We start from the raw sequence: 576,716 nt of genomic DNA, 5'->3' as shown, positions 1-576,716 counted from the left end.
TGCTAGGCTGGCAGGCGCTGGGACTGAACGATGGGAGCGCACCCCGCCGCAAGGTTTCGAACTGCCGACCATGTGATCGGCAAGTCCTAGACGCTGAGGTTTTACCCACAGGGCCACCCGCGTCCCAGCCTATACAATACACACATGATTAAGGCATTGCCACTTACCTTTTTGAAAGCCAGTGTGGCATAGCAGTTAGAGTGTTGGACTAGGACCTGGGAGACCAGGGTTCAAGCCCCCTCTCAGCTAAGAAGCTGACTTGTTGTCCTTGGACCAGTTACTATCTTTCAGCCTGACTCCCTCGCAGAGTTGTTTTGAGGAATAAAAATGGGGAACGGATGAACCACGTTATGCCACTTTCAGCTCCATGGAGGAAAGGTAGGACATGAATGTAAAAATAAAAATAGATTATTTAATTTCTTTACCGTTTAATATATTTTTAAAATATCTCTAAGCGGTGTACAAAAAACTGTATCAGCAACATAAAAGAAATACAGAAATACACCGTTACTTATAAAAATACAGAGTGACCAATACATAAAAAGCAATACCAATACATTTTCCTTCTGACACGCTGTCTGTCCCAGCCTCTGGGTTCTCACCCAGGGTCCAAGCGAACTCTCAGCTCACCCGCAAAAATCGGACAGGAAGAGTTTCTGGGAGCAGCAGACATCACCCTAGTTTCTCACTCACTCTAGGCTTGTTTGGCCCAAGATGGATGGTACCTCCTTGGGCTGCCCATAGTTGTTTGTGACCCATTCAGATGCACTCTCCACACCCAGTTCCAGGTGCAGCAGGTTTGTTAAGTTCCTGGGGGGGGGGGTCCAGAGGATGGGTAGAGGGTCCCTTTCCACTCACAGCTCTTTCCTTCCCCCTCTGTCCTCTCCTCCTCCACCTGCTTAATAAGACTGACAGTTGTCAGTCTTATTGTAATTCTGGTTGTAATGAAGAAGGTAGGCACAGGTAGGGCTTGGTGGGGCAGTTCTGCTACAGTGGTACCTTGGGTTACAGACACTTCAGCTTACAGACATTTCAGGTTACAGACTCTGCTAACCCAGAAATAGTACCTCAAGTTAAGAACTTTGCTTCAGGACAAGAACAGAAATTGTGCGGCCGCGGCGGGGCGGCAGTGGGAGGCCCCATTAGCTAAAGTGGTACCTCAGGTTAAGAACCGTTTCAGGTTAAGAACGGACCTCCGGAACGAATTAAGTACTTAACCCGAGGTACCACTGTATTTGCATGCCCTTCTACAAGTCAGGCATGAACTGGAAGAACAGTGTTGGTGAACCAGCCCAAATTTCCACGAAAGGCTGTGTTTTCATATTCAGACTCCATTTATTTGTTTATAAGCTGAAGTAATAATAAAAAAAGAAAATGATTAAATGAATCAAACGTTTAAATGAATCAAATGCAAAAACAAAACATGGAAATGACAGTGGATTCTGAGGCAGCTCAGCCTGACCCCTCCCTCCCACAGATTGCCCAGCTAGTGCTCCCCGCTGGGCTCTGAGATACTCCCAGTGGGCCAACTGTGGATCTGCACATTCTGCTGGCAAAAGGGGGAAGTTGGCTCCAACGGAATGACACCTGCGTCATTGACTCAGCCAAGAGAGCTGAGCAGAGGGATGCCTCCTCTCAGTCAACCCCCTGCCAGAGCAGAAGTTGGAATGTTCTGCCCATCTCTGCTAGGTTCTCTGGCTTCCAGATTAAACCTGTGTGGTGTAATCAGCCAGTGTGGTGTAGTGGTTAAGAGCAGTGGACTCGTAATCTGGTGGACCGGGTTCGTGTCTCCGCTCCTCCACATGCAGCTGCTGGGTGACCTTGGGCTAGTCACACTTCAAGTCTCTCAGTCCCACTCACCTCACAGAGTGTTTGTTGTGGGGGATGAAGGGAAAGGAGAATGTTGGCCGCTTTGAGACTCCTTTGAGTAGTGATAAAGCGGGATATCAAATCCAAACTCCTCTTCCTCCACCAACTGGGTTCCTGGGATAAGGAAGCAATGGCTGAGTTCTGGAAAACTTGCCGCTTGCCTTTTTGGTTTTGGTCCCATTAAAGCAATGGCACCACTGTGGGTTTTGGATTCCTCGCCCACCCCCTTTTATGACATAGCATAGCTTCCTTTGGAGGAAAGCAATGACCAACCTAGACAGCATCTTAAAAAGTAGAGACATCACCTTGCCAACAAAGGTTGTATAGTAAAAGCTATGGTTTTCCCAGTAGTGATGTATGGAAGTGAAAGCTGGACCATAAAGAAGGCTGATTGCCGAAGAATTGATGCTTTTGAATTATAGTGCTGGAGGAGACTCTTGAGAGTCTCATGGACTGCAAGAAGATCAAACCTATCCATTCTTAAGAAAATCAGCCCTGAGTGCTCACCGGAAGGACAGATCCTGAAGCTGAGGCTCCAATACTTTGGCCACCTCATGAGAAGAGAAGACTCCTTGGAAAAGACCCTGATGTTGGGAAAGATGGAGGGCACAAGGAGAAGGGGATGACAGAGGACGAGATGGTTAGACAGTGTTCTCGAAGCTACCAGCATGAGTTTGACCAAACTGCGGGAGGCAGTGGAAGACAGAAGTGCCTGGCGTGCTCTGGTCCATGGGGTCACGATGAGTCGGACACGACTAAACGACTAAACAACAACAACAACAACAACAACATAGCTTCCATTGCATCCTATAAAGCAATTGGTCTTTAACTTAGCATCCTTAGCTTCCCAAGTACTTCAATGCCCAATCTGATTGGTCTCAAGGGAAGGCGAGGTGTGCTGGAAGAAGTGGGATATAGCGTCGCTAAGCAACAACACGGCTTCCGCCAACATGTTTTATTCCCTTCCTTCTGTAGCCGCATCTTTTCCTTGCAACATCTGAACACATATAGAATATCAATTGGAACAATCAGCTTTTGGGGAACATTACAAATAAAGCGGGAGGTACTAGCAGCAATTACTTTCCGGTCTGGTTTTAGAGTCTTTTCATGCATACAGAGCTGCATTCTCAAGATCATTTAACACAGATTAGGTAAATTAGGTAATAATCTCAAGGTAAATTTTTCCATGTTATCTTATCTGTGATACCAAGGATTCCAATGGGGCTTGATTTTGTATGTAGCATACTCATGCGTAAGGAATGGGGGATAAACTTTATTTAGTTTGCTTTAAAAGGCGCAATTTACCTAATTTGCAATTTCTGAAGCAGTGAGCAAACCACAACACAGCCATTCTTTGAAAGAATGGCCATTGAACCACTTCCAGATTCTGTGGCCCAAGTAATAAGTACAAAAATGCATATACTGGGATAAATTGTGCATAATCAATTCTGTATCCAGGGCAGCTGTCTACCAACTCCACCTGGTACACAGGCTGAGACCCTACCTGCCCGCGGACTGTCTCGCCAGAGTGGTGCATGCTCTAGTTATCTCCCGCTTGGACTACTGCAATGCGCTCTACGTGGGGCTACCTTTGAAGGTGACTCGGAAACTGCAATTAATCCAGAATGCGGCAGCTCGACTGGTGACTGGGAGTGGCCGCCAAGACCATATAACACCAGTCCTGAAATATCTTCATTTGCTCCCAGTACATTTCCAAGCACAATTCAAAGTGCTGGTGTTGACCTTTAAAGCCCTAAACGGCCTCGATCCAGTATACCTGAAGGAGCGTCTCCACCCCCATCGTTCTGCTCGGACACTGAGGTCCTTCTGGCGGTTCCCTCATCGCGAGAAGCAAAGCTACAGGGAACCAGGCAGAGGGCCTTCTCGGTAGTGGCGCCCGCTCTGTGGAACACCCTCCCATCAGATGTCAAAGCGATAAACAACTACCGGACATTCGGAAGACATCTTAAGGCAGCCCTGTTCAGTGAAGTTTTTAATGTGTGATATTTTAGTGTATTTATGGTTTCTATGGAAGCTGCCCAGAGTGGCTGGGGAAACCCAGCCAGAGGGGCGGGGTACAAATAAATTATTATTATTATTATTATTATTATTATTATTATTATTATTATTAGAATGCATATGGAGTAGATATATAAAAACAGAAACAAGAAGTATCTTAGAGGAAATTGCTTTGCAAAAAAAATGTATATTCAGCAAATTTGCATATTAAATTGTGAAAATTGTGAGAAAATTGTTCTAAAAGGGTAGAAGGAAAATGGAGATAATACAACAAACAATCAAACTTTTGCATTTGAAACTCCCTGGTGACGGACCTAAGACATGAAAACTTCCTCACCACTGCTAAAACAGCTTTTTTATAGAGCCTCATCCAGGAATAAGGGATTGGGAGGTATTAGGGCCAATGGGGATGGCTGTAGTGTTCAAGAGTTTCAGCAGGAATCTTTTCTGTCCCTACCTGGAGATGCCCAGGGATTGAACCTGCGACCTTGTAATGCTTTCCATGGATGCAGTGGAAGGGTTTGCTGCCAAGACCGATCAGTGGGAAACTGAAATATACTCGGAGTCGAGTGTGGATTTCATGCTCTTTATTCAGCTCATAGTAATGAGGAGTGGAAGTTCCCCTAAAATATCTGCTTTATATACATTATTTACACAATGGGCCGCACGTAATTGGCTAATTCCGGGATTCTCCTGTAGGCCAATCAGGTTGCGGATTCACTTCCACCTGGAGCTGGATTGGGTGGCTCCTGCGGACCAATCAGACTGCTGCATTGTTCTAGAACCAATCAGACTGCTGCATTCTGGACCCTATTGTTCTAGGACCAATCAGATTGCTTCATTCTGAATCCTATTGTTCTAGGACCAATCAGACTGCTGCCTTTTTGATCCTATTCAACTCAGTACATAACAGAAATGTTAATGTGGATTTGTAAAAATGTTACAACTGCATGAACTTGCATGTGGGTGTGAGTGTCACTCAGTCACACACACTTGCATACACACAAACACACACCCCTTCCCTGTCACTCTCCCCTGAGCTCAGCTGCAGCTAACAGCCGGGAAAATATATATTACCGTAGTTTGTGGGAAATGTGCTAAGCTAAAGAGCTGTATCGTTCACATCTGGAAAGCACCTGCACAATTAACTTTCCCTCATAATTTTATGCTTCTTTCTGATTTAATTATTGCTAAATTAGGCTGTGGATTTATTTTTATTTCTTTGGTGTGGCAAAACAGAAGATGCAGGTTCACCCAGCTGCCTGCAGGAAACTTTAATGATCCCTTCTAGGAATATTCCAATTACAGGCTTGAACGTGCAAATGTTACTCGAGGGAAAGTGCTAAGTTTCCTTCAGCTGGTAAAACTACATGAAAGAAGAAAAAGCTAAAAAGGAGTATCGGGACGAAACCTCTGCAAGGAATGATGCAAAGGATATTGTTTTCTGGTTGTTTTCTGTATTATTATTATTCCAGTGAAGGAGGACAAAAACACAACAATGGCTTGGAGCAGCAGTTAAATAAAACTTAAGCTGATGAATTTGTACAGAGACTGTGACTTTAGGGGACACTGGTTCAATTTTGAAGCTGTGGTGTTACAGTGGTACCTCGGGTTAAGAACTTAATTCGTTCTGTTCTTAACCTAAAACTGTTCTTAACCTGAGGTACCACTTTAGCTAATAGGGCCTCCTGCTGCCGCTGCACGATTTCTGTTCTCATCCTGAGGTAAAGTTCTTAACCCGAGGTAACATTTCTGGGTTAGCGGAGTCTGTAACCTGAAGCGTCTGTAACCCGAGGTACCACTGTATTTGGATTGGGAGAATCTGTCTATATTGGTTTATTTCAGTTTCTCATTTTTCCAGTGTTCAATTCTCCACATTTCCATCTCATAGAATCATAGAACTGTATAGTCAGAAGGCGAACCAAAGGTAATCTTGTAGTGCAACCCTCTGTAGTGCAGTTATCTCTGCTAAAGCATCCATGGCCATCCAATCTCTGCTTAAAAACCTCCAAGGAAGAGGAGTGTGGTGGAGTCTCCTTCTTTGGAGGTCTTTAAGCAGAGGCTTGACAACCATATGTCAGGAGTGCTCTGATGGTGTTTCCTGCTTGGCAGGGGGTTGGACTCGATGGCCCTTGTGGTCTCTTCCAACTCTATGATTCTATGACCTCCTGAGGGAGACCGTTCCACTGTCGAACAGCTCCTACTGTCAGAAAGCTTTTCCTGATGTTTAGTCGGAATCTCCTTTCTTGCAAGCCATTGGTTCAGGTCCTACCCTCCAGAACAGAACCAAACAAGCTTGTTCTCTCTTCCATGTGACAGCCATCAGTTTGTGATTTTATTTTATTTTTAAAAGTCGTCCTGAGAATCCACCAGTATCTTAGTGAACTTTTCTCCTGATATCTTTGTATGCAACTGTCCCTAATGTACACAGGGTTGCAAAGCAATTCACTCTAATATCATGCATTTTGGGGTGTTATTCTCACTAATATATGCACTATATACAGACCCTGCACTAGTATATGTATTTAATGTACAATTTACGTGGCTGGAAAATTGCATAGCAACATGAGGAGGAGTGTGGATTTTGGAGAAAGATTATGTTTTGGTTTGGTTTGGAAAGAGCAGATTAGCCTTTAAATATCAGCTGAATCAAATTTCTCCCATATCCTGAGATTCTATACTTAGTGACAGTAATAAATAAATGCTTAATTATGTCCTTTTGGGTTCAATGTATTATAAGAAGAACTAAGACTGCAATCTAATAGTGAACGGAAAATATTTTTGAAAAAAATGTAAGTTATCTTTGATACGGAAGGGGGGGCATGTCTTCTTCACCTTCTTCTTCGTTACAATATATCAATTTATTTCCAATTGTCAATGTCAAAAGGGACTAAAATCTATAAAATTCATAGAAAATCAACGTGCCAGTTTGCTCAATTTCTCTAGGACTCCATCACACCTCCCCTGTCCAGCATAATCCCTCAAGCAAGGTGTTAAGACCCAAATCCTGTCAAATCGCTCTGATCAGCCTTTCCTCCAGGCAATGTCAGGTGCCAGACTATGCATATTTGAGACCATTGTTTTCTCATCCCCAGGAAGTGTTTATCTGTGCATATCTCCAGCTCTGCATATTCCCCCCTCCCTCCTCCATATGTTAATCTGTGTAACCCAACCTCCCTTTAATATATTCATGATGTAATCTGTGTAACCAAACCTCTCTTTAATGTATTCATGACGTGTTTTGCACTGTATTCTGGGACATGGAGGGAGTTTCAAAAGTTCATGTCACCCCCTTTCTCGCTGTTCAATCTCGCCTTGAACCTGTTGCGCAATAAACTTGGATCTTCTGCAGTTTGCTCCTGTCTACGGCTGAGCTCATTTTCCTCCGCAGGGACCCACGGACTTAGTCCGATGAGCTGGGTGGCAGAGCAACCTCGCACCCAGATTTTGCCGTAACATTTATACTTCCTTAAAAACCTTGTTAGTGACTCTTCTGAGAGGCTTATATTATACCAAAAGATTTAAATTTGAACAATTGATTTAAAAATATGATTTAATAACTACAGGTGCTTAGGTTTGTGATTTCCTGACCCAACTAAAGAAAAATGGCAACTTAAACTGATAGAATATGCGCAACTTGTGGACCTAACACATAAAATAAAAGAACAAGAAGAACATACGTTTAAAGAAGATTAGAAAATGGTTATTGAATATATGGAGGGAAATCGTGTTTATTTGAAAATGTGGGCAGCATTAAGATAAATTCAACAGTGTAAATAAGTTTTGATGGGTGTGATAATGCAATACCAAATGGTTTAGTTTATACAAAATATGCAGGGATTTATGTTATGCAAAATGAACCATGGAAAGAGAAGAAGGGAAGTCATTGATATTTTAAGGTTGTTTAAATGAATATTCTAAAAAGTAAAACAGAAAATTCAATAGAAAATTATGGGGAGGGGGAATTAAAATAGCGATTTCCAGAGCAGTAACTGTGTTAGTCTGCTGCAGCAAAAATAACAGAGTGCCTTGCACACCTTAAAGCCTGGGCCTTAGTGGTGGCAGCCTCTTTCTCGCCCGCTCTCCAGCAGCTGCTATAAGTTGCTCAAAGGAGGAGGCCGGCCGTGGCAGCTGTAATAAACGAAAATCTGCCCTTATTCCCTTATGGGGGACACAAGAGCCCTTATAGAGTCCTTTGTAGGTTCTCCATCGGTCGAAGAAAAGAACAGAGGCCAACCAGAGAATATTGAGAAGCAAAGCAGCTCATAAGCCTGATCTTTATTAAACTGTTACAACAGGTTGCTCCCCCACACGCAGGAGAAAGGAGGAGGACCCGGAGCCATGTGTGCAAGCCCTTACATAGACATTTTAAATTACCCACCCTAGAGTCCAAGACCACCCCCAGAAACATCATACATACATCATAAAAGGGTTGTAAACGAAGACCACCCCCCAGATACATCATACCTACATCACAGAAAGGACGGTCTACAGCAGAAATCTGAGTGCGTTGTTTATCTCCTGTCATTGTTTATCTCCTGTCTGGCAGGTTACCTGTTAATGCTTACTTGATTGGATACCCTGGGGAGCCTGGCCAGTCTTTTGTAGTGACAAATACTTAGTTCCTGAGCCAGGTCACAGGCTCACCCTATTCATACACAGACATACCTTTAAGACAGGATTTGTGAAGGAAAAGACAATGGGGAGGCTTTTCCATTTTCCTTTGACCTTGCAGAGAAAACATTTGGTCAGTTTGGGAGCCAAAATGGCTCCAGGGCTGTCCTCCTGTGCTGCCTCAGACATGGGGCCTATACATTTATGTATGTGTTTGCCTGGCAAATCCATGAACATTTATTATATAAATATAAGACCTTAATTTTTTTTTTCACAGCCATTGAGAGGCAATGGGGTGTTCCTTTGCAGCTACCACTGCTGCCGCCACTGCCACTGAGGACAAACACCAGCTCCCCCTCCCTCTAGGTTCAGTGTAGGCAGGAGAAATAGGGATATTCTGGGATCAAATCAGAAACCGGGGTGGCTTTTGTAATTCCGGGACTGTCCCTGGAAAACTGGAGCACTTGGAGGGTATGAGACTTTAGTTTAGAAGGTGTTTGCTCCCAGGCTACTCAAAGTCACCAGCTGCCAAGAGTAGGTACAAAATTAAATCTCGGTTGGCAAGTCAAAGTTCCTCGAGCCCAGCACTGTTTTCAGCTGGTTACAGGAAACACCAAAGTACAGCCTGTGCTTGCCTGCTGGTGTTTATCTTTGAACTGCCCACAACTGCCATTGTGTATCATTTTCTTCCTCAGTTCTCAGAACATAATTACTGAGGCTATTTTGAAAGAGAGATACTGAAGGCAAGGAGGGCTCTTTTGGGGATGGGCCGTCCTTTGCAGAGCAAAGCTTTCATTAGCATCTTCGCTGTGGCCTGCTTTTTGTTTAAATGTTTACTTTTGTCATTTCTTAGGCCTTCGTCAACAGGTCTTCTCTATGACCCAGATCTAAAGTGTGCACCTTGCACTCCCCACAGATCAATGGCGTGACTGACATTATCCAGAAAAAACTAGTTATTGGATCTCTGGTGTGGTGTTAAAGAGGTGCATCTTAGGCCATCGGCTTACACTTTTGGAATGATTTGTTTGAGAGAAACACTTATTTACTCTTTGAATGAGTGGGTGCTTTCCCTCCTCTCACAGAGCTGTTCCCTGCTGCTGTTTAATTAACTTTGTCATTTATTGGTTTTGTGAGTTTTTTCAGGCTGTGTTTTTAATACTCCTTTGTACTTGTGGTACTTTTAATAAATAATAATAATATTTTTTTATTGATACTCAAAAACCAGGCTCAGGGCTGCTAACAACAAATTTAAAACACTTAATTGTAAAAGCAGCATAAAATACAGTATAAAAACATGAGTAACAATAAAATTCAAAGTTCAGAAATCAATTTAGGGGAAATCCATCTAATAAGCATTAGATCGTCACCAGGGCTAGCTGGCTGAATTAGTCTTACTTGGGCCAGCGAGGAGGCCAGGGGAGAATTAACTGTGGGGTCTCAGAGGGGTAATCTTCATGAAAGGGGAGGGGGAGGAAAGAGAAGGGAAATAAAAGATCAGGCTGAATTCAAATTAAAGGCCAGGTGGAATAGCTCTGTCTTACAGGCCCGACGGAAGGAGGTTAAATCCTGAAGGGCCCTAGTCTCATGGGACAGAACATTCCACCAGGTCGGAGCCATCACCAAAAAGGCCCTGGCCCTGGTGGAGGATAGTCTGACTTCCTTAGGGCTCAGGACCTCTAAACTATGGTTATTCATGGACCTTAAGGTCCTCTGCAGGGCATACCAGGAGAGGCGGTCCCATAAATATTGAAGGACCACACAAGCAGATATGTGTGCCCGCCTTCAATACAAGGGCCATTCGGTGAAGGGTAGATTACAATTACATATGAACAAAAGAAGAGTGGAGGATTCCATCAGGCTGAGGTCTCTCTTCCTACCCAACTGTCTTCTCCAACAGCTCTGGATCTTTTGAATTGCCTAATCTAGAGCAACCCAGGGCTATCACCATCTGACTTGGCTGAAGCCCAGATCCCCACCCCCTCCTGCAAATCAACCAAATTCATGTTGGGAGTCAGACCTTGGCTGAATCCAGGGCACAGACTTAGACACCACTCATTGTGGAAGCACACAAGCCCTCAATCAAAATCTCCCTGCATGCAAGGGAGGACACATACACACAACCTCCCCTCCTCAGCTGATCTGTGGCCCTGGGTTATTAATCTGGAGCTGGAGATAGTTCTTTCCAAATCTGGGCTCAGACATGGCCACCCACAGCCTGTCCCCAGGCTGTCTGTCTTGAGTAAACAGGGATGGAGGTTTGTGATCCTGGTTTCCGCAGGCTTAAACCGCTCTCATGCCCAAACCATTTGCACTACAGTCGAGCGATTACGATCAACTGGCCAACGACAACAACTCTCTCTTCTGACCGCTGAGTTCACAAACTTTTGCTATGGACCCTCTCCCCGCCCGCCCCAACCCTATATATATTCGCAGGAGAAACCCAACCGCTTCCAAGCGCCGCCGTTTCCTTTCACAAGGCTAATTGCTGGCAACCTAATTGTATATATTATGTTGTCAATGGCGGGTGCTTGGATAAATAAAATAAACACTGTTTCCCTTGCCCCTGACTCATGCTGGAAAGGAGGGACTTTTAACGAATGTAAGCTGGACTAATTGTGCTAATCAAGAGTGACTCATTTGATAAGCCCTGTTAATCTTCCAAAACCAACTCCAAGGGCTGTGTGTAGGGGTGAGCAAAGAATGGTGTTGCATTAATGTTCTGTCTAGAGCTGCCCAGAGAAGAAACAGCCTCTTGACCCTCTGTACTGAAACCAAGCCCTGATGCTCATCTGGTTCCAATTCTGCTATTTGTGCACCTTGTTGTATTTATTATTGGATTCCTGGCTTCTTCTCCTTGCTTTGTATATACCAGGCATTTATGAGAAATCACTGATCCACTTGTTATCATTGGCACCTGGCGCCTTTTAAGATCAGGCGGCGCTGCAGGAATGCTGAGAAAGTGAATGCGATTTTGGAGATACACGCTGGCTAGGATTTGCATGTTGTGGTCCAGACCTAATTCCTCCCTCCCTCCCCGCAAGCCCTCCTGGAAAAAAACAAGTTCAATTTATTTATAAGATGCTGTATATTCCTTCTCAACTGAAAACTGATAGCAGAACTGGCTTGGGGAAGATCAACTGCCCTAAGGAATTCAATTACATTCACTTTTTTTTCACCATTCATCTCCACCTATTAAATGAACTGCTGGTAATAAAATCTTTGACCTCTAGGCCTGCAGGTTGCATTTAGCCAGTAGAGATAGGCTGGTGCGAATAACATTCCTCAATGCATATTGGGCCTTCACATCAGTGTTGGGACTATGGCTGAGGGATAAAACATGCGCTTTGCAAGCAGAAGGTCCCAGCTTCTAGGATTCTGGTCCCCTTCAACTCCACAATTCTATGGTTCCAGGTGCGTGGTCCAAACAGCAAAAGCTCTCAAGTCAAGCCAAGCAGAAGGCAGATTTGCCCACTTTGAACCTGACCCTTCACCTTAATTTTATTCCTGCTCTTCAGAGACACTGAAAAAGTCCTCTCCACTTCATTGTGGGGAGGAGTTGTGGTGGACTGGATGGCCACCCACTCACCTCCGGGGCAGGGGACAAAGTCCTGCGTTGCCCGGGAGATCCTGCCCACGTCAACGACCAGCCAGCCAATCCGCTGGCTGGTGGGGGTGTGGCCGGGACTATTTAAGCAGTGGTGCAAGCCGGAGGGCTTCCGCTTGGCTCGCTGCTTCTATCTCCCGCCCTCCCTCCCTATTTTGCAGGTTTTCTTCATTGGCCTTGCTATGGACCTTGGTTGGTTACCATTGAGGGGCCTGGTAGGAATTTTTCCACCTAGCAAAATTGGCATGGAGCCATTTGGTTTTTGCCTACCTCGTAGCAATCGCCACAACTGTGTAAGGTTTTGCAATTAGGCATTGTTTGACCTTATGATGGGGGAGGGGGTGTGTGGCCATCACCTGCCCCTCCAAGCTTAAGGGTATTCCATTAAAGGAATCGGGGGGGGGGTGGATCTTGTCCGAAGCCCAGGGCAGGGCTAGGGCCATGACATGACCCCATCGGGAACACCTGGGGGAGCTTGAGTTGGTCTGCATCGATGGGGCTCCCCCTTGTGGTGGTCTACCCTTACCAGATTCCCTTCGCAATGGGCAGGAGTCAGATATAGTCAGGTCCATTCAATGCCTAAGCCAATACTGCTCACATTCTGTAATCAATAAAGTTGTGGCCAAAATTTGCCCAATAACATTAACCTAATATTTGTGTCCTGTGTGTTTATTCTTCAACGAGGGGGTGGTTGCGGGGTCTTGACACACAAGAGACCCAAACCCTGAAATCAGTGAGATTTAGGAACCTTATTCCTGAAGATGAGCCTCAACAGCCTGAATTGTCTTCCTTAGACAGGGGGTTAACTTGATTTCATTAGAATCATAGAATTGAAGAGTTTGAAGGGATGCTGAGAATCATCTCGTCCAACCCCCTGCAGTGCAGGAATATGCATCTGTACTATGCAGGGATCAAACCTGCAACCCTGGTGTTATCAGCGCCATGCTCTAACCAACGGAGCTACCCATATTGTATCACACCAGGCTCATTCTGCTTGCGAACAAGAATTTGCATTGTGTTTCTTTCAGAATAGAAGTACACGTCCCCTGAGCCTCACAGACAACGATGACTCCGATAGCTTTTGCAAATGAAATTATTTGCATGCACAAAAAGTATGCCATGCCGAGATATCAAAATGCCAGGGGATAACAATACAGTATTTAAAAGAATGGGCTGTATTCAATATAGATGGTGGTCTTTCTTTTCCTTGCAAGGTATGTGTCAGACAACTGCAATTGTATGCCAAAATATTCTTCAGTAATTTAAAGATACTGCTCCACCTACTGGAGGAAACACTGTTCTCTTTTGCTCTTTGGTGGGCTCCTCTAGACAGCCAATTTACTGAGCATTCATCCAGATTTGCTTGCAGAACGTTTTGCTTGCAGAACGTTTAACTCGCTCTATGCGGGGCTGCCCTTGAAACTGTCCCAGAAACTCCAGCGGGTGCAGAATGCTGCAGCGAGGCTCCTCATGGGGTCCTTGCCATGGGAGCATATTCACCCAGTGCTCTACCAGCTGCACTGGCTCCCAGTGGAGTATAGGGTCAGGTTTAAGGTGCTGGTTTTGACCTTTAAAGCCCTCTGCGGCCTAGGACCCTCGTAAGACAGAGCTATTCCGCCTGGCCTTCAACTTGAATTAGCCTGATCGTCTATTCCCTTTTCCTCTTTCCTCCTCTATGAAGAAACCCTTTCTGGGCCCCCACATTTAAATTCTTCCCTGGTCTCCTTGCTGGCCCTAGTAGGACCAACTTGGCCAGTTAGCCCTGGTGATCATATGATGTCTACTGACTGGGTCCCCCCGCAAAAAAAATGACCCCTGAATTTCAGAATTTTATTGATATTGATGCTGCATTTTATGTTGTATTTTATGCTGTTTTTAAGTCGCATTTTAATCAATGCTTTATATTTGCTGTTAGCCGCCGTGAGCCCGGTTTTGTTTTTTTTATAATAATTTTTATTAAGGATTTTACATTACAAGAAATAAAAAAAAAACAGAAAAAAGAAAAAAATTCCAACAAAAATTGTTACAAACAATCAATCTTTTCATCTCCTTATTTTTCCTCTACTTGTTTCTCGGACCTCCTCATACCTCCCTTTTTTGTATTCCAAATCAAATTATTAATTCAACAATTTCTTTCCCTCTTTTTGCTACCCAGATCTTATTCTTAAATTATTACAATCTTAGATTTTTACTTATATAAACCCATTTTTTCATATTCCTTTAACCCATCATAGCTAGAAACCACTTAGTTCCAATCCAACATTATTCTAAAATTCCTTAATTTTACAATATCTCTGTAAATAGTCTTTAAATTTCTTCCAATCTTCCTCCACTGACTCTTCTCCCTGGTCTCGAATCCTGCCGGTCATTTCCGCCAATTCCATATAGTCCATCACCTTCAACCGGGAAGGGCGGGGTATAAATAAAAATTTATTATTATTATTATTTTGCAGAGGTTTGACGTGAGCATTTGCAACTGATGGCATTTGTAAGTTATACAGCAATGAGGATTCATCCAGAGGCAGCAAAATTTGCAACAGGAAGCGGAAGAATTCAGTGATGGAGAGGGGGCTTGGGCACCCACAAGAGCTGCACAAAACACCTCTGAGGGCTGCATGTGTCCCATGGATTGCAGTTGCACATGTGTGGGCTGGGGAGTAAGCTCAAACGAAGTCAGTGGGATTTACTTTGGAGCAAACATGCGCATTGAGTCACGGCATCTTATTTTAGTCTGCATTAATTTCGTATCTTGAGAATGTTGAGCATTTGCTGGGGTGAATGTGACAGAAGAGTGCAGAAAAAATAGTCTGCTAAGGCTAGTGGTAGAAAGATTACAGGAACTTTAGGGTTATTACCACTGGAAGACAAAGCTATTCTGAGTACAAAGCTGTATTATGACCAGCATCAGCTTACAAAGAAGTTGGTCGGCAGTTACTGATCATGAGCATTTTTCTCCTGCTCTTCAGCCAGAAAAAAACCCCCAGCACAGTGCACATGGATCAGTAACTGTCTCTTACCTGCCGTCCGGCAATCCTAAAAGACACAGCACAAAAGGAAAAGGGATTGGGAGGGAGAAGGAAAGGAGCAAACTATTTCTTTGTCCGTGTTAACGACCAACAAGAATGGAAAGATTTCAAGGAGAAGAAAAGTTACACCATGACACACGGCTGCACTATAAATTAGCAGAAAGGCATTGTTGATATATTAGGACAATAGCGATGGCCACCAACTAGGGTGGCTTCAAGAGAGGGTTGGTTAGACTAATTTATGGGGAATGCAGCTATTAGTGGCAGAATGCCTATGAATGCCAGTTTCTGGGAATTGCAAGGGCAGAGAGTGCTCTTGTCCTGTCTTCGGGCTTCCCATAGGCATCTGGCTGACTAATGTGAGAACACAGTGCTGGACTAATTTGCCCACTGGCCTGATCCCAGTAACACACTACAGTGGTACCTCGGGTTAAGTACTTAATTCGTTCCGGAGGTCTGTTCTTAACCTGAAACTGTTCTTAACCTGAAGCACCACTTTAGCTTCTGGGGCCTCCTGCTGCTACTGCGCCGCCAGAACATGATTTCTGTTCGCATCCGGAAGCAAAGTTCTTAACCTGAAGCACTATTTCTGGGTTAGTGGAGTCTGTAACCTGAAGCGTATGTAACCTGAAGCGTATGTAACCCGAGGTACCACTGTACTTATGTTCTTATGATATTGTCATTTTTGTTTTAGATCCTTTTCCTGCTGGTCCTTAGTATGAAATCCACTGCCTTTTCACAGCTGTAAAATTCAGCAAGCAAGCAAGCAAGCAAGCAAGCAAGCAAACAAACAAACAAACAAACAAACGGAACAGTAATGTGGTTGGGAGGAAACAATTTGGTTAAACAACAGTCATTCCACCCCCCCCCCCTTTTGATTCCATTACAATCCAGTTGTTGATTTTTGGTTTTCGTTTTAATCATTATCATTCACCTGCTGGCACTGACGTTTCGTTCAAGCATGTGAAAAGCTGAGGAGGCCGGTGAACAAAGCAGGCTTAAAAACCCCCAATAACAACACCCCCCCCCAACCACTGCCTTATCAGTCAGCAAAAAAGAACAGGACTCAGGAAACAATCAAAGCTTCCTTTAAAAACTATTGGTTTGGAAACATCAAGGTCAACAAAGGCGGCCATTGGCCATTTCTCAGCGAGTCCTATCAGCACAACGGCAACACTGTGTGTAGGCCTCTTGTTTTCGGAGCTTTTGAGTTACGATAAACTGTGTTACACGTGGGCTAAACAAACGTTGCCTGACTAGCAGGCCATACACTCTGGAGAACAAAGGGGGCATTGTCTGCCTTGCTCCAGGGGTGCGATGCTTAATCAGAGAGTTTGCATTGTGTTGGCTTGGGTTCAAGTACATATTGTAGCTGAATATCCAAAAAGGAGGGGGGCGGGGAGATTAAAAATAGTATCACTCATTTCTCAATATTATTTTTTTCTGATAGCGTGCACACAAAGGAAAATGGGCCGGATATTTCATCCACTAGCAGTGCCGTTTGCTTATTCTTCCCCAAGGGATGTAAAGGGCAACACAACTTCTTGGGAAGGGTCGCAGCTCAGTGGTAAAGTGTCCATCTTGCATGCAGAAGGTCTCAGGTTCAATCCCTGACGTATCCGGGTAGGGTTGGAAATGTAGCCAATCTGAAAGCCTAGTGAGCTTTTGCCAGTTAGAGTAAGAAATTCAGAACTAGATGGACCAATGGTTTGACTCAGTATATGGCAATTTCCTGTGTCCTCAGCCCTTGCCATTAGTCTCTGTCTGTAGTGTGAGAGTTGTTAGGTAAATGTAAAGGGACCCCTGTACGTTAAGTCCAGTCGTGGATGACTCTGGGGCTGCGGCGCTCATCTCGCTTTACTGGCCGAAGGAGCCAGCTTACGGGTCATGTGGCCAGCATGACTAAGCTGCTTCTGGCGAACCAGAGCAGCGCATGGAAACGCCGTTTACCTTCCTGCCGGAGCGGTACCTAATTGCCTACTTTCACTTTGTGCTTTTGAACTGCTAGGTTGGCAGGAGCAGGGACCAAGCAATGGGAGCTCACCCCATTGCGGGGATTCGAACCGCCGACCTTCTGATCGGCAAGCCCAAGGCTCTGTAGTTTAGACCACAGTGCCACCTGCGTCCCTGTGAGAGTTGTTAGGGGACCCCATTACCCTCACAGAACTACGATTCCCAGGGTTCCCTGAGAGAAGGGATTGGTTGTGAAACCACTCTGAGAGTTGAACCCTCCAACATTTCTCCGATGAAAATAGGGACGTCCTGTTCCATAATAATAATAAGTTTAGTATTTATACCCCTCCCATCTGACTGGGTTGTCCCAGCTACTCTGGGTGGCTTCCAATATATATAAAAAATGTAATAAAACATTAAACATTAAAAAAAAACCCCACTTCCCTATAGTATACCTTCAGATGTCTTGGGTGCGATGGTGGCCTTAGAGTTCTTCTGAATGTGAGTCAGTTAGGAAATGGCATCTCGGTGGATTGGGAGCCAGATGCAAAAATTGGCACCTTGGGAGAATGGATTCAGGGGCAGAGGAAGGGGTTTGTGGGCTGCCAAGAGTGTCACCACTGAGGGGGGTGACAAAATGCTGGGTGGTACTCACTGCGGGGCCTGCAGCGCACGCGAGCCACACTTCTCTCCTGGGAGAGACATGGTGGCTTGGGGGAGTGCAGGCTCCGCGCTGCCCAAACGATCCGCCCGCTGCAGACTCTGGAGGCCCCACGGTGCACCCCACCCCTATGGTAGATGCTGGGATGCGCCCCACCCCGATCTGGATGCTGGGATGGCTCTATCATCAAGGCACAGCCCCACTTTGAAACCACAAAAAGCAAAACCTCTTTGAAACTACTTTAAGAGGTCTGGAAAAATACAAGAATAGACAAGTGCTGCTAGATAGGTCAAAGGCCCATGTAGTTCGGCATCCTGTTCTCACAGTGGCCAGCCAGATTGTCAAGCCAATATAGCCAGAATAAAAATCTCCCCTGCCCAGATCCTGCCTGCAGCCATGTGCGATTTCCAAAAACACCTCATCAGGAGGGAAACTGTCAACCAAGCTGGCACCTGACTTTGCAAGCGCCTTCTACCAGATTCTTTGTCACTGCAGCTGTCAATGCAGCCTGTTTTACACTGCAGGGAACACATTTAATTTCATCTGCCTGACACCTCCCACGCTACTTCTTAAGACTGTTACAAACTGCACTTCTGGGCTCCAACATCACACCTGGTTTTCCTCCTCACACCTCCACCTGCCAGCCTGGTTTTTTAAATTAACAGGGTGCTGCTCTTATCTAACAATAGACCAGAGGTGGGGAATCTTTTACAGACCAAGGGCCACATCCTCTTCTGGTCAGCCTACAATTGGTCCCTTCCAATTGTATGACCCTATCCCATGCTATGTGAAAGTCATGGCTAAATTGTGTCCCATTGATTTCAGTGGGACCAAAGTTCAGCTGCTTAGTCCATATTCAATTCAATGTGCATAGCATCACTTAGTTCAGCTGGTCCTATGGGGGTGGGGGCTGGCTCCCATTCTTTAGATGAGAATCTGTGATACATCATTTACTCCGGTTGGGGGGGGGGGCTCCTGCGAATTCTCAGGGGAGCCCCAAACATCTGCCCCAAAAGTCTTGCACTAGGTGCTCCTTTGGTTTAACATACTGCTGGATGATGGGGATCCAGAATAGCTGGAAGGAGGCCCTTTACACAGTGCACAGTTGAGCTATGGAACTCACTGCCACAAGATGCAGTGGTGGATGCCAACTTGGATGGCTTTAGAAAGGGATGGGATAAATTCATGGCTACTCGTCATGATGTCCTATAGGACCAGAGGCAGTGTACCTGAATAACAGTTGCTGAGGATCATGCTATAACACTCAAATCCTGCTTGCAGACTTCCCATAGGCAACTGGTTAAACCCTCTATCCTGAGTAAGGTTACCAGATTTTTTCCAGGGACACATTTCAACTTCAGTTGGTTTTGTATGGGGACTGATTTGTAAATCTGGGGACTGTCCCCAGGAAACGGGGACGTCTGGTAACCTTAGCCTAGAGAGCTCTGGATTAGATGGGGCTTTTGGTCTAATCCAGCTGGGTCCTTCTTACATTCTTAACTGAAAGAAGAGCTTTGAAGAACTCAGAGGCTCACTTGCAACTTCTGTTTGCCCTCCAAAAGGCTATACGGTAGCTTTTGCAATGAATAATGAGCCGCCCATTAACCAAGGTGTGTGGGGCAATTCTCAGACCCAGATGGCTCTTGGGGGAGGGGAAGGGAGTACAAAAAGTGTTAAGATGCCAGCTTGTTTGCCTGAGATGTTCATTTACATTCCCTTCTAAAGCTGCATGCTCTGCCGAATTATTATTATGGTGGTGCAATACAGCCAGCTAGTGGCGAAGACTGTTAGCAGCCCATTGAACCAATATTTTAAACCGGCAATATAAATTCACTGGCGTGTACATAAAAACAGTGCTAAAGACTACGTGGATGTTCAGGTCTATTAAAGAGATTATTGGGAGAGGCGAGTTCCCGAACGGAACAGCCAGTCTTTTTATAATCACGGACTACCCATACATTATATTTGAATAGTAAGTCAGTCACTGGAGACTTGAGAGCCATCTGGTGGATGAGGAACAAAAATCTCATATAGATTTTTATATGAGCCAGTATGGTGTAGTGGTTAAGAGCGGTAGTCTCGTAATCTGGGGAACCGGGTTCGTGTCTCCGCTCCTCCACATGCAGCTGCTGGGTGACCTTGGGCCAGTCACACTTCTTTGAAGTCTCTCAGCCCCACTCACCCCACAGAGTGTTTGTTGTGGGGGAGGAAGGGAAAGGAGAATGTTAGCCGCTTTGAGACTCCTTAAAGGGAGTGAAAGGCGGGATATCAAATCCAAACTCTCTTACCTGGGAGGTGGGGGAACCTGTGGCCCTCCCGATGTTGTTGAACTACAATTCAGGATGTACCTTTGGGTAACGTAACTTTCGGGTTGCGAACACAGCAAACCTGGAAGTGTATACTTCCAGGTTTTGCTGTGCGTGCATGCGCAGAAGCGCTCTGCACACACGCGCAGAAGCACTTGATTGTGCCATGCGTGTGCACAGCACTTGATTGTGCCATGCGTGTGCACAGAAGCAGCGCCTCTAGATGCGGACTTTCAGGGTACATACGGACCCCCAGAATGAATTAAGTTCATGTCCGGAGGGTCCACTGTATCTGACTTTTAGAAGACATCTGAAGGCAACCCTGTTTAGGCAAGTTTTTAATGTTTGATGTTTTATCATGTTTTTAATATTCTGTTGAAAGCTGCCCAGAGTGACCGAGGAAACCCGGCCAGATGGGCGGTGTACAAGTAATACAGTGGTACCTCGGGTTACATACGCTTCACGTCACAGACTCCGCTAACCCAGAAATAGTACCTCGGGTTAAGAGCTTTGCTTCAGGATGAGAGCAGAAATTGTGCAGCAGCGGGAGGCCCCATTAGCTAAAGTGGTGCTTCAGGTTAAGAACAGTTTCAGGTTAAGAACGGAACTCTGGAACGAATTAAGTACGTAACCAGAGGTACCATTGTAAATTATTATTATTATTATTAGCCAACCTAGCACCATCTAGCTGCTTTGGAATACAACACCCATCAGCCTCAGAGAGCACTGGGGTGTCCACTACAGATGTGAGTTGTAGCCCAAAACATATTGAAGGCACCAGGTTGACAAGGTCCGGCAACTATTGTTTTATGTTGCTACATCTTAAAAAAACACATCTTCTCATTTTTAACATTGTTGCTGGAATTGTATTAATATTATTGCTTTCTTTTTGTTTGCAAATCATCTTTAAAGTTGAAACAGTGAGATCATCAGGGTTTGAAGGCACGCAATGCTGCAACCTTGCTGAAGTCACACCGGTCTGGTCAGTGCTGAAAAGGGAAGCCATCTGAGAGCCACATATATCTCACCTTGAGTTATTGAAGGCTGAATACAAGTAGAAAGGCTGACATCCACCTGGGTCATGCTTGACCCACGTAAATCAATGGACTTAAACAACTTGCCTATTGAATTCAATGGGTCTATTCTTGAGTGTTATGAACACTGATCATCACCCATAATGAATAATCATGAATGCAAACGGCCCTCTTGCAGATAGCCACTCACTTTTGAAAGTATGGTTACCAAAAATTATAAATAGGGCTTGCATAAAATTATTTCAACAATGCTCTTGCTATATGCATGGTGCTGTCTGGAAAGGCAGAATAAATCGCTTGCATAACCATTGTAGGGAACTGACTTTTGGCCAAACATAATAGCATAACTGAAAGACTAAGACTTTTCTTCTGAAATTAGTTTCTGACTGACCTGCCTTAACCAGATTATTTCAAACCACCTATTATTGGCTGAAGTCATTCTACACAGGAGATCTCTAAATATATATAGAGCGCAGTCTAGAAACTGCTTAAATAGATCATGTATGAGTACACTATGCATTTAGTCCTGTATGACTATGGTGAAAATTTGAAATAAGAATGGATTTAAGTTTTACTCTAGGTCTACTAGAACAATTATACAGTGGTTCCTTGGGTTACATACGCTTCAGGTTACACACTCCGCTAACCCAGAAATAGTACCTCAGGTTAAGAACTTTGCTTCAGGATGAGAACAGAAATCGTGCTTCGGAGGTGCAGCGGCAGCGGGAGGCCCCATTAGCTAAAGTGGTGCTTCAGGTTAAGAACAGTTTCAGGTTAAGAACGGATCTCCAGAATGAATTAAGTTCTTCCGAGGTACCACTGTATAATGGACTGGTCAGTCAGATTACAGGGATGTGGCCATTAAGCATAAATATGTGACTGTGTTATGTATTTCAATGAAACGTAGGCAAAACCTCATGTCCACAAGAGAACTGCAGATTATAATTTATCAGGAGGCTCTTTTAATGAAACTTTTGAAACAACAAATCCCAGGTGCCCACAGCAATCTATAAGTAAAGTCAGTGTACAATTTTTCTTTGGTAATAAATGATTTCATTCTCATAAATAGATGATTCATGTGTACACGCTGTGCACCAGGGAAGACAATGCTCCACATAAAAGCTTATTCTACTCCTCGGCTTCAGACCCTTCGTCATCATGGCTGATCTGGAAATAACGCAGTTCATAGGTCTCCTTGTCAGACGCAACCACGCGCAGCCAGTCACGGAGATTGTTCTTCTTGAGATACTTCTTTGTGAGATACTTAAGGTACCTTTAACACAAAAGGCCAAGTGATTTTAAGTGAATGATGTAATTTGATCACAAGCGTTTACAAAGACGTGATACAAGACAGCAGTCGATGACTGCAAAAAGCAACAATGATTATTTGTTGAGCATCTGACCCTTAAGACGTAGCCTAGCAGAACACCTAAGTTTGCAATTCTATAGACAAGGGAGAAATTTTAACGGTGCCCAATGGGGATTACTTCTGAATAGACACGTATAGGAAACTGAACTCAGAACCAGAAAGTTCCCAGGTGAAATTTGTTGCTTGTCATGAACTCACAGAATGGACTTAGGCAAGCCACTATTGTTATCTGCCCCCTTTACAACCAGGTCAAGCAGACCCACCTTACAAGATTGTTGAAAGGCTGAGAATTATATGAAAAAATCTGAAACTCTGAGGTGCTATATAAATACTATTACATGTGATGAAATGAATCTCCGTATTAATGCAATCTACCTTAAAAGATGAACTTATTTCACCAAAGGATGAGGGCCATAGCTCAGAGAATCTGCCCCCTATACAGAAGGTCTTAAGTTCAACCCTCAGCATCTCTAGATAGGGCTGGGAGAGCTTCCGTCTCTGAAACCCTGGAGTGCTGCTGCCATCAGCCTAGACCAGGCAAAGTCTGTTTGAGAGCCTAATTTGGCCCCTGTGGCAGCTTATTGCTTGGGGTTAAATCCCAAAAAGCTCAACAACTTTGGTTGGCCCTCAAGCATCAAATGTGGCCCTCTTTGAAAAAAGGTAAATGGCCTGACTTGGCATGGGACAGTTTAATATGATCCTATGAGTGACCAATTGAGTAGGCAAAAACTAGGCCACTCCAGGAATTGCCCAAATATTACACTGCTCTCCCACAAAAAACAACAACCTAAGAACACATATTTGGAAATCAAGTGCAATCCATTAGCTTCCTTTCAAATATATCATACTAGTTAAGAAATCAACTGTAGGAAGATAGGGCAAATTAAATAGCCCAACTTCACCTTCCAGTTCTCTTTCAAAAGCTGATATTCCAGAACAGAACTGCGAATAGTCTTTAGGTGTCAAGTTTGCGTTTGGCACAGACACACAAGCTAAAGATATGAGATAATAAACAGCCTCAAATGATACTACTTCAGGTTAGCTTAACTGGGGAATTTCAACTAAAGCCACATTCTAAATTTGTTTACAATTCTTGCTATGTGTCCCAAGGTTTGAGCTAAAATCAGAAAGAAAAGCCCACCACACAAAAGAAAGAACACCCACCTTTTTGAGAACTGCCTTTCAGATGTCACTGTGATTTTGTTCTTAAAGCGTTCAATATGAACTACATTTCCCAAGTTTCCAGTTTTTCCATTGACCTTAACTTTTTCCTTCAGGAACTGTTCCTAATTCAAGAAAAACAAAAAAAATGCAACACTAGGGAATGGTGCCCTAGATGTGGAACTAGGGAAGTGACCCTAGCCAGACAATCCATTATTACACTCACAAAATGCAAATAAATCATGCAAGAATCAAGAAAAATGAATAGAAATATTAATAGAAATATTCCTATTAATGTACCATATTTTTCGCCCTATAGGATGCACTTTTTCCTCTCCAAAAATGAAGGGGAAATGTGTGTGCATCCTATGGGGCAAATGCAGGCTTCAGGAAGCTATCTGCAAGACGCAGCTCTCCCACGGCTTGCGGAGACCTTGCTGTCACCCAGAAGCTTGGGGCGTGCTGAGCTCAGCACACCCCAAGCTTTGGGCTTCGCGCAGCTCTCCCACGGCTATCAGATAGCAGCCTGTTCTGGGGGCTCAGGCTTCCCCCGCCCCGCACCTGGGGGGGTGGAAATAATTTTTTTCTTTATTCCCCCCCCAAAAAACTAGGTGCGTCCTATGGGCCGAAAAATACGGTAATTCATAACATACAATATCTGTCTCTCTATATATATTTATTTTAAGATACCAAAACATTGGTACGATACATAGTCATTTGGTATGGAAACCATCTGGATTATGATAGTCACTAAGCCAGGCTAAATAATTATCCCATCCAGGTCTGTAACTCCAAACCTCCCTGCACAAGCAAAGGTAATTGCAGGCAGTAAGAATTAAAACAGGATGTGATTAATTGGCTGGGAATGATTTACAGTTGTAGGAGTCAAGTTCTTACCCATAGGCTGATTTGACTAAAGGGCAACTATTTATCATGAATTTTATTATAAACATGCATAGACTTAATTTCCTTTAAAAGAAACCTCAAGCATTTGATTTTTTTTCCTTCCTTAAGTTTCAATGTATGTTGCCATTAAAACATGACCAAAGAAGTGTGAACAGCAGAACTACTTACAAAATTTCCTGAATCAAATATTCCATCTTCTACAGGATGGGTGAGGTCAAGGCTATACTTGCAAGTTGATTTTTTCAGTTTCTTGTCCTTTTGCTAAAAGAAAACCAAACATGCCCCTGAAGTTAGTATTTATTTTATGATCCTTATCTTCGATCATTATAGTCCAGAGGAAATATATACCTCATATATCAGACATGCCTTAATATATTTCTCTACTTAACCAATATTCTTTATCCTGTAACTTTCACTTAACACAGAAAATATATTAGCAACCAAAATTTCATCACCTACCCTCACTACGGCAAGCACAAGAATTAACAGCTCTTTAATAGCTAACTTTGTTTTCCTCTCAAAGGGCTAGGGACAACTTTGTTACCCTATTTTAGATTAAAACAAACAAGAGCAGTTTCTGCCACAAGCACCAACTAGAATCCAAAGGGCCCATATCCAGGACCTGTGAGGTGGCAGAATCTGTCCCATCAGGGCAGTCAAGGGTCTTAGGAGCCAGTGTGATATAGTGGTTAGAATGCTAGACTAGGATATGGGAGATTAAGGTTAAACCCTCACTCAGCCATGAAGCTAACTAGGTGAGATTGGGCCAGTAACTACCTCTTCGCCTAACCTACCTTTGAGTGTTCTTGGGATTCAATGAGAGGAAGAACGATGTACAGCACCTTAATTTTTTGCTAATTAAACACTATGGTCTTTTAAAATGGGGGAGGGGGAGGCATATTGTTTTTGTTACTATGTATTTTTGTGTTTTTATATCATAAACCACCTTGTGATCCTCCGATGAAGGGTTTATAGAAATCTAATAAATAATAACTCCTGGGAGGGGGAGATTGGACTTAAGTGCTATGGAAGACCAGGATTAAGTGTCATTCCTTCATTTGTGGCTATCATAGCATTGGGCTCCCGCTCCCCTTTCTTCCGATGTATACCTTATGTTAAGATGTACAGTGGTACCTCAGACGCTTCAGGTTACAGACTCTGCTAACCCTGAAATAGTACCTCAGGTTAATAACTTTGCTTCTTCAGGATGAGAACAGAAATTGTGCAGTGGCGGCTCCCATTAGCTAAAGTGGTACTTCAGGTTAAGAACAGTTTCAGGTCAAGAACGGACCTCCAGAACAACTTAAGTTCTTAATCTGAGGTACCACTGTATACCTAAAGTTAAGTGGTGGTTATACACAAGATGCAGAACTGGGGACACTCATCATTTACTATTGCCAGTTGACATTTATTTATCCACGGGCTTTTCAAGATTTCCCATGTCCCTTTATGGACGTCCTATGCATTTTTGCTGGAGCAGCAAACTTGGGTGACCTTCCTTCAGATGTTGCTGGACTCCTAGGCAGCGGGGCCCAATGATCAAGAATGACCTCAAATTGCAATCTAGCAACATTTCCCTTTGCGTGACAGGATTAAGAAACCCATCCCCGAAAAGCACGACAACGTGAATGAGGTACCTGTCGGCTTTATTAGAAAATTGGCAATGAGTTGAGAGTTCTTCACAAGAGTCCTCCAGACCTTATTTCGCATTATGTACGTGATCTTGCAAAACGTGTGTGGCGCCCCTGAACTCAGAGTGCCAAACACGACAGGCAATCCTACTGAATTCAACGGGCTTACTCCCAAGTAAGGGGGGTTTAGGGTCACAGCTACACAGCAGCCTCCCAACAGCCCTGCAAGGCTTACTAGTGTGTCGGAAAGGAGCAGGCGAGGGAGAGAGGCGTGAGCAGGGAAGCCTTCCTGCCCTCCTTTAACCCACGGGTGTCTCCCGCCACATCCCGCCCGGCTCAGAAACTCACCGGCGCCATCTTGGCCAGGCAATGGAGAAAGGGAGGGCGGAAGCGTCGCGGCCGCGCTTTTATAGACATCCGCGCCGTGACGCAATGACGTGCAGCGTGGACCACGCTCGAGGGATAAAGGAAGAGTTGACGCTCGGATCAGGGAAGAGGGGTAATACTTCCGGGTGCCGCGCGCCCGCTCGTTTCCGGTAACGTGCGCACACCGGAAGCTGCCTGACAGAGTCCGGCCGGTGGGTCCTGGTGTCTCTGCGCTTCTTTATTTTGAGGGGTTTTCAAGTTTAATCAATAGAAATAAGAAACCCAAGGAGCGCGAGGAAGCACCGACTGGAAACAGCTTCCCAGGGCAATAGACAGGGGGCATACGCAGCCCCGGGTGGAGAGGCTTGGGACTGGAGTCCTTCTGAATGCCGAGCGAGGCTCTACCTCCGAGCGACATCTCTTCCCAAGGTTCCCTACAATCGCTGTAGGCTTTTTGGAACCCGTAGTCTGTTATGAGTGTGGAAATGCCACAAGGCTCCACCACAAACACACACTGCATTTTTATGCAGGCAAGCTATTCTTGGAAAAGCGCCTCCCAATTAGACAAGTACTATTTAGGGTTGCCATATTTCAAACAATTTTTAAATTTTCCAATTAACAAATCAAAACCAAATTAAATTAACACAATCATTATTATTTTAAAAAGGTTTCCTGCTTAGGATTCTCCTGGATATTTTGACTGATTTCCACCGGGAAACTATTCTGGATGTATGACGACCCCAAATACTAGCTGGCCAAAAATCTCTCTTCCCACCTTTGAAGTAACAGTGGACTACATTACAGGGGTTGAAGAAGCCCCTTCCAACCCCAAACCTCTCCCCTCTTTGCAATGTGGCAGATATTATCAGTTTTAGCTTTTGGGTGTCAGGTCCTCCCCAAACCTTGTTTTACAATGGAAGAAATATTGGGCACCTTCGTGCTGTTCAAGCAAATGTATTTGCTCAGGTCAGTTTTTATTGGGCAATCAACAGCAGCCATCCTTTTCAAATGAGATAGTGATGAATGACGTATGCTTAATAAGGAAACTACAGTAGGGTCACGTCCTTATAGAATTCATAATCTGTGGAAGTGCATATACAAGGCATTCATTAGACGTTGTAGGGAAAAAAGTCAAGAGTAGCACTTAGGTTCAAACTTTATTCTCATTGTGATCCAAATCATAATTCAAACTTTTCAATAAAACAGTCGTTAAAAGCCAAGAACTCTTAACACATGAATACGCTATTACAGAAATGCAGAAAAAATACAAACCTTTCAAGTTTTGCTTTTAAAGTCAAAAGTCACTCCTGTACAATAAACACTGCATCCATTTGCTAGCCAGTAGGTATATTGCATACTTGTCTGAGCTACCGTATGTGGCAAATACAAAAACCCCTTCTCCCCACACGTTGTTTACAATTATATGTTAATGTAACAGTCACTGATCATGAGCGTTCACTACAAGACCTAGATAAAACAATGTAAATAAAAGCCACAGAGATCATTGTCCGAGTTGTACTGTGGAAATGTGAGTATAATGTATGAGAGTCATATGCTTTACACAGGATAAAATGTTTAAGCACAGCTTGTTCTATGAAAGTTTCCAGACACAGCCAACATTTCCATACTTAAAGCTTACTGCAGTCAAACATGTCATCTAGTCACTAGAATAGCTTGGTCACAATGTTTGACTGTGTTAGACTAAGGTTCAACTCTACTTGCATCATAGGCATGCTATAAATTTATGGAATACAAAACCCTGTAAGACTTTCAAGCAGCTTTGTTAAAATAATCAACTTAAGCTCTTTCAATTCTTCACAAGAGCAGCCCTGAGAAGAGTATATTCAAGTCATGGCTCAACTAGCAGTGGTTTTGTTGAACAAAGACACAACAACACATCAAGAGGTAAAGTTGGGTTTTAAAAAAGAAGTTCCTAACATCTGAGGCAAGAGAACCTACAGCACACTGAACAAAACATCAATGGACCCAAACAAGAAAGCTTGCACCATTACAGAACAGCAGCAGGACTGAGTTGCTCATATCAACAGCCTTAATTTTGGCTTACAGCTTGTTAGAAGAGCTTCCACCTGCTCCAACAAAATACATTTTGTTCCAACTATGAAGTAAAAACCATTTAAAAGTGAATTTAGAGAAACATGATTACCCTGAAATAGCTTAAATAACCTGAAAGATACAGTATTAAGCTTTTATTAGCAAAGTTAGTTTATTGTAAACCTGGTGGGTTTGCAGAGACTGCTCTCTACTAATGAAATGGCTTTGCTATTGTCTTATTGTAAATACTGTAGTTTTTACTGGTGAAATGACATTGCAAAACCTGTATGCAAAAGAGTGCCATACAGATCCACGTAGCAGATTTCCCCCCCATCTAGTCTAGATATTCTGTGGTTCCAGATTGCTAAAAGTCAAGTTGAAATTAAGACAGTATGTTTTCTGAAGTATAAGAGGGCACTTCAGTAACACATTTCCAAAAGCCACCTGCCTCTACACATTTTAGCTGCATACGTCCTTAAGATGATGCAAGCAGTTAAGATGTTAGTAGGACTCTTCAGATACTATGACACCAGTTTACTTCTCAAAACTGTTCACATTCATGACTAATGATACTAGCTGAGTCCATGTTTCAAACTGGGACTTCTCATTCAAACCATGACTATTGGAGAATCAACTATCTAGAAACACTCACATGATTAGACTAAATATGCTAAAATCCTTCAGCTTTCCAGTAGCCCTAGATCTTGAAATATGTAGTTATTTACTACCACATCAAGACTGTGCTTTGTTCGAGTTTTTATTGCCAAATCAATCTGCGTTGTGCCCCTTCTCTGCATAGATACTTATAATATAGAGCCCACCACTAGACCCTGATGCAGTTCATTTACACCTGTTGTCTAACTAACTTCACTGATTAAAGGGCAACCATATTCCTAACTGAAGCTCAAAATCCTGTTTCCTATGCACACAAAAAGCTGCCAGTAATGAACTAAGCACGTTTTAAGAACCCAGTCACTAGTTCAAGTTAGTCAGTTGCTACCAATATTTAAGGCAAATTTAAGTTAAGTTGGTGTCCCGCAAAATGCTAATGAAGAAGCATGATCTTACAAAGTTGAAGGTCATGTAGACAAATTGTCTGTTAGCGATTAGGCATTTGCCTGTTCAGTGTAATCAAGTCTTGCACAAGTAGATTGTGAGTCAGAGTGACTCTTTAACACAGCACTGAAGTTCTTGTACTTGATAGAGCACTCTGTCATAGTTCTTTTTGGGACTGTACAACCCATGACCTAATTTCAGTTGCGTGAAACCAGGCTCATATTAAGCCTTTATACAAGCTAGTATGTGCACTTTTGATCCAGTAATAAAAAGTCAAAAAGTCTATTTGTGCTACAAAACTAAAGAGTTAAAATCAAAAACAAATATGCCTAATACTGAAACACTTGAGGCATTCCCTTCTTTTAAACTAGAAGAGTGGCTGAACTCCATGTTGAAATCAAAGGCCTCTAGTGAATCTCCTCTCCCTCCCTCCCACCCCCAAGCTTTTGTGCACTATTAACCAGAGTATGAAAGCATCCAATATTCTGGATGTTTGCATCACAGGCAAATGGTGACATGTTAAGAGTGAGCCAGCCAGCAAGACTACAGATATAAGTTTGTTGTACATGGCCATCAGCACTGGCATTTTGATCACATGAGTTCCCTTGTCTCCAGCTCAATGACTATTCACAGTTCAGTGCAAGCCACATTTCACCATATTTTAAGATAAAAGTGGTTATTCGCATTTGTTTAAAATGTTGTATTTAAACACTATTCTTACCTAAACCCAAACTTAGTACTACCTTGGTATTGGCACTGCTATACAGTCTCATTCGAGCAAAGCATACTAGTTAATACCTCATGATCTAAAATGACAATTTTGACTGCCTTGCCATTCCTGTAAGCACTTGAACTTCAGCAATTTTAATATTGCCAAATGGCTTGCAACATTAGCCAGCACTATTTTCAAACAAAGACACGAGGTTGCTAGTGAAGGTTATAGCTTTGGTGATAATTAGAACTAAAATAAGAAATCTGCAGTTGCTGAGATATGAGCAGCTGCTCAAATCCAGATGGTCCTATTTGCAAGGTTTTATGGCTACAGCACATTCTTCACTCATTGCACACATGACTGATACCTAAAGGAGAGAGAAAAAGCATTATTAGGATATGCAAAACAGCTATTACATTTACAACAAGTGTAGTGATGGCAATAGTTGAGTTCTAGCACCAGTATTCCCATTTTAGTCAACCTCCCAGGAAAACACTAATCACAAAGCACATAATTAAGCCAATCTAAAATAGTAGCAGCTTGAGTTCAGCTGAAAAATAGGAAGTATTTATAATAAAGACAAGCTGAGGAATATAACTTTAACTTATCCTGATCATCTAGTTTAGGAGGGCACTGATATCATTTCCATGTAATTATTTTGCCACCACGTATTTGACAAAATGAGACAGTGGTTCCCAATTAGAGGTCTGCATAACCCATCCAGCGGGTCCATGGCTCATCAACTGCTCAGGACATCTCATTTTTTTAGGGCTATGCTCTTGTGTAGGAGTGTGGTCCAGAAAACGCGCATCACAGTTGAGCTGGGACATTTTGGGGGGTATGGTGTCACCACTGACGTAACAAATGTTACATTTTCAAAAGTAGGGGGACCATGGCTTGGCTTTTGAAAAACAGGCGGTCTACAGTACTTAGCTACTTAGGAACCACTAGATTTACATGGTGACAGCAGTAACGAAATTAAAAGACGCCTGCTCCTTGGGAGAAAGGCGATGGCAAACCTAGACAGTATCTTAAAAAGCAGGGAAATCACCTTGCCAACAAAGGTTCGTATAGTTAAAGCCATGGTTTTCCCAGTAGTGATGTATGGAAGTGAGAGCTGGACCATAAAGAAGGCTGATCACCGAAGAATTGATGCTTTTGAATTATGGTGCTGGAGGAGACTCTTGAGAGTCCCATGGACTGCAAGAAGATCAAACGCATCCATTCTTAAGGAAACCAGCCCTGAGTGCTCACTGGAAGGACAGATCGTGAAGCTGAGGCTCCAATACTTTGGCCACCTCATGAGAAGAGAAGACTCCCTGGAAAAGATCCTGATGTTGGGAAAGATGGAGGGCACAAGGAGAAGGGGACGACAGAGGATGAGATGGTTGGACAGTGTTCTCGAAGCTACAAACATGAGTCTGACCAAACTGCGGGAGGCAGTGGAAGACAGGAGTGCCTGGCGTGCTCTGGCCCATGTGGTCACAAAGAGTCGGACACGACTAAACAAGATTTACATGTTGGTTTTTGTTACTAGTGTGATGCCAAAGCTTCCCATGGCTGATACGTTCTGCTTTGAAGGTATAATGTATTTCTATTTTAAATGTGTTGCAAGTTGCTTGGAGACCTTCAGTTGGTAAGCAATTAAAAAGTCTAATAAATAATATGAAGAAAAAACCAACTGCAATTACAAGAGATAAGCCATTTATTATTTCAGAATAGAAAACTAATTCTACTTTATCCCCCTTTCTTTTCTCCCCATTAAAATAAGGCCCAGGAAGTTATTTTAGATCAACCGTTAGCAGCAATAAAGTACTTTCAAGGTAACTTGGGTGTCTTAAGAAAAATAAAACCCCAGATTTTTTCAAACCACTGAGATTTTACCTGGAAATCTTCGCCTGCATTATATTTCCCCTCTATTTCTTTGCCTAGTTCACCTTCTGGCACCTTCAGATCCTCACGAACTTCACCACTTTCTGTCAGCAAAGAGAGATACCCATCCTGTATACAGATCAGCTGCAAGAAATTAACAATGCCAATTCAATTTTATTCATAATTGCATGAAGTTCAGTCAAAAGTATTGGCATTGAGCCATATGGGCGCTGCTTTCTGAACTTAGCATTTTGCTTCCGATTGCTATAGACCAGTGGTTTTCACAACTTTTTTCTCTGGGCCACACTTTCAGAATAAAAATGTATAAAACAATGCAGCTACATGAGAATATGAATCATTCACAAATTATATGTATTGACTGTCCTGGAATCTTTCTGCCACACTTGCCATTGTCTCCTGCTATATCAATGTGGCACACCACACCGTTTGAGAACCACTGCTACAGAAGAACAACCTTGCACATTTCTAATACACAGAACCCAGTTTCAACCGTTTTTTAGCTCAGGATCTATTCAGTGTGAATCACAGCTTTAGTCACTAAAGGGATAAAGTTAAAAATGCTCTATTCAGTAGCACTTTCTAGCAAAAGCAGCTTTGAAACTGAAAAATATAGTAAGATGATCTAAAACTGTCAAATAATTTTATATGTGGTTCCAAATATTGCTATTGGCAGATGTTCTGCAAATGTAATTTGCTTCTAATATTCCTGAATATTTTATAGCAAAACCTATTGAAGAAATTGCTACCATATTAACCCAGCATGAGATATTTCATAGTACTGCAAAGTATCTGAAGATAGTTCTACTAACGTACACTATGCTCTGTATTTAAACATATACATCAAAGCAAGGAACTGAACAACAAAATTGCACAAAATTTTTAGTCTGACAAACAATTCATCAACAAGGGGAATATTTAGGGCCACTTTTTTATTAAGTCTATGTGTATCCCATCTTTTATATTAGCATGTTCAAGTGGCCCCTATCCTACAAAATCAATTCATAATGATTTGATGGCATTTGTAATAATCACTCCCTCTAATGATGGCATTTTATGTTGTCCAGTGGCCGCACCAAGGGTTAAGTATTTGACTGGAAATGGGATGTCAGAGGTATGAGATTGCAAAACCCAGCTCATTTCAATGGGTCCTTTGGAAGGCTAAGTAATTTAAGGCGTGGAATTTTAATTAAGGAAGCATAGTTTTTTCATAGGACATCAGGCTATGCCCAGAAGGGACTTTCTATTTGTATAGATTAAAATATAGACTTACTTGATAGTCATTCCTCTTGATGTTAGGAACATCCATGTTGTGAGTGGAAGGACAAATATCTTCATATTTTTTGCCAGTGAACACATCAATGCCAACTAGGTGGACCTAGGAAAATGTTCATGCACATATATTTAGGCTACCAAGAACAGTATGTTCCAAGAACAATGTTTGGGGTAGGTGGGGGGAGATAGAAAGCAATGAACAGTAATTCATGTGCATCCACCCAGAGACTAAAGCTGGAACAGTTCTGTAAGGAAAAGCCACATATAATGATACTCAAATTACAGTCTATGATTGACTAGAACAAGACAGTCAAACACATGGCCTGAATCCTGCATTCGACCCTCAAAGCTGTTTTTGGCAGCCTTCAGCAACATTTGACCCAAAACCAGTTAAGGAGGCACTGAGCTCTGGGAAGAGTTGTCTCTACACAACTACACTACAACTCCCATCGTCCCTAGCTAGCAGGACCAGTGGTCAGGTATGATGGGAGTTGTTGTCCAACAACATCTGGGGACCCAAGGTTGAGAAAGGCTGGGCTAGCCTATACAGTACAGTATCTTACTTCAGGAGAGAAAAGTCATGAATGATTTACCCATCTCCACAAATAGCTTAGAATTCTGAGACATAGTTTTCTGTAACCAAAAGTTAGCATTTAAATTGATGTTTGGATGTAACTTCTATGCTAACTACCTAGATTCAAGTCATCTATGCATGCCCATCACCTCTAACACTCCTTCTACCAAGGAGATATCTTACTGAAGAACTATTAAGATCATATTTGCGTATGGCGACAGTTCTGAACTTAAGCATGTGCTTAGATACAAATTACACAAGCTCCAAGAGAGGCTTGAGTAACTCAAGCTACCTCAATTTTCTGACTTAAATTCACAAGGTTGTGCTGCAGATCTGTACTGATTCCCTTCTTACCCTCACCATCAGATTCCCTCCATTTGTGATGCAAAACTAGAGAGGAGCATATGAGCTTCCAGGATGTTTGTAATCCTCCAAACCATGATTTGGAGAATAAGAATGCAATGTCTGAATTGAACCAGTCGTACCACTTGGAATCAGATACATCATTCAGACAAAGGTATCTAGAAAGGTTGCAAATTTACTAACAAACAGTGTGCACTATATTGAGGGACTCACTTTTCATACTCTCCCCTAGCAGAGAATGCCACCCAAGTCAGAAACCTTATACTAGGACAGCCAGCTAGACTTGCACTACAAGGAGAGGACAGATAGTGACAAGTTAAGTAAGACTGGGCCACGCACCTGGCAAATCTGATGTTAATATTAGTAAACTAATATTCATTGAAGAGCAATGTTGGCATACCAGAACAGAAGTAAAACTCAAGAAAGCTCTACCAAGCAATTACCTTTGCATGACCATGCTTGCCAGTCTTCGAAGTTGACATTTCTACAATCTTGCAGGGACGTCCCTTCAGCACCACAAAGCCATTTTTGCGGAGTGCAGAACACTGCATAGGATAGGTGGCAGAAGCACCAGCATCTCCAGTGGTAAAATCAACTTCATCAGCCATAGTATGTAGTGTGTTCTGGCAAATACTATAAAATTTAGAAATAAATTCAGTTATTTCATGTATCAGTTAAATAATAAAAGTATTTGTATTTTTAAGAGTGTTATAAATAGATATGCAGATGAACACAAACCATACTTCAAATATAATGAACCATGTTACAGAAAGTACTATGCTCAGTCCAGCATTGAACATATCAACATTCTCCACCTTCACTGCAAGTACGACGGAGTTGTGAAATGGAATAGCTGTCCCCTGTGGTCACTGAGTACACATCCTAAAAATGCTAGCTCAAGACTGCAATATGGGATGGGAAGGGCAATATTTTACTCTCAGGGATCCCAACTGCCATGTTATGGCTCAGCCAGGACACGGGTAGAGGAGGAAGAGAAAAGTTGCAGGAGACAATGGTAACAAGGAATGCAAAATTACAATTACAAGATTTATAAGAAATGCAAATTTTACAAGATTTATAAACTGGGACAATAGATTTATAAATTTGGTTTCTGAAGCTGTGGAATAGCATTTTGGAGGGTTATTGAAGATTGAGCGTTACTGTCCCACACTCGACTCAAACATGAACACAGTATTTTGCTGGCAAATGCCAGCTCCTATTTGGTGAGAGCTACAGGCACTGTGGGTTAAACCAGAGAGCCTAGGGGTTGCCGATCAGAAGGTTGGCGGTTCGAATCCCCATGATGGGATGAGCTCCCGTTGCTAGGTCCCTGCTCCTGCCAACCTAGGAGTTTAAAAGCATGTCAAAGTGCAAGTAGATAAATAGGTACCGCTCCAGCGGGAAGGTAAACAGCGTTTCTGTGTGCTGCTCTGGTTTGCCAGAAGCAGCTTAGTCATGCTGGCCACATGACTCGGAAGCTGTATGCCGGCTCCCTTGGCCAATAAAGCGAGATGAGTGCCGCAACCCCTGAGTCGTCCACGACTGGACCTAATGGTCAGGAGTCCCTTTACCCTTACACACCACAGCAATCATAACTGTAGCATGTTTCCCACACACTCTGATTGTATGGTGGAGTATACAACTGAGCAATTACCAGCGAATGGGGCTTCTTACTACAGGATGGTTGCGGCAGCATGAAGAATCGCATCTCTCAGAAGTGCCTTTTTGGCAACAACTACAGCCATTTCATGATATTACAATCACAGCAGTTACCCTCAAGCCAGAAATGAAGTGCATGGGGAGAGGTGATGTGAAAGAGCAAAGGGATAACTAATATAGGGTGCTTACAGTAGGCATTTTGTGGTGGTTCATAATTCTGGCAACCGAAGCAAGTCTACTTATCATTTAGTGATCTCAGGAACCTGTTTCATCACTGTCTAAAAGCTGTAAGGGTGTAGGGAATGCAGCAAATAGGCGTTAGGCAGCTGAAGCAAAAGCAGATGGGGCTGCTGCATCACTAAAACTCTCACAAGAGAATGGAATTTGAACAGATACAGAGCTTATTTTACCCTGCATGCCGAACGGGATTACTCTCAGGAAGAGTTTGTGAGCATCCTAAAGGTATCTGGGTGCCCACTATTGCTCAACAGAGGGGGATGGTGTACTAGGTATGGGAAGATTTGACTAAACGACCTTTGGACAGACCCTACACATCAATTCTTAAGAGGAACAAGGAAGCTTAGTAGGGGTGCACTCTCTTACTCTCTCACTCACACACTGAGCACACAGGGCCACGTTTTGACCTACCCAGCCACCAAAAGGGGAAACCAATGTGGGAAAACAATGGCCAAAGGAGCTCCTCTACCTGTTAAACCCCCCAAAACACATTCCAAAATCCGCAATAGGGCAGTATCTTTATTAGGGCGTTTTCTCATCTTGGTTAGTCCTAATTGCGATGGCCCTAGAATTGGCCTCCACAGTCACTTACGAGCTCACGGTTAAAACCGTGTTTATGGAAGACAATCTTCCTCAGCTACGAGTGATCGCCAAAGACGACGACGACTATGAATTCTAGCCGTTTTCTTGGGGACCAACATGGCTGCCTTTCCTTCTTGGGTAATTCTAAACACTCGTGACCAAGAAGCAAAAGGCCATCATGGGTGGAGAAGATGCGACCCCCGCCCCCCAAGATATTCCTGGGACTGCGAACAGCTCCTAACCAGGTTGGTCGGGGTCTGTGTGTGAGAGATATGAGGTGGTGTAGGCCCAACGCTATCTACCTGGCTATCCTGCGCGGCAAAGGGGTTGGGATGGATGACCCTTGGGGACCCCATCCGACTCCACGGAGGGCACCGCAGCTTCCCCGCGGCATACACCGCTATTATGGGGGGGGGGGGGAAGAGTCAGCAGAACATGGTTTTCCTCACAGAGCGGGTAATGAGAGAAACAGAGCTGAGCAAACGATCCGCTGGCCTGGGAAATTCAAGCCCCCGCCCCCCGGTTCCTCCATCTCCTCAGCCCCGAGTCCCCCCCCATCTCTCCCGCCAAGGGAGGCGCCCCGCATGGCCGCCTCGTGGGAAGAGCAGGCGGCGCCGGGGAGAAGCCTGAGGGGAAGGCGCCGGCCGCCTCGGACCCGGCTCTGCACCAGACCAGTCCGGCCCGGTTCGCCGTTGGCCTGAGAGGATTCCAAGCGGCCCGCCAACGGCTGAGCGGAGGGACTAAGGGGGGGGGGGAGGGGGCGCCGCACGCACCCGCGTCAGGAGCCAGCACTTACCTCCCACGGTGCAGGGAAAGACTGGAAGAGCGTCGCAGCAACGCGCACGCGCAGAGCAGCCGTAAAGGGAGGCGTGTGGGTGGAGAAAAGGAGGGAGGGAGAGAGAGAGAGCGGGAAGGGGAGGGGGGAATCCCCCTAGGCGTGAAGGGAGCGCGCGCCCTACGTTCCAAATTTAAAGGAGGGAGGAAGAAAATCCCCTCAGCCCCGCCCACATCGGGTACAGGTTATCCTCCTTCGCCATTGGCCGCTTTATCGCCCCACCCACGCAAGGCGCGAGCCCGGACCTACGCGCCGGTCTCTACGCCACGTGACGGCTTTTGCCTCCAGGACGGCGCCGCCCCCGCCTCCCTCCCACATCTTGGACGTCTACACTTTTACGGCGTCTGTGATCGTCATCTGCCTGCGCCAACTCGCGGCGGAGCCAGGACTTTTCGTACACGTGTGGGCGCTTCGTAGCATGTGCTCGGCTTTGCCCGGAAGCGGTACGGAAAGCGGCTTGGATCAGAAAGCCTGGGCTCTTGCCTGGGCTCTTGTGTTGAAGCGTGCTGGTAGTTAGTGGGTTAGGAGAGCAGCAGCACCCCATCTTTTTTTCATACGAAAATGGTTAAGAAGCTTTGTGGAGTGTCAGTAGGTTGGCACAAACGTTTGAGGACATTAATCTAGCTCAGGGTTCTTAATAGTGTTAGAAAAACACCCCACTATGTTATGTAATTTTGTTACTATGTTATATATTTTTGTGTTTTTATCTTCTAAACTGCTCTGTGATCCTCGGATGAAATTTAATAAACATAGTTAGCCACGCACGCAGCAACTCTTGGGTCAGAGGTAGGGTGCCAAGTTGAATAAAATATTGCATAATCGATCACAAGGCACCATTTGAATAGCAGTGCCCATACATTTTGTGGGTGCCTGGCCAGAGGCCGCCTCTGCTTGAACGGATTCCACTAGGACAAGGACTTTGGCAGTTGATTCTGAGATTAACCAAACTCTTTGTTGTGAACCGTCGGCAGAAAGTGCGCTGGTGTTTCTTTTTCAATTAACTGTATAATCAGTTAATTGAGTTAATCAGTTATAAGAACTGGTGCCTAAGCTTGCTCCTTTCCCCCATACCCTATTTTTCTTGTGTGTCATTCCTTTCATAAAACCTTTAGGGCAGGTACTCTCTTACTATTTATTTTTGCAAGCCATGCTTGGAGTGTGAGTCGACTCTAAAGAGCAGGCTAAACATGCTTTAAACAGATAAAACTTAACATCTCTCTTATCTCAATACTCAAACGAAATATAGTGGTTACTTAATTTGCACAGGTGCTTAGCTTGCCTGTCTGCTTAAGTGTTTACCTCGCACAACAGGCTCCCTCAGAAGTCTGTCTTATACCCCATGTTGGCTCCCCCAATTACTCCTGCAATCAGATTACGAGGGTCTCCATTTAAAAAACCAAGGGGGTGTGAGTCAAGTGCTGGGCTGCACCAGACTCCACTGAGTTGAAACTTAAAAGGGGAATTTAGGTCAGTGAAGCCCACTGGGAATGTTGATTGTCTTCTCCTCAGGGGGGTGGCAGACAATGAGTGGTGATGAAGAAGATAATGTGCGCAGTGAGCCCCTTGGGTAATGCAAGAGTCTGACTCACTGTACATTTGATGTTTTTATGGCTCTTTTGTTGATTTTATTCTTGTTGATATATCCTTGCTTACAGTTTTATGACAGTACAGTTTATCAGTTCATGACAAATAAATAGTTGCTGAACTATACGTTTCCTTGACCATTGGCTATCCTGTCTGGGGCTGGTGGGAACTGTGGTGCAAAACATCTGGAGAGCCACAGGTTCCCCAGCCCTGACTTCCAAGCCACATTTTAAGTCTGAAATAAGCCTAGGTCCTAGGATATGTGTGCAGAGGACTCCAACTCCTTAAGGCACTCTTCCCCAACCTTGTGACCTCTAAGATGTCTTGGAGCTCAGCTTCATCATTTCAGAAGAAACACCAGGCTGGGGAAGGCTGCTATAGTTGCATCCTGCATTACAGATCCTGAAATGAGGTAGTCCATAGAATAGATTATTTCCAAGATCCTTCCTATGATTGTATATTAAAAGCAGGAATTCTCCAACCCCCCCCCCCCACTCAGAGAGAATCCTGGGAAGTGCAATTTGTCAAGAGTGCTGAGAACTATAGCTCTATTATAGGTAAACTACAGTTTCCAGGATTTTTTTTTTTTGCTTCAAATGTGCTTGTACGTATGTGGTGTATATGCAGTCTCAATCTGTTTAGGACTGCAGGCAAATTTGCACAGCTGTGCTGGGACCCTAACAACTCTAGGGGCACTGTATTTCTAAAAGTATTGAAGCTTTCCATTGAGGAATGTTACCTGAGAGCTTTTCCTGTTACATGCATGTCACATTTATGAGTCCTCTAAAAAGAACCTTTTCAAAAGGGAAATTCATTAGTGATTAGAGCAAAACAAAAATGGTTTCCCAGCTTCATAGTTTGCTCAGAACCTGCTGGAAACTGAAGTGAATTAAACCCCTCAAAGGAACTGGTTTACAGTTGCCAGAATTACAATCTTGGGGGGGGGGGGGGTGTATTTCACGATTTCCTTCAGCAGATGGTGCTGGTGATTTTGAAACAACAGAGGCCATTTAGAACTGAAAATGCAAAGTAATTGAGGCAATAACCTTTTATTTCAGCCAACTAATGTTCAGCAGTGCTGGACGTAAGCAAGTAGTTTGGGCAGATGCTTAATTAGATTACAAAACAAGCCATTCAAACTTCACGAAAGCCTCAAAGGGACAGTGAAATGAAAAATGTCTGTTCCACTTCGAAATATAGAAATTAATGGTTGAAACCTTGGTTTTTTTGCTACTAGTTCAGCAGTTCAACTCCCTGGAAAAAAGCAAAACAAAATCTAACCAAGGCTGCATAAAAATGACTTTTTATTCTAGAATCTGAATATTTTTAGAACTGAGTACCGGTACTTGCTTTTTCTATGTAGCCCCTTTCACTAGTGTTATCTGAGAGGGCCTATAAAAAAGGAGACAGTGGGTTATTTAGGGCTTTAAAGACTAAAGTGTGTACCTTAAATTAGACCCAGAAACGAATTGGCAACCAGTGCAGCTGTTTTAAAACGGGTTATATGAGATCTGGAGGGAACCCCAGCCAGTACTCTGGCTGCTGCCATTTCCAAGTCCTTTTCAAGGGCAGCCCCACAAAGAACACATTGCAGTAATCCAATCTGGAAGTTGAAATATGGAGCACAGCAGCCAAAGTTGTCTCAGAAAGAGACCATAGCTGGTGAACCAGCTAGAGCTGGAAAAAAGGCACTCTTAGCCTCTGAGACTGCCTGAGCCTTCCATGACAATGTTGAATCCAGGAACAATCCCATGTATTAATCTGGGGAAGGACCATAACTTAGTGGTACAGCATCTGCTTTGAATGTGGAAGGTCCCAGGTCCAATCAGCACCATCTCCAGGTAGAGATAGGAAAGACTCTCTGAAGCACTGGGAGATTGCTACCAGTCAGAGTAGACCATAGATGTCAACTTACAGATTTGAAAATAAGGGGCCAGCAGTCTCGAAAATAAGGGATCAGCAGCCAAAATAAGGGATTTTGCTTAGCTTATACAGAAATCCAGCACTGATGGCAGAGAGATATCTCTAAATTTGTCTGGCAGGGCAAAAAGCCCAGAATTAAGTTCAAGATATTAACTGATGCTAAAGAAAGAGGGGGCTTTGCCCTGCCAGACTTAAAGTTGTACTATGAATCAGCAGCTTTCTGCTGGTTGAAGGACTGGCTGCTTCTTGAAAACACGGATGTTTTAGATTTGGAAGGATTTAACAATGCTTTTGGATGGCATGCATACTTGTGGTATGACAAGGTTAAAATACATAAGGCTTTTAAGAACCATGTTGTCAGAAAAGCAGTGTTCAATGTATGGACAAAATATAAAGACTTACTGGAAAATAAGACCCCAAGGTGGTTATCACCAATGGAGGCTAAGGCCCCGAAGAGACTCAATATGGAGGTCAAATGGCCGAAATATTGGGAAATAATAGAAAAAGATGGAGATAACTGGAGGTTGCAGAGTATGGAGAAAATAAAAGATAAAGTGTGAGATTGGTTACATTATGCTCAGATTAAAGAAGTTTTTAAGTTGGACAAAAATGTAGGATTCCAGGTGGAAAAATCAAAGTTAGAAACAGAACTGTTAGAACCCAGCTCTAAGACACTTTCAAGAATGTATAACTTGCTGCTAAAATGGAATACACAGGATGAAACGGTCAAATCAGCTATGATAAAATGGGCACAGGACATAGGGTACAACATCATGTTTGCTGACTGGGAAAAGTTATGGACCACCGGTCTGAGATTCACGGCATGTAATGCCTTGAAAGAAAACATTGTGAAAATGATATACAGGTGGTACATGACCCCAGTCAAGCTTGCAAAGATATACCATTTGTCTGAAAATAAATGTTGGAAGTGTAAAGAAGCAGAAGGAACATTCTTTCACCTCTGGTGGACTTGCCCTAGAGTGAAGGCTTTCTGGGAAATGATATATAATGAGCTGAAAAAGGTATTTAAGTATACCTTCCCTAAGAAACCAGAGGCCTTTCTTTTAGGCATTGTCGGCCAGAGGGTGCAAAAGAAGGACCGAACCTTTTTTATGTATGCTACAACAGCAGCAAGGATACTCATCGCTAAATGCTGGAAAACTCAAGATTTGCCCACACTGGAAGAATGGCAGATGCAACTGATGGACTATATGGAACTGGCGGAAATGACTGGCAGAATCCGAGACCTGGGAGAAGAACTGGTGGAGGAGGACTGGAAGAAATTTAAGGACTATCTACAAAAACATTGTAAATTGTATGAATGTTAAGAAAGATGTAAGATTAGCAATAACATGGTTCCAACAAACTAGTTATAAGGAATATGAATCTAAATGCAATTGAAAGAAAAGACAAATTTTGGATTAATAGTATGTTAAAACTAAGTCTACAAAAGAGTGATCTAAATTTTCTAAAATTTGAGACTTAATATTGGAAAATTACATTATATGAATCGAAACAAGTTAATAAATTGCTGGCAAAATTTAAGAGTTTGGAATGCAGGAACAAGAGTTGTGATGAAGTCCAATGATGAGAATGAAATGTGGATATTGGAAAATACTATGTTACTATGTATGTCTTTTATTGTTTAAACAAAATTTTAATAAATATTATTATAAAAAAAAACCACCACTGATGGAGCCATGCTGCTTTGGCTGCCACTGACTGTGTTTTGCAGGGGGTTGGACTAGATCATCCTAAGGGTCTACAACTCCGACCAAAGAAGAGGGGCAGACAAAACTGATGAACGACGTCGAGATGGCAAAGCTTACAGGCAGAATTAGAAACCAGGAAGAGGACCTCTTTAATAAAGAATGGGGAAAGATTATAATTTAGACGAAAAGCTATTGTAAAGAGTTACATACATTGGTAGGATTGACAGAAAACTTGTAGTAAAAATTTGAACTATGAATGGACAAATGATTTATAAAAATAGAATTATGAAAGGGATGCAGAGGGGGAAATCACTACATTAAAATGCTGTACTGGTTGAAGGGTATGCTAAGCAGCACGTTGGGGCTGTCGTCCTGGCGCGAGGAGTTCCATCGGCCCTTCCCCGCCCGAGAGAGGGGGTGGAGGGAGAGAGACTCTCGCCCACGCTGCCCGCGAGCCTGGCATGAGGCGGTTGCGGCACAGCTGCTGAAGCGCCGCCCTTCTGCGTCCCTCCCCACCCCCTCCTCTTCCTCCTCCCTCAAGCTGCCGCCACCGCTGCTGCCTCTGGCTTCCCCTGGCAGCGCGGCGGAAGTCTTGCAAGAGAGGGGCAGCCTCCCCACCCGCTGCCACCCGTCTCCTCACAACGCGCCCCTGAGGGGGGAAAGGGCGAGACAGAGACACACACTTTCTCGAGGCGGAGGACTCTGAGCCGCTGCTTCCCTCCTGAGCCAGGCGAGCATGAAACCCGGGAAATTTAAGGGACATCATCTGTCCGGGACAGCAGCGGGAAACGGTGCTGGGATAAGGGAGTTTCCCACCAAATAAGGGACGGTTGACAGCTATGGTGTAGACAACACTGAACTAGATGGACAAATGGTCTGACTTGGCAGAAGACAGCTTCTTATTGTTAAAAGTTGGGCGGGGGGACCCCTCCTAAACCCAATAAATTAATGAATGTCAGGTTCTAGCTAATACTGGGGATAGGAAGGGGAAATGCAAGCTACAGAATGGTGCCAGACAAAGAATCCCTGGGCTGGCTTATGCGAACCAGCCTGGCTGGTTTGGTTGAATGCAGTCCATTATAAAACAATGGCCAGGCATTTACACATCAGAGAAAGTTCTCAGGTCTGTGCAAAATAGGGGTTGCTAATGTGTCAGGGAGGGGTGTAAGGTGACAGGAAAAGGTGTTTCTCAGGAGGCTGGGAAGAAGAAGGAGAACAAAGCCCAGTCCTCCATGAGCTGCTGGAGATCAGAACCATCTTGGCTCTTGCTGGAGGAGGCTGCGCTAAGATACGGGGAGCCGTGACTGACGGCTACATTGGACCCAAACTTATAGAAGCTATCAGAGGAGTAACAAGAGGCACCTATAATGTTCTGCACCACCTCCACTGCACACTTCCAGGCATAATTAAGTGTTAATGATCCATATTTCTTAAGGACACCAGCCTCCACTGCGCCACAATCTTCCAAACAGAAACACAATCCGGGAATCCCTGAATCTCCTCACACTGCTTGTGAAGATTGTTGTGGCATGTAACACGTGTAGACAACATTGAATGAGATGGGCAACTGGTCCGGCTAGGCAGAAGGCAGCTTCCTCTGTTCCTAATGTGTCACAGTGGGGCCATGAAGCCTGCTAATTATTTGTTAAAATCTCACTATCGGCTGCCATGGTGCTTGCAGCAATACAAGCACATCCATTTAATGTATCCTGTGATAAAGACCCTGCCAGTTTAATCACCACTGGGCAACACAGATCAGAGCAGTGTATAGAAACGGCTCTAAACAATGGAGTATTGGTGAGTATTGTTGTGGGGAGAGAGAAAAAATCCATCCAAATAGCATCTGTGGGCAAACCTATTCACAGCCCTTCACAGCTGCGGATGGCTTGTTTTGCTAGGCTAAATTCCCCATTGTGAGTCAGAAGGCCCTTTCTTCGCTTCCTGCAGTTTCTCTGCTGAGCATGATAAAGAAATCAATTTTACTTTAGCGTTTTAAATGGTCCATTGCTGCTGTCTAAACCAGGTTTTCTTTAATGAGCATCTATCTATCTTCTTAGGTCTCGGGCATGATGTGATTTAGATTCTCATTTGCACTTAAGTACTTCTTTTTTGCTATTTGTAACTTGGAGGCAGCCTTATTATACTCCTCCTTTAACTAACGGCCTTGCCTCCACATCCAGATATTATGAAACGCCATATTCATACCCAAACCAAGGGGTGCAAATCTGTGGCTCTCCAAATGTTGCTGAACTTGTTGAGTCGTGTCTGACTCTTCGTGGCCCCATGGACCAGAGCACGCCAGGCACTCCTGTCTTCCACTGCCTCCCGCCATAGCTGTCAACATTCCCCCTTTTTTAAGGGAAATCCCCTTAGGATTCCTCACAAGAAAAGGGAAAAGTTGACAGCTATGCCTCCCGCACACCCTATAAGCCCCAGTCAGCATGCTCCGTGCTCAGGAAGATGGGAGAAACATCCAGAGAGCCATGGAACAACTTGAAATGTCTTTACCAGAGTAACTGAGGGGGCAGATGCCAGCCAGAAGTGTCTTCCAGTTCCTCCAAAGCAACTTGGTTTACCTCTCCATTCAATGTGGGGGGCCAATTGAAACGGGTTCAGTTGTTCACCTACAGAAAATAATTACGTAGGCTTTACATCTGGTGGTTCCCTCCATATGTTGTTGGGACTACAGTTTTCAGCATCCTTGACCACAATGGCAGGATCTGAGGGAAACTGGGTTTTTGGAGGGTGTTGTGGTTGGGGGGGGGGGAGTGCTCTGGCTTTTTGAGAAGGGAAGAGAGCACTTAAGTGCCGTGACTATTTGCCTTCTCTGCTTTGTTGCCCATGAAGGAGCTTTTTGAAATGAGGGAGAAGAAGATGGAGCAAGCTTGTTTTCTCCTGCTCCAGAGGCTAAGACATGAACCAATGGATTCAAGTTACAAGAAAGGAGATTCTGACTAAAAACCAAGAAGAGCTTTCTGATAGTAAGAACTGTTCAACAGTAGAACGGTCTGTCTAGGATCCTTGGAGGATTTTAAGCAGAGGTTGAGTGGCCATCTTCTTTTTGAACGTAGGAGAAGTTGAAACTCCTTCAACCTATAGTAATTAGTAAGGTGCATGAGGTTACTCAGGAAACTAGGGAATGCCTCCCACAAAAATGAGGTCCCCAAATTACCACCTTAAGTGTTTCTGCTTCATTTTTGGTTCAGTTTCTCCCCCAGCTATTCTGTCACAAGACAGCTTCCAGGCTGAAAGGGATAATGAAAAAAAGGATGTAGTGGGGCAGAAAAACCTCTAATGGAAAATGATAATGGGATCACATGGCCAGCGTTCCCTGCATTAGGACACCGAGCTCATTTTGAAGAGGACAGAGCGCGTGTGAACTTGTCAACAATTCATCAGATGCAACGGGGGGGGGGACCCTCCTGAGAGCTGTAATTTGGGCACTTTAGGAAAACACCATCAAAGCCATGCTGACAAGAGGCTTTTTAGTAAACTTGTTAATTATAATGCATTATTAGCTAACCCCACTCCGGGAAAATTGTTTGAATGTTAAGCTAAAGTATTAGCCATTTAGCTAATATGTGCAGCTTGGTCTCTGGGACTGTCTTAGTAATTAGTATGTTAGTCAAAGTATACCATTGAGAGACCCAAAACGACGGCCAGATCATCTGTATCCCAGGAACAAATTTTAGCTGGGAACTTCATTGAGCGGACAGAGATAAAGTCCAGGCGTTTTAATTGCCAGATGGGAGTGGTGGAAAGCTGTAGTTAACATGTTGCTTTGCTGAATCTGTGCAAACCTAGGGACTGGAGATTTTTAAACACTAAACTTAACAAAATTATGTCCACAATAGCTTGGCCTAATGAACTCCATTCTCTTGATGCCAACGCTCTAACCACTACACCGTGCTGGCGCTCTTTGCAAGAGCCTTTGTCTCTGGAGCAAAATCCACCGTGTCTGGGAAGGGTTTGTATCTTATAACACGTTAGGGCTGCAATATTTGCTTGGTTATCCGTTAATAAATCAAGAGCCTTTAGACTGATTGAAAAGCTATGCCTGATTAACCTGGCATTGCATGTTAAAAAAATGTGTATACACTAACGGTTGGCTTCTTGTAAATCCTACATGTTTTCTCCAAGGAATTGAGAGCGAAATTCACAACAATTGGGGCTGGAGCCAGGTTTCATGGGGCCTTGGGGAAGATGCCTTCTGGTGGGACATCCTCCCCTCACAGCCAGCACTTCCCTGATGGTCCATGGAAGCTTACCAAGCAGTGGCTTAGGGTGGGTTGCCAGTGCCCAGGGCTGCGCCGAGGGGGTTGGTGAGAGAAAAACAGACGAAGTACACATGCACATTCAACTGCCTAAGGGCGTCTTGTGTCACCCAGGAGATGACAGCTGCAGAGATAAGAAAAGGCATTCTGTTGCCTAGAGAGGTCACTTCCTGGTTTGCATGGAGAAGACATTTTCAATGGAGCAGAAGCACACAGCTGTGCAGAGGCAGCACTGGGTGCTATGTCTGGGGCAACTGCCCCTCTGCCTCCTGTGCTATGCCACCATTACCAAGGATGAGTGTTGAGCAACAAGGGAGATGAGCTACATCATTGAAAGCAGTGCAGCTCAAGCTGCCCAGTGAACCCAGTCCAGTGAAGCAGAGGGTAGAGACTGGATCTGGCTGGTGTGAACCCAAACCCCATAACACACACACACACACAGCACTTTTGGCCAAGTCACATATTGACCTTACCCCACAACCTGGCAGCACCAATGAGTCTATGCTGCACCCTCAAAGTTGGGTGGCCATGTGTCCTACTTTGCAGAGGACAGGCCTCTATATGAAGGGCGGCCCAGTCTAACAATAACCCTAGGAAGGGAGAGCGGAAGTGTCTTCAGGTTAAGAACATGAAAACCCGGCTGGATCAGGCCAAAGACTTATCTAGTCCAGCACCCTATTTTCACAGTGGCTGGTCAGATAGCCATAGGACACTCCGAAGCAGGAGCTGAGCACAATTGTACTCCAGTATGGCAAGAGGTCTCCCCCACCCCTCCGCAATCCTAGTCTGGATCTGTATTGGATTTGGAATTGTTTATATATGAAATTGTTCCAGTTTAGTTTCTATTAAATTGTTCCCATGTGAGCCGATTGGATCCATCATGGCTCATTTGATTAAACAACCATCAAGCGACAGCTCTGGTTTATTTTATGCATTAAAAAGAATAAATATTAGCCTATTGATTGCTGGTGCTGCTGTTTTCAGTTTGATAATGTGGGCTTTCATGGTTGGGTCATTGTTGCTTTTCTCTTTATAAGCTGCTTTAAACAACTCCATTGAGGATGGAAAAAGAGGAGTACAAATTTTTAAATTGGTAAGATGAAAAACAACAACAGGTTAAATAGATAAACACTGTTAACCCTGAGGATGCTTTTTCTTATTTGGTCAGTGAATATCTGATTTGTTGTGGGAGGCTCTGATTTTTCTTGAGGGGAATTGCCTTTTCCGAGACATCAAACCACAATGTAATAAAAACAAACAAACAAACAAACAAACAAACCCAACAACCTTGTTATAAGGATAAAGTGAGGGGACACACATATGCCATCATGAACACCTTGGAAGAATGATGGTATATATATATAACAAATGAAATTATATCGTATATCCCCTCCTCAGAGCCTTTCATCGCTGCAAGTGATATGTGGAATATTTGTGTGCATGTCACACTTTGAGCAGTGAGCAGGACACTAGTTGGTTGAGGAGACACGTCTGAAAGTCCCAGGAAGCTCTGAAGTCTAGTAACTTGGGCTGCAGAGGCACCACACTGGTCCAGACACAGGCATCAGTTCTGGACCTACTTGCCAAAGTTGACAGCTTATCTGGGTAGACAATGTGTAGCTGAGGCTCAGTGAAACAAAAAATTCCCAGCCCTTTAAATACCTTCACTTAGATGTGGCAGAGCCTGTGAAAGTTGCTAGGTCAGGAGTGGCTCTAAGTTTGGCTCCAGGCCTTGCGGGAGCAAGTTTTCTACTTCAGAGGTCCTGCTGCTCCAATCCAACCTCACCTGCTCCTCACCTGCATCCTTGGTACCCCAAGAACTTCACCCTTCCTGTGTCGGACCCTCCCCACTGCTCGGTGTCGGGACAAGACGGTGAAATATAGTGATTTTAGCATGTTGGCTTTATGAGATGGCTTACATGGCATCTGGTCACAAACAGACTGCATGCTGCTGCTTCTTTTTGCAAATACGTAATAAAAACGTCAGTTATCTACAATGAAGAGCCAAAATATATGTAAAAACACGCATAAAAATACTTTAATGGTCAATAGCATTTAAACAGTTATTTTATTTACAAAGCACCTCAGTGTCTCTGGCTGCCTTGCCTCACTAACCTTTTAGCGTTCGGGAGTGTCAACAAGCATATTGATAGGGGTAATCCGGCTGACATTCTGTACTTGGATTTTCTAAAGGCTTTCAGCAAAATCCCTCACCAAAGATCCTGAGTAAGCGTAACAGTCCTGGGAGAAGAGTCTGCTTATGAATCAGTAGCTGCTTAAAGCATAGGGAGCAGAGTGTACAGGCAGCAACTGTTTTAGGTGCATCTGATATGTGCACGACTGTGCAAGCATGCATCGCGCTGAGCCCGGAAGTGACCCAAAAAGTCACAAAAAGGGGAGGAACGAGGCAGAACAGGGTGTTTGCAAGCTTTTAAAATGGTGTTTCAAATATACGCGGTTTCACTTAAATGTGTGGTGACTTGGAATGCAGCCCCCACATGAATTGGGAGTTGCCTGGCCCGACAAATGGTCAGTTCTCATTGTCCATTTGTTGGTCCAAGGCTTGCCATTGGGACCTGTTCTTTTTTAACTTGTTCATAAACGATCCAGAATTAGGAGTGATCAGGGAGCTTGCCAAGTTTGCTGATGATAGCAAATTGTTCGGGGTAGTGAATGAGGTGTTGCAAGGAGCTCTAAAAAGGGGTTCCCTCCAAACTGGGTAAGTTGGTGTTAATGAAAATGACAAATGTGATTCAGTGCAAGCAAGTGCAAAGTGATGCACACTAGGGGCAACCCCCCCCAATAACTTTGCATATATGGTAATGGAGACTGAATGGGTCATGTGACCTTGGTGTCATAAGTGTGTTGCTCAAGGAAGATGTTGACTCAGGCGAAGGACACACTACGGATCATTAGAAAAGGGATTGGAAATAGAACTGCCAGGATCACGATGCCTTTGTTCAAATCTGTGGTGCGATTGCACTTGGAATACTGTGTACACTTCTGTAGTGAAGGGTTAACCTTCTGTGCCTCGAGCCTGAGAGGAGGCGCGTACAAGGGAAGTACGCCAGGACGTGACGAAAGCAAGTCAGTTTGACTTCTCCTTGTGCTGGCAACCTAAGACAAAAGTCTTGTTGTAGACTTGTTGTAGAAGGGTTAACCCTTCACTACACCCAACAACTTCTGGTCATCTTGCCTCAAAAAACGATCTTGAAGAGGTTCTGAAAAGGGCAACTGGAATGATCAAGCAACTTCCTGCTGAGGAAAGGTTACAACATTCGGAGCTTTTTAGTTCAGAATAAAAATGGCAAGGGAGGACACGATGGAGATATACATGGCACGAAGAAAGTGGACAGAGGGATGTTTTTTGTCTTCCCCCATAATTCCCGAATCCAGAATCATCCAATGGAGTTAAGCATTGGAAGATCCAGGACAGACAAAAGGAAGCTTTTCAACTATAGGAGTTGCTCCCACATGGTGCAGTGATGGCAACAAAATTGAAGGGCTTTTAAAGGGGTTTAGACAAGGTAACGGCAAGCAAGCCTATCAGTGACTTCATCCCTGAGGACTATGTACTACATTCAGTGTTGGAGGCAGTATATTTTGGCTTACCCATTGCTGGGAATCTGAGGTGGGGAGAATTGCTGTTGCACTCAGGTCCTGCTTGCAGGCTTCCCACATCTGGTTGGCCATTTTGAGAACAAGCTGCGGGACCAAATGGGCCTGATGCAGCTGAGCTGTTCTGTTTTGTATTCTTCATCTATGGAGTTTGACAGTACATCCAAGGGAGCCAACGTTTCTAAAGGTAAAGGTAAAGGGACCCCTGACCATTAGGTCCAGTCGTGGCCGACTCTGGGGTTGTGGTGCTCAGCTCACTTTATTGGCCGAAGGAGCTTCTGGGTCATGTGGCCAGCATGACTAAGCCGCTTCTGGTGAACCAGAGCAGCGCACGGAAATGCCGTTTACTTTCCTGCTGGAGCGGTACCTATTTATCTACTTGCACTTTGACGTGCTTTCGAACTGCTAGGTTGGCAGGAGCAGGGACCGAGCAACAGGAGCTCACCCCATTGCGGGGATTCGAACCGCCGGCCTTCTGATCGGCAAATCCTAGGCTCTCTGGCTTAACCCACAGTGCCAGGCTGTGGTAATATTGCATTTCAAGGTGCTAGTTTCAGCACTTAAGTAAGTTTCGAGTTGCCAACCTTTACAGTATTGGTACACGGTTTAAACCAACGGTGCTAATGGAGCGGTGCTCTGAGAGTAGTATTGTGATTCAGATGAACAACATATTTCGCAAAACAAGTATTTTCAGTAATAGATGTGGAAAACAGCACCTCAAACAATTTTGCAACGTGTCAAAAATTTGATGACTTTCTAATTTTCATTTTCAAATGTAAAATTTCTTGACTTTCTGAAAATCTGAAATCTAGGTTCCAAAAACTGTTGCTGCCCACATCTTGCTCTAAAAAAAATGGCAATGATATCTGGAGCATGCAAATTATCACAGTGGTACCTCCATATCCCTCTTTGTATTTTGCCATACTGTATATATAAGCCCTTCCTTTTTGGTAGAATTAAAGGCTGCTCCGGATGACCTGCTTATTGAGCATCCATCCTGATTCGTTTGCAAAAAGCGTTTGCAGAGGTTAGATTATATCCCGTCTTTACTGAGCATCTGTTCTGATTTCTTTAAAGGATGGTTATACGATAATGAGCCTTCGTCCTGCATGTATCCCAGGTGCTTGCGAAGTGTTTGCACTTCTTCCCATTAGTCACCAGTTCACCTCCCAGTGCATTTCCCAGCCACTTTCCAAACCACAAATTGTCATACTGTCATTCCAGTAGAGCACTTTAATATACATGAATTGCACATGCCTAAAGTTCTGGTATGTGCAATGAAGTGGCAGCCTGCTCCTCTTCAGACCCTGATTTACAGGTTGTTCCCAGTTAACCTGTTTAATGAGCATTCAACCCAATTTGTCTGTGGAGAGATTAAATGAAGTTGGCTACTTAATGAGCATTCATCCTGATTCGTTTGAAGATTAGACTCTATTGCATCAAAGCAAGAGTTTCCCGTGCTTTCCCACTCGTTTTCCTGCCACTTTCCTTACTGCGAAATGTTCAATCTTTGGAGGAAGTGGTCTTATTGTATAACAGCTGCAAATCAACTTTTCATTGCGCCCCTTAAATTTGCTGAGATGTGATTGATTCAATTGCAAAAAATAAAAATAAAAACCAACATTCTGGAAACACCCTCCCAGAGGCTGCTCATAGCTGCTCTCAGGTACCCTTCTGCCTGCTTATATCTGTGCATGGAGGGAGATCAGACCTCTGCTTTTAAAATTACTTACTTTTTTAAAATAAAAAAACCAGACCTGCATATTTTAGATTTTTTAAATGTCACATCCAATGAAAAAGTATCTTTCATTTCCTCAGGGCCGAGGTAGCCTTGATACCCTAAACCAGGCACCCCTAAACCTGGCCCTCCAGATGTTTTGGGACTACAACTCCCATCATCCCTAGGTAACAGGACCAGTGGTCAGGGATGATGGGAATCGTAGTCTCAAAACATCTGGAGGGCCGAGTTTGGGGGTGCCTGCCCCAAACTGAAGTACAGAACCTTTGGTCCTCCAGATATTGCTGAACTACAACTCCTGCCAGTCCTAGCCAGCATGGGCGATGGTCAGGGATGTCTGTACACCAACATCACTGTCAGGAAACATGAGATTTTTCCCATGGAGCTCTGTTGCTTTGGAAATCCAAAAAACAGCAAACAGGAGCTATTAATGTTAAAGGAGGCCAGTCAGAATCCTGGGTAATATACTGCCAAGCACCAATACTCTTCTGCCTTGCAGAAGGTAAGAAATACTAATAAAGAAAGACTGGCAGAAGTACTTTTAAGTCAGTCCTTCTATTACTGATTTCTTCATCTGGTCATAGGGACCAAGCCAAGTTGCACTTTCTGCCAGTTAGTTTCCTGTTTCAGTTTAAAGTGATGACGGCAAACTTAAATTCCCTAGCAAATGAGGAAACTAATCGTGAGCTAAGTCAATAGTGGCTGTACTGCTGAACTGACCAAATGCCTTCCACCAGCAGAACGTTGGTGATCTTTGTAATGGCAAAATGTCCCATTTCTGAGAATGAATGGCCCCACAGAAGCACACCTGTTGCCTGTTCTGTGCTGCCTCACCGCCTCTCTGCAAGGGATGGGCAAATCTGTCCATTTCAGTTTCTCATGTTTCCAGTCCTCAATTCAGTTCTCCACATTTCCACACCAGTTTGCATTTAACAAAAGGAAAAGGTCCCAAAGATTCACCTGCATTTTCATGCAAATTTCTCCTGATAATGTTTGTATGCCATTTTGTCTAATCCCGCATTTTTGCAAACCATGCATTTCCATTGTAAATTTCACCAATATTTACATCTCTACACACATTTTACCCTAGTTAGATGCATTTTTGGTACACGTTACTCGGCTGAAGAACTGCACTGCAAAATTTGGTGACGAGTGAATTTTGAGTTTCAGCTTGCACTTTGTTTTGCAAAGTGTGAATTGGGGAAATTGGCTTTTACGTGAGAAATGAATTGAGTTCCTCCGCCATCTTTACTTTCTGGTTCTCCGGGGGAACCCAGCACCAGCCACATAACGAACTGACTGGGGCACAGATCCCTGCTCCTGGATCCCTGCCTAGCCACCTCCTCCGCCTCTTTTGCACAACAGCTTTTGAGACTTTGCAACTCTGCATTAAACGAACTCCTAAAGTAGCGGGAGAAACAGACACAGCTCTGCAAAAGACATCCAGCCAAGGCCACACAACAGACTCAACCTATCAAGATCACTTCCCATTTTTTTTTTTACGTTTTAAATAAATGCTTCCTCCAGAATGTATCCCGGCAGCATGTTCTTTCCGTTCTTCCTTCTTGCAGGGGTAGGACCTATGCCTCAGAGGTGCCTCCCAAACGCTCCATTTCAGTGGCTGTTCTGGGCCCTTGGCCCCCGCCTTTGCCTCGGCGACGGAACTCTTCTGCAATTTCCTCAAAGGACTTGCCTTTGGTTTCTGGCACTTTGTAATAAATAAACACAATGAAGAGGACGAGCAGGCCGGCAAAGATCAGAAACACATATGGTCCGCAGATGTTCTGTGATGGGCAAGAGAGAAAGAGAAGACCAGTTAGCATTCTCTCCCCCCACGTTGCCAGCAACGTTGATCAGCCAAGACAACCTGCCTTTCTTCAACTGCAGAATATGTATTTCTCTAAGACTTGTCCCCAAATGGACATCATACACGACATCAGATGCAGGGTAGGTAAGGATGCATCTGTAAACAAACAACTGAATGCATTAAAAGCACTCCCAGTTGTTCTTTTGCGAGGGCTTCTTGGGTTTGGCCCCTTTCAAATCAGGCGCCGAATGCAAGCCCCAGCAGATTGGTTTCATGTGGGAACTCCCAACTGGTGCAAAATCCCTGCCCAAAGTGGACTTTGCATTTGGCTGTGATCAGCACTGCTAAGTGCAAACTCTGCTGGAATCAGAAGCTCTCTGGAGTTGGTTGCAAACCCCACTCAGATCAGCTACAATTATTTGCTTCCACAGCTGATCATATTTATATTCTGTCTTTCCTCCCAGGTCGGCGCGCGTTATTCATTTCCTCCTTTTATACTCACTACAACTTTGTGAGGTAGGCTTTTCATAACTTCTTACACCATAGATGGAAGGTTATATATACCCTCGTCCTCTGTACAGGAAACACTTATCATCCTAGGACCCTGTACTTCCTTTGCAAGCGAGGATTGAACAACAGGGATGGAAACCCTCCAGTTTTGTCAGGCTTGAACTATGAACGGAGCTTGGGAGACAAACCCAAGTTAAGTGATCTCTTGAGTTCACCCACTTAGGATGGGCAAAATCAACTTGAGCCAGCGCCTCTCTCTGAGAACGATGAGGAGCAACGCCTGCATGCTGAACAAGCGAGCGCATGGCGAGCAAGCAAGCAGTGCAACTCTCTGGCTTGGGGCTTCTGTGGGGTCCTGGGAACCCAAAGACATTTAGACTGGGGGAGGGAGCCTCTTAGGGTGGTCTTTTTCAAGCTTAAACCCTACACAGGGGCCAAAGCAAGGAGAGGGCACTGGGGATGATTAGGAGGCCATATCTGGCTCATGGACTGCCAGTTGCCCACCACACAGTGTCCAGCTGGGCAAGAATTAGTTCACACTTTGTCTGATCTGTCCAGGCCTTCCTGAAGACCCAGGGAAGACAGTGGAACAGTGATGGGTCCCCAAGCCAGGTACTGGCCTGAGCCTTGTCATCCGCCAGCATTGGTCATGGCGCCCCTCTTTATTAGCCTATGACATTTTTGTCAACATATTGGCCATTCTCTGCGCGCCCTTGCAGCATCAGTGCAGAAGGGATCCATGGGATATCACTGCAAAGCCTGGAAATTTATTCCCAACCCCTCCCATTTGTCACTTTAGATTGGTAGCCTGTTCTGTTCCCTACTTTGAATTCTAAATGTATGGACCCCCCCCCCTTTTAAAAAAAGAAAAGAAAGAAAAATCTTGTTCGGCTGTCTCCATCACAACGCAGTTTCCTTACAGCGACATATGGGAAGAACATTCCGATGCAGAAGTTGGTGAACCAGTTGCTGAAGCCGGCCATTGCGACGGCAGCCGGGCGGGGGCCTTGGCTGAATAGCTCGGCCACAATAAACCAGGGAATTGGTCCTGGCCCGATCTCAAAGAAACTGACAAAGAGGAAGACGGAAATCAGGCTGATGTAGCTCATCCATTCGATTTTGGGCTAAAAAGCAAAGCAAAGCAAAGCAGAACCACGTTAATAGCATTAGAGGAAACATTCCCTGAATGTCTGTCTTAATGCATCTGTCTTCAGTCGCTGTCAGTAGACAAGTCCCCTGACATTTTTAAAAAATGTATTTTTATTAAAGATTTTCTTGATTTACAAAAGTATGTGCAATGTCTCTCTCTTGTATTCCCCCCCCCCATGTAACATTTTTTTACAAATCAGTTTCATTTGTTGAGACATTAGGAAGAAAAGGGGGAAAGGGGTGGAGGGGGGAAAGATGGGTGGGGGTGGGGGTGGGTGGCAATGTTTCTATTTTGCTTAATATATATGGGGTTTTGTGTCAGTTTTGCTTGTGCAGCTTCTCTGCTATTCACTTGTGTTCCTTTGGTGGTGAGAGAGGTTGGGGTTGTGGCTGTTCATTTGTGGTGGGCTGTGGTGGTCTTTGTTTTCATGTGTGAGTGGGGTTTGTGTGTGTTTTGGAACAGGTTAGCCCTATTGATTTGTATGGTTCTTGGTGGATTTTTGTCATTGTCTTGTTGGGCTGTGTATGTGATAAGGGGGAGCCATACCGGGGTGAAGGCATCTTCTTATATTTGTCCTTGTGTCAGTTTCAGTTTTTTGGTTAATTTTTCTAGTAAGGCATCCCCTGACATTAATGGAGGGACAGACAGCCAAAATACAGTAGGCATAGTCCTCAGGAGCATGGTGAAGCCCCACTGTGGGCCTCAGTCCCAACACCTACCTTTGGCTAATATATTCTTACTGTTTGCTTTTTCCCCGCCTAGAGAATGTCTAAAGCCCTCAAACACCAAGAAGTGCAAATGCAACGATGGCTCCACCAACTGGCAGAAAACAGTATTACCCCCTCAAACAACAATTGAAAGTGGACCACAGGTGTGATTTATTGTAGGCGTGAGGCCAATGTGTGGCCAATGGCCAGGGATTATGGCAGTTGTAGTTCATATCCGGAGGTCAAAGGCTCCCCCCACCTGTGCTATTGGATGTTCAAACTCAGCTGGCAGTGTCACCTCTGAGGATCCTCGCAAAGTAGAGCCTTACCTGCAGGACAAGCCCAATAGTCATGGTTGTTGCGCACACCATCATGCCAGCGAGGCCAGCTATGAAGAGCGAACGCCTCCCTGCTTTCTCCACCAGGAAAACCTGTTGGGTGTAGAACGGCAAAAGTTTGGTTAGCCCATCATCGTTTTGACTTTAAATTGGCAACCAGACTCAGCTCCTCGCAGGCCTGTGTCCGCACTGTCCCCAAACAAAACCTGAATGTGCAGGTGGACAACCAATCACCGGTGGGAAGAACCCTTTCCCTTATCCAATCACTTCGGTGGTGCTGGTGCATCTTAAGTGGGTTTGAGCAGTGCTTCATCTGAATGACCCGCTTGGTATATTTAACTCCTGTCTAGAGGCACCCTTAAGTCTGCCGTGATTGCTCTCATCCTAAAAATCTGGCCAGTTGCAGGATTGGGGAGCATGCATAGGAATATGGGAAGGTGATGTATACCGAAGTCTGACCATTGGTCCATATAGCTTGGGTGTGGGAAACCAACTAGCACAGCTTATGGCCAGAGATTATGGGAGTTGTGCTTCAAGAACATCTGGAGGGTCAAAGTTCCCCTAAACCTGATCTAGCACCCTGTTGTTTACAGTGACTGCCAACAGCTGCCCAGGGTAAAGGTGGCCGACTGTTGATTTTGGTTCCTCAAATTTATCCCAATATACACATTTTTGTATGCAAATATTATGCATGTTAACATTTTAAATAATATATGCATTTCTACAAACATTTTGCCCTGGTCTGTGCATTTTTGTACGTATTACTTGTCTGGAGAACACTACTACTAAACTAAGAACTCAGCTACATTAGTCAAGAAACAGCATTTTGAATGCATTATAAACATGCAACACCAGATGGCGCCAAAGAGCAAAGAAAATTCTAAGCAATTTTCCATAGTGGTTTGTTTTGTTATAATGATTTAATTTCTCACTTATTTATAGCATTGGTTATTTCCCCTGTGTGTAGATCCACCCTAAGAGAAATGCTGATTTCAAAGGATGGCTGTGTATTGTTTCAGAAAGTGTGAATTACATAGGTTCGTCCAAATGCAAACTGAAATGAATTCCTCCTGCATCTCTATTCTACAGATTCAGGGAGGGATCATTCCCAGCCCTACCTGAAGAAGCTGGAGATTGAACTTAGGACCTTCTGCAGTTGCTCTGCCAGTGAGCTGCATCCCTTTCGGACAACATGAAACGGTATATCTGTACGCATATCCCTTTTCTAGCCTTCCAACTGGCTTGGTGCCCCAGTACACTTTGTTCGGATTGCTCTTTCTGCTACTTTGGTGGACAAGGTCCAAGCAAGTGATTATTATGTCTAGCAGGCCTGTTGATATGGATCACCTGCTGTTGACTTTTTGATAAATGTCAGGTAATATTTAAAGTGTCATGGTCAAAAGAAGAAAAGAGCAAACACAAGCAGAGAGGGAAGCTGTACAGGGCATCTATCCCAGACGTCAAATGAAAGACAGGATTTAAAAAATGTTGCCATGGGCACCATAGGTTGATCGACCACTGCCCATCTAACTGAACAGAATAGTTTTGTTTTTATACTACCTGAGGACCTTTCCATCAGTTTGGTTAAGAAGTTGGGTTTTTTCCTTGCTTCTCCTCATACCTATGGGACCGCCTCTCCTGGTATGTCCCACAGAGGAATTTACGGTCTTCAGACAAAAACATCCTGAAGGTCCCAGGCCACAGAGAGGTTACGCTGGCCTCAGCTAGAGCCAGGGCTTTTTTGGCTGTGGCTCCAATCTGGTGGAACGCTCTGTCACAAGAGATTAGGGCCCTGTGGGACTTGACATCTTTCCGCAGGGCCTGCAAGACAGAGCTGTTCCACCAGGCCTTTGGTCAGGGCACAGCCTGACTCCCTCCTTTGGCAATCTTTAAAGAACTTTAGCCTAATGGTTGCCATCAATTTGAGTTGAATTAATTTTAATGGAATGATTTTAGAATGTTGTATTATTTTATTGTTGTTAGCCGCCCTGAGCCCGGCTTCGGCTGGGGAGGGCAGGATATAAATAAAATTTATTTATATATTATATTATTATATATTATTATATATTATTATTATTATTATTATTATTATTACCCCATCCTAACCAGGTTAACGCAGACGCAATGCCTACTGATTTCAGCAAAGGTTGTGTAAGTGCTCAAGATAGTAGTCATTGTCCTGCCTAACTAGCTTCAAACACTTTGCATGCAGAACATTCTAGGTTTGATTTCTGGCATCTCCAGGTAAGCCTGGAAAAAACTGCTGCCTGAAGGAATGGAGAGCTCCTGCCAGTCAGTGTAATATGGAGCCAGAGGGAAGGATGGTCTGACTAAGGCAGCTAAGGCCAGCTGGACAATGTCCCATCTTCATATACTGAGGAAGTGCTTCCTCCCAGACATTCCTTGCATGCTCTCAAATCTAGGCCTTCCTAGATATTTGCCAATGTTCTAGGTCTGAGCTGAGACACTCACCCTCCCAACACTATGCACTACATTTATTTATTCTTAAAAGCCAATAAGAGGTTCATTTTTGTTAGGCAAAAAGCAGCATACCACTGTTGCACTGACAAAATGGTGCCAGTTGTGCACTATAACCCCACCTAGTGACAGAATACGGTATTACCCCTCATGTAACTATTTGAAAAAGAACCACACAGGTAATTCAGTAATTACGGCTGGGCAAGACTTACGGCGACAACAGTGAAGACGGTGTTCACAAATCCCACACCTATGGTCGCATAAACAGGCTGGCTGACACGGGCGGTGTTAAAAATATCGGTGGAGTAGTAGAAAATCTAACAAAGCAGAAAGGAGTAAACGGTTTAGAGGCACCAATGGCTCTCCTCTCACTGTGCTAGACAAATCAACATGGAAAGCATTTCCCTAGCATTCCAGGGTGTCAGCGGCACAAATTAGTTTTCTGCTGTATCTACAATAATGCATATTGACAATCTATTGAGACCAAGAGCAAGATCTCTCACAAACTTGCACCAAAGCTACAGCGCTGTTTGATTATCTGCTTAAATATCTTGAGTTGCCAGGATCCATCACTAGGTGAACTCACAGCATTAATTCCCGAAAACTGCTGGGCGATATGGACCCCGATGGCCACCAGGAATGGCTGCCTGTAGAGAGGGGAGGTGATGAGCTGCCAAATGGAGACAGGCTTCTCTTTGGAGGCTTCTTCCTTCTCTTTCTCCATCTCCTCAAGCTCTTTGTCAGGGCAGTAGTTTTCTCCTCTCAGCCGTTGCAAGCCTAGGGAAGGAAAGGGATTGTGGGTTCCATCTTTGATGAGAAATGGCCCGTGGAAGCAAAATTACCAGTATGGTGCTGCAGGACAGAAGTGTTGTCCACAACAGACCAACACGGCCACCCTTCTGGGAAACTATCTGAGAAGACATGTGACGTTTCATGAGCCTATTTGTAACAAATATTCAATAGGTTCTAAAGGACTTGTGAGGACTATGCAGTTTTTGCAGCCATTTGTGGCTGTTGGGGCTGATACCCATTGGGAGTGGTAGGGTTGAAAGCAGAGAGTCTTATGTGTAGATGGAGCCAGAACCAATGACTGATGAAGAAGAAGAGTTTGGATTTGATACCTCGCTTTATCACTACCCGAAGGAGTCTCAAAGTGGCTAATATTCTCCTTTCCCTTCCTCCCCCACAACAAACACTCTGTGAGGTGAGTGAGGCTGAGAGACTTCAGAGAAGTGTGACTGGCCCAAGGTCACCCAGCAGCTGCATGTGGAGGAGCGGGGAAGCGAACCTGGTTCACCAGATTATGAGTCCACCATTCTTAATTCTGGTTCTGTCCCCATGCTCCTCCCTACTGAATTCTGCAGTGACAGCACTGAGACTCTAAGGGGAAGGAAGCTGGCAGCCCATGTCACCCTCTGGATGTAAGATAGAAGGCTGGCTGAGTGCAGACTGAGGGCGGCAGTGCCCCTAATGAACCAGCTTCTACTGCAACCCTGTCTTCAAGAGAAGACTTTCAATGCCTCAGCTGTCTCTTCCCCATTTAATCCATAGAAACATAGAAGTGTCAGCATGAGGATAGACTAGTCTGGAATAAATGATGCTTTGCACCTTCGTAATTACAGAAAGCAGGGAAGGATTTGTCAGTCTGCATTTCTTAGTGCAGAAAGTACTGATCTGATGTGTAGAGATCTTTCCTACTCTAAATAATTCAAGAGGGTTCTGGAAGCTTACTCTGTGTGAAAGAAACAAGCAGAAGGTTCATGATGTTTGGGTTATACCTTCAGAGAAGCTGAGTGCAGCTGGCTTAAACTGGTTCTGTTATCTCTTCAGTGAAAGTCATGCTGACTATAAAAGTAAGGCCAGAAGGAGCCTGGGTTTCACTGTCTCTTTCTATCTCTTTTCCTTCTGGTGTGATGGTCTGTACATAGTGTTAAGGTTTAGACTTATTATAAGTTATTGTAAGTTCAAGTTAAGTCTGCTGCAACTGGATCTCTTACAGACAGATTTATGACCATTATGCTCATTTGCCTTCAGTAGCAGTAGCTCTGCTGGATGAAATATTAATTGCCTCTGGTCTATGTTTTGGGAATCCTGCAACGTGTTTAAGTTTTTAATCTGCTAACTATACATTGGAGTTCTGCTCTGGCTCAATATTGAGTAGAATTCAATGACAGGGCTGTAGTGCAGTGATAACAGTACTTGCTTAAATACAGAAGGTGCTACTCCTAGTAACATCTCCATTAAAGGATTGAAGAACCTCAACCCAACACCCTATAGAAGTTCTGCCCATCAGTGTAGACCAGGAGTAGCCAACATGGCGTCCAACTCCCATCAGACCCAGCCAGCATAACCAGTGGTTAGAGTTGATGGAAGTTGGGAGTCATCTGAAGGCCATGCTGGAAACTTCTGGTTTCAATAAATGGTCGGACCCTGTAGCATATAATATTTGTTGTTCATAACTTGGTAGAAGTCTATGGCATTTCACGTGTTATTATTGCCTCCTGTTACTCTTCTGCTGCTCTTACCCAACCCCACCAGCCATGTTTTGCACATACCAATTAATTCCCAGAGTACTGTCTGTTTCCTCCCAGCTCCCAAATACAGCCCCCGACTTATTGTGAGGAGAGTGAAGCCTCAGAAAGTTAAGAACCATAATTCAGCTGTGGAACTTCTGCTTTGCATGTTGAAGGTCTCAGATTCGATACCCAACACAGGAGCCAACTCCTAGGGGTTGAAGTCCCTTTGCCCTCCAATAAAATATTTGAGGGGGCTACCCCTCCAAGTTGATGGGCATTGATAATAATAATAATAACAATAATAATAATAATAATAATAATAATAATAATAATAATAATAATAATAATAATAATAATTTATTTATGCCCTGCCCATCTGGCTGGGCTTCCCCAGCCACTCTGGGCAGCTTCCAACCAAATATTAAAATACAGTAATACATCAAACATTAAAAGCTTCCCTGAACAGGGCTGCCTTCAGATGTCTTTAATAATAATAATTCATTCATTCAAATGGTGTGTGCGCCCCACATCTTGTCATTGATTATGTGGGGCGAGGCTTATCTGCCCCCCCCCCATTTTATTCAAATTGGCAACCCTGATGCCCAACCTTGCCACGTAGGGCTAGAGGAAACTCCGTAGACAGCAGCTTGCTCTCCCTCCCTTTCTCAACAAAGCCAGGCCCCATCTTAGTGGGGAAATAAATTGCCATCGCCACCCCATCCCTGAAATGGTTCACAATGTGCCAGTGAGACGTGAGGACCAGTTGACTGATGTGGACTGGCAGAGAAAAGTATCCCCTGGAGATAACCTTACTTTTTTTGGCTTCCTCTTGTTTTGAAGCTTTAATGTACAAGTACCGAGGGCTCTCTGGGCAACCAAAGAGCAAGAAAATCTGGAGCACGGCAGCAATGCCAGAGAGAGCGAGGAGCAATGGCCAGGTGGAATCTTTTCCTAGCAAGACATCCAGGCCAAGAACCTAACGGGGGAAAAATGGACCAGTGTTTTTCGTTGCTGCTTTTTTGAAATAAGGAAAAGAGTTATTTAAGTGCAATACTTACTTATGAGGAATGTATCATTTACTTAGAATTGTTTTAGATATTCTTCAAATGGAAATCTTGGTGACATCACTGCTAGGCACATCACTAGTCCCTCCCACACTTCCCAGTGCTGATTTGAATGCCCGAGAGGGTGGGGCAGTCAGGCAGATATGTCCTTTTGATTTCTATTTGCCCCAGTGCATTCCTTTCTAAAGGGATAGACTTTGTTTTTCAGAGATGTCGTTATTACAATGGAAAACACTGTATGTCCCAAATGATGGAGACCCACAAATGAAATATCTATGTTCAGAACTTTGGACCAGCAAGCTCTAGAGCACCCCCTCATGGACAAAATCAAATCAACAACCTTCTTGCTATTACCGGTAAGTCTTAGGCACCTATTTTGTCCTGTGAGCAAAATGGCTCTCTTAGAAAACCTTGCTGCATTATGGGAATGGTTCAGCAATACAGATTTGCCCTTGGTGGAGCTTTGTAAATTAAGCGTCAGTTCTGCACACCGTAAAAAGGGCTCCTGTGCTGTCCTGCCGTGCAATCACGTGGAGAAAGATAATGTATGAACCATCTTATCACAGATCTAGCCGGCAGCAATTTCTGTGATCTCAGTAGCATTGCAAACAAGGAAGGGTTTCGTCCCCGAGTCTGGAAAAGCCAATATAACCCCCAGCCCTGAGACCTGGTGACATAGGCAGCTGTTTGTGCTTTCGGGTTTGCTTTAAAATCGTGCTAGCCAGGAATTCTCTTGCACGTAATGGTAAGAGCCAGATCAGATCTGAAACATCAGATAAAACAAAGAACTAAAAGATGGAGAAAAGTTTGCTTTTGTTCTTATTATGTATTTTGTGTTTTTAATTTTTTTTTTAATGTTGGGAACCGCCCTCAGAACTATTGTTGGGTCCTCTGAGACCCCACATTATGAATGAAATCTACAAATTCAACAATGTTTTGTGAACCGCCCTGAGATCTATGGATATAGGGCAGTATATAAATTTTAATCATCATCATCATCACCATCTCATTAAGGGGCTTATGGATGTCCCATGTAGCACTTGACTTGCACAAACATAAATGTGTTCCATGATCAATTTGTCCTCTGTTCGTTTGGTACACACCTGGCTGATGAGGATGCCGATAACGACAGCAAGCTGGTTCATTGATCCCAGAGCCCCTCGAAGAGCGACAGGGGCAATCTCTCCAACATACAGTGGAACAAGTCCGGAGGAGAGCCCTGGGCAAAACATGCAGATGAATCAACCATCTAATCCATCCTGCTTCTGGTGCGCTCCAGATCTTCCAGACCACAACTTCCATCAGGCCCAGACAGCAAGGCTCATGGTCAAGGGCTGACAGGAGCTGCTGCCCAAAATATCTAGAAGGCACCAGGTTGAGGAAGGCTAAATCATGCAAACTTAAACAAAAAATATTCTTTTATTGAAAGATAAAAAGTGACACACACACACACATCATTGTAAGTGCACAAAATAAAATAAGACATTAAAAATTGTGTGTGGGGGGAGAGAGAGAGAGAAAGAGAGAAAGAGAGAAAGAGAGAAAGAGAGAAAGAAAGAAAGAAAGAAAGAAAGAAAGAAAGAAAGAAAGAAAGAAAGAAAGAAAGAAAGAAAGAAAAGAAAACACCCAAGAACATCACAAGATTGCTATTGTAGTTAACCTAATAAAGTGTTTATAAAAACAAATTCCAAATATCGTTTAAGAATGTTTGGAACAAATATTCCGACTTACTAACCAGACGATTAAGTTTCCCTGCTGCCTTAAGATGGTCTTAACCTTTTTGAGTCCTCAGCTCCCTTGACCAACCACCTTCATTCTGTGGCACCCTTGTGGGGCGCAGGAGCCCAGTAATGTCACCCCTTGCCTGCAGAGCTCGCAGCCTCTCCCCCTTGTGGAGTGTGCCCTCAGCCTCCTCCCTCCTCCCCTCTCCTCGGGAGTCCTCTGGGCAGCCACAGCTGCTGCCCCTGATCTCTGAGCTGCCGCCTCTGCCCCACAAGAGAGGTCCGTCCTCACACGGCCCCATAGGGGCCTAGGAAGCACCCCCTGGCCAGCCCCAGAGGCACCATTCACTTGGTGACGGACAGAGGCCGGTGTTGCCCGTGGCAACCCTGACCATCATTCAAGACACCCCAGGGTCCCACAGCACACTGGTTAAAAACCACTGTCTTAAGGAATTGAATTAGTGCTTGGATAACATGAATTGGTGGAGCCAAGAGCAGATGGAGACCATATTCCCAAAAGATCAGGGCTTCTTTCCCTTCACCCTTCCCTCTGATTCTCCATTTCCTGCGACTTTGCATGCTGACTCCGTCTCCAAGCAAACCACCAGGGAAACTCAGATAGAAGTAACCCCCCGTTTGGAGCCCGCCTTGACTTACCACCATGCAGCCCAGTCAGTACTCTTCCAATGATGATGAAAATGTGGGAGGGGCCAAATTTCGCAATGGCCAAAAAGAGATTCCCAGAGATTGCAAAAATGTTTACCAGCAGCATCGCTCTAACTCTGCAGTGAGGAAGGGAAGCAAGGAGTCAACGTTGGTGCAAAAGAAAGAGCCAAGTTCAGACACATTTGCCCACTGGTGATTCGAGAGTATCCACACAATGCGAGGTCCTTCCATAGCAGATCGAAAGCTAGAGGTTAGCTTAAGGCCCTGACTGTGAGACAATATGGACACTGGACATTTTAACCCCTGAACGTAGGATGCTATTGAAACATGCCATTCTAATGTTGAGAACTCCCCTGTTTCTTCTGTAAAATGCACTGACATTAACCCCATAAAGGTAAAGGGACCCCTGACCATTAGGTCCAGTCGTGGCCGACTCTGGGGTTGCGGTGCTCATCTCGGTTTATTGGCTGAGGGAGCCAGAAGTGAATACAGCACATAAACTTCTAATAAGTGAATGGATAAATAGCTAATTGTTCTGTAAATAAATAAAATATACATAAGACATCACTACAAGGAACACATGTTACTTCACATTATGGAGGGAGAGAATGAAAACCTGAAACCAGGATTCCATTCCCCCTTCCCGTGTTGCTCATAGTGTGTTGTTTCACCCTAGGTAAGTCTGCGGAACACAATTCTGTGTTATTCTGCTCTTAATAGAAGCATTTTATTGACCCTGTGGGTTTTATTACCATAGGCCTGCACACAGTGCTATTTTTCTAGAAAAAGAGGTGCCAGAACTCACCACAAACACCTCCCTTAGAACGGTAATGGCGTCCACCTGAGGTGCCAGAACTGAGTTCCAGAAAGTTCCGGCTGAAAAAACCCGCTGCCTGCATGAGTACTTGGTTTTGATTTGTGTATCAATGAGGTTCCCTCACATGCCAGTGAGAACCCTCTCCACAGCCCATGTTGCGTAAGTTTTGTTTCCCCTTTTTCCTGGCCGCTTGTGAAACCAGAATTTCTCACCTTGGCATCTTTTCACCAATCCAGCCAACAGTGAAGGAGGAAATCATCCCACCCACAGCAAATACAGAAACAGAGGTGGACCAGAGCATCATGACGGTGGGGTTTTTAAGGATGTCATCTGTTCCGTTTCCAGAGGATGCAATATTCAGCACTTTACCGTAGTGGAGCATGATGATCTATAATGATGATACAAGCGCAATATTTACTAAAGATCCAAAACTTCTTATAGACTTTTTGCAGGAAAAAGAAAATGAGCTTACAATGTCTGGCTTCAAGAACTGAAGAAAATATTGGTGGAATGGAAATGTTGGGTGTTAGTTTGGAGTGGATGTTTTGAACAACATTCTACATATAGCTGACAGACAAAGACAGAAGTTCTCTCATTTTTTTGTCTTTCCTTTTTCCTACGTTCCTTTCTTTTCTTCTTCTTCCTTTTGGCTTGTGTTTTTATTTAGATTAGCTTTTTATATTGGATAAAAAGATATTGGACATTTGATACTAACCTTTCTACACCCCCCTAATTTTATCTAATTAATAGATAGATGACAAAAGTATATTAGTAATTCCGTTGGCCCTACACTGCCCTCAGATCGATCCTTTGGGATCCTAGGGGCTATTCAAGTGATGTTAAAGCTGGATTTGGCTGGCACCAAGTGTAGACTCACCAGGAAACTGCAGTCAGGCCTGCCTCTCTGATACACACAGGACCAATGATCAAATATGGCAAACCAAATCAAAACAAAAGAATAAGCACATTTACTCACCTGTTGTGGAGCATTGATGACTCCAATGCAGTACCCATATTGGAAAAAGCCAAGGACTGCAGAGAAGACGGCTAAAAACAGGGTCCCTGTGACATCCTAGGAAAGGGGTAACAAATGAAGGCACAGTGTCACTTTTTATCCTTAAGTTTCTGGATTGAGGACTAGATCTGGCATGCATTATATTCCAACCTTTCATTTTTAGGTAAAGGTAAAGGAACCCCTGACCATTAGGTCCAGTCATGGTCAACTCTGGGGTTGCGGCGCTCATCTCGCTTTACTGGCCGAGGGAGCTGGCGTACAGCTTCCGGGTCATGTGGCCAGCATGACTAAGCCGCTTCTGGCGAAGCAGAGCAGCGCACGAAAACGGCGTTTACCTTCCCGCCGGAGCAGTACCTATTTATCTACTTGCACTTTGACGTGCTTTCGAACTGCTAGGTTGGCAGGAGCTGGGACCGAGCAACGGGAGCTCACCCCGTCACAGGGATTCCAACCGCCGACCTTCTGATCGGCAAGTCCTAGGCTCTGTGGTTTAACCCACAGCGCCACCCGTGTCCCGTTTCATTTTTAGTCAAACCAAAAACCATAAAAGGCAGTACGAAGAAAGCAGAGCTGGTGGACCTATGGCGCTGCATTGGACTGCCATCAGCCTCTTGCCAGCACAGTCAGTGGTCAGGGATGATGGGGGTCATTGTCTAACAATGATTGGAGGACCACAGTTTTCCCAGCCCTGGAACAAAGCACCTCAAAACAGACAGGAGTCAACATCTCCAACAATAAGGCAAGCACGAGGGTTAAGCATTGCCATGATGCTATTGGCATTAATGATATGTGGTGGTTAGCAAATCCGAGTTTCCTGCTTGCTACAAACTGAGCATCACATTGACCTTTCACTGCTGTGAAACCTGAAGCAATTCCTTCCTGTTCCAAATGTGTGGTTTGGCTAAAGGGAAAATTCACATGGCCGCAATGATATGCCAAATTGTGAGTTAATAAAACCAGATGCAGCAGTTGGCGGCATGCTAACGTGACGGTTTGAGTCAGTATCCCGCTGAAAGAGCACCCCTATTTACTTTGCTCCTCTAGCCGTTTTCAGTGAACGCATAGGTAGGGTGGGGGGCAAAAAGAAGATTATGTTCTTAGGCTACCTCATAGTGGGGCAGATTTACTGACCATGGCAGGGCTGTGCCACTCCCCCCCACTATGTTTAACATGTCTACAAATGACCTGAATATCAGTATATCAACATACCAGAATTGTTAGCTGAAAGGTAAATACAGTGGTACCTCGGGTTACATACGCTTCAGGTTACATACGCCTCAGGTTACAGACTCCGCTAACCCAAAAATAGTACCTCAGGTTAAGAACTTTGCTTCAGGATGAGAACAGATATCGTGTTCCGGCGGCGCAGCAGCAGCAGCGGGAGGCCCCATTAGCTAAAGTGGTGCTTCAGGTTAAGAACAGTTTCAGGTTAAGAATGGACCTCTGGAACGAATTAAGTACTTAACCCGAGGTACCACTGTAAAGCCTTTTTAAAGTGGAGATTCTCCTATCCCAGTCTGCACTGGATTTGAAATTCTGTTTGTGTTATGTAATGGTTTTCATATATGTTTCTGTTGCTGATGCTTTCATAGCTAATTTGCTTCGATATGTTTCATGGCTTGTGATTTGTAAATGAAAGGGAATGAACAAACAAATGATCCCATTTATAAAGCACATTTTTAAAATGTTCAAAGCACCTCACATATATGATCTCAATAACCCGCACTTATTCCATAGCTGGACGCGACATATATAATGAGCCTGAGAAATGGCAGGCTCATTATATGACTTCATAGGAGAGCCAGTGTGATGTAGTCATTGGATTGTTGGGAGTAGGACCTGAGAGACCTGGCCATGAAACTCACTGGGTAACCAGTCACTGCCTCTCAGCCTAGCCTACCTCACAGGGCTGTTGTGGGCAGTAAATGAGGCAGGGGAGAACCATGTATGCCACTTTGAGGAGGACCGGCCCACCCAGGAGGCAAAGTGAGCCATCCTCCTCAGGCATCAGGAGCCAGAGGGGTGGCAGATCCTGATGTAGATCTTTAGTCCCCCCCCCCTTGTTCTTGATGTTAATCTTCACTCACCCCTTCTCCCCTGGCAGGGAGGGGGCGCCATTTTGTAGTTTGGCCTCAAGTGCCAAAATATATTGGGCCGGCCCTGACTTTGAGCTCCTCTTACTTCTGTCACGTGTCATAGCCAGGGTTTCACCTCCTTTCATCCAAATTGAGAAACTGTGGTTTAATTTTGGGCCTGGATGTGATCCCAAAAGGGTAGTGACAGCCCGTACCCTGGAAAGATTTCACAAAACAATGAACAAGCTCTCAGATCTCTAGAACTCTTGCAACCTAAGTAGACTGCTGGAAAACGACGTTTGCACTACTTTGTGACATTTGCTGCCCATGCATGGAACAAATGCCAAGGCAGAGCAAATCTGGGACTCCTGCTGATGTATTTGCACCACACTGGCCTCCCTGCTGTAACAACAACAACAGCAGTAGCTGCAACAACAACAACAATTTATTATTTATACCACGCCCATCTGGCTGGGTTTCCCCAGCCAGTCTGGGAGGCTTCTAACAAAATATTAAAAATACAATAAAACATCAGACATTAAAAACTTCCTGAAAGAGGGCTGCCTTCAGATGTCTTCTAAAAGTCAGATACAGTAGTTGTTTATTTCCTTGACATCTGATGGGAGGGTGTTCCACAGGGCAGGTGCCACTACCGAGAAGGCCCTCTGCCTGGTTCCCGGTAACCTCACTTCTCGCAGTGAGGGAACCGCCAGAAGGCCCTCGGCGCTGGATCCCTGTGTCGAACGATGGGGGTGGAGACGCTCCTTCAGGTATACTGGGCTGAGGCCATTTAGGGCTTTAAAGGTCAACACCAACACTTTGAATTATGCTCGGAAACGTACTGGGAGCAATGTAGGTCTTTCAAGACCTGTTATGTGGTCTCGACGGCCTCTCCCAGCCGCATTCTGGATTAGTTGTAGTTTCCGGGTCACCTTCAAAGGTAGCCCCACGTAGAGCGCATTGCAGTAGTCCAAGCGGGAGATAACCAGAGAATGCACTACTCTTGCGAGACAGTCCACAGGCAGGTAGGGTCTCAGCCTGTGTACCAGATGGAGTTGGTAGACAGCTGCCCTGGACACAGAATTGACCTGCGCCTCCATAGACAGCTGTGAGTCCAAAATGACTCCCAGGCTGCACACCTGGTCCTTCAGGGGCACAATTACCCCATTCAGGACCAGAGAGTCCTCCACACCTGCCCGCCCCCTGTCCTCCCAAAACAGTACTTCTCTCTTGTCAGGATTCAACCTCAATCTGTTAGCCGCCATCCATCCTCCGACCGCCTCCAGACACTCACACAGGACCTTCACCGCCGTCACTGCTACATTACCATCTCCCCCTTTTCTCCCTCCCAGTAAGTAGCAGCAAGCGAGTGTCGCTGAAACTCATAACTCTACTGGCCATTATGGACAGAGTTCAGGCACACAATCCAGCCTGAGAAGAGAGAAAGGTTGAATATATTTTACTTAGCACAGGGGGGACAAATCAATTTCCAGAAGGCATATATTACAAGAGATTAGCTTGAGAAGGCCCTAACTATACTAAAAATCGATAATTTTTTTTATACCTGTGAAACGGCCATCCTTTGACCGTTGGGAGGCCTCCCAACAGAAACATGGCAACTACGGACTGTTAAGGGCTGAGAATTCTCTGCCTGCTGCATCACAGAGCAATACTCTCCAAGGTTCCATGACACGAGGGAACAACTGTGCATCTTCCCTCTGCTCTGTTTACCAGGAACAGCCCCTAATCCATTTATTTTCAAGTGAGATTTGGGGTTTTATTTATTTTTTTGGTTCCCTCCTTGGGTCTCCAGAAGTGCCTTCCTCAAAAATGAAGGGAGAAGAACCCAGGTGTTTTTAAAGCCCCTTTCAAAACTGTAGCCTTCCCTAGACAAATTAACAACAACAACAACAGCAACAACAACAACAAATTTTATTTACATCCCGCCCTCCCCAGCCAAAGCCAGGCTCAGAGCGGCTAATATCATACAAGTAAGACAATGCATAAAAACAAGCGACCAGTAAATTAAGAGACATCCTACAATTAATTCAAACAAATTAAAATTAAAACTGGACAAGTGGCAATTTAATAACCAATATACTATTCCATTAAAAACAAAGGCTGAAACATACAATTCCAATCACAATAAAACAACCTGTTCATAAAACCCAACAAATCTCATGCACATTTACTCAGACATAACCCCGTTGTGCTCAGTGGAGCTTATTCTCAGAAACGTCTGTAGCCTTAGGGTAGGTATAGTAATCTTTGCTCACAAAGATGCAGGTTGGGCACATTTTATTGAGGTCCAGAAAGAAGCACATAGGGAGGTCCAGATTAAAAGCAACACCAGCTCCTGCAATATTGTTCCCATCCCCAACCAGCCTCTGCCCAGAAAGCGTCGCACCAACTCTGCAAAACATAAAGTTCCAATCACAAAAAAAACCCCAGGTCTTAAAATTCAATTCACCGCATGTAGTGCAAGACTACGCACATTTCCTAAAAGTAATCCCCACTGTGTTCAATGGGACTACTCCCAGACAAGTCTGAAGAGGGCAGTTCCCTTAGCCTGGGTATAGTGATTTTTGCTCACTTATGAAGATACAGGCTGTGCAGATATTACTGGGGTGCTGAAGCAAAGTACACAGGCAGGTCCAGATTAATGGCAACATCTGCCTCCAACCAGGGTGTGCTAAGAAACCTTTACAGGAACTTTGCAAATCAAAATCAAACACCTTTGCTCCCTGCCCCCCACAACACACAGGTGCAATGTCTTGAGGTGCGTTCCAAGACTGCCAGCCCAACTTGTTAGAGGTAACATCCTGCACTGATCCCCCTCCATGATGCATGTGTCCTTGTGGATGACCAAACCACAGCACCAGGGACTCAAGCTACATTAGTAAAGAAACAACAGTTTGAATGCACTATAAACATGTAACACCAGATGGCACCAGAGAGCAGGAAATTTTTATACACAATTTCGCATAGGGTCCTCCCCCCTTTTTTTATAACAATCGAATTGCTAACTTATTTATAGCGGTTTTCCCGTGTGTGTAGATCCACCCCCAAACTAGCCCAAGACATTTTGTTGTCAGAGATAGAGGTGCAACTTCTGGCCCCATCTCACACAAATCAACGTCCGTAATGGGACCCAGTACCAGATCAGTGGTCTTAGCCCTTGAGGCAGAAATTTCCACAGTCAGCCATAATGCAATAGTAATAAATGGAAAGATAAAAACAAAAACAAAAATGCTATCCTTTAATGACATCTAAACATGGGGTGAAATCTGATTCAGTTGCATTTAAGGGTTACAGTCGTACCCTTGGTTATCGAATTTAATCTGTTCCGGGAGTCCGTTTGACTCCCGGAACAGTTCAAAAACCAAGGCACGGCTTCCAATTGGCTGAAGGAGCGTCCTGCAGCCAATCAGAAGCTGGGGAAGCTGTGCCAGACTTTTGGCTTCTGAAAATCGTTCGAAAAGCAGAACAATCACTTCTGGTTTTTGATCATTTGGGAGCCGAAACGTTTGTGTTCAAAGGCGTTCAGCTTCCAAGGTTCCACTGTATTTTATCTGACACAAAATCTGAAACAAAATGCAAACTGAAACACAGTCCTCCTTCCAAAGAGTTCTCCTGATTTTGCAATGCAGCTCTCTAACCAAGTAATGTGTACAAAAATACATATACTAGTGTTACATGTGCATGTAAGTGCATATATGAATAAAAATAATATGCAAACAGGTATTATGCTAGGAGGAAATTGCATTGCAAAAATGCGTAAATTGCACTGAAATACTGATAAATTTCTGCGAGGACTGAAAAACCAAATCACAAATTGATGTGGAAATGTGGAGACGTTCCAATCCAGACAGGAAGGAGGAGTATTGGGTAGAAACTGAATCTGGACATCTTCGTCCAGTTTGAGAAAGGAAAACCTGGGTGTAAAAAGAAGAGCATGTGGGAAGCTGCACAAAAGGAGGGAAACGAGATTTTTGGCTCGCATCTGTGTCAATGAATATTTTGTTCTTTTTTGCCTCCCTTTTGCTGACATGCCCCACAGCTCATGGATGCCCCCCTGTTCTACTATGCATCAGTCCCCAACATACAGTGTCATGTAGGTAGACACATCAGCCCAGACACTCAAAATAAGAAAACCAGCCCTCTCTAAAACTCTGTGTATGGTGGGTGGGTGTCACAGGCCTGGTTTGAGGACAGTTTAGTTTTCGTAACTGGAATGACAAATGATGATTGGTTGGAGGTGGGGAGAGGAAGGCTTCAAAAACACTTAACAACAAAAGACACTCTCTATCTCCCTCACAACATTAGAACTCTTGGATATTCAAAGAAGCTGACTGTTGGAAGATTGGGGACAGATAAAATGCGTAGTCAAACTATGGAACTCGCTCCTTCCCAGTCCAAATACTCCACAAAGCGACTATTAGTTCCATGAGGAAAAAATATATTATCCCCTTTCCCCGTGATACTAATAGCAATTTAGAGGGGATTAAGATTCGACGCTGAGGAAAGCACAAAAGGCCCCACCTCCCATTGTTATTCACTGAGCCAGTCAAGTTCTCAGCACAGGACAGCCACAAAAATGTCTAGTGATCCAGCCATGGCTCCAACACAAAGCTGGGGAAGCTGCGTCTCTCCAGATGTTACAAGACTACAACTCCCATCAGCCTCAGCCAGCACAGCCAATGGCCACAGATGATGGGAGCTGTAGTTCAACGACATCTGGAGGCTCACAGGCTCCCCATCTTACATCATGGCGTCTCCTCCCACAATAGTGACAATTACTGTCCAGTTTCCCAGCTCCACAATATGATTATGTATCCAAGTTTGCATGGAGATTTTAAAGGAGGGGGGATATACACAATCTGTACTGTTTTTGGGGAATAGGGGGTGGTTGGGTGTGGAAGACTCCCTGGTCCTGAATGGGGTAACTGTGCCCCTGAAGGACCAGGTGCGCAGCCTGGAAGCCATTCTGGACTCACAGCTGTCCATGGAGGCACAGGTCAATTCTGTGTCCAGGGCAGCTGTCTACCAGCTCCATCTGGTATGCAGGCTGAGACCCTACCTGCCTGCAGACAGTCTCGCCAGAGTGGTGCATGCTCTGGTTATCTCTTGCTTGGACTACTGCAATGCGCTCTACGTGGGGCTACCTTTGAAGGTGACCCGGAAACTACAATTAGCTAGACTGGTGACTGGGAGCGGCCGCCGAGACCACATAACACCAATCTTAAAAGAACTACACTGGCTCCCAGTACATTCCTGAGCACAATTTGAAGGGTTGGTGCTGAGATTTAAAGCCCTAAACGGCCTGGGCCCATTATACCCGAAGGAGCATCTCCACCCCCATTGTTCAGCCCGGAGAAGTGAGGTTACAGGAAACTAGGCAGAGGGCCTTCTCGGTAGTGGCGCCCACCCTGTGGAACACCCTCCCATCAGATGTCAAGGAAATAAACAACTATCTGACTTTTAGAAGACACCTGAAGGCAGCCCTGTTTAGGAAAGTTTTTAATGTTTGATCACATTATTATTATTATTATTATTATTATTATTATTATTATTATTATTCTATTGCTAGCTAACCTGACCTCTCAACAGCTGAGCCACTGCTGCATACCAGAATGAAGACGGGGAGAGGCAAGATGGTGGGGACATTGGCATGGTGCAAACGCACCAGTGGACCCAGACAGGTGTGCCTGTTGGGGCATTTGGACTACCCTGGCCTTCCTGCCACATTGTCCCTCCTCATCTCCCTCCTGGTAAGCTGTAGTGACTCTGCTGTCAGGAGGCCAGGTGAGGGCTGCTGACCCACCGACCCCACCAGCCGCTACTGCAGAATCTCCTAACTCTACAGGCCATCACAAATAGGCAGACAATTCAGCCTGAGAGGATGGGAGAGAGAGGTTGAATATCTTTTAGTTAGCACAGCAAAAATCCATTTCCAGAAAGCACATATCACAAGAGATAAAAATGAGATTGAGAAGGTTCTAGCTATACTACAAATCAATTAAAGTTTTATACCTGTGAAACGGCCATCCTTCCACTGTTGGGAGGATTCCCAACGGAATCACCGCAACTACAGATTGGTAAGAGCTGAGAATTCTCTGCCTCTTTCATCACAAAATAATACTTCCCAAGGTTCCATAAGACGAAGGAACAGTTACTCATCTTCCAACTGTCCTGCATACCAGGAACGGCCCCATATTGCCCTCAAATAATAATAATAATAATAATAATAATAATAATAATAATAATAATAATAAACAACTTAAAAATTTAAAAATTGGGTTTTTTTCCCAGGGTGAAGAATTTTATTCTCCATTTTTTGGTTCCTGCTCTGGATTTCTAGAAGTACCCCCCCAAAAAAACCAAAAACACCCCTCAGGTATTTCTAAGCCCTTTTCAGGACTATAACTTCCTCAAGCCACCTCATTTTAATAACCAATATACAATTCCATTACAAACAAACACTAAACATACAGTTCCAACCAGAGTAAAACAGTGAGTTCATAAAATTCAGTAAACGGTATGCACATTTACTCGGAAGTAACCTACACGGTGTTCTATGGTGCTTACTCCAAGAAAAGTCTGCATAGGACTGTAGCCTTAGCATGGATGTAGCCTTTTCCCTCACTTACAAAGAAACAAGTGGGGCAGATATTACTGGGTTGCAAAACAAGTGCACAGGAAGGTCCAGATTAAGAGCAGCACCAGATCCTGCCGTACCATCTCCATCATCAACATCATCATCATTTCTTATTATTTATTAAATTTGTATACCGCTCTCCATCCGACGATCACAGGGCGGTTCATAGCATAAAGTTACAAAATGAGAACACAAAATACGTCCCCTGCTCCCAACAAATGTCTGCCCAGAAATCCTTTGTGTGTGTGTGTGTGTGTCTTGAGGTGCATTTCACGACAACAGAGCATGAAAACTGCTGTAGACAACCTCCCACACTGACTCTCAGGAGTTATGCATCCTTATGAATCGCCAAGTCAGAGCAGAAAGGAACAATACAATTTGGGTACAATTCAACTCGAGTTTACTCAGAGTAAACCCAATGAAATTAATGAAGATTCCCAACTTCATTTCATTCATTACAATGGCTGTACTCTGAATTAAACTTACATGGCAGGTCACCTCTTCTTCAAGATTGAGTTGAGACTTGTGACCTCGCCAGAAGCTTGGGAATCACTGCCCGTGATATCTTTATTGGCTCAAGTTTGTATGTGATGATTTGCGCTTTTTTTTAAAAAAAGTTTTATCTTGGAAATAATAAAAACAGAAAAATCATATCATGCGAACCAGCCCCCAGGGGCAAACTATATGTTACCTCCCACATCCACCCAGGAGACAGGTGGGTGGCGCCACCCCACCTATCAATCACCTGATGTCATGTCGGCACCAGCTGACTGACACCTGCCAAAGTTCACATTAGGTCACGGTAACTGTTGAAGTTTTGGCAATTTTCTTTGAAGGCACTGGGAACGTGCCTTCAAAGGGCTTCCCTGTAACAAACAATCAGCTGATTGATTTTTCTGTGCAGCTGGAAATGCTCGTAAAAGTAGAGTATTTCCTTTTCTGCAGAAAAAGCAGGTTGTACCTAAAGTGCAAGAGGAAGCCCTTTGAATACAAGCCATTGACCTCAGCTGATCCTCAGTCCTTGCAATGAGCCCTGTGCTGTGCTTTGAAGACCCAACAATCACCTGCCCCACTACTTAGGTCAGGCGTGCATAATGTCAGGTGTCAAGCAGGTGGGTTTAACTGAGCATATGGGCTGGAAGTCCTCCCTTCCCCCAAGCAGGAGAGCCATGACTGGATGCCCCCCACCCCAATAAAGAGTTGATCAAAGCAACGGCTCTGGGATAGAGGGTGTTATCGCTTCATCACTGTACCGTTTCCCTGGTAGAGCAGTAGAGACGTAGGTCTCCAGCTGGACTACAGTTCCCCCCATCCCTGACCACTGGTCCTGCTAGCTAGGGGTGATGGGATTTGTAGTCCAAAAACAGCTGGAGACCCACATTTGGGAAACACTGCTGTAGAGCCAGACCACAAAAGCTGCTTTTAGTCACACAAGGAAAGAAATATATTGGGTTGTAGTCAACTAAGTTTTATTCAGAGTAGAACCACTGAAAGGAATGAGCACTGACCAAGTTAGGTCTATTAATTTCAGTGGCTCTACCCTAAGTACAACTTGAATACCACCCATTATATCCCCCATTGTGGAACTAATATCAATTCAGAGGGGGTTAAGATTGAGAAAATCTGACAGCCAGTGTGGCATAGTGGTTAGCGTTCTGGGAGAGGACTTGGGAGACAGGAGTTCTAAACCCCCACTCAGCCAGGAAACTCACTGAGTAATTTTGGGCCAGTCACAGTCTCTCAGCCTAATCTACCTCACGGGGCTGTTGTGAGGATAAAACAGGGAGGAAGTTAGGACAACGTATGCCACCTTGAGCTCCTTTGCAGAAACATGGGATGTAAATGTAAATAAATGAATAAATAAGGCATTGAGGCAAGCATAAAAGACACCCAGTCAAGAAGGACGGAAGTCAATGGCTCTATGGAGCATAAAGTAGGATATATGTAATAAGACTTGATGTTTTTGTTGGTTGGTGTTGGTGTTCTTAAATCTCAATAAAAAGCATTTGAAAAAAATAAAAAATACAAATAAAGTACAAGTAACATATTTTAGCAATCGTCAAACTATGTTGTTAAAAAAATACCTGCATTAAAGCTATGATTTTATATTTTAAAAAAAGAAAGAAAAAAAGACACCCAGTCAAGTTCTGAGCGACTTGCATCTACTTTGAAGTAAAAACAAAAAATGTCTGGGGGAACCAGTTATAGCTGTAACACAGAGCTGAGGAACATGTCATAGTTCGAGACGTCATAGGACTACAACTCCTATCAGGCTCAGCCAGCACAGCACAGTGAGCAAGGCTGATGGGAGTTGTAGTCCAACAACATCTCGAGGGCCACAAGTTCTCCAGCTCTGCATCACATGTGGTTTCGGGTTGTTGGCTGAAATCTTTATCCTGGCCTTCGGCACCCAAGATGTGTTTTCAGGAAGAAGAAGAGTTTGGATTTGATATCCCGCTTTATCACTACCCGAAGGAGTCTCAAAGCGGCTAACATTCTCCTTTCCCTTCCTCCCCCACAACAAACACTCTGTGAGGTGAGTGGGGCTGAGAGACTTCAGAGAAGTGTGACTGGCCCAAGGTCACCCAGCAGCTGCATGTGGAGGAGCGGGGAAGCGAACCTGGTTCACCAGATTACGAGTCCATCTCTCTTAACCACTACACCACACTGGCTCTCTCAGGGTCTCTCAGGGTCCACCCTATTCTTGCGAACGTAATGTGTTTTAACTTCTGTAGTTTTAAAATTGTTGTGGCCCGCCCTAGGACCTGTTGGTGGAAGGTGGGTCATAGTAATAACAAGAATAATAAAAAATATTGACTCTCTTCCACTACACAATTCTAGGATCTAGGCTGAAGGCTGTTGATTGATAGGGAACATATTCAATCCAATCGAAGAAGCAAGTGGGCTGATACAGTTTACTATTTCTCTACAAAATGGAAGTGTTTAGAATGTTGTTGACTGGCTCAACCAAACAAACATCACATTTCATATTTGCTAAACAGAGGAAATGTGCAAAGCAGAATGAAAAAAAGTTGTCATGAAAAGAGGATGCTTGATATGCATCAAATTCACCAGAGCAGCCCTTTGTGTAAAATCTATTGACAGCATGTTTTATCCATGAGAGATTCAGAATAAGATACAATGCATTATTTCCTCTGTTTTGTAGCTTTCAATCTTAAGTGACAAAGCATAGAGATTCCTCGCTATTCTTGACATTTCCCCTTGCAGTTACAAAAACCACCTTTCCCCTCTTCTTCCTGTTTTCATTATTTGCCATTTCTTCCATAATAAAGGTGTCATTAGCTAATTCAGATACGGGAAACATGAATTCCCATCTGGAAGTATCATAGGGATAAAGGGAGCTGTCCTATACCGAGTCAGAACATTGGTCCATGTTGCTAAGTACCATCTACACTGACTGACAGAGGCTCTCTAGGGTGCCAGGCAAGGATCTCGTGGGCATACCTGGAGATGCTGAGATGCTCTACCACTGAGCTACCAGCCCTTGCGCGATCTTGAAATCAGTGTTACCTTCATTAGTCCGTCCTTCGGTTTCTTTCCCATCACCTCCGTCTTCTCCGACTGATCCACGTAACCCAGAAAAGCTCGGGGTAGTCACTTGCCAAAAGGAAGGCATGCAACAGAATGTCCCCCTCACCTCGACTTGAGCTTGTCACATAGAGAACTGTGTAAAGATAGCCATTCTTAGGACGTTTATAACCCCTCAGGGGGAGGAGGGGGAGGAGGAGGAGGAGGAGGAGGAGGGAAACTTGGAAAGAGGCGATGTGGGGAGGGCTGTGGGGAAAGCTTATTTGTGGCCAGGGAGGATAGAATTAATCAACTTGAATGTTAATGAAAAACCCAAGCACTCCTTAGTGTTTACCTTCTTTTCCCCGGCTGTTAAAATAGGAAAAGTGCAAAGGGCACGGGGACTGCACATCGATAAGCCCACCTAAGTGGGCTGGAATGCTCACTTGCGAGTGTGTCGCATGCTAGACCTTCATTCAGAGACAAGGAATTAGAGAGACAAGACAGGTTCTTTATTTCAAAGCACACAGATTCTGTTTTTCTGTTCACAAGGAACACCCAAAGTGGCTCATGACTGCCACAATTAACCAAGGTAAAGGTAAAGGGACCCCTGAGCATTAGGTCCCGTCGTGACCGACTCTGGGGTTGCGGCGCTCATCTCGCTTTATTGGCTGAGGGAGCCAGCGTACAGCTTCCGGGTCATGTGGCCAGCATGACTAAGCCGCTTCTGGCGAACCAGAGCAGCACACGGAAACGTCGTTTACCTTCCCGCTGGAGTGGTACCTATTTATCTACTTGCACTTTGATGTGCTTTCAAACTGCTAGGTTGGCAGGAGCTGGGACCGAGCAACGGACGCTCACCCCGTCGCAGGGATTCGAACCGCCGACCTTCTGATTGGCAAGTCCTAGGCTCTGTGGTTTAACCTACAGTGCCAACCACATCCCACAATTAACCAAAGGACACGTTAAATGTGGGGGTGCCAATGTGAATAAAATATGGGGTGGGGCAGGTAAGCCCCGCCGGCAAAATCGCGCATATGATGCAGTGCATGCACATCATTTGAATGGCTATGCCAATCAACTGGCCCCCTCAAATATTTTATTGGGGGGGTAAAACCCCTCGGTCCCTAGGAGTGGGGATCTATGGTTAAATGACAAGTCAACATAAGCTGGCAGGAACATAAGGGGTCTCCACAACAGAAAAGGTTCTGCAGGGAGGAGGACATGCCAGGGAAGATGGTTCTATATTAATAAAGTGATAATTTGTTATCCAGCCAGACTTTTGCAGTATGCAGGCATTCAGCTTATACAGAACTCCTAACCAGACTGAATGGAATACAACTGCATGTGTAGCTAAGAACTGGCTACCGCAGCATTTTGCCTAACAAGTCAAAAAAGCGGGTATCATCTTACACAAAGAGATATTGATCCAATCAAAATAACACTGTTTTTCAAAAACTGCTGGAGTGCAGAGTTAGTAAGGTATTATGGCCAGGGTAATTAAGTCTCTCAAAATGCATCCTGTATAGAATCATGGTATTGTAGAGCTAGAAGGGACCTGAGATTCATCTAGTCCAACCTCCTGTAAGGGGATCGAACCTGCGAACTTGGCGTTATCAGCACCACACTCTAGCCAACTGAGCTATCTAGAAACGCTACGAACCTCGGCTTGGGAAAACTGCTGCTATCTTACCTGGGGGTAGGTCCCACTGAACTCAGCAGAGCTTACATCTGAGTAGACATGCAGAGGCTTGCACTACCAGCGTCCAAAAATGTACCTGCTCCATGAGCCAAACCCATTTATTACGAAGTCCAGTCCATAGTGCACTCTAATAAATTTAATAGAAGATCAAATATTTATGGTTAACACCACCCGATGAAGATAATCTCTGCTTGATAACACTCTTCCCAAGTCAGGGAGCAATCCTACTCACAAGAAGCAGGCCTAAAGCAAGGCGGTGTAAATTAACATGTATAAACGTTACAGCAGACCCAAACCCCATTCCTCAGTGGGGTGGCTGCCATCTGCTCTGCCTAAGCCTGGCAGAGGAAAAACAAGCCTTTAAAACAGGGTTCTTTGGTCTTTGTGCCAGGTTTCCAGGTCACACGAATGAACTGAACGGGCTTAGGATTCAACCTGAGTCCCTCTTCTGTGGTCCTTCCCCTGCTGCCAGCCCAGAGCATCTCCTCTGGGGGACTCAAACTGGGCTTGGATCAGCCAGTTTTGGCTTGGCTATGGCTGAGCTCCAGCTGAGCTGGGAAGAGCATTCTACAAATGCTAAACCAGGTGAGGGTAGCCATTGGTTCTGAACCCTCAGTGGGGACTTCTCCTGCATGTGAAGACAGGCTCCAGTGGATTGAGTGGACTTGACCAACAGTAGGTCCAACGGTCAAGAAGGTATGATATCTGCATGTGCTGTAGAGAGAAGTGAGGGGCAGATGGGGCTCGTCCACCTGGGAAGCCCACCTGGGAGATGGAAAACTCTGGCTCTAAACCTCCACTGCCATGTGGGGCATCTTCAGGAGAAGAAAAAGCTAAGGAGTAAAACTTACACAGATCCAGAGTGGAGCCCCTATGACGGTTGGATGGAGCCTTGCTTCCAGGACACTTGTAGCCAAGCTGGTGCCAAATGTATTGTTCTGCTTTCCGTGGCTCAGTCACCTCAATCCTGGCTGGGATGGAGGAAATATGCTGGTGCATCTTCAGCCAAGGCAAGGTTGGGGAGTTACAGTGATGACGGGGTTGGCGCGGGGATGCGGGTGGCTCTGTGGGTTAAACCACAGAGCCTAGGACTTGCCGATCAGAAGGTCGGTGGTTTGAATCCCCGTGACGGGGTGAGCTCCCGTTGCTCGGTCCCTGCTCCTGCCAACCTAGCAGTTCGAAAGCACGTCAAAGTGCAAGTAGATAAATAGGTACTGCTCCAGCGGGAAGGTAAACAGCGTTTCCGTGCTCTGCTCTGGTTCGCCAGAAGCAGCTTAGTCATGCCAGTCACATGACCCAGAAGCTGTACACCGGCTCCCTCGGCTAATAAAGCGAGATGAGCGTCGCAAACCCAGAGTCGGTCACAAGTGGACCTAATGGTCAGAGGTCTCTTTACCTTTACCTTAGCCTGGTTGGACTGTGAGCCTTCCAGCTCAGCCATAGATCTATTGGATCCTAGCCCCACTCACCTTGCCGAATCTGGGTTTAGGATTGCGTCCTTAGTCATTTTCATTAATTCCAGTGGGTCTTCTCTGAGTAAAAGTTAGTAGAGGACCACAAGTTAGTAGAGGACCACAGTTATCATATTTTACAAATGTATTCGAGATGCCTAGAACTACGATGTCTAACTGCAGTGGCCGTATTAATACATATTAAATCTATATAACTGTATGACTGTGAACAGCATTCAGAATTCTTCTTAGTGCTTTCCCAGTGCATCTTCTTTTTAGAGGAATCCTAGGAAGGCACTATTTTCCTATCAGCTCACCCACTCTTGTTTTCTTGTCTGGGGACACGATTAATCTTTGCAGTACACAATTAGCTACAGGCACTGAGCTTGACGTGGCTCTTCCAGGTCATTAGCACTGATCTGGTCTGGTCTGGCTGGCAGCAGTTTCATTGGTCTCCACCGGCACGATCAAGAATTTTCCACTTTTTGTCTCAGTGACTGGTCATCATGATGAAACACGGCAAGCTTCAGAGAACGCTCCACCTTCCAACCACCTTTCTTAATGGGAGATTGAATCTGTGTTTGCCTCTGTCCTTCGAGGAAGTCTCACATGAGTCAAAGATGACGGAGAAGATACATGATGGATGCCCATACAATAAACATTTCTCTTTTTTTTGAATGGGACATCCACACTGTCCAACCAATGCTGCCTGTCAGGTACTTTCCACATGCCAAAGAATGTGCTTGGCTAAAGACTAATCTTTGCTCTGGTTGCAAGTAAAACTTTAACCTGCAGAGAAAAGTTCACTCCTCCAGTTATGCCAACTGATTTTCCTGGTGCAAAGAAGTTTTTGTCAAAGGGATTAGGATGTTCCATTGCAAAGCATGCATGATAATCCTGGGAGGGCTCTCTCAAGAACTCTCGACACTGGGATTTTTTGGGCTGTATATTCTGCAACACGTCACCAGTGCCATAATAGCACATTAGTGGTGGATTTATACTGAGCTGTCCACACGTTGTTCCACTTTACCCATTGTTCGCTGATGCCTCCCCAATGTTATTGCATTAATGCCGCCTGGAACAAAAGCCAGACCGATAAAATAAAATAAACCGGAACATTTGTGATACAAAAAGTTACAGGATTTCAAGCAGTAAGATGCATGGACTGGAAACAAAACAATATGTCCACCCTGAAATGTTTGCAGGCACAAATTGTATTGAAAGCGGAATCGTGTTTAAGAACCACCAGCATGGGCACAAATAATCGAGAAGAGGAATGTCTGGAGGTGCCCCCAGAACTACGTCCTACCAAGTTCAGCGACGCTTACTCCCAATTACAGATAGGTAGCCTGTATCTGAAGAAGTGTGCATGCACACGAAAGCTCATACCAAGAACTAACTTAGTTGGTCTTTAAGGTGCTACTGGAAGGAATTTTTTTTGCTTACTCCCAAGTAAGTTTACTTAAAACAGCAGCCTCAGGGCTAAACTAGATATTTTTTTGGAAATCATAAATAAAATAAGGTACCCATGAATGCAAACAAGTCAAACACAGCATGCATCAGAGGCTTGTGTAACAATAGGTGCTGTTTTTGTTATTTTACCCACAAGAACATATAGGAAGCTGTTGGATCTAGCCCAACATCCTGTTCTCATGTGGCAACCAGATGCCTACAGGAAACACACAAGCAGGACCCGAGTGCTAGAGCACCTTTCCTAAGGTCCAAGAACAGTATTATTATTATTATATATCTATTTATACACCAGTATATTATAAATTCTTCTGCAAGGACCAAACTATCCAAGAGAGCCCTGAAAGTGAATAGTGAGGATGTCTGTTGAACCTCTACTGCAAGAGTGTTCCAGAGCATACACAGGATCAGTGACACCAAATTCCCAACTTCTGGTTGAGGTCAGTTGGGCCTCTGTAAAATGGGGGACAACTTGCAGCACTCTTCTAGATAATCTCAGTGATTGGGCTGGGATATAATGGATCCAGCAGTCCTTAAGGCATCCTTGCCCCACATTGTAGAGTTAGGAGTGTCTACTGCCATGCATGTCTGTGGGCTGGAGATCTTTGGTGGGGACCCAACTTGAAGCTGAGCCAACCACTATAACATCTACTTAGCCTCATAGATTTAATTTTGAACGACAAATGACAGGAGGCCCAACCTGGTGCCTTCCCAGTGTTTTGAACTATGACTCCCATCAACCCCACCCAGCATGGGACTTGGGAGTCCAAAAGAGTGCTCCCCCGGATCACATGGTATGTAAGAAGATAGGCATTCCGACTCAGCCAGCTGAGGTGCTCCTCCTCAAGATGATCCTTGAAAGAAGCTGCGATCGCAACTCATTCAACTTCTGGTCTAAATCACTTTACTCCTAAAGAGATGTGGCCAACCTTCTGCAGATTGCTTCTTGTCTCCAGTTGACTAGTTTTAGTATTGGTTGGGCACATGCCAGGTCTTTGTGGTATTGACATTCAGTGTAAAGTCACATTCACATTCTGTACATTCTCAAATGCGTATCTTTGAGCCTCATCGGACAACCACCATTTGATTAGAGTGAACCATTATTGGAGTTTGCTCCACATTAACCCGATAGCAGAAGGTATAATGGGGTGACTGTTTGCAGCTTTGATTAATCATTCATCTACAAAGACTTGCCTACAGAGTAGTGATAGAATTCAGGCTTCTTCCATCGGGAAATATCCATTACATATTGCAGGCTTTAACTCAAGATAGAAACCTGACCATCGCTTACAGACTTGGGCATTTCATTATTCAGCAGAGATGCCCTTGTCCAGCTGTTGGGAAGATGGACATTTGCTTGGAATCTGTAGAACCTAAACAACACCCAGCTTTTCATCACCGGGGGTCTTTCATAGTTTGGCCTGGAAATGCCAGGAACTGAACTGAACCTGGAAGATTTCGCATGCCTGTTATGTGCTCACCCGCTGAGTTGAGGGAGAAGGTCCATGCTTTGATGGTGGTTCTCCATTCCAGCTTCTTTACTTCCCTTTTCAGAAATTAGTTGAAGCTGTTCACCTCTGTAAGAAGAGACCACATATTGCCTGTACTATGTACTGACAGGTATTCAACTAGTTAATAATATTAGTTTATTACTGTATTTGATGCTGCAGAGGAAAACTGAGATTGCACCCAGCGGCTACTAGATGTGGCCTGCACAGCCAAAGTTTACAACACAAAATCAAATTAATAGCTTTGATGGCCTTGAGGTGGACTTCATTATTAGCACAAATATTAACTTGGCAGGAAAGCTTGTGATTCAATCTGTACTTGCGATTGGAATTTGATCGCCGTAAATGAGCTCTCTCATCTGCTGATTATTAATTCTTGCTACAGTCGGGAAACTACAAGCAATAAACTCGGCTGGATCTGCATGGCCAGGCAGGAGCAATATTTTTTAACTGAGACATGCACTGGGCACAAAGCTCAGGAAGCGGCAATGTTAGAGGCTTCTTTCGACTATCGAGCTTTTAGCGCAGCCATCTTCCCTTGAATTTGCACTTTACACAAACTCCTCCTGCCATCATTGCTTACCTGGAACAGTCTATATTTCCTAGGAACTGACTGCAGGAAGAGTGCCTTATTTTTTGGAGGTAGGGTTCTTGAAGATGCATTTTTTTGAAAAAAATATTAGTGTATTTGCACGGATAAGAGACACACATGTTCTCTAGATGTTAAAACTCTGTCTGGGAAGGTGGCTGGATCCGGACTCTGGAGTGTAGATGAATGTCAATGCACACACAAAAACGCCACGTAATCACAGCTGAATGGGAATCAGAGGTGGATTTAGGAGAGCGTGACAGGTTTGCCTGTTCAGGGTGCTGAGCTGAGAGGGCACCTCAAGGAGCACTGCAATGATAATGTAGAATGGAAAGCAAGAATCCCCTGCCCAGAATTTTGGTGTTGCACAGAGCGCTGCTGAAATTTTAAAGCCCAAAGTACACCACGATGGGAATTTCATGGCCATGTACTCCAGCTTCCTATTCAGGATCCATAATGCATGATGTAACTATCACATTCCTGAGGCAGTCGGTGCCATTGTTGAACATCTCCGACTCTCGCGCCCCTTCTCTCAGGGTAAAGGTAAAGGGACCCCTGACCATTAGGTCCAGTCGTGATCGACTCTGGGGTTGCGGCGCTCATCTCACTTTATTGGCCGAGGGAGCCGGCAAAGCCCTAAATAACTCTGGACAAGGTTACCATCTTTCTCTTCATTGCCCAATAAGGGCACTACAATCAGCTAATGGAACCTGGTTAGTTTCCTTGTGGCCTGATGATTACTTTCTGTGGTCATGCAGAGTTGAGCTTTTTCACTGGTGACACCAGTGCTGTTGTTGCTTAGGCCATCCTGCAGAAACACAAGAGATGCCATCAGTATTGGCATTCTGTCAGCTCCTGCTTAGGCAAGCATTCCCCTGAACTGAATTCTGGTTTTATTGTTTTAACTTTGTTTCCACTGTTTTAACTGCATATTTCAATTAGATATGTTTTAATATTACTGTGTATTTTAATAATGGTTTGATTTTATAGTTCTAAGAAGCAATCTTGACATGTAAGTGGTATATTCATTGGATGATGATACTGCAAGCTGATCTCATCTAATTGTTACCCAAAATCTGAATCTGTGCAGTTCCCACCCACTGGTTCTACTGCCCTCCGGAGCATGAGAGACCATATCTGCTGCATCTTTGGGATGGCAGCCCTCCAGTTATTTCATGGCTGCTATCCCGTCTTCCTTCTCTGCTCTGGGCTAAACATACCCAGCTCTTTCCACCATTCCTCATAGGCAGGAATGACAAATGCATCATTTTGGTTACCCTCAGTTACTAATTTTCTTCAAGCTTACGTTCCGCTCTCCACATTTCTCCATCATTTTGGAAGGGTCAAGCAGGAGATGATACCAAGCACTTCTGCCAGAGGCTCTTGAATAGGAATGGGGGGGGATGCATCCCCTAAATCAGAGGGTTCACAAAGCCTCCAGAGCAGATGGGAGGAGGGGGAGGAAAGGCAATGATCCTGGTGATGTTTGCTTAGTGCTGTCTTGGCTACCCGCAGAAAGCTACAGCTGCATCTACTCAAAATAAATGTATTGATTAAAAGGCATCAATTATAATGGCTTATAATCACTTATATTGGGACGTGGGTGGCGCTGTGGGTTAAACCACAGAGCCTAGGGCTTGCTGATCAGAAGGTCGGCAGTTCGAATCCCCGTGACGAGGTGAGCTGCTGTTGCTCGGTCCCTGCTCCTGCCAACCTAGCAGTTCGAAAACACGTCAAAGTGCAAGTAGACTAATAGGTACCGCTCCGGTGGGAAGGTAAACGGTGTTTCCGTGTGCTGCTCTGGTTTGCCAAAAGCGGCTTAGTCATGCTGGCCACATGACCTGGAAGCTGTACGCCGGCTCCCTCGGCCAATAAAGCATGATGAGCGCCGCAACCCCAGAGTCGGCCACGACTGGACCTAACGGTCAGTGGTCCCTTCACCTTTATAATGGCACCAGAGATGGTCTCACAAGGGTTTCCTGCCCACAGCAGTTGTTCAATGTCCTTTCCAAGAAACACCCTCCAGGGTGTCCTTTCCAGGAGATGTTGGGGGCAGTTTTCAAACTGCAATTAACCAAACAAATATCCTTAACTATTCTCACCGGTCCCTGTTCATTATTCAGCTTGCATCGCTAATCCCCACTGTGCCAAAGGGATGGGCCACCCCGGAATCAGACAATGCTGAGTGCTGGCTGTTCGATGTAATGCTGTACTTTTCTTCCTCTCTTGCAAAAGATCTCTGTCAGATGGTTCTCTCCTGTCCTTCACGTACCTGCCTATTGACTTTCTCTCCCCTCTCCTCCACTACCCACCATTTCCCTTGAGGAATTATGGCTTGGCTGCTAGAAGATTAATTTGCTGGAAGATTTTTGGACTTTGGGTCCCTTTTAAGCTGCACAACAGCATCCCAGGGCACGTCCCCAGATAAGGACTTTGAAATATTATCTGCCTTGTGCAAGATGTTGTTGGGAAGATTTTAGGCGAATGTCCCCCTTGTGACTCAGCGATGGCTTTCGTGTGGCTCCATCGGTGTTGCGAAAATGGCATGAATCAATAGTCATGTGCATTCAGCTGCCTTCATTCGTGGGGTTTCCCCTCAGCGTGTTAAGGACAGGCCATATTGTCAGCTGTCATTGCCATGCTCTTATTTCAGCAGGGATGGATTGGTATGCACGCATTCCTCTTGAGATAGGATGCATCCAGAGCAGCAGCAGGGAACCTCCGGGCCAAATTAGGTCTGGCAAGCCTCCCCATTTGGCCCATGAGGCTGATTCAGCCATGCCCACCCACCTTGCACCTGGTGATCCACTTAGATAATTGTTTGCGAATCGACCACACAATTTTGGCCAAGGCAGGTAGCATTTAATGCACATTTAAGCCACATTTTGATAGGCCGTCTTAAACCCCACATGGAGTGTGGAGAGGGACGGGTTGCAAAGGCTCCACATGGGTAGCCAGATGCGGTCTTTGCAGTATCATTCAAGTTGTACCGCTTTCTCCCACCCTGAAATATGCTTGCATTTTGTTATACAGGCAACTTCCCATTTGCATGGGGCTTGCGTTCCTGAGGTACCATGTGCATGAGCTAGACGTGCATCAGCCCAACCCCTTCTGGTGCCGAAAATTGCACATGTGTTAGTGGTTGCACACATGCCGAATGTGTGCAAATGGAGAGTTTCCTGTACCGGGGTGGGGGGCGGCAGCAAGGGGCAGTAAACTCCATGAAAAGCTCTTAAGAGTAAAAATATATAACGGTCAGTGACCTCTGACTCTACTATACTTACGGAAATAGCAAACAGACTGTACCATAAGGCTTAAATGGAACACTAGGAGAATCAGTGGCTGATTCCCCATAAAAGCAAGTATTCTGTCCCTTTGTAGTATAGGTTGGCCATTGTTATTATCAGAACACGGGTTCAGGTCAACTGATAAAAGGGCCTTACAGGTAAATCCAAACTCCCTACCCCCTTTTCTTTTTACTGATTCTTAGGACTGAACTGCCCCCCAAACCTGAAGCTTTTGTCATTTGCAGTAAACATTCTCAGTCCTTGTTTACAAGGCTGGGATATTTCAGGACCAGTGTAATTAATTATTTCCCACTGTGTTTTTGAGTTCTTTGGATCATCGCCTTCTTATGGAGCAATGGTGGTGTTAGGCTGCTTCCTGTTTGCTCCTAAGAGCAGGAAAACACCAGTCAGTCAAAATATTTCTTCCCTGGGGTGTGCAGATCAGACACTGGGCCTTTTTCTGGACAGCTTTGCTGCACTTATTTACAATATTGGGCCAGGGAGCCTTCTTGGAACACAGTCTCAAATAAGAAAAGTCCTTCTTGGAAATTGTTTTCTTCTGCAAAATGAGTTCTCAGCTCCCACTCCAAGCAGCTCAGACCCAGGACCGAACAGAGGAAGTCAGGCCTATGGCAGCCTATATAAGAAGTGGCCAAATACAAAATATCCCATGACTACAGAAATTCCCTGCCCTCTTTTGTGTCTATCTCCCCCTAGATGTAAACTGAGGGCTTACTGTGCCGTGGTGATTGAGGGCTCACCCACAAGCTTGCTTGCCACTCTCCCCAAGGGAAACCTGATCTTTGGCACCGAATCGGAGTCAGCTGGGTTTTCCTTGGATTGTGTTTGTTCCAATTTGGTGCTAGAGAGTGGGTTTTTCAGGGTGAAAGTGGCAGTGGGCCTAGCAAGCCTGGGAGGAGCTGGCTCGGACCCTCTGAGAGGCTATAGTGATAACCAAGACAAAGGGTACTACTGATGGCAGCGTATTTTACCTCTGTTGCAGGAATTTATGTATAGGTTGCGAGGGGGGTTGCCCCTCCAGCAGATATCATGCACATGCAGCCCACTACCAAAACCAGCACAATCACTTTTGTGACTTTTGTGATTTGTCCCCACAAAACACTTCATCACAGTTTCTTCCTATCTATACAGAGGGCCTTTGCTGCACGATACCAAATGTAAGAATTCACTGATAAATGTATCTATGTACTGGCTCACTAGAAAACTTCAGAAATTCATATAGACATGTGAGCTCAGCTACTCAGCAGCCCCTCTGCCTGAGTGATAATCCCTGGCATCCTGATACCTGAGTGCCAGACAGGTAGCCATTCCAGAAATAACAAACCCAGATGAAGACAAAAGGGTGTGATTAACTTGGCTGGCAAACAGGGAAATGTAAATATTTTTTTGTTACACTTGATGGGCATTTGGTGGAGGGCAAGGAGAACCATGGGGCAGGGTCCAGGATGCTCAGATTACTGCCACCAGACCTCCCCTTTCATGATGTAACCATGATGTATGAGTGATGTAGTTGGGGGGGGTGTAACATGGGGAATAGCAGCTAATAAAAGTTTGGGTTCTCTTTTGTTTGGGGCTTCCATCTTGTTCCACTTTGTGGCAGGTGGGAGTCCTGTCGTGACAGTCTTCAATAAAGACCAAGCTGTTTTGCTCTGGTATTCCTGGCCGGTGTCCTTGTTTTTTTGTCCAAGGGAGCCCTCAGATTTCTCTGTTAACACCTCCCACATGCTTCTGAGTTCCAGTTGCTGGAACTCACAAGCAGGTCACAAGTGGGGTATATGACGGGGTGTGTGTGTGTGTGTGGAATCCAGTCCTTCCCCATCCTAGCCTGATCCTAACCGCTTACACCACTGGCTTCAGAAGCTAAATACCTTCGAATCTGATACTACCAATTTTTTTTTTTTTACATTTCAGATGCTAGAAGAGGGGAGAGGCGAAACAAATTCCCCAAATATAGGCACCATTTAACAAAGTGAAAAGGGGGAAAGAAAGATAAAGAGCCCCTTCCCACTACTAAACACGTTAATTGCATATAGCGCTCTGCTTTGCAACTGGGAAACCTAAATTAACTGTGCGAAGTGTGGTATTTTTAGGCCATGTCCCTGCTTGCTGTGAAGAAAACTGCTGCTATCAGGTGTTGCTTCATGCTGCAGAAGAGAAAATAGCATTGTCTTCTTCCACCGGAATATGTTCCACAACTGTAAGGGAAACCAAGTCCCCCCCATTCCCCGCCCAGAGTTTATATTTTGGGTATGTCGCTAAGACAGGGGCCCTGCTTTTCATGTCATCAGTGTGCAGTGGTGTCTTCTCTCCTATTGGATTTCGGATGCCTTCCATTATTGCGTCTTCTTCCCATGCCTTCCTGGGCGTGATGGTGGCATGAGAAGTAACCACAGTGCAGCTTCTGCCCGTGTGGCATTTGAAGGGGCCTACAGTTTGCTTTGAGGGATGCGGGTGGCCCTGTGGGTTAAACCAGAGCCTGGGACTTGCCAATCAGAAGGTCGACGGTTCAAATCCCCGTGATGGGGTGAGCTCCCGTTGCTCGGTCCTTGCTCCTGCCAACCTAGCAGTTTGAAAGCACATCAAAGTGCAAGTAGATAAATAGGTACTGCTCCGGCGGGAAGGTAAACGGCGTTTCTGTGCGCTGCTCTGCTTTGCCAGAAGTGGCTTAGTCATGCTGGCCACATGACCCGGAAGCTGTACGATGGCTCCCTTGGCCAATAAAGCGAGATGAGCACTGCAACCCCAGAGTTGGCCATGACTGGACCTAATGGTCAGGGGTCCCTTTACCTTTTTACAGTTTGCTCCAATGAACAGACAGGACCTGTTCGTCCTGCATAGTTTATGACGGATCCAATTCGCTTGCCTAACCCAGGGATAAAGCTTGTGAACTGTATCTGCGCCAACAAAGTTCTTCCCCACAATGTACAAACCACAGGCTAACGTCTGTGGATTAGTATTGCTTTTATTTTGAATTACATATGGGGAACCACCATAATATTTCAGTGGTTAGTGCTGGAGAGTTTCTCAGTAAAGCTTGTCTGTGCTCTCACTGATAAGCCCCTGATCAGCTTCTAAGTAAGCCAGGATGCTCAGAAACACAGCTTGAAAACCCTTTAATGGAAAGCATCTAAACACCCACCTAAGCTCCTCAGCCCCTCAGCGTCCCCTTATGTTAGATAAGACAAGAGATGATTTGGGGGCAATGAGATTACCGTCCAAGTTGTGCAGTCATTGCGTGCTTCCTATTTTTGTCGTACTCCCTCCGGTTTACCATATAGCTGCAGTTCTGTTATTCACATAATTGCAGATCATCTTGTCATTCCTAAAACCGTAATGGGAATAAGGACGTTATCATAACTCATGATAATCTAAAGAAAAGCAAACCATGTGTATGGGTGCACGTGGGTGTAAAATCTTGTCCTGTGAGCTACTTTTGTGGATCTTGCCAGAATCATAAAACATGGTGTAAATCAAACGTTCCTTAAGGCAGGGGCAATGGAAAGCTGGTCTCTGCCCTTCCTCAAATGGCAGTAGTTGCCCTCTCCCCTGCCAACAGCACCAGCAGCAATGGTTGACCCTTGGGAGAGGCATTTTGGCCTTTCCCTTAGCTGCTGAGAGCTGATGTTCCTGTGCAGCAGCAGCGGTGCTGAAAGCAACAATGCAATTCCTGTTGTTTCAACTGGAAAAGGGCTATAGTTTTGTGGCCCAGCAGCTCCTTTGCACGCAGAAAGTTCCAGCTTCAATCCCTGGCATCTTCAGGTAAGGTTGGGAGAGGCCGGTCTGAAATCTTGGAGCGCTGCTGCCAGTCAGGGTAGACAGCACTGCGCTAAATGGACCAATGGCCTGACTCTGTATAATGCATCTCCCTATGTAACTTGCATGGCGAGTTGATCCCCAGTTGCCGCTGCCTTTGAGCCACATGCTCTGCTTGGTAAAACGACTGCCAACGCCCCAAGCTACATTACGTATGGTATGATGGGTGTTGCAATAGCCCCCACTCCTGCTCCACGTTATTGGCTTGTGGGGAAAGAGAAACTCCCAATCTAGTGACACCTCTTCAGAGAAACCCAGCCCCATGTGATCACTGAGTATGGCCATGTGAAAGTTCCTACTTGTATATAGCAGTCCCCATCACGATTGCCCAGACTTCATAGAGGGCTCACCAGTGGGAATGTTGGAGACAGAGAGTTGCTTGAAGAGCCTGTTGGCACCTGTCGTCCCCCCCCCGCCGTACTGTTACAACAGGGATGAGGAGCCTGTGTTGCTGGACTACAATTCCTGTCATCGCTGCCCATTTGAGACTGAGGAGCATTCTAGTGCAACAACAACTGGAGGGACACAGGTTCCCCTGCATGGTGAAGAGATAAAAGGGAAGATGGTACTGAGGAGCTCCTAACAGGCAGTTCTAGTCTACTTTGTCATGCCAAGGAGAGAGAGACGATGTTAACCATGACTGCCCATTCTCTAAATTTAGCCTGTGAGATGATACAAGTGACTCATGTACTGGGCAAGTCTGAGTCTCCATTAGTGATGGTTTCTCTTGGGGCTCGTCTACCCTTCCACTGGTCTTATGCCTAGAAAGCATGGGTCCATGGTGTCCTGCTTGCCTTGTGCTTCCTTCTAGGCATGGGTCTGAGCGGATTCCCCCTTGCCCCACTCCTTTCCCAGGGAAAACCCACTCTTTAGGGACGAATCGGAGCAAATGTACCGGTAAATCCAGAGAAAACCCAAATTGCTGTTTGCTCCAACTGAGTGCTAAAGAGCAGTTTTCCTGGGGGGAAGCAGCAGGACGAGAGAAAGTGGATGAGCCACCAGTTTCTCGTTTTTCCAATCTTATGTTCAGTTCTCCAGATTTCCACATCATTGTGGATACCCCCACCCAAAAAAAAGTCCCCATGAAAATTTGTCAGCATTTGAGTGTGAATTATCTCCTAATACTGTACACTTCTTCTATATGCCAACACATTTTTGGCCAATTCAATGCATTCTGTATGCTATTTTCACTAACCTATACATTTTCGTATACTGTGGTACCTCGGGTTACAAACACTTCAGGTTACAGACTCCGCCAACCCAGAAGTATTATCTCGGGTTAAGAACTTTACCTCAGGATGAGAACAGAAATCATGTGGCGGCAGTGGAAGGGCCCATTAACTAAAGTGGTACCTCAGGTTAAGAACGGTTTCAGATTAAGAACGGACCTGTGGAACAAATTAAGTTTTGTAACCAGAGGTACCACTGTACATTACTTGATTGGAGAATTGCATTGAAAAATTTAAAGAGTGAACGGCTGCTTTTAGTTTTGTGTGTTGTTTCCGGAAGACAGAATTAGGGAGGTTTGGCTTTTAAGTGGAAACGGAATCGAGTTTCTCCCCATCCTTGCTCTCTGTATCACAAAGTTACGACTTTTGCAAGCGGAACACCGAAAAAGAACGTTTAAGCTTCTGTTCTCCTCAGAGAAATTCTACAAATTGTATAAAAACAGATGGTTGCGAACAACCTAAAGGTTCCCATCAAAAGCTATTTAAAATGGTGTATTTGAAACTCACCAATTAAGGAAAGAAAGAAATATATAACAGGCAGGCGGTTCAAGTTTTCAACATAATTTAATAAGAAGCTTCCGGTTCAAAAGGTAACCACAGCAAAGACATAAAAGAGCTGGTGGCAGCTGCCATTAGCCATGAAGCTTGTTCTTACTCATCCTACCAGTCCCCAGCAGTTACAGGTAGTGGCTTGACTGAGTTGGAAATGTTATTGCTCAATTTGATGTACTGAATAGATGTGGGTGTCCCCCCCCCCGCCAATGTGGTCCTCTCATTACAGCAGTAGGAAGAAACACAAGGAGCATATAGGGAACAGAAGAAGCCAGCTAAAGAGGCAGTAGTTTAAAACTGACCCAAGTCAAAGAGTTTTTGCCCAGGCGTTGTAGCTTCATTGGTTAGAACTCCTTTTGCATGGAAAGTTGTGAAAGGCCAATGGTGTTTTGGGGGAGAAAAAGAAGGGTTTCAAGCCTTAAGACATTCCCATAGGAGCGATCTATCCATGGCTCTTGGTGCGCAGAAAAAAGATATCCTCAAGTCTCCAAATGTCAAGGAACCTTGGACTGCTGTAAGTCAATATGCTACCAGGCCAAAGCCCTAAAGAATTTGGCAATAGCCTACTTCAAAGATTGCCTTTCTCCATACACCCCAGACCATTCTTTGAAATCTGCTGGAGAAGCCTTGCTATCTGTCCGCTGTGGCAGCCACAAGGAGCAGTAAGGCCTATATTGTGGAATGCAGTGCTTTTTTTCCAGGGGGTTCTGAAGGGTACATTGTTTTTTGTTGTAAAAAAGTGTGACACTGTAACAACTTCCTGGTCAGTTCTGGCACCTATTTTTCTAGGAAAAACCCACCGGTGGAATGCATTGCATTTGTGTATTAGACAGCAATCCCGTGTTTAGCTTTAGATGCCATCTTATTATTATAATTTATTATACAAGCTTACCCGGCCACGTGACCCAATTTTTATGTTCTTCTGATCTTTGCCTTTTTATGTTTTTAACTTTCCATTTTATGTGCACAGCTTTGAAAAGATTTCTTTCCCTTTGGTGCCACAGAAATTCATGCCTTAATAATTAAAATAAGTTAAGTTGATAATGAACAAGAAAAGGACAGATCACTCAGAGCACTTTCTCTGAAAGCATCTCATTTTGACCAGTAACTGCCATGTTGTTGTTGTTGTTACCAAGATAGATTGTTCTGGACTAGTACGATGTGAGAGGCTTCTGATACTTCAGTAGTAACTCTTGGTTTGAAATGTGCGTAAAAGCTTGGGCATATTGCCAAACTCTGCTCTATCAGTTTAACTAAGGTATAGAATTGCCTCCAGAAAAAAAACACACAAATCAAAACTTGAAGGATCCCCTTACCCCATATATGCCCACTAGACAGCTTTGATCTGCACATCTGGTACTTTGATAAGTGTCACATAATGTTTGATTTGCACTTACAAGGGATCAGTGTTTCTGATATGCTATGGAATTTCCTGTTCACTGATGTTATTAGGCAGGTGCCTGTTTCTGGCACTCCCTAAAAACATGTTTCTTAGGGCAAGCCTATCCAAATGTGATTTTGACATGTTTTATTTTTTTATGTAGTTATTTGATTACTTACATTTTGAACAACTTGCTTTTAGCATCCGATTTAATAGGTATTTTAAATGTATATCTCATATTGTTTCATGTATACCACTTAAAAGGTTTTGATGACTAAGCAGCATACAAATCTTGAAATATATCACGCTGTAGTGGCAGATGTCTCTTGGGTTCCCACCACCACCACCTTTGCAGGTTTAAGTGTCTAGTTTATGGACACACCTGGCTTTTGTCAATTTCGAGGTTCTTGTGCTAAAACGTATCTAGATCTCTGTATAGAGCACTGACGTGTGGAGGGAGATCAGGAGGCCACTGACAATTCATGTTCCCACCATTCCAGTGGCCAGCTATGGCCCTCTGACCTCCAACCATCTTGCAAAGGTCTGAAAGGGAGCCTGGTCTACTTCATGCAACTCCTGCCACAAGTGCAGGCGGTTCCACCTTCAGACCTTGGTCTAGAGGGGCACAGTCAACACATGGCGCTGCTCCCCTTCTGTGCGTTCATGACTGCAGGGAAAATAAGGAGTGGATTGTTCAAGGGATTGTGAGGCGCTCCAAAGTGAGTGAATGGGCAGTAAACTGGACAATCTGATTCAGTGTACACCAAATGTAAAGGTAAAGAGACCCCTGACCATTAGGTCCAGTTGCAGACGACTCTGGGGTTGTGGGGAGGGAGTAGGCGTACAGCTTCCAGGTCATGTGGCCAGCATGACTAAGCCGCTTCTGGCGAACCAGAGCAGTGCATGGAAACGCCATTTACCTTCCCTATTTATCTACTTGCACTTTGACGTGCTTTCGAACTACTAGGTAGGCAGGAGCTGGGACAGAGCAATGGGAGCTCACCCCATCACGGGGATTCGAACCGCCGACCTTCTGATCAGCAAGCCCTAAGCTCTGTGGTTTAACCCACAGCGCCACCCGTGTCCCACACCAAATGTAGATTGGGGCAAAATGAAGTCTAACTTCACACACACACTAATGGGGAAAATAACTGAAAATTAAACTGCCACTATCATAAGGCTGTGATATAAATTGATTGTGTCAGCACAGCTGTGTACAGTTCTGCATGCCTAACCTCTAAAAGGATGCTGCACCTCCAACAGAGTTCAGAAAAGGGCAAGCAAAATGATCAAGGATTACATGATAAAAGAGGCACAAAACATTGGAGAGAATATTCCAGTGGAAGTCTGGGAATACCTCTGGAAAACAATGGACTATGTGGAAATGGCAAAGGTGAGGGCAAGAGAAGAGATCAAGTGATGAATTTCACATGGAAGAATGAGACCCTTATTTGGACAATTTGGAAAATATCACGTTAAATGGAATCGCGGGCAGGACTGAAATATGAACTGTGGAAGAAAAATAATTCTAATTGTAATGAAGGAATTGTGGAATAGATAAAAGTATAATGCAGCATAAAAGGTTGAGAATAAAAACACCATGGAAGAAGGGCGGGGAGTCAACTTTTAAAAGTGTATTAAATTTGATGCTAAATTTGATGTCAGTTTGTTAAACAAAATGGTGAAATTCAATAAAAAAAATTAATTGGCAAAAAACACACATAGATTTTCATTGACAAAGACAGTAAGAGAAAATTGTTATGAACTGATGGGCAGATGGTACACGACCTGTCAGAATACAAAGGATTAATATGAATTACTCATTGGGATACTAGAAATGTGGAAAGAACTAGAATATTTTCTTTCATATGTGCTGGGAGTGGGAACTGGAGAAAAAAGACTGGTCAAAGATCAGAGCTCAAATAATTAAACTCTCAAATAATTAAACTGTCACCCGGTTGTGTTCTTGTTAACCTAGGTAAAGGAGTCAGTAAGATGGCAACATAAACAATTATGTGCCCAGTGCTGCAATTCTCTGCACTAGCCTTCTGGTGGGGTCTGCATAAATCCCAGTGTTGTGAACAGAGTCAACTAATATTCAGCCATCAATTCATTTGGTAAAAGCTTTATCAGGAGGGAAGGTGCTGAAAATAGGCCACTTGCGTTGCAAGAGCAGCAAGCGAGACCACGGGATGAACGCTTGTCTGTGCTGGAAGGGAAGGCTTTGAAAAAACAATGGGGTCAAAGTGTATTGTTTGAGGTTACTCATTTTCATTATGCATAGATTAGGCTTATTAAGTTAGCTAATGGAAATATTTACTAAGACTGTAAATTAGTAATTTGTTGCTTAGAGGTTAATGAAAGAGGGCTGCAAATTCCAGACGCAAAAATAAAAATCCAGTTGGTTGCATCCAACTAAGTTTTACGAAGAGCAGACCCACTGAAATTAATGGACTGAAGTTAGCCATGTCTATTAGATTTAATGGGTCTACTCTGTGTAGGAACAGCTTTGGAGACAACACTTAATTATTACCCCTTTTGTGAATGTAGTGGGGAGCAAGTGGCTGGAACCAGCTTAGCAGCCTCACCCCTGGGCTTGAAACAAAAACATTATCTTTCTACAAAGATGGATGCCAATGCCCCATTTCTCTTTGGGGAGAGCCAGCAAACACAAGGAGATTTCAAAGGGAAATTGGTGTAAGAAGCAAGACAAGGGTGCACTGTTCAAGCAGTCAGTCTTGGATAGCTGCATCACAGTAGGACTCCAACTGGGCTCAACTCCTACAGAGAAGCAAACTTAGCCTGATACACCAGTGTATCATTAAGTAGTGAGGTAGGGCATGGGGTAGGGGACCGGTGTGGGCTCCCTTCAGGTTGAACACACAAAGAAGGAAGATTGCGGCAAGCCAGCCGGGATCATGTCTCCATGTGGGGGCTGTACACACAGCCCCTGGGATTGGCACAGTTATAGCGACTCTTTCTGAGCCACTGCGGTTGGGCGAATTATGGCGGCTTCCGCAACATGGCTCTGGTTCATGCCAGCCGTACATTGGCATGATTCTAACCCTATGACAAATCTGCTGGAGGCCAATGCATATTGTGGCCATTGGCGGTATCAATTGGCCTGTACAACGGGAACTGTGGAAACACTGACGGAAAAAGTGGAAGAAGGCAGCGTGAGAGTCCTTTTCTGCTTTTTAAAAGAGGCCTGAACCGGCCAAACACTGCTAATTACTTAAGACACTGTTCTTGTTTAATACTTTGAAGCTGGCCAGTCAAACTCCCTGGGTGTCTGCTGGAGCTAATGAGGAAAAGCTAATTGAAACAAAAATAAAATGAGGTAGGTTAAAAACAGCAACACAGATCCAATTATGTTACATCCATAGACTAATGGGGAATCCATGCTTGGCGATAGTAGAAATGTTGCACATAACTTCCTTAAAACTGGAAATAATTCAAAGAAAGCATATAAGGACACAGGTTAACCCAAACTAAATACATACATCTGCACACACATTGGTGTTCACTATATAGGTGGGCAGCAAAGAGGGATGGGCAGAAAGATGAATCTAAGTGTCAGGTTCTAGGCCAACAAAACTGTCCTTCCAATCTGCTATCTCTCACTTTTGCAATGTTCCTATTCTTTGCACCACGGGATGAAGATCTCATGAAGTTTTTTCATATTCGGAAAACAGGACACCATCAGACAAGGAAGTGGGCGAATGTCCATCAACAATTGGGGCTTCCGTCTTCCAAAGGATTAAATGCTGTTGGCTCCTGGAGATTTTCATGTAGGGAAAAAACACACACCAGTATCTACAAGGATCATCCCCGCCCCTTCCCCGAAAAGCAAAGTACAACTGTACAGAGTAGGTTGGACCTAGGCTCAATGCATTCAAGTTGGATGCAGTTAGGTACACTTTCCAGCCAATCTTCAGAATCTTGCTCTATTTCAATTCGTTTCTCAACCTGCAATTTTATTGTGAGACTTTCCGTATTACAGCTTAGACAAAGGCAAGAAAATGCTAAGGCCAAAGTTGGGAATGATTGCCAAGGATGGCACTGCTTTTTCTCTCAGTGAGCACCATTATATGAAGATCCATACTGAAGTATAGACTGACAGGTTGACAAGAAAAATATACTTGTACCTTGACTGTACTATAATCTAAGGCTAGTCGGTTAGCCATTTAGAATAGATTTCCCAAAAGGAAGGGTTCCGTGGGGGGTCTAATTCATTCTCTCGTTTGAAATTTGTCGACCTGTTTGCAAAACTAACACAGAAATGTTGGAAAAGGCAAAAGATTTTACAAAAGTTAACCATCTCTATGGTTAAAGCCTCCCAACACAAAGATAAAATGATACATTTATTGTGCTGTCTCTCACCAGTTTTAATTGGTAACCTTACAACATACTATATATTTGATGCTAGCAGGCAGACAAAATTAAAAACAGAGACTCTGTTTGACACTTAGATCTGTCCCCATTTGTACAAATAGAGGGACAAGGAAAATGTTTAAAAAACAAACTGAAATTGTGTGACCCACAGCTCTATCACAGTTTCAACTGAAGACTTCCAAGAGATTTATTCTGCTAAACCTCTGGCTCATTTGTCCATCTCTGCCCAAGTACAGTGTTGCATTCTTGTGACCTTGAGGAAACCTCCATTCCTAAACCACAACAAGAAAGGTGTGTCGTATTCTTGGAGCGTGTCTGCGTGAGTGCGAGTGTGTTCACAGAAGGAAGCAACGTGTTCCACAATTATCTTCTTCACCTGCCTCTACAGTGTTAGTCCACACGTTCCAATGCTCTTCAAACTTAAAAAAATCTTGGTGTCAAAGTCAGCACCCGAGGGCCCTTTTGTTACCAGTTCATCATGGAATTTCTGTTGAGTGTCATGAAAAAAACTTGACTACTCCCTCCAGATCTCACCGAGGCGAAAAATACCTGTTTGGGAAGGAAACATCCTGATCCATTAAACTGTAAAATCATCATATGAACTTGTAAGTGGGATGTGTTTCGTTTCCTCATTCATTCACACATTTTGCTTATTTGTTATGTCACATCTTATCTTGGTTTTTTTTTGTCTCAGAGTAGGTGTTAAAAACATTATTAATGGCTTGACCCCATTGCACTTACAAGGGGCATCAAATGCTCTCCCACCAGTTGTTTCCAGATCATTCTCTGTGCAGCTCTGAGATCAGACCTACCTTATCGTTTCTTTCACATAGAAATTTTAGCCGCTGAGCACGTTTGTGCATGAATACTCCGTCCAAATGCCCAGTCTCCACCGATCGTATCTCAATCGCTTTCTCGCCCCAGCCCATTATTTGATTGGAGTGGATGTAGGCTGAAATAAAACAAATAAATGGCAACCCGTTCTTACTGAAAACATTTGGGCCAAGGCAGCTTTTACCATGTGCCACACCTGGCAGGAAGTTACCATGTCTAAAAGATTATGTCCTAAGGCTGGAGGCTCAAGCCACAGATGGTTTCATCACAGGAAACGCAGAGGACTACATTATCTAGGAAAATAGCCAACTGCAGCTGAGGATTCTCACTTCACACTGAATTTATTGACAGCTAAGGAGAAGAGGAAGAACTGACATACCCACTGAAGTGGGCATTTCTCCCCACTGGAGTACCACGTCTTTCGTTATGCGTCCATAGGTATTGACGTACACTCCTTCGTCCTCATAGCACACAAGCATCTCCATTCCATCCGTTTTGGGCAAGATGACAATGGCGTGAGGTGTGATATTGCCCTGAATCTGCATACAGAACAGAACCCCCCAAAATCAGCATTAAATCAAGTTTACAGGACAACAAAGAGAGACCAGCTCTCTTCAGCATTTGCCAACTTCTCTCAGAAAACTGTCAAACCAACGTTTGCTACCAACCCATAAACAGATTTAGCCCATACAACATGCGGGTTCCTGGACAACTCATGGCATAGCAGCCTTCTCCTCAGCAATGCGAGAAACTCACCAAATTACGCATTACGGTGTGCCCACCAAAAAGGAAATTTAACAAGGACCCTGTATCAATAGACATTATGCATACTGTATAATCAAGTTTGCAGAGCACCACCACGCTGCCTCAGACTCACATGAGATGGTATATAGATATCATATGAATTCCCCGAATCCACATCGATAACATGGAAACCAGTGTGCGATCCAAAGATGACTTTTAACCTCTGACCTTCTTCTACTGTGAGGTCAACAAGCAATGGTTTGTGCTGGAGATCTGCAAAAGACTTTTAAAACCCCCTCAGTCAATTTTGTGGTATGGGGGGAAAAAATGAAATAAATGCACAGCATGCTATGGTAAGAACAAGAGTATTTTATATTTGCTGTTTAAAAATGTGTCCTCGTTGCTTTTGCTGTCTAGGTTATCTTTCACACATTTAGGGCATTGATTTAGCTCTTCACCTGTTGGTATCTTACAAGAAGATGCAAAGTGTCAGTGGAATGTTTGGCCTTTTAATTTTTAAGCAGCAGGAAGCTACATTTCCCAAGTGAACCTGGGGGCTTTTGTCCTGGTACGCTCTGACGCAATGCACAAAGCACCAGGCGGGATTAGAAGTGAGAGACTTCCTTCTCCTTGTGGCTGTACCACTCCAATTGTTGGTGCTACCAGCCCAGCTTGCGAATGGAATTTGAAAGGGGTGGTGGTGATTGCAAGGACGGCGGGGAGAGGGATAATCCAGGAACTCTTCCCTGATTTTGAATTTAATTCAAGTTTCAAAGAATTCAAGATTTGTAAAGCTCAACACTTCTTTGAGATGGACATTAGAACCCCCTGACGTTTGTATCCAAACCCTGGATTAACCCTTTCTGCCAGCATGCCTATTTCAGTAGGATTATTTTTATATTTGCATTTAAGTAAAAAAAAAATAATTAGGAAGCATCAGGGCTGGAACCCAACACATAGTAAAACAGGGTTAAATCTGATTGAAATTGTGGTGAAGCTTGTGACCAGGAGCTTGCGACTGGGACTTGTAAACAGGGGCGACTGTGAATGACCAGCGGAGGAAACTGAAGAGAGAGGTTGTGTCTTTGGGATTAAGGCTGGTTGGTTGTCTGAGCTGTTTTGGTTTGTGGCTGTGTGCTCTCCTAGAGCACATGGTCTGAGGGGGAGGTACTACTGCTGAGAGGAAGGCAGGCTGAATGAGGAAGTGACTTGGGGGAGAAGTTAGCAGCCAGCGGCAATTCTAGTTAGCTGACTGCAGCCTCTGGAAACTCATGACCAAGACTTGCAAACGGGGGGCATTTGCGAGGACAATTTGAGAAGAAGGCCAGGAGTGCTATCTCACGGTGTACACAAAACCAAGAGACATGGACGATGAGGGAGCTTCTTCAGGGAACTGTAACTCAGTGCCATGTTTATCTTCCTGCCTGAGAATGAACAAAACTACACCAGCAGGAAGTGCAAGCAGGCTGCCTTGCAGGAAGAGAAAGTACAGCAATTTGAGAAGAAGAAGAAGAGTTTGGATTTGATACCCCACCTTTCATTCCCTTTAAGGAGTCTCAAAGCGGCTAACATTCTCCTTCCCCTTCCTCCCCCACAACAAACACTCTGTGAGGTGAGTGGGGCTGAGAGACTTCAGAGAAGTGTGACTGGCCCAAGGTCACCCAGCAGCTGCATGTGGAGGAGCGGGGAAGCGAACCCGGTTCCCCAGGTTACGAGACTACCGCTCTTAACCACTACACCACACTGGCTCTCGTGTGGTGAGGCACACCTATCCAAGCTATCAGGCAAGATGAGGAATTTCTCGCTAGAGCAGAATGGACTGTCCTGGAACAGAGTGATGTAGGGGTGGGGGGTGTCACTAGGGAGGAGGAGGAAGATCACCCATTGCAGGAGATGAACCCCTGGAGGAACGTGACACACTGAACAGGACGGTCAGGAGCCATGCTGTGTCACTGAAGCTGCAAAATCGATTCCGTGCCCTCACCTTGGACACTGATTCTGGGCCAGAGGAACAAGGACAGCAGTTGCAGACCTCAGAACACACAGAGGTGGCTGTGGGAGGTACAGCATTCAGAACAATATCTGCCACTCCCGGAGGAGGAAGAGATAGGTAGTGATGGCAGCTGACAGAGGTAGCTGTGTGTGGAGGTAACAGGATGTCCCAGGAGGTGTGCTGTCTCCCAAGTGCAAAAATTCACATTATGACACAGAAGTTGCCAAGTCTTATAAAACCCGCTGACCACAACCCCTTCCTTCTGATTCATGTGGGTGCAACAATACTGCCAGACACACTATGAGACTCTGTAGGAAGCTGAAGAGCCTTGGGGCACAGGTGGCTTTTTCATCACTCGCTTCTGTTGAAGGTTGTGGCCCGGGAAGAGAGAGGAAAATACTGGAAGTAAACCACTGGCTGCGCATCAGGAAAGGTTTGGCTTCTTGGACCATGGTGTCCGCTTCCTTAAGGAAAGACTTTTGGTAAGAGATGGGTTGTATCTCACAGCGGTTGGCAAAAATGTGTTTGCTATGTGTCTTACAAAGTTGATCTGGAGATTACACTAAATCATGAGGGCAGGGAGAAACCTGCTAAAGGGCAGGAAACTACAAGAAGGAAGCAACTGGAGGGAACGACTTGTGGTTTCATTTCTCTCTACGCAAATGCAGAGTATGGGAAACAAGCGAGATGAGCTGGAGATTTTAGTACAGGGTGGCAAATATGACCTGGTAGGCATTACTGAAATCTGGTGGGGTGAGACTCATGACTGGAATGTAGAAATTACATCTGGGTGCCACAATTTAAGAAGGATACTGACAAGCTGGAACCTGTGCAGAGGTGACCAAGATGATCAAGGGTCTGGAAACCAAGTCTTGATGAGGAACAGTTGAGGGAGTTGGGCATGTATAGCCTGGATAAGAGGAGACTGAGAGGACATACGATAGCCATCTTCAAATATCTAAAGGGCTGTCAGATGGAAGATGGAACAAGCTTGTTTTCTCCTGCTCCGGATAACGGGAACTGAACCAATGGCTTCAAGTTAGAAGAAAGGAGATTCCGACTAAATACCAGGAAGAACTTTCTGACAGAAAGCTGTCTTGACAGTGGAATGGACTCCCTCTGAGGTTTTTAAGCAGAGGTTGGATGGCCATCTGTCATGGATGCTTTAGTTGAGATTCCTCATAGACTTGTAGGCTCATTGGTAGGACAGGCCCACCTGGTTGTCAGGGTAGATTGATGTGATTTTATTTATGCACCACACAGTGGCTCTAGTCCAGCCTTCCCCAACCTGGAGCTTTCCAGATGTTTTCAACTGCAACTTTCATAAGCCCCAGCCCTCTATGCTGATGGGAGTTGTCGTCCCAAACATCTGGCGGGCACCAGGATGTTGTTGTTCTATAAACACATCTGAACTGGTTCATAACAATCTGTGGTCTTTGTGAATATGCTGGTATGTCTAACATGGGAATGAGAACCAGCTCTAATAATTTTGCAGAGGTTTGCCACACAGAGAGATATAGGTTAAGTTCCTTGTTATGCCACAGATGAATAGATAACAGAAGTGAATGACAGATTTTCTTATCTGTGATAAAAAACATGAACAAATGTATGAATAATGCTAATATTTTTGTAACAACACAAAACATACCTTAAATGCCATAAACTTGTGATATGGTTTAGGAGCCCAAGCATATATCTCTACAGCATTCTTTAAGGCAATCACCAAGAACTTGATTCTCTCATATTTCACTAAAATTGAAATAAAACTAAATTTTTAAAACATCCAATTCACTCAAGACAAAACCGAATGATTTAATCTCAAGGGAGAGCTGCTGAAACCATATTGTCAGTAGAAGTATTGTCTTTAAGAACAGGCCAAATGGCAAATTCCCCTGATAGTTTGTGACTGATTTGAGGTTCTTCATAGTTCTGGATGGTGCTTTCTAGCTACAGGGGCAGCCATCTTGTGTTTGCTTGCATGTATGTGACACAGCATGGCTGCCACACGACGACTGCAGCAAATTAAAGATGGTGGCACTCATGCTTCCAATTACGACAGTAGTTCGGAAGAGACTCACCACCACCAACGCAAGTGCAGGTATTTTGGAAAGAGCATGCGTGTCTGGGAGGAAACTAACCTCACAGGATTTGAGATGAATAATATGGCAATGTGACCCTTCCCTACTATCCTCGTAATAAATAAATAAATGAATAAATAAATAAATAAATATTTTAAGCTAGGACTGTGATACTTCAAAACTTTATTTAAATGCCAAGTTGAAAATATAGTATTTGTTAAGTAAAATTTATTAATCATCTCCATATAACAGAGGACATTTGATTCAAATTTTGATCTACCAGATTTTAGCCAGCTAAGCCAAAAGGAAAATGATTGCATGGTATGTTTTTCTTTCTTAAGCATTAAAGCTTTTGAAATCTTCCGTTTTCACAGCTATTCTCTAGTACTTTTCAACAAAGAATTAATCAAGAAGCATAACCTCAATAACTTAATTGTGTTGAGTGAAAATACATAAAATTAAAGACTTCAAGTACTATTTTGAAATGTAAGCATTTAGCACCGTGGCAATAAACACACCCTTATTTGCCATCCAATACCAGGAAAAATAATTTATTTCACTGCTGGATCACAGGGGATTTCATACCGTTACGGGAGCACACTGGCTACTACCCAGCTTTTGATATGATATAGCTGACATTTGTGCAAATTCTTATTCTGGTACTAAAGGCATGTGGGAGTCTTATATTAGTTATGTCCACTGGGAAACATTAGGCACAAAACTGCCTCATATATAAGGTGAATATAAGAATTCATACATGAACACTTGGTGACTGGCAGCTGAATATACAAACTGATTGGCTTGAAAAGCTTTGCCTTTCAGATGATGTGAAGCAATACAAAGCTCTAGCTGGTGGTTGACTTTCTTGGCTTATTCACACGTGCTAAGAGCCAGCTAGTGATAAATCTGTATGTGTGAGCCATCCAATAGAACTTCATTTAATTAGATGCTTTCCCTTCAATATACATTTTTTTTCACTATAGCTGGTTTAAGCCTGGAAAAACCTACTAGTTTCGAAACTAAAGTTCTTAGAAAACAACTGTTAATGGAGTTACTCTTGATTTAGGGCTCCCCCAAATCTAGTTGTGTTATACGTGAGGGAGATGGTTTCTGAACATCTAGAAGAAAACGAACCACTGGTTTATTAGCTTTTTAAATGATATTGCACTTTAGTCAGACATTAACTGTATACAGCCTAGGAATAGCGGGAAAGATGGATGATCCCTGCTTATCCCATTGTTGGCCCCACTTCACATCTGTGTATCGGACACCACACTGCAGCAAAAGTCCGTGAATGACCACCAGTCCAATGCTGAGAGATTGAGGTGAGCTATAATAACTATCTTCAAATATTTAATATTAATAAAGGGCTGTCACATGGAGGATGGAGCAAGTTTGTTTTCTCCTGCCCCAGAGGCCAGGACCCGAACCAAAGGATTCAAGTTACAAGAAAGAAGATTCCGACTAAACACCAGGAAGAACTTTCTGACCGTAAGAGCTGTTCAATATTGGAACAGACTCCCATGAGAGGTGGACTCTCCTTCCTTGGAGGGTTTTAAGCAGAGGTTGGATGGCCATCTGTCATGGATGATCTAGTTGAGATTCCTGCAATGAAGGGAACTGGACTAGATACTTACAGGGGTCCCTTCTAACTATAAAATCCTGTGATTCTAGATGTATGCCCAATCCATGCAATATTCATAAAAAATCAGATGGTGTGAACTTGTGGACCACATTAATATATGCTGGGGCCTGTTCCACTATCAAATAAGCCCAGGGATGGTTAGACAACACCATACCTCCCACTCTGAGCATAGTTAAAGTCGTGCTTAGGCATAAGTATTTCCTCCATGGTTGATTTAGTGCCATAGAAAAGAAAAGAGGCATAAAGCATTTTATGCAATATTCACTGTTGCAACGAAGGCTGCCTCTTTACACCTCAGTCTGCCTGTGGCAGGAATCAGCACAAGGATATTCAGAGTCCCCAAGCGCCGTTGACCAGCAGGCATGCCTAGCATTAAGAGAGCTTCCTGCTAGTGTGATACTGCACTTATGCATATGGTCTTGTGCTTACCAACTTTGTAATGTATGCAGCCTTCCAAATCTCCTACAGTGATCCAGCCTTGCTTCTTTTCTACTTCAGGATCATTGTGTAATATTCTGTTTCTCAACCATGAAAGATAATAAACTCGTAGCTTGTTCTTCTTTCCTGTTGAAACATGGAACCGATAAAGATACAATCCATCATTGGATCAACTCGGATGCTAATACAGCTACACAGGGCTTTTTATGCCGTTTATCCTATCCATACATTGTCTGATGCCAGCTTGTCTATTGCATTCTTTTCTGTTGAGGAAAGCTAATTTTGGAAATATTAATTGGAACTTTAATCTTGCACCTAAACCGAAGCCATATGAATGAAGCTAATTTCTCCATGCGTTCCTGTTGTCTTCCTATATGCTAAAATATCTTATAATTGAGCTCATCTGTATTATTGTTAACTATCTGTCTGGAGGTAAGGCCTTTCAGATGGAAGGGTGGGTTTTAAAAAGAGAAATCTGTGTTAGATGAAGCATGGAAACGTATGCAAGCATGCCAACCTCTGTTGGCTGAAAATTACAGACAACTGTAAAGAATAATATTGATGTAAAAATATGTTTAAGTAATTGCCGTAACTGAGCACTAAAAGTCAGTGCGCTTAGGGTATTTTTAAAAAAATGTTCAGGTGATGACAAGGAAGAAGGCCTTTTCTGTTGTGGCCCCATTTATGGAATACTCTTTTCACGGAGGTCCGCCGGGCACCTTCACTGACATCTTTTTGGCACCAGGTAAAAAAAAACCAAACATTTCCCCCAGGCTTTGGGTGAACCATGAATATGTTGTTTTGCTATTAGCATGCTGCTAAAGCTTTCTGCTGCTGTTACTGTGGGTGGCGGTGTTTGTATATTTTTGTGGCTTGCAAGCATTTTTGTGTGAATGTATCTATATCATGATGCATTTTTACATAACTTCGTTTTTAAACAAATAACTAACAAATTTAATAAATAAATAAATGAGGGTGATATTCAGCTAAATCATTGCATGAGCAGAACAAATTTCATTTGCACAGCAGGACCATCCTTCTCCTCCTCCCCCTGTGTGTGCCCTGCACTTAGAGCCTGGGCTGTCAGAAACCAATAGCAAAATGAAACACTGATGCAGGCTCACAGCTTTACCTGAGATTGTTACAAGGACATTGAGTCCTTCTAGCACGTCCATCTGTTGGAACCGCCTCCTGTTGATCAGGTTGTACACCTTCCCTTGCCCGCTGCGGTCCAACAGCATGAGCCCATTCTCTGTTCCCACCAGTAAGTTCACACCTGCACGATGAGCAAGCAGATGAAATTAAGGAGAATGGAGACATTTTTAGCGAACATTAAAAGGAATCAACCAAGGGCTCCCAATGAAGGTTGGAAACCTCTCACATGTTGAAGGGATGAAGGATCATGTGGGCTAGATCTGTCTTTTGCCAATGACAACCCCAGCAGCCATGCTCCCCCACCGTGTTTGTGCTCAGAGAGTTTTAGATGGTGATGGATGTGCACAGACCTCCTTCACAGAGTTGGGGCCTTGACTGGTTCACTGGTAGAGGAGATCTATTGGCATTTATGACACACTCTTAACATTCAGAAGGTGGGAGACATGGTCACCAAAGTGGAATAGGCCTTGCCTGCAAAGCCCTGTGAACCCCTCCCCACATGGGGCTATTTGAACCCCCTCGTTACCTCTGACTTCACTTACTCACAATGATTCACTGCTATCCAGGGAATCAGGCTTCCTTCTGCTCTTGCCAGCACCATAAAAACACTGGTCCAAGGGACGGATTCCCATAGATCATAACTATTTCTATATAGGACAGCAAAGTCACCAACAAATCACAGAGCACATCTGCATAGAAAGAGGTGACCTGTGACTTGATGGTGATTTTGGGGGATCTCTTGTGGAAACTGTGAGGATCCATAAGAATCTGGGCCTGGGTCATGCATCTACACTATGGCAGTGCTGGAAAACACCCAATCTGAGTTTTTTTAAATGATTCAGTCAATGGAGCAGATGGTAGATGTGATTTGATTTGGCGGGGGATGTCCCCATTCTCATTCTCTCTCTCTCTCTCCTCCTGCAGTACCCCAGATGTCTCCCCTTTCCCTCCTATGCTCTCAGGTGCCTATCTGAGCCTTCAAAAGAACAGGGAGATGGTAAGGAGCCGTACACTTTCAGCTTCCTTCATCAGCTCTCTGTACTTTTCAAGTGGGGATGGTGTTGAGGCTTCAAGAACCCCAGAAGAAGTCTTCAAGTGTGCCACTGAATCCACAGGTGTCATGATAGCAACCCCAGGAAAAAGGTGTCTAGAGCTGCTATTTAGCACCCTACCTTAAGTAGAGAATGTTTTGCTTCTACCCCCTCAGCTCCTGGTATTATGCCAGAGCCTCGCTTAAAAAGCACCAAAATAAATCTTAACATGCAGACGGCATTTCTGCTATTCAATGAGATAATTAACAGATTACCCCACAGAGCAGCACAAAGGATTTCAGAATTGAAGCGCTTCTTGTACTTTCGGATCTCTGGTGTGTCGCTATGAGGACGAATGTTGGTGGGATTCACATTTACTACAGAAATTTTCCTTGCTTCATTAAGTTTGGCCTGTTCTTGCCTCAGCAGCTCGCTGGTAAATAATGCTGGAAAGGAAAACATGCAGAAACAGCTTTACTGAATACATAATGGGGATTTTATCAGCTACTAAGGGCCAATACATGTGTTTCTTTAGCTCTGCGGGAGCTGCTTCCTGTGGCTTTCCCCCATATCTCTCTGATAACATACAGATGGAGGAATTGTTACTGATAAACTCGGTTCAACTGGAATTCTGCACAGGCCTCAAGACTGTGTTGATTTTGGCTTCTGTCTGCACAATGAATGCAGCACCACTGCAAGGAGTCAGAGGAAACTACAGTACTTTGAACTAAGTATCTGCCCAGCAGAGGAGAACTCAAGCTATGTCTCACTAGTTCCTGCCCAATAACCTGCACAGAGCTGCTGCACAGCCTGCTGCAAAAGGTTTGTGAAACCCTTTGAGGGCAAAGTTGCTCGGATCTGTGGTTAACCTGATGCCACAGTTAGTCTAGTCTTGCCGGAGGGCTTGAGGAGCACCATCAAGTTTCAACCTCATGAACAGGATATTCATGGCAGTGAGGCCAACTATGTGCCATCCTGATTTCTTCTTCCCACTTCTCTCAGGGTAAAGGTAAAGGTAAAGGGACCCCTGAGCATTAGGTCCAGTTGTGACTGACTCTGAGGTTGCGGCGCTCATCTTGCTTTATTGGCCGAGGGAGCCGGTGTACAGCTTCCGGGTCATGTGGGCAGCATGACTAAGCCACTTCTGGCGAACCAAAGGAGCGCACGGAAACACCGTTTACCTTCCCGCCGGAGCGGTACCTATTTATCTACTTGCACTTTGACGTGCTTTCGAAATGCTAGGTTGGCAGAAGCAGGGACCGAGCAACAGGAGCTCACCCCGTCATGGGGATTCGAACCACCGACCTTCTGATTGGCAAGTCCTAGGCTCTGTGGTTTAACCCACAGCGCCACCCACGTCCCTTCTCTCTCAGGATACCTCTATGTTATTTAATGTTTTCAAATTTTAGACTGAAAACTCAAGTGAGACGTGTGAATTCAAATGAGATTTGAGCTAATCTCGCAGAGGCTTGCACATATAGGGAGGAGGAGTTCAATGTAGGGTTAAGATTATGTTCTGCTATTGTAAGCATGACTACTTGACTGATGGAACCATCTCCCCTTTCCTCTCCGGCACACTGTTTTGGGGATGCCCTAATCCTTCAGAGTGGATTTGTGGGTGGCAGGGGGGTATACAGGGTCGGAGAGGGGTAGCCTTTGAGTTGGGGGGGGGATACTTGTATTGCCCCCTCTAGTCGAATGGGGTAGTTGAATCTGGCCCACAGAGTCTCCATGCATTAAGGTTACTTTGGCTTGCAGTAGCCACAATAAAATCCAGCGCATGCTGGCATGTGGCCCACAACTTTCCAGACATTCATTCTTGCTGGGAAAACACTGGGGATTTGAGCACGTTTCCTAAATGCTCTAGAAGGGATGCTTTGCTATGGTGCTATAGAAGCTGTAAGCTGTTATGAACACTTGCCGGGCCAGCATGTGCAGGATTTTTCAAATGCTCTTTCCTAGAGCTGACACTTGCCTAAGTATATGCTAACAGGACCAAGTGTCTCACACCCCAAGCATTTCCCATTGCCTTTCCCTACCTGTGGCAGACGATTCCTCATCATCGTCCTCATCTTCATCTGTAGGGGAGGTCTGATATACTCTGGTATCCACAAATGGAGTGAAAGATGCTTTCGTGCTACTTCCCATTCCATACTATCCAGTGAGAAATAAATATATTATTTAATCAGAAGAAGGTAATAATAAGGTTTAGTCTTCATACCAACACAGATAACACATTCAAAGTACAAGGGTTGTAGTCCAGTGGCAGAATGGGTGGTATTTGAATGTATGCAGGTATAAAAGACCAATTCTTTAGCTAGTACCCATGCCTTATCCCTAAAATGGCTCCACAGTAAGCAGAAATTGGCTTTAATGACTGGTGTAGATGCAAAGGTAATAATCAATTTAAATTAGCATAACTTTGTTGCTAAGTACAACAGAGCTGGGTTTGATTAGAAGGAAATCCAGAATAATGAACTACTAATATTTACATCTTTTTTCCCCCTTTGAGAATCTTCTGCTATGTTAGCATTCAAATGCAAAGGTTGTGATCTTTACTTCTTGACAGCTGTAAGCCCTATGGTGCAAAAGCAGGGATTTCCTCCACGACATGGCACTTGTTTTTCTGCTGTGGTATTTACCCAAGCAATGTTATAGTTATGACTTCTGTTGCTTTTGTTTTAACTATTTATTTGTGCTTTTACCTTGCATTTTTATCTTGTGAACTGCCAGGAGATCTTGTGATGAAGGTCGGTATATAAATCTAATAAATCATCATCATCATAGAAAGAAGCCAGAAAAATGGGGAGGGGGGAGCCCCACCTTCCATCATCACTATTCTATGCCTTTTCCTTTTATTTCAAAAGCCACCCAAGTCTGTGATCCGGGTTGAGTGCTGGAGCCAGGCAGCTGTCACCCTAGATAACTGCCTAGCCTCCCTGCTGTAAAGAGATAACCAGCCTCATGAAAGAGCCTCTTTCTCTTTCAATGTACACATAAGGTAGCAGTTTTTTGAGGGCACCACTTGAGCTTCCAGGAAAAGCGAGCACTATCTCTTAACTGGGGAAGAAAAGGATTGCATTAATGAGTTCACAAGTGACCGTTTAGCAGAATATTTAGACCTCCTGAGGTTTTATTAACGAGACAGATGTGCTGACTTCCAAACTCTGGTGATGCAATGCCTCAATTGCCATCTCACAATCTGTAAACAGGCCTGCATAAATTCCATGCAGATTTATTCTGCTTCTTTTAGCTACGGGGAAGGGCAACACAAGGAGTTATGTAGGTAAAGCTCACTGAGTTTGTCTTTGGGCTTCGTGGAGATTTAATAGGCATTGCCAACCCACTTTTTAGAATATATGTGCAACCATTTCTTCCCTTTTGTTAAGGGCCAGAAACCTGCTCTTTGAAAAATAAAACAAAAGTCGAGATGTTCATGAAAAAGAATCCTGCTCTCCTATGGTTCTGCTACAACCCTGTGTGGCTTTAACAAATTGAGGGGAATCACACTAATTCAGGATGCCTTCCAGATACTGATTTTCTCCAATTATTATTCTGCTTAATGCCGGCATGCCAGACACCTGTCGGCTGTGATGATCACCATATGGATAGATGTCAGTCCATGACCAGCACTGGAGGAGAAGAGCAGATTGTGCAAAGACAACAGAAATCTAGGAATCTGCCTCATACCGAATAAGACCTTTGGTCTCCATCTAGCTCAGTATTGTTTACACCAGGGGTTCCCAAACTTGGGTCTCCAGCTATTTTTGGACTACAATTCCCATCATTCATGGCCACTGGTCCTGCTAGCTAGAGGTAATGGCAGTTGTAGTCCAAAAACAGCTGGAGTCCCAAGTTTGAGAAACCCTGGTCTACAGTGGCTTGGGATCTCCTGGATTTCAGACCGGGGGCATTCCCAAGTTTACCTGCAGATGCCACAAATTGAACCTGAACCTTCTGCATGCCAAGCAGTTGCTCTACTGCTGAGCCATGGTGCCTCCCTGATAACAGGTGCCTTTTGTATGCAAGCTACTTCCTGTTTCGCTTCTGCAGCTAAAGGAAGCTTTTACCCAGAAATGCCCTTACTTCTTTGCCACCATTTTCAACAGCTGATGGATTAAAACAGAAATTCAACATCATGTATATAATCATAAACACAGAATGATAGCCAAGCAGCGGGGAGGAGATCCAAGATAAATCTTGAGAGCAAGCTGTTAATATTTCTGCAAAGCAAAGGTGGAGAAAGGGAGCAGGTCCTGAGCCCAGAGGACCCTGCTGCTACCTACTTCTGCCACCGAGTCCATCTCCTGACCATGGGTGGAGGCTCGGCCCAGACCCTCAGTCGGTGTGCCGGCAGGTGAGTGGCTCTGCTGCACCAAATCTGGAAGATTGACATGGCCGGCAAAGCCATTGCTGGCTGTGTGGCCAGAGCGCTTTTTGTCCCCAGAAGTCTGCAGAGATACAAGTTATAAAGAAGAGAAGAGAGTGCTTGAGAGAGAACGTAACATATTAACTCACGTAGCCAAGCAAGCACAGGCACAAGCCCTTGGCTTGGCTGTCCTCTTGACCCGTGGACTCAGCAAGCAGCTACGTATCTCCACTGAAGAAATTTAGAGAGAATGAAACATAGAGCACATTTGGAAGGAGAGGGCATCCTTGTTCATCAGCAGAAGAATGGTTATTAATAGTTAAGACTACAAGGCTAAACAGCACATCCGAGCCCCTTCTGTGCTATTTATACCGCAGGTGAATGCTATCAAAAGTGGACAGAATTCAGATATTACATCGCTTTTACATTTGAGCCAGATGCTTTGCAGCACCCGCCTGCAGGAGTGCACAACATCTTGGTCTTTCATGAAGTTCTCACTTAAATGTTGTTTGCATTATCACAGATTTAACAGTTTTTAAAGGTATTTTAAAGACCCACAAACTAAATGGTTCAGAGATGATGGGATGACCTGCAACCCCTACACAAGTTGCTGTGCATGTAGTTGCTTTATCTGTACAATCACAGCAGCTTGAAAAAGGGCCATGCCATATGGGGACTAACCACATGTTGCCACATGCAGAACTTTCCATGTGATCTTCACTTACAGCCCTAAACTACATGCTCCCACAGGCAACTGAAAGGGGGACTGCTGTATGCCTGAACTGGGCCACAGACCTTTTAAAGGAAAAGCTGGTCTAAGTCTTGCTTGTGAAGAACGGCTTCCGGTTTCTGTAAAACGGTGCTTTAAAGAATCACGGTAGAAGTACTGAATTTGGTATGTCAGGGGAGGCATGAGTGCAAGAGCCCATGGCCTGTTCCTCAGATCAGTAAGACAGGATTTTCAATATTGCAAACCAACCCAATGGCTGAATGTGCATTGTTAGCATGCTCTTGGCTGCAGGGACAGGGCCAATTAGAAGCTGGGTTTCCATCTACCACACTGAAAACATGTGTAATTATTGGAAAAGGATTACATCACTTAGCACTATCTTAATAACTGCTATGGTGTTACGTGACCTTTGGTGGTTTCCATTTTGTGCCTGTATCTAGGTTATGCCTTGGCAGGTTGCCTGCGTCTCCCCACTGACACCTACTCTGAAGCAGAAACACAGATGTTACCTTTTGGCATGGCCATCGGGGGAGAGGTATGTGGCATGTGCCCACTTTGCAAGCCCCACTTTGCAGTATTCTGACGTCATGAGAGCCAGGAGCCACTTTTCCACCTTGTGCCCTTTTCAAATGGGCTACAGTAAGTTTATGTGACTCAAGGCAGCAGCAAACAGCCTCGGCTTTTCCCCCTGCACGACTTAACAGATCTATTTGTCCTGACAGGCACGCAAAGCTCGCATTAGCATCAGCGAGAGCTATGTGTCTCCACGGAGAACAGAAAATCCTCTTCCATCTGCAACTTGGGAAATGCTTTATAATCTAGCAAAAAACAACCAACCTCACTTTGTTCCCTCTTCTGGTCTCTGCCTTTGCAGGCAGCTGACAAAACAGACTGACTTGTCTCCATTGCAAAAGTCACCGCAGATGCTTCTTTTGCTGAATTACAAACCTGGCAGAAATTGTCAGCAACCTGCTGTTTATGTCTAATGTGTCACCTATTAAGGGCAGGCCCAAGCAGGGTAATGTACCTGAAAGAGATTACCCCAGGCTCCACAAGCAGCATCTGCACAATTCTTGACACTCTCAACCTAATCAGGTGGCAAAGAATGATTTATATTCAAAAACTGCTAACACCTTGCATGGCACTCATCACAGCTTGTTTCTTAAGGTCTATCAGGTTTAAGGTCACTTACAGACTCTTTCACAAACAAGGAGTGCATTAATTAGGCATGAATCCACTTTTCCACACTCCAAACAATGGCTTAGGGTCAGGTCCAGTGCAGTGCTAAATCAGGGGTCCGTCAGCTCAAGGATTTCTGTTACTGAAATAGGACTTTTCTCTCCCTCTCCTCCTCTTGTGCACATCCTAAATCTGTTCCAGGGTGTCTGCTCTGGAGCAGGGGAGGGTGCAGGGTGCTCACAGGGGAGGAGATGGGGTGGAATCTTGCTGCGCTAGCAGTAATTGAGTTAACTGGAATGCCACCCTCATATCCTAAGCAGGCTTTTGCTGGCAAGAGTATCCCAAGCAGAGTTCTGCTAATAGAATCATAGAGTTGCAGTGTTGAAAGGGACCCCAAGGAACCTCTAGTCCAACCCCCTGCCATGCAGGATGGGATGCTCCAGTAACTGGATGAGGCAGAGGCAACTTCCCTTGTGTCCTTGGAAAATCTGCTCTGAAGGGTTGGGACATACCAAATATGTGCCTGGCTGAAAGGAAAGCACAGGGAGGGGAGCTGCAGGAAGGAGGAGGGCTCAATTCCCTTCCTCCATGCAGCCTATTTATTCCTTAAAACTGGACCTCCCCATCCCTTTTCCTACAGAACTACAGCAGATTCTCCTTTAAACACATGGATCTGCTGCTGTCACAAATACCTTGGCCCTTTGTCTATGACTGTGGCTAAAGAGACATTTACACTTCAGGGAGAAAAACCAGCCACAGTTGTTTGGGTATCCTTGACAGGGTTCTGTCCCACCCTATCAAGTTCATGGGATCTGCCATTAATCTCCCAGCCTTTTAGGTCCTTGTGCATTGTACTTTCCTTCCTCCCCTTCTTGACCTCTGCAGGTCATGTGGCCTGACTGCTGTAGTGCTTCAGCCTCTGGACATCTCCTTAGCCTATTTTATGGAATGTATTATGCATTGCCTGGTCAGCTGTAATTGGTTGGGGAGCAATATTAGCCATTATTACCTAAGCTCAGTGGGATCACACCATGATAGCAATTGAACCCACTGTGGAAGAATCACAGCTAGCTGGTTATGAAACTACCAACCCCTGCACCCAGAAAGCAACAATGGCTGGCTTCAACAACAATGGATCGTTTTCTCAGGCTGCAAAATGTGGCCATTTGGTTTTACGGACAACATCAGGGTGGGGAAGGTAGTCATTCAGTACTATGGACAGCACCTACTGAACCTCAAAGTGAGATGTCAGAAGCTCTTTCTTGTGTCTTTCTGAATCATCTTTCCTTCCCAAACACTTTATTTTTAGTGAATTTTCTTCTTCTTTTGTTTTCTTACAGCATGCCTCGTACAATCTAGCCTCCTGTCATTCATAGCAAGGTTGTTCTCCAGCAACAGGTTTACTTCACCCCACTCTGCAATGTGGCATTGCTATCAATGGCCAACACTGGTAAAGCACAGGAGACATGCTGTGCTACCTATTCAGGAGGAGGCTGAATAGGAAGATCTATTTGCTCCTGGCAGTTTTAGGATTTGGGTTGTGACTCTCAACAAAATATTTTGGGTTTGGCTCCCCACTGCCTTGCCCCATAACTACTAGATATTTCACTGGAATTCATCCATGCTGCATAGGTGCAAATGTTTCCCGAAATAAAACAAAAATCCCATTTGTTGGCCTCTGGATTGACTTTATAAGAGTCTTTCTTTTCCCCCCTGAATACAAGCCATGACATCACAATTAGGGTGTTCAGATAAAGAGCTACAATTAAACTAAAGCAATTGGAAATCTTCAGCAGATGGCTGAAGGGGGAATTATTATGGAAGTGAATGGGCTAGGTTTCAAACTCACTTCTACCGGTGTAAATCTTTGTGTAAATCCTTTGGTTTGGGAGTTTTTTCTTGCTTTAGGCCAGGATGGAAGAATATCAGAATCCAGACACAACCTGGCTGCGTCCTACGGTATTCATTGCTGTTTGCAGTTTGGAGAAACATCTTTTGTTTAGATGTTGTAATTATATTAATCAGCTGCTAACAGGCATTGTTTAATCAATCACTTTGTGCTTAGAACACACAGAGCAATGATTATTCATAGCATATAAAGACAAAATCTCTCAAAGATGTTTCACAGGAAATAGTTGCCACCCACTTACCTCCCTTATCATTAAAGTCCCTTCTCTGGAAATGCTGCTAAACGTATCTGTATGGGACGGTTCTAGAATGTGGCTTGACACCATTCCTAAGTTGTAGGCCTCGTTGTTTCCCGGCATTCCTGTTGGGCTGCAAAATATAAACAGTGGGTATTTGCAAAACTTAAATAAGAATATATATATATACCATTTTCGCTGCTGTGTGTTGGTCCAGATTACACGGACCAAATGCCAACAGTAAGATTTTTTTAATCTTAAGGCCATCATGAATCCAACATATATGAAAATCCAGAACAAGTTATAGGTTCCTTTACAGAGGCCAGGTTTTTACAGTAATTCATACTCTAAGGCAGCAATTAAAGATGATTACTGAAAATGGCAAGGCAACATCCAGTTTCCCCCATGTTCTCCTTATAAATGGAGAAGGAAACACAGACAAGACTACCCTGCGTGTGGCCCCTGCACCTTCATGGCATGCACTTGATATTGCTAAGTGGGTATGGGCAAATGCAGAACCTCACAATGTTACCCTCCAAATTTCCTTAACCAAACATTATGGGAAATGGAGGGAGGAAACTGGATGGTCGCTGGTTTTGAAGGCATCCCTCTGATTTGTATCACACCTGGTGCCAACCTAAAGGCTAGAGCACATGTGATGATTGTGATAACAGAGAGATGCTGCCAAAAACTACTGCCCTGTGTTGAAGCAATGCCTGCTTGGCTTGTACCATTTTCAAGGATTCACTGTGTCATTTACTCCACCATGCTGTGGATTTCCTCTTGCAGACCATCAGTAGCTAGAAATATGGGGCAGGGGTTGGGAGACTCAGAGGATGTGCAAGAGTCACAGGCAGATGGTACCTGACACAAGGAGGTAGTTTTCCTCATGGCAACTAAACTTGTCCAGGTTATAAGCTACTAAACCTGGGCATTTTTGTTTCTGATGGCCACCCAGGACAACAAGAGCAAGCCTCTCAGCAGTATCTGAAGATGTCAAATTGTAGAGATGAGACTGAGTCCTTTTAGGACCACAACTTCAGTGCACACAAGCCAGGGCACAACATGACATTGCAACATGGCATATTTTAAACCACATTAAGCTAAACAAGACACAAAATATCTGCCCAAACATTACCCATATACATATGGATGGCCAACAAAAATAAGCAGCAGCTGCTTATTTATGCCTGAAGGCAGAGACTGACCTAGATAATATAGAAATATAGATCAGAGAATGTTCTAATAAAAGTCCAGATATGCAGCTGTTAGCACCATTTGTCAGTCTTTAAAATACTGGGAAACTGTTAAATCTGTGATAATGCAAAGAACATTTAAATGAGAACTTCATGAAAGACTAAGGTGTTGTCTGCGAAGTGAAGCCATTGTATATTTATGAGAACTTCAGAAAATCCCAGAGAGTTTCCTAGCTCTGAGGGCTCTTTCACACATGGAGCTTCTGTCTTATCTGTACACTGCCATATGTGAAGAAGATAAACCGAGTCCCAGAGCTTTGTCTGCTTCCAAGTAATGAGTGTGGGATCCTCTAAGTGGTGGCTCCTATATGTGTGGGGAGCGGGTGTTGGACAAAACAATGTTGGCACCAGCTGAACCCTGGGGGAAACGACATTCCACAGCTGAAAAGCCACCACCAAGAAGGTTCCACCCTGAGCTAAAACACCAGGCTTCCCTGAGAGATCTTAAAGCCTGGGGAGGACAATGCTGAGAGGCACTCCTTCAGATAACTGAGTTCTGTTGTCCAGGTATTTGTATCTAAGCATCAAAACCTTAAATGTGGCTTCAGAGCATATAGGCAGCCAGTGCAAACTCTTCAGAAATAGTGTTATATGGCTCCAAATAGCCGAACCAGTCAACACTCTGGCCATTGCATTTTGTGTAAGCTGCAGCCTCCAAATCATCTTCAAGGCAGCCCCACACAGAGCTTATTGCGCTAATCTAACTCCAGAACCCAGAGTCTGTAGAGCCTAGGCCAGTGTTTCCCCAACCTTGGATCTCCGGCTGTTTTTGGACTACAACTCCCACCACCCCTAGCTAGCAAGACCAGTGGTGAGGGATGATGGGAAATGTAGTCCAAAAACAGCTGGAGACCCAAGGTTGGGATACACTGGCCTAGATTACTGTAGCCAGGCTGACACTATAGAGGAATGCCTGTAGCTCACGAACCAGCTAAAGCTGGAAAATAGGTACCCTGTGTTACTGATGCCACAGGTCACCAGCGACAAAGCTGGACCTAGTAGTCTCTTCAAGCTACACACTTGGTTCTTTGGGGGTGTGCAACACCATCCAGAACCAGCCTCCTCTCTGTTCCCAGACACAAGAACCACTACCCTACACCACCTTTTGCCTATGTTTTTCATGGGTCTCTGACTATCGATGTGAACTCAGACTGTATTATCCTTCAACTGGAGTGAGCTGCTGGCAAGCCAGGATGGCTGGGGACTGTATCCAGCTGCTACCCCAAGCACAAAAAGCTACAATCACAGTTAAGTACCACACATCATCTGCCAAAAATAGCATCCTCACGTCAAGGCTTCTTCTTCCCAGCAATGCCCAGGATCAAGTCTCCTAATGTTGTGAGGTCATTACATTATACATTTCCCCTACCCTTCATCCAGCTGATGTACAGCAGGAATAGACAATTGCACATGACAGTGCGATGACATGGGGTGAGTGATCCTACACATTATGGGGAGGGACCTGACCTGGGGGGGCAGCTGCTGTCAAAGATGCACAGTGTGTCGTTCCGCCCGCCCACAGCTCCAAATAAACAGTGTTAATTATAATGGTGTTATCTTCACAAAATGTGCCTTACATAAGCCTTGGAATGTCACTGACAGGCACGGTCCCATCTTGCGTTTCACTCTCGCCATCCTCCTCTTCCTCTTCGCTGCTTTCAGACTCCTCGCTGGAGGAGGAATAGTCCGTAACTTTCTTCAAAGGCCGGTTTGTTTCTTCAATACGCAGCTCCCTCAGTTCTTTCGCTAAGGCCGTCAGATCCTATATGGCAAGGGAAACGAGGGGAACTTGAGGTGAGTTTCGTCAACAATTTATTGGGCTGCAGAAAAGCTGCACACATCTGACTGAAAGCTTTAACTACACAGAGCATAAGCAACCAAAAAATACTCATTTTTTATAGTAGTAGTCTTACAAACATAGACCAACGTAAGACAACAAAGCATGTAGCTTTTGCGAAAACAAATGCTGGCTCTATGCTTGTTGAAAACTCAACAGCAAACTTGCTGGTTTTATTTGACCACATAGGCATGTGTACATATCTGTTTGTAGGCTTCTACGTACAGACACAGCACAGTTACATTTGTTGAAAACAAATGGAGTTCAGTCACGATCATAGTAAACTGGAAAACATGATCACCTTGGGAGGCCATTTATTGCCATGTACCTTAAGTCACGTGAACAGGAGCTTCACATTGTGTGTTTCCAGCTCATGATGCCCGACAGGGGAAGGGAAAACCACGATTGCCTTGATTCACACAGAATGGTGCACTAACTGATATCGTTTTGGGGGTGGGGTGGGGTGTACCTGTATGAAATTTTGCCATTGGTTTGACAAACTGTTTATTGCTGCTGCAGAATGGAGGACCCAAAGCAATGGATTCAAACTGCAATAAAGAGGACTTCAACTAATCTTTAGGAAGAACTTCTTGGGGATACAAGTTGTGATGGCCTTGGAAGGGGGTGGGCTTTCCTTCATTAGAGTGTAAGCTGGGCTACTGCAGTAGTGGATTTCCTTCATCTGTGGAAGATTGGAGTAGACAACCCTTTGAGATTCCTTTCAATTCTTGGGTTCTAATAAAGCGGGTGATATCAAAGAGAGGAGAAGAAGAAGAAGAAGAGTTTGGATTTGATATCCCGCTTTATCACTACCCAAAGGAGTCTCAAAGCGGCTAACAATCTCCTTTCCCTTCCTCCCCCACAACAAACACTCTGTGAGGTGAGTGGGGCTGAGAGACTTCAAAGAAGTGTGACTGGCCCAAGGTCACCCAGCAGCTGCATGTGGAGGAGCGGAGACGCAAACCCGGTTCTCCAGATTACGAGTCTACCGCTCTTAACCACTGCACCACACTGGCTCTCAGGAGGAACTGGTGACAACGGCAGTGAAGAGGTGACGTTCCACTGGGGAAAGAGAGCTCACTAAGTATATCTTTTTATAGATTGGCATCATATTTATGCCATATTTTTCAAACACATGGTTTCCTCCAAAGAATCCTGGGAACGCAGTTTCCCCTCATAGAGCTAATTCCCATCACCCTTAGACTACAGTTCCCAGGATACTTTGGGAGAAGGCAATTTCCACATGTAGCAACTGCAACAAGAGAAATGGCCTTCATACTATTTGTATGGTGAGGATGTGAGGCCTGATGTTCAATGAACCCTATCAAGTTAACAGTATTGTAATGCTGTACTGTATGCTTACATGTCATCTTCAACCAAACATGAGTGACATGAATGAGGCTGAATCAGTGTCACTGTAGACATTAGCATATTATTCAAAGTGTGCTTTTAAAGGTTTGTTGTGGATGTGACTGTAAGATTGTGAGAAAATTTTAGAGTTAACGGGGGGGGGGGGGGTAAAATACAAGGCCTCCACTCCTGCTGTTTGCCTATAGCAAAGTACTTTGAGTTATTGCTGACAGAGATGTAGAGACAGGTCAAACAAGATTGATGTATAACGTGATTTATGCACGGGACTTGAGTGAAACAATGCCACAAAAGACCTCCTCAGCTCCAGGAGATAGAGAGCATGGATGAACTCGCTAAGACCCGCACAAATTGACACATACCCTGCACAAACACACACACATAGTAGCCACAGTAAATGTGGAAATACCACATTTGGAAAGTTACGGGTGGCGGCAGGGGAACAACCAGGAAACTTAAAAAACAAACACAAAGAGCTTTCAGTTTACTATGACACTGACAAAACCTTCGACAGTATTATCTCAAGACAAAGGGCACTGCAAGCACCATATAGAAGGAGGAGACTTCTTGTAATCTTACATGCTTTTATAGCAATGCAGGGGGAAGCAGTAGGGGCAAAAAATAAAAAGCATGAGAGCTCCAATTAGAATGGGTTAGAAGAGTTTATTGCATTAGGCATGCACATTATGAACAAAGCAACTGCAGTCGTTAGTCTTACCATTTCTCCCTATATTAGTGACCGAGGGAGCCATCAGCGCATTTGGTCAGAGATACAAGGGTTAGGGAGAAAGAAACTCATTGAAAAAAAAGGCCATTTCCACATTTTTTTTGCTGTTTTTGGTCTTATGGCCATATTCTCTCTTTGTCATATGTCCCAATTTCCCCAATTTTACCTCTGATTAAGGGGAAATGAGCCCTGAAACATGCAGTACATGCCTTCCTTCCTTTTATCTTTTTTTATAAAAGCATTGCTTCCATCATAAGAAGTGAAACTGAGGCAAGACTAACTTACCTTTCCTCTGCTCTTTCCAGGCATGGCCTGCACTTTAAACCTCTGTGTCCAAGTGCCCCCCCCCATTTAGCTCCAGAGCTTTCCTTGTGAAAACCCGCTCTTTAAAGCTCAATCAGAGCAAACAGCAATGCACGGAAAACCTGAATTGATGTTTGCTCCGACTGAATATTAAAGAGTGGGTTTAAAACGTAGATGTGTGCCTGGAAAGAGTGGGGCAAAAGATTAGTGTGGATAAGCCCTAAAATATCCCGTTCCAATGCAGCCGCAACTGACTTTACTCAGGACTCAATGGCCACTTTGTAAAAGACAGGCATATAGTACTTGTGCCATAAAGGCACAGGGAGAGAGCAACATCTTTGTCTCTATTTGCAGAACGTCAAAGTTGATGGCATCTTTCAATTTAGTTCAGGGCGCACGTCACTCTACTTTCAGTAAAAGCTACGGAACATACTTTGATCAGTTGAACTTAACATACGGCCAGAAACTTAACATGTAGGAAACTTTTTGAGTTACTATAGGAAGGTTAAAATAACCTAAAGTTTAATACAGCAAAATCAGCCCCTGGCTTGTTACAGGGAACAATCCTTATAAATTTTACAGCATCTCCTTGAAAGCAAAGAATCTCAAAGAATGACAAGATGCATCCTTCATCTGAAACCCTAACCAATTAAAATCACTTTGTGCAGATGAATCAACGAAAGTTTCAATTGATGCGTTTACTTATTAAAGCCTGTAGCCCTAAGTCAATATTCCACAGGAAGAGGTGTACTTTGCAGACAATGGGAAGCCTGGGTAGACTGTCAAACTCGAAGCAACAGTGATATCGAAGGGAAAAGCAGGTCAATATATTTTTAATTCTGCACAGATTAAATCAAACACGTTATCATCATTACAGTCATCCTAAAGTGGTGCTTAATTAAGGTGTATCAGCAATATAATCTCATCACAGCTGATAAGCCAGTTTACCCATTTCTTTAAAGGCATGTTTATTTTGTTCTGCAGAACAAGACCATGGGCTTATCCAAACTTACCTTCTGCCCCACTTTTTCTGGCACAGGTCTGAGCTTTGAAACTACATGACCGAGCACGTCCCCCCCGCCCCCCTGGTTGCTTTCCTTGCAAAAACCCGCTCTTTAGCACTCAGTTGGAGCAAACAATTCAGGTTGTCCATGAATTGCTGTTTGCTCAGATTGAGCTTTAAAGAGTGAGTTTTCATGAGAAAAGCTTGGAGCAAAAAGAAAAAGGTGCTTAGACATGGAGTGTTAAAGCATGGAAAGAGTGGAGGAAAGGTAAAGGTGGATAAGCCCCATGATTTACTGTGTCAGTGCAGAGATGTGGCACATGTCTTACTTACAAAGGAATCCCCTACACTGTTAGCTTGGTGTGCCTAAACAATTAAATCTGAAGCACAGGAAGCATGTCTTGCAGAAGAGGAGGCACCATATTGCACAGAGTTTTTATACAATCATCTCCCCGGTGCCAGCCACCTTGACACTCAAGTATTCTATTAGAAGGAACAGGGATTTTCAAGGGCAAGGGGTACGGGAGAGAGAGAGAGAATCAACACGGCTGACACACGGCTTCCAAGGTTTGGGATCTGCACAATCAGGGAGAAAAACTTCTCTGGTGGATTGGAAACATGCTTAAGTCAGATGGTGTAATTTCAAGGGAGAATTTCCATGAGTCACTACTATTGTATCCAAAATAGGTGCATGAACTAGATTTAAGGTAAAGGTAAAGGACCCCTGGACAGTTAAGTCCAGTCGTATTTGACTATGGGGTGTGGCGCTCATCTCTGCTTTCAGGCCAAGGGAGCCGGTGTTTGTCGGCAGACAGCTTTTCTGGGTCATGTGGCGAGCATGACTAAACCACTTCTGGTGCAACAGGACACTGTGACGAGTGCCAGAGCACACAGAAACACAATTTACCTTCCCACTGCTGCGGTACCTATTTATTTACTCTTTAAGAAGTCCTTTAAATTGTTGTGGGTTGTGCATAGCATCTCAGAATAATGCATGCCAGGCTAACACCTAGTTGAAATCGGTTATCTCTTTCAGAATCTGTCTCTGTAGCATCCCCAAAATGCTGCTTCTGAGCTGCTCCAGGTATCTACCGCAACAGAAGCCAGAAACAATTCTGATGTTTGGGGGAAATGGGAGAAAACAACTGCCAAGCAATGGGGGGTTCTTCATGGAGGAGAGTTTGTGATGCTGAGAGGTGCCTGCTGAATCAGAAACTCTGAGACTGTTCTGGGTCTAAAGAATGAAGGTGTATCGTGGGACAATTTCCACATCTAGTGACTGCAACAAGAGAAATGGCCTTCATACTATTTGTATGATGAGGATATGAGGCCTGATGTTCAATGAACCCTATCAAGTTAACAGTATTGTAATGCTGTACTGTATGCTTACATGTCATCTTCAACCAAACATGAGTGACATGAATGAGGCTGAATCAGTGTCACTGTAGACATTAGCATATTATTCAAAGTGGCCTTTTTTTTGTATCCCTGAGCCGCAAGAATGCCAGTGAAATGTTTCCATCAGGCTCCCTCAGTTGTTGCTTTGCCATTCTAAACTATTAATATTTTTTAATTAAGAGAAATTATTTATTATATGTTGTGACAAATGGGGAATAAGATATTTACTACTAAAAAACTATTGGGAAAAGACTGAATGAACAAACTATCCCCGATCTAATCCAAACACTGCTGACTGACAGTTGTTCAAAGACTGTGATCACAGATAAGTGTCTAATAGATTTTGCTTCTACACTCCAAATGAAAAGCTTAGAGCACCCTCCCCCATTCCATTTTAAAGAGTAGAGAATGTGGGATTTTGAGAGCTTGTTTCCACTGCCAACGAACTCTGTGATTAAAACCTGGCCAAATCGAAGCAAATATTTTCATTACTGCCAGATCAATTTCTTTGGTTTTAATTGTTTTCAGTTTTTTGTTCCGAAGATGAAAAGAAGGCCTAATTAAGATTCAGGCAGCAAGAACACATTTATAATATATAGTTCAATAATTAGTGACTCATTCATTTCAGCTGGATCATTTCCAATTACCTAAAGCAGTGCATTGTACTGCTTTTAAAACATTTATCTCCTCAACACCCCTAACTCCAAAACTAAGACTGGAAAATGGGCTTAGGTGTTTTCAAGCTATTATGGTTCAGCTATAGAAAGAATGGCTTTGCTACAACTGCTCACAAATTATCAGAGAGAGAGAGAGAGAGAGAGACTCAAAGTGAAAAATGCCTAATTTCACCAGCTTCTAGACTTCCAGAGGTACATGAAAATAACTAGAATTATCTACAGTGTAAGGCAGGGCTTTCCAACCCAATGCCCCCAGGTGCAATGGTGTTTAGGAAGGCTTTTCACTGGTGCTCCTGGGCAGGCGCTCCAGATCCTGAGCTTTCTTTATCTATTTTGAGGAAAGTCTCTAGCCCTCCTAGAAAGAAAGTTATGGAGCTAAACAGGCAGGACTTTCTAAGCCATTTCTATGAAATGAGAGTGAGTGTGGTCTCTTGGTATATTTTCCCTGGTACTGAGGAATGCTCCTTCCTGGTATTAGACAGCAACAATATCAGTGTGTAAAATCCATATTGTGTGATTTTCAAAATTAGGACCACCAGAACATAGGTGACTTTCCAAGGACAGATGGCAGTAGAAGTTCCCCTCATTTCAGCATGCACTGCTAGGATGGACCTGAATATGAGTAGATATTTTTCAGCGGCACCTGTTCTTGGAGTGTGTGTGTGTGCGTGTGTGCACGCGCGCACGCACACCACATGACTTGAAATTTCCTTTTACAACTGCAATGCTTGGTACTAATGGATGAAACCAAAGTTGGGTAAATTGCCAGAGTTCATTATAGTTAATTACCATTAAGAATCTGGCCCAGAATAACACAATAATAAAACTAACTAATGGTTACAGTCATGAAAAATTATTTCAAATTTATATGAAAACTACTCACCCTGCATTGTTGGATCAAAATTTGTAGGAACACACATACAGTATTTGCAATCCCAAGGGGAACGCAAGGGAGGGGGAGGGGGAACCCAGAGCAGGAAAAGTCCATCTTTTCCACGGCTCCATCCTCATTTTCAAAAGGGGCTGCCACAGTGGTGTCACACACCTCACTATGTAACACTGAGTTACTTGGGCTGTGCCAGGGTCCAATATTTTAAGCTGTACCAACTTAAAATGTTGAGATTGAATCCTGAACATTTGGGGCACAGATCCCCTTTTCTTTGATTGCAAACATGAATAGTGGTTTGCCCAGATGCAGAGTTACTTTTCTGGTGAGAAAAAGGATTTCATGGAGCCAAACCCAAAGTAAAATAGAAGTTTTACACCTAGGCTACACCCCACCCTTCTTTTTCCTGAGCAGCTTTCTATTTCTATATAAAAATCTTTCATCTGGAATCATGATTGCAGTATCACCTTTTTGAATGTCAGCAACCAAGAAAATATGGTTTGATGTTAAGCTCTAACTAGTCACCCCTGCAAAGGCATGACCAACTAAGAAAAGATATCACTAACCTCATCTATTGCTTTCTTATAGCTCTGGGAGTAAGGGAAGATTAATCAGCATCAGAGGAAACAGATCAGGACAGGAAAATGCCAGAGGAAAGGCAAGCAGGTTAGAAATAAAATCAAAATTGTTAGCTCAGTGCTGTGAAGTGTGAAAGGGAAAAAACACACATCAACAAAACAGCAGATACACGTTCATAAGAGGCTAAATGGAAATTCCTCCCATGCCCTCTGCCAGTATAGAAATACAAATAGTCAAACACAAAACTAAACCAGGGGTAAGCACTCTGGATGGGTTTGCTGTGTGCTTTTGTGAAGTTTGCCATAAAAATTATTGTAACTAGACACTACCAAGCTAGGGCCTGCATTCTTAGGGCATGTGAGGCAGCTAGGTGGACTTTGTGACACTTCCCCTTGCCTGCCATTGGTCAGAAATTGGGATACTGATTTAACTATCTTGCCCAAAGTTTAGATCCTTGTACGTGAGCAGCTTCAACCCTCTGCTTCTCCGTTCCTTGAGAATACATCTTTTTATCTTGCCCTCTCTGAGGTGGGCAGCATAATTTTGCACAGGTGAGCCCAGTAATGACCTGTCTGGGTTTCTGGCTTTTCTTCTTTAAAACCAATGACCTTTTAACAGCATCATGCACCTTCCTTGGTCTTCTAAATACTAAATCAGTCTGGCTCTTGACAAACACAGGAACCATTAACACGTGCTTGCAGACTGCACCATGTCATGTCTTCTCTATCAGATTAACCTTGAGACTAAAACGTCCTTCAAAGGTATTAACTCCACTAAGAAGTATGACTTCATACAAATAGCCCCAGCCACTGATATGCACCATGTTTTCAGTTATTCCTATGCTGAAGGTTTTTACTGAACTGTAGAAAACTCAAACCACCCTTTCTCTAAATAGTCCTGTCTTCTACAGTCTCTTCTTACACTCAAAACTGAACTGGGGTCAGTGGGGAGATGAGCAGCGGCATTTGACTCTTTTTTGACTCGTTCTCAAAAGATTGTGGCCTGAAGGAAAAACTCCACTTCCACTGGCAAAAGTCTATCACAAAACACATTTAAAACTCACAGCAGGTCGGCTTGGTCGCGTCATGTCCTTGCTGTCTTCCTGTTTTATCTTAGCTGGCTCGTGAGGGAGGATGGGCGAAACTTCGGGCTTGGCATTTCCTGGACAAAGAGCAAAGAAGGCACAAATTGGTTTAAAGGTCTTCCTATCCCCATACCTCTCACCAATGAGAACACCTTTACTTCCAGGTAGCCGATTCCTTCTCTATTTGCTTCAGGATCCACTGAAAAGCTCTCTCAGGAGGAACTGAACTTGCACCATGCAAATCATGAGACTTTCAAAGCAGGTCTATGCCAGTGCTAGGGACAGAGATGTTCACAGTTGAAACGGAAATATGGTTTTGTGTTGTTTTACAATGTTTGTTTCGTTTCACAAGATGCCAGTCCGATGGGTAGAGTGTTGGACATGGCAGAGTGCAGAAGGAAGGAAGGAAGGAAGGAAGGAAGGAAGGAAGGAAGGAAGGAAGGAAGGAAGGAAGGACATGTCTTACCTCTGACTCTGTTACGTTCACTAGAACCAGCCTGGGATCCAGGTTGGGAGCCTGCTTGGGAACTGGGCTGTGAGCTGGGGGTGCTTGAGCTGGAAGAGCTGCCGCTGCTTGTCCTCTGTAAGGGGTTTTCTATTATAGGCTCTGTTCTCCGTAGGTCAGGGTTACTAGAGAGGAGAAGGATTGGGCGTCACTCTTCATGTGTCTTTTAGGAAGTGTTTCGTGAAGTGAAGCGAGTAGAAATTTGGTGCCTTGGCATCATTTTTGTTTAGGCAAGCCTATCCAGACATAGAGAAGCTACATGTGTTTTATTTCTTTTAGCTAGTGTGGATTTTAATGTTTTAAAAAATAAACTTAATGTCTTTTTCTAATATTGTTATGAACCACTTTTAGAGGGTTTTGGTTTTTTAACCATCAAGTGGTGTACGTACGCGCGCGCGCACACACACACACCCTTCTCTAACTCATACATGGATGTCTCTTTTGTCCTCATTCAGGAGTATTTTCATACATTGCTGCAAATAACTTTTTTGACCTGGTTTTGTACACAAAATCCTGGGCTCTCCTTATGCTAAACCTTGGAATCTCAGAGGCAGAGGATTGAGAGGGCCTGCACATGACACGGCGTGATGTCCTGACGTTGTGCAGGGGACCTTCTGAACATTGAGGGGGCCTGGAACCTTTAAAAAAAATGGGGGGGGCACAGTGCCTCGTCCCCCAGGAGCTGGCACCCAAACCTGACACCTTCCTAACTCAAGAGAAAACCTCCTGCTCAGTTCAGATGTAATGGGGAAATAGAGTTTCCTGCTATATGAATGAAACATGGCAAACCTCAATCTTCTAGGGTCTTTCTTTCTTCACACCCATAAAGAAGAGATTAGAAGCTTTCTCTTCCTATTTTAAATGATTGCAGTTCCCTGTTGGATCGAAACTTGGATCATGATTTGTTCACTAAATACAGTTTGAACACATCATGAAGCACAGGGAAGCTTTTGATCTCCTCTTTGCAGGTGTGAAGAGAAGGAAGGGAACAAGCCTGAGGCACGTTGCAGCTTGCTCACACAGTTAGGAAACTTCAGTTTTCTGTTTCATCTGAATCAGGCCTACAAATCTCTGCTGGTTAACCACTATGACTTCCAGCAAGGCATTCTGGGAATTACTGCTTTGTGAAATTGCTGAGAATATTGCTAAGAAAGCCTTGAAGATTCTTGTTGGGGGGATGCATATGTTAAATAAGCATAACAGCAACACAGACATGACCTTCCTGTGACATGTAAGAGAGGATTAGCAAACGGCACATCATAATAAAGCATACATCACTGATAACCATTTGATTTACTTATATTATGGCGCAAATAATTTCATATGTACACATCTCCCACAATTACGCACATCGCTTGGGAACAGGGAAGACAGGTGGCATAATCCAAAATGATTTTCATTTACAGTACTGAAAACACAACAAAAAATTAAGTAAACCAGCTAGCTGCAGGTTAATTCTTTCATTCCAAAACATTTCCTCTTTAGCAGCTGCAAATACGACAGTGGATGATACCTGCTGGACTCCTATTCCCTGGTGTTAGTGGTTTTATATCTTAGCTTATTTCAAGCTGCAGGCAGGCTGATATTCGACACTTCATTTGCCAGCTATACAATAACTCTTGTTCTGGCTCCCTCCTGAAGAGAAACAGTGCTTCTGCACACATTACATTTCACGCCTTGGCAGCTGCACCAAGAGGTAATCTTGAGATAGCTGCAAGCCTACAGGCACTTCCAGGTGGACTATTTTACAACTGTCACAGACACTGAATTGCAGGAGACTGTGCTGATACTCATTTTGATTTGCTGCTAGTCCAAACGTCCCTATCTGGGCTGGAACAGCCTAACTTCTTTTGTCTATGCTATTGTAACATCTAGGTTAGATCACGTTCGTTATACATGGGGCTGCCTCTGGTTTAGAAGGTTCAGCTGGTGCAGAATTCAGCGTTTAGGGTGCTCTCTGGGGCAACACAGTTTGTGCATATATTGCGAATTCTGGCCTGACTGCCCCGGCTGCCAATTAGTTTCTGGGCCCAATTCAAAGTGCTGCTTTTGACTTCTAAACCCTTAAATGGCTCAAGAACTCAATACTTCAGGGACTGCCTCTCCCCATATGAACTGCCCCTGACCCACGAACATCATCTTAGGCCCTTCTTCACGAAGGAAAAACCAGAATGAGCCTTTTCTGCGGTGGCTCCACTTTTATGAAATGCTCTTCCTTGGGAGGCTCTCCTGGCGCCTTCATTACATGTCTTTAGGCACCAGGCAAAAACATTCCTCTTCTCCCAGGCCTTGGGCTAATTAAACAATCAATGGCCTTTTAAACTTCGTGTGTGGGGGCAATTGTTTTTGTTTGATGTTATGGTCTGCATTGTTGTGTGTTTTTATATTGTAAACCATCCTGTGATGTTTGGATGAAGGACAATAATAGAATTGTAAATCAATCAATCAATCAATCAGTAGAGGAGACACAGGCTGAACCAGCAACTATAGCATTAATTAAGACTTTGTGTTAGCTGGTACCTTGTCCTTACATCCTTAAGCCACCCCCCCAGTTTCTACTTTATCATTACACTTGCTGGGGAAAGGTGCTTGCCTCTCAACAACGGTTTGAGATAACTCATTTATTTGAGGTAATAGCACAGAGATGAGAAGACAGTGGAAAGAAAAAGCACCTAAGGGGTAAATGTGGGGACAAGACTATTGTTCCCTTCATTCTCTCTTTGTGCATGGGGGTATGGATAGAAAAGGTGGTACTTATAAATACAAAATTTTAGATATGCAGATGCCTCCGTTATGCTATACAGCGGTACCTTGGGTTAAGTATTTAATTCGTTCCGGAGGTCCGTTCTTAACCTGAAACTGTTCTTAACCTGAAGCACCACTTTAGCTAATGGGGCCTGCCGCTGCACGATTTCTGTTCTCATCCTGAAGCAAAGTTCTTAACCTGAAGCACTATTTCTGGGTTAGTGGAGTCTGTAACCTAAAGTGTATGTAACCTGAAGCGTATGTAACCCGAGGTACCACTGTACATAATTCAGTAAACTTGGGAGGTGGGGAGATTCCTCTGATTCTATGCTTGTGTTCTGAAGTCGCCAGGGGGAGGTTTTCCTTCCTGGTTGGCATTACCTTGCCCTTATTGGCTGTGATCCTAGTCGAGGTCCTAGTGCATTCCCATTCCCTGGAGAGTTCTTCCGAGCTAATGCAGGTGAGATGGAAGTAGTTCGCTGAGGCACCTATAAGATGACAAAAACATAAAAGCTATTGAGGCTGTGCTCTTACAATCAGGCCCACAGTTCACACCAGCAAACTGGGAAAGACCAGAGCTTTGGTAAAGTCTGCAAGCATGAAGGGTTGTTGTTGTTGTTTTTTAAAAAAATATCACCGAAAAATAGAAAATATTTTTAAATAAAGCAATTACAAACCACACCCAGCATTTCCAAAAGCTTAAATATGGGAGATATTTCAATTGAGTTGAGGACAGTTCATTCCCTGCAGCAGTAAACGCTGACTTTCTTTCTTCCGTGCATTGTTACGTTAGCTATTTACACATTAGAAAGGAAGCCTTGATTAGGGGTATCTAGATTGGCCTTACCTGCTGCAGAAGTCAAGTGGAACAGTATTGGGCAGTGGAACAGCACTCCTTCGCAAAACCTGTTTGTTGCTGCTTTGCATGCACACACACACACACACACACACACACACACACAGCAGCTATGAACAGAGGTGTGCACATGGATGTATCTGTACTACAGGCATTTGGGGGGAGGGGTTTATTGGGTTATTGCTTTTGGTTTGATCTTATATGTTGTGGTCTTGTTGTGAACCACCCTGAGACTACCTCTGGGTATAAAGGTAAAGTGACTCCTGACCATTAGGTCCAGTCGTGACCGACCCTGGGGTTGCAGCGCTCATCTCGCTTTATTGGCCGAGGGAGCCGGCATACAGCTTCCAGGTCATGTGGCCAGCTTGACTAAGCTATTTCTGGCAAACCAGAGCAGCACACTGAAACGCCGTTTACCTTCCCACCGGAGCGGTACCTATTTATCTACTTCCACTTTGACATGCTTTCAAACTGCTAGGTTGGCAGGAGCAGGGACCGAACAACGGGAGCTCACCCCGTCATGGGGATTCAAACCGCCGACCTTCTGATCGGCAAGTCCTAGGCTCTGTGGTTTAACCCACAGCGCCACCCGCGTCCTTCCTCTGGGTATAGGGTGGTGTATAAGTTGAATAAATCACCATCACCCCCCTAAAAGAATAGGAAAAAATAGGAAGGAGTCAGACCATTTGTTTATCTAGCTTAGTACTGTCTGCAATGACTGGCACTATCTGGAGACGCCGGAGAACTATAATTCCCAGGGTTCTTTTTTTTGGGGAAGCCACATTGCAACTTGTGGCATGCCTCCATCTCCTTTGGCAAAGCACTTGTCTAGAGGGAAGGTGGGAGTATTCCATTACTTCAGGCAGCACAAAATTGTTTCTTTTTGTGTATGCCTGTTGGCCTTTATGTGGGAGCTTGCGGGTGAAGAACTGAACCCGACAAAAATTCAACACAGCATTCCTCAACGTGTAAGGAGCCATGGTGATGGGTGGGGCAGTATTATTGTCTGCCCTTCCACAATTTGAATGAAATGAATGAAAGCAGAGATTCTCAGAAATCCAGATCCTGCATGGCAGCCCATATACGTCGCTGACTTCTGGGAGTGAAAATAAAATTCAATTCAGGTATGCTCCTAGGTAAGTTAAATACCTGAGATTGGAGCATAGTCCAGATGATTTCCTAGCCTGTTATGGATCTGGGAAGTTTGCCAGATCCAACAGAAGCATAACTCGCCTTCTTGGGCTCGCAGGTGCTGCCCCCTACTGGTACATGTTCAACTATTGGCAACACCTTGAAAATTATTAAATTGTCCTAAGAAAAAAAACAGTCTGAGAGAAACTCTTGTTCTTTTCGCTTTTCTATTCATACAAACCACTCACAGTTTTACATGGAAGATATCGCAGTGCCCATTAAATGCTGCTCCACTGCATCTAGTTCATTTAGTTCAGAGATTTACTTGTGACCTTTTGCATGCAAAGCACTGAGCTTCCTCCTTTTCCAAGTCAACCAGAAAGTGGTGACTTTAGCACTGCCCTTGGCAAAAAAAATTTTTTTAGACCCTGGAGTTGACTGTATTAATTGCATACTGTTGCATGGCAATTTTTTAAAAAATACATTCAATTTCTCTCTCTTGAAGTATGTATTGCAGTTCAAACAAGAAATGCATCTGAACGGGACTCCATGAGGAATGACGACAGTATTGTTTTATGGTCAGCTCACCTCCGAGTTCACAGAAATTGCCTCGTCACGTGTACCACTGCTTCAAATACAATCAAACTACTTCATGCAAAGCACTTCTGTGTAGGAACAGCCATGTGTTCCAGATTCACATATACAACAACCGCTGCTAAAAAGCTATGACCGCTCTTCAAGTCCCAAATGCCTGGGTGAACAAAAATGCTTTCACTATGCCAGGTAAGGGAATTCCATGGCCAGGGTGACACTATGGAGAAAGTGCTGCTGTGGGTGACAGTCCCCACTGACAGCAGAGCCACCCGCAGGGCCTCCCCTGCCAAGCTTAAGGTCAGGTAAGTCGGCACAGGGATGGCAATTGCTTTAAGTCCCTGGCCCCCAAGCAGTTGATTGATTCAGTAATTTCATGAAATTATAAAATGCTTCACAGTCTGAGACCATCAACAGAATTCTGAGACCATCAGAATTCTGTGTGCAACAGAATAAAAATATGGTAAATAAAAATAATACAAATTCTAAAAACAATGAAAACCATTTGTACAGATGCACAATTAATATTGCGCAAATGACAAAGTCACACTTAAGCCTTCTTAAATATAATTCTGGCTGCTAGGTCATTCCAGAGGGCTGGAGCTGCAATACTAAAAGCCATTTTTAGTACAAGCTAAGAACACCTCTGGGGCATATGGTACTCTCAGCAGTGCCCCATCTGAGGAGGGCAGGGATATATGGGGCAAAGCAGTTCCTTAGGTAACCTGGCCCTACTTTGTTTACGCTAGTGCCAACAACTTGAATTGGGCCTGGTAGCTCACAGATAATTCAGTGCTATTTATCCATATAGACTAACTGAGATGCAACATTTACATTTTAATAATTTGGGAAGAATTTTGTAATCAACCCGCAGACAGAAATTCTAATCTACCAACTAAGGTATTATAGGCTGACATCATAAATCACCTTGCTGTCTACAAACTTTTCTTATCATCAGTGCAAATTGTTGCTTTGGTGCATTTACATCTTAGGGAAATTGCAGCCAATGTCACCACATCACATGAATTCGCTAGATCGTTTCTTTTTCGTAACCCCACAATCTGAGGCAAAGGGCTGAATCAGCACAGAAGAAGCTTTTAACAGCCATGTTGTAATACATCCAAAAAAATAATAATGAAAGATTAGAAACAAGGTAAGTGCATTACTATATTGGAAAAGAGGCTGCAATCCTATACCCACTTACCTGAGAGAAAGCCTCACTGAACTCAATGGGATTTCTAAGTATGGGATTGCACTGTTGATTAAAGAGCTACTGCCATCACATCATTAAGGTATAAAACTTCTGGAACCCTTACAGAACACTCCACCAGGTATTGATTACGTCTGGATACATGACGTCAACCTAGAAAGCCTAACGATTTGATCCAGTATGGCAAGTTTTATGCTTCTAACAGAAGCCAAGATAGAGAGGCGATGATTTATTCTGATTTCAGTAAAGGACTTGGGGACTTCCTTTGCCATATTATTTAACAGTGTTTTACATACATGCCAGAGAACAGTGGCCAACGCTTCTAATTTGTTGATGCAGTGCATATTCTTGCATTTGTCTTGTTGGTTGATGCTATAGCCTGGGGCTCTACATCCAAGACTCACAAAATTAGTCCATAATAGTGGGGGGGGGGGTCCTGGTGCAAGGGTATAAAATCTGCACCAGTGCCAAGACTTGGAATTATACCTCACTGATGTTTGCTTGTGCCCTGGAATGAAAGTGGCACTGTATAAAAGGGCCCAAGTCATATAATCCCTGAGGGCCTTTTCAACAATGCTAGGGGAGATGGCACCATCAAAGGTCTCCACTCTTTCTACAGTTGCGAAAAGCCTCTTGCATAACAACCTATTTTAGGCAGAGTATCACAGGATACTCTTTGTCTACCCAATGGCTAATATGTACTAGTAGATCGGCCTAGTCTCCAACTTCTTCTCTGTGAAATTTTAAAGTCTCTGTAGAATTGTAGAGTTGGAAGGGACCACGAAGGGCTGTCTAGTACAACCCCCCACAATGTAGGAATCTTTTGCTCAACGTGGGGCTCGAACCCATAGAGTCTCATGCTTTACTGACTGAGCTATCCCAGGTGCTGGTTAAGTAGACTTTATTGCAGGAGTACAGAACTTGCTTGGGGCAATTACTAGGGGGAGGGTGGAGGGACCCAAATTCTTTCCCTTTCGTGCTGGCTCACTTAGCTGCTATGGAGGCCACGGCAGGGATAATGTTAGGCCCACTCTGATCTATAAGTAAGGGCCAGTTTACATTTTACATGGCAGACGGATTTCTCTAAATGTGCAGTGGACCTGCCCCAGGGAGATATGGCCTACCAGGGAACGCAGTAAACTGTCGTATTCCAGGTCATGCTATTATCCACCCATTTGCTAGAGCACTGCCTGATCTGACTGACTGTGGGTTCCAAATGTTTCAGGCACAGGTCTTCGGCGCATCTGATATGTGACCCTTTTAACTGGAGATGCCAACGACCGAGCCTAGAAACTTCTGCACTCAAAGCATGTGTTCAGTCAGAAAGCTACACTCCTTTCCCACCAGGGCCCCTGTTGCATGCTCTCTAGAATTTAGGGGACATGCCTGTTCAGATCTGTACACATTGTGGGAGGCACCAGTGCTGATGAACCCCCAATAAAGTGTGAAAAATAAGGCTTAAGGCGCCATTGCAGAGGAACTGAGCTACTCTCTACGCCAAACCTTGCAAGTTAGCAGTGACCTCATTTTTACCTTTGGCGGAATGTCTTCCTCCTGTCGTAACCAAGAACTTCGGTCAAACTTTTCAACACGAGGGGGGAGAGGAGGGTTTTCGGAGGTGGGGTCCGAGTTCTGCCTTGGCATCTCAGTGCGGTGAGAGGTCACCGTCAGAGCCTCCTGAAACCCAGCCATTCCCTTTGTGGGCTGTTCATGCAGTGACTGAGAGGCAGGCAAGGAAGGTCCTTGGGATTTCACACTGACCAGATGTGGAATCTATGCACCAAGTTAAAACAAAACCATCAGTAGGAAAAAATAAATAAATGTATTTTTGTGTTTTTTAAAAAATGAATAGTTGCAAAGCAATTTTTCTTTTTCTTTTTAAAAAAAACTTTGTTCCACGTTTATTTTGGTTTGCTTTTTTTTTTTTTTAGAATTCCATTAAAAAATGTAATAAGATTCAAAGTTTACAATATTAAGCAGAATGAGGTCAGGAAATGCCAAATATGAGATTCTTCATGTAGCCTTAATTCTACCCCTCTCTACATATAATCGTTATGATATAATCGTTAACTATATGATCATGTGTTATTTGTGAAATGGTTTAAGAAAATACATGAGTTGTGATTTTTTTTTAAAAAAAAGGTTTTTGCAGGCATATCCAAAAACATAATGGAGACCTGATTTTCCCCAGGCTGTTATGTATTGGTGCAGCAGTGCAGTGATTGGTTTGGTGTGACATTTTAGCTTCATGTTTCAAAGAAAAATGCAAAGAAGAAGTGGCTGTTTTCAGGAGTTTCAGGCTCTGATGAGCTGCCAAAAATTGTTAGCTTTTATTGCATTGCCACTACTATGTGGTATATATCTATAAATTGTTATAAACCATGTATAGAGACTTATTTGCAAGGCTGGTGCTCCTCTTTTTTTAGTTGCACTGAGTTGCCAAAAGAAAGGAAGAAAGACAGGGAAGAGAAGGAGGACAGAAGGAAGGAAGGAAGGAAGGAAGGAAGGAAGGAAGGAAGGAAGGAAGGAAGGAAGGAAGGAGCAAGCTACGGATGTTTATTTTTATGCTGTGGTAGTGAATTGGCTTCCAAAGCATAAGTAAAGTAGCCTCTATGTTAAACCAAGTACAATCTGCTTCTCTGGAAGATTGAGGGCTCTGCATTTAGAAATACTTTAGGATGGATCCAGATTTAGTGATGCATACAGTAGACCAGTAGGTCAAACACCTTTTCACCCCAGGGAATACTTGAAAATTGTTGAGAGCCTTGAAGGACCACTTAATGATTTTTGTGCCTGCTGTTAGTAGTTGTAATGTATAGTGCTAATGCTGTATGATTTTGAATTACATTTCTACCACCATGCAATGGATCAACTGAACGAAGCTTGTGTATCACTTGCAGCCTACGAAACACAGTAAATTCTACTCATTTCAGTGGTCTCTTCTGAACATGATGGCGTCTACCCACTTTACTAATCCAACCCATGTTATATGCCTCCTCTAAGATGTGCATAAATATACTACATTTACAGAGGCATAGGGGTTTATTTAGGGCAAGAGGTCTAGAGTACTGGGGTGGGGGTCCCTCAACATTTCCCCATCAGTTTTAAAAAAGGAACTTGACTCCTGCAAAATTATTGTTAAGATCGATGGTTTTAAATGACATGCATGAATGAAAAGAAAGCTGGGGGTGGGGGAGAGAAGCAATTATGGTAAAATTTTGCTCGCTACCAGGTACTTTTTGTTCCAGCACAGTTGGAGGAAAAGGTCCCAAATGAGACAGATAGGTTGCCATACTGGAGCAGACCAAAGTTTCATATACAATCTTTCACTTTTCTCTCATGGAAGATGCCACCTGATAACTCCAAAATGAAGAAAAATGTTTTATCATGTGTATTGTACTTTTCTTTGGAGAACTGAGAGAAATTTACATGGTAGGTTTGGCAGGCAGGTGCCTATCCAGATTGATAACCTGCTTTGACAACAATGTTTGTTATCAACGGAACAAAGGAGGAAGAGGGATGATCTGGAATGGAACTGGTGAACAGGTTATGAATGGAACCATGAGAATGCAAATATTCAATTCTTTACTTCCAAGTTCAGATATTCAGCTACTGTTAATTTAGCATACTCTGAAAGCTGAGTTGCTACATTTGACAGGGACTCGTTGCAGATCTTGTCCCTCTGATGAGTGTTCCCTAAGACGCACATGCCTCATTCATTGGGAAAGGTACATTAGAAGCAACTTACGTATGCACCTAAATATATATAACATGCAAACACGTCCTTGATTGATAGTTCTATGAGGTTTGGAGAAAGCAACATAAACAATACAGGACTTGCTTACCCTAGAACTGCTCAGCATGGCTGTTTGTTTTTCATCAGGCAGTTTGCAGATAGGCAGTAGAGTCTCTATTAATAAAATCATCTTATCCGAATACATCATGCACCTCCCCATGGACCACATATACAGAACTACTGCCCCACATCAGTGTAAGACTATTAAAATAGCCCTCTTAAAATAGTGCAAGACAATTAAAATAGCCTTTCTGAGGTGCGTTTATTCGTTACTTGACCAATGGTCCCATCCAAGGCAAGATCTGGAGCAGGTTTGACACTCACATTCTCCTCATCCTACCCTATATTTCCTTAAGGTGGTAATAAATGTACTGCTTGTTTGAATGTATGTGGGATCACCCTAACCTTGGAAGATAGAGTCTGCTTCTCCCCCATCCCAACCCAAATGGTTAACGCAATGGCCTGGTTCGTAAGTCAAAGGAAGCCAAATTACGGCTCACTGGGATCACACAAGCATGCTGGTTTGTTCTTGGCTTGAGAACATGGTTAAGGAGGAGAGCACTTGACCATGACCCCACATTTGCATGACATACCAAGCCTACCACTGGCTTAGCTGCCATGCAGGTAGGGGGAAAACAGCTGTGATCTGCTCCCTGGGAGGCAGCACTTTTGCATGTTCAGGCTAAGTCATGTGTGTTGGCCCTCAAAATAATTTGGGCATTCTAAACTACATGCATGCATGCTAGTATTGCATCTCACCATGTGCAAGGAAGTATTTTCCAAAGTGAAATAGGATGTGTTGACTGGAACATGTCTCTGCATTTACAAGATTAGTTCAGCCTGCCCAAATAAACTGAACTAAGGCAGTGATACTGTCATCACAGCGTTGCCACAGGCAGCATATTGAATATGATTGCATGAAACACATATTTGGCAGATGAAACACATTTAGGCAGGACATTATCTTGAATGAGGACCATGTGTCGTATTTTATTTGCATATGACCAGAAGAGGAAAATGAGACTCCACTGAGTCACTGTACCTGTGGATCCACTGGTCTGAGCATGGGCGGCGTCCGAGCAGGCTGCACCCCACTAATACTAAAGGACTCTGATCGAGGAGGCAGGTTTGGATCTGATATCCTGTTGGCCACCTTGTGAGGCATTGCTGGAGAACTCTGCCGGTTGAGCCTGGAACGTTCCTCCACCTAAAGCAAGCGGGGAAAGGAGCTGTGATCTCAAGTTACCTGAATGCATGGCCTATAATATACCTGGAGCCTGTACAGCCATTTCCTTAGCTCAAATTTCCAATCAGCCATTCCAAAACATCAGCAATATCGCAACAATTAATGTTTGAAAACAGATTCTTTGCTACTGCGGAGGACTTTCATATCAGTAAAAAGTACCCGCTATAACATGCTTTGTTCAGATAATGCATTTCACTTAGCAGGCAGACAGTGAAGTGGTATTTGCAGATGTCTAGATCTACCTGCTGCATTCAAAGAACCCACTGAATTGAGAAAAGGGTAGTTTTCAAATGGGCAGCACTGGGTGGGAATCAGCAGGGAGAGCTAAGCAAAATTCAAAAACAAAAACTCAAGCCATTGAACGAAATAGAAATCAGCTGAAGGAGAGAAAAAGGAAGACATGTGAACTGAAAGAATGGTAACGTACAAGAACAGATTAGGCGAGAGGTTCTAAAACACAGAAGAAGAAATGGCTGGATGTGGGAAAGATGCCAATGGAAGGCAGGCCTAGAGACAGGGCCTCCTAGGGGGTGGGCCTGATGGACCAGGTAGGCTCCATCAGTCGGTCAGGTGGGGGAGTACAGAGCCTGGGCATGCAACAGATCTCTCGTGCTGTTGCCCCCCGTGACTAATGTTCAGTGTCATATTCATTCTTGCACATTTCATCTCACTCATGGTAAAAGAAGTCAACTGAGTATAAAACAAAAGCCAGGCATCGCGGTTGATCAGTGCAGAATTATTCCTTTAAAACAGACAACCGACACCTTGTATACCGTTACAATTTAAAATATGCTTCTTTATGACAAACAACATTGTACTCTTAACTCTGTACTGTGACACAAGACAGTAAAAAGAAACCAATCTCCCACTAAAAAGCTGAAAGAATAGACATCTAACAACTATGAGGAAAATGTGTAAAGATTGTGGGTGTGTGGATGCGATGGGAAGGGAAGGTGTGTGAAGAATACTGTGTACTTTATCTAACAATTTGTAAACATGGATTTTGGTGTATAAGTAATGAATGGCTTGCAGCTCATTACTTGGACACCACAATCAAGGCTTACAAATGATCAACAAACCATAAATTTTGCCTAATGAAATGTGAGGTTACTACTTCAAGTTTATCAAGCAATGGTATCATATCTCACATATGCAATCAAGCAAAGTATGTTTAATAGAAATAGCATAATTGCTCTCACTTCCAAGCTATTTCCCCGGGCATCAGTTGTCCTAGTAAACAACTGTTTTCATTTTTCTTTATGGAAAGTATTTTTAGATGTTTGAAAACTGGCACCCTATTCATTTCACCTCAATCTTATTTTTGCTTACCACAAAAACGTATCTCGTGTACATTTCTGCTTTTCCAAATATGAAAGTCCCCTTTTTTCCATTTCACAATGAACACAAAGAAAGGTAATAGCTATAGCATGTAGGTTCCCCAGAGCCTACAATGAATGGAATCAGTTTTCATCAAATTACTCCAAAATGAATGCAGTTTTGATCCAAATTGACTTTTGGGATATATATATATATGGAATGTTGTGATACCAATTTATATTCTACTCACATATTCTTTTTAAAAAATGGCTGTACAGGCTTCATACAGATTCCAACTCGCCTCCAGAAAGCAGCCCATCAAACCCTGCCCAAGCAGACTGCTGACATTTCTACAGCTCCAGGAGATTATAAATAATCAGAGGCAAGAAAATGCATTTTTATGCCATATTACAATAGCAGTGATCACGGATTGCGGCCATTTGCAAAATCTGAACCGTAGTGTTCAAAAAATCTCCTAGTGTGGCTCCGGCCATAGCAAAATGAGCAAGCCCCACAGAAACAGGAGCAGGTTGTTGAAAAGGAGGGCATGCAAAGGCGGAGAATGCCAGGCTCCTCCCAGGGAATGAGCTCTTTGGTTTTGGCGATTCCAAAGACTGTACAGAGGGGGTACAGCATAGGCAGCATAATGAAACCAACAGACAACTTACAGGTCACTGCTATGACCTCTGCTTTTGGTTTCGGAAAGGCAAGGGCAGCGGTAAGAGTGCATAGCCAGAAGGTAACGTTGGCAAATGAAAGCTTAGAGCCAAAATTTCCAAACTGCGTGCCAGGGTGTACTAGAAAACTGCTGGTGGGCCAGGAGAAACAGAATTAAAAGACTCAAGCTTTTATGAGCCTGAAGCATCTGCCTGCAAAAGGAGGCTGCCTAATGAATCTCTGTATGAATTGCTGCTCTGGCCTTGCCTCCTACCATCCAGCTCCAGCTGATCAGACAATTGCTTCAATAGAGGTATCTGGGAACTTCTGGTGAAAGGTTCCAATAACTGATCACGCAGGCCAAATAATGTCTGGTAGGGTAGGAGCACTGGAAGCTGCCTTATACCAAGTCAAACCATTGGTCCATCTGGCTCAGTATTGTATACAGTGATAGGCTGAGGCTTTTCAGGATTTCAGGGGTGAGTCTTTGCCTACCTGGAAATACCAGGGATTGAATCTGGAACCTTCTGCATGCAAAATGAGCTCTGGGCCTTTCCCCACATGTAAAGATGCAGCAGAATGATTTGACCTCAGAGGAGGCATGTCCGGAACAAAGACTCACAAAGAAGCACAATGGGGTAGGCTCTCCAGAGGACAGGGAGTTCTTACATTGTGAAAGTAAGACTTCAGTTTTATGTCAGAAAATAAGTGGGATTCTGTTTGGGAAATGCTGGCTTAGAGGCGATAGAACCCACTGACCACAACCTGCATTCCGAGAGCAGCCTTACCTCTTCTGATACCACAAATGACAAAAGAAATGCTTTAAGTGAGATTTCAAAAAGTGACACAATATGGCAGCAAGAGAAGGCAATGTGCTTGTCTGCAAAATCCAGTGATGAAGCTTGATTAAAAGATATTATGTTGACATAGACACATCAAGAAAGCGAATCATTTCAGACAAAATCTAATTCCAGATCTGAGTCAAATGCAAACAATCACATCAAGTGTTTAATTTCAAGAAGGCTCGTATCTTTATATGCAAATTTACACCATCACCAAGCGGATGCTTACCAAGCTTCTTCAGTTTTCTTATTACAGTTGTGCTACAAAGAGATTCTCAAAATAGCAAAAACAAACACTAGATATACTTTAGGTGGAATGACTGTTAGCTGGCTATATTTAAACACCCTGACTACAGTCAAGAGAGAGGATATTTTCTGAGCAGAGTCCTGTTGATTCTTTGGCTGCCCCCAAGATACTTGAGATGACTTCTCAAAAAAAGGGGGGGGGCACCTAAGCAGGGAAGATTCTCTTACAAAAAATCCTCTTACACAACACAAAAACTGGAGCAGCAGTCAAAAGAAGGGACTGACAAGCTGATCAGAAAGGGATTGCTTGCTTGTTTCAGAGTGTCCCAAATCAGAGTTGTGATGAAAAAAAGTCTGAAGGTAATTTGCCAAGTAATAAAAAGATCTCCCACTGTCTCCTCTGAAAGGACCTCTCCCCTCCACAGAAGGCTAAGCCACTACCGTGACGTGTGCACCCCCTTCGCCAAATGCAGCCAGCAGTCTTCAATACTGGCTGCTTCTCATTGACCCAGCAGGGAGAATTAAATTATCCAATTATAAAAAGCACTTTCACACATTTTATGTACAAACTACCATGCCAATATATTACATCAGGGCATAATTTTAGTGGTTTTACAAAGCAATAAATGCCCCGGGTAAATATTTTATTTGGCCCTCTGTTCTTTACGATGCTTCTTGCTTGCCATCCTCCGAATGACCGTGAAGTGGTCGATAGAGTTGGCCAAATATTTGGGAACTTCCGGTTTGTCCTCTGCTCCCAGAGTAAACGTAGAGTGCATTCTGGGACAGGCTCCAATAACTCCACGTGGGGGCCAAATCATCTTTGGCAGCAAACTACCACAGGACAACAGGATTAAAATAACCTTTGCTTTGGATGTCATAATTGAATGCTCATGACTACTTTGTTGTGAAATGAGCTTGATCTGGAAGAGCAGTCTACATAACTGAATCAGTTGCGGCTTTCAAGAAGATCAGCTTAATGTTAAGAAGCTAGGTATGGAGTAGTTCTTCCCCCCAAAAGGTTTAACAAGGGCATCTGGGGGTAGGAATTGTCACCTACAGCATTTGGCAATCCAAAAAAGATACAGTACTGCATTGTAAATCAGCTATGATGGGTTATCTAGGGTTAGTCTGTCAGCATCTTAAGGCTACTGAGCAGCAGCACATGGAAATGAGGCAAGTTGGGAGACAGAATAAGAAACGATATGTTTTCAGAACAAAGATGCATCTGCATAAATATTGGGATGACATCTAGCGGGTGACAGCATTATTTCAATAGGTCTCCAAGGAATTTCAGGAAACATGCCTACATTCAGGTCTAGACCAAAGATGACCAGACTAAAACCTGTCTCCTGAAGGAATGTGCAGGATGTTCAGCGGACTAAGGAGGCAATGTAAATAATCCAAAAAGTGGAGTATGAGATGCACTTGTATTACCCTTCAACTATTTTAACCGATAGTATTTCCACAACCTGGCAAGTGAACAGACACCTGAGTCTTCTGCTTAGTAGATCTGTTTCACAAGAAAGTTATTGATGTGTCTTCAAGTCTAAAGTTCAGATTCCATCAGTGGAATGCTTCCCTGATAGTTTTATATGGTCCTGAATGCACTTAGAAGTAACTGAAATCAATGGGAGTTATTTCCATGTAAATGGATTTAAGATCAGGTGGTATTAAGAGTAAACAGATAAAGGTAAAAAGATAAAGTACCCCTGGACGGTTAAGTCCAGTAAAAGGTGACTATGGGGTGTGACGCTCATCTTGCTTCAAGCCGAGGGAGCCAGAGTTTGTCCACATACAGCTTTCCGGGTCATGTGGCCAGTATGACTAAACCGCTTCTGGTGCAACGGAATAATGTGACAGAAGCCAAAGTGCATGGAAACGCCGTTTGCCGTATTAAAAGATTACCCCTGCCCAGCAGCTTATATGCTTTTCAAAGTTTTCCACGTTTATAAAAATAACTCTTAGGCAAACAGCTGAACAAACCACACTTTGCAGTAAGATGAGTTTAGCCTTTATTTATGCTCTAATCAGTCTCAGGTGCAGTGATAATACAGGAAGAGGCTCCTCAAGTCCACCAGTCTCACGAACTGGTGGAAACCATTTCACAACCACAATAAAAAGTTCAAAAGTGTAAAAGGCAATCACACTTTAAAAGTAATTTTAAAACATATTTGATTCTTCTTCTCAATCAGTATTTCATCACAATTTGAGCATGCAAGTAATATTAAGCAATCCTCACTCCTTAACCATTGTTTCCTGCAACATTATGTTCCCTGCATCACATGCCATCACTCCAAAAGGGGCGTTTTGGATGCTGGACCTTCTTCCGTGACACCTGATATCGCAGCCTGCCACAAACACCCAGATCATGAGGTAGCGATTAGCTTTGGATAGTGAGAGAGATGCACTGTGCCTCTCTCATTTTTCGAGACTTCAGCCATCTGCTATCTTGGCTGGGAAGATGGAGCTTTTCCCCCTTGGCGGAGGGAGTAGCAGGTAGTGTAGCTGAGAGAGGGAAACTGCCTCCTTGCAAGTGATCCTCTCAAATGCTTGAAAAGTCCCTCAAAGGTTTTTCAGCATTCAAAAGGAATGATCACTGATTTTCAAGTGAGCACCCATCGCTATTTTCAACTATTATAATTATACTTTTTTTTTTTTTAGACATTGTACTTAAACCAAGTGAGCAAAAGTAAGCAAGGAATCCTTTGGAGCCTGATCTAGGCCAGGATCAAAATAACTCTATTAGAAGTTCTGAATAGCCAGAAGTGGTTTTGTGCATAGCTGGATACATTGCATAGCAAACTACTTTTGAAACTCAAAACTCTTTTTAAAAAATATTGTGCATGTAACACTAAGCCATGGTTTACTGGATTGTTCACCTTAAGTGCAGTTTACAAACCAGAACAAACCAAACTCATAAGCCATGGTTTGTTGGCAGTTTTAAAACCTTGGTTTACATTAACTACAGCTGAGCATTAGAGAGAGAGAGAAGGGCTGTGTCGTGTGTGTGTGTTTCTCTATTGTTCCAAGAAAAGGGGGCAGGCAATTACTAGGTTAAAAAAGCAAATAGGAAAATATATGTGGAAAACTGGATTGAAACAATCACCTAAAATCATAGCATATAATCATATGGTAGTTATACTGAGGTATAATATCATACAGAAATTTTAAAATATATAATGATTATTATTAATTGAATTTATATACCGCCCTATACCCGGAGGTCTCAGGGCAGTTCACAAAAAAGATATGAGAATACAGACAGTAAGGGTGGTGGCAGGATGCCAAAGGTGAACTTATTTTTGGAAATAAGTTCTTGAGATGATTAGAAATACACCACTTACTCTATTACAGTTATAGAAAAGAAGAGGTTAGTATTCCCAATGATAAAGATGGAAGATCTCCTAGTGGCTTGTAATACATGCACATGATTAAGGCACTGCCACGTAATTTGTGGCCTTTAATCATTTTGGGAAGAAGCCATAGCATAGGTCAAATGTTTCAAAGGTAGAAACATCCAGGTTCAGTTCCTGGCATCTTGAAGCAAATCAGCAAGCAGGTAATAGGGAAGATCTGTACCAGAGATCCTGGGGGGCTGCTGCCAGCTAGAAAAGATAATACTGGGATAAATGGACATACTGTCTGATCAGGCAACTTCTGGTATGCCTTATTTCTACTAGACTCATTTATGGCCTGGATACCTAAAAGAACTATAAAGTCCCAAATAGAAGCTATTTTCTATGTATTTCCAACAGCTAAATTCTGAGTGGCAAGGAAACAAGCCTATCAAGAACACGTTTCAGTCAATTAAACTGGCCTCCGTGTTTTTTGTCAGTATATGTATTAAAAATATTTTTAAAAAGAATCAGCTACAGATATTCAAAGGGAGGTGCTTTTTACTCTAACAAAATGCTTTTAATGCTTTTAATTGATTTACCTAACCCATTAATTGACTTGGCTTTGCAGCTGTCGGTTTTGCAAAATAATTTCAAAGACATGTGAGGCTCAGGGAGTCACCAGAAGCAAAGCAACACCCAGTTCCCTGGCTCGATACAATTTGCTTCCGCCATGGCACTAGCCCCTGAGCAAGCCCCAGCTTATAGAATGGCAAGAGCTTATTGGCAATGGCGAGAGAAATCACTCCCCGGCTCATTTTAGTGACGCTGCCTAGCATATCTCAAGTCCGGGGTGCTCGAAGCCAGAGATATGTAGTTATGAACATGCACACCCAGAGTCTGCTTCGCATGAGATACCCGAGAAGGAAGTTTGGAAGACCAACAGGAGGAATTAGAAAATGAAGCCAGAGGCATCTGCAAAGTGATGCCAGAAGAAGAATTACCCTGGCAAGATTTAGAAGACTGAATCAGATCCGAGTTGGAAGAAAATGAAAGGGAATTTAAAGATGCTGAGCGAGAGCTAGAAGACAAAGATGTCAAGTTGGGTACATTCAGATGAGCAGTTTGTGGACAAAGATCCAGAGCAAGAAGCTCTTCCATGCTTCGCCCTATTCTTTTCCTCTGCATCTGCACATGATGGACCCCAGTGGGATGCTGGCGATGTTCTAAGAGGCTCTCCAAAGATGCATGATGCTGCTGCTTCTCATCAGCTTGTATCTTCATCCTTCTCAAGAGGCATGCTGGACTAGAAGCACTCAGATCTAGGTTATCACGTGTTGCCGAGATATTGCATAATGACGGAACACTCCTCGAAGAGGTAATGACACTTGGATGTAGATGATAATGAAGCTGCTTCCTCTCCTTGTCCACATTGTGTTCTTGGAAATTCATTTTGATTTTATAGGGAGGCAGTGGTGGCTTACCTCCTTCTGGAAGGTGGGGAGAAGACACACACTTGACCTCCAATCTCATTTGCCTCTCAGGACTGCACCCATGAGACCGAGACCCTTTGGGGGATTTCATGCCATTTTCCCCCAACTGCTCATGAAAACCAAGACTGGTTTTGTGGTCTATAAAGATGGGTCTATTCTTTAGCTCTTCTTGTGGACTTGGCATGGAGATCTTAATAACAGGCACCCAGAGTGTTTGCTTAGCAGAATCCGGAAAGTCCTTTCTGTGAGGGTCTAATGCTCGTTGGTTTTGTCTACCACGAGGTTTAACAATATTTAAAAAGGGCTTAGAGTTGGATTGTGGAGCAACACCTTTGTCAGTAACATAAGTCACCAGTTGTTGGGGCACGAAACTGTGGTTCTGCTTAGCTGGAATAACTGGTGGGTTATTAAAAGCTCGCTGATGTACCTGGGAAAGCAGGATTACAGAAATCAAACTATTAAAACACATGTTTTTGGTTAATTGCACGAGTATATAATTATTGGCAAATGTCCTTCACCATGATTAGCTTCTAACAAAAGAAGTACCAGGGCTCCTGCCTGCTTGGAAAGTTCAGCTCCAATCCAGGGTTGCATGGAAGCTAGTTGCTCTAACTCACAGGTGAGAGAAGGTCACTCAGAACAGCATTCTTCAGCAAGGCTGATTTTGCAGAGAATGCATAATAACTACCTGAATGGAACACATCAAGGGGCCGTCTTGTTCAGCATCCCATTTCTAACAGTGGGCAGTCAAATGCTTTGGGGAACTTCCCAAGGAGAACATGAAGGCACCAGCCCTCTCCCACTTCCCCCCTCCACCTAGCGACCAGCATTCAGTGGGACCTTCACTTTGAACATGGAAGTACCATTTAGCTATTATGGACCTGTCTTCCATAAATTGCTCTAAACCCATTTTAAAAGCTAGCTATGCCAATGGTCATCACCACTGTCTCATGCAGCAGTGAACCTGCCAAGTTAGTTAAATATTTTCTTTTGTCTGCCCAATCAATTCCATTGCATGATGCTGAACTCCAGAGTTAAGAGAGAGTGAAAACAATCTCTCTATCCAATCCCTCTAAGCATTCATAATTGTATAAAGCTCCATCACACCCTGCTTAGTCACCTTTCCCCCCTAAACTAAGAAGCCCCCAAAGTAGCTAACATAGTGCCCTCTGGATTTTGTTGGACTCCAACTCTCATTAGCCCCAGGCAGCGAGGCCAGTAGCCAGGGATGCTAGAACATGTAATCCATGTTGGCTACTGCTGAGATATTCTCACCCCCCATAAGCAAATTGCTCCAACATTTCAGTCATTGTGGTTGCCCTTTTTATACCTTTTACAGTTATCTGTCTGACTATTGTCAGCTGCTATGAGGGCCATGTGGGTGCAAAAATGCTGCAAGCATTTCACAAGTAATTCCATTAAAAATCATTTAAATTCAACAGTATGCTCTGCTTCCTGCTCAGGATTTTCAGGAACCCTCCTCCTTCTCCTCCCTTCCTCTAGGTATGAAATTGACTAGTATAGAAGCTGTTGTCACTTTGTCCAGTCAATTTCAGTGCTCCTTGACTGACAGAGGAGAAAGAGAAACCCCCCCCCCATTAGAAATGACAAAAAAGGCATTTGGATTTTGACTCTCTTTCCCTCAACACTCCTCCATTACATCTGTGGGGCAATCAAAATACAGCTGCTAGATCGGGGCTACTTCCACGAGGAAGTTGCTCCCATTGCACACAAAACTATGCAATGTAGGTGTTTCCATCCGTGAACAAAGCTCCCCACTCCTAGTCCCATTTAGCACATTCCCACAGCCACAAGGGCAAGAAATCTGCTTTTCAGATAAGAAGAAATGAAAATGATAGTGGCGATTTTCAGGAATCTAAATTCTACATCATAAAACAGAATTGTGTATAGGACACTCCTGCAAATGGAGAGTCTGCAACAGACAAGAAGCTTTTGAAGTGATAGCAATTACCATTGCTCTAGTGATACCCGAAATCCCCTTTTGAATGGGCAATACCTTCTTTCAGGGCAATCGTGTTGTGTGGGGGATGCTAGTTTCTTATTCAGCAGCTGGCACAGTTACAGCAGAGATAAGAGCAGGCTGTTCCTGACCTTGACCCATCAGCAGGCATCATCAGTAATAAGCCACAAATACAAATTGGGGCCGGTGTTCAAAGCTTTGTCCTCTTTTTTCAAGTCGTTCCCCCCCCCCCCCTCCGCCTCTCGCCTTAGCAAGTTAACAAATAAGCAGCCGTCAAGACAAATTACATGCAACAGGGTCACAGGAGAAGATGAACCAGCTCGTGAAGCACAACGTGCGGAGAAAGACTTTCATACAGAACTGTGGCCAATCAGGCAATAAATAAAAATGGATGGAACCCATAGCATGATGAAAGAGCTGCTGATATGCTAGGCCAGAAGGCAGCTTCCTAACACGGTCTAGGCCGGTGGTTTTCAAACTGTGTTCTGGGGGATCCTGAGTTCTTCAACATGACGATCAGTAACAGAGAGCAGCTTCCTAGAAAGACTGATCGCCCGCCATGGACTTGAATTATCCAGCAACATCCTGCCACAAGGACACAGAGTGCGTTCAACAGCACCCTCTCTCTGTTCATGTCAGGCAGTGTTTGAGACCCATCAGACATGGACAATACCCTCACATGAACTGAGCATGCACCTTAGAACGAAACTAAGATTTCTGCGATGTGCTGAGGTTTTTGTGGCAGATGTGGAAATGTTGCTCAGAGCGTGAATATATGTGGAAAGGGCTCCCTAACGTACAAAGTTTGAAAGCCACTGATCTAGGTTCAGTTCCTGTGCGTTACAGCAGAAAACCGCCCAGTAAGTACCTTTTGGGGTTGGTCTCAAAACACAATACCTACAGTACAGTACTGATAGTCCAGAGTGACCACCTGTGGGGGATCAGCCAGGATGACACTGTGGGCACCTATAGACAATGGTGTTGGACAGGCAAATTGGATGCCCAGTACACACCCACCCACACCCACACCCACTTCTTTTTTCTCCCTCCTCCCCGCTCAAGGCGAAGATCCATTTTATTTTTCAATGCCATCTATAGATTATGTGAGGATTACCTGGGGAATCTTTGGAATGCTGTGGGTAGAAAATGGGAGCAACTGTGCACTATCAATGGTACTTAAAACAAAATGAGAGGCTGATGGCAAACTCATCCCGAATTAACTTCATCAGAGAACTGACGCTGGTCACCATTAATACCGAAGACAGGCCATAGATTGGCCAAAAGGACCCTCCAGACTACTTCCTCTGAGAAATGGATTTGCACAACGGTGGCATTCAGAGAGATGTTCATGAGGGTTGCTGCACAGTTGCGCAGTTTCGCTCCTCACACAATTCATTATAGCGCAAGCCTGAGGCCTCATTCACCTGACATGAGAATCTCAAATCCACTTTCTACCATAAGGTGATGTCAGTGAGTCTTCTGTGGACTCCATTCATGAACGCTAGACTTATGTACTAAAGCCCCTTCAAGCTGTATGTAACAAGGCTTTTATCTAAGCACTCTTGAGTAACAATAGCAAAGTAGAGGGGAGCATGGTGGAACCATTCCTCAGAACGGATTCCTAGCAAATCTCCACAACTAGGACTTTACTTCATGGTGAATATGCAACAGTCTAACGTAGGCATTAAAAGGGTTGCATTTTTAACAGTATTTATTATATAGTATTTCTGCTACAGCTATACCAAACATTGTGCAGTTTTAATTTTCAAGTAAAAACCAGCAATTTCAATAGGGCAAATATTTACTTGAAACAATAGTGAAAACAGTCTCCTTTCCTTTCTCCTCACTGCTGATACTTCTTGCTCCCTGGTTTAGTCATATGGATGAATCAGGGATCATGCCATCATATAACACCATGTGGCCAATCAGATTTGGGTCTGTGATGACACCAGAGGACAAATGAGTGCAATGCAGGTGAAGTAGCCGTTTAAAAGGGGTAAAGGGGTGGGGGTTTTTTGGCAGCACTGAAAATATTTGCAAAACACTGTAAATGTCTTTGGCTCTGCTGATTTTTTGCTTCCTAGCCCAGGGAAAGGTGCAAAACAGAAAACGTGGCCATTCCTACCTCCTTTGCCCATGCTGGCTTCTCACTGGCATTTAGCCCTTCCTTGTAATGGTAAAGCGGCTTCTTCTCTGCTGGTCTCTGGTCCTGCCTCTGCTGTTGCTGCTGCTGTTGTTGCAGCGAGACCAGGTAATCTCGCTCCTGTTGCAACTGCCGCTGTAGCCTCTCTGCCTGCCGCTGCTCCTCCAATTGCTTGCGCTTATATTCCTACCAAGACATGTAAGCCAAACAAATATTTAGAAGCAGCATGGCAGCTTGAAAGGTACACAGTCAGTATGGTGTTGAGGGAAACAACAAAAGGCAAACACAGATACATATCAAGTGGAAACTGAAGCCCAAATAGCAAGGATGTAGTAACCCTAAGAGACCAAATGGACCCTGGGTCTTGCAGATGTTGAAGCAGGTTTCTCTTTTTACTTTTTACTTGTGTTATTGTCTGGGTGGTGTCCATTGTAAAGCATATTGCTGATTAAAAAGGAATCGTTTCTATTCTATTCTATTCTATTCTATTCTATTCTATTCTTTGTGATCTTTACCCTGCCCCCAATGTATTGAACTACTTACTCATCACTACTTCTGAAGCTATGTGCTAAACATTTATGTGGCCTTGAGACAGCAGGAACTCTGGTCCACACCATCTCTTTTCAGGCTCCATCAAATGTGACAACTTTGGGGGAAGTGGGGTATACTCACAAAACCATCACATTTTGTTGGGAAATTGTGACAGTCTGAAACAAGTGTGGAAGCGGTTTAAGCTTGTAGTCTAAGCATGCCTCCTAAATCATGCATATTTGGTATCTGGATGGTACCACCGAGTTATCTAAAAATTAGCTTGAACGCACTGCATGCCCAGAGAAAAGTCTGGAAAACCCGTTGCTGAGGCAGCATATTTCTTTCTAAATAGTTTATTTTAAACTTGCTGCTTTGTTCAGTTAGTTGTCCAATTTGTAATTTTATAGCCTGGAAGTTCTGTCCCTCCTGTGGTTATGAAACTGATGGAGGGAAACATTATTTATGCAATGAAGGGTTTGCCTATGCCATTCTTTCCCAACCTATTGCCTTGCAGATGTTGAACTCAAACTCCCATCAGTCCCTGCTAAATGGCCTATGGTTTGAGATGATGGGAGCTGTGGAGCAACACATCTGGAGAGCTCTAGGTTGGGTAAGTCTAACATACTCTGTCCAGTCGTATAAATTAATGGATCTATTGGGAAGAGGGAAACAAGGCATGACCTCTCCAACAGCACTGATAAATATAATACTGTTTTTTAAAAAGATAAATGAAAAGAATAACAATTCACATCCAAAATAAAGACAAGATATAAATTTAGCTTAAGTGGCAGGGTGGGGAGAGTAAAGGGAAGAGTATATATGCAGGAAATTCAGCAAATAAACCATGTCAAAACTGTAAACAGCATGAAAAGGCAGTGCAAAAATGTTTCTGTCAGGAATGTAAAGCTAAGCAGCCTGCAACTGAAATATGCCGTCGAATCCTATAAAACCAAGAAGAGATTACAGGGAGCAAGTACGTTTCAGTTAGATTGTATTCCAGCACACAGTGCCAGTAGCTTTCAATTAATAGCTTTGCAATAAACCCAGCAGAGGCCTGTTGCTTCCATGAAAATGAAGGATGTTCTAGAAGCGAACTGAGCAGAGGAAAAGACGTGCACAGCAATGGCTGCTCCAGTTATTGGCAGAAAAGCAACAAAAACATTCAGAGCGTGGCAGTGCTTGCATTCAAGGAAGACACCATTGCAGCACACTATCCTTAGCACAGCAGAGAGTTGGACAATTCTCTTGCCAGGTGACGGGAGTGAACCTGGGTAAGAGTTGGCAAAATAATTCTTGAACGAGACTCTCCACACTCACATTGGCCTAGACTTTTAGGATTGCCACCTAAAATTGTTGTTGTTTTAATCAAGGACTACTTTGATTCTGAGCCTTTTGGTTTTGTAACTTCAAGCCTGGTCACTGGTAGTCCACCTGCCCTTCAATACTGCTCTCACAGGCTGTAACTCAGGGAGAAGACACATGCTTTCCTATGAACAAGGGTTTCCTAGAAGCAGTAGCAGGAATACTGCATTTCAGACTATACGTGCTTAATCCTCATTTCAGACTATATATGTTTAATCCTTAATCTGGCCAGCTCTAGATAGCAGGTGACTATTACTACAAAAAATTAAACAGTCCTGTATGTTAGTGCAAATACCAAGGAAAAAAATTCATTTCCCTCTGTGCTGTGGGTGTAATCAATCTAAATTAACTCCCCTAGAGATGCTAGTAGCTGCAGATCCTTGCCTGTTTATTTTCTCTTCTGTAACTACCAGCAGCCAGGAGTGGATTTGGATTGGGGCTGTGGCACGGGGAGGGGAAGGGGTTAACCTCTATCAGTGTCATGCCTCTGATCCAAATTGTGCCTGCCCTAGCAGCTGCTTTTAAGAAGAAGTAAAACACATCATGAAGCTCTGAAGTAACATCTAGTTAGGGCTTAGGATATTTAACTCTTTTTAACAATGTGCCCTGACTAGATAGGGCCAAATAAAATGGCTTCCTGGGCTAGAGCCAACCCTCGGACTACCAGCCGGCCATTCCATTACTGCATGCTCCCCCAAACATTTGAATGTGTTGGGAATTTAATAAGTATTACAAATGCCAATGCTTGAACAAATTAAGGTACTCAGATTTATAATGTATAGGAGAAAGGCAAATCTCCAAAAGAGATGGCAACCCTATAAGTCTGAAGGCCCAGTTACACATTTGGCTAATAACATGCAGTCTCATTATACACAGAAAGGGCTGGGCAAAGGATGCGACAGGGATCCTGACTCCCCATTACCAGAAGTAGAGCTTGCTCCTGCAGTAATTGCTGCTGCAGGATCTCTAACTGCCTCTGTTCTTCCTCTAACTGTCGCCTGATGTATTCCTGGGTGCGCAGCAGGGAGCAGAAAAAAAAGGAGAGAAAAAGAAAGAACCGTAATTTCAAAGAGAAAGAAGTGGCCACATGTTGAAATTTGAAGAAAGAACCGCAGAAACATTAAGGAGAGGAACCAAAGGGAATGCAGTGTTATTGTGAAGTAAAGCATTTGGACGAACACCATGCAACTTTGAAAAAACCGCTGCTGAGATACCACAAAGTAGATGGCATAGTAACATTCAGGGCTGCCTGTATGTTATGCATAAAATAAGGAAGGCAATTTCCGTGCCACAGTTACCCAAATTCTGTAAAAAGAGGTAGAGATAAATCATCTGATAAACTGAACAGAAATGCAACCACCACTGGTGAAGAGCTCTTTAAACAAATCTGATCAGATGTTGTTCAACTAATTTGAGAACAAGCATTCTACTCAGACTTGCTATTTTTTAAAAGCAGGAGTGGCACATGGACCACCAGCTGATGCTGAACTAAAAACCCCATCATCTCTGATCATTGGCCAGGCTGGCTGTGACTGATGGGCGTGCAGTTCAGCAACATCTGGAGGGTCACAGGCTAGCTGATTCGGCTACCTCCAAGCTTGATTCAAGTACCCAATTCCTGCACCAAGAAAAGCTGAAATATGTCTATAAAGGTGCAACTTTTCATTTTGTGTGGTTTATCTGGGTACTGCTCATCATCATGGCGTTGCGGGTAGGAAAATGATGGCTATAAGATTTTTCCTTAAAGAGTCCATACAGCCTCTGGTCTTGAAATTGTGTTTATCAGGCACTTCAACCCCGTCTTCATGCCAGATGGGCTGAAAACGTGCTTCTCTTTTTGAAAACGAAGTTGAAAGCTGAGATTTAATATAATCATCAGTTTCAATATTAATAAATTCCTTCTTTATTATCTGTATTTTGTTTACTTAATATGTTTAAATAAATAAATAAATAAATATTATTGTCCTCCAAAGAGCATAAGGTGTTCTACAACACACAGTAAAACAAATATAAACAAAATCTTAACATCATAAAATTCAAATCATCTTACATTAACTCATTCTAAACGTTGCAACTCACCCTAAATTCTGACATTGGCCAAAAAATGCACCTTGCCCATTTACTAATAGACTGTACTCACAGATCATGATAAACCATGGTTTATCTTGATGAGCATGAGCTGGCGCAATTCCTGGGCTGGCACACACCAGCAGCAGTTGGTGTGGTGGGCAAGAGCCATGGTGCTGCCCTCCCAATATCACCATCATGGCAGCTTGCCAGGGCAGCACTTGGACAGGATAGAGTAGCAGTGAGGTCAGAGCTGTGTGAATGCACTGATGGAGTCCATCTTTCACTGCCATCAGTACACCTGTACACTCCTAACTTTGCTACCACCCTGCCCAACACCAGTTGCAGGTAAGCTGCAGTGATGTCTGTATCAGGAAAGAGGTTCCACACCTGGCACACCCCCCACTATCTATCACGACCGCAAAGAGTTTGGCACCTTTTGCTTCCATTTTGGAGTAAACACAGCTTGCCATTTCATCCAAATTAACTGTGGTACATCTTAACTATGTTTTGTTTGAAACAAGCCAGCTGCAAACCATGGGTTGTGAAGGTGGCTCGTTTCAAACAAACCATAGTTAAGATTAACAAGTTTAGCTCAGGGTGTAACACTAAACAGTAGTTAATCAGACATGAAAGCAAAATCTGCTGTTCTCCTCTCTGTGGTTATGGTGGAAGAGGAGAGTGTGTGAGCCTGAGGCTCACAGCAGCACAATCCAGTAATGATAAACTGAAGAGTCCATTATAGATACCTGAGTCAATTCTAAACATATTCCCCACTGAAAGCTAGAAAGCATCCAGAGACAAATCACCAACTTTTTTTTTTTTTGCAGAGAGGAAGTGGTTGTGAGAAGAAGATATCCAGCCTTATTGCATTAGTTAGTGAGCTGGCGAGTCACATAATGGACAGGAATCAACACAGAACAAGTGACTGAGAGTTTGGCAGTGAAAGCAACAGAGCACACAAGTGTAATGAATGAAACACGGTTTCTTAAATTTCCAAGGGGGGAGTCACTAAGCCACTTTAATGCTTATTTTGAATCAGCGGTGACTCTGAAATGCCAGCTGGAAGTGAAAGTGAAGACGTTGGAAACAAATGTCTGAGCAAGCCATCACATGTACCGATCCCAGCAGACTGTGCAGCTGCTGGTAATGTTTTTTTTACAAAGCACCTGCAAGGGTTCACTCAGGTGAGATTGGCACTGGAGGTGAAGCACTCAAATGGCAAACCCATCATTTACGCCTTTATTTGAACCACATCAAAGAACAATATTAGAAGCATGTGCTCGATGACAACGCACATGCCAGGGAACTGCAAGTAACAGCAGCTTGATATTGGGCGAACGCACATGGACAAAACTGGGTTCCAACCTTGGAAATCAGCAGGTTCATCCATAAAAAGCAGATTCATCCTGGAGGAGATGCGGGTTACCTGTTCATGCTCGGCACGCCTCCTCTCCTCTTCTCGGCGCATTTGCTCCTCATAATGCCGTCGCTGCTCCCTCTCTTGCTGTTTCCTTAATTCCTTTTCCCTCCTTTGCTGCTGTAGAAATGTGGGAGAGGGGCGGAGGCAGGGGAGGAACAAAACAAAAAGAAAAAAGGAGGAAAAAAAGGGCAAAAGCTTAAGTTGTTTGCCAGTACAAATAGAAGATCTCAGGGGAACAAGCAGCACAACAGATCAAGATGTGGTCTCACAAGGTAATTTGGCCCATGGCTGTACAATGTCAGAGGCACCAACTTGCCACGATTTCCCCAGCAAACCCACCTATTCTGCCTAATGCGGTGAAAAGATACATCATGCCACCCTGTTGCAGAGAACAAGAGGGACTAAACCACACCAGCTGCTGAACAGATGTAAAGGTAATGAAACAGTCCTGTATGCCATTAAGCCTAGACACAGAGCAAATTCAGTAAGTGTGGAACAATTTGGGTGCAGGTGTCACCTCTGGGCCACCCACTGTCAGAAGACCCTTATGACACAACTTGGTTTTTAGTAATTATTATTATGTATTTATTTATACCCCACCTTTTCCCCCATATGGGACTCAAGGCAGGTTACAGATTTAAAACAAGAATGGTTAAAGAAACATGGAGGGAGAAAACCAGGAATTAAAAAGCAACTAAACATTAACAGCATTAAAACTACAGTCAAACCTTGGTTCCTGAACGGCTTAGTTGCCAAACAAATCGGCTCCCGAACACTGCAAACCTGGAAGTAAATGTTCCGGTTTCCAAACGTTTTTCGGAAGCTGAACGACCAACGCAGCTTCTGCTTGAGTGTAGGAAGCTCCTGCAGCCAATCAGAAGCCGTGCCTTGGTTTTCGAACGGTTTCAGGAATCGGACTCCCGAAACGGATTACGTCCGAGAACCACGGCACCACTGTATATGCATATATAACATCTGTTTCAAACATACAAGTTTGTTAAGTGTGACTGAAACAGATTTGCTCTGTGTTGGGTGTCACCCAGTACTACTTGGACCAAAGTTAACAATATCTTTGCTGAATTATACTGAAAGTCGTGTTTAATTCCACATCTTGTTTCCCAAACTGGCCAACGAGATGCTTTTTGGGAACTCACAGGCAGGACACAAAGGCAACCTCGCCTTTCCTGCTATGGCTCACCAGCATCCGGTATCTGAACCAGCATGCTGACTCTGAACCTGGAGATTCCATCACAGCTAATAGACATAGATAGATTTAAAATAGCATGAAAGGGTCATTAGAGCAAATATAACCCTGTTTTCTGTGGTTGTAAGTTTTTTTAATGGTTTTAAACTGCATTTTAAATTGTTGGACCCTGGGACCCATAGGTGGAGGGCATGTAAAAAATAAAATAAACAACAACAACACCCTCTGAAAATAATAATACTGTACACAGAACAAATAATCCAGTTTTTTGGTTTTTTAAAAATTTCTTTCATCATTTTTTCAATATAAACATCAACTGCAAAAGACACATACAACAAAAACCATAATAACAATAGTAACACAATTTGACAATTCAGATTTGAATACATTGATATACCTATGACTACACCTTTTTAAACAATATTTTCCCACCTCTCTCTCCTCCCCCTACTTCCCACCACTATCCGCCTTATCGCTTAAATATTCATTCCAGATTTCTTCATATTTATCCATTCTTATTTTGCGTCGACATGCAATTCGTTCATATGTAGCTAATGTGTCCATATTATCAATCCATGTGCTCAATGGAATCTTTTTGCGGCTCTTCCAACTCATCAAAACAAGTTCTTTGCTTCTAATATAGCATGGTACATCCAATTTTTTTGACCCCAAGAAATTTCCCACATTTCCGGAATATAATTTAGAATTAACTTCAGTTCCCCTAAATAACAATTTCTTTTTATTACTCTTGCTATAAATAGCAAGGAACATTTCTTGACCATTTCTACCGAATTCCAATGAGCATACATATACAGGTAAAACTATCCGACTTTGAGAAGACATTGGAAGGCAGCCCTGTTTAGGGAAGTTTTTAAGGACTGATGATGTTTTTATTATATTTTTAGATATGTTGTAACCCACCCAGAGTGGCTGGGGAAACCCAGCCAGATGGGCAGGGTATAAATAATAAAAATGTTGTTGTTGTTGTTAAATTAAAACAGGTCGCATAGCTCAGCTCTTTGAGGAAAAGTGACTGGGAATAGCACATCATTTTGCACCGTCACATGGCCTGAGAGACAGCTAATATATTGGAGTGATAAAAGGCTGAAGAATTGTGTTTACATCAAACACAGGGAATCAGGACTCGCTTGGTAGAGAGATGCCTGGGTTCAGCACAAAAGGAGACTTTTGCACAAGAAACTCATTGCAGCCAACTTCCACACTAGACATTTACTGCGGAACAACCATACTTGGACAACTCATTTTTTAGCAGGACATATGCATAACATTGGTAATTATTATTCTCCTAATGCGGATGGAGGGTCTAGGGCTACTGAATTCGTGACGGAAGAGGACAGGTTCAAACTAGGGAGTTCATGACCCCAGTCAAGCTTGCAAAAATTTATCATTTGCCCGATAATAAATGTTGGAGATGCAAAGAAAATGAAGGTACATTCTTTCACCTTTGGTGGACGTGCCCAAGGATTAAGGCTTTCTGGGTAATGATCTACAATGAAATGAAAAAGGCATTTAAATATACCTTCCTGAAGAAACCAGAGGCCTTTCTCCTGGGCATGGTCGGCCAATTGGTGCCAAAGAAGGATAGAACTTTCTTCATGTATGCAACAACAGCAGCAAGAATACTTATTGCAAAGTACTGGAAGACACAAGACCTACCCACTCTGGAAGAATGGCAGATGAAGGTGATGGACTATATGGGATTGGCAGAAATGACTGGCAGAATCCGAGACCAGGGAGAGGAGTCGGCGGAAGAAGATTGGAAGAAATTTAAAGACTATTTACAGAAATATTGTAAAATTAATGAATGTTAGAATGATGTTGGATAGAATTTAAGTGGTTTCCAGCTGTAATGCCTAAGAGAATATGAAAAAAAGGTTTAGAAATAGGTAAAAATTTAATGGTAAGGATTTGCTGAACTAACAATCTGAACTGGAATACAAAAAAGGGAGGTATGAGGAGGTCCGGGAAATAAGTTAAAGGAAAATAAGTAATGGAAATTCTGTGTGTTTTTAATTATTTTTATTTTTGTATTTTTCTTATTTTTTCTTTTTCATTGTATTATTATCGAAAATCTTAATAAATATTCTATAAAAAAACAAACTAGGGAGTTCAGTCTCTTAGCTATACCACGTCAGCTCTTTAAAGCTTTTTTTAAAGTAAGCCATACTAATTCCAATACCGAATTACATTGTTAAATGCATAGACGGCTGTATTCTAACATATGCATACGAGGGACCAAAGGCAGACATATGGTATCTCCAATTCCCCTTTCAGCACGAGGAAGGGGCACTGACGCCCAGCTGGGCAGAGCCAATTCCCCATGCAGCTGTCTGGATTGGGTCCCAAATATTTCCCCCGGGCAGCCAAATGGGCTGCACATAAAATGATCAGGAGTGGTGAAGATTTATAACAGGGGAGAGTGACCCACTTCTTACAGTGTTGCTACAATGCGATTTCAAGACCCTGCACAGAATTCGGAGCTTTCACCAAACCATGTTAATTTTCTCAGGGAAAGAAAAGGCTGCTGGTCCAGTCATTTGAAAGTCAAGCTGCTATTTTGTACGCTAGCAACCTCTTTGCGGGGAAATCAATACAGTCTCATAATTACATGCCACTTGGGTCCACGGTGCAAAGCATACTCAGTATTGATTGCAGCCACGGATGAGATGTGTCTACAATTGGGCCTGTGTGTCTTGAAAGAGAAATGAAGATGTGTAAAATCCTTCATTAGTATGGCATTAAGCAGTCTGGCAAACATCAGAAACACAGAGCTGGCTGGCTGGCTTTCACTGCATGCCATTTTAGCTAAAAATGTATTACGCCAACCATATTTTGATCGTGTTTTCACCGCTCCACTGTTGAGTATTTCACCGGTTTTCTATTGCGATGCTCACCCTTCACTTTGAAAAATTTACTGCCCTTCTAGCAAAATCTGCTTCTAGTGCAATGCCTGCACCTTTATTACATGGTTTTGCTGGGGTTCGAACAAAGCTACACTTCTGTTGTGAAGATAGCGCTGCAACATCCTGACCTTCAGTGTCAGGCACTTCATGAGCCCATAGTTCATGTTATTTTTTAAGAAAACTAAACGTTGCAAAGAGGAGCAAGCTATCTGTTCCATCCTTTCTTACTGTCCTGCTATTTCGTTAACCTTTCAGTTTATTGATTTACTATTTGCTCAGCAGCTATATACTTCATCCACTGTGCAAAGCCAGGCTCTTGCCTTATATTTTGAGTGCTGAAGTTTAAACAAGGTTACCCCAGTTCGATCTATGAAGGAAGAGCATTTTAAGGGAATTACCCCACTGAAATAATTTCTCATCCTGCAGAAAAGCCCTAAAATGTAGGGCATCTCTTTGCAGGGACAGTGCCCAGGAGAACCTCAATTCTTGCCCAGACTCTGCCCACACTATCCTGATTAAAAGCAAGCGAAACTGGTAAGAATAGCAAGAAGCCCATCTAGTCCAGTGTCCTGGTCTCACAGTGGGACAGCCAGATGCTTATGAGAAGCCAACAAGCAGTAGCATGAGTGCAACAGCATTCTAGCCTCCTACAATCTCCATGCTGCCTCAGACAATGGAGGTAGAACTGGAAGAGTGCCAGACTTCCACAACACTGTGGTACAGGTATCTCAGCTAGGTAGTATTCACAATCTCTGCTCATTCTCATTTAGCTCTTTGCCACCGCCTAATAGGCTATAGTTCAGTGGCAGAGCACAAGGTTTATGAACAGAAGGTCTCAAGTCCTGGCATTCCCAGTTAAAAAGGGTCTGGTAGCAGATGATCTTAGAGACCCAGGGAAGAAGAAGAAGAAGAAGAAGAAGAAGAAGAAGAAGAAGAAGAAGAAGAAGAAGAAGAAGAAGAAGAAGAGTAGTTTGGATTTGATATCCCGCCTTTCACTCCCCTTAAGGAATCTCAAAGCGGCTAACATTCTCCTTTCCCTTCCTCCCCCACAACAAACACTCTGTGAGGTGAGTAGGGCTGAGAGACTTCAAAGAAGTGTGACTGTCCCAAGGTCACCCAGCAGCTGCATGTGGAGGAGCGGAGACGCGAACCCGGTTCCCCAGATTACGAGACTACCGCTCCTAACCACTACACCACACTGAGTAGGGAACTTCTGGCTACAATTACAGGGACAAGGTGGGGTGGGGAAGGTGGGTCTCTGGAGAGCTGCTGCCAGTCAGAACAGGCAATTCTGGGCTACACAGACAAATAATCTGACCTGGCCTTTCTATCTTTGGGCCCTGCTTACCTTTTGTGCAGTTTACCTAATAATGATGAGAAAGAGAAAAGAAGCTGCAGGAGTATTTAGGTACATATCCCTAGAGATCAAATGTTGTTCTGACTCTGAAGGGAGCCATATTGCAAAAGTGTTCAATTTTATTATTATTATTATTATTATTATTATTATTATTATTATTATTATTATTCTTCACATGAACCAAAACAATTATACCCCATGTGCAATTAATCTAGACTTGTCATTTTATCTGCATATATATATATATATATATAACTTTCAATCCCACCATCACCACAGCCTCTGTATAAACAAGCTATGTTTTGCAGACACTATGACACACTGTCCACCAGACGGCAGTAGTTGTGGAAACACAGAAGCAAAGACACAGATGCCAGGGCTTTACAGGGCTATCTCTGCCAATGAGTCTCTGGGATCATCCACACTTGCGTTTGTCCAGCGATTTCTAGGCATGGGTCTGAGAGGTTTTTCTTTTGTCCTGCTGCTTTCGCTGGGGAAACCTGTGGTTTACTGCTGAATCAGAACAAATGTCCATCTGGTTTTCTGGTTATTAATGGTGCAAGTGCAGAGGGTAGTCAACTATTAAGGTGTGTGCTATTAAATGAGAATTGCTCATCTTTTTGCTCATCTTTTATTATGTTTTTAGATATGCTGTAAGCCACCTAGATTGGCTGGGGAAGCCCAGCCAGATGGGCAGGATATGAATAAAATTTTCTTCTTCTTCTTCTTCTTCTTCTTCTTCTTCTTCTTCTTCTTCTTCTTCTTCTTCTTCTTCTTCTTCTTCTTCTTCTTCTTGAATTGCAGTATTTCCCCGCTTTCGTTCTGCCTGTCCTCTTTCTGCATTGCTACCTTCAACCCTCTATTGTAATTGCTGCTGCTCTTAATTACTTGCAAAGGGAAATTTCTTCTGGATGCAACACTTCCTTATCGGTAACAATTCCACTGTCACATTGACAACGGTTGTATCCCCCTTCCCTAACTAAACACAATGCTGACACCTCAAGAAACACAATTTCCAGAGGTACTTATCTGAGTAGGAATTTGCCTTACACTGAGTTAGATCACTGGTCCTCTGGTGTTTTCTATAATTATTAGGTTTCCAGGGTTTCACAGGACAACATTTTTCCATCCCTACCTGGAGCTGGCAGTAATGAATCCTTCTTTCTCCCCCTCCCCCGTCCAAAAAAAAAATACAAAAACAACAACAAAGAGTTACATCGTGTAATTACTGTCAGAAGGTAAAAGGCTCTAAACACTTTTTTCCTTTTTACATATAGGTAAGGTAAAGGTAAAGGGACCCCTGACCATTAGGTCCAGTCGCGGACGACTCTGGGGTTGCAGCGCTCATCTCGCTTTATTGGCCGCTTCTGGCGAACCAGAGCAGCGCAAGGAAACGCTGTTTACCTTCCCATGGAGCGGTACCTATTTATCTACTTGCACTTTGACATGCTTTCAAATTGCTAGGTTGGCAGGCGCTGGGACCGAACAATGGGAGCTCACCCCATCACGGGCATTCGAACCGCCAACCTTCTGATCGGCAAGTCGTAGGCTCTGTGGTTTAACCCACAGCGCCACCCACGTCCCTTTACATATAGGTAGGTAAGCATATATTTAAGATCCATTAGCGTCCTGGAAATTTCCATTATACTTCATCAACTTAATCTCTTTTCTATAATCTGATGAAAAGCTTTGACAGTGTTAAATACATCTCTGATTTGTATATGAGATAAAATCTTGCCACGCTTTAAGAAAAATCAAATATATTGGCTTTATTTTTAACTAACTTAAGTTAGTATGTCAATTTTTCTGCCATGCCGATTTGCCACAGCTCATTGTTCCAAGAACTCAGTGTCTCAAGGACTCTGCAGTTTTTCTATTTTTATTACCCTGCAACCACCAACATAAATATTATTAGTTCCTGAGATGTCGCTTTCCCATTTTACCCCTCCCAAATTGTAAAAGAGCTTATAACGGTGTAACATAATAGTGTGGTGATATGTAATATTTGCTATTTTTACAAATATTTTATTCCAAAACTGCAATGCAGATGGTTGTAGCGCCTCTCCAGGGTTTCAGATAGGTGTCCCTCTTAGCCCTACCTGGAAATGCCATAAACTGAACCTGGGATCTCCTGCATAAAACACATGCTCTAGCACTGACCTATGACTCTTGCCCTAAAGAGCAAGTGTCTCTTTGGAACACAAGGGCTTCCTGTTTCACGGGAACTTCGCTTGAGTAAGCAGCCCTGCCTGAGCTTTGGCCTGTCTTCCATTTCTGGTCTTGCTCTTCATTTCAGATTTGTGGCTTATTTTACAGCTCTGTCCCCTGGTTTGCCTTCTGATCCCTGACTCTAGGTTCCCAGCTCCTGAATCACTCTAGAATGCTGCCCATGGCCTAGCTTTGACACCAAGCGTCCGTGACATGTCTGGCTGTGCTCCCAGAGGCCGAGGGCACATATAAATTCAAAACAGTATCATGCCACTTTAAACAGTCATGGCTTATCCCAAAGAATCCTGGGAATGGCAGTTTATTAAGGGTGCTGAGAATTGTTTGCACACCTCCTATGCCCCTCACTGAGCTGCAATTCCCAGAGCTACATAAAACGGGGGATTACAATCCACTGTGGGAATTGTAGCACTACCTGCCAGTGTTTGCTGGTTTATTTATAAAGTGGTATCAGTGGGAAAGCACAGCAAAGCCAGTGATCAAGTTTCCAGCTCTCTACCATCTGTTCAGGTCATAGGGTGATCTGAAAAGCTTTAGAAACTCAAGAATATTCTGAAATCGCTGTAAAGCAGCTCTCTCTGTCCTTAGCTGTTCAGCAAACTGCAGATGCATTTCCAGAGGGTTCCACGCACAGTGTTTATCCTTTCCTGCTTAATAGGACATCTGCAGCATAAAATATAAATAAACTCTTTGGCCTTTTCAAAATGCTAAAGCCAATTTCGATATGCTCGTCTAGCGTGAAAGATCAGGACCAAACACTTCCCTCCCAAGCTAGTACGGCAGTCACGCGTCAGGTCACATCAGACTGACTGTTAACCAAAGTAATGGCTAATTTTCTTCTAGGACTTAAAAAAGAATTAGCTCTGTGGCTTCACTGGTTGCCTGGGTTCTGCAACTGGCAAGGGATGACCCCTGAAGATTACGGCTGATGTGTAAACTGGATTACAAGCAGAAAAGAATCGGCGTAAACATGAAATACTACTGCAACCAAAACTGGGGGTGGAAATTGGAAATTCGTGGCTAAATTCACGTTCCGTGGATGACTATCATATGTAACTGACCAAAACACAGCTCAAGGCTGATCCACTTGCTAGTTTCATACACACAACCCTACCTCCCCTTGTTGATTTGTGGTTACAGTTGTATTGCATGTCTATGGCCATTTCTATGAGAGGGAACAGACATATAAACACACGCACACTGTAAACATACACATGCATGCAAATACATACAAATGCATGCACTTCTCTTTCACCTTCATCAGTGATAGCCATTTCCATTGAGATGGGATTATTTTATCTTCCCGAGATAACTGAGAAGTGCTTGTCCTCTCCCACCACAATTCCCGAGTTAAAACTTGTGACACAGAAGACAGATCTGCACCAAACATTTCAAACACATCCACTGCACATTTAAAGCAGATGGCTCCCCCCCCTCAAAAAATCGTGGGAACTGTAGCTCTCTGAGGGTGAAACTACCATTCTTCCTGAACTTTCTAGCATCTCCTGTCTCAATTTTTCTCCTTTGTGTCTCTGTGAAAACAATGTCCTGATTTCCCTTGGTTTTCCTGGGCCTACCGGGTTATGTTCACAGAACACAGCTCTATTATACATTGGAAGCAAGGCCACCAATTCATTATCAGGTTTGTTTACCCAACTTCACAGGTGATGTTTCAGGACAAGGTCTCTCTACCCCTCCAAAACCATTTCACTTTCTTCTTCCAAGCCACAAAGTGAGCTTCTTTCTACCACGTTCGCAATGACAGGACTTAAATATTGATGAGGGATGCCATTTGAAGCCACAAGCCTCCAGGGCACTGCTAAAAAGGAATTCTAATGAGCAGCAGTTCAGTGGTAAGCTAGACTCCCTTGGGAACTGTAAAATTAACCGAGCCATGCAAGTTAGAACTACTAAGGGAGACTTAGTAGCCCTCAGTAGCCGCGGTTTGGAAAAATTAATCCAGTGGCTCCCAACACATGCTGTCCTCCAACCATCTCCATCAAAATTCTCTCACTGAGGATAATGGGTCTTTCTCCACCATCAGCTGCTTGGAGATCATGCTTGTGTTGGTGTTGCACCATCATTATGGAACTCCTTGCCCCAGATGCCACTCCACATTCCTCTTGCCTTTAGGAAACTGGTTGGGGAAAAACAACTTTATCCTAGATATTTTTTAAGGGGATGGACTCAGCACTGTTCAATTATTTACTAAAATACTCTATCCCACCTTTCCATTTCTATAGGTCCCTCAAGGCTGCTAACAATCATGCCATCAATTATAATAAAATAAAACACAGATTAAATATGAGTTATTACCATGAACTACACAACAGTCAGGAAAAAAATTATAGTGCAATTCAACAGGAGCAACAGCAAAACCAAACAAGACCACATCATAAGATCTCATCAATAACCAGTTTCCACCTAGGTCAAAAGCGCAATGTAAAAATATCATCTTCTTCTGCCATTGAAGGAGAGGGAGTCAATGTGATTCTCTGTGGCAAAGAACTTACATTGTGCCCCCACCATTACAACTCAGGAGCTGGTGAGGAACCAAGCATGATCTCCACTGGTGAGCCAAGTTTGCTTGTGGGTTGTTCTGATCACAGTTTTGACAATGATTTAATTTTTTTGTTTGACAGCGTAACACAACAACTTTTAAACTCTTTGAAGAACTTGTCCACCATTTTATACTAGTAATCCTGTGTTCATTTGGGAATCACACCTGAGCAAGGATATGCTGCAATCTGCTGTAACAATGCTTTGAAGGTAGATTTATACACTGCTTTTCCAAGAAGCAACATCACAGCCAGCCTATTTTAGCATACCAGGCTCAGGTTGCTATGCCATCTTGGACTACTAATACATCTTTTCAAATCTTCCCATTTCTAGATGACCCACTTCTATCTAGACCACAAGTATAGTGCAAACTCCCCAGGACTCACTCTGGAGAAAATGGAAAAACTGGGTTGTGTAAATTCACTAAAGCGACTCCATCTGAGTTTAACCCTGCTCATAGGTTAATTATCCCCCTGCAAAGAGAACCCCTCCAATTAAGATTGAGCATTTTGTTTCCCAATAGGAATTGCTTTTTAAACTTTAATTAAGGCTTTGGCTTTAGCAAGAGCTAAATCCTTTAAAAAATTAATAATCTAGAATTGTATATCTCTTTGACACCAAGGGATTGATCCTGTCATTAAGAAATACTCATTATGCAAGTTCCAGAAGGTGCATTCTAATCAGGCTGCTGTGAAATTTGCATCTGAACACATATTTACATATGAATACATGTGCGACCCAATTCCATTTTGGGCTCTGAACAGTTCCCTGTCCCCAAGAGAAATGTATTTGATGTCAAGCAGTGTGCCTCACCAATATTATTCAGGCAACTTCCAGGGATCCCAGTTATTTCACTCCTGGGCCAACAGCACAAGCTTTACGGTTCTAGTTACATAAAAGCACACCACAGTGTGTTCTTCACCTCTCTTAAGAGAGAACAGCTGTGTAATAATCTGAGCAGGGATAGCCAACTTAAGTGTCCCCCAGCCAGCATGGCCAATGGCCAGAGATGAAGGGAGCTGTAGCCCAACAACACCTGAAGGGCCTATCCCTGGGTTAGAGGGCTGAGCTTACAGCAGCGCGACTCAGATTCAAACTTCCCACCAGACACAAAGTTTTCTGGGTGACCATAGCACAATCTCTGGACACAGCCCATGTACAAGGTTGATGGGAGGATAAAGAGAGGACACCCACACCATGTGTGCATCCTGCTCTTGGAAGGAAGAGCAGAATAAAAATGTACAGTGGTACCTCAGGTTAAGTACTTAATTCATTCCGGAGGTCCATTCTTAACCTGAAACTATTCTTAACCTGAAGAACCACTTTAGCTAATGGGACCTCCTGCTGCCGCTGCGCTGCCAAAACCCGATTTCTGTTCTTATCCTGAAGCAAAGTTCTTAACCCGAAGCACTATTTCTGGGTTAGCGGAGTGTGTAACCTGAAGCGTATTTAACCTGAAGTGTATGTAACCCGAGGTACCACTGTAATAAGTAAATAAAGCCAGTAATGAATGCATAGTCTTGGATGGTTAATATGGGGAGAGGTGGTCCTTGAGGTAAAGGAATCGTGTGCTGAAATCCTCTGCCCTTTACAGCTGGCACATAGAGCAGAATACCACCACAAAAAAGATCCAGAAGCTGTTTACAGCATCCTTCAAAAGTGAGTTGCAATGTGGAGGGCCCTGTTCAAAACAAAATCTCATGGAATCTGCTTTGGCCATTCTTGTGTCTGGGCTTAAACTAGACACAGTATAAATGAAGATCGGAGTAGATATAACTAAAGCTCAATATATTTAAGTTACATAGAGAAAGCTCTGTAAAACAGCAGAAAGGCAAGATCGGGGAGACAACATGATAGTAAGGAGGGCTTTATCAATCTGTCTACCAAGAAAACCAGCAGACAATGGCAACAAGCAGCAGCAGCAGCAAGAAGGAACTGCAATCTGGTGAACTGGGAATCTTCTTATGGGATCAGATGGTGGGGCCTGCACAATATGGCGCCCTCAGGAAAATGCTACCTCTCACCAAGGCTACCCTGGGCATAGCTCTGCTGAGATCTTCATGGGCGTATGTAATGGCCTGACAGCAGACTCTAGCAAAGCCTGCATATCCTATCCATCATTGCTCAGGCTGCCAGCTTTAATTAGTCTGTTAGATTAATTGTGTGGAAGAAGCAATTTCAGTCTGAGAGTTAAAGGCACATTTGACTGTTTGGAGAATATTCTGGTTTCAATGCGTTACTGTAATAGGAAATGGAAAGGAATGCATTACTGATTTGCCTTATCTTGCAACAGTGAGAGGCTGCTTTTGTTTATTAAACTGTAAGCTTGCTAAAAATAAAAAAGATACCTGATGAGGTCTCTTTTTGGTAATATGCAAATATCTTCAAATTAAGTAGATTAATTGACTAAGAGGCAGATGATTACGCAACCAATTGCTTAATAATTCAATGTATAAATCTGATCAGTATTCTTGAAGGGTTAAGGAAGGGTCATAGCTGAGTAGCAGAGCCTATACAGTGGTACCTTGGTTTGCAACCGTTTTGGATTACAACAGTTTTGGACATCAAACCCGGAAGTGCATGTCCCTTTTTTTGGATTACAACCCATTTTTTTGGGGGGGGGGGAAGGCCCCATTGGCGAAAGTGCGCCTTGGGTTACAACCTGTTTTGGTTTACAACCAGACTTCCGGAACGGATTATGGTTGTAAACCAAGGTACCACTGTAATCCGCATGTACAGAAGCACTGTTTCCCCACATCTCCATGTAGAGAGAGACTCCTATATGAAACTCTGGAGGTGTTGCCAGCCAATATACATGACACTGAGGATGCTCCTTCCTGTATGCTTTCCAAATGGCACTGAAGTCACTTTTGCACTACTTGAGTGCAAAGAAGCATATATTGCTTCCCTGCTCCCATCATGGAGAGATGATCTTAGACACCAAAGGCTGATATTCTCAGCAGGGCCAGATCAAGAAGATGATGAAGAAGAAGAAGAAGAAGAAGAAGAAGAAGAAGAAGAAGAAGAAGAGGAGGAGGAGGAGGAGTTTGGATTTGATATCCCGCTTTATCCCTACCCTAAGGAGTCTCAAAGTGGCTAACATTCTCCTTTCCCTTCCTCCCCCACAACAAACACTCTGTGAGGTGAGTGGGGCTGAGAGACTTGTGAGAAGTGTGACTGGCCCAAGGTCACCCAGCAGCTGCATGTGGAGGAGCGGAGACACGAACCCGGTTCCCCAGATTACGAGTCTACCGCTCTTAACCACTACACCACACTGGCACCACATTTTGGCAACTGAGGCAAACCACAAAATGGTGCTCCCTGCCTGCCCACCCCTGTCAGGGAAGAAAGGCCGAGTGAAGCTATCCACATTAGGAACAAGCGGAGAATAAAGATCTACATCAGGAGCAGCTCCTCCTGTTTGCAAAGAGGCCACCGTAGAAGCGGCATTGGGGGTGGGGGCTGCCAAGGAGGTGGCAGATTCGCCTTCCTTTTTTTTTTTATAAATATTTTATTAGGTTTTTAATAAACAAATTTCCACTTTCAAATACATACTTACATGAATCCAATGGACTTCCCCCATCTCCCGAGCACTGCATTCCCTGTGTAACCAAAACCTCAGCAATTTGTTGACTTGTTTTGTACATAACAATATATCTTCCATTTTATCGTGTTATCTGATGTAAACATTTCGATACAATTGCATTAATTTTTAATTTCCACACAATAAAAATATTTCGTTACCTCACTTCTGTCTTATAGTGTCTTATTTATCAATTCAGAAATTTGCCGATACTGAAGCTATACCTTCCTAGAAAGGAGCATTTTTTAACATTCATACAACTTATAATGCTTTTTCAAATAGTCCTTAAAATTTTTCCAAACTTCCTCCGTTTCTTCTTCTCCCGAGTCTCGAATTCTGCCAGTCATTTCAGCCAACTCCATATAGTCCATCAGCTGCGTCTGCCATTCTTCCAATGTGGGTAGATTTTGTGTCTTCCAGTGCTTTGCCAACAGAATCCTCGCTGCTGTAGTAGCGTACATAAAGAAAATTCTATCTTTCTTGACCATCCTCTGGTCTACCATGCCCAGAAGGAAGGCCTCCGGTTTCTTAGGTAAGGTGAATCTCAGCACCTTTTTTAGTTCATTATGTATCATTTCCCAGAAGGCCTTCACTTTCGGGCAGGTCCACCAGAGGTGTAAAAATGTCCCTTCCTCTTCCTTACATTTCCAGCATTTATTGTCAGACAGGTGATATATCTTTGCAAGCTTGACTGGGGTCATGTACCACCGGTATATCATTTTCATAATGTTTTCCTTCAAGGCAGTACATGCCGTGAATTTCATTCCGGTGTTCCATAACCTTTCCCAGTCTTCAAACATAATGTTATGCCCCAAATCCTGTGCCCACTTTATCATAGAGGATTTGACAATCTCATCCTGTGTGTTCCATTTAAGCAGCAAGTTATACATTCTCGAAATTAGCTTGGATTTTGGCTCAAGCAGCTCTGTTTCTAGTTTCGATTTTTCCTCCTGAAAACCCACTTTTTTGTCTGCTTTAAAAGCTTCCTGAATTTGAGCATAATGCAACCAATCTCGCACCTTGTTTTTTAACTTTTCCATACTCTGTAACCTCCATTTATCTCCAATTTTTTCAATTATTTCCCAATATTTAGGCCAGTGGGCCTCCATATTGAGTCTTTTACGTGCTTTGGCCTCCATCGGTGAGAGCCACCTCGGAGTTTTACTCTCCAATAAGTCTTTATATTTTGACCAGACCATGAAAATTGCCCTTCTGACAATATGGTTTTTGAACAATTTATGAACTTTAACCTTGTCATACCACAAATATGCATGCCACCCAAAAGCATTATCAAATCCCTCCAGGTCAAGGACATCGGTGTTCTCCAATAAGATCCAATCCTTCAACCAGCAGAGGGCTGCAGCTTCGTAATATAACCTCAAGTCCGGCAGGGCAAACCCCCCTCTTTCTTTCGCATCTGTTAGTATTTTAAACTTTATTCGGGGCTTTTTGCCCTGCCAGACAAATTTGGATAAATCCCTCTGCCATTTTCCAAAACATTCTACCTTATCCACGACCTGGAGGGACTGAAACAAAAATAGCATTTTCGGCAATACATTCATCTTTATGGCAGCTATTCTGCCCAACAAGGAAAGTTTTAATCTTGACCATGTTTCCAGATCTCTTTTTATCTCTGACCAACATTTCTCATAGTTGTCCTTAAATAAATTCAAATTTTTGGAGGTCAAATAGACCCCTAGGTACTTTACTTTTTTAACCACATTTAGTTCTGTTTCTTTTCTGAACTCCTCTATTTCAGTAGTTGTCAAGTTTTTTGCTAAAACTTTAGTTTTTTGTTTATTCAGCTTGAATCCCGCCACCCGACCAAAATCAGAAATTAATTCTAACGCTCTTTTAGTACTAGAGGCTGGCTCCTGTAATGTTAATACCAAGTCGTCTGCGAAAGCTTTCAGTTTATATTGTTTCTCTCCGACCACAATTCCCTGTGTCAACTGGTCGTTTCTGATCATGTTCAGTAGCACCTCCAGAACTGAAATAAACAGCAGAGGAGATAGAGGGCACCCCTGTCGTGTCCCTTTTTCAATTTTAAACTCCTCTGTCACCACGTTGTTTACTATCAATTTGGCCTTTTGTTCTGAATAAATTGCTTCTATTCCATTTTCAAACCCCCGCCCTACTCCCATCCTTTCCAAATTTTTCTTCATAAACAGCCAAGAAATGTTGTCAAAGGCCTTCTCCGCATCAATAAAAATCAACACCGCTCTTGTGTTAGAATTAATCTGTAAAAACTCCAAAATGTCAATGATGTTTCTTGTGTTGTCAAATAAATGCCTACCAGGGAGAAAGCCTGCTTGGTCCTTATGAATAACTTCATTTAAGACTTTCTTAAACCTACTTGCCAAAATGTCTGCAAAAATTTTATAATCCACATTTAGGAGTGAGATAGGACGGTAGTTTTTAAGTTGAGTTTTTTCAGATTCTAGTTTTGGGATCAACGTGATGAAGGCTTCTTTCCACGTTTCCGGTGCCTTCCTCCCCTCCATAATCTGATTGCAAACTTCCAACAATGGTTGTGTCAATGAGTCCTTCAGTACCTTATAATATTTGGAAGTAAGCCCATCAGGTCCCGGAGATTTGCCCAGTTGGAGGTTCTGAATGGCGCATTCAATTTCTTGGGTTGTAATATTACAGTTCAGGGTTGCTCTCATTTCCTGGGGTATTTTTTGTAATCCATTAGTTATGACAAATTGGTCCACCTCTGAGCTTTTTTGTGGCCTTTGAGAATAGAGTTCTTTAAAATATTTCTGGAAGGACCTTCTGATTTCTTCGGGTTTCTGAACCATTCTCCCTTCAATCTCTAAATTTGTAACTGTGTTAAGTTTTTGTCTCTTTTTCAACTGCCAGGCTAACAATTTTCCACATTTGTTTGCAGATTCAAAGGATCTTTGTTTCATTTGTTTAATTTTCCATTCCACCTCTTGATTTATCAGTTTCGAATATTGTGCCTGGAAAAACTTCACTTCTCTCAATACTTCCTTCGATTTGGGCCTGGATCTCAGTTTTCTCTCTCCTTCTCTTATTTTCTCCAAGATCTTCTCCTTCTTTTCATTCCAGAGTCTTTTTTTAATCGTGTTCTGTTGTATTAGAAACCCTCTTATCACTGCTTTGCTTGCGTCCCAGATTATTCTTTTTTCCACATTTGTCTTTAAGTTTATTTCAAAATAGTCCTTTAAAACTTTTTGGGCCTTCTTAACAATCTCCTGATCTCTTAACAAGGCGTCATTCATTCTCCATCTGAACGATCCGGTTGTATTTAGTCTCAATTCCATTCTCAAGGCGTTGTGGTCGGAGCAGGTTTTTGGGCAGATTTCCACTTTTCTGGTCTTAGGTGCCAGCCCTCTAGTTATCCATATTTGGTCGATTCGCGTCCATGTCATATGGGCCTCAGAAAAGAAAGTTCCTTCTTTCCCTAGAGGGTTCTTGATCCTCCATATGTCGATCAAATCCAAATTGTCAGTCATTTCAAAAAAGGTTTTTGGAAGTCTGCCATCTTTCGTTATATTAGCACTTTGTGACTTATCCATATTCACTGAGGCGACACCGTTCATATCTCCCAACATGATAATGTTGTTATAGTCCAAATAGTCCAGCATAATCTCATGCAGCTTCTTAAAAAATTCCGATTTTCCATCATTTGGGGCGTAGATTCCTAGAATTAAAAACTTTTCTCCTTGTGTCTGGATTTCAATTGCCAAAATTCTGCCCTGTTCGTCTTTAAATACAAATTTTGGGGACAAGTTCTCCTTTGCATAGATCACCACTCCTCTTTTCTTAACTTTATCCGATGAAATAAATTCTTGGCCTAACCTTTTATTAATTAGCACTTTTCTATGGAGTCTTGTCACATGTGTTTCTTGCAGGCAAATAATGTCCAATTGTTCTTTTTTCAAAATATGAAATACTTTTCTGCGTTTTTCTGGAGAATTCCCGCCATTTATATTCCAGCTAAGAAGCTGTAGAGACATCCCGGTCTACTTCTTGGATATCACAGTTGGGTATCTAATTTGTCTTCCTTTTCCGGAAGCTGTGGTGCCGGGCCGCCTCCAGATGGTGTGGATCCTGGTGGTAATCCCGGTGGTGGAGGCCAAGAATCTGCGGCTCTCTTTTGGAGGTCCTCCTCGTTGTCGTGTAGGAACTTCTGGTGGTCTTCTGGCGTTTTGATTCTTACCTTCTTTCCTTTATAGGTAAATGACAGACCTTGAGGAAATTCCCACCTGTATGGGATTGCGTTGTATCTTAACAATTTGGCCAAGTCTGTATATGTGGCTCTAAGGTCCAACAAATATTTAGGAATATCTCTATAAATTTCTGCCCTTTTACCTTCGACTTCCAGGGATTTTTTAAAGTGTTGGCCTAATATCTTGTCTCTTTCCTCTCTTGTTCTCAAACAAACCAAACAGTCTCTGGACTTATCTTTTTTAACCGATCTTCCCAGTCTGAAGGCCGTCACAATCTTGAAGTCTTTATCTTCCTCAACCCCCCAAAATTTAGAAAACAGCTCCGTCAAGAATTTCTCTAGGTTGCCCTGTTCCAACTCTGGGACAGCCCTCAGCCTAAGATTACATTCCTTACTTTTCAGTTCCACCATTGACAGGTAGGCTTGCTGTTCTCCTACCTGTCTTCTCAGAGGTCTTACTTCCCCTTTGATCTCTTCCACCTTCTTGCACGCTTGCTCAGCTTTTTGATTGGCTTCCGCAGCTAATTTGTAGTTCTCCGCCGTAGCTCCTTGCAGTTTCTCAATAGCCTGGGTGTGCTGCGAAACCTGATCTGTTAACTTGCTGATAGTAGATGTAGCTCTATCAATTTTAGATGACTGATCGTCCACCTTCTTATTCAAAAGTGCCAATTGTTCCAAAATTTGTTTCAAGACTGGATCAGTTCCTCCAGCTGCCATTTCTTCTGTAGCAGGCGTTTCAACTTCCTCCTCCTGCGCCGTCAACACAGTAGGCACCGAGGATCTACGATGGTGAATCAAGGTTGTTTGGACCAGCTGCCCAGCTCTCTTGTCTTTTTTCTTTTCTTTAACTTCCTCGGCTAAAGCTTCCTTAGCTTTAGCTGCTCTTGTTTTCGCTGGGCCACTCATTCCCCAGCTGCTGTTCAAGGTCAAATAGTCTTTCAGTCCATGAGAAAGGCAAGTCCAGAGTATAAACAATTAAACCACAAAAAATCCCAATAAGATACAGTTCCCAGGCTACTATGTCTCCGCAAATCCACTAGGGGGGGTTTTCAAAGGAAAGAAAGTTTCTTTTCCACCATCAAAGCTCCTATTTCGACTGAAATCCCCAAGTTCAGAAAGGAGGATTTCAGAGAGTTCTGTTTCGAATTAGTGCCACAAGGTAACAGAGAGGTTTCAATAACAGTATTAAAGCGATAGTGTATCCATCAGTGCAACAGTTTATGTTAAAAGAAAAGTTTCTGCAGCCTGACAGTACTCATTTGCAACACTGGCAGTCCAATAACTCGGTTGTCCCCTTCAATTCCACGTCTCTTCACAATAGGAGGAAGATTCTCTAACACACTGGACTAAAACATTTATTTCTTCACCCTTTTTCGATTTCTAAAAACACACAGTCTATTAATGCCCCTTCTTATTTCTTTCAAAGTCTCTTTTTAACACTTCAGCCCGCATCGGGTTCTTTGCTTTGCTCCGATTAGCAGGACCGGAAGGCGGACTTCCTGTTACTCGCCTCCCGTTTTCAGCCAAAATAGACAAATTTAAATTGATCCTTAATCAGTTCTTTGGTACCCCTTACTCACGGGTAAATTGCAGCCAATCTCGATGTTTTTCAAGAAGAAAGGTCGGCGCTCATCAGCAACAGCAGCGCGGCTTCACTTCCGCGAAAAGAGCGATGAACTCACAGCGCCGCTCCCCCGTTCACGATCCGGAGCCTCTTACGAGGTCCCTTCCTCGCTTCTGGGGGGGCTTCTGGCACCCGCCGAGTCCCACGGCCACAGGCTCGCTCTGCCTGCGGTTTATCTGGATGGGTCTCCGCTTCGCCGTAGCGGAAAACCCTTTTTCGCGGAGCCCCTCTTCACTGGGTAAAGAGGACCGCCATTGCTGTTTTGCGCCGCCTCCGGAAGGAGCTTGTCGCAGCTGTCGCGGACACCACAGCAGTGGCCAATACATTCCTTGGAGGCTGGATCTGCTGCCCATGTGGATCCTGCTGCCTGATGCAGTCAACTCACCTTGCCTAAAGGGTTGGCCAGCCCTGACTCTCACAAACAATAAAACAGAGAAGGAACAGCTTCAATCACTCACTGCAGAAGTTCATGGAAACAACGGAGCTGCTTCCAGCTCCTCCCCTGCTAGCACTGGGACGTCTCCTGCCTTTCTGGAACCATGTTTGCTGTTTTAATGCACCTTTCATTATAGAACTAATGGAGTATGGGCTGCCTGTACATCAGTGATATGCAATTCCCCACTGAGATGTTAACTAATGTAGTAAATCATACCAATGGAGAGGAGTAAGTGTTTATAGCAACATAAGGCTGCAGCATTAGGAGACTGAATATGGCAATGAGCAAAAGAAAATACAATCTGACTTTTTAAAAACAAAAATTTGACAATCACTAAAAAAATCAGTGCACGGGTACTCAATTCCCTGCACAGAACTATATAGAACAGGGATAGTTGAACCCAAGAAATTTAAGTCAGTTTCCATAAATATTATTTCCACGTATACTTAGTACGATTTTCAAAACTATTTTGAGAGGACCAAGCTAAGAAACTGGGAACAAGCATTTCCAAACCTTTTGGCAAAAGACCTCAAAACTATTACATTTTTTTGGTACTGGTTTGCTGCTGTTTTCCAAAAAGACCTTCCTTTTTCGCACTAGGTTGAGTTCTGCAGTCACTATTTGTTTAAAAATAGCACTCCTTCCTAGTAACAATGAGGCAGAGACAGTAAATGTGGTTCCATGGGAGACAATGAGGCCAAACACATGTAATTCAGAAGGAGGGCAGTACTGAGTTAGGTGTGTTTGTCCTCAGTGACACCAACTCTGTTCAACTACATGGACACATCATGGGAGTTAAAATAAGACAGAGATGGCACCATCGCTAAGTAGGCCCTGCTTTTCCTTACTGTGCAAATGAAGCAGGACTTCAGATGTGGATATATATATATATATATATATATGCAGGTTTTGGTGTCCTCGGGTGTCTTCCCGTGTAAAAGTTGGGGTGTCTAGGCGACGTTTCGACGAGGTCTCACTCGTCATCTTCAGGCTGGTGCTTTCGGCTTCTTGTTACTGGAACAGAGCAGGATCTTAGTGTTTGAGTTCCTATAAATAGGATCGTCGAAACGTCGCCTAGACACCCCAACTTTTACACGGGAAGACACCCGAGGACACCAAAACCTGCATTCCTGTACCCGTGAAAATCTACGAAAGCATATATATATATATATATATATATATATATATATATATATATGAGATAGCATTTATTCATAGGAAAGAAATTGTCCACTAAATGGGCTAGCCAGTTTTAGCTCAACCTAATTTACTTTATACTGCATAGATGGTTAAACTGTGACCTGAGGATTATCAGTGGTCTCTTGAGTACTTCCAGAGAGTTGCCAAGATCAATGTAGAAATAACATTTGAGAAGGGGTGTGGGGGCTGGAAACCTTGAATGCTGACCTTTTCTTTGAGATAGTCACCATATGCTGAAAAAGCAACCCATTTTACAATTAATATATTAAAATGTAAGCATAAAGAGGTTTTTCCTTCAGAAATGGAGGGGGAAATCTGCAAAGGAATTCTCTGCTGTGTGCATCCTTCCTTCATGCACACATATTAGATTTGTTGGAACGTAGCCATAGACCAGTGCATAGTTTTCTATTTCAAAAGTCTTTCCACTAGGAAATAACTTCTCTTCCTTCAGGCTTCCCTTTTTTCAGTCCTCTACAATTCTCACTGCACTTGCTCAGTTCCAGCCCTTCCTATCTTGCATGCCACAAACGTGAAATCTGCAAGCACTCCTTCATCATCCACTCTGGAAGAGCTGCTCTTGTGAAAATTATTTACTACTTACAGAGCTTTCAGACAACTGCAACCAGACTGCCAAATTATTCATCTGACTATGACCCTTTCACTGTCATGCTCAGATTCAGCCTCTTTAGAAAACCACCAGCTTCCTGGAGGAGACATTTGCTGATGCTAAAAACACCAGCTGAAAGGGCAAGATATACTAACGGATGCTAAGCCAGCAACTTTGGGTCTGGATGGCTTTTTGCTTCTCTACAACAAATTCATGTGAGCTGGGGAATATATATGAGCAAGACGCATGATAATGTTGCTCAGAGACCTTAAGCCACAAAGATGAACCGGTGGCCCTTCAGATATTGCTGGACTACAACTCCTATCAGTCCCATCCATTGGTCACGCTGGCTGTGGCTGATGGGAGTTCAGAGGCTAACAAGTCCTGAGGGCCACGGACCACTTTTTCATGGATGATGCCTCAAGTGAAGCACTCTTATGCATTGCCGGCTTAGCATGGAACCAATCCACCCCATTCTTCTGCTGACTGCACTGCCTGCTGGAAGACGACATCAGGTTTTATCACCAGCTGTGAGCATCAGGATATTGGCTCCCTCCATGACTTTATTAAGGGGTAACTTACCACATTAGGAAGCAGCCCTGCACTCTTTGAAAGCAGAGTTTGAGACAGCTTTCTAAGGGTTTCTAGAAGCATGGAGCCAGACGATATAAAGCACGGGGGTGGGAGATAACTAGTTTTTTTTAAAAAAATGCTGTAATCAAGATTTTCCAGTCACACCAAACCCTTTATCAGTTTTAAGTCATCAGAGGTTTCCTATTATATGTAAAGAACGAGCACCTGAAAGCTGGTGACCAGAAGCATTAAATTTATTCCCTGACAAATTTTGTAAATATTTAGACACTCACAGATCCTTGGTGGAGTCACCTGACTGTGACGGTCAGCATCCAGTTCCACCTATTCAAAAAGGAGGGGAATGTTTCTGCTCTATCCAGCCTGGTAGTAAACTTGTATGGGAATTGAAGATGACTAGTTCATAAGGTATAGTCTTGAGAAGCACTTTGGTCAGCTAAAGCTTGGCAGCCAGCCCACCTAAGCCTCAAGAAAAGCAGAGGAGAAGGTGATAGGGAAGAAATGGCACCAAATGGTAAATCCAGATTTTGCCTTGAGGCTAGTCAGTTCCAGTTCTCCTGAGAGCCCACTCTTTGCAGCCCAGATGCTCGAATTATGGTGCTATGGCCACGCTCAAGGAATCCTCCTTGTAGGACAACCTGCAAATATCACAGAGCAACAGCCTGTTTTGAGGGACAAGGAGGAAGGCCAGGGGGTTCCATGAGCCTCGGGCAAAATAGAATTGCAGTCTTCCCTTCCTGACACAGGTAGCCCCTTTCTGGAATCAGAAGTGGCCACTGAGACCGAGCAAGCACAGGTGCCTAAAGGTGCAGCCTCAGTCAGCTGCTAGAAGCCAAACAGCTCACCTGAGAAACAAGGATTCCTTGCAAGTAGAGCAAATACGCAAGCAGCATGGATGGCTTGCAGCTGTACTGTGGGTGGGGCTTTGAAAACTCAGGTTTAAAAACCTTGCTTCTCAGGTTGCCCCTGTGTTTAGACTTCTTGAAGTCCTCTACCTGGACTTCAATCTTCTGTAATGATGTGATTCTGGAACTACTCCTGTTAAGTCTCAGCAGTTGACCTACGCCTAAATGCCACCTGAAGCTGGACATGGCTTGCCTGTCACCAGCCACCAACTGATGCATGGACAGTAGGCAACAGGTATTCGTGACCCTCAGCAAGAAAGCGTCTAGACAGTGCTCCCATTCACTAGTTGGGGAAAGAATAATACTTACACAACAATATGTTGTGGCATGATTGCATAAAAGCTGCCATATACCATAAAAGGGCTTTCTTGAGGAAAGCAATCTGAATTCTTTGTAAGGAATGAGCAATGGCTGTGCATTTATCGCAATATAAACAGCTTTAAGGTGCTATGGTTCTGGGCTAGGTAACTATTTGATTTGCTAAAATGAAGCATGAATCGTTTTTAGGGTGTCTGCAGCAATTTTCAATACCGAGAAGGCATAAGCCAGGGTGTCCATCCAGAAATGATTATTGTGATCTACGGAGCTGGTCTGAACTAGAAAGCCCTCATTTAAAGCACACCGGAAACTCACAAAGCCCTCTATCCGCTGTCTCCCTACTTGAAGCTTGGATTAATCTGGTGCTGTTTGACATTTAGAATTCGAAAGCGGTGCATTGCCTGAGAAGGAAGCTGTGAAAGCAGCCGCTTTGGGTGACTTTTCCAATCATCTGGAGCATAAGCATTAATTTCCCAGCATCATGCACAGACCACATTGTTTTGGATTTTTTTCTTTCAGTGCCGCAGGCAAAGACACTCACGCCAGCTGCTTCCAGCCTGGAGGTAAAGGAAGCAAAGGAAAGCCACAGAAACCCAGGACAGTGGTGGAATGTAGTTTGCAGACTGCCAGTTGCCAACCCTACTTTAAGCCATGGGTGGGGAGAATATGAGGATAAGATGTGTGGCGCTCTCAGGGGCATAAGGAGCCTCAGGCCCCATCAAGCAAGCTAGAGTGCCCACAGCTCCTTAAGTCTTCTATAATGACCAAGAAATTGTTAAGCAGAAGGCCATGAAGCTCACAAATGAAAACCTCTTGGGGGAAGACAGGCAGAGAAAGGCTATTATTATTTGCTTCAGCATAAAAGAGCATTTGACTACGTGACAGCCAGCCAGCGCTGTGTTATTGCAAGACGGCAGCTAATCCCATCTCCTCTTCCATCCACCGGTTGTTCCGGATCACCTGCTCTTTTTTTGGAGGCAGACACATCCAATTGCAATGGCAGGACCAGATTGCTTGTAGTAGATCAGAGCTGCATAAACCCTATCATCCCGAGGGCCACTTTTACATATATTTTTCCTCACTCCAGAAGGCCGTATCACTACATTTGCTATGGAAAAGCGTTTCTCCATTTTAACTCGCTGTTTTCTTCTTACCCCATTTGCTGTGCGGCCTGCAACACATTATCTCTTTTCTCTTTGCCCTATTGTGGGTCAATATTTGAACGTATTAATTTTTAAAAAATTATATCCTGCCTACTTGCTGAGGAACTCAAGGCAGCTAGCACAATACAAGTCACAATACAGCACAAAAAACCCCAACGTTTTAAACTATAAAAACAATCCTCAGATTAAACCCCATAACAAGGAGTGAAAGAAAAAAACTGTGACATCGCAGGTTGAAGTTCATTTTTTAAATGCTGTGTCAAACACTTCCTGCATCCAGAAGGCCAGTATAGCTGGCAAAGGAGGTCTTATAAAATTTATTGCCCACTGCAACCACCTTGATCTTAACCCTGAAGGCCTTGTAACCCTGTAAGCAAGTACATTTGGGGTTTCTGACTCCTTAGTGGCTAGGCAATATTACACTAAACAGTGGAGTTTCAAAACTGGCCAGGACATCACATTCTTTTTTTTAAAAAAGGCATTGTAAAACATTTGTTTTTACACAAGCATCTATCAATATTTCCCAATTACATCCTGTGGGAAAGTGGTTGTGTGTGTGATTTTTATTTTTTTAAAAAACACCACTGTATTGTATACAACTTTTAAATTGGTGGTTCTGGCTGATCACGGTTCATGTTTTAAAGAATGGTAAGAAACAATACCAAGTTTCAAGGATCTTTAAGCAGGCTTTTCTGAATTAGCAAATTGCTTGTGCTTCTCAAGGCAACCTTTTTAACTCTCTCATTGCACGGATGATGGTTTTGTTTTTATTGCAGGGATTGTTGCTTTCTGTTGTTGTTGTTTGTAAGCTGGTCTGAGTGCCTTGGATAAAAAACAGATTTAATTTTTTTTAAATGAACTGCATCCAAGTTCTCCCGAGTTTCAAAATGGAATATGGGGTCCTGCACCAAGGGGCTACCTACTGTGAACAGAAAGCTGAAGACCCATGAGTGAACGGAAAATGTTGTGTATTATTCTAGGTCATGGTCAACATCATGGCAATACAAAGTAGTATGTGAAACAGCCCTCATATATTTACCAGGCTGATCAATTCTGCTATCTTGAGATATGCTTTGCCTTCTCTTTTTAGCCCTGAATAATAGCAGCCACGGAAAAGAACTATTCACTTTTCCTCAAGTAGCACAAAATCAGCTGCTTGAAATTCTTTCACGTTTAAATTACTCGCCTCAGGCTTCATTGTTCATTGCCTAGAAACCCAGAGAGCAAAAGGCGACTTTGACCGAATAAAATGGGCGAAATGACTGGTTCCATGTAACAGGAAAGCCCATTTGTTTGAAGTCTTTGTCCAGTGACCTCTTGGCACAGATAGCTAATTGTCTCTTTTTTTTAATGGGATGGGATGACTTCAATATGAGTGGCTATGAGGACATCACAAAGGTAACCACAAATGGGCCACTCTTTGTCAGAATGTCCTTCACTCACGAGAACAAAGAGCTCACTTGATGCAGTTAAAGAGGCCTAATTTACAAGCAAGTGGGACAGACAGTATTCTCTGTGCAGGCTTTATTAGACTGGGAATGATATGGAAATAAAGAGTACTGTGGCTAGATAGTAATGGGATGGACAGAAACATGGTCCATGTTAAATACTTAGAATTCATGGATGGTGTTCAATTTATGTGTGGTATTTACTCAGAGTAGAGCCATTGAAATGAATGGACCTGACTTAGTCAGGTCCATTCATTTCAGTGTGTCTACACTGAGTAATACTTGGATGGATATTGGGGCCATTGCTGTTGTGTCTCTGCTTCAGTCTTCCTGCATTGCCTAAAGCACTGGGCTTGAGCAGCTGAATTTGTGGCTATGGCAGCCATATTAATTTTTCCCTGATGCCTGTGAATTGTTTATGAACCTAATAAATTACAGCCCAGATAGTTACAGTACGGCACCCGCAGCTTAAAAAATAAACTTCTAAAGCCATCATGAAGATAAATACAAGCCCTTGCCCTTTATTAAATTGCATCCAACTTGCGGCATGCCTGCTACTTCCTTACCATCTGCTGCATCACCTATGCATCTATATGGTCCTTCCTTTGCTATTCCAAGCTCAAAACTTGGGTTTGTTTGTGCGGATACATAAACTCTACCAGCATCCAACAGCTGAGAACACATATTTGCCCACTTCCCTGCAGTTACCCAAACTGGAAGCCTTTGAGGCCTTTTAGAAAGCCCTACATGCAAAGGCGCATTTAGTACCTCTTCCAACCTCCGCCTCTGTTCTTTCTGTTCCTCGATCCTCTTTTGCCGCTCTGCCAACAACTGCCGCTTGTGTTCCTCATTCTCACGTTGTTGTTGCTCCAACTGTTGCCGACGAAGGGCTTCTGAGCGCTCCTTGTTTGCGAGCTGAAGCCTCAGAAAATCCCGTCTTAATGTTGACTCTCCAGGAAGGTTGAGGATAGAGCTTCACAGGGAAAGACAAAGGCATGTCATTCCAGGGGCACATCTGCATTCAACAACACTGGTGGTTCTTGAACTGTTTGAATCAACTACTAACAGAGGTTCTTGAATGGCAGAATCCGCCTCCCACCATCTCTAGGAGTCAACCCCACAATATAAAATCAATCCACTGTCAATGACCATCTTGGCTTTATGTAAGCAGAAGGGAAATAACCCCTTCTTCTCTAAGGGGATGGCCGCAGCCTCTGCTCAGCAGTAAATCACTAAACCAACATTAAGGAAACAACCATCCTGATGTTTCATTTCCACCATTTTATTCCCCAAGGAAATTTTGTGTTTGAAATACGAAACACGGAGAGTCAAGCCCAGGACCGGTATGAGGAGCAGACCGCGATGTCGGCTTCACTCACTGGTATATTGCTGGTGAAACTGCCACAGCTCCTGAGTCCCTCTGCTAGCAGCATCCGCTGGACGGAGTAAAGAGTTCCTTCCTCCAGCAGCGCTGCTAGCAGAGGGACTCAGGAGCAGTGGCAGTTTCACCAACGATATATTGCTGAGTGAAACCGCCATCACACTCTACCCTCATATGATGCCGAGGGAGAAACAAGCTCCCGATACAGTTTGTTCCTCCCCCTGCATCTTTAAACTGCTCAACTGAGGAGTGTGCAGCTGCCCTCATCTCAGCTGAGCAGTTAAAGGAGCCCCACTGCCTCCCGTGAGCCAGGGGGGTGGGCCTCAGTGAAACTGCTCAGCTGAGGGGAGTGCGTTTGGCGCTCCCCACAGTGAGCAGTTAAAGGAGCCCCGATGCTCTGCCTAGTCACCTGTGAGCAGGAGGAACACTGGGGCTGTCTCAGCTGGGCAAGCAAGCTGTGTTGTCCAAGCCCACGAGCATCTGGGTGAAACTGCCTCAGTTCCTGAGGTGAGAGCTGGGGCAGTTTCACCAGGTTCCTCGTGGGCAGAGGCCAATGCGGCTTGTTTTTTCAACATTGCGGTATATCACCAAGCCGCGATGTTTAGCTGGCGATACATCACGCTGTTGGAAAGCTGGTATCGCCCAGCCCTACCAAGCACAGCATCATGTAGCGGAAGCAGGAGTGTGAGAAACAAGCAAATTTAAGTCTGCCAGGGCAGTAGTAATTGGCTCCTGTGGGGTGTTCAGTAGCTCACTTTGAAACACAAATTTCTAAAACACTGTCAATTAATTTGGAGAATATTCTGAGAACTCTGTACTTCCACAGCTGTGTCACACACTTTACAGAGACCACAGAGACTGGCATTCTCTTATTTATATCCATATAGCCACAACTGCAGTCCTGATTGTCAAGGCTCCCTATGCGCAGTCCTAAGCCCAGGTTCTTTAAGTGGTGGAATCAAGCGATAACACTTTTCCTGGAACGTACCGCTTTAGACAGCAATTTGCATAGTTGAGTGCTTCCATGCAAAAATCTTTCTCACAAGTAGAAAGCTAGAATATCAGACAGCAAAGGATTCAGACCAGTCTTTTACGGCATGAAGTTTGTATGAAACTTTTCCAGGGAGCAACACTGGAATTCACAAGCCTCCACAAGTAGACTTAAGTGGTACAGTCCAGAAAATGTTTTACTGCTTAACTTCTAAATGGGACCAGACAGATGTGCTCTAGTATCCTCTGTAACATCATTTTCAGGGAGGTTACATCGCACTGGCTGTTTATGGAGCATTCGTTCTGATTTGTTTGCGCAGTGGTTATGCATGCCACCATGTAAAGAATTGCTATCTAGTGCTTTTTCCAATCATTTTCCTTACAACAAAAGTCTGTTGTTGTTTTTTTGGAGGGGGGGAGCAGGTTTCTTGTGCAAGTGCACCGAATCTACTTTAACCGCACAACCTGAATTTGCTTGTATGCGACTGAATCCCACCCTCAAACTAGCAGCAATCTTGAAGCGCCTTCAGGTTCTTAGCATGCCCAGATATTTGTTGGTATAGCCGACCTACGTCAGGAATAGGAGGGGTGAGAGTCAAGAGGAAGGAATCGCTTTCAAGCAGCAATCCAATTTTAGGGAGAGCTGCCCACTCTGCCACAATTTCTGAGTGCAATGTATCTTCTCTGTCTCTTCCCACTCTAGCCCTACACAACTTTCTATTAAACTCCACTGGTCTTAAGCACACAGAGTCAGAAAAGAACAATTTATTCATTACCTGGGTTCTCCAGAGTCATTTTCTTCCTCTTCCTCTTCACTTCCACTATATTCATATTCAGTCTCATCTAGGAACATAATTGAATGTCAGCATCCTTTACAGAAATCATTCATTTTCCCCCCTGCTAGATGAAGGCCCCTGGGCTCTGGTGTGAGAACAGAAAACTTTTTCATTTTAACATGTGGCACTGAGGGGCGGGGAATCAATATGGTTTAAAGAATTGGCTTCACACCTCACAACCTACCCACAAGTTTGTATTTTACCAAAGATAAAAAAAAACCTTGCTAAGAAGATTGCATTCAAAGCATTCCACCTTCCATGACCAGGCTCTGTTCATTTGAGTATGCAGACCAAAGGAATATACTGAATTCAAGCTCTTGAGGTAAGTTAAGGGCTGAGATTCTTCTTACATTTTTCATGATGACATACTATAATCTGTTCAGAACCCCTGACTATGTATTGAAACGACCAGTTGCATAAAGTTAATGGGCAACCCCATCATTTGGGCCTGAATTACACACAAAATCCATCCTGCTAGGACTAGGAATCATGGGAAAACCCCCAACTGTATGTATTCTGAATATACCTATGATATCTTAATAGCCTATAAGGAATAGGACTGAAATAAGATGTAATGTGACTTGAAACTTCGTTCTGGATGCAAAGGGTTCTGGGTTCAATCGCCAATAAATAATAATACTTTACATTTATTATTATTTATTACATATCACATATATTATCTTACTGATATCTTCACAGCAATCCTGTTAAGGAAAGATGTCTGGTAGTGGGGGTGGTAAAGGGATTCGTGCAATATGCTGAATACTTGTAGCTAACTGAAGGAGTCAGTAGTATGGGGCTTGCTGGATTAACACAGTATAAAGCAGTTTCTTATGACCATAATGCAGTAGCACCTCGGCTTACGTAACCACTACACCATGCGCAGAAGCAGTCCCTCCGGTTGCGGAAACCTTGGGATCCGACCAGAGCTCTGAAACAGATACTGTCCACAGCCAAAGGTACCACTGTATAACACTGACATTTCCTTCTAGTCTACATAAAAGGTCTGTTAAGATGTTATCCTGCATTTCCTATGACACTGGAAAGGAAGCCAAATGCAGAATATAATAGCAAACAAAATCAACGGGGGAATGAGCTGCATTTATTAAATTACTTGTCATTCTAGGGTATAACCTCCATTTTCAAGACAAAACACATCCTAACACTATACTAGAATCTGCTTTTGATTGAGTTGATAAAATGACCTACAACAGGTATACAGGGGCTGGGGGCAGCCTGCTCCTCTGCACTGCCCCCGGCAGCTTTTGTTTTTAGAATACTACAGGAGGAGGGGGTGCTATGATTTGACAAAAGTTGGAGTAAGTGAGGGGTTGAGGCTTGTGAATTTCTTTAAGGATCCCTATCCTTTCCCCCATAACTTCAGCCCTAATATGCTTGCACCTAAAAAAATCAATAATGATGAAATGGCAAAGCCAAAGAAATACTGCCCCAGTTCACAGTTTAAAACAAGCCATGGTTTAATGTGAAAGAACAGCAAGTCAGAGAACAATGCTCAAATATTGCTAGGCCAATCCTCCCTGCTTCTGCTGTGCCACAGACAAAGCAAGTTAGTGTTTGGCTCGTTGTGTTGCGGATTCAGACTACATGACAAGCCAGATTGTTGCTTGCTTTGTCTGCAGTGCAGCAGGACCAGGGGAGAGCATGCTTCTTGTTCACATTAATCCGTAGTTTGTTTTAAACTGTGGTTTAATCTGACATGTGAACCAGGCCAGTGATGTGTTAATTCAAAATATTTTATAGAACTTCTTACTGGCATCATAGAAAATCAATAAATTCACATTTTGAAGTTAGTAGGTTGGAAATGCATTAACTGAGCAAGTTTCTTCTGCAAATAGCTCCTCATTTTATGAGCCTATTCAATCAGCATTCAATCAGTATCAAATCTATTCTTTGAGAAAGCCCAAGCCATTAATAAATATTATTGCATTAAACAGTACGGCGTGACAAGTCTGGCAGCTTGTTTTGTTTCTGTTTGCTTCTCTGAAATATTCAGAGTGCTCTTGCAATGAAATATAACATAACAAATTACCAGATAATTTCATGGCTTGTCCACATGAACTTAAAAAGATAGCCTATATTTTAGCATGTGTCTCCATTGCTGTTTAAATATACTGTTGTGTTTAAATCCCTGCTGCCTAAACATGAAGTAGAAAATACCCTGGCCTGGTTGAAACCCCAATAAAATCAATGCAGTTGTGTCCGCTTAAACCTGGACAGGTGGCAGCCCAAGTTGTATCTCCCTACTGCTCTTCAAATAACCACAGAGTATATTGAGCAAATATGTAGGTGCCTTTTTCATCTCTCATCGGTCCTAGGGGAGTATTAATCTTCTCTTATCTTCCATTACATTTGGGAATCCCTCCATTCTCTCTTCCATTAATGTATCTCTGAACTCTTCATTTTTGTTAATTCCAAGGAAGGGCTCATTCTCATCTGAAATACTGAGTTTCAGCGGTAACATCTGTTAAGGATGACCCTGAAGAAAACAAACTGAAGATGGTGCTGAGTGCCCAGAGTGCTGGGATACACCTCGTTTTCTCATGTTTCTTCATGGAAAATGTGAAAAATCTGTTATCAACAGAAATAGGCAACCACTTTTATGGACCAACACAATGATCTTCTCATTCCAAAAGCTTAGGTTCTGGAATAACCTTCTCTGCTTACCTTTCTCTCCACGTTTTTTCTTAGTCCTGTCAATATGGTCCTTGAGCTGGATGCGAACCTGCCTTTCATTAGGCTGGTCTCGAATGAATGGATGCTTCATCAACTGTTCAGTGGTTGGCCTCTGGCCATGATTCTTTACCAGGCAGCTTTCAATGAAGGACTGGAACTTTTTTGACCTACCCAAATTGGATAATTTGGGGGAAGGGAAGAAAACACGCAGGTAAAGGTATAGGTAACAATGTTTGTGTTGGCCGCAGACAGTGGTATAGCTACGTAAGCTTAGACCCTGGATTTAACAGTCTTATCAAGAGTCCCCTTTAGATGATTTACTTGAGGGCACATAAATGGTTCAGAGGACACATTAAGAACTGAAATCATGGTGAATTTAGATAATCTAATTGCACATAACTGCATACTAAGGATTCAGGGCAAATTTCTTGCCATCTACACTTTCCAGTTTTATTGTTTCCCACAGAAGCTAGTATTCACACAAGCATACTGCCTCTGGATTGGGGGTTGCATGGAAGGATTGTGACCAGAAACCATATCAACCGTCTCAAGCTCTGCAATTGGCAAGTGAGGCCTTGTCAGCAGCTCCCAGCTGCTGCACTCCCTGGTTGCCATTGACCTGTGATTGGGCCTTCTCAGTGGTGGGTCCTCACTTGTGGTAATGCCCTCCCTGGTGGGGTTCATCTGTCTCCTTCATTATTGGCTTTCAGGAGGTATTTTAAAACTTTCTAATTTACCCAGGTATTTGATGGTAGGAAGATACTGTTCCTGAAATAATTGTGCAGTTTTAAACTGTTTATAGAATTTTTCTGATGATATTGCTTTAGGTTTGTGTTTATTGCCCTGGGTTTCTTGGAGAGGGAAAGGGCATATAAACTGAATTATTATTAATAATACTAATACTGGTATTAACAATAATGAATATACTTTTTGGAATAGTTATTTCTTAGAATACTTTTAGGCTGTTGTTCTCATACTTTCCCCTGAAAACATGCAAACTCTACCCAACCAAATCCTACGAAATTCTGAGAATTCATTGCTCAGCATCTTATTCTTTTATCAAACATTCTGAGAATCAAGTTTACCCTGTTATAAAACATAAATGACTACTGGGGATTCACAATAAAGGAAGATTCTGATGGACTACGATGCAGCATGCAGTTTTGGTAAACAAGAATATTAGCTTAAATTAATGCTTCAAACTGGCAGATATGACCGAAACTGTACTGCAGGATGAAACAATAAGTGTTATCTTCTAAAGCTGTCAGATTTACAGTTCCTGCTTATCTAAATACGCTCATTAGGATAAGAAAGAAAGTACTTCTGAATTCAGTAACAGATTAAACAAGCAATGAGGAAGTGCCCACTCCTCCCTGAAAAGACCAGTTTTGCTGGCACACTCCTCAGGGGGAAAAGAACAGACAGATTTTAATCGACAGGTTGGTACACATGTGTGTTGGATGCCTGCACTAATGAGCATCTACCTGCATGTGTGAATGGGTCGCCAGAGATGTACACACCAAAGAGGAGAGCTTACTCCTCACATTACCTGAAGGCAGTTGACAAATTACCGTATTTTTCCATGTATACAATGATGCTTTTTGCTTTAAAAAAATAGGCAAAAATTGGGTGTCGTCTTATACACAGATATTGAATGCAGAGGGGGACGTGCAATTAATGGCAGCAACAAGCAGGAGATTGGCAGCAGTGATTGGGCGGGTGATTGGTGGCTGCAGCAAGGCCTGCTGGTGATTGGCTGTGACAGGCAACTGGCAGCTGCGGCAAGTGGGCAGGTAGGCTGTTGGTGGCAGCGAGTGGGCAGACAATTGGCGGCTATGGCAAGGTGTGCGATCGGCAGTGGCTGTGGCAAGCGATCGGCAGTGGTGGGCAGGCAGGTGAGCGATTGGCGGAAGTGACTTCCCCCACTCTCCCAAAAGCTAAACAACTTAATTTCTTAATTTTGGGTTAAAAAAAAATAGGGGTCATCTTATACATGGGGGCGTCTTATACATGGAAAATATGGTAAGCTGCCAATATTCATGTAGAGAAATGGAGATGCTCATGTATTTGAGAAACAAATGAAAGCTTAAATTCTCTAGTCGCCTGCATTGGCTGCCATATATGGGTACAATTGGGTGAAAGGACGGGGTACTAATGTAATGATGTCATATCTCAGGCGTTTAAAAAACAAGTGGTATATTAGGGCATTTCCTGTCCCCCCCCCCAACAATACAAAAATATTCCAACAGCCTCTTTCTGCAGCACTATATTACTAGGGAGACATTGGTGTGGGGTGAATGGGTAGAGAGAGACGCAATTCAATGGTACTCAAGGATGTTCACTTAATACATGGTTAGGGCCTTAAATGAGTCTTAAATGAACTGACCAGGGCAACTGTAATGTTTTCCACTGTAATGTGTTATGTGTTAAATCCTGCTTCAATCTATGGAGGTCAGGCAGGATTTATGAGCAGGTTCTGGCCTTTCTCCAAGGCCTATGCTTAAACTGAATTGCAAAAGTCTATAAATTTTGGGTGGTGATCACCTCCCAACTTTTCATCTACCACTACATTTTGGAAGTAGGAGGCTGACCTTAATCCATAACACTGTTTCCTCAATAGGAAGTAACCCTGTACTAAACTTAAGGATTGCCTGTCACTTTTTTTACTGCATTTCTCCAAGCAGTATTTAAAGATAATGTTAAAAAGGTTTAAAGGCGCCTCAATGACCACTTGTGTTTTTCAACTTCTGGACGTAGGGCAGTCAAACTCCTCTGTAGTCAGGCTACTTTTCTCACAATGTCTATATCATTAGTACCTAATGCTCCATTAAACTTTATGACAACTGAAAACCTACAATATTTCTCCCTTAATTTGTCTGTGCACACACCATATATTTAAAGTGCATTTAAAGGGCATGACTTCCTCCAAGGAATTTGGGAACTATAGGTTGCTATGGGTCCAGGGAACTGTAGCGGTAAACAACAGTTCCCAGGATTTTGGGGTGAAGTCATCTGCTTTAAATGTATGGTATATAAAGGTACCCCTGCCTGTACGGGCCAGTCGTGTCCGACTCTAGGGTTGTGCACCCATCTCACTTAAGAGGCCGGGGGCCAGCGCTGTCCGGAGACACTTCCGGGTCACGTGGCCAGCGTGACAAAGCTGCTCTGGCGAGCCAGCAACAGTGCAGCACACGGAAACACCGTTTACCTTCCCGCTATAAAGCGGTACCTATTTATCTACTTGCACTTAGGGGTGCTTTTGAACTGCTAGGTGGGCAGGAGCTGGGACCGAAAGACGGGAGCTCACCCCGCCGCGGGGATTTGAACCGCCGACCATAGGATCGGCAAGTCCTAGGCACTGAGGTTTTACCCACAGCGCCACCCGCGTATGGTATATAGACAGCCCTAAATTACCAGGATGGTAAATCTGTGATTTATAGGTGGCAAACAGATATTCACACACAAATGAGCAAGAAAATCCTTTGATCAAACGATCTGGACCTCGAAAGAAAGAAAGAAAGAAAGAAAGAAAGAAAGAAAGAAAGAAAGAAAGAAGATCTGACCAATGTTTAAGTCACAATATTTGTTTCTGTAATTATACATAGTGCTCTCACTTTCCTTTGTGCTAGATGTCTGAGTTTAAACAATATTGCTGTATTTCACAATGGGAGTTTTACCAGACCTATCAGATTATGATCATCCCCTTTTAGTCAGTAGATGGCTCTCTTTATCCTAAAAACTTTAGGTACCCCTGGGGCCAGAGGCATTCTTTACCCTGAGGGATTCTTTACAACTTTCTTGCCATGCCTCCCCCAATACCCCATGAGCTACATTTTTTTCGCCTTACTTGTAGGCCTCTTAATCCATGCAAATCATTCAGACAGAAGTTAATGGAGTTTGGAAACTTCAGCCTAAGTGAAACTGCTAACCCCTTTGGGTTTGTAAACATAACACTTTTCAGTTCCTGTTTTTAAAAATATATAACAAAAACATCCAGGAGATGAAATATATGTCTACTGCATGGCCAACATTTCATGATTTCTGCCTTGCTAACCCTTATCAAAATATTTATACAGGGGGATGTTTGGGTTTATCATGTCCTCCCTAAAAGAGGGCACGTGTTGCGGTGAGACCTGGAGATTGACCTCCTGTGTTGTGGGTAGGTTGGTTAGTCACAACACCCGATTGGTAGGTCCCTCGATGTTGGGTTCAATCTGGCGCAGTCTAAACGAATTGAGGGACCTATATATACCCAAGCACGTGACCCAGAGCTTCCTCTTTCAGCTCGTGCATTCAGTGGCGTAGCGTGGGTTGTCAGCACCCGGGGCAAGGCAAGTAATTTGCGCCCCCTAACCCGTGGATTTGCGCCCCCTAACCCTAACCCCCAGATGTTGCGCCCGGTGCGGCCGGCCCCCCCTGCACCCCCCACGCTACGCCACTGCTTGCATTCAGAACAAGCTAACAGCGTGTCCTCTGCACAGCCAAGAGACTTACCTTTGACAAATAGTCTTGGTGATTTCCTTCCATTATTCTTCCCCTTTTCATTAATGCTTTCTTTATTGTTCCCCTTTTGAGTTGTCCTCTCCCCCCACCCTTCCTTCTCCTTCCCTTCTTTCTAGCTCTCCAGCCCCTGAGAGCTGCTGCCCATTGATCTCTGCCCACTCGGCTGCCCTTGCAGTGGCTGGTGTCCCTTAATTTGGCTGCAGCTGCAGCTTTGCAGTTTTTTAGCTAACGTGACTTTGGGCAATTTGCGATTGTCGCTCTCTGGGCGCTGTCGTTCAGCGCTTTGAGTAGTTTTGTTGCATTGAGAGTTCCCTCTCTGTTTCAATACTGATTTCTGTGTGCTCCTTTTGAGTAAAGGCTGGTTGGGTATTGTCTAAGGGCAGTCAAGCGATCCAGCGTAAGTTGAGGGACTGCAGGGGTCGGAGCTGAACGCAGTGACTGAGACGGACCTCTAATCACCCTCTTAGAAGGGAGTGCAGGACTGGGATTCCTTTTAATAGGCATCTCGATCCCTTCCTTACCGGGTGGGGGTGGCATTAAATAAACGTTCACACAATACCAATGGGACCCAGGCTGACTAAGATGGCGCTCCCGCCAAAACAAAATGGCGCTCCCGCCAAAACTAGGAAGCAACGAAACTTTCCTTGCAAAACTTTTATTCCGCAAGTACAAATCTGCTGCACAAATGGGATGGCAGTGCTGGAGACAAACAGGAGGACTAAGACTTTGAAGCCCTAATTACTATCTGAACATTTAAAGAGCGTATCAGAAAGAAGAAGAGAGGGTATGTCTTAAACTCAAAGGGCACTGTGGGAGAAACAGGGAAAGGATTCGCTTGCACTCTGGGGGGAAACAACCATAATGATAAACAGTTCCAAATGATTCAAAAATGTAGATACCATCAGAAGAAGAGATGATCTATTGCTATTTGACTACAAACATGACAGACCAAAGCTGTCCAAGAGGCACAATTTTAGCTTGTATAATCTGTTTGCATAAAACAAACATTTTGTGCAAAATCTGCAGGGCCCAAGCATGCACAGCTCAGTCTGTTTTAATCACCAATTTTACAAGATACTTTTATAAGGTATTTATTTTTCAGTAAATACCAATTGGTTATGAACTGACTGCTTGTTAATGTTTAAGGGATGTAAAAATTGTATGGATATAGCTGTGCAGTAGCTGATGGTGAACCCCAGCTGCCACCAAGCTGGATTTTAAACATTCTTGTGTATTGCATGTGATTAATAGCTTCTGCTTTACTCATGCTTTCCTATCTATAATAGATATATTCCTGAGTGCACAGAGGGAAAAATTAACTACAGACAGCAATTTGCCAAACGTTCAGCTGCAAAATTATAATGCGACAGACAAATTATTGTTATAGACTCAAATAAAGGGAAGAAATTCAATCCTTCATAGGACAGTAGGTATATATATCTGTTACAAAACCAGGCTGATCCTAGCCCATTGTGTTAGTAAAAAAACCACTGGGTCACAAAGCTCACACACACACATATATATAACTGTAGTTTATTAATGGTGCTGGGAATTGTAGCTCTGTGAGGCATAAACTACAGCCCCAGGATTATTTGTGTGTGTGTGTGTGTGCGTGCGCGCGCGCATATGCTTTAAATGGACTGTGCTCATGCAGCCATCATCATAGAGTGGCTGTTAAGATTTTAAAGAAGAGGAAATGATGAAAGCTACCTTGGGCTTCTTGGAATAAGGGTGGAACGATGATGTTGATGACATGTGCATGCATGGAAGAATGGGGAATAGAGAGTCTGCATACTGCAAAGACCCTGGGAAGCACTGTGGATGTGTGCATGGATAAATGCTGCATCTCCCCACCCAAACAATTACAGACTCCCTGAGCAACGAGGTACTACAAAGAGTGAAACTAGGCTTTATTTCATGTGGGATAATGACCCAGTTTGGCATCCCCCATGTCTATTGGTGTACACATACATACAAACTGGGAGCATCAATAGTGCCCTTCTGGAGGTTTCACCCGGGGTAGAAACCCCTGGCTAGCCGCCTGCCCCCCCCCAGTAGCTACGACTCTGCCTTAATAGACCCTTAGTCACAGTTCCATCATTTGATTTCCTTCTGATTTCACCCACCCTGTCCACCATGTATCTGCAATTCGGGATGACAGCTGGTGCATCTGATGATCAGAACTTATGCCACAATAAATGTGTTAAGAGATGTATCAGATGAAGTCTTCTCATTCGCACAAGGACTTCCACTTGTGCAATGGCACTTCCCATCCATCTTCCCACCCTGTGAACCCCATTCCCAAATCTTTTATGGGCAATGTCCCAAGCCTCTGGAGCAGGTTTTGGGGTACAGGTGGTAATAGCAGGGGGAGGTGAAATTCCATTGCACAAGCAGAAATCCTTGCACTAACAGGATTACTTCACTGGATACAACCCTTGGTCTTTAAGATGCCATAAAACACTGTCGTTTTTACTACAAAAGAGACTAACAAGGCTTTCCCCCTGGAAATCAAGGAGTGCAGGGCTTGATTAAATCATGTATTGACAGCTGATAGTAAAAAAAAGGGAAAGAGCCCAGATTCAAGGGGGAAATGCTTGCAAAGCCTTACGAGATCCTTGAACGAAAGCCACCCCTAAGAGCATACAACCCACTGGCTGAGGCTTACTGATTCACAAGAAAACAACTACGGCGAGAAGAAAGGAATAAAAATTGTACCACAGCACACTGAGGAAATGCTAGCACTTAATGAAACGAAATCACTGTTTCGCCTTGATTATAGGCTGACTGCGAGTTATAAAACAATCCACTGCTTTTAAGCAAATGAAAGTCATTTGAAAGCAGGTGCAGAGATGCAAAGACAAGAACTGAGCGGAGCGTTTTTCACCTTGGCGTTCCCTCTGCTCCCACCCCCCCCCCCCCGTTTGCAGCAGCAGGTGAGACTCTAAATCCTCCGCTACTTATCAGTGGATTTCACTGGCTTAACTTCTTCATCTTCAGCCCCCAAGGGGTTTTGCGGCCAACATACCATTTTTTCTCCATATTTAACAAGAGATCTCCATCTACAGTGCTTTAGAGTCAGACACCCTCAGATGCTATAGGCAGGCTGGTCTAAACCCACTTAAGACCACTTCTCCTTGGACTCTGAAACCACAGAGTCCAGAAGGGAACTGCTGATCTCTCGGACTCTGAACAAACAGAGTTTAAACACTGCTTTCCTCTGTGAATGTAAGCCTTGCTAAAAACCAGAAGGCTGACAGATGGCAGGATCCTTAGCACGCTCTGCTTTCACTGATGTAGAAGGGGAGGCTCACCACCCAACACTTAATCACACGGTTCCCATTGTTCTTCCATCCCAGAGCTCTCTCTCTGAGCCAAAATAGACATGACACTGAGCATATGATTGGCCATGAGTACTTTGCTTTTGTCTACTAAAATAGCAGTTGGAGTGGGGTGGGATGCTCATCCAGACTGGGATCAAGGTGGGGAGGGGGGAGGAAAAGGAGGTCTCTTTGGTCTTACTAAAGTTTTTTGTTTAGTTCTTTCTGAGGAGTATTTGTATATTTTAATATATGCACAAGGATTCCAAATGTTTTTGAAGATAATGTGATGACCTTTTCCCTTTCTGCTGATGTTCTAATGCTATTAGTTTTGCCTTTATTATATTGTATAAATTGTTTCAATAGCATTACACTATCTAAATCTTCATTGCTGTTATCTGTAGTGTCCTTGAAGATGGAATCTGATGTGAAACTTGTTGGATTAATACAGTCTTTGTTGTTCTGTACCCTTAGGATTTCATCTTCCCCAGTCTTTTTTCTTCTGAAAAGTACTGGCCTAGCTCAGAGACAGGGAACCTTTGACCTTTCCAGATGCTGCTGCCCTCCAACACCCATCAGCACCAGCCAACAGACCAATGGGCAAGGATGATGGGATTTGTAGTATTTGTAGACTACAAATCCCATAATCCCTGACCTGTTGGCTGGTGCTGATGGGCTATAGATTTCCCACCCCTAACACATAGAATTCGGCCCATACCTTTGATGAGCAAATGATTACAATTTGTAAAACCTGTCACCCCCACCGAAGTTGTCCAATTTTTGCACACACAATTTACCATCCGTTTTTAATAAGGACCAAATCACACCTCATTTCTTGCAGAGGTGGGTTTTGTCTTGTTTTTGCAGTGGCTCCTTCCGGCATGCAAATCAAGCTCATATGTGGAGAGCGGTAGGTGGGCACACTCACCATTTCTTTGATTTCAACCTGGGGGCTGGGTTCCGAGGAATGAGGAATAAAGCTCTCATGGGATGCATGTCACAAAGGGCTGGGAAAAAAACCCAAAATAGAAGGCATCAGGTACAGTACAAAACATAATACAGTACATAGAACACTCTACCAAAGACATTCAGTGCTTTATTGAAATCCTTTTGGTGTTCTCTCTACAACCACATGAGGCACAGGAAGCTGAACCTGTTGAGTTTGTCAATGGGCTTTAACGCCTGCTCTGCTCTCCCAGTGAGAACACAGTGCTATGCGTGACTCCTGCTAAGAGCTACAGGCTTAACCTTACAGCACAGTTTCTCTTTCAGCCATGTTCCAGAATTAATTTTATTTTCTCCCACAGAACCCGTTGTACTTTGCTGAGAACTTGCAACCGGACAACCCCACCCCTCTGTTTTCTCTTTCCCCACCAGGCATTCCATTTCTTGGAACCAAGCTTAAGTGTGAAGGCATCTCGGGCTTTAATATTTCTTGTGATATTCTTGTGATATTATACCGGTATTTTCGCTCTATAAGACGCACCAGACCAAGACCACAAGTTTTTGGAGGTGGAAAACAAGAAAAAAAGTATTCTGAATCTCAGAAGCCAGAACAGCAAGAGGGATCGCTGCGCAGTGAAAGCAGCAATCCCTCTTGCTGTTCTGGCTTCTGGGAAAGCTGTGCAGCCTGCATTCGCTCCATAAGACGCACACACACTTCCACTTACTTTTTAGGAGGGAAAAAGTGAGTCTTATACAGTGGTGCCTCGCAAGACGAAATTAATTCGTTCCGCAAGTCTCTTCGTCTTGCGGTTTTTTCGTCTTGCGATGCACGGTTTCCCATAGGAATGCATTGAAAATCAATTAATGCGTTCCTAGGGAAACCGCCTTCAGACCAGGTCCGGGGACAGTCTGTCCCCGGACCTCTTCTGAAGGCTGGGGGGCGCGGGCTTCGCAGCAGCGCTACGAAGCCCGGCGGCTGGGGCAGGTGTTCCCGCCCCCCCTGCTTCGGAGCAGCGTTCCGAAGCGGGGTGGCTGGGGCAGGTGTTCCCGCCCCCCCGCCCGGCTTCGCAGCAGCGCTACGAAGCCCGGCGGCTGGGGCAGGTGTTCCCGCCCCCCCCACCCCGCTTCGGAGCAGCGTTCCGAAGCGGGGTGGCTGGGGCAGGTGTTCCCGCCCCCCGCCCGGCTTCGCAGCAGCGCTACGAAGCCCGGCGGCTGGGGCAGGTGTTCCCGCCCCCCCCACCCCGCTTCGGAGCAGCGTTCCGAAGCGGGGTGGCTGGGGCAGGTGTTCCCGCCCCCCGCCCGGCTTCGCAGCAGCGCTACGAAGCCCAGCGGCTGGGGCAGGTGTCCGGGATCTCTTTTGAAGCAAGCGGCTGCGGAGAGAAGCGATCTCCCCGCAGCCGCTTGCTTCAAAAGAGGTCCGGGATCTCTTTTGAAGCAAGCGGCTGCGAAGAGACGCGATCTCCCCGCAGCCGCTTGCTTCAAAAGAGGTCCGGGATCTCTTTTGAAGCAAGCGGCTGCGGAGAGACGCGATCTCCCCGCAGCCGCTTGCTTCAAAAGAGGTCCGGGATCTCTTTTGAAGCAAGCGGCTGCGGAGAGACGCGATCTCCCCGCAGCCGCTTGCTTCAAAAGAGGTCCGGGATCTCTTTTGAAGCAAGCGGCTGCGGAGAGAAGCGATCTCCCCGCAGCCGCTTGCTTCAAAAGAGGTCCGGGATCTCTTTTGAAGCAAGCGGCTGCGGAGAGACGCGATCTCCCCGCAGCCGCTTGCTTCAAAAGAGGTCCGGGGGCAGCGGGAAGAGCTGCCCCCGGACCTCTTTTGAAGCAAGGGGCGGTGGGGAGAAACGATCTCCCCGCCGCCCCTTGCTTCAAAAGAGAAGACCCGCTGTCCCCGGGGCAAGCTTCGTTTTGCGAAGCAAGCCCATAGGGAAATTCGTCTTGCGAGACAACTCGAAAACGAAAAAACCTTTCGTTTTGCGAGTTTTTCGTCTCGCGAGGCGTTCGTCTTGCGGGGTACCACTGTAGAGCAAAAAATATGGGGTGTGTGTGTGTGTGTGTGTGTATATGCCTGCCTTTCTCCCAAAGGAGCTCGGGATGGCAAACAGTTCTGTGATTAAATAAAATAAAACATTTAAAATAGGTTAGAAACATCTAAAAACAAAAAAGCATTTTAAACAAATTTAAATCCATATTAAATAAATAAATAAAGCAAATACTTTGAAAAATACTTAGAATCATAGAGTTGGAAGGGACCTTGAAGGGTCCTATGAATCCTATCCTATGAATTCCATATCTATCTCATTTCAATGCTCTACTTGGTGATCGCCTATATACAATTTATCACTGCAGGACTGGACATGCTGATAGCTCATAATGAACCTTAACAAGCAGCAATCCAAGTTATGATAAAGTGTGAAATTGGGTTGTACTCACGAGGAGCTCCTTCTGCCATCTCAATGGCTGTTATCCCCAAAGACCACAAATCGCTCTGAAAGAAACAATCACAAAAACACGCTTTAAGAAATGCACATTAGCTGAACCTGTAGCAAATTGGAAATTTTCTGATGGAGCTACTGCTAGGCCAGAACAAGTTCTTGGCTAACTTAATGCTCAAAGTTTGATCTGCATTGTCTAAATTAAGTACCTGATCTCCTAAGCTTAGAAGATTTAGGCCTTTCAGACACCAATTTTTATGTTCTTCCCACTGTTAAAGCTGCAGAGTTATGGGGAGGGCCCCACAGACTGGGAAGGGGGGGGTCACAATTGCTATGAAGCTATGTAATCCAATGTGATCCTCTTTCAATAACAAAGGAATAACTCTTTGAAATGTAAAAACCCAAACAGGCTGTCAGTTAATCTTCCTGCAAAGGCAAGAGGCAATTACGAGCAGGAAAGGGTTCAAAAGAGAGCAGCCAAAATTATTTACGGATTGGAGCACCTGCCCCGTGAGAAAGGCTAATGAATCTGGGGTTCTATTTTATTTCAAAAAAGTATATTCCGCTTTTTCAAAATAATAATCCCATAGCAGGGCATGTGAAACACACAAATACACACGTTCAGATGCATATTTTACTTCAGATATACAGAAAGGCAGAGAAAATTGATGTTGAGGAATCTGTAAGCAATTATTGAAGAACTGGCCACTAAACAGATGTTGCTCCAGTCCAGACATAATGTTCTTGGTCTAATAAAGCCTGCTTTTTATTATACTGAGAATGAGTGTTTGGGGCTATACCCCAACTCCTCTGCTCCTTCCTCCCCTCTCTCTTGCACCATAATTTAATATTTCCAGGGCTTCTTAAACCACACCGTCCCATTAATCCCAACCAGGAAACTATGCTTTAAATCTTGAACTATAAACCGGGATACGAATCCTCCTGGCTTCATAATAGTTTCACCGTCTGGATGTAAATGGAAAGTTTGGTTTAAGAAAGCCCAGAACTGTTGAATTATAAGCACACAAGAGAAGGAAAGAGGAAATGTGTGGGACGCATTCTAACAAATCATGGCAGAAAGGTTACCAATGTGGCACCTGCCAGAACTGCCTATGGTGCTCACAAAATATCTCAGTCTATGTCTCCTCAAAAATCCACAACGCACTAAAGACTGTTTGTGCTTCCTGCTCAGTTCCTGACTGGTTTGGCTTATCCTACATTGAACATGCCCCCTCAGATGTGCCCCTATTTCAATGGATGCCAGGAATAAACACCCAACCTTCTTTATGTTTTGAACAGAGGAGAGATGATGAGAGCTTCTCTCTGTGAGTAATGTGGTGAATGATATTAAGTGGCTTTTTCCCTACTGATTTTTTTGGGGGGGGTGGATGACTGCCTACACCTTTTTTGTGGTTCTGTGTCTTTTTCTGCTCTTCCGGACGTGGCAGCCATTTTGTGTTACACTGTGGCCCTCAGAGCAGCCATTTTGTAACGGACAAACCGCGTCACTCCCTCAAAATTCCGTATGTGTCCGCTGGCCCCCTGAAATATACTCGGAGTCAAGAGTGGATTTCATGCTCTTTATTCAGCTCATAGTGGTGAGGAGGAATGGAAGTTTCCCCATAATGTCTGCCTTATATACATTATTTACACAATGGGCCCCACATGATTGGCTAATTCTGGGATTCTCCTGTAGGCCAATCAGGTTGCGGATTCACTTCCATCTGGAGCTGGATTGGGTGGCTCCTGTGAACCAATCAGACTGCTGCATTCTGGATCCTATTGTTCTAGGATCAATCAGACTGCTGCATTTTGGATCTTATTCAACTCAGTACATAACACCCCCCAAAAAGTTGCAGATCCCTGGATTATTTCTTCTGAACTGGTTAGCATAATCTCTAAGAAAACGAGAATTAAAAACTAATGCTAAATGTATCAAGACTATAAGCAACTGAAAAAGTCTCCCTTTCGGTATAGTTCTTTTCTCTTTATCTGTCATAGGAACATAGGAAGCCCCTTTATGGTGGCAGACCATTGGGCCATTAGCTCTGTGTTGTTGACATTGATTGGCAGCAGCTCACCAGGATTTTGCAGGGGTCTTTCCCAGCCCTACCTAGAGATGCCAGGGATTGACAGCGAACGCTCTCTGTTGTAACTGGCTTTTCTAACTGCTCTTAACAGACTTTAACCGCATTGGAACGCTCCTGTCAATCGCAAGCACTTCACTGCCAATGCTAGGGCAGTACACATCCACCCCAAGTCATTTTTCGATGAGAAATTAAACGACTGACGTTTTTAAGATAACTGCAGTCAAGGATGGTGTGGTGCAAAAAATGAAATATCAAGAACTGGAATTTCTTAGTATTTAAAGAATTGCCATAAGCTACGCAGTTTGCTAGACTACAAAATGAGAGGGCAGAACTCTTATTTAGATAAATAAGCCTGAAGCATAGGCATTTAAAAGAATGGAAGATAGTCCAACATTTCTGGATAATCAGCTAAAGAAAAGTCTCAACTGAAAGTGTAAAAATATTTTTTTAAGTACTTCCAACTGTTGTCAGATATACCTAGTAGGCTATGTCCTACAGAATCTACTTTTTACTAGATTTTGACAAAATTCCACCAGGTGCCAATAACAAATCCTGAAATGGGATTTGTTGTTGTTTAGTCGTTTAGTCATGTCCGACTCTTCGTGACCCCATGGACCAGAGCACGCCAGGCACTCCTGTCTTCCACTGCCTCCCGCAGTTTGGTCAAACTCATGCTGGTAGCTTCGAGAACACTATCCAACCATCTCGTCCTCTGTCGTCCCCTTCTCCTTGTGCCCTCCATCTTTCCCAACATCAGGGTCTTTCCACCTCTTCTCATGAGGTGGCCAAAGTATTGGAGCCTCAGCTTCACGATCTGTCCTTCCAGTGAACACTCAGGGCTGATCTCCTTCAGAATGGATAGGTTTTATCTTCTTGCAGTCCATGGGACTCTCAAGAGTCTCCTCCAGCACCATAATTCAAAAGCATCAATTCTTCAGCGGTTAGCCTTTTTTTCTGGTCCAGCTCTCACTTCCATACATCACTACTGGGAAAACCATAGCTTTTACTATATGGACCTTTGTTGGCAAAGTGATGTCTGTACTTTTTAAGATGATGTCTAGGTTTTTGACTACAGGTTTGGTAGTCACCCTAAAAGCAGGGAAAGGCTGGAACTCAGTGGTAGAGCACCTGCTTTGCATGGAGAAGGTCCCCGGTTCAATCCATAGCATCTCCAGGTAAGACAGGGAATATCCTCTGTCTGAAACTGTGGAGAACTCTGCTGCCAGTCAGTGTTGACAATACCACGCTAGATGGCCCAACAGTCTGACACTTCCCTATGTTCCTAAATCACACAATGCGGATCAATAATCACGTCCCGCATTTGACAAAACAACACAAGAAACAATTAGGTTTCCACTTGGCTTTTAACAGTTAGGATTACATGGTAATTAAGGTTTAAATAAAACGAGGCAGAAGTTTTCTCTTAAAAAGGGGCTAACACATCTGCATTATCTTTTTTCCCTGCCAAGAAGAAATGAACTGCTATCTTCTTTTGCTTCTGAATAAATTTAGAAGCTTTCTGAAAAGATAAGTAAGTAATGGCAGACAGAAGAGAAAAACAAAACTATTACAAAGCGGCTTTTGTATATCTCTTCCATCACATGGAGTGTTTTTGCGTGGTATTAACTGTATTATTCAGCAGATTATGAAGCTAGCTCTGTTTGGCTAAAGAAACCAGAGGCATTTCTGTCCAGTATGTGTAGACTTTGGAATTTCCTCTTTGTAGCCAGTCATCAGAGGTTTTGTGTTTATTATCTTAAGCCAAAGTATGACAGGATCCAATCTGCATGCCTTTTTTGATGACAATTTACTTTGTTTGAAAAAGAAGGATGGCAGTTGCATTAATATGAAGCATTTGCATTAATCATATTGGACTATTATGCGCAATAAGTTATAGCTCAAGTGTACCCTATGACAACAAATTATGAAAACTACCTAAAATTAAACATCTAAGGACCAAACTGACCTCATCCTGTGTTAACAAATTCTAACATGCATCAAGTGCCATATTTCCACCAAGAAAGAAATGGTAGGTTTCTCAAATCCAGCCACAAACTTAATAGAGTTTTGGCTGGCATCAAGTGATGGAGTCACAAGAAGACCCACAATTGATACCCAATGAAGTAAGTCACCCCACAATTCCCATACTATGGCTTATTTTGCCAATATGAAAATCATAATTATGGGAATCATGCGCACCTTCCGATGACATGCCTATGGAGCCGGGTGGACACTGCCTCAACTATTATTCCCCAAACTGGCAAAGCTGAAACAGTCCTATAGTTGTTACACACTTCTGGATCCAAGGAAATGCTGTTTCAAGCAAGGGTCAGAACACTACGTCTTTCAACCAGGTAGGCATCAGCACTGCCTGCTTTGATGCACTGGTGCATTTACTGCAGCTTGTTAATCAAATTAGCTGGGCTAGATATGTTAATATAAGGCAAAAGGGACAGGAGTTTAATGTCAACCCTGCTCCAGCCAAGATGAGCTCTAAAATGAGCTTCTCCAAGCTGTGCTTGATCATATTCAGCCTGAGTTTCTCTCTATCTGCATGCAAGTCATTTTTCTTGCAGCTTATCTCATGGGAAACTTGTTCAACTGCTTGGCAAGGGGCCACCTAGAGGGAGGGATGGGTGAATCTATCAGTTTCAGGGTGTCTCCGTTTCTCATTTTTCCAATCCGCAGTTCAGTTCTGTACATTACCATGTCAGCTTGCAACTTTTTTTAGAAAATAAAAGTCCTCCTAAATATCCATTAGTATTCTTGTGCATGTCTTTCATTAACATACACATCTTTATGCAATTTTGCATAAAAGACTCATTTTTTGCAAAGTGATTTCCCTTAATGTAATGCCTTTTATTGTATGTTATTTTTCACTTATATATGCATTTTTATGCAGACCTTAACCAAGTACATGCATTTTTTGTGCATGTTAATTGGCTGGAAAACTACACTGCAAAATTCAGAGAAGTGTAAATGTAAAAGGACGGCTGTGCTGCAGTCAAAGTATTGTTTCAGGAAGTGCAAATTATGTGGGTTCGCCTTTAAATGTGAACTGAAACAAATTTCTACTGTCCTTACCTGGGAGCAACAGTGTCAAGAAATTGGGACAGGGCTCTTCATCCCACTGGTTAAGTGGCAAAGTGACCAGAAAACATGTAAACAGAGTCAACTCTACTGATTCTAGGATGGGATGTTAAAACTCTTAGTGATGCTTCCAGTGCCCTCCTTCTCAAACACTGGCAAAGCAGGCAAAAGTACACTGCTGTGCTTGAGAAAAGAGGAAATTATTAAACTCACGCTTCTTCTTTTGCTCTCTTCCTCTATTTCAGCAGTATTGTTGCTTTCCATGAGCCTAAAATTCACACTGTCCATTTGCTATCTATGTATAACCTTTCTCCCTTGCTTCTCCCTATCACTGAAGCTCTGCCTTTTGGTATCCATCTGGCTCCTTCTGTTGGTCTGTTTTAAATGTCTGATAAAAAACCTCAGCTCAGTCTGGTATTCTGAAACAGAACTCCTGGCTGGTGATTTTCCTCCATTCCTCTTCCCTTGTTTATCTAGCTACTTACATAGATCGTAAGCCTAAAGGCAAGGCCTGCATCTCCTGCCGCTCCCCTTCTTCTTCTTCTTTAAACACTGTGCTCACACCTTATTCTGGAAGTAATAATTATTTTTAAAAGGACCTGGGAAAAGGTGTCTAGCCTTGCACTGCTGGCTCGGGTCCAGAAGGATCTGGCACGAAGCCTGAAATCCAGAATTTTAATGACAATGACAAATCCCTAATGAATATCAAGTTCACTTTCCAGTGACTGACTGCCTTATGGACTGCTCATCTCTCCAGATTTTTTTTCAGAATAGTAAATTTAACAAGGAATCAATCTGGCGCTGGCAAAGCAGTCTGCCTTCACTGACAAGCTTTTGACAGGCTTCACTCACTCAGAAAACTGCCTCTGCTGTCTGTCTGTAAGTGAACAAGTTTATGAGAGGGCGATTTCAACCAGAGATTTTAGAAGCCAGCTGCTTAGGAAACGTGGGTGGCCTTTGGCCTTCTTCAAAACAGCAGAACCATGGAAATCAGCATTCAATGCACCTGCATATTTTCAATGCATTTTAGCTGCTGATTAAATTGCTCTGCATCCTAACATTACCTTTCCTCCAAACAGCTTGGGGGGGCATGCATAGTTTCCCCTCCTTTTTCATTCTCACAACAAGCCTGTAAAGTAGATGGTGACATTTCAGATCTGCTTTCCTCCCCCCACCCCCCACCAAAATAAAAGCAGCTAGGCTTCATTCATGAGCCAAGAGCCTAAGGGCTGTGCGTGCACGAACATTAGTTTTAGGGTTTCATGTCTGCCGTTTGAAACCTACTTTGAGAATCATTTGATCGAAAAGAGGATGTAAATCTTCAAATTAAATACATGCAATATTGTTTAAATGCATGGATAATGTCACACGTAGTTTGGCCCTGAAATGTTGCACTTCTCTGAACTGACCATTAATTTAACTTGCACACTGTGTTTTCATTAGGAACGTTTTCTCAGGATTGGCTGAGTGAGATTCAAACCAGGATTCCTTGGCTTGTGCAGTGATGCCTTTTGTGGTGAGCCATAGATGCAGGAGCAAGAATGGGCAGCATGGTCCTTTTGAGTCCAAGCATGCTGCATCCCACCCAGGTAGGTCATCTGTTAGACCTAGACTTTTTATAAATGCTTCTGGGTTAAGGCTGGGGCTTTGCTTGGATCAACAACCAGATTCTAGCCTTGCTTACACAGCTCTGTCATCTTGCTCCAGGTACCTGCCTGTCACCTAGGTCTGCTCTCTTGCCTATCTTCTCTGCTTTCCAATCTGTCAGCTTCCTTAACAGCTTTCCTGCCTTCATCCTGGTTTTAACTTCCCTTCAGATAGTCTTCCCTATAATAGCTTTTATGCTGGTCCACCTGTGGAACTTCCTCAGAGCATCATTCAACTCCAGTCTCAATCCTGCAGGACTGGCACTCCCTCTCCCCCTGTGCAAAACTACTAAGATCCAGCATTCGCAACCAAGGATATATTAGGCAACATCGTTTTTTAAGATACCTTGAAGTCGTAAGTGGCATCAGGGTTTTCGTCACAGGCTATAACCTCGGGGGCCATCCAGTATGGAGTTCCGATGAATGTATTTCTTCTGCCAACTGTTCTGTCAAGCTGAGCACTGACTCCGAAATCCACTGGGAATCAAAGCAACGACAACAGGAGAGCTTTAATGAGGCATAAACATGGCTTGATTTATGCGAGGCAATGAAAGGACATACAAGTCATGTTAAATGACAAGAGGACGGTGTCCCCCGCCATGAACTAGGCAAAGTTCATGGGGAGTGCCATTCATTTTGAAGATCAGAGCATTCCCTTCCTTTAGAAAGGACTGGAGCCCAAGGAAAGTTCAAACCACAGAATGTTCTCCCTTGTATTCGGTGGGTTTTGGACTCAAGTCATTGCGGGCCACTTGCCTGAGAGTTGATCTTCAAGCTGAGATTTCTGAGAAGAAGGTGCTACCTTTGTTGTGGGCTCATAAGGGCTCCACATCTATCTTCAGAAGAGCTCCTATCTAGAGCTAAGGCTTTTGAGTTCTTCTTGACCCAACACAATCAGGAAAAATGCCCAGTGCTGCTCTGAGTGTTCTAGTGTTCCTAGACCATCAGCCTACAGGCACTAATCACCTTTTAGCCAAATATCTAAACGGTGTCACTTTACTTTTAAGTGATTTTCATGGTGAGCTCTTTCAGCTGTACAGCACAAGTGAGTTGGACTAGACTGGCAAAAGGAATGCTGCTAGCCTCTCCCAATTATTTCCCACTCCTGCTTCTCCCTGGCCACATCCCCTCAAGGACCAGCTGAAACCGAGGTCTCGAGCTCGTTAAACAAGCGGATCTTTGTAGCCAGAGTTGTTTACATGCTGATCCCCTGCCCAAGTCCACATAGTTCCTCGGGGACTTGAAAAGAAGGACGGTTGATTTGCATGGAAATGATTTGCAGGGCTGGAGAGTAGGAAAGTGTTTCTAAGAGAGGCAGGGACAGCTGCGAGGGATTAATAGCCATCTTGAGTGGGGTTAAAAAAAAAGAAAAAGCTAAACCTTGACCACTGATATCCCTTGCCAGAATCTCTTCATTTTACAAATTCTTAGCAGAAGCTGCCAATTATTTTTTTCCAGGGTTTACTCTGTGACCGTTAAGAAACTTAAAATAAGGGAAGTCACAGTTTTTAGCTCTCATCGCCTGCTTATGGTTCCACATGGTTCTGCATTCCAAAACGCAATCATGGCATGCAGATTCCTGGACCTTCTTTTCAAATTCCTTACAGGCCAGTGCTTAGCTCTACTTCTTAGAGGAGCTCTTGAATTTGGTATTAACAACTGAGTCCTTCTAAGGTGACGACCAGCTAAGACTTTTCAGAAAAGCCTGATTCCACGCTTCCCTGCAATTTCCCACTGGTTGGGAGGGGTGGGAATTCTTACCTAGTTTAACTTCTGCGTTTTCTGTCAGCAAAACGTTTTGTCCTTTAATATCTCGATGGATTACTTTATGTTGGTGGAGATGGCTTAAACCCTAGAGGAGTCAAAAAAAGAGAAAGTCATCATTACATTTCAACTTTCTTTTAGCCATCCATCGACAGCTGGGGTCAAACGCAAGCCTACATTACAAGGGGGTGGGCAAATATCACATCAGGGGATGGAGTCGAAGTGGTCCCCCAAAATGCCATTTAGTTATTTGTTACTTTTCATGTCTACAGGTGCTTTGCCAATAAACCCTCTCTCTCTCTCTCTCTCTCTCTCTCTCTCTCTCTCTCTCTCTCTCTCTCTCTCTCTCCAGAGATTTTTAAGCTTCCTTGAATTGGCTGGGAGCAGCTTCAGTCAGCTATGAGTCAGACCACCCTATTTTCCCAGAGTGCATCAGCTGGAATAATGTTGCATCATGACATACCATTGGTTCCAGACAGTGCTTTTTTCCTAAAAAAATATTCAGGGGTACTCTCATTTTCCTACTCATATTGAAATACTGCCCCTCAATGAGGCCAAACTTAGATTCACGAAATGTTTAGGGGTATTTACCCCTGTGCCCATCCCCCCAAAAGTACTGGTTCCAGATACAGTGGTACCTCGGGTTAAGTACTTAATTCGTTCCGGAGGTCCGTTCTTAACCTGAATACGACTTTAGCTAATGGGGCTTCCTGCTGCCACCACGCAACCGGAGCACGATTTCTGTTCTTATCCTGAAGCAAAGTTCTTAACCTGAAGCACTATTTCTGGATTAGCGGAGTCTGTAACCTGAAGCGTATGTAACCTGAAGCGTATGTAACCCGAGGTACCACTGTACACTGCTTGCAGGGGAGGCAAAATGGGGTGGGAGATGGGTAACTGTTTCTAGCCACACACCAAATCATTTTCAACTTCCATTGTTTCTATGGGGGGAAATGCAATCAAATTTTAGCTATTTTTCAAGGAAGCCACTCATGATCCTAAGAACAAACACTTGGTTCTTCTTGCTAGTTTCAGTATCAATAAACTGCAATTCCAGATTCTATGATGTATCGATGAAATAAACGCTCAGGGAAGTGAGGAGAAACCTGCCACAGCTACACAAATTACTACGTAGCTTGAACGCGACCCTAATCTAATCATAGCTCATATTAAAAGCTTGTCTTGAGAGCTAGAAGTAAAATAGCTTGCCTTTGTACCTTTTTATTAGGTCATTAATTCTTCTCATTTTTCGTAGGCTCCATTTTTATTTCACACATCCACGTTGGAGGGTTTAAAAAATAATATCCACCTAAATTGCAATTCTAGTAAAGTATGGTTTGCTTTCATGGCTATATACATATCTACTTTAGATTTCACATTAGCATTCATATGTTCAAAATGAAAAACTATTTTCACTGTCTACTCGCAGCATTTATGAGTCGTTTTATTCGTATTTCACCAGGGCTGCATTTTTGAAAAATAGGGATGTAGAAATCTGGCTGTGCTGTTACCGAAGAGGTTTCCCTGTAATTTATTCTCTGGATTCTAGGGTTAAATTTGTGCTCTTTAACCGCATGTGAGCCTACGAGGACACCCTATAAAAAAAATCAGAACACTGGTCTGTCTAAGCCAGGGGTCAGCAAACTTTTCCAGCAGGGGGCCGGTCTACTGTCCCTCAGACCTTGTGGGGGGCCGGACTATATTTTGAAAGAAAATAAAAATGAATGAATTCCTATGCCCCACAAATAACCCAGAGATGCATCTTAAATAAAAGCACACATTCTACTCATGTAAAAACACGCTGATTCCTGGACTGCCCGAAGGCCGGATTTAGAAGGCAATTGGGCCGCATCCAGCCCCCGGGCCTTAGGTTGCCTAACCATGGACTAGAGAACCCTTGTGGTCCCTTCCAATTCTATGATTCTGTGATTCTCCAAGTCTACTTCTGCCTGTTCTGACTGACAGCAGCTTTGCAAGGTTTCAGTCCGAGACCTTTGCTATTCCCACTTGGGACCTCATATAGCCACACAAACATGCCCCTTGAACACGCAACAAATGGCAATTTGGGTTTTCTGCAAAATGTAGTTTGCTCCGATTCAGCAGTAAAGAGCGGGTTTTCATGGGGAAAGTTCTGGAGCAAAAAAAGAGAGAGTGTGTGTGCTTGGACACAGGGCTTTAAAACACTGACCGTGCCTGGAAAGTGAGTAGGAAAAGGTGGATAAGCCCTAAGCTTTTCAGTCTTGGCTCCTTATAAAGTACATATATGGTATGAGCTGATTCAAGGTATAGGTATGTTGCATGGGTTGTTCGTATTTTGCAAACCGTTTCTTTTTAATGTTTTGTTTTGAAGAGGCCCATAAAGGCTCTGCATTTTCTTCAGGGACAATTACAAATAAAGCAAGGTAAGAAGACCCAAAATTCTCCTTATTAGTATATAGGATTTAACTGCACTGCCTCTTAACTCTGAAGAATGCTAGTTGGGAATATTTACTGTATTCCTAGATTGCACGCCACTATTTTTACAAGCCTTCTGCTGATTTGGAGTGAGGAGGGGATGAAAACATTTTTCTACACAAATGTTCTCAAATTAACTTCTCTTAGGATCCAAGCCTTGTTGGGGGATTTCTCCCCCCCCCCAGCAGTCCCCACACCCCAGCTGACATTGTTCACAAGCTCTCTGCAACCTCCGAGAGAGGCTTTTTGGGGTACAGGTAGTGACAAGGAGAAGATGCGAGAAGAAAACTCTGTCAGCTTCCTTGAGCTTCCTTGGATCTTAGGATCCAAGTCACTGTGCTTAAATTGAGGCCAGTCCGGATACAGAACTGATAAATATACAAAGGAGAGGTAGAGTATACACTCTCGCAAACACAAAGTGCCCTGGGTGGGGAGATAAGGCACAAAGCTGTAAAAATAATGAATTTAATCAACGATATTGATTAAGTGAGCCAGTCTCTTAAAGAGAATTCAGGGTCCCTAAACTGCTGGAAGCTGGCAATAAATACAGCATTTACTGTTTTGTGGTGTCAAAGGGAGAAAGGTGCCAAGGGTAATTCTTTTGGAGGGAAACAGTTAATTGTTTGTTAATATTATTATATTAATTATATTATATTATATTATATTATATTATATTATATTATCATATCATATCATTATATTATATTATATTATATTATATTATATTATATTATATTATTTACATCATAACAACTACAACAATATTACCCACAAGGGAAAAACAACCACCTCCCTTTTTAAGCAGAGATTTGTCTTTTTGTTCACTTTGTTTATAGCAGTGGTCATTACATGTTGCACCGAAGAGATGCACCTTTCGGTTTGATATCCAGGAGGCAGCAGAGGCGAGCTTTACCATGCCACTCATTCCTTGGTAACCTCCTGTTTAGATTACTGCAATGCATACGTCTGTAAAGATGGCCAAGAGGCATTTAATTCTCCCATATATTTCTCCCCATTTCCTCAGATCCAAGAAAGATGCCGCACACCATCATTCAAATCAGATGAGATTTGCTAGGATGAGGGACAGGGCCTTCTTTGTGAAGGCCCAACCTGCACTGTGGAACTCTTTGCCAAGCGATGCTCCTCACATCATCTCCCTAAAAGTAGTTGGCCAGACATCATTTAAACTCTTTTGGCAAGAGGCGTTCACCACTGCTCTTCTATTTTGATTATTTTATTTAACTGTCTGTTTTAATGCTGAATCATGTAAATGACATGAATGTAACACCTGGTTTGAGCATCATGCCCTGTGCTGTTTTAGGTCAGAGTTTGTGCTGCCGCTGTTTACCTATTTGGGTTTTATATCCATTGTTGTAGCGGAGCATTATGCCATGCCTTAGTTGCCATGCATCGTTTTGGATACTTATGGGCCAAGCGGAGGTTCATAAATATTATAGATTTAAAGAATAATAAATAATAGGCAAAATTACTTGTGATTTTCCCTCAGGAAAACCCATCTCTATGGTCCATTCAAGATGGAGTCTCCTGAAGCACTATCACAAACAAACAGGAAGGAGAGATATCCGTCTCTCACCCAACCTCTCTCTCTGTGGCACTCCTGGTTTATGAACAGACTGTAATTTATATCCTCAGAGTCCTGCGCGGTCAGAAACCTGATCATGTCCTGCTGATTTCTGTTATCTAAATCCGTGTAAGACAAGAGTGACTGGTTTCTGTTATCTGAGAGCAGCTTTATTCCTTTTGCCTGGGGATCCGCATCCACAAGGTGGGAAACCCTTCACACTGACTGCATAATCTTCTGACGGCCTTCACAACTTGAAACCCACCAAAGCAAATGCAGCTTCCGGGTTTTGTTACAGGCTTTCTGACATGCCTGGTGGGTCACACTGTGCAAGCCTGGTCTAGCTGAGCCCCCTGCATAACCTGGGACCCCCATGGGTTGAAATAACACAGTGCATTCTATTAAATGTGGGCTCTTTGCCGACAGAATCCCAGGCCCTATGGTAAAAGTAACACATGCACTGGGTTTGGAACACATGCAAGCTAAGATTCAATGGCTTGGCCTCAACTACCCAATTATAATCATAATTTATTATTTATACCCTGCCCATCTGGCTGGGTTTCCCCAGCAACTCCAGGCGGCTCCCAACAGAATAATAACAATAATAAAGTGATAAAACATCAAAAATTTAAAACTTCACTAAACAGGGTGTCTTCTAAAAGTCAGATAGTTGTTTATTTCCTTGACATCTGATGGAAGGGCATTCCACATGGCGGGCACCACTACCGATAAGGCCCTCTGCCTGGTTCCCTGTAACCTCACTTCTCTCAAGGAGGGAACCGCCAGAAGGCCCTTGGAGCTAGACCTCAGTGGCCAGGCTGAACGATAGGAGTGGAGACGCTCCTTCAGGTATACTGGGCTGAGGCCATTTAGAGCTTTGAATGTCAGCACCAACATGTTGAATTGGGCTTGGAAACGTACTGGGAGCCAATGTAGGTCTTTCAGTACCAGTTACCAGTCTAGCTGCCGTGTTTTGGATTAGTTGTAGTTTCCAGGTCACCTTCAAAGGTATGGTGAGAATGTCAAGAAGCACCCTTTGAGTTTATATGCTCCTGTCTCTCCTTCATCCCCTTTTCGATGAGCATTCCACATTCCCTCTGAGTTCCGGAGATAGCTATGGCTTAGAATAACCTTGCATCACATTTTCACTTAACTGTAATTAGCAAACAAACCCACTTCTGATCATGGCTTTAAATTGTTCCTTGGTGCTAATTACCGTTTAGCGAATATGTTGGTGCAGATGCAAACCTAACTGTAGTCACAATCAGAACAGAAAAAGGAATGAGGGATGTTATTCTGAAACACAAAGGGGGAAGAAAGTCCACATGGGAGTTCCCAAACTTTCAGAGACAGAGTATAGTTATGTCATAAGTCATAAGATCAGGTAATTTCCCTGTGCATCACACTGAGGCTTTGCAAACTGTGGGAGCTGCTGATTCAAAACAGAACTCACTTTACACATTATTATGGTGACACACGTCCCCAGATGCCTGCATTATCAGCCAACTGAAAAGATGGAGTTAGCTCATCTTTCAACATCCAAAAGATGAGGCACTGGTGGAATGGTTCAACAGTCAGAACATGACTCACTGCTTGCGGACTATTTTAGGAAACTGACTTTCCAAGCTTGTAAATTTAAACCCTAGCCTGGGTAACTGTGGCTTCCTGAGACAGAAATGAGAAAAGTCAATACAATAGCTGATTAGCCGCAACGTCACTTGCCTTTCCTATCAAGTTGCTAAAGGACTGCAGCTGGGGGTGTTTACTGTAAATGAGAAAGTGCTTTGTCACCACCAGATACCAAGTGCTATTTGGGGAGTGTTTAGATCCCATTTTCATTTTCAGGGTGAACATTTCACTGCTTCCTCTCTTTCGTACTACTGACTTAACCCTCTAAGGAGCATCCACATTTGGATCACTCATGCACTCAAGTGAAGCATTTTAGTGTTTTGCTAGCTTGAGACTGCTAAGCATCTGTGACTGTGTTTTCATTATTGCTGATCTCACATGATGTTTGTCCTTGCAGAGTTGGGGCATTACCTGATTGATCCAACTGCAATGTGAAAACACTATGTAGATTAGGTGGATAAGGACTAAGTAACCTTTGGGTGGCAGCTGCTGTCTTCAAGGGTAAAGGAGTCACATATCCCAAGCTATAGAAGAAATTATTACAGTGAAGAGTTTCAACTTGCTATTTTAATAGCACAACCCTCCCCAAGCTGGTGTTTATCTGCTTAATGTGAATTGTGCCTTGGTTTGATTTGACTTTAAACAGGTTTGCTCCTTGGAGAAGGTTCCACTGCAAAACCTAGCCTGAGGACTGTTATTCTAAAGCAGCAATGCGGCAGCAAGCAAAGGCTATAGCAGCCAAGTCTGCTGCTTGTGGCTGGAAAGCCAAACAGGAAGCTTGTGACTGTTGCCATGGGAACAAAGGGGCAGTCCATTCTGTACTGAGCACCGGATGTTAGCTCAGTAGGTTTGTCATATGACCTGTACAGGATGTACATGGGTGGAGGTGGAGTTTCTCTCTGTTTGTTGAAGAGAGCAGACATCTTTACTGTATGACTGCTAAAAGACACAAATAAAGACATGTAGATACGTTTACTGTCTGTGTCTGATTCCCCTCCCTGGGGATATGCAGGGAGCAGGGAGGAGGAGAAGCAGTTGGTGTGTTTTCCTCACAGCCTGAGGAAAATCGCCGGAACGGACCTCGAGTATGTTTATTCCTGCCGGGAGTCGCCGGAGGGAGGTCTAAGGAATTCAGCCGGTGCCTGAACAGATAGGCACATACCTCAAGACGGGCTAGAATTTTAACAGTGGTAGCAGAGGATGGTTCCGATCCATCGACCTCTGCATCAAGGAGTGGCCTCCATGGAAGCCTGAGGTGAGAAGCTGATCCTCTGCAGCCAGAAGCTGACCAGAAGAATCTGAGAGCCAAGCTACGGAGCCCAGGTATGAGGTTTTCGGGCTTAGAAGTGTGAATGCAGATTGATTCATTCTCTGCTTCACGGGGAGCAGTTTGGGAAAAACAGCTCCGAGATACAATAGCTCTGCATTCCAAACATTCCTGTGGTTTCCTGTTCAAGGGAAGGAATGCTGTTGCTTAGCAACGAAGGCCAGTTTCACGAGAGGGCTGGACAAGTCAGGCTTTTGCCTCGGAGAGGCAAAAACAAGGTTTTGTTATGACTTAGGCCCAAGCAAACAAACTGTTGGAAAGGGACTTTCCAAAGCAGCTAGCGTTCAGAGCTGCCAGGTGCACAGAGTGTAAACAAGCCAGCTATTGGATTTTAGAGGCTTGTGTTTGAGAGTCAATGCAAGGACTCAAGATGGATGCCAAGAAGGGAGCTTTGCCTTCTCTGCCCCTTCTGACCAGTGACAATTATGCATCTTGGTCTATTAAGATGAAGGCCCTGCTGCAGAATCAGAGACTGTTTGGGGTGATTGAAAACCCCATTCCAGCAGCACCAACGCGTGCTTGGGAGTCACAGGATGTGAAGGCCAGAACTGCTATAATTCTGTGCGTGTCAGATTCGCAGCTGATCCACATACAAGATTTAGACCACGCGAAAGATGTTTGGGACACGCTGAGAAGGACACATCAGAGAGATGCAGGTTCTTCAGCGTTGCTGTATTTTGAGAAGCTGACCAACCTGAGGCTTGCGCCTGATGGAGATGTTCAAGCGCACCTGACGGAAATGAAATTTCTGCGTCAACAGATGGTGGAACGTAACTTCCGTCTGCAGGAGGAAGTGTTTTGCTTCATGGTGATCAACAGCCTGAATCGGACTTACAAAACGGTTGCCAGTCAGCTGGGGTCTCTCCCAGCAGCGGATCTCACGTCGGAGAGGGTCTTTGCCGTCGTGTTGAATGAACATGACAGACTTGCCGCCCTGGAAGTCAAGGACAGGGGGAGCAAAGAACGGAGTTCTAACGCCCCCACTGCTGTTGCTTCTGGAGGAAACGCCGAAGCTTTCAACGTTGTCCGATGCTACAATTGTGACCAAACTGGGCATCTTCAGCGGTACTGCAAGAAGCCACGTAAGAACAGAGGAGCCAAGGCGAGCTCCACAAAGTCTGAGGCGTCAGACAAAAGTCACACCAAGCCAAAGACAAAGACTCCAAAAGCTTTGATGTCGCTAAAAGCCACACCAGAGGTGGGAAACTTCTTTGTCCTAGACACGGGCGCGACGGTTCACATGACAGGACACAGAGGACTATTTTCTACGTTTGAGAAGCAAAGCTTCGCTGTGCAACTAGCCAACGGTCAAAAGCTGGAAGCGACCGGAATTGGGACTGTGTATCTTGAAAGTCTGAACTTGACTATAAGCAATGTTTATTTGGTTCCAGAGTTGAAGTTCAATCTGCTCAGTGTTTCACAGATTGCCAAGAAGGGACTAAAACTGTCCTATGATGATCAGAACTGTGAGATCTACAAAAATGGAGAGTTGTATCTTTCTGCCAAAGAGAAAGATGGACTGTATTTGTTGACTTTTGATCAAAGTGATTACATGAAATGTAATTCTAGTGATTCAAACATGATCTCTTTTACAGGTGTAGCCAAGAAGAACACCAAGCAGGTCACCTCGAGGGTCGACAAGGCATTTCAGCGGGTGTATGCTGATGTGATTGGTCCTCTAGCACCATCTAGAGGCAATGCAAAGTATTACCTAATATGTGTTGATTCTTTTACAGGTTTTGTCTGGATTTATCTTTTGGAGAGACCGAAAGAAGCCTTAGAAAGGTTTAAAGAGTTTTGTGACAAGGTTAAAAATATGCATGATGCTGACATAGATTGTCTTTGCACAGATGAGAAGCCAATTTTCTTTTTACAGGATTTCCAGAGGTTCCTGAAGAAGAAAGGGATAAAACACAAAATTGCTAGTTCCGAAGAAGCTTGGAACAAATGTGTCTGTAGTAGGGTGAACAAAGAATTGCAAAAGGGAATGGAAGCGCAATTGCTTAGTTCACATCTGCCACATGAGTACTGGGCTGAGTCACTAATGTCATATTGTTACACGTGGTTGAGAAAGTTTTCAAAAGAGTTCGGAAGTTCTCCTTTTGAGAAACTGTTCCACAGAAAACCTTCTGTTGCCCATTTCAAGGTTTTTGGGTCTCATGTGAGAACAGAAACTCCAGATGGGGTAAAGAATGCCAGAGGCATTTTTGTGGGTTATGAAAAGGGTCTCTACAGAGTAATTTTGTCTGAATCTGGTCAGGTGATTCTCACAAAATTTCTAGAGAGTGCTCCTGAACAGGAGAGAGTGATTGTTCACACATTTCCCACAGGTGATGATTCTGATGATGATGATGAGTTTGATCTTATTGAGTTCAGTAGTACTGATGATGACAGCGATAGCTCAGACAGCTCAGTTGTCACAGTCATTGAGAGGAAATCTCAGATAATGACTAGATCCTCAGAAGAGGAGGATGAACCACTGATTAAGCTTAGTACTGGTTCTCCAGAGAGTTCAAAGGCTGAACCAGAAAGCAAAGAAGAGCAGCACCTCTTACGTAGGTCTGAGAGAGCAACGAAGGGTGTACCACCCAAGAGGTATTCACAAGAGTTTGCTAATTTAGCTGTTGCTGTTGTAAACGACCAAGGTCAAATTGAAGCTGTGTCTGAGTCAGAGACAAAGGCACAACAGAGAGTTGCTAACCAAGGTAATGCAGAAGCACTCATTCCTTGGAAGTCACACAACCAGAGAGGTACATTGGTAAAACCAGTGGCGGGTAGTTCCAAGGGTGGAACTGAAACAACAGGGGAATGTTATAAGTATAACAACTGTTTGTTTTCTTCTCTGGATGACGCTTTGCTCGCTGCACGCATTGATACTTTAGGGGGAGTATGTTATTCTAAAGCAGCAATGCGGCAGCAAGCAAAGGCTATAGCAGCCAAGTCTGCTGCTTGTGGCTGGAAAGCCAAACAGGAAGCTTGTGACTGTTGCCATGGGAACAAAGGGGCAGTCCATTCTGTACTGAGCACCGGATGTTAGCTCAGTAGGTTTGTCATATGACCTGTACAGGATGTACATGGGTGGAGGTGGAGTTTCTCTCTGTTTGTTGAAGAGAGCAGACATCTTTACTGTATGACTGCTAAAAGACACAAATAAAGACATGTAGATACGTTTACTGTCTGTGTCTGATTCCCCTCCCTGGGGATATGCAGGGAGCAGGGAGGAGGAGAAGCAGTTGGTGTGTTTTCCTCACAGCCTGAGGAAAATCGCCGGAACGGACCTCGAGTATGTTTATTCCTGCCGGGAGTCGCCGGAGGGAGGTCTAAGGAATTCAGCCGGTGCCTGAACAGATAGGCACATACCTCAAGACGGGCTAGAATTTTAACAAGGACCACTTCAATCCATAGGCTATGTTCACACATAATGCTAATGGACTGTCAGGGAACTGCCATCGGAGCCAGAGGCGGAGGGAAGGCTCCAGAGGGATGCCAGAGAGGGTCCCAGTAGGGAGAGAGGCAGCCCATCTGCTGGGGAAGGAAATCAGCGTAGCACCAGTGGAGAAGGGGGGCAGAAGGGGGAATCGGCGAGGGGGCTCCAGGACTCCTCGCCGGAGACCAGTGGGGAGAGCACGGGTCCTCCGCTCCCCACACCCTCCCTGCGCAGAAGACTTCCGCGCAGCGAGAGTAGGAGGAGACTTGGCGTCAAAGAACTTCTTTGCTGGAAGAAATTCAAGAAACGCCCACTGATGGATTCTGCCAGCGATTGAGACAGCCACGGGTGAGTGGCTGTCCAGACAGAAAGGGTTCACCCAGGTAGCCCAGCCAGGTGTGGCGACGATTTACGCACGAGCAACCCCTAGAACCATTACATGGACCTAGGGATGTGTTGATGAAGGCAAATCACCCCAAACATCATCACACATGACCAAGTGCAACTGTGATTGACTGGGGATGTATAATGCAGTATTTTTATTTAACAGATTTCCCGCAGGAAGAGGAAATCTGAATTAAATGTAATTTTGATGACTCCATTGTCACGCAGATGGTATGAAAAACCCACATATATGAACAGCACAACTTCCACAATAGCCATTTGAAATGCCCTAAAAATGCATTTTCTCTCCCCCCATTTTTTCTAAAAAGAAATTGAATATAATTTAGACACACCTTTATTCCTATTAATATTAAAGAGGGAATTTTTTTCCTATGAAAGAAAGAACAGGCTTAAAAGTTGAGGAAGAAAGAAAGACAACTGACCCTCACTCATTCATTATACATCATATCTAAGTGACTATGAATCATTTATACCTACAGGCACCTACAAAGCTCTCTTATGACTATCCACAAAACCTCAGGAGCCATCTTCCAGATTATGCCTCTTTTGTAAGCATTAAAAACCAGAGCAGGGACTTGGCACAGGCAGAATGTTGGTTCCATGCAAACTATGGTTTGCAAATCAGGAACTAGCTTTGGGATTCTGCACTCTCCCTGTTCCTCATTCGCTTTTCCAGGGCAGGTTTCCACTCCTTCCCACTGCTTGCTGGAACCATGGTTTAGTGTTACATCCTCACAGAAACTAACCTCGCTTAACACTAGCCAAGACTGCTGTCTTAAACAAAATATGAAATTATCAGTACAGAGGTGACGCTAAACCACGGTTAAGTCTGTGAGTGAAAAGGGAAGAGCAGTAATTTGTGCTAGAGAGAGACAGCAGGCATTCCCAATCCTGGACCTAGGCAACATTTGCTGTCAATGACAGGCTGAAAGGCGGCTAAGCCCATTTTGGTCACGTACCCGTAAAATCTCCCTGCAGATGTAGGCAATCCACTCCTCCTTCAAAGTGTTCCCTTTTGTGTTCTTGATCAGATCAGTGACAGAGCCAGCACCACAAAACTCCATCACCAGCTGGCAAAGGAAACAAAAGTGCAATTATTATAATTAAACAGAAAGCATCCTCCAGGTTGCAATAACCCAGTGGAACACACTGCAGTTGGCAACAGGCAACACTGCTGAAAGAGAAAAGCAATCATTAAGTAATGGCAATCTTTCCACTTTCAAGTTTCCCTTGGCCTGGGAGGTTTGAAAATCTGGAAGAATACAAACAGGATGTCAGAACCGCCTTCTTGAGAAAAAGGGTATTTTTACTGGTTATATAATTTCTGCAACATTTTGGAGCACGCTGCACACTATACAATGCCAGTCTCATCCATCCCCCGCAACTTCAGGAGGTAGCAGATAATAAATATCCCCATTTAACAGACCAGGAACTGAAGCTGAAAGATAGGAACACTCAGGTCTCCTGTTGAGCTAATGATTCACAATAGATTTGAATACAGATCTCTGAGATCTAATAGTTTCTATAAAAGCTTTAGAAACCAGCAGGGGTGAATGTCATTCCTTCCTTCTGTGTACATGTGAGAGTGCGAATGAAGGTTGGGTTTTCTCTAAGGAAGAAAGAAGAATAATGTGTGGAGTATGAAGAATCACATCAAGATCTAGAAGTAAGTTCCTGTTTCAGATTCCTTCTTACCCAAAAACTAAATTTGGTCTCCACTAGGAAGCCTGGCGTGCTCTGGTCCATGGGGTCACGAAGAGTCGGACACGACTAAACGACTAAACAACAACAACAACAGAAGCACCTGTGGCTCCTTGCAAAACACCTCCTAAGAAGAAGGATAATTGGCCCCTTCTTTCCTGTATTTTCACCGATAGGCCAAGGCGATGTTTGTTTGAACTGACTTTTGGCTGCAATTTTGTCTGGCTTTGGATTCTGATTTTCCACAATGGGTTTTGACTTAAACGTTGTTGTAGGTCACTTTGAGACACCTTTCTTGAAAATCGGCACACTTCTTTTAAAAGACATAGCTGTATAAATCTATGTTTTCCCATCAGCCAGTCAGAAAACAGGAATCTCTGAAAGTTCGCTCCAGATGCACAAGACAATCCTTTATCGAACATTCTGACTGCAAAGACACACGTATGCAACTACTAGGCTATGCAAAATAAGGGGTCACAGTATATTCAAGTGGCAGGCTGTGTGCATACACCTAACGATGTAATCCAACACACAGTTACGTGGGAGCAAGTCCCACTGAACTCAGTGGGGCTTACTTCTGAATAGATACCATATTTTTTGCTCTATAAGACTCACTTTTTCCCTCCTAAAAAGCAAGGGGAAATGTGTGTGTATCTTATGGAGCGAATGCAGGCTGCGCAGCTATCGCTGAAGCCAGAAAGGCAAGAGGGATCGCTGCTTTCGCTGCGCAGTGATCCCTCTTGCTGTTCTGGCTTCTGAGATTCAGAATATTATTTTTCTTGTTTTCCTCCTCCAAAAACTAGGTGCATCTTATGGTCTGGTGCATCTTATAGAGCAAAAAATATGGTATGTATAGGATTGCACCGGAAATGAATGCCTTGTTTTACTTTTTAAGAAGTCCAACAGTTATCATACACACAACCCTTTAAAAACTGGGAAATGACCCGTAAAAAATCACACACTCTCCCAAGGCTACTCACACTCTCTCCCTGTACCCTTGAGCACTCTCCAGGGCCGGTTTTCGATGAAGAGAGGCCCTCGGCTACTCCACTTGTGAGGAACCCTCCCAATCCCCCACCCTCACGACTAGAAAAAAAATGGAAGAGTGCTATAAACAAAATTGAGTGAAGCCAAGGATGACAATGGGTATTAAAAATTTTGCAATTCACTATTTTCTCCTCTAAAGGACATAAGATGTTATTGTTAAATACCATGCTGATTTTTAAAAATGCATAAATGTTAAAATTAACACTGAAAAACTTTTGCAATGACTGAACTTTGTGAACCTTTTGTGGAATAAGCATGACTTTTTAGGAAAATGAAATTGTAATGTTCTTTTAAAAAAAACCTTGAGTTTACATATTATATTGCCTGGGAAGTGTAAACAATATGATCATGATTACCTGACAGCGTGGCACTTTTAGAATCTACTTTATGTTCTCATAAAACAGTCAGTTTTAAAATACGTATTAAGAAGTAAACTACAACCATCAAATAAAGTAAGACTACAAATGTTTTTTTCTAGCCTTCCTCATTACAAAAATAATCCAAAACGTCATCAAAATTTGTTTGTCCAAGTTTGTCACTTTCAAAAGGCAATTGGAGCAATTGGGCTAAACTGGACCCTGCGGGCCGATTCTAAGGGGGGCCCCGCACCAAGGCAATCTAGATGGATTTTATTTATATCTCTAAGATTTTGCAGAATTTCAAAAAAAAAAATCAAGCATTGCAGAAAAATTTCAAGTTGGGCCGCACTGGCTGGCCCTGAGTCTGACAGTTGCTGGGCCCGAGTTGCCCTGCCCTCGCATGATCTTGGGTTTGCAATTTGGGGAGAGGGAAGAAGAAGAAGAGAAGAAGAGAAGAGTTTGGATTTGATATCCCGCCTTTCACTCCCTTTAAGGAGTCTCAAAGCGGCTAACATACTCCTTTCCCTTCCTCCCCCACAACAAACACTCTGTGAGGTGAGTGGGGCTGAGAGACTTCAGAGAAGTGTGACTAGCCCAAGGTCACCCAGCAGCTGCATGTGGAGGAGCGGAGATGCGAACCTGGTTCCCCAGAGTATGAGACTACCGCTCTTAACCACTACACCACACTAGACTGCCCGCTGGGGGTGGGTGGGCTGGGGAGGCCCCCTAGATTTAGAGGCCCTAGGCTTCAGCTTACTTAGCCTATACAGAAATCTGGCCCTGGCACTCTCCCAAGGTGAGTGCAATGGCAGGTGAGATTGCCAGTGTTTCACTTGCGGATACACACACACACCCGCTGCAGCTAAGCACGGGAAGCTGAAATTGTGTAAGTTAAATGTGTGTAAGTTGCAAGTCAACAGTATATGTCTATGTCTATGTCTACATCCCTTCACAATTTCAGAAGTAGCCTTACCTTTACCTAAACGCAATGATGAATGAATCTGCCAGCCCTGGACAAATTGCTCAGGTGATTTAGTTAACAGACTGTCCTTTCAGAACATAATACAGGCTTAATGTGGTATCACACCTAACTTGAATAATATAATTTAATAGAATAAAGGCAATACAATCTGTAAGAGCAAGACAGAACTGTTTAATCTTGTAGAACTCCCTCCAGCGATATTTCTGACCGTTCTCAAATTCCCATTTTGCTTCCAACCAGCTCCAAACAGAAGAGCTACTTTTACACATTTCTTGTAGGTGCCGGTGCTGTGGTTGCTGCCAAAGCACAGCAGAAAGGTGTGCAAATTCTGCCCACAGGGTTTGGGAATACTGTTTGTTTACAAGAGCATGGAAGCGATGTTCCTTGGGAACGGGCTTGCAGCCAAAATGCTGAACTTTGAATAACTGGGATGCATAGGTCCACCTCATGCTAATTTGTATTTTTAAATGTAAAATTAAATGAATGTTAACTCACTCCAATTATAGATGTTTTAAGTGCTAGCATGAACATCACTTTTTTCTGTTTTAAATTAAAGTGCCTTTTCATGTATAGAGATGGTCTTACAGATTCTGATGCACAGCTGGGGCACAAATTATTCACTATTCATGTGGCTCCAGAATGTCATCAGTAACATATAGCTACAATACTTCCATTGATCAGCTGGAGAACACAGCAATTTCACTAGGACCACTGACACTGCATAGAACCCATATGTCCATCGGGGTAGAGCACATGTTTGACACACCCTGTATGCTAATAGGAAACTCATTCTGCAAGTGTAGACCCTTACATAGCCAAAATGGAGTGACCACTCACAAGGAGGAGGAGTCAACAGGCGCAAAGGAACTTAAAATTTGCAGAAGTACTGAGTCTTATTCAGAGTAGACCCACTGGAATTAATAAACTCAAATTAGTCATGTCATGTCTATTACCTTCAGTGGATCTAATCTGCGTAGGATTAGCAGGGAATACTACCCTGTTATTTTATTCACTGTATTTTATTACCGTGCATTAGCAATAATCTTTGTGTACAATTTTTAATTTTCTTTTTTAAAAAAACTTTTTGGGGAGGGGGAAACCTAAACATGGTGGGGAGGGAGGAAACCCAAAATCAGACAACTGAGGAATAACTAAGATCAGTAGCCATGGAATTCTGGCTGACTCTTGGGTGGGTGAAACAGGGAAAAGAAGTACAGACAGCGACCTTTCTGTACGCAACCAACTGACACACAACTGCCAATGCCCGGGTCCTTTTGGACCCGGAAAAGGGCAGAACAGGGCAGGCCTATGCATGCTCCACCTACATGTGGGGGGCCAAGAATGGAACTCCCATGCAAAATGGTCAATGCCTGTATCATGGCAGAGGATATGAACAGGAGAAGTCTACCACGCAGCATTCTGTTGCAGTTCTATTGATATGCTACAACGTGATGGAAAGCAATGTGATAACAAGCATGGAAAACGATGCCGTATTAGTCACAAATGGACTGCACTTACAAATCACAACCTGGTATGTCCAGCTCAAATGATCCCCCAAAGATTTTCTAAAGTATGGGCAAGTTCAGGCAAAGCGTGTTCTCCTTCATGGAGAGCACGTGTTGCAGTGGGGGCCGCCAGGACACTCCAAAGTTGGGGGCGGGCTAACTGATCGTTGGCCACTGATGCGATTGGGGCTTCCCTTGTTGTTGGGAAGAAGTTAATGTTGCCATTTGTTGATTGACAGCCAGAAATGCTAAAACTCCTTGCACGAGGCTAGGGCTTCCTCTTTTCGCCCGAGCAGCGGATTGCCCGTCCCTCCCTCCCTAGAATAGGGTTGTTCGCTTTGACCTTGCTATGCCTGTCATGGGGTCGTCTGCTTTGGAGCGGGGGCTTGGTAGGAATTTTGTCCATCTGGCTGATTGGTTTTTGCCTACTGAGTAGCAAACTTGTAAGGTTGCAGTTAGGCGTTGGTTTATGGTTTGGTTGGTTGAGGGGCATGGATTGGCTGTGCCTGCCCCTCTAATGCTGCTGCTGCAAGGGATTCCGTTAAAGGAATTGGGGGCTAACTATTGCTTGTCCACTCTGTCAAGGGGGCTCGGGCCATAGCAATGAGCTCCTGGTTGCATTTGGGGAGAGTTGAGGGCAGGTTCCCTGCTCCGTCGCTATCCCCAAGTGTATTCCCCTATTCTGACTTTCGCATCGTGCGGAATGTCAGTCTGTCCCCCATGGTGGGGGCAGATAGTCGCAACCAATGCCTAAGCAACCACTCACAAATTTGTATTTTAATAAAGTTGTGGCCAAAATTATGCCAAAAACCTTAAACAAAAATTCTGTGTGATGTGTGAGTTATTGGGGTGGCCCTGGGGACCTCGACACGCAAATGCTGAACCACATGCAGCAATAACTGCCCTCATTCAAAGCCCCTGAGAAATGGCTCATGAGGACTTCAAGGCAATAGAAAATTGCCCTGTGATTATGAACTTGCCTTATGTAAACCGCTGGTAATCTGTTTTATTGAGCCAACAAACCCCAGCAGCCTGCAACACCAGGTGATGAAAACTTTGAAAGAAAAAACAAACTCAATCTTTTGCGTGTGCCCGTGTGTAATAATATGCAAGCTTATCTGTCTGGAGCACCTCAGCATGGAAAGAATGTAAAATACAGACCATTTGTCGGTAAAGGCCATTTGTCTTCTTACTTCAGGCCAAGAGAGACAGGGAGCATGTCCCTTTATGTACACACGGTTCATAATTAAAAACTGATGAAAAATGAAGATCACATTCCATGACACATTGCAATCATGAAATATTAAAGAGACAGGACCAAACAATATTAGCGAGAACCAGTTCATCCATTAATTTGAAGGATTGTCTCAATGGTAGTGCCGGCTCACTTCTCTCAAGCCTCCATAACCGTCTGCCCTTGATTTCTCTCTCCTCAAGATTAATTTTTTAACAATATACACCTGAAGCAACCTGTTGGCTTGGTGTATTGGAAGCTTCTAAATGTGTAACGGAAGCATCCGAGAAATTAAAAGTAGTCAGCTAAACATACAAGGGTTTCTCATCACTCTGTTTTTTGGTGCTTCTCTAAAGATCCAGAAAATACAGAAGGGGATTATTATTTTCATTATTATATCTGTTTATGTCCCTGTTACCTCAAAACAGTTTACATAAAAAATAAATCTGAACATGGCAAATCACAGAACACACTGAAAATAACTGCAGTAAAACGTCAATAATGAAGCCACAAAAATTGGTACCATAATACAATGTGCACTCAAGGTTTAAAAAACATAGCCGTCAAAAGCTAGGGAAAAATACGACAAAAATATTCTGTTGAACCGTGAATTTTCTCAACTATTATTATTAAATATCCAGCCCTAGCAGGTTTTGTCACTGACACAGATGGTGGAATATTGATTCAAAGATGCTGCCATCTCAATAGGACACTACTGTAAGCACTTGTTGCTAAAAAAGAGGCATTTCCAATTAGCAGTGTCATGGATGTATTAAATGAAAGAGGTTTCAATAATAATGGCAAATGTGACAAAGTGTTCCTGACTACATTAAAACACAGATTTGCCCAAACCAAAATGGGTGCTTGACTTAAACAAAAACAGCACCTCTTTGCCTCTATGCAAAGAGACTGCAGACTATTCGCAAAGACACCATCACTTCAACGTTCTGCCTTTGGAACAGCTGTACTTTCTTGCACTCGTAGCTGAGAGGGAGAAGTACAAAAATGGAGGAAGGACTTTGCAAAGGTAAAGAAGGCTGTTCCCCCTACCCTCCAGAGCTGTGCTGCTGAGGAAAACAAAGCAACATGGGCTCAGCCCAATACTGTTTACCATCTGCAGACATCTACTAGTCCTTCCCTTCCCACCGGAAGATGCAAGGAAGCCATTTGTCCTGCTTTACTGAACAAAGTCCTGTATTTAAAGGTCTGTCCAGCTCAAGCCCACTTGGTCATTGTGGAGTGAGCAAGTTCCAGCAGATAGGCCCCACCTCCCTTGCCTTGGAGGTGCTCAGTGGCTGCGGTTGACTGGCAACTGGCAACCAGCAGCCTGGGATATTTTACTGGCTCTCGATTAGAAGGAACCATCGAAAGATGGGTGAAACAAGGACCCAGGGTTGTATGAGAGCTTGCTGATCAGTTAGCTTCAGATTTGGCCACTGGATGTTGAAAAATAATAATGCAAAGACTGGTGCCATTTTAGCCTCTGACAGATTGCATAATATACTCCCTTATGAACCACACAGTTTGGGGAAATCACTAGCCATGGTCATCTCAGTTCCATGGTGGAAGATGGGCAGGAATCCTGGCAAATCTACCCCACCCTACCAAGAATATATCTATATCACATGCTCTGCATATGCATTTCTTTCCTCTCAGCCCCCACCCAGCTCCTCATTAGGAATCTACCAACCATTCTAAATCTAAACTCTGAGGGTTGCCATGGAAGCAATCCATCCTTAGACAGGAAGGCCTGAGCCTCATCCCCTCTGGGAGCGGCTCTGTCACCAGCATTCTGCCCCCAGCTTTCAGTGGCCTGGAGCTCTCTGCCTGCCTGAACACTGCAACTCTGCAAACAGCAGACAAGCAGCGAAAAAGCCAACGCCATTGTACATGCATGGCAGTGCTTTTCGGTTAATCACTTCAATCCACCCTAGACAGCAAGGACAGATGACAAACATAAAGCAGAATGGCACCTATATTACCTTGCGGATGTATGCTTTTGTGTTAACATATTGAAATTAAAGAAGGGCTCCACAGCTTGCAATAACATTTCTAGAAGAGTCTCCGGAATACCAATGCGAATGGAAGGGATTTTTTAATTTTGTACCCCTTACTCTGTTTGGTAACCCTTATAGCATTAATTTCCCCCATTGTTCCTACAAAGGTATTACTTAAGACAAGGTCCCGGAATGTTAGGTGCCTGGTGCTATGATCTCATTAAATCTAACCAGGCAAGTCCAGGTAGGGCAAAGGAGAGTAATCATGTGGGATGAAGATCACTAAAAATGAGGACAGGGGACCAGGATGGAGCCCTCTCAACCACCCCTTCCAGTAAGACAAAAGCCAAAGGTGTAGAAGGAGAACAATCTGGTGAGCTATTGAGTCTGATTTAATAACAGAGGATGTGGTCGTTGGACACTGTACAGCTGATTGGGTGTTAAAGAGTGGAGGGATTTCTATTTGCAGGGCAGTCTACGAGTATTTGGGAGATAAATTATATTTCATGTCCACAGTGCGCTCTGTGCTCTCGAGATGCAATAGAGTGTAAGCATACCTGAGTGAATGGCTCTAATTAATGCACTAATAAATGTACAATGATACATCCATCTATATTTATTTCCCACCCCCCTTTTTTTTTAGATTCCAGGTTCTGAATAAGCAGCCCAAATTCTACAGTTTTCACCTCTTCCAGGTTCTGTGAAATAATATAAAAAGGATGGCGCTTCCCCTCTGCCAAAGTTAGTATCTCCCATGGCAGCTGGTGGGATTTATTCAAGCAAGGCAATATAGAGAGATGGAAGGTGAGGCAAAGCAAGGCAAGGCAGAGTTGAAGTGAGGCAAGGCAGGGGTAAAGAAGAATGGAGACAGGTCTGTGGTGGGGGATCAGAGAGTCCTGCTATTGTTCTGATCTCAATGCCTGAAAGTGTTCATAGGCCAGGAATGGTTAGTCAGGGATGGCCCTGAAGGCATTGCTGGACTCCAGCTCCCATCAGTCCCAGCCTGCATGGTCAGTGATGATGGGCACTGTACTCCAAATAACCTCTGGAGGACCATAGTTTAGCTACCCTGGTCTAGGCCCAGGCCCGTGCAGAGGTAGGGGGCAGCTGAGAACACTTGCCCGAGGGTTTGGAGGTCTAAGAGGCCAGGGAGCCCCATCACAGCCCTGCCAGATTGACACTGTCATGCCAAGAACACTCAGCTGACGAGGGACTACAGACAAGCTCTGCACGGGCCTTGGCTAGCCCTTAAATGGATCCTAGCAACCCTGTTCTCCTGATTCTTATGTTCACACAACAGGCCAGGGATCCGTGAGACAAATCCAACCCTTGTAGCAATTTCGCCTGTTCCCTGGTGATCTTACTAAATTTTAACCAAGGTGTATTTTGTTTTGTCCATGGAGTTTTGAATTTTGAATTATGGTACTGGAGGAGACTCTTGAGAGTCCCATGGACTGCAAAAAGATCAAACCGATCCATTCTTAAGGAAATCAGCCCTGAGTGCTCACTGGAAGGACAGATCCTGAAGCTGAGGCTCCAATACTTTGGCCACCTCATGAGAAGAGAAGACTCCCTGGAAAAGACCATGATGTTGGCAAAGATTGAAGGCACAAGGAGAAGGGGACAACAGAGGACAGTGTTCTCGAAGTTACCAGCATGAGTTTGACCAAACTGCGGGAGGCAGTGGAAGACAGGAGTGCCTGGCATGGTCTGGTCCATGGGGTCACGAAGAGTCGGACACGACTAAACGACTAAACAACAACAATTTGTTTATTTTTAATCCTCACAATTTCTCTCTTAAAAGAAAATGAAAGCAGTGTTTTCTAAGAACAATAAAGTGAGATGTTCCATGCGCTGATGTTACTTCCCTCTTTTGGATTTTGTACGTAACACCCTGGCTATGCCCGAGTGCACATAGGCTATGACCGTGAAGACCTCACTGTCAAAGAGTACCAACTCTATTATGGAACTTGTTGTGGGGGTTGGCTTGACAGAAAACTACACCCACTGGGCCTCTCTATCCCTGGAGCCTGACAAGGGGTTGTGTTGTCCTGCACTTTAATGCTTATTCAGAACACCTGTACTTGCCTTTCCACCGCTCAGGGCAGCTTATGGCAAGCAAAAAGCAATTACAGAACATTTTCATGAAAATTACAAATATTATAAAATGTGTGCAGCGAAAATAGAAAGATGCACTTCAAGGTGGCAATAAAATATGTCGGAAACCTGCTCTTTCGGAGAGATCCTAATCTGCACGGAAAGAACTCTGGCTTTTCACTATTATTATTTCATGTACCACTTCATCCGAGTGTTGATAAAGAGAATAACTCGGGCGTTATCGGCAAAGAGTTTTATTCCGACAAAGGCAAGAGGGGGAAATAAACAAGCATTTTTATCTCCAGAGCAGGAAGAGCAGAATTCTCACGAGTTCTAATTCAATCAGGCAACAAAAAACGTAGTGGTTTAGTGAATCACGTGGGTCAAAATACACAGCGCTGCTTTCAACTATGGGCCCCGGATGCCTTCTGACTCTCATTTGATTCACACACAAGCCCCATGTTTGCAAAACCTGCGTCAGGCTACCACGGTTAACCTTCAACCCAGGGTTCATACTGATGTCAACACAGGTGACTAATCGTGCTAGAGATTATGGAGTGCAAGGGGGCACAGGCAGCAAACCTGTTCCCTATAGCATTTAACACCCTACAGGTTTTATATAGAAGAAGAGTTTGGATTTGATATCCCGCTTTATCACTACCCGAAGGAGTCTCAAAGCGGCTAACGTTCTCCTTTCCCTTCCTCCCCCACAACAAACACTCTGTGAGGTGAGTGGGGCTGAGAGACTTCAGAGAAGTGTGACCAGCCCAAGGTCACCTAGCAGCTGCATGTGGAGGAGCGGATAGCAAACCCGGTCCCCCAGATTACGAGTCTACCGCTCTTAACCACTACACCACACTGGCTCTCAGGAGGAACTGGTGACAACGGCAGTGAAGAGGTGACCACACTGGCTTATATATATAACTGCGGTTGCTGACAGATCGTGAAGCTGAGGCTCCAATACTTTGTCCACCTCATGAGAAGAGAAGACTCCCTGGAAAAGACCCTGATGTTGGAAAAGATTGAGGGCACAAGAAGAAGGGGACGACAGAGGACGAGATGGTTGGACAGTGTTCGCGAAGCTACAAACATGAGTCTGACCAAACTGCGGGAGGCAGTGGAAGACAGGAGTGCCTGGCGTGCTCTGGTCCATGGGGTCATGAAGAGTCAGACACGACTAAACAACAACAACAACAACAGCGGTTGCTGAACCTCAAAGAATATTGTAGAGCTGGAGAAGAATTCAGAAAAGGGCAGCCAAATGGGACTAGAGCAACTCCCCTACAAGGAAAGGTTACAATATAGCTCAGTTGGTTAGAGGGTGGTGCTGGCAACAGCAAGGTTGCAGGTTCGATCCCCTGTAAGAGAGAGCTGCATATTCCTGCATCACAAGGGGTTGGACTACATGATCCTCAGGGTCCCTTCCAACTCTATGATTTGCGACCTTTAAGTTTAGGGAAAGGGTGAGTAAGGGAGGCGTGTAAGAACCAGTGTGTAAAATTGTCTATGATGTGGATAAAGAGAATTCCCCCCCCCCCCAAATAATATAATAATTTGGGGGCATCCAATGAAGCTGACTGGTGAAAGATTCAGGATAAAAAGAAGTAGCTATTCTCACGGTGGATAATCAAACTATAGTATTCGCTGCAAGAGGATGCGGTGATGACAACCGACAGGGAGGGCTTTAAATGGCTTTTCGGCAAATTCATGGAGGAGGTTAAATAGCCACAATGGCCGTGTACTAGCTCCAGAAACTGACGCAATATACCTCTGAATACCAATTGCTGGGGACCACAATTGAACACAGCACTGTTAAACACAAGTTCTGCTTGCAGGTTTCGTACAGACATCTGGTTGGCTACTGTGAGAATAGGATGTTGTAGCACAAGATAGGTCTTTGGTCTGATCCAGCACTTTCTTCTTCTGCAGCATTCTTAATGCACAATATTTTTTATGGAAACAGTGTCTGCTTCAAACCTGAGCTTAAGCTATGCTAGAAGAAACGGAAGTGTTGTTTCTTTATAGCAATATGCAGGTGAGAAACACAGCCCTTAAAAAGGAAGCACACAGATTCCTGAGGCAAGGAAACAACAAATCCTTCACGGTTTTCTGCAAAATGTCACAGGGATTTTGAATATCCCATATAGATAAGCCAAAGAAAATAAACGTTGTTTGTAAAAAGAAGAAGAGGAGGAAGGAAACATTGCATACCCAAAGCTGATCATCCATTCCTGGGGGGTTCTTCTTAATGAAAGCACCATAGTAAGTAGCAATATTTCGGTGATGCGAATATTTCTTTAGCATGTTAATTTCTTGCTTAATCTCTTCCTCTTCATCCTGGATAAAAAAGAAATATAATCAGTGTCACCAACAACAGGCTTATTTCCAGGCATTACTTCTCTTCCTCTTAATCATAATTGGTTCATTTTTGTCTTCATCCCTCCCCAACCCTTCTCCCTTTCTTAGAATGAAAAATCCTCATTCACAATCTCAGTGCATAAAGTTGAGTGCCAGTGAAATGCCACGAAAAGCTCAGCGCACTGGGTTGGTTGTATCCAAAAGGTCCCATCTGTGAATGGACAAGGTTTCGACCAATCAAAAAGACGCCTTCCACCAGCGGAAGCAACCTCTGGATACAAGACACTCAACATTCGGAACTCCAGTTGTTCTAGGCACTTTGGTGACAGGGAATTTCATTAATGCAAGCAGTTTCTGAGCTCTGGGAGCAGTACTGAGCCTAAGATTGCAGATTAAAAGCTGTCACTGCTGGAAGAAAAGGAGGACCTTTTTCTGCCTCCACACTTCCAGCCACTCTCTGAAGACTGAAGAAGGGACCCTCATAAGAATATTAGGAGGGCAGGCAGGGGAAGTATGGCTTTGTTTTTGTTTTTTTGCAGTCTTCAGATGAGGACTAGGTAAAAAGGGTAAAGGGACCCCTGACCATTAGGTCCAGTCATGGCCGACTCTGGGGCTGCGGCACTAATCTCGCTTTATTGGCCGAGGGAGCCGGCGTACAGCTTCCGGGTCATGTGGCCAGCATGACTAAGCCGCTTCTGGTGAACCAGAGCAGCGCACGGAAACACCGCTTACCTTCCCGCTGGAGCGGTACCTATTTATCTACTTCCACTTTGACGTGCTTTCAAACTGCTAGGTTGGCAGGAGCTGGGACCAAGCAACGGGAGCTCACCCCATCGCGGGGATTCGACCCGCGGACCTTCTGATTGGCAAGTCCTAGGCTCTGTGGTTTAACCTACAATGCCACCCGCATCCCTCAGATGAGGACTAGACCATGTGAAAAATGAACCTAAGATCTTAGCAGCAGTTCATTCACTTTCAGCTTTGTATTCTTGTTATTAAAATAGTATGCCCAGACACTCCATTGTGGCGCCCATAACCTAGGTTTAAAGTGCCATTTAGCTCCTAACTTTCATATCTCAGTTTCTAACACTGAATTCAGTTTATTAAAGCATGCTATGCCTAGGATTGCAGCCTGGATGTTTAAACTGAAAGCAATTAAAGTTCAATATGGATAGTGTGTTAGTTGCATGAAAGTATAATTTATTTTACAGTCGTACCTTGGTTCTTGAACGGAATTCGTTCTGGAAGTCCGCTTGACTTCCGAAAACGTTGGAAAACCAAGGTGCAGCTTCCGATTGGCCGCAGGAGATTCCTGCACTCAATCGGAAGCCGTATTGGATGTTCAGCTTCCAAAAAACGTTTGCAAATTCCAGCGTTTGCAGCATTCCGGAGTCAAAACATTCGAGAACCAGGCTGTTCAAAAGCCAAGGTACGACTGTATTTTATTCAGATATTAACAAACCTTCGTAGAAAATATAGCAAGGTGGCTCGCAACATAAAAACGTACTACTACAGTATGTTTTTTCTCAATTCTGTGAGAACATCAACATCATGTCAATAAATACCTGTTGGTTAAAAAAAGATCGAATTCCAAAGGCCTTAGTTTTTAGAAGACAGCTAGAAGAAAACTGGGATGATTCAGGCTCCAATTTCTATTGGCAAGAGGTTTCCCAGGTCAGGGTGTGCCGGACTAAAGGCTCAGTCCTTGCTGAAAGCAAACTGAACCCTAGGTGGGAGCATGAAAGGAGGCCCATCCAAAAATCTCAGTGATCAAGGTGGAACATAAGTAATGAGGCAGTCCTTAAAGTCCTTTGGGCCTAAGGAGTTTAGGGCTTTGTGAATTAACAGAAGAAGCTTGAACCTTGTCTGGTAGGAAATAGGCATTCAGGAAATTATCGCAGCAACCTGTTCCTTTGTTCAAAGGGTGCCTTTCTCCATGGACCCCCCTCAAACTGAAGCTAGCCCTGCTTCCCATTGAATGGCAGGCCCCTTTCAATCACTATACTTGTAGACTCTTGGACATTTCTTAAAGGGTATTCACAATATTATTGACTATGGTATCCTTCCAAGCTGGCTGGCTAGGATGTGACTTGAGGGAAGTGAGCACCATTTTGACATCCACTTGGAACCACTGGTTGATGTCATCTGAAAATTTGGAGTGAAGGGACATGTGGTTATACCTATCCCGACGAAAATCTGCTGTTTATTCTAAAAGCTGTGAGGCTTAAAGCTCCTATTCCAATGTATCGTTGAACCAGGAGCCAGATATGAGCACCTGTATACAGTGGTACCTTGACTTCTGAACAGCATAGTTCTTGACCGTTTTGGCTCCCAAATGCCGCAAACCCAGACTGTTCTAGTTTGCGCACTGTTTTTGGAAGCCAAACGTCCGACCGGGATTCTGATCGGCTGCAGGAGCTTCCTGCAGCCAATCAGAAGCCACGCTTTGGTTTGACTTCCGGAACGGATTCCGTTCCACTTCCAAGGTGCGACAGTAGTCAGCAAATTGAGACTTCTCTGTCTGAGCCAAAAGAAAAATGGCTGCCAGAAGACAAAGCAAGTGTGAGCCAGAAGAACCCACAACGTTCAGAGAAGGGAGTATGAGTGTGTAAGTGACAGAGGAGTGGATGGATGTGCTGCTGAAGCAGCAGCATGTGTGAGAGAAAGTGGGGGTGGGGAGAGAAGGGGACTGGCTTAAATCCTGTATTTAATTGTGTTCTTTTTAATACAAGCTCTCCCTGAAATCTCACGCTGCATTTTCAGGCACAAAATTTGAGAATGAGGCTTAAAAACATGGTGTGTGATTTTTCGTGAATTAAGACTCTTATTAAGTAAACCCCGAAGTGCTTATGTTTCCGAAAGCTTTAGCGATTCTACACTTTCTTCCCCTGTGGCCTTTTGGCAAGCACGTAGTTTATTTCCCTCCTATTAAAGGAATAACAAGCTTAATACCTTGAAAATCCCTGTTCCTTTTTTGTCATGCAAATTCCTCAGTGACCATATTTATGCATTTTCTGCAATGCATCTTTCAGCCACACAACAGCTCAATGCACCCAACTCTGGGTTCTTGCAAGGTGAAACAATCCGGGGCTCAGAATACCAAAGGCTTTCACGCACCGAGTTGTGGCATACATATTTCTATTGCTATTGGTAAAAAATATCTCATTCTGAGCAGTGTTTCTTGATCCAGTGAGTTCCAGCTCAACCCTGGGTGGAAGAATGCCATCTAGTAAGGCATTCCATTCCATCTACCAGAGGACTAGTACCAGGGGAAGGGTGAAGGAATAGAAGAGATTCGTTTATTTTCTCAAGCTATGCATTTGAACAGATTCTGCAGAATTATCCCTCGAAACATCTGGGGAAGGGGCAGAGCAAAGACAAAACAAGCCTGCCAGCTTAGGACAGCCACTCATACCTCTCAGCTAGACTAATGGGGCAGCAACAGCCAATCAAAGCAGGCATGGTTGATTGGTGCTGGGAAACGAGGGTAGCCAAGCCAGTGGCAGTGTCTGTGCCTCCTTCTTGATGTCCTGCTTGCTCATCAAACTGGGCGCGGAAGGACCATAGCTCATAAGTAGAGCATCCGCTTTGCATGCAGACAGTCCCAGGTTCAGTCCCCAGCATCTCCAGGTAGGCCTGGGATCCTCCCCTGCCTGAAGAACTGGAAAGGTGCTGCCAGGTTAGTGCTGCCAAAACTGAGCTGGATGGGCAAGGTGTCTGACACAGAATAAGGCCAAGCTAGATTCACAACGAGCTGCAGAACAGCAACTTGAGGGTCAACTATAGGTTCTTGCATGACGGTGAGCCTGCTGCTGACTAAGGATGCCAATCATTGCTTTTTAAACGAAAAAGGGTCCACTTCCCTTCCCATCCAAATCCACAGGTGTTCTCTTGCTATGCAAACCAATGGACGGCAAAACTGAGGTTTCAATATTTGACGGAGCTGCACATTGTTCAGTAGATTACACAATCATAAAGTCAAGAAAAGAATAATACATTACCCCGGTGACATCCATGACTTTAATAGCTGCAAGCTGTCCTGTTTTGACATGGCGACCCTAGGAAAGAAGAAATAAAGGAATCACTTAGCTGTCCCAGTTATGGAATGGTGGAAGGATTCTGCCACAAACTTCCACTCCACCAGCTCTGGTGTACTCAGTGCGTGCTTCTCCTGGGAATATGGCAATTAATAGCTCCATTCCCACTAGAAACTCACTAAAAATTCAGGAAGCAATAACATTCTCATTGCCCATCGGTGTGCATGCCAACACATTGTTGTTCATTCTCCTATGAGTCATTCTGCTATTTCACCATACAATCTGCTTCACGCCTCCACTGGATTCCCTCTGCAACTTGGGAATGTGATACAGATGCAGCACAGTCGGGCCAGGATCAGTGCAATATGCTCAAACGGTCTTGCCCCAGCGAGCAACCTGGCTGCCAAATTCTGAAGTTTTCGAACCGTCTTCAGAGAAAGTCCTATGCCAAAGCTGATGGAAGGGATTCTGTGCCACTGAGGCCACCTGAGCCTCACGCGACAGCCAAGGACCCAGAAGTACCTGCAAGCTGTGTACCTGCTCCTTCAGAGGCAGTGCAACCCCTGCAAGAACAGGCAACTTCCCATCCAAGGGGACGGCAACTAGGATCACACCCACCCACCATACACAACTGCTATGTTCAGAATGAAGGAAGTGTCCACTGGTGCTAATGAGAGTTGCCCTACCGGCCTGGGGGAACAGCTTCGGTGGAGAGGGCAATTTTAATTAGGAATACAGTGCAGGAGGTAAGGGTTAACACCCCCTCCAGCTGCCTTTTTCATTCATTCATTCATATATATATATACACACAGTGGTGCCCCGAATTCATTCATTCATATATATATATACACACAGTGGTGCCCCGCAAGACGAACGCCTCGCAAGACGGAAAACTCGCTAGATGAAAGGGTTTTCCGTTTTGGAGGCGCTTCGCAAAACGAATTTCCCTATGGGCTTGCTTCGCAAGACGGAAATGTCTTGCGAGTTCCCGCGGGTTTTTTTCCCCTTCCCCCCCTTTTCCTAAGCCGCTAAGCCACTTATCAGCTGATCCGCTGATAAGCCGCTTAACAGCTGATCGCTAAAAGCCGCTAAACCGCTAATAGCGCTAATCCGCTAAGCTGTCAATGGGCTTGCTTCGCAAGACGAAAAAACCGCTATACGAAGAGCCTCACGGAACAGATTAATTTTGTCTTGCGAGGCACCACTGTATGTACGTATGTGTGTGTGTGTGTGTGTGTATATATATATGAAATGCAGCGACACATTTCATGTATCATCTAGCTGAGCCTGAAGCCTTTAGGTTCCTTTTCATCTTCTATATAATGGCAAATACGCAGGAGGACACTTAAGGATTTAGAGACTATTGTTCTTTCATACTAGATTTTTTCTTCCTAGCCTGAAGCAGATTTACTTTGTGGCTGAACACACAAGCAACTAATAATACACCTCGGAGCCGGCACTTTGATGTTAAATAAGGTCCTGGATATGGAAAAATTAGTAGATTAGCCTCATTCCACATGGAACGAAGTGACATAACTGTCAACTTTTGACAGGATGAGCCCTTACAATTTGAGGGAAGCTGCAAATGAGAGTCACATTCCTATTCTGAGAAGGAAATGCCAAATCTTGTTACAATTCAAATTACTTGCCCCCAAACCTGGGAAACGGGGAAGAGGAATCCCAACCGATTTATCGGGTAATTACCACCGCCCGTTACCGCTGTAATTTTGTGATTCACATTTAAGGCAGACATATTGGATTTTTTCCAACATTGTTGTTACCTTCGCAGACTGCCCCTTGCGCAATGGAACTTCTCCCTCCTCACCTCTTCCCTGGACGCCCCCCTCAAATCTGCCCTAGAGGTTTGGGGGACCCCCAGAGCAGATTTCGGAGGGGGTGGGAGAGAAGAAGAGAAAATCCCATTGTGTAAGTGGAACATCTGCAGTGTTGCAGACAACCCATCGCATTTTGAAGCGCAAGGGTATTTTCTGATGTAATGAGATCTTCCTCATATTGAAGAGAAGTTAAGTATGCAAACAGTGCAGTGAAAAAGGAAACAGCTGGGCAAAACAGTGTTCTTATTTTAAGAGTGGTAGCTTTCTTTCTTTGCAGAGTATGGATATCGTATTTTAAATATATGCTTATATCCTTGTATATTTGCATTTCAGTTCTATCCCTTCCTCCTTTTCTTCGATCAGAAATAAACCCTGCTATTATTATAACAAGTATTTCCAAGTCACCTTTAAAGACTGCAACACTCCTAAGACGGCTTACACGAATAACAACTTTGCAATAAAACATTCGGCTTAAATTGGTTTCTTCTTCTCACCGCGTTTCTCAAACTTGGGTCACCAACTGTTGTTGGACTGCAATTCCCATCATCTCTAGCTAGCGGGACCAGCGGTCAGGGACGATGGGAGTTGTAGTCCAACAACAGCTTGAGACCTGGAGATAGAGAACTGGTAGCTTTATCATTTAAATTCGTTTATTGTGTTGTTTCGTGAAATTGTGAGGTGCCTCGCACCTTCAAAAGGGCAGTACAAGGCACCTCGCGATACTACAAGTAGTTTTGTAAATAAATAGTCCAATTGGCAAGGGAAGCCAAGTGTAAGTAGTTTCATGAGGAAAATGCTAGGTGATTGATTCGCTGAGAGGCCTACTGCCCAGCAGCAGCAACCCTCCTCACAACACGAGAGCGGCAGTGACTCTGCTAAGGCCACGGATTATTGGCTTTCTCCTTCCAGGAGACCCATGCGGTAAAATCCCAGGCTGGGCCTGGCGCTGAACTCTTCATCGCTGTATGGAAGGAAACTAGGTCACTGCAGAGGATCCCAGAGTCCTGAGGGAACGTTCAGTGTGCCAGGGCGCGCGCGCGCGCACACACACACACACACACACACACACACACAGGCAACAGAAGGGGAAGCGAGGACAATCAGAGCTTGGATGGTGCAGATCTAAAGCTTTTCAAGCAAGCACCTTTTGTAAAGGCTCAACAGAGCACACCCACCCACACGACACACACGGTACCGAGATTTTCTCTCTCTTCCAGGAAAGCAGTAGAAAATAACTGTTGGTGGCTGGCGTGCTCATGCATTTTGCATCGGCTCTTAAAAGCTTTTGCTGGATCACATTGCAGTCAGTTCTGCCCACCGCCTCCCAAATGCTGCTCAAAAATTGTGGTAAGTTTGCGACGCTCTGAGGTATTTTAAAGGATGCCCAATATAGAACACAGGTTCCTACACTCAAGGCTGTGTGCTGCGATTCCACAGGAATGCCGGGAAGGGAGAAACGAAGGACATGGTATGGGCCGGATTCAGTTTCTTGGAAATCTCGGCTTCCATTTGAAAAGTGTATGTTTCAAACCTTTATGTGTGAAAGTGCATGGTGGGGGCAATGCCTGCTGAAATTCTCAGAAGCCAGAAGTAGACAGGAACATGACAGGATATATATATTATATATATTATATATTAATATATATTTATACACACACACACACACACAGAGTAATACCTCGGGTTGAATGTGCTTCGGGATAAGCGCATTCAAGTTGCACTCCACAGCAACCCAGAAGAAACGGAGCGCATTACTTTCGGGTTTCGCCGCTTGCGCATGCGCAGATGGTCAAAGTGACATCACGTGCATGCACAGAAGCGGTGAAAAGCGATGTGCGCATGCACAGACGTGCTGTCACTGGTTATGTTTGCTTCTAGATGCGCACAGGGCTCCAGAACGGATCCTGTTCGCATCTAGAGGTACCACTGTGTGTGTGTGTGTGTGTGTGTGTGTGTGTGTAGATAGATAGATGATAGATAGATAGATATAGATGTTTGCTTTCGTAGATTTTCACGGGTACAGGAATGCAGGTTTTGGTGTCCTCGGGTGTCTTCCCGTGTAAAAGTTGGGGTGTCTAGGCGACGTTTCGACGAGGTCTCACTCGTCATCTTCAGGCTGGTGCTTTCGGCTTCTTGTTCCAGTAACAAGAAGACACCCGAGGACACCAAAACCTGCATAGATATAGATATATATATCTCCCCTTCATCAAGGATGAGCACGGTTCTTCCCCCACCCCCCACATTCTCATCCTATCCTCACAACAATCCTGTTATGTGACGCAGCAGCTAAAAAAGCCAATGCAATTCTGGGCTGCATCAATAGGAGTATAGCATCTAGATCAAGGGAAGTAATAGTGCCACTGTATTCTGCTCTGGTCAGACCTCACCTGGAGTACTGTGTCCAGTTCTGGGCACCACAGTTCAAGAAGGACACTGACAAACTGGAACGTGTCCAGAGGAGGGCAACCAAAATGGTCAAAGGACTGGAAACGATGCCTTATGAGGAACAGCTAAGGGAGCTGGGCCTGTTTAGCCTGGAGAAGAGGAGGTTAAGGGGTGATATGATATCCATGTTCAAATATATAAAAGGATGTCACATAGAGGAGGGAGAAAGGTTGTTTTCTGCTGCTCCAGAGAAGCGGACACGGACCAATGGATCCAAACTACAAGAAAGAAGATTCCACCTAAACATTAGGAAGAACTTCCTGACAGTAAGAGCTGTTCGACAGTGGAATTTGCTGCCAAGGAGTGTGGTGGAGTCTCCTTCTTTGGAGGTCTTTAAGCAGAGGCTTGACAACCATATGTCAGGAGTGCTCTGATGGTGTTTCCTGCTTGGCAGGGGGTTGGACTCTATGGCCCTTGTGGTCTCTTCCAACTCTATGATTCTATGATTCTATGTAGGTTAGGCTAAGAAAGAGTGACTAGTTTGTAGTTCCCTACAGGAACTTCACAGCTGAACAAGGATTTGAACCCAAGTCTCTGTAGTCCTAACACAACTTTCGGAGCCCTGTGCCACACTTGTCTCTCAGAGGTCTGTAGAGCTTTTTGCCACTATCAGTTAACTAGCAAAACCAGCATGAAATTATAGAACTTTTTTCAAACTGGGAAAACGTAATCAAATTTGCTCAATTGCAAAATGAGCACAGGTTGTAGAATTCAGCTTCTCCAACCCCACAAACACAGTGAATTTAAATTTATTTATTAATGCATTCCTGAAAGGCTGAACATCCATGACCTTCAAAAGAAAAACATGGAGCCATCCCAAAAGTTCATAAAAGAAGCAAGATGTGATGGCTTAAAAAAATAATAATAGTGTGTCTAATTCTCTATTATGAAGAGAACTGAATTTGCATTCAACAGCGACGTATACCTGTGAAAAACAAACCTAGCTTAACTTAAGCTTCAGCAAAGCAACATCAGAACCCTTCACACTGTTCTCTGGGTCCAAATAATGAATGGGATTTGGGCTGATGAGAGCCCAAAGAATCTTGAAGGAACCAGGCTGGCAATGGCTCAGTTGTAGATGACCTAAAAAGCCAGTTAGCATTCCAGCAGAGTGGCACTGTCTGCTTTAGGAAGGCGCCCTTCTCATGGAACTGCCTAATGCGCTGGCTTCTCCTCAAACGACTGTGTGAAGCATGCCAATGCGCTTCTCCTGGCAAGAAAATGTTTTGCCTCCTAATGAGAGCCAGCCTGAAACCAGGGTGAACTGAGGTCATCTGGATGAATTTTCATAGCCTGAGCTGAGTAGTGCACAATATTTAAAAAAAAACGAATGAGAAGCTGTTCCCAAATCAGATATTAAGAGTAGGATACAGGCAAGGCACATGGACTATACTGGAGTTGTGTCTTTCAGCCCTATTCATTAATTATTTTTTATCATTGATTAATTCCTGTATCGCCCTTCATCTGAGGATCACTGGGCAGTTTATAATCGAGAAACACAAAAATGCGTAACACAGTTACAAACAGAAACAATACTCCCCCCCACCCCCAGTTTAAAAGGAGAGAGATTGTTTAATTAGTCACAGATATGCAACGATGGCACCAGGCGAGCATCGCTGGGGAGAGCATTCCACAAGCCGGGAGCCACCACCGAAAAGGCCTCTTTCTTGAGTGGTTTTACCACTGCCTCCTTCAAGTAGGCAGGAGGCTCAAGGAGGCATTGATTACCTCCCTGGCTCAGCCATAATAGGACTAGACAGTGCTCGGGACACCTCTTGAGATTAATCATTTATACCACGTCATCCAATACTTGAATTATCCTTTATACATTTGAGGCTGATCTACTTAATTACAGTATTTTATATGTCTGGATCCTAACAGGGTTCAGAGGTCGAGGATTTGAGAATTACACTGGCATTTCTATCTAGCTCATCATACAAACACTGATGCCATTAATATACATCAGATTTTACAAAGTTTCACATGCAAAAGATTTGGGAGGAAAGGATGCTTCCCATTAGGATCCGAAAATTTCAGTTCAACCAAGAAGAAAACAGCAAGGGGACAGTTGGAGACAAAGGTTTCAAATCCCCCCCACACACACACACACATCCCGGTGAGACATAAAAGGCAGGCAAAAATTCTACAGGTAAAACTTTCTTTCCTGGTACAAAGGATGGAATTGGAACATTCTGCCTGTTGCATCTCTGTCTTCCGCACATCTGGGCAAAGCACAAGAACCCTGCCTGGAGAACAATGTGGAACTGTGATGGCCTGGGAATCCGATTCAGAGGCTGAACTGGAGGAATCCCAGCCTGCACAGGAGTCCCCGCCTCCAGGGCCGGCTGAACTGGGGCAGGGCCTTGATTCTGAAGCGCCTGCACCTGTGCCGGATCCTCAGGAGCAGGCACCAGGTGAATCCACTCTGGCTCCAGAAGTGGTTGAGGACTCAGTGCCTACAGGTGAGTCTCCCCCTGGGCCCAGTAACCCTTCAGCCTCTCCTGAACTGCAGAGGCTCAGGGCAGAGAGGTGGAGGGAACTGGTTTCTCCCAGGAGGAGTGCTCGCCTTAAGGCCAGGAGAGGCAGGTCTCCTGGGGGCCGGGACCGCCCCTGGCCTCAGAGAAGATAAAGGCCAGTCAGCCCGGTCCCAGGTTGCGGGAGCAATGTCGTTGTACAGCTGTTTCGGCCAGCACCCAGTCCGGTTCCCCCAGAGTTCCTGTCCTTGCCCGGCTCCTCGCTGTGGACCCCGCTTCGCCCGTGGAGGACTGTCTACCGACCCTCGACTCAGGTCCTGGACCTCGCCCCACGGTAACCTCCCCACTGGACCAGCACAGGAACAGGTGCAGGGGCAAGCCAAAATGGCACTCTTCAGATGTTGCTGGATTGCACCTTCGGTCATCCCCTGACCATTAGCCATGCTGGCTGGAGCTGATGTCAGTTGAAATTCAACAGCATCTAGAGGGAATAACTTTTACTACCCCTGCTCCTAGTAGTGATGTTTTCCCAGTAGTGATGTATGGAATATAGTGACGTATGGAAGTGAGAGCTGGACCATAAAGAAGGCTGATCGCCAAAGAATTGATGCTTTTGAATTATGGTGCTGGAGGAGACTCTTGAGAGTCCCATGGACTGCAAGAAGATCAAACCTATCCATTCTGAAGGAAATCAGCCCTGAGTGCTCACTGGAAGGACAGATTGTGAAGCTGAGGCTCCACTACTTTGGCCACCTCATGAGAAGAGAAGACTCCCTGGAAAAGACCCTGAAGTTGGGAAAGATTGAGGGCACAAGGAGAAGGGGATGACAGAGGACGAGATGGTTGGACAGTGTTCTCGAAGCTACCAGCATGAGTTTGACCAAACTGCGGGAGACAGTGGAAGACAGGAGGGCCTGGGGTGCTCTGGTCCATGGGGTCACGAAGAGTCGGACACGACTAAACAACAACACCCCTGCTCCACTGCACGTGGCCATTCTAGGTGACAGCCGTTGCTGAAGGCTACTCTAGAAGAAAAAAACTAGTTCAAGGAACTAATTCCTTCCCACAGCAAAACAAAACACTGAATTTGATGTGCGCCCAATCCTTACCTGGATGTGTTGCAAGACACTTCCAGTTGTGCTGGTTCACCACAAATATGGTTCAGCAAGAGGCTAAAGTGGTTTTAATTTAGTTGCATTCCATCAAACTTATGCTTAACTTACGATGCGCTTCTACGTTTGCAATCTTAGACATGCTGTGATTCTCCTAGAGCAGGCACCCCCAAACCCGCCCCTCCAGATGTTTTGGGACTACAATTCCCATCAACCCTGACCACTGGTTCTGTTAGCTAGGGATGATGGGAGTTGTGGTCCCAAAACATCTGGAGGGCCAAGTTTGGGGGTGCCTGTCTTAGAGGTTTCAAGAGAGGACAGGTGAAAAAATCCAGCTAAATCATGGGTGACGGACAGGTGCCACAAGCAGAACAGCAAGCATCAGTTTGTGGCAGTCTAGGGACATTTCTGCAGCATGCCTCTTCCCAGTAGGTGGTTCATCAGCAGGCGATGCAGAAAACCATTCCAAGACCCAGGAGTCTGTATATGTATTGTAGTATGTCCTAGGAGTTATGCCTCTCACTTACCTTGGACACAGCGGCTGACACATTTGACCAGAAAGGCTGGCCACTGCTCAAAGAGTCAGTGCATTTTCACAGCTGACCCTACCATTGGGCAGGATGAGGCGGTCCAGCTCAGGCAGCAGATTTGGGGTGTTGTGCAGCACTATGAATGGACAGTCATTTATTTAGTTAGTTACACTGGCTAGGTGCCTCATCCAACGAGGTCTTCCATTGTTTGGGTTTTCTGACATATTCATCACCCTGGGAAAAACCACTCGGATTTTCTGCCTCAGGCACCAGATGTCTTCAACCATCTCTGCTTTAGCCAAATACTATCTTCCAACTCAAATCTATTCATTATCTTAGCCCACTGAGCTCATCAAACATGCATCTTTGTCAATATATGTATTCTTCTTTATCAATATCAAGGTTTCTGCTTTACATTGTTGTGTGTGCGCATGATGTTGTTGGCATAGCTTTCCTCCCCCAATATGCTGTCAAAGCTTATTTGGGTACAAACCCAAACTCAACTCGAAGCTTATCCAAGTGGGAATGTCAAAGCTGTTGTTGTTTTTGATTGAGCACTCATCTGAGCATGAAGCGATCCCTCTAATTACCTTTAAAACATTACCTAGCTATCGCTAACTCAAGAATGTCATGAGTGTTATGTGGACGTTACTCAGATTCCCACAAAACGAGGGCAGTGACAGAGAAAGTTTAGAGTGGCAGATCTGTGTGTAATCTGCAGAGTTTTTCAAGACAAAGGAATTTTGAAGGTTATGTATACACCTTATAAATATTCATCAGCGCTGCATATAATCTCAGAGTGGCCCTCGGCGTTCCCGAGCTGTACATTTTAAATGTAGCTGTTTCAATCAGTAGAAATTCTTAGGGTAAAATTGACACTGTAGAGACAGCTGGAAAAGGTTCTAAGATTAAGTGACATTGAAATGGAACATAGTTTGCATCTGTTATGTTCAACTTGATTAAGCTAGGTGCAGTTTTTACATTCCTTTTTTTAAAATTAAACAGGTTGTAGTCAAGTATATGAATATGGTGTGCTGCTTTAAACCACCCTGGGCATCTTTCGTCTCTTCTGGAGAGTCAGTTCTGTGTGATTAGGTAACATAAAGGCCCAGTTTAGTCATGATGCTAAACAAGGAGGTTCCAACATTGCAAGAATGAGCCATAGTGAGCCTTAAGCTCACACATTCTCCCTTCTACCTCTTTCTTGTGTGAAAGAGCTGATTGTTTCAATTTTGCTGCCTTCCATTACCCCCAATCTCAGGACACTTGTTTAGTTTACCTATGGTTAGCTTTTTAAAAAAAAAACAGGATGTGAAACCACAGTTTGGTACTGGTGTGTTTTAACTAACCAAAGTTTAGGCTAAGCCAGTTTCCCAAATTCAGAAGCAATAGGAAACTGCAGTTTCTTCCAAATCAGAAGTGGAAGAGTCACATCACCTGCCATCCTGCATGAAGGAGATTTGAGAGAGAAGGAACCCAAGAGCCCAAGGCTTGCCACAGTTCATTCGCAGAATGCTAAGCTATGCATGTCTGAACAGAGCCAAACCGTCCCCCATTACCAACACTCCACAGAATTTTACCGGAAAAGAGTTTATGTGAGATTATTGACGTCCCTGTGAAAAAATGCTGAGACAACCACTAGCTTTTTCTATTGGAAACTGTCTCAGTCGTTTTGTTTTGAAATTTCTGCATTTGATTGGTAGTGACTTTTTATGCCAATAGGCGACTTTGATGCCTCACAGAGGTGTCTTGGAGTGATACTGATAGTTTTAAATAAACAAATAAATAGAATCATAAACAAATACAAGACAGTTTGCACGTCATAACCTAATTTGCACGAACACTCAGTTTTGACTTAGGTTTCTAAGCATTAGCTTACTTACTTACTTACTTATCAAACCTTTATTAGGCATTATGCGAATAAAACCATAAAAGAGAAAATAACATATAAAGGCCTTGAAATATATATAAAAGGGCAGCAGTTGGCTACATACATATATATATATATACATATAGAGTCAATGGTTTTCTTTGTTAACCTGCTCCTTGGAGGACTGCTACCAAAAACTCGGCTACCCCCGCCGTTATCCTTTGGTCAACGTCGGATAGGTAGAGTCCCACACATTCACCTTGCTGGGGTTCCAGACCACCCGAGAGAGGGGACAGCACGCGTTGACGGAGCGTACTGTACAATGGGCAATGAAAGAGAATATGCTCTACAGTGTCCGGGACATTCATAGAACATCTGCAGAATCTCTTGTTTCTAGGAATATTTTGATATCTTCCCCTGACAAATGCTGAGGGAAAAACATTCAAACGGGCCAGCATAAAAGCCCTACGTTGGGCTGGGATTATTAATTTAGTGACGTAATTTGCTCTGCTATCTAAGATATTTAAATCATAGAATATGGGGGAGCAAATTTTGTTTACAGCTGCCATAATATTTTGTCTCTCGACATCCTTTAGTCTAGTTAGGATATTATGGAAAATGTATTGCTCATTGGAATTGTACAGGGGCTCCAGCTCGATGCCTAAAGATTCAATCTTTTTTTCGAGGTGCTGATACCATCTTGATTTATAGGAGTCATTGAGCAAATCAGCGAGCAGACTTGATGGAGGGCAGCGAAAATGGCAGCGTAACCAGTACTTTATTGAGGTGGACCATGCCCAATATTCCATTGTGTGTATGCCTATTTCTGCACACATTGTTTCATATTTGATCATAGCTGGGAGTCCAAGAATACGTCTCAGAAAGCTGGAGTGAATCTTTTTTAAATCACTGTTGTATGCTTGGACCCATAGCGGGATTCCATAGAATATCTGGGATTGCACTTTTGTTTGAAATATCTGATTGGCCGCAGGAATAAATTGATTACCTTTCTGATAGACTAAGCATTAGCTTCCATACACATACACAGATAATATATTCAATTTCACACCTATATTTCAACTACACTGCCTCACTAAGCTGTAAGCCCATTCTACTACTACTACTACTACTATTAAAAGTTAAATTGTCAGGATTCTACAAGAAGCAAAAGACTCCATTTGCCATCAACACAGGGTGGTTCATGATGCAATTGTTGCCATGAAGATTTTCAAACTCCCTGCCTTCTGCTGATATTTTTCTAATTTTGGCTACAGAGCAAAATAGCACAGCTAAATAAGATAGTAGCTTGGAGGAACGGTATTTTTTTTTCCAAAGTAGCTGGCAGAAAATGGAGAAGAGCTTCCCTCATACCCAATCAGATGGAACTCCTGCTTCCATGGCTTCATTATGGGAAAGAAAAAGGGCTCATCTGAGTGAGCATCTGGCAACACTAACTTTGATTGATCAAATCTCAGTGCGTTATGGAAAAGAGCTCTCTCTCTCTCTCTCTCTCTCTCTCTCACACACACACACACACACACACACACACACACACCCCTGACAGCTTCCCCAGGCATTCTGTTCGACCTAGTCACATGAAATGACCAGAATGCACTTGCAAAATAGTCTACTCGCATAAATATTTGATATTCTGCCACTTTCGGGGAAGAGGGAGGGAGGGAAATACCTCAGCACTCCTATCCACCAGGGCAGAAATGACAAATCGTTATTAGCTTTTTCTAAACAACAACCACACAGACACGTTCAGCAGACCAAGTGAAACTAGCTTAGCAAACGGCGAGACACACACCCAAAGAATCCTGTCTTCTTATACTTTAAAGGTACAGGGGGGAAGAAGCAGCAAAAAAATAAATAAATAAACAATCCAGCAGAGTCATATTATCGTCATCCTTCCCATTCATGCTCCAAGATGCTGCTTATAAAAAGAAGGGCTTTTCATTGGGGGGGGGGTGTAGATACATAGGTGTCAGGTCTACCCAGGTCTCAACACCCCAATCAGTAACCATATTGGTCAATCCAAAATGGTAGACCTGTTCTCCAAGACCGTGTGTGTGTGTGTGTGTGTGTGTGTGTGTGTGTGTGTGTTTGTTTCTAGTATATATTTTGCTCTCCACTTTGGCGAAAAGTCTGTGGACTTTCATATGAACTGGCCTTGGTTCAGATGTAATGCTAAGTGAAATTTAGTGTTACACCCATGAGCCCCATCTGGTGTTGCATGTGTGATACTCAGGCCTGAATATTCTTCTCTCCCCTCTTCTAGCTAAACTGTTTTGGTGCCCTCCAGATGTTGCCAGATTGCAAGTCCCATGTTCCCTGACCATTGCCTATGTGGCTGAGGCAGATGGGAGTTTTAGTCCACACTTGGGTTTACTGTTACCAGGCAGGAACCTCTGTCTCCCTCTCTCCTCTCCTGAAGCACAAGTGAGTAAGGATGTGGAGACCATCTTTCCGATATTTGGGGCCTGGGTCATTTCAGATTTTGAATGTTAACAGACCCTTGAAGTGTCCCTATTTTCCAGAAGTCGTCACGGTTTCTGATTTGATCCTGGAATGTCCCACTTTTCCTTAGGATGTCCCTATTTTCATCAGAGAAATGTTGGAGGGTATGGAGTTATGCGAATCTCAGGCCAAGGAGATAAAGTAACTCTGCAACCTTGAGAAGACATCTGAAGGAAGCCCTGTATAGGGACGTTTTTAAATGATTAGTTTTTTATTATGTTTTTATATATGTTGGGAGCTGCCCAGAGTGGCTGGTTCATATGATAATCATAATCATAGTAGAATTTGTTGTTGTTGTTTAGTTGTTTAGTCGTGTCTGACTCTTCGTGACCCCATGGACCAGAGCACGCCAGGCACTCCTGTCTTCCACTGCCTCCCGCAGTTTGGTCAAACTCATGCTGGTAGCTTCGAGAACACTATCCAACCATCTCGTCCTCTGTCGTCCCCTTCTCCTTGTACCCTCCGTCTTTCCCAACATCAGGGTCTTTTCCAGGGAGTCTTCTCTTCTCATGAGGTGGCCAAAGTACTAGAGCCTCAGCTTCAGGATCTGTCCTTCCAGTGAGCACTCAGGGCTGATTTCCTTCAGAATGGATAGGTTTGATCTTCTTGCAGTCCATGGGACTCTCAAGAGTAGAATAGGATGTCCCTATTTTCATTGGAGAAATGTTGGAAGGTATGTGTTAATGTGAGTACCTTGAACTGGGCCTTGAAACAAACTGTCAACCATTACAGCTGTTTTTAAACGGGTTATGTGAGTGCTAAATGGAACCTTGGCCAGCAATCTGGCTCCTGTATTTGGGACTTGTGATCGATGCCTGGGGGCAGGGGAGCGAGAGTTGCTGATTCTCGATCATGAATATTAGCATACAAGTATTGATAAACAGTGTGCATTCAGAATGCAGCTCTTTCTCTGCGGAAAGTCGATAGGCAGACAGGAAAGCATGGCAACCAGGAGAGACTCAGGCCGGGAAATAATAGGTCACATCTGAAGTACGGTACCTTAATGGTTTGTACAAAATTATACAGTAAAAATTCATTTGTGCTCCCATTGCCATTAAATAAGCCACCACTGTTGGCAAACCAAATTTCTCACTCCACTATGCAATTATAAAAGTGGCAGTGAATGCATCTCTGCTGTCACATAGCATTAAATTGGAGCAATACGTTACAGCGGCCAAAACAAAAAACGTGTTCTTGGCTTTTAAAACGTAAATATCATTGCATTCAAGTACCAGCCCCCGGAGGAGCATAACTCAAGAAATCTCCATGCTTAAGACAGTGAAAATGCTAAGCAAAATAAAGGAGATATGTAGGCACCTTTCGAGATATTTCTGCATCATAACGTGCTTCCAATCGACATCCGGCTTCTATTTCCCCCACAAAATTGCTGTTTGCTGAAAACACAATGCTTGGGGGCCTAAAGCAGGCAAGAAGGAACTGTTTTCAGGTGTCAATCCAAACCGGGAGTCTTTTTCAGATAGGGGGACAGGCCCCAGTGGCTGCTCTTCCCTCAAAATAAAAGCAGCCAGGTTAATCACACTTGCTGTATTTATGCAAATCTAATGTGCCATCAAATCTAATGCACCATCAAATCTAATGCACACCTTAATTTTCGCAACGTAGTTTGGCAAAAAAAAAAAAAGGTGTGCATTACTTTTGAGTCAATACTAAATTTAAAAATGTGAGTAGCATTGTGTGCAGTTTGGTCCTAAACTGCTACACATCCCACATTCTGCGGAAGTGTAAAAAGTTATTACTTATGTGCTGGATGAAGTATTATTTCATTGACCTATCTTAAAACGGTAGCAAAACTATTTCATTGGGTGACCCCAAGTTCTACTGCAATTATTTTCATTGTTGATACTATTACCAGAAGATACCTAATGCCCAAGTCACGTTGCCCACTCTGACAGGCCATGGCTCTCCGGGTTTCAGACAGAAGTGTTTCCCAGCCTTACCTGGAGATGCCAAGGGGTGAAGCTGTGACCTTCTGCATGCCAAGCAGATACCCTACCAATGAACTATGGCCCGTCCCTGCTTTAGACGGGGGCCTCTCTTTCTTTCAAAATAACACAACCACACACCTCTCTCCTCGCAGGAAAATAAAACCCGAGGAGAGACAGAAGGAGCAGGAGGAGGATAGCTGCCCTGAGCCTTACTTGCCAGAAGATCTGAAATATATTTCCTCTCTCGTTCCTCTCCCTCCTCGAGAAGCAGTAAATTGGTTGACTGCTTTCTGACATCATTCTGACAGTGTCCCTTAGGGGCATTTAAACGGAGAAAGAGCGAAGGGGTCTTTATCAAATCAGACAAGTGCAGATTTTATTCATACTTGCACATTCAGCGCATTTTCAAAAAACCCCTACTTCTTCTTTAAGAAAAATCCCCAGAGTGAGTTTCTAAAGACACTCCAGGTGGGATGACAATTTAATTTTCAGGTGAATGTTGTTGCATTTTTTGGTTTTTTAACATTAACTTTCAGACCCAAACAAAGCCTGCTTCCGGGTGTCAAGAGACCACGTGATGCCAGGAAGCTGGAAGATAGTGAAGCAGGCCATTGGTCTAATTCAGTACTGTTTACATTGACTGGCAGGTGGGTGGTCAAAATCCCTCACACAGGGTTCTGAAGTGCACGGTGGCCAGCTGGGCATCAGGCACTTAGGAACGGCAGCCCAAGGGGTGTTGCCAGACCTGTGCTTGGTGCTTTTTAGCAGCAGTTTCAAAGGTTTCAGCTGTGAAAGGGTGGTGGGAGCACACCTCACTCATTGTTAGATACTCAGGTATATAAGCTTGGTGCCAAATGGCACTGTGAATCTAGGCTGCAGTCGCCACAATGGAATGTCTGTTCAGTAAGTCTGAAGCTTATAAACTGTGGGCGCCAACCATGTACAGTGGTACCTTGGTTTGCAAACAGTCTGGTTTGCAAACATTTTTTGGATTACAACCCATTTTCTTTGGATTACAATTTTTTTTAGGCCCCTCCGGAGCAGATTGTGGTACCACTGTAGTTGCAATTTCACCCGGCTAATTTCAAACACTGACTTCACTTCAGAAAAAGGAATGAATGGGAGCTCACTTTAAGCTCCTGATCGCTCGTTTGGAGCCACATCTGTACCTACTGCACACCTGTTGTCACGCTTGATGTCTGGCACGGGATGGGAGGGTGTGGTTTTGGGGATCCCTGGCGGGCCAAGTATATCCTGCAGGCCAGAGGCTCCCCACCACTGCCCTCCAGGATACGTAACAGCAGTCCTGCCAGGCAAGTTGAAAGCCTATCTAGTCCAGCATCCTGTTCTCACAGGTCTACCTGTTCCTATGCAAAGACTGCAGGCATGACATGAGCCGAATGGCACTCTCCCTTCTCATGTTCCTATGTGTCTGATATTCAGAGGAATACACTTCTGATGCTGCAGGTAACACAGACAAGTAGATCCTTGGTGTTATGTACTGAAGTTCTCACCCTGGGCCAGCAGGGGGATACTGTAGATAGTTATGCAAATGAAGGATCGAAAGTGACGTTCAGTGATTGGCTAGTTACAGAAACTGGTTACTGTTGCATTCTAGTGGAGCTCTATATAAGCAGGCTGACTCAGCTCCTCAGTTCTTTTTTTATATGAAAAAAGATGGAAAAACCATCTTCCACAGAAACTGCTGCTTGCCTTCTATCACTGTGCCATTGAGAGTGTGCTCACTTATGGCTTATGTGTGTGGTATGGAAGCTGTACTACCCAGGACAGGATGGCGTTGTGCAGAGTTGTTAAGGCAGCAGAGAGCATTGTTGGCTGCCCACTCTCCACCTTAGAGCAGATTTATGCCACAAGGTGCCATAGGAAGGCACTGGACATAGTAAAAGATCCATCGCATCCTGGTCACTGTCTCTTTGAGCTCCTGCCATCGGGACGGAGATACAGGACGATGATGACAAGAACGAGCCGTCTCAAGAACAGCTTCTTCTCCAGAGCGATCTCGGCCCTGAATGGGAAACCTGGACTTTGAAAGTCATCTAATCTTCCTTGCTGTATTATATTATATTGTTTTAATTAGTGTTTTTATAGTTGTTCTGATTTTGAGTGGAGTGCCCTATCTGGGTGGATGGAGCAGCCAAGTAATTTCGTTGTCCCTGAGAGGGGGCAATGACAATAAAGATATTATTATTATTATTATTATTATTATATAAATAATATTTATTAAGGTTTTGAAAGATTACAAAATTAAAGAAAAAGAAAAGAAAAAAGAACAAAAACACAGAGAAATAAAAAAATTAAGAAAAAAACACACAAATCAATCATTCCATAACTTATCTTTCATTTGCTTGTTTCCTTGACCTCCTCACACCTCCCTTTTTTGTGTTCTAGTTCAATTAGCTATTTCAGCAAATCCTTTCCATCTTTGTTTTTATCCTAATAATTTATCTTAATATAATGTAACTTTACATTCTCACCAATTAACCACCTATTTTTACTTAATCCTTTATAACATTTCTGCTAAAACCACGTAACTTCATTCCAACATCCTTCTAACATTCCTTAATTTTACAATGTTTCTGTAAATAAACTTTAAATTTCTTCCAATGAGCTCCTCAGTTCAGTTCTGTTCCAGCTTACAAATAAAGAGCTGCTTTGGAAGAATCGCTGTGTCGTCTGATATGTTCGCCCACAATTTAACACTTGTAGCCCTTTCCTTCATTAACTTGGCTAATCCCCCTTTAAAGCAGTCCATGTTGGCAGCCATCACGACATCTATAGCAGGCACAGGCAAACTCAGCCCTCCAGATGTTTTGGGACTACAACTCCCACCATCCCTGACCACTGGTCCTCTTACTGACATCTCTTAGATAGGGATGATGGGAGCTGTAGTCCCAAAACATCTGGAGGGCCAAGTTTGCCTATGCCTGATCTACAGGGTTTCTTGTCCTACCTGGTTCAGGGGTTTCAACTTGGAATCTTCTGCATTCGAAGCATGTGCTCTACCACTGATCTACAGTCTTATACTGATTCAGACCACTGGTCCACTGAGCCCAGTACAGTCTTATCCGACTGCCAAGGTCTGCCAAGGTCTCAAGCAAGATGTCTTTCCCAGTCCCGTTATCTAAGCTCCCTTAACTGGAGATGTCGGGGATTAAACCTAGGACCTTTTGCATGCAACGCACGTGCTCTGCTGTTGAGCTAGTGGCTCAACGATGGATGCGAGCCAACAAGAACTGCCGCATAAATATTAAGACTCAATATGCAGGGAGTGTTCAAAAGGACTTTTCTTTTCTGAAAGCTATTCAAAGCAGACAAACGATTTAAAAGCCCCTTTCAACTCTACAGGAGATTCACCCATTGCCACAGCTAATAATTTCTACATCTGTGTTTTGTTTTTTAATTTTCACAATGGTGGTGATTATATCCTGCCTTCCACAGAAGGCGGCTTACCTAAAATAAATATCAATGCAAAAACCAATAGAAAGAGCCTAAAAATCAGCTTCACACACGCAGAGAAAAAAAAATCAATAGTAGTTAAAAAGAGCAGTGGGTACATATTATGTTTCTTAATCAAATACAGTGGTACCTTGGTTCTCAAACTTAATCCGTTCTGGAAGTCCGTTCCAAAACCAAAGCGTTCCAAAACAAAGGCACGTTTTCCCATAGACAGTAATGAAAAATTGATTGATCCGTTCCAGACTTTAAAAAACAACCCTAAAACAGCAATTTAACATTAATTTTACTATATAACGAGACCATTGATCTATAAAATGAAAGCAATGATCAATGTACTGTACTATAAAATAAATAAGACAGTATTGTAGATGATAAAAATTAAAATGATTTCCCCCCTTATCTGCACTGATGACAGTCATTGTTTGGGGGGTGGCTTTTATCTATTTCTGCAATCACACAATCAATCAATCAGTCAGTCAGTCAATCAGTAGCTCAACTGGGTTTCAAAAACAAAAACGCAAAATGAATAGCAAAAACAAAAGCACCAAAATTAATCTGTTCCGGAAGTCCGTTTGACCTCCGAAATGTTCAAAAACCCAGTTGCAGCTTCTGATTGGTGCAGGCGCCCCAGAAACAATAGCCAACAACAGCATTGGACGTTCAGCTTCCGAAAAATGTTTGAAAACCGGGTTTTCGGTGTTTGAGAACCAAGGCGTTTGAGTACCAAGGTGTCTGAAAAGATTATGGTCCCCACCATTCAACACAAAAAGATACTAAACCAAAAAATAACATTTTATTTTTCAAAATGTCTCAAAACTTTCATGTCCACTGAAATAAAAATATTTTCCTTCTAGATTTTCTGATTGCGAACTTATTTCAAAAAGAAATTTATCTCTATTGCTTTTTCTGATGTCCTAAGCAAGCACTTGGTCTGCCTATAGCGTATTCCATCACTGCACCCCAACTTAAAAAGAATGCACACAGTTAATCTGTAAACGTTCAACATGGCCTTATAAGGCCTGTCCAGTTTGCTCCCGGGGCTGCTGTGTGTACCACAAACGTTCATTCTGAAATTTCAATCTGAATGCTTAGTCTTGTGCCTGGGAGCCAGAGTTCCTGATTTAAAAGCTACATATCTCAACAAGCAGCAGCCAAAAGAAGCCAAGCCAGTGTATTACCCATCACAATCAAAACTGTTATCTAATCATGTTAAATCAATGTTGTTGCTCTTCCCGTTTTGAAAGGGGTGGGGGGAAGGATATTCTTTCAGCCAATATTGCCTTCAAGGGTTTTACAACCTTCAGGCAAGCTTGCAATTGTACTGTACTCTGTTCCCAATGTCTAACGGTAAACAGTCAATAAACATTTTGCAATTGCCCAGATTCCATTCTTCTAGCAGAGAAGAGTATCTCTTCGCTAATGATATATGTCATTAGTACTGATAAGAACATACACAGCTATGTCGAGACAAACACTTTTCTAGAATGCATTTTAATGCCAGAATTTCCTTCTTGTGTGCTGCAGTCTTTGTTTTGCTGCAAATAATGTTGAGCTACCAGAGAAGAGAGGGTACCAATTTCCTCCTCCCCTCTCATTTTGTCTTGGAACATTTGTGTCACACGTGCACAGATTTCCATGGATGCAATGAAATGGAAATTCTGTACTCTCAAGGAGCCGCCAAGCTCTATTGGGTGGAGTTAATCTTCACAGAATGGTCCGCACACTTTTTTTGTATCGATAAATTAGAATAGGTTTTCGTTTCCAAGCATCTTCTCTCAAGAAGGAATCTTCTGTTTGTACAGATGGCAATTCAACAAAGCCGGTCTGGGATGTTGGCTAAAGCAAGGGAAGAACATCTTAGGTTACAGAAATCCCTTGGGCATTCAATGGACATGCAGGGAGTTCCCCACTGACTTCAGTTCTAGCAGGTGAGCAGGACACGGAAGAAGGATGTGCTCTGGGGGCTCCAGCAGGTTAATGGAAACCGTGAATCAAGCCGATATCACTTGGACAGATTAATTTTATTTTTATTACGCATTCTGTGTTTTTGTATTGTGTTTTTATGTTGTGAGACCTGTGGGTATAGGGAGATGTACAAATTTAATAAATAATAATAAATAACAACACACAACCCTGCTGATAACACCCTGAACACCTTTTGTGGAGTCCTCCATCCCAGGTATATGTCAGGAGTAGGTAACACTGTACAGCTCCTACAGGCCAAGCCCCAAGGAGGGTACATTGCCTACTCTCTCATCGACCCAAAATACTGGCTGCAACCTTCTAGGCTTAGTATACTCTCAGGGTTGGAGGCCAGCTGGCTGTGGCTATCCCCACTGCCCCTACAATATCTCTGGGGCCCTGACATAATGACCCAAGGTGATTGTCACGCTGGGGCTCCAGAGGCACTGTGATGGAAGTTTAGGAAAGCTCCAAACAGCATCAGCCCCGTATAATTCAAGGAGCATCTCCAACCCCATCGTTCAGCCTGGACACTGAGGTGGTTCGCTCACTGAGAGAAGCAAAGTTACAGGGAACCAGGCAGAGGGCCTTGTCGGTAGTGGCCTTGTCCACCCTGTGGAATGCCCTCCCTTCAGATGTCAAGGAAATAAAACAACTACAGTGGTAACTTGGGTTAAGTACTTAATTCGTTCCGGAGGTCTGTTCTTAACCTGAAACTGTTCTTAACCTGAAGCACCATTTTAGCTAATGGGGCCTCCTGCTGCCACCACGCCGCCGGAGCCCGATTTCTGTTCTCATCCTGAAGCAAAGTTCTTAACCCGAGGTACTATTTCTGTGTTAGCGGAGTCTGTAACCTGAAGCATTGTAACCTGAAGTGTATGTAACCCGAGGTACCACTGTACCTGACTTTTAGAAGACACCTGAAGGCAGCCTTGTTCAGGGAAGCTTTAAAGTGTGTGATATTGTATTAATATTGTATTGTGTTTTTACTATTTTTTGTTGGGAACTGCCCAAAGTGCCTGGGGCAACCCAGTCAGATGGGCAGCATATAAATAAATTATTATTATTATGGGCGGGCAACACCAACCATAAATCCTGGCACCAGCCCTTTTATTGAGGAAAGGCGAGTCTACTTGTGATGATCAAAAATGGCTTCCCAGATGCATTAGCCTATTTGCAGGCAGTGAAAGAGAGGTGGTTTTGGCCATGTTGACAGGTTAACAGTCAAAACAGCAGGAACTATGTTTTAGTAGACTTCTAAAAATTGGCTTTTATCTCTCTCAGGCATACCCTTTGTATCATGGACACCACAAGGGAAGAAAGCTCACAACTCCTGCTTCACAAAGCAAGTGGGAAATTGCTTGCCTTTCTTCATGGGTTGGTTTTTCCCTATTTCTGAATGGAACCTGTACAACTTTCAAAGCCCAAACAACTAGAAACAACGCCAAATTAGGTAACTGAAAGTCAATAAAAGCATCTCTTTAAAGAGCCTTACTGCTGTAGGTATTATTAAATTACATGCGTCAAAAAATAAAAAGGTTAATAATTACTACCAAGGTGTCCCCCCCCCCCAAGGTTTTACGCTGCAATTGCAAAATTATCTACAGGGCTAATTACGGTACCTGAATATTTGTATTAGAGAGCAAAAAATCGTCAGGTTTTGAACAAATGAGGAACATGAGGTTTTTTTAATTAGGAAAAAGGCAAAACAAACAAAATGCGCTGCAATTAAGCAGCACCTTAGTACAGCGGAGTTCATAAATAAGCACTAACCAAATAGCTGGACTGGAAATGAAAAGTGTGGTTGGGGAGGGAAGGCCGAAGAATCTCCTCACAATTATGAGGAGACAAATAGCTCGCTCTCCATTTCTACATAATGAATACAGCCTTTGAGGAACATTTACTTAGCATCTACTGTACTATGAGTACTTTATAGTGTTCTTTCTTTCTTTCTTTCTTTCTTTCTTTCTTTCTTTCTTTCTTTCTTTCTTTCTTTCTTTCTTTCCTAGAAGCCGCAGTATTAACCAATGTGTTTTAAATATACAAAACAAGAAGGTCTATTGAGGTTACACTTAATATGCGATCCCAAGTATGCACATTCTTGCTTAAGGACACAAAAAGTGAAGGATCTGAGCAGGGTCAAATCCAGCCCAGCAATCTTTGGAAAGAGGGCATTGGGTTCCTATATTGTTCACAACATGGAGGCCCCTTCCCAGAACTTATGATCAAAGACTTTCCTATACAGTACATGCTTTTGTGAAAGGAAGCTCCCCAGATGGATGGACAATATGAAAATATGTGGTAGAGGCAGGGTGAGTTTCATTTTTGAGGGGGCCCTTTGCCTTCTGATGGATGTTCCCAAAGGTCAGTGAGCCCTAGGGTGCTTACCTGACAGCAGGCAGCAGCGATGCACTGATATGTTGTTAAATTTTCCAGCAATGCTCTTGTGCAATGCTATGTCAGGCGTATTTTGAGAATATCCAAATCCTCCCACCCAGAGTGATTAGGGCAGGTGTAAGGCATAAACCACAGAACCTAGGGCTTGCCGATCAGAAGGTCGGCGGTTTGAATCCCCGCGATGGGGTAAGCTCCCATTGCTTGGTCCCAGCTCCTGCCCATCTAGCAGTTTGAAAACATGTAGTGCAAGTAGATAAATAGGTACTGCTCTGGCGGGAAGGTAAACAGTGTTTCCGTGCACTGCTCTGGTTCACCAGAAACAGCTTAGTCATGCTGGCCACGTAACTATCCAATCACTGAAAGTCACTTTCAATCCCTTATTTGCATATGTGGACCTGAGTGAAAACTATCTACAATATCCCCCTGCTGGCCCAGGGTGAGAACTTCAGTACATAACACCTGTTAAATCAACTAAGACTGCAATCTTAAGCACACCTACTAGAGTAGGGAGTAAGCTCCTATTTCGTTCAGTCGAACTTTCTCCTAAGTAAACATGTTAGGATTGTACTGTACATTGTTTCCTGAACTCTGCTAACAAATGCCATGTTTTTATGGTGGCCAACAAGCTGGTATTTCTTGGTCCTGCAGGAAATTTGAGCTATGTAAAGAAGCTCGTACCAATACCCACAAGACCAGAATTTGTCAAGCTGCCAATTTCTGTCTCCAAACCTGTAAGATTCCATGCAGGCTATCTACCCCAATCTGAAAGATGTGTTCAGGTTCCACTCTGGATCCATCCCCAGGACAAGGCTGGGGTGAACCATTTTTGAAATCAAAAGATGCACCTCTAATGTTTCCATGTAATGGGGAATCACCCTAAAGCAGAGCTCTGAAGACAAGAAAAAAGCAGCGAAACACAGAAATCCATTTAAGTGGATCAATTTCAGTTTGAAAACCCAATAATATAGTGGAGCACTGTGGACCCTCCGAGTACAAAATTGAATCATTTGCATTCATTTGTTGGGCTGACACTCCTGTATTTTGCTGCTTTGAAAATCCATATTTACACAGTTTGCTGTAAACACTGGTAATAAAGGACCAAGTAAATTGCTTACAGCTATTTAAAGAAAGAATTAAAGCTGCGGAAGATATATGACCTCTCCCTCTGCCATATTGCTCATCCTATGGAATCAATACAGCAAAGATGCTCAAGTACTCAGCTGCTTGGAAAGCCAGCATACTCCGGTGAGATCAGCTACTAAACACTAACCAAAGAGCTCCGGATTTTCTGAGTGGCTTTAGCTAAGCCTCTATTCCCTACCTGGGACTGGCTTTCACAATTTAGATGTTGTTTGCATTGAAGTACTGGAGCGACTGCAGGTGCCATCAATATTACAAGTCGTTGCTGGTTACTCTGGGTCACACGTCCGCAGAACAGAGATCTGCCCTTCAACTTTTTAGCATGATGTGCCTCTCCTGGGATTTTAAAAAAGAGTTGAGCCAAGAACTTGGAGGAAACAACTTACTTGCCTATGAGCACTCAAACTCAGATTCATTCCCTGATTGGTACTAGATTAGGGCAGCGGGTAAAAATCTTCATGGGCATTCTTTTCAAGTGGCAACAAAGCTGATGAGGGCATTGGAAAAATGGTAATACAGTGGTATCCCGGGTTAAGTACTTAATTCGTTCCGGAGGTCCGTTCTTAACCTGAAACTGTTCTTAACCTAAAGCACAACTTTAGCTAATGGGGCCTGCCGCTGCTGCCGCGCCGCAAGAGCACGATTTCTGTTCTGATCCTGAAGCAAAGTTCTTAACCTGAAGCACTATTTCTGGGTTAGCGGAGTCTGTAACCTGAAGCATATGTAACCTGAAGTGTATGTAACCTGAAGCGTATGTAACCTGAGGTACCACTGTAGCCCTCTTCCCCCAAACACACACCCAAGCACTCACAAAATTCCCCATGAAGGGGCCGGGCGCCCACAAATTTCAGTGCCAGGGCCATGCACACTGCATGGCACCCATGGCCCCAGGCATCCATGGCCGTGGGGCCAAGCTGGCACTCCTGCCCAGCAAAATGACTTCATGATTCACAACCCACATTTATTAATGGGTATGAGGATTAATTTGAGAAAGGCAGGCAGAAATGGTACCAGAAAGTTTCACAGCTGCTCCAAATGTACAAAACACTGGAAACGGGAAGAAAATGCAGGCAGATCTGCACTGCACATTAAAAGCACACCCAGTACACATTTAAAACACATTACGTTCCCTGAAATATAGTACTAGGAACTGTGGCCCTGTGAGATGAAGCTACAGTTCCCAGGATTCATGTATTTGAGATGTGCATTGGGCATGCTTTAATTTTATGGTGTGAATCTGCACAAAGTCTTTGTGCTAGAAAAATACATCAAAGGACTCTTTCGCCATGGTCATTCTGACTTATGTTAGAAGGTAAGTTTGTAAAAGGAGATGAAACACCAAATATAGTGAAAATTCTTTTTTATTGTTGTTGTAAATGAACCTTGATATTATTATTATTATTATTATTATTATTATTATTATTATTATTATTATTTATACCACTTTATAGTCAAGTTTATTTTGTGGTATGTGTATGAATTTAATTGCATAATGAAAACCAATATTACTTGAATGAGGAGTAATAATCATGTTCTGTTTCCTGGTCACAAGAAAAAAAAATAGTAGACAAACCCTTAACCATGTAGAAAACAAAAATCCCATAGTGTAAGAGGCTTTCCAAATAACCTATTTTAAAGTTGTAGTAGTCTATTATTACACCCATTTAATTATGAACTGAAAATGATCTTATAGAAGAATTGGATGTGCTAGCATTAAACTACAAGCCACAAATAATTTGATTAGCTCTGTTGAGCTCAGAATGCGTCATTAGCTCAGTGAGCTAAGGAAACGGTTGCAATGAGGCAAGTGTGAGCGTCAGTTTCAACCAATTCTCTCTTCCCATCTCAGTTTCACATTTGTGTACCAACACAAAATATGGCTGCTAGAAACCAGGCTCCCTCGTTACCATGGACTGTAAACCCACAGAGAAAACAAACAAAATAACAGATGCAAGGATGAGGACTTTGATTCCCAATCAAGGGAATATTTTCATGAAAAGAGCTTTTTTATAACGAACGCTACATGCTGCAGTTACATCAAGAAGATCCTTTTCAAACCATGGTTTCTGTCTTTGGCTTGCAAAGGAACCATGGTTTGCACCAGTGGACACGAAATGCAAAATCATGGTTAACGCAAGGAAGAATAAATTGTTGCGATTATTTATTACATTTATTCATCACTTTCAATACGTCGATGTCTCAAAGCAACTTTAAAACTCCTAAGAAAGAACTGGATTATCAGATTTTGAAAACTGAAATGAAATAATCACCCTTTAAAGGGCGGGGAGGGGAGGGATTCTGGCTCTCAATTGGCATCACAAGCAGTTAGTATTACTCCTGCCCTAACAGTAAGGATGGGGTATTAGGGCATAAAGTATTCATATGAAGTGTAAAAGCACTGAGGGAGGGAGATGGGCAGGGCAAGACGGCCTTAGGGACAGAAAGCCCAGCAATTCAAAGAAATCTATTTCCATTCTGACTCTCTTATTGTTCAGAGCAATGAGCTACGACTAAACAGCCAAAGGGTTATTGATAGCAGGTTGATAGAGCAGACATTCAAGGTTTCCGAAGACGGATTTTTATCGGTTGCGAGAAGCAAGCAGAAATTTAATTGAATGAAATGTCAGAGAAATGTAAGCTGTTGGCATTTCAAAGGAAAAAGAAAAACACAAATCAAGTTGTGTTTCTCTTTTCCAGCAGTGAAAGGGAGGACTGTGTACTTGGGCTGTGGTCCTGAAGCCTTAATTACTTGGGATCCATTTGCCCGCTTACCCAGGACACAGAGGTGACAAAGAAGCACCAGGGATTCAGTTCCTTCGGAGAAAAAGTTTATTGTGATCTGCGCAGAGACCACCAGCGGAATTATTTCCAAAGGCTGGGGGCGTCTAAAACACGTAAGCAAGCAGTTTTTATACCCTAGCAGCACCTCCCAACCACCCCACCACCAGTAACGTATCATATCATATTCCCCCCTTTGCCTTATGGCCTCATTGGGTGTTGCCAGAGCATTTTGGCAGTGCACTCCTTTCGCTTATCAGTCAAACCTGCATATCTTATTTGCTCCAGATGCATTTCTCCTCCTGCTCTCCGGGCGTTGCCTTCCAACTGTCAATGCACCCCCCCTGCCCACTCCCTTCATTTCCCTCCTCTTCTTCTGAACAACCTAATCCATAGGTTCGTTCGCAGGGATAGGCCTATACTCTCGCATGAGGGCAATCACACGGGGTCCCATCATTCGGGACATCATTTTTTGCATCATCTGTTGCAAAAGCAGGGAATACAGAAGCAGAGCAAAAGCAAAATTAGCAAAGGTCCCATAAGCATAGCAAAGAGCCCCCGGAGCCACCCTGTTGGGAGGAAATTGTCTAGTAGGACATATCCCATCCTTCCTTCCCAAGTTTGTACAGGAACATGGGCTACTTTTTCTGCCAATTGAAGCCACTTGTTATAGAGACTCTGAGCCCCCTGTCTTCTCATTTCATGTGTGGGGAAAATGCTATTACGATTTAAGGCCTGGAAGCATTTGGCCTTGGGAGTGGATTCTCCCACCATAAATAGGAGAAGGATCATCAAGGGGATGGAGGGGGATCGCTTCCTTCCAGAAAACCTATGGCGTTCGTGCCAACAGAAATATAACAGCATCCATATAATCAAGGCAGTACATGTCACCCCTATCCACCATGCCCGATGGTTCCAAGGTTCCTCCCACCATTCCTTAATCATGATAAGGGTCTGGGGAAGGATTTGGCCTGCCTGGGCGTTCAGGGCGATCAGGATAAAAGGGGTCGTGGAAACCTCCAAGGATCAAAACCTATAGTATGCAAATAGAACCCTTCTAGTCCTGCGGGGTGACTATATCCTTGGTGGGTGGAGGGCAAACACAAGCCCCACGGGGAAGGAGCCCAAGGTTGGTAGATTACCACACACCCACAAGAGTAGGTGGCACTTGGTGTCAAAATACCCACGGGCTCTTCCTCACACCAAATAATACACACTAGAGTTCTTTCGGAATTTAAAACATTATCAGGTGGTGTTACTCGAACTGCAGGTACGTTGGGAGCGCTGCCGGCGGGCGCTCCTCCTATCCACTTCTCCAGCCGTGCCTAGAGGTCCGGAGTGATACCAGCAGAGCGGTCGTCCGCTGGGCGCCTGTGTACGTACATACTGCCACAAGCAAATAATGATACAATCCACATCGAGGTAATTCAGTAAAGTCCACAACAAGGTCCTCCATGGGTGCCATCCCACTGTGCTGAACTCCTGGTGGAGCCAAGTGTCCAGTTCTAGGGTTGTTCCTTTGGCACAACATGCATTTCCTGGAAGCTTGGGCAGCCAGTTGGTAAAGGTTGGCCACATAAAAACACTTTTCCAGCTGCTTGGTCGTGGCATCAGGTCCCACATGGGTGGACTCATGGTACCGCTGAATTACTTGCCGGGATAATGATCCTGGGATCCATATCCGGTCATCAGGGGTGAGATACCATCCTTCTTTAGAGAGCCTTAGCTCCTCAGCGTCTGCGGTAGCCACCTCATGGGCAGAGTACCTTGGTTTCAAGGTGCTATCCAGAATTTCTTCTGGTACCAGGGCCCCAATGAAAGGTGTTGGGGATGAACCCCGGGCTGCTTCCTTTGCTACCCGGTCAGCCAGGCGGTTTCCCCTGGCCTCTTCACTAGGTCCAGTTTTGTGTCCATAACAGTGTATCTCTGCCACTGCTTCAGGTTCCCAGACAGCGTCCAGAAGGTCTAAGAGCGCCTGAGGGTGCGCCACTTGACCCCCTCTGGAGGTGAGCAGACCTCTTTCCTTCCACAGTGCCCCGTGGGCATGCAGGGTGAGGAAAGCGTACTTTGAGTCAGTATAAATATTGATCTTTTCCCCTTTTGCTAGACACAGGGCCCTGGTAAGTGCCGTTATTTCAGCCAGTTGGGCTGAGGTTCCCAGTGGGAGTGAACTGGCCTCAACCACATTGTTTTCAAGGGCTACCACTGCATATCCTGCCTTTCGCTGTCCAGCCTCAACAAAGCTGCTCCATCCACAATCCACAAACCATGAAGGCCAATGTGGGTTTGCCTCATCCTTAAGGTCAGGCCTGCTGGAATACACTTCATCCATGACCTCTACACAATCATGGGTCGGTCCCTCACCTTCTCCTACCGGTAATAAGGTAGCTGGGTTAAGGGCTGTGGTAACCTGAAACTTCAGGCGTGGATGTAATAACAGCATCTGGCACTTCCTCATTTTTGCTTGTGATAGGAAATAGGTGCCTTTCATGTCAAGTAAGGCTGGGACTGCGTGTGGAGTCACACAAGTGGTGTCTTGTCCGAACGTGAATTTATCTGCCTTTGTGAGTAGGGTGGCCACTGCCACAACCGCTCTCATACAGGGGGGGCAACCCTTGTTCTGTTGAGGTTAGCCTCTCTGACAAGTATGCAACGGGTTGCTGCCAATTTCCCAGTTTCTGGCATAAAACTCCCTTGGCTACCCCCTGGTCTTCATCTATGAACAGGGTAAAAGGCTTCTCGGGGTTTGGGATGCCAAGCGCTGGGGCTTGTTGTAATGCCACTTTGAGATCCTGAAAAGCCTGCTGCTGTTCCCTGCCCCATATAAAAGGATCCTTCTCTGTTCCCCTAGTTGACTCATGCAGGGGCCGAGCAATGCTGCTGTAGTTAGGTATCCATATCCTACAGAACCCTGCGGATCCCAGAAAACCACGGAGCTCCCTGCGGTTTTTTGGCTCTGGTATTTGGATAATAGCCTGTTTTCTTTCCTCCCTTAGAGTTCGCTGTTGGTGAGAGATGTCAAAACCAAGGTATTTTACAGTTGGTTGACATATCTGCGCCTTTTTCTTGGATACCCGGTATCCAGCCTCAGCCAGGTGGTTTAACAAGTCCTTGGTGGCTTTCATGCATGTTGTTTTGTCCAAACACGCCAATAAAAGGTCATCTGAGTACTGCAATAAGACCCTGGTTGGGGAGGTGGGGAAGTTAGCCAAATCTGAGGCCAATGCCACCCCAAAAAGGGTTGGGGAATTCTTGAACCCCTGTGGGAGCCTAGTCCAGGTGTATTGAACCTTAGTGCCAGTCCCTGGGTCAGTCCATTGAAATGCGAATAAAGGCTGACTTTCTTCTGCTAATCTGCAGCAGAAAAATGCATCTTTTAAATCCAGCACTGTGAAGCACTGAGCTGTTGGTGGAATAAGGCTCAATAATGTGTATGGGTTTGGCACATTTGGATGGAGCGTTTCCACGGCCTGATTCACCAGCCTCAAATCCTGGACTGGTCTGTATGCTCCTCCCTCCTTCTTTACAGGGAGTAAGGGGGTGTTCCACTGTGACTGGCATGGTTTCAGAATGCCATACTGAAGAAGCCGAGCTAGATGGGTCCATACTCCCTCTGCTGCCGCCCTCGGGATAGGATATTGGTTCACAGCTACTGGGTTGGCAAATGGCTTTGGCTTTACAATTATTGGAGGTATATTTTTGGCCATGCCGGGGGGGTTGTCCTCTGCCCACACTTCAGGGTTTACCTCATTGAGGAGTTCATCAGGGACAATTCCCTCCTCTTCTTCTACCATCATGAGGCGCCAATGTTCCCTCAATGGTACCTCTAAGGCCCACTCTCCGATGGGCCCAGTGGACATGGCAACTTCCCCAGATGGGTTGAAGAAAATTTGAGCTTGTAGTTTTGCCAATAAGTCTCGGCCCAACAATGGGATGGGGCATTCCGGAATGTACAAGAATTTATGTTGTACTACCTGGCCTCCTAATTTACAAGTTACAGGCTGTAGAAAGGGGGCTTTTTGTGATTTCCCAGTTGCCCCAATTACACTGATTGTTTTGGTGGTAGGCTTAGTCATGGGGATTGGGACGACAGAGTAAGCCGCTCCTGTGTCCACTAAAAAAGGCATCATTTGGTTCCCTGCTTGTATCTTGACCATGGGCTCACGGGAACCTATATCAGCTGGGCCCGGTCTGTCCTAATAAGTCTCTTCATCTTCCCTCAGGCTCATGGCTCCCGGCTGCCGCTGCAGTGGTGGCATCCATGGAGGCCCTTGGCCTCTTCCTCTACCCCTCCCTTGATTCCCAGGAGCCCAGGGTCTTGGACCTGGGCCTGGTGTAGCCTGGGCGGGTTCGGATATCCTAGCTCCTCGTCCCCTGGCTTCTTGTTGTGCTTGCGGGCACTCCCGTTTCCAGTGCCCTTCCTGCCGGCAGATCGCGCATTGGTTCCGTCCCAAGCGATTTCGCCCTCCTCCCCGGGTTGCTTCTCCTCCCAAAGGACCGCTAGTCCGTAGCGCCATTAACTTCCTAGCTTGGTATTTCTCTTTCTTTTTCTGAGCTTCCTCCTCTCTCTGGTTATAAGTAGTCTGTGCTATTTCTAACATCCACTCCAAAGAATGTCCCATGAACCCTTCATTCTTCTGGATTTTTCGGCGAATATCGGCAGCTGCCTGGGCTACAAAGGCGGCCTTCAAAATGGGGGCATTTGCTCCGTCATCTGGGTCCAGGGGAGTATACTGTCTATATGCCTCTTTCAGTCTTTCTAAATACGCTCCAGGTGGTTCTTCAGGCTTCTGAATTACTTCCCTAACTCTCATCAAATTAGTAGGCTTCCGGGAGGCCCGCCTCATCCCAGTCAATACATGTTGGCGGTACGTATTTAAAGAATTTTGGCCTCCCACTTCTTGGTAATCCCAGTTAGGGGTTTCTCGGGGGTAGGCGATATTTATGGCCACCTCACCCAGGTTTTGAGCCCGCAAATGCGCTCTTGCCTCAGTGTGGACTCTCCTAGTTTCTTCTGTAGTTAGTAGTGAGTCCAGGAGATATTCTAAATCATCATAAGTGGGATTATAAGTTTTAAAAATCCCTTCAAACAATTTTATAATTTTCGCTGGGTTCTCCTCAAAAGAGGGATTCTGATTGCGCCAATTACATACATCTGCACTTGAGAAAGGCACATGTTGGACCGTATATGTTCGTGGCGCTGGCGCCCCGTTCACCCCTGGGGGTCCCGGTGGGTCATAAACCCGGCGCAGGGGGGCTATCTTCTCTGCTCTCTCCTTTTGTTTCTTGGCTGCCTTATGCAGGGCAGCTCTATCCCAAGCCTGTTCCCAATGTCTCTGTTTCTTCTTCCATTGCTCCCTTTTACACTCTGCGGCACTCACTAAGTGCCCACTAACGTCTATTTCTTCCTTAAAGTCATTTACAAAATCTCTAACTCTTTTCCTTTGTTCTTCAGTCCACCTCTTTCCACCCTTTGTCAACTTTCCAATAGTCTGTCTAAACTCCTCATCCTCTCCCTTTTCCTCATCTGATTCATCATCTTTGGCCTCCCCTGGCACTGCCGTTGGTGGGGCATATGGGGGAGGAGGTCTCAATACACCTTCTTCTTCCAGGTCCTGTAAGACCTGGGGTTTTGGCTTCGTTCTGACCGCACACAGGCGGGCGCCCTGGTCTATTCTACTGCGGCAGGATTCCAGCCACGAGGGATTTTTTCCCACATTAGTTTTCCAGGTGGAAATATAAGGAATCTGGTCCGGGTGAACATTAACTATATTTTGCCACAGGGGGTCTATTAACTGCAGGTCGAGAGTGCCCTCTGATGGCCAGCCAGTACTTCACATAAAGTTCTAAGTCTCTCTTTCTGCAACTTAAAACCCCAATAGTCATGTTTTGTAGCTGTTCTCCAGTTATCCAGTAAACACTGCAAAGGGGTACATTTACTGCCTCCAGATCCCATGTCTAACAAAATACTCTGCTCCTATACGGGACTTCTCTTCAAACACACCGGTTTTGCTACAGACTGTGGCTTGGCGAGCTCGCGCTGCCAAGAAACTCACAATCCTACACACGCTTGGCCATGGGGACGCTAAGCCCCGGCCTCACATATACATTCATCCTTTCACACCACACACAACACAGGCTCCCCTCTGTCCTCCCCTCCTACCCTCCTGGCGGCACTTTTACTGCCACGGCCAGGTGAGGTTGATCAAGCCTCTAGTCCCTTTCCCTTAGAGCTCACCTTTCTCCCGTTGTGGGTCCCTTTCCTCGGCCGTCGTTTTTCTCCCTTGACCGGGTGTCTCCACTTTGGGACGGTGTGGCTAGCTCCCCCTACAAACTGGCAGGGTGCGCGCTTGGAGCTGCGAGCACCAGCCCAAGCTGTTCACCGCGGTCGAGCCTGGCCTCCGGTCCAATGGGTATGGGCAAATCCCGGACGAGCCCCCAAATCTGAAGCCTTAATTACTTGGGATCCATTTGCCCGCTTACCCAGGACACAGAGGTGACAAAGAAGCACCAGGGATTCAGTTCCTTCGGAGAAAAAGTTTATTGTGATCTGCGCAGAGACCACCAGCGGAATTATTTCCAAAGGCTGGGGGCGTCTAAAACACGTAAGCAAGCAGTTTTTATACCCTAGCAGCACCACCCCACCACCAGTAACGTATCATATCATATTCCCCCCTTTGCCTTATGGCCTCATTGGGTGTTGCCAGAGCATTTTGGCAGTGCACTCCTTTCGCTTATCAGTCAAACCTGCATATCTTATTTGCTCCAGATGCATTTCTCCTCCTGCTCTCCGGGCGTTGCCTTCCAACTGTCAATGCACCCCCCCTGCCCACTCCCTTCAGTCCTTTGCTTGATTACTACTCATTCCTAAGTCTCACCGAAGTCTAGAAATCTTGCATTTCCATCAAAAAACACCCTTGGGGTCTCTGGCCCTACCCCGTCTAGTGTGCCACAAATTAACCATCCCTACTGGGTTCTCTCCCCACCCCACCCAAGATCTCAAAATATTTTTCCAGTTTTTTAACTGTAACATCTGAGTTCACACACCACTTGTAATCACCACTTGTAAGAGACAGGAGTGAGAGCTACAGAACGTGAATGCAGCCCATAATTATTACAGATTGCTCATATTTCAGGATCTCTAGCTATAATATGCAGCAAACCTATTTCAGACAGCCTCCCCTCCCTTTTTTAAATGAAAGCAGAATTACATACTTTCTCTTCAATGGCAAAAGGGTGGGTTTGAGACCTAAGAGCTTCTACTGCTTTTGAGCGTCCCTTTAAAAAGTCTTGACAGTACACCAATAAAACTAAGTTGTTTTAGAGCAACAATGTGGAAGCCCTCATCAGGAGTTCTTACTTTACATTTATTTATTTAGTTTACTACTTGATTTATATGCCGCTTGATTGTAAAACAAACAAACAAACAAACAAACAAACAAACCTCAAAGCGGTTTATAAATGGTAAAACAGGAAAATCAGGAAAAAAATTACAACCCTTCCTTAAAACACACAAAAGTTGAAATACTAAAACCAGTGCTATTTTTCCAGAAAAAGATGTGCCAGAATTCACCATAAACACTCCCTTGTTCTCCTAGAATGGCAATGGCACCCACCTGAGAGGCGAGTTCCAGCTGGAAAAAAAAGCCCTGACTAAAACATTAAAATTGCCTCAACTTTCTAAGTATCTGGGTAGGTTTGTCTTATCAGGAATGTTTTTAGCAGGTGCCAAAAGGACTACAGCGAAGGTACCTGCTTGGTCTCAATAGGCAGGGAGTTCCGAAGTTGTCGGGTCTGCCATACTAAACGACTGAGTTCTTACAAATGCGTAACAGGTATTATGTGGCATCTGTGATGTAAGGCAGAGGTAAATCTCAGAGCTGTGGGCAGACTGTGGGGGGTCTGGCCCCTCCACCCAGAACGCCCTGCAACAAGCAGGTTCCTGATCACAAGGAGGATTGTAAACAGCTTACACTAAGTGTACTGACAACCCCCCACAAAACCCCGAACTTTTCACTCAGCGAAGGAAGGTTAGAGGTGGAAGTTGTAGGGCAGCACACACAGCCCCACACCACCCCCTTCCCCATGGATACTTTGCATGAATCCCTGGAGAGGCCTAGTGTTGTTTTATGGTTGTCACACCAAGGCTGAAAGAACATTTTGTATGTTAGGTGGTGGCGCCTTGAACATGCATGCGACACCTCTTGTTGCAATGTCTCCGGTCTTGGACTCCGGTCACTCGGAAGCTCTGAAAAGCTGAAGCAAGCATATATATATTTCAGAACATCCAAGCTTGTTTCAATCTCCCTGGCTGAATAGAAGTTGCCATTTCTCCTCCTCATTCTCCCTAGGGATGGAACATGGTAGCAACAGAGGCTGCACTCCCATACTCACTTATTAGGTCTATCATCTATATCTATCTATCATCTATCTATCTATCTATCTATCTATCTATCAATCATCATCTATCTATCTATCTATCTATCATCTATCATCTATCATCTATCTATCTATCTATCTATCTATCATCTATCTATCTATCGGGACACGGGTGGCGCTGTGGGTTAAACCACAGACCCTAAGGGCTTACCGATCAGAAGGTCAGTGGTTCAAATCCCCGCAACGGGGTGAGCTCCCATTGCTTGGTTCCTGCTCCTGCCAACCTAGCAGTTTGAAAGCACATCAAGTGCAAGTAGATAAATAGGTACAGCTCTGGCAGGAAGGTAAACAGCATTTCCGTGTGCTGCTCTGGTTCGCCAGAAGCGGCTTAGCCATGCTGGCCACATGACCCAGAAGCTGTACGGCCAATAAAGCTCCCTCGGCCAATAAAGCGAGATGAGCGCCGCAACCCCAGGTCACGCCTGGACCTAACGGTCAGGGGTCACTTTACCTTTATCTATCTATCATCTATCTATCTATCTATCTATCTATCTATCTATCTATCTATCTATCTATCATCTATCTATCATCTATCTATCTATCTATCTATCTATCTATCATCTATCATCTATCTCTTATAATAGACAGCAATATTGTTTTCACATGAGGCAGTTCATCACAGGACTCCACACCACAACAAAATGGTATTTTATTGAGTTGTTACATCGCTTGAAGATACTGGACGCTTTCAGCCTCATGATACTGTACACTCAAGCAGGAGGTTGTGCAAAAGGGGGAGAAAGGACATAAAATCCATTACATTTGTCACACAGGAAGATTAACTTCTCCGGGAAACGTGTGAAGCTCTCTTCCAAGAGCAATACGATGCTCCTTTTCACTACAATGTATGCGCTGGAACCATTAAATTAAACCCAAAACCCTCTGGGGGCAGCGCAATAGAGAGAGAAATGAGAGAGAAGAGTCAGCCTAGGGTAGCCGCTGGTTATTATAAACACTTTAAACATTTATTGTAACTTTTATCATTTTAGGTCTAAAAATACATTGGGGGTGGGGGTTGTTGGGTTTATCTCCCACCAATGATGTGGGACTTAAAACCCCCCACTAAAAACCCACTAAAAAAATCCACAACCTCTCTGCTACTCTCATCTTGGCCATAAGAAACATTTGGACCCACGACAATGGCAAACTCTCTTGCTGCTCTCTGGACTGTGGGCCCAACAAGGCCCAACATTTTCCCCAGGCCATACACCTGACGGCATACTATATAACATCAGGTATTGGAGGCAAAGGCACAGCTCCCTGCTGAAAGGGGACTTAGCAGGCCAGCTGATCAGTGGTGCCTGCAAAGCCTTGTACCTTTGCTCATGTGGCCATGTTGTGTTATGCCACATGCCTTCCATGGCAGCCATGTTGTGACTGGCGCCCCGGCACTCTTACAAAAGTCAAAATGGGCCCACTAGTCCTGAAAGGTTGGAGACCCCTGGTGTAGTGGGTCAGAGAGTCAGGCTAGAATGTGGGAGACCAAGGTTAAAATCCCTACTCACCTGTAAGGCTCACCGGTTAAACTTGGGCCGGTCACTATCTCACAGGGTTGTTCTCAGAATGAAATGAGAATGGAGAAAACTATGTATGCCACGTTGAACAAAGGGCAGATGGGGAAGGGTTCCCATCTAGAAGGAAAACTCTGATCCTAAACCTCCACTGCCTTGAAGGATATATTCAGGAGAAGAAAAGGCTAAGGAGTAAACCCTACACAAATCCAGAGTGAGGTCCCTAAGACAGTTGTATGGAGACTTGTACGCCTCCTTCAGGAAACTCCTGCAGCCAAGCTGATGCCAAACGTATTGCTCTGCTTTCCTTTGGACCACACCAGTGAGGTTGAGAGGAGGGTCATGTCATCTGGGCAGCCCAGGACCTCCATAAACACTGCCCTGGCTTTGGGGAGGTCACTTTAGTGCTGTTAATTCAACGGTTTGTCTTCACCCTCAGAAGCACACTCCATTGTCTCTCGAGACAGACGTATGCCAACAACAGCCTTGAAGACTCAACAAGATGAGAAACATCCACATAGAAATTGCCACATGTAGGTAAAGGTAAAGGGACCCCCGACCATTAGGTCCAGTCGTGACCAACTCTGGGGTTGCGGCGCTCATCTCGCTTTATTGGCCGAGGGAGCCGGCATACAGCTTCCGGGTCATGTGGCCAGCAGGACTAAGCTGCTTCTGGCGAACCAGAGCAGCGCATGGAAACGCCGTTTACCTTCCCACTGTAGCAGTACCTATTAATCTACTTGCACTTTGACATGCTATCGAACTGCTAGGTTGGCAGGAGCAGGGACTGAGCAATGGGAGCTCACCCCGCCGTGGGAATTCGAACCACCTACCTTCTGATCGGCAAGTCCTAGGCTCAGTGGTTTAACCTACAGCGCCACCCGCACCCCTTCCACATGTAGGTAGGGTTGCCATATTTCAAAAAGTGAAAATCTGGATTGTTGAGCATTTTTCTCTCTCTTTTTCCTGTCTTTTTTGGCGGGGGCGGGGGGGGCACAAAGTTGTTGACGCAAGTAAGTTTTTGAGCTATATTAAATTCACCAAAATCTACACTGCCAACACGGCACATGTCTGGATTCCCCTGGACATTTAAGCCACTACTACCGGACAGTATTTTGGATGGCCAATTCCTGGCTATGTCCAGGAAATTCCGGACGTATATTGTATTACTAAATTCAATAACATCAACCATTTCTCATATCGTTTTCAAGTCTCATTGACTCTGTATGTGGCTTCTGGGCATACTCACTCACGACTTTCAAGCGTAAAGTACGCCTGCAGTCATCAAGTATGAAGGGCAAATGAATGCATTTTATTCATCACATTCCACTTTAAAATACAAGCAACAATCAGGCAGAGATCAAACCGCCACCCCATCGCATACTGAAGGCACAGAAAAATATATTTGTTTTAAAAGGTATATATCACTCTTCAACCAAATGGTTCCCAGGGCAGTTTACATCAAAATAAACAATAAAATCAACATAAAACCACACGTCAAACAAACATAAACACAACAGCAGTTAAAAGCAGCTGATTCTAGAAAAAAATCAAGACTTGAATACATATATTACATATTGTGTGCTTTAGATATACAGGTAGGTGTATCTGGGAACACAGAAATGAAGTGAGACTTGTCCTTACACAACAGAAGAATTGGAGATAAGAATAATGTTATAAAATTTTATATATATCTGCATACAGAAGTAAAATAATTCACACACAAGGAGCCCCTTGTGACACACACCACCATTTAATATCTGTTGGAGGCAGTGCTATTTTTCTAAAAAAAGAGGTGCTGGATCTCACCATGAATTTCTACCTTGTTCTCTTAGAATGGCAGCAACCTGAGAGGTGCCCACCTTAGAGCTGAGCTCCAGTGAGCCTTGGCAGAATAAAAGCCCTGGTTGGAGGAACTCTTTCATGAGTATAAATCATCCCAGGGATGAGCTACGCAAACAGATGCATGGTCAAGCACCAACTATAACTGATTAAGATATGCCAGTTTGTTAGTCTGTCGTCTTGTCTGGAGTCAGTGAGCGAGTCCACCTCTTGAGTCAGAGTATGTGTTACGTTTTGAATTGCTGGGGCAAGAGAGATATTTTGTACTTGTATATATCTGTATCCGCAAAAGTCTCCAAGCTGTATGTACATGTCTATGCCTGGAACAATTTTATTGAAGCCTTATCTTCTGCAGAAGTAAACTATTTGGGACCTTATTCTGCCTCCATGTGGTGAATGGAACTGGGGATAACTTCCACTGCATGGGTATCTCATCTGATATACTTTTCCAGCTGACAAAATAAGCATATACAATATCGTGTTTTTATTATGGAAAGATCCTGTCATCACATCATGATTCTCTTGACCTTTCCAGCCATTAGCAAACATGCAGCACACTCATAGATGGAGGTATTTTTATTGCTGTGGGCTGCAGATTACAGAGTCAAAACACTGCAGACTTGACACATGCATACAACACACATATCCATGAAAATGCTGAGGCAGTAGAAGGGAAATCAATACGAAACTTGAAGGCTGCTTAAAACTCAGGAAGCAAAACCGTTTGTTTAACTTTCCAAAACTGAATGCAAAAAAGAAAGGAGAAAATAATCACCCTTCCAACATGACACTGTTTTCTTCCTTTTCTTTTTTTATACACTTGATGAATGAGAGGGCAAAAAATGGATCTGTCCCCTTTGCCTTGGAGTGCAAGAAGACAACTTGGAGCCCTGAGCAATCGTTTGCGTAGGCCCCAAATACAGCACGTGATATATTTGTTGTGAGCTGCCATGAGGAGCTCAACTTTGTGCGAAATGTTCAGATTGTACAAACAAGCTAAGGGAGAAATCCTATGCACAAGAAGCTGCCGCAATCTGGTTTAAGTTAAGCTGGCGTAACGTTACACCAGATCCAAACCCCGTTCAGTAGCAGGGCTGCTGCTGCTTTGCCCAAGCCTAGCAGAGAGAAAACAAGCCTTTAAAACAGGGGTTCCCCCTGTTTTTCAAAAGCCAAGCCATGGACTCCATACTTTTGAAAACCCTAGGTGGGTTATGTGGATGCGCTGGGGTGTGCAAACCACCAAATTGGGAACCGCTGCTGTAAAATACTGTTCTGCACCAAATTGCCACGTCATGTGACTGAGGTGAACAGGCTTAGGATCCAGCCTAATTCCCATCCCCCTCTGGTCCTGTCTCTCTCTCTCTCTCTCTCTCTCTCTCTCTCTCTCTCTCTCTCTCTCTCTCTCTCTCTCACACACACACACACACACACACACACGAACATCCCCTTTTAGGGACTGACACTAGCCTTGGCTTATGTGGCTGCGTCCTGGTTGTACCAGGATGAGCAAGTTTCACTGGCATATCGTCTGCTGAGCTGGGTTGGGGATTCAATGCCAGCTGAGCTCGGATGAGTCAGAGATCTGCTGTATCCTATGCTGCTCATCCCAGCAGGTCGATGACCTTCGACTACCTCCCTGCCTAACCCCACCACACAAGGTTGTCCCCAGAATGATCACAGGAGTGGGGAGAATGACATGAAACACTTCTGAGGTCCTTGGATGAAAAGACGGTGTAGATGCCATGATGCTCGGACAAAAGGTATGAGAGCCTGACATTTATCCATCACAGCCCTATGAGTGAGGCAATCAAGTGTGTGAATCCACCTACATGCTTATCGTTCTTATCAGCTTCCTGTTTCTGCAGAAGCTGAGGTCTGCATAAAGGAATACTGCAACTACCTCTCTCGTATCTTGGCCTCTTTGAGTGGCAGATGCCTTTGAAAAACAGTAAAAGACCTGAAAATTAAGAGCCATAAAAAAAGACCACAGTAGAGCCAAAAGTGTGCTTGAAAGAGTACTGCAGAGCTTCATGGCAGGAAGAAGAAGAAGAAGAAGAAGAAGAAGAAGAAGAAGAAGAAGAAGAAGAGGAGGAGGAGGAGGAGGAGGAGGAGGAGGAGGAGGAGGAGGAGGAGGAGTTGTTGTTGTTGTTGTTTGGATTTGATATCCTGCTTTATCACTACCCGAAGGAGTCTCAAAGCGGCTAACATTCTCCTTTCCCTTCCTCCCCCACAACAAACACTCTGTGAGGTGAGTGGGGCTGAGAGACTTCAGAGAAGTGTGACTGGCCCAAGGTCACCCAGCGGCTGCATGTGGAGGAGCGGAGATGCGAACCCAGATTAAGAGTCCACCGCTCTGAACCACTACACCACACTGGACCTTTGGTAGAAGAGTAAGAGATATTTTAACATACAAACAGCCTGCTTGATCAGGCCAGTGTCTCACCCAGTCTAGCCCCCTGTTCTCACAGTGGCCAACCAGATGCCTGGGGAAAACTTTTCAAATGTTTGAACTATAACATTGGGAGAAGAAGTGACTCATTATCAACACAGAATCTTCCCCAAGACTTCATCAAACAGCAAAGCCACTGCTGTTCATGCTGGCTTCTGGTGGTTGAAGACAAACTATCAGCTCTGGTTGTCGGTGGTGGTGCCTTAAATGCCAATCGTAATGGTGGAGAATTTTCCCTGAAGAAAGCAGGACAGTGTATAGGGAGTTCTATGGTGGCCACGGTTCACATGAGGCCCCAGGGCAACAACTGGCCATAACAGACCTTGTGGTGAACGGTTCGTGCACAAAGCAAGGTACGCACCCTGGAAAATGTCCAAGAGTCCTCTGCAAAGCTTGTCAATGTGGAAAGCCTTCCTTTGAGGTTTCAGATCCATGGCTGCAGAGGGCTAAGTAGATCAAAGGTCAGTCCATTTTGCAGTTCTCGAGGATCAGTTCCTTTCTGCTCAAGCATAACTTGCCTTTCTCAGTTGAGAAGTCAACTTATAGCTTACCTGGGGGTCACAAAGGGGCGGGGATTGGGAAATAAAGCCAGGTGAGGCTACCATAGAATTCCTGGTGTGAATAACCCTATTCCTCCAGGGACTGGCGTTGGGAAGGGTACTAAGGAAAATAAGGAGTTGCTGTTGTTCTAGCAAAGGAGCAGCAAAGAATGGATAAAGGATTCCAAGAATATTTGAAAGCTGGAGAGAAATCTGCTTACGCATAAAGGGAGGCTCACCACCTGCAGCGTGTTCTAAAAAGGACAGCCCCCTTCCATCTTCAGTAGGGAAGGGATAAAAGCAAATCTTCAGCTGGATATTCATTTTCCAACCTTCTGGCAAAACCGGGGATGGTGTACATTTTTTCTCCTCTGTTTTTAAAAAATGTAAACCCTTTTGCCAAAGCCTTGCAATTTCTATATATACAATCATAGTAAATCTCAACATAGAAGGGTTTTTTTTTTTAGGTGCACCGCTGTTCATTTAAAAGCAACCCTGAACTCAGGAAGATAAAAATTGGGTGTCAAGGAAATAGATTTCTATTTATTTATGGCTGAAAATACCCAAGACCTTCCCCCTGCTTGCTGCACTCCAGCCGCCTCTCTATTTAGCATGAGCACAAAGATGTTCAAGACTAACCTTTTCCGGGAACGATGCGCAGAGCCTCTGTAAGAACCATTCTTATCCTCAACAAGAGAGCTAGTCATTTCGCTTTCTTTCTTCCTGCACTAAGAGCTGGCATATTCTCCAAGTGAAGCTATGTACCAACAAAAAGCACTTCAGCTTTTTGGCATCGTTAACCTCAAAAGAATTGTAAAAGTAGTTATTACTTCAAGTATCCAGTTTCCGCGAGCACTGCTGGCTGCAAGAGCCTCCACTCAAAGGAAAGCAACACAGTACAACTAGGTGAATATCTAAAACCAGAGATAGAAAAAGAAATCCTCTTCTCCTTTTTGGGGCACAATAGATCAGTGTGTCTGGCTGTTAACCAGAAGGTTGGTGGTTCAAACCCACCCAGGGTCGGCTGTGGACAAGATTCCTGGATTGCCAGGGTTGGACTAAATGATCCTCAGGTGTCCCGTCCAACTCTACAGCTCTATGATTCTATACCTGGATGGCTTAAAAATGCAAGAAGGTATAGGTGGTACATGACCCCAGTCAAGCTTGCAAAAATCTATCACCTGCCTGATAATAAATGTTGGAAATGTAAAGAAAATGAAGGTACATTCTTTCACCTTTGGTGGACGTGCTTCCAAGGATTAAGGCTTTCTGGGAAATGATCTATAATGAATTGAAAAAGGTATTTAAGTATACCTTTCTAAAGAAACCAGAAGCCTTTCTCCTGGGCATGGTCGGCCAATTGGTGCCAAAGAAGGACAGAACATTCTTTATGTATGCAACAACAGCAGCAAGAATACTCATCGCAAAGCATTGGAAGACACAAGACCTACCCACCTTGGAAGAATGGCAGATGAAGGTGATAGACTATATGGGACTGGCAGAAATGACGGGCAGAATCCGAGACCAGGGAAGAGAGACGGTGGAAGAAGATTGGAAGAAATTTAAGGACTATCTTGGGAAATATTATAAAGTTAATGAATGTTAGAATGATTTTGGTTAGAAATTAAGTGGTTTTCAGCTGTAATGACTAAGATAAATTGGGGGGGGGAGGAAGAAAGGTTGAAAATTAAGTGAAAATCAACGGTGAGGATTTGCTGAATTAATAATTTGAATTGGAATACAAAAAGGGGAGGTATGAGGAGGTCTGGGAAGTAAGTTATAAGAAAATAAGTGAATGGAATTTTATGTGTTTTTAAATTGTTTTTAGTTTTGTATTTTTGTTATTTTTTGTTTGTTTTTTTATTATTGTTTTTGTATAACCTTTGAAATGTTAATAAATATCTTATTAAAAAAAAATGCAAGAAGGGCCTTTACACTCGCCAGAAGCTCGGCTCTGCCCTTGCCAGTCCTGGAAGGAGCCTTTTAAAAAGTCCCATATGCTCAGAGACTTTGCGCCTGTTCATTGGGAGAGATAGGAAGCCCAGAACACTTGTTCTTTAGATGTCCCTTTTATGAAGAGGCACGTAGTAAGACCATTGATCTCCTACTGGTGAGGCTCGCTGACCTCCAGGAAAAGCAAAAAATTGACCTTTTCCTGTTAGGCAAAGATCAGAAGACAACCCGGATGGTCGCCAGATTCTGTGTACAGATCTGTAGGCGCAGACCATCTCCCAACTCAAATTAGTTCTTCAAGAAAAGCCCCAAACTTGGTTCCATGGGTGACTCTGGGTCAACTCCCTGTGGAAGTTTATTGTTGTACATTGTATTTAAATTTATTGTTGTACAATGTTTTAATTGTTTGTTTTCCTTCTGTGACTGTACCCCCAAGTGTGTTTTATAAACTGGTCTCCGACCGTAATAAATTATCTATCTATCTATCTATCTATCTATCTATCTATCTATCTAGCTGGATGGCCAGTGGCTGTCCTCAACAGGATGGGCTCTGCTTTCTGAGGATGCTGGAAATATGTCTCAGCATCTATAGCCATTCCTGGCTCCAGACTGCCCAACCCTCAGTTTAATCCCTTGTACAGGTCACCAACTTTTGGGGGCCCTTGGCCACATTTGCAACCTGGAGAATTTGTGACAGGCACCACACACAAACACACAGGAATCAAGCCCACACTGCAACCTATTCTAGTGGCTACAAGAGAATGTTTCTTCTTCAACAGGTGAGGGAACTCTGTGGGTGCTACAGAAAGCTTCTGGGGGCAAATGTGGGCATACAGGTGCAGTGTTGCCAATCCCTGCTCATGGCTCTGTCTTCTGGCTTGACCCTCCATCCCTCGTCAGATTTTCACCTGGCACACTTCCTAACTCCCACTGAATCGCTTCCCGGAGCTCAAGTCCTGACAGTGGACTTCAAAATGGGCTAATTCTGGGACCAGAATAAACTAAAGAAGAATGGCAACTTAAACTGCACAGCTTGTGGATCTGAAATACAGAATAAGAGAAGAAGAGGAACATATGTTTAAAGAAGATTGGAAAATGTTTACTGAATATATGGGGGGGGGCATTGTGTACACCTGAATTTATCTTAATGCTGCCAACGTAAATACGTTTTGATGGATGTAATAATGGAATACTGAATGGTTTGGTTTATGTAAAATATGCAGGTATTTATGTTTTGCAAAACGAACCATAGAAACAGAAGAAGGGAAGTCACTGATATTTCAAGGCTGTTTAAATGAATATTCTAAAATGTAAAACAGAATATTTAATAAGAAATTATAGAAGAAAACAAAACAAAAGGGGCTAATTCTGCCTATAACAAATGATCAAGAAACAACATTTCTCTGCAAGTGTGCTGGGGGTGAAGGCCTGTCATATTAATTCGTCCTCTGCAGAACTCTCTTCTACAAGGGCAAAATCACAGCAATATTCCAATGTGTTCAAAATGCATTATCTGCCGGACACAGGGATACTTTTTTTTATTTTAAAAATCTGCTCCCTCGCCCCAATTCCTTTCCTCTCCCCCTGCTTCAGCAAGTGAATCAAATACTGTGGGCGAGGCAATGATGTCAGAAGCAGCACTCATCCCCTTTGAAATCAGATGTGGTCAGTCAGCATGAAGAGGCAAAGTGAGGTCAGATAAGAGCTGAATAGAAGAAGCACAGCTTCCTGCTTCTTGCCACAGAATGCCTTCATTATCACAAAACGAATCTCTGGTGACAGAATCGCTTCAACAGAATAGGTGAATTGGCACGACCTTACGATATGAGGCCTGACAACTTTCTCACGTCGACTTTTTTCCGAATGTAGGCAAAAAAATTCTATTTTAAGACTGGCCTCTTCTAATGCTTGCTCAGGTGTGCTTGATTTCACATTTTAAAAAGCCGTATAGCTTGTTAACATACCGTAATTCCCTATATTCTTAGTCCTGCCTATTGCAGACCAGCTCATACAAGTGAGGAAGCTTCTATTGAGGGCCACATTCCACCAGAGGTAATATACCAGGGGCCGTAGGCTAGCCAGTGGGCAACACTGAAGTAAAGAGCGGGTAGGACCAAAACCCAAAGTGATTGAAGTGACCCCCTTTCTCTCTCTTTCTGCCACCCCCTTTTCCTTCGTTCTTTCTGCCACGTTGAGTTTAAATTCAATGAAAATGGTGACTCTGAATGAGTTCCAAAAATGCCAATGGAGTCAACAGCACAGCTTGAACCCAAATAATGTTGATTATAGTGGTTAAATATTGTATTGTAATAAGATATTTATCATTTCCTGTAGGGAGGGAAGTGTTACCTCATTATTTGTTATATTTTCATCATATTAAGTTTTTTTTAAAAAATGCTAGGCACTCTGAAGTGTGTTAGACACACTGAGAGCCTTAGCAGTGTTGAACTTTCTCTGTTATCTTTGTTATATTTAGTGACTGAAACATGTATCTTTAGGGAAAAAAAATAAGAATTCAGTGTGTGCAATTTCCTCTTAGAAGTCTCATCCACCAGCCACTTTCCTCACCTGTTTAGCCCGTTCTCCCAGTTGTACAAGTGCCTCCATTAGCTTATAAATGTCACTGTCAATCAAACTTACAACAGAGGGCAACCAGTTTATAAAATTGCTGTTCTGGATTCCCACTGCTTCAGCTGTGTGTTCTTCAGTGGTTTATTTTACCTATCATAGCATTCATTCTTTAGCACAGGTTTGGGTGAAAACACAGTGATCATGAACAAGCCAGGTAAAAAAATTAAAGGTTCTGAATCTTGTGTCCATTTAAAAGCAATGACCAAGGGTAGCTTGAAAGCATGTTAACTTTTGATACAGTTTGCTTGCTTAAATCACCTTGTAGGACACTCTTACTCATCACAAGTGATCATGAAACTGGTTATTTACTACCTGCATGGCTAAGAACTGACATTACTCCAGTCTCCTACTTAAATATCAGGCACTGGTTCATTATTTTCAATAGAACTATTCCACAAGTGCCCAGATGCAGCTGTTTACAGATGCCAAAAGCCTAGCCAATACAATGCATATAAAATTACACAAAAGCCCAGCTGAGGATTTTTTTAAAATAAAAAAAATCCCCCACGGTCTTTTGTTTGGGTGTTCCTACAGAAAACCACACTCAACAGTGATTAAGCGAGAGAGAAATCCTATCAAAAAGTGATGCCTCTCACAATGATGAGTAATGCAGTAATGTATGAGACGAGAGCGGCTTGTGAACACCCAAGTCAGATTCTGTTTTGAAAAATGAGTCTGCAAAAATGAAATATATCTTTGCTGAGTTTGCAAGTCTCTCCCCCCCCCCACACATGTTTAATAAAAAGTTACCCCCTCCCTTCAAGCTGATGTCATCTGAAACCAGCTGAGACTTTCAAGTCAAGCTACAATATGAACTGCAGAAAATAATAATAATAAAAATAATCTCTTGGTACCGGTCCAAATATAGCCCTAAGTGGTGGTGAAGAAGAAGAAGAAGAAGAAGAAGAAGAAGAAGAAGAAGAAGAAGAAGAAGAAGAAGAAGAAGAATTTATTATTTATACCTTGCCCATCTGGCTGGTTTTCCCCAGCCAAATCTGGGCGAACACTAAAATACAATAGTCTATTAAACATTAAAATCTTCCCTAAAGAGGGCTGCCTTCAGATGTCTTCTAAAAGTCTGGTAGTTGTTTTTCTCTTTGACATCTGGTGGGAAGGCGTTCCACATGGCAGGTGCCACTACCGTGAAGGCCCTCTGCCTGGTTCCCTATAATCTCACTTCTCACAGTGAGGGAACCGCCAGAAGGCCCTTGTCACTGGACCTCAGTATCTGGGCAGAACGATGGGGATGAAGACACTCCTTCAGGTATACTGGACCGAGGCCGTTTAGGGCTTTAAAAGTCAGCACCAACACTCTGAATAGTGCTCGGAAACGTACTGGGAGCCAGTGTAGGTCTTTCAAGACCGGTGTTAGGTGGTCTCGGCAGCCGCTCCCAGTCACCAGTCTAGCGGCCGCATTCTGGATTAGTTGTAGTTTCCAGATCACCTTCAAAGGTAGCCCTACATAGAGTGCATTGCAGTAGTCCAAGCGAGAGATAACCATGACTCTGGCGAGACAGTCCACGGACAGGTAGGGTCTCAGCCTACGTACCAGATGGAGCTGGTTGACAGCTGCCCTGGACACAGAATTGACCTGCGCCTCCATGGACAGCTGTGAGTCCAAAATGACTCCCAGGCTGCGCACCTAGTCCTTCAGGGGCACAGTTACCCCATTCAGGACCAGGGAGTTCTCCACATTTGCCCGTCTCCTGTCCCCCCCAAACCAAAACAGTACTTCTGCCTTGTCAGGATTCAACCTCAATCTGTTAGCTGCCATCTGTCCTCCAACCGCTGAGAGTTGGGAGGATGGCAGGAGAGTCAATATCCTGTTAGCTAATTCCACATTTTCTGTATGCAATTTCTGATGGGACTTCAGTGGGGAACCTCTGAACACAGGGCCGTTTTGGGCAGGGGGCTTTACCTTTAGTTAAGATTCATCTTGGAAACCCAAGGAAGTGACATGGCACTTGGCTGACAGTTTCTGAAATAGCTCCTTATTTATAGAAGTGCAATGTGCCACTCCCGCAAAGTGTGTAACAATGGTTGCAGGACGGAGATAGCACCAGTGGGGAGGAGGAAAAGAAGATGAGAAGAGAAGGTGCAGAAGGTTAACGTGAGGGTGGTCTGCATGCAAGAGGGAGTGCAGAAATGGGGTGGGGAGAAGAAGGAATGGATACGAAGGTGAAATCAGAGGTGAAAAACCGGCGGCAGAATAGAAGAGAGGTGCAGAGGTGATTATTGATTGAGCAGAAAATTCAGAAAATAAAGAGGAAGGTGTTGGGCAGAGGGTTCACAAACAGAGTGAGCGACGGGGCAGAGAAAACGTAATGTAAATATGCATTTGTTTAAGAAAAGAAATATGCAAAGCACAAAAAAAAATCACAAATGTACAATACGGATGTACACAATTAAGCATACTATGTAATGGTCTTAAGTAATAAAAAATGATAATCAGTGGGCATTCTACCTACTTAATTTGCATTTACATGACATTATTTTGTTTTGTTTGTCATTAATATTGACTGCACAATCTCTGATTGGCAAGGCTTCTGCTTCAAGAGCTGCGGCACCTGACAGAAGCTGAGCAGCAGAACAAGCTGACAGCTACTATCAGTATCTCCAGGAAAGCTTCATTACTAAGGAGACGAATGACTGAATACAATTTCGAATATATACAGCCAGTAGATTCAATAATGACATTTGGGACCTATCTACCTATCTGCATATATATCTCGCAAAATAAAATTCCATGTTCAAAAATAGATAATAGATAGATACACACAGATACATAATTTTATTTTGCAGTCAAATTAAAAATGCAAAAAGGAAGAACACTGTTTAATAACATAGGTAAATGGTAAAGGTAAAGGACCCCTGGACGGTTAAGTCCAGTGAAAGGCAACTATGGGGTGCGGCGCTCATCTTGCTTTTAGGCTGAGGGAGCCGGCGTTTGTCCACAGATAACTTTCTGGGACATGTAGCCAACATGACTAAACCACTTCTGTTGCAACGGAAGGCCGTGACGGAAACCAGAGCGCATGGAAATGCCGTTTACCTTCCTGCCACAGTGGTACCTATTTATCTACTTGCACTGGTGTGCTCACCCCGATGTGCGGATTCAACTGCCGACCTTCCGATTGGCAAGCCCAATAGGCTCAGTAGATTAGACCACAGCACCACCCGCGTCCCCATGTTTAATAACAGAATACCACTTTTAAGAGAAAAGGGGGGTGGAGAGAAAACCAAGCAGAAACTCACAAACTATTGAGTGTGTCTGGAGGCATAACTTATGTAGCCAAATCATAGTCAGAAAACACACACACATCTGCATTTGATTGGGATGTGATCAGAAGCCTGGAAGAGCTTCCACATGTTAAAGAGTAAACCCTTCCAAAGACTTGATGCCATACAAGACAACAGAGGTGGTTCCTCATGAAAAATGTGTTCTTAAAATTAAGAGGGGGTGCCTTTCGATGTTTTTTATTCATTCTAGTCACACTTCCAAGTGTAGATAGAACAGGTTTTTAATAGATGGAGATCCTTGGCAGACTGCATGTAATGATAGACTCTGAGCTGAGCTGTACATGGTTTCAACAGAAGCTTAGGGAGTCCTTAATCTGAGAGGGACTGGACTTGCTAGACCTTGAATGACCCGGCACGACTCCTGAGGTCCTTGTGGTGCACTATGTCAGCACTCACTTAGGAAGACTCTAAAGCTGGGGATAGAGCCAGCTGCCTCTCAGCAAGATGAGAAATAGCCACTAGGATATTTCCACATCTAGGAGAAATCAGAAGTCGCTCCCAGCAGAAATGTCCTATGCAGCAATTGCTTTATTTACAGTCTTTCACGGGTAATTCAGAGATCAAGCAGTACCACACTCTTCGTCTCTTTAAGCACAAACCCACTCCTCTAATTTCCAAGAGTGATTGGGTTAGATAGCTTTGAGTTGAGTGTGGCATTGATCTATTTCAAGGACCAGCTATTGGAATGCCCTGGCATTCAGAAAGAAGTTAAGTGGAAACCTTAATATTGCACCGTTAAAACCTTTGATCGACAGGTTTCCCCCCCCCCCAAAAAAAAGGAAAAGGAAAAATTGATCCAGAGGCCCTTTCCCTTGTATTGGGATAGCATTTAGTTGTTCTTCTCTGCACATCATAAATTACCATATTTTTTGCTCTATAAGACTCACTTTTTCCCTCCTAAAAAGTAAGGGGAAATGTGTGTGCGTCTGAACCCGCCGCCACCGCCACCGAGTCATCATGGGGCCTCAACTTGTACATCCTTATTTTACTGTGTTAACAGCAAATTAAATTCAGCTGAAATATATAAGTGGCCATGCAGCACAGTTTATAAATAGATTTCAAGTCAGCTAATGTCACTGCCAGATTAAAAGGAAAGGACACTTTGGCAGTTCTATTACATTATTTTGTGTTGTGCTTACGAGAAGCAGTAATTAAAGTCTCCGTTCAGGCTTACGGGGGTAGAAAGAGTTTTGCACCTGCAAGTTGCTTACTGAAGCAAGAGATCTCGAGCTCCTTTCCAGGTCATGCTTTCAAATGCAAATATTTTTCAGCAGAAAAGACCTAGCTTGGCATTCGGTCATAAGCAACGTCGGATTCAACATTTGTCTCATGATATACCACCCTTTAAGCACCAACCCCTTACCTAATTTCAAGCTCTGGATTTATTAATCTGTGTTTCACCTCTTAAACTTGCAGACATATCAGAGGTCACAGCAAAGACCTACGTCCAAGACTGTGGAGCAAGGTGTGTGGCTACTGTCAGATGCTGACAGCTTCTAGGAGCCAAAGGTGAGAGCTGTGTGTCAGGTGAGGACCAAAGGTGGACAAACTACCCCAGAAGAGCATGATGTGTCCACCACCAGAGGTACTACCTCTCCCCTAACAGCCCATATACCCTGGCCGGCTAAGCCAGATTAGGGCAGCTGATGAGTCTCAAATCCTTGGTGAGTTAGGAACTTCCCCTACATGCAGAGACAGGCTCTGGCAGAATTAGCAGACGAGACCCATAGTGGGTCCAACAGTCAAGAAGGCAGTCTCTGCATATGCTGTAGAGCAGTGTTCCCCAACCTTGGGTCTCCAGCTGTTTTTGGACTACAACTCCCATCATCCCTTGCTAACAAGACCAGTGGTCAGGGATGATGGGAATTGCAGTCCGAAAACAGCTGGAGACCCAAGGTTGGGGAACACTGCTGTAGAGGACTTAAATGCAAGCAGCCTGGCTAGCGTTTCTCATGAGCTGAGAGTGCAACCTATAGCATTCCCCAGAAGGCTTTGCAATACACAGGTTATCAGTGGCAGACAAGGTGAAAGCCTGAGAACCATGTCTGGCAGAATGGGAGTCAGTAGCCAAACGATTTTCCTTAGCAACAGGCAACTCAGAACAGCAGCTGCAAGCCCAGATGTGTACGGTGCAGGCCAGGAAAATAATAATAATAATAATAATAATAATAATAATAATAATAATAATAATTTATTTTTATTTTTATTATTTATACCCCTGCCACTCTGAGCGGCTTCCAACAAAACATTAAAATATAATAGTCTATTAAACATTAAAAGCTTCCCTAAACAGGGCTGCCTTCAGATGTCTTCTAAAAGTCTGGTAGTTGTTCTTCTCTTTGACATCTGGTGGGAGGGCGTTCCACAGGGTGGGTGCCACTACCGAGAAGGCCCTCTGCCTGGTTCCCTGTAACTTGGCTTCTCACAGCAAGGGAACCACCAGAAGGCCCTCAGCGCAGAATCTCAGTGTCCCGGCTGACCGATGGGGGTGGAGACGCTCCTTCAGGTATACTGGGCTGAGGCTGTTTAGGGCTTTAAAGGTCAGCACCAACACTTTGAATTGTGCTTGGAAATATACTGTGAGCCAATTTAGGTCTTTCAAGACCGGTGTTATGTGGTCTCGGCTGCTCCCACTCACCAGGAAAGGTCCTTGTGTGCTTAGCAATCGCCTGACTCCTTCAATTCTGGAGAATTATACCCAGGAGAGAGGCCCCAGTGCCTGCTGTTCATTCCCATGCCTTTGGTCCCATGAGGGATCATAGCCACTGGGAACACCTAGTTCGATTCCTGAAGCACGAGACACCCCAGCCACGACCCCAGTGGCTCCAGCTCCTATACCACAGCATGCACCACCTAAAGGCTGATCCAGTCCAGATTATCTACTCCTTTCCCTGCCAGGGAATGGTGGGTGGGCAATAAGTGATCACCAGTCGTTTTCGAAACGTGAACTGCTCTAAGGAAGAGCATGCAGCCCTATCTAGAGAGCAAAGCCTTGGAGACCAGGAGAATGTCAGTTACTCTCAGCCACTTCCAGCAAAGCTAAAAATAGCCTTGGCTGCTCTGTTATGAAACTCAACGTTCCTGGTTTGAGAGGATGGTGCAAGGGCTGAACCCTTAGATAGCATGGCCAGCACCGCTGCATTTTAAAAATAGCCAGCCAAGCTTTTTAAAAATAGACTATGCAAAAAGAAAAAGAAGATGGTGAAGAATCGTAGGCCATGCCAAGGCTTCTGTAGTATACAGTGTGCAGAATCACCCCCCCCCCCAGCCAAATTCACTCTGTTCCTGCTCTCTAATCATCCTTCTGTACTCGTTTTCTGTTTCCTATCCCCTGGGGGAAATCGAGTGTAAAACGCAGTAATGTGGCTTGTAACAGATTATTACATACTGTAATTAGTTATAACACAAGTAGCAATATCAAAAGGTTCTCAATGCAAGAAACCTAACCTTTTGAATGCATAAAAACTCACATTTTCTTAGCCTAAGACAGAGATGAAGCCTGGGTGCAACCTTGATCCCATCTACAGTGAATGAAACAGGTCCGAAAACCAATTCATAGGGCATCTAGCAAAAAGATCTGGAAGACTGGGGACCATGTCATGGCCAGTAATGAAAGCAAGGGATAAAAAAAGGCTGCCAACCAATAACCCAAAGAGGGTTCCTCTGCTTTTATTATTTGTGTGGCATGGAGAAGATATCGGGTACAGTCTATTTCCTTATGTGGCTACAACAAATGCCCCATCTGCAGTATATATTCAGGGGAATTTTTAAGGGTTGATGTTTCACTGTGTTTTTAATATTTTGTTGGAAGCCGCCCAGAGTGGCTGGAGCAATTCAGCCAGATGGGTGGCATATAAAACAGCAGCAGCTGCAGTAACATACTACTTTGAATGGTCATGCCTTCACCCCAAAGAATCCTGGGAAAGATAGTTTGTCACGGGTGTTGAGGGTTATTAGGAGCTCTCTATTCCCCTCGCTGAGGGACATGGGTGGCGCTGTGGTCTAAACCACTGAGCCCAGGGCTTGCCGATCGGAAGGTTGGCAGTTCGAATCCCCGTTGCTTGGTCCCTGCTCCTGCCCACCTAGCAGTTCGAAAGCACGTCAAAGTGCAAGTAGATAAATAGGTACCACTCCGGCGGGAAGGTAAATGGCATTTCCGTGCGCTGCTCTGGTTTCGCCAGAAGCAGCTTAGTCATGCTGGCAACGTGACCAGAAGCTGAGTGTAGACAAACGCTGGCTCCCTCGGCCTATAGAGCAAGATGAGGGCCGTAACCCCAGAGTCGTCCGCGACTGGACCTAACGGTCAGGGGTACCTTTACCTTTTATTCCCCTCGCTAAGCTACAATTTCCAGTGCTCTCACATTCAATCCCTCTTCCCAGGGAACTTTGGGAACTCTAACTCTCTGAGGGGAAAACCCCAGCACTTTTAACAGACTACAGTCCCCAGAATTCTTTGGGGGAAGCCATGACATGGTACTGCTTTAAATGTACAGTGCATTATGGGGCTAAGCGGTACCTACCACCAAGTCACTGTCACAATGGAAGCATTAACGAGAAGTCTGAATGCACTATTTAGATGTCAATGCTAAGTGTTGATGGCAGATCTACCGAGGAGGCCATGTTGTGAGATGGAGGCAGATGCCACAGCTGGAGAATAGTTTGCAGCACCCAACCTGGGCACAAGCCAGTGGCATCACCAGGCCACAATGGATTCTGACAACTCTTCTCCAGGTGCAACGGCAGCGCCATGCAGCTAAGGTTGGGGAGAGAAACTCTGCTGGGTTTAAATTCTAATACAAGCCAACCTAATGTTCATGCTTCCCCAAAGAATGCATGAGCAAAAATATGTGTATGTTACACAAGGTTGCATACAAAAATGTGTGTCTTATGAGAAAGGCTCGTTAAAATGATGGTGAATTTTTGTGAGGGCTTTCTTTAAGGGGGGGAGAAAGTGCCAACTGGTGTGAAAACTGGAAAAATAAGAAAGTGAACAAAACAGTCCATTGCTACACACAGCTGCTGTGCGTCCTCTGCGCCTGCCATCACTGCATGCTGACAATCCAGTAATTATTAAAGGGCTTCTCTCCCCTCAGCTGCAGCAGCTGAGCGATATCACAAACCCACACCTACCACGACTATCCCATACTGCGTAGCTAGTGGATGCAAATGAGCACGAACTCTAGACATGGGCTTTAGTGACACACACACAGAACAACAGTAATAAATGTTAGCACTGGCTCCACAAAGCAATCCTTTTTCTTCCACCTTCTTCTTGGAGGTCAGGTGGCGGGAGGGACAACCCTAGTCTTCAGCCTTCAAACTCATTGCTAGGGAAAGCTACCCACCCCTACCCTCTGAACCTCTGGTCTAGAGTCCTGGTGCTCAATCAGCTAGTTGGAGGTCTCTAGTCCACCTACTTTCGAATTATTGCTCTTGGTTCTTTCCAAGCAGGTAAACCGAATGCAGGAACAGAACTCTGCCTTCTCCAGCTCAGTTGGTTAGAGTGTGGTGCTGGTAAGACCAAGGGTCGCAGGTTCGATCCCTGTATGGGACAACTGCATATTCCTGCATTGCAGGGGGTTGGACTAGGCAATCCTCAGGTTCCCTTCCAGCCCTGCAGTTCTATTATTTCTATGAACTTGATTTTTCAAGGCTCTCAAGAAAAGTCTATTGATGGCTAGCAGTCACAATGGCTTTGCGCAATCTCCAGCTTTCAGAGATAGTATGTTTTTGGGCACCAGTTGCTCAGGAGCAACAATGGGAGCGAGCTACCGCCTTCGTGTCCTATTTGTAGGTGACTTACAAGATCAAGAATCAGCAGTAGCTTCGAGAACATGCTTTGCATGCCCAAGGTCCCAGGTTCAATCCTCATGGCACATCTAGGTAGACCTGTCAGTTATCAACGATACTGAGCTGGACTTAGTTGGCTTAAAGCAGCTTTCTTACATTTTCTCTTTTGCTCTCTACTGTGGGAAACGGGAACACCCAAGAGGGCTCTTCTTATATTCTCAACTGTTGCATGTTTCCCTTCCTCCTCCTTTTAAAAGCAAGCTTTTTAAAATAGCCTTGAAAAATTTGTGGGGAATGTCTGATGAAATCCCATAATCCAAAAGGGGGCTGAGGTTGTACGGGACTCAAATTTGCCAAAAAAAAGTAGGGTTCCAGAGCTTCTCACTGCTCTTTGCCCATATCCTTCAGCAGAAGAAGCAGAACTAGGTCAACATGTGTTAATTTTTTTACTTAGAGTTTGCATGATTTATTCAGGCAGAGGAATTTGGTTTACAGAAGCACGGAGTATGGATTGTGGGCATGTACATGAACACACACCGAACTTGCACATCAAATGGAAAGGCCACCTGCCCAGAAACCCAGGAACCAGCAGAAAGACCAATAAAGTAAATTTTGGACCAGAATGAATATCCTTTCTAAAATGGGACAAGGAGGGACCTGAGACTAACAGTGAAAGACCCCAAGAAGAATCTCCCAGGCTCAGTTTCTCTAGTGAAATGAGCATGAGGACTGGGAAAGAACCCTGGCTAAGACTATAGTGAGTTGCTTCTCACCTGACCAGACAACACTGAGTTGGATAAACCAAGGGTCTGACTCAGTGTGTGCATCAGCTTCCTATACTAAGGGCAAGGTGCAAGATGAAAAGGCAATGTCTTTCACATGTAGGGTGGAGGATGGGGAGAGATATAACAAAAGTTCAGTGGTCAATACAAATTATGCCTGAGGCACAGATGGGAAACCTATGGCCCTCTATATGCTGCTGGAGAAGGAGGAGAGAGGGAGGGAAGGAGGCAAAGACAACAGAGCCGGTTCCAATCGAACTGTGCTCTCCTGCCAAATTTACATTGTATATCATTTACTTGCTTCAGTGTTTTAAGAACTGTAAACCACTTTGGACAGAAAGGCAGTACAGTGGTACCTCGAGTTACAAACGCCTCAGGTTACAAACGCTTCAGGTTACAAACTCCACTAACCTGGAAGTTACCTTGAGTTAAGAACTTTTCCTCAGTATGAGAATGGAAATCGTATGCCGCTGGTGCAGTGGCAGCAAGAGGCCCCATTAGCGAAAGCACGCCTCTAGTTAGGAACAGTTTCAGGTTAAGAATGGACTTCCAGAAAGAATTAAGTCCGTAACTAGCCTCTGGATACGAACGGGGTCCGTTTCGGAGCCCCGTTCACATCCTGAAGTAAACGTAACACGCGTCTGCGCGTACGCTGATCCTGTTTCGCCGCTTTCGCACATGCGCGTTATGTCATTTTGAACATCTGCACATGCGCAAGCGGCAAAACCCGGAAGTAACACGCTCTGTTTCTTCCGGGTCGCCGCGGTGCGCAACCTGAAAATACTTAACTTGAAGCTACTTTAACCTGAGGTATGTCTGGATATAAATGCAGTAAACAAACAATGGCGCTCTCCTCATCCCTGAGCAGGGGTCATGCTGACCAGAGTGGGTGAGAGTCCAACAACATCTGGAAACCTAGGCCTACAGCTTATGGGAAGCTAGGATGAAAAGCCTTCCAGGAGCTCCACCACTAGATAGCAATGGGTTGCAGCCAATTAACTTTTACTCAGAGTAGACCCCTTGAAAGTAATAGGCCCAAGCTCACCACGGCCATTAATTTCAATGGGTCTAACCAGAGTAAAAGTGAGCTGAATGCACTGTAATGCCCATACTCAATGTCACTCAATCCCATGTGCAAATACACAGCTTCCCACACCTGTAAGGTTTGCTCCATTCACTTTGATCCTAATAAACTATCCATGCAGTGCTTCTGCCAACCCATTTTTTTATCAGCTAAGGACAAAGATTCACACTGGGCTTTTGTCAAAGTGAAAAACACCCTAGGCATATCTTCCTTTGACCCTTTCTTAAGTGCCATGTTATATGCTTCAAGCTTGCTACACTTGGAACATTTCCCCATCTCCAAAAATAAGAAAGAAAAGCAAAGCTATGTGCCCATATAGCCAGGGGTTCTTTTCCTCAGCTTCAGAGGCATACCAATGGGAGGCCGATAACATAGCTGACACACTGGCTCCAATAATCGCTGACCTGTATATATCAAATGCTAATCACTGACCCAGTTCCACTTCACAGACCTGGATTACAGCTCCGGTTGATCTATGCAGTGTTTCTCATTTACATCCAGGCAGGGGAGCAATCAGAGAAAGGGGCTATTACTGTAAGGGATTATACAACTCTGCCGAAGAGTAGCATCCGTATAATTGGCTATAAGTGATGAAATTTCAGGAGCCAATAAGGTATTTCGAAGCCCTTAATTGCTATGGCAAATAAAAGATTACAGACACAGAGGGCATGGTTTCACCTGCACCCATGTAGGAAAGCAAGACAGTGCATTATTTTAAATAATGTTCCCTTTGGGTCTTCAATGGTATAAAGCACAATGGGCTGCACGCATTTATGCAAGCACACATGCACGACTTCAGTTAATGCAGTCCTCAATGCCTTCTGGCATTGCTTCAGTCTACCATCAGACCTGAGTTCTGCCATTTATATTAACTCCCTCCTTATTCTTCCTGACTTAAAAAATAAAAATAAGAATCCCATCTTTCTTGCTAGTTAAAGAACACCTGGAAGAGTGTTTTCGTTTGACGGAAAAACACCCCCCCCATGTTGACATGGGAGAAACATCTGCACTATACATTTAAAGCAGTATCACACCACTTTAAACAGGCACGGCTTCCTCCAAAGAAATTCGGAGAGGGTAGTTTGCTCAGGGTGCTGAGAGTTGCTAGGAGACTCTCCATTCCCCTTACGGAGCTAACAAAATCTCAAAAGTGGTTTAGCAATCAATCTATTTTCCTAGGAACTGGAGCTTTGTGAGAGGAGCTGGGCCACTCTCAGCACCATAACCATCTAAAGTGGTATGCTATTGCTTTAAATGTGTAGTGCAGTGTAGTTTTTTTCTCATGCTCTGGAGGGTAGGACCCCAAACCAATGGCTTCAGGTTACAAGGAAGGAGGTGCCAACTAAACACCAGGAAGAACTGACATTAAGTGGAACAGGCTCCCATGAGAAGTGGTGGACACTCCTTCCTTGGAGACTTTCAAGCAAAGGTTGGGTGGCCGTCTGTTATGGATGCTTTAGTTGAGATTCCTGCAGTGCACAGGGTTGGACATTGGGGCCCCTTCTGTTGGGATGCGTCCGGGGAGACGGGGGCAATTGGCAAGCCCCCAACTGGCTCCAGCCCACCGGCCGGCAGCCGGGCAAACTCTGGTTCTCGGAACAGTATCAAAACTGCGACTCAAGCCTCAGAGACCTTTAGAGACTGAGCACGCAAGCCAGCAGAGATAAGAATTCTTTGCAGCAGAAGGGCGGACAGAGGCATATGTAAGCATATTTTCAAGCATTTTATTCAGCATCAGGACAAAGGAAAAACATGTCTGCTTCCCTTCGTGTCCAAGCAAACAGCATAGGCAAAAGCTATATACAACAGAAGTTCCCAGCAGACTGTGCTGGAAGTAAACAGACATGTGACATACAACAACTCCCCATGCCTGTTCTAAAGATGGAACGGAACAATATCCTAACACCTTCCAGCTCTACAATTCTATGATATCCATGTGATTGGCCTCAGTCAGACTGCTAAAATATCCACACACTGCTGCCAATGCAGGGAAATAGTTTCTACGCTAATAAGGCAGGGTGGCTGTTTTCCATAGGTCTGCGGTGCTCGATTTGGGTGTGAGGGGTCTGGAATAAATAACCTGCTTATCCCAAAGTTAACTGGGACACTTAGGGCTAGTCAAATCTTTCTCAGCCTCCTCCACATATACAGGGTCAGACGCACAAACCACTTTGTGCACAAGATGAAGGGAGATGTAGTTTAGCAAAGTGGCGTAGCGTGGGGGGTGCAGGGGGGGTCGGCTGCACTGGGCGCAACATCTGGGGGTTAGGGTTAGGGGGCGCAAATCCACGGGTTAGGGGGTGCAAATTACTTGCCTTGCCCCGGGTGCTGACAACCCACGCTACGCCACTGGTTTAGCAACCTGTGCCCCACACCCATGCTACAGAGGTGTAACAGAATGGCATGTGACACTTTCGAAGGGTGATATCGCGAATTAAACATAAAGGACCTGATAGCCAACAAATACAATACAAACCAGATTTAAATGCTAACACCTGTGCACGTATTCAAAAGCCTCTGCATATCCCATGGTGTTATAAAGATTGTCTGATTGCCATTTATTGAGCCTCTTCACATGAGCGTACACACCGGCAAAAACCATAATACTCAAGCTTACTATCACCTACCTTTAGAACAGGATAATGAATCAACATATATTTCAATAATTTCAAGGCAGATTTAAAATATATATGTGCCTAATCACCGCTGATCAGCCCCCCAAAAAGCTAATCAACCCCCCCCCCAAGAATAATCTCAAATGTGCTTCAGATGCTGAACATGCGTATTCCTTTTCTTTCCACGGGTCCACCTGGCGAAGCTCTCTCAGATAATGGCTTTGATTTATTGCGTCCCATCTTGAATGCAGGCAATTTCATTCTGAGAATTATTTATCATTCTGCACATTCCATTCTCCCTGGGATGACACTCTCTAACACAGGATTGCATTTAACAGTCGTTGAGTGAAGAACTTTTAAAAAAATACCTCTTTCTTTCTGTGCGGAGTTCTACAGGCACACAGATTTATGTCTGAATACTGTTTGATTTATTAGGGGAGGCAAAATGGAAGAGTTTGCCTCTCTGATGCCCGGGGATATATTTAGCCTACTAATTTAAAATATGCTTAATACTACAAGCAGGTTTTGATCCTTAATAGGCTCAAACCAGACTGGATATGGTGCTTTACCTGACCTTTTTAAAAGCCCTTTGAGTCCCAGATTCAAAACACTTTATCCAAATAATAATAATAATGATTTATTATTTATACCCCGCCCATCTGGCTGAGTTTCCCCAGCCACTCTGGGTAGCTTCCAACAAAGATTAAAAATACATTAAAATGTCACACATTAAAAACTTCCCTGAACAGGGCTGCCTTCAGATGCCTTCTAAAAGTATGGTAGTTGTTTTTCTCTTTGAGATCTGGTGGGAGGGAGTTCCACAGGACGAGTGCGACTACTGAGAAGGCCCTCTGCCTGGTTCCCTGTAACCTCACTTCTCGCAGTGAGGGAACCGCCAGAAGGCCCTCGGAGCTGAACCTCAGTGTCTGGGCAGAACAATGGGGGTGGAGACGCTCCTTCAGGTATACTGGACCGAGGCCGTTTAGGACTTTAAAGGTCAGCACCAACACTTTGAATTGTGCTCAGAACGTACTGGGAGCCAATGTAGGCCTTTCAAGACCGGTGTTATGTGGTCTCGGCGGCCGCTCCCAGTCACCAGTCTAGCTGCCGCATTCTGGATTAGTTGTAGTTTCCAAATCACCTTCAAAGGTAGCCCCATGTAGAGCGCATTGCAGTAGTCCAAGCGGGAGATAACCAGAGCATGCACCACTCTGGCGAGACAGTCCGCAGGCAGGTAGGGTCTCAGCCTGCATATCAGGTGGAGCTGGTAGACAGCTGCCCTGGACACAGAATTAACCGGTGCCTCCATGGACAGCTGTGAGTCCAGAATGACTCCCAGGCTGCGCACCTGGTCCTTCAGGGGCACAGTTTCCCCCTTTTACATTTTATCCAGGCTTCTGAGATCTTCTGATGAATGAAGTGGACAAATTCTATCTTCCATCTGTTCCCTCCCAACCACCTCTCCAAAAGGAATGGGCTCGCTCAAATCTTGATTTATACCAGGGCAGACTATTTTGCTAATCTACTCTTGCTGGAAGTACATCTCCAGCCTCTCGGGCAGAGACATCACCTTGTACCTGGTCTTTTTAACTGGAGATGACAAGGACTGAATCTGGCAACTTCTATTTATAAAGCAGGCGCCCAGCACTGGGCAAAAATGGCTGAATCTAATGGTGCGCTGTAAAGTGAAGGGGATTCTGGCATCAGAGGAAAAAGAAGTGTGATATTCCTTAGAACTCTATGATAACAAATCCTAAGGATTCTGGGATATTGATGGTGTTAATTATCTGATACATGTTATTATTTCCATATGTGCCTATATTTGGCATGTTTTACAAACGTATACAATCCCTTAATGGAAAGACAAAATGACATTCTTACTGGTTCCATAAACTTCATTCTTCCTTTTACACATTCAGTTCTCTGCAGTTTTATTTTCTCTTTCTAATGGAGGGGTGGACACTTTAAAAGAGGAAAAAGTTCTGATTTAGTCTTCTCGGTCATTCCTCCAAGAGCAGCAACTGATTCAGGATTCCTTTTCCTCCTGAACTACTTGCAGTTTCATTTTTGCTTCTAAGAGTATGTATGAGAAGCTGGATACAATCCTGACACACACAGAGTGCTAGACAGTCTGTGCCTATCGAACAACCTCCTTCCATCATTTTGCTTTGTCCGTTTATACCGTTTTCCAGAATTACCTTTTAAAATTAAGTGCGTAATTGAAATGAATCTTACTACTGCAGCCACATAAAGACCACTTAAAGAAAAGGAACTGTTGTGCTATAAAACCCTTTAGAACAGCAGCAGTTTTTCATTTATTTTCTTTCTTATTCGTCAGCTAAATTTATACACCATCTTTCTGTCATGTAGACTCCGCCATTACTATTGAACTGAAGTCAAGCTTGCAATGTGTGTTTGTTTGTGTTTGTGTTTGTGTTTGTGTTTGTGTTTGTGTGTGTGTGTGTGTGTGTGTGTGTGAGAGAGAGAGAGAGAGAGAGAGAGAGAGAGAGAGAGAGAGAGAGATTTTTTCATAGGGGAAAAGTTGGAGCCAGAGGTGCCAGCCCGCAATGGTGATTTGGAGGGGGTGGGGGCATTGCACGTGTCATGGCGTGCTTGTGAGCAATCACGCCTCCTTCCCTAAGCCAGGAAGATCAACTCCCACCCGGAAACCTATGCCCCCACTGTGGAAGGACATGTGGATCCAGAATTGGCCTCCACAGTCACTTACAGACTCATTGTTAAAACCGTGTTTATGGAAGACAGTCTTACTTGGCTACGAGTGATAAGAAGAAGAAGAAGAAGAAGAAGAAGAAGAAGAAGAAGAAGAAGAAGAAGAAGAAGAAGAAGAAGAAGAAGTAGTAGTTGAAGTTGTCACCAGGGACAACATGTTGTTATTTAGTCGTGTCCGACTCTTCATGACCCCATGGACCAGAGCACACCAGGCACTCCTGTCTTCCACTGCCTCCCTCAGTTTGGTCAAACTCATGCTGGTAACTTCAAGAACACTATCCAACCATCTCGTCCTCTGTCGTCCTCTTCTCCTTGTGCCCTCCATCTTTCCCAACATCAGAGTCTTTCCCAGGGAGTCTTCTCTTCTCATGAGGTGGCCAAAGTATAGGAGCCTCAGCTTCAGGATCTGTCCTTCCTTCCAGTGAGCACTCAGGGCTGATTTCCTTCAGAATGGATCGGTTTGATCTTCTTGCAGTCCATGGGACTCTCAAGAGTCTCCTCCAGCACCATATGGAGTTTTCTTGGCAGGGATACTGGAGTGGCTTGCCGGTTCCTGCTCCAGGTGGATCACGTTTGGTCAAAACTCTCCACTATGACTTGTCCATCTTGGGTGGCCCTGCATGGCATAGCTCATAGCTTCTCTGAGTTATTCATGTCCCTTTGCCACAGTAAGGCAGTGATCCATGAAGGGGATATTTCAGTTAATGGTAATATAAGCCATCATATGGTAGGTATCTTTTGGCAGGGCAGGAGAAAGAGCTGCAGTACCCATAATGCTCATGGGCAGATGGCTGCCCAAGGCTTGGTCACAATACCTTTGTGTATGTGGCACAGCAAAGTACCACAAATGAGAACAGAAAGAGCAACAACAATGGAGATGCTCTTCATGAAGACGAAGACAAAGTCAGAGGGGAGAGTGGGGCAGCAGACATGGAAAATAAAAGTTGATTAGGGCTTCCATACCCCTGGAATTTCCCATACATATTCGTGATTCGACAGTGTTTTGGGAGATTTTGCAAGGAAAAAACTTTTGTGTCTGGATTTTCACTTTGAAAAATGGCAACCCTAAACCTGATTGTCAGTCAGTCAAAATCTGCAATTTCCTGATAATATGTACAACATTTTAACTTTTAACATCTATATTAGTTGCAGCTGCTACTAGGCCAAATACCCAACTTATACATGCATTCTGTGGAACACTATCACTGACTTGCAGTGGATCATGCACCTTTCAGAAGATAAAGCAAAAATGTACAACTGTTCTATGCAGTGTGTACTTGGTAATAAGAGTTAGCCATTCTTTGAAAACTCTGCATCATTCTTAAGCACATGGCTAGGAGCCAGAAACATTTAAACCATAGGAATCAATCAGTTTCCCCTTAGCTTTATCAGATTTTCCGTTTACAGCATGTTGTTTTATTCTCTTATTTTGATTTATATAGCTTCTCCACCGCCCTCACCAAGGATTAATAAAATAAATTTTATATTCCAAAAATAAAAAAGAGAAGGAAGAACTCTTGTCCTTGTTATGATTTCTCAACTGATCTTATTTCACCAATCATATTATGCAATGATCTTTCTAAGGCCAAATAACTTTGGCTAAGGCTCAAGCAAACAAATTCACAGAATTTTCAAAAACTGAACTGGATAATGGCCAGAAACTCAATGTTTTCCTCTTGCCTGTTTACTACGGACAGGTAAGTTAAGCACATAACCTCACACGCCACTGGATAAAAACTTCCACACATGATGCCGTTCCAAGATATGCATGTCTAGGTAGTTTGTTCCAGCTAATGGTCACATCTCAAAATCTTTCCTTTTGCTCTTTATGATTCACGCAATGCTCTTCCATTACTCCTGCCTTTATAGCAAAGTTCTCTTGGGGTACTATATATCTTATATTCAAAACCCTCTAATAGTAATTTGTTCCTATTCCAAACATATTATACATTGGTGGTTAATGGCTAAACTTCACTCCTTTGAAGCAACAGTCTTCAAGAGCACTCTCTCAAAGACAGCCGCTATCAGATATCCCTTGTTCTGGTCATTATATACCGCATTTTTCCATGTATAAGACTAGTTTTTTTCCTTAAAAATAATGTCAAAAATTTGGGGGCGTCTTATACACGGATAGTAAAATACACGATTTTTGCTTAAGCTGGAGTCCCCCAAAATAGGGGGGCGTCTTATAGACAGAAAAATACGATACTTCTTGTGCAGAAATGCACAAATTCATTAGAAATGTCTATTCTGGTCTTACTCTGAGGACACGTTTGCCAAACAATTGGCTCTCCAGTTAGTTTAAGTTACTGGCACGCTCAAATGACAAGAGATAATGGTTTGGCAATGGGACCTTCATGAATTATGGGTTGGCATAAATTCTCTGATCAGTCCTTATCTGGCAACTAAGAATGACAAGTCAGTTTAAGCTGACTATTAACTAAACCTCTAGGGCATCATCATCACCCCTTATAAACCTCACAGGTGAACATATCCAATGCTCTCACGCACCTGCATAATGCACAAGTCGACTGATAGTGTTGAGCAAGTGGTGTCTTTCATGGAGTTAGTTCATCATTCCTAATCTTTCTATTGAGGAAGTCTTGAGAACTTGTAAGGAACCACAGAGTTCCCCAGAACAGAAGATGAAACCTATAAATTAAGATATCATTCTGAGAGCACTTACAAATAGTCCAAATATCATCGACTACCAGCAAGCGCTTTCAGGATTTATATTTTGAGGATTCTGTGTTGTTCACAATCCTCATGTGCAACCCTAAGAGCGAATATTGCCCTTCGCAGAATATATTTGAGGCACACGGTTGCAGTTCAAGCAGTATTTATAATGAATGGTGGAAAAAACCCAAACTGAAAGAAAGTGAAAAAGAAAAATGGTATCCATTACAACTCCGATTACTCGAAATAGGAAACTCTAACTAGAGCAAATAAAAAAGAACTTCTTTTCCAACCCACCTTTTATTTAAACCAACCACTAAAAAAGACAAAACACTCTTTTGCTAACTATAAGCCAATCTGGATGAAAAACTAGTAGAGAGTCAATAAAATGTGAAGCAAGGCCTAACTCATTTTTACAACGTGACCTACTTTCCAAGAGGGCTTTCCCCCCTATTTTTTGTATGAGCAGCAGGTATTCCAATTCTGCAAATCCAGTTCATTAAAATCCCTTTTTGACTTCAAATTATATGAGCACACCTTCCCAGTTATAGGCACCCACTAAAAAGGCCCCCTGCTACGAATTACATACCAGGGTTCAAACAAATGACATTAATACAGGGGAACAGGGCAGTTTTCAACCCTGGGGCCACATTCCCTTCGAGGCAACCTTCCAGAGGCCACAACCCAGTGGTGAGTGGGCTCAAAACCAAAAGTGGGCGGAGCCATGCATGTGCATTTTCAAACATTCCTTTTCTACTTCATTTTCTGTTGGGTTATGGAACTGTAGGTTGTTGATACCTCCATGTCATGCTGAATTTCATTCACACAAGCGGGCATGATGTGATGTAACCATGCATATGTCACCACCCTTTATGCTCATGTGTGCTTCTGTTTTCTCCATTATTCACACATGGCACCAGCGGGAAAGTATGTCAGAATATCACCCCAAATTCTGTCGCACAGAAATGGGCACTACACTTCTGCTAGGTTTCCAGAAGCGGCTTTTAGAAAGGTTGCATAAAACACGGAAAATATCGGGTAAGGAAATATCTGGACACGGGGCAGTGTTCAAAATTAGTCAGGTGCCTGACGTCTCCACCATCTGGGGATCATTGAATCTGAACTATTTTCACACACTAATACCCCATCTTCTAGAATTCTATCCATTATATTTTATTTGCAGAATAGGAATGCATTTCTGGAAACAAATTGCTTTTTCTGTGCAGCCTGAGCAGGAGCAGTCACCCTTAAGAAAAAGAGGTCAGAATAGGCCAATGTGGACAGTCCCCGGATCAAGTGACTTTTCTTCTTTAAGTTCTAAGAGTTCTTAACTTAGCTCAAGGTCATCATCTGAACTAGCCAGACATTTAACTGAGAATCAATCACAGCCATCATTTGAAAAATAAGACTTTGGAGCTGTCTTGCCCCAAAATGGCAACTAGACATTCCGTTTTGGCGACTGCAACCTTGGTTTAAGGAGCAATATGGCGCTTAGCTTATAAATCTGAGTTTCTAACATTGGAAATGGGATAATGGCTTGCCTAAATGCAGTCTATGTCACAGGCTCCCTCAAATGTACAGCCCTGGATCCTACAAGTCTGAAATCTGTCTCGCAAGATGTCTTGGTGGATAAACAGGAGCTCCTCAGCCAATAATCTGTGTGGTCAGTGTCTCCATCATGGACAGAAACTTTGAAAACCACTCTGGTAGCCCACATGGTTAGCCTGCAGTGATGGTTCCCTCACCAGGACCAGGGCTGTCTTAACAATATGTGGCGCTGGGGTGCAAAGAACCAGGCGCCCAGGAGGGTGGAGCCGGCCGGCTGCCTCAGGGTCTCACTGTCTCTGTTACCCCCGAACTCATGGCGCATAGCCGCCCACAGCAGAAGAGCCCACCACAGCGCTCCAACGGAGGGGCAGGCTCTTCCCCGGACTCAAGTCTTGGGCCCAAGACTCTCGGCCTGGCGCCCCTGAGAACACGGCGTCCGGGTGCCCCGCACCCCTAGTGCCTATGAGTAGGATGGCCCTGACCAGGACCACAATCCTACGGACTCACTTACTGGGAGTAAGCCCCAGTGAACCTAACGGGCCTTGCTTCTGAGAAGAAATGGTCGGCTTGCCTTGCGAAACAGGTGCTGAATCCAGGCACGTACGACAGCTCCCCCTGCTTCTGCAAACTCGGACGCCTCACAATAACAGCTTAGAAAACAGCAACTTTCATATGCAGTGGGGGAAAGATGATTTTTAAATAATCCATTAGATAGAGTTCTTAGTCACACTGCATGGGTCCTAGATCAGCGAGTACGGCTGAACCTTAGGCAAACGTAATTGGAGAAACTAATTTCCAATTTTCATTTCAACAGCCTCTCTTTTCCCACACACTTACTCCCTTCAGTGACATGCAGCCGAGTGCCAGCTGTTTCCCCATTCAGCCATGCTCCATAACCTAGCGCTGTGTCACACGCCCGCCTGCCAGGCTGAGAGCTGGAGGGAGAGAGCCATGCAAAAAGCGATGAAATGTTTATGTTGCAGCCAGATACCGCCGTTCCCAAAGAAGGGATAAGCAACCTGTTTGGGCGAGAGGCCCGCGTCGGAAATATATTATTGGATAGGGAGCTGCGGCTGCCGCCACCAATTTGCCTGGGCTTAGCATATGCATTTCATCTTTATGGGTGCTGTAAATGCCAAGCTTTGGCTGGTGGGCACACTGTGCTTATTCTAAAATGGTTTCTTTCTGAAATGTAACCTCCATCTCCACCGCCACTGCAACGAGAAGTTAGCTCCAAAAACACTCATATGATTTAGAGCATGGGTAGGCAAACTAAGGGCCGGGGGCTGGATCCGGCCCAATCGCCTTCTCAATCCGGACCGCGGACGGTCCGGGAATCAGCGTGTTTTTACATGAGTAGAATGTGTGCTTTTATTTAAAATGCATCTCTGGGTTATTTGTGGGGCAAAGGAATCCGTTCATTTTTTTCTTTTCTTCAAAATATAGTCCAGCCCTCCACAAGGTCTGAGGGACAGTGGACCAGCCCCCTGCTGAAAAAGTTTGCTGACCCCTGATTTAGAGGGACAGAGATGCATGTTTACCTGATAAATTCCTTCCCTCTCCCAATTTTTCTGAAGCAAGTAAACATACTCTTCAAAAAGGTGGGGGGGGGGGAATAAGAAGGGAACAAAGAAGAAGGCAGGCCCTACGGTGGAAATGGAATAGAGTGCTTTAGTTTTTACATCCCACCTTTTTATCCAAGGAGCTTAAGGGGGTGTACATGGCTCTCCCCTCCTTATTTAATTCCAACAACAACTCTGTGAAGTAGTTCTGAAGAAGTGTGCATGCACACGAAAGCTCATACCAAGAACTAACTTAGTTGGTCTTTAAGGTGCTACTGGAAAGAATTTTTTTTGTTTTGACTATGGCAGACCAACATGGCTATCTATCTGTATCTGTGAAGTAGGTTTGACTGAGAGGTGGGGACTGGCCGAAGGTCACCGAGTTAAGCTTCCTGGCCAAGTGGGGATTTGAACCCTCCAAGTTCAAGAGGCAGCAGGGGCAGCATAAAATGTGGTTGGGGAGCATGTGGTCCCAGGGTCACTGGTTGCCCACCTGCAAAGCAGAAGGCCCCAGGTTCAATTTTTAAGCATCTCCTGTTGAAAGGACTGGATAGCAGCCAACCCACTAGTTGAGAGTGCACAAATAATCCAACCTAGCTTAAGACAGCTCCATGGGTGCCTACCTGGCGCTTGGGGCCCTATCCCAAGTGACTCATGGTCTGCCGAAGCAAACCAAACCAGGAAGTAACAAGTGTTCTCTTTGGGGACCAAATCTATTCGCTTATACATGTTTTCCAGTCATACAAATGTCTTAAGATTTAGACATGAACCCATAAAAGGTATGCATCATGATCAAGAATCTCCAATGCAAGGCTGCCACATCAAACATTTCTTATTCTAAAGAACAGGGAGATATTCCAAATAACACTCTCTCTCTCTCTCTCTCTCTCTCTCTCTCTCTCTCTCTCTCTCTCTCTCTCTCTCTTTCTCTCTATTTTACAAATCCAGTGTCCACGCACTGTGTCAGCACATCAATCAATCTCTCAGAAATACTGTATTATCAAAACAATTGCCTGGTCTACCAACGATTTAGCAGAAGAATTGAAAAATGTCCAGATAAATAAAAAAGCAGCAATACAAATATTACAAGAAACGCTTTAGCCCCCCCCGCCCCCTTTAAATATAAAATCCCCCTTGGATTGTTAGACAAAAGGCATAGTCCTCTTTTTGGTTGCATCTGCCAATTAAATCGTCTTGCAAAGGGCAGCTGTTCTTGCTCAAGGAAGACAAGTGTTTGATGTAAGATTCCACAGCAGGGCGCCATAAGGAAAGTGCAGAAGAGCTATTTTATTTTATTTTTAATAGGGAAACTTTGCCCTAGAGAACTTCAGCATTTTAAAAAAAAACCAAAACCCTTACGTGTGAAGGCTGCAACGAAATGTTGCTGTGTAGTCTCACTTTCTAACAGAAATGTTTCTATTGCGAAGCTGTGCTCTCATCCGAGATATTCCACTGCATTTGTACCTTTGCAAATGTTGGGTTTTCCCCAAGCATATGGAAACGTCTCTCTTGTTTCTCAGTTTAACTAATTAAATCTTATTTGTATAGAAACTAATTCATAAGGAAAATACAGTTGGCTCACAACTGTACCTAAAACAATACAATAAAAGCCATATAAAAAAAGGTTAAAACAAAAAATCAGGTAATTATTGTGGATTAGCTCTGGAGAAGATTTAGGCACCATCTCTCACACCACCTGAGTTCACTGTCAAAGTGATGTTTATGGAAAGCCCTGAGTCTCAAACTGCTCCAGACCTGGCTACTGCTTTTGAAGCCACCTAATGGTTTTTAAATGTGTACAAGCTGCTTGGAAAGATCCTACAATTCAATTTTGAAAAATTAAATTTCTTCCTGTATCTGCAACAGAAGATACGGACCTGACACCCCGGTGGCAATTCCCGTCAAACAAGCAGACAGGTTGCATCCCCAGAGTTCTGACATTTATCTCCCGGCATTGCTTTGAGCAGAGCCAGATCATGACAAGCATCCATTTCTATCCTCATGTTCCTCCTAATGAGGAAAGCGAGGCAACAGGATTGCCAAATGACCAGCAATAGATATATATAAGAACAGGCTGGGCGCAGGTAACAATCTCAACCCACCCATAAGGGAAGAGGGGTGGCTCCAGACCTCTCTATCTGGCCCTCTGGGCTCTTCTCAGACTCCCACAGCCCCCCGGCCCTACTCAGCGTTAGTGTAGGGCTTGAATGTGCGCTCATGTGTCTTGAATGTACCACTGACCTGTGACAATGTCCCTTCCTTCCTTGGATGAGCCTCAGTTACAGTCCAACAACATCTGGAAGGCAACATGTTCCCAGACCCCTGCTTATATAGCGTATTTTTCGCTCTATAAGACACACTTTTCCCCCTCCAAAAATTAAGGGGAAACGTGTGTGCGTCTTATGGAGCGAATGCACGCTCCACGGCTTCAGCAAAAGCAATGTGAAGCCTCCGAAACGCTCCAGAGGCTTCGCGTTGCTTTCGCTGAAGCCTGGAGACCAAGAGGGACTGATTTTCTTTTTCTTTTTCTCCCCTCTCTAAAACTAGGTGCGTCCTATGGTCGGGTGCGTCCTATAGAGCAAAAAATACGGTAGTTTTACACACTTTGTTGTGTGCTGAACACACTAAACAGAAAACGAAATTGCACTTTTTATAAAAGCATATCTCCACTGGAGAAAGAGCAGAGAAACAACAAAATTACAGCAGTGTTCTTCAGCCTTCGGTCCCCAGATGCTGTTGGGACTACAACGACCATCATCCTTGACCCTTTATTGGGGATGATGGGTATTGGAGTCCAACAACATATTGGGGACTGAAGGTTGAAGAACAGCTATCTAGATGTTGCAGAGTTTCGTATGGAAACAATAAGATTAGTTACGTGTTAATCTGAAAGAAAGGCTGAAAAGAACCTATGTTGAGCAGGTGATGGTTGAAAAATATGGATCGTATACATTCGACTTCTGCAATGTACAGTGGTACCTCGGGTTACATACGCTTCAGGTTACAGACTCCGCTAACCCAGAAATAGTACCGTGGGTTAAGAACTTTGCTTCAGGATGAGAACAGAAATCGGGCTCCGGCAGCGCGGCAGCAGCGGGAGGCCCCAGTAGCTAAAGTGGTGCTTCAGGTTAAGAACAGTTTCAGGTTAAGAACAGACCTCCGGAACAAATTAAGTTCTTAACTCAAGGTACCACTGTATTTGAATCTATTTAAACCACACCCTGTGACAGTGATGTTCACACAAACTCCAAGTCCTCCCTTCCAGTTATTTCAAACTCAGTTATGCTGAGCAAGTCTTCACAGCACAAAGAGTGAAGACCACTTGAAAAATACTTGAAATCCATGGAACACTTCCTCAGCAAAATGAAGGAAGGAGCCACCAGTCTGATTAACATTCTAATTCTATGCGCTATTTAGAAAGAGAAGAGCTGCTTATAAACATGATCACACATCCTCAATACTGAGCATTTCAAATGCATTTGTACACACACATTAACCAGCAGGGAGTTGTGTGTAGCTCTAATGATCCCAGAAGCCCAAAATCTCTATTAAAGTTATAATTCATTATATTTTAACGAGGCCATAAATTTCAATTCCCAGGAACGTCTTTTCAAAATCTGCTGTTTTGGGCACGGGCTGAGAAAGCAGAAAATACATGGTCAGGGTGAAAAAGAAGATGCAAAGAGCCATAGCTCAGTTGGACAGAAGACATGCTTTGCACAGAAAAGGTCCCGGGGTCCAATCCCCGATAGCTCCAGGTAGGGCAAGAGGAAGCAAGAACCCTGCCTGAAATGTGGGAGAGCCGCTACCAATCAGTGTCAACCGTACTGAGCTAGAAGGACCAATGGTCCTTATAAGGGAGCTTCCTGTGGTCTTAAGGGCAGGTGAAAAAAGCTGAACACATCCCTTGTGCACCTTTGATATGGAAGCACTGCATCTCATTGCCTTGGTTCCCAGAGGCACAGTCCACCTGCAGCGAGGTAACAGTGTGTAATTGATTGCTGGAATTTACGGCAGTGACAGCGATGGCCGCAGAGTTCCATGGCTTTAAAGGAGGAAGAGAGAAGCGCATGAAGGATAAAGATATCAACGGTTGCTAGCCATGACGGCTTATTGGGACCTCCAGATTCGGAAGCAATGTGCCTTAGAGTAGCGCTAGGAGAAGGTTGCTGCTTGCGGAATCTGGTTGCTTGCTATGGGGAAGGATGCTTGACTAGTTGGACCACAGGCTAATCCATCAGATCTCTTCCTAACATAGCATGTGCAGAACCCACATCCTCCTGCACAATTCTAATACATTTCCATGCATTTTCAGCGTTTAGACTTATGCTGCTGTATCTAATATACTGCATCAGGTATGTTGAACACATGTTGGGCTTGATTGTAATAATAATAATAATAATAATAATAATAATAATAATAATAATAATAATTTTATACCCCGCCCTTCCCAGTTCAAAAAAACAGGCTCAGGGCAGCTAACAACAAATTTAAAACACTTAATTGTAAAAGCAACATAAAATACAGTGGTGCCCCGCAAGATGAATGCCTCGCAAAACGAAAAACCCGCAAGACGGAAGGGTTTTTCGGTTTTTGCGTCGCTTCGCTAGACGAATTTCCCTATGGGCTTGCTTCGCAAGACGAAAACGTCTTGCAAGTTTGTTCGCTTTTTTCCTAAAGCCGCTTGAAGAGACGCAGTTGCGACGGACCTTGCTTCGCAAGACGAAAAACATCGCAAGACGAAAAGACTCGCGGAACGAATTATTTTCGTCTTGCGAGGCACCATTGTACAGAATAAAAACATGAATAACAATAAAATTCAAAGTTCAGAAATCAGTTTAAGGGAAATAAGCATTAGATAATCCCCAGGCCTAGTTGGCTGAATTGGTCCTACTTGGGCCAGCGAGGAGGCCAGAGAAGAATTATAGAATCATGGAGTTGGAAGAGACCACAAGGGCCATCGAGTCCAACCCCCTGCCAAGCAGGAAACACCATCAGAGCACTCCTGACATATGGTTGTCAAGCCTCTGCTTAAAGACCTCCAAAGAAGGAGACTCCACCACACTCCTTGGCAGCAAATTCCACTGTTGAACAGCTCTTACTGTCAGGAAGTTCTTCCTAATGTTTAGGTGGAATCTTCTTTCTTGTAGTTTTAGAATTAGCTGTGGGGTCTCAGAGTGGGTAATCTTCATAAAAGGGGAGGGGGAGGAAAGAGAAGAGAAGAGAAGGGAAATAAAAGATCAGGCTGAATTCAAATTAAAGGCCAGGCGGAATAGCTCTGTCTAACAGGCCTGACAGAAGGAGGTTAAATCCTATAGGGCCCTAGTTTCATGGGACAGAGCATTCCACCAGGTCGGACCTTAAGGTCCTCTGCAGGGCATACCATAAATACGAGGGCCCTAAGCCACAAAGTATTTGTGGTACTTGTGGTGAGGTGAGGTCTTGCGTTTAGTTTTCAGGTAGGGCTAGGGCTAGGGCTAGTTTAAACCAGTTGAGGCAAACTGGGCAAAGCACATTCCCGTCTTGTGGTTTATATTATTTCTCACTGTCATTAAAAACCCAAAACACACACACACACCCTACATGGAATCTCACTGAATGTCAGGTTGACCTGACATAAATGCCTCCCAAGTTGCTGGAACTCTTGCTGCAAGAGTGTCACTAGAACTGAACAGAATGAAATTAATCCATACAAAGAGCCTGAACTTTATGGGTGGAATTCAGAGAACCATATTCATAAATGGAATGCCCTTTCGCTCATGCAAGGGGAAGGAACTCCGATAGCTGTTCCACCAATACAGAGCTGGAGTCCCTAAGACACATGCCACCCCATGCTAGACACCCCTCTGAACCTCAGGAGCAGCTGGGGAGAAGGGCAGAAGGGAGCCCAGTGAGAAAATAGCACCTCTGAGTGCTCTGCTTCCACTTCTTTTTATAAGCTGCATCTCACACAGATGTTCTACAACACCTGATCCCACACATCTCTTGATCGTGACAATTTCCAATCGCTGGAAACCACAGGAGGGGAGAGCACTCTTGCACTCAGGTCCTATTTACAGGCATCTAGCTGGCTCCTGCAAGAGCAGGGTGCAGGATTATATGGGCAATCTGCTTGATCCAACAGGCTCTTCTTATGTTCTCGATTTATAGCTTATGTACTCTCCAATCTGTGAATTTCAACCAAGTGAAATTATGAGCGAATTCCAAGTGCCCTTGCTTGCTCTAAATCAAGACTTGGACCTGAGAGGTGTTTGCCCAGCCAAACTAAAATGTTAAATCTTTCCAGACACAAAAAGGAGGATTTCATAGATTGTGTTTACAAGGGGACACTAAATTAATGGCAAGCTTCTCTCGCAACCTCGAGAAGATTCCCTTTGGTTTCAAAAGGCAGCTAACTCACCCAGCCCTCTCGCATTTCCAAGGCTTTCTGGCAGCCTCCACACTTTCTCAGTCTCTCCAGTAACACGCAGCCAAGGACAGCCTCGTGTAATATCCTCTTTGCTATCACTAAGGCTTCCTCATGACCCCGTCTCTCAGGGTCTTACAGAAGGAAGTCCCAGTGTCTGCACTGTTCACACAGTTGGCTAGGGAGCACCATACCCTCAGACAGTGTCCATCACACTGATAGAGAGTAGAAAATAAATGAATGAAATGACACACAGTACTTCGAAGACACTGGATTGTGCAGGAAGGAAGCTGCCAAAGCCAAACTACATATTACACACAAAAAATATGTCTACTTCAGGCCGCAATGCTATTTTGCAATGAATGCTACTTCCCCCCCAGATTATATACAGTGGTACCTCGGGTTAAGTACTTAATTCATTCCAGAGGTCCGTTCTTAACCTGAAGCACCACTTTAGCTAATGGGGCCTCCTGCTGCTCCCGCACCGCCGGAGCACAATTTCTGTTCTCATCCTGAAGCAAAGTTCTTAACCTGAAGCACTGTTTCTGGGTTAGTGGAGTCTGTAACCTAAAGTGTATGTAACCTGAGGTACCACTGTAATGGCTTGGAGGTGAGCTTGAACCTGGGTTGAGATGAGAGAAGGAGGGATGATTCTAAGCAGGAAAACAGTCGTCGGGAAAAGGGCTCAGTAGTCCCTCTGCTATCACTTCTCCACTCAAGATGGCAGCCTTCCAAGGTTTGGATGGCTTTGAAAGAGGATTAGACAAATTCATGGAAGTGGCTAGTAGAACCTCTCCTCCTTCCAGAGGGGAGGAGTTGTGAGCGGGAGCCATTTCCCGCATCGGCAGGGGGCGTTCCGGCCCCTGCATCTGCTGTCCCAGCTGCCGTGCCGCGCCCCCTGGCAACCAACCAATCGGGCGTAAGCTAAGGGGGCGGGGTTTAGCCGTGGCAACATTGCCCTCTCATTGCACTGCTGGGTTTCGTTGTGGATCCTATCAGATGCCCTTGCTGGTGGCTAGGGCCATGGCATGACCCCCGGTGACATCAGGGGGAGCTTCCAGTTGTATTTGCATCTACTGGTGGTTAACCCTTGATAGACTCACCCCTCCCTGAGAGGGTGGAGTCACGCTCTGTTGTTTTATCCAATGCCTAAGCCAATATCTCTCACATCAATAAAGTTGTGGCCTTTTTTAGCCCATTAACCTAATATACTACATCCTTGTGTCTTTCTTATCCTCAAGCGGGTGGTGGCTCCTCGACTCACAACCATGATGGCTGTGCTCTGCCTCAATGGCTGGATGCTTCTGAATACCAGGAACTAGAAGAAGAAGAGAAGAGTTTGGATTTGATATCCCGCTTTATCACCACCCGAAGGAGTCTCAATGAGGCTGACAATCTCCTTTCCCTTCCTCCCCCACAACAAACACTCTGTGAGGTGAGTGGGGCTGAGAGACTTCAGAGAAGTGTGACTGGCCCAAGGTCACCCAGCAGCTTCATGTGGAGGAGCAGGGAAGTGAACCCGGTTCACCAGATAATGAGTCCACCGCTCTGAACCACTACACCACACTGGCCTCAGAAGGGGAAAGTGCTCTTGTGCATGAGTCCTGCTTGTGGATTTCTCACAGGCATCTGGTTGGCCACCATGAGAACAAGATGCTGGACTAGATGGGCCATCGGCCTGATCCAGCAGGCTCTTCTTACGTTCTATGTTCCATTTAGAGGAGACACGACTAAAAACACCTGAGAGGAGTTGGCAGAAGTCTCGGGCATCCCTTGTAAACTGTCCCTCGCCACAAGAAAGATCTCACTCATGGCTTACTGAACTTCTCTCTCACAACTTAATCCACACCATTTGCTATCATAGCAGACGACATCATTTCACGTTGAGTTTTTCCAGGTCACTGGCAACAGGAATGAACAGAAGATCAAGCACACACCTGATCCTACTGGCAAACTCCCCCACCTTTCCTCTGACTGAGGTGGAAGCTCAGCTACCTTATGGGTTTCCTGGACTCACCCAGCACATGCATTAAAGGAACAGGCTGTTCATTATAAAAGCTTGTGTTATAATTAGCAATTTACGTATCACTTCACACAACGGCGCCTCGAAGCGGTTTACCAGGGACAATACAGAATAAAAAATTACTAAAACGGGGGGGAAACAAAAAACATATTTTTAAAAGCGCTGCTCCACAAACATCGCCCAACAACAAAAAATATCCACCCCACCCATGCAAGGTTTTATAATAAAGCTGGAATTTTGGTGACTAGCTTGTAATTCGGCTTGGGAGATCAGGGGATCAAGGTTTGGGGATCAAGAAACTGCTCTGTCGTGAACATTTATTATTTGGGAACAGACATCGGTGGCTTTTGGTTTGGGACCCGATAACGGTTCTCAAAGTGCTTGTAATGCAGTTCCCTCTCTAGAGCTCTGCAGATCTCATCATAAACACACACAAACACAGACACTTTTATTAGAACAACACAGCATTACACCACATAGGAACGTCTTCCCAGTTGCCCAGGCACTTCAGCATTCTTCTCCCAACTGCGGCCCGATGTCGCTGGAAGGTATGAAGGCAATGCTCCCCCCCCCAACCCCGACACACACAAAACTGCTTATCCCCAGGCCCTGTCGCTGAACAAAGAGGTTCCATTTAGCATTCATACCATATTGCCATTCATAGACCTGTCATCCAGCAGCATTAGTCCCTGACAGAAAAAAACACAGTGGAGCACAGTGACTGATACAGCACCGTTCTTCCTTGAGAGATCTTTTCGTTTTAAAGAAGCACACCACCCGGCAGACATGTTTCCACTTCGTTTCCGGAATTTCGATTTGGGCAATGTTGCCAAATGAAACTGTGGTCTTCTCCTAGTTGCCCTTACCCCAATACAAAAGACAGGGGGAGGTGACCCAACATTCAAGGATGTACAATACATGTACAGTGGTACCTTGGGTTACAAACAGTACGGGTTACAAACGCTTCAGGTTATAGACTCCACTAACCCAGAAGTAGTAACTCGGGTGAAAAACTTTACTTCAGGATGAGAACAGAAATCGTGTGGTGGTAGCGGGAGGGTCCATTTGCTAAAGTGGTACCTCAGGTTAAGAACGGACCTCTGGAACGAATTAAGTTCTTAACCAGAGGTACCACTGTATATGGATTTGTCCCCTTCAGCTCTATATTAGGAGTTGGCATCTGCCCAATGGTAGTGCTGTGCTAGGTAAAGGGACCCCTGACCATTAGGTCCAGTCGTGGACAACTCTGGGGTTGCGGCACTCATCTCGCTTTATTGGCTGAGGGAGCCGGCGTACAGCTTCCGGGTCATGTGGCCAGCATGACTAAGCCGCTTCTGGCGAACCAGAGCAGCGCACGGAAACGCCGTTTACCTTCCCGCCGGAGCGGTACCTATTTATCTACTTGCACTTTGACGTGCTTTCGAACTGCTAGGTTGGCAGGAGAGTGCTGTGCTAGTAGAAAGCTATTCTGCTAGTGCAAGTTGGGACACCCAATTTTTGCTGACCCATCCTCCCCTCTTAACCCCCAACCCACAAAGCTGCAATTTAGGATTGTGGGGCCATCTACAATGGGATCCAGCACAGAGAGCTATAGTGGGAGAGGGAGGAAGAGGGGGTCAGCGAAAATCAAGTGCCCCACATACTGATGGGCAACTCTGTTAATTTTGTTTTCTCTCTCTTTCTCATTTTTCCACTCTTAGGTTTGGGTCTCCACGTTTCCACATAATTTTGTGATATTTTTTTTCTTAATATCCTCATGACATTTCATCAGAATCTTAGTACTAATTTCTCCGATAAATGCACATTTCTGCATAAAATATTGCCTAACACTCGCATTTTTGCAAAAGCCATCCAAGTCACGATTAGCTGATTTGTAGTGGGGAGGAATAGGTGGCAGTGTTAAAAACGCAGATATATATATATGTGTGTGTGTGTGTGTGTGTGTATACACACACACATACACACACACATACACACACACACACACGCTAATCACCAAACGGCCCCTTAAGCCTAAGTTACGGTCGCAACAATGGAACATCTGGGTGACATTTCCCCCCCCCCATGAAATTTATTGTTCTTATTATTAATTTCATTTCTATACTGCCTCATATTTTAAACAAAAAACAAACACCTCAATGTGATTTAATACAACGGTATTAAAACATCAAACAAAACACTACGGTATAAAACAAATTCAAGCTTCAAAGAAAATGTTTCAGATCCTTCTCTAAGGCACATTTGGCTTTCCCCATATTCATTCACCTACTTAATTTATAGAGCTGCCCCACAGCAGAAGTACTCTACGAAGCCCGTGTGGTGTAGTGGTTAGAGCGTTGGGCTAAGACCTGGGAGAGCAAGGTAAAAATCCCTACTCTGCCACGAAGCTCGCTGGGTGACATTGGAGTCAATCACAGCCTCTTAATCTACCACAAAGGGTCGTTTTAGGGATTAACTGAGGGGGGGGTGAACCATGTACTCCTTGGAGGAAAAGTTGGGGTGTAAATGCAACAAATAAGCTCTTCTGCTTACCTGCTTAAAAAAGCTGGAGGGGCCAGACAGGGAGATACTGATGAGTTGTCCCCTATGACAGCCTTTCTCAACCTGTGGGTCCCCAGATGGTTGTTGAACTACAACTCCCATCACCCCTAGCTAGCAAGGCCAGAGCTCAGGGATGATGGGAGTTGTAGTCCAACAACATCTGGGGACCCACAGGTTGAGAACCGCTGCCCTATGATAAGCTGGGGCTCTTAGATCCAAGAGCAGCTCTAAGGATCATCCTCTAACATGAGGGGGCTGAGAGTAGGGGGTCGTGGCCATGTGGAGACCACCAGAAAGTGTCATTAGATAGCCAGGATTCAGCTTTAACAGGACTGGGTGGGTGGGTGAGTGTGCCTCAGCTGGGTGTTCAGCTGCACTTAAACCACTCTCGACTGCAATTTGGATTTTGCTTTTGGATCACTTTCGAAAAGCAATGCGCTCCGTTCCCGCCCTGCACTATAAGTGTATTGTCAGATAGTCTGCCCACCTTCTTCAAATCCCCTTTTTGAAAGCATTTCAGTTTATCTTTCACCTAGCCCTAATCCTCCTCCTACCTCACAGATTGTATCTCCCTTTCCTTTTCTTTTTTTCTCTGCATGACTTACAAAGTACCTTTAAATCTTCATTTCACGTGTAATTTTCTTGAAGGTGCAGATGTATTATCTACCGCGGATGGCATTAGTCTCCGAATTCTCGTTGTCAAAGGGTGCAATTTGACCTTGTAATTGCTTCCAGTGCCTCTGCCTTGAGACCCAGACTGTGGGACATATATACCAGTGAGACGAAGGGATCACTTTACTGTATCAACACCCACCAGTACCCACCGCTGCAGAAACGCAGCAATGTTTTCAGGCAGAGATATATTATTGCAACGGAGATACAGACAACTGTGTAAATCACACCCAGGCAAGAGTTATTGATGACCTCATTCAGGTGAGGTATTATGTGATCAAGCTACCCTACAGTATTTTGATCATCTCAGAACCCTGAAATTGAAAGTCGCCAGCTCGATTTTCCTTGGAAAAATATAACAAAAGCCATTATCTGTGGCAAAAGCTATTTAGAACATTTCTCTTAAAATTATCCCATTTCACACCAGCAATTGCAAATACTTATTCTCTTTGTTAAATAGAATTCTCCTCCTCCTTCTTGCCTTAAAATGCTTCCTATCTCATTTGGAATTTAAACGCTTGTGGATTATCAACTCTCTTAGCTGGGACACTTTTGCACGGGTATTATTGACTTGCATATAGCGTCTAATTTTAATGCAACAAGAATGAATCCAATATAGCTTCTTCTGGAGCCCTTATGCATCTTTTCCCATTTGCCAAGATTAATGTCTTCTATGCAACACAAATCACCTCTTTTAGACTTCGATGCTACTATTTTGCCAGTTTCCATAAACTGGCGCTTCTATTCCCTCCAATAATGAGATAATTTGTTTCAGAGCTGGCAGTGTCAGGTGGTTGTGTTTTTTAAAAAAACTCTCTGAACTCTCCCCTGTACAATAAAAAGAGAACACAATTACACACATAAATTATTATAACGTTCATGTGTGATCTCATGTGATGTAGAACCAGAGCTGTCTTATTTGTTTTACAGCAGCTTGCCTTGAATAAGGGGTTCAAGTAAAGTTAATTTGTTATGGAAACTGCAAGGCCAGATATCCATTTAAGATACAGTATGTATCACGCATATCTTTTGTGGACTAGTAATCGCAGAACACACAATAAATGTTGGTGTACAAGTTGTACTGGTCTTTAGCAGCAGTGTAGTGTACCAAAGAGCAGAAAATTGACTTTCCTGGAATGTTAGAATTAGATTATTCCTAAATGCATTCAAATTGCAACAGCTTCGAGCACATGTTGATCTGAGTTAATTAAGGATCCACAGGAGATCTTATCGCTAACCTACAAGGCCATTTGCTCCACAACTATTACAGGAGCACGTGCAAATAGTAAATTGAGCACCCATTTCTTATGCAATTAATAGGATGTTGTTTCTGCAAAGGAAAATCAAGCATTTAGCTTCTTTCTCTTGCCTGTTCGCTTACAATCAACTACCACAAGCAGTGCCTATACAGTGGTACCTCGGGTTAAGTACTTAATTCGTTCCGGAGGTCCGTTCTTAACCTGAAACTGTTCTTAACCTGAAGCACCACTTTAGCTAATGGGGCCTCCTGCTGCCGCCGCGCCACCAAAGCACGATTTCTGTTCTCATCCTGAAGCAAAGTTCTCAACCCGAGGTACTATTTCTGGATTAACGGAGTCTGTAACCTGAAGCATATGTAACCTGAAGTGTATGTAACCCGAGGTACCACTGTATATCTGTAGAATAGAGCTTTGCAAATGTTAGTGTGTCAGCTGCACTGTGTAGGTATGTCGCTCGAAAGCTCCCGGGGCTGGAAAGGGGTTAGTTTAACCTCCGGTTTCCCAGTAAAACTGAATTGCTGTGTTGCAAAATGTTGCATGTTTAAAAAGTGTGTCACCAACATGAAAAGGTTTGGAAAGCTCTGCTGTACAGCTTGCAATTCCCCACGACAGTTCAGGGTTCATTTCTACTTAGTTAACATTAGAAGACTGAGCAGTATTTATCTAGAGTGCGTCTTAGTACAAAGCAAAGTTTAGTTACCAAGTTGGGTCATCCCAATGACCTACCACTCACCATTCAATTTTCCAGCAAGATAATTTTTAAAAGAGGTATCAGGAACCTTTGGCCCTCCAGATGTTGCTGTAACTCCCATCATCCTTGATCATTGGCCATGTTTGCTAAGACTGATGGGAGTTGTAGCTCAGGGCGAAAGATTTCCCACACCTGTTTTAGAACCCAGAAAGGGTATGGCTGTGCTTTCCAATAGCAAATGATACATTTTGCAGGAGAGGCAAGGCTAAAGGTAAATGCTAGCTGTTAGTTGGCCATTGTTTCGTTTGAATTATGCGGTTTAAAATTATTTCAACTGCTTGTGATAGAGCAACTAAAGACAAGATAACTATGCTGGACTGAAAAGAGGGTCTGACTATTCCAGTACAGTGGTACCTCGGGTTAAGTACTTAATTTGTTCCGGAGGTCCATACTTAACCTGAAACTGTTCTTAACCTGAAGCACCACTTTAGCTAATGGGGCCTCCTGCTACTGCCGCGCCGCCAGAGCACGATTTCTGTTCTCAACCTGAAGCAAAGTTCTTAACCTGAAGCACTATTTCTGGGTTAGCGGAGTATGTAACCTGGAGCGTATGTAACCTGAAGCATATGTAACCTGGGGTTGAAAGGCCCACCTAGATAAGAGGGGCACACCAGAGGGCATCTCACCAAGGACCTGGAGCCACAAAACTCAGGAAGAATTTTTCAAGACTGGCAGAAAAGGAAGAAGGGTAGAGGGGAAAGAAAAGGCCACACAAATAGCTTCTGTCAGTTCTGCTTCTGTTTTCTAGCTCAGGGCATGAGAATTGCCACACTCTGACAATCAGGGTTGCGCCACCTTTTCACCAAATTTCTCCACTCCGATGACAAACAGTTGTTCGCCGAGCAATAGGCTGCAGCGATGGTCCTGTCAAATGGGGAGGTGTGGCGTTTTATTTCTTTAACAAAGAAGTGCATGCGGGGGGAGACAATAAGATGGCTGATCTAAAAGAGAAAGAAAGACGAAGAAGAAGGGGGAGATGCGAGCGAAGCAAAACACGAAACAAAAAGGCCTTTACAACATTCCAGCAATGATGAATTGAACCTGACAGTCTGGAAGAGCAACGAAGGGCACGTTTCGGTGCCAAAGCACCAGGAGAGAGAAAGGGAAATGCAAATTCACTGAGCGCACAGTGGAGATCAAAGCTGGCAAAGTGTTGGCGAGGAGTCCTGGCAGTTCCTGCAGATGCACAGATGTCAGACCCCGGAGAACGGCAGCCATGCTCCAAACGGATCTTTCCCCTTGGAAACCACATGGCAGAAGGCAGAAGATAGAATGTTGAAATGTGATTTAATTATTTTTAAATTGCATTCCAATTCTAGAACTATATATTAATTCTTATTTAAGCATTTTTACATATTTTACTACATCGATTATACAGTTGTCATTGTTTATCTTACATTCTTTGACTTCCACATACATCCCTTTGTGGGGTCTTAATAACAATAATAATAATAATAATAATAATAATAATAATAATAATTTATTTGTACCCCGCCCCTCTGGCTGCGTTTCCCCAGCCACTCTGGGCGGCTTCCACAGAAACCAAAAATACACTAAAATATCACACATTAAAAACTTCCCTGAACAGGGCTGCCTTAAGATGTCTTCTGAATGTCAGGTAGTTGTTTATCGCTTTGACATCTGATGGGAGGGCATTCCACAAGGCGGGTGCCACTACCGAGAAGGCCCTCTGCCTGGTTCCCTGTAGCTTTGCTTCTCGCAATGAGGGAACCACCAGAAGGCCCTCGGCGCTGGACCTCAGCATCCGGGCAGAACGATGGGGGTGGAGACGCTCCTTCAGGTATACTGGGCTGAGGCCGTTTAGGGCTTTGAATTGTGCTCAGAAACGTACTGGGAGCCAATGTAGGTCTTTCAAGACCGGTGTTATGTGGTCTCGGCGGCTGCCCCCAGTCACCAGTCTAGCTGCCGCATTGTGGATTAGTTGTAGTTTCCGGGTCACCTTTAAAGGTAGCCCCACGTAGAGCGCATTGCAGTAGTCCAAGCGGGAGATAACTAGAGCATGCACCACTCTGGCAAGACAGTCTGTGGGCAGGTAGGGTCTCAGCCTGTGTACCAGGTGGAGTTGGTAGATAGCTGCCCTGGATACAGAATTGACCTGTGCCTCCATGGACAGCTGTGAGTCCAAAATGACTTCCAGGCTGCACACCTGGTCCTTCAGGGGCACAGTTACCCCATTCAGGAGCAGGGAGTCCTCCACACCAGCCCGCCCCCTGTCCCCCAAAAACAGTACTTCTGTCTTGTCAGGATTCAACCTCAATCCATTAGCCGCCATCCATCCTCCAACCGCCTCCAGGCACTCACACAGGACCTTCACCGCCTTCACTGGTTCTGATTTGATTTAATCCTTATTAAGCTGTATCTCCTTAATTTGACAAAAAGTTAGGATTCCAGGTGGAGAAATCGAAGTTGGAAACAGAACTGTTAGAACCTAAGACTAAGGTACTTTCAAGAATGTATAATTTGCTGTTGAAATGGAATACACAAGACGAAATGGTTAAGTCGGCTATGATAAAATGGGCACAGGACATTGGGCATAACATTATGTTTGAGGACTGGGAAAGGTTGTGGACCACTGGGTTGAATTTTACTGCGTGTAATGCTTTGAAAGAAAATGTAATGAAAATGATATACAGATGGTACATGACCCCAGTTAAACTTGCCAAAATATACCATTCGTCTGATAATAAATGCTGGAAATGTAAAGAAAATGAAGGAACATTCTTTCACCTCTGGTGGACTTGCCCCAAAGTGAAGGCCTTCTGGGAAATGATATATAACGAGCTGAAAAAGGTATTTAAGTATACCTTTACTAAGAAACCAGAGGCCTTTCTTCTGGGCATTGTCGACCAGAAGGTGTTAAAGAAAGATAGAACATTTTTCATGTATGCAACAACAGCAGCAAGGATACTACTCGCTAAGAACTGGAAAACTCAAGATCTACCCACACTGGAAGAATGGCAGATGCAACTGATGGACTATATGCAACTGGCGGAGATGACTGGCAGAATCCGAGACCTGGGAGAAGAAAGGATTGAAGAAGATTGGAAGAAATTCAAGATTTACTTGCAGAAATATTGTGATTTAGTGGAATGTTAAGAAGGATGCTTGGTTATAAATAATTGGCCATCACTAAAATAGATCAAGAATTGATGATAAGAGAGATTAAGAGAAACAAATTTGCAGGAGAATTATTTTATTGTATTTAAGTAAGTGGTTATAGATTTGGAAATAAGATGATAATTTGCTTGACAGAAATTTATTAATGATGTAAATGGGAGCGGGAGACGTGAGGAAGTTCAAGGATATTATGAAATTTTGTTAAAACAAAGCAATAATGTTTATTATCATTGTATTCTTTTTTCTAAAAACTCTAATAAATAATTATTAAAAAAAAAAGCTGTATCTCCTTAATTACCACCCATCTTCTGATGATTTTTAGCTGCTGCTCATATTTCTAACCCTACTTGGAAATTTATCTGGTTATTACATTTCTTTTAAATATTCACCAAAGTATTCCCACTCCTTCTTTATATCCCACTCATTCCTGTTAATTCTAATGCTAGGTAATATGCTTGTCATAGACATATATTATACACATCACCACACAACAGGTATGGTAAAGAAAATGGTGTCTTCTGCAACATCATCGGCGCATATGGTGTTTACAAAATAACAGGCAAAATGGAGGTAGATCCCTGTCCCAAGGAGCTTACAATCTGATGTTTGGCTTTAGGGGGATAACACGGCGGAAGGAGTAAAGTGGCAAGGCTAAGAACAAAATTTTAGCAAAATATAATACATTTACACAAAGTATTCTCCTCACAGACCTACAATTCCTAGAGTTCCCAAGGAGCTTACAATCTGATGTTTGGCTTTAGGGGGATAACACGGCGGAAGGAGTAAAGTGGCAAGGCTAAGAACAAAATTTTAGCAAAATATAATACATTTACACAAAGTATTCTCCTCACAGACCTACAATTCCTAGAGTTCCCTGGGAAGAGTTGTTAAAGCATTCTAGGAATTGCAGGTCCGTAAAGGGAATGGGGCCTCCTAAGAACTTTCAGCAACAAAACTACAGATCACAATATTCTTTAGCGGAAGACATGAATGTTTAGTTGTACGGTGCATATGGGGCCACCGAGAGAGGATGAGTTACGCCCCCACCAACTTTTCCCATTGGCACTACTACTCATGGCAATCCCAGAAGGCTAGGCTTGGGACCATGCCCATTAGATGGACCAAAAGAAAAGAAAAGAACAGCTCTGGGATTAGGAAATGGGCCAGGAAGCAGTGGAGATGCTGGTTGGCAGGTTTGGAAAAGCTAGCTAATTTTTTCTCTCTTCCAACGACACAAAAAATGAGTGCGGGAAGGCCTGATGAATAGCAGAGAGACCTATTTATTTAGAAAGCAGTCCCGGCGGCTCAAGTAAGTGTGCTTTTGGATTTACACTAGACCCTAATTCACAGCCATCTCCATGCTAAACATTTGCGCTCTTGTATCTTTGGGGCTTTTGAAGAGGCAGGCTATAAATACAAGGAATAAATAAAAGGAATTATCTACCTCCAGGCTACAGTTAATATTGCAGCTACACCAGCAGGCGGCCTTATGCGTCTGACATTTTGCTTGCTTGGCTCTTTGCTAACCCAAAGTCTAAGAGTGGAAGAAGAGCTCTGCGGAACTGGGCCCACAGTTCATCTAGTCTAGCATCCTGTTCTCACTGTGGCCAACCAGATACTTATGGGAAGCTGATAATCAGGATCTGAGTTCAGCAGCGCTCTCCAGTAATGGAGGTTGCCTTCTTTCCTAAGCTGAAAGTTCCAAAGTGCTGCAGCCTTCCCTCACAGGAGCTGCTCCAATCCTAAACCCATTAGTAGAATTTTGACGAGAAAACTAAATTGCTGCAAACTACCTCTCAACTCCAACTGAAAAAATCCAACCCTTATATAATAAAAATAATAATAATAATTTATTACTTATAACCAACCCATCTGGCTGGGCTTCCCCAGCCACTCTGGGTAGCTTCCAACAAAATATTAAAATACCGTAATGCATCAACCATTAAAGGCTTCCCTAAACAGGGCTGCCTTCAGATGTCTTCTAAAAGTCTGGTAGTTGTTGTTCTCTTTGACATCTGGTGGGAGGGCGGGTGCCACTACCGAGAAGGCCCTCTACCTGGTTCCCTGTAACTTGGCTTCTTGCAGCGAGGGAACTGCCAGAAGGTCGTCAGCGCTGGACCTCAATGTCCAGGCAGAATGATGGGGGTGGAGACACTCCTTCAGGTATACTGGGGAGAGGCTGTTTAGGGCTTTAAAGGTCAGCACCAACACTTTGAATTGTGCTTGGAAACGTACTGGGAGCCAATGTAGGTCTTTCAACACAGGTGTTATATGGTCTCGGCGGCCGCTCCTAGTCACCAGTCTAGCTGAGGCATTCTGAATTAGTTGCAGTTTCCGTGTCAGCTTCAAAGGTAGCCCCACATAGAGCGCATTGCAGTAGTCCAAGCGAGAGATAACCAGAGCATGCACAGCTCTGGTGAGACAGTCCGCGGGCAGCCTGCGTACCAGATGGAGCTGGTAAACAGCTGTCTTGGACACAGAATTGACTTGCGCCTCCATGGACAGCTGTGAGTCCAGAATGACTCCCAGGCTGCACACCTGGTCCTTCAGGGGCACAGTTACCCCATTCAGGACCAGGGAGTCCTCCATACCCGCCCGCCTCCTGTCCCCCCAAAACAGTACTTCTGCCTTGTCAGGATTCAACCTCAATCTGTTAGCCGCCATCCATCCTCCAAACGCCTCCAGACACTCACACAGGACCTTCACCGCCTTCACTGGTTCTGATTTGAAAGAGAGGTAGAGCTGGGTATGATCCGCATATTGATGGACACTCAGCCCAAACCCCGATGACCTCTCCCAGCGGCTGCACAACACAACGTAGATGCTCAAGTCTAACCGTAAAAAACCCATGAAGGTTAATCCTAAGCTCATACAAATCCATCCCCCACAATCAAGTGTATTGACAGCCATGGTTTTCACATTGTCGAGGGAATCTTGGCGTTCCTTATAAGCTTATCATGGAAGGTTCATTGAGAAGTTTGGTAGACAGGAAGTCAACTTCCATCATAATACAGCATCTCATTGCTATCAGTCTTTTACTCTAAAGAGCAGCTGAAGAGCATGTGAATGTGCCCTCTCAATTGCACAGGGCAGCAGTGAGGTCCAATAGGCCTGTGACCAGCACGCATATGCACATTGGAATATAAACCAAGAATCTGAGACATACATAGGCTCAATGGACAAGCTGGTACAGTAGGAGATCCATGAATGACGAAAGCTTCTTTAGGGCAGGGAGGGGAAAACCTGTGTCTCTCCAGATGGGGATGGACTACAACTTCCATCTTCCCTGACTATAGGTCGTGCCAGATGGAGCCGAAAGGCTCCCCAACCCTGTTTTTTTGGAAGAAAGCTAGTGCACCACAGTGTGTACTTTCTATGAAAGAAACAAAAGGGAGGTGAAAGCTTTCTTTCTTCCCTTCCTGTTAAACACAGGATGATCATATTTCATAAAGGGTTGTGAATTTCATTGACGCGGCTTTGCAAAGGATGGTTCTTGTGCTTTCGGAGGGGATGTCAGAGGGTAACCTGTGCCCTGAGTGACATCTCTGAATTATGCCCAGATCTTCTTCTAGGGCATTGCGCTCATCCACCGCACCAAGCCCAGCCCTTAACTCAAGCAAAGCTCCTCCGCAGTGGGCTTTAAGCCTGCAAGGGAACAGCCTGTAGGTTAAATCAAAGCAATCAGTTTGTGAGGATACCCAGAGCTTACAGGGTTAACAGCTCAAGGGAAATGACGTCCTGTCACTGGGGTGTGTTCGAATATGGGATTTGTACATTGTTATGTGAACGTTTTTACTTTCTGTTTTGACTGCTCTCTCCTGGCTGAACTGTTTGTTTTGCTGCCGTACAATAAAGCCTTGTAGAATAGGAAGCTGTTGTACGAGAGTTTTACTGCATGGCTGAGATTCCTTCCACACAGGCACACCGCTGTAGAAGATAACTCTGCTGTAGCCAGAAGAAGCAGGTTGGCATAGTGGAAGCAGACTGGACGCCACAACAGTCCCGCTGTTCTCAGCCTTGACGGACTCTCAACGGAACACAGTCTGAAGAGCTGCAGAGTGGACCTCATTAGCTGTGGCTGGAGAAACCCAAGCTGTTTGGCTATTCGAGCATTGCAAAGTTAAATTCTGCCATCTAGGATGGCTCAATAATAACAGCAATCATCAGAATAATCATCAGAATACTTTCTAACACACACAAACACACTATGCACACAAAAAAAACTATGCATGTCCTCCATATTTGTTTTGGGTAAGGCTCACAGCCCAATGGTAGAGCATCTCCTTTGCATGCCAAAAGTCCCAGGTTCTTCAGGTAGGGTTGGGAATTTCCTCCACTTGAAAACCTGGAAACGCACTGTAAACAATACTGGGCTGGATAGACCAAGGTTCTGACTTCCCATGTTTTATACAAGGGGAGAAAAAGTCGAGACTGGTCGCTTTAAAGCACCAACAGATAGCTCAGCTGGTTGGAGCATGGTGCTGGTAACACCAAGGTTGCAGGTTCAATCCCTGTAAGGGACAGCAGAATATTCCGAAACTGCAGGTCACTGGACTAGATGATCCTCAGGGTACCTTCCAACTCCATGATTCTATGAGAAACCCATAGCCCTTCAGATATTGCTGGACTCCAGCTCCCATTAGCCCCAAACAGCATGGTCAATGTTCAGGGATGGTCAACATGTAGAGGTCCGTAGGTTCTCCACCAGTGTTTTAAATGTAGGTGTGCCAAACTGGCACAGCAGATTTATTTAAAAGAAGGATGCTGGGTTTTTAGCCTGTATCCCCCATCTTCTCCCCCTCCCCCAAATAAACTAGCCAGATTTTTAAAACAGAGGTTCATGCTTACACACATCTATAGAGATATTTGAGATGAAAGGGAAGGTGTGTTTTAATATAGCGTCATTGTTGCTTTGATCCCCCACCGTTAATATGTTTATCTTATGGAAGGGACTATAATCAGGATTGTTATCTTGCTAATGCCCATGACTGCAAATGAATACATTAGTTTAGTGTGGACAGGATTGTAACTTCAGCTTTTCAGTGGTCAGGGGATCTGTGCCCTGTGCAGCTCTTTGCTTCTCTGTGTAGGAATAAATTCTGCCTGCAATTTTTGCTAGCTTGCATAATTAGTCCTAATGTTTGTAATATATACAAGCTACAGAATTCGGGGGGGGGGGGAATCTGGACACAGTATTTCAGGGCAGTAGAGGTATGCAGAATTCTATTCTTAAGCATATGATACACAAAGGTCAATCAGCAATGATTACAGTGGCTCCAGATCTCTCAAACACTACAAGCTGAAATCCAGAATTCTCCTGTTGTCAACTAATTCAGAACCTCCATCTCCAAGCCCTCAAAACTATGTCCGATGCAAGAAGGAAAGCAATTGTATCGAGTTTTTGGAAAGTGCCTGATACATCACACGCACAGACAGATGTGTTTGCAGCCATGGCTTCCCACTTCGCAGGAAATGTATGCTTAAAGTGTCTTAGGTGTACACCTAAAGTATGAAATGTGTCAAGAGGCCTTTAGCAGACTGGGTCCTAAAGATACAGGGGAAATTCTTTTAGAACAGGCTTCCTCAACCTCGGCCCTCCAGATGTTTTGAGAGTACCATTCCCATCATCCATGACCACTGGTCCTGCTAGCTAGGGATCATGGGAGTTGCAGGCCAAAAACATCTGGAGGGCCGAGGTTGAGGAAGCCTGTTTTAGAATCATAAAATCATAGAATTGTAGAGTTGGGAGAGACCACGAGGGTCATCGAGCCCAAACCCGGCCCTGCAATGCAGGGATCTTTCGCCCCACGTTTGTTCTGCTTTGTTTTATTTTCCGTGCATTGCATTTAGTTGACGTCATTAGGTCTTGTTCTTAAGTGTTATCTGCACAGAGGCCTGCAGGTCGGGTGAAAGAGTTAATACATTTGATATCTTTCAGCAGCGAATGAGGAAAAAAAGATGAAATCCATCCTTTGAGCTCCGTTTCCAGTGACCTCCCTGCAAAGTAAACCTCTTGTATCCGTAAGAAAACATCTTTTTTTTCCCCTCCCCTGAAATAAATTTGTTGTTTTTCAACAAGGCCAATCCAAACTTCTCTCTCTCCGGGCTTGACACATAATTCCATTGAAAGAAAGAGGTAATACACAGAAAAGTATCCACATATACATTTCAGTTAATAGTACTAATTCTACACCATTACCTGTGTGGATCATTGGATTTTCCTTTTGGCACAAATGAGATAAATAAAATCCTGGATGCCGTATCCCCCAGAGAAATTAGAGAATACGGTATATACATATATTTATATGATATGTAAATCTTTACATTTCTATGTGGAAGCCTGGAGATTTTAAAAACAGTGCTCCTGTTCTTTCACACAGGTACACACCACCCCGTACCTGAAGTGAATAATTCCTGGTGTTTCTTTTTTTGAAAGCACTAGATCACAGACACAAAGGAACAGAAAAGAAAAAAATCCTTATTATTTCTCAGCTTGGAATAACAGCAGTGCTGCCTCACCTCCATGGCTTCTGCCAATGGATAAAAGGCTTTCCTTTTCAAATGTTTTCCTTAATCACAGATGATTTACAGCTGACTACTGAGTGCGGCTGATAGGCTGTCAGTTTTTCTGGGTGCTGATAATTTTTTTTCTTTTTTCTCTTTTTTACCGGCGGTATATTTTAATCAATTTGATCTTAGCTGCATTTCCAAAGAAAATGTGCTGAAAGCAAGTTGCAAATATAAAAGTGAAGAGAAAAGAGAATCAGTTACATTTCCAAGGAAGGTCTTCGCCTCCTTTATTGCAACAGCGCTTCAAAAGTTTTCGCAGAAAGATCTCTATCTTCCTATGTAGGATTATTGATCATGCAGGGTTATATTACAAATGAATGTTTTCAAACGACGTTCGTTAGTCTACTGCTTTGCTCCTCTTGTCTCGTTTCCCACATCTTCCGTCTTAGAAGCCCCTGTCGCAAATGTCAAAGAATTATTGGAGCTGGATTTCTGGCTAAAGCAGCGACAGAGAACCTCAGGCAAAGGCACCTATTTCTAGGTCGTGGGACCCTCCACCAGCTACACCCTCACTGATATTCTTCTGCTAACGCATCTGTCTTGCCTGGGTGAAAGACAGATGTTTGTGTAGAAATGAGCCTACAATAGGTAAAAAACAACAACAGCTCTACCTTCATCGCTCTGCCCCTTTTGACTCTAAGCCTGAAGGAGTATCTCCACCTCCATCCTTCTACACTGAGGTCCAGCGCCAAGGGCCTTCTGGTGGTTCCCTCACTGCGAGAAGCCAAGTTACAGGGAACCAGGCAGAGGGCCTTCTCGGTAGTGGCACCCGCCCTATGGAATGCCCTCCCACCAGATGTCAAAGGAAAAAAATAACTACCAAACTTTTAGAAGACATCTGAAGGCAGCCCTGTTTAGGGAAGTTTTTAATGTTTAATAGGTTATTGTATTTTAGTGTTCTGCTGGAAGCTGCCCAGAGTGGCTGGGGAAACCCAGCCAGATGGGCAGGGTATAAATTATTATTATTATTATTATTATTATTATTATTATTATTATTAGCCCTGCGCACCACTGGTCTGTGGCCACCAGAAGTTCTTCTCAGCACTGGACTGAAAAGGATTCCCCTCCCCTGGGCTAAAGCATGGGTGGGGGATCTCTGGAGCACCCAATCTTGCTGGACTAAGATTTGTATCTGTGCTGGAACACTCAGGGAGTGTGAAAGATGGTGGGCATCTAAGTTTTGATGTGTGCATTAGCCCGCGAAGTGTGGGTCGATCCAGTCCCTATCAGAATTCACAAAGATGCAATTCATCCACCATCCCTAGCTCTAACCACAGTCCTCCCCCAGTTGTTGGGATTCCAATTCCCATCAGCCCCAGCAGTCAGTATGGCCAATGACCAGAGATGATGGGAGGTGCGGTCCAACAACATCTGCAGGGCCACGGGTTACGCATCGGCACTATATGCTAACTCCTTCTCCGAGGTCCCATCTTCATGTTGCCAAACACATGGGGAAGATATAGAGAAGGTTGGAGGTGTCGGAAGTGCAACAGCATGGATCATTTAGTTTGCAGCTTAAGGGTTAACGCTGTTACCAGTGAGTCAACTAGCCAAGAGGGACTCATTTCTTGGCTAGCTGATATACTGATGGTAGAGAGGGAGGAACTGCTTAGAAACCAGTAAAGGTGGAATTATCTTTAATGAGATAGCGTATGCTGGCTCCGTAGCTGCGAGGAAATCTTTGGCGAATGTTAAGTTAAAGCTAACTCTGCTTTTTACAAGGTTTGCTGTGAAAGGCTAAACCTCTCTGTTTATTGCTCCTCAAGTTAAATATTGTGATTTTCTGTTCAGTAAAGTGTTATCAAGATTTCTTTACTCTCTGGACAAAGTTTGGTTTTTTCCCTTTTTTAAGTGGCATTTCAAACAAGAGGACAACCCCAAGGTTCGCAGAAAGGGGCAGGGAAGCTTTCAAGGGGAAACGCTGAAAAGTATGGCGGGGGGGGGGGGAACAATACAATGGACTGAGCATGCTCAATGGCTGACTGGTGGAGGAGGAAACAGAATTCCAAGAAGGAGGGAGAGCAGAATGAGGAATTCTGGAAGGGGGTGTTGCCACCTGGCTAGCGTAATGGGCAGGAAAACTCTGCATACTTCATCGCTGGCCTCACTTGTAAGAACTAACTTGCATGTTTGCAAAGGCACTGAGAAAATCAGGTACCTACATGTTGGAGAAGTGTGCAATTCCCAGTAGTTTCGGTTCACATAAGTGGCCTCCGATAGCTATCTTTGCTGGTGCCTATCTCCCCCATACGTGAAAATATTTGGCAGGCATTGCAAAACCGTTGGCACACAGCTGGCGTCAATGCCTGCCAAGAGGCGACTGTATAACCATTCCGTACAGCTGTTGTTTGCACTCTGAAGTGGCTGGAGTAAGGAATTCCTTCAGCAAACGTGCTCATCCCATGCCATGCAGGCAACAGATGATAGATAGATAGATAGATAGATAGATAGATAGATAGATAGATAGATGATAGATATACTGGGACGCGGGTGGCACTGTGGGTTAAACCACAGAGCCTAGGACTTGCCAATCAGAAGGTCGGCAGTTCGAATCCCCGCGATGGGGTGAGCTCCTGTAGCTCGGTCCCTGCTCCTGCCAACCTAGCAGTTCGAAAGCACGTCAAAGTGCAAGTAGATAAATAGGTACCGCTCCGGCGGGAAGGTAAACGGCGTTTCCGTGCGCTGCTCTGGTTTGCCAGAAGCGACTTAGTCTTGCTGGCCACATGACCCTGAAGCTGTACACCGGCTCCCTCGGCCAATAAAGCAAGATGAGTGCTGCAACCCCAGAGTCGTCCACGACTGGACCTAATGGTCAGGGGTTCCTTTACCTTTTATACACACAACAACAACACACTAGTTTTTGTTGCACTAACGGTGTCCACTCCCTAGGCTCCAACAGTATCTGCAGCATCAATAAATATCCATTTTTCTTCCCACAGCAGTAATGGGTAGTTGCCCTTCCTCTGGAAATAAACCAGAGCACCATTTGATTACTTTGGGAGATCCCACAGCCCCCATATCTGCTAGTGCTCAAGCATTAACCCCCCTGCAAACCTCTGAGGAACACGAGTCACAGATAAGACTCTGAACCTGGCCGTGACAATCCAAATTCACTGAGCGAGGAGGCGAACCAAATTAAGAGGCAACTCTGCCCAATGTGTGAGCTATAAAGCCAGCCCCAGTCATTCACTGCAGCCGGTCAGGTGTCTTGACACCCACACTCCCACTAACACCCATTTGTCACAGGAAGACAGCAAAACTATGTTGGTTTATTGAGTCCTTAATAGGCAACCAGAAACAGCTCAAAAACTGCATTTGGTTCAGTGTAGAAAAAAAGTCGTGCAGGCATAACGAAGAGATCTGGATCTTCCAACTTTAGAAGGTAGTCTAAAAGAAGACCCCCAGGGCCAACATGCTGCTGCTCAAAAGTTTTGGATCACAAGTCCCATCATCCTGACTATTGGCCATGCTGGTTAGGGATGGGAGTTGTAGTCCTCAGCATCCGCAGAGTGCCGGGAGTAGACAGTACTGGAGTGAGATAAGCCAGACAGAAAGGCACTATAAGGTAATTCTGAACAGTAAGAATGATCATGTGGTGTGTTTTTATTCAGATTAAGCACCCCCACATTTTGATTCTTAACCAATATATTTCTACCTATGTATATTGATTAGTATTGCCGTTGGTTGCATTGTATTTAACTTACTGGGTGGAATATAAAGGTAAAGGTAAAGGACCCCTGACAGTTAAGTCCAGTCGGAAATGTCGTTTACCTTCCCGCCAGAGTGGTACCTATTTATCTACTTGCACTTGACATGCTTTCAAACTGCTAGGTTGGCAGAAGCTGGGACCGAACAACAGAAGCTCACCCCATCGCGGGGATTTGAACCACCGACTTTCTGATCGGCAAGCCCTAGGCTCTGTGGTTTAACCCACAACGCCACCCGCGTCCCATTTGGGTGTAATATACACCCATCTAAATAAATGGATCAATAATGTGCCACCCTCAGCGTTCTAGAAATACAAAGTAATACTAGATTTTTATGCAAAGCGTACTAAAAGTGTGGGGGAAATGAATGTTCTCGATCATTTCGACATTAAAAAGCAAGTGGTTCTGGATCACTTTTGACAGGTCAATTGAATCAAATGGTATCCCCTTGAGGAGACACTTGGTGTAGCTTTAAGGAGATTTGCCGCTTGCCAGACAGAACCATCTCCCTTCTCCTCCCCCTGAGCACTGTTCTCCAGGCCACTCAGTTGATTTCAGGGATGCAGAAAGAGAAAAGGAGGCAAAAAGGTCCATTGCAGGACTTATGCAGGGGTAGTTTCAAATAAACACACAAACAAGCATAAATCCTAACTATACTTAGTCCACTCTTAGTAACATTGTTAAGTGACTTCCTCATATCCCCCTGGCTGAATTTCAGTATATATCATTGTAACAGTTTTCCAAAACAAGTTTCTCATAAAATTTACTTACTTAACATCTTTCTTTTCATCTTTACTTTAAGCGTATTATTCTATAACATCACATATTTAAATCCTAAGCCTATCTGTTATTTGCAAGTATTTCTGTTTAAATTATCTTAGCATATTTAAGTAAATAGTCTTTGAATTTCATCCATTCCTCCTGGTACTCCTCCTCCTTCTGGTCACGGAACTTATAAATCAACAAGGAAAGCATTGGTTCTGCAATGCTGTAATCTGTCCCTTATTCTAAATAAATAATTATTACTGTTATTTTTAAAAAATAAAAAAAGACATGGGAAATAAGATCTTTGGCTCTCTCCTGTCTGTTGGAACAAACGTTTTTCCACCCTCTGGCAAAAGTAAAAATTTGATTAAAATATTAAGCGTTATCATTTGTCTATGTCAGAATATTATGCAAGCTTTGAAAAACGACTGTGGTTTTAAGATTACTTTGGTGCGATGTCAGACTGGGAAGACTACCTGAAGTTGTTTTGAAAGATTCTTTTCAAAAGGCATCCCAGACAAGTGCGTCTCTTACGCAACTTTGCTTTTCTCAGAAAGATGTTAAGCAAACAGATTGCTTAATCTGCAATTTAGATGGGTGCCACTTTCTGCAGAATATTTATTGCAGGGCCCTTCCAAGGAGGAGGTTTAGACACTTGCCTCACTTTCGTTTGAAAAATCTTTCAACACTTTAAAACACAGCAAAAGATGGATGACACCAGACTTAGTGGTTCCAGAAGAACCTCTTTGACCCAGGACCACAGACAAAGGACTAGCAGATAACTGTCCTCTCTCCCCCACCCCATAAACACCATTTACGATGCTGAATTTTGAATGATTTGCAGCTACTTTGTTGTGAAAAGGTCGCTGTTCGCTATTCTTCACTTTCAGGGTTAAGTAAGCAACGGGATGTCTTCCGCCCTGATCACCTCAGGTTCTGCAAAGCTTATTTTGTTAATCCTTAACTTGCAAAGGAAGCTCCTGTCTTGCACTGCACTTTGCCCTGGTCAACAAAGCACCCCTTACCATTAACTGACAGCAGCCTTCCTCGGACGCAGTAAACAGGTGAAACTCTATAAAACGAAGTTCGAAAGATTGCGTATGAGATTCAAAGTCTCTGACGCTAGCCAGAAGAAAGCATGTTTCGTAGGCTGCAAGAACATTCCTGTTGCTTTTGGGAATTGAAGTTTCTTTAGGATCAGCAATGCCGACATGTGTCCAAACTTGGCTTGCACCTGCACAACCTGGATATATGTGAATCAGTGTTAGAAACTCAGCTATATACGCTAATCGCCAAATGGCACCTTAAACCTAGGTTGCAGTCACGCCAACGGAATGTCTAGGGGCCTTTTTTTAATTCAGTGAAAATTGTTGTTGTTCTTTTTATTTCTATACCGCTTTATATTTTAAATAAAAAATATTGAAGCGGTTTGCAGCACATTAAAACATCAGATGTAACAATCCACAATAAAACAAATTCAAGCTTCGAAGGAAAAGTTCTAGATCCTACCCCCAAAGTGATATTTTGCTTTCCCCATATTTATTTACCAATTTAATTTATAGAGCTGCCCCGTGGCAGAAGTACTCTAGGAAGCCAGTGTGGTGTAGTGGTTTGGGTGTTGAACTAGGACCTGGGAGATCAGGGTTCAAATCCCCACTCAGACACAACGCTCACTAGGTGATCTTGGGCCAGTCACAGCCACTTTACCTAGCTCACAGGGTCGTTGTAGAGATTAAATGAGGAGCGAGGTGAACCATGGAACTCCATGGAGAAAAAGGTGGGATGTAATGCAATAAACTAGGGACACGGGTAGGTTATACCACAGAGCCTAGGACTTGCCAATCAGAAGGTTGGCGGTTCGAATCCCCACGATGGGGTGAGCTCCCGTTGCTTGGTCCCTGCTCCTGCCATCCCAGCAGTTCGAAAGCACGTCAAAGTGCAAGTAGATAAATAGGTATCGCTCCGGCGGGAAGGTAAACGGCGTTTCTGTGTGTTGCTCTGCTTCGCCAGAAGCAGCTTAGTCATGCTGGCCATATGACCCGGAAGCTGTCCGCCGGCTCCCTCGGCCAATAAAGTGAGATGAGCGCCGCAACCCCAGAGTCGGTCACGACTGGACCTAATGGTCAGGAGTACCTTTACCTTTAATGCAATAAACAGGGTATTCTGCTTACCTGCTTAAGAAAGACGGAAGGGCCAGCCAGAGGGAGATGTCAGGTGCCAACTTAGAACCCAGAGATCTCCACGTGGTCGCAATTGGACCCGCACCAGTCGCAAAATGTGTCTGGCACCTGGAGGGTTTCTAACGTTGCTGCGAATATGCACATCCTCAAAAGGATCAGTCATCTCCCTCTACAGAAAATTCAGATAAAACTGTCCTGGAACTTCGCAGGACGCTATGAAAGTTGGGAGAAAGAAACAGTATGCTCAAGATCAAGTCCAAAGCAGATAGCTGCTTCCACAGAGACAGGCATGTTTGTTACGCCTGAAAAGTTACGTCCCAAATACCCCATGTTAGGGCCAGCGATGGTGACTGACCAGAACAGCACCCAGGGGGGCTGACTTGGTTGGAAGCCATGGAAGTGCTGGTTCAGCCAGTCTCTGCAGACCCCACTAAGATCACATTTCTAAAACCGAACGGTACATAAACATCCATTCCCCTTTATGGAACCCAGGAAGTTCCAGAGGGCAGAAAGGCGAAAGCACCTTTCCCCTGGAAACTCTTCACAGAGCCCAAGCGTTAGCATGACATATCGGTGTGCAGGCGTGTGTGGGTTGGGTTCTTTGTTTTGCTTCCCTGTCTCCCCTTCCAGAGTTGTTCGCACAAATCAAGAAAAACAAGATGTACCAGTTGCTCTGGCAACAAGGCTTCTTCTCTCCCCAACCCCCTTTCTTCGCAAAGAAGCATCCATTTGAAGAGTTTGCCCAGGGAAAATATAGCTGCCTAAGAGACCAACATTTTATGGGGCGCAGGCACAACTTTACTTCCAATATGCAAGCATGGTGTGCTACGGAAGTCTTGATGATGGAGCGAAGCCACCAGCTAACTGCTTCCAAGTACAAGTTGCTTACAACACGGGAAGGGAGAGGCATTTCACACATTACGTGCGAGCAAACCTGGGCCTGTCACCTTCCCTAACCTAAATGGCAGAATTCAAGTAGAGAAGGCTATATGTTTCCTGAGCTCTGGCCGTCTGACAGATATTAAATCCCTATACATTGCTCATGTGTTTGTATTAAAGGTGTGTGCATCTACATCTATAAGTATGTCAACGCTCTCTGTGTATCTATAAGTAGATATTAGTGAGCAAATTCTAAAAGAGTTGTTTTGTTTTTGTCTGGATTATGGTCAAGTTATTTATTTGTGGCAGTTTTTAATTGGTTAATATTAATTTTAATTGGCTAATGCCAGTATGTGCTGGGTTACACATTTCTTTGCAGTCCTTAAAATGTTGGTAAAAGCAGACTGAGGAATTTCTGTATTCGTCTTGTATTATCTTTAATGGTTTTGCCACATTTATACTGTTTGGGTTGGGGGGGGGAGGAAAAAAATCAAGATTTAAGTTATGTGGGAAGCAGCCTCAACATTTACCATTTTTTTGACAGGGTTCAAGTATTCTCACTCATTCTTACAACATTAAAGTTGGGGAGATCATTCCACAGACAAGGGGCTAGTGCAGAAAAGGCTCTTTCTCTCGTCACTTCCTCTCTGAACTTCCCTTGAAAGTGGTAAGCAGGCAAAAACATGACCACTTCAGGGGCCAAGCGGGTTTGTATGAGGAAAGGGGGTCCTTTAGATATAGAGGCCCTGAGCCATATATGGCTTTAAAAGTCAAAAACATCACTTTTGAATTGGGCCCTGAAACAAACGGGCAGCCAGTGCAGTTGCACCAGAACTGGGATTTATTTTTATTTATATAGATATATTAACTGAGACAAGGTGAGTGCATTCATTTGTGTGTGTCTGTGTGTCTGTGTGTGTGTGTGTGTGTGTGTGTGTGTGTGTGAATGCTCTCACCTTCTTGTCCAGTTAACAACCTGGCTGCCCCATTTTGCACCAGCCGTAGTTTCTAAACAGTCTTCAAAGGCAGCCCTCGCATACAATGACATCCTCTAGGACAACACCTGGGTTGCAGGAGCAAGGGATTTGCCATCTTAGGAGAGACACCCCCACATCTGGCTGCTCAGGTTGCTGAGAGTTATTTGCTCTGACAAAGGTCTGTATAGTTAAAGCTATGGTTTTCCCAGTATTGATGTATGGAAGGGAGAGCTGGACCATAAAGAAGGCTGGTCGCCGAAGAATTGATGCTTCTGAATTACGGTGCTGGAGGAGACTCTTGAGAGTCCCATGGACTGCAAGAAGATCAAACCTCTCCATTCTGAAGGAAATCAGCCCTGAGTGCTCACTAGAAGGACAGATCGCGAAGCTGAGACTCCAATATTCTGGCCACCTCGTGAGAAGAAAAGACTCCCTGGAAAAGGCCCTGATGTTGGGAAAGATGGAGGGCACAAGGAGAAGGGGACGACAGAGGATGAGATGGTGGACAGTGTTCTCGAAGCTACCAGCATGAGTTTGACCAAACTGCGGGAGGCAGTGGAAGACAGAAGTGCCTGGCGTGCTCTGGTCCATGGGGTCACGAAGAGTCGGACACGACTAAACAACAACAAAGGAAGTACTTTGGTTTTGAAGATTTGCTTATAGAATAGGTAACACACATGGCTTGCAGGGCACAGTCCATCACGCACATCCCCTCAGGAAACTACTGCAGTATATTTTGGGATACTGAAGCTCGGTACAGAAAGCTAAACTTGATTCTTTTCAGCAACAATCCCCCAGGAAACAATTATGTTGTGCTTTATGGCAACTATTTCCCCCCACTCAGCTAAAGAGCCTGTGATTAATTAAACTGCTCCCTATCACTCCTTCAGATAGAGAGATAATAAAACAGCAGAATATTCAAACAATTAATGCCATCATTGTCTTGGCATTAGTTCATTAAACTCCCCAGGGTCCTACTAATAAGTGTTGAGAATCCGCAATGACTGTTCTCCAAATGGGAACCACCTTTTTTGACACAAAAGGAATTCCTTGAAATGATAATCTAGCCTTTCAGCGCCAGCTCTGGATAAAACAGGCACATCTAATACAACAGCTCACCCTCACAAACTTATTGCTCGAATTCTCTGCCTGCCAACTCTGTGAATGGATCCCACTGGACAGAAGTGCATTTCAGATAAGGTGAGGTGAGACAACAGCAGTCACTTTGCCATTCAGTCTATGGGACCCATTCACACATACAGGTCCATCACCTAAGCTGCAGCCATCAGTCGATGAACAAGGATTGCGAATTTCTCCTGCGTCAAGCCAGCCTTACAAGGCTAATGCTTGTTCTAACAGAATGTAAACAAAATGTGTGTGCGTTTGTTTTAAATCTCATCTATTCAATGAGAAGTGCAAGTCCCTAGTTAGAAGACAGCCAAGAGCTGCCAGGCATTCTACATATTGATATGGATAGGAGAACCCCAACCATTAGATTTGGTTGTGTATCTGAAGAAGTGTGCATGCACACGAAAGCTCATACCAAGAACTAACTTAGTTGGTCTTTAAGGTGCTACTGGAAGGAAATTTTTTTGTTTTGACTATGGCAGACCAACACGGCTACCTATCTGTAACTGTCATTAGATTTGAGATCTGCAAGACCTTGCTTCCAACGGACATCATCTGGTCAGGATAAATGGGTGGCCGTCAACTCGATCCCCTATCAATTTTAAATTGTGTTAATAACTAGCTAGATACAAGATTAATCAGACACCCCAAGTCTCCTAGCTGATACACAAAGGCGGAAACACAAAGACATTCATGAAATTTAAATAAAGATGTGCCCCATGCCAATCAAACACGACTTGGCAAACTAGCTGACCATCCCCACGTCACAGGAAACGCTCTCTGCTGGCACCGCCCTTCTCTTTTCCAAAAAGAGAAAGACTGCAGTGGTACCTTGGTACTTGAACGGCTTGGCTCCCAAACAAATCAGCTCCCAAACGCTGCAAACCCAGAAGTGTCCCGGTTTGCGAACATTTTTTTGGAAACCAAATGTCCGTTGCGGCTTCCACGGCTTCCAATTAAGTGCAGGAAGCTCCTGCAGCCAATCGGAAGCCGTGCCTTGGTTTTAGAACGGTTCCAGGAGTCGAACAGATTAAGTTTGAGAACCAGGGTACCACTAGGACTTCTTTTAAAAGGATGTCATGTCTCAACTGCAGAAGCTCTGCCTGTCTGTCCAGAGAGAGGAAGTCATCTCTGGATGTTGATCTTGGAATTCAGTTTTTGAGGAATATGGCTGCCTGGTTTTGGCACTAGCAATGGTCCAAAGGCTCCACTTTAAAACATGCTGCTGAAATGCTGAAGACTGAGGCATATGCTCTTCCTATCTCCCACTACCCATCTTCAAAGTAAGTGTCACCTATCTGCCCTTGCCCTCCGCAACCCCCCCCCCCAAAAAAATATTCTACACACACCACTAACTCATTCATTCTCCCTCAAAGCAGATTTCAGGATGATATATATAAAACAAATGAAAATCACGGTATATGAAGACAACAATATCATAACTTGATAATAAACTGCCAGTAAGACCAAACAGCACACTGAAGCACTATATATTTATTTTACTTTATTTATTTATTAGATTTAAATATCACCCTTCATCAAAAGATCTCAGGACGGTTCGCAAGATAAAAAATACAATATAAAAGCGCAAGCAAGCGCGCACACACACACTCACTCACTCACTCTCTCTCTCTCTCACACACACATATATATATATTGTATATATGCTTTCGTAGATTTTCACGGGTACAGGAATGCAGGTTTTGGTGTCCTCGGGTGTCTTCCCGTGTAAAAGTTGGGGTGTCTAGGCGACGTTTCGACGAGGTCTCACTCGTCATCTTCAGGCTGGTGCTTTCGGCTTCTTGTTACTGGAACAGAGCAGGATCTCAGTGTTTGAGTTCCTATAAATACTGTTGAGGGGGTGTGGTGTATAGCCTCCAATGTTCTGGGCAGAGAGGAAGTTCCCAGGCTAGTGTGCCTTTTCTTCTTTTGTTCCTTAATTACTTGAGGGATATCTTGAGTGATTTCTTGAGTGATATCCTGAGTACCACTTAGGTGGGTCATTAGGTGTGGATTAGTTGCTAAAGTCTTTGTGTCTTGACCTCTTGAACTTTGTGAAGAGTTTTTCTGAGAAGATGGCTGTACTGCACTTAGTTGTGCTCTGGCTTGGCTTCGTGTATAGGGGCGAGCTGTGGTTTTGTGGCCTGTGTCAGCCAGATCTGTGTAGGGATTGCAGGGGGGTGCAGCATCCGGAGGTGCCACCATGGTTTGGCTACTGGATGGTGTCTGTAATTTATCTGTGGAGAGGGTCTGGGTTTGGGTCTGGTGTGGTTGATTGGTGATGGCGTTCTGTGTGCCTCTGGATCTGGTGTCAGTTTTTGAGGGGAGGGCTAATTTCCAGATGTCTGGCAAGCGGGATGTGTCGTCACGCTTGTTCATGTTGTGAGGGTGTTTCTCTATCTCGATGGCTTCCATGATTATTCTCTTGTGGTGATGTTCCATGTTAAAGAGCAATTTGGAATCTGCAAAATTAATTTCGTGTCCTGTTTCTTTCATGTGTTGGAAAAGAGAGGAAGTTTTTTCTTCTTTTTTGACGGCATTCTTGTGTTCTGCGATACGTGCATTTATTCGTCTGTTTGTTTGTCCAATGTACGTGGCTGGGCAGACTTTGCAGGGTATTTCATAGACCCCTTGGTTTTCCAACTGGATTTTATCCTTGGGGTTTCTGAGGATATTGGCTATTTTTTGGTTGGTGCAAAAGGCTGTTTTGATATTGTGTTTATGGAGGATTTTGCTAATTTTATCTGTAGTGCCCTTGATATAAGGAAGGAGGGCCATGCCATTGTTTTCTTCTGTGTCTTGGTTTTTGGGGGGTGTTTCTTTTTGGATTAGCTTCGTAACCCTGTTTTGCTGGTATCCATTGGCAATTAACACATTTGAGAGATTCTGTAACTCAGTTGTCAAGTGGTCTTTGTCAGAGCACAACTAAGTGCAGTACAGCCATCTTCTCAGAAAAACTCTTCACAAAGTTCAAGAGGTCAAGACACAAAGACTTTAGCAACTAATCCACACCTAATGACCCACCTAAGTGGTACTCAGGATATCACTCAAGAAATCACTCAAGATATCCCTCAAGTAATTAAGGAACAAAAGAAGAAAAGGCACACTAGCCTGGGAACTTCCTCTCTGCCCAGAACATTGGAGGCTATACACCACACCCCCTCAACAGTATTTATAGGAACTCAAACACTGAGATCCTGCTCTGTTCCAGTAACAAGAAGCCGAAAGCACCAGCCTGAAGATGACGAGTGAGACCTCGTCGAAACGTCGCCTAGACACCCCAACTTTTACACGGGAAGACACCCGAGGACACCAAAACCTGCATATTGTATATATATATATATGGTGCCAGGCAAAAACATTCCTATTCAACCAGTCCTACGACTGCTTAACATTCTACAGCCTTTTAAGTGTGCATGTGAAAAGGGGTGTGTATTGTTTTGCCATTTTGTTTTTAATTATTTGTTTTTATCCTGTATTTTATTCTGTAAACTGCCCTGAGATCTTATGATGGAAGGGTGGTATATAGTTAAAACAAAAACAATGAAACAATAACCCCCCACCCCAAACACATTTAAAAGGCTGTAGAATATTATTCAGCCAAAGGCCTGGTTGAAGAGTCGTTTGCTACTGGACTTAACTGTCAGGGCTCCTTTACCTTTACCTTTTTTAAAGACATATAATGCAAGCGCCAGACAAACCTCCCTAGGGAGAGAATACACAATATATGTGTAATACATTTAAGTACCTAGAAAAAAACAGATGTAAAGGGTGTAAGATGTAAAGGATGGCAAAACCATGATGTATCAAATGAAACCTCTTGGGTTCCGTGGTAGTAAAATTATGGACAACAGAGACGAGCAGTGCATAACTATTGCATTACACTGAGACCTCCGGCTATGGGGCGGTATATAAATTCAATAAATCACCATCAACATCACAATGTGTCTCTGTGAGCTTCCCATGGAATGTGGCTGCCTGCCTATAGAGGGACATAAGGTAAAGGTAAAGGGACCCCTGACCATTAGGTCCAGTTGTGGCCGACTCTGGGGTTGCGGCGCTCATCTTGCTTTATTGGCCGAGGGAGCCGGTGTACAGCTTCCGGGTCATGTGGCCAGCATGACTAAGCCGCTTCTGGCGAACCAGAGCAGCGCACGGAAACGCCGTTTACCTTCCCGCTGGAGCAGTACCTATTTATCTACTTGCACTTTGACGTGCTTTCGAAATGCTAGGTTGGCAGGAGCGGGAACCGAGCAACGGGAGCTCACCCAGTCGCGGGGATTCAAACCGGTGACCTTCCGATCGGCAAGTCCTAGGCTCTGTGGTTTAACCCACAGTGCCACCCGCATCCCTATAGAGGGACATGGCTGCATGCAATATTGTACTAAGTTGAATGTTCTGCTGTGCAATACAACTCTCTCCCTCTTCCCTCCTCCTTTGCGCCTCCTAAATCTATTCCTGTTGCACTGGCACTAATCCTTGCACCACCCCAACTATTGAGCTGCGCACTGCCCTTAGTGCTGAACCAGGTGGGCTATTTTGTTCTGATGCAACAAAGAAGTTATTGCGTGTTTTGAAAGCAGCTGGTTAAAAAGGTGAGAGTCAAAACACAAAGATTGAAAGCGGGAGTCAGCAAACTTTTTCAGCAGGGGGCCGGTCCACTGTCCCTCAGACCTTGTGGGGGGCTGGACTATATTTGGGGGGGGGGTGAACGAATTCCTATGTCCCACAAATAACCCAGAGATGCATTTTAAATAAAAGGACACATTCTACTCATGTAAAAACATGCTGATTCCCGGACCGTCTGCGGGCCGGATTTAGAAGGCGATTGGGCCAGATCCGGACACCGGGCCTTAGTTTGCCTACCCATGATTTAAAGGCACCACTCCCACCCTCCCAAAAACCCTTGAGGATAACTAGAAAGTTTTTCTGACACAATGGGAGGAGGGTGGGAAGAGGGGAGGGAGGAAAGTGTGAGCTAGAACCAAATTATGAACATGTGGGTGGCAGAAAAAGAACAAAACGTTTCAAAACAAACCACCACCACCTCTTATGCAAAATAACAACAAAAACAGGAGGGGGAAGTCTCTCCCTAAGGAGGCCCCTCCTTCCCCAGAAATTTCCCAGGCCTTACGGAGAGGCCTTGTCCATTATTTGACAAGCCTTGATCTAAGATCAGAAGGATGGTTACAGTCGAAGAAGAAACAAAGAACACACACACACATAAATGCACACACCCTGAGTGAACTCGCTTCAAGGTTAAATAATTCCTCCCACTTGCCACAGATGAGAAGCAAAAATTATTGCCTATAGCATATCTCACTACAATTAATGTGCTTGCTACCCTAAAATCATTCCTTGGAGGAGCAAAAGAGGTCATATACGGTTCAGTAAATCCAGATATATTTTTTAAAGAAGGTGAAGTAGATCAGCAAGATTTCTACAACTGCCATGTTATCACTGGCAAGGAAGGCTTTCCATTTGCAAAAAAAACCCAGACCAGGCCTAGTGATTTATTGTCAGCCACCCAAGCCATTTCATTAATTTTAAGAAGCTAGAAAATTAACACGACAACATCATAAATAGATCAGAGGCACAACCAAAGCTTGTTTGTTATTGTTAAATAATGAAACAACCTGCTCGATTCAATTCCAAAAAAAAAAAAGAGAGAGAGAAATAAGCCGCCACCGAGGTCTACTCCTCTCATTCAAGCAAAAATTATTCCGATTAAGCTGTGATGCTGGAAGGAATGAGGATTCATTCATCCGCTCTGGGATGACCAACCTGTGGTTAAGCCACACACTTACAGGATTATTTCCAGCCAAGAGAGAGATTTTTTCCACTATTTGTCCACAGTGCCCAACCACCATCTGAGCCCTGACCTCTAAACCCTGATCTGCCTTATGCATGGGTAGGCAAACTAAGGCCCGGGGGCTAGATCCGGCCCAATCGCCTTCTAAATCCAGCCCGCGGACACTCCGGGAATCAGCATGTTTTTACATGAGTAGAATGTGCCCTTTCATTTAAAATGCATCTCGGGGTTACAGTGGTGCCTCGCAAGACGAAATTAATTCGTTCCGCAAGTCTCTTCGTCTTGCGAGTTTTTCGTCTTGCGATGCACGGTTTTCCATAGGAATGCATTGAAAATCAATTAATGCGTTCCTATGGAAACCGCCTTCCCCCGACCTCTTCTGGCGGGCGGCATTTTAAAATCGCCCGGGACAGCGGAGGATTTCTCCGCTGTCCGGGGCGATTTAAAAGCCCCTGGGAAGGCAGGCAGGGGGGACAAAGGCTTTCTCGCCCCGCCGCTCGGCTTCGGGACATCGTTCCGATGCCGGCGGCGGGGGGAGGCTTTCCCGCCCCGCCGCCGGGCTTCGGGACATCGTTCCGATGCCGGCGGCGGGGGGAGGCTTTCCCGCCCCGCCGCCGGGCTTCGGGACATCGTTCTGAAGCCGGGCGGCGGGGGGAGGCTTTCCCGCCCGGCCGCCCGGCTTCGGGACGATGCCCCGAAGCCGGGCGGCTGGGGGAGGCGTTCCTGCCCCGCCGCCCGGCATCGGGACGATGCCCCGAAGCCGGGCGGCTGGGGGAGGCGTTCCTGCCCCGAAGCCGGGCGGCTGGGGGAGGCGTTCCTGCCCCGCCGCCCGGCTTCGGGACGATGCCCCGAAGCCGGGCGGCTGGGGGAGGCGTTCCTGCCCCGCCGCCCGGCATCGGGACGATGCCCCGAAGCCGGGCGGCTGGGGGAGGCGTTCCTGCCCCGCCGCCCGGCATCGGGACGATGCCCCGAAGCCGGGCGGCTGGGGGAGGCGTTCCTGCCCCGCCGCCCGGCATCGGGACGATGCCCCGAAGCCGGGCGGCTGGGGGAGGCTTTCCCGCCCGGCCGCCCGGCATCGGGACGATGCCCCGAAGCCGGGCGGCTGGGGGAGGCGTTCCCGCCCCGCCGCCCGGCATCGGGACGATGCCCCGAAGCCAGGCGGCGGGGGGAGGCTTTCCCGCCCGGCCGCCCGGCTTCGGGACATCGTTCCGATGCCGGGCGGCGGGGGGAAGGCGTTCCTGCCCCACCGCCTGGCATCGGGACGATGCCCCAAAGCCGGGCGGCTGGGGGAGGCGTTCCTGCCCCGCCGCCCGGCATCGGGACGATGCCCCGAAGCCGGGCGGCGGGGGGAGGCTTTCCCGCCCGGCCGCCCGGCTTCGGGACATCGTTCCGATGCCGGGCGGCGGGGGGAGGCGTTCCTGCCCCACCGCCCGGCATCGGGACGATGCCCCGAAGCCGGGCGGCTGGGGGAGGCGTTCCTGCCCCACCGCCCGGCATCGTAACGATGCCCCGAAGCCGGGCGGCTGGGGGAGGCGTTCCTGCCCCGAAGCCGGGCGGCGGGGGGAGGCTTCAAAAGCCGTCCGGGGGCTTTTAAATCGCCCCGGACAGTCCCGGGGCGATTTAAAAGCCCCCGGTTAGGCAGGCAGCCTTCAAAAGCCGTCCGGGATAGCGGGAAGCGCTTCCCTGCTATCCCGGACTGCTTTTAAAATGCTGGCGGTGGGGAGCAAAGCCTTTCGCCCCCGCCGGCCTTCCTGGACCTCTTCTGAAGTCCGGAGGGGGGGAAAAGGCTTTGCTCCCCACCGCCAGCATTTAAAAAAAGGTCCCCGAGATTTCCCTATGGGCTTTCGTCTTGCGATGCAAGCCCATAGGGAAAATCGTCTAGCGAAGCGTCGCAAAAACCGAAAAACCCTTTCGTCTTGCGGGTTTTTCGTCTTGCGAGGCATTCGTCTTGCGGGGCACCACTGTATTTGTGGGGCATAGGAATTTGTTCATTCTAATTTTTAAAAAAATATATAGTCTGGACCCCCACAAGGTCTGAGAGACAGTGGACCGGCCAATGCTGAAAAAGTCTGCTGACCCCTGGGCTAATGGAAACTTAGCAAGGGAAGGGAATGCAGGTCACAGTCAAGAGGCTGTCCTCCCTGGTCATTGATGGATCCAGGGAGCCAAAGCAATCCCATAAATGTACAATGAAAAAGAAATAAATAGATTAATAGCACTGAAATTTAATGGAAGATACAGTGGTACCTCGGGTTACATACGCTTCAGGTTACATACTCTTCAGGTTACAGACTCCGCTAACCCAGAAATAGTGCTTCAGGATAATAACTTTGCTTCAGGGTGAGAACAGAAATCGTGCTCCAGCGGCGCGGTGGCAGCAGGAGGCCCCATTAGCTAAAGTGGTGCTTCAGGTTAAGAACAGTTTCAGGTTAAGTACGGACCTCCGGAACGAATTAAGTACTTAACCCGAGGTACCACCGTACACTTATTTAGTTCTCATATGGTATACAAGGTGCTGAACAGAAAATCAATGCAACACACCCCGTTTTCAAGGCCTAGTGGTGATGTCACCATGATTTTGGGCTGGTAGGTATGAACTTCAGGGGGCTGATATACTACTCATTTCAAGAACTAGACAAGCACTTCAGAGCCTATTTGTTTCCTCAGGTTTTAATTGAGCAGCTTCCAACCTGCCCAGCAAACCCTGCAAACTCTTCCCTTCAACTCCACTTATCGGTTGGGGTCCCAATGACAAGCAAGGGAGGTCTGCCCCAGGGTGGGTTGCTCACCCATTAATGTAGAAGGTTTTGCTGTTGTCCTGCAGAAGGAACGATGTCGTCGGCTGTATCAGCTTCTTGAAAAGGGGAGGTGTGTGGAAAGGAACAAATATAGGATGCAACAACTTTGACGACCTTCTTTTCAGTTGCTGCTAAAGCTATGGTTTTCCCAGTAGTGATGTATGGAAGTGAGAGCTGGACCATAAAGAAGGCTGATTGCCGAAGAATTGATGCTTTTGAATTATGGTGCTGGAGGAGACTCTTGAGAGTCCCATGGACTGCAAGAAGACCAAACCGATCCATTCTGAAGGAAATCAGCCCTGAGTGCTCACTGGAAGGACAGATCCTGAAGCTGAGGCTCCAATACTTTGGCCACCTCATGAGAAGAGAAGACTCCCTGGGAAAGACCCTGATGTTGGGAAAGATGGAGGGCACAAGGAGAAGGGGACGACAGAGGACGAGATGGTTGGACGGTGTTCTCGAAGCTACAAACATGAGCCTGACCAAACTGCGGGAGGCAGTGGAAGACAGGAGTGCCTGGCGTGCTCTGGTCCATGGGGTCACGAAGAGTCGGACACGACTAAACGACAACAAAATTTCTTCTTTATAAGGTCAATTCTCAGACAGCTGACCCTTCTCAGAAATATTTTATAATTTGATCAGAAAGATACAGCAAGGTACATTATTAAATAGCAAAAGGAAACAGAAGCAGAGATCCCCTGTCACAATAACAGCCTTATCAGGCCTTATCTATTCATCATGATATAGATGCAACTGCTGTCCACATTTTAAAACCACAGATAAGAGACTGGGAGCAGGCTCTCCCACCTTCTCCTCCTCCCTACCTTTGCCAGTATTTAATTACAGTGCAGTATTATTTCTCCGGGACACAGGTGGCGCTGTGGGTTAAAGCCTCAGCACCTAGGACTTGCTGATCGAAAGGTCGGCGGTTCGAATCCCTGCTGCGGGGTGCGCTCCCGCTGCTCGGTCCCAGCGCCTGCCAACCTAGCAGTTCGAAAGCACCTCCAGGTGCAAGTAGATAAATAGGGACCGCTTACCAGCGGGAAGGTAAACGGTGTTTCCGTGTGCAGCTCTGGCTCGCCAGAGCAGCGATGTCACACTGGCCATGTGACCCGGAAGTGTCTCCGGACAGCGGTGGCCCCTGGCCTCTTAAGTGAGATGGGCGCACAACCCCAGAGTCTGTCAAGACTGGCCCGCACGGGCAGGGGTACCTTTACCTTTACCTTTACTATTATTTCTCCACCGCTAAAGATGACTAAAACTAACCAGAGCTGGCTTTCAACTAGAAATCAAGGCGGGGCTGGGGGGGGGAGAGAGATTTGAAGCTGATCTGCAAGTCTGAATCCAGGTTCAAAGGTACGCTACACAGAGCTCCTTGAAAGAAGATAGGGATAAAAGTATAATTAACTAGGTATAAACGGTAATCCCTGATGTTATAAATGAACAAACAATGAAGCTGGTCTACCCCTCCAAAGCTCCAAGGAGAAATTTCAGCCAAATTCTGAAAGACTTTTGGGGGATGAAAGGGGCCACATCTATTGCGGGTTTTGCCGCCATCTTTCCCTCTCCCGCTTCAACAGTGGTGGTTATCCTGGCAGCCACTATGCTTCCCCCCAAATGACGCTACATCAGGGATGGGGAGCATTTGCGTCCCCCCCTCCCAAGGTTGCTAGACTACAACTCCCATCATTTCTTGACCACTTGCCATGCTAGATGGAGCTGATGCAAACTGGAGTCCAACAACATTTAGAGGGACGTAGGTTCTCCATCCCTAGGCTACGTGATGGCATAACAATGCGTTGCTCTTAGCCAGGCATAGGCAAACTCGGCCCTCCAGATGTTTTGGGACTACAACTCCCATCATCCCTGACGACTGGTCCTGTTAGATAGGGATGGTGGGAGTTGTAGTCCCAAAACATCTGGAGGGCTGAGTTTGCCTATGCCTGCTCTAAACATCTTCGGAACAAAAATAACACAGCCACTGCCACTATCAATAAGGATCCCTGTCTTTCTCCTCATGTCACTTCCTCAAGAGGAACTGCTGAAATAGCCTGAAAATTCAGGAGCCCATTTGGGAGGGTCCAGGTTTTAACGATCTTGTGCTTTTTGTTGTTGTTGGTGGTGGTGGTGTTAACAAGAGTCAAATGAGACTCCCACAAACAAATTCATTCAGGCATCTAAACAAAGAATTTCCCAACCTGGTGTCTTCCGGATGTTTGGGACTACAGATCCCATGAGCCCCTGTCAGCATTGCTAATTATCAGGGATGATGGGAACTGTAGCCCAAAATATCTGGAAGGCACCAGGTTGGGGAAGGCCGATCTGAAACCCCTCTTTCATTTTGCCTCCCTTCCTGCATTGCACAGATGAAGCATGGACATTCTTGTAAACACACCAAGGACATCTGCATGTTCCCTTTCCTGCAGTTCTACATTGCTGAAGCTTCTTCTCTCTGCCTGCTATACTACAGTCTTGTCCTTCGCCAATTTAAAAGCAAACTTAGCCAAAAGAACGAAGATATTCTATCCCTAAGGATTATCAACAGTTCAAAATAAACCTAACCAGTCCCAGCCCTAAAAACAGCAGGCTGCACACTACATGTGCAGGGATGTGCATACTCTGGTACTCCTGTCAGTGTGTTTGCACCGTAACAACCTTCCCACTATCTCACACCTCCCAGTAAGCACCAATGTGACCAGTCGGAGGTCAGATGAGTGATGGTACCTTACCATGTTTTCCTCTACTGATCTCTTTAAGAAATAATATTCGACACTCAAACCCAGTGCAACATTTAGCCGTGTGTCGACCACACCAAGTGCTTCTACGGGGCCAGTCCTAACATTAGGCAGACTGAGGCAGCCACTTAGAATCATAGAATTGTAAAGTTGGAAGGGGAGATTCATTGCAGGGGGTGTCATGAAAGAGCCATAAATTTATAGTTACTTAATTTATTGTTTGGAGAAGGAACTGGCAACCCACTCTAGTATTTTGCCATGGACACTCCATGGACAAAAGGAGAAGCTTTGAGAAGAAATTCTGGTTCATGGGGCCACAGAGAGTTGAGCACTATGTGTGGTGGTCAGCTCAGTGGGATCCCACCTTCGTCGCCAGTGAAATATACTTAGAGCCGAGTGGATTTCATGCTCTTTATTCAGCGGTGATGGAATGGAAGTTTCCCCTGAATGTCTGCCTTATATACATTATTTACACAATGGGCCCCGTGTGATTGGCTAATTCCGGGATTCTCCTGTAGGCCTATCAGGTTGCGGATTCCTTTCCACCTGGAGTTGGATTGGGTGGCTCCTGTGGACCAATCAGACTGCTGCATTCTGGATCCTATTGTTCTAGGACCAATCAGACTGCTGCATTCTGAATCCTATTGTCCCAGGACCAATCAGACTGCTGCCTTTTGGATCCTATTCAACTCAGTACATAACAATGACTGAAGGACGAATGATGAATTTATTGTTACTGGTATTTTTACTTCTGAGGAGGTGGAAAATATTCTGCCTTGAGTGTCAAAATGACTTGATGAGCGCTGAGTACTCAGCACCTTGGCTTGGGTAAGGTGCCATTTCCTGTTCCACTTTAGAATCATAGAATTGTAGAGTTGAAATGGACCCTGAGGATCATAGCTGTCAACTGCCCCTTATTTGGTGGGAAAATCCCTTATCCCAGCACTGTGTCCCGCTGCTGTCCCTTATTGATGATGTCCTTTAAATTTCCCGGGTTTCAAAGGAAGCAGCTCCTCTCCCTCCCTCCCTGCCGGCCAGGGAGGAGGGAGGATCCAACTGTGTTGCTTGGCTGCATTGCTCACCCAATAAGGAGTCTAAGAACGACTGGGGGGGTGAAGCTTGCATGCCTTGTGCCGATCAAATCGGCCGTGTTGCCTGGGGACTCGCCTTTGCTCAGCGCTTCCCAGCAGAAAGGTGATGGTGATTTTCCTTGCTGCATCCCCTTTGCCGGGTTGCTGCGCTGTGGGAACCACCGCTTGAGGCTTCGCTTGGCTGCGCTTTCTGCCTTTGGCTCGGAGGGGCTCAGAAGTTGAACATACCTGTGCCCGGAAAATCCCTTATTTTGGCTGCTGATCCCTTATTTCTGAGGCTGCTGGTCCCTTATTTTCAAATCTGTAAGTTGACAGCTATGCTGAGGATTCTTGCCCAACCCCCTACAATGCAGCTGTCCCATATATGATCGAACCTGTGACCTTGGGGTTATCAGCACCACATTCTAACCAACTGAGCTATCCAACCTCTGCCAGCAAAATGTTGTGGGCCAGCCCTGGTGCTTTGAATAATTTTACAATAGGTCCAGGTGCTTTTGCTGATTTCTTCAAAAAAAATAACCTAATGAAATAGCTAGAATCTGGAGATAGGTGACAGAAATCTCTGTGCAACACCCTCCCCCACTCTTAAGTATTTACTTTTTGCTGAAATAATGGATGCTAAAGGTTGCAATCAAAGTCTAAAGCGTAAACAGTAAAACTTCAGTAAAATGGGGAAAGCAAAACAAGCTTTGCATGATAACATTTCCCATTCTGCTTTTCCGTTGAAACATTAAGCTTTCAAAAGGATGTTGTAGTCACATTTTCCAGCAGCAGTTATTAGAAATATGCACATGTTTAGAACTAGGTCAACCTCTACAGTTATTTTACCAGCAGAGAGAAACTGTTTAGACATCACTCTAATGCTCTTAGCTTCAGCAAACCGGGGCAGAGCAGTTTTGAAATTAAACAATATAGGGAGAGAAAAAATAGCAACTCAGTAGAAATGTCTCCTGGACTGAGATATAAAAGAGGAGGGTTTAACGCTATTTTAGAAATTCACACTTCTGAAGAACTCCAGAAGTTTCTGTTCAGTCTTGGTTCACTTTCCTTCTCCTATCATCTTTGTTGAAGGGATTAGCCTACAGCAATCGGAGGATGCAGAAACCAGAATTCAGAATAAATATTTGCTGACAGATCAGCAGCACACTCCACTTGCCTCTTTTATTTGGAGGGGACACAAAGGGAAGGGGGGGCGGCGGGACTATTGTCACATCTTAAAACATAAATGCCAAAGAGATCGCCTTCACAAGCGTTGGTTTAGAGGGGAAATCCAAAAAAACCCCTGTACAAATGACTGGTTAATCTTGCCTCCAGCTTAAGGCTCAGGGAGAGTTACCATTTTATAAAACCATATCCAGGTTTTTTTATATTAAAAAAATCATTGCAAAATATGCACTCAAATCCAACAGCTTTAAAATCTTAACCCCAAGACCTAATGAGAATTAGCCCTCCATCAAATGATCATGCAACATCTTATGAAACTCTGTTTGGGATTAAGACTTCCGCAGGCCACCCAGAACCTCTGTCTGCATGCCTTCCCTCTCTGAGCACAGCAAAGGGAATAGTCAAGAACAACTACTCTGCTCTTTTCAGAGATTAGGAAGGGCAGCAATGGGAGATTTTATTTATTTAAAGCATTTTTTTACTCCACTCTTTGGCCAAAGTCTCCCAGAGAGGATTACAAGTCAATTTATTTTACAGTCCCCACCTTCAGGTTTGGAATTCAAAGGACACAACACAAAAGGAAAGGGGGTGGGGAGGGAAGAGGAAAACAATGAAACTCAGCCACCAATTCTTAAAGTTCCGGTTCTTATAGCGACCAGTTGGGGTGCAAACCGTTCCGAGAGTGAAGGCGTCTAACAGAGCTCCTGCTTCCTATTATCTTCCTTTGCTGCAGCCTGATTCCCTGACAGCTGAGGGAAGGAGAAGCCTGATGGAGATGATTTTTCAATAGAGCTAATGGAAGAGCCCTGCATCCCTTCTCTCCCTCTGCTGCAACATTCGGGGCCCTGTTCTTGAGGTACATGAACCTTAGAATCACAGGTTCATTGAATTGTGGAGTTGGGGGACCACAAGCGTCATCTAGTCCAACCCCCTGCAAGGAGTCTTTCTGACCAACATGGGGCTTGAACCCACAGCCTTGAGATTAAGAGTCTCACGCTCTACTGACTGAGCTATCTTGTTAAAGCCAGTCTGGGCCTGGTTAGTGCTTGAGAATCCTATGTATGCTGCCTTGGGTCCCATTATGGAAGTAAGGTGGGACAGGAGAGTAAGAATACAAAAATAAGTAACTATGTAAAGTGCAGGTAGCCAGGGAAATATATGTATTTGCTACCTCAACTTTAAGGAGATCAGAATCACAAACGGAGGCAGACAGCTTGAGGGAGACACACCCCATGACCGTAAACAGAAAACCCATCAACTTATATGTGATATGTTGCATGAGACAGGCAACATCATCATTATTATTATTATTATTATTATTATTATTATTATTATTATTATCAGCTGCCCTTCGACCTAAGGTCCCACAGAGTATCACAACAATTTAAAACACATTAAAAGAGTGATTATTATTACTTGCAAACACAAGGTCTTAATTGCATGCATCTCAAATGCCAAAGGCCAGAGTAAAGAGACATGTCTTCGGCAGTCAAGGAAATCCAAACAATGAAAGTGACAGGCAAACGACTGTGAGGAGGGAGCTTCCCAACCCTGAATTGTAGATACTCAGACACTGGAACGAATGTCGTCCTCACAACACACCACTAGGAATTTCGCAGGCCACAAGCCATGCCCATCTCTAATAAGTGGACAACAGGAAAAAGGACTTGGGCTGCTCCGTTGCTTTCAATCAAGGTGCCTTCACTGGCCCTCATCTCCCACTTACCGCAGCAAAGAGGACTCATTTTGCTTTTCTGGAAATAGGAGGGTGAGGTGGGTGATGAAAAGACAGAAGAGGAGAATCCCTCCTGAACCATCTTTGGCACCTGCAAAACTGTTGAGGCATGCACACCCGGTCCCAGGTTGCGATTAATATACCATTTATTCATATGCAATTTATCAATATACAATTTGTGTGTTGATCATCGCCCTGGGATCTTCAGATGAAGGGCAGTGTACAAATTCAATGAATAATATTAATATTGATTTGGCAACCTGTAGCTCTCACCTGGAAGAAGCCACACACGTTCTCCATGAGCTTGGGAAGATTTCTCTTCAGTTTGCAAGATGTTTACGCATAGGTACAAACTCCCAGAGATATTTATAGGAACACAGAAGACTGGCACACAATGTTCTCTTTCAATCGTACATTTTTGGACCAGGTACTAGGAAGGCGGGGAGCAGGAAACTATAAACACCCTGAAGTTAATTCTTCCTTTACAATCAGAGCCCAGTAAAAATTGGAGACAGATACACAAGGAACGCTTAGCATGTGATCTCATGCTCCGGGAAAACACAGAAGGCCTTACCTTATAGACTTGCCCATAGGTGCCATTGCCAACAAGTTCAACGAGTTCAAAGATGCCTGCAGGATCCTAAAGAGAAATAAACAAAGGCATTTCAGACGGTCAGTAGCAAAGTGGCTGCAAATAAAAACTTTGTTAAATTCGGCCAGTATGCATTTTCCAGGGGAGCTTTTACAGTGCGCTGGGAGACAGGGGGCAGAGAATGAGTTCAGAAGGGTGGGGGGCAAGCGTCGTAGTAAGGGTCAAAACCCCTTCTCTTGCGTATCTTTCAAAAGTGCAAAAAACAAAATATAAAGCATCTTAAGAACATACATTGATTCTTGCTTTGTATGCCATAACAAACCAAAATGAGGTGCTCTAGGAGAAGCCATGTACAACTAAACTACTAGCAAAGTTGCCTCACTTTCTAACTTGCACCAGAAGTGCTGGGAAAATCTTCAGTTTCTCATTTTTCCCAATCTTAAATTCAGTTCTCCACATTTCCACGAAAGTTAGCAAATTTTATTTTTAAGAAGTCCTTATGAAAATTCATTTGCATACTGGAGCTCATTTCTGAATTATCAAAAGCAGATTTGCTGAATATTCACATTTTTGCAAACCAATTTCCCCTAATTAATGAATTTTCACACACTCTTTATTCCAGCACGTACTCTTTTTTTACACATTATTACTTCGCACAGCGAAATTTGGAGAAGTGCAGATTTTGAAGGACGGCTCTTCTTTCATCCACGTGTTGTTTTGAAAACTGCAAATTAGCATCCCTAGGCGCCGTTGAAATTTCACTCATAAACTCTTAAAGGTAAAGGGACCCCTGACCATTAGGTTTAGTCGTGGCCGACTCTGGGGTTGCGGCGTTCATCTCGCTTTATTGGCCGAGGGAGCCGGTGTACAGCTTCTGGGTCATGTGGCCAGCATGACTAAGTCGCTTCTGGTGAACCAGAGCAGCACATGGAAACACCGTTTACCTTCCCGCCGGAGTGGTACCTGTTTATCTACTTGCACTTTTATGTGCTTTCGAACTGCTAGGTTGGCAGGAGCTGGGACCGAGCAACGGGAGTTCACCCCTCGCGGGGATTCGAACCACCGACCTTCTGATCGGCAAGTCCTAGGCTCTGTGGTTTAACCCACAGCGCCACCCGTATCCCTCATAAACTCTTAGGCAGGGTCATATCAGTACCCACAAAGCACTACTACCACGTGACCCTATCAAAAACATTCATCAAGAATGCCACCCACATTAAGCTCACCCAAAATAGTGAGCCCATTGGAGAAAAGGATAGGTGAGAGCTTAAATCAGATTAGGTTTTGCTCATGCTGAGGGTCACTGTCCAGCAGACATGTTCTGAGTGTGGAACTGGGGTGGGGTGGGCCTGGTCATTCTGGCCAGTGACCTTGTGATATTATGAGCTTTCCCCCAATGTAGATACAATCAGCATTGCTTGTTGTAAACTATTTGCTTCCTAAGTTAACTCCACTCGGCTCTGAAGTCCAGCCTTGTCAGAATTGCACCTGTGGTGACAGATGGGCGGAATTTTTTGCCTCACAGCTATGGGAGAACAGATGACCTTTCGTTGCTACCACGACCACAGTTCTATCTTGATACGCTTCTCATGGCCTTGCCACCCACTAACCACATCTCCCAAGCATTTGTGACCTCAGGTAGGACCTACCTGGAAGAGAGATAAGCAACTTTCAGCCCTAAGGCCTAATTTTATGCAAGCAGCTTTGGGCAAACTGCATCTGTTAAAAGTCAAGAACAGGAGAAGGGGTATGGGGGCCTACGTTCGAACAGTGGCAAGAAATGGCCAGGTCACTAAGCATGGGGGGGGTGCAGTTGGTAAAGCTGCCATATCCTCGGTCTATAATCCTGCTTCAACATTCACTGGCTGACGTTTGCAAGCTCCAAGGATTGATTTCTACCTAAAAAACAAGAAACCCCAACTCACTGGCAGTGGAACTACGTGAGCTGTGAAAGATTTAGGGGACATGTTTTGCTGGGACACAAACTCAGTTTACATGGAGCATTGGCTGAGACTCATGACTGCACCTCACATAAATTAGGAACCTTATGAAAGGAGTGAAAATAACGCAAATCAGGATCTACAGGTAAATCTGTAGGTGATTTGCAGCACACCAGCAAGACTGCCAGACTCCCGTTTAATAATAGCAACTCCAAAAAGCCCTCCCCTCAAAAAGCAGTGCTCTATTAGAGCAGAAGACAGTGTTTCTCTCTCTCTCTCTCTCTCTCTCTCTCTCTCTCTCTCTCTCTCTCTGTGTGTGTGTGTGTGCGTGTTTTGTGTGTTCTTGGATTATTATAAAGTCCTGCAAGCTCAGTCTAGAACAAGGCAGACTATGCTGAATAATTTTTTCTTCTGTTATGATGCGAAGACTTCAGAGCTTCCAGTGCAAAAAAAAGAAAATAAAAAGGTAGCTCTTGACATCTGCTCACCCCTTCCTTAGGATGCAGCCAACATCCCCTTGTGCTTGGGCACTGCGGAGGACGTTCGGTCATAAGTGGAGATGTCATTTCGCAGGGGGGCTACACTTTCTTTATTGAGATCACCAATAAATCCCTGCTAAGCTTCTAAGGAACCCCAACACTTCTCCAGAGCACAGTTTCAAAGTCATTTTGCTGGGGGGGGGGGGACAAAGGAGAGCCTTTTTTTGGTCTTAATGTTCAAGGGGAGAATGGAAGGCTTCATTCTTACGTTGCACAAGATCAGAAATGTTTTATGCACGAGGCCATGCCAAGGCAAACCTGCATGCCAGCTGCCGCCACCAGCACCACATCGCAGCAAGGGATACCAGAACCGATTTTTTAAATGGTGCCTTTCACGTCGCTGTAGGCTACAGAGAGAGCTTCCCAGGATGCGATTGGGCTGAAATGCCCAGCCATGAAGCCATTAAAGGCCTCTCAGCTGGGGAGATGCCACAGGGCGAGGGGAATGCGGAGCACAGCGGGGCCAGCAACATTCAAACAGAAGCACACAGCTCAAAATGGACAAAGACGTGGGATGTTTCTATAACCTGAAAGGCATTTTGTGCCATTAGAGCAGCAGGCTCCTATTGGCAGAGAGAAGGAACAGGGAACAAAGTGGAAAAGAAAAGGGAAAGGGGGAAAACCAGGAGCTATTGTCAAGCTGCGGCTCATGCAGTTGCATAAAACAAAGGTTTTTTTGGGGGGGGGGGGCGGATATACCGTACATGTGCGTGTTTTTGAAAAGAACATTGCTACAAAACAAATGTGTTGTTGTTTTTTTAAGTTGCTGATCATTAAAACTCAAGAGCGGGAAAATAGCTTGCCGTAAGCAACATGCCTTGCAGAAACGAGGCTGAAACTACATTGGTTCAAGTACCACTGGGAAGGATATGACTCTCATTCTAAATAGGAATCAGCACTAGGATGCTGTTGCTAAGAGTCAATCCACACTACTCTGATGTAGCAGCCCCGATGGAGGGCTTTGCTGGTTTAGTTAGGGCAGATTAGCACATAGGGGAGAGAGGTAGGTGTGCACTTGTGTGCATGGTGTATATTCCACACTGCGAGCATGGAAGCATCTGGGCACGGAGGCACTAAAACAGTATGCATTCCATTTTTTCACGCGGAATATGCATGGAGTTGGGGCGCTGGACTCAAGAGTTCAGTATCTCCAGTTCAAGCAAGCACATGTCAAAGCTTCTGTCTTAAGGGCATGCCCAGACAATCTGCTACATGCATCCACCACACACAGCGAGGTGCACAATCCATACCACAGATATTGATCTGTGTCCTCCCCACCTCCTGCTCCCCAACCCTTCTCCATTGAAAGAAGATTGCAACATTCCCAAGCCCTCCCAGGCAGCTTCATAGCTGAGCACAGATTTGAACCTAAGCACACTGATCAAAACCTGATAACACCGATCGCTGCTGCACATGCACCCATTTAAAAACAATACACTCTGCCTCACACCTGCATTTCATCATTTTGACCCACCCAAGCACTGCAGAGCTCAGCTATCCCTATGTCCAGTCATATTTGTGTGGTCAGTGTCCAAGGCACACACAAACTCTTACACAAATTCTTGTGGACAAGTCTTTTTGTCTTTGGCTGCGCAATAAAAATTGCCAGTTCTGCTGCATCAGATGCATGTTCTGCTGCATGTTCTGGTGTATTTCATTCTGGAGCAAGACCGCAGCCATCTAGGGGCTTAGGCCAGGTAGCTCCATCACCAGAGGCGATCTGATTTAATGAATTCTCACAACCTGTGAGTCGGTAGCCATTTTTAAATATACCGCATCTGATCACTGGAGCAGTGAGTCTGCATTTTCACTCACAGGCAATAGCTCCCTATCGTCTCCAGTTCTCTTTGATCCTAAAACAGCCACGGGTTGGACCTAGGATGTTCAGCATGCAAGAGCCTGTGTTTCAACAAGGACTTAAGGCTGCCTTCTTTAGAGTCCACCTGTGCACCCATTTTCTAGCAACAAAAAGCAAGATCTTTAAAAAGCATTTTTGTGTTGCATGTTCTCCCTCTCTCTGTGTGTGTGCATATTTTATTCCTGTTTTGCATAACCACAGTCAGTCAAAGAAGCCTAGCAGCTTATGTCAAGTCAATGAATGGCATCTCTTTTTGCAGCTGGCACTAGCAGTTGCAATTTCACCAAAGCCATGGCAACTGGAGCAGAATGCTAGTTATTAGCAAATGCAGAAAGAACAAGGGGGAAAAAACACACGTTTAGTCTTCGTTCACGCTAACAACGGGCTGGTCCTTGATTCTGCTTTTACCCACACAGCTTTCAATGGAATAATGATTCTTCATTATTCTTGATACCTCCCCCCTACCATCAGCACCATCTTTGTATAAAAACATTGCTAGCCTGAACTTCAGATAAATACAGCAAGTTAGAGGACATGAAAGCATGTCAGCACTTCTTGCACATCCATTAAGTCCTTTCGCAAGATCACACACCCCTGTACCACACCAAGTAAGCGCCAGTTGAGAACTCACAAACAATCACACAATCACAATGTCAGGATTCTATCTTCTCCTGTAAGCATTAAAAGTGTGTGCCAGGAAGGGACGATCCATTTCAACTTGCTGCAACAGAACTGTTAAAAGAATATTTAGTCGGACTACAATTCCCATCAGCCCCTGCTGGATGCCCAGCATGGCTCAGTCAGTAATGCATGACACTCATAAACCTCAGAGTTGTGGGTTCGAGCAAAAGCTTCCTGCATTGCACAGTGTTGGACCAGATGACCATCGTGGTCCCTTCCAAAACTACAATTCTAGGATTCTAGGATCACCTACAGGTCATCAATTAGGGTCTGGTCTATAATAATGGCCAGGAAGCATGGGGGCTGGAGGGCGCAGATCTGGATGGAAGTGCCAAAACAGGAGCAGGACCCAACCAGGCCAACAGAGGGGGCTGCAGAACAGCACCCCAAGTTCCAACTCTGTGAAATGGCCTCTTAAGGAGACCAGTCTTGAACTGGCCTTGGCTATACTTGCTTTGTCTGGATGGGGCGAGGGGAGAAATTGCAAATTGCTTAGTACTACAAACTAGAATCACAGAGTCCAGAGAGATAGAGAGAGCAGCACTGTGCCAGGGAATACAGGGAGCTGAAATAGCTCAGGAAATGTTCTCTGGCATTTAGGAATCAAAATATGAAAGCGTTTAATGGAGCTCTGTAAATTATTCAGAAAAGCTTAAATGGAGACCGGCGCAGCATAAGCAGAGCATAATCTCAGACCGAATATAGTCACTTTTTTTATATAGATTATGGAACTTGGGATTTTGCTGCTTATAGCGATGTGCTACATTCCGCTTAGCAAATCTCAACCTTCCCCCACAGAGCTCATTTCACAGACAAACACCAGGGGGCTTGCTATTACCTTTCCCCACCCAAATACCTTTATTTGTCTTTCCACCACCCAAAGGCTATGGGAACTGAGGTATCAGAACCGAGGAGATACTAGCGCAAGCACAAACCACAAACCACACAGCAGACATGTGGCTGGCCATCTAAAATGCAACCATGTGGGGGCCAGACACCACATGACAAGCCCCTTGTGATCATAGGTCCTTCCTCCCACATAGCTCTGGTGCTTTTCCAACACAACTCCTTCCTCAAAACCAACCTTTTCCCACACGATCGTTGGTTTTTCTTCTTACTACCAACTGTAACTAATGTCAAGTCTGGGCAACAGTATTTGCCTCCATCCTTCCCTTTCTGCCTCTGTCTGCCTCTCCCCTTCAACTATTTGTTACAGGCCGAGGTGGGGAACCTCAGCCCTGGCCTGGGGGGCCAAATGTGGCTTCTGGACACCACTATCTGGCCCTTGGAATTTTTTTGGGCAACAACCACTCTCTTCTAGGTCCCTCGCGAGCTCTGCTTGACTTTATGTCTGTTTGCAGAAAGGACTTCCGTATAAGGGCTCTTTGGCATGGGTCTCACTTGGGAAAATGTTGGTTGATGGATGGATTGAATTTATATACCTCTCTCTATACCCGCAGGTCTCAGGACGGTTCACAGAAAAAAATCAGAATATAAAAACACAAAATACACAATCAAAATAAAAACAACAACCCAATAACCCATAAGTGTGCATGCACACGAAAGCTCATACCAAGAACTAACTTAGTTGGTCTTTAAGGTGCTACTGGAAGGAAATTTTTTGGTTTTGACCATAATTCCTCCTTCATCCTGCTTGCCCAGAGATCTTCCACGGGGTCCCAATGTTCTCCTGATACTTCCCTTGGGTGCCACCAAGGCCCTCCCTCCGTGGCTGGATCTCCCCTTTGCTCCTCCTCCCCCTGTTCGCCCACCGCATCCCCTCCATCCCCAACCAGGGACATTATATTAGCATCTTCAATACCCACAAAGCCAGTCTATAGCCGAAGAAATTACTGTGTCCTGGGAAGAATCCCAGTTCTGTACTTTGCCCCCAAAATGGCACCAGGCACATTGAAACTGTAAAGGCTGAGAGATCGATTAGCTAGCTAAAATTTTGAGTTCTCGTTGCCCACATTGGTTTTAGAACAGATGCCATCTTTTGACTGAGGCCTGCTGGGGCGAAAATCTTGTTGGCTGCTAGTGCCAATATTTTCCCTCCGCCACAACCAGTAGTCAATGCCTGAAAGTGCATTGCTTTGCTAGCCTGCAGGCAAAGAACCAATGAGAAGGTGCAACAGCGTTCACCTTGCCTGGTCTACTGTCCTCACAATGCCTCTTAAGCAAGGTGGTATGTACTACCTTGACAACATGCATAATCTTTCTAAGATTAACACTGTTGTGGGTTTGGGCGAATGGCCTGTGTGACACCATAGGTCCTTTCCAAACCTGTAAGTCTGGGTACAGAAGACTAGAAACTATAGAAGGAAGATTGTTGAAGGCCAGTTCCTGTGTCAAGCTCAGCTAAGGGCCTGCCATTTGCATCTTGAAAGAGTGAGCTCTGTTGCCATAGAGGCGTATGGGTGGGCCTGTCTCCATCTCACCTGACTGGATGCCACACAATCGGACAAAGGGGAGAATTCTTTGTGTGGGTTGGACCGATGATGGAAGCTGGAGACACAGAGATGTGTCTGTTCTGTGCGAACCTGAGCCACAGCTGGGGGGCTCCCTTGGAAACTGAATGGCAAAGCAAGATCTGGCAGAGTGTCAATGCTGTGAGCCTATGCTCAGGTTGTGAATAAAACCATATATCCTAATGACACCACAGTTTCCACTGACTTTCATGCCAAGGAAACCTAAGCCTAGCTAAGCACAGGCGCCCCTGATGTTTCTCACCACTCCAAGATTGGGATGATTCACTGCAATATTATGACAATATATTACATCATATTTCAGGCTATGTACCCCCGTTTAGACTGGGGCAGGTAGCCCTTTAATGCTACCCTACTTACACCATGTCAACCCACACTGCTGAGCTAACGGGTACAAACCACAGGACACTTGTATAAAACTGGGGGGGGGGGGGATGCCAGCAACACGCAGAAAACCAATGGAAATTCCTCAAATTAAAAAAAGGGAAAGGAACACTTCTTCCTGCGATCTTTTTTTAATTTTTTGCAAAATAAATAAATAAACCAGCACGTTTCTAATTATATCAGGCTGCCCGATTGCGATGTTTCTGCTTGAGAGCACCAGCCTGAAAAGCCATTTTCTGAGCAAGGCTCCATCTCTGCTGTTACCAGCAACCGCCGCGTCTGCCATCCCACTAATCCAGAAATATTAATTAAGATGACCTTTTAGGCTTGAATTGTCAAGGGTGCAGCCATGCTTAAAAGGAAAAAGCCAAACAGACGCAGATATGCAAAACGGCAAAAAATAAAATGGGAGCGTGAGGTCAAGGTTCCGCCAGTTTCTTCACACCCTTTAGGGTGTCGAGAGACTATGTTGTGGCACCTCAATGCAGCTTACAGACCCTCTTTCCCCAAGCAGGCAGCTGCCTTGGGCGACACAAATTCAAGGGACACCCACTCTGCCGGAAGCAGGCTGCTCATTCGCAATTGCAAACCACTTTTGGCATGACTTGCTCTCTGCTGTGAACCAGAAGAGGGTGTGAGTGTGTGTGTGCGCGCACATGTGCATGGGTGCAATAGGGCTGCAGCTTACTCTAAGTATGCACACAGAGGTCTAGGCTTCTATCGTCACTTCTGGCTTCCTGCATTTCCTCTCCCATAAGCCACTATAACGGCAGGTCTGTGGCATTTGGGTCTGGTACGCACACACTATCTGATTGCTATTCTGTATGTCGTTCTCGGGCAGACACTCCCACCATTCCTATTTCTCCATTTTTCCATTTGTCCCAGATAAATCACAATCCTTATTTTGTCCCTGTTTTGCCCACAGGGCAATGCATTGTTAAAAGTTTCCTTTTCCCTATAGTGCAGAGCTTTCCAAACTGTGTGTCGAGGCATGTTAGTGTGTTGGTGTGTTGCGCAAGCGCTCCCATGCTCCTCCCAGGGCTGGAAAGGGGTTAATTTGACCTCTGGTTTGCTAGTAAAACTGAATTACTGTGTGGCGAAATGATGCATGTCTGAAAAGTGTGTCACCAACTTACTTTATTTGCCACCCATTTGACTGTGTTGCCCCAGCCACTCTGGGCGGCTCCCAACAAAACGTAAGACATCAAACACTAAAAGCTTCCCTTTACAGGGCTGCCTTGAGATGTCTTCTAAAAGTCAGATAGTTGTTTATTTCCTTGCAATCTGAAGGGAGGGCGTTCCACAGGGTGGGTGCAAATACTGAGAAAGCCCTCTGCCTGGTTCTCTCATCATGAGGGAACCACCAGAAGACCCTTGGAGCTGGAGCTCAGTGTCCGGGCTGAACGATGGGGGTGGAGAGGCTCCTTAGGTATACTGGGCTGAAGAAGTTTAAGGCTTTAGAGGTCCGCACCAACACTCAGAAACATACTGGGAGCCAATGCAGTTTTGTTTATGGTCCCGGCGGCCGCTGCCAGTCACCAGTCTAGCTGCTGCATTCTGGATTAGTTGCCACAGGTATCATTCTTCAGCATTTATGTCCCTCTCCAGGGTCTCAAGGGAGAAGTTCACACAATCCTTCCTCCACCATGCGGAAAGACTGCATGAGGGGGATTATAGCACCATGTGGGATAGAGCTAGCCCCCCCCCACACACACACTCAAATGATATATACCACAGCTATACCCCTATACTAGAGCCACTTACATCAGAAACAATGGGGCAGAGTCCCTCCTTGCATGGAAGAACTCTACAGTACCTTCCATGGTGGCGAACAAACAGAGGAGAACAGCTTCCACGGCGGATGGCCTAGCTGTAGCGGGGAATGTTTTCTTCACTACATTTGGGGGTGGGGAGAGGTAGCATGGAGCTCTCTAAGTAGTTGCACCTCAAAACAGGAGCTGGACACACTGCTTTTGCACATCAACACCACAGTGCCATGCTACATACAGTCCACTATTGCACACACTGAAGCGGCTGATCCATAGTCCTATTAGGTCTTTATCCTAAAACAACCATTCTCCTGGGATGGCCAAAGGAACAGAGCATTCAAAAGTCTGAGGAGAACATGCAGCAGTTGGGCAGTTGGTACCAATTCTCCTATTTCTTTTGTCTGTGAAACGCTCAGGACTATTGCTCAGCTTCTGATATTCAGAATTCTGGTGGGATGCCTCTACCGGTCTCGTGTGGGTGGCAAGTTTGATTCTCCCACTTTTCAGCACAGTAATTCCATAATAGCTCAGTGTGGCATCCTACACGCACCTGGGAATTATAACATTTACATTAAGCTCATGAGGAACGTCACTGGGGAAGTTATATGCCCACCAGAGAGGAGTCTGTGTTGTGGCCACAGCAACCAATATCATGCGGACAATCTAGCCCCCCCTTTCCCCCCCTTCTAGGAGCACTGACCCAAAGAGAACAAGCCCTTAGTCTGCACGAGCGGAGCACCCATATCAGTGAAGAGCAAATTCTGAGGGAAAAGAAGGCGAAAGCTTCTGTTTCACTATTACCTGTGCTTAATGGGGTATGTTTCCACAACGCAAAGTCACATTAGAGCATGGGTAGGCAAACTAAGGCCTGGGGGCCGGATCCAGCCCAATTGCCTTCTAAATCCAGCCCGCAGATGGTCTGGGAATTAGCGTGTTTTTACATGAGTAGAATGTGTCCTTTTATTTAAAATGCATCTCTGGGTTATTTGTGGGCCATAGGAATTCGTTCATTTTTCCTCAAAAAATATAGTCCGGCCCCCCACAAGGTCTAAGGGACAGTGGACCGGCCCCCTGAAAAAGTTTGCTGCTCCCTGCATTACAGCATTGAGGGTGTGAAAGAGAATGGCATGTTCTACACATCTAGAGCAAATACCACAACGTAGGAATATCGCACCTCACTTCCCCCACCAGCTCCCAAAAATGTGGCAAGTCTGACTTGGCATCCGCTGGATGAAATGTGGCAGGGCCAACTACTTCGTTATTATTACATGTATTTATTTAACATTTATATACTACTTGATTTCTTAAACAAACAAACCTCAAATCGTTTTGCAAAAAAAGGGTCTCTCAATCAAATGACATGTATATGCCACCTTTCCTCCAAACAGTTCAAGGTGGTTCCCCCTCCCCATTTTATCCCCACAACAACCCTGAAACTGGTTCAGGACTGGCTGAAAACCAGTGGCGTAGACGGCAATGAGCTAGATGAACCAAGAACTGAGATATACCAGGGATATACTTGGTACAAGTCAGTTTCTTACATTCTTATTATTAATGCAACCTGCCATCTCTTTAAGCAAATAAATAAATAAATAAAGTCCTATCCCAAATAAACACATTTGACTGAATACAACACATACGCAAATTTTAGTTAAGATAAGCTGTGCACGCTTTTCCTCAGAGAATATTTCAGTCAGAAGCGAGCAGCAAATGCAATTTTCCCGGGGCGACTTTAGGAAAAAGACTACCATTAATATGGTTTTGCCCTCTTCATTAGGGACCTCTCAGTGGAACTAAAGAACAGGCACCTGTGACCAGGAAGCAAGATTTCATTAAGAGACTTGAAAAAGCCAATTTACTCACCTACTGGTTTGTTAAATGATAATTCAAAGATGCTCCCAGTATACCAGAGAACGGCTGTATCCTGAACTAAATAAATTCAGTGCCAAAGGCTGCAGGTGTTTATCCAGAAGAGGTCTTGTTATTAAATTAGAGCCTGAAATTCTGCCCTATTGAAAACATCTTCTACAGCCCTGCACACATTCCAGTAACTTAATACAGCCAGTGTTTTGTGGACACACAACCACAGATAAACTAAGCAAACTAAAAACACACGTACAGCAAAGATTCTCTCTCTTTGCCATCCAACAGCATCCATCTCTGTAGCACATAAAGCCCCAAACACTTTAGGTGTTCCATTCTTATAGCTGGCTTTCGCTCCAAAAAGGGTTCTCTCAAATGTGCCCATTCCTAAAGCAGTAGTCCTCAAACTGACCTCTCTCCTTAGGTTTCTGAAAGCCTTTCTTTCATGACCAACCATCTCTTACAATATGCAGAGGAAGGTTGAGTGCCATCCTAGGCTATCATCTCAATAGGCCTAGGCTACCTGTTAATCTTCCACAACCTGGTTCTCCTCTAAATGTTCTTGAAGGTCAGCTCTCATCAGCCAATAGCCAGGGATGAAGAGAGTTACAATTTCTGGAGGGCACCAGGTTAGAGGAGACTGACATACATACTGTTCCCCCAACAGTGTGCTCCAAAACCCGCTACAGAAGACTTTAGTTGCATAGTAGATAGGCAGAGGTTCCTTAACAGGAGTGGACAATGAATGAAGGAGGACACAGTTCAACAGAGCTCTGCATATGAAGTTGCCTCAAGCCGCTAGTCTATTCTAGCCCAATTCTGTCTACTCAGGTAGGCGCTGACTCTCCAGATACCAGACATCAGCTTGGAGGAGATGATGGTGATTGAACCTGAGATCTTCTACATGCAAAGCATGAATAGATGCATGAACTTGTCTTGGATTTGGATCCAGCCCTCTTGCACCTGGCTCAAGAACTATGCATCTACACAGGAGGCAATGAAGCTTCAGGTGTTTTGAACTACAGCGCCCTGCCATGCCAACTCGAGGATGGTGGAATTATGAATCCATTGACATCTGTAGGGCCACAGTAGAGAAGCAGGTGAAGATACAGCTTGAAGAAGCCCTACAGATATGCTGATCCGCCGAGTGAAATTAAAGCCACTGGAAATGCGTGCTAGCCTGCCATTCGATCAATGAATACATGTGCGTTGGTGATGCAGATGGATGGGAAGGGCCTTGGGCTCCTGTGATCACTTGTTAAAATAAAATGATTATCCCACAGTCAGGAGAAAGGAATGGGCCTGTCTGTAGCCAACTGTGGCTCAAAAGGAGTGGCAGCCCAAGAAGTAGCACTAATTTTCTCCATGCCTGGGCAAAATGACTTCTGCTTGCAAATTGGACTTTCCCCTCCTCTGCTCCCCTGCACGCCCCCTAAATCTGTTCTGTGGGGCTCCTCCAACCCTCTGGAGCAAATTTGGGACTGTGTGGGGCATGAGCGGGGGGAAGAAAGGAGGTGAGAAGTCCCATTGTGCAAGCGAGAGTCATTCCACTCACACAATTATTTAGTTGGGTGTGCCCAAAGTAATTTGGCACATGAGGCAGAAAAATCCCAAGAACACTGTAAAGGTACAACAATAATCAGAGAATAATAGAATTACGGAATTGCAAAGTTGGAAGGGGTCTTGAGGGTCATCTAGTCCAATTCTCTGCAATGCAGGAATCTCGACACGTGGTCCTCCAACCAATTTGAAACCATACCGGACCCTGCCTAGCTTTGCAATAAATTGAGTAAGTTTTTTAAAAAAACAACTACTGCCCTTTCATGATTGCCAAAATTAGCCGCCTGAGGTGGCCACCTCACTCTGCCTATCAATGGGGGAGAGACACAAGCACATTTCCTCTCTACTGTTTTCTGCAAAAATATAAAGAAATAAAAACAGCAAGACATGCCGGTCGTTTCTGCTTGTCAAGATAAAGTCTTGATAAGTCTCTTTAACTGCAGTTATGTATAACAATGTTCCGATGTGGAAGGCATAGATGCAAGCCAGGTCATTTTACACAACAGTTGCCTGTTATAAATTAATGGTAATCTGACACATCTATGGGCAATTCGCATGCAAGGGAGAGATGTAACCCCCAAGAAAGGTTAGCAGAAAGCAGTTCATGTTGTTCGTGCCACTGAGAATTTTCTGGATGGTGAACCACTGCACATTGAAGAGCATGGGGGGGTGTAGGTCTTCTGAGGGCATATCTAGAAAATTCATAACATGCACCCTGACCGAAACAATGTAATGGCAGTGGCACACAAGACAATAATCTTATGTTTTTGCAGGCTCCACATAGTGGTATAAAACCTGTTCGAAAAACTCATAAAATGGCAGGAGCACATGGAGTTTGGGGCATGATGGCTGGTGAGAGGGAGGAGATGGGGCCAACACCACAACAACAAGAAGAAGCTTGGAAGTATTCAGAGAAAAAATTGCAAGCTAGCCTTCTTTTCCTAGGAGGAATGAAAAAAACATAAAAACCTCAGAAATTCTCTCAGATATAATGAGTTGTACTCAATGAAGTCGCCCCAGCCGTTAGGCATAAGGACTTCTGCTTGTGCGAGAATGCTTCCTCTCCCTCTTCTTGTTAGCAAAGTCACTCAGATGACACAGACGAAGACCAGAGAGAAAGGAAATCCTGAGAACAGTTTACTGAGGAAAATGAACAAAACACAGAGTACTTCAGACCTCTACATAGCAGGGAGACATTCACTTAAACAAACAGAGGAAAAACGACCTCAGAGCTATACAGCCAATCAGGGCGCTTGCTATCTCAGTGGACAACTTGCCAGTCTGTGGTTGCTAAGCAACACCTCCACCCATCCTGCTCTTGGCTAGATAACACAGGGGCTGCATTTATTGCTTTAGTTTTACTGGTTATAATGTTGGTACCTGGTTTCTAATGTGTCTTTTACACCTTTTTGTGTTACAGAACCGTCGCTTTCTGATCAATACACTGCCATGTTTCACTAAGTTTTAAAGGGCAGGAAAGAACGGCATGCCAGGATATCGCCCCGAATGTCATCAAATTTGCAGTGCAAAACTCCTGTGATTTTCTGAGTAAACGGGTCTGGAAAATGGATTCCTTTTCCTGGGAACGATAAACATGCAAATGAGCATTAAACTTCCTCCAGATTTCCAGACGTGTCTTTTGCGGTGTGTGAAAGATCACATAAAACATGGAAATCATAAGGTAAGGAAACACTAGGAAAACAGAATAGAGTGCTGTCTGAATTAAAAAATTAACCCTTCAGTTAATGAACGATCCAACACTTCTTCCACATGATATCTCAAATCTGCTTTGGGGGTTTCCCCCAAGTCTCTGGAGCAGTTTTTTTGGGGGGTGGGGGAAGAGGCAGATAAGGAAAAAGAGAGGAAGTCTCATTGTGCAGGTGTAAGTTCTTGAGCTAACCCAACGTCTTTTCAAAAAGTCTGACCCAGCACTACTTCAGATTCAATATGAAATAGGAGCTGTAATCCAACAACATAGGCAACACATTGGCAATTGCCGGTATAAAGCATTTTCCTAACTAGCATGCAGATAACCATTAAGCAGAGCGGAAGAATATGGCCCAAGTCTGAAATTTCGTCCGTGTGGCTTCCCATAATGGTGCGACCCCCGAGGCCAAAGAGATCAGAGGCTTTTTAAAAATGCACAGAGAGGAGGGGAAAAAATTCTAGGTCAGTTCAGGGCCAGCTGACTGCCTCTAATTTATTCCTAGATAACATCCCTTTTGTGTAATAGTCAGACTAGGTCTGGAAATAGACAAGAGACATTCTCTTCACACACACAGCTGCAGAGAGCTACCAGCAATGGGGCCCGTGTTGTTAAGGTTAGACATTTTAAGAAATAGAGTGCTTGAAGATTTTCTTCTTGACAGCTCTTCACAAAGTCTTGCCACTAATATAAACCCTTCTGTGTGAACAGCCAGCTTTACGGAAGGCCTCCTGGGGCATCTAAAAGATGCCTGGATCCGTGCTATTTTTTGGTATGTTGCTTTGGTTATAAGCTGAATAATGAAGCAGAATCACACTGAGTACGATACAAACCTTCACAGGTGTCTTATTACGTCTCCCTCGTTTTTATTCCTCTCAGGCAAAATATTTTCCTCCTTCCTTCCGCCTCCCCACCAGTCCTTTCCATAAGAGTCTCACAAGGCGAGAATTCACAGATGCAAAGCATTTCCTGGCATTCTCCTAGATCAAGGTGCATTACACAGAAACAGTAAACAAGACATTTAATTTTTGCCTTTGCAATAAACTGCTGTTTTCCCCCTTCTCCAGCTTCCCAAAAAGAAACTAATAGTCAAGAAACAGCATCTTACTGGCATTCGTCAATTGTGCCAAATTGCAGTTTCTAAAAGATAACAAACGTTCTATTTGACAGATGCTGGAAGAGTTTATTTACACATTTATCTCCATCTTTTTATCCCAGTACTGCAGCGTGATTTATCCCCCCTAAGCGATAACATCTCATATTACAATGATTATATATATATATATATATATATATGCAGGTTTTGGTGTCCTCGGGTGTCTTCCCGTGTAAAAGTTGGGGTGTCTAGGCGACGTTTCGACGAGGTCTCACTCGTCATCTTCAGGCTGGTGCTTTCGGCTTCTTGTTACTGGAACAGAGCAGGATCTCAGTGTGAGACCTCGTCGAAACGTCGCCTAGACACCCCAACTTTTACACGGGAAGACACCCGAGGACACCAAAACCTGCATTCCTGTGCCCGTGAAAATCTACGAAAGCAAATATATATATATATATATATATATATATATATATATATATATATATATATATGCAGGTTTTGGTGTCCTCGGGTGTCTTCCCGTGTAAAAGTTGGGGTGTCTAGGCGACGTTTTGACGAGGTCTCACTCGTCATCTTCAGGCTGGTGCTTTCGGCTTCTTGTTACTGGAACAGAGCAAGATCTCAGTGTTTGAGTTCCTATAAATACTGTTGAGGGGGTGTGGTGTATAGCCTGAAGATGACGAGTGAGACCTCGTCGAAACGTCGCCTAGACACCCCAACTTTTACACGGGAAGACACCCGAGGACACCAAAACCTGCATTCCTGTACCCGTGAAAATCTACGAAAGCATATATATATATATATATATATATATATATATATATATATATATATATATATATATTGCTTTCGTAGATTTTCACGGGTACAGGAATGCAGGTTTTGGTGTCCTCGGGTGTCTTCCCGTGTAAAAGTTGGGGTGTCTAGGCGACGTTTCGACGAGGTCTCACTCGTCATCTTCAGGCTGGTGCTTTCGGCTTCTTGTTACTGGAACAGAGCAGGATCTCAGTGTTTGAGTTCCTATAAATACTGTTGAGGGGCTGCACCCCCCTGCAATCCCTACACAGATCTGGCTGACACAGGCCACAAAACCACAGCTCGCCCCTATACACGAAGCCAAGCCAGAGCACAACTAAGTGCAGTACAGCCATCTTCTCAGAAAAACTCTTCACAAAGTTCAAGAGGTCAAGACACAAAGACTTTAGCAACTAATCCACACCTAATGACCCACCTAAGTGGTACTCAGGATATCACTCAAGAAATCACTCAAGATATCCCTCAAGTAATTAAGGAACAAAAGAAGAAAAGGCACACTAGCCTGGGAACTTCCTCTCTGCCCAGAACATTGGAGGCTATACACCACACCCCCTCAACAGTATTTATAGGAACTCAAACACTGAGATCCTGCTCTGTTCCAGTAACAAGAAGCCGAAAGCACCAGCCTGAAGATGACGAGTGAGACCTCGTCGAAACGTCGCCTAGACACCCCAACTTTTACACGGGAAGACACCCGAGGACACCAAAACCTGCATATATATATATATATATATATATATATATATATATATATATATGCAGGTGATGTTGTATCTCTCTTCACACAAGTGCCCATTAATGAAGCCTTGACAGCCATTCAAAACAAATACAATCCCCCCGAATACATCTTGGACCTGACCAACCACTGCCTAACCAACACGTACTTCATCCACAATGGACAAAGATACAAACAGATAGAAGGAGCACCTATGGGATCACCCCTCTCACCGGTCATCGCAAACCTGTACATGGAACACTTTGAAACCAATGCTTTAGACAAGTCAGAACACAAACCCAAACTTTGGCTCAGATATGTTGACGACACCTTTGTAATTTGGCCACACGGGAAGGAAAAACTGGATAGCTTCCTCACACATCTCAACAGCCTACACCCCAAAATACAATTCACTATGGAAATAGAAGCCAACAACCAACTTCCCTTCCTTGACGTCCTAATCTACAAAAAACCTGATGGCTCCCTAGGACACACTATCTACCGGAAAAAAACACACACCAACCGCTACTTACATGCACAATCACACCACCACCCTGCACAAATAAACTCCGTAGCCAAGACTCTCATCTCCAGAACCAAACGCCTGGCTGACAAAGACCACTTGACAACTGAGTTACAGAATCTCTCAAATGTGTTAATTGCCAATGGATACCAGCAAAACAGGGTTACGAAGCTAATCCAAAAAGAAACACCCCCCAAAAACCAAGACACAGAAGAAAACAATGGCATGGCCCTCCTTCCTTATATCAAGGGCACTACAGATAAAATTAGCAAAATCCTCCATAAACACAATATCAAAACAGCCTTTTGCACCAACCAAAAAATAGCCAATATCCTCAGAAACCCCAAGGATAAAATCCAGTTGGAAAACCAAGGGGTCTATGAAATACCCTGCAAAGTCTGCCCAGCCACGTACATTGGACAAACAAACAGACGAATAAATGCACGTATCGCAGAACACAAGAATGCCGTCAAAAAAGAAGAAAAAACTTCCTCTCTTTTCCAACACATGAAAGAAACAGGACACGAAATTAATTTTGCAGATTCCAAATTGCTCTTTAACATGGAACATCACCACAAGAGAATAATCATGGAAGCCATCGAGATAGAGAAACACCCTCACAACATGAACAAGCGTGACGACACATCCCGCTTGCCAGACATCTGGAAATTAGCCCTCCCCACAAAAACTGACACCAGATCCAGAGGCACACAGAACGCCATCACCAATCAACCACACCAGACCCAAACCCAGACCCTCTCCACAGATAAATTACAGACACCATCCAGTAGCCAAACCATGGTGGCACCTCCGGATGCTGCACCCCCCTGCAATCCCTACACAGATCTGGCTGACACAGGCCACAAAACCACAGCTCGCCCCTATACACGAAGCCAAGCCAGAGCACAACTAAGTGCAGTACAGCCATCTTCTCAGAAAAACTCTTCACAAAGTTCAAGAGGTCAAGACACAAAGACTTTAGCAACTAATCCACACCTAATGACCCACCTAAGTGGTACTCAGGATATCACTCAAGAAATCACTCAAGATATCCCTCAAGTAATTAAGGAACAAAAGAAGAAAAGGCACACTAGCCTGGGAACTTCCTCTCTGCCCAGAACATTGGAGGCTATACACCACACCCCCTCAACAGTATTTATAGGAACTCAAACACTGAGATCCTGCTCTGTTCCAGTAACAAGAAGCCGAAAGCACCAGCCTGAAGATGACGAGTGAGACCTCGTCGAAACGTCGCCTAGACACCCCAACTTTTACACGGGAAGACACCCGAGGACACCAAAACCTGCATTCCTGTACCCGTGAAAATCTACGAAAGCATATATATATATATATATATATATAATCTCCTGCTTTGCTTATCAGCTACTCTCAAGTCACATACTGGATGTGTTATTTATATGCTATCCAAATGGGAACGGAAGCCAAAGCAATTATGACACTGCCTGACCAAGCACAAACACCTCTCCAAAATCAAGCCAATATTTTTATTGGGGACAAGCAAGGCTCTTTGTATGAGAGAGATGGTTCTTACAGGATATTCCAGCATTGAAGAAGGTTGAATTAGATTACCCTTGGTGCCCCTTCTGACTATGACTCTATGATATATATTACACAAACATTTTCTGTGTACCTGTGCAAGTGAACAGTCCATTGAAATATATTGTATTGCTATTGACAAATACAGTCGTACCTTGGTTTTCGAACAGCTTAGTTCACAAACAACTCAGAACTCGGAGTTCTCAAACCTGGAAGTAGGTGTTCTAGTTTGCGAATTTTGCCTCAGAAGCCGAACATCCGGCGCGGCTTCCAACTGGCTGCAGGATGCGCTTTGGTTTCCAAACGTTTCGGAAGCTGAACGGACTTCCAGAACGCATTCTGTTCGAAAACCAAGATATGATTCTATGCAAGTCTTCTGGTGGTGATAAATCTGCAATTCTTGGACATTTCATACATGAAATCAGCCCCCACTTCAGAAAAGGATCACTAAAATTACCCAGGGGTTGGAGCAAATCCCCTATTAGTTACAACATTGGGGGCTTTTTAGTTTAGTGGGGGGGCAGGGAGACCAGCAAGGGAAAGCAAATAAGGAGAAGATACCCAACAAAACGGAACACTGGAAGATCCAGAATGGACAAAATAAAGCATTTGGGCCCAGAGTACATGCTTAAACGATAGAATTCACTCCCACAAAAGGCAGTGATGTCCACCATCTTTGATGGATTTATATAAAAAAAGGATTAAAGAAATTCATAGAGCCAGCCTTTGGAGATAATAATCAAGTAATACAACTACATACAACTGCTAACAGGACTAATAGCCTTCTGCTGAAGTCGCAGAGCAGATACCAATCATATCATGTTACAGTCTTTCCTGGACTTCAGACAGCCAGTGTGGGATGTAGTGTAGTGTAGTGTGGGGTGCAGTTTTGAGTGATCTGTGTTAAAATACTCACACCTCCCTGCACATGACAGCCAGTATGGTTTGGTGATTAATAATGTTGGACTAGGACCCGGGATAGCACAGTTCAATTCCCCACTCAGCCATGACATTCACCAGGTGACCTTGGGGTAGCCACTGTCTCTCAGTCGAACCTACCTCACAAGGTTGTTGCGAGGAAGAAAAAAGGAGGTGGGTGAACCCATGTATGCCACCTTGAGCAACTTGGAGCAGGAATGGGGTTTAAACATAGCAAATCAGTTTAGAAGCACACAAGGAGAAAGTTCAAGAGCCAAGGATAGCTGAACCCATCCCTCAAGCCAGAAAACTACCCGATAACCACGGGTTTACTAAACACACGCAAGCAAAAACCAGTATGCAAAATGGCACCATGTCAGGCTTATCCAAAATTTGTCTACAACAATTCGGTCCAATGCTCCTATCCACTGGGTTCAAGGGTAGCTTTGCCCAACCAGCAGAGAGATGAACACTAGAGATCCGCCGTTCCTCTGGACGCAAGATCCTAAATAAGATGCTAAATTGGGGCATGTTTGCTCCTTTAAGCACGTGAGTGCCTCTTTGGTTCCTTTGCAAAATTCCCATGGTTTCACAAAACTACTTGCACTGTATGGTTAGAATTAACTATTGTATCTGCAACCCTGAAACAAAATGAACAGTAGTACCATGGCGTGTTAACTGAAGACGTCAGGCAGAGGAAGCTCAGAGAGGCTTTCGTTTTGTAAAAAGTCCCGATAAGATTGCATTCATAAAAGTTGCCCAGGCATGGGAGAAAGCAACATTTTCCCCATGAAAACCAATGTCATCAAGTGATAAGGAAAATCAAATTGTGGGCCTACCAAGCCAGAAGGCAACATGAAGCTGAAAGACAAAACCATAGCATATTTTATTTGCTGAGAGATAAAACTCACAGAGTTCACAGAGAGCCTTTAAACAAGCTGCATGAGGTACATGGTACCTCGGTTTACGAACTTAATCCGTTCTGGAAGTCCGTTCTTAAACCAAAACTGTTCTTAAACCGAAGTGCGCTTTCCCTAATGAGGCCTCCCGCCACCAGTGCGCTTCCACCGTTTGGATTCTGTTCTTAGACCAGGGTAAAGTTCTGAAACTAAGACACTATTTCCCCTTTTGCGGAGTTTGTAAATCAAATCGTTCTTAAACCGGACTGTTCTTAAACCGAGGTACCACTGTATTGAATTCAATGGAAAATGTTCACAGGTATGTGAGTATTTTGACAACATTAGCAGAGCACAAGATTTGCATGCAGAAGTTCCTGATTCGATACCAGTATTTCCAGATAGCCCTGGTACAGACTCCTGTGGGACAGAGGGACAAAACGCAGGCTGCTTCCTGCATTTTAACACAGGCTTTGTATAAGACAGCTTCCTCCACAGCCCAGTACAGTATAGCTCACACGAACTGGCAGCAGTTCTTCAGGGTCTCGATCAGAGATATTGCTACCTAATCCTTTTGACTGAAGATGCCAGAGATGGAACCAGGTGCCTCATGGCCACAAAGTGGTTTTGAAACCCTCCCTCCTCTCTCATGCTCAAGTCACCATTCATATCTATATTACAGTCCAGGTTAATTTATATGTGGTAAGTACACAACTTTTCCCAGTAGTGATGTATGAAGTGAGAGCTGGACCATAAAGAAGGTTGATCGCCGAAGAATTGATGCTTTTCAATTCTGGTGCTGGAGGAGACTCTTGAGAGTCCCATGGACTGCAAGAAGATCAAACCTCTCCATTCTGAAGGAAATCAGCCCTGAGTGCTCACTGGAAGGACAGATCGTGAAGCTGAGGCTCCATTACTTTAGCCACCACATGAGAAGAGAAGACTCCCTGGAAAAGACCCTGATGTTGGGAAAGATGGAGGGCACAAGGAGAAGGGGACGACAGAGGACGAGATGGTTGGACAGTGTTATTGAAGCTACTAGCATGAGTTTGACCAAACTGTGGGAGGCAGTGGAAGACAGGAGTGCCTGGCATGCTCTGGTCCATGGCATCACGAAGAGTCAGACACGACTAAACGACTAAACAACAACAACAACAAGTACACAACTGGATTGTGACTCACAGTTGAGCGCATGAATCAAATCCAAAGGAAAGCTCCACATGTGAGATGGTGCAAGGTGTTTCACCTGGGTAAGTAACCCAGTTGTGAGCATGTATGTGCCCCTCAGCGCTCCGTCTTTTCCATGCGTGATCAGTGACTGCTTCCCTTTAGTATCTTACAGACGCTAGAGGCCACCCATAATGGCCCATGAGTTGTGGTTGACGATTGCCACACACACACACACACACCAGAACAGAGGAGAAGTCTAGTTTGTACAGTACACAAAAGCGGCGATACATTCTGAAACGCTTTGCTTTACGCATTCTAAATTTTAAAATGTCAGGATTTGATGCAGAAGTCTGCAGGACATGTGAGCTGAGAAGGCTCAGTAGCTCAACTGATGACGTCCATGCTGAATTCAAAAAGCTTTTAACACAATACATTCTCACACGTTGCCTGCAGGTGGAAACTGCACTTCGCAGATGGGGCCTTGATATCCTCCCCTCCCCATGTTTCATTAGTTCCTTGTAACAGCTGGTTCACAACAGGTTTCACAATAGCCAGCTACAAGGAAGGGATCACATAACCTTCCAGTGGGAAGCTTTCCATTAAAGGTCAAGTATGGAAAGGCAACAGTAGACTTTCATACTTTCACTTCTGGAGTCGGGGAATTGCCATTGCTATGAATCCCCAAACCACGCTGCTGTTTTGCATTAATGTGGTTAAAAATTCAGGTTAAATGTCAGGATTCCAAAAAGCTACAAAATCAATTTTTAAAAAATAAAAAAATAAAAATCAAATCTGCACACCTGGTACATTTAGCTCTCCAGGGCTGAAAGTGGATGTCAAAGAATCATAGAATTGTAGAGTGACACCCCAAAAAATCATCTAGTCCAACCTCCTGAAATGCAGGAATCACAACTAAAGCATCAATGACAGATGGCCATCCAACCTCGGCTTTAAAACAGCCTTTCTCAACCTGTGGGTCTCCAGATGTTGTTGAACTACAACTCCCATCACCCCTAGCAAGCAAGGCCAGAGCTCAAGGATGATGGGAGTAGTAGTCCAACAACATCTGGGGACCCACAGGTTGAGAACCTCTGCTTTAAAACCTCCAAGGAAGGAGAATGCACCACCTCCCAACAGTTCTACTTCTTCCTGACGTTAAGCCAGAATCTCCTTCCTTGCAAATTGCATCCATTGGGTTGAGTCCTGCCCTCCAGATCGGGAGAAAACATGCTTGCTCCATCTTCCATGTGACACCCCTTCAGATTATCTGAAGATGGCTATCATATCTCCTCTTGTTGCAGGCACAATTTCCACTCTTCACATTTCAATTGCCTTCCTAGTGGCAATGTTTACCAGTGGAGCTGCATCAAGTTTTGCCTCAGTACACCTTCTTATTACAAAAAAGAGAAAAGGAAACAAAATCTTTCAAGGAGATCCTTTGTTGGTGTGCAGTACAATTTATATAAAACTACCATCGAACATGGGTCATTTTTTCAGTGTTGGTAAGGAAAAACCAGACAAGAAGTGAGCTCATGGCTATCTGAAGACTTGCATCTCCCCGCACCCTAGCAATAGTGCTATCCTTAAGACTCTTACAAGACAATGGCGAGTCTAACTTCACTGCCTAGAAAGCGCCAGCAGGGAACTTCCTGTACCAGTTCCTCTCTTGTCATGAAGGTCCCTGCGGTAGCTATTAAGACTTCATAACTTTATCAATGCTTGCTGGGCAAATCGCTGTGAAAGAAGAACTCCAAATTGCATTAATCAAGTGAAACAAGCTGAAGGGATTAATTAACAAAGTAGAAAGAAAGAGAGAATTTGAATCCACACATGGGCCAGGTTGGTACAAGCAACACAGTGTGCTCATTTGACACAAGAGTGGCGGGTGGTGTTCCCTTGAAAGCCCCACTTAGCTACTGGACCCGCCAGAGAATTACCCAGAAGGCACCTTTTTCATGCCTCAGGGTTCCTCCCCTTCCGTCAGGTGAATGCACTTCCATTTCCACTTCAGAGTAACCTTGTTTAGTGTGATGTTCCTACCAGACAAACTGTAGCTGATCTCAACCACGGTTTGTTGAAGCAAGGCAGCTCCAGCAACTATGGTCAACACAAGCAGCAGAAAGGAAAGTTTTCGACTCTGCCTCCCAGTCACACCCAGAAAGAGGGCCAAGCCCAAGGCTTGCTGCGGCTTGTCATCAAGACATTAAACCAAGGCTTGCTATTGCATCGGAATGTGGCTGAAAAATTTTTGGTAGCCAAAATTATTTTTGCCTCAAGCTCCTGCGCTAACATACTCCCAAGCATTCGCGGAGAGAATTGCAGCCCTAAAGCACTTAACCGAGGCTGAATCATGTCCCTAGTTAGCATGAAACTGCATCATGACTTACTTTTGCCTCAAAATACCTCACTGGAGAGCACCAACTCCCCCACTTCCAGCATTTAAAGCATTCGCTGTTCCAATAAAAGGTGTCGCCTTGCTTGCCCTGGGTTTCAGAACTCAACATAATATTATTAGCCAAATTGTTGGATACAGTAATGAAGCAAAAAAGAATTGCTGTTTTACTAACCGACGGGTACAGATCATATTACTCAGATCTTGCTCCACCTACACAGACTTTCTTTTTGTTCCCAGGCTCAATTAGAAGTCCTGATTTTGGCCTTTAAAGCCTTAAACAGTCTAGGACCAGGTTTTGTCACAATCTCTTATTCTTAGCACCCCCCCAACCTGCCTCCCCCATACCCTGGGCAATGTTTCAGATAGGGGTTATAATCCAAAACATTATGGAGGGCACCAAGTTAGGGAAGGCTGGTCCACTCTCATATGAACCTGCCTGACAATTAACATCACGTTCAAAGACTCTGATCACCATCCAGTTAAGAGGGGCAAATGGATAAGACAAGGCCTTTTGGACAGGTGTGCCAAAGATAAAGAAGGAGACCCCTTTCAAAGTCCACTAGGCTTTCTCATCGCTGGTCTTTGGGTGTCTTCAAAGACCTAACATTTGGTTAATTTTTCATTAATGAGACTGTTATATTTTGAGATGGTTGCAATTGTCATCTTACTGCTTTTGGTTTTTAATTTGGTGCACTGCTTGTATGATTTTTCCAGGAAATCTATACTGTATATTTTTAACTGTTCAAGGTCAGTTCTGAAAAGGCATTTCTATTAGCCAATAAATTAACTGCAGTGCTGGCAATCAAGTTTCTAAAACCCTTCTAAGGGTTGGTGGTTTGTTTTTTCTTAAAAAAAACGCAACAGAACACCACCCACTAAATCAACTGCAAACTAGTGATTGATTTATTGATTCCAGCTGTACCTTGCCTCAGATTGGGACCAGCATATTGACACTGTGTGGAAAAGGAAAATAAGTTGAGAATAATTGCTGTCCTCACAGCGGGGTTGTGGATTTATGCTTGTGGCAAAGGTGCTTCTGGGGATGAAAAGCACACAGCACAAACTACAGGTGCAGGATTGGACGTGGTTTCATATTTCACAGTTGGCTGCCATCACACTTGACCTTTTGAAGAGGCCACAGAGGTGGGCTGGCTGGCATAAATCACTGCTTCTTTAAAATGGGACAAGCTGCATCCACATCGGGGGTGGGGAGCTCCGCTACTAGACAGGAATATCACTTAAAATTAATCACCACCATCTTCCAGGAGATGACAACGTAGTACGTGCCTTTTTTGCAGTGGTTGTTCCTTTTGATTTTGTTTTTTATTGCCAAGGCAGGAGTTCCACCCATTTATTTCCAAAGCAATGTTTTTCAGGGGGATTTGCAGTGAAAACAGTGGGAACCTAGCACCTTACTTGCAAGTTTCACACAGACAAGCGTCTTCTTCCTCTGGGCTGCTTCTCACATTAATGACTTCCCAAACAGGGAAAACGAAAGCATCTCTGATGCATTTTGCTGCCTCTGCTTATATAGCCCAGTGCAATGCCCAGATGCTGCCAGTCTTATCAGAACCAGATCCTGCCTTGGGCCAGGATCATCTAGCACCTGAGGTTCACCCTGCTCCTGGCCCTATTGCTCTCCCTCACCCCCTAATTACTGTAACCACCTGTTCTCTGAGCATGCAAAGAGTGAGAAGTGTCAAGAGACTTAAGAGGCACCCCTGACTTGCCTTGGGGTCTCCCTCTGGGAAATGGTATTCACTGGGCCTGCTAGGAGACAGTTTGCTGCAACTGTCTTGCAACCCTCTTTTTCAGAGGGCTGAAAAAAGGGGGAGCCATCTTGAGGACAAATTGCCCCCACAAAAATCCCTGCAGCCAGCACTATTGCCACCTCTTCACAAAGTTGTTCCAAGGGACCATTATCCCCCAATAATGAAAAACTGATCATCCGGATCCATTTCAGGTAAACTCTACTTCCTGATTAACTGAATAATCCTTTTAAAAAAAATATTTTTAATTGCCTATGTCAACTTCATGTGACAACTCCACCCACCAGTCTGCGTATAAATGGTTAGAATGGATGACCTCTGATCTATTTCGGTTAAACGAAATATGTACATAATCCACCCCCAGACAGGCAAAAAGAAGAAGTGGCTTTATTTATGCCGTTGCATTTAAATCACTCCAGACGGTAAGAGAATTTAAATCGAGACTCCCAAATTTCAACGTCCGAGGCTGTTCCTCATTTACTGCTGTGGTTCTGGGTCAATCTGTATCACAAACAGAGGGAGAAAAACGCCACAGCTAATTTGGTCAAGCATCGTCTGATAAAAAGCAACACAGGCAATCTCCCCACCCTGTGCTGAAGGAGAGAGAAGTAAACAATCACAGCAGCCAGATAACTGCTTTAATCTTTATTTTTAAGCTGGACTTGGGAGCAGGCAGCCTTTCAAATACAGAACACTTTCAAAAGATAAGACAGCAGGGACACAGAAACACCCTAGTTTCAGCAGGCAAAGGCTGCATTTGTTTAAACACTCTTGGCTCCCCCATACACAACAACAACAACAACAACAACAACAACAACAAAAATCCCAGGATCTGTAGCTTGTCAATGTTGATTTACAATTGTTAGGAGATCCCTATTCCCCTCACAGGAAATACAGTTCCCAGAATTCCCTGGAAAGAGGGATTGTTAAACAGGGAATTGTGGCTAAATGTTGCCCAGTCACAAAAATAACAGCAGAATTGAATTCCTCACACCCAAAACCACATTTTAAAACTGAATAAATTTGCAACAATTAAGTTTCACCCCCTACGGTGGCACGCCCCTAATGCCACAGCAGTTATATAGGCCAAGTTAAGCCAGGTATGGGGTGAAACTGGAAGAACAGGAAGCAAACCTGCGTGAGAAAATTTATATCCCAGAGATTAAATATGCACATCGCTCTGTTGCGTTGCCTCTAATGGGAATCTAAAACCTGCTTGCTTAGCCTGCCAGGAATTCAAATCCATGTGATATATCTATCCTCCCTTGTCCCAAGCGGGAATTTCCAACCCACAATGCATTTCCCATTCTTATTTCAAGGCTTTCTTCATACATGTCTTGGCAAACGTACAGAATACGCATTTGTTTAATGGAGAGTACCCATCAACACTAAGACAATCAGAGCACCTGACGCCACACAAATACATTTCCACTGGCTGCTGATTTTTTGTCCTTTCAGAATTAGTACCTTTGATTATCCTAGCCAATCAGGGATCATGTGGTCAACATGATGACATCACAGAACAAGAAAGCAACTCCAAAGGGGGGAAAACACACACAAATGTATCTTAAATCACAGACATGGCTGCCAAACACCAAAAGGAGAGACAAGGTAACGTCAGAAAATAGCAAAAAGACAACAACATGCAGAAGCTGTGTACAGGATTAGTTCCTGCAATATACAATTCACACCATGTTATTTTTAGCACCACACATTCAGAATAATAAAGTTTAGTTGCAGACATATGGTTTGTTATTTGGATGTGAACGCTCATGGGAATAAGCTCCTATAGCAAACATGTGCACCAGCTAGTTATCGAAGAAAATAATTCAACCATTTAATATACTTATAACTGAATATACTGTTGTCACCAAGCAAATTCCAAAAATGTGCAAATCTCTTAAAAGGAGCTCACAGCATAAACAGTGTAATGAGAACGATTGGAAGTTTTATATTTTTTTATATATTCTTTATTTAATTGTGATTTGAGAAGATGCAGTTTCTTTTTGTAAACAGTCCCCCCCCCTTTCATTTCTTTATTTTGGCTCTTTTTTCTTTTCTTTTTTCTTCTTGTTCCTGTTGTAAATGATCTTTTATGTCTGTATTTTAAACTAATAAAGACTATTTAAAAAAAAAAGGAGCTCACAGCCGTTTTGCTCAGCTCGGGTCTATTTTGTCCCCACACCGCAATGACCTAAGCAATGGCTGGTGACGAGAGAGCTTAACCACAGACCCAAGGTCAGACTTGTGACAATACTCTGAGTTTGCACAGCACTGGATACAGACCTTGGATGGCTTTAAAGGGGGATTAGAAAAATTGATGGAGGAGAAGGCTGCCTCCATAGTCAGAAGAAGTAATGCTTCTGAAAACTAGCTGTTGGAAAATGCAGGAAGGGAGAGTGCTCTTGTGCTTAGGTCCTGTCTATGGGTTTCTTAAACCTGAGATTGGTAGGGGAAACAAGAAGAGCAATTATATTTCCCCCCCAATGAATGTGCCAGGTTTTCTCATGTCATGGAATTACATTCTAAAATATTAGGGCAGTCAAATGAAACATGCACCATTCAGCACCTTTGATAAACAAAACAGCTACAGTGGTACCTCAGGTTACAAACACCTCAGGTTACAACACTTCGGGTTACAGACTCCGCTAACCCGGAAGTAGTACCTCGGGTTAAGAACTTTACCTCAGGATAAGAACAGAAATCGTGCGGTGGCAGCAGGAGGCTCCATTCGCTAAAGTGGTACCTCAGGTTAAGAACGTTTTCAGGTTAAGAACGGACCTTTGGAACGAATTAAGTACATAACCAGAGGTACCACTGTACTTGGAGAGGGGGGAGACAAAATAATGAGATAAATGGACTACTAGCTGACAACTGGGACACTAGTTGATTAACTGGTGATATAGAGTCGAATATCTGATAGCACCAAGAACCTGCTTTTTGTTTTTACCGAATCTACCATTTGATCTAACAACACAAATAGCAGTGCTTATTTGGCAATACTTGGGTGGTAAAATGCCCGGCAATGTCTTGGTTGACTTCAGCGCAACAGTTTTCATGCTCCTATAGGCTGGTGTCCTCTTTCCCAAGGTGTTTCCAGAGGAATGTGTCAGCCGCACACACAAACACACACACAGTTATTTGGTGCCAGACAGCAACAGATTCTACTGCCCCTGAAGCCTTCAGAAATGGCATGCAGCTTAGATCAAACCGATATGAGTCACAGCCAGAGATACAGATTGCTTACCCAATACTGTACTTCCCACGCTCAATGACTGCAACTGATCCAGGTTCTCATGGTCAACACAGATCACAATAAGTGAGGCACTTTAATAACCTGTAGAGCACTTCAATTCTGAAAATGTTATGAACCGAGGCTGGATGGTAGTACTCTGTTTTGTATGGAAGGTTTAAATTGCAGCTCTCAAGAATCATGCACCTGGTTCCAGGAGGTAACTGTCGAAATGTAGGCATGCCAAGAGGTACACACATAAAGCAGAGTTCTTTGCAGGCTACAGGAGCCAAAGTGAGCCTTTAAGACAGAACGGCAGGGTGTTTCGCAACCACAGCATTTCCTACTTGCACAATCACGAAGACGGCACGAAGCGTGCGCTGCCATTACCAGAAAGCGCAGTGCAACTGGGGCTTTCCTGGCGGCCACAAATTGCACAGCAGATGCCGTCAAAGGCATTTCGCGCAGACACGTGCTGCTCCATTTAGAGTCCACACTCCACCCAGCATTTTGCAGATCCTCAGCAGCAGAAGCTCTTCCCAAAAAGCTTACAAGGTGCTACATCAGGAGTGCAAAGAGTTCCTCTGCTTCCCCCTTTTTTAAAAAAATTACAAGTCAAGAGACAGAAAGATCTGTCTTATCTGTGAATGTTGGACAGGAAATACTGTCTTCCCAGGTCCCAGCTTGGTCCCAGCCCCAGGCATCCCATTTGGGTCTCCCTGACTCAGCCTGGCCATAAAAATGTCCAGATTCTGGCCTCATCAACATCATGACTTCCAAGTTTCCCTCTAGGTTCCTCTGCTTGTGAGTCTGCCCATCCAACCCCTGGGCTTTCTGTCTGCTTGTTTCCTTCCCTTGCATCTATCCCAGCCTCCTTCAGGCAGACAGCTTGGCTCTGTCCTGTTCAGCAACTGACAAGATAAGCATGCACAATATGCTACTCTCTATACCTTATTGGAGGGACGCGGCTGGTGCTGTGGGTTAAACCACAGAGCCTAGGGCTTGCCGGTCAGAAGGTCAGCGGTTCAAATCCCCGCAATGGGGTGAGCTCCCGTTGCTCGGTCCCTGCTCCTGCCACCCTAGCAGTTTGAAAGCATGTCAAAGTGCAAGTAGATAAATAGGCACCGCTCTGGCGGGAAGGTAAACGCCATTTCCATGTGCTGCTCTGGTTCGCCAGAAGCGGCTTAGTCATGCTGGCCACATGACCTGGAAGCTGTACGCCGGCTCCCTCGGCCAATAAAGCGAGATGAGCGCCGCAACCCTAGAGTCGGTCACGACTGGACCTAATGGTCCCTTTACCTATATCTTACTGGAGTACTGCTCTCATAATCTTGAAGGTCCCAGGCCACAGAGAAGTTAGGCTGGCCTCAACTAGAGCCAGGGCTTTTTCGGCTGCGGCTCCAACCTGATGGAACGCTCTGTCACAAGAGACAAGGGCCCTGCAGGACTTGACATCTTTCTGCAGGGCCTGCAAGACAGAGCTGTTCCACCAGGCCTTTGGTCAGGGCGCAGCCTGACTCCCTCCTTTGGCAATCTTTACAAAACTTTAGTTTATGGTTGCCATCAATTTTGATTTTAATTAATTTTTATAATGTTTTTATAATGTTGCACTATTTTAGTGTTGTTAGCCGCCCTGACAACAGTCCTGTGATTCTATGATCTGGAGGCCTACAGGTCCATTCTAGGTTCTAGGTTATTCTTCTGTGCTGCAGATGTAGAACCTCATTTTCTAGTCTCGGCCCTCTGAAGAAATCATCCCCAGGGCTCCAACTTGGGAGAAGCCACTTTGCACATTTTAAAATTTTGCATGTGAAAGTGCAAAATGTCCGCCTCAACCCTGCCTGAGCACTCCATGTGCCTTGCTACCTATGGCTTAGCACTGGCCATGACAAACAGCTGTTTCCTGTGGTCAAATGTGCATAGTGGGACCATAGCAGGAGGTGCCTAGTTGAATTCCTGGAACCTGCAGTCAAAAGATGAGGCAGCAGGTAATGAGAAAGACAATCTGCTGAAGACCCTGGAGAGCTGTTGACCAAGCATAGTATTGGTCTAAATGCATAAATACTCTGAACCTTTGGCTTTCTGTCCATGCCAAGGTGTTGCCAGCAAGGATCTAGCATTTATTATTTGAACTAGCCTGTTTCCTAGTTACAACCTCTAACAGAGATCTCCAAATAACCCGCACATCCAAAGATGACCAGAACACACGTAATACCAGCAATACAGCTCCTTTGTTCCGTATAGCAAAAAAATCACCTTTTTCGACAGAATAGGCTGTTACCTAAAAGTGAATGAAATCTTTTGTGAATGCAAAGTGTTGGCTATTGTCACATCAGAGGAAAAAGCAGAACACAGAGCTGGGCAGGTAAGGGAGGGTTGAGAACAGAAGCAGGAACAGAAAGTAACTAGGGCATGAGGACAGCAGAGAAAGGAAATGGAACAGAACAGGCAAAGATTAAGTCAAGTGATAGGTCATGTGAAAAAATAAGGAGGGAGACAGAAAAGACGGAGCCAAGGGAAATTTCCTTGCTTTATCTGCTGGAATTGTGCAATGATGTCCTAACGGAGTGCACAAGACAAGCAGGCGAGCGAGACAGGGTATTTTAGCCAGGCCCTATTCCCACCCCATTAATATGGGACGTGGCTTTATGGTTATTTCAAGGAACAGAAGGATGTTGCTTCATTAAGGCTGTTCCAGGAGAGGGATTTCCCCACCTCTCACAACCTTGGGGTCAAAATAGCCAGGAGAGATATTTACTAAGCACAGCTTATCAATGCCAGAGCAAAGAGCACTTTGGAAGATCAGTGTCTCATGAGGCTGGGTTTTCTTTGGGGGTGGAGAAAGGGGGAGGAAAGAGAAACTGAGATAAAGTTTGGCAGCTGAAATATAGGCCAACAGATTATAGCCAAAGTTACTAACTCCCTGATCACTTGCTTTTGGAAGCAAGCTTCGTAGACCAGGGTGTAAGCCAGCACCCCAGCACCCCATCTCTGTATGGACAGATGTAATGGTTAGAGATTCAAGCTGAGGTATGGCAACTGCTTTGAGTGCAGAAGGTCTCTTGTTCAATCCCCAGCATGCCCAGTGTCCTAGGGTTTCCCTAGACGCTACCAGCTACTAGCAGACTCCAGCTGTGAGATGGACCAATAGTAATGTCTCAGTATAGTGGTACCTCGGGTTAAGTACTTAATTCGTTCTGGAGGTCCGTACTTAACCTGAAACTGTTCTTAACCTGAAGCACCACTTTACCTAATGGGGCCTCCTGCTGCCGCCGCGCCGCCAGAGCCCGATTTTTGTTCTTATCCTGAAGCAAAGTTCTTAACCTGAAGCACTATTTCTAGGTTAGCGGAGTCTGTAACCTGAAGCGTATGTAACCCGAGGTACCACTGTATATACTATAGAGCTCTCTGAGTGACCTTTGGCCAGTCATTTTTCTCTCAGCCTAACCCCACCTCCCAGATTTGCTGAGAGGATATTTTGGTGCGTGGGGAGAACCATGATGTACTGAACTCCTTCAAAGAAAGGTGATGTATAAACCCAACAAAGAAAACTGGAAAAGAACAATATTATTGCAACAATGCTTTTACAGCATATTGCTCCTGAAGAAGACAACTTGTATGAATGCACTGGGCAAATAAATACCACTATAAAGTTCTGAGCCCGAATTCTGGCCTCTTGTTTCAAGTTACACACACACACACACACACACACACACCACAAAACCTCCAACACCTTAAAAAAAAAGCAAACCAGTGGAGTCTTTTGCACATGCAGTCCATTTGTTTCCACACTTAGTCACTCCAACCACTGGAACACATTTTTCCTCCCCTAAAGAAAGAAACGACTATCCCTCCTAAATATTTCTGCATGGGCCTAGTCACATTCAGAAGTCTTTAAGAGACTTCTGAAAGTCAAAAGTGAGGGTGGTTGTCAAATCTCTGCCAGAAGATTGTTCCACTGCATGGAAATGGCAACACCAAATGCCCGACTTCTGGTTTACATTTTTCAAAATGCTTTTGTTTTCTTTCTTCTTGTTATGTTTGCAGCTCTCTCTTTCCCTTAATAAAATCAATAATATAGTAATTTTTTAATAAAAGGAAGTCTGACATCTGGCAGAGGCCAGTCAAACCTTAGGTGCTACCCTGAGAAGCAACCTGCCCTTGTATCTCCACTTGTTATCAAGGCACTCAAAGAACTGGGGAACGAGATGCAACTGTTAGAAAAGGATCACAGCTACAGACACACAACGCTAAGGATGGAAGCCACCTTAGAGAAGACAAATAATTCATGAGCGGTGGGAAATGAAACTCAGAGCAGGGAACAGCCCGACCGGTTTGCTGTACCATTGACTGTGAGAAACCGGGGGAGCAGAATATGAGCATAAGAACACTCTCCTCTTCCCCCCTTTTCTGGCTTAGCAGACCTCTGGGACTGCTGAAGGTCCCCCAAAACTCCGCAGCCACGACGACTTGCTGCTGGATTCAGGAAAGAGGTCCCCCTGCCCAGGCAGGCTGTGTTCCTTATCACCCTTCCAACAAGACTGCAGAGATCCATCTCCAAAACCAGCTCTGCTTTCTGAAACGAGGCTTTTTCCACCTTGCTGAAGTCCTTCCAAGGTGCTCACCCCACCCTCAGAACATCCAAAAGGCTACAGGCCCCCCAAAAGGCCCAAAACTAAAGGCCAAGGAATAAAAATGGGCACCAAGAGGAAGGAAGGGGAGATTTACGGAGCCAGGACAGAGCGAAAACCCAGCAGGAGTAGAGGAAAGGAAGCTAGGAATAAAAAGACAAGGAACAACAAAGGAAATATCTATCTATCTATCATCTATCTATCTATCATCTATCTATCTATCTATCTATCTATCTATCATCTATCTATCTATCTATCATCTATCTATCATCTATCTATCTATCTATCATCTATCTATCATCTATCTATCCATCTATCTATCATCTATCTATCTATCTATCATCTATCTATCTATCTATCTATCATCTATCTATCTATCTATCTATCTATCTATCATCTATCTATCTATCATCTATCTATCTATCATCTATCTATCTATCATCTATCTATCTATCATCTATCTATCTATCATCTATCTATCTATCATCTATCTATCTATCTATCCATCTATCTTCCAATATGGTGTTCCCACCTCTTCTCTTTTGCCATACTTGGGGCAGCTGGCAATACAACCTACAATGGAGCTGGAAGGAAAAAGGACTGGAGGGGGTTGTCTCAGCCCCCCAGGTGTTATCTCTTAAAGAAATAAGGCTGGTTTCCCCATGACATAATGATCTCCACCCCCCCCCCCAAGAAACACAAAGTACAATCTCCCAGTGGTCCTTGGTCTGAGATTGCCACCCTTAGCTTCACTGTGCCACAGCACAACTGTATATAAAGGACAATGCTCATATCAAACAACAAATGTTGTTTGTCTAAAAGGGACTACTTGTTTTCTGAAATGCTGGGATGTTTTCAACCCTATGCACCTCAAACTCTATGCACCCTTGCACACACAGCCCCCAGAAATCTGTCCATTGCAGAAATTTGGCCATTAGACAAAAGGAAATGAAAGAATCGTCTTAAATGTGCCATACACACACACACACACACACACACACACACACACCCCTCTACAAAGACAGGGAGAGAGGTACCATCAGGTTTCCTGGGGTGTGGAGCTTCACCATTGTGGTACCACCGTGAAAGAGGCCCTCTCAAACCACAACCAGACTTCCAATGAACACTGGGTCACAAAGCTCTGTGAGCAGACAATATCAAGTGAGGAAACACAGAGTGTGTGGTAATAATGTCTGCAGATTATGTTAAAGGCACAACAAGCAGGACTGGATAAGCAGCTGGCAATCATGCAGTGGTATCTCATCCCATGGTACAAGCAAGGGTAGGCAATGCGATGCCCTCTAGACTACAACTCCCATCATCTGTGACCACTGGCCATGCTTGCTGGAGCAGGTGGGAGCTACGGTTCAAAATATCTGGAAGGCACCCTGCTGCAAACTGAGGATCTGTTTTGAGGTGGAGGTGGTGAAATGAAGTCATAAAAGTTTTCTTCTTCTTTTTACAGTTTAGGGCCAGTTTCCACCTTCACAGCTTCATTTTTGTCCTTGCCAACCGCCCCGTCTTTTACAGCACTACCGGCACCCATAAAAGCTCACAAAATATTAGTTCCGACTTTATGGCTGTGAATTCTGCACATTATGACAAGAGAAAAGAGCACTGGATTCAATGTACACGGCATGGGAGATTTGCTTTTGTCCATTATCTCCTTGTCAGTCAGCAAAGGAGAGTGTCCTGAGCTGTATTTGTATTGAGTTAAGCAGCAGGTAAACCTGGTTTGGGGGGACAACAGACCGAGCAAAGAGAGGGAGAGGGGTAGCAGTCATCGGCCACCAAGCATCCCTTCGGAGAACTCTCTTCGCTCCTGGAATCCCATCTGCCCATTATGACCTGCTTGAACATACCAACGCAGAACGTGGTGGAGGCAAGAGAGATGCGGGAAGAGGAGCCTTGGGACCGGCTAATCGTTATTAATTACCGAAAGAGCTGCCCTGGAGAAAATGGCAAAAAAGCCAGAAGCGCTGAGAGCAGGGGGAAGGGGTGATCGCGATGCCATTTCCAACATGCTGCTCGAAAATAAATAAATGAAACAAACAATATGAGGCGGCTCTCTGCTCAAAGGCCCCCCACACACATATACACACACTCCCCGAGCTGGGTAAAAGGTAAAACTCACAATCAACCATTCAGACAACAACGCAGAATAGCAGCAAGAACAACAACAAAAAAATGGGTGGATGCTAAGGCGACAATTGAACCTAGCCAAAAGCGGATTAAATAGTACGGTAGTGACAGTCCCATTAAAGGCCTGCAGTTTGGGGGGCAGATGAACCTCTGGGAGGGGGGATTCTAAACTGAGGGGTAACTATAGAAATGACTTGTCCTGGTTTACTACCAACCGCATCTCATAAAGCTACATGTGGGCCCAAACCACACAGCAGTGGTGGAGAAACTCAGCCTCAAGGTCTGAATACGGCCCCCAGGCCTCTCTAAACGGCCCCTGGAATTCTCCTCAGGCCACAATCCTCACTGAACCTGCTTCAGGCCTTCCGTGAGGGGTTTTGCCTGGCTGGAATGTGTCCTTGAACTCCAATAGTTGCTTGTCTGGGTGCAGGATAACAGGCCTGTTGTGGAAAGACAAAAAACTGACTTGAATTCCTCCACCCGCTTTTGCCTGTGGCACTGCCCTCCACAGACAGGTGGCCCTGGGAAGATTGCCCACAAGGAGGTTCAAGCCCTCCAGCTGTGAGATAATAATAATAATAATAATAATAATAATAATAATAATAATAATAATAATAATAATTTATTTGTACCCCGCCCATCTAGCTGGGTTTCCCCAGCCACTCTGGGCAGCTTCCAACAAAGATTAAAAATACATTAAAATGTCACACATTAAAAACTTCCCTGAACAGGGCTGCCTTCAGATGTCTTCTAAAAGTCTGGTAGTTGTTATTCTCTTTGAAATCTGGTGGGAGGGCGTTCCACAGGGCGGGTGCCACTACTGAGAAGGCCCTCTGCCTGGTTCCCTGTAACTTGGCTTCTCGCAGGGAGGGATCCGCCAGAAGGCCCTTGGAGCTGGACCTCAGCGTCTGGGCAGAACGATGGGGGTGGAGACGCTCCTTCAGGTATACTGGGCCGAGGCCGTTTAGGGCTTGAAAGGTCAACACCAACAGTACCTCCAATGATTAAAATATGGCAATTAATAACTGCCCAGTTTTTTCTGCAAGGTACCCGATGACAATTTCCTTGCCCAGCACCAAATAGAAACATAGAAAGCAGCCTTATCAATATAGACCATCTAGCTCAGTGGTGTTGACAATGGCAGCAACAATGGAGTTTCAGAGGGGAGACTCCTGGAGGCCTACCTGGACATGCCAGAGATTGAACCTTGAACCTTCTTGTATTAAAAACAGATGGTTTTCTAGACTGGAGATTGCTTTGGAACGCTACATAAACTATTCTGAAAAAGAGAGAGAAAGAACAGGGCAACAAATTCATGCTGTTTTCATGCGCTGAGAACACCACCACGCTAAGTTGAAGTGGTGCGCACTTGTGCTCTGAACATGAGTTTGCACATTGCTTTGCAATGGCAAGGGAGCAGCAGTCTAAGACTCGAATCATGTGCTGCTTACGATACTGATAGCAAATAATCAGGCTGGTAGGGCAATCTTTGGTCTACACTGCTAATAAGAGCGCTTTGCCACATCACATGAAAGAAAATTCTAAAAATATCTATATTTGACTCACCCGACGTGAAAGAATGAAGAGTAATATATATATATTTTTTTTTAGGTACGGTATATGACATTCTTCCAGCTGCTGTAGCTATGGCCACTTCATGTATTTATTTATTTATTTTATTTTAACTGCCCAACTCTCCAAATTGCTATTAGTAATGCAGAACCTACAGGTTTGGCAAAACAAGCTTGAATGTGGCACAGTGTGAGTAATACAGGAAAGTAATGCTCAGGTTCTGGATTGGAGGAAAAGGGAATCAGAAAAAAGGAGCATTTAAATGGCAACTGCTTTTAGAACATTTTTAATTAAATAGAGCCAAGGCACAAAGGATGAACAGAATTATGATTCGCTCTCTTTGTCAAATGGCTTTCGCCTGCAAACCCAACTAGCTTTCTTGTCCCTTTAAAGGAAGTAATAATTAGGTTAATTATCCAAGCTCCAAATAATGAGGAACCACTTCTAAAAACTGCAGAGACCTTTGGCTCAAATTCCCGCTTCGCTCCTCCATTCTGTCCAGAGCTGACCATGTTGTTTCACAAATGGAAAAAAACCTTCCCAGGCAACACACTTTAGGTCAGCAGTTTTGGTACCTCGTTCAGCCATCGGGTATTTCCCCAAGACCCAGAAGAAAAGAAGTAAAGGAAATGCCGGAGGGTGCTTTGAGGTGCAGACCACATGCCAAAGAGGCTATCCACTTTCCTGGTTGAAAAGCAGCTTGCCTCATCCACAGAATAAACAGCTACAACAGAATCCTCAAAGGGACTGTCTATACATTTCTGCCTATAATGGGAGGAAGGAAAAGCAAGAACTGTCTTGTACACAGAGTCTGGCTACTGGTCCAATTAGTTTTGTAGTGACCGGCATTCCAGGCAGGGGCGTTTCCCCCAATGATTATTTAACCCAAGATGGCGGAGACTAACCCTTAAACCTTTTCTATGCAAATGTTGTGTTCTAAAATTTGCACAAGGTTGCGACATTTGATCACAGGGTTTTTCCCTTCCTGAGGGCATTAGGTAGATGCGCATTTATTAAATCACTACCCTCCCTCCAAAGAAGCCCAGAGCGGCAAAACAAAACAATTTCTTTTTAATTTAAAAAGCCATCTCACACCCTTGCATTTAATTATTTCAAGCTTTCCAGGTCGAGTATCTTTCAGACATCAAATACATGGGTAAACAACATGCACTGCCCTTCAACAGTGGCTGAATGTTCTTTTTAAATTCCTCCAGAACATTAATAACAAGAGAGGCAAAAGCACCTCAACTGGGAGGGCATTCCACAAACAGGGAGCCACCACTAAGAAGGCCCCAACAGCAACACAGAGGCGGCACTACCAGCACGACTTCCCATGCCAATAGTAAGAAGAGAAAAGGGACAGGTTAGTTCTGGGTAGTGCAGAAATGCCCAACAATGCCTAGGTACACAATCACTGGGGGGGGGGGAGAATACCCACATTAGGCTTTAATCCCCAAGCAGCCTATTCTGAAGTTGAACCCATTGCCAGCTTTGCCAGCCTTCAGTGATATAGGCTAATCTTAAGTGGTCTGTAGATCTTCTGCATGCATAAACATTTATTTTGTGTTGCTATTTATAAACCATTTAAAAGAAAAAACACCCAAGTTAGCACCACAGTGAAAAGACAATTTTTCATGAAAAGCCTCTAATGACCGGTTCAGCATTCTTGCAAACCAAGGTAACATAACATCAGCAGAAAGCAGAAGAGGGGCCCTAATTAAAATTACAGCCAGCAACTATTGACAGTCAAGGCCCAGTTGTCAGCCCCACCCCCTGGCCTTGGCTGCCCACACTGGTCATGGCCACATTGGCCTGCGAATTGGCACCTCTCAACACAGCCTGAAGTTCATTCCTTGCAAACTAGAGACTCTGCATTAAGGTGTGCGTGCCTTTAATCTCCCTCGGCGTAATAGGGGAACAGACGGCATCGACCCCAGAGTAAACGCTGCAAGAACTTAGCATGCATGCAATGCCTTGGTTAATTCTGCATCTTCTCCATCTTGAACGCATTTGCCATTCAAATGGAACCGGTGGAGCACTGGCAGCGGCGCAACAGCGACATTCTGCTTTGCTCACAAGCGCCTTATCTTAATTGGAAGGGATTAGCTATAATATAAACAAATGGTCTTTGAAAAATTTACTGTTTTTATAGACGCGGGGCTAGGGGAATACACATTTGCAATGCTGGATGCCATCCAGTTTCGGCACATGAGAAACCCACACCACCAAACAAGTTGCCTGCAGTGTTAATTGCCAAATGGCACCTTAAACCTAGGTTACAGTCGCCACAACCAGGGTTTTGTTTTTCAACCAGAACTCACCAAAACTCTGTTCTGGCACCTCTCAGGTTGGGGAAACACAGTAGATTTCTCACCATTAGCAATCTGCAAAATTGTGAATGCCAACTGAATGGCAGGATAAATCAAGGCGTAATGGTGCAATGGGTTAGTGAATCTGGCTTTTAACCAGAAGGTTGGTGGTTTGAGCCCACCCAGGGATGGCTCTGGGCAGGATTCCTGAATTGCAGGGGGTTGAGCTAGATGACCCCAGGGTCCCTTCCAACGCTACAATTCTACAATTCAATATCACGAGTCAGGCCAAGCTCACGTGGGGGGCAGGCATGAGGGGACCCTACCTATGCTTGAGAAATGCTGGCAGCCACTGAATGGATTTCAGAAATATAGGCATATTCTTCATTTAAACAGGTACATCTCTCGTCTCAGTTTTGTCAAACAACACCTGAGAAATTTATATGATATTCAACAAGATTCATATTTTTAATCAACTGAAAGCCTCTTAAGCTTTAATCAACAGAAACCTCTTAAGTAGTTTACATAAAACAATATAAAATATTCATTTTTTAAAAAATACCAATAAAATTACGATGTGGGTCTTTTCTGGTTTTATGTGTGAATGAGAATGAGTCAGTTTTTACATGCATGGACGGTTTTTAAAAGTATTATTTTTTTGGGGGGGGTGAGAACTGCCTCACAGGGTATCAAACCGAACAGTCTATTCTGACTGGCAGGAGCTCCCAGAAGTCTTTCCCTGCCTCAAAATCCTTATGACTGGGAATACTAGGGCAGATTAAATCTGGCGTCTCAGTCTAAGGACAGAACGAGATACTGTGCTGTGGGTGTCACGCTCCACTACCATCTCCCATGGCCCCCCTCTCTTTTTATTGTTTTGTCACTGCATTGGGCCCCACCTCAACAATACAATTCATTTCGTTTATTTGTTTATTAAATGTATATACCCCCCCTTCGTGCGAAGATCATCAAAGACAGTTTTGCAACATAAAAATACAAAATGCAAACACAAAATATGTAGCATAATAACAAAAAAAAAACCCCAGGAACCAATGATTCCTCTCCCACAAACACATTTAAAAGGCCATAGACTGAACCATCACCCCAAGGCTTGGTTACAGGAAACGTTTTCACCTGGTGCCTAAAGATACATAATGAAGGCGCCAGGAGAGTCTGCTTCCCCACCCCCAAAGAATCCTGGGAAGTGTAGTTTGCTACGGGTGCCAAGAGTTGGTAGGAGAACCCTATTCCTCCTCACAGAACTACAATTCCCAGAGCAGCTTAACCATCAATCCCTTTTCCCAGGGAACTCTGGGAGATTACTCATAGGGCTACGTACCTGTTTAACCAGCTCTTAAGCCATAAAACCTGGTGGAAAAATTCAACCCTCAAATTCCTGCCAGTGTTTCCTGTTGGGCTTCATGAAACGAAGCACTCTGTTTGGACTGGATTTTGCATCTTTCTTAAAAATACATTTGAAGACGTACGCCGTTTCTCTGTTTCCCCACACCTAGTGTGCAGTCATACAGACGGGTCTTGATTTTCTAATAACCCCCCAAAAAATCTCTGTGACTTACAAAACTCCTCCTGGCTATAGGCTTTTGTGCTCAGGCAGCAAATGTGCTATTGATTTCTGATTGCAAGGCTCTGCAAAATGATTGGATTGCTTCACAATACGCATGCAGCACCTTTTAACAATTATTGTTAAGTGCTAAGTGCATTTAGTTGAGCTGATCTATACACTCTAACAGATTAGAGGCCTATTCTTCCCTTACTTTAAAAGGGAAATAATAATAATAAAAGATTTTGCAATGTATAAATACAGAACCATAGTCAGTACCCTGCCTCCTTCCAGGAAAAGTGTGACGTTGTTAAGCAAGTGTGAATTGACCATGGTTTTTCCCCTTGAAATGGGTCACAGAGTTCCATTTATTTATTTCCTTGCTGTCCTCCATCATTTAAGAAGATTTTGTTCTCCCTACCAAGGGAGTGAATGGTCCTGCCCCTACCTCTCCATCTCTAAGAACCTTCATAAGGGAAATGCTACCAGGAGAATTATGAGGGGGTTCTTGGCCCCGTTGGGTCCAGGCACAAAAGACCAGGGAGGAAGAATGGCTGCAGCTCAGTGGCAAGGCATCTGCTTTGGTCACATAATGTCCCAGGTTTGATCTCCAACATCTCCAAATGCAGCTGAGAGAGACCCCTGTCTGAAACGCTGCAGAGCCCCTCCCAGTGAGGCTAGGCAATGTTGAGCAAGGAGGACCATTGGTCTTACTCCGTAGAAAGCAGCTTCCTTCCTATGTTACGTACTAATGTCATCAGCTTTGGGGCTGCTTCCCGAGAGACAATGGAGTGTGCCTCCAGGGGTGAAGTCTAACTTCTGCATTAGCAGCACTGAAGTGACCTCCCGGGGGAGCAAGCCTGGACAGTGTGTATGGAGGTCCTGGGCTACCCAGACGACAAGACACCCACCCATACCCCAGCCTTGCTGATGTGGTCCAAAGGAAAGCAGATCAATAGGTTTGGCACTAGCTTGGCTGCAGGAGTTGCCGGAAGGAAGTGTACAAGATGCCATCCGGCCATCTTTAGGACTCCACTCCAGATTTGTTTAGCCTTTTCTTCTCCAGAAGATGTGCCGCAAGGTTTAGGATCAGAGATCAATGTAGAGTGACTGAATAAAAGGTAAAGGGACTCCTGGCCATTAGGTCCAGTCGTGACCGATCCTGGGGTTGCGGCGCTCATCTCGCTTTATTGGCCTTGGGAGCTGGCGTACAGCTTCCGGGTCATGTGGTCAGCACGACTAAGCCGCTTCTGGTGAACCAGAGCAGCACACGGAAACGCCGTTTACCTTCCCGCCGGAGCGGTACCTATTTATCTACTTGCATTTTGACGTGCCTTCAAACTGCTAGGTGGGCAGGAGCAGGGACTGAGCAACGGGAGCTCACCCCATCGCGGGGATTCGAACTGCCGGCCTTCTGATCGGCAAGTCCTAGGCTCTGTGGTTTAACCCACAGCGCCACCCACGTCCCTAGAGTGACTGAATAGTTTCACTTAAATGTTGCTGTATGTCGAAGGAACTGTTCGTTGTTGATTCACTTACTTTTATATTGTTTTAGCAATAGTGCATAGTGCATAGCTGTCAACTGTTCCCTTTTCTTGCAAGGAATCCTATTCGGAATAAGGGAATTTCCCTTTAAAAAAGGGAAACGTTGAAAGCTATGCATGATGAAAAGTATACTATGCACACCACTTTGAGCACAAATGTATTTGTGGGAAATGCAGTATACACATAAACTTGGCTATGACTAATATAGCACATACCTTTTAAAAAAAAACAAACCACACAAATTTAACTATCAGATAAAAATCCCTTATGCAAATATAGCAGTACAGCAGCACAACATGCAACAGCAGCTGACTTCGTTATATTCAGGTTCAAAACCTGTGATGTGCCATGCTACAGAGCAGCCATACCCAATATGGCACCCTCAAGCTGAGTTGGCTGATGAACTCCCATCAGCAGTCATGGCCGTGCTAACTGGATCTGGTGGTAGCTGTAGGCCAAAACATCTGGTGAGCACCAGGTTGGAGATGGCTGCTCTGGAGGACAAGCTAAAGTTCAGTGGGACAGCCCATGTTTTACAAAGGCCTCTTTCTGAAGGCATTCAAGTCAGTAGTTGGGCAGGACAGGTCACACCGGTCCTGGTTTTATTTGTTTGTAAAAACTGCATTTTCATCCAATAAAGTAGGGTTGGAGCACTGTGGTTCAAATAAATAAGTTCCCAGATTTAGTCTACAGAACTTTCAATTAAAAATATTTTCTAAACAGAACTAGTAGATTTACTGGCAGTGAGAGGACATAGGAATGTATTTTTTATGCCAGGTTAGGGTATTTGCTCACCTGCAGCTCTCTGGGGTCTCAGAAAAAGGATCAACACCTGTAACTGGAGATGCCAAGTTCCATGTTCAAAGGGTGTGCTCTACCACTGGGTTATTTCCTCCAGCAGAGAGAAGGAAAAAGATGTACCACTGGGCCAACTCTGCCTAAGGTGGCTTAATATACACATTGTGGGCAATTCATTATAACGCCCAGAATGTTTTGAACACACTGAGTAATTAAGAGAAGAAGGAAGGCTGTATATCTGCTTGCACAAATGAAAGTCAGACACATCACACCTTCAGGTAAACATAGCCGAGCATCTTGTCATTCAGTGTGCCAAAGACCAGTCTTATCCTGTTGATCTTCAAGGATTGCACAGTCAGACAGATGCACGTCTTCTTGAAGAGTTATCTGCTTAATGAAGTGCAAATAGTCACTTACCAACTTGATGCACACCCTTTAGTGTCAAAAGCTCTGGGCACATTCCCATCAAATTGACTCGGGACATGTACAATCCTAATGCCTTAAAATCAGTGGGAGAACTGCCATTGGTTTCACTGATTACACTGAGAGCGGATAATACTGAGCTAGGTGTACAGATGGACTGACCAAGTATAAAGAAGTTTCCTGCATTCCTACTTGTCTAAAGAATGAGCTTGCTTTCAAGGGATACTTCAAATATCACTGAAGGAAGGAAATGTCATCCACAGAAGCACAGTATCCAAATCAAGAAGTAATGGCGCCATTCTATTCTGCTTTGGTCAGACCACATCTGGAATAATGTGTCCAATTCCGGGCACCACCATTTAATGAGGATATCCATAAACTGGAATGTGTCTGGACTCTGGAGGGGAACAAAGATGGCGAGGAGTCTGGAGTCCATAAGGAAAGAATGAAGAAGCTGGGTGTGTTTAGCCTGAAGAAGAGACGACTAACAGGCAATAAGACAGCCATCTTTGAATATGTAAATAACTATTACATAGATGAAGGAGCTAATTGGTTTTGCTGTTGCTCCGGATGGTTGGACCCAAACCAAAAGGCCTTTGGAAGGTGGTGGACTCTCTCCCACTGCAAGTTTTTAATCAGAGGCTGGAGGCCCACCTCTTAGACAATGTGCAGTAGTGGGTTTCCCACATGGGTTGGGAATGACCTTTGAGGCCCCTTCTAACTATGATCTACTTTGAAACTTAAACAATAGGGTGGGTGCAGGGTGCAGTGCATCACAAACATACAAAGCATGAGACGCACATTTTTGCTTAAAGTAACTGGGAAAAAATAGGAAGAAAATTACATAGCAAACAAATATCTTTTGATACGGCCTACAAAAGTGCAAGGCTGCACAAACCTCTCATTTATTCCTTTTACAACACGCCACGTAAATATGGAAGTACAAGAGAGTTTGGGTAAGTTGGAAAGGGGAACATTTAGCTCTGTTGAGATTTGGTTGCATCCCAGATTCCAATGTGCTCTTATGTCATGGAGCCATAAGTGCAACATCAAGGAGCAAGGGAGGAAAATGAACAATGTGTGCTCTTTTTCTCTCACAACACTCATCTCACTCCATAACCACAATTTATTCTGAATCTACAGCAAATAATGTAATCATCATCCCAGGATTAAAATCAGTTCACACACACAAACACATTTTTTATCAGGTGTCAAAAGCCAGGTTCAAGAAGCGTGTCTTCAGCACACATCAAAAACTACATAAACGTTCATCGCACATTACCAGAGCTCTATTGCATTGAAGAATCCCACCAGTCCTTTCTATTATAAATTCCAGTGACCAGACTGGGGTAACAAATATGGTGCCCTCCAGATGTTGTTGACTGCCCACTGGCTATGCTATCTTGAAATGGTGAAAGTTGTGGTTCCACAACATCTACCAAATTGGCTGCCCCTGGACTAAACCCATTAGCAAGCATCAAACACGCAAAGACATGGAGTAATGAAAGGGCTGTTTTAAAACTTGGTCCATTCACTTAATTGATGGAGAGAGAGAGAGAGCTCAAATCTGAAGCCTTCTTGGCATCACAAGGTCTAATTCCAGATGTGAAGAAGATGCCGTGAAGGAAACGCATCCTTGGCACATGCCAGGGGGTAGCATTTTCATTCCTCCTCCTCCACATATTCCCAGGGATGAAACCAGACAAAGCCAGCCTCACACCAAGGCCCCCTAACAGGCTCTTGCCAGCAAAAACGAACACCAAACCGGAGGGCCAAAGAACTAATCCAATGAATCAAAATCAGAAATCCAGAGAGAACAGGAAGTCCTCCTCTCGACTCCTCGCTCACACACACGCAAAAATGTTGCAGGCTAAGAAGAATCCAGATAAAAATATGTATTTCTTTAAAGGGAGAGTAAGGACAACTGGCACATCTCCCTGATTGTACAACAGCACACTATTGTATCTGCATGCACAAGGTCCCAGGTTCAGTTTCTGGGGTCTCCAGGCACCGCTGGCAAAGACCCCTGCCTGAAACCCTACTGCCCATCAGCATAGGATACATACACAGTAGACAAGCAGGCAATACTGAGCACGATGATCAAATGGTCTGACGGCATATAAGGCAGGTTCCTATGCCCTTCTGAAGTTCTTTTTTTGGGGGGGAGGGGTGATAGGAGATGAATGCTATAGCTAGCATATAAGTGCAATAGAGGATCACACATCTATGGCTCCCCCCCCCTCTCCATTTATAGAATGAGCCAAGAAGCCATTGCTCGTGCAGTGACCTCTCTCTCCAGTGGGTGAAAGCTCGTGTGCACGTGCATCTATGATATATTCAGAGAGAGGGAGGGAGGGAGGGAGGGAGAGGGAGAGAATGAATGCATGCAAGCTGACTCCTCTGTGACAGAAAATGCATTTAATCAATTCTCCCCACCCCATAATAACATGATGCATGTAGCCTGTCGTGGCAACAACAGCCAGGAGGTGCACTTGCTTCCCTCAAGAGGACTGGAAGAGATCACTAAAAGGTTCATGTGATTCCATTTCACATCATCATCAAAATGGACACTAGGAACAGTCTTTTAACATTCACACCAGAGGAGCAGCCGCTAATCCAGTTTGTTCTACCATTGCTGCATGCACATAGCAATATGGTTAGGTGCGGCTTATTAGGAAAGCAAAAAAAACCCCCACAAGATTCCTTAATAGACATGCACAAAACGACATGTTCTATCTCCTCATATCAGCTCTTCTTTCTGTTACGCAGAGAGAGATGTGCTCTTTTGTTGTATGCAAACAAGCTTAACATTAAGGGTCAGGAAAGTGGCACTGGAACAGGCAAGGCAGCATTTCAAGAGAAACAGAGAACATTGCAGCGCTGCGAGCTAAGATCTCTCAACAAATTTATGCCTGGAAAGAGCCTTCACGTGTGAGCCTCCGCCCCAAATACAGGAGGCTGTGTAGGTTCTACAGGGGGAGAAGTGAAAGGGAGGGACAAAATCGATTTGCAAGTGTCAAATTGGCAGCCTTCAAATTTGCAAAAGGTGACGACACCTTGCCATTTAAATCACCCTTCCATTGCCTCCACCCGAGAGAGGGAGAGCCGTGGATTGGGGATGGAAGGAGGAAATGCACCATTAAAACAGATAACAAGAGGCTTGCTGGAAACAGCTGTGCGCGGCTCATTCCTCTTTCTCCAGAAACCCCAGCGCCTCATGCATAAGCGCCCCCATCTCCTCCGAGCAGGGAGACGCGCCTACATCAGTACACATTCCGGAAAGGGAGAAAAAATGACTATGGGCAACCCATATCCGCTGCTTATCATTAACAACAACCTCCAGCAGCAAAGTTGTCGCGTGCTCAAATAGTAAAAAGGAGAGAAGAGGGGGAGGCGAGGAGGCAAGGTGCAAGCAGTGAAAAGGGGGCGCAGAGAAGGAGGGAGCGGAAAGGGGAAAGGTTGACCGGGTGGCCTTCTGTCCCCCACATTTCCCCCGCCTGCCTCCCTTCCCGGTTCCTCCTTACCCTTAAGGCTGATAGATCTATCTCGTCCAGGCTCCGAGCTGGAGAATCACTCGCCATGTTTAGGGGGATTTCTCAGCCGGTTGCAAATGGACCGAGCCAAATTTTTTTGAAAAAAGCACAAGGCGGTTTGGGAGGCGGCGGCTGCAACCTTGCAAAGTCGTCCGTCTGGGGCTCGGAGCGGAGGGGTTAAAAGCGAGCGAGCGAGAGCGCGTCTCCTCCACCTTGTCTCTATTGCACTTCTGTCTCTTCGTGCGCCTGTGTCAATGGAGGGGAGGCAAGCCCCGCCGTCCTCCTCTTCCTCCTATTCTTCCTCCCTCTCTCCAACACCTAATGCGCTCCCCGCACCAACAGCACGGAAAGCGAGCGAGCTTCTCTTCTCCCGGAGAGCTGCTTGCAGGCGGCCCGGCGCGCGGTGCCGCTTCCTCCCGCAAGGAGCCCGGCAGCTCCTCCTGCCTCGGCTGAGCTCGCGATCTCGGGACGCTGGCGGCAGCAGTAGCAGCAGCAGCAGCAGCAGCGCCGGCTAAAGGGCACGGCGAGGCGGCCGGGGCGCGGGCGCCTGGGCGCAAGGCATGCTTTCTCTGCGTCGCCGTCGATTCCCCGGGTGGCTGCTGCGCTCGCTTCTTGCCGCGTCCTGGCGAGGCACCTCGACCCGAGGGAGACGCGAGAGCCGCGCACGCCGCCTCCTCCTCCTCTCGCGGCGGCCTTCCTGGGAGGAGGGAGAACAGCAGCTCCAGGGGCGGCGCCTGCGCTCCGCTGCGCGCCCAGGACTAGAAGCAGCAGCCGAGCGGCGGCGGCGGCGCGAGCAGCTTGGGCGCGCCGCTGATGCGCGCCGTGCTTTCCCTTTAATTTCAAAGACGAACGGCCGGCCGGGGGAGGAGGAGAGAGAAGATGTTGCAAAGAAATAAGCGCCGCTCGGCCCCTCTTTGCTCTGTTTACTGGCGGCTGCTGCTACTCCAGTTGTGTCACTAATGCGCTGGGAGCAACCTGCTCCTCCTGTTATTTTGAAAAAAGCGGGTGCAACAGGCTCCAAAACCCGGGTTGCTTCAATATATCACGCCTTCCCTGCAAGGGGGGGGGGGCGATGCCCATATTTTGGTGGGGAATTGCAACAGCTCCGATCGTGGTCCTTGAAACCGTCTCAATTCCAAGGCGCAGTGCCAAGGAAAAGAGTCCCGTTTGCCCGGGATTGAATCGAGGAAACGCTGTCCCTGATTGGCCTTCTCAGGTGCAAAGTCCGGCGAGGTCCTTTACTCCGAAGTTGGCATTTACTCCCAAGTAAACCCGCACAGGTTTGCTAGTCGAATCCTAATTATGTCCAGGGAGAAGTCCTGTTGAATTCAGTGGGGTTGCTCCAAGGTAAGTGGGGTTCGGATTGCAGCAAGCCCCATTGAATCCTGTAGGACTTTTGAGTAGACCTGCTTAGGACTGAGCTAACTCCGAGAAAACCTGCCTAAATTTCAGGCTTGGAAGAAAGCTCCTCCGAACCTGTTTACCTTCGAGTAAACGCATTGGATCGGGCTGTTGAGTGCACTAGAGATTTGTGCATTATTAGCAATCATATTTTCTCCCTGCAGTTCTCTGAGCCTGAATAAGAGGCATCGGTCCTAAATTTAGAGCAGCGGGGGGGGGGGAGGTCTGTATGATTCCAAATCAACCGCTATGAGCGGGAGGAGGGAGCAAGTAACAGTTTTATTAATTGCAACCATATAGGGTTTTTTCCAAATTTATCCAACAGCAAACCGTTACAAACCGACCTTTCCCAATTTGAGTAGTGAGTGGACCACGCCTGTGCTCCAACTGTTTCGTTAAAATATTATTTTATAACTTTCATTGGAGAGATGCTTAATCGTATGAATTCAAATCAACCACCCAGGAAGCAAGCCGTTTCAAAGGGGATGCTAATGTGCCAGCCTCCGTATAATTGCAGCTGGAGAAAGACAGAGGGACGTTTCTGGGTTTTATCTGACAGAGGCCATTAAAAACAAACAACACCATTACTTGTGTTTAACAGGAACATAAAATACAGGCTCCTGGATTTACTCTTGCTTGGTGCAATTTATTCAGACAGTAGTTTTCCTTTAGGCAGACAGTCCTTCCAGGAAGGCAAACCCCTTAAAACTGTGTACTTTGCTAGTAATCTGAAGAGGCTGTTTGTGTTTACCACTGAGGTGTACATGAACCACATGCGGAAATATACTCTTGATTATTATTAATGCCCAAGGTCCAGGGAGAGGAGACACCCAGGCTCAAGGTCACCCAGTCCTGAGTTTATGGTTATGCATTTTTCAGGCTGCATTCATTAAAGCATCATTGGGCAAAAGTCCCAGTGAGTTCAACTATGGTGGACCACAGGCTTAAAGTGGGTCAACAATGTGATGCAGCAGCAAAAAAAGCTAACACTATTCTTGGCTGCATCAACAGATGTCCCAATGAAGGGAAGTAATATTACCACTCTATTGTGCCTTGGTCATACCACACCTGTCCAGGTTATTCATCACAAGTTAAGAAGGATGTTGACAAGCTGGAATGTGTGCAGAGGAGGGCGACCAAGATGATCCAGGGCCTGGAAACCAAGCCTTATGGGCAACAATTGAAGGAGTTGGGTATGTTTAGCCTGGAAAAGAGGAGACTGGGAGGAAATATGATAGTCATCTTCAAATATCTTAAGGGCTGTAACATGGAGGAGGGAGCATGCTTTCTTCTCCTTCTCTGGTGAGTAGGACTCAAACCAATGGCTTCAAGTTACAAGAAAGAAGGTTCCAACTAAACAATCGAAAAACTTTCTGACAGCAAGAGCTGTTGACAGTGGAAGAGACTTCCTCAGAAGGTGGTGGACTCTCATTCCTTAGAGGTTTGTAAGCAAGGTTGGGTGGTCAATGGTCTTGGATGCTTTAGCTGAGATTCCTGCATTGTAGGAGGTTGGACTAAATGACACTTGGGTCCCTTCCATCTCTAAGGTTCTATATTCTATGGTTACTCCCGGCTAAACGTGCTTAGGACTATAGCCATACACCACAATCCATGCATGTTTCCTGGGAAGAAAATGAACGTTGGGGTATTTTCACATTACCACTTACTGGGCATCAAACAGCAGCATTTGACAAGAAACTACAGGATCAGTATTGATTGTGGCTAACATCACATGAATGCAGCTTCAAAAATGAGCAAAGGGAGCGCACTGGATGTGGAGTGAGAGGCAATGTGAGCACACCCTCAGACACAGTTCTGTCTCGTCACTTGCTGATTGAATTCCTCCCACCCTTAAACTTGGGTTGAATTTGGAGCTGTCCACAAGACTCCACAGCAAAGGAGGTGGTCTGAAAGATCTCACAGGGGCCTACACCTTGATCAATGTGGCTGTGTGTGAAGAGTGCTCTTTCTGACACTCTTCTGGTGCATTATTGCAATTGTACAGTATTTTTTATTTTTATTTTTTCAATACCCTCGCTTTCCAAGAATGAGTGGTAGCTTCCACTTACTAAATTGCAGCTTATCTCCTTTATTTTAGCATCTCAAATACACCTTTTGTTGACGTTTCTGTAATTTGCAATCTTATATCAGCATATCCCGTTACTTAATCAATGACTGAGTGAACGGAAAAATGATTAATCAATGCACAATTATTTTCATTGGTTGATAGGCCCATGTTTTTCTCTCTGCTCCCGAACGTGGACTTCGGGTGTCAATATTGTCCATATTTGCTTATTACTTTTTCAAAATAGCTTTTTGGTGAGCAATCCTAAACTCCTGCGAGGGAGGAAGAGACGTGAGGCTGTTGGGTAGCGTGGAGCCCGCTCTCTGTGGTTGGAAATGGAGGTTTGTGCTCAGAGTGAATGCTCAGAGGTCTTTCTGGGAGGGTGCCAGCCTGTCTCGCAATTATGGTGCAGTTTCCTCCATGTTCCAGTCAGGGACGCGGACTTATAAAAAATATTGGGGGGGCCTGGGAAAGCTCATGAATAATAAATAAGCTCATGAATTTGCAAATAAAGTGGCGCCGCCTCCTCGTGAGCGAATAGGGGAGAGCGTGCTGCGCCTATTAATCAGCTCCAAAGGAAATTGGGTCGAGCTTTTGCTCGGGAGGGAGGGCAGGAGGCATGCAGCCCGCCCCTCCCTGTGCATTTTGGGCTGGGGGAGGGGCGGCGATGGCGCTCTGCTGGAGGGGCGCCGGAGATTATTGGGGGGGCGGAGCCCCCCCAAACGAATTTTTGAGGGGGCTCGGGCCCCCTCAAGCCCCATGGAGTCGGCGCCTATGGTTCCAGTGCCTGTGACGCCAAAAACAGGGAGGTTCAAATATCCCTGCATTCACTGTACATACTTAGAAGCCTCTTCTGGCTTATGGATTGTGGTGTATGGTAATTTGGGCCGGCAGCTGTGGCTCAAGGAGTTTGCTTCCCTGTAAAGGTAAAGGGACCCCTGACCATTAGGTCCAGTCGTGGACAACTCTGGGGTTGTTTTCTGTTGCTTCTCTTCGATGACTTTGTGATCAGCGCTAATGATCATAATAAGACATTGATTCAGTCCCATGGCTTGCAAGAGTCAGCCCTGGAAGCAAACGCAGTCAGCCGGTAGAGTTGCCATGAAAAGGGAGAGGAGGAGAGGGAAAGAAGTGAAACAGGCTTCTGTTCTTAGCATCCCAAAGATAATCTGTTGTGTGATGAATCTTGTGCTGCCCCACCTACTCCGCATAGTGTCCCTGGCATCTGATTATAGGATGGCTACAGGGAAGCAAAAGGGATGCGGGTGGTGCTGTGGTATAAACCACTGAGCCTAGGGCTTGCCGATCAGAAGGTCGGCGGTTCAAATCCCCGCAATGGGGTGAGCTCCTGTTGCTCGGTCCCTGCTCCTGCCAACCTAGCAGTTTGAAAGCACGTCAAAGTGCAAGTAGATAAATAGATACCCCTCCGGTGGGAAGGTAAACAGCGACTCCGTGTGCTGCTCCGGTTCGCCAGAAGCGGCTTAGTCATGCTGGCCACAGGACCCGGAAGCTGTACGCCGGCTCCCTCGGCCAATAAAGCGAGATGAGTGCCGCAACCCTTTTACCTTTACCTGAGGTTCCCCACTCATACTGTGCAATTGCTCAGATGTTCAACATATGTTACACAGTTAACAATTCATATGTATATACGACCTTTCCAACAAATAGATTGTGCTCAGAGCAGGTACTTGTTTGTCAGTAACACACCCACCACAGCTTTAAAGGCAGATGCATTCAGCTGTCTACAAATAATTTTCTTTTAAGTTACACCCGGTCAGGAATGTCCACTTGGCCGACCACAGAACACATTTACCTGGTCTTGAGGGGATCTGCAGTATTTTAATCAAGGTGAGGTGACTATCTCTGCTCTTAGGGAAATTAGAATGGTTTACAAAGAAGAAGAAGAAGGATAAATAAATCTAATCTGCAGTTTCATGGTGCATCTGTATTTTGACTTGGGAGGTATTGCCCTGCCTTGACTAAATGCTTTCTGTTCGCCCAACCACACAAAATTCCTCACTTGTTTTCCTTTCGTAATGTTGGCAGTAGGTTTCTCAATCCGCGTGCCATGTTTACCAGCACCCCGGGTTTCCCCCTGGCCTGGCACATGTCTTCAGCTCATCTGTCCTCTTGCAATGAAGCACTTCCCACGATGTTCTGAGCTGGAGGCCATTTCAGAGGATGCAAGAAGCTGGAAGAGGCACTCTCCATATGGGGAAATTCCCAGATAATTATTCCACCACAGAGACTTGAATTGCTTCCTTCTATAGCTTGATGAATATGATCCTGGGAACTTGATGACCATCACAACTGTTGCAGCGCTGTTGTAGGGCTAGGGAATCTTTTTTCTGGCCAAGGGCCACATTCCGTTCTTTACAACCTTCCAGGGGCCAGTGGTGGGCGGGGCCAGGGACAAAAGTGGGTGGCGCAACCAATAGATTTTACCTTTGTACACCAGGCTAGTTGCCTCACACACTCACACACCTGCTCTATCTAGGCAACATTTCAGAGTTCCATACCCTCCAACATTTCTCCAATGAAAATAGGGATGTCCTATTCCATCATCATCATTTTATTATTATTTTTTAATGTTTAAAATTTTTATTTTTTACCAACAACCAAAACACAAAGTGAAACCCCCCAGACGACTGATACATTGGGTATACATAATCAATAATAACATATTCAAATCAACCATATGCACAATTTAATATACGTTAACACTCCTCCATCATTTTATTATTTATACCCCGCCTATCTGACGGTGGCCCCAACCACTCTGGGCAGCTTCCAGCATATATAAAAACACAATAAAACATTAAACGTTTAAAAAAACTTCCCATATGTTTTCTAAAGGTTGTATAGTTACTTACCTCCTTGGCTTGGGGGTTGCATAACTCCATACCCTCCAACATTTCTCAGATGAAAATAGGGATGTCCTAAGGGAAAGCGGGACATCTCCGGGATCAAATCAGAAACCGGGACAGCTTCTGTAAATCTGGGGCTGTCCCTGGAAAATAAGGACACTTGGAGGGTCTGGAGTTCAAGGACATATTCCAACCAGAGAAAAACTCTCAAGGAAGATGCAAAGCAGAGACAATAAGGGGTGTGTGGCCTGGGAAGAGGAGGAGGTGTGGTTTAGGAAGTCCCAAAGGCCCAAGACAGAGGCCTGGAAAATGTAGTCCAGAACATTTGGGGGCAGGGCCATCTTTAGCATGTGCACCGCTGGGGTGCAAAGATCCGCCCAGTGCCCCAAATTAACTTTTATTGAGCTTTTTTGGGGAGGGGAGGAAACCAAAGTTGTTGACCTTTTGGGGGTGGAGACGCTCCTTCAGGTATACAGGACTGAAGCCGTTTAGGGCTTGAAAGGTCAGCACCAACACTTTGAATTGTGCTCGGAAATGTACTGGGAGTTATGTGGTCTCGGTGGCCACTCCCAGGCACCAGTCTAGCTGCCACATTCTGGATTAATTGCAGTTTCCGGGTCACCTTCAAAGGTAGCCCCACGTCAAGCGCAATTGCAGTAGTCCAAGCGGGAGATAGCTAGAGCATGCACCACTCGGGCGAGACAGTCCGCAAGCAGGTAGGGTCTCAGCCTGCGTACCAGGTGGAGCTGGTAGACAGCTGCCCTAACACTACAGAGTAACAGAGTGATGGAGGAAGGGGGTGGGGACTTTTGCTCCATTGCTTTTCACTGCCGCCGATCGAGAGGGACCGGTATACAGTAGGTATACATTTGGCACCCACCTGAATTCAGCGCCTGGGTGCCCTGCGCCCCTTGCACCCCTGGATAAAGACGGCCCTCTCTGGGGGGTGGGGTGGGCAGGTTGGGGGAAATTGTTTCTGTATCATATATACACCGTTTAAATGTTGTTTCCTCAGAGCCAGGGGAGAACAGGAGTGGCCCTGGCAGTGGAACTGGATGGACTGACTGGGAAAGAGAGCAAAAAAGGAACGTGGAGGGAACTGCCTTGATCCCCATCTGCATTACTGCCCTGCTTTGGTTACTGTGAGACGGAAGGCTGACATTTGTGTTGTCTTTGATAGCGTCCGACTCCATTGCACCTTGCATGGGAAGGCCTAATGCATTATTTATCGGATAACACATTTCCATGCTTCATTTTTAGAACAAGCTGCACTAGCAGTACAGGAATTGGCTCAGTCAATTAACCTCCCCGCTGTGATGCCTCTTCTCCAGAGGGAGAGAGAGAGAGACAGGGACCATTAAAGACCACATCTGCTGATGGAAGGGGAATAGATTGGAACCTGCTCCTAGACCTCAGCTGAATCCCCTCATCCCCTCTCCAGTGTGCAATATTTTGACACCTACTACTTGCAAATAATGCTGTGCTATTTCATCCCTTGAATGCCTCTATCCTTCAGGACTTACTAGGACTATTTAAATCATTTGTGCCCGGGTTTTTCTGAGGAAGGTACCATAGAATTATGGGATTTTAAAATTGGAAGGGGTCCCAGGGTCATCTAGTCCAACCCCCTGCAATGTAGGAATCACAACTAAACAACCCCTGACAGATGGCCACCCAGTGAGTAAGAATCCACCACCTTCTGATCTGAGGTAATCCATTCCATTGTCAAACAGCTCTTACTGTCAGAAAGTTCTTCCCGATTATTTTATTTTATATAAATATACACATATTGATTAAATTTGTATAACGTCTTTCATCCATAGATCTCAGGGCGGTTTCGCCGGAATCGCCTTTCTTGTAACCTGAATCCATTGGTTCAGGTCCTACCCTCTGGAGCAGCAGAAAGCTACTGAACTAGTACCTCCACGGACTTTAATCAGGAAGTAGCGGAAACAGTACAACTGAAATATTAGAATTCAGCGATGGCAATTCACTATTTGTATCCATGTTTCAAAGGTATCCTCTCAGGGCTTTCCCCCTGGGGGAAACTGTTCTTTAGAGCTCAGCTGGAACAAATGGCAATTTGGGTTTTCTCCAGACTGCCGTGATTTAAAACTAAAGAGAGGGTTTTCCCTGGGAAAGGGGAAAACCACCCAGACAAGCGGAAGTGTGGATGAGCCCAAAGTTGACAAAGTATACCCCTCAATGGTCCTAATTCTGTGCATATGTCACAAACCTATAAATCCACCACTGGTCAGTCAGTCAGTCACTGAGATATCCTAGACCCAAGTTGTGAAGGGCCTTGTGGAAGAACTTCGAAGCAAGCCTAGTAGTCTATGGGCGGCCAGTTCTGAGTACAGTCATACCTCGGGTTACAGACACTTCAGTTTCTGTTTTTTCGGGCTACAGACCCGCTGAAACCTGGAAGAACCAGAATGTGTTACTTCCTGGTTTCGGCTTTCGTGCATGCACAGAAGCGCCAAATCGCAACCTGCGCATGCGCAGACGTGGCGCTGCAGGTTGTGAACGTGCCTCCCGCATGGATCACGTTCACAACCCGAGTGTCCGCTGTACAGTGGTACCTCTGGATACAAACGGGATCCGTTCCGGAGCCCTGATTGCATCCTGAAGTAAACGCAAGCTGCGCCTGCGCATCTGCGCGGGTCACGATTCGTCACTTCCGTCATGCGTGTGACGTCATTTTGACCACCTGCGCATGCGCGAGCAGTGAAACCTGGAAGTAACTCATTCCGTTACTTCCGGGTCACCGCGGAGCGCAACCCAAAAGCACTCAACCTGAAGCAACTTCAACCCGAGGTACTGGAATTCTTCCCTGGCGATTGTCCAGTCATGCTGCATCATTTTGCACCAGCTGGAGCCTCCAGACCAGGCTCAAGGGTAGCTCCACATGGCGCTCATTGCAATAACTGACATGGGACTAGGAAACTTCAGTCGGTTGAGCATGAGACTCTTAATCACAGGGTCATGGGTTTGAAGCCCACCTTGGGCAAAAGATCCCTGCATTGCAGGGGGTTGGATTAGATGACCCGAGTGGTCCCTTCCGACTGTCCAATTCTATGATTCTATGCTCAGAGGAACCCCAAGGTTTGCAGAGGTACAAAATATATCTAAGGGAAGACGATTTTAAGGTGGGACAAAGCCCAGTGCAGAATAAGCAGTCAGTGGCTGGAGCCCTAAACAGGCGCACGCTGCAACATTTTGCTGGAAAGCCCACTTGTGGTTTTCAGATGGGCTGTTAGCTGCTGTGGAAGTGATTGCAGCTGCTCAATGTGTCGGGTTTTTAAATTATCAGCTTTTATGGTTTTAACTGTACATTGCAATAATAATAATAATAATAATAATAATAATAATAATAATAATAATAAAAATAATTTATACCCCGCCCATCTGGCTGGGCCTCCCCAGCCACTCTGGGCGGCTTCCATAGAAACCAAAAATACAGTAAAATATCACACGTTAAAAACTTCCCTGAACAGGGCTGCCTTAAGATGTCTTCTGAATGTCAGGTAGTTGTTTATCGCTTTGACATCTGCTGGAAGGGCATTCCACAGGGCGGGCGCCACTACCGAGAAGGCCCTCTGCCTGGTTCTTGATTATATTTCAATGAAAGATATGAGATATTTTGAGAAATAAAAGACAGCAAATGGGGGGGGGTGACACAAGAGCAGCGGAATTGATGTGGTTGACCTCAAGCATCAACTCTGGGAATTATGTGTGGAAAGACAGGAGCACCAGTCACAAAATCTCTCTCTGTGTGTAGACACACACACACACACACACACACACACACACACGAATTATATACCGGTATGTATGTGTGAAATTGCCTCACTGTAAAGAGCATAGCGCGGGTGGCGCTGTGGGTTAAAGCCTCAGCGCCTAGGACTTGCCGATTGAAAGGTCGGCGGTTCGAATCCCCGCGGTGGGGTGTGCTCCCGCTGCTCGGTCCCAGCGCCTGCCAACCTAGCAGTTCGAAAGCACCCTCGGGTGCAAGTAGATAAATAGGGACCGCTTTCTAGCGGGAAGGTAAACGGTGTTTCCGTGTGCAGCTCTGGCTCGCCAGAGCAGCGATGTCACGCTGGCCACGTGACCCGGAAGTGTCTTCGGACAGCGCTGGCCCCCGGCCTCTTGAGTGAGATGGGCGCACAACCCCAGAGTCTGTCAAGACTGGCCCCTACGGGCAGGGGTACCTTTACCTTTACCTTTACCTTTAAAGAGCATAGCACAGATTTAGATCACAAAATACTGAGAAATGGCCACTATGATTTAGTCAGGGATTCTTCTTCTTTTGTTTACCTCTGTTGCTTTAAAACAAATTCTTACGCGAGAAATGGGCTTGGGCACATACATCTCCAGCCTCATCCCACCCCAGACCCTTCAGCTGCCAGAAAACGATGGAGCGGCGCCTTCCATTTATCTGGACTTCAGGAAAGCGTTTTATACTGTGCCATGCGCCAGTCTGATTTACAAGGCCGCAAACAATGATGGAAAGTGCGGAGAGCTCTCTTGACATTGATTGAGAACCATCTCAAGGAAGTAGGAAGGGAGCAGTAGCCGACCTGAAATGATGGGTTGCTTCGTGCCACGCGGCAGCCGCTGAGAACACACACACACACACACCCTCGAATTTCTCCCAGAGAAAGGTCAAGCAGGACTTTCTCCTCACCTTCCTGCTACCATGGTCTTTTCAAAATGTAGTCTGCTTTTAGCTTCTCTGTACCTGGGGAAAGGACACAGCCAACCAGTGGTAGAGAAGAAGAGGAGTTTGGATTTGATATCCCGCTTTATCACTACCCGAAGGTGTCTCAAAGCGGCTAACATTCTCCTTTCCCTTCATCCCACACAGCAAACACTCTGTGAGGTGAGTGGGGCTGAGAGACTTCAGAGAAGTGTGACTGGCCCAAGGTCACCCAGCAGCTGCATGTGGAGGAGTGGAGACTCGAACCCGGTTCACCAGATTACGAGTCTACTGCTTTTAACCACTACACCACGCTGGCTTGAAACTCTTGATCTCAGGGTCGTGGGTTTGAGCTCCACGTTGGGCAAAAGATTCCTTGCATCGCAGGGGGTTGGACTAGATCAGGGGTCAGCAAGGTTTAGCTTGCCGGGGCTGGTTCACTCCAGCAGAGATCCCTCCATGGACTGGATTGCATGTGCACCTGCGATTTCTGGCGTCTGCACCTGCATCTGTGCAGACGTGCTTTCCGGTGCCGCAGAAGCGAGTCCCTGTGCTGTGCCACACTGGTTTAATAATAATAATAATAATAATTTATTATTTATACCCTGCCCATCTGGCTGGGCTTCCCCAGCCCCTCTGGTTGGCTTCCAAAAAAATATTAAAATACTGTAATACATCAAAGATTAAAAGCTTCCCTAAACAGGGCTGCCTTCAGATGTCTTCTAAAAGTCTGGTAGTTGTTGTTCTCTTTGACATCTGGTGGGAGGGCGTTCCACAGGGAGGGCGCCATTACCGAGAAGGCCCTCTGCCTGGTTCCCTGTACCTTGGCTTCTCACAGTGAGGGAACTGCCAGAAGGCCCTCGGAGCTGGACCTCAGTGTCCAGGTAGAACGATGGGGGTGGAGACACTCCTTCAGATATACTGGACCGAGGCCATTTAGGGTTTAGCGCAGCGCATGGGGACTCGCCGAGCGGGGGTGGCTCATGGACTGGTTAAACGACCCCCTGTGGGCTGCTTATGGTCCATGGGCCTTAGGTTGCCTACCCCTGGACTAGATGACACTTGTGGTCAATTCCAATTCTAGGATTCTATTCTAGGCTCCTAGGACTGGGTGGTTGGTTGGCAAGGAGGTCAACAGTAGGGGGAGCCAGAGCGAAAGACAGGCAGAGTCAACCAATTCTGGCTCGCCCTCTCCCCCACCCGAACACCGCCTCCTCCCTATTGAGTTCTTTGATGACAACACTTAGACTGACAGCCAGTGCAACCCACTGAATTAGGTGGAAGTTAGAAGGCAGGGAGGTGGGGACTGGCTTCAAAGCTAGCTGAAGTTGGTCAGAGTTGAATTCCAGAGCATCTGAAGGGCGCTTGGTTGGGGAAAGTCTGCAGCAGCCTGTCCCATCCCACACTTGCATATCATGGTCTGCGGATCAAGGCTAGAATGTATCTCATTTCATTTCATTTATTAGACTTATTATTCACTTGTCACCCGAAGCTCTCCATGCGACTTACAGCAAACAAACAAACAAAAAGATTATAGAATACATATTACCAGAGGGGAAAAGCGGAGGAAATAATAAATAGATTAATATTTCACATAACATAACATCCATTTGAAAAAGAAAACCCACACATAACAGACCCTCCATGTTTCCCTTTTTCCCAGGGATAATCCCAGATTTACAGAAGCTGTTCCAGTTTCTGATTTGATCCCGGAATGTCCCGCTTTTCCTTAGAACGTCCTTATTTTAATCAGAGAAATGTTGGAGGGTATGGAGTTATGCAACACCCCCCTCCCCCCAGCCAAGGAGATAAGTATTCGTTGGAAGACATCTGGCAAGTTTTTTCATGTTTAATGTTTTTTATACACCCAGAGTGGCTGGAGCATGTTGTTGTTGTTCCGATTTCACCAGAGAAATATCAGAGGGCATGTACTCAAATAATCAACAAAGCAATACTCAGACCCACTAATTAACAAATAAACAGAACCTCAACACCCCCCTAGTCCAAAAATTATTCACATCAAACCAGTAATTTTTACCTGTTAATCTCTGCACCCCACCCAGAAGTTGGGTATCAAGACCAGTTGTTGCAAATCAGTGGCTGGTGGGTCTAGTGCAGGCATAGGCAAACTTGGCCCTCCAGCTGTTTTGGGACTACGACTCCCATCACCCCTAGCTAACAGGACCAGTGGTCAGGGATGGTGGGAATTGTAGTCTCAAAACATCTGGAGGGCTGAGTTTGCCTATGCCTGGTCCAGTGTCCCCTAGGGATGGTCCAGCATTTCTCCTTTCCCTTCAAGGGTGAACAATAGCAAAGCAGGAAGATGAAAACAAAAGTTTTACCTGCTTTGCAGTTGACCCAGCTCCTCCTCCTCTCCTGCTGCCACTGGCATTCTCCTCCTTGGCATTTTTTTTTAAATCCAGTTTTTCAAAATTGTTCAAACTCCTGAAATGCGGGAGGGAAGCAATAATGATTTAGATGATTCAGGTTTCTAGACAGAGAATAAGCAGCTTATTACGCTGTTGACATGAGCTTCATTGCAGCAAGTCAGGTTTGCTGACTGGGGGCCTTTTGGGATATTTTTTAAAAGCAACAACAGGAACTGATCTTTGTTTTTTTTTTAAATAATTTTTATTAAGATTTTCCAAATTAAAACAAATAACATCCAATTCATAGACTTTTTTCCAATATCCAGGACTTCCCCTCCCCACCCCCTCTTGTGTTCCAAATCTTCCAAAAAAACAATAAAATTCAACAAATTCTTATTCCCAAAATACACTCATCCTCATTAACTTAATTTATCCAAATTTCCATCCCCTAAGGTCGATCTATTCCCTTCCACGAGTTCCCCCCTTTCAAATATAATACTAATAATAATAAAATAAAAACAAATAATAGTTTTACAACCTTTGGATTCCAAATTTCCCTCCCCTCGTTCCCTGTTGCATTCCTCCTATCCCTCCACTTCTAACCTCTTCCTGAAGATCCCACATTTCAATAAATCCACATCCCTCTGGTCCTTTACCGGCCTTTTTAAATTGCACGTGTCCAATCATAAAAGGGGTCTATCAATAATAAGGGGGCCCATTTCTTCTATCCAGATTTTTATAACCAGGAGTAAAAACCCCAAATTTATATCCATAAGCTTGTCAAATCTGGATATCCCAAATGTTCCCACCCCAATTCTGTCCTATTCTTATTATTTCCTTGTTCTTGCCAGTCCAATCTTAAAAGGAGTCTGTCAAAAAAGGGGCCCATTTCCTCTATCCAGACTTTTATAACCAGGAGTAATAACTCCAAATTTATATCCCTAAGCTTGTCAAATCTGGATATCCCAAATGTTCCCACCCCAGTTCTGTCCCATTCTTGTTTCCTTGTTCTTGTCAGTCCAGTCTTAGGAGGAGTCTATCAAAAAGGGGCCCATTTCTTCTATCCAGATTTTTGTAACCAGGAGTAAAAACTCCAAATTTATAACCATAAGCTTGTCAAATCTGGATATCCCAAATGTTCCCACCCCAACTCTGTCCCATTCTTGTTGCTTCCTTGTTCTTGTCAATCATTCTCTTCCTTTTTACTTCCCTGTTCCCTCACAGAAATGTTCTTTTTCCAAAAGCTTCTAGTGTCTCTACAGAGGCTTGTTGTTCAAAAGCAGAACATTGCGTCATGTTCCTTTCAGTTTTGAACAGATAGATCCATTGTTCCCGGTAGGGTGAAACCCTCTGTAGACAAAATAATGCTCCATTTCTGCAGTTTCCCAGGAGATTAAAAGTTCCCTTCAACTGTTCATGTTTCCCGTCGAAAACACATGCAATATCCCTCAGCTCCTCTAGATGGATTACAGTAACAATGTTCCCTTCCGGATCACGTCCACCAGTCCAAGTAACTTGTAAATCCTTATTTGAAACAATTTATCTTCAATTTATAGCAAATGTAGCCGGCAAAGTCCTCATAACAAAGTCTCAGTTTTATTATTCCGTTTTGACAGCTCTTGACAGCTGTCAAAACCTCCGTTTCTCTTCTCCAGGCACTTTCACGGATCGCTCCAGGGGTTCGGGGGGGGGGGGTTGCTTTTTGATACAAATTCCACTTTTCTCCTCCAGCTCAATCTTATAATTTTCCCTCGCGAAGTTGTTAGTTCAGCAAGATAAGGTTCCACTCGATCTTAGTTATCCAGTCCTTTGTTTTGACTCTTCTACAATTTAGGGGGGGGCTGACTTCCTTTTTTCCACCTCCCCCGTTCGCTCCCAATTTTTTAAAAAATTTAGCTCTCTTTTTAGTCCATATTCCAATTACTCACGGGTTCTTCTTTTAGGTCCAAATTCTCAATAGAAGAAGTCAGCGCTCTCCGCCGGATGGCTCGCGGCTGCGCTCGGCAGGGATAGCAGAGGACTCAAAGCACCACGCTCCTCCCCGGCACCCGATCCACAGCCTTTAAAAAGGCTCTTCACGAGTCGGGAGGGCGCTAACGGTGCCAGCCGAGTCTCCATGTCCACGGCCTCCGTGGCCGTGGTTTTTACGGGTCCCCGCATCGCCGGTGCGGTAGGACCCAGCCCCTGCCGAGCAGGCTCCCTCCGGAGCTCGGAGGGAGCCCGCCATTCGGCGATGGCGCCGACCCGGAAGTAACAGGAACTGATCTTTGAATTTGCACAATGCCGAAGCTGCTTGCAACCCAGCAGAAAATCCCATCCCCACTTAATGGAGGAAATAAGGAGGAGGTGTCTTGTGTTCACAACTTTTAAAATAAAGGATAATTGGCCTTAGAGAAGAGGACCTGCACGTCATCAAACAAGCAAAACAGAAAACAAAACCAGCCCCAGCAACAGTGTTAGAAACTGAGATATGAAAGCTAAGAGGTAAATGACACCTTAAACCTAGGTTATGGGCACAACAATGGAATATCTAGACACGCTCTTTTTATAACAAGAATACAAAGCTGAAAATGAATGAACTGCCTCTAAAACATTATGTTCATTTTTCACACGGTCTAGCCCTTCCCCTGCCCACCCCCCTAATGTTCCACTCTGCAGTTTTAATGTGAAATCTTAGGTGCAATACTTTGCCCAGAGCTCAGAAACTGCTCGCAGTGATGAAATCCCCTGTCACAAAATGGCCCTAGAATAATGGGAGTTTCAAACACTGCCCAGCAAAGTGGTTCTTCCTGCCTAAGTGCAGAACCTTACATTAGCCCCTATTGAAATTCATTTTATTATCTTGGGCCGTGTTTTCCAATTGTTCAGGTCATTTTGAATTCTGATTCCATGTTCTACAACATTAGCTACCTCTCCCAATTTGGTGCCATCTGCAAATTTGAATAATAATAATAATAATAATAATAATAATAATAATAATACTATTGAATCATTTGGGATTTCATAACCTAATACATTTGATATTAAATCTATAATCTCTTGAATTTATAATCCCTTAAATTTATAAATAGAAGTTTATAAATTTATAAGACAGGAGTGCCTGGCATGCTCTGGTCCATAGGGTCATGAAGAATCGGACTCGACTAAACAACTAAACAACAACAACAAAATTTATAAACAATACTTGTAAAAGTTGACAAAATGGTATAGTTGTCCCTTGATCTCTGGTGATATCATAGATTTCCCAGGAGGTATCTATGACAATTGCACATTCTCATTCCACACAGTGTTGGGGAAATGTCTCTGTGGGTAGACAATCATTTATGTGGAGCAGAGCAGGGAATTTCCTGGCCTTAGTAATTCTTTTCAATTAATGACTTTGCTTAGTAAACTAGGTGCCAGTGCAAATGTAATGGAGATTGGAAGTCTTACCCTAGAGGCAAAAGCCTGTTTATTTTGTTTTACTTGTTCCTAATTCCATCGCTTGGCCTCATTCAGGTGTAACCTCATTCACCTTGGGATTCACCAGCAAATCACAACCATCCTTGCACCATGTCCCTTTGCCTTAGGAGGCAAAGATTGTTGAGATAAAGGACAAGGCTCCATCCCCATTGTTCTGCCCGGACACTGAGGTCCAGCGCCGAGGGCCTTATGGCGGTTTCCTCGCTGCGAGAAGCCAAGTTACAGGGAACCAGGCAGAGGGCTTCTCGGTAGTGGCACCCGCCCTGTGGAACGCCCTCCCACCAGATGTCAAAGAGAAAAACAACCACCAGACTTTTAGAAGACATCTGAAGGCAGCCCTGTTTAGGGAAGCTTTTAATGTTTAATAGGTTATTGTATTTTAGTGTTCTGTTGGAAGCCTGCCAGAGTGGGTGGGGTATAAATTATTATTATTATTATTATTGTTATTAGGCCTTTTCCATGGTAATGCCAAGACCATGGAATTCCCTTCCTTGGGAAGCTTCAGTATGGCTTCATGATTTGCTGACCAAGAATAAGAGGAGTTGGGAGCTGGCTTTCTAGGTCACAAGTTTTGCAGGTGTGTCCTCTTGCACACCTGCGATTAGACTGGAGAAATCGCCTAGACTGTTTGCCAGGAGCTCCTGATCTAATCAATTTCAGGTTAAACATTACTTTGCATGACCAAAGGACACAGAGAGAGAGAGAGCTTGCCTCTCGTGCTAAGAGTTGGGACTGTGTGTATTAATAATAATAATAATAATAATAATTTATTATTTATACCCCACTCATTTGGCTGGGTTTCCCCAGTCACTCTGGACAGCTCCAGCCACTCTGGGTGGCTGAGTGATGTTAATAGAGAAATCTGAGGGCTCCCTTGGACAAAAAACATGGACACTGGCCAGGAATACCAGAGCAAAACAGCGGCCAGTAGGCTTGGTCTTTATTGAAGACTATCGCAACAGGACTCCCACCTGCAACAAGGTGAAACAAGATGGAAGCCCCGAACAAAAGAGCACCCAAACTTTTATTAGCTGCTAATCCCCATGTTACATCCCCCCAAACTACATCACTCATACATCATGGTTACATCATGAAAGGGGAGGTCTGGTGGAAGTAATCTGAGCATCCTGGACCCTGCCCCATGGTTCCCCTTGCCCTCCACCAAACAAGTGTAACAAAAGAGATATTTAATTTCCCTGTTTCCCAACCAAGTTAACCACACCCCTTTGTCTTCATCTGGGTTTGTTATTTCTGGAATGGCTACCTGTCTGGCACTCAGGTATCAGGATGCCAGGAATTATCACTCAGGCAGAGGGGCTGTTGAGTAGCTGAGATCATGTTTATATTAATTTCTGAAGTTTTCCCAGGGAGCCGGTACACAGATACATTCATCAGAGAATTGTTACATTTGGTATTGTGTAGCAGAGGCCTTTGAATGGATAGGAAGAAACTGCAATGAAGTGTTTTGTGGGGACAAATCACAAAAGTCACAAACGTGATTGTGCTGATTTTGGTAGTGGGCTGCATGTGCATGATATCTGCTGGACCTATACGTAAATTTCTGCAACAGTGAGAGCAACCATTGATAAGCCTTGGCTTACTGCGACATCTGAACAGCAGCTCGTGGTTTGTTTCTCTCCAGACAAACTACAAGGTTTGTTCTTGGTTTCCCAATTGTGGTTTGTTTAGGGAAAATATTCGTCACAGGTACTGCCCAATAGGTGATAGTGATACAAACATACGCACATATCTGCTACAGCAAATCAGTACCAGAAAGCGTGTTTCTTTTTCCTGGTTGTTTATTTATTTCTTTGCGCCCCCCCCCCCCCCGGGATTGCATCTCAAAGGGCAGCATGCATTTGGAAAACTGGTTTGATCAGAGAGAAGAGGAAACTAAAAATAAACGAAAGCACCACAGACAATGAAGGTTTAACTATGCTACTACCTTGAGGAAAGACACCTGGGTCTATGCAAGACATCTGTTGAACCACAGCTGCCCAGTCAGAGTATGGAAACCCAAAGTTGGCCGCTGACTGAAACAACTTTGGCAAGTAAGTGGTTAGTCATTCTAGATCTAGTGGGGGGCTGGACTATATTTTGGAAGAAAAAAGAAAAAGAATGAATTCCTATGCCCCACAAATAACCCAGAGATGCATTTTAAATAAAAGCACACATTTTATTCATGTAAAAACATGCTGATTCCCGGACCGTCTGTGGGCCGGATTTAGAAGGCGATTGGACTGGATCCGGCCCCCAGGCCTTAGTTTGCCTACCTATGTTCTAGATCCACCATCTAGGTTCTCATCCAAATATCTCAGGAGGTATTCCTTGTGTGTGTGTTGAGATGATGCCACAGCGGGAAAAAAGGTTTGTGAGACTAGTTTTAATCAAAAATGATGTCATAATATTATAGGCCACAAGGACCATTTTTGGGGGGATGATTATGCATTCCAGTGACTCATAATTTGAGAGTAAATCCAACCTTCTGGGAAGAACATTTAACTGCGGCATTTAAGGGCAAGCAAGCAAGTTATACGATGTATTTCATCATAAATAATTATACTTACTTATACAAGGAAGTATAATGAAAAGTAGCATTGTAACAGCTTGTTCACACTTTATGTCCCCGAAAGAGATAATTACAATTCCCTCTGGAGATAGTAATGGCTTCCCAGTAGCATTCCGATGCTACAGTCAAAACCCAGTTGCAACTATGCCCCCAGAAGCAAATAAAATATCTGCATACCCAGTCCTAAGTCCATTTATCTGGAAACAGACAGATGTCAAGTCCAAGGAAGGAAAAATACTCAACATCCCAACATGTGCCACCCTGAGTCCTTGGTGAAAGAAAGGTAGGATATAAACCTGTTAAATCAGGTGTGGGGAACCTTTGGCCCTCCAGATGTTGTTGAACTATAGCTCCCATTTTCTCTGGCCATTGTTCATGCTGTCTGGGAGTGGTGGGCATTGCAGTTCAGCAACATCTGGAGTGCCAAAGGCAAACCCCTCAGTTATCCCGATTTATTTTTGCATGAGAGCACGGCGGCCATTTTGGTTTTTCATCTGGGTATGCAAAGGTCCCCCACATCTGTACAGTATTAGATAAATTAAAACTATTTAATTTTTGTGTGATGCTCAGAATGGTGTAAAAAGGATAATATTGCTCTTTCACCAGAGTGCAGGTGGCGAGGGGGAAGGCTTTATTGTGTTAAAATATTCCCTTGTGTAAAAACAAAAAGCAAACGTACGAACAAACTCACACACCAGCCAAAATCAGCATAGCAGGAATGAGGTCACCTGGATGAAGATGCTTCAATGGCTTACTCACCCTTCGCCAGCAGCTCCCAGGACAGGTTATGACAATTTAAAACGCAGTTGTACAGCACACTACATTCCACCCACGCAAAAGCCAGAGGTTTTGACACCTGTTCTGACACTACTTCTCCATCTTCAGCCCTGACAAGCAAGAAGTTCTAGATTCAGGTAGGTAGCCGTGTTGGTCTGATGCAGTAGAAATATATATAATATTTTTAAAAAAACTGTCCAGTAGCACATTAAGAGACCAACTAAGTTTGTTCTTGGTATAATGAGATAAGAATCCAATGTCTCTATTCAGACCAGGTCTCTCCATGGTTTTAAGTTTGGTAAAGGTAAAGGTAAAGGTACCCCTGCCCGTACGTGCTAGTCTTGACAGACTCTGGGGTTGTGCGCCCATCTGACTTAAGAGGCCAGGGGCCAGCGCTGTCCGGAGACACTTCCGGGTCACATGGCCAGCGTGACATCGCTGCTCTGGCGAGCCAGAGCTGCACACGGAAACGCCGTTTACCTTCCCGCTGGTAAGCGGTCCCTATTTATCTACTTGCACCCGGAGGTGCTTTCGAACTGCTAGGTTGGCAGGTGCTGGGACCGAGCAGCGGGAGCGCACCCCGCAGCAGGGATTCGAACCGCCGACCTTTCGATCGGCAAGTCCTAGGCGCTGAGGCTTTAACCCACAGCGCCACCTGTGTCCCTAAGTTTGGTAATAAGGTGTAATTCAGCAACTTCTCTTTCCAGTCTATTTCTGAAATTCTTTTATAATAGAACAGCTACCTTGAGATCTTGTATAGACTGAAGTGTTCTCCTACTTTATCATTATACATGATAAGGCTATTTTTAGCCATCTCACCCTTTGCTTTTTCATGTAAGACCAATTGCAGTTATTAACAGTTGTCAACAGGTCTACCACACCTATCAGCCAATCACCCATTCCCACCACCCTTCTGAATAACACCCTGTTGCAATCACACAGGGTCCCCGGACGTTTCACCGTCTATTGATCCCTGTGCCACCACTTTATTTCTCGCTGCCACCACCCAGGCCCTACCTGGGACAATACTGAGTCCAGTCAGGGTTAAACTGAAACATAAACTTTTGTTTATTTATTGCAGTTTTAACAAGCGTGTGGTTTCATAAACAGCATCAGTCAATTGCATTCATGGAGTGGATATCCAGACCTATAACTTTCGCTACCTGCTCTCACTCACTAAACCACCTCTCAGATATTTACTTGTCTTCTTAGCCCCTAACTATTCCTGGCTTATTTCGCTACACTAGCTCAACCTACCCACAGACTCTATCCCTATTCACTCCCACTCCAACCAACCACCCAACTCCCAACAAACTCCCCCTTCCGCCCCTCCCAGAGCTAGTTTTATAGTCCCTCTGACTCCACCCCCCTGATTGGGTAACCTGTTTAACTATTTCACCTCCAGCACTCTCTCATATGTTAACATCACATACCCCTCCCCACCCTCTCACTATATATAAGGGTCTGGTGACTTCTGTTTCAGTGTATCTGAAGAAGTGTGCATGCACACGAAAGCTTAAAGCAAGAGGTTATTATCACAGCTCAAGGGCACATGGTAGTGAGGCTCTTGAGGAGGGCAGACAATAGGCTTGAGGCACATTCCTGGGGAGCTAAATCGAAAGGCCTACAGAGTCCCATTCAGCCACCAGGCCTGAGATTCATCACAACTGGCCTAGATACTTTCTTTCCGCCGTGTGACTGAGGAGGGCTTTTGCATACATACCGTATTTTTCACCCTATAGGACGCACTTTCCCCCCTCCAAAAATGAAGGGGAAATCTGGGTGCGTCCTATGGGGCGAATGCAGGCTTTCGCTGAAGCGTGGAGAGCGAGAGGGGTCGGTGCGCACTGACCCCTCTCGCTCTCCAGGCTTCAGGAAGACATCCGCAGCCTAGGCAGCCCTGCGGGAGGTCCCGCAGGGATGTCTAGCCTGCGGATAGCAGCCTGCTTCCCGGAGCATCGGGTGCCCTGAAGCAGAGCACCCCGCCCGCTGGACAGACATCCACAGCGTGGGGAGCCCTGCAGGAGTTCCCTGCAGGGCTCCCTACGCTGCGGATAGCAGCCTGCCGCCCGGCGGGCACGGCACCCTGTAGCAGAGCGCCCCTCACGCTGGGCAGACATCTGCCAGCCCCACAAGCTCAGGGGACAGCAGGGAGGCGCAGCGCCGCCATCCCGCTGTTCCTCGACCTGGTTAGGTTTCCCCGACCTGCTTTTGGGGGGGAAATAAAGGGGGAAAAATCCTTTTATTTTCCCCCCAAAAAACTAGGTGCGTCCTATGGGATGGAGCGTCCTAAGGGACGAAAAATACGGTACATATTTTTATTCCTATGCCGCCTTTCCCCAGTTAAAACCATGCTCAAGGTGACTTACAGCATGAAAACCCCCAAATCATTACAAAAATAACAAAAGTAGTCAGGAGCAATAAATGAAACATCAAAAAGTACACAACCAAACTGAAAGAAATTCCGCACAAATCATAAAAACATCTAGAACCAAGGTAGAAAAAATAATAATATCAACAACAGCGACAATCCGCCCAGACAATGCCCCAAGAGTCTGTTCAGCAGCCTCAGCTTTTGTAGCTGGAGTCAGTCCTGGCCACATACCAACCCCCAGCCAGGTGGGGAAAGGCACACTTCATTGTCTCTTGAGACAGGTGGGTGCCAACAACAACTATTATTATTTCCCCACTCCCAGCAGCTCCCAGTTCCTGCCTGGCATCTGATCTCTCTGCTCCCTCTGGCGGTGGAGGTTGTTCCATTGGGGCAAATGGGGCACTGCCCCATCAACCTCAGTCTGTGCTTAGCCAGCCGCCACCTGCCTGCCTCCTTTCTTGCAACCAATCCAGCAGGGCCTGTCATCTCCCTCCTCCTTATTCTCTGTGCTGCCCTTGCAGGGAGAAGGATGGGGATGAAGCTAGAGTGAGCTGGCTCCATCTATTGTTGGCACTGACTCCAACTGCCATTGGTCTCCTTGTCTTCTGTCCCACCAATCCCACTGGACACTAGGCACCACTGGGTGTCAAATGTCATAGGAAGCTGCCTTATGCCAAGTCAGGCCATTGGTTGATCTAGTTAGGTACTGTTCACAATGAGCGCATAGCTGTCAACCGTCCCTTATTTGGCGGGAAAGTCCCTTATCCCAGCGCCGTGTCCCGCTGCTGTCGCTTATTGATGATGTCCCTTAAATTTCCCGGGTTTCAAAGGAAGCAGCTCCTCTCCCTCCCTCCCTGCCGGCCAGGGAGGAGGGAGGCTCCAACTGTGTTGCTTGGCTGCGTTGCTCACCCAATAAGGAGTCTAAGAATGACTGGGGGGATGGAGCTTTATTGCCTTGTGCCGATCAAATCGGCCGTGTTGCCTGGGGACTCGCCTTTGCTCAGCACTTCCCAGCAGAGAGGTGACGGTGGTTTTCCTTGCTGCATCCCCTTTGCCGGGTTGCTGCACTGTGGGAACCACCGCTTGAGGCTTCATTTGGCTGCTGGCTGGGCTTTCTGCCTTTGGCTCAGAGGGGCTCAGAAGTTGAACATACCCGTGCTTGGAAAATCCCTTATTTTGGCTGCTGATCCCTTATTTTTGAGGCTGCTGGTCCCTTATTTTCAAATCTGTAAGTTGACAGCTATGAAGGAGCGGCAGAGACTCTCCAGGGTTTTAAGCAACCCTACCTGGAGTCTCGTCTTTTAATTGAAAATCAGAACATTCTCTGCCCCCTGCCGTATCTCTCTAGCCTGTTAAGCGGGCCTGGCCTAAAAAAATAAGGAACAATCCATATTTAAACTTTCATTAAATCAGAGACATTTTCATTCAATGGAATGGCACCTCCTCCTCTAACTTAATCATGTTTTGTTTGCATCTGCCATCTAGAGGACAGGAAGAAGATGGCTCCTGGTTTCTGAGTCATTTCAAATCCATTTCCCGAGATTTGGGAATTGGTAGGCTTGGCATATTTCAAAAAGTAAAAACCAGGAGACCCCCAAAATTGCTGATCTTTTTTTTAAAGAAATCATTGCCTTTCAGAAATTCTGTCAATTTGAAATCCTGGATGAATGGCAGCCCTAGGAACTGGATACCTTTGTTTTTCTTTGAAAGGAAAAAACGGTCTTTATTCTGCAACGGGAACATTCACACAGTGGCGTAGCGTGGGGGTGAGGGGGGGCTGGCCGCACCGGGCGCAACATCTGGGGGTTAGGGTTAGGAGGTGCAAATCCACGGGTTAGGGGGCGCAAATCCATGGGTTAGGGGGTGCAAATTACTTGCCTTGCCCCGGGTGCTGACAACCCACGCTACGCCACTGCATTCACATTTCAGGAAAGGAACAAACTACGAAACCATAAACCATCAGAGCAGAATTTGCTGGGAATATTTTTATTTATTTACAAGAAGGCTTACCCGTCCTTTCCCATGAAGGTCCCAGAGTGGCTAAAACAATATAGGATTATTTTTTTAAAAAAGTAAATAAGTAAAGCAGTTACAATTATATAAAAACGTAAAAACAACCCTGTGATGTAGGTTAGGCGGAGAGGCAATGTATGGCCAGCGTCACCCAAGTGAGTTTCATGGCTGAGTGGGAATTTGAACCCTGGTCTCCCATGTCCTAGTCCAATACTCTAACCACTACAACACACAAAATATTCCTGGGCTCTTAACAGAAGGGCTAAAATGAATAGTGCCAGTGGGAAAGAGAGAGATAAGAAGATGAATAAAAAGCAACATGAAAGATTATGTTAAACATTAGGAGAAATATTGCAAGCTGTGAGTGCCAACTCACTAGATTTCTTGGGAACTACAGGGGTCAGCAAGCTTTTTCAGCTTTTTCCACTGTCCCTCAGACCTTGTGGGGAGCCCGGACTATATTTTGAAAAAAATGAATGAATTCCTATGCCCCACAAATAACCCAGAGATGCATTTTAAATAAACAGACATATTCTACTCATGTAAAAACACGCTGATTCCTGGACCGTCCGCGGGCTGGATTTAGAAGGCGATTAGGCCGGATCCAGCCCCTGGGCCTTAGTTTGACATTCTGGTAGAAGAAGTTCTGTGTATGGGGAAATGCTTACTTGACACACCGATATGTTTGATGTGCTGAAAAGAAATGTGTAACTTATAATGAGCCAAGACATAGAATGTGAAGATGCGTCTTCTGTTTTCCTCAACATCCAGAGATGAGGAATGTGATTTTAAAGATAGAAAGAGAGCGCAGTTGAACAAGCGATCTGAGCCAATCTGATTTGTTGATAATAACATTCAATCCCCATAAAGGCATCTTCTAAAAAATGCACACCATTATCTTGAAGAAAAAGCGAAACAGGGAAAAGATTTGGCAACTGAATGTATTTGAAAATAAATGGAAGCCCATTTGAACTGCAGGACCAGTAGTATTTCTAGATATAGCAACAAGTGTAAGTTTTTGCAAATTACTGTTTCGAAACTCCTATGCACCTGAAATTTAGGCTGCAATCCTATACATATTATCATGGGAGAAGTGTCTTGGAGGGTTAAAAATGCAAATTTGCTACATATCTGGTGAAATTGCAGAATCCTAAAACCATTGGGAGGAGATATTTAAAAATGCTGGTGAAATAATAGGAAACAGCGTCTTCTTTGCATTGCAAGTGGTTCTTCTGAACAAACTGAAGAAATGAGTAAATCCTCCCCCCCCCCAAGGAACCAGCTGGAATTAGCCAATGCCAGAATTATTATAGCAAGGAACTGAAAAAGCAAAGCAATATGAAACAGCCAACCACTAAGGAAAGGCTTAGACATGTTTGGCACATCAGGTTAATGAACAACATAATGGTACCGCTCTATATATGAGGAACGACTGAACAGATGGCACTGACCTATTTAAGGGAAATTGGCAACCATTTATAGTTTATTCGAATCAGAATAACTCAATGGCAGATGTACGAAGTCAGATTTTGTCACAATGGTAACATCTATAAAAAGAAATCACTGAAAGATGTACATGGTGCATCCTATTTATGTTTGCAGTTATGTATACATTGTAGATATTTATCAATATTAATTAATAAATGTAATTGATGTTTGGTAATGTTTCCTATTTTTACATGGCAGGCGTCTAAAGAAAACAAAAGAGAACGAAAGGGATAAACTATGCAATGGGAACTTGCGGAAACCTTGATTAGACTGCACAATTTTGGTGCTTGTTTGGCAGGGCGAAAACTATTGAAACCATCAGGGCAAGAAGCACCGGGATTCATGTATCATCGCAGGGCAATGGGTACGCAGGGCTCAGTATGGCTTGGATGATGCTCTGACACTTGGATTGCATCATGGGTGAAATATATTCAGAGTGTGAATTTCATGCTCTTTATTCAGCTCATAGTAGCAATGAATGAAACTTCCCCCAAAACGTCTCGCTATATATACATTATTTACACAATGGGCCCCGTGTGATTGGCTAATTCCGGGCTGTTCCTGCAGGCCAATCAGGTTGCTGATTTACTTCCACCTGGAGCCTGATTGGCTGCTCCTGCAGGCCAATCAGGTCGCTGATTCACTTCCACCTGGAGCTGGATTGGGTGGCTCCTGCGGACCAATCAGACTGCTGCATTCTGGATCCTATTGTTCTAGGATTCAGCTCAGTACATAACAATGGATTTTGTAGTTATTACATGTGAGGGTATAGTGCATCTATGATTTAGTCTGTGCCGGGTACAACAAGGCTGGGAAAAAACGTATCACATTTCCATCTTGGTTTAAGTGAAGTCTGTTTCTGCAGCCAAAAGGACCTGCTCATCTCCCATGTCTACACAACCTTTTATTGACATACCTTCCCACCCTCAAGAAGGAAACTGTAGCAGCATCCCCAAGCCACTGACTCCACTGCCCAGCTTCTCTGGATGAGAATTTCTTGCACTGGTTCTGATCTTTTAGCTGGGGTGTTCTACCCACCTATCACTAAGGGTTTCCTAAGGTTGATTAAATGCATAAAACTTCAACTGGAGCAAGATTTCCCAGAAGGGACAGACAATGTAGAAAGGCCATTAGCTGTGCTGTCGAACAGCATGCTAACCACTCTTGCATTTCCTTCTGGGCCAGACTAATCTCTAGATAACAGAAATCTGGAGAAGCATGATAACGTTATCATTCTGCAATGCTGGTTCCCTTTTACTTCAGACATTGTTTTTTTTAAAAAAAAAATTCAGATTCATCATAGTACGAACTTCTCATCATGATACAAACTGTCACCCAGTGCAGAATATTGTGTGATTTTTGTGTGTGTATTTACGTTAGTGTGTGTGTTGGTATGTGTGCCAGCACATTCATGTGTGCGCATACATCCTCTCCCTCTCAAAGGGTTTTTATTCTTATTATAAAAAAATCCCCGAAATTAATTTCCATCCCAGAAACAGCTTTAATGAGAACTCTGGCTGTAATCATTCCCAGCTAAATATTCCCTGTGATCAATCAAAACGGTAGAACCAATTTTGTTCCCGTCACTTTTGATTTTTCCAATAAAAAATGAGTATTCTTCCGCCACCCCTTTGGGATTTGAGCTCGCAGAACCCATCAGTCTGCTTGCATCGGTGCTTTCTGAGGAATGGTACGCAAAACGTGATGAGCTGACACGCGCGCTGTGGATAAATGAATTCAGATTGATTGTGAATTTGAGAGGGAGGGAGAGGGAGGATGCTTGGAGACTTGACTGGACAAGAGGTACCTGCGTGGAAACAAAGCCTAAGAAAATGCGACCCAGAAACTGGAACAATATCCGCTCCCCCCCCAAAAAAAACCCCCCACATTTTAACAAAACAAAACAAAAACTAGAGAAGAAAGCAGACAGTCTCTGTCAATTATAGGGTCAGCCAAAAGTAGGCTGGGATGAATGGAATATTTTCCTGGGTCAAATTTCTTGCCTTGACAGGAAGTCAATTTTTAATTTATATTTTATTTTCTTGCTGTCACCTGAAGACATAGCATAAGACGATAAGAAGATCCCCGCTGGATTAGGCGGAAAACCCATTATATTCCAACATCATGCCCTCACAATGGCTGACCAGTCTTCACACCTGCAATTCTCAGCAGCTGGAATGCCAAGGCAGGATCCATCCTGCAGCAGTCATGGCTAGTGGTCCTCCCTAAATGTGACATACATACCCCTTATTTTTCGCTCTATAACACGCACCAGACCATAATACGCACATAGTTTTTAGAGGAGGAAACAATAAATAAATATTCTAATCGAAACAGTGGATGCATGATTTTTGTGGTTCATGCTGTGGCCACAGACATGTGATCTGACAGTGAGTTTGGAGTAGCCCAATGCAAAAATCCTGAGGATCCATGTGGATCCGTGCTTTGTAACCACGTTTTTGCACCACTGCAGCCCCAGGCAACAGTGGGTGCGTGATTTTTTTGGTGCAAGATGTAGCCATGGACATGCTATGTGATCTGATGGTGAATTTGGGGTGACCCAGTGCAAAAATCCTGAGGATCCATGTGGATCCGTGCTTTGTAACCATGTTTTAAGTGGGGAGGGAAGGAAAAGCACTCAAGGGACAAGGAACACGCATGGGGTGTGTGGAGAAGGATGCTGCTAATAATGCTATTTAGCGAGCTGAGTGGGGAGGAGAGAGGGACAGAGAGCCTGCTTGCTTTAAAGGAGCCAACCGGACAGGAGCCGCTTACACTCATGTAAGCGGCTCCTCTCCTCTCCCGCTTTGCTCCTTTAAAGCAAGCAGGCTCTCTGTCCCTCTCTCCTCCCCACTCAGCGGCTCTTCTCTCGCTTTGCTGTTTTAAAGCGAGCCCCGGAGGAGGGAAGGAAGGGGAACCATGGATCCTCTGCTCACAACTGCAGCAGATCCCGCCCCCCCGCCACCTGTAGGCATTCGCTCCATAACACGCACAGACATTTCCCCTTACTTTCTAGGAGGAAAAAAGTGAGTGTTATGGTGCAAAAAATACGGTAATAGCATAAGATGCTAGATAGCAAGGCCGAATAGCAAGACAAAGTTCCTGAGGTCACCTGAAGTGTGTGTGTGTGTGTGTGTGTGTGTGGCCATTAATAGTCAAATACTGGATCACTGGCTGCTATTGGGTTTGGGGATGAAGCACCAGCAGATAGAGCCACCCTCAAAACTCTGATTTGAGCTCCAAAAATCCGTAAGGGTGATTGTGTTGGCTATTTGCAGATTAGTTGCACTGCAGAAAGCGTGCTGGGGAGACCACACATTACAAGGAATGCAAAATAACTTTTGCGAGGTTTTAATAACAAAAACAAAAACTCCTTTTACACTAAATATATCAATAAGCATGACCCATCCCCCAGGGCACTGAGAGAGCTAGGTGCTGCTCTTTATATACTACACCCAACAGCTTAATTAACATAACTTAACAGGACCTGCTATACTGCTTCACAGCTGTAAAACTAGGTCACGTTATTTGCTCCGGCCATTAAAGAAATACACATCTTGTGGAACAATAATGAACCTTCAAAAGAGACCATTCAACAGATTGGTCCTCCCAAAATATGGTGGGAGGCAAGAGAACACTCCCCTGAGCATTGTACATTTTCCCCACCCCAGCAGGCCCACATTAAAAAAGACATTTTTACATAGTCTAATTTCTTTGGACGTGTTGTTGTTGTTGTTTAGTCGTTTAGTTATGTCCGACTCTTCGTGACCCCATGGACCAGAGCATGCCAGGCACTCCTGTCTTCCACTGCCTCCCGCAGTTTGGTCAAACTCATGCTGGTAGCTTCGAGAACACTGTCCAACCATCTCGTCCTCTGTCGTCCCCTTCTCCTTGTGCCCTCCATCTTTCCCAACATCAGGGTCTTTTCCAGGGAGTCTTCTCTTCTCATGAGGTGGCCAAGGTATTGGAGCCTCAGCTTCAGGATCTGTCCTTCCAGTGAGCACTCAGGGCTGATTTCCTTAAGAATGGATAGATTTGATCTTCTTGCAGTCCATGGGACTCTCAAGAGTCTCCTCCAGCACCATAATTCAAAAGCATCAATTCTTCGGCGATCTGCCTTCTTTATGGTCCAGCTCTCACTTCCATACATCACTACTGGGAAAACCATAGCTTTTACTATACGGACCTTTGTTGGCAAGGTGATGTCTCTACATTTCTTTGGACAGCAACTTATAAAGCCATGCCAACCTCTGATTCATTACATCTTAATTTCAAGGGGAGAATCAACCACAGTGCCCGGGCACTACTTCTGCCTGGTGTCCCCCCATGCCCTGGACCTACTCTAATTCTGACTCTATTGAAGGAATGGAAAGGGGAAGTCTACCTTTTCATATTCTGAAGCATGAAGACACACTAGTGTGAACAAGCTGTTACAACTCTCTGCTTCATAGCTCCTTGGCTGAGGAAGTGCCCTTCCTGATGATGAAAAAAGCATCCTGAATCTTACTTGTTTGGCCTCTCAAGGCTGGATGAAAATGCCTGAAACAGGCACCGTGAAGACCTGATGCGGCTTTGTAACAGAAAAAACTCTTGCCCTCATAAAGAGCCAGAGGCATGTTAAGCATAATGCAACCCGAAAACAAGATCTTAAGACAGTTCTTTCGTGGTAGTTTATTACCAAATCATCATGCGGTGGAAAGAGGAAACAGCTGTTAAAACAATGTGGTATTAGCTGGGCAATGTTGACTTTTTCATGGCATCCTGCCTATATCCCTTTCCCGCTAGGTCTCTATAATGGGCCTTGACTGGAACCTACTGTGCTATAGTGATCTTAGCATCCGTAATCATGTCAATCGGCAAGGAGCAAGCGGATAGTTAATTGGGAAACAGAAGTCTCAGCAGTCAAGGATTACAGGTTGTCAATCAGCGGTCGGCCCTTTTCCCTGCGTCTCTATGTCCCTTCCCTTTTCCCCCCTTAATTTGCATATGGAGAAAACAGTTCGCTCTCCAGCAAGTGGTAAGGATGGCCAATCACAAGGAGCTTAGGAGGGGGGAAACAAAGTTACAGGCATTGGGAGTTTTGCAAAAGAACTGTGAAAGTGTTAACAGCAGCTTTGGTCTACATCTTTCCTGGAGGCCTGCAATAAACCTGTGGCACTCTTTCAAGATCTCCTGCATTTTTTAATCACAAACAAATTGGGCAGCCTGGATTGTAGGCTTGGTTGAGCTGTCTCCTGGTGCTTTGGATATCATTAAGACATAGAGGAATTCATGGAGGAGAAAGCTACGAATGACTACTAGACACAATGGCTATCTTCTACCTCCACTGTTGGGGACAGTAATGCATCTGAATACAGATTGCTTGAAATTTCAGAAGGGGAAGAGCACTGCTGCTTGTGAGATTCCCATAGGGATCCATCTGATCACTGTGAGATCAGGATGCTGGACTAGAAGGGCCATTGGCCTTGACGCAGCAGCACCATTCTTCTGTGCCTTTGCGTTCTTCATAAGCAGAATTGCAATAGCACTGCATGACTCCTACACTCAAAACCCTTGGATACAACTCCCAAGAGAGTTGTGTGCCCAACCCATCATTATGTTCCTCCATAAGCAAATCAGCTTCTAGCCATAAGAATAAGTTCTGTAAATCAATAAGGGAGACTCCATTTCCCCAGGTAAGAGGGATAATGAGTTCAATGCTGCCAGATTGGCTGTGCGACTAAGTTCTCTGTGGCGAACTTGATCACACAGCCAAACCCTGCAGAAAGCAGCTTTGCCTCATATGATAAAGGCATATGAGGTGGGATTGTAAAAAAATTTGGGAAATGATATACAACGAATTGAAGAAAATGTTCCATTTAACATTTGTTAAAGAACCTGAAGCATTTTTATTAGGGATTGTAGGGACAGATCTGCCAAAAAAGCTGAAAAACATCTTCATGTATGCAACAACGGCCCGATAGTTTTAATAGCACAAGGATGGAAGACTGAAGAAACCCCAACTAAAGAATCATGGCAAGAAAAATTGATGGACTACTCAGAACTGGCAAAACTGACATACAAGCTACGGGACAAGGATAACTGTGACTTTAAAGATGAATGGGAACCCTTTACAAAGTATTTGAAGATGCAACAAAGCGAAATGGACTCCTTGAATAAACATTCACAAACTTTTTATTGATAATAATCAGCTAAATAGTTTGAGGATCTATACAACTTTGTAACATGCAGAAAACTGCATTCTCAGAGAATTCAAAGAATGGAACTGAGGGAAGTTGGGGGTGGGGTCTGTGGTGGGAGGGAGGGGGAGGGAGGCAAAATGGGGGGGAATAAGGATGATATGTTTCTGGATAATATGTTTTGTTTTAATTTTGAATAAAAAGGTTATAAAAAAAGGAAAAGAAGAAAGCAGCTTTGCCAGCCTGGCAATCTCCTTGTGCTGTGGTTCCCAAGCACCCAACAACCAGCTGACTCTCAGGCACTTTGAAAGCTCTGGGGAAAAGATTGGAATGTGTCCTGCCAGGACAAAAATGTTGCTCTTGCTCTGCCTCTGCCCACTCTTTCGCATGAGACTGAAACTTCTCCTTTCAGTCCAGTTTTGCAATGGGCTAAGTGGCATCAGGGTGGCCCTGTGGGTTAAAGCCTCAGCGCCTAGGGCTTGCCGATTGAAAGGTCGGTGGCTCGAATCCCCGCGGCGGGGTGCGCTCCCGTTGCTCGGTCCCAGCGCCTGCCAACCTAGCAGTTCGAGAGCAACCCCAGGTGCAAGTAGATAAATAGGGACCGCTTACTGGCGGGAAGGTAAACGGCGTTTCCGTGCGCTGCGCTGGCTCACCAGATGCAGCTTTGTCACACTGGCCACGTGACCCGGAAGTGTCTCCGGACAGCGCTGGCCCCTGGCCTCTTAAGTGAGATGGGCGCACAACCCCAGAGTCTGTCAAGACTGGCCCGTACGGGCAGGGGTACCTTTACCTTTAAGTGGCATCTCCTCTCTCCTGTGTAGCTGTTTCCCCGGACATATCCAGAATATTGCAGCCGCAAGCAGCGTCCGGGCAGAAATTGGTGAAATGTCTGGGAAAATCAGGACATGGCAGCCCATGTTGGTAGTGTCGCTTCTGCCAATTTTTATCAGAAATAGCTCAAAGATGTCCAATTTCTTTGCAATCTTGCGAGAGAAGCTCAACAACTTTGGGCAAAAAAGCTCAGCAACTTTTCTGTCTGGATTTTCACTTTTTGAAATATGGCAACCCTAGTTAGCACAATTGCTAGGAGGCATTTGTGGTCAGCAAACAGGATGGAGCCCCCACCCACCCCTTCCTGCTTCCTGGCTGATAGGACTTGCTAGCGATGGGGCCAGACAGAAAGGCGCTCTGGCAGTTGCATTTTGGTATGCCAGGCATGGGCCACAGGTTCATCACTGCCCATCACCATCACTACATCTTGAAATGCTATTTCTAGGGTCCTTGCATGGCTGTTTCCTGGTTCTCATGCCTGCCACTTTGGCAGAGTCGAGACTCTTGAGAGTCCCATGGACTGCAAGAAGATCAAACATATCCATTCTTAAGGAAATCAGCCCTGAGTGCTCACTGGAAGGACAGATTGTGAAGCTGAGGCTCCTCATGAGAAGAGAAGACTCCCTGGAAAAGACCCTGGTGTTGGGAAAGATGGAGGGCACAAGGAGAAGGGGACGACAGAGGATGAGATGGTTGGACAGTGTTCTCGAAGCTACCAGCATGACTCTGATTAAACTGCAGGAGGCAGTGGAAGACAGGAGTGCCTGGCGCGCTCTGGTCCATGGAGTCACGGAGAGTCGGACGTGACTAAACGACTAAACAATGTGTTTCTGTCACTGCAGGTCCCCATTCACAGCTAAGCGCTTATTTAAATAACATTATCTTAGCTGTGGCTTTAGTACAGGATTCGTGAATCCTCAAGCCCAGGGCTGAATGTGGCCCTTCACATCTTTCTACCTGGCCCTACGGACTCTTCTGAGGGCAGCCATGTTACTGACCTTACCTTGCCCTCTCCTTCTGTTTTTTTGTGTAGCTGGATTGTTCTAATAGGCCCTCTTGCACCTCTGGATGGAAGATAAAGAGAGTTGATGTCAAAGAGCGAGCCGGCAGTAAATCACAATGCTCAAGTTGGAGTTAACTCTTTATTAGCATGATCTCTGCAGACTTGGTTGAGGGCCAGGACTAAGCAGCTCATCCCCAGTAGGTCTCACCCCATGCATCAGTTGCCGAGACAGAAAGTCCCTGTCTCCTCACAGCCACCTAAGTCCCCCTCTTCTCCAGGGCTTTCCCCAAGCAATCGAAGAAAGCACCTATGTGCAGCCTGTCACTGCTCTGCCCGTTTCAGCCCCCTCCTGGTTCTGGGAGAGCTTGTTGCAGCAGGAGGGGGAGACACCTGTGCCTTTTCCCCCAGCTGACTCATCTCTGCTTCTTGGCTTCCCTCCTCTCACTCACCTGCTTCAGCATCTGCCTCTGAGCCTGACATCTCTCTGCCCCAGCCTCTTCCTGCTCCATTACCTCTTCAGCTTCTGACATCACCTCTTCCCATTCTTCTCCCTCTTCTCCCTCGTAGTTGTTCCACCACCAATCCCCAAGCTCTGAACCCTCTTTGGTGGTTCCCAGTTGGTTCCTCCCACCTTTTCCTCTGCATCCAACCAGTCCAAGGCAGGTGTAGGCGTGTGTATAGGAAGTAATCAACTATACAAAAGTAACACTTAGCATCCATTGCTTCACTCCTTCCACTCAATCACCAGCGTGTGGTCCAGGAAAGCTGCCCAGAAGGGAATAACAGCTCTTGTGCTGAAAAATATGTCCCCCGGCTGTAAGAAGAAAGAAGCGACTCTCAAAATGAAGAGCCCGGATGCAATTTTCTTTTCAGATACATTACGTTTTAGTCACAATCACGGAAGAAGGAAAAATAATAATAAAAGCAGCCATTAGCAAGATTAGCAATATCAAAAACAAAACGAAAAACAGAGGACGATTATGAATCCTTCACAGAAGGCATATTCACAGTGTTCATGTAGTTGCACAGATATTTAGAATTGTCCCAACCCCTCTGAAAAACACACACACACACAAAAAGGTGCAGGTTTGTCTTACTGCTCAGTTAATCCGGAGAAAGTGGTTTGACCAGCCAATTAAAAAGCTAACTTTGTTTTTCTCCCATTATCTCTGCGTCAAGGATGGAGACAAGTAAATTACAATTATTCTTGGCGTCTACATCTATTTTAAGCAACTGCGATGGTGCAAATGGCCCGGCAACAATTGCGGGGGAAACAAAGACGACAGCATGTTTTGTTTTTACTCCTTAAAAGGTCAGGAGGAAAAGAAGTTCTGGATTCCATTTGTCTGTGTGGCTTTTCATTCTGATTCCGCACTGGTTGCAGGTTATTTCGATCAATACTGACTTTTGTCCTTCAACCTCGTGGATTCCTGATTCAGCAGGCTTCTGAGGCTTATCAATTACAGCAGCAATGGACGGGTTTTCTGGCAAGTCCTCAAAGTAGTGACATGAGTAGTGGTGGTCAGAACAGGATGTCGTCTGGGCCACACAAGCTTCCTCTTTTACTTATTAACTGAAACATTTCTTTTCATCCACATTTGGGTCCCCCAAGGTAGCTAACAATCAGGCACGAGAACAAATGCAGAAAATTAGCAATCAGTGTCGTGATACAGTATCAGGGATGCAGGCATACCAGTGTAAATAACAGTAGTCATCTTAAAGCATACAATAGGAGAGAAAGGACCTGAAATTATTACTCATGCCAAAAGTGCAGTGGAATAAACTTTCTATATCACACACCTGAAGGCCAACAGAGAAATGAATCACAGAATTGTAGACTTGGAAGGGAACGCAAGGGTCATCTAGTTCAACTCCCTGCAAGGCAGACAAGACTCCCAGGGCAGAGTTCCATAGTCTGGGTACCACAACCCTGTCCTGTGTTTTGGTAGTGGGGAAGCCATGGTGTTCCAGAGGTTGTTGAACTCCCAAATTCCTTCAGCCCCAAGCAAGCATGGCTAAGAGATTCTGGCAGGTTCAATGCATGAATAAAGGTACTGAACTTCTTAAAATAAAAAATTGTATGATAAAAATGGATGTTCTATCAGTTGCAATTTTTTTTGCATGGTGTTCAGTAGGCCAAGGTTCTGTAAATCATATGGAAACTATATGAAGCTATCTTGTACTGCTGATATAGCTAGTCCAGAATTGCTTGCTCTGACTTGCAGAGCTCTCCTGCTTAGCTGCAGGGATCAGGGATCAAACCCAGGACATTCTGCCTGAAATGCATATAGCTGAGAATAGGGATGGGTAATCTGCCCATTTTGGTTTCTTGCACTTCCTCATTTTTTCCAGTCTCTAGCTCATTTTAATTTCCGCACCAGTTTGTCAATTTTTCTTTTTAAAAAATCCTCATGAAGATTCATTAGCGTCTGAGCATTCCTTTCCCCCAATTATAATCCTTTTTTTTTTTGTATGTTGCTTTCACTAACAGATGCATCTTCATGCTCACTTTGTCCTAATATGCACATTATTCTGTACACATTATTTGGTTGGAGAACGGAATAGCAAAATTCAGAGAAGTGTGCATTTCAAAGGAGAGCTGTGGATAGTTTTGAGAAGTGAACGTTAGGTAGATTTGTATTACAATGCAAACCAGACTGAATTCATTCCCCATACCCTACATGGGAAATAAATATATAGATGGAAGCACGAGGGATTCAAAGTCAGCAAAACACTAACAGCCTAATCCAGAAAGGCGAGTCAAGTTGGAATGATTTACCAAGGGGTCCGGACACGCTTCAGCAGCAATAAATAGGCATGACTGATTGTGGGTAGTCAGTTAAAAGGAGAATAAAGAATGGATGAACTGGACAAGCAAACTGAACAGATCCACAGTCAGAAAGTTTGCCATGAGATGCCTAGTAGTTTGCTATGGAAGCCTTCGTAAATCTGGCCGTGTGATATAGCAAGCACCCCTATCTAAGGAATCCAATGTTTCAGCGTTATTCTATGAATTAATTTTCATAAATTACATTTAAACAAAATTTAAATTACAGCACGTTTTGTAGATGGGAGGCACTACACAGGAACATTAATCCATGCCAGTGTTAAAATCTTGGTAACATAGCTAGAGCACAACAGATAGCTTTATGGAGCAAATTTACTATACAAGCTTAAATGGCCGTAAACTGGGCATGAGGTCTGCAGTTGAAGCTGCCATTTGTCTAGGCCATGTAATTTTTTTTCCAGGACAAGAGCTTGCAGTGCCTATAAAATAATCGAAAGGGCCAACCAAGTTCACAAGCAGTCTATCAACGAACATTATCTTGGTAGTCAAGCTGACCGATAATAACACGCAGGCCAGTAAACCCTTCTCTCTGCAAAACAGCATCCCATGTTTCTTATGGTGAACCTATAGGTCTTCACATTTCTCTGAAATTATTTGCTTTATATTAGTGATGCTACAGTGCGCCTGATGCAACAGGATTCACCGTGAAGCCTTCAGGCTACAAAGCAAACGCTGCTAACACAGAACCGATAATTCACACTGTACAACTACAAAGAGGGCTACAAACTTGCCCACAAAACAATCACAGCCCAGATTACAGTAGCGGCCATCCTTTGGGGGTCAGCATTCCGGAAGTGAAGTCGGAAGCACCAGATAATGCCCAAGTATGAGACAGTGTAATTGCAACAGTGCCCCTAATGACTCAGTAAGGTTTTACTTCTAGTCTGCTCAGCCTGAGCAGCAGTGTACTATGAGAGTGGCAGACAGGATTGCATGCTTCTCTCCTGTTCTCTTTCCTTGTGCCACCCCTGACCTAGAACGGGGGTCACCGACCGCCTTCGGGCCGGTGGACTTTTTTGGAATTTCAAGAAAGTGCCGTGGGTGCCAGTCACAAAATGGCTGCTGTGGGGGGTGTGACTGTTGAAGATTCATTCCCCGTGTCTGCAGCTATGGGATTTTTGTCTATCACATGGTGCATGTTTTGACTCCACAGAGTGGGAAGTGACGGAGACAGGATGTTTGTATTACTGTGTTCTGTGAAGTGGGACTATTGTCCTTTGTTCATTCTCTCTTTGCTGTCTGATGCTGGAGAGAGAGGGAGCCATGTTGCAGTGCTCCGTGTGTGTTTATATGTAAATAAAGTAGATTAGCCAAAATGCTGAGTTCTGTTATGCAACTGTTCTTCAGATCCCAAAGTGTGCTGATGTTTCTTGGCATCAGTCGCTGTGATGTTCGGGCTGAAGAAAGCTTTTGAAGCTCCCGAACGATCGACTAGGAGGGGGAGAACATGCCAGTCGGGCATGTGTCTCTGCAAGGGTCCTACTAGAAAGCAGGGGATCCTAACAGTGGCATCATAGTTTCGAAGTAGGAGAGGCTGAGCCAGTGCAAACAGGAACTGAAGAGGAAGAACAAACTGTCTTTCACGTATTGTGGATTTTTGTGGGGTTATGTACTGGGACCTTCCACGGGCGCCATGGGGAGGGGGTGGATACTGGCAGATGCCATGTTGGCGACCCCTGGCCTGGAAATATGCAGAATAGCGTTGGCTGAACCGAAAGCTCCATGGCGACCCAATTCCATCTACAACAGTGCCTTCACTTCACAGTAGTCCTCTGAATCAACCCGATTTCCCAGCAATTATCCCCAAAGTCCACTTGCAAATAGCAGCAGCAGCAGAACGAATTCGAAAGCCGACACTTCCTGAGAAATCGTAAGCCATGGAGAGCACGTCACAGAGACATACATTAGCCATGCAGTTTTCTCTCCTAAAAGGATGCTGTGCATAAATTATTGAACCATCACGACAGACGTCTAATTCACAGTCGGCAAAGAAGGCATGTGATTTCTGCCCATGCTATGGATTAGCAGCATGAAATGCCAGGCACTGTATAGCAACTTGAAACTAAGTCGGCCTGCCCTTGAGGAATGTTAAGTGTTTTCTTATTTATCAGCATAATGCAAAGCACTAGACTGTCCTCCGCCTAATGAAATTGCTTACTATACAGACAACAAGATGCTTGAAATGAAGATGGAGGTGCCAGTTATGTTTCAGGTGGGAGTCTATATATATATAAAAAAACCCTGTCATAATCTTTTACAGCTAAAGGATATAGTACAACATCATTTATCTTATTCTCCCTAGCGGGTGACTGCATATCTCGAATCAGAATTCCCTGTGACTGCCGAATCGCAGTCTCCTTTACTGATGGTGGCCTCAAATAAATAAGGTAAAGGTAAAGGACCCCTGGACGGTTAAGTCCAGTCAAAGGCGACTATGGGGTACTGTGCTCCTCTTGCTTCAGGCTGAGGAAGCCGGAGTCTGCAGACAGCTTTCCGGGTCATAAATACTACCGCTCAGGCTTTGGGGCCTTGTCTGGACAAGGGAGCAGTCTTCCTTGGGCACCAGCTACAGCATCTGTCAGGTCTCCAGTTGCTGGCGCCCAAAGTATCTTTGCATCCCATTGTGACTGGCTGTGCTCCAGGAATCCATCGCACGAGGAAGAAGGGGATCCATACTGCAGGTGCTTTACTAAAAAGGGCACAACTTAAATGACATTATGCAGCACAATGGATAACCGAGAACTTGAAGAAGAGTTTGGATTTCATATTCCGCTTTATCACTACCCTAAGGAGTCTCATGGGACGCGGGTGGTGCTGTAGGTTAAACCACATAGCCTAGGACATGCTGATCAGAAGGTCAGTAGTTTGAATCCCCACGACGGGGTGAGCTCCCGTTGCTCGGTCCCTGCTCCTGCTAAACTAGCAGTTCAAAAGCACGTCAAGTGCAAGTAGATAAATCGATACCGCTCCGGTGGGAAGGTAAACAGCGTTTCCATGTGCTGCTCTGGTTTGCCAGAAGCGGCTTAGTCATGATGTCCACATGACCTGGAAGTTGTATGCTGGCTCCCTCGGCCAATAAAGCGAGATGAGCGCCGCAACCCCAGAGTTGGTCACGACTGGACCTAATGGTCAGGGGTCCCTTTACCTTTAGGGAGTCTCAAAGCGGCTAACAATCTCCTTTCCCTTCCTCCCCCACAACAAACACTCTGTGAGGTGAGTGGGGCTGAGAGACTTCAAAGGAGTGTGGCTAGCCCAAGGTCACCCAGCAGCTGCATGTGGAGGAGTGGGGAAGTGAACCCGGTTCACCAGATTACGAGTCTACCACTCTTAACCACTACACCACACTGGCTCTCACTCTTGGTGGTGTTGACCCTTCATTGCCAGCAGCACCCTTGCTGCTGGGGGACTGTGCACCCTGATGATCCACGGCATCAAAAGCGCTTTTATGCAAACCAGTGCATTAAACAGTGGGAACTAAGCCCGAGTGTTCCAGCCCATACTGAAGTAATGGGACGCATGCAAACAGTCCAAAACTAGAAGCATTTTCTTGCTGTAAACACAGCACTGAAGAGCTGAGTGCCAACAGACAGACAGTGATCACAGTCATGGCCCAAAGTGGCAGCGTGCAGTGTTTTCTCAGAAGTCAATTTACAGAATACCCTCCCCCTCCCCCACAAAAAACAGGAGTTTAAAGAAAAAGAAATAAATTCTAGCTAGGTAGCCTAGGGCCAAAGATTTAACCAACTGCTATAGCCCACAATCCACCACGGGTGTAATAATTACATTGACAGTACATGCATATTCGCAGCAAATAACTCCGTGTTCTGTGCACAGCTCATAACAGACACATGGGTGCAAATTCACTTTGTCTAGTGCAAGAGGTACTTCCTTGGAAGTGGTGGCCTTAGTTATTGTTGTGGCAAGTGGTTGCCAAACATTCTCCAGTGTAAAAGACAGGTGGGACGAACAGGCGCTTTCTCCCAGTTCTTTATGGCAATGAGTTTCTGAATTCTCTTTGAGGCCATTGGCCAAGCAGAGCAAGCATGCATGGAATAAGTGGCGTCTTGCAATGTGACTTGTGGTCTTTCGAGAAAGTGGCTTGCAATTCCCTTCCTTCCTGGGTTGCTTAATTGCAAGTCCTCTTTTATCCGTGAGCAGAACTTGTCAGTTATCGGTTGCTTTCGACATTTCGCCCTGCTACACTGTTGTTTTCTCTGAAGCTCTTCCACCAAAAGGCACTTTTGGATCGGTGCAGACTTGGCAAAAACATCCCATGCAACCACAATCGATTCAGCAGATCTCCAGAGAACCCTGTTTTTGCTTTTTGTGTTCTTAAATCCAACATATGCTGGATCCTTATGTCCAAGTCTCCATGGGCACCATTGATTCTTTTGTCCCGACAGAGGGAAGCAAATTCTCTTCTTGCAGGAAACCAAAGGGGAACTGAACTAAAAACCCATGGATCTTTTTGAGTTCTTCTGCTGCTTTGGCAGGATTTTCGCAAGCGAGCTTCGGCTTAGTGATGTACTCCCGTAACTTGGCCAAGCTAGTTACTTCGTCATTGGGAAGGCTTCGGAAAACCTAATTCAAGAGATGGATGAAGAAAAGGAATGTGAGCACAGAAGTCTTTCCAAAGGCCCATCTACACCAGAGACTTATTCAAGGGGCTTAATGGGCACCACCTCTCCCCACGGAACTGCAGGTCTGTGCCAAGGTCTAGGGATCTCAAACAGACAACTGAAATCTGTCAGTTTTGGTTTTTCTCCTTTCCCCAAACATATGTTCAGTTCTCCATATTTACATATCAGTTTGCAAATGTTTTCCCTCACCTCGTAAAATAACACAGCATTTAGTATGGTTTTCTCCTAATATACATGTTTGGCTTAATATATATACTTTTGCAAAGCCGTTTCCCCCAACGCAATGCATTTTGTATGCTATTTTCACAAACATAAGCCTTTGTATGCATACTTTATCCAAGTATGTGTACTTCTGTACATGCTTCTTGGCTGGAGAACTGCGCTGCACAATTCAGAGAAGTATAAATTTCAAAGGATAGCTGTGTTTGGTTCACATATTCTTTTGGAAAGCGCAATTATATATGCTTGCCTTTTAATGTGAACTGAACTGCATTTCTCCCCCCTCTCTAGTACTCACATCAAACTACAGTTCCCAAGATTCTTTGGGGGAATCCATGTTAAAGTTCATACTCACATTTTGACTGATTATAAGTTACTCGTCCATTCCACTACAGAGGAAAACCTGAAATGTACCCCTGGGTTTCTGCAACTATTTTCCAGACAAAACTGAAAACTACCAAACTCTGCTAAATCTAACAGCAGATAAGGGCACAGAGCCCAGCTTCTTGGGGCTCAATGCCCCCAAAGCGGTTACTCTGCCCCTCAGAGTATCTTGTGGAAGGTTCTAGAAGAATTGCCCCTCCTTTAAATGCCCCACCCACAAAGCGAGGGCGCTCTCTATTCTCCTTCATAACATTCACGAAGGAAGAGTGGAACGCAGGAGTAAATATATCACCTTATCATATATAGTGGCGTTGCGTGCAGCCGTTGCAACCCACACTTCCTTGAAGAATTTGTCGCAGACAGGATCCTGGATATCATTAGGGTCTGTTGAACTGCCAAGGACAACTCTGAGATTTGGGGGAAGATGAAAAAAGAATGGTATGGGAATTATACACTATTGGAGACATAAAGAATTATGCCCAAACCTCACCACACGAACGCCTGATTCAGATATCCAAACAAATGGAAGTTTGCCCACTTCCTTACTTCTTTGTGCTTTGCCGGTCAGCGGCAACCATTTTCGGGCAGAAATCATGTAGGGAGAGAGGGAGGGAGATGGACAAATCAGTTTTTCCTTTGTCTCTCTTTTACTAGTTGGCTGCAGCCATTTCAGGAAGAAACCATGGAGGGTCAGCGGGGAGAGACTGAACAAATCACAGATTAGAAATGTTCCCATAGGAATCAATGGAAATTGTGGACTCGTTAAGTGAACAGTCGCTTAATGAATGATCTCCTGGGAACGCACTGTGTTTGGTAAGCAGGACCTGTATGTATTTACTACTGGGCAAACATGGATAGGATTGCACTCCAAACCTCCTATTATGAAGCAATTTATTTTTTCCTTCTTCTTAAGTTGGGTTGCAGCCCTACTCTTAACAAAGCAGCTCTGGGCTGCGGTGGTACCTGAAGCACTGAAGGCGGAGAGACTGAGCAAACCGCCCCGCTTTGTAGCCTTCTCCGTCCATCACTGAAGGAAGGGTGTCTGTATCCTGCACGATGACGGCCATTTCGCTGTCTCGCTTGCCCAGCATACTGCGGTCGTTGATGTTAGCAGAGCCTATGGATGACATTGGGAGGGAGAAAGGAAGAGACACAGAAACATGGTTTGTGTAAGTTAATGTTTTAAAGTGGCTCAAAAGGACCACCTGGCAATTGACCAAACAAAGGACGCTCATATTTCAGATTGCACTGCAGCACAGATTACGAGACCTATAATAATAATTCAATTTATATCCCAGCGCAGCCTCTGTAGGATGCTTCGTCTTCACAGAACATATTTGTTGTTGGATTGAGAACAGGATAAGCACTGGCAATAAGTTACCCCTCTTTGTGCTTGTCAAGAGACAGGCACGGAAGTGCTTGCAAAAAGGTTTCTTTTAAAACAATGTTTCCCAAACTTGGCTGTTTTTGGACTACAATTCCCATCATCCCTGACCCCTGGTCCTGCTAGCTAGGGATGATGGGTGTTGTAGTCCAAAAAACAGGCCTAAGTTTTGAAACCTACAAAGGTTGTGATGTGGATCCTAATTTACAGAACAGAGTCCTCCATCTGGTCCTAGTGCAGTTTAAAAGAATCCCCAAAAAGGAAGAGCGGCAGGGAACCTGAAGCCACCCATCACTAGTAGGCACACAGGTCACCTGGCCATAGTCTTCTTCACTACAGCAAGATGCATAGTGAAATAAGGTAAAGGAACCCCTGACCATTAGGTCCAGTCGTGGCCAACTCTGGGGTTGCGGTGCTCATCTCGCTTTATTGGCTGAGGGAGCCTGCGTACAGCTTCCAGGTCATGTGGCCAGCATGACTAATGCCGTTTACCTTCCCGCCGGAGCAGTACCTATTTATCAACGTGCACTTTGAAGTGCTTTCGAACTGCTTGGTGGGCAGGAGCTGGGACCAAACAATGGGCGCTCACCCCGTTGCAGGGATTCGAACCACCGACCTTCTGATCGGCAAGTCCTAAGCTCTGAGGTTTTACCCACAGTGCCCACTGCGTCCCGTGGAAATTACAATAATCGTTGCTAAATGTGCATGTGTATATGAGCTTATGCAAATTGCTAACTGTTTCTTTAAAAACACCTCTTTTTATGTAAGTGGTCACCCAAGACCCCCTTCTATATGCTGTGTCTCATTCCTGGTCTCCAGACATCTGTTTACCAACCAAAGAACTAACGAATACCTGCAAAATCTGTTTTGATGGGCAACAATGCCTCCATCGCACTACCTTCAGCTTTTATTAAAACTATCCACGGGGCCACATAACCAGCTGAAAACTCTTCCTTTTACCAGCAGGCAACAGAGCAGGGGAGGCTGAATTACCTCTGCTGATTTGTGCAAACTCTGAAGGCGACCAGTATAAATGCCTTGTGAACATTACCCACAATTGGAGCAACGGGGGCTCTGGACATGAAGATCTGTTACGGCAGCCTTGATGTCAAAGGCAGCTCCTAGCATCAAGAATCAAAACCCCATAAAAACAGCCAATGGCACAATGGGGAGAAGAAGAAGCAGGAGAGCAGGAAAAGAGGAAGACATACCACATGCTTCATAAACTCCAGCATATGAGAGGTTAAACAATTCTCAATCCAAATGAAGAAGAAAAAAGTCTGGAGCTTAATTTCTCCAGCAGCTCCAAGCTGTTTCTGCAGAGCGATGCAACTACACTGTAAGACCGAAATGTCTGCTAGGTAGGAAAAAAAAATTGCCTAAAGCGGAACATGGGAAATGTTGTGGTAGCTGTCAATGTTGCTGCTTTTTGTGAGGCCAGCAGCCCAGTGTCACAGGGATCTATTCATCCATCCCAGGGACAAGGAAGTAGTGTTTGCTTCATCTGAGAAGCTTATAGACAGGATACGCACCAACTGGAAACAAGGCAAGGATGCCTGCCCCAAAACATTTGCAGACACAAACAGGATTGAAAACGTGTCACGTATGACTGCCCTGATAGCATCGTGAACACAAAACATCATGAACGCACAATAAAATAGAGATATGCAGGGGCCCTGGAAAGTAACTATTTCCAGTCCTTTAAAAATAACTAACAAGACACAGGAGGCTGCAATAAGAAAGGGGAGGTGCAGGTTAACACTTTGCCTATTTCCATACTAAAAACTGAACCCTCCCTTCAGCTATATGGTTTTTTTTAAAATCCACAGAGGAAAAGCCAAAACATATATTCCCTGCAGGTGAAAAAGTAGGGATTTTGAGCAAAATACGCTTAGAGGAAAAAAGGTTCAAAGCTTTGCCCCAGTCTTCAAACCATTCTTGTCATATCACTGTGTCACTGATCAAATCCAAGGTTTTTGTGTGTGGATGTTTTTAATTAAAATAACTGAACTCTGTGTGTGTGTGTGTGTCTCCTGTGCAAAGTCTAGTTTGGTTCTGACTCAGCCTTGGTTACCTGCTGCAATATTTTAGCCTCATTCACCTCCTTGGGTTACACAGCATTGCAAGATCAGGAAATTATGGTGTTTTAAGGCAAAAAAATCCATGAAACCCACCTCCATGATGAGACTCCCCCCCCCCAAAGACTTTAGCTTTCTCTCTAAAGTTAAAGGGCCCCTGACAGTTAAGTCCAGTCATGAACGACTCTGGGGTTGCAGTGCTCATCTCGCTTTACTGGCCGAGGGAGCCAATGTTTGTCCGCAGTTTTTCCGGCTCATGTGGCCAGCATGACTAAGCCACTTCTGGCGAAACCAGAACAGTGCACGGAAATGCTGTTCATCTTCCCGCCGGAGCGGTACCTATTTATCTACTTGCACTTTGACGTGCTTTCAAACTGCTAGCTTGGCAGGAGCAGGGACTGAGCAACGGGGGCTCACCCCGTCACGGGGATTCGAACCGTTGACCTTCCAATTGGCAAGCCCAAGGCTCAGTGGTTTACACCACAGCGCCACCCACGTCCCAGCCTTCTCTTTAATGTTACTCAAAAACTTTTATTTGAGGGAAGCCTTTTCAGCTCCACTTAATGCCAGCCATGTAAGAAACACCTTCCAGAGGTGTGTCTTCCTTTGCTTCAGTGGATGATTTGTTTACAACTATCCAGGTGTTCTCATTGAGGTTGTGCTAATGTGCTGCACATCACTCTGGGTAGTTTTCATTAAAATTGAGAAACATTTAAGTAATACAATAAGCAAGCTACTCTGTGTCAGGAGTGTGTGCAGGAGCCAGGCCCTGTGACCAGTAGGGCTTTGCAGGACTGGGGCCTTCATAAGTTTGTTCTGGAGAGGCAAGGTGCAGCTGCACAGGTGAGGCCGCTTGGTAACTCACTGCACCCGGTGGCAAGAGCCGGGAAGGGATATAAGGTCAGCATTTTGCTTTGGCTCTTTGCCACAGCAACACATTTCCTGCCTTGCTGCGTTTGGCTCCTTGCTTCCTGATCCTTGGACCTCGGCTCCTTGACTCCTTGCTTCTCGATCCTCAGACCCTTGACTTTGTGATTCCTTGCTTCTCGACCCTCGGACCCTTGACTTTGTGCCTCCCTGCTTCCAGACCCTCAGACCCCCTGATTTCTGGACTCGCGTTCCTGCTCCCACACCACCATCTTGCCCCCGGTCCCGACGTCCTCAGACGGGACTTCAATCGCCCATTGACCTGGCCGTGACACTCTGGGGACAGGAAACAGCAGCACCATGATTTTTGCAGTTTTGGATTCTTGGGCAAAATGTCTACCGTACACAAGGCTCCTACTGATGCAACAGCTTTCTTGGAAGGCAACCTAAACAAGGCTGTGTCTACTTCCTATTCTGAGATCGAGAAGGAGAATGAGTAAAGTCTGCCCTCTGCAACCACTAGCAGGAGAGAAGAGAAGCAGGAAGATGACTGCCTTGTTGTCAACACATCCCCCTCCCCCCTCCCCAAATCCCTTGGAAAAGGAGCCGATAGAGCACACATGTCAGCCTAAAGCATCCAAATTTCACAGCATGTTCTGTACTTTGAAGAGCAGATGACAAGTCGCCAAAGTTTCAAGACAGATCCCAAGCTTGAGACGCGCCAGATGGGCCCAGTTCCCCACAGAAGACCGTCGCAGAGAAGGGCAAATTTCTTTCCTGTCGGTGATTTGGGCATCATTTCCTCCCAGTTATGCCAAACTGCACCGAGTGCAATAATCAAGCCAGGGGATTCTCGCTTAAAGTTGTCGTTCCTTTTGTGCCTGGTGAGCTTTTGTCAAAGCTGCAGCACAAGGAGAAATGCAAGAGGGAGAATGTCTAGCGGGATTAGGTTACAGGTTGATAGAGGTGACTGAGCCTGGGTGCCCTTTGCAAAAGTCTTACATAATTTACCAGTATTTTTTTTATTAAAAAAATAAGGAGTTGATCCTCCTTTGGGCCTAGAGTTTAGCGACAGGGACCCTCGATCTTCCAATCTGCATGAGAGGGCCTGGAAAGTGTCAGCAAAGCATTCTACTTCACTGCAGTTTCTTCAGATCATTTCTTCATGCCTTCATTTGCTCCCAGAAGGACTGAAAGTCCCTCGCAAACATCCCTGGGTCTGGTCAGCTGCTTCCTGGACATCTGCAAACATCTGAATCTGTACTGACTCATTCCCTTTAACTCAAGTTTCCCTCACAGCTTGCTCCTTCAGTCTTTGACTTCCAGTGTCCCATGGCTGATCTTTATCATGTGCTGGTCACGATTTATGTGGCATTTCGGGGGCAAATATACTTCTCCTGATGCTAATACAGTGGTACCTTGGTTTATGAAGCTTGGAAATAGAACGCTGCAAACCTGGAAGTAGGTGTTCTGGTTTGTGAACTTTGCCTTGGAAGCTGAACATGTTCCACTTCCTGTTGAGTGTGTTTCATTTCTAAATGCTAATCAGAGGCTTCCTGTTGAGTCTGTCGGCTGCTAAGTCCCAAGCACCCACGCAACAAAGAGGTGATATTTGGAGCTTTTGTTTTTGCTCTTTTTTGCATTTTTGTTTGTGTGGATTTTGTGTGTCTTTTTTTCACTGTGACTTGTTCTTCATTTTATGGGACTGACCTGTGACTTCATTTTTGCGACTTGTCTTTGTGACTGTGTGGAAACCAGTTCAGCTACTGATTGATTGACTGTGTGACTGCAGAAATGAATAATAGCCCAATATCCAAACAAAGACTATCATCAGTGCACGAAGAAAAAATATATATACATTTTTATCTACAATACGTTCTTATTTATTTTATAGTGCAGTACACTGATTATTGCTTTCATTTTATGGATCAATGGTCTCGTTAGATAGTAAAATCCATGTTAAATTGCTGTTTTAGGGGTTGCTTTTAAAAGTCTGGAACGAATTAATCCATTTTGCATTACTTTCTATGGGAAAGCACGCCTTGGTTTTAGAACGCTTTGGTTTTGGAACAGACTTCCAGAACGGATTAAGTTTGGGAACCAAGGTACCACTGTATCAGCTTAAAGATGCTACTTTGAGCTGAGCAATCAGCACAGCAGCACCACCAGTCCTAGGATTGGACAGACCCTAGAAAAAACCCCAAAAACCTGCAGAGGAGTTTTAATTGAAATGCTTTGTAACAAAACACTCTTATTTAACAAGCTTCTCACTTACCAATGATGACTGTGTTGTCATCCACAATCATCAGCTTGCTGTGAACGTAGATCAATTCTGTCACAAGCTTTCCTTCTAGCTCGGCGTGGTTTCGGAGTCCGCAGAACGAAATGTAATTAATCCATTGGTCTCCAACTGAAGCGTGCCAGGGGCAGGTGGTGGGAAAGGGAAGGGAAACAAAAAGGCTTTAGGAATAAGAAAGTGTGGCAGTGGGACAACTAACAGCACCATATAAAGCAGCTATAGTAGCTGCACAGAAGTGGTAGGAATAGTAAGAATATTAAGAGGTAGTCATTACACTGTGACACTAGGTGGCGCTAAGGAGTTTGCTCCTTCGGCAACGTGATTTCCCATTATAAGCTTTACACTGCGTTTTTTCTGAAACTTTTTTTTAATGTGTCTAGATCCAGCCCTTAAGGCACACTATAGGTGCAAACTGTCGTATGAACATCCTCCTTTGTTTGGTGCGACAACTCTTGTTCCTGGACAGGCAATACAGATAGTTTTTCTTTTCCTAGCTTAGTATGGTTCAAACACAACTTTTCAAAAAATAAAAAAAATAGATAGAGATATAGAATAATGATAGATGATAGATAGACATACACAAATTGCTCTTTAATTAAATTGCCTACAAAACAGCTTTACTGATATTTGAATACATTGTTTTGCTCTTCCAATAATAAATGTCTGCCAAGCTGTCAATTAAGCTTTTTGCATATCAACTGCTCCTACCATACTTCTTGTACAATATGGACATTTTTTTAAAAATACACTAAGATCTTGTGCCAGATTGCTTTTTCCATTCTTTTATAGATGGCACCTTCTGTCTGTCTCTGTCTCCCCCAATCCACCTGCTTCATTTTTGGCAATTATAATTCTGGCTACCACTAGCACATTTGCATGGATTTATCTATTCTGAACACTGTCCCCCTTAAGTTTCCCATTAGAATAACCATTGGGTATAGTTCTAATTTGTCACTCCATATATCTTCCTGATTACTTTAATAATAAGGGCGAATATTGTATTGTTTGTTGTTATGTTATGTATTTTTGTGTGTTTATACTGTAAAGCATCCTGTGATCCTTGGATAAAGGGTTGTATATAATTTAACAACAACAACAACGTCTACAATTCCACAGGACTTTCCAGGCCCTGCCTGATCTTGACCATGTCTCTGAGAAAGAAAAGGAGGCAGCCTGTGCACTTTTTTAAAGCCAACCAGGAGTCAGATATCACAAATATAATATTTTGTATAAGCTTAGGAAGCATCTCTGCTACTGCAGTTTGAGAATAGTTGCAGTACTGACCACCTTACCAGGTCAACTTACGAGTTAACAGCTGTAGCTTCCTTACTGTACCTTATAGGTAGCATAAAACCAAAGACAAAAAGAATCAAGAAATAATTATGGTTCAGAGTTTGACCACATACCTGACACTAGGGGTGGACAAATCTCTCAATTTTTGTTTAACTTAGTTTGTCATACTTTCTCATTAGTTTGCATTTGTTTTAACCAAATATTCACCAGCATTTTAGTTTGCATTTCTCCTACTATAAACTTAGTTTTGCAAAACATGCACATTTTCGCAAATGTATGCATTTTAATGCATGCTTTCCTATGATGCACATATGTTTTGGGTTGGAGAAGTGTTTAGAACTTAGATTTCAAAGATTTAGAAATTAGATTTCAAAGGGTCACTGCGTTTTGGTGTCTGCATTATTCTGGGAAGGGCAAATGACATTGTTGTTGTTTAGTCGTGTCTGACTCTTCGTGACCTCATGGACCAGAGCACGCCAGGCACTCCTGTCTTCCACTGCCTCCCGCAGTTTGGTCAAACTCATGCTGGTAGCTTCGAGAACACTGTCCAACCATCTCGTCCTCTGTCGTCCCCTTCTCCTTGTGCTGGTTCTCACCAAAAACCGAACCGAATTCATCCCTCAACTCTACCTAACAGCGACCCATCACATAACCTAGTCCAGGGAGTCTGCTCACCATAGTATCAGCAAGTAAAATGCTGGGGGTGGGAGGGAATAATTCATTTTCAGCCGCATCCAAAGGGATGCCAAGAACTGCAGCTCTATTCTGTTTTCAGCAGACACCCAGATGTTGTTTTGCTACTTCGCTTCCTTCATTCTGAAGATCTCCTTGACATAACGGAGGCCTCCTATGCTACTGGTTTTACCATCCTGCAATTATGCCAGCTAACGGGTGCTTTATGGCATATCAGTCAAAGTTTAGTGTCCTTGAGGCCCAACAGTGTGCGGTGCGCACAGAGCCAGGCAAAGTACTTACTCTCTGCTTTCAGCTGTCCCAGGATCGAATTATCTCCTCTGCACATGGTCCTGGAAGAATTAATGCCACAATTAAACTCACAAAGCAGCGGTATGTGGGTGGGTGACAAGGATGGGGCTAATTAAAATCAACAGATACGTTCATATGGAAAGCAGGGAGGTGGTGTCAAGCAACACTATTGATTCCAAAGGAAAACAACACAACATAAGGAAGGCAAAACGTTGCAGGGCTGGTGATCCCTTCTTGGGATCCTGGAGAGCAACTATCAGTCAGAATAGACAACGCTGGGCTAGATTTATCTAATCCGGGATAAGGCATTGTCTTATGCTCCTAAATCACCACATGTGTCGGAAGCCAGAAGCAATCAGTCACCCAACACCATTTCCAGACATGGGATGATTTAAGTGATCCATGGACCCGCCAGGGAGTGGATCATACACATGAGTCACTCTGACAACACGGCTGCATGTCGCAGGCCTGGCTCAGAGGGAGCCATGGCACATCTGCCAAGTCATGGTGCATGAATCAGGGATACCGAGCAACTTTTTTAAAAAGGAAAATGACGTTTGGGGGAAACGGCACCCAAGTGCGGTCTCTTGCTTTCGCAGCCTGTTGCCTATAAGCGAGATACTAGGAAATAGAAGGCGAAAGCTTAATTAAAAAGCCAATGTGCCCTGTGAGGTTTCCGTAGCAAGGCCCAACACAAAAAGCCTGTGCTCCCTCTGCTGGCTATTTGACAGAAATGTGCAATAACACATATTTATTTGAACTGGCAAGAGGAAACACAGGGCTCTTCGTGCCTCTGACGGAGGCCTCTGAGGAAAGGAATGGTTGAAAACTCTTCAGCATGTTTTGGCAACTGAGTATAAAATACCCTTCCACACCAAACACACTCCCTCCAAGCTTCTGTTTATAAATCCAAGGGCTGGTTTCCACAGCGATGCTAAGTCCTTCCTTGCATTACTGCAAGAATTCATGCTTGCAAGACAGAACCTTTCTCTTCTCTCTCTCCCACTCCTCGATACCCGCTCAATCTGCTCTGGGTTTTCCACAATGCCCTTCATCCACCCCTGGAGCAGATTTGGAGAGGGTGCGGATTGGAACAAGGACACTGGATACCACCCAAGTCTCAAACTTTGTTCCTCCAACTCTGTCCAGTGGCCCCAACATTTCCTACCCCCTTACATGTTACCATTTACCTTTTTAATTCCACTGTTATCCTGCAGAGTGCAAGCTGTTGCACAAGGTCTTCCATGCGTCAGGTCTTTGGATCCTGGGGCAAAGCCTGAATCACAGATTCCCTTTTACCCCTTTGCCTGAGAGACTCCACAGAAGACTGATGCTGACCTCAACTGTGTGCTGCCTAGATTCCCTTCACAAACACCACCACAGCATATTGCAGAGACCAAAATAATTTGGGGCAGTCAGAACAACCCAAGATACCTGTAGTTAAAGTGCATGATTGCTTGCAGTGCATTTCCTCCTCCTGTTGAAATATCACCCTCAAATCCTGGCAGCAGTGGGATGACTACGTAGACTCGGTACCGTTTGTTTTCCCTGAAAAGAGAACACAAGAAAAGGTGAGAAAACCTTGCCCCAGTCCCAGAACAAGAAACTCTGAAACTCCCAATAGTGGTGTGATTTATGAAATGCAGAAGTTCTTCCTTTTATTAAAGCAGTTAACCAATTTAAATAGCCATTGATGAACCTGTTAAATACAAAGTGGGGGACCCAAAATATGTATGATAATATAATTGAAATTATCATGATAATAAGAGGCTGCAGAAGTCAGCCTGAGATTTTATTTAAAAGCTGGTTTCCCCCCATATCTGTTTGCCAACACTGGTGTTAGGTAATGATCTATCATAATATTGCTCTTGGATATGACCTTCCATAATTCTGGCCTCTATAGTTCAGTGATACTGCTCCTCTCCCCCCCCCCCAAAAAAAAGATAAGGAGAAAACATGGAAGAAGAAGAGTTTGGATTTGATATCCCCCTTGATATCAGTGATTTGCTATCACTACCCTAAGGAGTCTCAAAGTGGCTTGCAATCTCCTTTTCCCTTCCTCCCCCACAACAAACACTCTGCGAGGTGAGTGGGGCTGAGAGACTTCAGAGAAGCGTGACTGGCCCAAGGTCACCCAGCAGCTGCATGTGGAGGAGCGGGGAAGCGAACCCGGTTCACCAGATTACGAGTCCCCTGCTCTTAACCACTACACCACACTGGCTCCCCAGTGTGAACAGATCCCCACAGCACTGGCAAGGGACTGGGGCAGGAACATATTGTAAGAATGTTAGAAAAGCCCTGCTGGGTCAGATCAAAGATTTATCTAGTCCAGCATCCCTGTTACCCACTGTGGACAATCAGATGCTCAGTGAAAAGATGACAAGCAGAGCACGAGGGAAAATAGCCGTCTCCCACTTGTGTTCCCAAGCAACTGGTATACAGAGACAAGCAGCCTCTGAGGTAGCCTACAGCCATCATGACTAGTAGCCATTCCTAGCCTTTTCCTTTGTGAATTTGTCTGCCAGGCATAAAGCCAGGGAAGGGCTTATCCACACTTACGTTTTGCCCCAGGTCTGCACTTAAAAGCTCCGAGTCATTGTCGTTGTTTCGCCCCAGAGCTTTCCCTGCGAAAACCTGCTCTTTAGCGCTCTACCGAAGCAACCATGAATTTAGGTTTTCCACAGAATACTGTTTGTTCCGACGGAGCTTTAAAGAGCAGGTTTTCACGGAGGAAGCGCCAGAGAAAAACAAACCGACAAACCCAGAGCTTTAAAGTGCAGTCCAGGCCCGGAAAGAAGGGAGTAAAGGTAAGTTTGGACAAGCTTCAAGCTGATGGTGGCAGCTATCATCGCGTCTTCCGAAAGTTTAGCTGTGCTCTGTGTGAATCGCCCAACATTTGGATTCATTGCATGTCTCCTGGAACTCGTAAGGTGAGAGAGAGAGAGAAAGAGAGAGAGGAAAGGAAAATGTCTCCTCATTCCAGGGATGCGGAACTTGAACTGCAACATTCATCATCCCCGAACATTGGCCATGCTTACTAGGACTGACAGAAACGATGATCCAAAGTTTACAAAGAGCAACAGATTCCCCCTCCCTTGCAGTTTCTCCATACCACACATAACTGCAACCCCCCCTTATCGTGTCTCCCTTACTTGACCTTTTTCCAGGCGTAAAAGGCACCCAAATGCTGTGCCCTTTTCCTCGCAAAAAAGTTGTTCAAATCACTTGATCATTTCAGTTGCCCTTTTCTGCACCTCTTCCAACTCAGCCATAAATATACCCAGAATTTCAAGCGTGGTGGCACCACAGATTTGTCACAGGCCATTATTGAATTTCTAGAAAGGGTTGGGAGCTGGCTCCCTTCACCTTCAACGGGCGAAAAGAAAACATATACACTGCAGACTTGTTTAATAGCGATTGTGGCAGCTATCACTGCGTCTTTTGACAGTTTAGCTGTGTTCTGTGTGAATCACCTGTGTGTCTCCGCAATGAACTCTGGGTACTTTAGTGCTGGTCTGTGTGTGAGTGTCAGGTAGGGCCCAGAGGGAACTCAACACTCTCATCAAACTACAATTCCCATAATTCTCTGGTGGAATCCATGACAGCTCAGACAGGATATATGGATAGAAACGATAGAAGTTTGCTGTGCAGATATGCTGTTACTGCTCAAGGTCAGAATTCACACACCTTTACCTCTGAGTGCATTCTTTAAAAAAATTATAGAAATAGTGGGTGGAATTCAACGTTCCGCTCTTCCTATCTTTACATCTGCTGGCATTTCAGCTGGCCAGATGGAATGATTCCTCCCTCTCTTTCCCCTGCACACTGTTCTGGGGTTTCTCAGAGCCAATTCTAGGGAGGGGGCAGGAGGAGGAAACCGCATTGTACGTGCAGTAGTCCCTGCACAGGGCTTCCACTGCCGAGATTCATTAGGTGAATCCCACCCTGTGTTTTCAGCAGCCAAGTCCATTAGAAGCTTGCCACAATTGCAGAGCAATTTGCAAACTCCGTTCTCCCTCATAACATATTTGTTTTTATTCTGGCTGACAGATAGATGATTATTATGCTGGCCAGTCAATTTCTGTACAGTTTCATTTCCAGAGACACCCTTTGAGTCCCTCTCCTTATTTATTTTTAACTCAGTAATTTGCCAGGCAATTACATCTCAGCTAATTAGCATTCGTATGGAGTCTGACTTTCCAGGCACCCATATTCAGGGGTGCTAAAACTGAGTGACACTTGCTTTTTTCGTAAGCCAAAAGGGTAGGAAACAACCACCAGGTGGCGAGCATCTTATAGTTTGGATAAAACTCCAGGAAACATTGAAAACCATTAGAGATTCTACCAGGCATTTCCTAGTAATTCTTCCTAGGACTAGTATTTATAAAACAACAAATATTCAGATGCATTTTCTGCAGTTAATACTGGGCTCAGAAATAAATGGGAACGTTGCCATCTTTTACCACAAAGTCGTAATTGAAATAATTTTCTAGATTGCAAAAGCAGTTACAATATTTCCATTAGTAAAACTAAGAATGCACTTCGGGGGGGGGGGTCCATAAATTAGGAAACATATCTCAACCCATATGTTGCACGAGTATCTGTGCATAGTTTGTTCTTCTGGCTACAAAGGCCCCATAAGCATGCATCTGCACAGTTGAATCCAAGCACCGCTTTCTCCAAATCCAGTCCCGTCAAATAGGTAAGGTGGTTGTCAGCTCGCTATTCATTGTTTTACAGTGTCATCGAAATGCATGGAGCGTTACAGAATAACACAAGCAAAAGAGAGGCAGCCTGCATCCAGGGAGTTTACAATCTGCAGTTCGGCAGCAAAGAAAGCAAAGGAAAGTGATCGACAAGGATCACAAAGACATCAGCAGGACAGGCAAGGAGAACTAGGAATTATCCCAACAGACAAGCATCTGTTCAGCACAGAAGAACCTTTAGGCATAGCTCAGGAGTAGAGATTCTGCTTTGCATGAAGAAGGTCTCAGGTAAAATTATCGGTATCTCCAGGTAAGGATGGGGATGAGGAGATTTCACCCCTCCCATATCCAAGAATCTGCTGATGTTCTCTGCTGATTCTCCAGAGAGGAGAGGTGGTTTTCTGCTCTCTACTTATTCCGCTCCAGCCTCACATCAAAGTGTTGGAGAGAGACTGAGTGTTAGAGAGAGATCGTGTGTATAGATAAGGTTGCTGCTAAGAGCAGCTGCAGACACTCAGTGCAGTTCAGCACTTTTCATTTAGACCTCATTTAGCTCTCTATATAGTTGTGTATTATAGTTGTAGATAGAATAAAGAAGATATTCTACAGAGCTGCTCTCTGAGTTGTTTATGCTCTGCTATACTCTGTCTTCTTGTTGGAGTGAATCCGGTGCTCACAACTCTAAGCTGTGAGTCCACAGCACTTTGACCTGTTCCTGTGTAGAAGGTGGTCTCTGGAAGTGCTACCCAGCTCACCTAGCCCAGTCGGGGCTGAAGTGCATGAGTCCAGTCGGTGGCACTGGCTCAAAGGGCGATGCTGACAGGGAAAGGCCACCAGGCATAAAACCCTGGAGAGCAGCTGCCAATCAGTGTAGACAAGAGTGAGCAAAGTGGACCAATCATCTCACTTGGTATAAGGCAGCTCCTGTATTCTAGTGGTTAAGTGCTTTCAACACACCCCAAGTCACATTGACTATCAGGTCATAAAACTGCAATCCTCAAACAATCTACACTGTGCCACTCCCAAACACCACTATAGGTGTTTGAAATTGGCACCGATGGGAAAACATGGTATATAGTCTTTTTAACTGACCGCTTCCTAAAATGAATGGCACGTGAAAATAATGAAGTGGTGCATTTTTGTTTCTGTAAAAAAAAAATTAAAATCGAGGTACATTCGCTCATTGTTATCATTCAGACCCACGGGTTTCGCCTTAAATTAAAGGTGTCTGAATGAGACAAGGCAAAGAGCTCGGGCGCGAGGAGTATTAGTTGATACTTGCCAAAATTAATTACAAAAATAAATCACTTATGAGCTTCCCATTTTCATCATTCAAAAGCAGCATGGCCAGCTCAGAGGGAGGGGAAACCACAACCAGAAAATCTAGGAATGTCGATATTGAGCTAATTAATTATATATGCTGTGTACTGCCTAAAGAACAAAGAGGTCCTTACACTCGGGTGGAAAACTCCATCAAGTCCCTCCATTAAGGTTGAAATATTTATGCAAGAGCTAATTTGTCTTTTGCATGAGACACAGGAGATTCATATATTAGTACCTACTCCCCGTTCAAGCCACCCTCAAAAATTTCATAGTGAACATACTGTAATGGAGATTTCATAGCATTAGAATTAATTCACCTTGATCCAGCAAGGGAGATCTCTATGCAGACACTGATTCTTACATGCTGGACAAAAAGACTGAGAAAGTGCATGCACACTGCATATGGATCACACATATGGACCATACGTGCCAACTCTATGGGGCCCGGGGCCCTTCACCTCCCCAAAAAATATTTAGGGGAGCCAGCCCCCCCAATATTTTCTGCATGTTGGTGCCTTCTTCCTTCCTTTCCTCCCTTGCGCAGCTACCTTCCCCCAGCCAGGCACTGCCCTCTTTCCCCAGCTTGCCTCCTGGCGTTTGGCGCCCTTTCCAAGCACATCTGAGCTGGGGTAGTAGGGGGAAAGCAGGCAGGCAGGTGCCAGAGGCAGGAGAGTGGGCAGAAACTTCTCTGCTCTGCCCAGGGTGCCTCAGTCTCTTGAACAACAACAACAACAACAACAAATTATTATTTATACCCCACTCATCTGGCTGAGTTTCCCCAGCCACTCTGGGCGGCTCCCAATCAAGTGTTAAAAACAACACAGCATTAAATATTAAAAATTTCCCTAAACAGGGCTGCCTTCAGATGTCTTTTAAGCTGCTTAAATAGCTGCTTTAAATAGCTGTTTGTTTCCTTGACATCTGATGGAAGAGTGTTCCACAGGACGGGCGCCACTACTGAGAAGGCCCTCTGTCTGGTTCCCTGTAGCCTTACTTCTCGCACTGAGGGAACCGCCAGAAGGCGCTTAGAGCTGGACCTCAGCGTCTGGGCTGAACGATGGGGGTGGAGACGCTCCTTCAGGTATACAGGACTGAGGCCATTTAGGGCTTTAAAGGTCAGTGCCAACACTTTGAATTGTGCTCGGAAACGTACTGGGAGCCAATGCAGATCTCACAGGACCAATGTTATGTGGTCCTGGTGGCCATTCCCAGTCTTGAACATCAGGATTGGGGCCAAAGTGCATTACATGGTGGGAGACTGGAAATGGCACTGGACAGGATCTCAAACATGGTTGCCAGCAGGATCCCAGTTGCACGGCCTGTGCCACGATGGGGTTGCGCCACTGGTAATGTCCAAGGGTTTTCCTCGGCAGTCCTACTGGGCTGTTCGGACTGCACACTGGGCGATCAGACAGGGAACTGATCTGTTCCACAACGCCACCCAACCTTGCTTGGTTCGAAGTTGTGGGCGGCATTAACACGAGTGTATCATTTATATGGTTATAAATTTGCATGGAAGGGAAAGTTATTGAACTTCATGTATAGTTTGACCATCAGTGGATGCTTATAGGTGGTGGTGCAAAGCTGTTCAGAGCATGTAAAAGGTAAAGGGACCCCTGACCGTTAGGTCCAGTCACAGAGGACTTGGGGGTTGCGGTGCTCATCTCGCTTTACTGGCCGAGGGAGCCGGCGTACAGCTCCTGGATCATGTGGCCAGCATGACAAACCTGCTTCTGGCGAACCAGAGCAGCGCACGGAAACGCCGTTCACCTTCCCGCCGGAGCGGTACCAATTTATCTACTTGCACTTTGACGTGCTTTCGAACTGCTAGGTTGGCAGGAACTGGGACCAAGCAACGGGAGCGCACCCCGTCTTGGGGATTCAAATTGCCAACTTCTGATCGGCAAGCCCTAGGCTCTGTGGTTTAGACCACAGCGCCACCTGCGTCCTTGTTCAGAGCTTGTGTTGTTGTTGTTGTTTAGTCATTTAGTCATGTCCGACTCTTCGTGACCCCATGGACCAGAGCATGCCAGGCACTTCTGTCTTCCACTGCCTCCCGCAGTTTAGTCAAACTCATGCTGGTAGCTTCGAGAACAGTGTCCAACCATCTCGTCCTGTGTCGTCCCCTTCTCCTTGTGCCCTCCATCTCCCCCAACGTCAGGGTCTTTTCCAGGGAGTCTTCTCTTCTCATGAGGTGGCCAAAGTATTGGAGCCTCAGCTTCACGATCTGTCCTTCCAGTGAGCACTCAGGGCTGATTTCCTTTAGAATGGATCGGTTTGATCTTCTTGCAGTCCATGGGACTCTCAAGAGTCTCCTCCAGCACCATAATTCAAAAGCATCAATTCTTCGGCGATCAGCCTTCTTTATGGTCCAGCTCTCACTTCCATACATCACTACTGGAAAAACCATAGCTTTTACTATACGGACCTTTGTTGGCAAGGTGATGTCTCTACTTTTTAAGATGCTGTCTAGGTTTGTCATTGCTTTTCTCCCAAGAAGCAGGCATCTTTTAATTTCATGGCTGCTGTCACCATCTGCAGTGATCATGGAGCCCAAGAAAGTAAAATCTCTCACTGCCTCCATTTCTTCCCCTTCTATTTGCCAGGAGGTGATGGGACCAGTGGCCATGATCTTTGTTATTCCACATTTCACACACTCTGTGATAATGAACATTTTGTTCATCTGCAAGGAACATGGGTTATGGGAAATAGCTGTATGAGGCTTATGCTCTGTAAGTTGAGGAGCTTGGTTGTGGGGTTCAGGTTATGCGAAGCAAGTCTCTCGGACTGAGAGACCAGGCTCCTGCCAACTGCAAGAAACGGCTCTGGAGGCTGTGAATGAACTGGTTTGGTTTGACAGGAAGGCATTCTGCTACGACGACTGCACCACCTGAATCACAATTATACCAAGGCAAGCATATACTGTGCTGTTAAAAAGAAAAAGTGCTATTTTCTGCACCATGGAAACCCAAGGCTTCCAATTAGAATTATGCTAATGTGTGTGTGCATTTGCATAATTTGTTCTGCTAACAAGATCCCCAGGTTTTGTAAAAATGTCTGGAACACTTTCAGCCAGGGCAGGAATGGGAAACAGGCAGTTTACAACAAGGGAAGTCAGGTAACAGCAGACATACGAGAAGGTGAAAGAGCTAAGAAACGCTTGAAGGTTCAAACCCTGACCACACTCGGCTCTAGCGAGTCTGGCCCTGGCCCTGTCTATGGATGGATTGCTCAGGAGATCTGTGATCTGTTTTTTGTTTATGAATTACTTTAATGCATGTGCTGGAATGCTCCACATTCAACTGAAGCAACAGAACTGGAAAAGGAAACACTCATTCCCTTCTCCCGATCCAAATCGCCCTTACTCTCTGCAGGGGAGAAAAACACCTACTCGTTTTTTCCTTCTCTGACCAGCCTGGCTCTGTCTATGTCTCTTAAATGAAGTTTTATTGTGCTGGGTGTTGTTTCCCATCTCAACCCTCTATATTTTAGATCGCTGTTTAAATTCCGTCCTCTCACAGCGATCTTGTCGATGCGCAGAAAACCCTCGGCTTTATTTATATTGACTTCTCCAGCTTTAGATAAATGCAGCCTGCTCTTCGTGATTGCAAGCCTTGATATACTAGCTTGCCTTTTGGAAATGCAGGGCAAACTGTAAACATCCTCGATCACTTTCCAGAGACAAGGCCTAGGAACACTGCAACGATCCACAGATTAATCATATTAGAATCCCCCAGTGGGTGGAGAGCCTTTATTCTTCCTGCTTAAAAGCCAGTTGCTTTCTGTCGAGAAATCACCCACGCCCTGCACCACTGAGCTTAAATGATTAAAGAAGCAGAAACGCAAACATTCAAAGGTATCCCCTCAGGCATTTAGGAGCAGGAAAGGAAGAACGACAACCAGGCTGTCAGCATCAACCTGGGCCCCCAAAAGTAAGCAGGTGCAAATAACTATTAGGAGTGAATTTGTTTCAGAGGTCCTTTCGACTGTTACACCAGTCATACACTGGCCTGTGAGCGCTCCAGTTGGAGAACAGACTTTACCAAGTGAAGACACTCAAACTCAGGACACAAGGGAGAAACGTGCTTAGAGGAAGGCACGCTTGGCAAATCCACACCGCGATCAACTCCCACCCGGAAACCAATGTCCCCACTGTGGAAGGACGTGTGGATCCAGAACTGGCCTCCACAGTTACTTACGGACTCATTGTTAAAACCGTGTTTATGGAAGACAATCTTACTCGGCTACAAGTGATTGCCAAAGAAGAAGAAGGTAGTAGAGATATATACTGGATAATGGGCCCAGATGTTGCAGTGCCCAGGTGGCCCTGAACTGAACACACACAATCTCTTTGTCGCAAAGGTCTACTCAGAAAAACACACTGTAGTATATACACTTGTAACTCAGTTAATTTGCAGCTGGATCAAATATTTCCAACCATTCACTGAAAATTCAGACAGACATTATACACACCAAGATGCCCCAAGCTGCAAGGAATGCCAGAACCACTGATGGAAGTGGTAGCAAAACATGATGAGCAAAATGGTGCCATTATAGACAATGTAGACAGTAGTGCCTACCAGAACCCTGACATCATTTGCAAGATCATTTGTCCCACCAGGTCCAAAAGTTTAATTACATAAAATAATTTTACAAGAACTGGTAAATACTGTCTTCGTGGTTCACCAAGTCCAAGAACTAGTTATCTTCATGTTAGTTTCCATATATTATAATCACTAGAGGAAAACCAGTTTGTGCTCCCATCTCACCCTAGTCACCTTGTCTTTTAACAATAAGTTCACCCCGTGCAAACGTTTTTTGAGTTCTCCACTTTTCCCTGAAAAAATGACTCTAGAAATGCTTTTTTAAAGTCTGTGCCAAGGTATTTGGCTTAGAAACAAAATTTCCCCTGCTGCATTCTTCATCCCCACCCAGACTGTGTTTTTCAGCAAGATTACCTGTGCGCCTTGAGGATGCGTTGAGCGATGGCATCACCAATCCGGTTCGATACAACTTTGTCGTCTGCACAGCTAATGAAAAACTGGTTCTATGGTGTGGGAAAGCAAAACAGAAAGAAGCGGGGAATGACTGCGCTGTTCATAAATCTGATAGCTGCTGTAAGAAGTACCTGCCAAGGCAGTAGTTTTCAAACGTGGAACCTTGAGGCTCCTTGGAAACTTATCATAGCTACGCTGGTGATGAGCTCAGTAATAGCAGATAAGCTCTTCTGAAAGATTGCTTGCCCAGTTACCAGTCTTCCTGTGCAACCTTAGGAGAGCACCAGATACACTCTGGCCCATCAAACTGGTGCCTCTAAGAGTCATAAGGACTATGACTCTTATCAGCCTCAGAGAGCATGGCTGTGGTAGCTGATGTAAGCTGTCATCATAAACCAGTTAGCAAGGGTTTGTTATCGGTGCCTTCCATTTGTGTGAGGCAATGGCAAAGCCTAGGACCCTTGTACCTACGGGACTGCCTCTTCTGGTTTGCCCCACGGAGGACCTTAAGGTAAAGGTAAAGGGACCCCTGACCATTAGGTCCAGTCGTGACTGACTCTGGGGTTGCGCACTCATCTCGCTCTATAGGCCGAGGGAGCCGGCGTTTGTCCGCAGACAGCTTCCGGGTCATGTGGCCAGCATGACTAAGCCACTTCTGGTGAACCAGAGCAGCTGGTTTACCTTCCCGCCGGAGCGGTACCTATTTATCTACTTGCACTTTGACGTGCTTTCAAACTGCTAGGTTGGCAGGAGCAGGGACCGAACAACGGGAGCTCACTCCGCTGCGGGGATTCGAACCGCCAACCTTCTGATCGGCAAGTCCTAGGCTTTGTGGTTTAACCCACAGCGACCTTAAGGGTCCATAAATAGCAACACCCTAGAGGTCCTGGGCCCTAAGGAAGTTAGATTAGCCTCAACAAGAGTCAGGGCCTTTTCAACACTGGCACCGGCCTGGTGGAACGCTCTGTCTCATGAGACCAGGGCCCTGCAGGATCTGATTTCTTTCCGCAGGGCCTATAAGACAGAGTTGTTCCACTGGCCTTTGGCTTAGAATCAATTTGATTCCCTCCCCCTCTTTCTTTTTTCCTTTCTCCTCCTGTGAAGAGGATGCATCTTAATGTTTTAATGTTGTATTTTAATTTTGTTTTTTAAGTTGCATTTTAATCAACTTATTTTTATTATTGCTTGTTAGCCGCCCTGAGCCCGGTCTTGGCTGGGGAGGGCAGGGTATAAATGAAATGTATTATTATTATTATTAACAGGTCTAGCCAGCCCACTGTGAAACCAAAGAACGCAGCCACAATCCTTGGCAACGCACAGGGGGTTTCTCAGAAGACCTATATGCTAGTGAAAAGGGGCTCCCTGGGGGAAGGAGCTTTCTAAGCCAGGCTGCAACCCAAAAGAGGTGAAACCTATACAAATTCTACTCAAATTCATTGTAATCGGTGGAGGCTGGTCCATTGGGTCAAACTGGGTATGTTTAGCCTGGGAAAATGGAGACTGGGAGGAGATACGATAGCCATCTTCAAATAAGCAGAGAGGTTGGGTGGCCAACTGGCATGGATGCTTTAGCTGAGATTCCTGCACTAAAGGGGTTTAAACTAGATGACCCTCAGGGTCCCTCCCAACCCTACAATTCTATGACTCTACAAAATGGCGTGCTGCCCCACCAACCTCAGTATGCCTGGTCATTGTCCACCTTCTCACTTACAACCAGTCCAAGGGTGGCCCTGGCTGACTGCCTCCTCCCCCTTAGTCTCAATGTTGCCTCTGTAGAACTCACTAGGGAGGAGGATGGGGACAAAACGAGAACTAGTTGGCTCTGCCTGCCCTTGGGTCTGGTGCCACCTATTGCTGGGCTACCTAACTTCTGCCCTAAGAGTCCCAGTGGCCACCAGTTACCACTAGGGGGGTGGGACAGGGTGGGATGGGAAGTATGGGTCAATGGGGGCAAAAGTTGGGAACAAAACTGGAATCAGTTGGCTCTTCCTCTCATTGTCTCTGGGCTAACTCCTAATCTCAAGGTCGCTGGTTCGAGCCCCACATTCGGCAAAAGATTCCTACATTGCAGGGGATTGGGCCAAATGACCCTTGCGTTCCCTCCAACTCTACAGTTCTATGAATCCACCTGCTGCTGTTCTGCCCCAGCAGTTTCAATGGGTGCCAGCTACACTTTAATATATCTTTACTTTGTCTGGATTTCACCCAGACGACCAATCTGTTTGGTGTTTCACATCTACAGTCATACCTCGGGATGAATACGCTTCGGGTTAAGCATTTTTGGGTTGCGCTCTGCGGCGACCCGGAAGTAACAGAGTGTGTTACTTTTGGGTTCCGCCGCACGCGCATGCGCAGACCATCAAAATGACATCACGCGCATGCGCAGAAGCGCTGAAACGTGACCTGCGCAAACGCAGAAGCGTGGACACTGGTTATGTTCGCTTCAGGATGCAAACGGGGCTCCGTAATGGATCCCGTTCGCATCCTGAGGTACTAGTGTATATGTAAATAGACACTTTACTAAAAGGTATAGATGTTCACGACTGGAGATTTTTCAGCAACAGCTTCAAAAAGATAAACAGAAACAATGTGGATAATAATAATACTTTTAGAATGTGGTGCTGATTTCCTGCTGTGTTCTTTATACCTACAGATGGTGACCACTTGCCTCTATATAGACATAGTGTTTGCTGTTTTCTATCACGTTAACATAAGCAGAATGAATGGATTCCTCATGGTACTTGATCCCAGCAGACCAGTCCGTAGCAGAGCGGAGCACCTAAACAGGAAAAGATCAGGTGTTCTTTAGCATTATATTTATTAGCTGCTTTTTATATGAAGTGCCTTGATGCGATTCACACAATGAAAATAACATTAACATTAAAAACCAGCAATAAAACAAGGCCTAAACTGCTTATCTATCATCTATCATCTATCTATCTATCTATCTATCTATCTATCTATCTATCTATCTATCTATCTATCTATCTATCATCTATCTATCTAATCTATCATCTATCTATCATCTATCTATCTATCATCTATCTATCTATCTATCATCTATCATCTATCTATCTATCTATCTATCTATCTATCATCTATCTATCTATCTATCTATCTATCTATCTATCTATCTATCTATCTATCTATCTCTATCTATCTCTATCTATCTATCTCTATCTATCAATCATCTATCTATCTATCTATCTATCTATCTATCTATCTATCATCTATCTATCTATCTATCTATCATCTATCTATCATCATCTATCATCATCTATCATCATCTAACTATCATCTATCTATCTAATCTATCTATCTATCATCTATCTATCTATCTATCTATCTATCTATCATCTATCTATCTATCTATCTATCATCATCTATCATCCTCTATCTCTCTATCTCTCTATCTCTCTATCTCTCTATCTCTCTATCTCTCTATCTCTCTATCTATCTATCATCTATCTATCTATCATCTATCTATCTATCATCTATCTATCTATCATCTATCTATCTATCATCTATCTATCTATCTATCAATCATCTATCTATCTATCTATCTATCTATCTATCTATCTATCTATCTATCTATCTATCTATCTATCTATCTATCATCTCTATCTATCTATCTATCTATCTATCTATCTATCTATCTATCTATCTATCATTTATCTGTCTATCATCTATCTATCTGTCCATCTATTCCTTGTTTTTTAATCATCCATGTACGAGTCAAGTTTTTATCTCATTGCAATCACCTATCCTCGTTGCAAAAACCAAGTAACATTGAATCGTCCTGTTTTGCTAATTCAGACCTGTGCCTTAAGAAAAGCATTTGCTACACACACACACACACACACACACACAGTGTGCTTGCTTCTAAAAAAAGAAAAGAAAAAGGCATTAATATGACTAATAATATATTTAAATGTACAAAAGAATCTCTAACATTTCTGTCCTCTTAGGTAGGCCAATATTCCTTCCACTGCACAATTAGGGAACGAAAGCTGAGAGGGAGCGCTCTTGGGGAGCCATATAAGAAGCTGCCAAATGTTGAGTCAGACTATTGGTTCGTATATAGCTCACAATTGCCCACACTAGCTAGGGATCAGGTTCCTTGAAGGATTGTGCCTCACATATACACCTTCCCACATCTTACTGTTGCATGAAATCCTTTGCTGGCTGCCCCTGCGAAATGAGATTTGTGAGGTACCTATGTGGGGCAGGGTATTTTCTGTGTTGGCACCTTGATTGTGGAACATCCTCCCTAGAGAAGCTGGCCTGACACCTAATTTGGGGGTATTTTCAGCACCAGGTGGAGATTTTTTCCCCTTTCCCCAGGCGTTCCAGTCTTAAAGTTTCAATGTTATTGGGGCTTTTAAGATCTTCTATACTCTTGATGTTCCCTGCAGCTAGTTTTAAATCTAGTTGTAGGCAACTGTAGGGAACATCAACAGTATACAGAAGATCTTAAAAGCCCTAATAACATTGAAACTTTAAGACTGAAACATCAGGCAATCAACTGGGGCAGGGCAGCAAACCAAACCAGAATCAAGCCAGGACAGTTTACCTTCCCACCACAGTGGTACCTATTTATCTACTTGGACTGGTGTGCTTTCAAACTGCTAGGTTGGCAGGAGCTGGGACAGAGCAACGGGAACTCATTTGTTCCTCATTTGCACCCTGGAGAGGCTTACCTGCTCCAGGGGCTATGGTCCTTTCAGCAGCTGCCATTTTATTTATTGTTTACGAATTGATTATATGTAAACCATGCTATTCAGACAATACTGGCTCCCAAAACAGGCAACGATTTGGATCTAAACACAGGTGCATTTGGGGATCGTCTGTCCTGGCCCCTGACAGATCCCAGCTCTCTTTCCCCAAGATGGAGATGGAACAGAAGGAGCTGCAGATGAAGTCAGAGGCAGAGTGATGATGATCTGTAGAGTCTCCTGACCCCTGGCAACCAATGACTAACCATTTCTGCAGCTGGTGCCTGTTAGGATTTTTATCAATCCGAGCTGCTCCAGCTGTACCAGTGAGTGGTACTATGGTTTGTATACATCATGTCAGTGTCTGAGAGAGCGTGAGAAAGGAAGTCTGTGTTATCTCTTCCTGCTAAGTACTATTGGAAGTTAGTTTCACCTCTGCATGTGTCACAGTTCTGTACTGGTGTTCAGAGAGCACAGACGTATTGATGGAGTCTCTGTATATAAGACTGTAAATAAAGTAGTTTTAGAACTACGATGGAGTCTTTCCTTCTGCTATGATATGCCAGAAGACTGGGGTGCTCTTTTCATGAGAGAAGGGACGCCAATCACCGGTCTCTCTGGACTGAGGGAGATTTACAGCCAGGGAGGAACACCAGAGAGATGCTCCAAAGACCTGGGAAGTTGGCAGCCATTCCCGGGGGGTGTTTTTCCAACAATTCTGAGGAAAGAGAACCTGACAAGTTCACCTCATCCCCACTGCAGCAACCGACACTGGCTTCTAATACTGAGCAGAGAGCTCAATGACAGACTGAGTCCACACAGTTCTTCAGAAGATCATTTGTGCCTAAATTCTATACAGTCAGGGCCAAGGAGTGCCTCGTGTCATTAACGAAATTCAAGAGATGTAACAGAGAACTCGAGTACAGCTTATCCCAAATATCCAACATCAACCATTAAACCCCATAAATCGCAATAGAGACTAAAGAACCTTATGGTTACGAAATACAGCTATAATAATACTTTCAAAGACTCTCTGTCCTGCCACAAGGACTAGTAATTTAGGCTGCAGTTCTAAACATGTTGACTACAGAGTGGGACTCACTTTTGAGTCATCATCCTTAGGATCGCTCTGTTATTAGTTGAGGTTCTCTATGGCTATAGGGACGCGGGTGGCGCTGTAGGTTAAACCACAGAGCCTAGGACTTGCCAATCAGAAGGTCGGCGGTTCAAATCCCCGCAGCGGGGTGAGCTCCCGTCGCTCGGTCCCTGCTCCTGCCAACCTAGCAGTTCAAAAGCACGTCAAAGTGCAAGTAGATAAATAGGTACCGCTCCGGCGGGAAGGTAAATAGCGTTTCCATGCGCTGCTCTGGTTCGCCAGAAGCGGCTTAGTCGTGCTGGCCACGTGACCTGGAAGCTGTATGCCGGCTCCCTCAGCCAATAAAGTGAGATGAGCGCCGCAACCCCAGAGTCGGTCATGACTGGACCTAATGGTTAGGGATCACTTTACCTTTACCTATCGCTAGGCTTTCAATTAAGAACTGTGAGTGCTAAAAAGGAGAAGTGGAGAGGAAATGTCTCTTTTACAGTGTCTCCTGAGATGTCAAAGATCTAGTGCAGTCTATTAAAAAGAAATGGCATTTGTTCTAGTAGTTTATGGCAGTTTCAATTTAAGGGGTGTTTTACGCCTGGGTTTTACGCCTGTGTGTGTGTGAGTTGTAAATATCCTACAACAAATGGCAGCCTTACCTGCACGCTGGCACACACGGCATCGGGGACCTGGTACTTCAACTCGTCAGCCGTTTGCTGAGATTTCGGCAACAGAAAAGGGTAGGAAAGGGATCTGTATTTGGGCTTCATGATCTTGGAAGGAAGAACCACAAAAGCAGCATAAAATACACTGTCAGACTTGCATATGTTCAGTTTTAACATCAAGTTACAATCCTATGCATATTCCCCCACATGCCACCCAACTGACAGGGTTGCCCCAGCCCACTCTGGACAGCTCCCAACAAAATACTAAAAGCACAAGAAAACATCAACCATTAAAAACTCCGTAGAATTTGTGAATGCTTCCTTATGCAGGCCCATATCCCTGTGAGCAACTCCACCCACCTGAACATCAGAGAGAAAGTTTCTTGCCCAGCTTCCCTGTCTACTGAAATGGTGCAGTCTATTCTCAGACCGTAAAGGTAAAGGACCCCTGACAGTTAAGTCCAGTTGCGAATGACTCTGGGATTGCGGCGCTCCTCTCGCTTTACCGGCCGAGGGAGCAGCCGATTGTCCGCAGACAGTTTTTCCAGGTCATGTGGCCAGCATGACTAAGCCACTTCTGGTGAAACCAGAGCAGTGCACAGACACGCCATTTACTTTCCCGCCGGAGCGGTACCTATTTATCTACTTGCACTTTGACGTGCTTTCAAACTGCTAGCTTGGCAGGAGCTGGGATCAAACAATGGGAGCTCACCCCATTGCAGGGATTCGAACTGCTGACCTTCCAATCGGCAAGCCCAAGGCTCAGTTGTTTACACCACAGCACCACCCACGTCCCATTCTCACACCTTAGAACTCTCCTGTTTCGTCCCCTCCTCATTCTGCTGCCTTTGTAGGTCAAGCCTCAGAACGCGGCTCTGCATAGAACTCGGCGTATAAACTAAGAAACTACAATGAGATAGTTATGCAGGCTCAGGTCTTCCATCAACACAAACTCACCTTTGTGAAGTTCCAGCGCTGAATGAAATGCCGAGCCACATCCCGGGCAGCTTTCCCGTGCACCACCGAGGCAATGTCATGCCATGGCATCCTTGGCATGGTGTAGCGATCAATGAAGTCTATGTAGGCGGAAAAGGAAGTGTATATTATCTATGTAGGCGGAAAAGGAAGTGTATATTATAAGTATCACCTGGAATTTTGGTCCAATTTGCACTATGCATTTAAAGCAGTACAGTGGTGCCTCTGGTTAAGTGCTTAATTCGTTCCGGAGGTCCGTTCTTAACCTGAAACTGTTCTTAACCTGAAGCACCACTTTAGCTAATGGGGCCTCCTGCTGCTGCCACGCCACCGGAGCACGATTTCTGTTCTCATCCTGAAGCAAATTTCTTAACCTGAGGTACTATTTCTTGGTTAGCGGAGTCTGTAACCTGAAGCGTATGTAACCTGAAGCATACGTAACCCGAGGTACCACTGTATCATACCACTTTAAACAGGCATAGCCTACCCCAAGGAATTCTGGGAACTGTAGTGAGCTATGGGTACTGAGTGTTGTAATGAGGCCACAATTCCCTTCATGAAGATACCCTCTCCAGAGATTCCTGGGAACAGGGACTGATAGTTAAACCACTCTGAGGTAGAATCTACACACGTATTAAAAAAAAGGTGTGAAAATGCTTTTTTATAAAAAAAAAAGTTTAGAAAAATATATTGAATTTCCCATAGCTCACCATCGCCATCTAGTGCCACGTTTGTATAATGCACTTTACAACACACTTTAAATGTTTTATTTGCAGCTGAGTCCTGAGACTTGTAGCTCTGTGAGGAGGATAGGGGTCTCCTAACAACTCTCAATGTCCTTAACAAACTACAGCTCCCAGAATTCTTCGGGGAAACCCATGTCCACTTTAAGTGGTATAATTGTGCTTTAAATGTGTAGTGCTTTAAGAGGGGCCCTAGATATGCTTCCCATAGGTATTTGCTTGGGTAATGTGGCAAAGAAGGTGATGGTATGATTCATCAGGTATTATTACACTACAGACTCACTGGCTCATAATAGAGATGTTCCATAAAATCAAGTGCTGGTTAAGATGCAGCAGGAAACGAATTAGTCAAAGCACTTCCCTCCTCTTTCAAACCATTAAAGAGATTGCAAGATTCTACTTTCAGTTTAAAGCTAACCATACTTTCCTATGGCGCTCAATCTTGGCAAACTGGTTTGCGTATGGTCTGCTTGATTAACAAAGATGACCTAAAGCCCTGTAGGACTGACCCTGCAATGCAATGCAGCAGGTTAAGTACATCAGGTTGTGCTATGAGCAGGAGAATAGAAGAAGGCAGGAACTGAATGATGCAGCAAGACTTTTTGAAGCGCTGAGCCTAGCAATGGGGTGGGACACTATTTAATCAAAATGTCTGGGGCCAGCACTAAAACCATGACCTGGTCTGATTCAAACAAACCACAGTTCTGTATATTTGAACGCCATTGGGAACCGTGGTTTGTTTAAAAATCACAGGCAATATCCGCTGGTGCACAAAAGAGGAGGTGGGGGAGGGCATGACCCTAAGGCTTGTCATGACACATTCATGTAGCAGGAAATCACGGCTCACAGAATCATAGCCTATAGAGATGGAAGGGACCCCAAGGGCCATCTAGTCCAACCCCCTGCAATCTCAACTAGATCCTTCATAACAGATGGCCATGCAACCTCTGCTTAAAAATCTTCAAGGAAGGAAGGATGCATGTTACATCTCAAATGTCCAATTGTGTGGAGCTGGGGGAAGGCCGGAAAAAGTTGTGATAAATGCTGGGATCCTGGAAAAACTGGTTAAGGCATCTTAACCCACATTCAGCTCTCTTAAAAACGATGTGGACAACCTTCAAAGATCTGTGCACAATAGCATGGGAGTTGCTGCCCCAATAACTACTCTATTCTGAACTTAAAAATGGAAAGAGTAATGCTGGTGGTCAACAAAAGAGGTTGAAAGACTCTCTCAAGGCAAATCTTTTTTTAAAATGTAGTATAAACACCAACAATTGGGAAACACTGGCCTGCGAGCGCTCCAGTTAGAGAACAGCCTTTACCAAAGGTGTTGTGGACTTTGAAGAACTCAGGATGAAAGGGAGAAACGTGCTAAGAGGAAGGCACGCTTGGCAAACCCTCACCATGATCAACTCCCACTTGGAAACCTATGTCCCCACAGTAGAAGGACGTGTGGATCCAGAACTGGCCTCCACAGGCACTTATGGACTCACTGTGAAGACCGTGTTCATGGAAGACAACCTTACTCAGCTACAAGTGATCACCAAAGAAAGAAGCAGCAGCAGCTGTCCCAATGTGCTGTGTGAACTGAACCCAACACACCAATGAACACCAGTTTCCCCTGACCAAAGACAAAATGGGTGCAAAAACGATACTGGTTCCCAATTGCAATAGTGCTTACCAGCAAAGGGTTTATCAAGCTGAATCCAATCTTTAAAGACAAAGTTGCAATAATCCTTCCCATGCCAGAACCTGGTTTCACCCAGAAGCTCTCCAACGCCAGTTTTCATGCTCCGGATAGAACCTTTATCTGCCCCAAACAGGAAAACACACAGATTTATTGGAGAACTCAACAAACCGCACATCAACGTTACCCCACTGGCAACACCCAGCATAGATGCCAAAGCTAGTCTCTCGTTCAAATTGTACAGCAGCCAGGAACTCACCCTTCTATTCTCCTTTGCTTTCTTTTCTAATTCTTTCCTTTTACACCTAGAAAGTATTTTGCCATTTCTAATTTTGGCACTGTCCCTAGCAATTTCAATCCTTTTACTGTATAAACAAACAAGCACCAAAGCAAGCAAATGGGTTCAAAGCCTCAATTGCTCTATCTGTGTTATGGCTATAATAGCACTTACACACGACTGCTGAAAGGTTTGCCAATATAACGTATGTCGGCACTTCACATACCCTTGAGATCCAGCACAAGGGAGTGGTTAGGAGTGAGGAGATCCTGGTTTTAATCCCCTAAAAGCTCACTGTCTCTCAGCCTAATCTACTTCAGGGACAGAAGACAGAAATGTAATATAGCATTTTTGTTCCTGGAACAGCTAACTTTTTTTCTAGATGGTATACTGCTTTGAGATCTAGGTAAAGGTAAAGGGACCCCTGACCATTAGGTCCAGTCGTGGCCAACTCTGGGGTTGTGGCGCTCATCTCACTTTATGGACCGAAGGAGCCGGCGTATAGCTTCTGGGTCATGTGGCCAGCATGACTAGGCCGCTTCTGGCGAACCAGAGCAGCGCACGGAAACGCCGTTTACCTTCCCACCGGAGCGGTACCTATTTATCTACTTGCACTTTGACGTGCTTTCGAACTGCTAGGTTGTCAGGAGCAGGGACCGAGCAACGGGAGCTCACCCCATCACGGGGATTCGAACCACCGACCTTCTGATCGGCAAGCCCTAGTCTCTGTGGTTTAACGCACAGCGACACCCGTGTCCCTGTTTGAGATCTAGGAGGAGATAAACACCACAGCCCTTCTTGACTGAACATTCATGTGACGCCAAAATCTTAAGTCCTTCTTGCCTTATACCCACTGCCCGTCAAAACAGTGAGGACCTACTCACTGGAATCGCTGTCTATACTGCTCACGCTGTCTGCGTGGTGTAGGCCGTGCCGGTGGAGCTGCTTGTAGATGCTGAACCTGGCAAATCTCTTGGGTTTCCCTATTCCTTTCATCCTCAAAGGGTCCAGAGATTCGTCGTTGTTCTCCTGCAACTGCAGCTTCGTTGGGGGCTCTGGTGCAGGGACGGTGGCTGGCTGTTCGTCAGTGGGTTCAGCTGAAGGCTTGAGGCAGGAAAGAAGACAGGTTAAAGGCTCGTCTAAACAGTTGTGGTGGTGGTGGTGGGGAGAACATGGTACAGTCTTCAAAGGCCGTTTTGAAGGCAGATGGGCCAATAAAATGACTGAACACTCACTCCTGCAGAAAGCTAGAAGGGTTCATATACTTGCACATGAGAGGCTATTGGAAAGGTTGATGGGCTGGTTGGATGTATCCATGGACGGCTCTATCAACAACATTCTCCAAGCAATTGCAAAGCCAAATTCTCTCCCATGAAGTCAATCATAGACCCATAGAATTGTAGAGTTGGATGGAACCCCAAAGGTTACTAGTCAAACCCCCTGCAAGGCAGGAATCTCAACTGGAAAAGGGAAGAAGGAGAGGCTCTTAGGGCTCCCCCAATTGTGGGTCAGCCTAAATGAGGGGCCGGGACCAGGGATACAAATGTACATACAGCAAAAAATGTGTATATTTTTCATAGGTAAAGGTAAAGGTACCCCCTGACCGTTAGGTCCAGTCGTGGCCGACTCTGGGGTTGCGGCGCTCATCTCGCTTTATTGGCCGAGGGAGCCGGCATACAGCTTCCGGGTCATGTGGCCAGCATGACTAAGCTGCTTCTGGCGAACCAGAGCAGCGCATGGAAATGCTGTTTACCTTCCCGCCAGAGTGGTACCTATTTATCTACTTGCACTTTGATGTGCTTTCAAACTGCTAGGTGGGCAGGAATTGGGACTGAACAACAGGAGCTCACTCCATTGCGGGGATTTGAACCACCGTCCTTCTGATCGGCAAGCCCTAGGCTCTGTGGTTTAGACCACAGCGCCACCCACGTATATTTTTCATAGCTGTATACAAAAATGTGTTTATTAGGAAAAATTCGCACTAAAATGCTGAGGATTTTAAAAAATAATAATCAAATTTTAGATTGCTGCAGAAATGTGAAGAGCTGAATTTAAGGTTTTAAAAATGATAAATGGAGAGAACCAAAACCGGCAGATTCATTACCCCAATTATGAACAGAGAAACAATCTCAGATACAGCTCTGGAGATATATGCATCCCCCAGACCAACAGCTATGATTGTGGGATCTGGACTCACTGAGAGGTTGACCACAGATGCAGACTTGGTCGCTGTCATTCGTTTTGCGCTGCCGACGTCGGTCAGTCGGTGCTCATTGTCATCCCACCTGCCATAAGCCAAGTCGATGCCTCCAACAAAGGCTATGGACTGGTCAATGACCACCAGTTTCTCATGATGAGCCCACAAATAAACAGTTGAAGACACATGATCTGGGTGCCTCATTACCTGCATGGAAAAGGGAGAGAGATAAAATACCCAACTTTAAGCTCAAGTTATGTTGCAAGGAAAGCTGCCAATGGTTTTCAAAGACAATTTCTAAATCCCTGAGAAGACTTTACATTTCACGGTCACAATTTACAAGTGGGAACAGCAGCATAATGTTACAGTGTGAGAGGTTCTGTTTGGTGTACCAGACAGTCACCTCTGTCGTCTCCAGCATATTCCATTCCCTAATTGAGAGGTAACTGCTTTGAAAATGTCACACCTATTATATATATTAAAAAACACCATGGCATCCTCTCCAAAAGGGCTGTTTCTTCCTAAATTGATCCTGAAGTTACAAGCTCAGGATGGTATAGTACTGTATTTTTCTGTGCATAACACGCCCCCATGTATAAGGCAACCCCCCCTTTTTTGGACCGCAACAAAATAGTCCAAATAGCTGTTAATCACTCTACAGCCTGCCCACCACTGCAAATTGCATGCAACACCTGGCCACTAACCAGCTGCATGCTCGCTGCCAAAAGCCCCCTTGCCACCTCAACACAACCACAGCCAATTGCATGCATGCCTCGCCGCTACCGTAAATAGACGGCCCAATTGCCACAGCCAATCGTCAGCAGGCCTTGCCACAGCAACCAATCACATGTCCAATCGCTGCTGCCAATCTCCTGCTGGCTCCTGCCATTAATCGCCCATTCCCCCTCTGCTATCCGTGTATAAGACGACCTGAAATAATTTTGCCTATTATTTCTAAGGAAAAAAATATCGTCTTATACACGGAAAAATACGGTATTTCTTTTTTTTAATATGAATTTTATAAAAGGAATGAATAAGCATGCACATCATAAAGGGCATGAATACCTTGATGTTGGAGTGCAGGTGCATCAAGGTACGCTTGCTGTACTCACTGTTGATGCCAAGAGCAAGCTCCACCTCTTTATAGAGCATCACAAAGATTTTCACTCCTTGTTGCTATCAAAAAACAAAACAGGAGTTACGACTCTATGCAGATCTGACCAGTCAGAAACAAGATGGTTCATGGTCATTTTATAACACACTCTCTTTCGTTTGCAAGACCAAATTCCAGGTCTCCCACTGTGGAGGAAAACGGAAGTCTGTTGCCTGTGTACAGCAAACAAGGTACAAAAAATATATATATAATTGTATATCTTTTCCTTATTTTGCTTCTGCTAGTCATGAACGGCATTTCCCTAGATAAATCTGCCCATATACTTAAGCCATCATTCTCCAGACCTACCTTACGGTGATTAACTAGGAGCAGGGTCTTTTTGGTAGTGGCATGCTGCTGTGGAATTTGCTTCCCAGGGAAGTTTATGTGGACTCTTCTCTCATGAGCTGCTGTGGCAAGCTGCTGAGCTGTATCTAGCAGCTTCTCAGTGAACTGTTCTGAAGCCCTGGACTAACTCTGCCCATCCAGACTAGCCATTGGATCTTGCAGGACTGGCAGGAGTATAAAAGAACTTTCTGTTCCGGTTGAACAACAAGGTCTTCCTGAGCTCTGGGATGTTCCTATATCCTTAGTTGTTCTTTGGTCCTGACTTTTGGCTTGTCCCTTGGTCCTGTCTCCTGATATTGACTTACGGGTTGCTTCTTGATCCTTCCTCCTGATTTTAACCATGGATAAGCAAACATTCAGGTTGGCAGAGTGAAGACTGCAGCCACATCGTTGCCACCTTCAGAGAAACCACGAGCAGTAAATTAAGAAACTTGATTGCAGCTCATGGTTCTCCTGGGAGAGACAAACTACTGGCCTGGGTCTGGAGGTAATGGGGAGACAAACCATGGCTTAGCCCAAGAGAAAGCAGGAACGGAGGAGGAACACCATGGCCACAATCTTTGCACCAGAAACCTGCACATTTGCTTGTTTGAGCTAAGCCATGGTTTGGGCTTGAGCTGCATGCAAACTGGGTCTCTTTCTACAAGATGATGATGATGATACTACTACTACTACTACTACTACTACTACTACTAATTTATTTATACCCCACCCATCTGGCTGGGTTTCCCCAGCCACTCTGGGCAGCTTCCAACTGAATAGTAAAAACAATACAGCATCAGACATTAAAATCTTCCCTAAACAGGGCCACCTTCAGTTGTCTTTTAAAAGTAAAATAGTTGTTTATTGCCTTGACATCTGCTGGGTGGGTGTTCCACAGGGCAGGCGCCACTACCGAGAAGGCCCTCTGCCTGGTTCCCTATAACCTCACTTCTCACAGCAAGGGAACCACCAGAAGGCCCTCGGCGCTGGACCCCAGTGTCCGGGCTGGATGATGGAGGTGAACATACTCCTTCAGGTATACAGGACCAAGGCTGTTTAGGGCTTTAAAGGTCAGCACCAACACTTTGAATTGTGCTCGGAAATGTACTGGGAGCCAATGAAGATATTTCAGGACCGGTGTTATATGGTCTTGGCGGCCACTCCCTGTCACCAGTCTAGCATTCTGGATTAATTGCAGTTTCCGAGTCACCTTCAAAGGTAGCCCCACATAGAGTGCATTGCAGTAGTCCAAGCGGGAGATAACTAGAGCATGCACCACTCTGGCAAGACAGTCTATACTGCGGTTCTATATTGCAAAGGACATTTATTTTAGCTGGTCTATGCTTTTAAATGTTTGTTAACGGTGCTGCTATTGTAAGTTTTTCTTGCATTGTGTTTTATATCCAATTTAGACTGGCTATAAATAATTATATAGCTAAATAAAGAATACTTTAATAACCAAAAACTCACTCTAACAATACTGCTCAGTGTTTAAAATCTCATTAGTCCCCAAAGCAAGAGCAAGGAACCTTTGGTTCTCTAGGTGTTGATAAACTACAACTCCCAAAAAGCATGGCTAATGATCATAGGTGATGGGAATTGAGGTTTAACAACATCTGGAGAGTCAAAGGTTCCTCAACGGTTCCTCAATTAAAAATACTAATCATAGGACTGGCCTAGAAATCCCAAGTTCTGAAATCAGAACAAACTCGCCCCCGCCTGCCGTGTCCAAGAAAACTCTTCTCCCCTCTAGTGTGATAAAGAATTTTGTGTTCTTTCTGCATCTACTCGCTACACTTTCGTGAGTCTGAATGTTATGGATTGTTTGATTTCTATCTCAGTCCCAGAGTGCAAGGCAATATTCAGGGAAGGAGCCCATTTGCCACGAAGGGAGTAATCCTTTCTGACCCGTAAAAGCTTGAGAAGGCACTTAAGGTTCTCCTGACCGGGGCCTTTTATGATGATGACAGAAAGATCCCATTAAAATAATCTTTCACCTCAAGCTCAATATCACGCTCCGGCCCACATAAGAATAGAGTATGGAGTATGGAGACAGCCAAGCGAAATTCTCTCCTAATTAGATCTCTATCTCCCTTGGAGGAGATTGATGCCAACCATTATCCGTGTAATGAGAATCCATTCTGAAAGCAGGCACGTATTATAAATCAGGCTGCATTGCGATGGCAACTTCTCGAAAAGCCAATTTATGCTATCTACCGTTATCAACGTTTATATCATTCGCAGTTGGCCAAAGTGAGTACGCAGAGAAGAGTACAGCCAAGACCAGGCAGGAACACAGGATTAATGACGGGCAAGTCTGCTTCAGCTTACAACAAAAATCAGCTGTGCTTCCTAAGAGTTCAGATTGAACACCTATAAACTCTACAAAGGCTCTGGAACCCTGGTTTGCTTCCAAGGTAAAGGTAAAGGTACCCCTGCCCGTATGGGCCAGTCTTGACAGACTCTAGAGTTGTGCGCTCATCTCACTCTAGAGGCCGGGAGCCAGCACTGTCCGCAGACACTTCTGGGTCACGTGGCCAGCGTGACGAAGCTGCTCTGGCAAACCGGCACCAGAGCATCACACGGAAACGCCGTTTATCTTCCCGCTGTAAAGTGGTACCTATTTATCTACTTGCACTTAAGGGTGCTTTCGAACTGCTAGGTGGGCAGGAGCTGGGACCGAACGACGGGAGCTCACCCCGCCGCAGGGATTCGAACCGCCAACCATGCGATCGGCAAGTCCTAGGTGCTGAGGTTTTACCCACAGCGCCACCCGTGCCCCCTTTGTTTGCTTCCAAGGAAGGCTCCTAATCTCTACCCCTTGTTACCCCTTCCCCCGTCCTCAAGCTATGCGTGTTTCAGAGGGGGAACAGGGTTTGGTAAGACCATCAGGATGGCGGTCAGACATCCCTCAATGCAGAGCATCTGGGCAAACAATGACAATTAACGCACAGGAAGTTCATAGATATAAGAGAGGAATCCCTTCAGGAACTTCCCCTGATAGCTTTCTGCCTACACGTTCTCAGCCAAGGGGGATTAAGGAAGTAGAGGGAATATTTAGAGCCTTTAGGAGAGCCAAGATGGCTTTTGTATTGCTCTCCTCTACTATTTTATGGCTTACATACTTATGTATGTATGTTTGTGTTGTGCAATTGTCAATATTCATTCTGTATTTGAGACCTTAGAATTACTATGACACTTCAATTTCACCAAGTGTTTACAAGTGAACCACTCTCTTTCAGCCTCAGTTTCCTGTCTGCAATATGGGGATAATACTGGCCTAGCCATAGGCGCTAACTCTATGGGGATGAGGACACTTCAGCCCCCTAAAGTGTGTGTGTGGGGGAGGCCTAATAGTGGTGTTCGGCCTTGTCAGGCCTAGCGATCTCCTCCAGACACACATGATGTCACAAGGGTGTGTCACACGTGTCATATCACGCACACACGATGAGCCCCCACCCCAAGTCAGGCGGAACTCAGTGCCTCTGGGCTTAGCTTTCAGAGCTGTGGAACGACTTGGAGAGCACAGCAAACTTACAGCTTTCCGCCTCAAAATGCAGTCTAATCTCCAACGGTTGCCTTCCACCACTGGCCGTTTCATGAATATCTCTGGGCTCAGCCTGAAAGAAAGAAAGAAAAGTTGGTTGCACCAACTTCAACTATATTTTCAAATATAAGCATATCTATTGGAAATTGTTTTTATTAGCAGTAGTACTACTAGTAGTAGATCTATTACCTGCCCTTCAAAAGCAGGTCCCAGGGGAGGTTATAACAAGTAAAAACTCAGAATTAAAAACAGTTCAGCATGTTACCTCCAGAAGAATGGGGTAAGTTCTGAAAACACAATCGCAAGCATCGAAGGCCACCCCTACCTACATCTGTAAAAACAGCGTATCCGCCCTGATGCATTAATAAATAAAAAGCCCCTTGGAATGATTTATTTTCTGAATGTTCTTTTTATCCATTGTTTTCAACAATGCTGCAGTATATGTGACGGCCGACATCTGTGATTTGAGTCAACAAATCTATTGTTTGTGGAGTGAGCTCACGGGGGAATTTGTCACTCAAGTTCTGAGGAGCAGCAGCAGCAGAAGCTCCTGTTAAATCCAGAGCACATGCAGGACACCATGCTATCTTAGCCAACATGAATTATTCTGAAATTACTGCAGCTGTTATGTAAATTAGACCCAAATCTATTCATGCAGTGCAAAACGTAATGGTGTTTACTTTCCAGTGGGTGCCGCAAGACGTACTCCCCTGTACGTGAGCTTAGGGCGGCAGCACTTAGGGCAAATCCAATATGTTGAGGGCTGCCATATTTATCATTTGTAAAGGAATGGGAGGTGTGCTTTTCCCCCTCCAAAATCAAAAGGTACACACAGATGGTGCTAGGTGAATTGAATCTACTGCCCCATGCTCCACCTTTCCAATGTTTTTTTTTTTCCAGCCTGAATCCATTGCTGAAAGTGAGCCATAAAGATGAGATAAGTTCCTGAAGTGTTGGAGCTTTTCGGTCACAAATTTGGGGCATGAAATCAGGGGTCGGGACGAAATGGGGTGGTTTCAGATGATGAAAGCAGATTTGGGGGTAGATTTTAGGTAGCCATTTTTTAGGTCCTAGCATTTTCCACACACAAAATTGCCTCTCATATCAAGGCTATATTATGCAAGGGTGGTGGTGGTGGTTTGCAGCGGGGGCTAAATTGATGGTATTGGTGGTTTTTGTTTTTTTTTAAATACATGTTCAAAATGGAAAAGTGCCCAACTGAAAATCACTAGAGGCTGGTTCATTAGGCTGAATGCAGCATTGGAGAATTCCGATGGAAACAGAAGCTTAAATTGCCAATGTTCACTTTTCCATCCCACATCCGGAATGCAAATCACTTCGATAGATATGATCGCCGTTTGCTGTTACAATTTTCAGTCTCCGAACAATACATAACTGATGATGTTTCCTTCCCATCGAAATGAATGGTATGGAGTAACAGAATAATTACATAATTAACTGTGTAATTAATTACATAATTAACTATGTAAAGTTCTGCCAAACAGCTGACAGCAAGAGGAATAACAGTTTTTTGGTCAGAAGTCAAATGAATGAAGAATGGAAACAGAGCTAAATATGGGAAACATGGATGAGAATGGAAATCAGTGCCCTCTTGCCCCACCAACCTCAAAATTTCCAAAAGGTGGTGCTTTGTCCTGGATCTTAGGCAATAATAAAAGCTCAACAACTTTTGGTGTGTCCTGGTTTTTACTTTTTGAAATATGGCAACCCTACCTATTTCCCTCACAGAGTGGTTTATCAATCCACTTCTCTTCTCAGGGAACTATGGGAACTGGAGATCTGCAAAGGAAAGTGGTCTCTTCTAACAACTCTCATCACCTTCAACAAACTACAGCTCCCAGAATTCTTGAGGGGAAGCCGTGACATCAGAGTGCCTTAAATGTATGGTGCAAATGTGGCCTTACTAATGACCAGTCAAGGGGTGATTCTGCCGGTCAACCTACTGTTAGGTCTCCTTACCTTCTGCCACAAATGTTACCAGGCAAGCACTACAGAAACACCCTCCCTCCCTCTCCAATTTTGCCAACTGTAAATGAGCCATCAATTTTTTGGGGGTGTGGGTGGGTGACATTTTCACTCAGTCCTAGTTCCGCTTGCCTCACTTCTATGTTGCATATTTAGATGTAAATATTGCCCTTTATATGGGAACGGAACAAATGTGTGTGAATAATAATAATAATAATGGCTGCCACTGTCATGTCTATCTTAGTCCTTACTCTGGGTGCATAATGACATTTCCATTCCTGCCAAATGGAAAATCCAGTCTGCACCAGTGCTTGAATGATAAGGGGAAAGTGGGGAGCTGGAGGATTCTGGAAACAGTAGCTTAGAGAACTGGTAGAAAAGATAAACGGGCAAGTATCCCCTCCCCTGTAATTTCAGCACCAGTCTTTGTGCCTCACATCTTTCAATTGGGCTGCTAAGTGTTAAGAGAAGGCAGCTTACAAACCTCGATTCTTCACAAGAAGGTGAAAACGCAAACATGGAAAACTAAGCACTGGTTGAAAAGTTACTTCTCTCTTTCTCTCATTTTCATTTTTGGCTGGTTCCACTTTGGTTTCCTGGCCAAGTGTCCTGAAAAGACCTTTACAGCAAAGCAACATAAAACACCCTGTCTCTGCGACTGTTGTTTCTGTTTCCAAACCATCTGGTCCTGCTGTTCAGCCTCCATGCTGAAAGGGCCCTTAACAGAGCAGCCTTAGAAGATTTTAATGGAAGGCAGTCAACCCGGTGCCCTCCAGATGTTTTTTGAACTACAACTCCCATCAGCCCTTAGTCAGCATGGTTTGTGATGTAACATGGAATCTAGCTGGGTTTTTCTGAACCCCACAAACCTGGTTACGTCACTGGTGGCGTGAGGGCTGTGTGGGCATTGAACACTTTGGCCTGGGGACCTGCTGACTGGGGGTGGATGGGAGTTCCAATCCAAAACCTCTGGTTTTGGCAAAGGGAAAGCTTTAGGAAGCAAATGTGTGTGTTCACGCAAGACAGATGGAGATAGAGAATCAAACCATGCAAATTAAATACTAACCACCAATCTGTGATGAAGATCTCTTCCTTGGCAGCTTCCATGGCATTGGCGACGTCTTCAAAGTACCCCTTTGCATTCACGTACCTAAAAGCAACGGCAGTAGTTTGATTTCTGTCCAACTGAGAGGGAAAGAGAGGAGGAAGGGGAATAGCAAAGGTATGCCCAGCAGGCCTCATACGGTTAACCTTTCATGTAGTTTGGGACAAAGACAGAGGGACACAAACAGATATGAAAAAAAGAGTCATTCGCTGGGGGTGGGAAGAGAAGCGACTTCATTCGCTGCTCCTGGCAGTTGCCACCCCCACCCTAAAATTGCACCCGGACACTGTGTGCGGTGTCTGTTGTCTGCCACACACACAGGCTGAAGGTTAAGTAATTAATTTTTTTTCAAATCTACAGTATGAACCCAACATAAAAAAGAATGAACTGATTGTGATTTTAATGAATGTGTTACAAAACAAATGAGTTTTGACAACAAACAAAAAGTCTATCCAGAAACCAAGAAAATTGCCCTTGTGTGCCTCAAAATAATATTTTGGGTCACTAGAGGCCAAAGTAGATGTGATGTAGGAGTGCTCCTTTTTTTGGAAAAGAAAAGGAAAAAAAGATGAGGATGATGATTTATTTATACCCCGCCCATCTGGCTGGGTTTCCCATGCATTGATAAAAGTGCTAACACAAAATGGTACAATGGACAGCAAAAAAAACAGAAAAAGAAAGAAGAAATACTTGTGTTCTGTAGTGGTGAGGACTGTCATAAAGAAAAGTCCTGAATGTGGGACATGCATACACATATAACCACCCACTTAATAATAATAATAATATCTTTATTGTCATTGCCCCCTCTCGGGGACAACAAAATTACTTAATGTAATGTATTAAAATAAAATAAAACAGCCACAATAGATTAGGACCAGAGTGTTGTTGTTGTTTTTTAAAAAAAGAAACCTTTCCCTGCAGTTCCATTTCCCCAGTTGAAACTCTAGCTGCATAATTCCTGGATGTTTACTCCCACTGGACATGCAGTAGCTTGAGGGGGAATTTTGCTCGGCAATTTACTAAATCTTAATCAAGGTGTAGCGGACAGTTTCATTAGGAAGGCCAATTTCCCACAAAAAGCTGAAAGGCAGAGATTCTTCGCAGTATAATTACATCACATTTGGGGGTTTGCACACTGGAGTCCACAGAAACTAGCTGAGAGAACAAGATTGCCGCCTTTCCCCCCCCCCCTTTTGATGGTATGGTTCCTGTGTCATCAACGGGCAGATAGTCAACAGGATTTGCACCTCACCGCACCTCACGCTGGGGAAAGCTATGAGAGCAGTGAGCCACCTCTTACCACTTTGCCAAGGTGTTCCCCTGGACAGCTGCGTAAGAGCCAAATCTGTGATGTTTGAGGAAGTTAGTGCCGTTTTTCTGAATGAATTCTTCTATCCCTTGGCACCACCAGAGAGCATGTCTGTAGCTGTTGCACTTCAAAATCAGTGACCTGGAAGGGGGAAATAAAGCCATGCAATGAGAGGGGGAAAATTATTTATTATTATTATTTATTTTATTTCTATACTGCCCTATACCTGAAGGTCTCAGGGCGGTTCACATTAAAAGAAAAGAAAAGGAAGACCAAACAATAAAATCTTGATTTGGGAGGCAGTATTGGCTTGCCGATCAGAAGGTTGGCGGTTCGAATCCCCGCCACGGGGTGAGCTCCCATTGCTCAGTTCCTGCTCCTGCCAACCTAGCAGTTTGAAAGCACGTCAAAGTACAAGTAGATAAATAGGTACCACTCCGGCGGGAAGGTAAACGGTGTTTCGTGCACTACTCTGGTTCCGCCAGAAGCTGCTTAGTCATGCTGGCCACATGACCCGGAAGCTGTACGCCGGCTCCCTCAGCCAATAAAGTGAGATGAGCGCCGCAACCCCAGAGTCATCCGCGACTGGACCTAATGGTCAGGGGTCCCTTTACCTATCTCTCTGAATACTAGTTACTGAAAGTCACAAGGAGAGAGAGGGTTCCTGAACTCAGGTCCTGCTTGCAGATTTCCCATAGGTATCTGACTGACCACTGTGTAAATAGACTGCTGGAATATATGAGCCTTTGGTCTGACCCAGCCATGTTCTGATCTTCTTATGTTGACTTGGCAAGCAGGTTATTTTCATTTTACTGATGATCGCTTAAGAAGGTACGTAGTTTTGTTTCAGAAGCTGGCACTATATAGAGATGGTGATCCAAAGGCAGTGCCTTAATCCATGCAGGAAGATGGATGAACGAACACAGTGGGGCCGTTTTGGACATTTCCCTCCAAATCTGCTGCCCTCTGCAGCACCAGCTGTTTTCCAAACCACTGTCTGGAGACTCTGGGGACTGAACCCAGGGCTTTCTGAATGCAAAGCAGACGTTCTACAACTGAGCTACAGCCTTTCCCTTGTAGACTGTGCTGAGACAGGAAGTGAGGGAATTTGTCTACCAGAGAAATTCTTCCTTGGTCCCGAATATGGTGGCCGAAGGTACCCTAGCAAGGTCTTCACACTACCCTGCCCACCTTCATTTAGCTAACAGATCCTTCTCCACAAACGGCACAATGCTGAATTTGACTGCGCTATATATAGCAGCTCTTAAAGTTACCAAGGAGGCCCAAGGCACAGAGAGCAAGTGGTTATGTATCACAAGGTTATCAATATTTGACAAGTCTTGTTCAGTCAGGTGAATAATGAAGAGTGTCACAAATAGGGAGTTGGGTAAATATCCCAAATATGGCTTCTCTATTTTTCGTTTTCCCAGTATTAAGTTCAGTTCTCCATGTTTCTATGTCAGTCTGCATTTCCCTCCCTACTCAGAGCATTTTAGTGTGGATTTTGCCTCACAAATACCCATGCAATTTTGCCTAATATAAACATTCTTGCAAAGCAATTTTTCCTAATATAATTCATTTGCATACATTACTTTAATATATATATATTTGTGTGCGCTTACACTTTTATCTTAGCACATACCCTTTCTCTTTTTTTGCACACATTACGTGGGTGTGTAACTGCACCCCAATCTTCAGAAGTGTGAACCTTGAAGAATGGCTGTGTTTCAATTTGCTGTATTGTTTCAATGGCGCAAAGGAGATGCAAAGTTTGCCTTTCAGTGTGAACTGAATCGAATCTCTCCCACATTCCTAACCACAAGACGTGGCGTGAAAAGCTCTCACCTGGAGAGATTGTCTATTCGTAGCCCGTGTTTCGTTTCTGTCTCTTTCTTGCCAATCTTTATGCTGAACTCTTTATCTACCAGTAAGACAAAGGAAATGGCTCCACTGTCTGGCTTCATGTACAAGAGAAAAGAGTCCTTGACTACTAGCCACCTAGGAAAGAGATACAAAACAAAACAAACACACACAAAATTACATATATTCATCAGGGCTTCAACATTTAGCCCATGAATCGGTAGCTGAAACAACGAAAACCCTTTGTGATCAATTACAAAACTGTCCCTAATTAAGCAGGCTTTTTTATATGGTTAATTGTTTTTTAATACATGTGTTTGCAGAAATCGCAAGTGGCTGTGGCTCAGTGGCAGAACATCTGCTCCGCACACAGAAAGGCATGTGTACAATCTTCGCCATCTCTAGTGTTATAGGGAAAAACTGCTCCTTTTCCCTTATGGGGTATCCAAGAGGCCGTATAAGAGTCCTTAAGTGGGTTCCCTATCAGTAGGAGAAAATAACAGAGACCAGCCAGAGAATGTTGAGAAGCAAAGCAGCTAGTAAGCCTGATCTTTATTAAACTGTTGCAACATGGTCCTCACTAACCACACGCAGGAAGGAGGAGGAACCCAGAACAATGGTGTGCCAGCCCTTATATAGACTCTTGAAACTGCCCACCCTGTATCTCAGGACCACCCCCCAAAAAAAAATCATACATACATCACAGAAGGAGGTAGTCTACAGCAGAAATACACCACAGGATACCTGACAATGGCTACTGGTTGCTTTACCTGGGCAGCCCAGCCATTCTTTTGTGTCTGGGGGGGGGCGTGACAAGAAGGCACCCTGTGGGGGTTTGTGGCGGCGTGAGCAGCCATCATGCCACCGCATGTGAAGAATCCTCCATTCGTGGGTGCAGCCACGAGCAGAGGATCCCAGCGCTGGTGGCAAACCGCTATGTACAGCGCATGTGCGGCGTTGCACGCATGTGCTGTACATTACGATGCTGCACATGCATTGTACATAGCGGTTTGCTGCTCAAGCAGCATACAGATGGCAGTGGATCCCTCCATCGCCGCTACAGCCGCATGTAGAGGATTCTCCGTTCGCGGCTGTAGCGGCGAAGGAGGGATCCCAGCACCGTCCGTACGGCGCTGGAGCACCGCCGCCGGCAAACCGCTATGTTCAGCGCATGTGCGGTGCTGCTACGTAGGGCGCATGCGTTGTATGTAGTGATGCTGTGCATGCACCCTACGTAGCGATGCCCCACCCCGGGTGTCACGACGCCTTCGTTCGCCCCTGACTCTGCCACCTCAGGATTCTACCACCTTGATTTTGTCTCTGTGTGTGGAGCTGGCCAGGGTGTTCCTGCCCAACATGGTAAGCCACAACATGGAGCCTGGGCTAGTGACCCATGCAGACCTTGCCCAACCCAGAAATAAATGAGGCTTCCTGGTTAGACTGGGATTTGTGCCTTGACAATACCAGCCCTCACTCCTGTCCCTTTGGCTTGTGACTTCTGGCTCCCGATTTATCTCATTGTGTGAGCACCTGAGGCCCAGCCCTGCAGGGCTGGGACACATGTGAATCAGAATTCCGAATGGTTTATTTATAAAGGCATGCTTCCTTAATTCCAGTAAAGTTAATGGGAAGGGTACTGCAATGCTTTGAAAAAGGTTTAATTGCCAAGCAACAGGCTCTGCAGCATAACAGACACCAATCTGGGTGGGGTGGGGGGAGAGATGGCAATCACTTTCTTCAACATACACTTCCTAAGAACTGTGGGAGGAGGAGCTGATTAATAGCTAAAATCTCTTCAAAGCTATTTTTAACCATCTGGGCATGGGCACACGTAATTGGTGTACTGAAATGCACATTTTGCAAAGCTTCGTTCTTGGAATGCATGCATTTACCCCAAGGGGAAGGAAATTGCGCTTAGGAACATAGGAAGGTGCTTTTGTCAGGTCATTGATCCAAATAGCTCAGTACAGTGGTACCTCAGGTTAAGTACTTAATTCGTTCCGGAGGTCCGTACTTAACCTGAAACTGCTCTTAACCTGAAGCACCACTTTAGCTAATGGGGCCTCCTGCGGCTGCCGTGGTGCCGGAGCACGATTTCTGTTCTCATCCTGAAGCAAAGTTCTTAACCTGAAGCACTATTTCTGGGTTAGCGGAGTCTGTAACCTGAAGCGTATGTAACCTGAGGTACCACTGTACTGTCTACACTGACTGGCAGAAGTAGTCCATTGTTTCCAGCAGGGGTCTCTCACAGCCCTGTGTGGAGAACCTGAGACATAGGAACTAAGGAAGTTGCCTTGGACTGAGTCAGATAATTGGTCCATTTGCTGGAAGCAGCTCTCCTGGGTCTCAGACAGGCCTTTCTTCCTAGCCCTAACTGGAGATACCAGGAGATACCTGGCCAACGATGGGAAGCCTGGGAGCAGGACCTGAATGCGAAGCACACCTGCCAACCCCTCTCATCCCCCTCTCTTGCATTGCTTCACGGGGTCTCTGCCATGGGAGCATATTCACCCAGTGCTTTTCCAGCTGCAGTGGCTCCCGGTGGAGTACAGGGTCAGATTTAAGGTGCTGGTTTGGACCTTTAAAGCCCTTCACGGCCTAGGACCCTTGCACCTACGGGACAGCCTCTCCTGGTTTGCCCCACGGAGGACCTTAAGGTCCATAAATAGCAACACCCTAGAAGTCCCGGACCCTAAGGAAGTCAGATTAGCCTCAACCAGAGCCAGGGCCTTTTCAACACTGGCTCCAGCCTGGTGGAAGGTTCTGCCTCATGAGACCAAGGCCCTGCAGGATCTGATTTCTTTCCTCAGGGCCTGTAAGACAGAGTTGTTCCGCCTGCCTTTGGCTTAGAATCAATTTGACTCCCTCCCCCTCTTCTTTCTTTTTTCCTTTCTCCTCCTGTGATGAGGCTGCATTTCAATGTTCCAATGTTGTATTTTAATCTTGTTTTTTAAGTTGTATTTCAATCAACTTGTTTTTATTATTGGTTGTTAGCCGCTCTGAGTCTTGGCTGGGGAGGGTGGGGTATAAATAAAATGCATTATTTTATTATTATTGTGTTGCCAAACAGGATGAGGAAGCTGGGGTTTCCCCTCAGTTAAGCGAGGGGCGCCCGCCCCACCTCATAGCAAAGCCAAGCTGCTCACAGGAAGTGTGTAAGATAGACCAGGCCTTGGGGGAATCTGCTGTTTGGCATATCTGTGAAGGATTCGCCTCTGCCTTCCCCTTGACGGGAGTTGAGCCAGACATCAGATGCCCCATAACATGAGGAATTGAGGTCATTTCTCTGGTGGCAAAGCTAGCTGGTGGAGACAATGACTTGAGTGTAACATTGACCCCAGCCTGGCCAGGACCAGAGCTCTGCATCGTGTTCTCATTGCAGACTGAATCGAGTTTTTGTGAGATGCCTCAGGACAGTCCAGTACTTCTCGGAAGGGACAATGAGGCAGGGAACACAATGCACTTTTGCTGAGTTGGCGCTCAAGGTTGTCTCACATCTGCCTCTGGCGCATAACGAAATAATATTTTTTTTAAGGAGGAAGAGGGAAAACAGGTTTAGAGAATTTTGTTGTTGAACAAAGAAGAGGTGGACTTAAGGTTGAGTCTTTTGACACTACAATGCTAAGCAGGGTTCGGTGGGATTCACTCCTTAGAGAGTTTGCTTAGATTGCAACCTGAGAGGGTGAAAATTGCAAGGGGCACAATTAATATACAGTGGTACCTCAGGTTACATACGCTTCAGGTTACATACGCTTCAGGTTACAGACTCTGCAAATCCAGAAATAGTGCTTCAGGTTAAGAACTTTGCTTCAGGATGAGAACAGAAATCGGGCTCCTGCGGCGTGGCGGCAGCAGGAGGCCCCATTAGCTAAAGTGGTGCTTCAGGTTAAGAACAGTTTCAGGTTAAGTACAGACCTCCAGAACGAATTAAGTACTTAACCTCAGGTACCACTGTACCACAGGGACAGGGGGAAAGGGGAAGACAGGCTGATAGCATCAGACTGGATCTAGAATGGGAAAATATCTTAAAGCCGACCAAATCGAGGGTACTGCTACTATTGGGTTGGATCCAGATTTAATCAGATATAGTGTGGACTCACTGAAACGAACAAGACTAAGTCTGAATCCAACTACATACATTTGTCTAAAAAGCACTCAAAGGCTACTAAGGCAGCCCTCTTTGGAAGAATTAATTACCAAAAATAACTTTCAAATAAGCAGGCACAGGATTGTTCTGTTCAGTACTGAATATTCCCCCCCCCACACACACACATTAGAAACACAAACTGCTGAAAGTTAAAAGTATGACAATTCAACTGGATGCGTAAGACATAAGCCTGCCTATAAAATAGTTTGTTTAGACAGGAGTGTTTTCTGAGCAGGTCCCAAAAACCTGCAAAAATTGAATCTCGGGAGCATTAGCAACAGTATTCAAATTGATCTTAATTGAACAGGTGATCTCGGTGTGCAGCCAAGACCTGACTCACACAGGCCTTTTATTGATTCACTCCAGTAACTACTAATGCACCTTCTCTCAAATCAAACTCCTCGTTCTTGCTCTTTAAAAGACAGCCCCAGCTTTCAACCGTCCTAATGGACAGGCACAAAAGACGGTATTTGGAAGCTGAATTCTATCCTAAAGCAATTTATCGGATTGCTAGAAGATGTACTCAGTTTTAACCAGGGCATAGCAAAAAAGATTGTTTACTTGGGAAAGTGTGGCCCAATTCTGGTTGCTGCAGCTCAGAAAGAATGGGGAAAGGTTCAGAAAAGGGCAACCAAAATAACCAAGGCATTGGATCAACTCCCCGATGTTTACGTTACAGGTTACATTTGGGGTTTAGTTTAGAAAACTGGAGATGTGTAAGATCCTTCTGGTTGCTAAACTAGGTGTGAGATCATAGATTAGTTGTAGTACCTGCAGGTAATTTTTTTCTTAAGCAATTCTTTTTGCTGTCATCAGCTTGCTTTGCATGTAAATCCTAAGCAAAACTATGGCTTAGCGTAAATGAGAAAACATGCCAGTGCACGTTTGGAAAATCGAGGCCTCTTCACTCCTGCTGCCATGCTACTGGGAGTGATGAAGACATTGTTGAGCTTCACATTATATGGCTTGCATCTCAATCTGGGCTCATGGTTTGTTTCTCCGTTCATGGTTTGTTTAGGGGAGACAAACCACAAGTCTAGGTTTGGATGTATTGCTAAGCCAAGCCATGGTTTAGCTCCTGGTGTCATGGCGGCAGTGAGACCAGGGCAGGAGTGAAGTAGCTACAGTTTTCTAAATGTGCCCAAGCATGCTTTCTCATTCATGCTAAACCATAGTTAGGCTCAGCATTATACACAACTGGAGCCCAAAGCTTTGGCATAAAGCTGGAAAAATACTTCCCTCGCCCCTGCTGTACAAACCTGAAAAGTCAATTTTTATAAAAGTACCTCTTTGACCACCGGTAGCACAGCTGTCCTTGCCCACAGCAATTCAAACCAGGTATTCTATGTCCTCCAGACCTTTTCATAATCATGCCCTCTCTGAAAGCAAAGAGCAGAGAGAGGAAACATTGCTTTAGCAAGCACTTGGAAGAAGCAATAGTTCGCAACCTGTTGCGAAGAGAAGTCTATACGCAAAACCTGTCTCACCACTACTGAAGACTTTTGAGCCAGATGACAGTCATACAAGAAGACTTTGATGCAATCCCATTTTACATAGCAGAAATGATCTCCAATAGGGGATTCCATTTCCTAACAATTCCCATAAAGGGCTTGCCTTTAATGTATTCCTGTTTACATTTTTGCATGTGTATTATGCAACATGTCCCTGATACAACAGTAGTACTGGGCTGTTGATCATTTTGATTGATTAGCTGTTCTGCAATGCTTCCCCAACGTTACCGCATGCTTGCTGTCTGGAGGGGGGCAGCACATGCGCCCCGAAACTTTTGCAGCCACAGTCTTGAGAAAGAGGCCTCCACTTGGTCTATGGGCAAAGGGCAGGATATATGTTTTAGAAGCAAGGAAACAACGAAACTTACATGCCCTTCGGTCCAAGATCATGGATAAATGACAGCTGACTTACACCAAGGAATTCCAGCTGAAAATACAAAAAGGACACCTATTATCTGAATGCAAAAGTCCAGAAAATAATTGAAGGTTTGGGGCATTTTTTTTGGGGGGGGGTGTACAGGGCCCACACACAAGGTGGCTGTTTCCTTAACACCACCACTACCCTGTGGGTTTGCGATGGGGACAAGATGTCTGTATGTGGCTTTGCCTTTGAACCCATCCTTATTCTACCTCAGACTAACAATGGCCTGGCAATAATAATAATAATACCTTTATTGTCAATGTACAACCAGTGTACAATGAAATTAACCGAGCCTCCCCCTCCACAAACACTCAATCTCATTGCATTCTGTGTGCTTGTCTTACAACACACCAACCCCAAAGGTCAGTTGCACTATATTATTTTCCATTCAGCAGCCTAAAAGCCCACAGATAGAAACTGTTTTTTAGCCTGTTGGTACGACTGATTATACTTCTATATCTCCTGCCCAAGGGTAGAAGATTAAAAAAGTGCTGGCCGGGGTGCGAGTCGTCCCTGATATTTTTTCTCGCTCTCCAAAGGCAACGATCCCTTGCGATGTCATCTAGTGGGCTCGGGGGACAGACCGTGATATCATGTGCTGTGTTCACCACCCTCTGTAAAGACTTTCTGTCTGTGGCTGTCAAGCCAATGTACCACACTGTGATACAGTATGAGAGGACACTTTCTATTGTGGACCGGTAGAAGGAGGTCATCAACTGTTGTTTAACATTGTTATTTTGCAAGACCCTGAGAAAATGGAGTCTTTGTTGGGCCTTCCTAACCACCTGAGTTATATTGTTTTTCCAAGTGAGGTCTTCACTAAGGTAAACTCCCAGGAATTTAAAGGAAGAGACTCTCTCCACACACACCCCCCCCGATATACAACGGGGCTAGTTCCCCTCTCTTCCACCGAAAGTCCAACACCATCTCCTTTGTCTTGCTAATATTTAAAGGTAAAGGTAAAGGGACCCCTGACCATTAGGTCCAGTCGTGACCGACTCTGGGGTTGCGGAGCTCATCTCGCTTTATTGGCCAATGGAGCAGGCATACAGCTTCCGGGTCATGTAGCCAGCATGACTAAGCTGCTTCTGGCGAACCAGAGCAGCGCATGGAAACGCCGTTTACCTTCCCGCCGGAGCGGTACCTATTTATCTACTTGCACTTTGATGTGCTTTCGAACTGTTAGGTTGGCAGGAGCAGGGACTGAGCAACGGGAGCTCACGCCGTCGTGGGGATTCGAACTGCCGACCTTCTGATCGGCAAGTCCTAGACTCTGTGGTTTAACCCACAGCCCCACCCGCGTCCTTGCTAATATTTAGGTGCAAGTTATTCTCTAAGCACCATGTAGATACTTTTTGAACCTCCCCCCTGGATTTGCCTCATGAATCCAAGCACACATTGCATTCTGAACTGGAGATTCCAATGAAGGCAGTGCCAACTGCGTCTTCTTTGGCAGAGATGAATGCATGCTGGGTCAGAACATTGATCCAATATTATCTACCCTGACTGGCCCTGGCTGTCCAGGGTCTCAGGCAGACATCTTTCCTACCACCTGACTCTTTTAACTAGAGGTGACAGGGATTGAACCTGGCACCTTCTATATGCGAAGTGCTACCACTGAGCTATAGTTCCTCCCCACAAGGTATGTACAATATACTGTAGCTGTCTGGATCTCCGGACATTGTGTAGCATTTTTGTATACATGAATTTTTGCGTTTGGCAAAAACCTTACATAACGAAAGTTAAAGTGCATTAGCTCTTAAAAACAAACAAACAAACAAGGTTAATCTTTTTCCATAATCTGAGGTCAGTGGTCATTTTAATTATGCACTGGGTGCCCAGGTCTCAGTACTTAGGATAGAAGAAGGGTGGGTTGGTATCGGGAAGTTGAAACCACAAGATTTTATTTTTTTTCTCACAGCATTGATTGAGAAAAGTAACTTGTGCTAAGAGTCATCAGTGTTATCATCATTAAAATCTTGTGTTTTATCTTTAGCACATTACTTTGTTCATTTTTTAACATGAAAAAGATGTATGCATGTGTGTGTGATTTTTTTTTTAATGGCTGCCATCGGGAATTGGGGAGAATTCAGCTCAGCCTGAAAAATGAATCTACCTAATTCAGATTTGTCAAAACAATATGCAAATTAAAGCACAGTCATCCTTCAAAATTGGCAGGTCTCTGAATTTTGCAATAGAGTTCCCCAGATAAGTAATGTGTACAAAAATGCATATACAAGGATAAAACGTGCCTTAAAATGCATATGTATTAGTACAATAGCTAACAAAAAAGCATTCTATTAGGGAAAATTACTTGGCAAAAATATGTGTATTGTGCAAAATTGCATTAAACCATTTTTCAGAGAAGTGTGCACTGGAATGCAGATGAATTTTCATGATTTATTTATTTTTAATTGCAAACCAATGTGGAAATATGGAGGATTGAAGCTAAGATTTCAAAAATGAGAATCAGGGAGAATCAGACAGATTCGCTCATCCCTAACTGCCTTAGGCATTTATTTAAAGTAAGGCTCTGCTTCTGCAGATTTTCAGGTCCCTCAAATTGTGAATGTTACCCGAGCGATCATTAAGAGCAACACAGAATGCCTTTAAAACCTGCATTTTTCCATCACCAAGAAATGCCATATAGAGAGGATAACTACTGTATATTTCGCTCTATAAGACGCACCAGACCACAAGACGCACCTAGTTTTTGGAGGAGGAAAACAAGAAAAGAAAAAATTCTGAATCTCAGAAGCCAGAACAGCAAGTAGGATCGCTGCGCAGTGAAAGCAGCAATCCCTCTTGCTGTTCTGGCTTCTGTGATAGCTGCGCAGCCTGCATTCGCTCCATAAGACGCACACACATTTCCCCTTACTGTTTAGGAGGGGAAAAGTGAGTCTTATAGAGCAAAAAATACAGTACATCCTCTGTGTATGTGCTTGAAATTTGACCCTCTCCCAGCTGTCCTCAGAAAGGCCCAATAACCCATTCAGGTTTCTGAATGATCTTTGGCAGGAATAGCCAAGCTATGCAGCAGAGGAATGTGAAGGAGTTGGTATCAATGCCTATTGTTGCATCAAAAGAACATTGAGGAGGGATCAACTGAAGGGAGAAGGGATAATGCAATGCAAACAAACAAACAAACAGCAAAGTGACAGCTGTTAGGTACAGATAAACCCAATGGACCTTTTGTGCCCATTGACTGCACAAGTCAGATTCTTATAAGCCAAAACTGAAGGAAAACTTGATGCAATGTGGCACCAACAGCACGCCTTGTTTTCTGGCAGCTACTTCTTTCATGTTCCATTTACGTGGGAAACCAATATGGTAGCTCTTGTTAGCACCTCTGGTATATTTTTGAAAGCTGCTTATTTGTTTACTACCTCTTAAGATGTCAAAACCAAATTCTGCATGATGGTTCCCGAGACCAAGAAACACGTTTTGGATCTGTGCTTGGATGCCATTTTGAATCAAGATAATTTTGGTTTCTCAGAATTCCTGAGCATGCCGGCTATGAGGCTGCTAGAATTAATATTGTATAGTCAGAACCCAAAGAACCGCCCCTCGAGTTCTAGGAAGCTTCTATTTTGTTTTCAGCTTCTATTTTGAAAACATTAGGAAGTGCCTGCCATGGCGCACACAGTAAGCCACTTTTGAAACCATGGAGAATTTAGCCCCCACAAATTCATCTGGTCCAACCCCTTGTGATGCATGAATCTTTTTCTGAACATGGGGCTTGAACCACAAACCTGAGATTAAGAGTGTGCTGGCCCCGGGGGGAAGGTTACCGTTGGCGTAGTAAAAGTCTGGTCCTGGGTCACTAGCCTGGAAACAGTTCACAAGGAGCGGGGCGAGGTCCGAAGCCGGGCGGGGACAGGAACACTGGAGGGTCAGGTCTGGGTCCGGGCAGGAACAGGTACTCAACAACGACGTTGCTCCCGCAACCTGGAACCGGGCTGACTGGCCCTTATCTCTGAGGCCAGGGGCGGTCCCGGCCCCCAGGAGACCCGCTTCTCCAGGCCTTAAGGTGAGCACTCCTCCTGGGAGAAACCAGTTCCCTTCGCCTCTCTGCCCTGAGCCTCTGCAGTTCAGGAGAGGCCGAAGGGTTACTGGACCCAGGGGGAGACTCACCTGTAGGCACTGAGTCCTCAACCACCTCCGGAGCCAGAGTGGATTCACCTGGTGCCTGCTCCTGAGGATCCGGCACAGGTGCAGGCGCTTCAGAATGAAGGCCCTGCCCCAGTTCAGCCAGCCCTGGAGGCGGGGACTCCTGTGCAGGCTGGGATTCCTCCGGTTCAGCCTCTGAATCGGATTCCCAGGCCATCACTAAGAGTCTCACACTCTACCGACTGAGCTATCCCAGAATGAAACTAAATCAAAATCACAGGAAAAACAAGGAACTATATTCTCTCTCTGTGTGTGTGTGTGTGTTGTTTGTGTGTGTCTTTCTGCACGTGAGTGATGGCAGGAGATAGCCTGTGTCTCAGAAGTCAAAACATACAGAGGCCAGTAGACTCTGGCCTGAAATGACCTCCTTCACGCATTTTAATTCATCTCTGCTACCAGGACTAGCCTTCATTTAAGAGAAATATTCTCCACACAATGCACGACCCTTGAAAAACGGGCCAGATCTAAAGAGGGAGGTTTGGCTGTTTCTGTGTGGCAGCACACACAAGAGCTGAATTTTAGACAAAGCATTATGTACTTTAAGCTTCTCCAGTGACTCAACATTTATGGGTGCCAAGTTGGCATAGCATTGCTTCTAAGAGCAAAAGGTAATTATATTATTACACATGCATGCTAATCTAAGCCTACATATACTGTAGACTTGTTGCAATAACTCTGCTAGGAATATAAGAGCTCCACCAGATCAGGCCAAGGGTCCATCGAGTCCTGCAATTGCTTTAAAACTATTTATTTATTTCATTTGATTTATGAATCGCTTCCCATGAAACCTTCTCACTTCTCGGAAGATCACCAGCAGAGAATGTAAACAGCCATTTGCCATGTAGGGATGGGCAGATCTGTCAATCTTGGTTTCTCTCAGTTTTTCCAATCTTCAGCCCAGTCCTCTTCACATTTCTACATCTGTCTGTGATTTTGTTTTAAAAGCCCTCATGAAGATTAATCAGCATTCTAGTGCTAATTTCTCTTAATATGCACATTTTGTATGCAATTTGGTGGAACCATGGTTTAGTCTGCCAAGCTAAGACCTGCTGTCAGAAAGCAGTTATCAGGAAACACAAGGAAGGTCTCTTATTTGCCTTGAAAACAGAGAACTTTAAGAGATAGGAAGCTGCCTTTATCAAGGCTGGCTAAGTGCAGATGTTCATGCTCAACCATCGTTAGGGGAAACAAACTATGGTTAAGTTTATGATTGCACAGGGTCTAAAATCTGTCCCGCTCCAAGTATCCTGTGCAACATGGAAAGAGATCCTGGCGTGCATCCCTAGAAGTGTAGTTGGATGATTTGTATAACTGCAGTCTTTAGTAAATGAATCAGATATATTAATTCAGTTAGACATGTCCTGATTCTCAAAAAAGGGAGTGGGAGTATTTGATTTATCCGGAAGCACACTTTTAAAAAAACCATTTACTTGTGTTACTTATGTTTAATCTTAATATTTACAAAAATCTGTAGACAGCAAGAGGTATCTTTTCATTTCACGCAAAAGGGAATACAGTGGGACCTTGGTTCTCAAACGCCTTGGTACTCAAACAACTTGGAACCCAAACACTGCAAATCCGGAAGCAAGTGTTCTGGTTTGCGAACTTTTTTCGGAAGACGAATGTGCTTTGTTTTGAGTGCCACACTTCCGTTTTGAGTGTTGCGCTGACGTCCATCTGTTTTTGCTATTTATTTTGCGTTTTTGTTTTTGCGACTCTTTTTGTTTTGTTTTTGTGACTGTGTGGAACCCAGTTCAGCTACTGATGGATTGCGTGACTGCAGTACATTGATTACTGCTTTCATTTTATGGATCAATGGTCTCGTTAGATAGTAAAATTCATGTTAAATTGCTGCCTTGGGGGTTGTTTTTAAAAGTCTGGAATGGATTAATCCATTTTGCATTACTTTCTATGGGAAAGCGCGCCTTTGTTTTGGTATGCTTTGGTTTTGGAACAGACTTCCGGAACGGATTAAGTTTGAGAACCAAGGTATCACTGTACCTCTTCTGTGATGGCTCCTAGTGCAACCTATACATCAGGTGGGTGCAGAGAATGTGGTGCTGTTCAGATGTTGTGGACTCCAACTCCCATGACCCCAGCTATGGGATGATGGGATTTGTAGTCAGCAACTTCTGGAGGGCACCATATTAGCTACTATAGCTCTGCCTTCCATGCATCTTCTGTAACCAAAAGCAATATACGATTTCTATTGATATGAAAAATTTATGCAGATTGAAACCAATTAAAAATAAATTAAATACACTGAAACAAATACAACTAATTGGCTAAGATTTCTTCTTCTTTTAAATGAGCAGGCTGCATGTGCAATTGCTGTGTGACCCTGGAAGAACTTTTGCAAACAGCTTCGAGTTGTTGTTGCTTTTCTACAATCAAGCAGTATGCAAACATTATGAAATAAATAATAAAATAAATAAACTTAGCAAACAAAAGGAAAGGCGCATGTCACGGTTCATCACTTACCGTTCCGTGATAGTTTCTGTACAACGGCATTTTTAGGAGGTTTGTTAAGTAATCTTCCAGTTGTTTCTGCAAGGCAAACACAAAATACTCTACTGCATCTCATTTCTTACTTGGCCTATCATTGCTTTTCAGAATCAGAGAAGTCCAAGCGGTACAAACAAGCAAGCCTCCATTTCGACTAGCAACCTGAACCTAGATGTTGCTCTCCATCATGAGAAAAAGGGGGCAGGAATGGAAGAAGGAAAGGGAGAGGAATGATTAATAGCAGGTGTCGAACGAATGAAGGGGAAAGGAAAGAAAAAGAGATCCCAGGCACCAGGGCATGGGTTACGTGCAATGACTAGAAACTTGACGTGTGCAGAAAAGTAAAAGGAAAACAGTGCAGAGAATTCAGGAACACCGGAGCATCTTTTGCAGTTGTCTAGTATGGATTATCAGCAAGGATCTCAATCCTGCGAATCTGTCACTCCATCCACACAACGCAGCTAACCCGCCTGATTGCATTTATTCACGGTGAGCACAATGGTTGCAAAACAAGAAGCATGTTCAAAGTGTTGCGCACAAGACTATGGGCAGGTTCACACCTGAAACGCTCACCTTTTCACAAATCCTCCACTGCCAGCAACAGTTTGCTTGGTGGGAAAAACTGTAGGTGGGCGATGCTTGCGTCTAACCCATATTTGTTGTGCTTCCTCTTGGATTTGTCTCTTTCTGCCTGTTCGACTACAAGAGCATCGATAGCCAGAGCGATCTGAACTTAACTGGGGTCTGGGAGAATCAGGGCAGATTCTCAACATTGCATCCAAAGCCCAGCCAACTCATGTTGGCCAGAGCGGAAAGTGGGGCAACGGCTTCCTTTCCCTTTTCTCCTTGCTAGCACCCTCCTCACATCCAAAGCCACCAGTGCCCTATCTGTGCTCTGATACGCTGATGGCAGAATTGCTAGGAGGTAACTGGGGCCTCTGGGGACACAGGTGGCGCTGTGGGTTAAAGCCTCAGCGCCTAGGACTTGCTGATCGAAAGGTCGGTGGTTCGAATCCCTGCTGCGGGGTGCGCTCCCGCTGCTCGGTCCCAGCGCCTGCCAACCTAGCAGTTCGAAAGCACCTCCGGGTGCAAGTAGATAAATAGGGACCGCTTGCCAGCGGGAAGGTAAACGGCGTTTCCGTGTGCAGCTCTGGCTCGCCAGAGCAGCGATGTCACACTGGCCATGTGACCCGGAAGTGTCTCCGGACAGCGCTGGCCCCTGGCCTCTTAAGTGAGATGGGCGCACAACCCCAGAGTCTGTCAAGACTGGCCCGAACGGGCAGGGGTACCTTTACCTTTACCTAACTGGGGCCTCTACTGCAGTGGGGCACCCCTTCCCCACTAGCATTTCTCTTGGCTGCTGGAGGCTAGCAGAGAGGAACCTACACTCACACACCAGTCATCGACTTGGGGAGTTATCACTGCACATCTGTTGTTACTGCAAAATTCCATTCTGTTGTCCAAGGCGTCACTCCGGTCAAGCTAGGGATGGTCAGCTGTTAATATCAGTAAGTTTAAGTCACTATCAATAGGCCAGGCAGGGGTGGTGCACATTTATCATCCTGAAAGCCACATTCCCACATGCGAGTGGGGGACTGGGTAGGACAATGAATGCAAATTGTACCCATGTGCTGCAAGTTGGCTTCTACACAAACTGTCACAGCGCTGTCAGGCAAGGAAGGAACTAACTATTGTCAAAAAGCACACTTGCGCATTAGGAAAAGGCATGTCCATGAGTCCTACATCTCTCGGCTACTCCGAGATGTGCACCTGATGAGGCAGCTGCCGCAACAGAGAGGCCCTGCACCCAACTTCAGTTTATGTATCTCCCCCCTCCAAGCTGTGCACAGTCAGGCGAAGACTACGCCTGCAGGTAACCTTCTGTTCCTCCCTCTTCACCCCTCTACTGGTCCTGGGAGACAGTGGAGCAGGAGAGACGGGGAGAGGAGGAGGAGGTGGGAGCCAGTGTGGTGTAGTGGTTAGGAGCGGTAGTCTCGTAATCTGGGAAACCGGGTTCGCGTCTCCGCTCCTCCACATGCAGCTGCTGGTGACCTTGGGCCAGTCACACTTCTCTGAAGTCTCTCAGCCCCACTCACCTCACAGAGTGTTTGTTGTGGGGGAGGAAGGGAAAGGAGAATGTTAGCCGCTTTGAGACTCCTGAAGGGGAGTGAAAGGCGGGATATCAAATCCAAACTCTTCTTCTTCTTCTTCTGGAAGCCAGCCTGACCTATCTCTCCCTCCTCCTGCACCTGGTTCTTCCCTCTCCAATCCTGCAGCTTCTCCTGCCTCTGACTCTCTTCTCCTGGCTGTAATGGGCTCCTCTAGATCACGGATCCCTTCTTCCAAGTCAGTCTCCAACCAGCTTTCTCCCAGTGCTCAGTCATCAGTATCCAGCCAGTTCCTGACACAAACTCACACGCCCCCTCTCTGTCTTTCATCCAGACCAAGCAAGAAGCATCATCAAAGTTCAAGGGCAAATTCCAGCCAGGCAGAAACACTTGAGTTGTGAAGCAGAGCCATAGAGGGTACGTGGCCTGGGAAGAGGGGGTGTGATTCAGGTAGAGTCCCCAGGGCCTGAGAGAAGGGCTTGGAATAGGGTTGAAGACGATCCACAAGAGGAAGGATCCTTACCCTTCTGCTGGACAGGTGTTCTTCTCTGGCCATATTGTCAGAGGTGCGCGGTAAGTTTGGCATTTGCCTTGCCTCTCCCCTTTTGATGGTCTGCCTTCGGACCGTGTGTCTGAAAAATACAGCAATCGGGTTGTCTGGAGGGTTTTTTTTTTTTTTTTGGGCCAAATCTTTTTTATTGGCTTTCGAATTTTTACAGTGATCATGTATTCTGCTCTCCATGCAGGAGAACAGAATCTGAGATGTTAAGGTAAACAGGCCACATTGAAAACATTCTTATACCACTTTTACAGTCACGGAGAATCCTGGGAGCTGCAGTTTGTTAAGGCTGCAGACCCCACAGAGCTACAATTCCTGGCATCATTAGCAAGCTACAGTTTCCCAGGGGTCTCCATGACTGCTAAAATGAGCTATGGGCATGCTTTAAACATATGGTGTAGCTGTGCTCATAAAGTGTCTCTGGATATAAGCCATCTATCCATAGATACATGAACATGAGGAATGTTGCGTTTGTTTTCCTGATTATAATGCTTGTGTCCCATTTTCTAATGTTCCTTATACACTGCAGTGTTACCATAAAGCACCAATGCGGCAGCAAGCAAAGGCTATAGCAGCTAAGTCAGCTGCTGGTGGCTGGAAAGCCAGACAGGATGTTTGTGACTGTTGCCATGGGAAGAAAGGGGCAGTCCATTCTGTACTGAGCACCGGATGTTAGCTCAGTGTGTGTGTCTTGTGACCCGTACTGGAAGTACATGGGTGGAGTTTGATTCTCACTGCTGTGGAGTGCAGACATGTTTCTCTGTACTGATGTAAGAGACAGAAATAAAGGATGTAAACAGATTTCTGTCTGCTTCTTTCCCCTCCCTGGGGATACCAAAGGGGAGAGAGAATGAACGGTATGTTCTTCTCATATCTGGGAAGAATCGCCGAGACCTCACCTGCTTATCTGCCGGGAGTAGCAGCGGGGAGGTCGACAAGGAATATCTGCCGGTGCCTACGTTGTGGCACATTCCTCTGACCCAGGCAGAATTCCAACATGCAGGACCTGCTGTGTTATGGAATTGTGGCTTTTCAATAAGCATACCAGCGTGTAGTGCTAAATTTCATTCACACACTTGGTGTGACACAACCAAGACCGTCACTGGGTGATGTCACTACTCAGCCATCCATTCCACACATGTGTACTTTGGTTCCCCCAAATTTGCCACTTTTTACTCCCATGATTTTTAGGGTTAAAGGGGCTGCAAACAGGTGTGTTTTTTTCTGGAATCAAATAACACAGAAATGAGCGCTAAACGTTCAAGGTATTCCATTCGTTTTCTGGAAATGGCTCTTATGTCCTGTGAAACCTAAAATACCATGAGGAAATTCCACCACAAGCAAATCATGGCCTAGAAAGGCCTTTGTGCCCTTGTTACCTTCTTGTAGGGATGGGAATCCGAATGAAAGCTTTGTACCGAAGCAGTTCCCTGTGAAACTCTTGGAAGTGCTTGAATTTCCTTTTCACCTGCCATGTAAATTCCCCGTGTGTCAACTCAATGGTGTAAACATGTAGACTCGGCACCTGCAGGAAAGAACAAAGTTGTTTAATGGTGCTAACCCCATTGCATCCTAAAACAAATCGGGTTTGTACAGCCTTCCTGTAGTCCAGATAAGATGGGGTCACTGTTAGTGGGCCATTCCCTAGACCAGATGGATGGGAGATTGCTTGCTATTGATGGGGTTACACTCCCTCTGAAGGAGTGAGTATGTAGCTTGGGCATACTTCTGGACCCTTCGCTGTCGCTTGAGGCTCAGGTGGCCTCGATGGCACAGAGTGACTTCCATCAGCTTCAGCTAGTGGCCCAGCTGCGCCTCTTGTCTGGACAGGGACAGCCTAACTTCTGTCATCTATGCTCTGGTAACCTTTAGGAAGGCCAGACTCAAAAGTTGACCTTAGAACTGGGAGACCTTGGGTGGCATCCAACGAACGACTTCTGTCAGTGCAAGAATTGCCTCTTGTGCAACAGAACTTCCTCCCCCCTCTCCTCCGTGTGGCTTGTGCCCTCCCCAAATCTGCTCCGGAGGGTTGGGGAAAACTCCCAAAACAGATTTAGGGGGTGCACGAGGCAGAGTGGGGGGTTGTTCCATTGCACAAGTGGAAATCCTTCCACTGCTGGGACCCTTTGGTTGGATCCTGTCAATCTTACCTCTACCATTTCTGAAGGACCTGTAAGTTAGCAAGACGAGGAAAGGCCTCTACCTGAGACATTTGAGAGCTTCTTTGAGAGCACAGTGAAGGATCAATTCTTTGCAAGTGCAGAATGGACATTATGTGGCCCTTGCAAAAGTGTCGGTTCCACAAGTCTTCATTACATTTGGAAAAGCTTGAACAATTGCATCATTGTTATTTTTTACTCAGCAAAATTTCACCATGTCAAAATCAGAGAATCTCTACCTTTAAAAGCTTTTGGGTCCCATAATGCAAATTCCAATTAGTAGTTAGCATGTTCATCAGCTTCTACAGACGGACCACATATGGTCTCCTATTGTTTTAGAATAGCAGTTTTCTGTGGATCAAGTTTAAAGGCTGTTATGTATGTCTGATAAAACATGCAGGTTGGAATTCAACGGGGAGCTGCTAACGAGATTGTTTAATCCAGGCATAGGTAACCTTCGGCCCTCCAGATGTTTTGGCCTACAACTCCCATGATCCCTAGCTAACAGGACCAGTGGTCAGGGATGATGGGAACTGTAGTCCAAAACATCTGGAGGGCCGAAGGTTACCTATGCCTGGTTTAATCAGTGCAAACATTTCTGTCTCCCAGGTGGAACAAGCTCCCCTCTTCTCCCTCCCTGCCCTGTTCTGGGGGGGGGGTTGTGTGTCTCCCAATCCCCTGAGCCAATTTGGGGAGGGTGCAGGGTTATGCAAGGGGAGAAGTTCTGTTGAGTTGGCTTCTGCTACTGCAATGACTTAGTTGAATTCAGTCCTTAATTTACCATTTTATTTTCATGCAACATTCCATCCCACTCTCCACCTCAAAAAGGAAAGCACTTAGCAACAGAAACATGGATGCATCATGAAATGTGAACTGATATATATATATATATTTAAAAGTGCTGCACTGGCAAATAAGATCTGACCTTTGTTGTTGAGGTACAGCGTTCCACTTCCAAAACCCGCACTCGGATTGGACACCCAGTTAGGTAGGGCTGTGTATGGGCCTCTTTAAATCCTTTAGTGTTATAAATGGCAGAGAACGGAATGCCCACTGCAAATGATGAAATGGAAGTTTTGGTACCAGTCCTTTAAAGCACAACTTGGAACACAGCAGCCAAAAGTTTAATATTGAAAGCTGCTAAATAAGAGACATTGCAGCACATAACGGATTTCCGCCCCCCCAACCAAGTAGCAATGCATGATTCTGTCATTTTCTGTTAAATCTCAGTTTCTCACCTTTTCACTCTTAAATTAAATTGTTATTCACCCTGGGAACTCAGAGAGAGCGGCAGGTAATAAATTTAACAACATCACCATATTTCTACATCAGCTTGTGATTTATTTATTTTTAAAAAGGTCGTCATGAAAACCAATCAGGTGTGTTTCTTTATCCTGCCCCCACCCAAAAAACACACACCCATCTCTAGCCCTTTACTGGATATGCCAGGGATTGAATTTGGGGTTTTAAAGCATTTACTCAACACCTGAATTTGGTCTCTCTCCCTCTCTCTCTCTGTTTAAAAAGAGGTTGGATCATTACACACACCACAACTCACATTCCATAATACAGTGGTGCCCTGCAAGATGAATGCCTCGCAAGACGAAAAACCCGCAAGACGAAAGGGTTTTACGTTTGCGAGTTGCTTCGCAAGATGAATTTCCCTATGGGCTTGCTTCGCAAGAAGAAAGCCCATAGGGAAATCTCCGGGGACCTCTTTTAAATGCTGGCGGTGGGGAGCAAAGCCTTTTCCCCCTCCTCCGGCCTTCAGAAGAGGTCCAGGAAGGCCGGCGGGGGCCGAAAGGCTTTGCTCCCCACCGCCAGCATTTTAAAAGCGGTCCGGGATAGCAGGGAAGCGCTTCCCGCTATCCCAGACGGCTTTTGAAGGCAGACGGGGGGAGCAAAAACTTTGCTCCCCCCTGCCTGCCTTCCCAGGGGAGCGGAGAAATGCAGCGCGTTTCTCCGCTATCCCGGACGGCTTTTGAAGGCAGGCGGGGGGGGGGGGAGCAAAGACTTTCGGCTTTTGAAGGCAGGCGGGGGGGGGAGCAAAGACCTGAAGTCTTTGCTCCCCCCGCCTGCCTTCCCGGGGTCTTTAAAATCGCCCCGGGACAGCTGCAGCCCGCCAGCATTTTAAGATCGCCCCGGGACAGCGGAGAAGTCTCCGCTGTCCCGGGAAGGCAGGCGGGGGGGGGGGAAGCAAAGACTTTCGCCCCCCGCCGGCCTTCAGAAGAGGTCGGGGGACAGACTGTCCCCGGACCTGGTCTGAAGGCGGTTTCCATAGGAACGCATTGATTGATTTTCAATGCATTCCTATGGGAAACCGTGCTTCGCAAGACGAAAAACTCGCAAGACGAAAAGACTTGCGGAACGAATTAATTTCGTCTTGCGAGGCACCACTGTAATCCTTGTGACTGGGCAGCTTCCTAAATCTGGTCTTGAAGTTTAGTGTTTACCCGGGAGACTCGGAACAAGAGCCTCCGGTGACAACCTACATAATTAAACTGCAGGAAAAAACAGCTAAAACCCACAAAATCTATTTTTTAAAAAAACCAAGGAGTTCTGTGTGCCAAGGAATTTGTCCTATCATATGCTGAGTGTCCTACATTTCCTTGCAATATATCCAGATTTTAATCTGAAGAGGCACAGAAAACCTGAAGCAGACTGGCGGTGCTCATTCCAAAGTTATCCCTTAATTCACACATCAAGGTCCCATTGCATTCTAACTCACAGGTGAAGATTTAGCAACAACTGAGATACTGAGATGCAGCTGGGATAAGCTCAGTCAGTAGAGCATGAGACTCTTAATCTCAGGGTTGCAGGTTTGAGCCCCACGTAGGACAAAAGATTCCTGTATTGCAGAGGGTTGGACTCGATGACCTTTGTGGTCCCTTCCAACTCTACAATTCTATGAAAAGTATGATAAATGGTTCCTGTTAAAGAAAATATGCTTCACAGTATTTACTGCTGCTCAGCGATGCAGATGAATTTTAAACTAAACTCTACTTGTCAAACAAGTGGGGGCGCAGCCTGCTTGGCACAGCAGTTCATTTTATTTACTGGGCTGGGTTTACTGATACGCTCCCACCATAAATTCTACGCAAGTCTCTTGGAAACCAGCAGCAGAAACTAGGAAGCCAGAAAAATAAACGACATTTCATCAACCTCCGAGCTATTTGTTTGCAGTTAATTCATTTAGGCAACTGAAAGATTGGGAAGTGATGAAAGAAGGGGAATATTATAATTTAAGTAGCAATACAGAGGAGACAGGCAGCTTGGCAGAGGAACAAGCTTCCATTGTGTACAAAGAAGAATGAAAAGCTCCCCTGCTCAAATTATTATTTTGCTGTATGTGTGCTAGCTTCTTATAAAAGCACAGAGCTACGTGTTCTATTTTTCATGCGCAACAGCAGAAATTGGGGTTGACATACATGGCGATTCAGGCCACAATATTGTTATTATATTTATTTACCCTTTTTCCCAGAAAAGAGGGCTCTCTAATTCACTCTGCTGAGTGGAGCTCTGAACTTGGGCCCCTAAGTCAAACATTCACAACATCACATGCATCTATAGGCCTCTCTGGACCCCAGCCAGCATTTTATAGAAGTAAATAAAATTATGCACAGAAAGCGGCTAGGGAAAAGTTTCTCTTCCTTTCTCATAACGCTAGAATTTGAAGCTGAATGTTAGAAGATTCCAGCAGAGAATCTTGCATAGCTCTTTGCTCCTTGCCATGATGAGCCGAACCAAAACTGGTATGACTTCGACCTTTCGTAGAAGAAGCAGGTTTTGAGAGAGCCTTTAGAGCAAAGCAGCCTTTCATTAAAAAAGTGGATTGTTTTATAGCAGGTAACAGAAGGAAGAATGCTATGACAACTGGAGATAAGGCTGTTGGAGCACAGGAAATAAGGAAATACTAGCCAAGGTGGATGAGCAAGAATCTTTGGAGAAGAGGCTTTGGCACAGTGGTGGAGAATTTGCTTCGTAAAGGTCCCAGGTTCAGTCCCTGGCATCTCCAGGTAGGACTGGGCAAGGTTTGTGTCTGAAACCCTGGACAGCCACTGCTGGTCCATGTTGACAATACAGTCATACCTTGGGTTACAGACTCTTCAGGTTGCGTTTTTTTTGGGTTACGGACCACTGAAACCTGGAAGTACTGGAACGGGTTACTTCCGGGTTTCGGCAGCCGCGCATGCGCAGAAGTGCTAAATCGCACTTTGCGCAGAAGCGCCGAATCGCAACCCGTGTGTGTGCAGACGCGCTGCTGCGGGTTGCGAACGTGCATCCCACATGGATCATGTTCGCAACCCGAGTCCACTGTACTGAGCTAGATAGACGAATGGTCTGTCTTGGGATAAGGCAGATTCCTACATTCAAAAGCGACGCAGCTCCTTGAAGACTTCCCTTGTGACTGCGAAATCTCTCATTCAGCCTGTTTCCCTTTTGAGATTTTCCCAAGCACCACCCACAATTTGATCCCCCCTGCACTACTCTCATGAGGAGTAGCAAATTGACCTTTTTAAAATAATAATAAAAAAACAAACCCGGAGATTCCAAAGCAGCCCGATTCAGCAGCAGAAGAAGGCCCTTATTCTACATCTTTGCGCCACTGACTCACCAGGTGCTTTGGGGTCATTCAGCACGTCTGCATCCACCTCTTCCCCTTCGAAGTGGAGCTCCCTCGTGTCCAGGCTTTCGATGATGTTGGTCATGTCGTTGGCTATTTTCCTCAAGGCTGAGGTGTTCAATTTCCTTTCATTGCTGAGAGACATCTTAAAGGCTCACACTCACCCAGGGGGGGCTGTTTGAGAGAAGAAAACGAAGAATTTCCATTACTCTTATTACCTGAAATCTGCGGCAACGTCAAAGAGCCATCGGCTTGCCCTATTTCTGGGGGAGCTCGAAAGTATGGTTGTGATTCCCCCCCCCTTGATCTTATTGTTTTATCTGACTAGAGATGGTCAGTCAGGTCATGTATCAATAATAATAATAATAATAATAATAATTTATTATTTGTACCCTGCCCATCTGGCTGGGTTTCCCCAGCCACTCTGGGCGGCTTCCAACAAAGATTAAAAATACATCAAAATGTCACACATTAAAAACTTCCCTGAACAGGGCTGCCTTCAGATGTCTTCTAAATGTCAAGTAGTTCTTTATCTCTTTGACATCTGAGGGGAGGGCTTTCCACAGGGCGGGCACCACTACTGAGAAGGCCCTCTGCCTGGTTCCCTGTAGCTTTGCTTCTCACAGTGGGGAAACAGCCAGAAGGCCCTTGGAGCTGGACCTCAGTGTCCAGGCAGAACGATGGGGGTGGAAACGCTCCTTCACGTATACTGGACCGAGGCCGTTTAGGGCTTGAAAGGTCAACACCAACAGTTTGAATTGTGCTCAGAATCATACTGGGAGTTATGTGGTCTCAGCGGCCGCCCCCAGTCACCAGTCTAGCTGCCACATTCTGGATTAGTTGCAGTTTCCAGGTCACCTTCAAAGGTAACCCCATGCAGAGCGCATCGCAGTAGTCCAAGCAGGAGATAACTAGAGCATGCACCACTCTGGCGAGACAGTCCGCGGGCTGTCTCAGCCTGCGTACCTGATGGAGCTGGTAGATAGCTGCCCTGGATACAGAATTGACCTGCGCCTCCATGGACAGCTGTGAGTCCAAAATGACTCCCAGGCTGCACACCTGGTCCTTCAGGAGCACAGTTACCCCATTCAGGACCAGGGAGTCCTCCACACCAGCCCGCCCCCGTCCCCCAAGAACAGTACTTCTGTCTTGTCAGGATTCAGCCTCATAGCAGTGACCAGTGGAGGAATGACCACTGGGAGGAGCACAGAGAGAAGAAATGCCATGGTGCATCTGCAGCAGCAAAACCGGACACCTTCCTCTACCCCACCTGCAACAAAACATGTCTCTTCCATATCAATCTCTGCAGCCACCACCGGCAAAATAACTCTCCAACGGTTTGACTTCACCCCAAAGCCATATACCTCCACTGTCCACCGAGAAAGGAAAGCGCCGACAATCTGTTTGTAAGCAGCTTTGAGGCGCGTTGCAATCAAGCGAGGTATAAATTTTATGGAGTAAATAAATAATAAACATGTGTAAAACAGGCTCTGAGTTCAGCACGAGAACGGAAAACGAATTCCTGGCCCTGTGTGTGCCTTGAGGCAACCTCTTTCTCTCCATTCAAGGCAGAGACTGGAATAAGGAAAATGGGATCCCCCACTCCAGAGTATGCTGGTTGAAATAAGATTATATTGATTATCTTAGCAAAACAACAACACACAACCCTCTCTGGCCCCTCCCCAACGCAGCTCTCTGGAGCTCTCTAAAATTTAAAAGCCTTTGGTTTGCATAAATATTTAAGGACAAAACACTTCATCATTTATGAAGGGCACATTTCTGTATGACAAGGGATGCATCCCTTTAAAATATTCAAAAGTAGACACCACAATCCTTTCTCTACCACCCCCGCCAAGTATTTTAAAAGGTACAACTCCAATAGGACAGAAAATGTAAGAGCGCTTGAGTATATTGTACTTGGATGAAGGATTCAAACCACCAAGTGTGAAATAACACCAGGAAGCTAGGTTTATGTCTGGAGAAGGGTCTGGCTTCTAAGTGGTCTTGCTTTACAAGGCTCAATGGAATATACTCTGGAAGTGTGTACTCGATTCTGACCAAACTATGCCTCCTGGTGTATCTTTTGCTTCAGGAGGCTTAGTTTGCTCAGAATTGGGTATATACTTCCAGAGTTAATGCTAAATGCATTACTTCTGGTAAATGAGCTACTATAGCTGTTAGAGGCCCATGAAAATAGGTGCCCTGGGCTTTTTAGACTCGCCTACCCATCTACGATCTGAAACCAAAGGGTTGCTAGATGTGAAATATATTGGCAGCTCTCCTACTCAAGGTCTAATTGTGAGCCTTCCTGGGCTTCTACAAAGGCTCATTTGGGCACACTCATTTCACCCAAAATGCCTTATTGCAAGCTCATTCTATGCATATTCCAATAAAAGAGAGAGAAATGCACAGCTAATTATATGAATGAATCAGCCTGGCATTTGTAGGAAGCATCATTTTATGGGAGGGTTGGAATTACACACCTGGTACAGCCCATCAGAAATGGGAGGTGCAAATATCATAAGATATTTAATATATATAAAAAGCATTGCTTTACAGGAAAACTCAAGGCAGATGGAAACAGCATGACACATGCTTGAATGAACTGGATGAGCCCCAGGAAGCAATATCCTCCTTTTGTAAAACCAATCAGCAGTCTTTCACACCAAGTCATGTGCCTGAGTCGTAGGAACTGAATTGCTTCACCCATTAAGCTTGAGGACAAAGCCCAAGAGATTTCTTATGTCAAGACTGACTTTCATATATGTGCTGGTCTTCTTGCAGGCAGCATAATTGCAAAAGTAATAAAGCTCTTGACATTTCTCGAAGCGCCAGGGTTAGGTTTCTTTGCCCTGGAGCCAAATAACCAACAATAGCAGTATCCTTTATTGAAGCAACTTCAATTGCTTTTGAGTTTTCAAGTTGCGCCGGGCTTCATCCATCCTATAGGGCTGTAGAGACGAGCAAAAGTTGTTCCGGCTGCAGACACAGGGCCAGGAGTGGGGCAGCACAGGAAGGGCAGTGCTGCTGTTTTCTGGCTTCCCAACCCAAATGTGTGGGGCAGGGCGAGGCAAAAGGGAACTGAGCTTCATGGCTGAGTAGGGATTTGAACTCTGGTCCAGCACTCTAACCACAACACCACAGTGGCTTCCCTATGTCCCCATATTGCAATGCATCCCCTCAGGTTCTGCCTGTGGGGGTCAAAATAATAACGTTGCCACATGTTGAAGGGCAGCAGAGCGGTGACCTCACTCGTCAAAAGCACTGCTGTCTCAGGAGTGACAAAACTGCATGGGAAGCAGGAAGAATCTGTTCCTCATTCCTTTAACTATCTCTGTGTCTTTTCTTCCACTTTTATTTACACTGCATTGTTCCTGCCTGGTGAGTATTATGCAATCTCAAAGGCACGTCAACATTATGCAGCCCAAAGCAGTTTTAAACTGATGAGTTTTCTTCAATGATGACTGACCAGAGGGGATTTTGGGTCGTTTGTGGGAACTGAATGCTTCCAGATCATCGGACAAGCGGCTGCTAAACAGGGGCGTAAGGTTAATTAAAGGAAACAGGTTGTAAGCAAAGAACAGGGTAATTAGTTCATTACATGCATAGCTCTCATGTTTTTCATTTCCCAGGGAAAGAGCGAAGCAATTGGATCACAGCTTAAGCGGAAAGCCTTTGGGATTATGCATGGAACCACATGCTGACATTCACCGCTCCCAGCCTCAATATGTTGTCCGCCATTGGCTACATAATGATCAATTTTTGTACAGGAAACCGTCCATTTATGCATGCATGCTGCATTTGCGTGTGACCACACACACACATGCGGTGCTGGGAACCCAGAAGCAGGGGGGAAACTCAGGGCAGTCCTGCTGGCTTGCGAGGAGGCCCTTCCCAGAGCCTGAAGAGGAGAGCTGATATGCAAGGTAGCACAGCTGCAACAGCTGCTTCCCCATGTGTCACCTGTGCAAGGCCCATTATCCCTCTGCTTGTTCTGGAAGCTTCCGGTCAAGGGAGCCACACTGTCCTTCCAGTTCGCATGAGACAGTGGGGTGCAGGGAAGTGGCTGCTACTGCTACTGCTGCGCTACCCCGCATGTCAGCTGTTGAAGGGAAGGCCTCAGCAAAGTCTCGCTTCGCCCCTGGCTCACAAGAGGACCCTCCCCAGATCCCTAAGAGGACATCCCCTTTGGGGTCTGGGGAGGGTCTCCTCGCCCTCTCCAGGGTGCTCCAAATATACAGTACACCATTTTGGTTACACACGCAGAGGTGCAGAACGTAACTCCCGCGTAAATTGGATGTTGCCTGCGTTTGTGGTCACAGCACAAGCAAGCATAAGAAAACCTTTTTAGCTTCGTTCTCGCCTGCATGCGACGTTGCAGAGTGGACACATCTAGGGCTTTGCTCCCAACTTCCATGCGCTGCAACCAAAGGTGAGAATGGGACCCTATGTGCACACAACTGGTAGGGCTTCTACACAGGAATCAGTGACGCTGGTTGAATCAGGATTCCTGATCACAGGTAAGGACAGCACAGGGCTGGTCCTTGCAGCCAGCGAAAGTATAAAGGCCCTTGCCAGCACCGCCAACCCTAACTTCTGAATGCCCATGCTCAGGTGTTTTTTGCATACATTTAACAGGAGAGGGAAGAGACGCAATGCAATGCATTCCTGAAGCATGTGGAATACCAATTCTGATTCAGGCCAATAATGCTTCAGATGGGAGACTCAGCCTTACCATGAACTTACGTAACAGTGCTGCATTTTCCGGGGGTTGGGGATAATAAGACGCAAAGCCATTTGAGATGGGCCTAGCTGAAGCAACCTACATTTTAATGTCTGTTGCTGTCAGGATAATCCTCGAAAACCGACAAGCATTCGTTTGTCTCCCTAAGCTCTTCTATTAATTGTTTATTTAAAAAACAAACAAACTGGCAAAGAGAAAGACGATGCATAATACACCTTCGCCAATTAACCTAAGGTGTGTTTTGTATCACAGTGGACCAAATATCACCCCTTTGTGGCCTGCTTCGTGTACACCTGTGCTCACACAGACCTGTAGCACCACAAAGAGCAGGGTTGTGGTATGTGTGTGAATATTCTAATCCCCTTTCCCACCAGATTGTTAGGTTGGCTGGGGAAGACCTCTGCAGTTAGCCCTAGCCAGATGGCTACAGGATTCGCACACATACTATAACCATGTGGGATAGCACCACAGGGGATGCCTATCTAACAAAGCATGTTTTGTGTTTGTGTTTGGGGCAGAGCAGGGAACCTGCAGCACAGAATGCTATGTGGGAGGAAGCAGTTGAAAGGAGCATGGCCTAACAGTTGGGGGGCAGAGGGATTATTGTAAACTGGAAGATGGAGAAGGGAGAGAGTAGAGGGAACTGGATGGGTGGGAATGGGTTTTAAGACAATCATTTTATTTGTATGCCACCTTTCCAAAGTTAAAACCATGCTCAAATTCCATAACTACAAATATAACAAAAGTAGTAATAAACATCAAAAAGTACACAAGCAAACTGAACAATTTCCACTAACTTCCATCAGCGCCTGCCTCCTTGGGTTTAGGAGGTTCTAATCACATTCATCGCACACTTAATTTCTCCGCAAATAAACCGTGTTGTTAATCCTTGGCGATACTTATTTTTAGTGATTTCATAAAATTTATATTCCACTTGATTGTAGAAACCCTCACTTAAAAGGTCTGAATACCTGCCCCGATCCCTAGAAAGGCCCGAGCCTGTGTTGTTCGCACAGTGAGACCACAACAACTATCCTATGCAGTTGTGGGTAGCATCTTTATTGTAAAAAAAGTGTTGTACTAGCTCCTAGAGAGACATGACCCTCTTCAACTTACAGTTAGCCAACCCCTTCATTTCTGTTGAACTCAATAGCACTGCAGCCGCTGCTCCCAACCAGTGTAACTACTCTTTACACTTTGCACCAGATCCTTGGCACCTCTTGGAACTGAGCCGAAGTTCACCTCCAGTCATCTCCATGACTAACCGCTCTTCCACACAGGAACGCACTGCATAGAGAAATCTCTCTCCTTTTGGCACAGCGCTGACCCTGTCAATGGGAGGTGAGTCAGTTGCTCAGTATTTGGCTTCCTCTTCCTGTGAACCGTGAGCATCAGGGGCTGGGAGAAGCAAGGCGGTTTTAGAGGAAAAACCTGAAAAGCTTCTCTCTGTGTATCAGCAACCCGCACTGATTAAATACACCAAGGGACTTCTTGGGTTTTGGCATCTATTTTCGAGAACGCTTGCAAACTGGCAACAAGGATAAAACATATCCTTGTCCAGAGGAGGGCAACCAAAATGGTCAAAGGCCTGGAAACGATGCCTTATGAGGAACGGCTAAGGGAGCTGGGCATGTTTAGCCTGGAGAAGAGGAGGTTAAGGGGTGAAATGATAGCCATGTTCAAATATATAAAAGGATCAGTTACAGATAGGTAGCCGTGTTGGTCTGCCATAGTCAAAACAAAAATTTTTTCCTTCCAGTAGCACCTTAAAGACCAACTAAGTTAGTTCTTGGTGTGAGCTTTCGTGTGCATGCACACTTCTTCAGATACACAAAATATACACTTCTTTAGATATATAAAAGGATGTCACATAGAGGAGGGAGAAAGGTTGTTTTCTGCTGCTCCAGAGAAGCGGACACGGAGCAATGGATCCAAACTACAAGAAAGAAGATTCCACCTAAACATTAGGAAGAAGTTCCTGACAGTAAGAGCTGTTCGACAGTGGAATTTGCTGCCAAGGAGTGTGGTGGAGTCTCCTTCTTTGGAGGTCTGTAAGCAGAGGCTTGACAACCCTATGTCAGGAGTGCTCTGATGGTGTTTCCTGCTTGGCAGGGGGTTGGACTCGATGGCCCTTGTGGTCTCTTCCAACTCTATGATTCTATGATTCTATATCTTTCATGAGCTATCCCAAACCGCTGAGAAGGAGGGAAACTGAAAACTAACAAAAATGGCCAACGTGCCACCAATTGCCTACAATCTTAGAGGGCCACCAACTTGGGTGGCTTTTCACAGAATCAATATGATTGTAGATTTGGAAGGGGCTCTGAGAGTCATTTAGTCCAACCCCTTTGCATTGCAGCAATCTCAGCTAAAGCATCCATGACAGATGGCCATCCAGCCTCTACTTAAAAACCTCCAAGGAAGGAGAGCCCACAGCCCCCTGAGGGAGACTGTTCCACTGTCGAATGACTCTTACAGTCAGAAAGTTCTTCCTGATGTTTAGTCGGAATATCCTTTCTCATAACTTGAAGCCATTGGTTCGATTCCTACCCTCCAGGGCAGGAGAAAACAAGCTTGTGCCTTCTTCCATGTGACAGCCCTTGAGATATCTGAAGATGGCTGCCATATCTCCTCTCAGTCTCCTCTTTTCCAGGCTAAACATACCCAGCTCCTTCAACTGTTCCTCATAAGGCTTGGCTTCCAGACTCTGGATCATCTTGGTCGCCCTACTCTGCACACATTCCAGCTTTTATTCTACTCTTTACAGGAAGGGCAGGATAAAAATGTGCCATTAATATAGTCTCTAGTGCAGACTGTAAGAGGAGCTACTCAGGGCAGCAAGCCAGTGAGCATTACCGTATTTTTCGCTCCGTAAGATGCACCTGACCAGAAGACGCACCTAGTTTTTAGAGGAAAACAAAAATATATATATTCTGAACAAAACAGTGGGTGTATGATTTTTGTGGTTCATGCTGTGGCCACAGACATGATATGTGATTTGACGGTGAGTTTGGGCTAGCCCAATGCAAAAATCCTGAGGATCCATGTAGATCCGTGCTTTGTAACCACGTTTTTGCACCATTGCAGCCCCACCAAACAGTGGGTGCATGATTTTTTGGGTGCAGACTGTAGCCATGGACATGCTATGTGATCTGATGGTGAATTTGGGGTGACCCAATGCAAAAATCCTGAGGATCCATGTGCTTTTACCTCCCCCCTCCCGGGCAGCCTCCTTTATCTCTAGAATCCCTTATCTCCCCTCCCGATCGCTTGCCGATCAGCTGCTCAGCGGCTTTGTTTCAACACCTCCTTCCCTCTTTCTAAAAAAAAAAAAAAAAAAAGCACAACCTGATTTTTGCCCCTGGGCAATTTGGCTCTAGGGACTACGCCTTTGCTCCATAAGACGCACATACATTTCCCCCTACTTTTTAGGAGGAAAAAAGTGTGTCTTATGGGGCAAAAAATACGGTAGTTAAATTCGTGGAGGGTAAGGCTAAGAATGGCTACTGGCCACAATGGCTATATTCTGCCTCCATTGTTGGTGCTGCTTACTAGGGATCACACGCTGGGAAAGGACTATTGTGCTCATGTCTGGCTTGTGGGATTCCCATGGGCTTCTGGTTGGCTACTGCGAGAAGAGCCTATGGCCTGAATCTGGCAGTCAGGCTCTTCGTATGTCCTTACACTTCTTGCAATCGTCAGCTCTCATAAACATTTATTACCCATCACTGCTTCCTTAACATGGATTCTCCTAGGCATGCTTTAACTATTTCTGCTGGTACCTATTCTGAAGGAACAAGATTGTTGGCAAATTTCCACGATAGTGGGCAGCAAATATTCTAAATGGTTTAGGGGAACATATTCATCCATAGCTCTCCCACAGATGGGGACACTTAGAAACAAATTAAGTGACGACTTTATTTTCGCAGTAGGTACAGGCTGTGCCTCTCTTTGATGAAACAATGGTCATTGACTTCAAACAGGGAAAGCCCACAAAATGAGCCCTAGCTCTCGTCCCAAGGATAACGGAGCGGAGGCAGGGTGGTGTGATGCATAAGAACTGGAGATGTAGACATGGGTTCAAATGCCTAGCACTTGACCATGAAACTCACTGAGCAGCCTTGGGCAAGTTTCAGGTTGGAAAGCTATGCAGGTATATGGAAGTAAGTCCCGTTGAACAAAATGAGATGGCACCTTATTTGTAACAACAACAACAACAACGCATTACTAACTTTACATGTTGATATTTTTTTCAAAAGGCAGTTAGGAGCTTGGGTGATATTACATATTTCCCCCCAACAGACCAGGTAAAGGTAAAGGACTCCTGGACAGTTAAGTCCAGTCAAAGGCGACTCTGGGGTTGCGGTACTCAATTCACTTTCAGGCCGAGGGAGCCGGCGTTTGTCCACAGACAGCTTTCCAGATCACGTGGCCAGCATGACTAAACTGCTTCTGGCGCAACGGAACGCCGTAACGGCAACCAGAGCGCAAGGGAACTCCGTTTACCTTCCCGCTGGAGTGGTACTTATTTATCTACTTGCACTTTGACATGCTTTCGAACTGCCAGGTTGGCAGGAGCTGGGACAGAGCAACAGGAGCTCACCCCATTGTGAGGATTTGAACCACCAACCTTCTGATCAGCAAGCCCAAGAAGCTCAGTTGGTTTAGCTGAGCTTAAAATTTGGGCATCTTAAATCACCCTATTAGCTGTAGTATTTTGCAAAGGAGAGTCATGGAAACGGCACTTCCTGAAACACAGTGATGAGGAGGCATTGCTCTCTGCCTCTGAAAACAGGTGTTTGCAGCAATGAGTTAATAACTTACTAATTAATGTACAAAGCAAGTTCATCTGACAAGTGAGGCCTGGCTGTGCCAGGCACAAGGTGGAACTACCAAGATAACTCTTATTTTCTTTCTCTCCCACTGTGCCCTCATCCTTGACATCGCCTTAAGATAATTTATTGGCTGGTTAGGGCCATTAAGTCTTGTCGGGCAAGATTAAATAGCACTTGCGGTAAAGAATTTACAAAATCATGGTTTTATTAACTTTGACTATGCAAACAGCACCCATGTGCAAAGGGTCTCCCATTTGTGGAAGGATTGTTCTTTAAAACCAAGAAGCAGGAAGACTGAAGTAGGATGCTGCAACAAAATATTGCAGTGTTACAGCCAACTATCTCTCCCAGGAGACTGGATTCCATTATCCTTCCCCCGCCTTTCCAGTTCCCATCTTCAGCTGAAAAAGTGTTCTCAAACCCTGCTCTAGGGCTATACAACAAAAACAAACTTTTGACCAATGCAGAAAATTGTGGCTTTCAACACAAAGCATGTTTCCCCCCTCACAAACATATACCCTTCACCCGACTTTGGATATCATTTATCCTCGCAAAGATCTCTGGTGAATTCAAAAGCTTGCTTGCTATTTTGAGATATTTTGGTTGGTTATAAAAAAATGGATTTGGGGATTTTCCAAAATAAGGCTGGCCGTTCGACTCTTAGGCATGCATGGGAATGTAATCAATTTCCCTCTTCAGCTCGCCTACTGGGTTTCTCTCTGAGAAAGGCCTGTTTATCTGGCATGCAGAGAACTGGCAAACAGTGTCCCAGGGGCAGAGGACATCACCATCATCCCTGCTGGGAAATAAATGGCGGCACTTAGCCCCTGCCCATCCCTCCAGAGCAGAGTGAGGAAGAAAGAGAAATGTTGAGAAAGAAAGCTATAAAGATTTTAGAGCACAGGTTTGCGGTGATCTGGATTTTAAAGACACTTGTGACCGTAATAAATAAGTGTGCACTTTGTACCCATGTTAATTGCCACACTTGGTACTTGCTTGGCAATACGTCCCTACAAAAACATGTTTTGAGTAGCAACTAACCTCGGGGCAACGGCATAATTTATAGGAGGAAGGAAAGAGGCACGTGTTGGTTTTGCATCCATTTGCAAAACCACATCTTCAGGCATTTGTTAATATACCAACATTACTAACACCCACACACCCCAAAAAAGACCCCATTTAACTCCTGACACTAAGCCACTGGCCGATAATCTCAACTACCCATCTCAACTATGGCACCATTCTTTTGCTCACAGACAGCTAGAGGAGAGAGTTCGTGAACTGAGGGCGTCACTTTGCCAACTGAACAGTATTTTCACCATCCGAGTCATAAAACAGGCCACATTCCAGCAATGCAGGAAGTCAGAGGTTTTGGAACACATTGATCCGCACAAACACGCACACACTTTGCCCTTCCACCAAGCAAAAAGCAATATCACAATTAAGAAGACACATTCCAGGCAGGCAGGCGCAAAGAGGGATATGGCCTGAGGTGAGGCTTCCTGAGGGCCAGATATGAAAGCTCAGAGGGCCGCATTGGGCCTCCGGTCCTAGGCTCCCAAGCCTGATGAGAGGTGTATTTTGTTTTATTGCGTAATCGTATATGAATTCCTCCCTTTGCATTTCAGGCTTGCCAATCCATAACAGCCTAACATTTCCGCAAGAGCCGTTAATGCGGCTACGAGGTTATTTTAAGTGCCTGGCCAAACACATTACAATCTCTTTCAGGATAAAATCTGGACTTTTATAGCACTGTTCTGCCTCCCCTGCCCCACATCAGTGACTCTTAACTGCTTAGCCCATAGTCCCTGCGCTCCCCACTCCCAGCCCAGTTCCCACAACCCTTTGCAACCAGTGACCCTTCTGGCAAGGTTTCTTTGGAAATATCCTACAGTTCCTACTATTGACTAAATGCTGCTATGGGAACAGCACCGGACAGGACCCGGCACGATACAAAGCTGGTTGTTCTGCCCTGACGAGGCTAGATTTGTGATTTTTTTCAGGACCTTGAACAATAATGGAACCCTGTGCTCTTTTCCTCTAATTCAGTTGCAAGAAAGGCTTGTGGCCTAGTTCTTGGTAGCAATGCAGACTGCAGAAGGCGGCTTGTATATTAAATGCAACACCCCGCCCCCCCAATATAGACATTATCCACAAAGAGAAAGCAAGCATTTCAGAGAGAATGCTTTCTCTTCTCCACAAAGAGAAAGCAAGCATTTCAGAGAGAATTAAATGCAACCCCCCCCCCCAATATAGACATTCTCCACAAAGAGAAAGCAAGCATTTCAGAGAGAAAGGAGGCATCATGCGACGCAACACATACAACCATCTGCTCTGCTGGAAAACATGGCGGGGAGTGCTCTTATGTTTGAGTCCTGCTTGTGGGTTTCCCACAGGCATCTTGCTGGATTAGGTAGGCCATTGGCCTGGTTCACCAGGCTTGTCTTATCTTCATAATTCCCTGCATACAGAAAGCTAGCATGTCTGGGAAGCTAAGAAGCTGCCTCATACAAAGCCTGACCATTGGTCCATCTAGGCTGGTAGTTGCTTCTCCAGTGTTTTGGGCATGGTTCTTTCAATCACTGGGGAGATTCCTGGGACTGAACACGCAAACCATGATCTCTACCATAGGGAGAGGGTGCTGGCTTAGACTTCTCCCTGGCCTGCTAGGTTTCTATATTCAGGGAGTGGTATGGAGCAGAGGGGACAATCACAATCTCACGCAAAGCAAATTGCAGGCAGTTAACTTACATACTGTATTGGCCCGCATATAAGTCGCACCTTTAAAATTGAAGGGGGGGAGAAAAAATACCCGAATATAAGCCACTCCAAACCTGGCTGCTCCTGGCTGCGTACGGGGGGGGGGGAGCACCACAGTGTTGCCGACAGCTTTTCCTCTTCCTCGCTCTCTCCCTTCCCAGCCTTGGGGGATAGGATGGGGAACTAAGCATGGGGCATAACGTAAAGTTGCGAATATAAGCCGCACATTAACTTTTCATGTCAGAATTTGAGGCTCATATTCAGGCCAATACGGTAATTTGCTGTCACGAGAGTTGTGGTGATGGTAAGGTAAAGGGACCCCTGACCATTAGGTCCAGTCGCGGACGACTCTGGGGTTGTGGCGCTCATCTTGCTTTATTGGCCAAGGGAGCCGGTGTACAGCTTCCACATCATGTCGCCAGCATGACTAAGCCGCTTCTGGCAAACCAGAGCAGCGCACGGAAGCGCCGTTTACCTTCCCACCGGAGCAGTACCTATTTATCTACTTGCACTTTGACGTGCTTTTGAACTGCTAGGTTGGCAGGAGCAGGGACCGAGCAACAGGTGCTCACCCCGTCGCGGGGATTCGAACCGCTGAACTTCTGATCGGCAAGTCCTAGGCTCTGTGGTTTAACCCACAGTGCCACCCGCATTCCTCGTGGTGATGGTAAATGGTGTCAAAAAGGGATTGGGCCAATTACAGACTCGAAACAACCATGCTCTTGCCCCACTTGGTGTGATCTCCAAAATATCAGTCTTATGCATTTGTGGAGCAACAGAGCAGCTGCTTGGCCTCCGAGGTTCAATCCTCAGGCATCTCTAGGTAAGGCTGGGAATGTACTCAGTCTGGAACCCTGGAGAGCTGCTGCCAGTCCGTGTAGGCAATGCTGAGCTAGGTGGTCTGACTCAGTATGAAGAAGCTTCCCACATTTCAACATTGCTCCTGCAATAACTGTCTAAACGACTCCTCAACGGCAAAACCTAACCCATCAACGAATACTAAAGATTCCAATATGATATTGGATGCAAGATAAAGGAATCCAGAAGGTTGCAATGATGCCATATAGCCTTTTTTTCTTAAGCATGCAGAATTTAATGCAAGAGTTGTCAACACAGCACCCACAGGTGCCCAGGTGTCCCGAGGGGCCTTCACTGGGACGCACAGAGGCCCCCCTGCCCCCCCTCTGAATTTAGCCTTAAAAGCAGCATTTTATTTTAGGCAACATAACTGGTTGTGGCGGCTGCTCCGCTGACGTGTGTGTGTGTTACTCTCAACACTTTCTCTTGCTTGCAAAGGTGCCCACCAGGTTGGCAACCCCCGATTTAATGGAAAGAAGGGCTTCATTGCTAGCATACTCGGGACTGAAGCAATTAGAATGAACAGCCTTGGAGCTAAATCGATTTAAAATTCCTGTCTCCCTTTTGCCCGGAAGGGAAACGGACTGTCAGACCATGAGTCAGCGAGTCTGCTTAATGGGATAACTTTGGCAACGGTTAGGAAATAGAGCCTGGTTGTTTCCTCCCCGCCTGCCCCCATTAGAATCAGAATGTTATTAAACACTTCAGACATTGTGCATAGCACACTTCACTGTTTAGGCTCTCCTTTGACAAAGGAGAGCAAATGATTTAAATATATTAGGTATTTGCAATATTAAACAAACAGCTACTGGGTGTCGATGCAGCAGGACTCATGAGCAGACCTAAAGCATAACACATGCTGCCTTTACTCGAAGAATCCCATCTTGTTCTGTGCAGATTCCTTTGCTCGCAGCCTTGTGCTGTTTAATTTTTGCTTGGATGGAATCCTTCTTTCTTTCTTTCTTTCTTTCTTTCTTTCTTTCTTTCTTTCTTTCTTTCTTTCTTTTGAATGTTTAGGGACGCAGGTGGCGCTGTGGGTTAAACCACAGAGCCTAGGACTTGCCGATAGGAAGGTCGGCAGTTCGAATCCCTGTGACGGGGTGATCTCCCATTACTCAGTCCCTGCTCCTGTCAACCTAGCAGTTCGAAAGCACATCAAAGTGCAAGTAGATAAATAGGTACCACTCCGGCGGTAAAGTAAACGGCGTTTCCGTGCACTGCTCTGGTTCGCCAGTAGCGGCTTAGTCATGCTGGCCACATGACCCTGAAGCTGTACACCGTCTCCCTCAACCAGTAAAGCAAGATGAGTGCCACAACCTCAGAGTCTGTCATGACTGGACCTAATGGTCAGGGGTCCCTTTACCTTTACCTTTACAATAATGTTTATTAAAGTTTGAAGAAAAAAATACAAAGGATAAATATCTAATATCTTCTTATCAACGATAAACTAATCTAAATAAAAACACAAACCAGAAGTGGGGGGGGGGAGAGAGAAAGAGAGAAAGAAGAAAAGGAAGAAAAATGAGTGAGAGAGGAAAGGAGTAAAAAGAAAAAAATTCCAATTCTTTGTCAGTCTGCTCTCGCTCTCACTCTCTCTATATATAATTATTCAAAACATCCACCCCCAAGATAACACCCAACAATTCCACTTCCCATAAACCAATATTTTCTTCAATCCTCAAACCCAGATATCGTAAATTCATATTCCCCACTCCCACACACAAAGTCTATATGGGGTTTCCAATATTGAGCAGCTTGGATGTGATCCTGACCAACATCACCTTCCGCATTCCTGAAGCTCTTTGAGACCTTGAGCCTGTTACTGCCTTTCAGCCTAAAGTACCTCACAGGGTTGTTGTGAGATGAAATGGGGTGAAGAGTCCTTGGAGGAAGGTGGGGAGGAGGATGGACATAATGAGAGACCTGTTGGACCAGGCCAGTGGCCCCATCTTGTCTCACATCTTGTTCTCCCAGTGGCTAAGCAAATGCCTACAGGAAGCCCCAAAGGAGGACGTGAGCCCAAGAGCGCTCTGCCCATGGCTGATCCCCAGCAAGCAGCATTCTGAAACCTATTGTCTCAGGGAGTGGAGGTACAGAATAAATATCATAATATTCTCAATGGTGCTGACCCATTCCTTAAGCGAATTCCTAGCCAGACATTAAAAGTAGAGCAAAGTTTTGGTGGACTTGTAAAAGAGTATTGGGAAATGATCCATAATGAATTGAAAAAAATGTTTAATGGTACTTTCCCCCCAAAAACCTAGAGTCCTTTCTGTTGGGGATAATTCAGATTGAAATTCCCAGGTGTCAAAAAAGGTTATTTGTGTATGCTGCTACTGCGGCCTGTGTTTTGTTAGCCCCAAAATGGAAAACGAGCAAAGCCCCAACGAAAGCAGAATGGCGACTTAAACTGATGGAATATGCACGACTCACAGACTTAACATATAGAATAAGAGAAAGAAGAACATACGTTTAAAGAAGACTGGAAAACTTTTATTGAATATATGGGAAATAATTGTATACAGCTGAAAATGCTGGCAGCATTAAGATAAATTCAACAGTGTAAACAAGTTTTGATGGATGCAATAATGGAATACTGAATGGTATAGTTTTTTAAAAAATATGCAGGGATTCATGATTTGTAACATGAATCATGGAAAGGGAAGTCATTGATATCTTAAGTATGTAAAATGAGTATTTTAAATTGTAAAACAGTAAATTTAATAAAAATTATATATATATATAAAAGTGGAGCAAAGTTCTTCCCAAACGAGCCTGGGATTATCGACTAAGTAAACAAGCTCCTTGCTACTTGTTCTTAATCATAGAATCATAGAGATGGAAGGGACCCAAGGGTCATTTAGTCCAACCCCTTACAATGCAGGGATCTCAGCTAAAGATCCATGATAAACAGCCATCCAAGCTCTGCTTAGAAACCTCCAAGCAGAAACTTCAAAAGAGGCAGAGGAAATGTCCGCGTTTCTTTATGCTTTTGATGTAGTCGAACAACTCTGTATTAAAAACAAGATTCTTGCTAGCAGCTTGGGTCAATCTCTTGTCTAAACAGAACTTTTCACTTTCCTAATTACAAGCTACCACTTCTATGTAATTATACGCCATGGAGCATCTTCGTTTTGGCAGCCCCTGACTCATCTGGAAACAGCTGCTCAGGGATGCCATCAATTTTCCCTCTAACAAATTCTTCCAGGCTTTTCTCCCCAAGCTTTTCCCCATACAAACAGCTAAGAATACTTATCAGCTGCTGCTGCTCCTCTCCTCCTCCCTCACCTATATCTGTTAATGGTTAATATGTGAGCACTAGAGGACAGCGTACATACTTGGGCGGGAATGAAAACCCTGCATTTTCCTCTTCTCAATCCACCTGTGATTAAGAACAGGCAAATCTGTCAGTTTCTGGTTTATTCCAGTCTCACCTTGTTCCAATCTTTAGTTCTACATCTCCACACCAGTTTCTGATTTTAAGCCCTCATGAAAATTCATCAGCATTTTACGGTGAAATTTTCCAAATATAAATACACAGTTTTACTAACTTAGTTGGTCTTTAAGGTGCTACTGGAAGGAATTTTTTTTTATTTTGACTATGGCAGACCAACATGGCTACCTATCTGTAACAGTTTTACCTAATATGTACATTTTTTGCAAAGCAATATCCCCCTTCATAATGCAAATGTGTGCATTATTTTCTCTGCTAATATTCATTTATAAGCACATTTTACCCTAGTATATGCATTTTTGTACACATTGCTTGGCTGGGTAACTGCATTGCACAATTCAGAGAAATGTGAATTTCAAATGTGAATTTTTCAGTCTGTGTATTGTTTCAGAAACTGGATTAAATGTGAACTGAACTGAATCCACCCCCCATCCTCACCTCTAGCCCATCTCCACACACCTAGATACAGCCTTACCTTTGCAAGGAGTTTGTTTGCCAAGCAAATAATAAAACATAATTGTGCCTTATACATTTTATAGACGTACAAATGGAAGCATTTGCAGGAGAGATGTTTTATGTACACAAAGCAGTGAGATGTTTCAGGAGTTCCAGCAAGAGCCTTAAGCAAGTGTGCAAGCCATGGTTTTGCTAACTATTGAAAAGCATATTTTGGTTAACTAAGGAAAGTATGCTTAACAATTACAGTCAAACCTCGGTTGTCAAACATAAACCATTCTGAAACATCCGACAACCGAGACACGGCTTCCGATTGGTTGCAAGAGCTTCTCGCGCTCAAATGGAAACTGCATTGGATGTTCAGTTCCGAAAAAGGTTCGAAAACCGGAGCATTTACTTCCAGGACTTCGGCGTTTGGGAGCTGAAAAGTTTGGAAACGGAGCCATTTGAGAACCAGGGTTTGACTGTATAGCCTAACAGCACAATTTTGTGTATGTGTTTACTCAGAAGTAAGTGAGTTCACCCAGGTAAACATGCCCAGAAATGCAGCTAACTCCCACTGATTCTAATGAAGTAGGATAGCTTGTAATAAGGAACATTTCTTCACGGTAACCAATTTCTGGTCCCAGGTTAACAACTACTAGAAACAGATAACCCAGGAGTATCTGCAGTTTAAACAAGAGCAATAATGAATGGATAAGATAGAATGACTAGGCTAAACGCATTAGTTTTGCTCATTAGCTTAATGAAAAGGTCCCAGGCAGCTATGTTTAATTCAGTTTCATTTCCAATCCAAGCTTTCCTTGGCTATCAAAAATACTTGCAAAATGAAAAACCTTTTAAAATCATTGCATGCTTTTAATTATCTTAAACGCTCATAAGGCAGGTGGCCAAGGCCCTGCGTGAAAGTTCTTGTGCATCAGGCAGAAAGCTATTCTGGGATTTATACATGTGGGGTAGGCAGATAAAATAACCACCTGCCAAGTCATATTCCTGCATTAAATTTCAAGTACTACAAGATGAACGACAGCACGGGATTCTGCTGGCGCTCTGCTCAGACTGCATTCGCCAGGCTTAGGCAGCGCTGAAGAAGCCAGACATCAAATGCTCCGCGTTAATAACAGCCCTGCTAAGTTAGATACTCGCATTTTAGTGAGCCTCTTTAAGTCATGGAGTGGGGAAGACCTTTCAGATCCACAAAGATCAAATTAACGGCGATGGTCCAGAAATCCTTGTTGGCAGGGGGCAAGGGATTCACTTGGCTGACTGGAGTCAAGCTAGTACATAGATCATACTCTATAGCCTGCAGTCCAAGGCTGCATGAATTTTTTAAAATAAAAAAACCCGCACTTGTGTTTCTAAGAAAAGCTGAATTCTGCACCATGGTAATGTTAAGCAAATTTTGCATACTTCCCTCACTCTGCATACTGTATTATGCTAGGCATACTACAGTGGTACCTTGGTTTACAACCACAATCCATTCCAGAGGTCCAGTTGTAAACCAAAACAGGTTGTAACCCAAGGCGCGCTTTCGCCAATGGGGCCTCAAAAAAGGGGGGTTGTAATAAAAAAAAGGGGGTTGTAATCCAAAAAAAGGGACACACACTTCCGGGTTTGATGTGGTTGTAATCCAAAACGGTTGCTGTCAGGGAACTGCCATCGCAGCTAGCAGAGGAGGCGAGGCTCAGCAGCGATGCTGGAGAGGGGCCAAGCAGGGAGAGAGGCAAGTCCCCGGCTGGGGAAGATAATCAGCGCTACACCAGGGATAGAGGGGAGCCGATGGGGGAAGCGGAGAGGAGGCTCCAGGACTCTTCGCAGGAGACCAGCGAGGAGAGCACAAGTCCTCCGCTGCCTACGCCCACCCTGCGCAGAAGACTTTCGCGCAGGGAAAGTAGGCGGCGACTTGGCGTCAAAGAGCTTCTTTGCTGGAAGAGGTTCAAGAAACGCCCACTGACGGATTCTGCCAGCGACTGAACAGCCACCGAGTGGGGGGCTGTCCAGAGGGAAACGGCTTAACCAGGCAAACTAGCCCGGAGAGGCGGTAACTTAAGCACAAGCAACCCTCAAAGCCATTACAGTTGCAAACCAAGGTACCACTGTACATTATTCTGGCTTTGCTATGAAGGGTACTGAAGCCTGAAAAGCTTTCTCTAACATCCCTCTAACCCCCAAGATTTCAAAACATGTACTTTCAAGCGCAGCTTCGCAACCATAAGGTCTAGAAACGTGCTTTCTTTAAAATGAAAGCGGAAGTTGTAAGGAAGCTGAAATTCTGTGTCTGAGGCAATATTTTGTGGGTGCCCTCTGCTCTCACAGAATCATGGCACAAATGTGGTCTTGATTAACTGCCACTGGCAGTGAGAGATACTACACTGGCTTCCTATATGCTATGCGGCGATGCCTTGAGTGGTTTGGGTTTGCTTTGGTTTTGTTTGGTAGGATCTGAGAGGCAAGGCAAGGGGGTCAATGGCAAAGAACAGGAGAAAGCTGAGCGTGGTTTTTAAGATGATCTCCTGCAAAATAATGCTTGGACTGAACTAGCTTGGTTTAACAGCAAGTTGATGGAATTGGTTCAAAAATCTATGACTTGTTCCTTAAAATAGGTTTACACCTTCTTTGATTTATGTACCTTAGGTGTTTATATCTTACCCCTGGTCTGTAGGAATTGAGAGACTATGTGTCTCTCAATTGCGACCACTCTTGGCTGAGTAAGATTGTCTTCCTTGAACACGGTCTTCACAGTGAGTCCGTAAGTGACTGTGGAGGCCGATTCTGGATCCACACATCCTTTCACAGTGGGTACATGGGTTTCCGGGCGGGAGTTGATCATGGTGAGGGATTGCCAAACGTGCCTTCCTCTGAGCCGTTTCTCCTTTTCGCCCTGAGTTTGTGCTTCTTCAAAGTCCACGACACCTTTGGTAAAGGCTGTTCTCCAATTGTAGCGCTCGCAAGCCAGCGTTTCCCAGTTATCCATGCTCATATTACATTTTTTAAGATTTGCCTTGAGAGCATATTTAAATGTCTTTTGTCGTCCATCGGTATTTCGTTTTCCATGCTTAAGTTGGGAATAGAGTAGTTGCATTGGAAGACGATAATCAAGCATCCAAACAATACGACCAGTCCAACGAAGTTGATGCTGAAGAATCATTGCTTCGACATTGGTGATCTTTGCTTCTTCCAGTACACTGACACTAGTTCGCCTGTCTTCCCAAGTGATGTGTAAATTTTTCTGGAGACACTGTTGATGGAATCTTTTGAGGACTTGGAGATGGCGTTTATAAGTGGACCATGTTTCACAAGTGTACAGTAAAGTTGGTAGTACAAGAGCTTTGTAAATGAGCATTTTGGTTTCCCTGTGAATGTCCCGGTCCGCAAACACTCTGCACTTATAGTTGCCCTATCACCTATTTAGCATGCTCTAAATAGGTGCTTTTACCTAATACTGGCCTATGGCCATCATAAAGATGTTGATTTGCTGAGTGAACTGATCACAAATTATTATCATTGGGGGGGGGGTAGAACTTTGAACAAATTAGTTCATCTTACACGTGTTTTATACCCTTTAGACCTTTAGGGTCTTTAAGCTTAAACCTATAATTGTTGGGGGGGGGAGGAATAAACAACTCACATTTCACATTTTTTTCTTTCTTACTTCCAGAATATTCTACATAGTAATTTTGTGAGTAGACAGAAAACTATTATAAAACATCGTTGCCTAAACGTTTGCTTCTGAGAGTATATGACAATGAACTAGTTTTTGCTACTCAATCCGAAAGGTTCAGCCATCGTGACGCATTGTAAAGATCAACAAAACTTGTTTTTGTAGAAATCTCATCTGAACAAAATGGAAGTTACCCTTAGGACAAAAAAATCTAAATCTCAAAATGTCATCAAGTCTGAAAATGAACAAAACCAACATTAATTCATTAATTAACATTTGAGAAATATCAATCAGTACTATCTGTCATTCCTATAAACGCATGTGGGCGGTTGTGAAAAAGAACACCCTGTGTAAAACAGGGGAGGAGAGAAAAAAAGAGTTATATTTTTTTACACAAGTTTTAAAACAAATCTTTTCTTTTCCCCTCTCTCTTTCCTTTCTTCCTTCCTGTTCTTCCTTCCTTCTGTTTCTCCTTTTTTGATTTGTATCTTCTGTGGTTGTAATTTTACTGTATTATGGGAAAATCTTAATAAAAAATCTTAAAAAGGACCCCTGACCATTAGGTCCAGTCATGACCGACTCTGGGGTTGCTGCACTCATCTCGTTTTATTGGCCGAGGGAGCCGGTGTACAGCTTCCGGGTCATGTGGCCAGCATGACTAAGCCGCTTCTGGTGAACCAGAGCAGCGCACGGAAATGCCGTTTACCTTCCCACCGGAGTGGTACCTATTTATCTACTTGCACCTTGACGTGCTTTTGAACAGCTAAGTTGGCAGGAGCTGGGACCAAGCAACGGGAGCTAACCCCGTTGCGGGGATTCGAACTGCGACCTTCTGATCGGCAAGTCCTAGGCTCTGTGGTTTAACCCACAGGGGCAATGCTCTCCATCTTTCTGATGTCAGGTTTATCTGCCTGATAAGATGTTATGAGTTCTGAAATTACAGCTGGTGAAAGAGATGGTTTCTCAGTCCTTGGATTTCCAATACTGCATGCCTCGACCTGCAGCCAAGCTCAAATATAGGGCCAGTTAGGAATGAAATGTATGGGGCAGCTGCGGCCATCAGTCAGGAGAGCAGCTTATATCTGTGGGTTCCATGATAGTTGTGAAAAAACTGCACACATGGATGTGACTTTTGCATCTTGGTGCCATTGAAAAGTGGGAGTCAAGAGCATAGTTTGGATTCTCATGAGCCACAAGCCCAAGGGATCACATAACAGTAATCGCTTGTAGTTTGCTCCTCTCTCTGTATCCTCGGTAACTTACTGTAATACAACACATGCAATGTAACACCAGCTTGCTCAGAATTTCTTTGCCCCAGCAAATGGCCATGAAGTGAAGAAGGAAGAGAGACACTCAATTTGGCAACTTCACATCACATACTTTGGATTGCTAAGAGATAACAAGGAAGAGAGACAGGGCTGCTGTTTCAGTAGAAGATGAGCATCTTCTGAAACATCTGATGACCTAAGTACACTTCAGATTGCATCGGCAACAGAACAAGTTAATTGTAGAGTGGAAGCAGTTAAGCTCGGTCTAAGAAACCATGGTTTATTAGACTGAATGAGGGTGAATATTGTGCCCACATGCTCCCCGAAATGGAACACTTGTGGAGTTGTTATGCCATAGTTTTCTGTTACAGCCGAAACAAGAAACCGCAGCTTGCCTCCAATCCAAAACAGGATCTGAAACTAGATTCATGATACTTCACAGTCTGGATATTTAAATAATTAAGATCTCTCTGTGTGTATGTGCTCAACTAAGGGGAATGCAAAACTGTTGGCATATTCCGTGCCACAGTTCTGAACTTATAATGTACCTGCCATAATGTACTTTTAACTTATAAAATACATCAGTTGTACCAATTTTTCACTTAATAGGTAGCTAAGTGAAATTTGTTTCCTGAATATATATATATTTTTTTGTACAGTGGGACCTCGGGTTAAGTACTTAATTCGTTCCGGAGGTCCGTTCTTAACCTGAAACTGTTCTTAACCTGAAGCACCACTTTAGCTAATGGGGCCTCCCACTGCTGCTGCGCCGCCGGAGCACCATTTCTGTTCTCATCCTGAAGCAAAGTTCTTAACCGGAGGTACTATTTCTGGGTTAGCAGAGTCTGTAACCTGAAGCGTATGTAACCTGAAGTGTATGTAACCCGAGGTACCACTGTACAATATTCCAGCATCCTACTAGTATTTATTCTAGTGCTGGCAATAGGTATATTTTTTAAAAGTTTAAAGTGGTGCTGTGTGCTTTGAGAAATTTATGAAAACAGAAGGGCAGAGCAATCAAATTCCCCCACCATTTTATCCCAGGCTGAGGGGTTGGACTGAGCAGAGGTATTTGCATCTTGCCATCTTGCCAACAGAGCCCACCAAAAAAAAACCTGAAACAGGAAGTTCTGAGGGCAGAGATATCTGCTGGAACCCTGGGACTTTGTTCCTGCAAAGTCCCACAGGCAGGGAGTAGAGGTAGGGACCGCATTTGCAATCTTTTACATCCATTAAAAATTATGTTCATTTTTATATATTTGAGAGGGATATATATTTAGTCATTTTGTGCACACATCTTGATTACATTTGTTGGAAAGACAATGCATTTTTAAGAACTCAATAGTTTAGGGTGGCAGCACCTAGTCTTTGGAATTCCCGGCCTGTTGAAATCAAGCAGGTGCCTTCGCTGTGCTCTTTTCGGCACCTGCTAAAAGCATCCTTGTTTAGACAAGTCTACCCAGATGTTCAGAAAGTTCATAGAATCATAGAATTGCAGTGTTGGAAGGGACCCCAAGTGTCGCCTAGTCCAATGCCCCGCTAAAACATCCTTGACAGTTGATGTTACTTTAATCTGTTTTAGTAGTTTAACATTTGTATGTTTTAAAGTATGGCTGTAGATTTGCCTTGATTTTATCTTTTTGAAAATTGCTTTGAGGCTTGTTTTCTTTTTTTTACACTCAAGCAGTGTATAATTTTTATGCAATAAACAAACACAAGACACTGGATAAGAATAAACTGTGGCAAATTGTTTTGTTTGGAACTGAACTTTTATCTGCAATGGTAATACATTTCATAACATCTGACACTGGAGAGACAGTGTGGTGTAGTGGTTACAGTGTTGGACTAGGGCCTGTGAGGCCAGAGGTTCAAATCTCAGCCATGATACTCACAGGGGGGCCTTCAGCCACTCCCTGCCTCTCAGCCTAGCCTACCCCACAGGGTTGTTGTTAGGGTGAGACTGGGGAGGACCATGTATGAGCTCCTTTGAAGGATACAAATAAATGTCTTCTGCATACATCTCTAAACCCCTGGCAGCTTCCTAGCGAATGCTACGTTGTTGGCAGAAGCACTGAATAGGAATCAATCTCTCAAATGCTACCATGGCTTTTATTTCCCAATTCCTAGTGAGATGACTTGACATCAGTTGCGTGTTGCCATGGAAATGATTAGAATAACGAGTGTTAACTTATATAATTCTGGAAGCGCACTATAATAATTGTCAGAAGTTATCCCTGATCTGTAGGGCAAATAAGGACAAATTGACGGATGCACGGCACAATATGCAGAAAGAAAGGTGGATGCTAGTTTTAAAGAACATGTTGTTGTTTAGTCATGTCCGACTCTTCGTGACCCCATGGACCAGAGCACGCCAGCCACTCCTGTCTTCCACTGCCTCCCGCAGTTTGGTCAAACTCATGCTGGTAGCTTCGAGAACACTGTCCAAACTTCTCGTCCTCTGTCGTCCCCGTCTCCTTGTGCCCTCAATCTTTCCCAACATTAGGGTCTTTTTCAGGGAGTCTTCTCTTCTCATGAGGTGCCCAAAGTATTGGAGCCTCAGCTTCAGGATCTGTCCTTCCAGTGAGCACTCGGGGCTGATTTCCTTCAGAATGGATCGGTTTGATCTTCTTGCAGTCCATGGGACTCTCAAGAGTCTCCTCCAGCACCATAATTCAAAAGCATCAATTCTTCGGCAATGAGCCTTCTTTATGGTCCAGCTCTCACTTCCATACATCACTACTGGGAAAACCATAGCTTTAACTATACAGATCCTTGTCGGCTGTGTTATGCAGACTCGGGCAACTGAGTCTCCTCTGGCTGGGTGTGGTTCTCGGAGGTCCTACTACAGATGGAAGCATCCGTCTTTTTTCTGACCCTGCCAGTCTCACACATGTTCATTAACAGTGGCTGACGATGGCCATTGGGGCAGTGGTGAAGCTGCATGCTCCACTACCGGGGGCGGAGAGCAGGCGGGGGCATGGCTGGTGCCCCCCGGGTGGCATGACACACATCCCGGGGGGCATGAAGGAGCATGGTACGCCGCTCGCAAGGGCATGGCGCACGTTCTGGGGGTGTAACACACTGCCTGTGGGGGCATGGTGCTGGCGCGGGATGTGGGCGTGGCACGTGTTCAGGGCGGGCGACACAATGGCACCCTACCAGAATAGTGGTGCCAGGGGCAGCCCCGCTCCCTCTGCAGTCCCGTTCATCCGCCAGTGCATTGGGGCTGGTCAGATAGAAGACAAGGATGCCAGCAATAGTTGGAAGGGGAGCCAATGACAGGCAGGTGCCATTCTGCATTTCATATGAAGGCAGGGTGAAGTTAAAAGTCGTAATAAATAGCACGAGGTCTTCTTTTCCCATTTTATCCTCACGGGAACCCTTCTGAGGTGGGTGAGTTTGAGAGACAAGAGACTGGCCCGAGATGGCCCAGTGAGCTTTGTGGCAGAGCAGGGATTTCCAGTCCAACACTCTGCTGGTTACGAGAGCCAGTGTGGTGTAGTGGTTAAGAGCGGTGGACTCGTAATCTGGTGAACCAGGTTCGCTTCCCCGCTCCTCCACATGCAGCTGCTGGGTGACCTTGGGCCAGTCACACTTCTCTGAAGTCTCTCAGCCTCCCTCACCTCACAGAGTGTTTGTTGTGGGGGAGGAAGGGAAAGGAGAATGTTAGCCGCTTTGAGACTTCGTCAGGTAGCGATAAAGCGGGATATCAAATCCAAACTCCTCTTACGAGCCAGTGGCTTTTACGAAGCATTCCACATATAGCATCTAAAATGTCCTTGAATTCTGTTCACTTCCTTATATACACAGTTGTGGGAAGTGTTCATTTATCATTGATATAGAGCACATTTGCAAAGCCAAATTGGACACGGCTGCTTGTTCATCCTATCATCGCTCCTAAGATACCTGGGCTGTAAGTGGGTCTCTCAGCCGGCCTTGCGGTGCTCTTTGTACATTAAGCAGTGGGAAAGTGCTTGGGAAGGTCGAAAGCACAGTCCAATTTTGAGATCGATAGACTGACAGCAGGAACTCAAGCGCCAAGCACCCACAGAACCGAAACGATTCACTCAGCTCTACAGATTCAAGCTAAGAATACCAGAGGTGAAGGTTACTCTGCGGTTTGCTTTATCCTTTAGATATAAAAACCAAACGTGTTAAGCTGGGTAAAGTCCAATGGCTGAGAGCTGTTTCCATAAAATAAAACAAACATTCCTCCTAATGCTCACCTCACGAAAGAAACCAAGATTGAGCAACTTGCGGCTTTTGCTTTCAAAAGTGCTGGGCCTAATGGAATGCTTAGCGAAGAGGTTTCTGAACTGCTTGGCTGGGGAATCCTGATGTTTCTGGGAAACTTAACCAGCATTTTTCAAATGAAAAGGGCAGAAACGGTAGATAAGTTTCCGGGGGAAAGGGCTAGACCTGCTGCAGGAGAGAGTTATCGGTTTAAACTTTGATTAATGTTGTGCTTTAATTGTTGTAACTCACCTTGAGATCTTAAGGCTAAGGATGGAATATTATTAATAATAATAGTAATAGTAAAAAATACTCTAGGTCTCACATTTCTTCATATGGGGCTTGGGTGAGGCCTCTCAGGCTTGCCCAATGCCATTTATGACACATATCCTTCCCTGACCAGCTGTCTGGTGTGTGTGACTATGCGTGTGCATGAGAGAGGAAGAGGCAGGGAACACCGGGGGCCTCCTACGCCTGAGTTTGTGGGAGGCGGGAAGGATAGAGGCACATGTATTTTCCCACCCCTTCAGCAGCATCCCAAGGGGTTGGCTACCAATTCCACGCCCTCTGGATCACCTTTCAAAGGCATCCAAGTTGCTCTTACATTCTCACTTGCTTGTTAGTAATGTCAGTGCCAAGAATGATTGCATGAGCGAGAGAGAGAGAGAGAGAGAGAGAGAGAGAGAGAGAGAGAAACATATGCAAATTAATTACAATAATGACAAACAAAATTCTAACCTTGATATTTACTATTGCAGTTGGCCACTAAAATCCACCATCAGTGCAGCAGTCTAAAGGCATTCAAACCAATCTATCAATGATGGTGTTTTCCCACCGAAAAGGCACCTTTTTGTAGAATAATTCAAGATACAATTTGTGGCATCAGTGTCATTTAGATAAACCAAAAGTACTATTTCTGGGTAAATAAAACGATACACACTTCAAATTCTTGCACACATCTTGAGAACAGATCTTGCACAAACACAAATATATATACATATACAGTCATACCTTATGTTACGTTTGCTTCATGTTACTTTTTTCATGTTGCGTCCTGCGGCGACCCGGAAGTACCGGAAAGGGTTACTTCCGTGTTTCGCCGCTCGAACATGTGCAGAAGCGCTAAATCACGCTTCACGCATGCGTACAAGCGCCAAATCGCGCCGCGCACCTGCGCAGATACGGCACTTCAGGTTGTGTGCTTTTTATGTTGCTAATGGGCCTCCAGAACGGATCCCAATTGGAACCAGAGGTACCAGTGTACATACATATATACACAAAACATACACTTATGTTTTAATCTCCTGTCAAATCCCAGAAAAACTGTGCTTTACGTTTGAGTTAGCACTTGTGATGTTTTTTCCCCAAAATATCAGAACCGGTTCTCCAAAAAGAAATAATTATCCCAATCTCTCTCTCTCTCTCTCTCTCTTATGTCTATAATTGGTCACCATGCCATACCTAATTTTAACAAAAGGGGATACATTTTTCTCATTTGGCTTTTCAGCTTTAATAGATGCAATTAAGCACTCAAATTCTCTATTTCCCTTAATTATGATATGCGGGGGCGGGGCGGGGGGGACGTACAATATCTCTTACCTGACCCAGGTGACATAATGCCACCCATTTTATCAGCACTTTTATAGTTAACAAAAGGATATTGTATGGTTGTCAGATGTCAAATAGCGGAGTCTAAACAGATTATGATCATTCGATCATACTAAATGGATACACCCCCCTAACAAATTTGGAGAATGTATCCCTGTTTTAAATGTTTTAAGGGTAAGGGGAAAGATATGCAAATACAGTTTTTACATGGAGGTATACCAGACTGATAAAATACTTACTGAGTTTATATTATAACTTTTCATAGGCACTAAGGAGCTATAGTATTTCTGTTCCATGTTCCATGTGAAGTCTTTTGGGAAGTAACTGAATTTTGCTACTACAGGCCAAAAAAACCGGCCAACTAGACACCATGCTTAATCTCTGCTTATCCTTTAACTAATTACAGGTGGGAAGCGATGAGGTGCCAGAAATCACCACGAACACCTCCCTCGTTCTCTTACAATGGCAATGGCGCCCACCTGAGAAGCTGAGTTTCAGCTGGAAAAACAACAACCCTGGACGAGCCCAAATCTATTTGCAACGGAGACACTGGAAGAGGGCAGGTTTATTGGGATTACAGTGGTACCTCGGGTTAAGAACTTAATTCGTTCTGGAGGTCCATTCTTAAGCTGAAACTGTTCTTAACCTGAGGTACCACTTTAGCTAATGGAGCCTCCCGCTGCTGCCTTGCCGTCATGCGATTTCTGCTCTCATCCTGAAGCAAAGTTCTTAACCCGAGGTACTATTTCTGGGTTAGTGGAGTCTGTAACCTGAAGCGTCTGTAACCCGAGGTACCACTGTACTTTTCTTCACAGTGAGAAGCTCCCTGTTGCCCGTAATTAGTTAGGGAAAAACAAGATAGACAGCTGCCTGTTACATATTAAACAAATGCCTAGGTTGGCCCTTAGATATCCTGCCTTATCAGGAAATGGAAACAGTCGTGTTTTGGCCACGGTCTCATTGCGAGAAAAGGCGTTCCACTACAGTGGTACCTCGGGTTACATACGCTTCAGGTTACAGACTCCGCTAACCCAGAAATAGTGCTTCAGGTTAAGAACTTTGCTTCAGGATGAGAACAGAAATCGCATGACAGCAAGGCAGCAGCGGGAGGCCCCATTAGCTAAAGTGGTGCTTCAGGTTAAGAACAGTTTCAGGTTAAGTACGGACCTCCGGAATGAATTAAGTACTTAACCCGAGGTACCACTGTACTTGAAAACATCACTGAGTGGATCGGGACCAGCAGCAAAGCGTTCCCTGCATATTGTAGGGCCCAAGATGGTGAATGCATCTCCTGTGAGTTTGGAAGGAGACGTCAGGCATAGCTTGGGAAAGCAGGGCATGCAGGCTTGCCATAGGCATCTGGTAAGCCACTGTGAGAGCAGGATGCTGGGCCTGATCCTGCAGCGCTTCTCTTAGGCTCCTTAAGGCCTCTCTCTTCTTTGCACACACAGAGTAAGGGGGTGCTGTGCAGAAACGGCACCTTGCCTTTGGAACAAGCAAACGCAGAAAATGAGGCCATATGCACCCCATATGTTTAAAGCCAGGCATAGGCAAACTTGGCCCTTCAGATGTTTTGAGACTACAATTCCCGTCATCGCTGACCACTGGTCCTGTTAGTTAGGGATGATGGGAGTTGTAGGCCAAAAACATCTGGAGGGCCGAGTTTGCCTATGCCTGGTTTAAAGCACTATGATGCCATTTTAACACTCATGGCTTCCCCCAAAGAATCCTGGGAGATGTAGTTTGTTAAGGGCTCTATTCCTCTTCCCAGAGCTACAATTCCCAGAGTTCCCAGGGTAGAAGGATGAATTGTTAAGCTACTGTAGTTTAGATCTGGGAGAGGAATAAAGGTAAAGGTAAAGGGACCCCCGACCATTAGGTCCAGTCATGACTCTGGGGTTGCGGCACTCATCTCGCGTTATTGGCCGAGGGAGCCAGCAAAAGCCAGCGAAAGCTTCCAGGTCATGTGGCCAGCATGACTAAGCCGCTTCTGGTGAACCAGAGCAGCACACAGAAACAACATTTACCTTCCCGCCAGAGTGGTAACTTTTTATCTACTTGCACTTTGATGTGCTTTCGAACTGCTAGGTTGGCAGGAGCAGGGACCAAGCAACAGGAGCTCATCCCGTCGCAGGGATTCGAACCGCTGAACTTCTGATCGGCAAGCCCAAGAGGCTCTGTGGTTTAACCCACAGCGCCACCCGCGTCCCACTTGGGAGGGGAATAGGGGTCTCCTAATAATTCTCAGCACCCTTAACAAATTATGGCTCCCACAATTCTTTGGGGGAAAGCCACAGGTGTTTAAAGCGTTAGCGGTGCTTTAAAAGTATGGTGCAAATGTGGCCGAGCTGTGAGTGAGCTGACGGCTAAAGCCAAATTGGCAGCCTTGCACATTCTCTCCTGCCATTCCTTTTCACTTAAGGTCCACTTGTATGGTTTGTAAACGAAGCAGATTTAATCTGCTTCCATGACCAAAAGGGAACCAAACCCAACTAGTGCTGTTACCCCTGGAACTTGTCGCCACTCTAGGAAGCAAGGAGCACACCGCAGGAGTTAAACTCGGATGTCCCCATCTACAAATTGTTGAGGTCCTCTGTTCCCACACATACACCACCAAACATAAACACTCTCGCACGCCTGGGAGTCCGCAGAACATTCTTCTCCCCTCTTCCATCTGTTTAGACAGATGGTTTCTCTGCGATTAGAGCACCTCCGAAACGCAGGCAGAGAGTGGGTGAGTTGTCTGACAAATGAAGAGCAGGGTCTGGGATTTGATTATATAATTTTTCACTTATGTTGTTTCATCTGCTTTTAATTGAGAGAAAACACCCACAACATTCTGGGGCCCTGGGAGGGGACTAGGCATCGGTGGGTTTGGGAAAGTGTCAAAACCAGAAGCAATCAGAACAATAAGCATGAGTTTCTTACTTATATAACTTAAGATGTGTGGGCAGCGAGCGCCACAGATATGCACCCTCCCCGTATCTCGAGGAGAACTGGCGCATGCAGCGTTGGCCAGCAGGCATGCATGCTCCCTGCTTCGCCGGCCTCAGCAATTCAGCCAGTGACAAAGTTGTGTGTGTGTGTTATGTACTGAGTTGAATAGGATCCAAAATGCAGCAGTCTGATTGGTCCACAGGAGCCACCCAATCAAGCTCCAGGTGGAAGTGAATCCGCAACCTGATTGGCCTGCAGGAGAATCCCGGAATTAGCCAATCACGTGGGGGCCCATTGTGTCAAGAATGTATATAAAGCAGACATTCTGGGGGAACTTCCATTCCTCCTCATCACTATGAGCTGAATAAAGAGCATGAAATCCACTCTCGACTCCGAGTATATTTCAGTGTGTGTGCATGTCTTTCTCTTTCCACTCATTGCAGAAGAAGGGACACAAAACTAGCAGGGAAATAAGGCAGAGAAGCCAGCACTTGGCAAGCTTCGCCACCTAAGCCTCCTGTATCAAAGAGTGCATTGTTGCTGTGTCAATGCAATCGTTTCACAAAATCAAAGCCAAACTATGCAGGCATTCACTATGCAGGGTTTTCAAACGATGCTCTGGGGAAGCACTGTAGCTCGGTGGTGCACAGGAACCTGCTAGGAACATAGGAAACGGGCTTAACGCCGAGTCCAGCCATTGGTCCATCTGGCTGGGGGATGTCTAAGCGGCTCTCCTAAGTTTTTAGCTAGGAACGTTCCCAATCCTACTTGGAGGTGCTGGGGATTGAAGCTGGGACTGTCTGTCTGCACATAAACGTCTGCCATACAGCCCTTCCCATACTGAGCTACTTCCTGTGGAGAGTGCATGCAAAGGTGCCAACCCCCCCCCCCAGGTCTTTTGTTTATGGCCCCCAGTTGGATGAATATGTGTGACTTGGTGGGAGAATGTGGAAGGAAACTTATTGTCTGTCAGTTCCTTTTAGTGCATACAGCCAAAGGCCTACACTAGTACGCGGGTGGTTTAAACCACAGAGCCTAGGGCTTGCCAGTCAGAAGGTCGGCAGTTCGAATCCCCATGACGGGGTGAGCTCCCGTTGCTCAGTCCCAGCTCCTGCCAACCTAGCAGTTTGAAAGCACGTCAAAGTGCAAGCAGATAAATAGGTACCTCTCCGGCGGGAAGGTAAACGGCACTTCTGTGCGCTGCTCTGGTTTCGCCAGAAGCAGCTTCGTCATGCTGGCCACATGACGGAAAAACTGATGGAAAAACTGTCTGCGGACAAACGCCATCTCCCTCGGCCTGTAAAGCGAGATGAGCACCACAACCCCAGAGTCGTTCGCGACTGGACTTAACTGTCAGGAGTCCTTTACCTCCTCTTCCTGCGCCCGTGGCTTAATAGTCAATCGCTCTTCCCAGAGACTCTGGGAATTGTACCTTTGTGAGGGGACCACGAGTCTCCTGGCAACTCTTTGCACCCTAAACCAACTTCAATCCCCAGGATTATTTGAGGGAAGCCATGCCTGTTTATATATTTATAGCAGTATCATACCACTTTAGTGAAGATAGGGTCTGAGTCCAGCAAAAAATGAGGTAGAAGTCGCTGGGCAAGCTTCATAACAGGAACAGACTCAGCTTGAGGGGCCTAGCGGCACCATCCATCATTCTGACAGTCTATTTCTACACACATTGACTTTAGGCCCATTTTGTTTGACAGGATTTACTTATTATTATGTATGCTCGGGGTAGCAGTCTGGCAGACACAACGGGACACGACATGAGAACTGCAATGAAAATGGAACATCTGCTGGGCACTATGATTGATCGCTGCCACAAGGTGGAATACCAGGCAAAGGCACGGCTGCTTTTGCCTCAGCGGGGACCTCCAAATTGGCCCCAGAGGCTCCGTTCATGTGAAATTCAACCCTTGCTGAACCCCTGCAGCCAGTGCTTACAACAGGGACGCAGGTCCTTCCCCCCCCCAGCAGGATAGCCCCCATTCCTTTCAGGGGGATCGCTTAAGGACCACATACTGGCAGGAGGGGGGCAGGGCAAAAGTGGGCGGAGCAAGGAATGTGAACCTTGCTTTTGTACATTAGACTGCAATGCAGTTGTGCAAAAGCCAAAGGCTTCTACACATTTCTCCACCACCACCTCCCTTCCCTCCAGAACATAAGAGCGTAAGATTAGCCAGCAGGATCAGGCCAATGGCCCACCTAGCTGTCAGGCGTCAGAGGATCCAAACCCCCATGGTAGGTTGTCAGGAACTGGTAAGACAAGGGAAGTTCTTACCAATGCTTTTTATTCAATATTCACAGAGAGAGGCTTAGACAAGCAACCACTTGGGAGTCAAGTGAGTCTCCACCTGCTCCCTCTCTCCCATTATGTGTCATCATTACGGGTGCTGAGATTGCCTCTGAGCTCTCTGCTCTCCTACTTTCAATGCCCGCCAGGTTCTTGGGGGGCGTCTGGAATGCTTTCTAAAGACACTGTGTCCTTCAGCTGTTCCCCTTCTGGTGCTCCTTCTTCTTCCTCCTCTCCCATTATTTCCCAGCTTTTCCCCTCATCTGCCTCTGAGCTTTGATCTCCCTCAAACCCCTGTTGTAATTATGAACTGCCTCCTTCTTTTCTGTCTGCCAAGGCAAGCAAGATGTATTGCGGCTGTGGCGTTCATACAGGCCCCCGGTCGTTTCACAGACTATTGACCCGTACACCACTAATCTGCTGCCACCAACCATGTCCTCCCCGGTAAAATCACTTCAGTCTCAGTCAGGTTCTCAACTTAATAAAGAAGAGTGTAGTTTCTTTCAGACACAAACAAACTTTAACGGCATTCCAAACATTGTTAGTCTTTACTTTCTTAGTCTTATTTTCCTCTCTTATTTTTCTACCTCCCCTCTCTCAAGAACCCACTGCACTAACTGTCTATTTCCAACTGCCTGCCAACTGCTTTTCCAACTGCCTTTGCCAACCAACCAACCCACTAAAACCAACCAACTACCCACCAACAACTAACTCAAACCTCGGGCTAAGCCCCTTTATAAACAGGTAGGCTCCGCCTCCGGCTTTCCTATTGGTCTACATTTTTAACCCTTTCTCTCTCCCCTGTACAGACATTTTCTAAACGAATGGGCAAATGCCACAGCTGCATTCCAAAGACACATTTTAACCAGGCAAAAAGCACTCTGTGAGGGCTCTATCCTGAAGTTCATATTGAGTACGCTACTGTATGCATGTAACACCAAAGCAGGCCTGTCTTCAAGGTCTACTGTGCCTTACACTTATAGGCAGGCCTGAGGACTCATGACTCAACTGTATTTCATAATTGTAATTATTCCAAGATAGCATCTTTCATTTTTGGTAATGATGAAGAGCAGCTTTCCAAAGTACTTTACTCCTCTCCCCTCCCAGCAGCTGCTCCTGGATTTGGGACTGAAGCTCAGGTGTGGAACTCTCCCTCTTCCCCAATCATAATAAATTATATTTTATATTTAAGCTAGTGATACTCATGGGAACAACACACAGCAATGAAATCAAGTGTCTCCGTGCCTGAATTGTGTTAAATTAGTTCTAAAAAGAGGAGAGGATTGGGCCCATTAGACTGTAAAGCTCCTGGGAATAGAAAAATGTCTTCAAGAAAAAATGAAAGGAGGAAAGAAAAATTTGAAGAAGGAACAGGTTGAATTCTAGAGCCTAATTAACCACGGGCTTATGATGTACGACAGGAATATCCCCATTTACAGATGTCTGAAGGTCTCAGTGGGAATTTTATAAACTTGCCTATGAATACTCAAGTACCAAATACTATATAAATTCAAAACATGTAATTTGGAATGGAGTGTTTAGAGATGGGTGAGAAATTCAATTCAGCTCATGAACCTATATCATTTGTATCTCCTGAGACAATAATAAATTTCCAGAGTAGTTTTTACAGTTCTATCAAAAATTACATAGACGGATAATTATGAAATTATTGTGAGGTTTAATAAGTTGACTGTTTGGACAGTCAACTTTTCTGCTGTACTTTATTGGAAGGAGAAAAATAATCATTTCCTTACTAACAATCTAAACAATTTATTTAACTCAAACAATAATGTTATAGCATATGTATCCATATTCATTAACTGATGTGGTTAAATGATTAAAAAAAACTTAGACTGAGTTTTAGCACACATGAAAAACTTAAAACAAATCCTTATTTCCTGATGAATAGCCTTTGGACAATAATGTAACTTAAAGAGAAAACTATCTTTAGAAAGATGTTTCCTCCAAAAGCATTTTATTTTAAAAATCCGATTTAAATTTAAAAAATCCGATTTACATTAAAAAAAAATCTGATTATTATTATTATATTTTTTTAAAGCTTTGATTTTTATCCACCCTGCTTAAAGTACAGGGGACTTACTAGAGTCCCCCAGGAAAGGAATACCATAGCCTTAAGTCCTGGTACAAACGTCTTGCTACAAAAAAGGCTGAAAAATTCATTCACACATTGCGCTCCTGCCTCCTAATGCAAGGTGATCCCCACTTTCAGCCCTGAGATATGAATCAGCTTGGGCTTTGAATTCTGATCCAGGTGTGGCCAGCTGTAGCTCATTCCCAATTCTTGGCCACATATTTTCGTTTCTATACTGGGCGACACAAGTGAGATCATTTTCTTTCTTTTCCACCCACATATAAAGAGAAACAAATATACAATAAACTCGGATTTTGCTTGAAGAGATACACATAAATACTGTACACAAAGAGTTACAATCCAGTTTTGCAAGCACTGGTAAAACGGGGAGCTTGAAAGACGCCAACTTACTTCCCAGGTGAAGGTATGGGCATCATTTCAGCAAAAGTTAACACTTTCTGCCCACCCACCCCTACTCATCAGCAAATATGTATATAAAAGAATATCGTCACTAGCAAGTGTTGACAACCGATAGTAAAAGAAGGTGCTTCAAGCTCCTGATGGTATCTCAGGATTGTCAAGTGCCTGTCTCAGAATGACATCAGACATCTGTTCTCTGTTCAAAGTCAGTCACCTTCAGCCCAGTTTAGCAGAATCCATTTTCTTCTGCTTCTGCAGAAACTGCAGGAACTGGTCCCTCCAAATATTAAGACACAGCTTTCCCAGAAATTAAACCTCAGGATTCAGCAAGCTCTGAGCTTAGCTGCAGACTCTCACAGATTGCCTGGTCTCGATTATTTACATCTTTCTCTGTGTATGTCTCCACAAATACTGTTGGCTGGTTGTAGTCATCTTTCTTTTTCTCGTGTGTGTTGTTCTATAAACTGTTGTTGGATGAGAACAGCCTGGACTTGGGCTTTGTATGCACTGCACTATACAGTGGTACCTCAGGTTAAGTACTTAATTCGTTTTGGAGGTCCGTTCTTAACCTGAAACTGTTCTTAACCTGAAGCACCACTTTAGCTAATGGGGCCTCCCGCTGCTGCCGCACTGCCGGAGCTCGATTTATGTTCTCATCCTGAAGCAAAGTTCTTAACCTGAGGTACTATTTCTGGGTTAGCGGAGTCTGTTACCTGAAGCGTAGGTAACCTGAAGCGTATGTTACCGGAAGCGTATGTAACCCAAGGTACCACTGTACCTTTAAAGCACATTTGAAGCACATTCATTCCCTCAAAGGAGTCTGGTTGCTGTTGTTTACCTCTCAGAGAACTGAAATTCCAAGCAACCCCTAACAAACTAACGTGCCAAATCGTTTTGGGGAGGGTGTGCTGTGAATGTGCTTTAAAGGTGTTGTTTGCATGCAGCCAGACGGAAATGCTGCAACCTGAATGCCTTCTTTCCAGGGTCCTTGTATGAGCAACAGTCTCCTTCCTCAAAGAGGACAGTCTCAGGGCAATTCACTAGACTCCCTACTGACCAAATGTTTGAGAGCATTTTAAGAAGTTCTAAGAAGGAGATGCTCAAATGCAAGCACAACTACAGAGGCATATGGGACAAAACGAAGAACTCATTCAACTGCTAGTAAAAGGTAAAAAGGTAAAGGACCCCTGGATGGTGAAGTCCAGTCAAAGGCGACTATGGGGTTGCGGCGCTCATCTCGCTTTCAGGCCGAGGGAGCCGGCATTTGTCCACAGCTTTCCATGTCATGTGGCCAGCATAACTAAACCGCTTCTGGCGCAATGGAACACCATGACTGAAGCCAAAGTGCACAGAAATGCTGTTTACCTTCCTGCTGGAGCAGTACCTATTTATCTACTCGCACTGGCGTGCTTTCGAACTGCTAGGTTGGCAGAAGCTGGGACAGAGCAACGGGAACTCACCCCTTCTCTGGGATTCAAACCACCGACCTTCCAATCAGCAAGCCCAAGAGGCTCGGTGCTTTAGACCATAGCGCCACCCGCGTCCCCTATCCATTTCCTCTATGCCATACATAATTGTATAAACGTCTATCATGTCACCTGTCAAATACTGCAACTGTTCCTCATAGGGGGGCCAGGGACTTGGGTTGGCTGTCAAGCATACACCCAGTGGCAAATCCTGTCACATACAGGACAGTAGAAAGAGGAGGAAACCCTGCTGGGACACTCACTAGTGAAGGACATTCCTTGTGGACCTCACAAACTCTTGAACCCACCCAGCACAGAAGCCAAAGGGACACTGTGCTATATAACATTTTGCAAGGACAGGTTCTTCTGCATCAGCAGCTACACCTATCCTGGGGTTTTTTGGGATAAGCTACGGTTTGTTAACTTTAGTTTACAACTGCTCATCATGTTATATGGCTTCAAGTGATCCAGGGGAAAGAGTCAAAATAGATTAGCTTCACTGAAATCCAGTTCAAAAACTATATTCAATGAGTAAGACAGATGAGACAGAAAGAATGCAGATGTTCTAAGCTTAAGGTGGGGGCTCAAAAAATATTCCAAATTGAAATGTGCCAGCACAATGTTTTAACCATAACATTATATCTATCATCTATCTATCATCTATCTATCTATCTTTCTATCTATCTATCTATCTATCTATCTATCTGATTAACCACCAGCTCTGTGCATGGCTGGGCAATGTTTTGTGATTCTTCACCTGTGCATTCATCACACCGTAACAACATGAATGGATTTATATTGCATTTTTTTTAATTTTAATGTTTTTGTAAGCCACCCTGGGAACTTGTTGAAGGAGACTATAAATCCCTAAAATCAATAAATAAAGGCCGCTGCTCTCAAGGGCACAAATTCAAGTTTCATGCATTTATTTCACAACATATTTTCTTAATTCAAGGGTCTGCAAAGCCAACATTCCCTCAGAACCATTGAGTTTGAAATATGCCTCTTCATACTCAAACTCTCAAGCTGAGCAAAAGAAGTACCAGTAAGCACTGTTGTTGCTGTTGTTGTTGTTGCAAATGGTGCAGTCTATTTGCAGAGGCGTATCTTGGGTCTTCCGCTGTTTTTGGACTACAACTCCCATCATCCCTAGCTAGCAGGACCAATGGTCCTGTAAGCTTGGCTTTTTTTTTTCCCGGCTCCAGAGGATAGGACTGTACTAATGGCTTCAGGTTACAAGAAAGGAGAGACCCTACTTGCCTGCAGACTGTCTTACCAGAGTGGTGCATACTCTAGTTATCTCCTGTTTGGACTACTGCAATGCACTCTACGTGGGGCGGAAACTACAACTAATCCAGAATGCGGCAGCTAGACTGGTTACTGGGGGCGGCCACCGAGACCACATAACACCCTTCTTGAAAGACCTACATTGGCTCCTAGTACGTTTCTGAGCACAATTCAAAGTGTTGGTGTTGACCTTTAAAGCCCTAAACGGCCTCAGCCCAGTATACCTGAAGGAGCGTCTCCACCCCCATCATTCTGCACGGACACTGAGGTCCAGCGCCGAGGGCTTTCTCGCAGTGAGGTTACAGGGAACCAGGCAGAGGGCCTTCTGGTAGTGGTACCTGCCCTGTGGAATGCCCTCCCTTCAGATGTCAAGGAAATAAACAACTATCTGACATTCAGAAGACATCTGAAGGCAGCCCTGTTCATGGAAGCTTTTAATATTGTGACATTTTAATTTATTTTAATCTTTGTTGGAAGCTGCCCAGAGTGGCTATCTGGCTGGGTACAAATAAATTATTATTATTATTATTATTATTATTATTATTATTATTATGACCAAACATCAGAAAAAAACTTTCTGACACTAAGAGCTATTCAACAATGGAATGGACTCCCACACAAGGTGATGGATTCTCCTTCCTTGGAGGTTTTTAAGTAGAGGCTGGATAGCCATCTGTCATGGATGCTTTAGCTTAAGATTCCTGCATTGCAGAGGGGTTAGACCAGAAGACCTTAAAGGTCCCTTCCAACTCTATGGTTCTATGAAATATGTAATATTTACACGAAGAGTGGTGGACTAAAACACCTTACTTGAGAACAAATTCTAACATCAGACAGGAGAAAGACCCATTAGAAACAGATTACACTAGTAGGACTACAAGACGTTCTGTCAGGAGGACTTCGTGAAATATTGAAAAGAATAATTAGTTAAGGACAATTAAAAGTAATAGAGAAATTAAGAAATGCAGAACAAGTGATAAAGAACAGAAAATCTTCAGAGGTTGTTGACGGAAGTCTATAATATTGTATAAGATAAGAAGTTATGTTAAATGATGGTTGGAATTGACATGTTAAAAATTTATATATAATAAAAATAAATAAAAAAGAGAAAGACCCATTATAAATCTGTCTTTGCAACTGCTCCTCGGCTTTATGCAAAACCTGGACTGGTGCTACCCTAGGCCCTAGTGAGCAGAAGCACTTTAATAAACAACAACAACAGACTGGAATCCATTAACAGCACAATTCCCACCTAGAAGAGCAAAAATTACACGTGTAGTAGGTAACAAGGCCATTTCGGCTTACTGACTGGGGGTCTGGAACTCAGTGGTAAAACAGGTAACTGGCAAACAGAAGGGTCCAAGTTCACACCTGGGAAGCTCCTCTTCAGAGATTTCCTGCCATGCAAGCCTGAAGGCAGTCTTAGTGACCTAAAACTCCCCTAGGTTACCTTGGCAGACTTGGGCTGTTCCCTGGTTATCTAGAGAAATTCTAGGTTCACTTCACTCCAGCAATAAACAAGAGATAAAAGTGAGGCTGACACTTAGACTCCCTTTTTTTCCTTCAAAAGCTCTATTAAAGGAATGGCATGCAAGTAATTTAATAAGAGCATTGCTTCCTGTGCAACTTGGGAGGCACCAGAGGAGACAAAAATGCTTAAGGGATTATTTTCTGAGAATTTCTTTTTTAAAAATAAAAATAGATTCCCTGTTATCTTAGCTAACTCTCTGCAGAGTCAATTAACTCTGGCTCAGTTCCCACATGTTTGATGCTCAGAGTGTGGAACTCCTGCAGGGATCTCATGAGAAAACAGTTGCATCTATTTTTCCCCTGATGAAGAGCTGATAACAGCTAAAAACACATTGGTTCCCCCCTCTTTTATTGCTTCAAATGCTCATGGTTGTAATCACTAAAAGGTAAAGGTAAAGGGACCCCTGACCATTAGGTCCAGTCGTGGCCGACTCTGGGGTTGTGGCGCTCATCTCGCTTTATTGGCTGAGGGAGCCGGCGTACAGCTTCCAGGTCATGTGGCCAGTATGACTAAGCCCTTCTGGCAAACCAGAGCAGCGCATGGAAATGCCGTTTACCTTCCCGCTGGAGCGGTACCTATTTATCTACTTGCACTTGACGTGCTTTTGAACTGCTAGGTTGGCAGGAGCAGGGACCCGGCAACGGGAGCTCACCCATCGCGGGGATTTGAACCGCCGGCCTTCTGATCGGCAGGTCCTAGGCTCTGTGGTTTAACCCACAGCACCACCCGCGTCCCTTGTAATCACTACATCCTCACTAATAGGATGCTACCCTTTTGTACCAACTGCCCCTGATCACATGCACTTGAAGTGTTTATGCTAGTACTGGCCATTCATGGAACTCTTCCTGAGGCAATTGTGCTAGCTAGGACTCTGCTCACTTTCCAAATAATTACAAAACTAATCCCAATATATTTTTTGTATAAGCATTTGTGTGTGCACATTCTCTCTCTCTCTCTCTCTCTCTCTCTCTCTCTCTCTCTCTCTCTCTCATCTGTGTCTGTGTCTGTCTCTCTCTCTCTCACACACACACACACACCAGTTTTACACAGGAGTCAGTCCCAGGCCTTGCTCCCAAGAATTGCACTAATGAACCAGGTCTGCTGGCAAGTCAGATGCATGGACAGACAGCAACTTGCAGAAAAGAATCCTTAGGGTGTCCATAACAGGTTTGAAAACACACCTACGTATCTCATAGTGTCAACACTGTTGTGCTCACACCTGGGAGACTTTCAGGGAAGACACCATTTCATGGTGCCTATAACACTGTGGTGGAAGAAACCCGAGGCCGTTTAAGCCAGGTCACTAGCACCACAGACCTGAATCATCCAGGTAATCCTAGATATCCAACCCCATGCAATTGCCTGTTTATATAGACCTAAGATCTAGAACCGTCTCTCAGCCTTGACAGTTTCATCTGCCTCAATAGCCAGTCTTTATAACCAACAAGATGCAAGGGGTAGTTTCTATGGTACTTCTCCATGTTCACCTCTTTTACCCTGTTATCAGCCATGAGGTAGGTGAGGCTGAAGTCTCCAAGGTGACTGAATGTGCTTCGTGGCTGGGTGAGCATCTGAACCCAGGTCTCTAACTACTAGAGTGTCCTGCAGAGACCACCCTATCAGGAGGTCCATTCTGAGCAGTGTCAGAACCATGCTTTCAGTCTGGCAGCACCTGTCCTGTGGAACTCCCTCTCAATGCACATCCCTATGGTCGTTTTGGCACCTGTTAAAGACGTTCCTGTCAAGAGCCCATCAATATCTTCTTCCCAGTTGGCATCAGTCTTTGAATTGATTTTATATATGCACTGCTGTCGTTTTAATATATTGTCTTTACGTAAACAATCCTTTTAGATGCACCTGTTTTGCATAAGTTGATATTGATCTCTTTATACATACCTATTATTTTAAATTGCTTCGGGATGCCTCAAGGGAAGAGATTTGTAAACCACAACAACATTGGCTCTCACCAAGAAGGCCAGTAGGCCCTCTCTCTATGATGTCAGATTGTCCCCCTTCCAGGCCTTTGGACCTTCTGCTCCATGCACTTAAGGACATAAGAAAAGCCCTGCAGGATCAGACCAAAGTCCCATCTGGTCCAGTATCCTGTTCTCACAGTGGCCAACCAATTGCCTAAGAGGATCCTGCAAGCAGGGGACCAGGATTCATAAGAGGTAGTACATAGCCATATAATTTCTCCATCCATTCTGGGCTTGAGCTTGCTAGCACTTGGACCTGAGGAATCAACACAAATTTGCACATTTTCTTCTTCACAGGAGCAAGTTGTGGTTACAACAAAATGACTGCTGGTTAAACCAATAAGGACGACCATCAGACATTGTACTGTGGCTGCCCACTCTAGTGACGAGAGGGAGAGAAAGAGAAGTACCGGCTCTCTTTGCCTGGCAAAGATCTTTGAGGGTTTCTCAGAAAAGTTTATTTCATTAAGAGCTATCCATCTTTGCCCATTTGCCATCTGAAATCTACAGACGTTTTGGATCTATACGTTCAGGCATTACATAGCTTCTAATAAGCCCATTACATAATCTTTTAAGAGGCCAGCCCCTTGCAAAGGAGTTGATCGTTCCCCTTCCAAACTTCTGGGTTGCTCAGTGTGTTGGGAGCAAAGCCAAATCAAAGGCAAAGTGAAACCCGGCAAGAAAAGTCATTTTAAATTGTACATGCCAAAACTGAAGGCGACAGATAGCTTTCCAGAGGAAACTTCCATTTTTAATCCTTTAACAGCCAGATCCCTGCCATCGTTTATATGGAAAGCAACCCCTCCTGTTCTGCAAAAATTAAAAAATACCCTATATAAAGTCATCCTTCTCCCCTTGTTAGCAGGCAGGAAGCTGAAGCCTCGACTGCCTAGGGCTGTCGCCAGCTCCATGACAGCTTGGCAACAAGTTGAGAGAATCAACACGGACAGTTGACATATACGCGTAGAAGTTTGAAGTGTACTAACCTTGTGCCCTGAGGCAGGAAAGCGACCCATTGTCCTTCTGGTGTGTGTTTTTCTCCTTTTAAAAAAGAATAGCCAAGTACTCTCCTTCAGTGTTAAGTTAAATGACCATGCCGGTGTTCAGGAAAAGGCAACTGAACACCCAGGGTCTCTTCAGAAACTGGGAAACGGCTTCTAGCTAAGTGCTTCTTTAGCTCAGAGATCTTGAGCTTGTTCCACAGAGGCAGTTTAAGGGAAAATCCAGCCCACGAGATCCTTCAGCCTATGAAGTCGAGCTGATCAAAGGGAAGCCCCTCCCCTTGGAGCCAATTCGAACGGGAGGGAGGCAGAGAGGGAAAGCCACAGTCTGAATGAGCTTATTAAGCCCTCTGTGTTTTGCCACTAGACACTCTCTCTCAAAACCCCAGGGAGCATTATTATTATTTTAAAACGGTGCAGGTAGATGAACTTCATTGGAGATATATTCATCTGCAATTGTTACCCACATCTCTTCAAGGTATTTGTGACCCACAAAGCACAAGATTCTGCCGTTTGTTTACAATGCAAATGATTTGCATTGTGCATCCCTTTGAAGACAGCGGCAGCGTGATGGGGAATATGTTATTCATTCCACTGCATTTTAACCCTCTTTAAAGTCAAGCAGTTCGCAGTGAAAAAGGCTGTAATTTTAAATGCTTGTTCAGTGTCGGTTCCTACAGATCACATGCCACTGCTGTAAAACAGGTGTGTCTATCGTAGCCATTTAAACAGTCGGTGTTTATTACCCCAATTGCAAATGCAAAGAGGTGGGAGAAACCTAGAAAAGGACTTGATGCAATTTTTCATTACGGTGGCTGCTCAGCTCTTCCCTCGACAAAGCAACAGAGTCACAATCTAGACACAGAATTCATATCATTCTTAACACAACCATGCATATAACAGGGATCATTATTAATGTGCTAGCAGTTCTTATTTAGGCTGCAACCCTCAGCACATGTATAGTGAATCCCAATCACTGCAAATTCACCCAAAACAAAGTGTGCATAGGATTGGAGCCTTTCCAGAAAGCAACTTTCACTGAGATCTAGCAGACTTCGATATCGATGCTTGAGCCTTGCTCCCTCTCTCAACAGCTGCTTCCATGACAGGTACAAAACCCACGGTCCATGACACCCAGACCGCTATGAAAGCCTGAAATAAGATGTTTTAATTCTAATAACTGAAATGTCTGCATTAACAGGTTGAAAGGCTTTTTACTGCTGTCCTTACTGTCCTATTATCTTTCTGGGTTTCCCTGTTCTTTTCCTTCTATTAAGCAAGAACACTTACAGTGTCTTAGGGAGCAATCTTAACACACAAGTAGGGGGACGCTGGTGGTGCTGTGGGTTAAACCACAGAGCCTAGGACTTGCTGATCAGAAGGTCGGCGGTTTTATAGAAGTATTTTTATTTACTTCTATAAAATGCTGGCTGGGATCCAGACGGGCCTATAGATGCATGTGATGTCGTCAATGTTTGACTTAGGGGCCCATGTTCAGAGCTCCACTCGGCAGAGTGAGCTAGAGAGCCCCCTTTTCTGGGAAAAAGGACGCGGGTGGTGCTGTGGGTTAAACCACAGAGCCCAGGACTTGCCGATCAGAAGGTCGGCGGTTCAAATCCCCACAACGGAGTGAGCTCCCGTTGCTCGGTCCCTGCTCCTGCCAACCTAGCATTTCAAAAGCACGTCAAAGTGCAAGTAGATAAATAGGTACCTCTCCGGCTGGAAGGTAAACAGCATTTCCGTGCGTTGCTCTGGTTCACCAGAAGCGGCTTAGTCATGCTGGCCACATGACCCGGAAGCTGTACGCCGGCTCCCTCGGCCAGTAAAGCGAGATGAGCGCCGCAACCCCAGAGTCGGCCACGACTGAACCTAATGGTCAGGGGTCCCTTTACCTTTACCTTTAGCTAGTGTAGGAAAAGCCAGCATAGGTTAAGACTGCATAATGTACACAAGATCCAAACACTGTACAGCAGTGGGGATAAAGTTGGCTGAGCTAGCCAAAGTCTGGCAGAGGGAAAACAAGCTGTTACAAGAACAAATAAATAAATAAATAACTTATACCCCGCCCACCTGGTTGGGCCTCCCCAGAGTGTCTTCCAACAAGTTGTTTTAAATGTTAAATATTGCTTTAGTGTTGCAACCCACATGGAAGCCATTCTGGTATACAAGCAGTATGTAAAATTATTAACGAACAACCACGATAAAGTTAGAAACTGTGGGGGGCATGACTCCTACTCCCTCCCCTCATTTCAGACCACAAGTATTCCCCCTGAAAAAAAGATACAGCCATATTTCTTGCATACTTGTTACTGCAAAGGCTGGGGGGCGGGAGAACCCACCACCCTCCAGATGTCATTGGACTCCAACTTCTGTCAATCCCAGGCATCATGATTGACAGTCTGAGATAGGGATAGGGAAGAACTTTGGTTCAGCTTGCATTTAAAGGCAAACAAGTATCATTCGGTTTTGAAACAGTACGAGTACTGAAACGCAGTCGCCCTTTGAAATTCGCATTTCTCCTAATCTCGCAACGCACTTCTGCAGCGAAGCAATGTATACAAAAATGCTGCTGTAAAGTGTGCATAAGAACAAACAGGTTTGGTGAAAATAACATACAGAAATGCACTAAAGAAAGGCAAAAAAAAATGTATTAGACAAAATTACATGCAAAAATGTGTAATAATTCACACTTAAAGAGACTGATGAATTTTTTGTCAGTTTTTGTTGTAGGCAGGGATGAGCAAAACCGGTTTCTCTCAGTTACAGATAGGTAGCCGTGTTGGTCTGCCATAGTCAAAACAAAAAAACTTCCTTCCAGTAGCACCTTAAAGACCAACTAAGTTAGTTCTTGGTATGAGCTTTCGTGTGCATGCACACGAAAGCTCATACTAAGAACTAACTTAGTTGGTCTTTAAGGTGCTACTGGAAGGATTTTTTTTTTGTTTTAATGAGACAGATTCACCTTTAAATTTTAACTGAATAGAAATTCTCCCCCCTACACTTCTAATTGTAGGCAGAAGCTCTTTGTGCATGAAAGACTTTTGGAGCAGTGGCATAACATCACTGGAATCAAAATACCTGTCTGTATCTCCACAACCCTGATTTAATTCAGATTTACCCTTTCCTGGGGGGAAAGCCAATATGCAAAAGAACCCGGTTGCCAAAGAACCATTTACATTATCTCAGAAGACTTATTTGCAAATAAAATACTGTTTAGATGCATCCTCAATCTCAGCTCTGCATTCCTGTATTTTCCCCACCATTGTTGTTGTTGTTTAGTCATTTAGTCGTGTTCGACTCTTTGTGACCCCATGGACCAGAGCATGCCAGGCACTCCTGTCTTCCACTGCCTCCCGCAGTTTGGTCAGACTCATGTTAGTAGCTTCGAGAACACTGTCCAACCATCTCATCCTCTATCGTCCCCTTCTCCTTGTGCCCTCCATCTTTCCCAATAGCAGGGTCTTTTCTCTTCCCATGAGGTGGGCAAAGTATTGGAGCCTCAGCTTCAGGATCTGTCCTTCCAGTGAACACTGAGGGCTGATTTCCCTCAGAATGAATAGGTTTGATCTTCTTGCAGTCCATGGGACTCTGAAGAGTCTCCTCCAGCACCATAATTCAAAAGCATCAATTCTTCGGCGATCAGCCTTCTTTATGGTCCAGCTCTCACTTCCATACATCCCTACTAGGAAAACCATGGCTTTAACTATACGGACCTTTGTTGGCAAGGTGATGTCTCTGCCCACCATATGGCTAACTAAAAACAGCTAGGGGGAGGTGGTGAGATCATGGGGTGGAGTTAACCCCTTCTTCACTTACACTGATTAAAATCAGAACCCCTATCAGAGGGTTTCACACAAAGCCCCGCACCCCATTCGGGGTGTGAGTTGGGAGCAAAATTTTGCACCTGTAAACCAGACCCCCAAACCTGACACAGCTTCAGCAACCACGCATTCAGTCTTAATGAGAAAGGGGTTCCATTCATGTGCAGCTTAAAGCATAGAAAAGTCCTCCTCCCCACTGTGAGCCCCTGGCCAGTCAATAGGACCCCTTTCTCACACAGTTGTCGGTGTGTGTGACCAGCGACCACAATCCCACTCACCCTCCTGCAGACCGTGTATTCACTGAACACTTGCGCGAAGGCCATTCCATGCCGCAAACTAAGGAAGCTGCCTCAGAGGTGGCAGGTGATCACCCCTAGCCCGCTGCCTTCGTCTGCCACGGTAACAAACTGAGGTTGAATCCTGACAAGACAGAAGTACTCTTTTTGGGGGGCAGGGGACAGGCAGGTGTGGAGGACTCCCTGGACCTGAATAGGGTAACTGTGCCCCTGAAGGACCAGGTGCACAGCCTTGGAGTCATTCTGGACAGCTGTCCATGGGGGCGCAGGTCAATTCTGTGTCCAGGGCAGCTGTCTACCAGCTCCATCTGGTACGCAGGCTGAGACCCTACCTGTCTCGCCAGAGAGGTCTCGCCAGAGCGGTGCATGCTCTGGTTATCTCCCGCTTGGACTATTGCAATGCGCTCTACGTGGGGCTACCTTTTAAGGTGATCTGGAAACTACAACTAATCCAGAATGCGACAGCTAGACTGGTCACTGGGAGAGGCCACGGAGACCATATAATACCGGTCCTGAAAGACCTACATTGGCTCCCAGTACATTTCCGAGCATAATTCAAAGTGTTGGTGCTGACCTTTAAAGCCCTAAATGGCCTCGGCCTAGTATACCTGAAGGAGCGTCTCCACCCCCATTGTTCAGTCCAGGAACTGAGGTCCAGCTCCGAGGGCCTTCTGGCAGTTCCCTCCCTGCAAGAAGTGAGGTTACAGGGAACCAGGCAGAGGGCCTTCTTGGTAGTGGCGCCCGGCCTATGGAACAACCTCCCATCAGATGTCAAAGAAATAAACAGCCGTCTGACTTTTAGAAGACATCTGAAGGCTGCTCTGTTTAGGGAAGTTTTTAATGTTTGATGTTTTATCGTGCTTTTATTATTCTACTGGGAACCGCCCAGTGTGGCTGGGGAAACCCAGCCAGAAGGGTGGGAAATAAAGAAAGAAAGAAAGAAAGAAAGAAAGAACAAGCTGTCATAGTGTTTTTAGCCACAGCTATGGGCATTTGGGTGGGAAGTGCCGGCCACAGAGATTACAAACCATAGAATGATTTACTCATTTTCGTCAGGAGGAACTTCCTCATTTCATTTTGAATTTATATCATTATATATTCATTTGCCACAACATAATGGGACAGAATAGTGCCACTCTAAGGGCTAGAGACATTTTTTAAAAAGAAAAAAAGAAATGAAAGGTGAGAACCTAGGGCAGCTAATGGTGAAAACTGGCACTGGTTGGTATGACTGGAAACTTGAAATATAGCAGCCCCACCTTTAAACATACTTGCCTGACAAGGCTAATAAGGAAGAGTCTGGGACTGAACCAGAAACAGAGGAATGCCCAGTTCATAAGGACAACAGACCTGAAGCTGCCATCTTTAAACACAATTAAATGGAACCACATCCTCTTGAACTCTGCAATCCCAAAACCATAAACCTGAGTACGCTTACGGTAATTAAACCAAATGCATATTTATTCTTTCCCCATTTACTGCTTCCATCATTTCCACCTCCCTTCCTCCCTTGTCTCCTCTGTGTTTTAATTTTAGATTGCAAATTCCTCTTGCACTTTGCAAAGCAATTTGCCCATTGACCACACAGCAAATCAACGAACATCGAAGTGGAGCTTCCAAGCAAACAAATATTACATATTGCGTCAGACATGTCATTTCCTGGTTACTCCGGAAAACTCATCGCTTTGATTTTGATGGAACAAGGCCCTTAACAAGGTGCCTTAAGGACTGCCTGATTCTTTATGCTCCACCTCAATCGCTGAGGTCTTTTGATGGGGCATTTCTGGTAATCCCAGGTATGAATGGCCTTTCCCAGGGGCAGGCCTTGCCCTGTGGAACTCCTTGCCAATAGGGCTTCGGCAGGAGCCATCCCTGCTCATTTTTAAGGGGGCAATCCTATGCACAAGAAGCTGGGTGTTAAGCCAGTGTAGAGCCTGAACCAGATTCAAACCCCGTTCAGCAGTCGGACAGCTGCAGCTGCTGCTCTTTCTAATGCTGGCAGAGGGAAAACAAGCCTTTAAAATGGTGCTCCATCCTGAATGGGCTTAGGATCCGGTCTAAGTCTCCCCACTCTGCTCCTGCCCCCACTAACACCCCTTTTCCCAGTTTAGCAAATTGAGCTGATATATAAAATAAAGAAAGGTAAAGGAACCCTGGATGGTTAAGTCCAGTCAAAGGTGACTATGGAGTTGCGGCGCTCATCTCGCTTTCAGGCCGAGGGAGCCGGCGTTTGTCCACAGCCAGCTTTCCGGGTCATGTGCCAGCATGACTAAACCGCTTCTGGTGCAACGGAACACCGTGATGGAAGCCAGAGTGCACGGAAATGCTGTTTACCTTCCCGCCAAAGCGGTATCTATTTATCTACCTATTGGTACCTATTTATCTACTTGCACTGGTATTCTTTCAGCTGCTAGTTTGGAAGAAGTTGGGACAGAGCAATGAGAGCTCACCCCGTCATGCAGATCCGACACCTTTACCTTTGAGCCAGTGTATCTTTGGCTGAGCTGGGGCTGGGGCCTTAATGCCGGCTGAGCCAGACACTACATTCTAAGCTGCCCATCCCAGCAGATCTTGCCCCCTAAATGTCTCCTGAAAACTGTATTATTACTCAGACAGGACTTTCAAAACTGAGATTCTTGGCCAACCAGCTCTTACAGATACGGCTGATGCTTTCATTGTGCTAGGTGTGCTTTTTAGCCTGTGTACCTCCTTATGCTATTCTATGTCGAAGTTGAAGTAAATAATAAATTTAAGTAAATAATAAATAAATAAATAAAACTTTCAAATAGGTATGCTGGGGATCACAAGCTCCATCTAGACAAAAAGTCACAGTGAGAAATCCAAGAGCCATTCACAAAGCACGGGAAATAAACAAAGGAAGGCTGCTGGGAGATTTATTAATGTTCCATTGAATATTTTGTTTCCTGACTCATACAGTGTCTTTCGGTGACCTAGTGAAAAGCTTCCTTTTTTTATTTTTTCTCCTAGGCATTCTTCTAATGAAAGAAAGGGGCCAGCGTGCACCAAAGCCAGAGAACACAAGCAAGACATTCGCACACATGCCAAAACTCATTAGAGAAATCTTTAGTTAGCAACACAACCATTTGCACAACAAACGGATCCCTAGACCTTCATTAAGTAAAGGTCGGCGTACAGCTTCCGGGTCATGTGGCCAGCATGACTAAGCCGCTTCTGGCGAACCAGAGCAGTGCACGGAAACGCTGTTTACCTTCCCACCGGAGCAGTACCTATTTATCTACTTGCACTTTGACGTGCTTTCGAACTGCTGGGTTGGCAGGAGCAGGGACCGAGCAATGGGAGCTCACCCCATTGCGGGGATTCGAACCGCTGACCTTCTGATTGGCAAGTCCTAGGCTCTGTGGTTTAAGCCACAGCGCCACCCGCGTCCCGCGACCTTCATTATTCATCCCCAAATGTCCATCTCTGAAATCCAGACTACGTAGGACACCCTTATGTTAAAAGCAGCTGATTGGGAAGGGAGAAGTGTTAGAACTGGACAACGACACTCAGGGACGGGTGGCAATATGTCACCATTTCCCTGGCTTAAATCAACCCTCTTACACCCAAAGCTAGAATTATTATTATTTATTAAATTTGTTAACTTGCCCAAGACAACCGAAAGCGACGTGCAAACCAAAGCTATCGGAAACAGAAGAGAAAAAAGACAGAAGGTCATATACAACTGAGTTTTACTCAGAGTAGACCGATTGAAACAAATAGGCCTAACTTGGCCATGTTTGTTAATTTCAATAGGTCTGCTCTGAGTAGATGTAGTTGAATAACACTCAGACACTCCTCCCCTAGTGTTTTGGAGTTATGTATGCTTCTTGGGGTTCATAACCTGACTTTTACTGGGCATGGCCCCTCCTCCATCAGCCAGTTAGAAAGCTGCAAATATCAGCCACCACCATGCCTGCTGACACAGAGACGTTCTCTGCCCCTCTCTTCTGCTCATGACAGAAGGGTGTGTGGGTATCCAACCTTGAGACTATTTAAGAGGTCAGGTTCAATGTATGAGAGGCTGGGCCAGTGCAAACAGGAAGAGGAAGTGGTCTCTCATGTATTGTGGATTTCTGAAGAGATATTTACTGAGACCTTTCACGGGCACCGCAAGAGGTATTGGTGGGCACACTGGTGCCCGTGGGTGCCACGTTGGAGACCCCTGCTCTATTCTGACCCCTCTCTTCGGAGCCGCAGGCAGAGATCTTCCATGCCACCTGCTACTTGATATTATTCTTAAAACTAGCTATGCCAGTAGTGAGCCTAGGACTTGCCAGTCAGAAGGTCGGTGATTCGAATGCCCGCAACGGGGTGAGCTCCCGTTGCTTGGTCCCAGCTCCTGCCAACTAGCAGTTCGAAAGCACATCAAAGTGCAAGTAGATAAATAGGTACCGCTCCGGCGGGAAGGTAAACGGCATTTCCGTGCACTGCTCCGGTTTGCCAGAAGCAGCTTAGTCATGCTGGCCACATGACCTGGAAGCTGTACGCCAGCTCCCTCGGCCAATAAAGCGAGATGAGTGCCGCAGCCCCAGAGTTGGTCACGACTGGACCTAATGGTCAGGGATCCCTTATGCCAGTAGTACATGTGAAAAGGATCTAGGGGTTTTAGTGGCCTTCAGCACTCAGGGAGGGGTGGACCACAAGCTTAACATGAATCAACATGAGACAAAGCAGCAAAAAGGAAAAAAGCGCTAATGCTATTCTAGGCTGCATCAACAGAAGTAAAGGTAAAGGTAAAGGTACCCCTGCCCGTACGGGCCAGTCTTGACAGACTCTGGGGTTGTGCGCCCATCTCACTTAAGAGGCCAGGGGCCAGCGCTGTCCGGAGACACTTCCGGGTCACGTGGCCAGTGTGACATCGCTGCTCTGGCGAGCCAGAGCCGCACACGGAAACGCCGTTTACCTTCCCGCTGGTAAGCGGTCCCTATTTATCTACTTGCACCCGGAGGTGCTTTCGAACTGCTAGGTTGGCAGGCGCTAGGACCGAGCAGCGGGAGCGCACCCCGCCGCAGGGATTCGAACCGCCGACCTTTCGATCTGCAAGTCCTAGGCGCTGAGGCTTTAACCCACAGCGCCACCTGCGTCCCAATATTCAACAGAAGTACAGTATCCCAATTAAGGGAAGTCACTTTATTCTGCCTTGGTCAGGTCCTGTGTCCAGTTCTGGGCACCACAGTTCAAGAAGGATATTGACAATCTGGAACGTGTGCAGAGAAGGGCAACCAAGATGTTCAAGGGTCTGGAAACCAAGCCTTATGAGGAAGCTGGGTGTGTTAACCCTGAAGAAGAGGAGACTGAGAGTAGATATGATAGCCATCTTCAAATATCTCAAGGGCTGTCAAGCGGAGGTTGGAGCAAGTTTGTTTCTTCCTGGTCCAGAGGGTAGAACTCAAACCAATAGATTCAATATACAAGAAAGGAAGAACTTTCTAATGGTAAGAGCTGTTCGAGCGTGGAATGGACTCCCTAGGGAAGTGGTGGTCTCTCCTTCCATGGAGGTTTTTAAGCAGAGGTTGGATGGCTACCTGTCATGGATGCTTCAGCTGAGATTCCTGCATTGCAGGGGGTTGGACTAGATGGCCCTTGGGTCCCTTCCAACTCTAAGAATCTACGATTCTATGATATGAGTGATTGAACCTGGAACCACCTGCTTTCAATACAGATTCTGTCACTGACTTATGGCCTTGAGATACGAGTTTTTTAAACTAACTAAACAGGCATTGGGAGATTGAATATCTGGTTTGCCCCTAAAATTCTCCTGTTAAGAGTGAACTCAAACACTTCTGCAGAACCCAAAGCAACATGTGCCTCAGGCTGTCCTCCTCTCCTCGGCCTCAGGCTTGATCCAGGCAAGCTCTCCTTCTGCTAAAGGCCTAACATAAATGCATCACATAAACTTGAGAGGGAAACTGCCTCTGTAAACAAGGATGGCATTCTTTTCTGCTTACACAAAATCACTAGGCTGCCACCTAGTGGCAGCATCCTTGCGCATAATTCACAGTAGAACAAAACATAAAGCTCCAACCAGCAATAATACATAGGAAAAAGAAGATCAGGGAGAACATTGCCATACTGAAAGGGAAGAGAAGATCAAGTTAAAGACCATCCTTTCTTTCTTTTTCTTTTTTCTTTTGGCTGTAGTGACTAGCTTGTTGGACTAAAGAGATGGAATCCCAGGTCCAAATTTCTACAGAGTGATGAAGCTCACTATCTGGTCTTGGGAAAGTCCTAAATTCTCAGCGTAATCTTTTCACAGAGCTGTTGTGTGATTTACAATGCAGACTTGATATCGTTGTTGGAATTTCAGGTGCAAACGGAATAATAAGTTTGTGGCCCTGTGGAAAAATATAGGGAAAAGATGTATCGTGGCCAAATAATGGTGGTGGACTGATTCATCAGATGGACAGGACCTGATAAAGCACAAGTTGATGTATTGACTTAACACAGGTTGAGACTTGCAGACTACAGGAGCGTATCGTTAAAGATAAGGTGCTCGATGGGAATGCCATACGTAATCTAAATACCTGTTTGATAAGCAGAGCATGAATACTAAGTAAGGTCGGTTTCGCCACACATTGCACAGAAACAAGCGTGGGTTTGCCACTGTACACGCGACAAGGAGGTGCAACCAATAGTGGCCACACAGATCAGTGTGGCCTGTGCGATGTGACTGTTTTCAAACGCCTATTTTGTCACATCCAAAGTGTTCGCTTTTAGGCTCATGCTGAAAGAAAATATGTCTATCTGAAGAAGAACAGGCCCTGTTATTTGTCAGAGTGAGACCATCGCCACAGGAGGCAGATTCTGGGGGTTAGCAGCCCCTCAGACCCAGCCATTCCCCTTCGCCAGAGATTAGAGCTATGTGTGCCACTGGCCTGTAACGATGCGTTGAACAATTTTTTGCGCTGCTTTCCTCCTTTGCCTTGCCAGGCTTTACAGTACCTGTGGCAGAAGCTACCAGGACCTGGATTATGGGTGTAGAGTCCTCACAACAGTGTGACAGGGATGGAACAGTATCTAGGTCCCGCCCAGGATAAATGAAACCTGTGCTCTGGGTTGGCCTCTCACCTGGGCAGGGAGGAGAGGGAATTCCCTGGGATGGAATGCAGGTGTGGAGAGGAGACTGAAAGCTGTACCGCTCTTGATGTACAGATGGTATATTACACCAGTAAAAAATGGCAAAAATCTATAAAACCAGGTCGAATACATGTTGGAAATGTAAAGAAAAAGAAGGTACTTTTATCATATGTGGTGGGAATGTAGAGAAGTTTTAAAAATTGGGAAATAAATTGGAAAAAAAAATTTAAATGACATTTGTAAAAAAAAAAACCAGAAGCATTTTTGTTAGGGATTGTAGGACAAGACCTGCCAAGAAAAATAAAGAACTTATTTATGTATGCTACAATAGCGGCAAGAGTCTTGTTAGCACAAGGATGGAAGAATGAGGAAACCCCAATGAAATAACAGTGGCAAGAAAAACGGATGAGCTAAGCAGAACTGGCTAAATTGACATATAAACTGCGTGATAAGGACAATCGTGACTTCAAGGAAAAATGGGAACTTTTTGCAAACTATCTAAAAAGACAGCAAAATGACTTGGACTCCTTGGCAGGTTTCGAATAAACATCCACAAATTTATTAGTTGAACACATGACAGATAAGGCAAGGATATGTACAATTTTATAACATGCAGAGAACAATATGTGCAAAGAAACCAGAGAGGGGAGCTGAGGGAAGTCTTTGGGGGGGGGAGGTGGGGGAAAATAATGCAATTGATTATTTGGATTGATAATTTGGTATGTTGAAAGTGTTTAATAAAAATTATTTTTTTAAAAAAAAATCCGTACCAGAGACCTCGCAGCAGCTATCCTTCCTCTGCATGCCCCATTTTGTATGCTGCGATTAATCCCAGGTATGTGTGAATGAAATAATAGCATAGACTCTCCCACGAGATCGCCACCCTCCATTGTACTCAACCAGCTCCTTTCCTTTTCCCCCACCATGTGCCCCACTCCTGACAGACCTTTTCCCCAGCAAGGGTGAGTGGGCCGTCGATGAAGTCTCCATCCGATTCCAAGCACCCTCCGAGCCAAAGGCAGAAAGCCCAGCCAGCAGCCAAACGAAGCCTCAAGCGGTGGTTCCCACAGCGCAGCAACCCGGCAAAGGGGATGCAGCAAGGAAAACCACCGTCACCTCTCCGCTGGGAAGCGCTGAGCAAAGGCGAGCCCCCAGGCAATGCAGCCAATTTGATCGGCACAAGGCATGCAAGCTCCACCCCCCAGTCGTTCTTAGACTCCTTATTGGGTGAGCAACGCAGCCAAGCAACACAGTTTGAGCCTCCCTCCTCCCTGGCCGGCAGGGAGGGAGGGAGAGGAGCTCTTCCTTTGAAACCCAGGAAATTTAAGGGACATCATCAATAAGGGACAGCAGCAGGACACGGCGCTGGGATAAGGGAGTTTCCTGCCAAATAAGGGACGGTTGACAGCTATGCACTGTGGGAACACGATGCTGGACTAGATGGGACTTTGGCCTGATCCAGCATGGCTGTTCTTGGGGATGGGGAATCAGCGGCCCTCCAGATGTTACTGGGCTTCAACCAGATGTCTTAGGCAGCAGGGTCAAAATGGTCAGGGATGATGGGAGTTGTAATCCAACAACACACGACTCTCCACTTCTGTTTTATGGTAACCCAGAAGCATTCCTCTCTCTCTCTTTCCTTTTCTCCTTTTGCTTGTTAAAACATAGGTTTGGAAACATTTGCATCACCTGCCCTAGAAACAGGACGCGATACAAACCTAAGTAAATAAACTTCCAAGAGTAGCTTGTCAGCTCCTGTGGTATATTTACTCCTACATCTTTCTCCCACTTCTTACCCATGGCTTGCCATGTGAGTGGCATGCAAGCAATCGGCAGAGTACTAATTACTGTGAGCTTACTGTGAAATCATAAAAGAGGCAGGGGAAGCCTCTAAACATCAGGTGTCGAGATCCTTTTACCCATCAACAGTTTATAATACATCTGTGTTTCATCTTGGGCTGGAGATGCCCAAGTTCAAAACCCTGTCCAGCCACGAAGATCACTTCCATGGACTAGATGCATAAAGTCCTAAATGTCATGGACATGCCATCCCACCTCAGTGAGGAAGGGCTGGAAGACGTGAGGCTCACACAGTAGAAGAACAGGTACCTACTTGTTCCCCTCCACATGAGATGTGCTGGATTGGGGAACAGGTATTTTCAAGGCAGTAAAAGGAAGTGTCACGTCCTCAAGGGTTGAACACAAACTATGATATATTTATGGCCCTCCAAATGTTGGTGGACTCCAACTCCCATCAGCCCCAACCAGCATGGCCAACACAGTCAGGACTTGTGGGAATTGTAGTCCAACAACATCTGGAAGACCACAGGTTCTCTATTCCCAGATTACTTAGACAGATTTTTTTTTATACAAGTCCCTTTCCAGATCAAGAGACTTAACAGATTTGGATGCAAAGTGAACTATTGTCTCAGGACAGGTCACTAGATCTATTGTGAAAGAGAAGAAATGCTTATTTTATTATATATCATAGTACATAGTCCCAATGGTTAATATTTCAGTACAGGAATCCTCTGAGGTACTGTGCATTCTGAATATTTCATGGAGATTAATGAACAGCCCATGAAGCACAGTGTAACAAAAGCCAAGTCAGTGAGGTCTCCAAGAGCTTACTTCATATTTTATACGCCTCTTAATGACTAGATAATGTTAGGCAGCCTCCAACACCTTACGCCATTGTGTTCATGTATTGCAAAAGTCAGTGGTTTTTCAGTCAGTGGCTGAACGATGAACAATGCTGTGAGCTATTTTGATCCGCAGGCTTGAATACATAACTTGCAATGTTGCAAACAGTACAAAAGAACTTGTGCAGGAAGTTCTCTGTTGGCAATCAGAATTATTTCCACCAAAAAGACATAACAGGCCGCACTTTAGAGGAGATGATGCAGAGAACATATGATACCTCTTCAATAGGAAATTATGTTATTTGGATTGCTGTTTTTGATGTATTGCCTAAGCACCATCTTCCGGGCTAGGTGGAATATTTTATTTGTTATGTGTGTGGTGTTGTAATATGGTGACAACCGCTAAAAGCAGGTGGAGCCTGTATCAGAAGTGGGTGTGCCAAGATAAAGGCCTACTTTGGACAGAAATTGTGCCCATGGTTTTGTCACATGGCACAGGACGGACACATCTACAGCAAGAGTCAGCTGTGCTGGGCATGGGGCCTAAAAGTGTCTTATCCCCCTTAACTGGTGAACTGGAGATGTTTCAAGTTGCAACAGGTGTCCAACTCAGCACCTAGGCCGCACACCAGACCTTGGCATTCACCTGGAATGGGAAGTCATAAAGCAGTTCATAATTGGGCGAAACATTCTCCAGTGTGGCTCTGAGGAAACAATAAAACTCCTCTTGCCTAAGTGTTTATCTAAGGCACAATCTATTTGCTTAAGTATGGGGAACACCTATTTACATGACTAAGCCACCCGGTACTCTTAGATAGCATGAGACTGGATCCAAGGCCAATACAGAGCCTGCTGATTTACTTCTTCCTTCTATTGGGAACAGGGAAAAGAAACGCCATGGTGCATCTGCAGCAGCACAACCGGACGCCTCCATCTTCCCTGGCTGCAACAAAACATGTCTCTCCCACATTGGTCTCTACAGCCACAAGCAAGAAGTACTGCTACCTTCCAAGAGCTTGACCTCACCCCCAAAGGCACACTCCGCCATTATCTCCGGGGACAGACAGATGCCAACAAAATAAACAAGTAGAAAGAGATTGCAGATTTAATTTAAGAGGATCTGTGTGGTCCCTGGTTGCACCTTGGCCTGCTGGAACAACAAATCCAACATATATTTTCAAGAATGTGGGATCAGTCATTATTTGATTCTTCGTCCCAGCAGCCCGAGCGACAACATAAACTCTGCATAGCATCTACCAGAGAAGGCCTGGAAACCTGCATCCCTCCAGGTTAGAGATGTCAGAGAACTATGTCAGAAATGGGAGTACAAATTGCCACAATTTGCATGTTCATTTGAGATCAGGAATGGGAATTACACAACCTAATATGAGTGAGATTAGCTATTTCTGTTTCTTAAGACTGTGCACATTAAGTAAATAATTATGTTGTTTTCTTCATTGTTTTTGATGTTTCCTTTCCACTGAAATGCCCTGAAGTAAACTACATTGTTAGTTTGTTTCAGATATCAGAAACAGCGAGATGAAAGATGTATGTTTTAGTGGAAGCCGAACTGCAGTAGAACAGAAACAGTGCTGATTGCAACAAACACAGGAAAGGATGGGCATTGCTGCCGTCTTACATCCCTACTCCAGATGCTGCTGGAAAGTACAACTCCCATCATCCCTGACCATTGGTCATGCTGGCTGGTCACTGGTCATACAGTCCAACTTCATCTGGAGGGCAGCAGGTACCCTATCACTGTCCAACTAAGTGTGCAACTTCCTCCAACGCTCCACCAAACTGGAGGCAAAACATATCATTTGCAGTTGTGTGAGTTTTTATTTAAGCCCAGAAGAGCAATTTTCTTCTGGATGGTCAATCCTTTTCTTCTCTGCCACGATCCTCATGTAAACCTGCCGCACCTACAACTAACCGGGTTTCTTAAACTAATGCAACTGAAAGAGGCATCTTTAGTTTGGTCTTGAGACTGTGATTAAATGCAGAGGGCTGTGAGTTCAGCGTCAGGCCAGCTTCTCCTCTCCTGCTCAACGTTCAGCCTGACACAGAACTTGAAAACTCATTCGCAATTGTGTGGCATTTTGACTGGCCCTAGCAAGAGTATGCCGTGCACTGCTCTGGTCTCCTGCCCACCTAGCAGTTCGAAAGCAAGTAGATAAATAGGTACCACTCTGGCAGGAAGGTAAATGGTGTTTCTGTGCACTGCTCTGGTTCGCCAGAAGCAGCTTAGTCATGCTGGCTACATGACCCGGAAGCTGTACGCCGGCTCCCTCGGCCAGTAAAGGGAGATGAGCGCCGCAACCTCAGAGTCGTCCGCGACCGGACCTTTATCTTTAACAAGAGTATGGCCTGAATTTTTATTTCAAAGAGCTTTTAGCAACTCAGATATGATGCAGACAAGGATTTAATAGATTTTAAAATAATAATTTAGGTGGTTTTACCTGCATTTATAAAAACTGTCACTGGCTAGATAGTTTTCTTATTTGTTTTCTTTTTAGGTGTTGCTGTTGAGTAAAAGTATATACGCAAACCATCAGGAAAGACATAAATAGATAAGCCAGATTGCTAGGTGTGGACTCCCATCCCTTGCTTTGCTGTTAAACCAGAGCCCTGGTACCTGACTTTTGCGCACCCAATTATTACTGATCCTTGTGCAGAAAACTGTTTCCACACACAAAATTATCTGGCTAAGAGTAACGCTGTAAAACATACATGCAAGTATTTCATTGACTGATTGATTGAAAAGGAAGCATATGACCATCTTCTCAGCTTAGAGTCCAGGAGGAAGAAGGTTGGATCCAGACCTATTTAAATCAATGGGACTTGAATTACGATTAGCTTAAGTTCTGTTGATTCCAATAGGTCTCTTCTAAGCAGAAATGTGACTTCAAGATGCTGGACATTTCTGAGTAAACATGCATAGAATGGGGCAGTAAGTGCAGTAAGCATGCAAGTTAAGCACATTAAAATAAAAAGATGGAGGAAAGGGGGCAGGAGTCAGGGAAAGGGACTCTGGCAATCCCATTGAACACAATATGTTCTGACTAAACATGGTTTTGGTTTTAGGCATGATCCTCAGAACACAACCTCCGCAAAAGTTGCAGGCTTACTGTACGTGCAACTGCATTTGCTTGCAATCCTGCAACTGTTTGCTCCCCCTGTTGTCTATCTCTCCTTCTTCCCCTATTCTAAATTTAGACTGTGAGCATCTTGGGCCCAGAGATCTGACTTCTGTTTATGGTACTCTGTAAAACACACCAAGTGCTCCCCAATCAGGTTTTATTAATAAACAAATGAATGAAGCTAGATATGCAGGCCACAATTCAGATTATTACAGTTTTGCAAGTTCTCAGGCACAAACACGGCTCCCAGTTTGCCTCCAGACTTGCAGAATTTCATGGGAGGCATTCAGGTGCCTACCATAAATTTGGGTTTGTGCAATTAAAGCTGATGACAGCGGCTTCCTATCTATAACCTCCCTGCAAAGCAAATCGGGCATCTCTACCTCGTATTATTCTTAGAAGAATGCATACACCACCTTTCTTTTTCCTTTCCTTTTTTAAAAAAGCGAATAAGTCAGTTTAACGAGCGAAAATTACAAAAGGCATGCAAAAACCATGTGTGAGGTCAAATGCACATTTAAAAGCGGCTTGCAAACTGACATCTGAACTGCAGCTAAGAGACAAATCCCGACACTTTTCAACTTGAACTAAGACCTAAATTTATTTTCTGCACCACAGGGGTTCGATCGCTCAACAATTCTGGGCAATGCTCCCCCCAAAAAGGTCAACAAGTAGATCAGTGCCAGTGTTTTTATACTGAGAGTGCATCACAGTCTCTTGGAAGGTGGACGTGCCTGCATTAGATGATCTTTGGTGTCTCCTCCAACTTTACCATTCTTTGAAACCTGCAGCCATCCAGCTTTTTGGCTGCACCTCCCACCATCTTTGGCCGTGCATGCAAGAGCTGATGGGAGTCCAACAACCTTTCATTTCAAGAAGAAGAAGAAAGCAGGTCTGGTAATATCCCACTGAGAAGACAGCCCTTTCTGCAAGAGACACCAGGAAGTCCCAGCATCACCCACAGCGAGGTGCCAGAAACTTCGCAGGTCCTCCCACACCAAGGCTCCTCTGGAGCAAATCTGCTTCTCAGCTGCATCCATGAGATGGGCTCATGGTGGAATTTCTGAGAGAGACCAGACACTCAGCCTCAGATTATTCATGTGTGCACACAAAAAACCCTACAAAACAATAACAATTAAAAAATACTTCCTGGTTGGGAATAACAAACACACAAGCAAAAGTCTGTACAAAGGTGGGGAGAAGAATTTAAAAGTTTGCAAAAGGTGGGGGGGCATGGGTGTAGCCCATAGCTGTCAACTTTCAGATTTGATAATAAGGGATCAGCAGCCTCAAAAAAAAGGGATCAGCAGTTTCACCCGTCCTGGGGACAGTCTACGGGATATCTAACAATCCAGGATAGCAGCGGGAAGCAGCAGGAAACGGCGTTGGAATAAGGGAATTTCCCGCAAAAAAAAGGGGGAGGTTGACAGCTATGGTGGAGCCAGGATTTATGTTGCAGGTGCAGGACACCCGTGTCTCAACAACAGTTGTTTTAATTTGACCCCAAGTACTAAGAAAGGCTGAGGGACACGGATGGCACTGTGGGTTAAACCACAGAGCCTAGGACTTGCCGATCAGAAGGTCGGTGGTTTGAATCCCTGCAATGGGGTGAGCTCCCGTTGCTTGGTCCCAGTTCCTGCCAACCAGCAGTTCGAAAGCATGTCAAAGTGCAAGTACAGTGGTACCTTGGGTTACATACACTTCAGGTTACAGATGCTACAGGTTACAGACTCCGCTAACCCAGAAAAAGTACCTCGGGTTAAGAACTTTGCTTCAGGATGAGAACAGAAATTGTGCTCCGGAGGCACAGCAGCAGCAGGAGGCCCCATTAGCTAAAGTGGTGCTTCAGGTTAAGAACAGTTTCAGGTTAAGAACGGACCTCTGGAACGAATTAAGTACTTAACCAGAGTACTTAACCACTGTAGATAAATAGGTACCGCTCCAGCGGGAAGGTAAATAGCGTTTCCGTGCACTGCTCTGGTTTGCCAGAAGCGGCTTAGTCATGCTGGCCACATGACCCGGAAGCTGTACGCCGGCTCCCTCGGCCAATAAAGCGAGATAAGCGTCGCAACCCCAGAGTCGGCCATGACTGGACCTAATGGTCAGGGGTCCCCTTACCTTTACCTTACTTTGAAAGGCCACCTCATGAGAAGAGAAGACTCCATGGAAAAGACCCTGATGCTGGGAAAGATGGAGGGCACAAGGAGAAGGGGACGACAGAGGACGAGATGGTTGGACAGTGTTCTCAAAGCTACCAACATGTGTTTGACCAAAGTTTGTCAACATTCAGATTTGAAAATAAGGGATCAGCAGCCTCACCTGTCCCGGGGACAGTCTATGGGATATCTAACAATCCGGGATAGCAGCGGGAAGCAGCGGGAAACGGCGCTGGAATAAGGGACTTTCCTGCCAAAAAAAGGGGAGGTTTACAGCTATGGCTCTGATCCATGGGGTCATGGAGAGTCGGACACGACTAAATGACTAAACAACAACTAAGAAAAAAATCTGTCAACATCTTTCTACAATTTACAATTTCTACTTTTAGTTACAGTAAGTATTTTTATTTATTTATTTGAACAGGTGGCAGCTGCCCCTGCCCTGCCCTGGCTACGCCCATCAGCCAACTCCCATCAGCCAACAATGACATCATAGGAAGAGCGATATCTGTTATTGAATTGGCTGAAGTTGGCTAAAGTTCCATCTTTGGCAGGTAACTGATCTAGTTACTCCTTGGAAGGAGGGAAAGGGAGATCACCCCAGGGGATATCTCTCTCTCTCTCTCTCTCTCTCTCTCTCTCTCTCTCTCTCTCTCTCTCTCTCTCTCTCTCTCTCGTTGGAGCGCGAAAGAGGTAGCGATTTCAAAAGTTCCCCGAGAAGTTGCAAATCGACGCAGCCGGAGCTGCTGTCTACCAAATTTCCGGATCGGAGTCACAGCGACGCCGAGGGGCATCGTGGCGCGTTTCTTCGCCAGGGCGCTTCGCTGGCGCGGGGGGCGCGCCGCGGCTTACCTGCTCGTGACGCACGCGCAAAAAGCGCGCAGCTGGATCCCACCGCGGAGAGCAAGAGAGAGCGCACGACGCCAGGAGCCGGAGGAGCCCGGGAAAGGAGTCCTCTTGCCTGGCTGGTGGAGCTGGACGCCCGGCTGAAGCGGGGCGGGGCGGGGTCACGGCTGTCCCGCGCCCACAGGAGGCGGGTGCGCAACTCCGGCGAGGAGGAGACCTTGGCTGTGGGTGCCTCCGATTCTTCGAAAGGGGAAGGAGAGCCGCGGAGCTTCATCCGTGGTGGAATCACAGCTGAGAAGCCCTGGATTCAAGCCTTTGGCATCTCCTGGGAAATCAAGGAGAGCTGCTGCCAGTCCGTGCAGGCAATACTGAGCCCGATGGGGCTGGCAGCATCTGGCGAGGCTGCGGGCGGGCGCAGCGCTTTCCAAGATCCCTTGCGCCCCTCTGGGTACATGCGAG

At 44.7% G+C, this 576,716-nt stretch overlaps 5 protein-coding genes and 6 long non-coding RNA genes across 25 annotated transcripts; 4 read left to right on the top strand and 7 right to left on the bottom strand.

Annotated features, from left to right (window-relative positions):
• Positions 1 to 22,025: 22,025 nt before the first annotated feature.
• RPL22L1 (ribosomal protein L22 like 1) lies at positions 22,026 to 26,619 on the bottom strand. The gene is made up of 4 exons (XM_081912511.1): positions 26,502 to 26,619; positions 24,691 to 24,783; positions 23,620 to 23,741; positions 22,026 to 22,359 (listed from the first exon to the last, which is right to left on the bottom strand). The coding sequence occupies exons 1-4, from the start codon at positions 26,568 to 26,570 to the stop codon at positions 22,215 to 22,217; spliced, it is 429 nt and encodes a 142-aa protein (XP_081768637.1). The 5' UTR covers positions 26,571 to 26,619; the 3' UTR covers positions 22,026 to 22,214.
• A 1,038-nt stretch (positions 26,620 to 27,657) lies between these two features.
• Positions 27,658 to 37,866, bottom strand: EIF5A2 (eukaryotic translation initiation factor 5A2). Of its 2 annotated transcripts, none has more exons than XM_081912363.1 (5): positions 37,716 to 37,866; positions 34,885 to 35,074; positions 33,503 to 33,607; positions 32,224 to 32,355; positions 27,658 to 30,706 (listed from the first exon to the last, which is right to left on the bottom strand). In XM_081912363.1, exons 2-5 carry the CDS (start codon positions 35,047 to 35,049, stop codon positions 30,647 to 30,649), a joined length of 462 nt encoding a protein of 153 aa, XP_081768489.1. In that variant the 5' UTR covers positions 35,050 to 35,074; positions 37,716 to 37,866; the 3' UTR covers positions 27,658 to 30,646. The 2 variants fall into 2 exon arrangements, with proteins under 2 accessions (XP_081768489.1, XP_081768488.1); XM_081912362.1 differs by lacking the exon at positions 37,716 to 37,866 and adding an exon at positions 37,222 to 37,596.
• An 11,393-nt stretch (positions 37,867 to 49,259) lies between these two features.
• LOC309370594 lies at positions 49,260 to 50,700 on the bottom strand. The gene is made up of 2 exons (XR_014168624.1): positions 50,419 to 50,700; positions 49,260 to 50,238 (listed from the first exon to the last, which is right to left on the bottom strand). It is a non-coding gene; the product is annotated as an uncharacterized lncRNA (long non-coding RNA).
• A 1,912-nt stretch (positions 50,701 to 52,612) lies between these two features.
• LOC309370062 lies at positions 52,613 to 53,630 on the bottom strand. Its single transcript, XR_014168403.1, has 2 exons — positions 52,855 to 53,630; positions 52,613 to 52,725 (listed from the first exon to the last, which is right to left on the bottom strand). It is a non-coding gene; the product is annotated as an uncharacterized lncRNA (long non-coding RNA).
• A 447-nt stretch (positions 53,631 to 54,077) lies between these two features.
• SLC2A2 (solute carrier family 2 member 2) lies at positions 54,078 to 79,677 on the bottom strand. 3 transcript variants are annotated; one of them, XM_081911104.1, is made up of 11 exons: positions 79,657 to 79,677; positions 67,354 to 67,449; positions 66,590 to 66,765; positions 65,552 to 65,676; positions 64,277 to 64,392; positions 62,923 to 63,085; positions 60,180 to 60,370; positions 59,806 to 59,910; positions 57,107 to 57,208; positions 55,841 to 56,044; positions 54,078 to 54,387 (listed from the first exon to the last, which is right to left on the bottom strand). In XM_081911104.1, exons 1-11 carry the CDS (start codon positions 79,660 to 79,662, stop codon positions 54,184 to 54,186), a joined length of 1,488 nt encoding a protein of 495 aa, XP_081767230.1. In that variant the 5' UTR covers positions 79,663 to 79,677; the 3' UTR covers positions 54,078 to 54,183. The 3 variants fall into 3 exon arrangements, with proteins under 3 accessions (XP_081767230.1, XP_081767229.1, XP_081767231.1); XM_081911103.1 differs by lacking the exon at positions 79,657 to 79,677 and adding an exon at positions 75,501 to 75,671; XM_081911105.1 differs by lacking the exon at positions 79,657 to 79,677 and adding an exon at positions 71,032 to 71,123.
• A 20,935-nt stretch (positions 79,678 to 100,612) lies between these two features.
• On the bottom strand, positions 100,613 to 406,058 carry TNIK (TRAF2 and NCK interacting kinase). 8 transcript variants are annotated; one of them, XM_081910721.1, is made up of 32 exons: positions 405,405 to 406,049; positions 357,004 to 357,069; positions 240,126 to 240,182; positions 235,978 to 236,103; positions 223,804 to 223,914; positions 212,018 to 212,108; positions 210,603 to 210,733; positions 203,429 to 203,483; positions 200,985 to 201,063; positions 192,225 to 192,400; positions 189,480 to 189,546; positions 187,101 to 187,305; positions 159,996 to 160,103; positions 157,422 to 157,508; positions 154,589 to 154,792; positions 142,386 to 142,550; positions 139,081 to 139,320; positions 134,141 to 134,247; positions 130,976 to 131,139; positions 130,489 to 130,586; positions 122,225 to 122,409; positions 119,398 to 119,524; positions 115,256 to 115,420; positions 113,009 to 113,123; positions 111,245 to 111,415; positions 109,916 to 110,059; positions 108,775 to 108,909; positions 106,271 to 106,371; positions 102,763 to 102,912; positions 102,265 to 102,424; positions 101,864 to 102,003; positions 100,613 to 101,600 (listed from the first exon to the last, which is right to left on the bottom strand). In XM_081910721.1, exons 1-32 carry the CDS (start codon positions 405,459 to 405,461, stop codon positions 101,517 to 101,519), a joined length of 4,071 nt encoding a protein of 1,356 aa, XP_081766847.1. In that variant the 5' UTR covers positions 405,462 to 406,049; the 3' UTR covers positions 100,613 to 101,516. The 8 variants fall into 8 exon arrangements, 7 of the variants coding, with proteins under 7 accessions (XP_081766847.1, XP_081766846.1, XP_081766851.1 ...); XM_081910720.1 differs by having other exon boundaries at positions 159,996 to 160,106; positions 405,405 to 406,045; XM_081910725.1 differs by lacking the exon at positions 139,081 to 139,320 and having other exon boundaries at positions 159,996 to 160,106; positions 405,405 to 406,043.
• Positions 204,928 to 218,375, top strand: LOC309369982. 4 transcript variants are annotated; one of them, XR_014168306.1, is made up of 5 exons: positions 204,928 to 205,028; positions 210,054 to 210,199; positions 214,371 to 214,422; positions 215,499 to 215,637; positions 218,332 to 218,375. It is a non-coding gene; the product is annotated as an uncharacterized lncRNA (long non-coding RNA). The 4 variants fall into 4 exon arrangements; XR_014168307.1 differs by lacking the exons at positions 215,499 to 215,637; positions 218,332 to 218,375 and adding an exon at positions 215,982 to 216,279; XR_014168308.1 differs by lacking the exon at positions 218,332 to 218,375 and having other exon boundaries at positions 215,499 to 215,974.
• Positions 268,944 to 271,727, top strand: LOC309370821. The gene is made up of 2 exons (XR_014168705.1): positions 268,944 to 269,537; positions 271,672 to 271,727. It is a non-coding gene; the product is annotated as an uncharacterized lncRNA (long non-coding RNA).
• A 39,532-nt stretch (positions 406,059 to 445,590) lies between the features above and the next one.
• Positions 445,591 to 576,404, bottom strand: PLD1 (phospholipase D1). 2 transcript variants are annotated; one of them, XM_081910830.1, is made up of 26 exons: positions 576,264 to 576,404; positions 513,364 to 513,546; positions 509,674 to 509,801; positions 507,969 to 508,114; positions 506,554 to 506,662; positions 503,899 to 503,964; positions 497,195 to 497,253; positions 496,602 to 496,694; positions 491,154 to 491,306; positions 489,300 to 489,449; positions 487,961 to 488,044; positions 484,900 to 484,981; positions 480,944 to 481,054; positions 479,879 to 480,085; positions 478,566 to 478,785; positions 477,399 to 477,527; positions 474,957 to 475,075; positions 473,994 to 474,107; positions 470,201 to 470,311; positions 467,494 to 467,582; positions 457,941 to 458,054; positions 456,498 to 456,547; positions 454,206 to 454,340; positions 448,565 to 448,718; positions 447,894 to 448,008; positions 445,591 to 446,939 (listed from the first exon to the last, which is right to left on the bottom strand). In XM_081910830.1, exons 2-26 carry the CDS (start codon positions 513,515 to 513,517, stop codon positions 446,715 to 446,717), a joined length of 3,117 nt encoding a protein of 1,038 aa, XP_081766956.1. In that variant the 5' UTR covers positions 513,518 to 513,546; positions 576,264 to 576,404; the 3' UTR covers positions 445,591 to 446,714. The 2 variants fall into 2 exon arrangements, with proteins under 2 accessions (XP_081766956.1, XP_081766955.1); XM_081910829.1 differs by lacking the exon at positions 576,264 to 576,404 and adding an exon at positions 556,244 to 556,522.
• On the top strand, positions 546,261 to 559,664 carry LOC309370045. Its single transcript, XR_014168384.1, has 3 exons — positions 546,261 to 546,433; positions 550,029 to 550,165; positions 559,272 to 559,664. It is a non-coding gene; the product is annotated as an uncharacterized lncRNA (long non-coding RNA).
• LOC309369983 lies at positions 546,440 to 549,353 on the top strand. The gene is made up of 2 exons (XR_014168310.1): positions 546,440 to 547,229; positions 548,578 to 549,353. It is a non-coding gene; the product is annotated as an uncharacterized lncRNA (long non-coding RNA).
• Positions 576,405 to 576,716: the final 312 nt, after the last annotated feature.

The sequence above is a fragment of the Podarcis melisellensis genome (genome assembly GCF_964234715.1).
Source record: "Podarcis melisellensis genome assembly, chromosome: 5".
NCBI lineage: Eukaryota > Metazoa > Chordata > Lepidosauria > Squamata > Lacertidae > Podarcis > Podarcis melisellensis.
The sequence above is the reverse complement of the archived record's forward strand: the minus strand, read 5'-3'. Positions and strand labels throughout refer to the sequence as shown.

Coding starts and splice junctions, on each gene's coding strand:
- PLD1 (XM_081910830.1), bottom strand. CDS start 513,517: ATGTCTCTCAGCAATGAAAGGAAATTGAACACCTCAGCCTTGAGGAAA. Junction 508,115..509,673: donor GCTGTACCTCAACAACAAAG/GTCAGATCTTAT, acceptor TCTTTCCTGCAG/GTGCCGAGTCTACATGTTTA. Junction 477,528..478,565: donor CAGTATAGACAGCGATTCCA/GTGAGTAGGTCC, acceptor TGTTTGGGGCAG/ATAAAGGTTCTATCCGGAGC.
- EIF5A2 (XM_081912362.1), bottom strand. CDS start 37,313: ATGCCGCGGGGAAGCTGCGGTGCCCTCCGTGGAGTCGGATGGGGTCCC. Junction 32,356..33,502: donor TCAAGAGGAATGACTATCAA/GTAAGTCTATAT, acceptor AATTTCTTGCAG/CTGATCTGTATACAGGATGG. Junction 30,707..32,223: donor ATGCAGGCGAAGATTTCCAG/GTAAAATCTCAG, acceptor TCTCTCCTTTAG/GTATCAGTCATGTGTGCAAT.
- SLC2A2 (XM_081911103.1), bottom strand. CDS start 75,665: ATGCAGGACAGTTGGAAGATGAGTAACTGTTCCTTCGTCTTATGGAAC. Junction 65,677..66,589: donor ATTGGTGAAAAGATGCCAAG/GTGAGAAATTCT, acceptor TCCTCACTGCAG/AGTTAGAGCGATGCTGCTGG. Junction 64,393..65,551: donor ACTGACTGGGCTGCATGGTG/GTAAGTCAAGGC, acceptor TGTTTTGCCCAG/GGCTCTCCTCCGGACTTGTT.
- TNIK (XM_081910720.1), bottom strand. CDS start 405,461: ATGGCGAGTGATTCTCCAGCTCGGAGCCTGGACGAGATAGATCTATCA. Junction 160,107..187,100: donor AGAGGCGGAGGTTGGAAGAG/GTACTAAATGCG, acceptor ACATTTCTACAG/CAGCAAAGGAGGGAAAAGGA. Junction 102,004..102,264: donor AGAAATGCCCACTTCAGTGG/GTATGTCAGTTC, acceptor GTTTTATTTCAG/CCTACATCCACTCCAATCAA.
- RPL22L1 (XM_081912511.1), bottom strand. CDS start 26,570: ATGTCTATAAAAGCGCGGCCGCGACGCTTCCGCCCTCCCTTTCTCCAT. Junction 23,742..24,690: donor TATTTGATTCAGGAAATTTT/GTAAGTAGTTCT, acceptor TTCTTGAATTAG/GAACAGTTCCTGAAGGAAAA. Junction 22,360..23,619: donor GAAAGGCAGTTCTCAAAAAG/GTGGGTGTTCTT, acceptor TTTGTGTTAAAG/GTACCTTAAGTATCTCACAA.